Genomic DNA, 490138 nt, shown 5'->3' with positions numbered 1-490138 from the left:
TCTGGGATTGTGTATATGCATGCCTATCAATGCAAAATAGATTCCTCTGTGTGTAATTCCCGGGAATTTAAATTACTTGTGCAGCTCTTTTTCATGTGTAGCGTGCAAGGTTTTGAGGACCTGATAGAATAAACAGCACAAAAGTGGGAAATAACTAGTTTTGGCAGAATTCAATTTTAATTTTCTATAATTTTGATAGATAATATCACTTTTTATTTTAAAGCACTTTTTAAGATTTGTATCAATTTAAATGTTCACAGTTGCATGAAATTATGAGTTTTAAGCATTTTTTCAGTTTTTATCAATTTAAATTTTTACAGTTATGGAAAATTATGGGGTCAGATGATGATTTAATTACAGTAGCCAGTGAGATTTAAAAGGTTGAAGCCTTATAAATTGTTAACACAAATTATCAACATCACATGTCAAAATATACAAAGTAAATATCCTTAAAATCAAAAAATCAGACCTGTTCTCACTAGTCCATTTGTAGCAAGCCTAATTCCAAAGTCTAAATCACTGGATTTTGACATTAGTAAGTTCTCAAGCAGCATTTTTCTTTCTTTGTCTACCTATATATTTCGATTTTTAGTGATAGAATTTTTTGTCCGTTTGTGTGTGTACAGTGAAATTGATGTTTGCTGACATCTTCTGATAAATATCTAATAACCAGCAAGAAGAGACTTGTTCATCCAGTTGCCAAAAACTTCACCAACAACACCGAGAAAAATTTAGAGAGGTGGAAATTATCCTTTGTTACGTGGACAAATGCATGTAACCTATGCTTTATCAAAACTGCCAGTTTAGAGACTCAAGGGCAGAAGGACAAAAATCTTGGTGCCCGTATCCAGCACACTTCTTGAATCAAAGACGGCTAACCCTAAATAGTCACAAAAGAAGTGTGTGCAAGGAAACTAGAGCAGAAGGAATTCTGTGATAAGAATGACAAATTGTTACCCCCATTACAAGTGGTTGACTTGCTGCCAGTGTAACAGCTCTACCAGCTGCACTAAAGTCATACATCCTCATAATCTCCAAAGGTCAGTCCTAAAGGAGGAACAGAAGACATCTAAACAAACCAAGGAGGACACTGGCTCTTTGCTCGTTGTGGACATCTAGAATGCTGCCAGCTGAAGTAACACATGCCCACTCAGTCGGGGTAAATGAAAAAGACTAGCTGAAGAAAATACTGACTCCAGTCGAGAACACAGCAGAAGGAATTGTTCTGAGAACAAGAAGTGGCTAAGTGATAAGAAACCCATTTTGGTTCAGAGACTGTAAATACTGACAAATTATTTTGCATTTGTTATTTTTGGCTGGTGGTATGTTTTGTTTTTCATTTGATTTAAAAAAATGGAACAATAAAATCTGACCTAGCTAGGATGACCATATTTTCCCAAAGGGAAAATGAGACACTGCATGGGGCTGGCCCGAGGCCCCCCCCCCCCCCCCCCCCCGCTACCCAAGCCACACCCCCTCCCCCCCAGCCCTCTCTGCCTCCTGCCTGCAGGGCTGGCCCGAGTCTCCCTGTTGCCCGCCCGCGCAGGGCTGGCCCAGCCCAAGCCACTCTCCCTAGTCCTCCCTCCTGCTCAGGGCTGGCATTGCTACTCCCCCACCCCCGCACATTCCTCTGTGCCCTGCTATGGGTTGCACCCCACTTTTTATGCAAAACTGGGCATTTGGCCCATTTGCTATTGCTAACTGATCGTCAGCTGGCAAGAGTAAATGGGACAAATGCCCAGTTTTGCCAAAAAATTTAGGATGGACAGGACAGGGCTTAAAAAAGGTCCTGTCCCAGCCAAAACAGGATAGATGGTCACCCTAGACCTAGCTCATGTGACTAGGGTCAGACAGTAAAGTTTCAGGGCTGGATTCTCTGGTGTGCTAAGGCCACTTTGCACCACATTTGCCTCCTATGCCAGTTGCCTCCTCCTTACTCACCAACATGGGAAAAGGTGGCAGCAAGGTGCAGGGAGGGAAGGGGTGTGAGAAAGTGCCACTTCTGCTTTCTACTATGTGCACACACAGCTAGGACATAGCAGGGAATTAGGGCTTCATCCAGTTCCTTATCAGCACTCATTTGTGTCCAATCCTTATTACACCGGGCAGGCCATTGATTACTTGCATACGCAGCTCACTAGATAAGCTATTATTTACAAACATCTTTGATATAATGGACTATATCTTGAAAAAACCCATTACTGTGTAGCCTACTCACTTGAAGGCATAGGGTGCTTGGAAGGTTTATTTTCCGCACCGCTGCCACTTCTAGCAAAAGCTATTTTAATCCAAAACTAAATTTGACAGCAACATTGAAAAAATTGTTTTTATTTTTGCTTATAGAACTGAAGCTGAGGAAGAGCTGAATGGCTTTTAATTTCAAGGACTCTTCCTGTTAGTTCATTATTTTAAACTAATTTTACGCTCATATCTGACACTTGAAAAGTAAACATTACTGAACAAAGAAAGCGTTACAATGTTTACTGAAGATCTCAGATATTGCAGTATTGCCACCAGCATTTCTCACTGAGACATGGTAATATGTGTGAAAGATGGATTAGCTCGTTTTAGCTTGTACCTTTTAATTACAGGCATAATTTGAAAACATGGGCCACTTTGCAGATTAACATTGTTCAATTTCTAACCATCTAGTATGTTCTGTGTTTGAAGTGGCTTTCATTTTGACTAGAGCTGTCGATTAATCGCAGTTAACTCGCGCGATTAACTAAAAAAAATTAATTGCGATTAAAAATATTAATCACAGTTTTAATCGCACTGTTATACAATAGAATACCAGTTGAAATGTATTAAATATTTTTGGATGTTTTTCTACATTTTCAAATATATTGATTTCAATTACAAAGCAGAATACAAAGTGTACAGTGCTCACTTTATATTATTATTTTTTATTACAAATATTTGCACTGTAAAAATGATAAAATAAATAGTATTTTTCAATTCACGTCATATAAGTACTGTACTGCAATCTCTTTATCGTGAAAGTGCAATTTACAAAATGTAGATTTTTTTTGTTACATAACCGCACTCAAAAACAAAACAATGTAAAACTTCAGAGCCTAAAAGTCCACTCAGTCCTACTTCTTGTTCAGCCAATTGCTAAGAGAAATAAGTTTGTTTACATTTACAGGAGATACTGCTGCCTGCTTCTTATTTACGTCACCTGAAAGTGAGAACAGGCACTTGCATGGCACTTTTGTAGCCGGCACTGCAAGATATTTACATGCCAGATATGCTAAACATTTTTATGCCTCTTCATGCTTTGCCAACTATTCCAGAGGGCATGCTTCCATGCTGACGACACTTGTTAAAAAAATGCATTAATTAAATTTATGACTGAACTCCTTTGGGGAGAATTGTATGTTTCCTGCTGTTTTACCCGCATTCTGCATATATTTCATGTTGCAGCAGTCTCGGATGATGACCCAGCATATGTTGTTCATTTTAGGAACGCTTTCACTGCAGATTTGACAAAACACAAAGAAAGTACCAATGTGAGATTTCTAAAGATAGCTACGGCATTCGACCCAAGGTTTAAGAATCTGAAGTGCCTTCCAAAATCTGAGAGGGATGAGGTGTGGAGCATGCAAAACTCTGATGCGGAAACTACAGAACCTGAACCACCATAAAAGAAAATCAGCCTTCTGCTGGTGGCATCTGACTCAGATGATGAAAATGAACACGCGTCGGTCCGCACTGCTTTGGATCATTATCAACCATACCATCTCCATTGAAAAAAGAAAAGGAGTACTTGTGGCACCTTAGAGACTAACCAATTTATTTGAGCATGAGCTTTCGTGATCCGATGAAGTGAGCTGTAGCTCACGAAAGCTCATGCTCAAATAAATTGGTTAGTCTCTAAGGTGCCACAAGTACTCCTTTTCTTTTTGCGAATACAGACTAACACGGCTGTTACTCTGAAACATCTCCATTGAATCTTCCCTGGCAGCAGTTGAACCTAGTGACATTACCTTTCCTCTCTGGGAATTATTAGGTCCTCAGAGCTGCAATGGCTGCTGTGGGGGGGCATAGCAGCTGCTCCATAGCCTGGGGGAAGATTCCTTTCATGTTCAACTGCTCAGGCTGGGTGCTGGGCTAAAGATCCATCTGTCACTGTGAATCCGTATTTATGGTAAGGTTGCCCCGTGGCCAGGTTTTTTTCACTTGGGATGTGGTAGAATGCCCTACAATTCACGCCCCCATAGTCCAGACTGTGTTAGGATAAAGTAAGTAAAGAAAAATGATAAAATGAAAAAATACAAGTAAAGTGTCTGTGTGTGTGTGTGTGTAGGGTGGTATAAAATAGTTCTTTAAAACATTTTAGTAATAATTAGCCATAGTCAGCAGCACTAGGACCATTTTTGTTGCTGGGGATGGGAGTGACCATTCGCTGTTTATTCTGCATTTCAGAGGTGGCAACCCTATAATATGTGCTCTGTTTAAATATTTGCAGTGTTGAGTAATGCAATTTCAGCCCCTGCTGGAGCTAGGCTCCCACATGGAGAGAAGTTCTAGCATCCAGTAATTTTCAGCCTGCTCCAGGGGAAAACTCCCTCTGACTGGCTGCCTTCCCCACCTCCCTGACAATGCCATTTTCACAGGAGGGAAGGGGGAAGGAAGGAGCAGCCTCTCTGCTGCCCTTTATGAAAAATGGATCAGTCTGCTCACCCTCCTCTCTTGCTCCCTGCAACACCATAGCCAGGAAGGGGAGGGGGAAAAAACTGCCCCTCCCCCACAGGCCTGAGAAGGGGACCCTCCTGCAGCTGCCCCCAGACCTGGGAGGGCATTGAAGCACTCACTGAGTGCAGGAGGTGCACTGAGGGGTGAGGGGCAGATATGGGTTCTCCAGGGCAGAATTGATGTGAGAGGTGGGGGAACATAGGCACAGGCCTAATTAATTAATTAGTATTTAGGGACTTGGGAAGAAGCTAAAAGCTCTGTGCCATCAGGCAGCCAGCAAGAGTTCCTGCAGTGGCAGCCAGAGCCTCCTTACTCTATGCATTTGGGAAAGTAGACACTGTAATTGGCCCACCGATACTGGGCTGGACTGGGGGGAATTCAAAAAACAAGATAGACCAGAAAACATTATAGTTAGTTTAGACCAGTGGTTTTCAACCTGTGGTCCACGGAGCCCTGAGGGTCCACAGACTATGTCTAAGATTTCCAGAGGGGTCCGTACCTCCATTCAAAATATTTTAGGAGCCCGCAAATGAAAAAAGGTTGAAAGCCACTCTTTTAGACAAACCTAATAATAGGCCAGACTTAAGATTTTTGAACATTATGGGGTGGCAATGTTGCCTATATGGAAAGCATATTGTGAAACTGTATATTAAGGTTGCTCTACAAATGTATATATCATTGCATTTTAGCAGGAAGAACAATTTTTAGTTACTGTATAATGAATTTAAAGTATGCTTTTGGTTCTTTAAGGTTTGGAAAATAATATGCATATTAAAGCAAATGTAAGGCTAGGAAGACAGAAATAATGGCAAAAAAAATCTCTATCAGTAAATTAACAGGCATCTTGTCTTCTGATTGTCTAGCATTGGCATCCCATCATCCTAAACACCTAGTGCCAATTTCTGCAGTCTTTATTCAAGCAAAATTCCCATTGATTTCAGAGGGAGTTTTGCCTTAATAAACAATGGAGGATTTGACCTATATTGACTAAATGAAAATTCAACAATAAGCAACTTCTGAAATAGCAATTGATAAATCTTGCACAGAGCATACAGATCCAGTCTTTCTTTGTGCAAGACATTTATTTCCCTATATTTTCAGTCTGTGATAACTTTCTTTATAATTGAAGTATTACTCCAAACTTCCTATTTCTTGAAATGTACAAATAAAATCCAACACAGGTAACAACCATTTTTTATTTCAGTTCAGACCTGTAGGTTATGGGTAATTATGGTAGCTCAAAATACTTGGGTTATACTGCTGTATACTCTTCTGCTTCATAAGGGACAAGTTTGATTGAAAACCACAAGTGAAGTGGCATTGGATTTAGATATTTTGCTAGTGGTGCATCATTTGAAATAGTAATTCCCTGTGGGGTATGGAAAATTTAGAAAGAGCTCCAAGCAATCAAGCACTGTTTTGATACTGTGAACAGCAAAATATGAAAGACAGAAAGAGGGTGGACTATTACACCTGACCTCCTCCCCACCCCTAAAAAGCACAGAATAATAAAGTAAAATCTTTGTAAAAGAAATATGAACCAAACAGAGTCCTATCTATGGCAGCAAATGAATACATTGGAATAACATAGGGATAGACTGGGCAAACTGCCCAAATTCTCTCACTTTGATGGTGAGAGCCGTGCTGAAGAGAGACATTTTGCCAATTAAATAGTGGTGTTTACTGTTTTGCCAGCAGAAATTAAGTGAATTGACTTTTATAGAAACAAGCAAAAACTGGAAATGAACCTAGAAAATGTGATTAAATTTTTTTCTGGTTAGAACTTTTTTGTATTGGTCTAACAGTAACAGTGGACAACTGATTATCATCACTAGATACCAGCATAGTTCCTCTGAATCATGTTTATTTGGTGCTTTAGAATCTGCAGTGCCTCTGGGAGCAGAATTCAGTCATGACAGAGTCAATTTTTCCTCTTGCAAGCTCTTCTTTTCCATGATGCTGGAAGTCAGTCACTGAGCTTTTGTCCAGACTCCAAATCAAATCTTTATTTTCTTTCACTACCAGGCTGATCTCTTTAAGAACAAAAGTCATTTGCTTAAAAGAATACTTATATTTTAATTTATGCTCACATAAGTATTTTAATCTTCCTGACTAGTTTCCAATATGATAAAAATAATTGTTCATAGTTCAATCTTTCTAGTTTTTCAACTACACATTCATAAAATGGGGAAAATAAAGTGAGTGATAAATCAGTGAAACTCCTGAACTAACTTTCCAAATGAAAAGGGATATAACATGAAACACAAATGGAAATTAAATATGCCCAGAGAAGGACAAGCTAGATCAGGGATAGATAGCCCTGATTTTACTACAGTGAAAGGTCTAGATAGAGTCTATGATATATAGTAAATGAGAACCGAGCAGAAAACAAAAGCCAAAAAGAAATAAAGAACTGAATAAAATAACCACTTAATACAAAACAAAGTGGCAGATGGGAGAGACAGTACTATATAAAATGGCACCTCTTGTAAAAGTACAGTAGACAAGATACTTTCAAAGCTGGAGGGGGGAGGGAAAACAAAGGGTTCTCTCTGTCTGTTTTTTCCCGGACCAGAGCAGGAATGCAGGTCAGAACTCCTGTAAAGAGTTAATAAGCAATCTAGTTAGATATGCGTTAGATTCTGTTTTGTTTAAATGGCTGATAAAATAAGTTGTGCTGAATGGAATGTATATTCCTGTTTTTTTGTCTTTTTGTAACTTAAGGTTTTGCCTAGAGGGATTCTCTATGTTTTGAATCTGATTACCCTGTAAGGTATTTACCATCCTGATTTTACAGAGCTGATTCTTTTACTTTTTCTGTAATTAAAATTCTTCTTCTTTTAAGAACCTGATTGCTTTTTCCTTGTTCTTAAGATCCAAGGGTTTGGGTCTGTGTTCACCTATGCAAATTGGTGAGGATTTTTATCAAGCCTTCCCCAGGAAAGGGGAGGAGTGTAGGGTTTGGGAGGATTTGGGGGGGGGAAAGACATTTCCAAGCGGGCTCTTTCCCTGTTATATATTTGTTAGACGCTTGGTGGTGGCAGCAATAAAGTCCAAGGGCAAAAGGTAAAATAGTTTGTACCTTGGGGAAGTTTTAACCTAAGCTGGTAAAAATAAGTTTAGGGGGTTTTTCATGCAGGTCCCCACATCTGTACCCTAGAGTTCAGAGTGGGGAAGGAACCTTGACATGGTGGCAGAGCGGTGGGATTAACTTGAAATCATTTTGAGATCAATTTGAAATTTTTTGAACCAGAAGCACAGATTTTTTAAAAGGAATTTTTTTTTTCCTTTGGGCTGCTGGAAAGCAGGTTTTAAGTTGAAAGCAGTTAGAGGGGTTTTTTTGTCTCTGCTTGGGGGCCAGAGCAGAGACAAAAGGGAATTGTCTTTTGTGAGCTGGAGTTCTCTACCTAAAGGCAGGGTAGTTAACCTCCTGAGTGAAATTCACAAGTCTTCACAGACCTGAAGTTGTTTTTTTACCTAAGAGCAACTAGAGGGGTTTTCTGTCTATTTGCCTGGAGACAAAGGTATTAGTTTTTTGGGGGTTTTTTAGGATTTTTTCTGTAGGCTGACTATCACTATCAGAGAACATAGGTATCCGGTAACAGCACAGCAAAATTTTACAAGCCAAGTTTTTTTTTTTAACTTTCAGGTGCAAAGTTAGTTAAAAACGGAGAGGCAAACATGACAGAGCCCAAGGCAGAAACAGCCAAAGAGGCTGCTCACAGGAGAGCTATGGAGGCAAGGGAAAAAAGAGAGGAAGCATGAACTGGAGTTGGAGAAGTTCTGGATTGGGGGAGTGCAGAGTTGACTGAAAGCCACCTTTGTGCACCCTGTCAAGATTCCTTCTCCACTCTGAATTCTAGGGTACAGATGTGGGGACCTGCATGAAAAATCCCCTAAGCTTATTTTTACCAGCTTAGGTTAAAACTTCCCCAAGGTACAAACTATTTTACCTTTTGTCCTTGGACTTTATTGCTGCCACCACCAAGCGTCTAACAAATATATAACAGGGAAAGAGCCCACTTGGAAACATCGTTCCCCCCCAAATCCTCCCAAACCCCACACACCCCCCTTTTCCTGGGGAAGGCTTGATAAAAATCCTCACCAATTTGCATAGGTGAACACAGACCCAAACCCTTGGATCTTAAGAACAAGGAAAAAGCAATCAGGTTCTTAAAAGAAGAATTTTAATTACAGAAAAAGTAAAAGAATCAGCTCTGTAAAATCAGGATGGTAAATACCTTACAGGGTAATCAGATTCAAAACATAGAGAATCCCTCTAGGCAAAACCTTAAGTTACACAAAGACACAAAAACAGGAATATACATTCCATTCAGCACAACTTATTTTATCAGCCATTTAAACAAAACAGAATCTAATGCATATCTAACTAGATTACTTATTAGCCCTTTACAGGAGTTCTGTCCTGCATTCCTGCTCTGGTCCTGGCAAAAGACACACAGACAGAGAGAACCCTTTGTTCCCCCCCCTCCACTTTGAAAGTATCTTGTCTTCTCATTGGTCATTTTGGTCAGGTGCCAGCGAAGTTGTCTTTAGGTTCTTAACCCTTTACAGGTGAAAAGGTTTTTTCCTCTGGCCAGGAGGGATTTAAAGGTGGTTAGCCTTAGCTTTATATTTATGACACAGTACTATGTAAAATGGCACCTGTTGTAAAAGCACAGTAGCATATAAACCTCCAATGACTACTGAGTCTACTGAGGATATTTGCTATTACTCTTAAGGAAAGTCCTTATAATCTCTTCCTCTCCTTCACAGTTAGCTTTGATTTATGTCTAGACAGTAGTAGCCATGACCTAGGAAAAAAATTGGGGGAATGTTAGAATATTTCTGTTTTCCAATTTACATGTTCCCATAAATTTGCACTGAATATTCCTGTCAAATTTCAGGCAAATAAAAGTCTCCACAGAATTTCCAGTTGTGGAGATTCAGTACCGGTGTCTGAGTCAAGGAGACGCAGAATAGTTAGTGTAACAGAGCACAGAGATTTTTAAAGAATGATTTTTAGTGCCAGTGGACTACTACATCTGCCCTCCCCACTGCCTCTAAAAATAACTGAAGCGCTAAAGTAGAAATGAGGCAGATGAGAAACTCAGTCCACAGAATAGGGCCTAAATTGTGCACTCAGCAAAAATGGGCAGTATATCGGTTGTTGATGCATGCAGCAACCTGCCAAATTATGATATATCCCAGCCATTTAAGACCTTGGTTGAGGCTGATAAGCCCCAGGAATAGGGTTTGCTTGTCTGACAGCATGTAGATTGGTAACCTGATGTATGAGGCAAAAAATACTTGTGCTTTAGTGCTTTGTTCTTTATGCCAGATTTTGCATGCCAAATTTCATGATGCAAGTTCTTATGCCAAATCTTGTCCAGCAACAACAGCTTACAAAATGGTGATTGAAAAGGGAAAGTAGAAGATGCAAAATAAGCAAGATATATATTCTAAGAATTGCACAGCAAAGTACAGACTAAGAGCAGGTGGTGAACAATTTGGTCACCTTAGCAAAAACCTTTTCTGTGCAGTGAAAAAAATATTATGTGATCATGTAATTAAAGACTGTATCATAGTGCAAGGGACAGAATTAAGGTTGAATATGCAACCCTAATTCTGGCATTTCCTAATTTTTAAATGCTTGGCAAACTTAACATTCTTTTAACTTAGTTTGAATGTAATTTCCTTTTTTAAAAAGGCAAACAAACTATGATGTACAATAGTAACAGTCCCTTGTCACACATCATCATCACGGTTTGAAAGAGGTGCCTTCAGCACATAATCTTAGGCCTCATCACATGAGCTAAAAGTAGTTTAGCTGACAATAGGAGAAGGCTGTTATCTTATGCAAACCAGCCACTCATTTGGACGTATAGGTTGCAGCAGACTGAGACAGTGGGTTACATTTGCAAATATCTACAAATGTATTTGTCCTCAGCCTGTTTAGCTGGGTATGTCATTGGTGTATTAATTTTTTCATAACAACAACGTCCCATATTTTTGAATCATTCCTCTGCAGTTGGACTATTTTTGTTTTTCCGGGCTATCAGTAGAATTCTTAACGCCAGTCATGAGAAGGACTGAGTCTAGAATTCATTGTTTCTTAACCCTGTGCTCCTTCCCATATTTGGCAAAAAGGTGGAGCCATTTTTTCTGTGTCCCATCCAGAAGGTTACTGCTGTGCGGCTCCCTGAGTGTGGTACATGTGCGGTGTTAATAGAACATTGACAGTTTTTGGTAGCAAGCAGGAACGAGCTACAGTGAGAAAAAACAGATGGAAATGGTGATTTTTGACAATATGTAATTTAGCCAAATTCAAGTGGATTTTCAAGGGGACAGACAAAAGGCACCTACTTTAGCTCAGAACTATCACCATGCCAAATTTCAAAGTCTTACTGTAAATCATGGGATCACAGAGCTCGTCAAAAATAATTTTTATAAAGGAAAGTGGTAGGCAATCTCAGTATAGGTCACTACCACTCCTCCTATACTATGCATAAACTATAAAGCCTTATGCTTCAGGTCTTAAGCCAGCCCTACATGTGGTTGTGGAGAAGGCGTACAAACCATGAACATCTAGTGAACTGTTGCCCAAGAAGGGCAGCCTTGATTCATGCCATGCCACCAGGAGGGCCGGCACTACCGTTTTTGCCGCCCCAAGCAGTGAAAAAACCTTTCGCCGCCGAATTGCCACCGTGGATGGCAGGAGAGAGAGAAGCTGCCGCCTAATTGCTGCCGCCGCGGAAACTCTGCCGCCCCTTTCTGATTGCCGCCCCAAGCACCTGCTTGGAGCTGGCCCTGGTCACCAGAAGCCATAGAGTGGATGACAAACTTGGATATCAATCTTTCGTGTTGCTTTTCAAGTTTCCATATGAAAGAAGAATGACAGATGTTAGGGCAGGTTCCTCTATGGGCAGGTTATTTCATAATTGTCCATTATGCGGTTTCTTTCACCTTTCTCTTAAGCATCTGGTACTGTCCACTGTCAATCAGGACACTGGACTGATCCAATATGGCAATTCCTATGTTCCTATCGACTCCTCCTGTATTTCTCTTGTAAGCCTTTGCCTCCTTTAATCTTGACTGATTCAGTTCTTTTTTTTGCTGTCTCCTAAGTTGGTTCAAAATGTAGAGATTTGTCTCACTATCTGTACTGACAAGTGGGAACACAAAACCTTCATCACCTAAAATTTCCAGTGGCTTCCTGTCCATTTCAGAATTTAGTACAAAGCCTCCCACATAGTCATCAGAATCCCCTGTGGACTTATGCTCCCTCCTTTCATATCTCTTCAATCTTATTCCTCCCTATTCTCAAGAGCATTCCTTACGCTCTTCAAATACCAGATTTCAGTGCATCTCCCACCCTCTTTCCTCAGTGAGTGATAGAGCCTTCTTCCAAGTGTCCTCCCCTTCTGAAACAGTCTCTCTGTATTTCATTGACTCCTTGACATTTCAAATCTCTAATGAAAACCCTTTTTGGCCTTCTTCAATAAAACAATCCAAAGATTTCCAGGTTTCCTTGGCTCATTTTCTCTGAAGCTTTGGTCAGTGTTGTCTTCATATCCCTTTCCTACTGCTCTACATAACTCCTTTTGTATATAACTGCATAATTTACTTGTTTTTGACTGCCAAGCCTCCTGTGATAAGAACAAACAATAAATTATTTCATTAAATGGAGGGAGGGGCGGAAACAGTAGAACTTTAAGTTTTACACACTTAGTATATTCTGGAGTAACAGTGAGGAATGAATGAATGATTATACCAGAAACCATGTCACAGAAGGTGCAGTGGTTAAAATTAATAATTTATTCTTTTTTAATTTCTGCCCTAAAATATTACATATTGTTGGAACTAGTAAGTGGCTACCACTCCACTGCACTCCAGAAGTAGCTGCGCTTTGGTGCTACAAAAGTGATCCATAACATGATTTGAGGTCTTTTTGACTGAAAGTGCAATATAAATGTAAGTTGTGATTACATGCTGTGTAGTGGAATTGTATCAGTCAGCCACATCTGCTTTACTAGGTTGCAGTGGCTTGAATTGGTGCCAGATGATAGCTACGGTCTGGTTTTTGTGTCATGAAAGAGTGCAACCAACAAGATTTTTGGTGACACGAATTGGAGAGAGAGGCCAAGAGCAGTGTCAGTACCTGAGGCAATGATAGCTAAATTGTACAATGATGAATGATTTGACAGAAGATGAATACCATGGGATAATATCCAGGCCAAATTGCTTAATTCAGGCTTCAGAGTAACTCAGCTGCTTCCAAAGGCTATGAAATAGAGAGAGTACATTAATTTCCCCAATGTGGCAATATATCAGCTCCCAGTCTTTTTCATCAGACATGTTGTTTAGTCTCTGGCTTTGAGCTATCTCAATCTGAGAAGTCGGCTGATCCTATGGCAGTCACTTGTCAAGAGGTTGCTGACTGCACAGAACAAGGTTTTCTGAAATGATTAATGATACTTCAGAAACTTCTGATCCAGGGAGAAAGTCTGTTGCTGCTGCTACTGGTAGACAGCTGTTTAAAGGGAGCAGTAAGAGAAGCCCCATTAACATATTAGTATGATAAAAGTTGTGGCCTAGGCTGGCATCAGTTAACTGCAGATATCTTCCATAACCAACCATTGGTGGTTAAATAGAAGTAATTTTTACTCTTATTGGCTCCTTGGTTACCAAGCAAACACATACACATCACCTGAAAATATGGACATGTTGATATTTTTGGATAAAAATTCCACTTTTGAAATGCAGGAATGATTCTGGAGAGGAAAATAAGGCAGAAGTATGTCATCAAGACCGTTAAGAAGATATTCCTTTACAACACAGCTCTAATGTATATACTCAGCTGAACCTTTTGCATATACTGGGATAGGTGGATCTAGGCCTGCCCAAAATTAAAGATCCAGCCTCTCAACCAAGGGGAAAGGCTGGCCACAGGCCTCATACAGTGACTAATATACTCAGCAGTAATGCACAACATCTGAAGTGCTGTTTAGTGTTAACCACTTGCGGCAGCCTGTCATGTATCTCAAGCATTTGGAATCTTGGCTCAGCCTGGTTAAACCTGCACAAAGATAAGAGGGGCTGCTTCTCAACTGCCTTCCATTCTATGTAGTCATTCACATCTGTGCAAAGAGGGTGTGCATTTGATGTAAAATGAGGTGTTGTTAAACCCACTTTGTCATGGCTTTACACAAAAGGGCAAATGTCATAAGGTGCAAGGCAATGGGGAATCAGGTCCAAAGCTTCTATGTCTTAGGAGGCAGTAAGACTGCTACCTTTGGGTGTGCAGTAACAACACCTGAAAGTTTTAGTGACCTCTGCCGGTGCTTTGAGTATGCGTGACAAACTTGCCGTGACAACAAGAAGTCAGAAGCAATATATATGGCAGGTTAAGCCATGTACTGTGACCAGAAATTGTTAGGCAAAATGTCCTTGGACTGCTGTCTGATTGAAAAATCAGTTAAAAGCTACCAGACTATTGGCTTAGTCATTGCATAAGCTCACTACTGCTCTTTTCTGAATGATAGGTCTTTTGAGGAGCTCAGAGAGAAGAACCATTATGCAATTTGCCATTACCTCCCTCTCAATAGTTGGTATAAAGGCAAATGGCTGGCAAAAGACCAACAGCAAATTTGGGCAGTAATCCCTTTATTCTTCTGCTGTGTGGTTATGAGGTAGAACCTGCCCCTGCATTTGCCTATGTAGCGACCACTTGATCTTGCTCAGTGAGGTCCCTGACAACACTCTCAAGAGCCTGGCATTATATGGTAATTGTCATGAGTGGAATCTGGGACTCTACCACAGGGAAATGGGAGTGCAGAATACCTTATGAGGCATTCCACATCCAGCAAAAGAAGAGAAGATTGCCTCTACAACAGCAATTTTCAACCTATGGTTTTCACAGAGGTCCACACCTCCATTCAAAATTTTTTAGGGGTCTGCAAATGAAAAAAGGTTGAAATCCACTACTCTACAATGTAAAAATTAGTATCCACAACTGCAGAGTAGAAGGCCTGTGGATCTGTCATGAGCTAGTAGCCTGGGAAGCTTTTTATGCCAAATCACACTCTAAATGTGGTTTCGAGTTTTCCCATTCAGAAAATTGTGTTGTTGTCTGGCACTTTGTAATTCTAATTAGCAGGAGACTGAGTTAAAATTCCAATGATTATGATCTCCCAATGTCTAGGTAACTAAATACATGTTGACACACTGTCACAGGAGTTTTTATACCTTAAATGCTCTGTGATTTGCACTGTGTATTTAGATGTCTAGATGGAAGTTAAATGGTTTGAAATTAGCACCTGAATAGCATCCCTTCGTATAGCCTGAAACAGATTATATACCCCTGAAAGGTCTAAATTTAACTGCCAGGTATAATGAAGGAACCCAGAGGAATTTACTCTTAATACCCTGTATGTATTGTGACAGGGTCAGGCCAAATGGCTATAGGAGCGTAATAGAAGGCAGATATATTAGCCCCAGGCTAAGTAGGTCCCTTTTCCCTGGGGAAGGTTTTTTTTTTTTTCCCAGAACCCTTTTGTTGGTGCACTGTGAACTTCTTGATCTATACAATGTGAATATTGAAATGCATGCTGTGACAGGGTCAGGCCAGATGGCTACAGGAGGGTAATAGAAGGCAGATATATTAGCCCCAGGCTAAGTAGGTCCCTTTTCCCTGGGGAAGGTTCCAGAACAATCAGGAACCTTCTAGAGACAATTAAGACAGGCTGATTAGAACACCTGCAGCCAATCAATAAGCTGCTAGAATCAATTAAGGAAGGCTAATCAGGGCACCTGGGTTTTAAAAAGGAGCTCACTTCAGTTTGTGGTGTGCATGTGAGGAGCTGGGAGCAAGAGGCACTAGAAGCTGAGAGTGAGAACGCGGACTGTTGGAGGACTGAGGTGTTTATCAGACAAGCATTATCAGACACCAGGAGGAAGGTCCTGTGGTGAGGATAAAGAAGGTGTTGGGAGGAGGCCATGGGGAAGTAGCCCAGGGAGTTGTAGCTGTCACACAGCTGTTCCAGAAGGCACTCTAGACAGCTGCATTCCACAGGTCCCTGGGCTGGAACCCAGAGTAGAGGGCAGGCCCGGGTTCCCCCCAAATCCTCCCAACTCCTGGTCAGACACAGGAGGAGTCAACCTGGACTGTGAATTCAGAAAAACGGCCAAGCTGAGGGCTGCCGTGAAGCTCCAAGGCGAGCAAATCCGCCAATAAGCGCAAGACCCATCAAGGTAGAGCAGGAACTTTGTCACCGTATCTTATTTACAACGTAAGCCATTCACGACAGGGATCCTCTTTCCTTATATATCTATAAAGCACCATGCATGGTAGTGGCATTTTGTAATAATAAATAATAGTAATATAATCTTTTGCAGATTTTAATATCTGATCTGTCATATAGGCAATTTACGGTATAATAAAAGTAAATTAATAAATACTATTAATATTTTGCACTTCTTTACTGTCTTTCATTGAAAGATTCCAGTGTGCTTTGCACATAAGATCTAGTCTGCACTTGAAAGTGTTTCTAATTAAGGAAGGGTGTGAATGTAAAGTGCAATGGCTGTTCCTGAATAGCTCCATGTGTAAACACTGTTATTCTGTTCCCATTGAGCTTTGAAAGTGATTTTGGCTAATGGGAACAAGGCACTCTTACTCTGGAATAAGTGTGTCCGCATGTGAAATTAAATGGGAACAACTTCATATGTCAACAAGCCCTAACTAAGCCTCATAAAATATTTCTACCTAGTATTGTACCTATTTTACAGATGGTTAAACTGAGGAACCAAATTTGGGAATCAAAAGCAGACCCCAGAAGTCCTGACACTCAATTTCCTACCTTATCTAAATTAACATATATTATGGCCCAGCTTTTCTGGCCTATTTGCAGCTGGGGAGGCACAGGACTGCGGATCAGGAGAAAAGGTGACTTTACAGCATCAACTTTGCATTCCCGCAGTCCTGGAGCCAACGGAGGGTTGGACCAATCCCTGAAGCCCAGCTGCTAACAGCTCCAAGGGGTAATTCCAGTGGCCAAATATAGCTACGGAAGAGGGATGACTCAGCAGTGCTCCTTTTTACTGGCCATGTCCTCTTTGCTGGGGAGCAGGTGACAAAAAGCCACTTTGCTGGATCTAATCTACACCACCCAGGAATTTCACCTAGGAAAGAGGTCTCCTAAGGAGGGAGTTTTCAGCAGACTTTTCAACTGTTTTGCACTGTTTGGATGATTCAAAACCATCATAGTGGACCTATGAGTTAGGGCCTGTATGTATATAAATCTACATGCACAAAATAAAATAATCTAATAGATTGTATCTTAAATAAAATGCACGGTGCTAGAGAAAATACTTGTTTGCTGTAAAGTCACCATACATTCAACATATTATACACAGATATTTCCAAGTTACAGAGATTCATCTGTTGTTATATTCAGCCATATTAATTGCATATAATGTCTGTGTCAAGTTTTTGTGACTTAAATGAAGGAAGAAGAAAACCTCATTTAATTATCTCTAGACTAAAGAGAAAGGAAGTTTTCCCTTACCATAGCTTAGTAGAGATAATACTCTTATTAATTTAGAAAAAATCTTGGCTCTTAGAATTATGGTGTTTAGTTAAATGGCTGGCATGAGGTTATGTCCTTAATTTAGAATCTTATCTTAAATATGAATATAAAAAATGTGGCAGCTTGTCAACAGACCAGAGAAATATGTTTTCTGTTTAACTGAAACTCACTGCTTGACCTTATGGACATTAGCCATTAATTACCTCTCTGAATTCTCTTTCATTTAGTTAGAATCTGTTCTGTACATAACATGTATAGCTATGTTAATTAAAATCATGTAGTGTAGTTTGGACATAAAAAAAATCCAAGAAGTCCATATAAAATTCAGGTTACTGTACACTGGCTTCTGCAAGTATGGAGACTTCTCTTTTCTACTTTTGAATCATGCTACAGAACATTCTCTTCCTTTTTCTAAATCTAATTGCATTAGTGAGGATACTTAAAAGAGAGAACTCTTAGCTTGAAGCTACTGTCATCATGTGTTTGCATAGAGATAGCTCCCTGTATCTGTCTCTGTCTCTCTCCCTGTTTGCTTCTATATTTATCAGCCTTCCTGGCCATAAAAGGTCTGGACTGTGGCTCTGACATTCCACTGACTACAGGCATTATTTTTGTTCTGGACCTTGGAGTCCAGTTCTTAGCCCTGGTCTTGACACCTCTTTGCTGGATTCAACTTTGCCGGATTTTTCTCTCTATCATTCATCCACTTCAGGACTTTTATATTTGTCATTGTTCATTTGGCTACCGGTAAGTGTTCCATTTAGACAGGAATTTTTTCTAACTTGTAAGCTCTCTTTATTTTGAATCTGTACACTGGATTGATGGTAGCTCCCTTTAATTTTCTGAGCTCTGCAGTTAGTTGAGGGAGACGTGGTAACAGGTTGGAGAAATCTGAAAGTGTAGCTGCAGAGACAAAGCCAATCAGGACAGGGACTCAGTTATTATAAGCTCAGCTATCCGAACAGATAGCTATAGGACTTTTCAAATGATGCATGAGTTATTAGAGATACAGGAGACTTTTGTTGTGACTCTTGAATGAGAGAAAGTGTAAATAATCTTCTAAATATTTTCTAATTGTATGGGATATATGGTGAATTCTGAAGCAGATGAAGTGACACTGACTAAGCTCAGAGGAAAATCTGATATTTTTTCCTCTGTCAACATTTTCGTTTTTCTATTTCAATATTTTTTTAAAAATGATTTTGAGTAGATTTTTTAAAAGCACAAACTATTCATACTTGCCCCTTGCTCAATGGATAGGTTACAAATAAAATTTTTCTGTAGTATATGTATATTGTACAAATAAGTACAGAATATATGGACCCTAAAGCTGTACCTGTGGGTACCTATGACATGGACCATTGGCCACCCATGTCTAGGCTAGGTTCTGCAGTAACAAAAGCATATACAAATTCCAAAGGGAAAATGCTACCCTCACACATAGCTGGGTACCGTCAGGATGTACTGTACTTTTGTACTTTATAAAAATTAAGACATAGGACTCAATCCTACCCCACTGAAGCCAAAGACAACACTCCCATTGATTTCAATGGGGACAGGATGCAGCGATAAAATCCTTACAAGGGTCCCAGATTTTCTTGTGGGGTTTCAAAGGAACATAGGAATTGCCATATCAGATCAGACTAATGGTTCCTCTTGTACGGTAACCTGTTCCTACCAGTGGTCATTACCAGATTCTCAGAGCAAAGTGTAAAACCCTTATAATGGACAAATATGCAATAACATGACTAACATTCGTTTCTAGCTAATGTCAGGCAATTAGAAGTTGGCTTATGTCCTGCACCATGAGGTTTGATATCTCATGTAAGTTTGTATACTAGTTAGTAACTATGCATATTTGTATAAATGTATAATCTTTCTAAGAATCCTACTGAGCTCTTTGCTACAGTGATTTCTTGTTGCAGTGAGATTCATAAGTTAATTAAGTATTGCAGAAAAAAGTGTTTTCTTTTAAAAATGTTAAATATGCTGACTTTAAATTCACTAACTGTTCTCTTGGTCTTATATTCTGAGAATGTACATAGGAATGCCTGATTTAACTTCTCTCTCCTATGCATTTTATGCAGTATTTTATACTCTTCCATCATATCTCCTCTTATTTTGTCTTGTTCTCTAAATTAAACAGTTCTAGTCTTTTTAATCTCTCCTCCTAAGGAAGTCTGTCTAATCCTCTAATCATTTTAATTCTCCTGCTCTGGACCTTCTCGTTTTGTTTCATATCCTTTTTGAGATGGGTTCACCAGAACTCAGTGCTGAAATATTCAAGATGAGGGTGTACCATAAGCAACAGGAACAATGCAACTGCTAGTATCCAGAAAGAAGCTTGCCAGTGCTGGAGACAAAGCTGGTGAAGATGAATGGGGATCAGCTGTAGCACTCTCTATGACAGGAAATCAGAGCATCTTGCTTCTTTTTAATGTTAGAGCAAGACTTATCTCTTTGGACTAGCCTGTCTTCTGTGGATTATGGATTCACTCTGGCTGCCAAGCCCTATCCCTATCTTTGTGTGGGTGAATGAAGATGATGAAGGTGTAGAAGAAGAAAAGAATAGGACTTATACTACAGTGATTAGTGCTATATGAATAAGAAGACATATAGTTTACACCAGTGGTTCTCAAAGAGGGTCGTGACCCCATTTTAATGGGGTCACCAGGGTTGACGTTAGACTTGCTGGGGCAGGGGGCTAAAGCCAAAGCCTGAGCCCCACTGCCAGGGGCCAGAGCCAAAACCCAAGGGCTTCAGCTCAGGTTATGGGGCTCAGGTTACAGGCCCTGCTGCCTGGGATTGAAGCCCTTGGGCTTGGGTTTTGACCTCCCCAGCCTGGAGTGGTGAGGCTTGGGCTTTGACCCCAAGATGGTGGGGCTCAGGTGAGTTCAGGTTTTGGTCCCCCATCCTGGGGTCATGCAGTAATTTTTGTTGTCAGAAGGGGGTTGTGGTGCAATGAAGTTTGAGAACCCCTGGTTTGCACATATCAACCTCCTCCTTGTTGAAAATTGAGTTTATTCCTAGTCTTTATTTTCTTTCTTATAACAAGTTCCAACTTCAAGACAGAAGTTAATCTCTCACCCCATAACTAATTATTTAATTGCCTCTTATGAAGGACTTCATCAAATATTTTTTGAAAGTCCAAATAAAATATAGCTACTGGTTTTCTTTTATACACTACTATAACGCATTGGGTCCTTCATGGAATTCTAACAGATTAGAGAGGCATGATTTTCCTTTACAAAAACCATCTGGTTTGTTCCTAGTCTATCATACTCATCTAGCTATTTAATAACTCTGTCCTTCATTTTTTGGTTACCTGGTGTCCAGTTTACCTTGTACTGGCTAGCTCTTTGGTCTATCATTTACAGGATCACATATAGTACCTTTTTAAAAGATAAGTACAATATTGGCTACCCTCCAGCCCTTTGATATAGCAGTTTATTTTTTTAATGATAGTTGAGAACTCTTCAATGAATATTCCACAGTGCTGCAATATAATTGCAATTTAAATGATCATTTTGGTTCTAACACCTCTTCTTTTGATACCTCAGAGACCCATAACAGAAGATAAACTATAACTGTAAAAATGTCTGATGAAATTAGGAAGGTTAAGAGGAACTATGAAGAGCAAATTGCCAAAGACATAAAAATGAATAAAAAAACTTTTAAGGTATATTAGAAGTGGGGATCCTGCAAAAGAGTTAGTGGGATCACTAGATTTCCAGGGGTAAAAAGAGCAGTCAAGAAAAATAAGGACATTGGAGAGAAGCTAAGTGATTTGTTTCCATCAGTTTTCATCAAAGAGGACAATAGGCAGGTGTCTCCCCAGTGCTACATTTTGAAGGTAAAAATGAAAATGGGAGTGAAATTCTGGCCCCAGTGAAATCAATAGCAACACTGTTATTGACTTTAGTGGGACAGGTTTTCACTCAGATATTTAATGACAGTTGAGAACTTTTGAAAGAATACTCTACAATGCTGTTGACTTTGCCATTGAAATTATCAGTTTTGTTATCAGGACAATGTAGCTGTGACACTTTGGCTAATTGTATCAGTGAGCATAGCAACATTGAAACTCTATTCTTTTTTCATAGTTTGATTTAGTTCTGGGGAGTACTTGGTTGACTCCAGAACAGGATTTCTGAACCCTATGAATGACTTGTGAGTTTCCTGAACCCTAAGAAAATTGTATGAAGATTATCCTAAGTGTATTGATTTGACTTAAGGAAAAGTTTTAGGTTTTATATTATTTGTTAATTCAGAGGTTTCCCTGATTTGAGTTTTCATCTGTTTAATCTATTCTTTTTCAGACGTTGCACACCTTAGCATTTCCAGGCAGAAAAGTGCAGTGGACAGTGAGTTAGGAGGCACCATGATGGCTTTACCTTTCTACCAGAAACATCACCAACACTATGACCGTGCGTACCGCCACAAAGAGCTGGAATCCACTCTGAGCCAGTACCAAAAAGAGGAGAAGCGTAAATCGGCTGTGTACAGTCATGGGTCTACAGCCTATGCTCATGGATCTGCAGCCTACCGCCATGGGTCTGCAGCAGCCTATGGTCACGAGTCTGCAGCCTACAGTCACGGATCAGCAGCCTATGGTCACGAGTCTGCAGCCTACAGTCATGGATCTGCAGCCTATGATCATGAATCTGCAGCTCACAGTAGGAGGTCTGCAGCCTACAGTCTTGGATCAGAATCCCTCAATAGAATGTCTGCAGCCTATGATCATGAATCTGCAGCTCACAGTAGGAGGTCTGCAGCCTACAGTCTTGGATCAGAATCCCTCAGTAAGAGGTCTGCAGCCTACAGTCTTGGATCTGAAGCCTACAGTCACGGGTAGGGCAAAACACAGCCATATTTGGGGGGCAATGGTGGGGAAAACTGTTTGCCGAACCTGTCCCCCTTAGATCCGTGTCAACACTCCCATTGACTTCAACAGGAGAAGGCACTGTAATGTTAATATATTTTCCATACTTACTGCTTTCAGTTAGTTCTGGGGAGGTGGAAGAAATTTAGTCCTCTTGCTGGAAGTACTGTGGTGACTGGCCCACTATAAGAAGAACATAGGTAACTAGATAGCTCTTCTTAGGTGCAATGGCTGTGTTTTTACATTATAGGCACAGTTCATATTACTGTTCAACTTGTCACACTGTAAATTGGTTGAGAAGTTTGGTATTTTCAAAGCAGAAACAACATGAAGTTTTTGTCAGGTGTAAGAAGAGCATGTCATAATTGGCATTGAAATAATATAATAAAACACTGTCTAAACAATTAGATTAGTGGAATGTGCTAGATTTCCTGGCCTCAGGAACCTCAGTGATAATAAAAGCAGCTAGGGTAGTATTAAAGCAAGATTAGTACTCCAGTTAGCAATAGAAGAAATGATCATCAAGTCATAGCAGAAAACATCTACTCTCAATTATATCAGTTCAAACTCATTAAAGTCACCAGTGTGCTTGAGAGGAGAATTTGATCTGTTAGGCCAAATTCATCCTTGGTGAAACTCTTCTGATATCAGTGGAGTTACACCAGGGATGAATTCTACACTCAGGTCAATAGAGTTACACCAGAGATAATAAATTTGGCCTAATGCATTTAACAATTTTCTTACAGAAGCATAACCTTAATACGTTTCCAGTTATTCTGAAGTTTTCATATGAGTCAATAGATTTCATTTTTATTTTAAGACATATATTTTATCACAGCTTCCAGGCTGTTTTATTTTACATCAGTTACCAACAGCTTTCAAAAGCCATTCTAACCCCCAAATCCAAACCCAAATATGGATCTAGATCAGAAATTTTTAAATATCCCCCATTTTTATAACGGGCTGATGAATGACACTGGATTCTAAATACAAATCTAGATTTTAATTGTGTAGCTTAAGCCTATCTTGGGCAAAAAATATGCCTTTGAATTTTGAGCTAAATTCATGGAAGATAGGTCCATCAATGGTTATTATCCAAGATAGTCAGGGATGCATCCCCATGCTCTGGGTGTCCTTAAGACTCTCACTGCCAGAAGTGGGGACTGGCTGATGGGATAATTGCCCTGTTCTGTTCATTCCCTCTGAAGCAGCCAGCACCCACCACTGTCAGAAGACAGGATACTGGGTTAGATGGACCATCGGTCTGACTCAGTATGGCCGTTCTTATGAAGTTATGCTTGCATCAGTTCTTATTTTATCCAAACTGGATTCATTAGACTCTGTTATGCTCAGGTTTCAGAGTAGCAGCCGTGTTAGTCTGTATTCGCAAAAAGAACAGGAGTACTTTTGGCACCTTAGAGACTAACAAATTTGTTTGAGCATAAGCTTTCGTGAGCTACAGCTCATGCATCCGATGAAGTGAAATTTGTTAGTCTCTAAGGTGCCACAAGTACTCCTTTTTTGTGTGTGTTATACTCAGTGGTGCAAGTAAAATCCATTTCTTGCTGGTACGGGGTGTGTGTGTGGGGGGGACACGACACTAGCTAAGGGGGGCATGTGACCTCCCCAAGTGACCATCCATGTGACTCCTCCCCACCCTGCCCCCAGCCCAGTTCTCCCAGGAACCGCAGCGGGGAAAGGAGCAGAACCCCCAGCCCTACCCCCTGCCCTTCCACGGAGCTGCAGCTCCATCCTCTGTCCTCATACTACAGCAGCAGCCATGCCAGAGAACAGGGCGGGGCGAGGGGTGGGGCGGTGGCGGCGCAGAGCTGGGGGCGGTACACCCGCCAGAGGAGCTACCGTTGTTCTGCTCCTTTCCCCGCTGCCCCTCCCTGTGGGGAAAGGAGCAGAACACCCAGCCCCACCCCCGTCTTTCCACAGAGCTGCGTCTCCCTCTGTACAGCAGCAGCCCCACTGGTGGACAGAGCTGGGGGTGCGGGGCTGGGGGTTCTGCTCCTTTCCCCACAGGGGGGAGGGGGCAGCAGGGAAAGGAGCAGAATGTTGGCAGCTCCTCTGGCGGCTGTACTGCCCCCAGCTCCGCCCCGCCCCCCCCAGCCCTGTCCTCTGGTGGGGCTGCTGCTGTACAGATGGAGCTGGAGGAGAGGCAGTTCTGTGAAAGGGCAGGGGGTGGGGCTGGGGATGGTACAGCCACACCGGAGGAGGTGTGGGGCTGCTGGCTCTTCATGTGTCTTTCCTCACAGATTCTCACCCCTCCTGTGGCTTCTTTACACAGCCTCAGTAGCACAAAGCAGCCATATTAGAACTGGAAAAGGTACAGAGAAGGGCAATGAAAATGATTAGGGGTATGAAACCGCTTCCACGTAAGGAGAAAGTAAAAAGACTATGATTGTTCAGCTTAGAAAAGAGATGACTAAGATAGGGATATGATAGAGGTCTGTAAAATCATGAATGGTGTGGGAGAAAGTGAATAAGGGAAGTGTTATTTACCCTTTCACATAACACAAGAACCAGGGGTCACCCAATGAAATTAACAGGCAGCAGGTTTAAAACAAATATAAGGAAGTACTTCTTCACACAACACACAGTCAACTTCTGGAACTTATTGCCAGGGAGTTGTGAGGGCCAAAAGTATAACTCGGCTACAAAAGAATTAGACAAGTTTCATGGAGGATAGGTTCATCAATGGCCATTAGAAAAGATGATCAGAAATGCAACCAAGGCTCTGGGTGTCCCGAAATCTCTGACTGCCAGAAGCTGGGATTGGATGACAGGGGATGGATCACTTGATAATTGCCCTGGTTCATTCCCTCTGAAGCATCTGGCACTGGCCACTGTTGAAAGACAAGGATACTGGGCCAGATGGACCACTGATCTGACCCAGGATGGCCATTACGTCCCATGTTCAGAAAGCATTACTACTTGGGCAGCCAAGGATTCCTTGCTAGACAGTCTATGCTACCTGCGTTCCTCACTTTGTGTAGGGGATGTGTCAGGAAAGGTATGCTGAGATGCAGAGTGGATTGCACAACATTTGACCTGATCCCCAGATGGCCTGTTATGTAGGACAGTGGTTTTTAACCTTTTTTCATTTATGGACTCCCTAACAAATTTCAAATGGAGATGCAGACACCTTTGGAAATCTTAAACATAGACTGCAGACCCCCAGAGGTCCACAGACCACAGGCTGAAAACTACGGATGTAGGAGGCTCAGTGGTGCGGAAAGCATTCTCAGTGCATTTGGCATATACTGTAGAGAGTTTTGTGGGGTTGGATCATGCTCAGTGTAGATGGAATGCTTGTCAGTTTTAGCAGCACGCTTCTAACAAGCTCTGCTGAGTATGGAGAAATGACAATTTTCAGAGGCTTATTGACAGGGACCAGATCAGCTAGGACCAACTGCTGGCCTGCTCCCTGACTAACTTCACTGCTAGAGAGCCATGAGCCAATCTGCACTGCCTGGGAACTGACAGTGGCCACAGCCCCGCCTGGCTGCTGGTTTAGAAGCCCTGCTTATAATCCTGGCTCCCCCAGCAGATCAGCAGCTCCTCAATGCATATCATGCCTGCAGCTGTGCTTGTCCTTGTTCCAGTCCCTGCTCCCCTCCAGCTTCAGACTCTGGCTTCAATCCCCAGCTCTGCATGACTTACAACTCTGGTTGACCCTCCATTCCGGCATTCGGCTTTTGCCTGTCCAGTACTGAACCCTGGCTCCACCTCTGGGTTACCCAGCTCTGGCATTTGGCTTCTGTCCCTTCAGTACTGACTCTTGGCCTGTTTCCTGGACTTTACCCATCCTGGACTCAGCTCTAACTTGTAGGCTGAACTCTTGCTTCCACCACTAGGCCTGACCACCCATGGCCCAGTCAGCTATAGTTTGAGCAGCCCCAATACAAAGGCTAGGGACCCACATCACTGGCATGGACTCCACTCAGGCCAGTTTTTCCCTGGCGGAACTGGTGGGGGGGCCATACAGAACGTGCAGGTGCACAATGCGGCCCTACAAGCTCAAGAGGCTTCACTAGCAACCCTGGCTCTTGCCCACCAGGAGCTGAAGGTCCCACTCCCAGACAAGTTTAGTGGTGATTGTAGTCGGTTTTGAGGTTTCCTATCAATTCAGTTTCCTCTTCTTGTTCACCCCCAACTGTTCCCCACAGAGCAGGCCTGAGTAGGGCTCATCATTAGTCTGCTCCCTGGGGAAACCTTGGCCTGGACCTCCCCACTCTTGGAACAGTACAGCCCCGTCCTTGGAGTCAGTTGGAGCAGTTCATTCAGGCCATGTTGGTTCTCTTCAGTGACCCCCCACCACTCCCAAACTGCTGAAGCTGTGCCACAAGCACTACAATAAGGGCGTCAATCAGCCGCCAATATGCTGCCAAATTCCATCGCCTTTCCATGAACACCATGTGGAATGAGACTGCGCAGCGTCATCCATTTCAGATTGGGCTGAACCATGATATAAAGGATGCGCTGATGTGGGTTGAGCTGCCATCCCGTCTCACAACTTGATCAACCTATGTATCAGAATTGACAGCTGCCTTCCTGAGCAGTGCCGTGAACGTGGCCCAGCCCTGTGAGCCCTGACAACACCCAGGCCTTCCACCCCTCAACAATGCACCTGCTCCAGAACCCATGCATGATGACTAGCCCCACTGAGGAAGTTTCTGAAACTCAGGACTCGCTTCCCCAGTTAGAGGAAGTATGTAACCCATACCTGCTTGGTGTGGTGCTCTGTCCTCCTCTAGTGGCACCTAGTCCAGCTAGTGATTCATGAGTCTGCTACAGCCTTGGCTAAGAGTCATGTGGCTTTTAGGTCATGCAATAGATCCTCATTCAATAACTCCAAGCCCCCACTTGTAACGCTGACAGACCCTGGTTGTCAGTGGGCGGGATTGAACCTGGGACCTCTGGAGCCATTCTTATGTTCTAATGCCATGGAACGGATAGAATGGCCACAGCTCTTGATTGGCTGTTGGATTGGTAGTCCTGTTTATAAGCCTGCCTCCACCCTGACCCCACAGCAGCTCAGTGGCTGCTCGATGAGTACCACACTCACAGCTCTGCTTGCCCTTGTTCCAGTCCCTGTTCCAGCCTGCTTACAGTTCCTGCTCCCTTCGGACTTAGAGCTTTGATCCCTGGCTCTGCCTCTGATTTATAACTCTGGTTGACCTTTTGGTTCTGGCATTTGGCTTCTGTTTCCAATACTGATCCCTGGCTCTGCCTTTGGCTTATGACTCTGGTTTACCCTTCAGTACTGGCATTTGGCTTCTGTCCCTCCAATACTGACCTTCATTTCCTATACTCTGCACACCCTGGATCCAACTGTAACTGGTTGGCTGAACTCTTATCTCCACCCCTACGCCTGACCACACAGAGCACAGTAAGTTACACTTTTAACTCAGTCAAATCTGGGTAGATTTTCAGGGGGACCAAAAAAAAAAGGCATCTCCCTGACACCCGGGTAACACCTCAAACACCACCAAATTACGTTTCCTTGATCCACAGCATGGACGTACTAGAGCTCTTTGAAGAAATGAAGAGGAAAAAATTAACATTGGAAGAACTGCCAGTTGTTTGTTAGTATTGTTTTTGGAAATGATTGAATCATTTTCATTGAAACTATCCAAAGATATTCAGCCTCAGGCAGGGAGCAAGTATAGAGAATTTCAGCCTTAATTGTTACAGCTTGTCCGAATTATAAGCACTAAAATCCAAGGTTTAGAATGGAAAGCGTTAGGCAACTTTACCGATAGGCATCACCACCAGCTCTGCCCCTTACATCTGTACAATGGCAGAGCTAGACTAATCCCACTTATTTTCTTACGTTGAAGGATTAATCATTCAAATTTGTGTGCAAGATTTCAGTGGTTTTTCATGTGTATTCTTCATGGCTGACAACATTTTTTGCTGACAGCAGCTAATAATCCAGTGCAAAGGAAGTTGTGCTGTAGGCTGGTTATTCACCACAGCATGGGTCAGAGATTTACTTAAAGAGAAAATACAAAATATTTGGCAAGGCTTGAGCTTAAAACATGTTCCCTTATTTGCAGAAAAAATGTGATCATGAGGACATGACTGAGACAAACCAAACAAACAGAAAAACAGGGTGTTTTCTTCAGTCGGTGCAATTAATGCTTCTGCCAACAACAAATAAATGTTGTCATCAGCAAAGTAATGAAGCTAGGATCAGTGCAGAGTTGAGTAACTAATATGCATTAGTATCTGTGAGAAACACAAGAAGATAAATGAGTAATCTTGAAATCTCTATTGGCACTGCCCCCATCCATTAGTTTATTATTGGTGAGGATTAAAAAGAGCTAGCTTAAAAAAGTGACAGACAGAGCCAGAAAATGTTTTCGTGAGACTTGCTTCATGAAAGCATTTCCCTCTTAAACTGTTGCTGATGTGCGCAGTGTGTGCAAACAATATAGCCACTGACCAGCAATGTGGCTTGGCCGCATGATGGATGTGTCAAGAAGTTAAACTGTATATAATGAAACGAGTGCTTCTCACCCATCTGGAGGAGTTTGGTTCTCACGTGTGTCTTGACGAGGCTTCACTTTTTTTTTTTTTTAGTCTACACCAGTTTTCTAGCCTATGTCCTCTTTGCTCCATGTAAATTTAAACACTGCAAAGTGGACGACTTTGACTCCCTCAGGGAACTGATGGGCAGGATCCCCTGGGAGAATAACATGAGGGGGAAAGGAGTCCAGGAGAGCTGGCTGCATTTTAAAGAATCCTTATTGAGGTTGCAGGAACAAGTCATCCCGATGTGGAGAAAGAATAGTAAATACGGCAGGCGACCAGCTTGGCTTAACAGTGAAATCCTTGCTGATCTTAAACACAAAAAAGAAGCTTCCAAGAAGTAGAAGACTGGACAAATGACCAGGGAGGAGTATAGAAATATCGCTCAGGCATGCAGGAGTGAAATCAGGAAGGGCAAATCACACTTGGAGTTTTAGCTAGCAAGAGATGTTAAGAGTAACAAGAAGGGTTTCTTCAGGTACGTTAGCAACAAGAAGAAAGTCAAGGAAAGTGTGGGCCCCTTACTGAATGGGGGAGGCAACCTAGAGACAAAGGATGTGGAAAAAGCTAATGTACTCAATGCTTTTTTTGCCTCTGTCTTCACGAACAAAGTCAGCTCCCAGACTACTGTACTGGGCAGCACAGCATGGGGAGGAGGTGACCAGCCCTCTGTGGAGAAAGAAGTGGTTCGGGACTATTTAGAAAAGCTGGACATGCACAAGTCCATGGGGCTGGATGCGTTGCATCCGAGAGTGCTAAAGGAGTTGGCGGCTGTGATTGCAGAGCCATTGGCCATTATCTTTGAAAACTCATGGCGATCGGGGGAGGTCCGGGATGACTGGAAAAAGGCTAATGTAGCGCCCATCTTTAAAAAAGGGAAGAAGGAGGATCCAGGGAACTACAGGCCAGTCAGCCTCACCTCAGTCCCTGGAAGAATCATGAAGCAGGTCCTCAAGGAATCAATTTTGAAGCACTTAGAGGAGAGAAAAGTGATCAGGAACAGTCAGCATGGATTCACCAAGGGCAAGTCTTGCCTGACTAACCTAATTGCCTTCTATGATGAGATAACGGGTTCGGTGGATGAGAGGAAAACAGTGGACGTGTTATTCCTTAACTTTAGCAAAGCTTTTGACACAGTCTCCCACAGTATTCTTGCCAGCAAGTTAAAGAAGTATGGGCTGGACGAATGACTATGAGGTGGCTAGAAAGCTGGCTAGATCGTCGGGCTCAATGGGTAGTGATCAATGGCTCCATGTCTAGCTGGCAGCCGGTATGAAGCGGAGTGCCCCAAGGGTGGGTCCTGGTGCCAGTTTTGTACAATATCTCATTAATGACCTGGAGGGTGGTGTGGATTGCACCCGCAGCAAGTTTGCAGATGACACTAAACTGGGAAGAGTGGTAGATACACTGGAGGGTAGGGATAGGATACAGAGGGACCTTGACAAATTAGAGGATTGGGCCAAAAGAAATCTGATGAGGTTCAACAAGGACAAGTGCAGAGTCCTGCACTTAGGACAAAAGAATCCCATGCACTGCTACAGACTAGGGACCGAGCAGCTAAGCAGCAGTTCTGCAGAAAAGGACCTAGGGGTTATGGTGGACAAGAAGCTGGATATGAGTCAATGGTGTGCCCTTGTTGCCAAAAAGGCTAAGGGCATTTTGGGCTGTATAAGTAGGAGCACTGCCAGCAGATTGAGGGATGTGATCATTCCCCTCTATTAGGCATTGGCAAGGCCTCATCTGGAGTACTGTGTCCAGTTTTGGGCCCCACACTACAAGAAGGATGTGGAAAAATTGGAAAGAGTCCAGTGGAGGGGAACAAAAATGATTAGGGGGCTGGAGCACATGATTTATGAGGAGAGGCTGAGGGAACTGGGATTAGTCTGCAGAAGAGAAGAATGAGGGGGGATTTGATAGCTGCTTTCAACTACCTGAAAGGGGGTTCCAAAGAGGATGGATCTAGGCCAGTGGTTCCCAAACTGGTGTTCGAGAAATGTTACAGTGGGTTCTCGGGGAAAAATTCCTTAATGGCGGACAGAGTGGTCCCTAGTGACCTCAGGCAGCACGGGGCCAGCAGCCCGGAGCCCCTGGATTTCCAAGAGCTAAGCAGATCAAAGCAAGCATATCTAGCACACTGAGGAGTTTTAAACTTCAAGACTTCTTATAAGAAAGGGAGGTGGATATTTTTTGCTGTTTTTAAAATTAAATAGGCAGCTAGTATTTTAAAAATTATGATGAAGAACAAGTTTAAGTTTTGTTGTACTGGACTGCTCAAGATCTGAATGCTTGTGTAGGAGGAACTCTTTGAGTTGGCTTCTTAAATACCTTCATGCTGTTTCACATCTAATACTCCTTGATGAAACATAGGAGCCTTGTCTTATAACAGGCTTATTCAAAGTGATATAAGCTACGAAAGTGAGATGTTGGAAGAGCGTTGCCGTTTTCATAACGTAATAAAAATACTATAATGATAAATAATTAATAATAAATAGTGTGTAATAAGCATGTCATAAAAACAAATTTTATATTTCCAAGATCACTGCTTTTATAATTTATACTCAGGTAGAGGAGAAAATCCCTGGAAATATTCATTTTTAGGAGGGGGTTGAAATTTAGTGAAAGGGGTTCACAGGCTGTTAAAGTTTGGGAACCACTGATCTAGGCTGTTCTCAGTGATAGCAGATGACAGAATGAGGAGTAATGGTCTCAAGTTGCAGTGCGGGAGGTTTCGGTTGTATATTAGGAAAAACTTTTTCACTCGGAGGGTGGTGAAGTACTGGAATGGGTTACCTAGGGAGGTGGTGGAATCTCCTTCCTTAGAGGTTTTTAAGGTCAGGCTTGACAAAGCCCTGGCTGGGATGATTTAGTTGGGGATTGGTCCTGCTTTGAGCAGGGGGTTGGACTAGATGACCTCCTGAGGTCCCTTCCAACCCTGGTATTCTATGATTCTATGACTTAAAAGAGGCTGGAGATGGCCCAAGAAGAATTTCCCTTGCACAGGGGAACTCTGCTAGCAGAGGTGGCTCTGCTATCTCCTATACCAGATGCGCTCCCCACCCTTGGTATAAGGGGAGGGAAGGGGTGTTCTGGGGACATGCTAGGGATAGGGTGTCTGATTCTCCACTTGTGTAAGGTCAAGTTAGAGTTGCTCCCCTGCCCTAACTTGTGTTGTGTTGGTGACTTAGGATCAGGGAGCTGCAATCAGTTACCTGAGCTCTCCGACCACCATTGTACCCAGGCTTCACTTGGGTGGAACGGAAAATCTGCTCCTACAAGCCCAGAAACAATGACAAGACCAATCACATAGGATAGATTTACATTTACCTGGGGGAAAGATACCAAAGCAAAGCCACAGCTTGGGGTACAAAGGCACTATACAATGATCTCATTTTGGGCTTCTATTATGAGAGAACTGGATAAAAGTTCACATCCTGTTTTTACATCCGTACAGGATTACATCTGGGTTTACATCTTTAGGGACAACTCTAGTTCTGCTCCCATTTCACTGGTAAATTCAGTGAATCTGAGCAACTGAGAAACACAGGAATTAATATTATAAACACACTGAAAATTTTGAAAACTATATCCAGAAATGAGGACAGTAAACTCAGGTCACAACCCTGATAATGGACTACAGATAGTGTCTGACTTGGATAAAATATACATATATTAGTTTGGGAGATCAAATTAGGCTGAGAGCTATTCAAAGGTCATGGTAGTGTTCCTCTGTGAAATCAGAGAGCAATGTTGGTCCTCTAGGTTCTCCTCCAGGGAGATTCTGTTGCACGTATCAAGTAAAAGCTTTGGTCACAACTTATTGAAAGAAAGGGCACGATTTTTGGAATCTGTTTTTAAGACAGTACAGGCCTCTTTCTTAGGCCAGCTAAATGGTGACTATAGACAGAATTTACTTCTTATAGAGCACTAGAAGGATTGTGAATAACCAAAAAGGCACCAGGAGGTGCAGTGATACCAGATTTGTCTTCATATGCAAACAGCTCAATTTGAATGTGCTCCTGTGTTAGTCCTTCATATAGCCCACTTTGCATGGAAGTTAACGATATGAAGATTAGGAAAGAAAATGAAGTCCAGTTTTGGGTTTTCTTGCCCAGAAAGCCTCAGTGAAAGCCTGAAACATGTTTATTCAGCTCTTCAGTACAGTTCCTTTGCTGTTTGAAGCTTTTCAATACTGTAAAGGGACAGACTAGATCCCACAGGAACAGGCCTGTGCTGGGGAAGGTGAAGAGCTGCACTGCTCCAAGTGGAGCAAAAGGAGGCATTGTGAGGAGCCACTTTGGGATGGCAAGCACCCTTAGCGCATGCACGACAGTCAGTCTTTCTATGACTGTTTACTCCAGGCCAGGTTTAGGAAGTGCAGATTGTTAAAGTAGTTAGTCTGTGAATAACAAAAGCCAGAAAGACTTATAGGGTCGGTGTGGGTCCAGCAGCTGGACTAAGGAATCACACTGGTATTCTCTACAATAGAGTGGTGTCTCTTATCTGCCACAAGAAACACTTCATCAGGGAGCAGTTTCTGCACTCCAGAGAGCACAGGGACTGCAACTGTAGCTGGCCCTTAGACAGGGGGCACAAGAAAGGTGACGGCTCCAGTGCTTTTCTGATTCTCACAGGGGCAGACCATAGTCTGGTCAAAAGGATACAGGGAATAATCACAGCTTTCTGTAGCAAAAGAGAGACAAGGTGCGTGAGATATTGGACCAACCAGCGAAAGATACTCCTCACCCATCTTGTCTCTAATATCCTGGGACTGGCACAGCTACCACTACACTGAATGCTACCTTTCGCAAAAGAGACTGTAGGAGGTAGCTCTCACGGGAGATTCAGCTCAGTAGATTTAGTCAAGGCAGTGAGTGGGAAATTTAAGGCAGAGCAGGGGTATGTGTGATATTTTTATCATATGCAATGAAACTCTCAGGTCCATGCCTGCTGGCCAGGACTACACATTGTAGTGGAAGTTCCCAACGTGAATCTGCAGTACCTGAGGGGCCTGCAGGAATGGAACTGTCCTTTTCAGTAATACCAGTTGTAGAGAAAATAAGAGGGGATATTCAGCTGCAAATATTTCAAGGCACACTTAGGTCACTTGATAGGAAATGGAGTATGCAATTTATTTTATCTTTGCAAACTCATTTTATTTTAGAGTGTTACAGTTAGGGAAGACAAAGACAAGATTTCTCTTGGAAAAAGAAATCATAAGTAAAGCAAAAGGAAGAACAGTGGTAGTCTCAAATACAGGTAATTTTTATCCCTTTTAAATATAAATTTATTTTATTCATTCTTCATATGTTGGGTTTTTTTTCTGCCTATCTGACAATCACTATATTCCATTTGGCAAAGTGCTTTGAGCCATAGATTAGTGGGCCCTGTATTTTTACTATAGCGCTAAAGCCTTTTGTGAGCCTTTTTATACTGTTATATATGTGTTACATTACTTTCCCTTCTACACCAAGGCTCCACAAAGGACCATCCCCACTCACTTTATGGGAAGAGGAGTAACAGCCCCTTGGTGCTTTTTCTCCCAACAGCATTGTGACATGTGATGTGAATAACCTGCACAGGGAAGTAAGGGGGCTCTTTATGCTCCCACCTCCTGAATTCCTTGTGTGGGTGTATAGTCTGGCTTGTAGTCTGGTGCACAGTCTGATTTGAGAAAAAAATTGACTGGAACTAGACATGAGCCAAGGAAGTGAGGTTCAGTTCTGAATCAAGGTTAGGTTTAGGTTAGGTGTGACAGGACTCCACTCGCCATGCTGGCGCCTCCTGCTGGCTGTCTTGGGGATTAGCTCCGCAGGTTAGTACACCCTCTACAGAAGGTGCCTTGCTTGCTGTCACCTGCTCCTGGACCCATGTCACTGCGGCATCCTCTTCATTACTCAGCCCTCTGGCTGTATCAAAATCTGGGCTCCCCCATTCCACGGGTAAGTGCTGCAGTCCAACTGTCCTGCCATTTCCACAGTGGCAACTGCAGCCAATGGTCTCGCCACTTCCCCGTGGCTGCAGCACCCTTTTTGTTCTTGTCTCAGGGCCTCTAACTGCAAACCCCAGCAGCCAGCCAGGAGCTCTCTCTAGCTCCCCAGGTCCCTGCTAGCAGCACTGTTCTGTCCAGGGTGCTAGCTTCTTTCTCCTTGCCAGGCACCCAGTCCTCCTTCTTAAGCTCCAGGGAGTAACTGACTGCTCTGCCCTGCAGCAATTCTTATATGAGTCTACCAGGCCCTGAATGGATGTTCCTTTCAGCCCCTCTCTAATTGGCTGCCTCCTGCACAGCCTTCCTAGAACTCTATTAACTTCTTTGAGGCCAGTGTTGGGCCAACTCCCCATCACACTATGGTTCTGGGTTTGTGGTTCAGGAAGAATCAAGAGTGGAAAAGGCCTGGGTTGGATTTAATGGTGCTGAAAAATTGAGTGAACTGAGATTTCCACCACTTTGGGCCTGACATCTAATGAAAACAGATGTTCCCTTATGTTTCAGTTAAATTTAAATGAGAATTCAAAACTGGTCTCTCTAGATTTGGAAACAACCAGGAATCAAAAGGCAGGTTCAGGTCCAGGTTTTCAAATCTGAATCCCAGGAAATTTGAAAGGGTTCAAATTCAAGATGCCCGTTTTATACCATTTTTTAAATAATACATGAATAAAACTTTTGGGTGCGTAAAGAACTTAGTTTTCCTTTTGAGCAGCGCTCATTTATGAACAGTAACTAACATGCTTTGGGTTTGATGTAATATTTTTACCACTTGTTTGATGACTTGTCACAGTGCATTTGTGGTTGGCTGCAATGCTCATATTCTATCATCCACAAATCCTAAAGATGAGTACATTATCTAACATTATACTACTGCACATCTTGTTTCACTCTCTCTCATGCTCTGTGTTGCTTTGTCTAGATTGTTGGTACACTCTGTTTATGCCTGGATTTTGGTGCAGAAGGTTATAAAACTTGGCGTTTCTAATGGATTTGCTCTGTGGCAGCTGCTGAGCAGTGCAAGCAAATCCAGCCAATGCCACTACAGCTCCTGAAGGAGCCATACTGCCACAGGGCATGGGGCCTAGTGGAGCAGAAACCATCCCCTAAATGTCTCTGATCTGAGGTAATGGTATTGGGAAAATTCTACGAAGGGAATTTTTCTCCCCACTCTTAGCCCTCTTTGGGCTTTTCTGCTGCAGAGAGTGATTTCATGCAATAAATCCACTTTGTGTGTATGAATACGGGAGAAACACTAGGAGAAGTCCAGACATAGTGTAATAGTGGAAGGAGTATAAATGCAATGGTCAAAGATGCAGCAAAGATGCAGTCAGTCCTATTTAGCATATGGATATTTGCTACATTATAGGCAGAGCTTCTCGCACTGCCTATTATTCAGGTTGCCCAAAGCATGTGATCATGTAATTAAAGACTGTCTCATAATGCAGACATGCAAGGGGGCAAATTAATGTTGCAGAGGGACAATCTTAATTCTGGCATTTTCTAACTTTTGAGTGCTTGACTTTGCAACTTTAATAAAGTTCTTTTAATAGATATTTGTGTGGTATATATCCATCCATTTAGACACAACTGTAGATATGAGGTGTAATTCATAGTTTATCATATAGGTATCATCCTTTCCAGGATTTCACAGAGTGGCCAGGAGCGGTGTATTGTGAGATACAATTTGCTAGAACTCCAAGCAGAAACAATTGCCATGACCACCATTTGTTGGTTAATGTGTGCAGTTTGTAGCAACGGACATGCTAGTGTTTGCCCTGAAGATAGGGATGAGATGTACATCTCTGCCTGCACTTTCTTGAGCACTATGGAGAAATTCTGCCTGGCAACCAAACCTGGAACAATGCTGCTTGTTCCAAGTTTGTGGGAGCCTGTAATTTTTTCTCTCCCTACTGGACTATCGCAAGTGAGGGTGGGATTTAGCACATATTTTGGAATATCAGGAAGTTCCTTCTTGGAATATAAATTATGGTACTGGCATCTCTAAAGTACGTTACCTTCTAGACTCAGGCTTCAGCCTACAGACTACATAAGCCCATAGATGCCTGAATATTTCATGTATTAGCACTAACAGTATAGATTTGGAGATCATCTTGTCTTTCATCCAAAGGTTCCAATACCAAATACCTGGACTTAAGATGTGACTGATAACTATGGTCAAGTCCTTTCACGCTGCCCATTTATAGCTGGTGTTAACATGGATCTTGGCGACATACAGTCTGAAAACCGGATATCCTTGGATTTCTTGTGGCATGTTGTGATTGCAAGTGGGTAGACAAGCCAAGGATTTAGAAAAGGCTGATGCCTTTTGAAAACTTTTGAAAGGCATTTTGAAAACTTGCTAATTGAAACATCATAATTGGTTGCTAAGAAAGCATACGGGAGCTTACATTATTATAAAATGCCTAGTATTTCTTCTAGTTTTCTGAATGTTTTTTTTCAACAGTTTCCCAATTTTCTTTGTGAGTCTAATAATGTGGCTTTTATTTCAGACTAAAAGATTCCAATACAATGGTAGAAGATCGATCCTATAAATTGAGTCCCAAAGCAAAGAGGGCAAAGCAGAGTTTATTCTCTGAAGAGAAAGAAAATAAAGCCATTGACTATGTAGTACCAATGTTCACAGGACGGTATGTTTGTTTTCCTTTCTCTTTTTCTTGGTGTCCTTGTTTATTTATCAAATATTCCTTATGATAATAATGAATAATCCATCTCTTTTTTTATCTATCAACCTCAAAATGCTTTTAAAAAGGTGGGTTAGTTTTCCCTACTATACGTCTTGCCCCGGGTCACTGAATGTGTGAGTGAAAGAGCCAGGAAGGAAACACAGGTATTCTGATTTAATTTTGTGCCCTTGTTATTTGCACTATGCACACCTTATTTCCTATGAGAAGGAAAGAGAGTTATGGACATTTAGCCATGAAAACTGGGCCTGATTCAAGAATTACTGGGTAAAATTCTATGCAATAATCAGACTAGATCATCATAACGGTTTTTCTGGCTTTTCACATCTGTGAATCTGTGGTGAATTTGAAGGGTCATGCACCCCACCTCCTAGCAATCTGAGAAACAAGTTTGTGTACACAATTTTGTTGGCTTTTCTGGAGAAAAGCCAACAAAATTCTAGAGAAAAATCTTTAAACGTCTCTTATTAAGTCAGTGTTAAATATGGCAAAATTGAAAAAACTTGGTCATGTTTTGCCCTGGCAGAGGAAAAAATGTTAATGATAAAACTAATTAAGATCTCAAGTCCAACATAATCAACTCTAATGCTCCCAGGTAGGGGTGGTATTTATATCATGTCTGCTATTGACGTGATAAATTTCTGCTGCAACAATGTCCTAAGTAAATCTGAATGTGAACTTTACATAGTAGCCAAAACCAAGGCAAACATGGAGACTTTCCTGGGATATGGCATAATGATTTATTATGAGATAATGACAGTCCAGGCATAGTCATTTGTTCAGGTTAATTCATACCAGGGCAAGTCATGGAAAACTAACTCGTGATTGGAGATCAGGAGAAAAGCCCATTTGCTGTCAAATACACACCTCTGTTTATATCTCCTGTGAAGCTGTGTTTTTCACATGACATTTATGGAGTGTGAGAGACAAGGTAGATGAAGTAATATCTTTTATTGGACCAACTTCTGTTGGTGGAAGGGACAAGCTTTTGAGTTTCACAAGCTCTTCTTCAGGTCTGGAGAAGGAAACTAGAGTGTCCAAGCTAAATACAAGGTGGGACAAATTGTTAAGCATAAGGGGTTCACAAATGTTGTAAGAGGCCACTTAAAATGAAGCAATTCATACTTCTATGGTTGTAGGACATTGGAGGGTCAGTGGGCAGCAGCATGTGTTGCAAGTTGTTGCAAAGGGCCATAAAACCAATGTCTCTGTTAAATCTATGTTATTGTCCAATGGTGTTATGAATTTAAGTTCCCAGGCTCATCTGTTGAAGGTGTTGTGCAGGTTTCCTTTGAGGATGAGGATTGAGAGGTCAGATGTGGAGTGATTGCTATGTGAAAAGTGGGTGAAGGTATGGAATTCAATGGAATCATGGGCTACTGCTGAATTTACACTTGTAAATTGTAGCACTTCTACTGTGTATGTAACCTCATGCTTTTGTGTGGAATTCAGATTTTCATCTCATCAGTGGGACACATTTGCTTTTGCCTTTTTAATACCCTGTTTTTGAGATAAGGAATCTCTAGCCCAGAGGTTTTCTTTCTTGTTCTGTCCCTTCCCATCTCTGAATCTACCCTTCCCACTCTTTTTACCCTTCCCACTCCTCCATGCCAGAGATTCACTGCTCTTTAGTTCAACCAAGATACAAAGACATATGCACCCTACATTTTCAAAGCACTACTTTAGAGTTTTAAGTATGTCTCCCATGATGGAAATAGATACATTTAATATTTCATGCACAGTCTGCAATAAATCTCCTTTAAGTCTACTTACAATTTATGGCACTATGTGATTTAGGGCAGGTCTACACTAGAAGTGCTACATCAGTGCAGCTGCACCACTGTAGCATGTCTGGTGAAGACGCTCTAAGCCGCTGGGAGAGTGCTCTCCCGTTGGCATAATTACTCCACCTCCACAAGAGCTGGAAACTATGTAGGCAGGAGAGTGTCTCCTGCCAACATAGTGCCGATGTGGACAGCACTTAAGTTGCTGTAACTTGCGTCACTGAGGCGGTGTCTTTTTCATACCCCTGAGCAATGCTAGTTAGATTGACTTCAGTAGTAGTGTAAACCTGTCCTCAGCTAACTGGGGTGTTTTAAAGAGTGTTGCATTTGCAATTTTCCATTAGCTACTTCCCCTTCTCTCCAAGACAAACGTGTCTCCTTTTAGGTGTGCCTAACATTTACAAATACAGGATTTATTCCTCCTTTTGGAAGGAAGTGTTGTCCAGCAACTGGATGACATTACTCCTGCTTTGCTTTGCTTTGCTTCACTATTGGATTGTGATTTGGGGCAAGTCACGACCACTCTGTGCTACATTTTACTTGTTTGTAAAATTAATATAATAGTACCTAACTCAGAAAGGAGTTGTGAAGCTTAATTCATTTCTGTCTGTACAGCACCTGGAAATCCTAAAATAAAAGGTGCTATAGAATTCCAAAATATTATCATCAGTACAATGATTATGCATTATACTACTACCTATTGTCAACCCCATTTCCTGCACATGACAACTCAAAATGTTGTGAATGCTTTTGGGCCATTTTATTGGCCCACACTGTGATTTTGAATTAGTTTAAGGGTTTTAAAAGGCACATGATGGTCATTAAGTGTCCAAGTAGGCATTTTATCATGTGTTTTGTTTTTGTGAATTTGTTGGCATCATATTGATGTCTGTGTGCCAGGACTGTGGAAGTGATATGTTGCATCAGTGTCAAGTATTTATTCTTGTTTGAAGAATAATAGCCCAGACTCATTGAACCATGTGCATGCTATAAATCAGACCTAAATTCTCCTGTGAAACCAATGCACAGTTCCCCATGCACAGATAGTTTGTACAAGGAATAAGTACTTTAAAAGGTCAGCATTCTAGCCATTCTACAGTGCTATTATATTGGCTGTGGTACTGTTTCAATAATGTTTCCATTATAACTCTCTGTTTTCAGGGGTTTCAAATTCTGCTGTAAAAATTCACTCACGTGGAAAACAAAGACTCAACTCATTATTATTTATTCTTATACACGTACAAAGTCAACATCAGCTTCTGTGGAATTGCAGGGTATAAGTCAATGCAGAATTTGGTCCATGGAGGATAAAATTAAGGAAAACCTGTTGCTGTTGTAGCATATAAAGCACCAAGTGCCAGATCCAACTACCACTGAAGCCAATGAGATAATTTCCACTAAAGTTAATTGAAAGAGAATCTGGCTCATAGGCAGGAACTCTGCACCCAACAACACATGTAAGCTGAAAACTTGTGGGTGCCATACATCAAGAACTGTTTTCTTGAAGAATTTTAAATATATCATTTTAGGCTTGAACCTGCAGTCTATACCCAGGTAAAGTTCCCACTTATGTCAGTGCGATTTTTGACTTTATAAGGAATGTGGAATCAGGCCTTAAATGCTCTGTTGTTTTTGCTGTGATTCACCCTTGCAGGGAACATTGAATCCTGATCTTTGGCCTTGGCAGATAAAGAAAGGAAGAAATTAGTTTCTCTTTTGTTTTAAAATTGAATTATTTATAAGCTGTAGATCTACACACTTGAGGCTCAATCCTGCAAGGTGCTAAGCCCCTGTTTGGAGCTGAGGATGCTTATTATCTCACAGAAGCTGCTCAGCGGCTTGAGGATCAAATCCAAGTTCCATTAACATTTTGGTATCTTAAACATTTGTAGGGCGCTACCAAATTCATGGTCCATTTTGATCAATTTCATGGCCAGAGGGTTTTAAAATTGTCAGTTTCACATTTTCATCTGTTTACATCTGAAATCTCATGGTGTTGTAACCATGGGCATCCCAACCCAAAAGGTACCTGGAAATGGGTCTGATCTCCCCACTCCCAGAGCTGCCATGCAAGGGAAGGATAAGTTCTGTCCCTCCCCAGCCCAGCAGGGATTCACAGCTAGGAGCCACCTGGCTGGGGCACTCCCAGTAGCAGGGGGAGATCGGACCCATCTCCACAAGTCTCCTCCAGCTGCAGGAACCTCCGGTGCTGGGCAGAGAGCTTCTTGCAGCAGGGGGAGGCACTTGGAGGTGGGTTTGATCTCCACACCCCACAGCTGCCATGCAAGGGAAGGACAAGTCCTTTCCCTCCCCAGCCCAGTGGGGACTTGCAGCTAGGAGCCCCTTGGCTGGGGCACGCCCAACAGCAAGGGGGAGATCATATTTCCTGGGGAAGGGCTGATTTCACTGTCCGTGACACATTTTTCATGGCCGTGAAATTGGTAGGGCCCTAACCATTTGTAAAGAAAAAGAAAACGAGGTCAGCTTGCCTTTAAAATAAAAATGTCCTTGATTCAGCCAAAGTGAATTTAGATAGCTACATTTATATTTATTGGATTAGGGCAGATCTACATTTAAAAAGCTGCACTGGTGCAGCTGCACTTCTGTATTGCTTCAGTGAAGATGCTATGTCAATGGGAGAGCTCCTCCTGTCAGCGTAGTTAATCCACCTCCGAGAGAGGCAGTAGCTATATTGACCGGAGAAGCCCACCCATTGACACAAGACTTTCTGCACTGGAGGTTAGATTGGAATAATTGTGTTGCTCAGGGGCATGGATTTTTCACATCCTGAGAGACATAATTATACCAATGTAAGTTCATAGTGTAGACCTGGTCCGAGATATGAGTTTTTAAAACAATTTTTAGAAATCTCCATCACAGTTTCTGTAGCTTCAAATGGTGATTGTGAATGCTGTTGCCACCACTGAGGTAGAGAAGCCATTTTACTGGTACTTCCCAGGAGGTCCTATCTGCCAAAGTAGCTCAAAACACCAAAAGCTGACGTCAGAATCTGAATATACAAGAAAGACAGGAGACAGTCAATGTTGTCATATAAGTTGCCTCAGTACTTTCAGGATTTTATATGTGTGCTTAATGTAACTGTTCATTCCAATGCTGAGTTGCATTGCTTCTCTTTAATGACACTGACACCAAACTGTAAAGGTGGCAGCTTGGGCAGTTATTTATGGTTTTATTTAGAGGTGGCCTCAAATAATTCCCCAGATTCAAACTCCCTGAACTTCAGGGGTTTCAGTCAGAATTCCTCTTTAATCTAGTCATTGGAAAAAAAAGAGTTAAAAGTAGTTTCAATAACTTCTGTGTCCCTGGTTATCCCTGACAGTTGTTCTTGGTTTACATTTAAGTTTTCTTTTTCAAAATGTTTTCCTCTAACCTGTTGCTGTGTGGAAGGCTCACACAAACAACAGGGACAACTGATTAAGTAACAGAGTATACAGGCGAAACAGTGAAAATGACATTAAAAAAGTGCTGTCTAATGCACAACACTAGCAAATTTAGTAAACAAGGAATTTCTCCCCCCTAATCTCTTTCAGTTATAATAGGTGAAAGGAAGCTCTAGCCGTGTATCCAAAGATCAGATTGGGCCCTTTGCTTAGCTTCATGAGTATATAATGATACATATAGTGCGAGACTGAAAAAGCTGTCAGTTTTACCTAAAATTAATGGTTACTGCAGAATCTGCAGTAGAACACCAAGCAAGTTTTAAAGTAAAACCATTTATTTTGCTAAACCAAAAGTTGTGCAGTAGCTGTATTCACCAGAAACACAGTAATGCTCCCCCCTCATCAGGGAACCCTCACTGCACACTGAAACAGCTCTGAAGCTCTGACAATTCTAAAGCAAAAAGGCTGCAATAGTGTTCCCACATGTGAATCTGAAGGCAGAATTTGACATGGTGATATTTGTGACCAAAAGCACCCCTGTATTCACACCCTACACATTGTTCTATTAAATCTTTATACAAAATATGCCTTGTGAGGCAATATTTGAAAACTAATAACTCTCTGATCAATAATATCCTGGCGAAATGTATATAGTAACATTATATGTAAAGTTATGATTTCTCCCTCTATCGTGTTACCTGTTCAAAACCAGACAGCCCTGCCTAGGCAAAAGTTGTTAACAAGGTCTACCCTAAACAAAGGAATGTGTGTTTACTTTAATTTACATATAAGTAGTAAACAGGGTCATCAAAACAGCAGGGGGAGGAGATAGCAGGGAACAGAACAATTTGCACTTCAGCAAACACAAGTGGGGAAAAAATGAGTATGGGGCTTCCTTCATTACCGGATTCCATGTTGCCTTCCTCACTGATCAAATAAACTTTGAGGGGTAACCTTCAGAAGAACCCACTTCAACGATTCACTGGACTATAACAGAAAGGGTCAGAGAACCCTAAATTGACTCTTTGACCTCAGAAGACAAAGGCGCAGCACCTTTGGGCCTCTGGGCAAGATCCTGATCAAGGAGAGGGACATTCACCACCTTGCTAGGAGACTGTGGATGAGAAAGGCCATCTTGAACAATGCCTTGAACCAAACCTTGAAAGATTAAGATTTAGATATTTAGATGTGTGTTTTCACTTTCATTTGCTGGTATCCATTTCTAACTTTAACTCTTATATTTGAATTCACTTAAATCCTATCTTCTTTTGTTAATAAACCGGTTTTATTTTTAATCTGAACCAATCTAGTGCTATGTTTAAACTGAACTGGTTGATAACTCCAGTAAAAGTAGCAAATTGTTGAATATTACCTCCTTAGAGGGGCAACAAACCATAATATCGCTCTGATTTTTCCAGGACAGGGCGGGCTATTTCAGAACACATATTTCTGGGAAAATTCAGGGCTGGGGAGAGTGTGGAGTCACCATACCAGTTGTTAACCAAGGCTGGTGGAAATCTGTGGTATTGCAGGCAGGCTCCAGGATCCAAAGCATTGGAGCAGGGCTGCCCAGTACATAGACAGAGTGTATGCTTGTTGCTGACTGTGGGTATCCCAGAAAGTGAGCTAGGAGCAAGGCATTGTGAGCACTTGGGGTTACAAGGTAAGAGGTGACACAGTGCTTCACTAGTCTGGATTGCACACCTGAACGTGACAATATTACTAGAGCTGATGTTGATTGTATCCTCCATTGTTGAATGCATAAGGAGGATGCTAAAAAGAGAATAAAGTGTTCGTGAAACACTAATAATCTTTTTAAAAACATTTTAAAGAACAAATGACTTTACCGACATTAAAGAATAAAGTGCTCGTTTGATTGCAGAGAGCTTTTTGTAGTGCCTGGGACTGTGCTTTTTCATATAAATCAGAAGTGAGAACTTTGTTATACTGCTGCTGTAATCTCCACTTTGTGGTGTTATTGTAAGTGCCACTGCTACAAATCACTATTTAAAGTGTTATTGTGATAGTTCAATGGGTATGTCTTACACTGTTCTTTATAGCCATGGAAACGGGAAAGCACAACAGGAAACATATTAAAATGAAAACCTGCATGACACACTTGTCATAGAGAAAGGCACTGAAAATGGTAATGACCTTAGATAGCCTGATATACTCAGTCATTCAGCTGTATCCTTCTGTGTATCTGTTGTTATATGATATGAAATTGTTTACTACGTAATGATCCTTAAAGCAGAAATGCATTCTGAAGAGTCTAAGGCCCTTTATTAAATGGAGAGGGCCAAGCTAAAATGAAGTGTTATAAATGAAATGTTTTCTCACCACTTTCCAGTGTGATTGTGCTTTTTTAATTCCTTCAGTCAAGTGTATGTCAGCGGGATTACAGATACAGAAGAGGAAAGAATTAAGGAAAGTGCTGCGTACGTTGCCAGAAGGAACCTTTTTGCTACAGGCGAGGGAATTAGTGCAACTAGAGTGGCCACTTCATCCTCTATGGAAAAGCAGCATGAAAAGAAGTCAAGGAAAGTAGCGATACGAGAGTCAGCTGAACGTCTGGCCCTGAAGAAAACGGTAATAAAACACAAATGAATCCATGGAGTGTAAGAACTTTGGGCCTCGGATTGTCTTTTTTCATTTTTTGTTTGTACAGTGTCTCGCACAATGGGGCATGTCATGGCTGTCTAGCCAGCACCCAGCTCCCACTCTGCATGCTTGCATCATGCCAGGGGCAGACAACAGTCAATGGAGAAGCAGCCTCTTAGTCCCACCCCTAAATCCTTCCAAGTGTCATGCAACTTTCCAACAGTTGAGCCTTTCACCAAGGTTCCCCCCAGCCCTGGGACCTGGCCCTGCCCACAGACCAGCGTCCCCCAGTGCTGGGACCTGGCCCTGTCCACAGACCAGACCTGCCTCCCGTGGCACCTGACCCGACCCACAAATGGCTGATTTTTTTATGCCTTGGAGGTGACATCCCTAGTAGTTTTAGAAAACCATGTTGAAGCTGAAGAATATTGTCTGTTTGTCTGTCTAAGTAAGAAGGATATATTAAGTATAATAATCTAGATTTTAAAATAAAAATAGCATTCTGCATATTGCCCTAGAAAAAGCCCTAAAACTTTCTTGGGGTGTGGAGCAGTAGTATACGTAAATGGTGAATTTTCTTATGAAATATTTCTCTTCTAGTTAGAAGAGACTGAGGAATTTCACAGAAAGCTGAATGAAGATAAACTTTTACACGCTCCTGAGTTTGTTATCAAGCCTCGTTCCCATACCGTCTGGGAGAAACAGAATGTCAAATTACACTGTACTGTGACTGGCTGGCCAGAACCCCGTCTTACATGGTAGGCTTGTATCTTCATCAGCAATACTGTTCTTGATTGCGAATATGCATTCTGAATTTGTAAATTCTCAGGAAATCTATGTGGATGAGACTGAGGAAAGCGCAATGTAGCTATGTGATCAATGCAGAGCAGTGGTGAAAAAAGCAAAGGCATTCATGAGACGCAGGAGAGAATGCCATACACCTTTATTCACAATGAGTTGCTCCTTACTCCATGAGTGATCCCACTGATTTTAATACTTAGCAAATTTCATATTAAGCTGAGGGAGCTCATAATGAACATACTCTGAGACTCCCCAGAAGTCTTCCAAAAAACAAGGGAAGAATGGATTTGACATTTTTTATATTTCTAAGATAAAAAATAAGCAGAGGCCATCCTCCCAGCCCCCCTTCCCTTTAAAAAAAACACACTTTTCAGGCCACCTTTATAATGAAAGAAGCATAAAGGTTACAAACAAGCTCAATAAACAAATCCTTTGCAGGTCATCTTTAAGGTGCAAAACTGCTGTTTTTATAAAAAGTCCCTACTAACAAAAAGAAAAAAAACCAAGAAGAAAAAAATGGAAATAAAATCATTGCCATCTCAAAGGGAATGTATTTCTTTGAGGCATCAGAGAGTCTTTATTGTCTCTGGAGCATTAACGGCTGCTGTGGTTAAAAGCAGCTGCTTAGCTGCTGATTCAGTTACAGTTTCTCTCCATGCGAGGACTCAAGCATGTTCTTGGAGGTCACATCATAATTATTTAAGTTATATGCTATAAATTTAGGGCCTGACGCAAAGTCCATTAAACTCAGTGGGAATCTTTCCTTTCACTTCAGTGGGCTTTGAATCAAGGCCTTAGTCTAAGGGCTTGTCTCCACTTACCATGGATCGATGCTCCGGCGATCGATCCATCGGGGGTCGATTTAGGGGGTTTAGGGAAGACCCGCTAAATCAACTGTCAATTGCTCTCCCATCGACTCCAGTACTCCACAAGAACGAGAAGCATAAGGTAAGTCGACAGAAGAGTTTCTCCCGTTGACCCACTACGGTGTAGACACCGCAATAAGTCGACCTAAGGTATGTCGACTCCAGCTATGTTATTCACGTAGTTGGAGTTGCGTAACTTAGGTCAACTTAACCCTGTAGTGTAGACCTGCCCTACGAGGTCCCAAAATATTCTCTTACAGACGGGTGGGGCATAGATGAAAATCTAAGTCTCTTGGATTGTCTTTCCTGATTGGAATTTAATTTATGCTTAATTAGTGCTGAGCTGTGGAGCCTTTCTGTCTCATCACCTATTGAGGTGATTTTTTTTAATATGGCCTGGGCTATACAGAAATACAATCAAGTTATTGAAACAATTAGATGGGGACCTACTGGTGTTTTTTCAGACTTTAAGTGGAATTTGATACTTGCTTTTATCTTATACGATACTCTGAGACTGTGTCTATCAAGCCATAAATGTTTACAACTAAGAGCTGACAGAAAATTAATTTATGTTCAGTACTAAGCATTAAAGATATCAGTGAACTAGAACTGAAACTGTCTTTGTGGAGGCGTTAGAAAAACTGCCCTCAGATCAGTATTGTAAATATTTAAAACATTTTTGGGTTTGTTGCCTGAATTGTTTAGCATCCTACAGGAACTCTGCTATATTTGTCATTTTATTTACTATCTATATCTCCTTAGCATTGTGCCTTTAGACAAATAGCTCATTAGCAAAAACTTACCTATGGGCCTGATCCAAAGTCCACTGAAGTTAATGGGAGTCTTTCCACTGAATTCAGATCAAGTGCTCTGTGGACAAATTGTTTCAGTTGTGTACAAATTTTATATTTTAGGTACATTTATTCTAGAGATAATCTAAAACCAGTATGTCAGATCTGACCCCTTTCTAACATAGGAAAACATCCAGTTTTGGATCAAAATTTGTAGCTGGAGCCTAGCCCTAGAAGATGGATCCAAACCAAAACACCAGTTTTGAACCCTTTTTAACTTCAGCTCAGATCCATCTTTAATTTATTCCAAAAGATTGACATATTTATTTAGGGCTAAATGAAGCTTTCAGATATATGCCCTGGCCTCTCATTGAAGTCAATGAGTGTATCCCACATGCATGCAAGGACAAATTGGCTCTTGAATTAAATTTAAACCGCAATAAATTTGGGTGATGGAATTTAATACATTATTTTACTTCAAAAAGTCTGTATTTAGCCCTTGGTTACCAATGGAAAGAATGAATTCAGAGCCCTTACAGCAGGTGGTTTTGCTCAGACATAAGAAGATCACTGAACTGTATCTGATAGGATTCATTCGGCATTTGTTAACCAAATATCATTCACATATTCCAAGACGTCATTCATTATATGAACAATGAAGAATTTTGAATGACGTGGGTGACAAACTGAAAAGCTTCAGGGGCTTTCATTCTAGAAATCCTTACAGTGTGATGCAGGTTCATTAACTGATGCAGTTTTATTGGCTGCATTGGAAAGAAGATATGGAAAACCAAGGATATTTGGGACTTGCAGTAGAAAGTAAAAGTTATTAGTGCATAATGTAGTGGGCTGGTTGAGATCCAACATTTGCTAATGATGTGGCTGTTCTGGAATTTATTTGACTTTCCAGAAATAACAAGTGGTCCTTCAAAAGTGTGAGGCAGACAAATATAAACCTGCCAAAAATGTAATCATTTATTTTTCACTGACATGATTATGAAAAGAAAAGGAGTGCAAGGATTCTAAAAACTGGTATAATTCATTTAGGGTTTGATCCTGCACAGTGCTGAGCACTGAATGACCTCAATTTCTACAAACTTCAGTGGGTGCTCAGAACTTTGCCACAGTGTTTGGTAGCTTGCTGGGTCAAGTCCCTCATTTCATGTGTTACTATCGGGGGAGCCAGTGCATGTGGTCAGAGATGCACATCCCCATGCAATAGATTCCCTGCACATCCCCATGCAATTGTAAGCGGGGGAATAGTCCCGCTACTGTGGGGAACTTTCCTGGCTTCTGCACTACCCCGATGAAGTGGGCTAGCGAAAGGATCTGAGTCCTCGCTCCCACTTCCTTTACCCAGTGGCCTCCCTGCCCTTGAGGACTCCCCTTCCACTCTCCTGTCTGGCAGAGTCCTCCTAACCCCAACAAGGCTGGGCCCAGGATTCCTGGGGGGCTCGACCCCCAATCCTGCTGTGGTCACCTAGGACAGGGGCTAGGGTGTCCCCACTCCGGGGTACTCTCTCTGCACTGGGCACTTCTCTGACCATTACATACAATTTAAAGCAAATGCAAGTTATTTAATCAACAATTAATTTAAAAAAGAATAAGGAAAAATGGGAAAGGTTAAAGGAAACACATCACCCTGCTCTGTGGCAGGGAACATCACAAACAGTGTCTCTGGGATGTCAGGGCAGTTCACAGTCTGTTCCTTGTAAGTCCCAGGCCTTCTTCTCAGGCCCTGGCTGTGCTGCAGGGATGCTGTGGGTTGGACACTTGCTCTGGTGGTGGCCACCAGCTCTCAGGCTCTAAGTGGTAGGACCCTTCTTCCCAATGTTGCCCCCGCCCTGCCGGGGTTACGATCCAAGCCTGGCCTGCAGAGCCTCTTGGCTGAGGTGTCTCCCTGTGCTGGGCCCGCTGCCCAGGGTCCCCCTCACTCTCCCCAGCTGCTCACCGCACCCAGCTCCTGACTGCTCCAGCCCCAGCTCCACCACTCGTTCTCAGCACTGCTGCTGCTGCTGCTCTGCCTCCAGCTCCCTGGGCTGCCTCTTTGGCCCCTCTGGCTCCGGTTGCTACAGCTCTGCTCCCAGGACAGGTCTGCTCTGCAGGCTGCTTCTGTGACTGCTCCCAGCACTGACCTGCTTCCTGGGCTTCTTTTCTGGCGCCTCTGGCTCTGGTTGCTGCAGCTTTGCTCCCAGGGCAAGTCTGCTCTCTCTGGGCTGTGCCTCTAGCTTTGGAGCTGCAGCTCTGCTCCCAGGACAGGATTCTCTCTCTCTGGGCTGCTTTTCTGGTCCCTTTGGATCTGGCACAGCTCTGATACCCAGCTTAGCTCCTGCTTTCTCCTTAGCTCATCTCCATTCTGCCTGACCCAGGCAAATCCAGCTCACACGGAGGAGGGGACCTCCCTGGCCTCTTGACTCCCTGATTAGCCTGCCTGCCCTGTCATTCAGGCTGACCTGGAGCACTAGCTTCTCCCCATTGTTCCTGGGAGCTGTCAGTCTCAGGGTCCTGATTCCCCATTGACCTTTCCCCCTTTTTAGTACTGGGAGCTAGCAACTAAGACACCCCCACTGAATGTTAGTAAGGGGGCAACAGTCCCCTTCCACAATATAGTTGGGAAGCACCACTAGCTAGTCCAGGGAAGAAGTGATGGCAGGTGGATCCACTGTTACGTAGATCTTCTGATCATTGTTCCCTGTAAGACAGGATACTAGAATAGCAGGGCAACAGTGCCCATCAAACAACTCTGGTCTTGCACACAATCTGAGAGATAGGACTCCTTCACCCCCGATCCCTGTGGAATGCCCTTTGCACCAAACCCATCTCCTTAGACTTTGCACTGAGAGGAAGATCAGACTGAAAATTAATGGGACTTGTGATGGTAACTCACTTAAGCATTTTTGAAAACCCCACACTTACCCTTTGTCCATAGGTTTGCTGGTGTGGGTAATGTCTGTTATTCCAAACAGTAGGAAGACTTGAAAGGCAACTTTCAATATAAGGGTTGATTAGCAGAGATAGCTTTGGCTTGATCTGTTTCAAAAGTGATTTAAAAACACTATTATACTGGTTTCCCAAATGAAATAAGCTATACTGGAAGAGGGGCTTTTTTGTGGGTATAACTGAGTCTACCTGGGGGTTAATACCACCATAGATTGGTAACATAAGTTTTAAGTGTAGTCTAGGCTTTAGACTGAATATTTGGTGGTGTAGGGAGCCACAGAGTTGTTATTGTCATTGATATATAGAGGTCTGAAATATCTCACTTGTGGCTCTGCTACTCATTAATAATATGGTATAGATTGTAACCAATACCAAGCATTTGCCCTTTTATTGTAAATGATTTACACTTCAGATTACTATATTCTATTTTTTTGTTCCATAGGTACAAGAACAATGTGCCCATCAATGTGCATACTCACCCTGGCAAGTATATCATTGAAAGTCGATATGGGATGCACTCACTGGAGATTAACAAGTAAGGGAGTACCAGATAATTAAATGATTTCAGTAAAAATGTTACTGTTGATTTACCACTGCCTAGTGTGTGTGTGTGTGTGTGTGTGTCTCTTGGGAGTCGAGGGATAAGAGCCACCAAATTGGTACAGTTGAGCAGAATAGTGTCTCCTAAAAATGCAAGAAGCTCTGGTTTTCATCTATCAAGGATAAGCAGTCTTCCTAAGTGAGTTATAGCTGGATTGTAGTTCAATTTATAGTTGAGTCATAAATACTTGGGCTACTTTTGATAACCTCTGCCACCTTCTTCTCCTCCCATTTACAGTATAAACATGATAAATAATATTGTGCAGGCTTACAGTTGTGACAAGTACAATATTTGATGATTTATTTAGCTCTATTTTCAAATACAAATCTTGGGCGTTAGTCTTACAGAAACGAACAGCATTGGGCGCCACGCACACAGACATAAGAAGGGTTTTAGCAATATTCCTCATCCAAATAGGAAATTTTTTGCAGTTGCCTGTATTCAAGAAAAATTGAAACATGGAGACCTCTTTGTAATGTGAGCTCCTTGAGTGATCAGTTCTGCCTTCAGCATTCAAGTGCCTACTTTAGGTGCCTAAGTGCTGATTGGAGCATACAGATGTGAGATTTGGACATCCTAGTAAGATTCTCACATTTGAAAATGGAGTTTACAGAGTTCACCAAACAGTTCTCATAGGTCCCACATTAGATCTCTCTGCGGGATATTATAACATGGACAACATCCCTGGGATAATAATAAGTACCTTTGTTTTTTTTTTCTACTTCTTCTATTCATTGATTCTCATCCTGAACTTCAAAGAGACATTTTAAAATAATTATTCCTCCAGTAGATAGGATTTGAGTCCTGGAGAAACTTAATATTTACTAACAATACCAGTTAGAAATACTTATCTCTTCAACATTATGTTCCCAATGGTTTTAACCTGTTTATATATTTAATTCAGCTTATTTCTTATTTCTTGCGCTAGCTTATTTGAATCTTAAACAATTGTTTGAACATCTAGGCAAGGTTTTTTATTTGTTTATCTTTACTTTCCATATCCACATAATGGAGAAAAGTATTAGTATGTTAATTAAATAAAGAAACACGCACACACTCCTTGCACATCGTACCAGGTGAAATTCAGAGAATTTGCTCAAATGAATAAAAGTGAACCTTCCCTGGGCTCTTTGGCATCTGTAAAACATCTGGGAAGATGCTGAGCTCCTCCCAATGAAAGCTGAAAGTATTTAGCACATCACAGTATCAAACCATTTGTAAGGAATACTGGATCTGATTCTTCTCTTATTATATCAGGAGTGAATCAGTTTGGTTAAATGGTGTTGTATTGATGTAAAAACTAGTGAGGGGAGAATTAAGCACCTTCTTCACAATAATCTAGGGCTTGATCTTGTTTCCATTGAAGTCAATGGGAGTTCATGAATATGGACTAAGTAAAAATGGATAGGAAGGGGAATAAGTAGCTCAGCATTTGGCCCAGTGTGAGTATGGGCTGAGTGAGTACTAACCAAATACTAGGTAAGGACCTCAGGATTGCATCCCAAAACTTTTCAGAGTACAATTTAGTAGATTCTTTACTGAGATGCTTTGACTGGCAAAACAAAACTGTGCTTAACTGTAGTGAAGTTCTACTGTGAAGAAAAATGTCAGCAAGGTACAGTTTTAGTTAGGAAATTTAATTAGGAGCCTGCGGAAAGGTTTAAAGAATTAAGAAACAAAGAAACCCTATAAAGACCACTTTTCTTTCTTTCACTGCCTCAGACCCTTCAATAACCACTCAGCCTCTTCCCTGTCCCCACCATTCAGTTAATTCCCTGAATCCTTTTAAATTCCCTGCTGCTCTCCAATCGCTCTGGAAGAGTTTCTGCTGGCCTCTGGCCTCTACTGAATTCTACTTTGTGCTCTCTGGACTAAGTGCTCCAGAGAGTATGACATTTGAATTCAGCACAGACAAGGACAAAACAGATGGAATATGATTGGTGTTTGGACATGATCAGTAAAGTTGTGTGAAGGGTGAACTGGGGAACTAACTGGATGTTTGCATGGACGGAATAGGTGCTACGGAAGGGTTTGAAGAAGGGAAAGAGGAATGGGGATCTAATAAGAAGTTATAGGTAAGACTCCGTGTTTGTCACAGAGATCACAGAAGTCATGGATTCTGTGACTTCTGCAGAGGCCCATGTGGATGGCCTGGGAGAGGCCTGAGCAGTTTGGGCAGCCCCTGGGCCAGTTGCACTGGCTGCTGCTGGGGCAGTCTCGGGGCCCCCGCAGCAGTAGGAGTTTGGGTGTGGGGGGGGACTCAGAGCTGGGGGTTGGGGTGCGGGACGGTGCTTATCTGGGAGGGAGGGGCTCCCCAGAAGGGCGACAGGAGCTTTGCTCACTCAGCTCCTAGCTCCACATGCTGCCTCCGCCCGCAGGCACCGCCCCTGCAGTTCACATTGGCAGTGGTTCCCAACCAATGGGAGCGGCAGAACTGGGACTTGGGGCGGAGCAGAGGCAGCACATGGAGCTAGGAGCTGGAGGTCGCTGCTTCTCAGGAGTTAGGTAGGAAGCCTGCTCCAGCTCCACCAACACCCCCCCTCCAGCACCTGCGGGGTCTCCGGGCCACCTCCCCTAGCACCTGTGGTGCCCCCCAAACAGCCCCCCCACCCCAAATTTTAGTACAGAGTATATAGTAAAAATCATGGTCAGGTCACGGGCCGTGAATTTCTGTTTACTGCCCAGGACCTCTCCATTACTCTTACTAAAAATACTCATGACTAAAACGTAGCCTTAGTTATAGGTAAGAAAGCACAGCCATGCTGGTTGCTGAAGAGAATGAAGGAGGGAGATAAGCAAGTCATACAAGTGAATCCAAGCATAATGAACATTCAAGTTCAAGTCATTATTGAGGATGGGTAAAGGTTCAAGCAAATTTACTTTTAAGACCAATTCACTTCTTCTAGTTAATGAGTAAAGGAGGCTTGTGCTTTCAAAAAATCTCATAAGGACCCATCCTGCACTCCTCACTCATGGCCTGCTTCAAAATCCATTTAAATCAATGACCTTCTAAGTTTAATCGGGTGTAATTTATATTGACTTCAATCGGAATTTTACCTGAGTAAGGTTTAGGTCCCTTGTTAACTGAATCAGAGAGAAAAGCATTTAAATCAACACTGAGTAACCATTTGCTATATTACGTTGTGAAAATAATGTTTAGAAAATGATGTTTTGATATCAGACATAGATCCTAGAAATGTCAAAGAGTACTAGGTACCCTGCCTAATCATTTGCATCATTTCAGATGTGATTTTGAAGACACCGCTCAGTATCGAGCTTCTGCCATGAATGTTAAAGGAGAACTTTCAGCTTATGCTTCCCTTGTGGTAAAGAGTAGGTTTGCAGGACATATTTCCTTTGATTTTTCTTTGAGGGGGCACATTAAAAATTCTGTTTACATGGCTCAAAGTGCTGATTACTTCTAGGCAATTGGTGACTAGAGTTGTTCTCTTTTTTATAGGATATAAGGGAGAGTTTGATGAAAGTTATTTTCATGCTGGAACTGTTACCATGCCTCTCAGCTGTAAGTTCAAAAAATGTGTTTGCCTGACCTAATCCTTTTAAAATTGTGACATTGTGACAAAACAACCGAGGAGATTATTTGGTGACACTGTTTAGAAACAAAATGGGTCTGATTTAGAAGCTCTGAGCAGCCGCAACTTTAGTTGAAGTTAGTGAGAGCAGCAGATGCTCAGCACCTCTGAAAATCAGACCCTGTAAGATATAAACTGGTTATCTCTTGGTGTCCACAGCAATTTTTGTTTATTTTACAACTGTCTACTGTACTTATCAGTTGGAATAGTGAGATAGATACTGATACATACTTTGTGTTTATACCTTTGGCATTACACTTAGATCTGGAATATAAACGATCAAAGAAAGAGGTGGAAGCCTCATCCTTGAAATCTGTAAGACTAGACTGGATAAAACATTAGAGGACAGTCTTGCATTGGCTTCATGGGAGGGACTGAATGACTTGATAGCTTTTGTTCATCTCTAACTTCTGTGATTTCATGATTTCAGGAGGACAAGTAATAGAGATCAAATAGTCAGAACCCGAAGTTAAGTATTCTAGGTATAAGTAATCAGTGGGACAGATCCTCAGCTGGTATCCAACTAGCTCTACCAAAACTAATGGGGATATGCTGATTTATACCAGCTGAGGATCTGGCCTTACACTGAGAATTACTTTAAAGGTTTACATAAGTACATTGAAGTTTGAGGAGCTGTAGCAATGTTGCTCACCTAAATAATGTATATTGGACCTGCCTTTGCAAGGTGCTGGGAGCTCTGTATTTGGAAGATTTGAAAGAGGGATTTGGGGTGTTTTTATTATTATTATTGTGACAATGTAGTAATAATGTGCGGGATCTGCTATAAAAATATAGAAGGTGCAATTTATATACAGTAGCTTTTGCTGGTTTTTGTCATTTATCCCTACAAAAGGATAAAAAATTAAATAATCAGACAATTTTCTTTACACAGTTGGTGTTAGCCCCCATGGCTATGCTTCCAAGTTTGAAATCCACTTTGTTGACAAGTTTGAGGTATCCTTTGGGAGAGAAGGAGAGACAATGAGTCTGGGTTGTACGGTTATCATTCATCCCGACATTAAGCGCTTCCACCCAGAGATCCAGTGGTATAGGAATGGTAAGCACATATTACAAGATGAATTTTAAACTTGTCTGACAGAGAGCTTCATTCCCTTTCATATCCAATTGAAGAATGAAAAGAGGAAATATAAGGGTACATTATAGCTGTAAGATATGGTATAAAAATGAGAGAGAAATGTTAACGATTTTTTTTCAAAATTTTCCCTTTTTAAAATTTTTTTTAAAAATGGCAACATTTTGAAATGCAAAAAATTTCAATTAGCTCTACAGTTGGTCAAAAATGAGGGGAAAAGTTTGGGAAAATATTTTTGAATTTTTCCCATTTCTTTTCAATATTTTTAAATCTGAAACATTTCAACCAGCTGTAGTATTTATATAGCCATTCAGTGCTTGTGACTTTTGTTATTCATTGATATGCTGAAATCTCTCTTTACTGATCACTCCAGAGACTGAGAAAAATCAGTTGCTTAATGGAATTAGATCACTAAAGTCAGTTTAAAATTGGTATGAGAGAAGAATTAAGGATATTTTTGTGATTCTCTTTTAGGACAGGAAGTTGTCTAGTAAGGATGATCTCTTGTACAGGTTTCATTGTATTTAGGAATAGATTCAATTCAGTCATCTCTCATTATAGAACTCTCTAATTTCTAGGTGTTCTTATTACACCATCCAAGTGGGTCCAGATGCATTGGAGTGGGGAGCGGGCTACGTTAACCCTTGCTCATGCTAACAAGGAGGATGAGGGTCTTTACACTCTTCGTGTGATCATGGGGGACTACTATGAACAATACAGTGCTTATGTCTTTGTTCAAGGTAAGATCTGGTGATGTTACCCTATGAAGAAAGCAGGATAACTAAAAAAAGTGAGGAGAAATCAATCTCATTAATTTCCAGCTTTTTTTTTTTTCCAAATGAAAACAGTGAAACTATTGAAAACTGTGAGATGCTTTTAAAGAGCTGGTTAATAAACATGGACAAAATGCTGTGACACTGAAGAAATGTCAGTTGTTTAGCATTATAATTTCCCATTATTGTCGTATGGAAAACTTGATAAGATTCCTCATATCTGGGTGGTACCGCCGTGTATTTGAGGGTCTTTGGACCCTCCTGATAGCACAGGGGCAGGCAAACTTTTTGGCCTGAGGGCCACATTGGGTTTCCAAAATTTTGTGGAGGGACAGTTATGGGAGGCTGTGTCTCCCCAGACAGCCAGGCGTGGCCTGGTCCCCGCCTTCTATCTGACCCCCCAACTTCTCGCCCCCTGACGGCTCCCCCGGGACTCCTGCCCCATCCAACCCCCCCTGTTCCCTGTCCCGTGATGGCCCCCCCGGGACTCCTGCCCCATCCACCACCCCCTCCTCCCTGTCCCCTGACCATCCCCGGACCCTCCACCCCTGACTGCGCACTGCCACCCCATCCAACCCCCCCCCCATTCCTGACTGCCCCCCGGGGCCTCTGCCCCTGTTCCTCGCCCTCTGACCGCCCCAACCCCATCCACATCCCCACCCCCTGACCACCACCCCGAACTCCCCTTCCCCCTATCCAACCCCCCACTGCTCCCTGCCCCCTTACCACGCTGCCTGGAGCACTGATGACTGGTGGCGCTACAGCCGCGCCGCCCAGAGCACCGGGTCAGGCCGTGGCTCTGCAACGGTGCTGCCCGGCCGCCCAGAGCATTGCTCCAGAGACGCAGCACGCTGAGGCTGCGGGGGAGGGGGAACAGCAGGGGAGAGGGGCCGGGGGCTAGCCTCCCGGGCCAGGAGCTCAGGGGCAGGAGGGTCCCGCGGGCCAGATGGGGCCTGCGGGCCATAGTTTGCCCACCTCTGTGATAGCACCATTATTCATATGAAGAAATTCACTGATGCAGTTATACAACCCTTTGACCATAGTAGTCTGTGGACAGTGATGAGCACTAATGATAAAGAGGAGAAACCCAGGTTACAAATTATGAATGTATTATTTTGGCCATTTTGTTGCTAACTACAGCCCATTGTTTTGACTAAGATGCTGTACAATAACTCTCTGGCTCTCTTTAACAGACAGTGCAATAAGTTAATGTACATTAGCAAGTTTAGGAGGCAAGTAAAGTGTAGAAGTTTATTTAAAATTCAAAACCCACTAAAAGATTAGTTTTCTGTCTTGGTTTTATATGCTTGTACATTGATAAACTTCCTAGATTTTCTCTTAGAGAGAATGTCCCTTTAAAAAGAGCCTTGATTATCAAATTTCACTGGTCCATGCACTGATTCTATATCTGTCTCAGCTGCTGAAGGCAGCTGAAGTGTGTAATGCTAATCCTAAAGGCTCTGGAAATTCTTGGCTCTCTGAACATGCCCAGAATGGCGCCACTTTGCCAAATATAGCAGAACCTAGCGATATGCAGATTACAGCCTGCTTGGAGATCATGACTAAAGCAGTCGTGCTCACAAATTGTAGAAAGAAGCCATCAAAATGTTTGTTTGTGACCTCACAACAAAGTAGAAAGATGGGAACAGACATATCAACAGACATGTGTTGGTATATACATAAATTATCATTTTTGTTACTATTGCATCTCTTGGATGAGACAGAGAATTTAGGTCTTAACCAATTGTGACCATTAAAGGTCACATAGCACTTTTTGCAAGAGTATGGATGTAGCTTTGGTATCTTGGCAAATTCAAATTAGGTGAATTACAGTCTCGCTTATTTAAATTCCCCCTACAGTTTCAATTGGATAATACATACTTCACTTACTGTCCTAAACAGTTGTGTAATGATGCTACATACAGTTCATCAGCTGCCGTATTTACTCTGAAGTGGTTGCCCTTATAAAAATCTCCATCTAGAGGCCCCCAACTTGTGAGGGTCAGGCCTCTATTGTAAGTGATTAGTAAAGGTTCTGAAGTGTTTTGTGAGCCTTCTATACTACTGTACAGTGGTCACCATTAGCAAGTCAGCATTTGCTAACAGGCAGTAGGGTTCAAATTCTGGCCCCATTGAAATCAGTGGGAGTTTTACCTCAGTTATTTCCTAATCTAACTACTGGAGAGGAAGTGTCGTACTTCAGATACCACTATTTGTAGGGCCCTACCAAATTCAAGGTCCATTTTTGTAAATTTCATGGTTGTAGCATTTTTAAAATCTTGAATTTCACGGTTTCAGATATTTAAATCTTAAATTTCACAGTGTTGTAACAACCAGGAGTATGTATTTTTAAAACCAGCAAAATATAAACATGTAAAGCGCTTAAGACTCAGTTGTTTCTCAGACTGGGGGTCCCAACCAAAAAGGAGGTTGCAAAGCTATTGTAGGGGGGCAGTGGTATTGCCACCCTTTCTTCTGCACTGCCTTCAGAGCTCAGTGCCAAAGAGCGGCGGCTTCCGGCCCAGTGCCTAGCTCTGAAGGATGCACCCCATCAGCAGCAGCACAGAGGTAAGGGTGGCATGTTATGGTGGCAGCCGTACTGCCATCCTTACTTCTGCGCTGCTGGTGGTGGTGGTGCTGCCTTCAGATCTGGGCGCCTGACCAGCAGCTTCTGCTCTCCAGCTGCCCAGCTCTGAAGGGTAGGGCAAAAGTACACAGAAGTCCAGATTTCACGGGGTGAGACCAGATTTCATGGTCTGTGACACGTTTTTCATGGCTGTGAATTTGGCAGTGCCCTAACTATGTGTAAATATTGGCAATTAAAGGCTTTTAAATGTTGACCGCTAGACGTACATTGAAGATTTACTATTATTGCTATTAATAATTTTTATTATTGAGTTATATTTAATGGATTATGTATTGTGTAAATAGTAGTTTTTAAAGATAACACCAATGCTGTGATAGAACAGGAAAAAAATCATATAGAAGCCAGGCTCAGTAACACTGGCATAGTTCCAAAACCTCCAGAATTGCAAGGAATACCTGCAAGGAAATACAGTGTAATATCGTCTTTTCCAAAGCTTTAATTTAGAGTGCTGAATAATCTTTTTGTGTTGTTGTTTTGGAGCTAGAAAGAATAAGGATTGGAAACTTATTATAAATAAGATCATTATAATGAATGATATAAAATGCTATAATACCCTCGGATCCAGCAGTTTTAAAACTTTTGACTCTAGATAGTGTAAAAAATGTTTACTTAGCAGAGATATACTGTTTTCCTTCAAGTGTGAGGCTCCTTTTTGTCTAGCCCTAACCCATGCCCCTGTCCTGTGAAGTAGCTCACAACAGGACTGGGAAAATGCCAGGAGTAATTGGACAAGTTGATGTTGATCTAGAAAGAAACAATGCCTCTTCTATGAAAACCTGTCACATGGACTTCTTGGAAAGGTTACAAAATGTTTATTTTCCCCACAAATATGCTAATAAACATACAGCTACACAAACAAGTCATGTCCCACAAATGAGGATACAGCTGCATAAACAATTTCAGCCCCCCTATACCTAGCACTGCACTTCAGCATTTAAAGTTTTAGATAAGGTTTTCCTAAAAACAGACTCCACAGAATCAAAATCAGGGCTCCTCTGACACATAGGCCCAGACATGTAACAAACATTTGACAGGAAGTACATATATACCCTTCAATTTATTTTCCAAAATGAGTCTGTCTAAAGTACTAATAGATAGACCTCAAAGGGTCTTTCTTGATAAGCATCCTTGTGATTATCTGAATTCCTTGTGCCTAAATGTCCTCCCATTTATTCTGGATTTGCACTGTTGACTTCAGTGTATTTACTCCTGATTCACACCAGTGGAAGTGAGACCAGAATCAAACCCCTTCAGTCAGTTCGGGGTTTACAATGGCACCAAAGGCACAGGGGCGCCAGGTCCATACTGGGAAGGGACCCATTACAGACCTGTCTAACCCATCCACATGGCTGGGTCTGGCCCCTTGCCCAGGGCAGTCTAGCACCCAGGTCTTGCTGCCCAGCACCCAGGCTCTGCCATGTGGGCTGGGCAGGGCTGCTGGCTGGTGGGCGTAGCCAGGCCAGGTGAGCTCTCAGGAGTTACGTCCCAGGGGTCTACCTAGCTCCCCAGTGCGGCTCCAGCTCCGAGCTGTCTCTGCTATCCACCACCTGTGGGGCACCACCTGCCCACCTGGGACCGGTGCAGAGGCTGGTCTGGTCTCTGCCAGCTGGGGGAGTAGCGCGGGGGGGCTTGGCTGGGCTCTGTCAGGCAAGTGGGTCCTGAGGGTGCCAGCCTGGACAGGCCCACTCCTGTTGCGGCCTGGCTGATCGCACTGCTCCTGAGGGGCCAGAACGCTCCCCGCCCCGGGACGGGCCCTGGCTGCACTGCTGATTCAGCCCAGCAGACTCGGTCACCTCCCAGCAGGGCCAGTGAATGCGGCCAGGGGGCAGGGCACAGGGGAGTGGGTCTCTGGGGCCTGTGGCTGGGCAGCGGATGGGTGCAGGAGGTTTGTGTATTTTGGGACACTAGGTAGTGGGGAGTCTGTGAGGGGGGCGTGGGCAGTGGGGGATGGTTGTGTGTTTTGGGGTGCAGGGCATAGGGGAACCTGTGGGGGGGGTGCTGGGCAGTGGGAGGTGGGGGAGGTCTGTGTGTTTTGTGACACTGGGCTGTGGGGGAGTCTATGTTGGGTGCTGTGCAGTTGTGGTGGTGGGGCTGTGGGTGGGGCACTGGGGGGGGGTCTGTGGATGGGGGGATGCTGGGCGTGGTGGTGGAGGTTTGCAAGGTGTTGTGCAGTTGTGCTGGGGGGGTCTGTGGGGAGGGGGTCTCTGGGTCAGGGGGGCGCCGGATATAGGGGCTTGTTGGGTGGGTCTGGGTATGTGGGCACTGGGCATAGGGGGCAGGGAGGCACTGGGAAGGGATGCAATGTGGTATGTGGCACAAGCCCGCCCCTGAGGGAAAGGGGCGCACTGGCAGCACAGGGCCAGGCAGGCCAGTGTGCGTCTGGTGGCTGCCAGTTTGTAAACGGTGCCCTCATGCTGGGCTGGGCCCAATTGTCCCCAACCAGCCCTTCACTCCGGGGACTGACCCCTCCCGTCTCCCCACGCCATGCCTCATTGCCGCCATGGGGGCCCACAAATATGTTTGACACAGGGCCCACAAAAGGTTTATCCGGCCCTGCCTTCAGTCTGAAAAAATTGGGCTGGAAAGCTCAAGAGAATAAGTTTCTTATGCCAGGCCCAGTGATTCCTGCCTCTTAGTGGACTGAATATCCTACAAGAATAGCTTTTCTTCCAAGCCCAGCTAGATCAAGGAATGAAGGGAGGGTGCGGGGGGGTTTGAAAATGAGAAAGGAAATAAGAAATTGCCATTTATATTCACTTTTTGAATGAAAAAGTTTTCATTCAGAAGTTTTCAAATTTCAAAGAATGGCTTGGACTGAGTTTGGGATTGGTTTCTGGTTTTTTATTTTATCCAGCCTTCTTATGGAATCCATCAATGTTTCTGTTATCCTTCCTAGATAACACACCACAGTTCATCCATCTAAAATAGAGTTGTGTGTCGTAACAAAATACATCCTCTCCCGCACCCCACAAGTTCAGGAGTCTAGCAAACAAGCATTTCATGAAGATGATTGTTTCCAGGGGCGGCCTGGTTAAAACCATACCTTTTAAGGGGGGCACTCTGTCTACCCAGCTGTAGCTGGGGTTGGGGGTGGGGTGGGGGGTCTGAGACCTAATAACATTTCATCAACTTGTAATTTCATCATAAAACATGTCAGTGAGCTCACAAAAGTGTACTGTATCACTTTTTGTCCTTGAAAACTACAACACTCTAGATCCAAACAACATTGCCTGAGCTACTGTCTAGTGCTAAGAGAATAGAGTTTGAGATTTTACTTCAATAAAGCAACAGGATGACATTTAATCACTCAATAGGTTTCACTTGAAGTATGGCAGCATCTTAATCAAGATGCAAGATTCCTGATGTGGTTTGTTTTAGAGGGCCTCGATCACTGGGTGTTAGTAAATATTGATAAAAGAAAAAGAAATCTATAATAATAAGGAAGACATAGGACCCAATCCTGGTCCCACTGAAGTGAGTGGTAAAACTTTCATTGGTTTCAATGGGAACAAAGTTTGGCTCTTAAAGAGTAACCAGTGAGCTGTAGCTCACAAAAGCTTATTCTCAAATAAATTTGTTAGTCTCTAAGGTGCCACAAGTACTCCTTTTCTTTTTGCGGATACAGACTAACACGGCTGCTACTCTGAAACTTGAAAAAACTGTGACTCAGATTTAAAAATGTAAATCTCCATCTTCATAGATGCAGATGCTGAAATGCCAGGAGCCCCAGCTTCACCACTGGATGTTGAGTGCTTGGATGCTAACAAAGATTATGTCATCGTCTCCTGGAAACAACCTGCTGTTGATGGAGGAAGTCCCATCCTTGGATACTTTATTGATAAGTCAGTATTTATGTCAAACTATACCTACTACTGTATTGCTGATCATTGTTATTCAACAGCCTAATAATAATTTAGTGGCATAAAATGTGATATCGTCATTTGTAGCTCTTCTTGATAGCTACAAATGCTGCTTTTCTATTTCAGATTCAGACTCCTAGGGCCTAATTTTATTTCCACTAAGTTTAGTGGGAGTTGGATTGGGCCCTTAATTATTTAGGAAATAATCTTGTGAGTTGCTCCTTACCCTGTACTCCCCCTGATTTCAGTGGGAGTCGAGTCCTCAGTACCATGCAGACAGTCCTGGGTAATTTGCAGAATCAGGTCCTTAATGTGTCAGCCTGGGATTCCTTCTGCAGTATTGCCAACCCCAAGTATTCAAAAATTATGTCAAGCACCAAAAAATCATTATATTGGCTTTCAGATAATACATGCTGAGTTCTTTGTATTTGCCTCTTGGTTTCTGAACCTTTGGGGTGCGCTCAGACCATGTTGCCAATCTTTTCTCTGCAAATTACTTTTTAAAAGAATGAAAGCTGAGATGCTCACATAATGTGATGAGTCATTTCTGAGTTACCCCAGAGCCTGTTTAAACCTAAGTCATCCCTGATCCAGAGAGCGTGATGAGTCATCAGAGGCAATTTGCTGCAGGTCTTGTGATAGGGCCCATGCCATTCGACCAGGGTTCAGACATGGACCCACCCACGTGATCCCAAAGCAGGTACATAAGCTCCTAAGCGAGGCAGTCTCGCCACTCTCTTCAACATTATTACCTGGCTAGGAGCATTCTCATGGCCTAGTAGTTCTGACAGCCTGCCTATGCTCCTGCTGTAGCTCGTCCCTGTTTCCACACTAGCCAGTCCCTGCTTCAACCTGTGTCTGCTTCTGCCTCACCCAGCCACCCAGCTATTCTGACATGTAATCACAGGATACCAGGAGTAGGGCTTTACGGAATACACCAAATATTGTAAGACTCCTGATAAAATCATGAGAGTTGGCAACACTAATCAGTGATTGAATGTTGCTTATTCAGAAGTGTGTATAAGGATTTATAATGAGAGACCTAGACTGTGGGGCAGGTCTAAGTATATCAATAAGTTCAATTCAATCACATATTCTTTTGGTTATTTCAGAGGCAACAAAAATGTTAATGGAGCTGCTAGTTTATCTTCTTATTTATCATGTTCCTAGAAACTGGGAGGCCAGTGAAGATAGAGCTTTGTCTTGTTATATATCATGAGTACAGATGGGCTGGCTACAGCAGTGACAGATAAGACAAAATGAACCTGCATTGCTGGGTTTCTAATGAGACAAACTGGCTTTTCCATAACTGATTCCTCACAAGGAAAAAAGCTTCCTTCAGCCCATAGTTCAAGAATGAGAGAAGTGCAGAGTTTCTTTCAGCTTTAATGTGCATAGCACGAAACAAATTAATTAGATCACCAGCCTGGCTTCCAAAAATCCTCAGCCTCTCCTGAACACCTTCGCTGCTGTGAATTACATTTCTCTTCCCCAGAGACTCAGGTTATTGCCGCCTGGTAGGCTCACCAGCATTTTGCCATGGAACTACTGCTGGACAACTAAGCCTTGCTATGCACTGCTTGCAGTCACTGCCTCCCTTGATAATCCTGGCAGCACTCAATGTGCTGTCATGTCTGACTATATGCTAGAGGGTTTTTTACCCTATCCCATCTAGGTGCTGTGTGGGGTCCATCCACCTTGTCACAGAACACACAGCATATGTTTTTATGTCCCATGAAGCCAATTATATTTGCTGGATGTTCAGTAGAGGATGTAAATTTTCAGTGCAAAGGCGGAGGAGTTCATCGCCTATAAACAGGAAGGGGAGTTGTGTGTTTCATTTCCCATGCTGAATCTGAAACTCTCATTGAAAATCCTGAGGCACACTTTAAAGTGTTTAATCAGTGAATAGCGTTACGTTTCTTTTTCTCTATCTCAGGAAAGAAGCAATGCAGCTGCAGGGAGATTTAGTGCCAGCATTCACATAAAGCACTTGAGCCCTTAGCGCTTTGTGAGGGTGTTTTTATGTTGGCAAGATGTGAAGCTGCTAGGCAGGCTGGTAGGATCAACAATGTACATGAACAGCTGTTTGGAGTATTAGGGGTGTGTGCTCAGAGTTCTCTTTCTCTTTCCCTCTTCAGTTCTTCTTGAAATGTTTGTTTTTTCAGATGTGAGGTTGGCACCACTCACTGGTCCCAGTGCAATGAGACTCCGGTGAAGTTTGCTCGTTTTCCTGTCACGGGTTTGATAGAAGGTCGCTCCTATATATTTCGAGTCCGGGCTGTGAATAAAGCTGGAGTTAGCATACCGTCCCGGGTTTCTGAGCCTGTGGCAGCTCTGGATCCTGCCGACAGAGCTAGGCTTAGAAGTAAGAGTTTTTCAATATATTCCCTAAGACAACTAGGGGTACGCATATCGCCGGGGGCATGCAGAGGTCTTCCATGGGGTACATAAACTCATCTAGATATCTGCCTAGTTTTACAACAGGCTACATAAAAAGCACTAGCGAAGTCAATACAAACTAAAATTTCATATAGACAATTACTTGTTTATATTGCTCAATATACTATACATTGAAATGCAAGTACTATATTTATATTCCAAATGATAAAAATGAGAAAGTAAGCAATTTTTTGGTAATAGTGCACTGTGACACTTTCAAATTTTTATGTCTTTTATGTATTTTTGTAAGCAAGTAGTTTTTAAGTGAGGTGAAACTTGGGGTACGCAAAACAAATCAGACTCCTAAAAAGGGTAGATTAGTCTGGAAAGATTAAGAGCCACTGCCCTAAGAGGCTTAAGAAATTTTATCTCCTGCAAGAATATATGCACATTTGTTTTGTAAGCCCTCAAAGTTTCCACAAGAGGGAGCAATGCAAAAACAAAATATGTTTTGTAAACTTGGATTTACCAAGAAACCCCCCCAAGCTTGAAGGCTGAATCTTCTCACCAAAGCTTGTCTTCTGTTATCTGAAGTACAAAGCTGTGTACTTACAGGAAATTGAAAAAAGGAGCAGAGCAGTTGCCTGGAGAGTGCTGCTTTGGTTTTATTGGCAGATTCCATGAATAGTCTCTTGCTGTGTAGCAGGTAAGGGGGCCTAATTCTATCAAAGCCATGGAGTCACATCCACATAAAACGAGTAGGCCAGTGGATAATCAAGCTCAAACTCTTTACTTGAAAGTTAATGTTTTGTGAGTCACAGTCCTTATCCTGTGGACTGCCAGTTTTCCTCTTTCAGTGACAAAAAGGACTTCCAAGCACTGATGGTAGATTTTTATTTAAATGTTTATTTTTACTTCCAAGTATCCACCCCATGCTGAAACACAAGCCTAAAGTCCAGTTCTTCCCACTCCACTCTGAAGTTTTTGTAATTAAAACAAGTCAGGGCAAGGGAAATACTGTACTGTTTTCATTTGTTCAAATGGCATGCAGAGCCACAGGAGTGATGCCACAGGGGTTGCCAGCCAGTGCTGTAGTCAGATGATCAAAATACCCCACTTGAAATTTAAAAAAGGAAATGTTAGAGAAAGGCTCGGGCTCTAAAGGCTCAGGAAAGTTAATCGCCACCTTGCTCAGAGAGGAGTTCATAGAAATCATAGAATCATAGAATAACAGAGTTGGAAGGGACCTCTGGAGGCCATCTAGTCCAACCCCCTGCCCAGAGCAGGACCAATCCCAACTAAATCATCCCAGCCAGGGCTTTGTCAAGCCTGACCTTAAAAACTTCTAAGGAAGGGGATTCCACCACCTCCCTAGGTAACGCATTCCAGTCTTTCACCACCGTCCTAGTGAAAAAGTTTTTCCTAATATCCAACCTAAACCTCCCCCACTGCAACTTGAGACCATTACTCCTTCTCCTGTCATCTGCTATCACTGAGAATAGTCTAGATCCATCCTCTTTGGATCCACCTTTCAGGTAGTTAAAAGCAGCTATCAAATCCCCCCTCATTCTTCTCTTCCGTAGACTAAACAATCCCAGTTCCCTCAGCCTCTCCTCATAAGTCATGTGTTCCAGTCCCCTAATCATTTTTGTTGCCCTTCGCTAGACTCTCTCCAATTTCTCCACATCCTTCTTCTAGTGTGGGGCCCAAAACTGGACACAATACTCCATATGAGGCCTCACCAATGTCGAATAGAGGGAAACGACCACGTCCCTCGATGTGCTGGCAATGCCCCTACTTATACACCCCAAAATGCCATTGGCCTTCTTGGCAACAAGGGCACACTGTTGACTCATATCCAGCTTCTCGTCCACTGTCACCCCTAGGTCATTCTCTGCAGAACTGCTGCCTAGCCATTCGGTCCCTAGTCTGTAGCGGTGCGTTGGATTCTTCCGTCCTAAGTGCAGGACTCTGCACTTGTCCTTGTTGAACCTCATCAGATTTCTTTTGGCCCAATCCTCCAATCTGTCTAGGTCCCTCTGTATCCTATCCTTACCCTCCAGCGTATCTACCACTCCTCCCAGTTTAGTGTCATCCGCAAACTTGCTGAGGGTACAATCCACACCATCCTCCAGATCATTAATGAAGATATTGAACAAAACCGGCCCCAGGACCGACCCTTGGGGCACTCCGCTAGATACCGGCTGCCACCTAGACATGGAGCCATTGATCACTACCCGTTGAGCCCAACAATCTAGCCAACTTTCTACCCACCTTGTAGTGCATCCATCCAGCCCACACTTCTTTAACTTGCTGACAAGAATACTGTGGGAGACCGTGTCAAAAGCCTTGCTAAAGTAGAGGAATAACACGTCCACTGCTTTCCCTTCATCCACAGAACCAGTTATCTCATCATAGAAGGCAATTAGATTAGTCAGGCATGACTTTCCCTTGGTGAATCTATGCTGACTGTTCCTGATCACTTTCCTCTCATCTAAGTGCTTCAGAATTGATTCCTTGAGGACATGCTCCATGATTTTTCCGGGGACTGAGGTGAAGCTGACCGGCCTGTAGTTCCCAGGATCATCCTTCTTCCCTTTTTTAAAGATGGGCACTACATTAGCCTTTTTCCAATCTTCCGGGACTTCCCCCGATCGCCATGAGTTTTCAAAGATAATGGACAATGGCTCAGCAATCACATCCGCCAATTCCTTTAGCACTCTCGGATGCAACGCATCCGGCCCCATGGACTTGTGCACGTCCAGCTTTTCTAAATAGTCCCGAACCACTTCTACCTTCACAGAGGGCTGGCCACCTCCTCCCCATGCTGTGCTGCCCAGTGCAGTAGTCTGGGAGCTGACCTTGTTCGTGAAGACAGAGGCAAAAAAAGCATTGAGTTCATTAGCTTTTTCCACATCCTCTGTCACTAGGTTGCCTCCCTCATTTAGTAAGGGGCCCACACTTTCCTTGGCTTTCTTCTTATTGCCAACATACCTGAAGAAACCCTTCTTGTTACTCTTAACATCCCTCGCTAGCTGCAACTCCAGGTGTGATTTAGCCTTCCTGATTCCATTCCTACATGCCCGAGCAATATTTATATACTCATCCCTGGTCATTTGTCCAACCTTCCACTTCTTGTAAGCCTCTTTTTTGTGTTTAAGATCAGCAAGGATTTCACTGTTAAGCCAAGCTGGTCGCCTGCCATATTTACTATTCTTTCTACACATAGGGATGGTTTGTCCCTGTAACCTGAATAAGGATTCTTTAAAATACAGCCAGCTCACCTGGACTCCTTTCCCCCTCATGTTATTCTCCCAGGGGATCTTGCCCATCAATTCCCTGAGGGAGTCAAAGTCTGCTTTTCTGAAGTCCAGGGTCCATATTCTGCTGCTTTCCTTTCTTCCTTGTGTCAGGATCCTGAACTCGACCATCTCATGGTCACTGCCTCCCAGGTTCCCATCCACTTTTGCTTCCCCTACTAGTTCTTTCCGGTTTGTGAGCAGCAGGTCAAGAAGAGCGCCGCCCCTAGTTGGTTCCTCCAGCACTTGCACCAGGAAATTGTCCCCTACAGTTTCCAAAAACTTCCTGGATTGTCTGTGCACCGCTGTATTGCTCTCCCAGCAGATATCAGGATAATTGAAGTCGCCCATGAGAACCAGGGCATGCAATCTAGTAGCTTCTGCGACTTGCCGGAAGAAAGCCTCGTCCACCTCATCCCCCTGGTCCGGTGGTCTATAGCAGACTCCCACCACGACATCACCCTTGTTGCTCAGGCTTCTAAACTTAATCCAGAGACTCTCAGGTTTTTCTGCAGTTTCATACTTGAGCTCTGAGCAGTCATACAACCTGGGACTTGGGAGGCATTGTTCTATTGTTTTCTTGCTGGGGAGTGTGGAAAGGCAAGACTTGAAATGAGTGAGGAGCTTGTCCATGAGTAGGAAGCCAGGTCTACATAATATACTCCCCTCCTCTTTGTTGTCTCTCCCCTTCCTCACCTCCATGCTTCCCCTTGCTTAGTCTGTCTTACTCCTGGATGATCTTCTCTTCAATCCCCTTCTTTTCTTCCCTCCCTTCTGCCTTTCATGGCCCTGACAGCAATTCAGAAAAGTAATTCAGCAGATCTGACTTTCATCTGTGAGGAGATTTGCTACTCCAAGGTGAAAGTGCATTGAGCAGTTTAATAGTCTAACAGGCAGAACAATGGACTGGACTGGCATGAGAAAATCTGGGAGGCTTTCCCAGTTCCTGGGTCAATCTAAAACCATTGCAGGATTTCTGCCAGTTAGAATAAAATGTCTTCAACCAGTCCATCTGCTGGATAATGGACTCAAGCTTTTGATCTGGCCTTCTGTTAATATTGTCCATTTTCATTATTGAAACCTTGCTGGCACAGTTTAGTTTTCTTGGTACAAATAAAGGAGGCTTACAGTTCTGCTAATGGATTGCAGTGCACTACCAGATGTGTCCAGGATTTCTTAAATACTATGTGTATGGTTTTGTTGTTGGTTTTTAAACTGACATTTGAATAATTACTCTAAAATCATTTTTTAAAAGTTTTGTCCAGAACGTTCAATATCTTAGATGGAGATTACATAAATCTCATGTAATTCCAACCATTTGCTCTGAATAATAAATGAAAGAAAAGGAGTACTTGTGGCACCTTAGAGACCAACACATTTATTTGAGCATAAGCTTTCGTGAGCTACAGTTCACTTCATCGGATACTCTGAAATAATAAATGAGTTACTTTTTCATTATTTTCAAAACAGTTTCTGATCTGTCTCACTCCTATGATAACTCCACTCTCTATTTCAGGTCATCCTTCTGCTCCCTGGACAGGACAGATTATTGTCACTGAGGAAGAACCTGCAGGTAAACACGTACCTTCTCTTAAAAAGGTCTGACGTGATGCTGATTGAAGTCAGTGGAAAGACTCTCACTGACTTCAATGGGCTTTGGATCAGGCCCAAAGTCCTTTACAGTTAAAATCTCTGTAGCTTAAAATACCTCTGAATTTAGCTGTCATGATTTATGTTCTTCAGGTCCAAATAAATAAACATGAAAACAATTTACGCAAATTCAGAAATGGTATTTAGATATTTTTAACTCTGCTATTTTTTAAAGAAATCAGACTCCAAAACAGTGGGATCTGCATGAGATACTTGATGTATGCTTTCATCAGGATAATCATTCAGAAATTCAAGTAAGTCAGTGCACATTTTGAGGAATTTTAAAAATCACTCAGCTTTGAAATTGTCTGACCTGACAGAAATAAATCTATTGATATTTTCTCAGGAGCGCCTGGGGGCAGGGCGAGGGACTCGGCTAGCCTACCTACCTGATTCAAACATAAACTTCCTTCTCTTCTGTCATGTTCTACAGAGGGTGTTGTTCCTGGCCCGCCTTCAGACCTCAATGTTATTGAAGCCACCAAGAACTATGTTGTGCTCAGCTGGAAACCCCCTGGAGAACGGGGTCATGAGGGTGTCATGTACTTTGTGGAAAAGGTAAAATCGCGGAATCAAAGTAAAGTGAAGTGTCTTCTTCTTCTTAAAAGTTTGCTCTGCCATCTTGTCTAATCTTCCCAAGCTACTTTACACTGAGACCTTCAGACTATTGTCTTTTCCATATTCAAAGAGCAAAACATGTGCACTCAGTCTAGATGACTTTTACTGTTGATTTAAGGAAAACCGCAGAGAAAAAAAGAACAAAGATAAAATCTCCACTAAAGTTAAAGCAGAGTGTGCCTCTCGCTTGAACTACATCATGGGCTCACCTTCTAGCAGATAGACTTTCTACATAAGGGTGCAGTATAGGGAAAGCAGAATCATACAGATACCACACCTGTGTAAATAAGGCTAGTCTTGTGGGAGGTCTGGGTTCACACTGTGGCTGGAGATGTTCCTCAAGAGGGCCATTTGGCATCAACTCTTCTTTTCCTTTTTCATCTGTATCCTCATATTCATCTTCTATAATAACATTTTCATTGACTACTTCTTCAAGCTGATAACAAGCACAACACATTTCTTTTGCAGTCATACACAATCATCAGTCTTAATTTTAGTGCCCTCTCTTTTTTTAATCTTTATGTTGTACCTGCTGGCCAATGTAATTCTTAATTTTCTCCCCTTTTAGCTCTTCCAGGTCGGTTGCTTCTCCCCCAAACCCTTCCGACAATGCTTGTTTTCCCTACTTTGTTCCCTTACTGGTCTAGGCGTAAACTCATGGGAGACATACCTTGTGGGTTCTCTACTCTGTGTTGTTTCTCATTCAGCTTGTGAAATCTGGTAAATCAAATCTAATTAGCAAAGTACATTTAAAGAATGATGAATTTTCTGTACAGCGGACTGTGGTATACATGACAGAAGAAAATCTGCAACACAGCGTGGCAGGGTTCTCCCTCCATTTTTCACCTTCGTGCCCTTTAAGTGTCTGCACAAGAAAGTGTTGTGCTAGCCCATTGAATACAGGGTGACAGGCAGCAGATGTGATGTGTGATACCGATGTTTTTCTGAGGAATATTTGAAATTCCTCAAACAAATTGAGAACCTTTAGGTAATCCACATGGAGAGAACATATTCTTTATTTTCTCAATAATATTGGCAGCAGAAGTGTTCATCATATGCAGTACTTCTGGCCACCTGGAACAAGCATCAGCCACAAATACAATGCACTTGCTTTTTTTTTTCCCCCCTAAAAAGTCAAGGCCAGATGGTGGCTGATCATGACCTAGTACGTAGGGGAAGGGAGAAAGTGCAAGGAACCACCTCTACTTTGCAGCCCCTAACAGCAGCCTCCAACAATCACATTCTCTGCATTTAGAAGAAAGCAGGGACTGCACATTGCTAGTGCATTCTGTACTGCAGTCCACCCTCAAAGGATGCTCTGGAGTGGCCATGGAGCTCCAAGAAGCACTGTGGTGATGTTACTGCTTTGCCCCTCTGATGGTACTGGAGTCCTTTCTGGGAAAGATGCTTCTTTTCCCCTCCTGAAAATTCTACAGCCAGAGCAAGGACTGGAGCACTGGATATGATGCAGAATTGGTCCTAGCAGTGGCAGTACTTCCTACACACAAAGAATTCTAGGATGTATCAGCTATGACATAGTGAAAACAGGAAGCCTCTAGGAATAGGTGATCACTTGGAGAACTCATGAGGTGGGAAGTCTATTTATTCATTCTGAGGCCTGGCCAAGAAGAATGTAGCTCCCCATCTTCCATAATAGCTGTGGGGTTGGCAGTCAGATGGAACTTCTTGGCAGTCTAGATTGTCTACTAAGTTCTGTGCATTGAATAGCCCTAATGGCTGTTTCTTGTTTTGAATGCAGTGTATTGCAGGCACAGAGAACTGGCAGAGAGTGAACACTGAAATCCCTGTAAAGTCTCCTCGCTTTGCTGTTTTTGACTTGGCTGAAGGGAAATCTTATCGTTTCCGTGTTCGCTGTTGTAATTCCGCTGGCGTTGGTGAGCCCTCAGAAGCAACTGAAGCTACTGTGGTGGGTGACAAACTTGGTAAGTGTATAGTCAGACATATTATCCTGTGTCTGTGGCTACCCTTTAAGAGCATCCAGTAATTATTTTGCTTGAAGCAGACACATGGATGCTCCATAACTGACACAACTGTGAACGGTAGACAGTGATTTGTTCTTTTTTTTTATTGTTCATTCTGACTTGAATTGCGGATCCTTTTGTATATATTGAGGTGGCAGATGCTGACCAAAGGCATCAATGACTTCAAATAATCATGCAAATAACTGCAAAGACCACAAATAATAATAAAAAATGGGCAATTTTTTTGGATAAAAAATGTTTTATTTCATTTGAAATTTTTCACAGAAAAGAATTTCCAAATTTGACCAGCCCTAGTTGTTTTTATTTTATCAAATTTTGCAATCTAAAACAAAACTAAATCTTATACTTCTAAAGTTGATACAGGGACTTCTTCTTGTGGAGGAAAATCCAAGATAGTAGCCACAATAGAGTAACCTTGGCTACTTTAGAAGCTTTAAAAGTTGAGGGCTGAATTCTACTCAGAGTTACACTAGTGGAAATCTGGAGTACAGAAACTCAGATGAAGTCACTGGAGTTGCTTGGATTCACACTTTCATAATCAAGAGCACAATGTTATCCTTATTTTTATGTTGGTAAATTTTACCCTTATTAGTTACTAATTTATTTTTGTTTGTTCCCCCAGATATTCCCAAAGTCCCTGGCCGTATTATACCAACCAGGAATACAGATACTTCAGTGGTTGTCACTTGGACAGAATCTAAAGATGCCAAGGAGTTGGTTGGGTATTACATAGAAGCAAGCATAGCTGGATCTGGCCATTGGGAACCAAGCAATAACAATCCAGTGAAAGGCACAAGGTAGTGGATATAAAAACATGGAAGGCAGGTTTGCTGGTCCCCAAGCATGGCAAGTTTGTTTGCTGGTTTACATACTTTATGGCTATAACAATAATAGTAGTACTAGTATTGTGGTAGCAAACTAAGGTCTGAATCAAGATTGGGGCCACATTGCACTCGGTGCTATACAAACATATATTAAATCATGGTCTCTGACCCCAAGAAACTTACAATCTAATTTTAATTCAGAGGCAACAAGTAAGTGTAACTAACAAAAAGGGAAGTGGCAGCAAGCAAGGCAAGAACAAGAGTAACAAATAGGCTAGCTATTGTACAATAGTACAAAATAGTAAGATGAAGAATGAGTGATCTTGCAAACTTAGAAAACTAGATTGCATAATGTTAGGGAGCAAAGCTCTCCATTTTGAAGGGCAATGGTAAATATTTCTAGAACTGTATAACTAATATGACACCAGAATGTGTCTGCTTTCCCTCCAACTGCCCTTTCTGTCACTGATGTTTCACTTTCATCATCAAAGAGACTCATGAGCCCATTAGAAAATTTCATGCTACATTGCAAATGTACTAATTCCTTTCATACAGAACTCACATCCTTTATTCATACTAAATTCATTCTGTCAATCAATGAAGTTACTCCAGATTTACACCTTCATAAATTAAACCAAAATTTGGCTCAATAGGAATTTTGCCTGTGTAAGAATCTAAGAATCAGGCCCTTAATTAGCAAATTCTGATCTGGTTACACTGCTGTAAATCCAGAGAAATTCCATTGAATTCAAAGGAGTTATTGAATATTTATGTTGTAATTGAAAGCCAGGTCTGGATTATTATGACTTATAATAGTACCTGATTAACATTGCTAACTTTACAATCATTAGCCACCATGATAGAGAATTATTATTAGAGTGTCTAGGTTCCAGTCAGCATTGAGGTGCCTTCGTTGTATTGAGGACTTTAGAGAGACAGAGTAAAAGATGTTCCCTGCCATGAAGTGCTTACAACCAATGCTATTTATTATCCTATAGTGTAATGAAGATGTTGCATGGGTAAAAATGTACATCAACCTTCTGTCCACTACTGACTCCTCTATTTAAACGTTAAGGAGGTTACTGTGTGATGTTTAGAAGCAAGAAATTGAAGTTGAAATTCTGACATCTTTTTTCCGCTCTTATTCTCTATATTTACTGTAACTTCCATGGTTTATTGTAATTTTTCAAGTATGGCTGAAGACAAATTATAGCAGAAACTCATACTAACCACATAACGTTACACCTAGCATTATAAGCATGGCACTGAAGCAGACATAGGTCTAGGTCCTACAAATCTTTGTGATGTACCCGTTGGAAAGTACAAGCGTGAGCAGAGGCTACGTGTGGGTGCAGTTAAGGCCTGGTCTACACTGGGGGTGGGTGGGGGCAAGCTAAGTCTGTCTAAGTTACGCAACTTCAGCTACGAAAATAGCGTAGCTGAAGTCGACATACTTAGAGCTACTTACCGTGGTGTCTTCACTGTGGTGGGTCAACTGCTGCAGCTTCCCCATCGACTCCACCTATACTTATCACTCGGGTGGAGTACTGGAGTCGACGGGAGAGTGCTCAGCAGTCAATTTATCGCGTCTTCGCTAGACGCGATTAATCGACCCCCGCTGGATTGATCGCTCGGGAGGTAAGTGTAGACATGCCCTTATGAGCAGAAGGAAGCTACCCCCTGACACAGCAACTCCCATGCTCTCATGAGCTCATGGAAAAAAGTGTTAGGTGATGGTAGAGAATGGGCATGTCTCAGGAGACATGAGTGCGATCCTTGTTATGCAAATGAGGTGCTTAGCTGTGCCCTTTGTTCTTTGACCTTTCTCCTGCTAGTAGGCAGAGATAATTGATTGCTTACTGAGAAGTGCTCCTTATCCTGCCCATCACATTATACCTTGTACTTATCCCTGCCCTGCCATCTATACCTGGGCTGTGCAAGATCAATCCCATAGGATTGGGTTAATATGGCAAGTAAATGTATATTTCATTTTTAAAAGGAGAAATTATCATTAACTTCTTCACAAAAAGCAACATGCTCATTTTATTTTTCCATATTTCACCTCTGTTTGCACATTTCCATAAGCCTCACTTTTATGAGACAGAACCCTTAAATTAGCATAAGAACTGCTCACATACAGATCGGTTTGACAGTCATTTCCAGACATTACTATTGAAACATACCGATTTGCTTCCTTGAAATAGAATTTCATATCAGCCTTCCTGCTGATATCCAAGTCTCCTTTGTATGTTGTCTCACTGCAATACAGATACTACGGGGTGAAATCCTGGCCCCACTCAGGTCAATGGCAAACTCCCATTCACTACAGCGGGGTAGGGGTTTTCTAAGTGTTCCTTTACTGTTTTGCTTTAGATTCATTTGCCATGGACTCCTCACTGGTGAGAACTACATTTTCCGAGTCAGAGCTGTTAATGCGGCTGGACTCAGTGAATATTCACAGGAATCAGAGGCTATTGAAGTCAAAGCAGCCATTGGTAAGCTATGTTCCATTGCCATGGTCAATAGTAAACAAAAATTTGAATGATTCCAGAAAGTTTTTTTCAGCAATTATTTGTAACTAATTATATTGTTTTACAGTATTGTCCACAGATAATGATTTTTCCCATTGGTCATATCATGTGTAATGCTTCACAGCCATACTTTTGCAGTCACTCAGTCACTGCGCACGTGTAGATTGTTCATCTTCACCATCCAGGCTTCCTCAGATGTTATTCATGAACCACTGTATGAAAACGCTGTTAAGTTCACGTCATAGTTCACTGAAAAATGGAATGCCAGTCTAATTTCATAGTGTGATATAAATCACCTCTAATACACATCATCCTGCGTAAAGTCAGTTCCTATATCTAACGGCTTGATTTATTTTCATACCTGAACCTACTAATAATGCTGTCGTTCTCTTCTGTAAACCTCCTAAAACCCTGTGCATCTGCCATACTGTTGATGAGCTATTTCTGAATTGCCACTGCCTGAACTAACATAAGGAGACTAATGAACTCACTGAACCAGAATAAATTGTATGTTTTCAACATTCTAACTCTATTTGTATCAAACTGACATACCTCCCAACCTCAGAAGACAAGTGTGGCACAGAGGCACTTCTAAAGATGAGCTGAAACGATCATAGATATGGTTTAAAGGGTCTAATCTTAAAAGAAGTGTGGCAAGTGACAATCACTTTACTTCTATTAGCTTTCCAGATTATGGACTGTCACATCTGTGCTGTAAAATATATACCATTAAAAAAAGAGTTACTTGTAATGAGAAGGTTGGGAGGTACTCTATGCTTTTCACATTTCTCGTGAGTCGAAACATATCATAACGTCTGCAAAATTCATGTTTGTTCATATCCTGCCTGTGTTCTTTGTGGCCATTTCTTCATTCTGTTGAATAAATGAAGAAAAAGGAATGATGTCTAATTCAAAATGTCTGTTATTTTCTGGCAATTACAGGGGGAGGATTGCTTCATGGTGTGTGTCCTGAACTGAGTGGTAAAGCTGGTGGACTAACAGACTACACTACCTCCTGGGAAGGCATGCATGAGTCCTTCCAGCCTATCTTTGACACAGATGCTTTGCTAAAATGCAATGCTAAATTTAACAGACACGTGCTACCCAGTAGCTCTGATAAACTGGGGAGTACAGGAGTCAGTGAAGTAAGAGAAACGGTTAAGAATGTTCCTACACCTTCACCACAGAAGGGAGCTGCTAAGCAGGCAAGTAAGACTCAACCTGGGGATCCTTTGGCATTGGAGAAAATGAAAGAGAAGGAAGATATAGGTGAGAGCTCATAAACAGATTTCACCATTTCAGCACATTCGTCTCAGACAATTTTCATCTCTTATCATCCAAGTCACAATGGACATTCTCACCGATGATGCATCTTCCATCAGATGCATTTACATACTCAGCTTTTCATTAAGGGTCATTATGGATGGAATGGTATGGGGGACCATTTCCCATACATTGTGTCTGTTGACAGCAAAACATTTAAAATCATTTACTAATTTAATAGCTTGCTTTACTTTACTTTATATATTACACTTATGTATCCAAAAATATCATGACTTCTAAATCACTTTGGTGGTATTTCTGGGGATAGCAACAAAGCTTGTATTCGCAAAAGAAAAGGAGTACTTGTGGCACCTTAGAGACTAACAAAGTACTCCTTTTCTTTTGCGAATACAGACTAACACGGCTGCTACTCTGAAAGCTTGTATTGCATAGTCAGAGGGATTTTTAACACCTGCCAGCAGTTCATTCTCTATAAGGAGTGTGGATATTCAGACTCTAGATTATATACAAAGGAAACAAAATCCCGTGAGTTAATTGTTACATGTGTAACCCTTCTGCCCGTCAGAGTTGGCAGCAACAAGGGCCGGGTTCAGTATCTAGGGGTTCCATTCCAATAACACAATGCAAAACCGGCTCGAGCCCCCACCCAGTGACCTGGGGCAAATATATACCACCCCCGCTGGGTGCCTCCAAGAGGCAATACCTCCCCTCTCGCAAGCACAGAGTCTGAGTGTAGCAAAAAGCCTTTTAATAACAGAGAGAAACAATGTGGCATTATGTTGGGGAAACACCACCAACAAGATTCATAACACAACCCATGAGCAAAAACCCACCCCAAGCAAATTGGGGCATGCCCTTTCCCTTTGGTTCTTGAGTCCAGCAACCCCAAATCACCCAAAGTCCTAAAAGTCCAATGACCCAAAAGTCTCTGTCCCTGGTCAGGGCAGCCCCAGAGTTCAAAAGTTTATCTGCAGAGCTTTACCTCCCAACCTGGGTGGAGATGGGGGGCGGGGGTATGGGGCACCTTACATGATCTGAAGCTGACCACCCCGCAGCTCCATAGGGCTTCACTCTGCTCCGCTCCACCAGCCACCCCACAAACTGCTTCGCTTAGCTCCGCGGCCCACGAGCAGCTCCTGCTGTCCCATGAACTGCTCCACAATATATCTTCAAGCTCCCCCACTACTTAACACAACACTCAGTGATTTCAGCTCTTAGTCAGTTCAGCTCTTTTGTGAATTCAGCTTGTAGTAGGGGAGCCTCAGTGGTGGTGCACCATTAACCCAAAGTGAGCTCAGCAGCCTTTAACTAGACTCCTAATGGAATCAAAATTAGTTCTGATATTCCACAGTGGAGAGAGGAGGAAGTGCAATTAGCATGTAAGGCCCTCACCAGGGGGCCCATGCCACCAAGTATTAACACCTGTTCCCAGCCTTTCTCAATTCACAGAGTTTTGGAACCCATGACCCTTGCCTAGCGAGTGCTACTTAGTTGATGGCGAGTCCCTCCATCATAACAAAAGGCCAAGTACAGTTCCAAGCAGAGTTCCCATAATCAGGGTAATAACAATTTATTCTTCCTGCCCCAATAACAGAGACACCGGGGACCATTTGGGCAGCTATGGCCTCATTCTAGGCGGGGTGGGTGTGCCTATGCAAATGAGATCAGCCCCTGAAGTTCTTTTCCACAATTTGCCACACCTCACCACCAGGTGTCAGGGTGGAGCTCATCCTGACTCTGCTTACACGTGATAGTGAGTAGGAACACCTCTGCTGTTTTTAGATATATTGAGTTCCTTTGTGGATTTATGCTTAGACTTCTTATACTTTAAGGCATAGTGCTAGTGAATATTATATATTGTATTTGTCAGTTGACAGTAATAGTTTAATGGAGAAAACCCATCAAGTTTGTAAGTGCACATACAGCAGTTATATGCAGCCAACACTTTAGCATTCACCATACTTAAGGACACGTGGCTAGATCTTCAGCTGGTATAAACTGGTTACTTCAGTAGAGCTATGCTGACACCAGCTGATATAGTCTGTTAAACAGGACAATAAGAAAACAGGGGAAATTACTGTAATATGTACACAATTAGACTTTTCTTATACATCATCCAGCAATACATGCCCATCGTTGTGGTATCTGAGCACCTGTCTAAATGTATACCTACATACAGTTGAATACACTTCAGCAACAGCTTCCTGCACAATATATTAAATTAAATGTAGTTAATTATTGATAGTTATCCTTGATTTCAAAGGCAATAGGTTTTTTTTCTGCAGGTTTTCTTTACTAATTAAAATAAAGTTTTTGCTGACTGGATGATGTGTTATTCTGAAAGAACATTCAGCAGATGAGGTCCTTCTAAATTCTGAGCTACATCCAAAGTGAGACTAAGAGTTCCTAAGTATTGCCAACAGCTGACCAGTGGTAAATACTCTGTGTACAAATATTCCACCGGGATGTATGTAGGATATATTGTAAGGAAGTGGGTGCAGTTGTTGGACTGAAGTTTCATGCTTTCTACGTTGGTTTAAAAAAAAAATTGTGCTCCAGATATTTTTAAAGTAAGCTCCAGAAACAGGCCTCTTCTATTTCTGATCATACAGCTGCGTCTATGACTGCGCTTTCCTTCAGTAAGGTAAGTTTACCCAAAGGGTGCAATGATATCATTATAACATTAAGACACCAAAAATGAGGAAGTAGGTGGTGCTGCATTACCTCTGTTCTCATCAGGGAAGCGTGGGGTAAAAAAAGGAACTAAAGAAAAAATTGAGTGTGGGAAAAAGTTGGTTTCAGCAAAAGAAAACAAATCATTGCATCTCCAAAATTTTGCAAGTCTGCTATGGTGTTAGTTTTAGTTTTTCATCTTTCACTGTATTGAAAATGAAATCTGCTCACTTATATGAGAGCTGCAGTTGCGACACACACTTTCACTGTGTATCAGCTTGTTTCTCAAATATCAAACACTGCTGTATAGCTAATGCTTATGTAGCTTAGTTTTTTATTGGGCTTATGGAGGCCTTCATCCTGCATTCCTTACACCAGCAAAATTTCCATTGACTACAAATGGAGATTTTCCTGACTAAGAAGTACAAGATGAGAAAGCCAGACAAATGCTCGATTGACTAGTAGAAGGATTACTGCCTACTCATATTATGTTCATGTTGACACAGCTGCCCCATCTCCACCTTATGACATCACTGTACTTGAAAGTGTTCATGACTCAATGGTGCTAGGATGGAAACAGCCCAAAATCATTGGCGGAGCTGAAATTACTGGCTACTATGTGAACTATCGTGAAGTGATTGATGGAGTTCCTGGAAAATGGAACGAGGCCAACATTAAACCAATTAGTGAGAGGGCCTACAGGGTAAGAGGTTAATTTTCATATTGCTGAGCATGCATCAGAAGTATATATGTAACAAGACAGATTAGGAAAAACAGCTTCTAACTAATTGTTTCCAGTGGATTGGGATGTTTATGTCAGAGATACTCCATAGTAAACAAATGTAGTCTAATATTTTCTTGGTTTGCTCATTCTTTAATGCCACAGATATAATAAGAGTTATGCTGTCCTTTTTTGGAAGTATTTGGGTTCCTTGATAAAATGGTGCTATATAAGTGAAAAAGTATTACTCTATTAAATGTGACTCAGAAACCTGGTCTACAATTTAATAGAGGGTATTCAACCTTTTAAAAGCTGTTTCATGTCTTAGATGGTTAATATGTTGCTCACAAAGATTTGTGATTCTATATCAGGTGTGTATTAGGATGAAAAGTAAAACAACGTATTCTTCTAGTCCTTTGCTTCTTGTCAGTGTTTATTTCTAAAGCACGATAAGAATCACCAGTTAACACGTCTCAGATGCAGAGGGTTTGTATATAAATGTTTAGTGCCATCCCCTGCCCTCTGCTTTGTGGGTGGGAGTAGAGTAGGGTATGCTTTTTCCTATGGCTGTGTCTACACTACACACTTTGAGCGCTAAAACTTTAGTCGTTCAGGGGTGTGAAGAAACACACCCCTGAGCGACAGTTTTAGTGCCGAAAAGCGCCCGTATAGACAGTGCTCCCGGCGCTAACACTACCATCCCTCGTTGTTTTTTATCGCCGGGAGAGCTCTCCCGTGGCGGTAAAGCCTGACTACGCTGCCCGTTTCACAGTGCTGCCGCGGCTGCGCTGTAACGTGGGCAGCGTAGACATACCCTGAGTGTACTCCTCAATCTACACACTTAGCTACTGAACGAGCTACTTTCAGCCTGACACCCATCACCATAGTATCTAAGAACTCATGTCACCAATAGAAGCTACACGTGCCCAGCATCTTTGAAAATGAGGCCATTTTCACACTTAATAGAGTACTAGGGGGTTGAGCCACTCCTGTGCTGACTGGCTGTGGCCTAAAGAAGTCATGATCTGCGGCTCGATCCTGATCCAGCTTGCAAGTATGCTACCATCTGCAGCACATAATTGTCATGAGTGCATACAGCTGCTTTTTAAATGAGTTCCGGCGTACACCTCATTGCAGGGACAGCTCCTACGTCAGCAGGCTGAATTATGTTATTAACGCGTGGCTGGTGACACTCTGCTCCCTACCTACCTAGCACAATGTCTAACAGTAAAGATAGGTTGGGGTTTTTTGTTTGTTTGTTTTATTACAGTTTATGCACATTTAGAAAATTCATAGGCTAGGTCTACACTACAGACCTATATTGGTATAACGATGTCACTCAGCGGTGTGAAAAATCCACCCCCCCGAGCGATGTAGTTATACCAACCTAACCCCCTGGGTAGACAGCCCTATGTTGATGGGAGAGCTTCTCCCCCGACATAGCTTCCCCCTCTGGGGGTGGATTAACTATGCTGATGGGAGAAGCTCTCCTGTCAGGTGTTGTAGTGTCTTCACTAAAGACCTAGAACAGTGCAACTGCACCACTGTAGTGCTGTACACAAAGACAAGCCCATAGTCTCAAACCTTTCTCAGTTTGCTCAGAAGTGGCTGTTTATAGAAGGTATTGGCCAGACACCAGTGCACAAAGGTAGCTTTTGTGGTGCCTTTTCTTTCCTAAATCTTTGAAAAGAAATGAAAGTATACATAACTGATTTTTAATATTGCTTTCACCTGTTCATTTTACAGGCTTTATAAAGAGGATTTGTATCCTCGAGTTTTCATATGTGACATAGTCATCAGTGCAACCTCCTCCTACAACTTTAAAGCAAGGTTAATGGGTATAGTTTTATTAATCCTGCAGATTCACAATTTGAAGGAAAACATGGTGTACCAATTCCAAGTGGCTGCTGCTAACCTAGCTGGGGTCGGCACTCCCTCCCCCCCTACTCGATCCTTCAAATGTGAAGAATGGACCATTGCTGTTCCAGGTAAAAATCTAAACAGAACATCAAAGCTCAACATCATTGAGTGGAGAATACTAAACCCACACTCTACACAAAATGAGAGAGGAATGCTGCTGTCTAGAACAGTGTTCTGTTCTTATTCTCAGCAGGATGCATCCTGAGGTCTGCCATGGGTTTGCTGCTACACCTGCTGTGTGCTCTCAGTTCCAATAGAAATCAATGGAAGTAAAGTTGCTCAGCACATAAGGCTTGACTCTCCACTGCTTTGCAGAGTCATTTGCACCTGTGCAAAGTGGGTGTTAAACATTGCTCTTCTGATTTGATAGCATTGAATACCCACATTGCAGCTAATTGTTTATTTCTTTTCTATTTAATAGGTTCCTATACTACATCTATGCCTGGTGTAAATGTCTACACAAGGTGCAAGGCAGTGAAGAAACAGGCCCTTTAGCCCTGTCCTGAACATGTCCGTTCAGGGCCAGATCCAATACACACTAAAGTTAATGAAAAGACTCCCATTGACGTCAATGGGCATTAGATCAGGCTCTCAACAAATGAATGAGTTTAATAATTAACTTCTCTCCCTGTCATTTGATGAGACTGGTCATTTATGTTTGATTGAGACATTGTAGGATAGAAAAAAGGGAAATTGGATCATTTTGGGAGCTAGTTCATTTTTGGGACTGTATAAGTTCACAGGTACAATGAAGTTGTATCTACTTACGCCCACTCTGAATTTAGTCCACAGTCTTTTTGAGATGGTACATTTTTCATTTGTTTTATGCAATGGCCTGCTTGTGGCTTTATTTAATGCACAAGATTTCAACTTTTTTTCTATCCTTTAGGACCACCCCATGATCTCTTATACACTGAAGTTAGAAAAGACTCTTTGGTTTTACTGTGGAAACCACCAGTTTATATTGGCCGCAGTCCCGTAACTGGTTACTATGTTGATGTGAAGGAAACAGAAGCAACAGACGAACATTGGAGGAGTGTCAATGAGAAGCCAATTGCAAATAAATTCTTAAAGGTAATCCGTTTTGGAACCAAATTCAATTACACCAGTGCAACTTCTGTGAAGTCAGTTCTAGGTATGCCATTCTATTTTGGTAGTGCTTCCTTACAGTTTTAGCTTATCAAGCTATGTTGTGCCCTCAGTTACACCCATGTAATGCTAGCAGAGTCACGTAGGGGTTTAACTTGGAAGAAAATTTGTCCCAGTAAGTCTAAAAATAAAAGACTGCACTACCAAAGTGAAATGGCGTTCCTAAAACAGTGTTATAACACAGATGTAGCCTCTGTATTTCCTGACTCAAAGGTGAACACAAGTGGCAAATCACTGAGGTGTGTGCTGTGAAAATATGACAGGATGGCTGCTTTTAACATAATATACCCTGTCATCTAATTTTTTGTGAGTTTGTAATTTAGATCGCTATGCTATTATGGTACATAATTTCATGGTGCAATTTCTAAATATAAGATTAACTGTGTCTTGATTCTAAACATTCTTCCAGGAGTGTACAAATGTATACATACATTTGAAATTTGTATATTTCAAAGGTCATTTAAAAAAAACCCTCACTTTAAAATGTGATCTTTGCTTGTGTATTTTTAAAGGGACATTGGAATGTAGTGTAGCCTCAAACTGGATGTTAAAATCATTATAATCCAATAGAGAATGACCTCCAGATTCTAAATATCTATGGTTTGAATTATCCACTCTGACTACAATTTTTTTTAAAAGCCAGAATTGACCTGCAGTATTTTTGGTCTGCAGCTGCAGAGGCAGATAGACTGCACAAGAGTTAAAAACATCCTGTTCCCAGAAATGTGCTAACATCATTGATGACACCATCAAAAATGCTGGCTAGACACAAGTAGCAAACAAAAATAAGTGACAGTCACGTTAGCCTGGATGGGAGGGACATGAGGAAAGTGGAAGTTGCCAAGAGGAAAAGGAGAAAAACAAGAGAGGAAGTTAAATTATTGTTAAGCCTCCAAACTAGTGTTATAGATATGGAAGAGTAAAATGAACTACTCAGTAGTGTACCTTGCTTCTCCATTTGCTTGTTCTAGGTCAGTGGCCTAAAGGAAGGTGTCAGCTATCTGTTCCGGGTGCGAGCAACAAATCAAGCTGGTGTCGGGAAACCTTCTGATACCACTGACCCTGTCATAGCAGAAACACGACCAGGTTCGTTTGTTGTTTTGCATCTGCATTAATACAGGTTCATATTTATCAGACATGCTCATAAGCAGAGAATACACACAAAGGAACTGAACCCATCTGTCCTTCAATGTATTACCAATGCACCAACCCCTTTTCCTATAAATGATATCAGTTGAGTGTGACTCTTTACCTCCTTTACAAAATAAATTTTCTGAAAACGCTTGGATGCCCATACCATACATACACACAAATACTGGAACACACAAATATGGTAAAATAATATTTGTATGCAAAAGCAGATAAATACATAAATAGAGGGTCCAGTTGTTCCCCTAGATCAGTGCATGGAGTGTAACTTCCACACTTAGGTTTTACTCTTCCCCAGATAGAAGGGAGATCAGCTGCAGCTGCCACTGCAGCTCGTATCCCTTCAGTCCCTTGACTCACAGAGAGTACCTGGGGAGGAGACAGGCTGTGAATGGGCCAAGGAGAATGTTCTTTTTCTCCCTTGACACCAGCAGTAAATCCTTCCACAAGTTAACACAGACACCATCTGTGCTGTGGAGACTACCTTTACATGGAGATCCCAGGGCAGCTGCTAACTGGAGAAATGCTTTCAGCATGGCTCCACTGAATCCACAATGCTAGAAAGGTGTGGAGAGAAACAGGGAATCCAAGAATCAGTGTGGAGGCACAGAATCCCCACACAGCTGGACCCAGAACTCCAGTGGATCCATGGGTTTCATATAGGTATCTGAGTATCTGTGGTTTTGGACTCTGGACCCCTGCTATTTCCACAGGGGACATAGCCCTTAATAAAACAGAAGAACATGAAGGAATCCCTGTGAGCTTCATATAGCTTTCCTCCCTCCAGACCCTTTCCATTGGTATTTCCATAGGAAGAGGCGTTGGGCCCACAGATTTTTAATCTACTCATAGGAGGTAGTACTGTTGTTAGAACTGACACACAATATATGAAACTAATAAAAACAAACACAAAAGTAAAACATCTAAGACTCTGAGGCTCATGCAGGTATATTTTTTGTGCTGTAAACAAAAAGATACAAGATGAAAAATGTACCCCCAAAATCTCCTTTAGATACATAATTAGTAACAATTTAGTATAAGATAAACACATCTAAGGCTGCAGCCTAGTTCTAGGAGCTCCTTGACCCATTGGGACTTTTTGCCAGTCACCAATGAGAGTAGGATAGGGCCTGTAGGATATGTCTACCCTTCAATAAAACATCCCATGTCAGCTGAGTCGGGCTTGTGGGGCTCAGGCTATGGGGCTATAAAACAGCAGTGTAGATGTTTGGGCTCACACTTGGAGCCCCGATTTTGGGATCCCATGAGCGGGGAGGGTTCCAGAGCCCAGGCTCCAGTTAGTGCCTGATGTCTATTCTGCAACTTTAGAGCCCCACAGCCTGAGCCCTGTGGTCCCAAGTCAGTTGACATGGACCGGCTGTGGGTGTTTTATTGAAGTGTAGACCTACCCATAGAGTCCTATTGTTCTGACATTGGGTTATTCACAATGAAAACAGAAAAACTCATGAAATCAGAATCAGATGAACATTTGCCCCAAAGTTTCCGCTTCCCTTTGAGGATTAATGCTTAGCCTTCAGACTGATAACACAAGCTTGTCATGCAATAGCAACCCCCACACATATCAAATAAGGGACATTTCATATAATTTCAGTTCCAACAGAATGAGAATATAAACAGTCATTCAGAGCTGGGGATACTTTTTTACCACCTGCAAAGAGATTTAGCCATGTAACTCCCATTAAGATCTATGACAGCTGCAGTAAAGTGTGTGTCTAGAGTCATAGGGCCAAACTCAGCAGAGAACGCCCACAGCCCTTAACTGCAGAGCTGCACCCTGGCTGTTACCCATATAGGACTCTTGTCTCAAGATTTCATTATTGCTCAGGGGCACAGAGCTGGGGTCGGATTCCAAGTCCACAAAGTAGGAGAGTCAAGATTTGGCCCAACAAAGTTCTCAGGGAAGCTCAGGGCCAATTTATCTTGTAGTGACTTTGTTGTTGACCCATACTTTTAGCTCAGATCTGTAAATATGGTCTCTGCCAAACTACACTTCTTATGAAGGGTTAAGAAAAGACAAAACAAATCCCTCAAAAAGGCAAAAATCTGGTTAAAAATGCTTTCTCACTCAAACCATACAAATCTCAGGCATGATCATGACATTTTTAAAAACTGGTCTCAGATCTTCTGGAAAGGTAGTTTCCTAACTAATGTTGGCATTATTAAGATCGTGGATAGATGCAAAATGTTATTTTGGTCACATAAGTCTGGAGGATTCCTGCATTTTGCAAATAGAATTGCAATGTTACTTTTGATGAATAAGTCAGAAATATCAGCGGGAGAGCAAGATCTCTAACCCAAGAGGAATAGAAACTTAAATAAATATACTGAAAGGAATTATTTCCGTCAGTAGGACTGGAGGCAATCTCCTGTTTCTAGCATGTGTGGGTAATATGGTCAAATATTTTGTATTTTTTGTTTCTATTTGCCAACTATGTACACTTTTTCCTTATAATATTTTAAAAGATAAAATAAAATAAAACAAAACAATTGGCCCAAACAAACAGCGAAACCCCCAAACAAACCTATATCTTTAGCTATAACTTAGTCTTGATTTCATCAAAGTGATTTCATTGTGTGTTTTCTCCACAGAAAATCCCAGGGCTCTGAGGAGTATGCTTTAACCCTTTTTCAAATCCCATTGTGCCAGCCCCTAGCTCTGGTGCTGCTCGCTGCAAAGCAGAATTAGGTCCCGATCCTGCAAAATCATCTGTGTGGGCAGACCATTGCACCTGCATGAAGCACCATTAACTATAGTAGGACTCTGCCCAGACATAAAGGTCTACCCACAGGTATCAGATTGCAGGATCAGGGCCTTAAATCTCACCTATGTCTCCAGCTGAGGATTCTCCTTATGTAGAGCCAACACAGGGGCATATTGGAAGAGTGGCTTTTAGATGAGGTCTGAATGCTAGCATCTAGAGTGCTGCTGTGCTCTGGCAATCTTCAGCTGCTGGAACAACTATTTGCGAGCTGTTGCAGATAGGAGTAACTTAGAACAGGCTGCTCCAAGTTACACCAGAACTGGGGATCGAGTGAGGGTGAACTGACCCACAGGCAACCCCAGGATCAAGGGCGCATAGAAGTAGCATAAAGTTGCTATTTCTCCCATACCACCTCAGTCCCTACAATAAGCCCAGCTTTGCGAGACTCAAGAACTGAGCCCACTGTGGCAGTACATTTCTGCTGTTTCACCCTAGTCACACGCTATTATTCAGCCCAGTCATTGCAGCTGATCAATGGGCAATTTCCAACTGGACAGAAAGATTGTTGGCTGCATTGAGAGCTTTAAAGCCAAGTTTCAGAAATTTAATTAAAGTGCCCTGTTCAGCCATTCCTCTGTCCAGCTCAATTTGAAATGATTTCAGATACTCTAATCTTTCCAAATTGCCCACCTTATCAACAAGTTCAGTGTAATGAAACTCTCAGAGAAATGGGGATAATTAATGTTTGATATCAGAGTCTCTGTCTTTATTATAATCCAGGTATTTTTTCCCCTATGGGGCCTTTAACTGAGACTCAAAATGAGATGTTGAAACCACCATGCTATTAGGACAAGGGAAATTTGCCTGATATTGTTATGTCTACCTCTCCAATTTCTTTTTGGAGATTTGGTGAATACCTCTGATAGATAAAAAGAAAAGGAGTACTTGTGGCACCTTAGAGACTAACCAATTTATTTGAGCATAAGCTTTCGTGAGCTACAAGCTTATGCTCAAATAAATTCGTTAGTCTCTAAGGTGCCACAAGTCCTCCTTTTCTTTTTGCGAATACAGACTAACACGGCTGTTACTCTGAAATCTGATAGATAAGACCAATAATCTAGAAACATGCTTTAGTTTCTTAGTGACCTGTTTAAGTATTTATGGAGGAGATGGTATGATGGGATAACATGATTTGGCAGTTAATTGATCTTTAACTATTCATGGTAAATAGGCCCAATGGCCTGTGATGGGATGTTAGATGGGGTGGGATCTGAGTTACTACAGAGAATTCTTTCCTGGGTATCGGGCTGGTGAATCTTGCCCCCATGCTCAGGGTTTAGCTGATCGCCGTATTTGGGGTTGGGAAGGAATTTTCCTCCAGGGCAGATTGGAAGAGGCCCTGGAGGGTTTTTGCCTTCCTCTGTAGCATGGGGCACGGATTCTCTGCACCTGGAGGATCCTTTGCTGGAGGATTCTCTGCACCTTGAAGTCTTTAAACCATGATTTGAGGACTTCAGTAGCTCAGATATAGGTGAGAGGTTTGTTGCAGGAGTGGGTGAGCGAGATTCTGTGGCCTGCATTGTGCAGGAGGTCAGACTAGATGATCATAATGGTCCCTTCTGACCTTAATGTCTATGAGTCTATTTATGGTAGAGGTAAAGCAAAATGAGAAAAAATTAACTCATAAAAATGCACCCTGAGTTGTATAAACACCACCGTTGCCAGATATAAATGCTGAGCGGTAGAATTAATATATAGTGAACGCAAGCTAATGAAGTGTCAAGCATATTGCCTTTTGAATCACACTTATAGCAGAATTTTTGCACGTTACCTACACTTTCATCAGAAGATTCATACGCTAACAATCTGCAGTGGAAACAAACACTAATGACATGTCAAATGGTGAATTTCCATATAGTGGTTTACATTGGTAAATTTACAAACATGTTACTGCCCAGTAAGAGATACGTAGACCTCAGACTACATTTATCATTCACAGGTACTTTACATGTATTTCTGAACTGCATATTGCATTACAGAAAGGGCTGTAAATGTAAATGATAAATGATAATACTGGTATAGCAACAAATATTGATCTCTCCTTTTATTAAACATTTATGGCAAGCTATAAGCAATAAGACAGTCAGTTACATGTTCACAAGCTACTTCATTACAAAGGAATGTGCTGCTTCTCACAGTAGTGGAGAAGCCATGTATAGTATTAGGACTGTGGGAACATGACTCAAGAAATGTGCTGGAAATAAAGCATTTATTACTCATTTATTACTAATTTCTGGATATTCTGATGGATTTTTGTGAATGAGGCCCTTTTCTTTAAGATATAACATTTTAGGGGGAAAGTGTGTCATTGACATTTTAGGCAGTTCAAGATACTCTCAAACTGAATATTATAACATCAGAGGCCTTTTTAAAGTATAAGGTCCAGTTCAGTTCAGAGCTGTGCAAAAACACAATGGATATTCTCCAAGTCCCCTTGAATGAACAATGCTTCCAGTGACGACACCAAACAAGTTGTTAGAGAAAAATTGCCTCCATATTTGACACAGGGGTAAAGAGCCAACTCTGCACCCATTTAGAAAATGCAGTTCTCTTGGCTGCACAGGTATGCATGAAGAACAGATCCTAGGTATATTCTGGCCCTGGACTTGTTATTCCCCATTCAGTGTCCTTCCAGTGCATGCTGGATGGCCTTACCCTTACCAGGGCCTGCAGGAGTAGCAGGCAGTATTCAAAACCAGCTCTTGGTTTGAACCAAGGCGTTGTACTTGGCTGCCCAATCACAAATACACTCCCTACTGGTGTGCACAGGATGCATTCCATAGGCCATTTCTGGGCAACATGTCAGACTCGATTAATCCAACATCTGTACGTGTGAATGAGCTGCTGTGTATAACACCATTAGATGCACAAGTGAGTGCTGCTATGATGATTAATTTGTGAAATTAATATGAACTCTTAATTTCCTATTCACCCCTCCATCTTTCCCAAGTATCCTCTTGTGTACGTGGCATGAACTTGTATTTTACTAGAAAATTAGAAGTTTTCCCTATGTAAAGAATACAATGAATATCTCTTACTGTCTAAAGTATTACTTTTACAATATTTTCAACATTTAATGCATTTTAATGGACTTGCATTTGTTTCTGTTCAGTTTTTCCAGTGCATTTAATTTTATTTTTAAGCCTGAGATAAGGCTTCTTTCAGCCCAGGGCTCAATGCTGCAATCTTCATGTATGCATAGTCCTTAATCATGTGCAAGTAATCTCATTGCCCTATGTACCCTTTTTAATTTGTTCATTACTTCAGTGGAATTACGCACCTAGATAAAGACTCTTCTCATGAGTAAAGGATCAAGGACACTGGCCTGTTGCAGCAGCTTATGTATGAGCAGAAGGAAGGAAAGGGCTTTGCTTAATTTACCCTGTGAATGATATGCATGCAAATAATTTGTGCTGCTTTCTGTTAAAAAGTAGACATGCTTTGTTTTGATCTTCCAGGAACTAAAGAAGTGGAAGTAGATGTGGATGATAATGGAGTCATTTCCCTGAACTTTGAATGTGACCAGATGTCTTCAGACTCTAAGTTTGTCTGGTCCAAGAATTATGAACCAATTGAGGATGAATCTCGATTAGCCTTTGACACCAAAGGCGGAAAGTAAGGAACCTTGCTTATAGAAACTCTGTTATGTTTATAAATCCTAGGAATCACAGAAATCCATCCCTTTGGAGGTGGACCTCACCAAGATTATTCATGCCCTTGTACTGGAAGGTTAGATTATTACAGTGCTGTCTACATGGGAGGCCACCTTCAAACTATTCAGAAATTGCAGCACACACAATGATGCATCCCACTTGTTTAAGCAGTGCTTCACATGAAGAGCACATTACACTTGTGCTCTCTGACCTGCACTGGCGACCAGATTTGCAGGTGCAATTTAGGTTAAATATGTTAAAAAATACTAAATTGTTTTGGTCCTCACTGCTTCAAAAACTTTCCCATATTATACTGCACTAGTTGCAGACTTTTGAGGTGCTGGAGCAAACAACACTCTGGTTTGATCGGGAGGGAGCTGGTGGTGGGGCATTCTCAGTGAATATTGGAACATTTTTGTTCACCAGACCCCAGATTTGGTGACTTTCAGGATGATCTGGATCACCGGTTTCCCCAGCTTTTTCTAGGGAGGAAGGAGATGCAAATATAGAGGTGCAAAAGTAACATATATGGGAGAAGAAGTAGATGTATGAGCCCTGCCAACTGTAGCACCTCAGAAACCATGTGACATCCCCCTCCCTGTTTATAGCCATCTGTAACACATCCCTTACATCTCACATGAAAACGAAATCCAGAGAGATGTTTCCTAGAACCAGCCTGTATTTACCATACTGCCAGCAATGCAGTGGTATCCATGTGAATCCTTTCTGGCATCTTTATTCCATCTCTTATACACTCTACCCTGCAGGCTCCCATTTCACTTCCTGCAGGACTAAGCTGGACTTATTCAGATCTTTCATGTACCAGATACACAGTCTGTGGGGTTCAACATGTCTGGTAAACACCATGGGATATACCCACTGTGACAGGGTCAGGCCAGATGGCTACAAGAGAGTGGTCGAAGGTAGATACATTAGTTCCAGGTTAAGCAGGTCCCTTTTACCTGGGGAAGATAACAGGGACTATTCCAGAACACTCAGGAACTTTCTAGAACTAATTAAGGCAGGCAGGCTAATTAGGACACCTGTAGCCAATTGGGAAGCTGGTAGAATTAATTAAGGCTAATCAGGACACCTGGTTTAAAAAGGCTGTCATTCCAGTTAGTGAGGTGTGTGCGTAAGGAGCTGGGAGTGAGAGGATGTGCTGCTGGAGGATAGAGGAGTACAAGTGTTGACAGACATCAGGAGGGAAGGTCCTGTGGTGAGGACAAAGAAGGTGTTGGGAGGAGGCCATGGGGAAGTAGCCCAGGGAGTTGTAGCTGTCACGCAGCTGTTCCAGGAGGCACTCTAGACAGCTGCAGTCCACAGGGCCCTGGGCTGGAACCTGGGGTAGAGGGCGGGCCCGGGTTCCCCCCAAATCTCCCAACTTTGGACCCAACACAGGAGGTTCCACCAGAGAGGAAGGTCCCTGAGCTATTCCCTGACCCACATGGTGGATCAGAAGAAACTGTGGGGATTGTTCTTACTCTTTTTTTCCCATGCTGGCCAGTGATGAGGTTATCTGAGTGAACGGCAGGTTTGAGCCACGAAAGTGGCAAAACTGAGGGCTACCGTGAATCTCTGAGGTGAGCAAAATCCGCCAATAAGCGCAGGACCCACCAAGGTAAAGGAGGAACTTTGTCACACCACTTTTTCACTAGTTATGCCCCATACTCTCCTGCTCAGCCAGAGCCACAGCACTCACTGGTAGGGCCAAAAGGGAGGTGTTCTGATTCAGGGTTCTGGTTAAGGCTTTTAATCAAAATGTTTTTGTCTGAAGGTCAAAAGCTGCTTTTAAAGATCTTGGGGAAGATGATTTGGGCATTTACTCTTGTGCTGTCACAGACACTGATGGAGTTTCATCAAGCTACACAATAGATGAGGAAGGTAAGGACAAAACCTATTTCTTACGATGCCTTCTTTATTGTTCACATCTCACTACTTCTTCTGCACTACATGAAAAAGTATGAGAATCTGTGATCATTATAACTGGTAAAACAGAAATGCAAACATAACATTTCTTTTTAAAATGTTTGTAGAGATGAAACGCCTGCTTGCTCTCAGCCATGAGCGCAAATTCCCAAGTAAGTAAAATGAGCATGCTCATAGAAGAGCTACTGGCATGCAGTGTGAAGAGTTCTGGGATGTATATTACAGAGTCCCTGCCAGCATCAGCTAGGGGAGCTGCTCTGCTGGTTCACAAGAAAAGCATGCAGTGTGTGAAGCTGAGGTCATGGTTTCTTCTAGTCAGTCTTTCAATTATTCCCAGTATATTAATGTATTAATTGATGCCTTTGCTGCTTATTTAGATGCTGCTCTCTAGCTGTACAGTATAGTCCATATACTGCATGTGTAGTAAGCATCCCAATGGATTTGTTTTTTCTGGAGCACTGAACTTTACACTTACTCAGATCCCTATGAGTTGCCAAGCCAGTGTGAGAGTTTATAATTTTCTGCCCCTTTAACTTCAGCTGGCAACATGACTGCAATGTAAGTTAAGACCAAATTCGAGGCAAACAAAACATCACAGCAAGTCCAGCTAGAATGCGCCATCTGCATAGGAGTTTTCCTTCTGAACTTCCCCACCTTCTTCTTTTTCTGTTACTGTAGACAACCTGACCATTCTTCCTGTTACCCAGGTTTGTACCTTGGGGGCTATATTTGATGATTCCCTCTCCTTCTAGCCACAGGTTTTATTTATCACTATACTACTCCAATTTTAAGCTGGTGCAATACCACTGTTTTAAACAGAGTCACAATGGCATATAACAGGAGTAACACAATGGTGAATCCAGTCCCATATATCCAGGTCATGTCTAAATCTTGCCATATCTTCCTCCACTACATTTCTAAGCTCTGACTATTCCTCTCAATCCCAGTAGCTAAAGTTCTTGTCCATCACCTCCTATCTCTATCTCAGCTACTGAAACCTCCACCCCTCCTGCTTTGTACCCACATTTTTTGCACCCCTCCAGTCCATCCAAACCATGACCACTAAAATGGTCTTCTTTGCCTATCAGTCTGACCACATCTCTCATTCTGAATCCCTCCACTGCCTTCCTTTTCTCCACCACTTCAAGGCCCTACACAACTCTACTCTGGTCTACATATCCGACATGGTCTCTTATTGTGTCACCCACTGGCTTTTTCTGATCCAGTGAGCTCAACCTCGATGTCCCACTTGTTTGTTTCTTCCCCAACAACCTCCATGACTTTTTCTATGCCATTCCCTGCACGTGGAATGACCTCCCAAACCCCACAGTCTGCTACCTTTTCATCATTAAAATCTCTTTTTAAGACTTACTTCTTCCATGATGTCACCAAAAGCAAGTCAACCATATTATTAATTTATAATAAAATCAGCAACAAAAATAAACTCCTAATTGCACTTCATACCCAAAGTTAGTAACCACACAATTGTATTCCATCACCCTTTGCCCTTCTTCACCCCATACCTTCTCTGTTGATTGTCCCCCCCCAACAGTGTCATGTTCCATATAAGAGTGTGAATTCTTCAAGGCAGAGACTCCGTCTTTCCCTTTGTATTGTCAGGTACCCACCATATTTCTAGGCACTGTAAAATATTAAATAACAATAAGATGAGTTGTATCTGCAAATGCTGAAGACGAGAGAAAACAGTAATGAGACCCCCCTTGGGTATATGAGGAGCTTCAGTCTCATCTCTCGATAAACTATTTTTACAAGCACTAACAAAGTTAGTAATGTACATGAAAATTAATCACTAGAACTTGCATGTTCAGCTTAAACACTTGCATGTTAGTTCATTTAAACATGCTTAGTGCTTACTTTTAACACATTTAACTTGTGTTCAGAAACAACTACAGCTGGCAAGTTTATTGGTAAGTGAGCTGCTTAAGTACTCCGCACAAAAGGTATGTCTACACAGCAAAGAAAAACCCGTGGCTGGTCCGTGCCAACTGACTCGGGCTCACATGGCTCAGGCTGCAGGCCCGTTTCATTGCTCTGTAGATTTCTGGGCTTGGTCTGGAGCCTGGCTTTTAGGACCCTGCAGGGTGGGAGGTCCCAGAGCTTGGATTCCAGCCCAAGCCTGGAAGTCTAGACAGCAGTGAAACAGCCCCTCAGCCCAGGCCCATGAGCCTGAGTCGGCTGGCACAGGCCAGCCACGGGTTTTTCTTTGCTTTGTGGACATACCCTTACTGAACATAGACAACCTGTGAGTGTAGTAGCTGCACAGGGCCAAGGAGAAGGATGGGAAAGTCCCATGTATTGCTGCTCTTCAACTTGGTAACTGCTAAAGGAGGTTTAATCAGGTGCTTGTGATCAGTTGAGACACTAAACAGAATAGGCAGTAAAACTCAGAAGCAGGATTGCTAGAAGTTTCCAATACAGCTGCAGGTTAGTGCTTCATAATACGGACACATTTTTAAATGAACACTTTTGTTGGCAAGCACAATGACTCAGTCTTGTTAGTCTTGTGGACTGGGGAGTGACTTCTTTTCACAAAAGAAGATGCCTTTAGCTTATTTTAGTCCTTTACAGAACAGCCTCTGGGAAGCTTTGTTTTTTTCTTTCCATTTTAGGCTAAGATATTCATAGTTAATTACATACAAATCAAGTTAAGAGTTTAAAATTGCCACAAACCTGACAGTAAAATAAAAGCAGCACAGCCTAATTTCTTAATTTACATCCACTTCCTGTTGCAAACACTGGTACATCTGGCATTTCTCTCCTTTTGTTTTTAGAGATTAAGTAAGATCCAAGCTACCTCTCATTTCTCATAGTAAGTGAGGAAGCTTTTTACAGCACCATTGCACTAACATGCGGGAGTCAAAATGAGGGGAAGGTGGTGGTGCTCTGCTCGTGTCCCAGTTGCCATAGCCAATCCCCAATTACTCCATTTCTGCCACCTTCCCCTTTTCCTGATAGCTACTGCCCATCCTCCTTCCCCTTTTGGCTATTCCCTCATTTCCCTACCTATCAGATGTCTTCTGGTGGGGGAGAAAGGAAAAGCGTTCCCTGCTACTCAGGACAAGGGTGTGTGTGTGTGTGAGAGAGAGAGAGAGAGAGAGAGAGGACAGACAGAGCAGTCTCATGTGCAGAGTGAAGCCTCCACCTGTGCTTCACAGCCTGATTCAGAGCAGGCTAGGAGGGCTGGGAGGCAGCCGCTTTCATGCATGTCGCCTGCTCCAGAACATGCACTAGGGGTCTGGGAGGAGCAAGCAAGTGAAGAGGTGAAAATCTTTAAAGGAGCCATTTCCACGTGTGAGAAGTGGGAAGAAGAGTGAAAATGATTTGTCAGTTTCACTCTCTGCTGCTGGAAAGTGGAGCTGAGCAATGCAGAGGACGAAGGAAAAATGCCAGACTAGCCCTGCTATAAATCAGGTTAATATGCCTTGCAGTGCAGCCTTGTATCTGAAACAGTTTCACAACCCAGAGTTGTGCTGTTCATACTTTGGGTATTCTGTTTTACAGTATAGTATGCATAGTCCCACTTTATTGTTGTTGAGTCCTTTGTTGTTGAGACCTCTACCAATATCTATATGGTAGGAGAGTTTCACATTTAGTTCTACAGCCATTACCAGACTATATAAACAAATGAAAAGACTCTCCCTCTGATTGTCTCACAAAGATGTTTGTAGATCCATCTCAGTAGCTCTGGGACAATGTCACACCCTTCCATGAATACACTTTACAGTATTCTGACAGATGAAAAACAATGACTCACTAATTCAGACTACAAATCTGACATGTCCTTATTATATTTCAGGAGTTCCTCATATACTTATGCTTGTATATGCTGTATACCTATAGGAGGGTAGAGAAGTGTTCATGTACTGTTTGCATAGCTCTGTGAGTTTAGGTAAAAATCAGTGGGAGCTAGTTAGATGTTCAACACCTTTGAAAAATCAGCCCCTATATGACCAGGTCTAATTGATTGTGTTTTCCAAGTAAGCTAAAGCCTAAGGAAAAGTTAGAATGAAAATAAGATGAAGACTTGAACTTGTCAATAATGGGAAAACTAAAACCACGGGTAAATGTCCTATGACATAAATGGCTACAATACAGTTCAGTGGAGTTGACCCTGCTTACATCAGCAATGAATGTGGCTCATAATGTCAGTAATTCTCTTTGACAACTGAGTGTACTGCTGAAATTTTTGGCATGATGTGACACACATGATCAATTCTAGGAATGAAGGACCAACGTGGGGTTCAGCTGTTTACTTTTTGATTACCTTTGAAGGCAAGACCTTGCAGGCTGTTTTTTTCTGCTGAGTCATTTTGACATTTTATTATAACATTACAGAGTGAGTCATAAAGCATGGTTCTTTCTGGGCCACACACACACATACATACACACATACATACACACATACATACACACATACATACACATACACACTCACTTCATGCTGCAGAGATATGTTCAGTTTACCTTTGAGACAGATTTTTCTTTGAGTTAGAATGGAGCAGCATCAAATGTAACTCAAATGCTGAATATTTCTAGCTCTACACAGCCCTAGTGACTCTGAACAATAGGAACAACTACACAGAGGGTGGGGGAAGACATACACTTTCATAAATTCTACACATATCAATGAGTGTATTTTTGACAATGGAAAAGAACAGCTGTGAAACATAGGAAAGATTCCCTTCAGTCTTTTCTTTCCTTTTCGTAGCTGTCCCACTTAAGTCTGAGCTGGCAGCTGAACTTCTGGAGAAGGGACAAGTGCGATTCTGGCTGCAGGCTGAAAAGTTGTCTGGCAATGCAAAGGTCAACTTTGTATTTAATGACAAGGAAATTGTTAATGGAGAGGTATGACTTTTATTGCTTATGGTTTTCTGACTTTTATAAGCAATGAGTATCAATGTTCCAGCTAAGCACTTTGAATATAATCAGACCTCGCTACTCTAATGCATTTACATGGAAAATATAACATGTGATTGAAAACATCAGTATAAAGATTCTGCCCACATTCTGAGCTGTGGTTGAGCACTGCTGGATGCAGTTCAGGAGGTGCACTCAGTGTGGCTTTCTGCCACCTGCAGAGACAATACATAACTGTGGATAGTGGGGGAGGGCACAACTAAACAGTTCTGTGGGGGCACGTGACCGCCCCATGTGTTACCTCTGCCTCCACTCCCTGAAACTTGGTATGTATGTAGACAACATACACTAGCAAGTACCTCCTCCTCCTCCTGCTCTCTGTCCTGTGAGTGTCCAGCCCCCTGCAGAGCTTGCAGGCATTCCTCCCTGCCTGTGTTCAAAACAAGACCAACAAAAGGAGCAACACAGTTGGGAGGCACAGTCCCCCACGTGCCATCAGGGTGGGATGGTGCTTGGGGGCTGGATCGTCTCAGTGAACAAAAAGTTGGAGAATTATCAGTCACTTTTTGTTGGCGGGAGGAATATGACACCCCCAAATTGCCTTCTCCTTGATAGGCACATTGAAGGCTACTGCTGTTTCAGTGCACCCCCAGGAGCAGAAAACTGCTGCTGGGAGTGCATTGGAGCAGCAAGCAGCAGCAACAGCAGGGTTCACCCCTCTATCCCACTCTGCCCCCCAGCCTTCTCTCCTCACTCACCTGCAAGGCTCTTGGGCTGGATGGGGCGCCACCTGAGCTGCCTGGCGCTGAGCACCATGTCACAGTTCCTCTTCCCGATCTTGAAGACGTCCCCCTCACTTACCTCAGTGGGCAGTCTGCAAAGCAGGCAGCAGGAAGCGCTGGGACTCCAGCAGCAGGGAAGAAGAAGCAGCCCCATGTAGCAACGGGGAGCTCAGCCCACAGCCAGCACAGTGCCCTGCTGCTTCCTCCCTCTCCACACTGTATAGACACATGGTGAGTGCCACCACCAGTGGGAGCCACTGTTGGGCATCCTGGCGAGAGGCAACCCAAGAAATCTGGTGAGGCCCATGACCCCACATGTGTGACAGATTTTTGTTACCAATCTGCTTGGGGTGATCAGGCTGAAGCCGCAGGATCATTTGGGGAGGAGATGACAAAACACACCAAGTGTTTGAATTTTAAACCTTTATTGATAAAATAATAAAGTAATAGTGGAGAGTGATGGGTGCTTCCCACGTTACTTAGAGGAAAGAAGAAAGCGTTAATGCCCCAAGCCCTAACCTACTTACATCCACCCTACCCAAGGCTGGCCAGGCCTGGGTGTAACGTAAGAAGAAGAGGGGGAGGGGTGGACGGGAGTTCTGTCCTTGCGCACAGGCTGTCCAGGGTTCGCTGGCAATCTCCGAATTGCTTCAGCTCTCAGGAGGGTTTTAAGTTTTGGGCTTCTTTGGGGGTGTTCCATTCCGTGACCTCTGTTCCTGGTGCTTTTTGTGCCAGTTTAAACCGCCTTTTTGTGGGTTTTTTTGCTTTTCCAAAACACAATGGCTTCAGGGATGCGAAGCTCTGCTCCCCCCTCGTCATCTTTCCTGTGTTTTTCATCTCTGTGGCCCTGGTTTTCTCATGGCTGGCTATGGCTGGGTGAGGGAAACTTCTCGTCTAGCGCTGTGACCTTGTACTGGTGCCAGCATCTTATCATTAAACTAAGCTTGCTAGCTGCAGTGTTAAATTAACCTGTTCTCTGCTCTCTTTCGCCTTCCCCCTTTGGCCTCTTGCAGCCTGCAAAAGAATCTTCCACTCCCCGCTCACAACTTTGACCCTCCCCAAAATGCTTTGCAATGCTTGCAACAGTGTTAGCAACATGCAGCGCTGATTTGCCTTCCCCAGGTAACCCCTGAGGTTGTAACACATGTCCCCCCACCCTAATCAACTCTGGCCACCTTTGTGGGCATCCAGATTCTGTAAGCAGCTAGGGAGCATTCCAGTCCTCAGAATAAGGCAGTCCTGTAATTTAGCTACCGTCCATATCCCTCTGTAGGCCATTCCAGGAGACCAAAATTCACAGAGCGCAGTGCATTCAAACCACATCCCCACATTTCTTCATCCATGTCCCCACCCCCTGAATTCTGACTACACCACTGACCAAAGTTCTGCATGTAACCCCAAATCAGGGCCTATGTTATGGGCAAGTTCCCATAAGCAACAGGCAGAGAACTTTTTTTTAACCCCAAAACATATGAAGTCTTTAGCATTCCACTACATTGGTTAAAAGGCATGGACAGGGCATTCTATAGAAGTAAGATATAAAAGCATCATCTCGGGGAAAGTATTGTTTTGAAAAGTTGTGCAATAGTTTTCATATATTTTAAAAAATCCTTTCTAATGAAACAGAACGTGATGCTCAGTACAGAACCGATATAAAGCATTATGATAATAATAAATATGCTTATATCATATTTGATTAACATATTTTATGTATATGTTTGGTTATGTGCATACAGCCTGGGACAGACACAATGAACAAATCTGAATTTAAAAAAATAAAGAATTTTATTAAGAGTACTATAGAATCTGGCCAGATAGATGGGTCTTTTCTGATTCTGAAGAAGACCATTAGTCTGACTTTTCTTTTTGTTCCTGAAGAAATATAAGATGAAGGTGGACCATAATACTGGCCTTGTTGAAATGATCATGGATAAACTTGAGGACAGTGATGAAGGGACTTATACCTTCCAACTTCAGGATGGAAAAGCAACGAACCAATCCAGTCTTGTCCTTATTGGTGACGGTAAGCTCATCTAGAACTTCACTTTCACAACTAATGCAGTGCGATGAACTAAGGAGCCAGTGACTCCGGAGTATTGATCTGTGCTCTTACGCTAATTTCTTTATATCGATCGTGCCCTTGAGCAAGTCACTTAACGTCTCTGCTTCAGTTTACCTACCTGTAGAATGGGGATAACAACACCTACTAAATCTGGTCACGTTTCAGATTTTTTTTAAATGGGGGAAAAAAGGAAATTTTTCCATTATAATCTTTAGGAAAAATGTTCACATTTTCCAACCATCTCTGTTACTTATGTGCCTCACAGGGGCATTGTGTGGATTAATTAATTTTGAAGAGCGCTTGGGAGATGGCAGGTGCCATATACTACCTATAATGTCTCTCTCACATCAGTCTAGCTAGCTTTCCTATATCTACAATTGCAATGTTCCACAATGCTAATTTGATACAAATATTGTTGGAGATACTTGGGACTGTTCTCCTATTTCAAGTTAGATATTCAGATATACCTGCAGCTGTCTACATTTCAACTGCTTGATGATTCTGCTGCCATTCTTGTTTTCCTTACTCCGAGGATCAAATGTGATTAGATGAGTGACACTAAATGTCTTCTCCTTTTTGTGGCATATATTCAGATATATTTACAATTCATACTTTTCTCTTTGATCTTTTCTCTTACATAAATTAAATATTACTCATTGTAGCATTACATTGACATTTATTATAACAAATGAGTTTAAGAGGGTCCTCAAGTGCTGAATGAACCACCATCAATAACATACATTTGCTCAAAAAGGTTGGATACATGTGAAAGGTTTAATGTCTTTGGGTGGCTAGGAGAGCCTGGGTCAGCTGTAATAACATTGTGACAGCTGAAATACTTAACACATGAAATATTTACTATCAGCGATCTGGGGTGAAAATCTGGCCCCATTGAAGTTAATAGCAAAACTCCCATTGACTTCAGCAGGGACAGGATTTCACCTCTGCAATAGAGTAATATCCCATTTCCTACTAACGAGATATTCTCTCTAGAAGGCTCACATTTGTTTTCCTGACTGTTTTTGATCCCTAGTGTTCAAGAAGCTACAGGACGAAGCAGACTTTCAGAGGCAAGAGTGGTTCAGGAAACAAGGTAATGAACAGCATAATCATATGCAAATGAAAGGAGTTCAGTCATCTTTTGGCTGATTAAATGTAGGAGCAGGTGTAAGTATGGTATTTTGAAATACAAATTGCTATTTAATTATAATTAATTGCTTACCTCATTTTTTACATAAAGAATAAAGAATAAAAGCCTATATTTCTGACATTATAAAAATAACAGTATATCTAGCAAGAAAAGTTCATTTAACTTGTCTTTTGTATTGTGATTGTTGCTCATGTGATTTTGTAAAAACTCATTTTAAACAGGTCCTCATTTTGTTGAGTATCTGGGATGGGAAGTTACCGCTGATTGCAATGTGTTGTTGAAATGCAAGGTAAGAGTTGTCTGGTTTTCAACACTGTTCAGGTAGTTATAAAAGCAAGAGATATACTGGACCAGATTATGGCCAGCCACTGCACAGGTGTGCAAGGTGTGGAAGAGTGCAAAGAGGTTTCCTTTTCCTTTGTATTCCCCCAATGACATCTGAACACAGTCACAGATTCTGCGCTGTCTTGAGCACAAACTGCTTTCTTCTTAATGCTCCCAAAGGGTGATCTGTGGGGAGGCAGCAGGGACACACAAAGTGGAGCAGGTCAGAAGAAGGGAACACATACCACATGCCATTAAGGGGTGTCACAAACAGGCATGCTCCATCTGCAAATTGGATAGTGCCATGAGGAACTGAGCCTCTGACTGTTGGACTTGGGTGATTTGGAATTTAAGGTTGACTTAGTCACTGTACGCGCCTCCTTCTGTTTTGGGCTCCATAGTGCTCCCACTGGGACGGTTTAACTCCATACCCCCCTTGCCTAACTCCATACCCCCCATTCCTTACTCAATCCAGGAGTGGATAAAAGGGCTTCGCTCTCCAGCACTGTCAACCATCCTTCAGTCCAGGGGGAACAAGCAAGTTGTGTGTGTGTGTGGGGGGGGGGGGGGGGGATGGGATATCTCTCAGAATGCTTTGAAGCCTTTTTCTGCTTCCTATTCTGTGCTCTGATTTGGGCAGAGTTCCTCTGGGTGGTGTCCGCTGACTCCTTCTCAGAGCAGTGGAGATTGTTCAGGGTTCCCTGCTCTGTGTTCCCCCTGGATCTCTCATTTGACCCTGGGACCTGCAGCACTCTCCCTGTTTTTCATTTTTTATCCCCTGTAATCAGTTAAGTTCTGGATTCTGTGTCCCCTTTCTCATCTGAGGGGTTGCATCTTTCACTGTTCTTGTGGGTGATCCCAGAATTCACATAGGCTGACACACCTAGCACTCAATTCACTATATTAAAATAATAGGATAATACTGATGTGCTTTTCATACATTTTAGGTGGCTAATATTAAGAAGGAAACACACATTGTTTGGTACAAAGATGGGAGGGAGATAATGGTGGATGAGGAGCATGACTTTAAGGATGGCGTATGTACTCTGCTGATATCAGAGGTGAGTGACTCCTGGCTTTTTGATGTACAGATCTATGATATTCAGTTCAGTTCATAGATGTGATCTAATCTGATATTCCAACATATCCACTATAGATAGGAACTGGGGATATAGTTTTTAAAGAAAAAGCTCACCTTGCATTTATTTTTTGGCTGCAGCAAATTTCTGTTTAAATCCTTGTGAATTCAGATTTTCAGGAAACCATGAGAAAGAGCTTCACATTTCCCTTTTAAATCAGTTTAAAGAGCTGGAGGATTACATCAGACTGCTGTGCTGATTACATTAGAAAAGGGTTAAACAGTAATGTGCTCCTATTAATCAGTGAGAGGAACGCTGGTCTTGTGGCTAAGACACTAGACTAAAATTAATGAGATATTGGTTCAATTCCTAGTTCTGCTACAGGTTTCATGTGTGCTCTAGGACAAGCCACTTAGTCTCTCTGTGCCTTAGTTCCCAAACTGTAAAAAGAACAAAATTAATTCTAGTGAGGCAGAGTATATAGATAAAAGGTTAAATTTGGTGTCCATATATATTTTTTTCCAGCCACACAAATCACTAGAACAGAAACAATATTGCTCTCTGAAATAACTTGTTTTGAATGCTACTGTTTGTTGTTCTTGCTTTACAGTTTTCCAAGAAAGATGCTGGTATTTATGAAGTAATACTGAAGGATGACAGAGGAAAGGACAAAAGTAAACTGAAGCTTGTGGAAGCAGGTCAGGGCAACATTCTGAATGGTTTATCCCATACTGGGTCATAAGTACCTGAAGTGGCAGTGTTTCTTTGTCTGCACGAGAGTTTTGCATAGGCAAATTGCGGTATCTTTTTCAAGTGGTTTTTGCTTCTCCTGCATATTAAACAGACTCCTAAACCAAAAGCTATCACAGATGCCATGAGACCATCCTGATGGTGACTTTTCAGTAACAGAGCATTCCAATATACTTTTGTTAATTAGATTATTTGTAATATTTCCTCAGGATACCCCAGTTGAGGGTATTCACAATGATAACAGTTTTCAAATTGGGTGCTCACTATACTAAAAGTAATTCCATTGATGTAGAAGAATGTTGTGGAGCTAGATCATTTTATGAACATGATATAATTTAGGTTCCTGTGAGGACGCACTTTCAGACTTTTTAATTAATCTGTTTTGCCAATAATTTATTTAAGGGTACTTCTAGTCTTAGAACTCTGTATATTTTAAAGATTTCATTGCTACTTACTGTGTCCAGTACACGGAGCAAAATTCATACTCCGTATATAATACATTGATATGAAAGGGCCAAAATTCCAGTTGAATACAGTCACCTTTAGAAAAAAGAATGTTGCCCTGCTCAGCAGTGAAGGGCTTAAACATGGTGCTGAAACCATGGAATAGACAGCCAAGCTCCCTGAAAACAGTCCTTAGCTTTATTGTGCTTGAAACTAAGGGTCTGATACATTTTAAAATGCAGATCAGATTTCTGTTAGGAACTCTTTAGAGGGAATGCTCTAGAGTCATAACACTGCATGCCAATTTTTAACCTATTACTGAGCATGTTTGCATGGACACTGAGTCTCAGCCTATGGATTTTGTTTCCACAGCTTTTGCAGATCTGATGAATGAAGTATGCAGAAAGATTGGTAAGTATTTAATTCCCCCTTCAGATGAGTGACTCGTGCTTCTTCATGAATGGCAGCAGGGTTGCATAAAACATGTGCTCTTCTTTCAGCTTTATCTGCAACAGAACTGAAAATCCAGAGCACAGCAGAGGGTATCAGATTATTCTCTTTTGTTAATTATTACTTGGAAGATCTGAGAGTGAGCTGGTTACACAAGTAAGTGTATGAAAGTTTGCTAGCAGTCTACAAATTCTTTGGTTTTACACATTCAACAGGAAGTGATATATTAAAATATTGGTCCCAGTTCTCCTTTCATTCACTCCCACATAATCATTTGTAGCTCCATTGAAGTCAATGGAATTATATCAGTCTGTCAGAGGGGTATTGGACCCATTAATTTTTAGCAGCCTGGAGGAAGAACATGAGTAAAGTGTTTATGACCAGAAGGTCCATGAATCTGAAGAACATTTGGAGTTCAGAAATGTTTAGCTCAAAGTCAGCCAGTCTGTCTCCCTGGATTGCACTTTTTTACAAAATTGCAGTTACAGTACAGATACAGAACGAACAGGTGCAATATATATCTCTTGATAGGTGGATTCATCCTGAAAAGACCCCTTATCTATTAAACTCCAACATGTGCCTGAGGCAGAAATCCCCAACCTCCCTCCCCCCCGGCACAAAACACAGACAGTCTCTATCATGGAGAGCTTAAACCAAATTTACAACCAAACAACCAAATTTACAACCAAAACAAGATAGAGAATGAGATTTTCAAACCCCATTTAAATTAATGGCACTTGAGCATCAGAATCCCTTTGGCAGCTTTGAAATCTCAGCCAGAGTAGGCAGGATGCACTGGGAAATCCAGAGGAATGAATTATTAGGATTATTTTAAATATACTTAGTACCATCTCTACTTTCAACTTTGCATTCCCAGGAGTCCCTACACATTTGAAAACTGGAAGCTAATATCAAATGCTGCAGATTTGTTGCTCACTCTCACTCTCATGTTTCATTTTTAGAAACTAATTTTATGTTAGAACGATCACATTAATTCACCAAGTGTTAGTAAATTGCTCCCTGGCCCTTTGTTACATTCCAAGGCATTTGTTTAACGATAAAAAGAAATTGAGCGACTGATTTGACAAAGAGCTTCCTCCCTTGTTTAGGGTAATTAACTCTTTGATTAGAAAGCTGGGAAATGGATATTTTTGTGGGAAGAGATATACTAATGTATGCATGTATTTACCTGAAGGACCAAATTCTGGCACTGTGCCAAATTGCCCCCTAAATGGACATACACTGTTGCTACAAAAGAAATTTTGTTGTCTATTCATGTCCTGGCCATTCATAGCACCTTTTCACCTCATTCAGGAGCAACATGTGCTGAGGTAGAGATATGAATGTGGGATGCATTCTTGGGTTATATACTGAAATGCATGGATCTCCCCCACTGATCCTTGGGTCTTGACCTCTGCAGCTCTGGTCATGGAGGGCACATGCCACATCCTCTCTGTGGGCTGTGAGGAGAGCTAGAATTGGAACAGAAAAATTCCATCCTGTGCCCCACTTTGGTCCTCAGCTTTCCTGGTGTGGCAGAGTCTCTAGCCAGAATTTGGTTTAAAAACTTTGACATTTTGAATTCATAGCGTAGCACCACAGGAACCATTTGCAAAAATTCTCTAGTGCAGACATGGCCAGTGAGGCCACAAAGGTCCTTCACATTTATAATATGATAAAAAGGAAGGGCTAATGTTGCTTTTTATTTTTCAGTGATGCCAAGATTAAGTATACAGACAGAGTTAAGACTGGTGTTACTGGGGAACAGATCTGGTTACAGATCAATGAGCCAACTCCACACGACAAGGGCAAATATATAATGGAGCTCTTTGATGGTAAAACTACACATACAAGGATGCTGGATCTTTCTGGACAAGGTAGAGTTGTCACACTATAAATACCTAATTCTTCAGAGTTGTCAGTGACAATATCTTTCACCAGCATTCAGAACAGGGGTAAAAGGTGTAGAGAGAAAGCTAATGGTGTTTGGATTAATTCTGGGATAGATTTCCACCCAGAAGGCTCTTTAGTCCTGAGGACACCGTGTGCCAGAAACAGGCTGCTCCCAAGGTCCAACCTTTCTTTTCACAGCCATTTCAACCCACAAAGCCCAAACTCCACATTGTGTTTGTGGGCTCCAGGTGAGGGGGAATCATTTAGTGAAATAATTGTTTCCATTCTGTACCCTTTGCACAGTTTCCGGCAAAGTTTTTTCCCTTCTTCTTGCTCAAGGAGAGAAAGGGTTTGTCAACATCAACATATGGACAGGCTACAACAAGACTAAATCTTGCTGTTCAGTTGGTTACCTGGGCATCAATGTGAAACTTCGCAGTGGGCATGAAAATACTTGTTAAAAATGGATTTTTTTAAATCCTGAAAGCTATAATTAATTTGGAAACTGCAGTTTTGTTCCTGAGGTATCTTTAGTGAGATAATCTTAGCCTCTCTCTCTCTGTGTTAAAGACTGATGTTTTTTATTATTATTATCACATTCAGGCCTCAGTTACCTACAGACCAACTTCATTTAATTAAACCTTTAGTCGTTTTAATTCTTGTATGGTATCAAAGCAAAGACTGCAAAGGTTAAACTTTTTTACACTGATTACATTTTAATCTACATCTTAAAATGTAAATTACCTTCTTGTGATACCTGTTCTGTGAAAACTACCTTTAACATCAGTTTTTCTCTTTTAAAAGCCTTTGATGAAGCCTTTACTGAATTCCAAAGATTAAAGTAAGTATTACTCATGGCAAGTATTATTTTGAATACAATATGCTGCTAATAAAGAAAGAAACTGTACTCATGTTCACTTTGTTTAACACTAAAAAAAATCCTTTGAGCCAAATCCTGGTCCCACTGAAGTCAATGAGAGATTTGCCATTGACTTCTATGGGATGAGAATTTGAGCCTTTGTTAATAGGGAAAAAGTAGGATTATCAAGTGATGTACTGTGCAGAAAGATTTTCCTTAAGTGATTTAAAGCAGTCTCAAAGATTAGCCATTTGTTAGTCATCCTAAATTAATCTTAACTAAAACTGAATTTTCTTTTTGTTTCCCGCAACTACAGACAAGCTGCTATTGCAGAAAGAAGTAAGTGAGCTTTCTTTTACAATGATCTCCATAAACTGGTTATGAAGTTTCTTTTATCCTCATGACTATGGGTGTGCATTTGATAAAACTAGTTTATCCTGACACCAAGGAGAAACAGGAAAAGTGACCTGTTTGGTAACTAGTATTATAACAATCAGCTAGTGACAGTATAATTATGGCTGTGTTAACTTTTTCCAGTCTTAGCTTCTGTTTTCACAGCCAAATAACTTTCCCTAAAAATTACCTTTTGAGCTGAAATTTCTCATGCCTGCTCTCAACACAAAAGTAACTTTGTTTCTGAAAGTCTGAAGAAAATTGAATTGTTTTTGAATTATCCTACATGGTAAATGGCTTCACACCACAAGCACTGATGAAAAATATTACATATGGATAAATGGGCCAAGTCACAAGTACTCTGGGAACCAGAGGTTTGAGCTTTCTGACATCTGTGCATTTAAAAATCTCAATCATAGCATTATACTGAAGACACAAAATACAGAATAATTTAAAAAGAAGAAAAAAAGTATTTAATCATTAGCTTAATGAACAAAGCAATTATAAATTAACTACAAAGATTAAGCTCTACGTGCTTTCCCTTCTATTTAAAAGTGCGTGGGTGGAACAGATTAATGCAACATCTCAGCAAAATCTCCCCTCTCTACGTGTTTGGGACTAGCATAGAAATATAGTGTAGGCAAAGATGGAGTCTGAAAAGGCAATGCAGAGGAATTGGTATGCAGCATTCGGGGTCCCTAACCCTAAAGATCCTGGCCAGTTCCTCCAAACTCTGCTGCAACCCCCACCACCACACACACCCAAACCAGTATGACAGGACCAGTAAATGTGCTGCCCCTAGATGTTCCTCAGCTGTACTTTGACTCTGACTTTGGATGGTCATGGATAGTGGGGAGAAGGCACACCCCTGGGTATAGGTTAGCTCCCCACTCCTGCTCCTTCCACTTCTGGCTTCAACAAATTTCTCCATAAAGTCCCTATTTTACAGAGGGGAAAGAGCACCTATGTTGAAGGGGAGAGTATTCCATGTAGCCACTTTCTGCTCTTGATGGCTCCCCCACTACTAACAAAGACTGAATTCCACTTCCTGGAATAGCTGCAGCAGAGAATGTGCCTGCTAGGGTCACTTTACTTATATTGGATTGTGGTAGGATTTTGAAACTAAACACAAATGGCTAGATTCTGATTTTGTTTACACCAGGATAAATCCAGAGGAATTCCACTGAAGTCAATGGAATTATTCCAGATTTTACACTGGTGTAACTGAGATCAGAATTTGTGTTTTTATTTAGATCAGAAGCCTAAACTTCACTGGTTTCTGAGTCTCTTCTATAGGCTGCAACTCATCTCTTTTCATAAGCTCTGAATTGCTAGACTTTTACCTTGGAAACTTAGAAACATCGGGCCCAATTCTACATTCTTTGTGCACTCAAAACTCAAACTGAATTCAGTGGAGGTAAGGGTAAGGCCCATACTTTAATTTCACTGAGGAGGTGATTGATAGTAGGATATTAAGATATCTGCTTTTTGCAGCAGAGTGACATGATTTTACATGTACAAATGGTGTGCTAGGAATACTGAATAACTCTCTTCATTTGCCTGTACAGAGACTTGTACAAAAATAAGATAAAAGAACAGCGCTAGAGGGGAAATGAAATCTGGGACAGAGTTATTTTTGCAGACATTAAAGGAAACTTCACTCATGTATTTTCAGATCGTGCCCGGATACTTGGAGGTTTGCCTGACGTTGTCACCATCCAGGAAGGCAAGGTACAGTAAATGAACTATAGCTTTATACTGTAGCTGAGCAGCTTCTATATCTTGCAGAGAAGGGGAAAACATAAGAATTATTTCAAAGGTTCCATTTTAAAAATCTGCTGCATTATTTATTTATTCATTCTCTATCGTCTGTATACAATTTGAATTTCTTGGACAGATAGGTTTATGTATTTGGGGCAGTTTCATTTGTTAAGCATAAGATAAAAGTGAGATGACAATGCCAGTCAGGACTAAAATGTGAACAGTGTACTTCTTAGGAAATTCAGCTGCAACCATATCTTTAAAAATTTACATTATGCACAGAGATTTCACAGTTGCATTTTTCTATGGGATATTGGGTAATGCTGAATTCCTTACACCCAAGACAGCCAGTCAATCTGTATGGATGATGATAGTCCCTTAAGGCATGGCACCCATCAGATCTGGAGAGTTGGGGAGTAAAGTGTGGTAGAAACCTACATAACCTCCTACCGCACCATCCTAAGAGACAAAGGAGAAATTCTTCTCTGTTACACTAGGGTAAATTTGAGATAAAGCAAATTAAGTCAATGGAATTACTCTGGATTTATACTGATGATGATGACGATAAATCTACTGTTGAGTTTGATGGATAAGCTACAGTCACTTATTGTGGGTCCTTAGACGAGACCAAAGACTAGTTTCAGACCTGTAACCCTGTCTGCAGGTGCCACAGGTGAGGACAAATGTAGATAAATGTGCCCTGCTTTTAGCTTTATGCCTCGCACATCTCTCCTTGATTGCAGCAGTCCATGAGCTCTCAAAGTCTTTCAGTCCAAGGTGGCAGAGCTGCCGCCATCGGGTCTTGTCATGGGCTAAGAGCTCCCAGGTGTTGAGGTCAACATTGCAAGATTGGACTTTGGCTTTGAGAGCGTCTTTGTAATGTTCTCTTGATCTGCCCTTAAAATGAGTTCCAGTGCAATTCTCCATAAAAGTCGGCCTTTGGTATCCTACTGTCAGATATATGGACCACATGACTGCACCATCTCAGCAACACTCTCACTATAAAAGCTTTGATGCCTGTGATGCTGTAGCTCTCAAGCACTCATGTTTGGAACCAAATCTTGCCATTTAATTCCCACTGTCTGCCAGAGACATCATAGGTGGAATTGGTACAAGTATTTTATGTGGTGTTGATTAATTGAAGGGAATGCTATAGTAATTAGACATTCTCACAGAAAATTCTTGCAACTGAACACGGTGGGGAAGAAGGCAGGAGGAAAGTGAGTGAATTTGCCAATTTTCAGCTGAAATAGTTGCTTTTGCTAAGAGATGAGTCTGATATGCGTTTGTGGTGGGAAAACTTGGGTGGTTATATCAGTTGAGAATTCTCTGCCAGAACAGAGTTGAAATGAAACAATACAGATAAGTATAAGCTTTCAGAAGCAAAATGCAGTGATATAGAAAGAGAGATTGGTTGGAATTATACAAAGTAAGGTGTAAAGGCTTCCTAGTGCATTCATTACTCAAAATCACAAGGATATTTGAGATGCTGTGAATAGAGGAAGGCTGGTTGATACTAAAAACTCAGAACACTCAAGGTGAGTATCTTTGGCCCAACAACTATGGATTCAATAGGATGTTAAGAGACCTTGTTTTATTCATGAGAAGTGTAGACAGAGCTGTAAAGTCTTTTACAATTAATATAGTACAGGATTTGTGTAGAATCATCTAAATTGGTGGACTGGGTCCAGAAACAAGAGGAAAGTCTCTGCCCAAGTCTTGTTCAAAAGTTTTGACATAAAACAAAGGCTCAGTTCGGGCTACAGCCCTCTAGCAAATGGGTGTGGTACTTTGCCTCCTCAGAAAACTCTCACCTTCTCTTACCTAGGTAGCTGTGTTTGTTGTTTGGTGAGTTCAGACACCTGTCCTGCTGCATTACTGCATCCTGTACACCTGCATGAGATCTAGACAGGGAACACAGAAAGCTTGCTGGTCATGAACTGGAGCCTCTGTGCTCTGTCAGTGAAGGAAGGAATTGGTGTTAGAGCAGGGCAATGAGAGGTTCACCCAGAGATCAAGGGGACAATACAGATTTTATGTAGTAACTAAACTTTTATTTATTCCTGTATTTCTTATTCTGCAGCAACTGCCAACTCTTAAGAGCTTTACTCCTACCCCTTAGCTTGTTCCATCCACTACAATGATCAGTCAATGCTGACATTTAATGTCATTGCTGGGCTTTAAAGCTGACACATAAACCATTAATAGGGGGCAGAGGAGTTCATCCTGCTAACTCATTGTTTCAGGTTCTCTTTAGACTCGGGCAGACATGCCATTGGTTTATGTTTAGTTCACATTTGGAAGGTTATCTCTTCAGTCACAAGGGCTAGAAATGTACTCTCTCTCTCTCTCTCTTTTTTTTTTTTTTAAAGAAAAGCTTAGTTTCTCTACAATCTGAGTGTGTCATGAGGTCACAACAATACATCATGTGGTCTGGATCCAGCCCAGGGCCTGTTTGTTTGACACTGCTGTAGTGCAATATATTCTTTCCCCATGTTAGATCAGTGCTGGTAGTTGATACCATAGTTTTGCTCTCAGCCCATCTCTGTAGAGTATCTACTAATACTTTTGAGCATAAGCTTTCGTGAGCTACAGCTCACTTCATCGGATGCATACTGTGGACCACAGTATGCATCCGATGAAGTGAGCTGTAGCTCACGAAAGCTTATGCTCAAGTAAATTGGTTAGTCTCTAAGGTGCCACAAGTACTCCTTTTCTTTTTGCGAATACAGACTAACACGGCTGTTACGCTGAAACCTGTCTACTAATACTATCGCTGCTAGAGTTCCCTGGTGCTTGTGAGCCACAAATACACAGACTGGGGTTGATTCTGACCTCTGCAAAAGGGCAGAATAGGGAGGCTCATGTCATTCTCTCACCCTAGCCTCCTCATACAGAGCTAGCCATAATCTAGTCCTATAGGCTCATGATCTTGCCCATATAATTCAGCCTGTCCCAGCACATACATAATGAAACAATGGTCTCAATATTGTATGAATGGGTAATAAAAATTCACTCTGGGTTGAATCTTGGTATTCAAGATCAGGCAGAGATCTATTCTTCTATTAAACACAATTATACAAATACACATTGTTCTGACCATTTTGAAATGAAGATAGTATAAAAAATAGCTTTTTACTAACACTTGATGCATGATTGTAATTATATAACTGCAATAAAGACTTGTTTAAAAAATATAATTTTGCTAGTCAACATCCTATAACATGAGCCAGGAACTTTTAAAATGAAAAATAAAATAAAACCCACCAAAATAAAATTATATACATTGAAGGCATTCTAATCTACCATATACAGTGAAATTACAATAACTGCTTACTTCCATATTGATAGAATTGTCTACTGAATAAATAGTACTTGTAAAGGTGGGAGTGACTCATTTATCCCCAGTGTTTGTGTGTATTCTGGAGAGATGGGAGCATCTGTTTACACCTGGTTTGTAATTCATGCAACTCTCATGCAATCTTCAATGACATTTTAAAATGTAAAGTGAGGTAATGCAGGGTGTAGCAGTTACAAGGAGCCGTTTGATGTTCTTTTATCACAGTATACATAAGAGCTGCTACATCTAGTGCAATCACACAAACTGAGGGGAGCAGATTTTTCATCCTTGACTTTGAATTTCCAGGTGTATGCAGATTTGGCCCTTTAATTTAAAAAAATAACCATAATGTTATTTTCATGCATTTTTTGTATTGAATTGTGTGTAGTGGAATATATGAATTGATGTTTGTTTTAACAGCATTTGATAATGTTCCAGATGGCCAAAGATGTTTGCACTGATATTCATAAATGGTTTTTCAGTTTTGTAATGTAATCTGAAAAGCCCAACTATCAAATCACAGCACACCAGGTGAAGACTTGAATTGACAGTGGGTATTTACTGTAAGTTATATTATATATATGGCAGGGGACCAAATTCTGAAATTCTCATTCTGTTTTTACTCGCGCAAAACTTCCAGTGATTTACATGGGTATGTTAACTGAGTCAGGAGTGACTTTTTAAAAACAAAAGTGTTCATCCTGTTTTGTAATCTGAGTTTCTGTTAGGAGCTCTGCTAATGTGGAATATAGGTCACCTGGTCTCCTTGAGGGTGTGCAAATCTCCTGCCAACTATCCAGAGGGGGTTTCTAGTCCTTTCCTTCTTCCCCCTCATTGCGCCAAGCATGAGTGATGGAAAGTTCCCCTGAAGAAAGGGAATGATCCTTGGAGGGGGAAGCTGCCCTCCCCAGCAGGAGCAGGCCAGACTGTTTTGCAGCTTGTACTAGAAGAAAGACCTCAGGATTTGACCCGTATTATATTCTGGGATTTCTATAATGCCATAGGTGTGCATAGTGTTTTACCAACACGTATGTTGATAAGGTCCCTGTCCCAAGGGCAAAAATGTCTAAAACAGATAGATGCAATGCTAGATACAAAGGATCAGGCCTTGGCAGCAGGCCCACAGTAATGTAACTCCCGCCCAGAAAATTTTAAAATGACCAGGGATTTTACCATCTTCATACTGAAATATAAGAATTATCTTTCCACTTAAATAGGCAGAACACAAACAATAAAGAAGTGGGTGCATCAGAGTGGGAACACACAGCACCAGTAATCAGATCAGTGATGTAAGGCTAAGCAAAAGGGGAAGTTATTTTAAGAAACAATTTGAAGGAGAAAAGGGTTATTGGCACTGCCGTTTCTCTCAGTTAGGGAAAAATTGGCACAACTCTAGACTGTTAGGGTTTGAGTGATGCATCCAGTATAACTCTCTGTGTCACTGACAGTAACTCATTAGGACTTTGCAATGACAATAGGGACAATTCAATACTGATCCCTTAGCTTTCAAAGAATGCGGACACAAAATAGAACATGGTTTTCAAACTTTTTGTATTGGTGACCCCTTTCACACAGCAAGCCTCTGAGTGTGACCTCCCCATATAAATTAAAATGGGGGGATTTAATTTAATGGGGGCTTGGGGCTGTCAGCCCCAGGGAGCTGACAGCTCATGACCCCCGTGTAACCACCTTGTGACCACCTGAGAGGACACGACCCCCCCATTTGAGAACCCCTGATATAGAAGCACTGAATAGAGAATGAAACTATAGACTCTTCACCGGCTGCAGTGTCCAGGTGTGGCTGAGCTGTTCATATTCAGAGTCCTTGAATAGCCAGGAATAATATGTTTTTTTTTTCCCCCATTCCTTCAGCTTTTTAAACATCTCTGCAATCAAAAACATGATTATTTAATGCCAGAGGACTCCAAGAGAACAGGTTTAAGAGCCCCACTTACTCTCCAACCATGGCTGCTGCTGGAGACCAGATAGGGTCTCCATTTCAACAGGCTTTGACCACCTGGCACCCAGAGTCTACCTTTTCTCTGTTCTCACCAAGTTACATATTTTTTGGAGGAGGAGGGATATTTTTCTTCCTCTTGTTCCCTTTTTAATCTCTTGGGTATTTTGTTTATTGTTTCTGGGAATCCCCTGAAGTGAGGTCCACCATGAAGAAGTACTTTAGGTTTGAGGAGATATTATTTTTTTCTGTCTCCCCCTTTTCTTGATTTTATGGGTGGATGTCTTTTTTCACCTTTCACCATTATTCCTGAGGCAGGAAGGGAAAGAGGGAGGTCTACTGGATATTTTTTACCATTGATCTTTCCATGACTAACTCAGGCTAACAGCATGGGGCAGGAATATTTTCAGTCCCTTCCACAGTCACCGTTAGATGAATCTGCATTAGAAGCAGGTAATTTAGAGATTTGGCTCTCAACCAGAGGTATGTGTTCCCCCAGGGGTACGCAAAGGTCTTCCAGGGGGTACATCAACTCATCTAGATATTTGCCTAGTTTTACAACAGGCTACATAAAAAGCACCAGCGAAGTCCGTACAAACCAAAATTTTGTACAGACAATGACTTGTTTATGCTGCTGTATATACTAAACACTGAAATGTAAGTACATTTATATTCCAATTGATGTGTTTTATAATTATATGGTAAAAATGCGAAAGTAAGCAATTCTTCAGTAATAGGGTCCTGTGACACTTCTGTATTTTTATGCCTGATTTAGTAAACAAGTAGATTTTAAGTGCAGTGAAACTTGGGGGTACTCAAGACAAATCAGACTCCTGAAAGGGGTACAGTAGTCTGAAAAAGTTGAGAGCCACTGAATTAGAGGAACAGAACGCTGATTCTGGTTTTTCACTACATTCCACCCCTATCATCTCACAGGAGATGATTTTCTCTGGAATAAAACCCTTCAAACTAAATTTGAAACAGACTGTTTTAAATCGTATCTTACATTGCAAGCAGTATATTACAGATGTAGGAAAAGAAACAGTGAGACTGATATTAAACTGATGGATTTTTCTGTTCAGAATGTTAGGGCTGAAGCTCTGCCTGGAAGGCTCAGCATCATAGAGATGAAATTCCCCTCAGTGCAGAGTGCCAGTATAAGGCCTGCACACCATTTAAGTCCCACTTAAACCATACTTCTCTACACTTGACTGTCTCTGAAGTGTTCATTTCTATGGACTTTTCAAACAAGATTTGATGGACTTTATTTTTATATTTTCTTATATGTGATCTATTATTTGATTCCTGCATATTGTCTTTTGAAAGAATTTGTACTGTAATTGTTTACAAGCGAATTATTTTAAAAAATGGGGAAAAGGAGAGGAGGAAATGTTTAACCCCAGGAAACGGACATTACCCACGGCCTGATTCCCAGCTCAACATACATATCCAGGGTATGCAGAATTAAAGCTAACACTGGAGCTCAAGATGTTAGCCTTTGAAGGGACTATCTTGAACACAAGCACCAGTTAACTACTTTTCACAACATTTTAGTGAGCTGAATTCCATACTTTGGCTCAAGAGAAGGGGCAATATTTGCACACAGTGGAAAACCTAAGCAAAGAAGAAAAAATTAGACATGTTCTGAATCCTAGACCCCAGCAGTGTTTCTATACTCACCTGCGTCTGACTGGGGGGACTAGGGATGTAGAGAGACAAGTCATTAATTCACACAGCATAACTGATTTGACTTATTTAGCTTTTCTTTCTGCTTGCGGAATGTTGGTGAGCAAATGTACTCGTTATTTGAATTTACTCAATGAGAGATCATTTTGCAAGTTTTTTTCCTACTATTAATTGATTCCCGACAATCTGCTGTGAATATTTATTGCTTTATTTATTAGTTGCAGTTGATCACATAAGTCACATGGCATTGTGATTGGAAGAATGAAACTTACAATTAGGAGTAGGGCTTGAAAAAGCCACCAGGGCTTTGAATCTCTTGGGAGAAGTAACAGCTAACTTAAGCAGGATGACATTTTTAGGACACATTAGGCCTCCTTTCTAGGCAACTGCTCTCACTTAAGGCAACATTCTGAGACAAATAAGGTTCAACTCCTGGAGATCCTATATGTCCCTAAAGGGAAGGGGTGGGATATGCCCCAGCTGTGAGAGCCTTCATTCTTTTAGTAACTGTATCTTAATTTTATTTTAACTTTGTACTTTCTTTAATAAATAAGGACCAGTTTCATCCTTTGTATTGAAGTGAATGGCATACTACACATTTACATGTCTAAATATCTTCCCTGTGGGTATTTCTGGGTTGGCATTGAGAGAGAAAAATTAAAGGAGCTCTGACTACTGGTGTATGAGATAGATTTGCAAATCTGCAGCAGCTATTAAACTGTCAGGGTGATCTTTCTAACAACTGGCCCTCTGCTAATGAAGTAACTGCCTTAATGTTAGGACCAAATTCAGCATGCACGCAGATTTAGCTCCGATTAACTTCAAAGGGAAATACATGTGTGAGCATCCAAGGGCAGAAATTGGCCCTGAAAACTGTACTGATTTCAGATAAAAATAGTCGCCGTTAGATGTTATGCAGTTTTGTGGGAGTCTGTAAAACAACTCGATCTGTTTGTGAAATTGTCAGGATGTAATTTAGGGCATTCTTAAACTTGAGATTAATTCATGGTCATTTAATGGTTAAGCATTTATCATATTTAGGGAGATTTGCCTTTATTTTTGTGGTACTCTTATAGAATTAACCTGAACAAATCCATCCAATTTGAAGATAGTTCTTCAAATTCTCATTTAAGGCCTAACATTCAGATGCTGCTAATGTCTAATTTTTGTATTAAACAATGCAGAGGGGGTTGTGGTAATGGTCATGAGGGAAGAGGGTCCATAAAATACTGAAGGCTTTAATGGAGCTTTTTAATTAGTTGTGTTCATTCTCTTCCTTCATGATGGATCAGACTACATCAGAAATTATTGATCTTGGATGCTTAAGGGGAATCCATTGTCTAATAGCAGGAAGCTAAGAGGGGACTTTCAGGGAATTATTCATCCAAATGGATGCAAAAAAATAAATTAACAACTGTTATTTATATCCCATTTGTACATTTTTTGTAGGCGCTTAATCTTACTTGTAATGTCTGGGGAGATCCTGTCCCAGAGGTCACGTGGCTGAAGAATGAGAAACCGTTGACTGCAGATGCCCACTGCATCCTGAAATATGAATCTGGAAAAAGCGCCAGCTTCACTATGACTGGCGTCAACACAATCGACTCTGGGAGATACGGCATTTTGGTGAAAAACAAATATGGCACAGAAACCAGTGATTTCACTGTAAGTGTGTTCATACCTGAGGGAGAAGATGAAGTATCTCAGCCTGAGCCCAGTAAAGGAGATAAAAAGAGAGTGTGAATTTGAGACGAGGAAACAGAAGTATGGAGGAGAGATTGAATGATATACTGGCCTAATTCATGTGTGTAAATTGTTTTATGCATAGCAAATAGCCTTGGATCCTTCCACTCACTTCATTTGTGTTTTTATTACACGTATTTACGCCAAGCAAAATAGTGCCTTTACTAATGTATATTTAAAGACCATTCTCTTATAGCTAACCACTCAGAGCCTAACCCTGCAAATCTTAAATCAGCCAAATTCCTACTGAATGCAGCATCAGGTCCAAAATTTGACCCTCTTCCTCCATACAATACAAACAAGCAGAGTGAGGGAGAGTTTCAAGGGAGGTAATTAATGAGGTGGCTGAAAGGATTAAGAATGATCAAGGCTTAAAGGAGATGTTTTTCTGAGCAGCAATTTAGATTTGGTCAGACTTTGGTAAAGTAGTATATATGGAGTGTACTATAGCTATTAGAAACAGAGGTCCTGATTCTCATTTACACTAAGGCCCTTTTACACAGTTTTGGCAGTATAAAGAAAGGTCCTTAAAATGGGACTAAATGTAATTTACAACCACTTTAAGGCTTGTTTATACTGTCTGAGTAGTGTAAAGGGGCTGTAGTATAAATAAGAATGAGCCCCAGGATGCTAAATCAACAAATATCTCTTATGTGTTGCTATAATATTAATGTGCACTCATGTCAACAACAGTGTATGATTCCTCCTCAATGGTCACAAATAAATGGAACACATTTCTTTCATCTCTGCTTCTACCTTGTGTCACTGTCTTGTTTTGTTGGTCACTGGTCTGGTAGTTGTTCACAGCACCTTCCAGTTAACTTCTTCACCATTGCAACTTCCTGTAGTGGCCCTTTTGACTGTGGTAATCTTCACTTTGGTCTTTACTATAAAACACAGAGTGAAATCACTGAAACCTCCACATATTTCAATTCTGATCTTCACCAGCTTCAGACCCTAGTTCAACAAGGCATGTAAGCACATTCACGAGTAGTTCCATTGATTTTGACAGTTCTACTCATATACCTAAAGTTAAGCATGTGCTTAAGTATTTTGCTTAATTGAGGCCATAGAAAATCTCTTTCTTAAAGTTCAGCATATTAACATCTGTTATTGGACATTAACACCACAGAAAACTAGCAATGAGTATTTGAAGTAACATAAGCTGATAAATAGTACATTCAATATTGTCTTTTTATACATTTATTTCCGAGGGATATAAGCTCTGGTGACTGAAATTTTTTCTCAATTACATCATGTAGAGTAGAAGCAGCATTTTCTGGTGAACTAAGCATGTTGATAGGACCCAGGAACTCCTAAATTCTTAATCTCAGTTCTACCATTGATTTGCTGGCCAAATTTAACCCTGTTGTGACTCTAATGAAGTGGACTTAACCAAGTCTCTTAAATTCTCTGTTTTTGTTTTCCCCTACATAAAATTAGGACAGTACTATTTACTTAACCGACTATTAATTATTTTTGTTTGAAGATGAAATGTTATATAAGTGCCAAGCCCTGTTATTGATGCAGGGAACTTAATGACTTCTGAAAAGCGGTCACTGGGCCAGATATAGCCTAACAGGTACAGAGAGGCATAGCTTACATTACACTGTGATAACAAGGCCTACTCCATTCTAGGAGGAGATTCACCCATGGAGAAGGGCAGGTAATCTTTCCCTCACTGCCCTTCCTGGGGTTTGCCCAAGGAAAGATCAGCATAAGTTTCTGTTGGAGCCAGGACCAGAAGTGTGCCAGTGGACACTGCAGTGTGGATGTGCCGGATCAGCACATCACCCAGCTCCGCTGAACCACACACTTAAACCCCCATGCCACCCGTGTGAGAGGCTCTGATGGTTCCTATGGGCCTCTGGTAGAAGGGACGTTGTGGCAGCCTTGTTCTGCAACAATCTTCCTCCAGCAGACTTTCTGCTCCCAAGAACTTTGTATCCTGTCTTTTACTGGCCATTGTGGGTGAAAACCAGGAATGAATTGGTAATGTATTCATTGAACTTTATTGTTACCTACAGCTTTTCCGTATAATAAAGTAGAGAAAGAGTAGAAGCCGTAGAATATGTAGCTCCAATAAAGTCAGTTCACTTCTTAAAATTCAGTTAGTTACACTGTCTCAATCTTCACAGACGTGAGCAATAGCAGATTAACGATACTTTTTTTAATTCATAGTCTCTGCAGTTTTTCCCATTGTTCTTATGAAGGTTACAAAGTAGGTATTCATCAAATCCTAAACAAACTATTTTTCAGCTGAAAGCTTTATATAACCACTAATCCAAATCTTTGATCCTTTGCAACAAATGCCTTCTGTGGTGGCAGTGGTAATACTGTATATTTGTCAGTGATTTACAAAAGTGCCTTTGCTCATTATTAAATGAGCTGGAGCAATGGAATTCATATGTATTTCCAGCATCTTAGGTCATTATCAACTCAGTCTCTAATTTTGAGAGAAAACTTATCTTAATATCATGTGGAATACACCATGTTATTTTTTTTTCAGAATAGATCTCACAGCAGCATGATTTGACACATCAAAATCTGTAGAACTAACATATTTTCAGCATTTTATTTAAGCATGATCTGTGCTCACCTTTTCACACACTTTTATCTCCTATAACATCTCAACTATTGTGAATCCACAAATTCTGCAGTTTCCCTTGCTGTAGTAATGGCAGCTCTGTGAGAATCAAAAAGGTAAGTGCTGATGGTAATTAAATCCTTTGGGGTTTAGTGTGTAGCCCTTATTCATGTGAGGAGTCCATTGGATGCAGGATTGACCCCAGAAGTCTTATGTATGAAAAAGTAACAGTGTACTTTGATAGCTTTAAAATTTGAGAAATTTCTTTTTCTAAAAGTAAGAACACTATAAAACATTCAGCAAGAAACACAAAACCATGCAACATTTGCCCAGTTTGGATTTTTTGTTATAAATCTGAAGCTGAGCTCAGCTTATCTCCAAAAGATTCATGACCTTGACAAACATTTTGAATTAACCTAGGCTGACTTCTGTTTTAAATCCTGCAGAACTTGCAGTTTCTAATAGATTGCTAAGAAATCAACTGAAAAGTGACACTCAAGGGGCACAAATCCCCTTTAGATCAAAACTGAAGAGAAAGGATTGTGCAGACCTTTGTGAACTGAAATTACTAAATTCTGTATGGCTCAGGTAACAGGACAAATTTTAACGCATTTATCAACATTGATGTAGGTCATTTTTGCACTGGAATAGTAAGATCCTGACTAATTTCTAAGAAAGGTTGAAGATTTTGAATTTATACATCCAAAGCAAAACCTGTGTATGTTTATGCAGTAACTAACTTCAACTGCAACACTTACATAAGTAAGGCAAGCAAGATTTGTCTCGTAGGTCTGATCCACCAAAGCATTTAAGTATGTGCTTAACTTTAAGCACAGGTAGTCCTGTGGTTTCAATGGAACAACTAACAAGCTTAAAGTTTAAGCAGATGCATAAATGCTTTGGATGAAGGCTTAAGGAATTAAAAAGATCAACTGGAACTTTGTTTACACAGAATTTCTATATCTTAAACAAAGTAAAAGTGCTCCTTACTTTTTATTTTCAAAATGAAAGCAGGGAAAGTAGCCTCATTGTTTAATATGCCATAATTAACCTTCTGAAATTTAAATATAAATGTTGCCAATGAATTTGATACTTTCACTTAATATGATATGAAGCAAATTGAAAGCTGATAATTAGATCATTCCATTTTGGGCCCAGAACTTACACTGTAATTATAAAGCACAATTGACTAAACCTGCTCCAAGTTACACTTTTGCATCATCAGTGAAATCAATAGGATTTCAGAGGTGTAGCTCAGAGCATAGTTTGGCCATTTCTTATTGGAGTAGTAGATTAACTAATCTTTCTTGCAAGTATAGTTTTAATACAGCTTCATTTTTCTTGCAGAATTTTGTTTTCTCTCCAAAAATCTGTCCCCATCATTCCTCCGTATATTTGACACAGCTACAGGGGAATATTCCCATTATGAATGGTGTAATGGAGAGCATTAATTAGATACACTGATCATCTACTAAATAATGGGCCAAATTCTGTGGCTCTTCACTTCAACAGGCGTTATGTATATGTATATCTGGATGAAGAATTTAGACTGATACCTATTTCTAAATATATTGATTATAGGGGTTCTATCGCTGCTGTTTAAAAGAGAATTTCTGATGCATCTGCATTTCTTGCTTGTGCATTCTTTGTTCTTTCTTTGGTACAGGTGATTGTGACTCCTGTGATGGCACAGATTGCCATGGTTATGCATGATGCTGATGTGCAGGGACCTAAGCTAAATACAATAACTATAGCTAAAAGGAAAAAAGCAACTGCCACAAGTAATTGTCACAATGAAGGGGAGAAAGAAGGTAAGAACTCCTTCATTAAAATGGGTGCAGCTCCAAGAAGAAAAATAAGTCTGACATTATGCCCTTAGAAGTCCATGCAGATCATTACTTCCTAGATATGAGTTCTTAAACCACATATACATATAATGGGCAAGATTTTCAAAAGTGACAAGTGTTTAACGTGCCTAACTTGAGATGCCTGGTTTTCAGAGGGCTGGGTGCTCCAGACTTTCGGAAAATCAGGCCCCTTTTGGTGTCTGAAGTTGAGCACCCAAAATCACTAGTCACTTTAGAAAATCTTGGCCAATGTTCTTATGTGAGTAAACGTTTGCCAGTTCTGTCCCTTAGTATACAAACTCTTTAGGCATGGACCTGTTTACTTACATGTCCGTAAAGGCACTAGCTCACTTTAGGCTCTCTATATAAAATTACAACATGAGTTCTAGTGCAGAACCTCCTTAAATAGGTGTGGGAAGAGGGAAAGGAAGAGAAATAAGGTCATAAACAAAGCTAAAATAAATAAACACTCTACGTGCCTTTGTGTTATGTCAAGCAGAGTAAATATTGTGAGAATCTGTATTACTTCTTCTAAATCAGATTTTGTTAAGCCACATGTAGAAGAGATTATTGCTACAGAAGAGACACCTGATCCAAATGAAACCCTGATTGTGGAAGAGGGAGATGATCGAGAAGGTAGCTGGCAAGCTGCAAAGGAGAGTGATGTGAAGTCTACAGTACCAGAAATAATTCTTCATCCCACAGGAAGCTTGATTAGACAAGGAGAGAAATCAGTGGAAACAAACACCTGAATAAAACTATGATGTTACTGTATGTGTGTAATGATTTTATTATGAAATAGATATTGATCTTGTGTTGAACTTTCATAGGATTTAGCATCTCCATAATATATTTACAGAAAGACCTCCTAATTCTGCTTATTACCCTTGTAACGGCTTCACAACACACAATGGGTTGTTGGGTTTTTTTGTTACATTCACATCTTAATGTCATTGATTAAATACATTGCAGTTGCTTCTAAATATTCTTTAAAATGTATCTGGCTGGCCAGTGAGTCAGGCTTTGATAAGGTGATTCTATGCACTGGAACAATCATAGGTGTGATTAGAAGACCTTATGATATATCCTGTCAAGAAGCATCATATTTACTACTCTGAAAAAGGGCATTGATATTGTACAGAGCTATGTAGAAGGGTTAGACCAATTCATACTAATCATCATGCTTTACAGCATTACAATATTCATACATAAGTCAGTGATTCAAGTTTGTGCTAAGGAGTTCCATATCTCTGGCCACTTAGATACCTTTGCATAAAAATGGCAGAAGTTGAAAAGTGGATGCCTAGAAGCAAGGTGAAAAGAACAATAATGAGTTCAAAATGTCTTTTGTTGATTTACAACACAAACTTAAACTTTTTTTTACTTTTTTTTTTTGGTGGTTACTGGTATTTGGATAACTCATAACTTTGAATTTTGTACATTTCTAGGGAATGTTTTTAAATTGATTTTAAGACTCTCAAGGCCAAATTCTGCTTGCTTTACCCAGGCGAGAAGTGGTTTTCTCTGATAGTTCAGAGGATTATTATCCAATTAAAAGAATTAGGCTCATAACATATTTCCAGGGTATAAGCTCTATGACAAATTTTGGAACATTGAAAAACATAAACACTGGCCATTTTTAATGAACTTGTACAGAAATATATTCAAGAAAGAAAAGTTTAGAATTTTTAAATCATTTGCTGATACTTTGATGCTTCTTATTGAACAGGGATCCAATGGCCCCATGCAGCTCCCATTAAAAACAGTGGAAAGACTCCCAGTGATTTAAATGGTAGTTAAATTGGGCCCTGTTTGGAGGCAATTTGAGTAAGTTTTCACTCTGGCAATGCTAACAACTTTCCTGTAAACAAGGTGGATGTCACCAGACAAACCAGAACTTGAACAATTTAGGATGACCCATACAGAATGATTCATTCTGAGAGACAGCAAGTTGCCAGCAGATGCTAAATAACACATAGCAAAATATGGATTAAGCAAGAAATTCAGAAAACAAAACAACCCCTAAGAATGCATACATCTCAGACTGAGCTATTGCTAAGACTGTTCCCACCAGCTACAGTTACTGTTTGACACATTGGGCCTGGTTCACTAATGTATTACTTCTGTTTTACATCATTGTAACTCCATTCAAATCAATAGAAACCTGGAGTAGCACACGGGCAAATCAGGCTGACAAGTCATATATGCTAGTGTAGCACTGGTTTGATACAGAAACACTGAAGCGAGTGATTCTACACTATGAGATTTTTTTAAATGGCAACTCAAATGATACAAATGTTGTTAGCCATGTATTGGCTTTTGACTGCAGCAGAAACATGGTAACTAGTCCAGAGGAGAAATAATGACTGTATCAAATCACTGAGTGAGAGAGCAGCAGCTAGAGGAACTCTGCCCTTTAAAAATGTCACTGCTGTGCAAATATTGTCATTTGCTGCTTGTTTTGTATGCTTCTTAACTGTTTACTGTTGTGATTATTTGAAACTTGCATAATCTCATCAATCTTTCTTTAAAGCTCTTCAGGGCAGGGAATCTGTCTTTGCCTGCATCAAAGAACCATGAATATCTACGGTGATAAATATAACGAGGCAGGTTTTTGCCATTCAGTGCCTGATCCAGCTCTTATTCAAGTCAGAAGGGGCCTTTCCATTGACTTGAATGTTCTTTCAAGGCCTGATTTAATGGCCATTCTCAAGTAGCGGAAGGCTCAAATTTAGGCTATGGATATCAATGACAGAATTCTGTATTAACTTCAGTTGAAGCAGGATTGGGCCTGTAAGTTTCAGTTTAAAACAAAATAGCTTGTTGCTGTTTTTATCAAAGTGCACGGTGAATAGAAAACGAGGATTTTTTTTTTTTTTTGCTTTGTCACTGAAAATACATCAGGATTTCTGTTTTGTTTTGTTTTTAATTCCTCTACAAAGCTCAGAACACAGACACAGAGTATTCTGTTAGGGCATACTCACTAACCGGTATAGTGTCATTATTAGAGGTGAGTGAAATGCAAAAGGTAAACATACAGCAAAAATGGTGATAATTAAATAAAATCTTTAAAATTATCATTTTAATTACTAACTTGGTGTCATTCACATAGGCAAGAAAGTGCTTTTAAAAATAAATTCTCTTTTTATCTTGTTTCTGTAAAACTGATTGCATGACCCTAAACTACTTACAATACAACTCAAATAAAAGAACTGTTGAGTGTACTCAATTTACGATGGTATTGAATAGATATTTTTCTTGTGTTTTGAATCTTTAATGTGAGAGCTCATTATATGCTCCATTACCCATGACAAAGCATGGAATTTTGTTCTTTTGTCCTCAGTCCATTATATGATGACAGAATGTGAATTATTTCTATATCGTGCAGTCAGACAGGTACAGACATTTGTGACTAGGGTTGCCACCTTTCTAATTGCTGGTAACCAGACCCCCGAGGCTCCACCCCTTGCCCCACTCCTTCCCCTAAGGACTCACCCCCTTTTTCACCTCTTCCCCTGAGGTCCCGCTCCTGTCACTTGCTCCTCTCCCCCTTCCCTCGCTGGATTGTCTCCACCACTCTCTGCCCCCCCACCCCCACCCAGCCTCCCTCTGCTCTGGGGATGTCACAGGAGCTGCTGCAGCCTGCAGGTAGGAGTCAGCCCTGGCTGAGCAGGTAAGAGTTGGCACCTGGCACCTACCCTCACCTCATGGTAACCGGACTTTTGGTATCAGTACATCTGACAGGACACAGCCAGATCCCCTTTTTTATCAGACTTTTCAGTCGAAACTGGACACCTGGCAACCCTAAATGGTACCCAGACACAGAAGCCAAAAACCAAATTGGGTAAAACCTGGATGGGTGGCAACCCTATTTGTGACTGTATTTTGAAAACACATCTTGATCATTATATGCTTTTGGATGCCTTTTATCATCTAAATATCTCTTTCCTGCACACATTGTTCTTCATATTCTAGTTTACAATCCTATCATAAACTCATCTCCTGATGGTCTAACAACTGGATTCAACAACATAGGCATGGAGTAGTTCAGATACAAAAAGTGAGAATGTTGGACATCTGTGGTATACGATCACCTCCCAAAACTTTAAAGTGTACATTTTAAAGATCAGAAGAGAGGAGGCATGAAGAATTTCTCTTTTCTATGGTCCAGTCAGGAGGGTCTGGTCCTTGCTTATATGCATACAAATAAGTATTTATATTTGGGATGTTATTGTGGGAAGCCTAGACTGTAGAACTGGGTTTTGCATTTCACTCCAGTGACGACTCTGTAGTTTTTGGTTTTCCTGATGTCTTGTGGGAATGAATTCCAGATTTGTTGACCAGTCATTGAGAAAGCTCTGGCTATGGACTCTGACTGGTAAAACCGAAATGCATAATACAAAAAAGCCTATTTTTTGTGTCAGCCAGCTGCAAATTGAGGAACAGTACTTAAACTAATTAGCATAAATCAGAGTTTCACCCTGAATCCCTGAACAACAGCTATAAACTAAATACACAAATGATACTCCATTTAAGCTACATTTCTATTTATTTAGAATGGCTGGAAAAAAATATCCACACAGATTTCCCTATGGTGGAGAACTGAGGCAAAGTGATGTTTACGACTGTAGAAAGGAGCAAAGAGCAAAAGAAAACATAAAGAGGAAAATGTTCATGAAGAAACTGGTTCTTTTCAGGTTCTTACACAGCTGAGAAGAATTAAGAGAACAAGGAATGTGGGAGGCTGTTTGGAATAGAGATACATAAAGGAGTGGAAGAGAGACATCAACAGAAATACTTCCTTAGGGTGACTTTTTCCTTTGGTTTCAATTATGTCTGTCTTGTCCCCTTTACTCATTCTTCCTCTTGCACCTTTCACATGCCATTCTTTTCCCTCTAGTCCCTCTTCTCCCTTCTTTATTCTCTTTCCTTCTCCCTTTCCCCCATCTCCTATCTTCTCCACTGATTCCCCAGTATGTCTCTACTCACACAATTACTCCAATTGAGTGAAATTCATTTTAAAATCTCCATCTTTAAAGGTTTTTGCATTCAAAATCATCTTACAAAATCTATTCATAGCTAGATTATAGATATGAATAAAAGCAGAGTGGGGAAGAACCAGCACAAGGTTAAGATGAGAAAGGGGAAAGTGACAAGGGAGTGGAAAGTTTCAGCCTTTTTCCTGTTGTAAGCATACCAGTGTTTGAAAATCCTGAGTGTGAGGATCCTACTAAGACTTATGGTTTTCTCATTACTTCAAATGTTTTATTGGGGAAAATGCTGGGTGATGAATTCAAGAAGAATGTTGACTCTCCTCTTACCAGGCAATCTGGAACACTGCCCCCTTCTCTCTCTGTTCCGTTGTGGACCAATATTTAAATAAGTCACTAGGCCAGTGAGAATCACTCTGTGGCCCAGTGTTAGGGTACCCACCTGAGAGACACAGTACCCTGGGTCTCTAGTCCAACTGCTCCAGTCATTCTTTCATTATTTATCCACAATGCAACAACTTCAACAGGACAGACTGAGGGAGCCCCTTATCAGCATATTCTATAACCTCCCCCATCCAAATCCTTTCTTACCCTCTAGCAGAGGTGGGGGGAATTGAACCTAGGTTTCCATTAGTCCATGTATGTTCACTAACCACTGGACCAACAGTTAAAGTAGGTACTCTCTACCCCTTTTTTGTGTTGTGTGAGGCAGGTTCCTAACTTATTCTCTCATGAAACATCTCTAGGAGCCTATGTTGTCTGACTAGAGACAGCAGGTTCCCATTCATAGATTGCTAAACAGAACTAGATGCTTCCCTGCAGCCTGGATTTAGGCACTTATAGCTGACAGAGGGATGGGATTAGCACACATCCCTGTTGTCGGCATCTCACAACTGCTAGCTTAGGGGGCTCCTTGCCTAGCGTGCTGGCTTTTGTAGATGCCTGTCTGAGACCCATCTCTTCCCATCCATTGTATAGGGAGCCTAGGCACCAAACTCAGCTTTGTGGATCACAGTTTCCTGTGATTATTTAGGCAACATGATCCTCAGTCTTGCAATGCCTAAGTCCCTTCACAGATCCCACCTAGTGTTTTGAAATGGATTTCCCTATGATCAGGAATCTCTTTTCTGGAGCTGTTTGATAGCGTGCCAGGAAAAGGTTAATGAGTGGCTGTGGACTCAATCAGCCCCACTCTGCTACACCTACCGTAGGGTCAGGCTTGTTGGGAAGGGACATTAGGGAGAGGTGTGGATCACAGCTCAGCGACGGACTGACTGGGAAGGAGAGCAGACCTTCAGCTCTCACTCTGTGGGAGAGGCCTAGCTGGGGCGGGAAATGGCAGAAAAGAAGACTGCCTGCCAGAGCCTCCCTCAGAGAAGATAGATCTGATGTGGGACTATTGTCTGTTTGATTTGCTACTGATGACTTGCCTGAAGAGGGCAACAGCCAAATAAAAACCTTTTGTTTCTTTAGGCCTGACTAAAGTTTTGGTAGTGGTTTGTTCAGAATGCCGGAGTGATCTGTGTCACAGGCTGAAATAGAAGGATTGAATTATCAGTTAAAGTGACACACCACCTGCCGGTAAAGATTTTTCTGCCATCTGAGCAGTCAGCCAGTTGCTGGATTTGGTTCGATGTTATAATAGGCTCTAGCTTAAGATTTCATTTTGAGAACATAAAGAAGAAGGTTTATTTCCTGGAGCGGGGAAGAGGCAGTTAAACCTTTCTGGTGCCAGAAAGGAGATTCCTCTTAACTGGAAAAGCTCCTTCTGTTGTGTGCAGCAAAGATAATATCATGGATCGAGGAAAAAAAATATTTTTATGGGGACAAACACTAACATGCTTATCTTGCCCTTATCCAAAGTTGAATTAAGACATCAAATAAGGAACATAACAAAGAGTAATGGAGGGGAAACCTGACTTAATTTACGATGAATGTATTTAACATCTTTAAATATTAGTTCCCAGATACTATATGTTCAGGAAAGATATTATTAAAATATAGCTGTGTCATAGTTGTCCTGACATTCTATTCAAATGGGTGGTTCTTTAGAAAACTGCAGCAGCTGAAATGGGCATTATTTATGCAGCAGTGAAGGAATGAACATTAACCCTACTGACTTGAGTGAGAATTGCAAGTATGTATTTGGGGGGTATCTGACCCATGTATCTGTATCTATATGTATTTAGTATGTATTTATGCAAGTGTGTATTTATGTATCTGACCCATAAAGTTTTCAAACACTGACTCAATTGCTGATGTGAAAAAGCAACATTATCAAGAAGAATTGAAATTTGACCTATAACTTTAAAATGTATATATATTTGCATAGCCTATGCAATTCTGTGTATGTTTTCTAAATAAATACTTTAAAGAATTCTGCAATCAAAAACCAGTGTGTGTGCATGATGAAGGGAACAGATTTCAGTTCTGTGTCCAAATGTTTTTTTAATAACAATGAGAAACACACAATTCACAAATAATTAAAATATGTTGACATATATTTCTAGGCCATATATTGAAAGAGATGCAGAGGTCAAACCACATTCCCTTAGCTGTCTGAGACACCTGCATGTACAAAAGATATGCAAGAAGCCTAAGGCTGAGATTCAGAGAGCATGTGCCTCCCCACCATAGCAAGGCTTTCCCTACCCATAGATCACTGTGCTATCTTATCATTTTCTAGCAATGACTGCTGTCTTGTGTTGAATATTATGCAAAATACCCAATTTTGTGATGTCACACGAATGTGAAAACACAGGTAAATATCAAAATAGCTCTCCACTTTAATGGAATGAAATCCATTCCTTACAATAATCTGATCATTTGTTGGTTTAAAAAATCTACATTAACATAAAGAGGAAGCATGGTCTAGTTTATAGAACATTGGACTGGGACTCAGGAGACCTGGGCTGTATTTCCACTTCTGTCACTGACCTACTGTGTCAACTTGGGTAAGTCATTTCACCTCTCTCTGCCTGTTTCCCCTTTCCCCTGTCTTGTCTAAACTGAAAGCTATTTGGGGCAGGGACTGTCTCTTATTATGTGTATGTACAGTGCCTAGCAAAATGGGGCTCCAGTCTCAGTTGGGGCCTGTGGGCACTACCATAATATAAATAACTAAACAGTTTTACTGAACTCTAAACCAGTGGTGTGAAACATCCAGCTCACTTGAGGTTGCTTGACAAGTTCAGATTCTATAGAATCTAAGTTTTCATCGAAAAAATTCAAGCCCCTCATGGCTGTAAAGATAACTTTCACAGTATGAAACAAGTGTAGACAGTCTGAATGAACAGCTCTGAGAAGTGTGGACTCTACTATTCCCTACTTTTCATCTCATTGGGTGTTAATAAAGCATAACAAATGATGACGCTAAAAATGTAAGCATTAAAACATTTTATTGCCTGTAACAGATGGGGATGAGGAAATGGGTGGAAGTGAAATCTATGACACAGAAAAAGTGTGTCACACAGGAGTGTTGGTAAGAAAATGAACTTTATTTGCTGGACCCAGTACTGTCAACTGAGTCAAGGTTGCAGAAGATACAAGATAGTGGGGTCAGAATCCTCTGATTCCAGTGGCTACTTTTACAAATAGGAAGGGGAATTAGGGGCTGCTGCAGGCAGGGAAATACCAGTTGGAGAAAGGAGGTGGAGGGGAGATAAGAGAAAGAAAGAGGAAAAGGGGGATGGAGAAGAATGAGAAACTACGGGCAGAAACAGTGGTGGTGCTGAAGGAGAGCATATTTTTTCAGAGTTACCAGGAAGGCATCAAGGCCCATCACTAATGATGTAACTAAAAGTTTAAATAATTACACAAAGGCCACAGCTGGCAGCCTACCCATTGCCCTTGCGCAAACTCCCCCCCACCTGTGAGAGAACTAATGTGGGAGCTACGTTCCTGCTAAAATCAAATACAACCCCCTACAATAACTGTTACTACAAGCACAGAGGAGAGACCGTCGTTACCCGTCTCTCTGTCGGTCCCCGCCCCGCCCTCTCCCCCTGAGCGTTGGTTTGCAGAAGTACGGCAATGGACAGAGACACCATTTTTGTCCAGAGAGAGGACCTGCAGCACTCATGGTAATGCAATGGCAGACACCCACATTTGCAGTAGTAATGCACTGCCATGATGGACATACTTCTGCAAAGTATCGAACACACACACACACACACACACACACACACACACCCACCGCGGGATAAGCAGCGATGCACTGGGAGACACACACGCTGACAGCCGTAATGCATGGAGACAGACATCGCTTTGCATCAGCAGCGGCTCGCCCATAGAGACAGAAGGCAGCGGTCCACAGGGCGGCTCTGGGACACGCGCACACTCACGTTTATAGCCCCTCCCCCCGGCTGCTGTCGCTAATTGGCCCGCGTTCCTGCCGCCTGCACGTCGCAGAGGCGGCGAAGTTCCGTTCCGGGCGGGCGGCAGAGCAGATACGCCAGGGAGGGGGGTCACGTGGGGCGAGGCCGAGGCGGCGGCGGCGGCTCCGCTGAGTGGAACTGGCTGGGCTCGGGGACCCGGAATCCCCCTTCAGTGCGCGCGCGCGCGTGCCTGCTTCACGGGCGCCCGGGGCAACCGCCGCTCCGTTCCGCTCGGCCCCCACCGCTGCTCCTCGGCGCCGCCCGCGCCCCGCCGCGGCAGGAGGTAAGCGGAGGCACGGGCTTTGCCGGGGGGTTTGCTCCGGTGCCCGGCTGGGGGGTCCTCCCGCCCGCAACCCCCAACTAGCCCGGGGAGGGGCTGGAGGCGGCCAAAGGTCCCACCTCCGCGGTGCCCCGGCTGCCACCTCATCGGGGTGGTGCCGCCGCCCCGGGCGAGCCAAGGGGGCTCCCGGCCTGAGCGCTGCCGTGGCGAGGGTCGGAGCCGCCCGTGCTCCCAATCGGCCTCGGCGGGCGAGCCGGCCCGGGCTGCCGTACGGGCGCGAGGGGAGCGTGGCGCGGTCGGGGGCGGGTCTGTCTGGGCGAGACCCTCCCCCGGGAAACTGAGGCCGGTTGAGTTACAGCTGCTGGCGTGTGATAGGGGCCCCGCACCCCGGCGCTGCGGGGGAGGGACCCGGCGCCTGGCACGGCTCCGCGTGGAGCCCGCTGGGATCCTGGCCTACACATGCCAGATAACGGAACGTTAATTGGAAAAAATGCTTACCGAAAACACCTGCCAGCCCCTGCCCTTGGTACCTGTGCACCTCTTAAGCGGAAGCTGTTGAACTTGTTTAGCTGCGGGGCATTTTCGCCTTGGGTTTCCTGGTGATGTCTGTTGTGTAGCAGAGGATGAAGTTATGAATCACTCGGCGTGCACTGGCTGAGTCTGCGTTTTGAGTGGCTGCCAGTGACCTGCTTTCTCTGAGTTGTTTTATGTAGACTTCTGCAGTTTTCGTCTTAAGCAACCTTGGAATACCCTTTGAGAGCTCTGATGCCTCTGAGCAGGGCTGGGTGACAGGGTGTTTGAAACCCGTGCACTTGGTACATCAGGACATGATGGTAAAAATGCCCACATCTTGTCTATGCATCAGTTCCATAATAGCTATGGAAGCTACGGCTTCCATAATGGCTAATGAAGCTACACAGGAGGTGATGTGTACATCTGATGATTTCTAAGTACTACACACTCTTATAGGATTTAGTAGTCAGGGCTGGTCTTAGGTGGTGTTTTGTCAATCACGGCAGAAAATGTTGCAGTCCTCCCCAAACATCAGTATTCCTGTTCCTCCCTCGCCCCCCCCACCCCCACTGAAAAAAAGCCTGGTTTGGCAGAACCCTGAGATATTAACTAGGCACTGCTGTAAGTAGCCATGCCCCATGGTGTTGTGTGTTGCCAAGTTGGGATTCCTTCTGGGGAGAAGGAGGATTGCATTAAGTAGTTTCTTAACAATATGATGATGCGTGCAGTGTCTTTTTGAGTGTTAACTAGTTAATGTTTGTGAAATGCATTGAATGTGAAAAGTGGTGTATCCATACTTGCTTGTGATGGTTTTTTCCTAATGAGTAGAGGGAATGTTCTGTCTCTCATTGGTCTCTGTACACCCTTGCATCTCAGATAAAGATCCATTACACTTCTCAAAGATCCTCCAACAAAACCAGGGAAGACCAGATTTGATAAACCTGATTTTGAAGGTAAAAATAAGTAGTGTAAAAAAAAATCCTTAATGTTTTTACTGCTTTATACACCATAAAGGAGCAAAAAGAGCATAAACCCAATCAAAAATAAAGGCCCATGTAGGTCATCTTTAAATGATGTCTAAAGCTTTTCGAGGGCTGTGTAAAGGTGGGGCAGTTTTAACTTGCATTTAAAGAGGCTTTGGTTCTTGCCATTAATCCAAAGGTTCTTGAACTGTGGTCTGTGGAGCACTTGCTTGTGGTTGATGGAGATGAGATTAGTTGCAGTGTTGCTGCTCCTTGTTTCTAACTTCTGAATAGCATGAAGACAGATGAAAATATTTGCCTGATGCTACTTTTCCATGAAAACAATTTTTGTAATTGCTACAGGTATGTTATGTGATTGTACTGATCACCTTCCTTTCTATCTACTAATGTGAATAGGAGAGGAGGTGATCCATGAACACTCTGCTATGGTGTGGGTAACATTCTAAAAAGAATTTTAGAACCCCCTAAGCTAAACAAAGGAAAAGAGATGTTCATTTATGGACATAGTTACTGAGGCTGTCAGGCTGCTGCTTGAATTAATGACTACATCATCAATGGATCTTCTTGGGTTTTACTTTCAGAATACAGCAGAAATAAACCTAAAAGGAGTGGTAAGCAGCAGTAACAATATAATTTTATCTGCTAGTATCTGAGGGCTTTGTTTTAAATATATCAACATTTAAGTTTGATTCATCTGAAGAAGTGGTGTTTTACCCATGAAAGCTTATGCTCAAATAAATCTGTTAGTCTTTAAGGTGCCACCAGACTCCTTGTTGTTCTTTGTTTTGTGAACTTTGGACCACATTTTTGAATATGGAACGTCTGATTGTATGTCTACTTGTGTACACAACCCTCCCTTTTTTACACGCAAATCTTGTAATGCCCGTATATAGCAGGCATTTGTCTGCCACAGTATTCAAAACAGCCTATTTGTTTATGTAATGGGTATTTATGGCATACGGTGGGCATGCACACTTTTGCTCATCTCTGAAATTTTGGCCTTGTGGATTTAAGAAATCTACATTTAAAATGGGCAACTATAACGCTTAAAATGTAGATTATTTTTTAAAAAGTGGGTGTGACGGGTTCCCCCTGGGGTGCCACCTGGAACTGGGGTACCACTGAGCCACCAGCCTGGGCTCCCTTTACACTGTACTGCAGTGACCAGCCTGCCAAGCCCTTTGCCATGCTCCAGCACGCATACAGGTAGGGACACACCCATCTGCAGTACATACAAACTGCTGAGATTAGCTCTGCATGGGGAAGCTACAGCTAAGGAACTGCCCAGCTGCTCAAGTGCATCCCTCCCTTGCCTCCCCAGAATTATACTGTCTTGCACTGCACAGAGATCTGTACGGCATAAGCGCATGAAATTTGTGGAGAGGATATATACAACAGCTTTTTGCCCCAAGTTGTAACTCCCACACACTGGTTTGTGATAAAGCAGAAGCAAATTTATTAAGTGATTATAAGGGATAGCAAACAGATCAAAGCAGGTTACCTAGCAAATAAACAAAAATGCAATCTAAGCTTAACATACTAAAGAGATTAGATATGAGTAGCAAATTCTCACCCTGAATAATGATGTAAGCAGGCTTCAGAGATTCTTAAGGGGCCAGCTGCCCTTGCTTGCAGCTTAAAACCCCCCAGATATTCCTTTCACAGGCTAGAAATCGCTCTAGCCTGGGCCCAGCACTTGGTCCCAGTTCAGTCCTTGTCTCTCAGGTGTTGCCAAGAGTCTCCTTTCGGTGGGGAGTCAGCGAAGAACTGTGATGATGTCATTCCCCTTCCTTAAATAGCTTTTGCATATGGTTGGAACCCTTTGTCTCCAGGCTTGGTTCCCATGCCTTTCAGTGGAAAACCACTGGTATTCTAAGGTAGAGTCCAGTAACAATCACGTGGGCAAGTCACATGCCCATGAATGCTTCGCTTAGTCACAGCAGAGGCCATTACCCATACTTTAGTTGGAAAGTGTACAAGAAAGCCCATTAGATGTAGACATGGTCTATTGTGAATTAAATGTCCCCCGATGGACCATCCAACTTGAATGGGCCCTTCCCAGCCAGTCATTTTTTAGGGTATATCTACACTGGCAAGTTTTTGCGCCAAAAGTTATACCGCTTTCATTAAAGCGTGTTAATTAAAAGCACTGTTGCATGTCCACACTCTCTTCCGCTGGCGCCATAGTGTGTCCACACTTGCAGTGCTTGCATCGCCAGTGAGAGCAGTGCACTGTGGGTAGCCATCCCACATTGCAGCTCTCCCCGTTCTACCTCCTCCTTCTACTGGTAGGTCTTGTGGGAAGGCAGAGGGGATTGCGGCACATCATGGGTCCGGGCTCAATGCCCCGTGATGCACTGCTTTCCGTCCCATCATTCAATGTGATTCAGTCTTCAGTTAACAGTATTTTTCAATGTCCCTTAGTGCTTTCCCTGCCACATCTATCTGCAGGAGTGGACCCCACACTACTCTCCACTGCTCTGCTAGCTCTCACTAGCACATCGCAAGCAGCAGTTGAGTTTTTCTTGAACTTACAAAGGCAACAGCAGTCACAGTTGCCTGATATGGTGTCCAGCATGCACAGCAGCAATATTAGATTGCTTTTGGCATTCACAGAGGAGCTGAATGCAGTGGAACGTCGCTTTTGGGAAACTAGCACAGGGTGGTGGGATCACATAGTTATGCAAGTCTGGGGTGATGAGCAGCGGCTGCAGAACTTTCGGATACGAAAGCCACCTTCATGGAACTGTGTATGATCTCGCCCCAGCCCTGCGGCACAAGGACTCCCGAATGAGAGCTGTTCTCTTGGTGGAGAAGCGTGTGGCGATCGCAGTGTGGAAGCTACCGGTCGGTCACGAACCAGTTTGGAGTGGGGAAGTCAACCATTGGTACTGTGTTAACGCAAGTGTGCAAGACCATTAATTTGCATTCTGCTGCGAAAGACCGTGACTCTTGGCAACATGCGTGACATTGTGGTTGGCTTTGCAGACATGGGTTTCCCTAACTGCGATCGGGCGGTAGATGGAACATACATTCCAATTCTTGCACTGGACCACCTTGTGACTCAGTACATCAATTGGAAGGGGTACTTTTCTATGGTTTTGCAGGCGCTTGTGGATCACTGTGGGCAATTCACTGACATTAACGTGGGGTGGTCTGGAAAAGTGCACGATGCACGTATCTTTAGGAACACTGGTCTGTACAGAAAGCTGCAAGCAGACACTTTCTTTCCATAGGGGATCACCATAGGGGAAGTAGAAATGCCCATATTGATCTTGGGAAACCCGGCATACCCATTGATGCCATGGCTCATGAAGCCATACATGGGAAACCTAGATAGCAGTAAGGAGCAGTTCAGCAACAGGCTGAGAAGGTGCAGAATGATCGTTGAATGTGCGCTTGACCGCTTAAAGGCGCGCTGTCGATGTCTATATGGTAGGCTAGATCTGAGTGAGGAAAATATTCCAGTGGTTATAGCCGCGTGTTGTACGCTGCATAATATTTGTGAAGGGAAGGGCAAACAGTTTTCTCAGGGGTGGACTGCTGATGCAGAATGCCTGGCTGCTGATTTTGAGCAGCCAGATACCGGGGCAATTAGAGGGGCGCAGCGTGGGACAGTAAGAATCAGGGATGCCTTGAGACAACAGTTCCAACAAGAAAACCAGCAATGGTTGTTGCTATGCTTGGGATTGTAATGATTACTTAAATCTGGTAGCCTATGAAGCAACTACTATTGTTAAGGCCTAGGATTCAATGTAAGGGACCAATAAAGTGCTGATTTGCATGGTGCTATGAGGTATCATCCCTTGCGGGAAAATAAAGGAGTATGTATTAATAAAACAGTGGTCACTTTGGATGGGCTATTACCAGCAAGAGAGTGAGTTTGTCTGTGGGGGGGCAGAGGGTGAGAGAACCTGGATTTGTGCTGGAAATGGCCCAACTTGATGATCACTTTAGATAAGCTATTACCAGCAGGAGAGTGGGGTGGGAGGAGGTATTGTTTCATGGTGTCTGTGTATATAATGTCTTCTGCAATTTCCACAGTATGCATCCGATTAAGTGAGCTGTAGCTCACGCTCAAATAAATTGGTTAGTCTCTAAGGTGCCACAAGTCCTCCTTTTCTTACTGCTTTTATTGACAGACAAACCACACAGGCGCACACAGCCATCCACACAGTTGCGGGGGGGGGAGGAATGGGAGGGGGATGATTTTCATAGTTGTTTCTAGGTCCAGCTTTCATTGAACAGCTGTCTGCAGGGGTGGAGTGTAGAGGAAAGCGCAAAGTGTCAGAAGGTGGAAAGAAATGTGCAGGGGAGAGTTTGGAGCAGGGGTGGCCAACCTGTGGCTCTGGAGCCGCATGCGGCTCTTCAGAGGTTAATATGCAGCTCCTTGCATAGGCACTGACTCTGAGGCTGGAGCTACAATGCTAACTTTCCAATGTGCTGTGGGGTGCTCACTGCTCAACCCCCTTCTCTGCCCCAGGTCCTGCCACTACTCCATCCCTTCTCCCAAGGCCCCTACCCCTTCGCTTGGGCATGCCATGCCCTCGCTCCTCCCCCCTGCCCACCAGAGCCTCCTGCGCACTGCAGAACAGCTGATTGTGGTGGACAGAAGGTGTGGGTAGGGAGGAAGAGGCCCTGATTGGCGGGGCTGCTGGTTGGTGGGAGGCACTGGGGGCTAGAAGGGGGTAGTGGATGCGGGGCTGCTGACATTACTGTGGCTCTTTGGCAATGTTTATTGGTAAATTCTGGCTCCTTCTCAGGCTCAGTTTGCCCACCCCTGTTCTGGAGCATGTTGGTTAGACGCTCCAAAGCTTTAATCAGCGTCTCTGTGGCATCCCTGTTGTAAGAATCCTTCTCTTCTCTTTCTGCTTTTCACTTTCACTCCACTTCTTGCGTTCAGTGTTTTCAGCCTCTGACTGCTGCAGCATGATCTGGAACATATCTTCCTTGGTTCTTCTTGGTCGGTTTCTTATCTTGCGCAGACACTCTGCTGCTGTAGAGCGGTTGTTTCTCAAGGTGAAATCTGGAAACACATGGTTCACAATAAACAGAAGAGCTATTGTCAGCTACACACAAAGCATTGAAACAACAGTAACATTAACACGATGCTGGTAAAATACCTGTCACTTTCTCGGTGGCCGTAGGCAAGTACACATGAGGCAGAAGACCCCAAGTATGGTGAGTGAAACCCAGGGCAAGGACATTTTTTTTTTTATTGCACTGAAGCAATCTGAAAAGGTTGCAGGTCACTTAAAGGGGGGCAACGCTCTAAACTGGACCACTGTTTCCAGAGGGGGTGGTCGGTATGGAAGATATTTCACTCCTGAGGGGAAGCAAGGGTGCATTTACTACATGCTTGCGGCTTCCGCCCCAGTCCCTATGTCGCTCGCCTGTGTGCTGCTTTGGTCCCTGCCCAAGTGATTGCAGAGTGGTGTGGGAAAATCACTCTTTAGCGGGAAGGAACAAGGCAGCTCTGCCAAGGAACCTTCGGCAGAGGATTGCAGAGTACCTCAAGGAAAGTTTCCTAGAGATCTCTGTGGAGGATTCCCATAAAATCTCGGAGTGCATCAACTCTTTGTTCCACCATATTGCCCGCAGAATGTTACTTGAAATTGCATACTCACCAAAGGTTCCTTCACTGGCATCATGCTTGGCCACAGTGCTGCTCTGCAACTGGATGCACTACTCCAGGGTTACAAACAGCTCCTGGCTCTTCGGCTCGCCTGTCTCCTATTCTCTTCCTCCTTTTCCTTGTCCAAGACCACCTCCTTAGTGTTGCCTGCACTAGCCTGGGTTTCCGATTCCTCAGAGGTTTCCATGCTGCTCTTGGGGGTTGTGAGAATCCATGCAGATCCTCGTAAGAGAGGCATGTCTGCAGTGCTGTACCAGCACGACTGTTCGCCTCCCTTACCTTCTGGTATGCCTGCTGCAGGTCCTTGGTTTTCACATGCACTGCTGCGTGTCCCTGATGTAGCCCTTCTCCCCCATGCCCTGCGTATCTGCTTGTAGACATCTGCGTTTCTATGACTGGATCAGAGATGTGCCTACGCAGCCTCTTCTCCCCACAGACCAAGAAGATCCACCACCTCCTATGTGCTCCAGGCTGGACCGTGTTTGGAGTCTGGAGCTGCCATGGTCAGCTGTGGAGGCGAGCTCTCCATGCCATGCAAACAGGAAATGGAAATTCAAAGGTTCCCGGTCCTTTGACAGGGGAGGGACGGTTTCCTATGTATCTGACTTCTGTGAAGCAGAGCTGAAAACATTTACCAGAGCATTGTGAGACACCTCCTGGAGGCCAGTTAGATAATGCAGTGTCTACTCTGCCTCTTTGTTGACCTAGCAACATCGAATTAAGCACTACGCCTCTCACGGAAATGGAGTAATTAAGTCGATGTAGTGGGTGAGTTCTGTCAGTGAAAGAGGCCTGGTTGTGTAGACACATTCATTATTAGGTCAGTGTAAGGCCTCTTAACTACACTACCTAACTGTGTAATGTAGATCTGCCTAACACTCCTAACCCATTTGGCTGAGGAAGTGAGACTGAACTCAAAAGTTAAACTCAAATCTCCTGAATTAACATACAGAATATTGTAATTGGGCCATTCCATAGGTTAAAAATATTCTGAGTAATAACATTGAGGCCCCATTCTGTAAACACAAAATTCTGCATTGATGTACACTGTACAGCTCCATTGGCTGAGAAGTCAGTGAAGTCTCAGGGTATATGCAAGTATGGAATGTAAGAATCTCAAAAAGAAATCCTGTCTTTGGGCTGGTGGCATGGTCACTGTGCTGTTTTTTTGAGGAAATAATGGAAAGGAAGCAATGGAGGAGCATTCCTGCGAAGGAGGAAATGTTTCAGTATTGTGCATTGGAACTGAAATACAGGTTTATTTCATCTTGATGAAATATACAGCAAAGATAGAACTCTCTAGATCTTGTTAATCAAATGGAGGACAAATTGGAATTTGACTTGTGATATATACTGAAGTGGAGTTACCATCTTCAAGCAATTTTTATAAAACTTGATATTGTTATAATTTTTTTGTACTCTTGTTCTACTACTGATACATTATTCCTTTGATTTATTTCCTCTGATTCCCTGGATGAAAAGTCTGTGTGTTATCAGGGTCAGGGAACTCTGAGGCTGCATTGAGTTACAATAATGTCAGGCATAGATGATCTATAAATGCACAATATAGAAAACACTACCACATGCTGGGGATTAACAGACTTATCCTTTTTACAAACAGTAGTTTTGTGACTGTCGATAAAAGTTCAATCAGCAATACCAATATTTTATACTGAGAAACAAATCTATTCTCCTCTTCCCTCCTCACCTTCCCAGAGCAAATTCTGGAATCTTGATTTTTTTTTTTCTTAAATCTCATTTGTAATAAAGACTGTTTTATATGCAAATTGAATGCATTAATAGATTCCTACTGTGATGCATGTGCTTAACTCAAATCAATGTTAAGGGACATTAAGTGCATCAAGGAGAATGTGTGTGTGAGAGAGCGAGCGAAAGTGTAAAATCATTTAACATTGAAGTGTGAAAGTAGGTTAAGGAAAGTTTCCAGTTGTTGTTTTGTGGCGATCAAATTGCATATTTTCACCTTTTTGGTAAAGACTTTATGGGACTCTGTTTGAAATCTGTATGCTTGTATCTGATAGTTATAATAATGGTATAATGTGTGAATACAATGCAATGTATGTTTAAAGGTAAGCAAATGCTATTGATAGCCGGAATTAATTGTTGTATTGCAACAATATTGCAACAAATATTGTTGTATTGCAACAATATTTCATATTTCCAGTCTTGCAGTGTACATGGATGCTTTATTTTTTGTTTAAAATTAGGTGAGAAGGGGGTGAAAATAAAGACCTAGATAATCTAGGTCAGATCAGTGCAATATTAATCTCATCTGTTTTGTGGACAATCCCTTTTCCATAGGCACTGTAATAAAGGCTCTTCCCCTGGTGCTGCATGCTTCTGCCTCTACACAGAGTTCAGTCACTAAATTGGGTTGTCGCGGTGCAGAGGGGTGTGTACTTTTTATACTTTGGTCATCCCAGGAAGAAATTGAAATGAGAGGAAATACAGCACATATTTTATGGCTACCCTCTGTGATTGCTACAGAGAGACCCAGCCAGTTGTGATGTGGCTCCAAGAGGAGCTGCGCTGCTGTGAAGAGAGAGGGATCATTAAGTGGGTGAAATCTTTAGGATGGGTCCATGAAAGTACAAGATTGGGAAGGTGTTCAGCCACAAAAAAAAAAAACAAAAACAAACAGATCACTTTTCCTTTCCATTAAAAGGAAAATGCCAAAAAAACTAAGGTCATTGTCTGCATAGGTATAACCTAAGATATGAATTTAAACAGATGCTGGTGGTATTATCTCTCCCCCACCTTGATGGGAGTAGGCACTTTTAAAAAATTCTCATATAAAATATTTTTTCAATTTAGCATATGTCTCTTGGGAAGGGTTTGAAGCTAAACCAAAGCTATGAGAATATCTTATACAAAAATGAGACCGCCCACAGGGATGGTCAAGTTACTTAAACCAAGCTTTTCAAGTTGGTCAGTAATTGTGTGTTCCTTGTTTTCTGGGTGCCTGACTTGGTACCCTGGGGTATTCTCAAATATCAGGCCCAAATTGGACACCTAAAACTAGTGGATACTTTTGAAATCATAGGACTGGAAGGCTCAAGAGGCAGGACTAAGAATTATCTAGACCATTCCTGACAGGTGTTTGTCTAACCTGTTCTTAAAAATCTCCAATGATGGAGATTCCACAACCTCCATTTATTCCAGTGCTTAACCACCCTGACAGTTAGGAAGTTTTTCCGAATGTCCAACCTAAACCTCCCTTCCTGCAATTTAAGTCCATTGCTTCTTGTCTTATCCTCAGAGATTACGAAGAACAGTTTTTCTCCCTCCTCCTTGTAGCAACCTTTTATGTACTTGAGAATAGTTATCATGTCCCCCCTCAGTCTTCTCTTTTCCAGACTAAACAAACCCAATTTTTTCAATCTTACATCATAGTTCATGTTTTCTAGACCTTCAATCATTTTTGTTGCTCTTCTCTGGACTTTCTCCAATTTGTCTACTTCTTTCCTGAAATGTGGCACCCAGAAGTGGACACACTACTCCAGTTGAGGCCTAATTAGTGAGGAGTGGAGCAGAAAATTTATCTTTCTGCCTCAGTTCCCTATCTGTAAAATGGGGATAATACTCACTTATCTCACATGGATATTGTGAAAATAAAGTAAAGATTGTCTAGCACTTGGATACTACAATGACTGCCATAGAAAAGACCTTGGGGAAATTAATTCTGTCTTCAGAGCAGGGATTGGATAGTGTGAAGTGCACAAGGCTTGGGGACACGCTTTGAACAATATGGATAAAAGAAAATATTAGCTGCTCATTAAGTGCACTCTCCTGTGCACTGAATTAAGAAGTAGTCCTGTGGAAAAAATATTGTGTGATCATGTAATCAGACTATTCACAATGATTTAAGCAGGAATACATTTATATCCTAGGGTGTGCTTACGCCTTATGTCTCTTTGCCCACTTAACAGACCTTGTCTAACAAGGTTCTTGCTAGGAGAACTGAGGTTTCATAGGTATCAGGAAAGTTGTGAGCAATAGCAGAAGCAAGTAAGCTGTTTGCAGACTGGAGATGATTCACATTTGAAACTGCCGTACTTAGGTAAGATTAACATATGCAAAAATTAATTTCTTACTCCCCCTTTACCTCACTGGTAAGAAAGAAAACAGGTCTTTTCTGTGGCAGTCATGGTAGTATTCAGGTGCTATACAAATTTGCAGGGTGGATTTGATTTAAATCACTAGTCAGGACGACTCGATATAATCATGGATTTCTACGTAAAAGTGCATTCTTGTTTGTTGTTATAACCTTAATACATATTCTTCACAACTCAGAGATAGTTGTAGGTTTCATTTTTAGAAGGTACACACTATACATTTTTTAAATGATTTATTTTGAAAACTTTTCAGATTAGTTTTACCAGCTATATCAGAAAATGAATGATTGTTTGGTTATTTCATTTTCCAAAGGTAGTTGAAGCAGATAGTTCACCTCCCAATGACTTCATAAATATCTCCAATTCAACAGGTTAATCATTAATATTTGGAGATTTTCTTGCCATGCTGTATTAGGAGGAGAACATCACCAGACAGACATTTAAATTGTTTTATTTAACTAAAACAACAGTGTTATGTATTCTGGATTTTTTTCTTCAACAGCAAACATATAATATTTTAACAAAACAAGCATATGAATTTTTGAATTTAGTTAAACATTCAAGTTTTTTTAAAATCAGATTTGTTTTTGTTAAAATTGTGTTAATTAAAATAGTTAAATGAAATATTTAAAAAAACAAAAATTAAATCGACTGTGTCAGCCAGGTCAACACGAGAAACTTAAAATATTGGCTTCTGCAGCTAACTCAGTTGTCTTCACCTTCATATTCCTGTTTGTTCATAATCTGGAAAAGAAAAACAAGCTTTCGTGCTTTTTCAGATCCCAAACGATTTCTCAATTTGGAATGAATTAGTCCAAAGTAAGTAAATATTCTCTCTACACTGGCAGAAGAAGCTACTGCAGTTAAAAGTGAGATTATCACTTCAACAGTCTCTGAATCCAAGTTCTTAAGTGACTTCCACCAGTTCACTGGTGTGACTTTCTTTAAAACATCATCAGCAAACATATATTTCTTTAATGGTTCTTATTCCAAACTGGGTTTCTCTTATGGCCTGCTACCATTATAGATTTTCCCTTCGAGTGAGAGAATGGTATGGTAGATCTTAAATCAATGAAGGCTACACTCAGGAAGACCTCAAGACTTCTGGAATATGCTGCTCAGTCTCACTTTTGTTTTTGCTTACATGTTTTGAATTCTTACTGACCCAGGGACAAAGTCCTACCAGCCCAGGGCTGAGGACTAATGCTCTATACTCCTGGACAACTGGGAATTTGATTTGTTGAATGATGTTTATCATGTGTGAGATACTGAACCTTAAAATTTTCATTTTTAGTAACATGCTTCTCTCACCAGTGTGGTTCTATTTTTAAAAAGAACTAAAAATCACATTGTCACATTAGAGTCCTAGTTGCTGACTTAAATGAAGGTGGGGGGAGGAGGGGGGGTCCGGGGACGGGTGACTGTAAAATCTGAGGGCAAGTGGAGTCTGCCCTTGTTCATCCTCATTGTATTTACTGCAAGTAAGGGACTATAATCAAGGCTGCATATCTTTCTGGCGAAAATTTAGATTAATCTAGATTGGCTTCACCTGTGGCCTCTAGAAGTTCTCTTGAGAAGATTCTTGAGGTCATTCAGCTGCAATCAATAACTAATTTGCCCTCATCCAAGTCTAATGTATTGATTACTTTAGAGGAGGGTAGAATGGAGATGGTGGTTCAACATGTAGGACCTGTCAGAAACAGTTATGTAAATTTGAAGTTAAAGGAACTTCTGTGGTAGTTACAACCTCTTTATTTTCAGTTGCAGTTGATAGAGATTGATGAAAGCTGTGTGGAAGAAAAATGTTAACGGTCTATGTTGGTTTCATATTTTTCATAATGCGGTCATGGTCACCTAGGTTTCGAGGAGAAAATTGCTTTGTTTTTATACTGAATTTCTCAGCGATTTCATATAGCCTTGATACTAATTAGATAAGTAGTTCTACTTTACACTCTCTCATATTAAAAAGTTATTTTTTTTCTTCGCCTTTATTGAAATAGTGATTCCGATACATGGTGAACTCTTAGGGTTTGTCTAAACACACAAGTTGTACCACCACAATGCAGGTACAGTTAAAGTGGTATTAACACCCTAGTGTGGATATTGTCGCACTGGTATAAAAGAGCTAATTTCTATAGGTTATTCTTATATATTGTAGGGGATAAACTATACCAATATAACTTCATCCACAGTAGGGGTTGTACCAACTTAACTATTTCAGTAAAAATAAATAAATAAATCACACCCTAACTGAAATAGTTAAATTTCAGTACAAAACCTTTGTGTGAGTCAGGACTTGGGTTGAATAGTAGGATTTTTTTTTCCTTTAAAACTTAAATCTTCAGTTCAACTCCACTGTTTTTAGCCTCTGATGGAGTACTAAGGTAGACTGGCTGATAGTGTCATCTAATTGTACCCACAGCAAGCTGTGGTCTGTACTAAAGCTCTCGACATTGCTACAAGTGGTAGTTACAATGGCAAAAAATCCAAATCCTCGTAGTGTTGACAAAGCATAAGAATCATTAACTGAATCCCTGTTTCATTACATGGAAGTCTCATCTAATATCATGTGACTTAGGGTAAATGATTTTGTATTACACTATCAGTACAAACACATGCTAAAGTGTATCCATGTTACTTCTTATCTCACAGTGGAAGGGGGCTGTGACAGTTCAAGCAAATCTTATTGGTGAAGGAGTTTCTATGTGACTTTTTCTAAAGAGCCATTTCCTTATTTAACCATACCATTACGTGTGAAAGTAGACTGAACCTCTACCTCTCTCAGGAAGGAAAGACTGCAGAGGAGAAAATCTTACTATTTTAAAATACTTGTGGTAAAAATCTGTTTCCATCTTAAGAAGAAAAGTTGGTACCGCGTAATGTTACGCTTTTTAGATTGGTATTAACTTTTCACAGTACAGGTAAACTTCTTTGGTGATATGTATTTCTCAGAAAAGAATGATATTGAAGATGACATAAACAAGAATGCAGTCATTGCACATGAAGGGATCCCTTCTGGTATTTTGGTGAGTTCTGTCCCTGATGTCCTTATTTACTATAAATATAGTGACTTCATTCTGTGCGGCATAGTAAAGTAGTTAATAGTCACAGTGGATCTGTCAGAGAAACATTTAGTTTCAGGCTCTTTTTTGAGTTGCAATACTCTTTAGAAAACCTTAATTTGAACTTCAGCAGACTTGCTTTGGTTTCACATTCTCTTTCATAACTGCATGCTAAACCTCAACTTCTAAATCTTTTTTTTGTTATGTTTACTTAAGAGTAAAATGTATATTTGGTTTTTTGCTATGTATACCTTGGCGTACCCGGTTCCTCTGTTGATATACCTCTGTATACTTAGTTAACTTTCACTATAAAGAATATGAAGTGACCTAGTAAGAAATTTATTTTTATATGCAAACTGAAAAATGGAGTATAAAGTAAAAATTAATTAAACATTTTAAATTAGGATTTTTATTTAAGTGACATTTGGAAGCTGCCAGTCCCCTGTATTATTTATTGTAACTCAATACAAGTAAATTACTGTATTTGAGTTGGAATATTATAGTTGCAGTTATAGTTTTGCCAATCTTGTTGTTAAATATGTACAAAACTCTTAATTAAAATGACCAAGATACTAATAAAAATTATAAATGAGGAACAAATCTAATAAAATTTTGAGTAAATGACAATTCTATCCAGTTAAACATAACTCATACCTAATAAATATGTATTTTTACATGGGCAAAACCAGGTAAATTGAGAAAATCAAGACTACACTTTCTTTTGCATTCTTCCCTTTTATGTAGTAGTAATGAAAAGGAGCAAACCTTTATTATTAGCTCAGAAGGCACCTTGCACTAAATACAATGTGAAATCAATAGAACAATTCATTCTGTTGTCCATTAAGATCTCCATTGACATGATTTTTTCATAATGATAGTTATGACTCCTTCCCTTTGGAGCAGAAACATCCTATCAGTAGCTTGTGTGTATGTAATGTGAACTGTGTATCATTTGATTGGAAAAAATTGTACCTTACAGAATGTATTAGCATGTAATACTTTGGATTTTTCAAACAATACAATTAGCTAACCAAACGTTGGATTAGTAAACCAGATGAGTACACCAGGACTCTGAGCTAGGTTTTAAAAAATGAAGATAAATTGTTTTTCCATTGTTGCACTGAAGAAATGCCACAAATACACAGGAAGTTCTTCCTCTTCTTGTAGATGCTGTTCCAGTTATGTCACTGCTTGCATATAGATGTTCCATTAAAAGTTCCTAAACTATAAACAATGCGTATTAATGTACATCGTATTACTTTTGCAGTATTCAGAAGTGTGCTATATGCTTTGTGGCAGCCAGACATGGTCCCTGCCTCCAGAACTTAAATTTAGAACTCCTTAAATTTGAGAGTTCCCTGCCGAAGGTGTGTTTTTAAAAATGTAATTTGAACCTTTTGTGTCTAGAATAAGTCAGACATGTAGTCTGAGCTGAAAACTCCTGAGTTGTCCCATTTGTCATTGTGAAAGCTACTCGCTGCATCAGTTCCTCAAACTGTAAAATCTGTTTCACAGGGGTGTGGAGAGTTAATTTAGTTAATATTGGATTAAGTATCTTGCGCGTGGAACGAGCTATGCTACATAACCTATTATTTTTAGTTTCATAAACATGTGGCTTCATTTCCAGAGTAAGTAACTTTTCCCCTTGCTCTGAATTTACTGTTGCACTTTGTCTTAATAGAAGGTAGAGCAGGCAGTTTCAATTTTTTGAATTCTGTCATGGGTTTTTGCCTGAAAAACCTTTCATACTATAGGGCAGTGATTTCTGGAGATGCAATTTTTTTATGCCTCCTGCTTAGAGCCACAGCATCTCCACCAATATTTGAATATTTTTAACTATAGAGAATCTTACAAATGCAAGCATATAACTTAAGTGTTCAAAAACCAAGACCCTGTGAGCATTGAAAGTTACAAGAAGTTCCCTTCTGCTGTGGAGCCCTCAGTACTGCTGGGCCTTTAAAATCTGCTGTTAACTCAGCAGTATTATTAACTAAAATTTAACTTTTGGCTATTACTCAGAAGTCAAGAGGGAAGACTGTGGCAGATAGCATGCATGTTCTGAGTCCCAAGGACAAATGAAAGCTAAAATAATTTTTTTTAAATGCTGTCACATTAATTAAGCCTAACTCAGCTTTCCCATTAGACTCTCACCTTTTATACCAGCCATGGAAGCTAGACTGCTTTTAGGTGGTTCCAAAGAAGATGAAGAGGAAGCCATGGTTTCTTTCTTTTCTGTCTGCAGTCAAGACAGTGTGAGATTTTAGCCATTTAAGCCTGAAAGTAATAGGGGAAATGTTACCTCAAAAGTTTCCTTGTAGCATTTCTAAATCTGTGGTCAGAACTGCTTCTGTCACACTGGTGAAGCATCTGCATGTATTTAAGCAATGACATTGCTACTACTTGTCAAATTCAGTACTACTTACTTTAGGCTTTCCAGAATGCTCTTTGAACGGTTAAATCACAATTAAAAAAATTCCAGAAAACCCATTGTGTTGTTGCACCCCATAATGCTTTATGGGAATATGCTTATAAACGTATATATGACATAACTGCAATATGTTTTATGCTACATATGCATGTAACATATCTCTGCAAAGGTTATGATATACTGAATATATTCGTCCTATTTGTATGCATGTATCATTTTTGTATTTGAAGTTATGAATATTGGCTATGTACTTGTTTAATTTTAAGTAGCCTATTCTCAGTAAGTGCCCAATCAAGAAACACTTAAACCAACAATGAACTTGGAGACACCAATCCACATCTGAGCTTTCCCAGGAATGTGGCCTGGCTGGTAAGGAACTCAGTCATGCATGGATATGTGACCTGCTCATGTGACTCCAAAACTCCATCTTGGAGCTGAATTCTGGATAGGAGAGAAGAGGGGGGCTCCATCCACAAGAGAGAGTCTATTTAACCCCTGGGAGGACCCTCCATTCTGTCTTCAGCTGGCTCAAGAGATTTACCTCTCCACCCCCAAAGGTTACCTGAAAGAGACTAGAACAAAGGACAGTAACCACAGGGGTGGGAGTGATTTGCTGGATCCAGACTAGAAGGAGGCTAACCTGTAAAAGAAGTTTACTGGAACATCTCTGAGGGTGAGATTTCATCTGTAATCACTTTCTTACTGTATTAGGCATAGACTTGCGTGTTTTATTTTGCTTGGTAATTCATTTTGTTGTGTCTGTCATTACTTGGGACCACTTAAAGCCTACTTTTTGTATTTGGATTTAATAAAATCACTTTTTACTTATTAATTAACCCAGAGTATGTATTAATACCGGGGGGTGGGGGGGAAACAGCTGTGTATATTTCTCTATCAGTGTTATAGAGGGCGAACAATTTGAGTTTACCCTGTATAAGCTTTATACAGGGTAAAATGGATTTATTTGGGGTTTGGACTCCACTGGGAGCTGGGCATCTAAGTGTTACAGACAGGAATACTTCTTAAGCTGTTTTCAGTTAATCCTGCAGCTTTTAGGGGATGTGGTGCAGACCTGGGTTTGCAGCTGACTAGCGTGTATGGCTCAAGCCAGGCAGGACACTGAAGTCCCAAGCTGCCAGGGGAAACGGGCTCAGGGGTACATCAGTTGACACATCAGCACATCACATCAAACAGCACATCAGTTGGCAGTTCCCAAGGGGTTTTCTGTGATCCAACCCGTCACACCCATGGTCCTCTTGACATATTGAGACTCCGGGCAGCTATACGTTCTCAGGTATGTGGTGATGTTTGACCCCCTACTTGATCAATTTCATGTTACAATTTTGATCTTCTAAAATAACTAATTTTCATTACCCCAAATAAGCCTTTCCTAAGAGCCTGACTTCTAAAATGTAGTCTCTTTTTTGCACTTGGAACTTAAATACCTCATTTGCAGCTTATTTAAAAAACAAACTGTACAATTCATATATAACAAAGATAGTTGAGTGGCTTTCAGTTTTGATAGATGTTCTTCATGACCTTCAGTATTACATCCGCTGTTTTATAAACATAATTCAACTGATATTTCTACAGTAAGGTAGCAAAAATGCTTATTTCCAGAAGAGATTCTGCAAGCTGCTTTATTGCAGCAGCATGTTGATCTCCATAATTCTGTCATGCTGCTGTGCGTTTGCTTCCCCCGCCTCCCCCCCCCACCCTGCTTCTTAGGCTTGTCTACGCTACGAAATTAGGTTGAATTTTTTAAAGTTGACCTGTAGCCTCTGATTTTACAAAATCAATGGTGTATGTCCCCACTATGTACATTCCGTCGGCCGAGCACATCCCCAGTACCATGGGTAGCATCAACTCACAGAGTGATGCACTATGGGCAGCTATCCCACAGTTCCTGCTCCCGATTGGAATTCTGAGTTAAGCTCCCAATGCCTGATGGGACAAAAACATTTTCATGAGGTGTTTTCAGTACATATTGTCAGCCTCCCATGATGCACTTGGCTCCTCCCTCCCTGAAAGCAATGGCAAACCATCATTTTCACGCCTAAGCCTGGGTTACTTGTGCAGATGCCATAGCACAGCAAGCATGGACCCCGCTCAACTGTATGCTGCTGTTGTGAGCATCACAAACACCTCGCGCATCGTCCTGCGGTATTTGCAGAGCATAGCCAGGAGCAGCCACTCAGAAGAATGTGATGCCACGCAAATAGCTGTGCTGGAAGCCATGAAACGGAGCAATTCGCACATAGTGGCAGTGGCAGCTGGACTTGTTGACACAGTGGAATACTGCTTCTGGGCCAGGGAAACAAGCACAGACTGATGGGACCATTATCGTTATGCAGGACTGGGATGAGGAGCAGTGGCTGCATAACTTTTGAATGTGTAAGGTCACTTTCATGAAACTGTGAATTGCTTTCTCCTCCTCCTCCTCTTCCCCCATGCCCTGTGTGATTTTTGGCATAGATGTCAGCATTTCTTCTCCTGGTTCGGAGCTCTGCCTGCACGGACTTGTCTCCCCACATAGCAATCAGATCCAGCGTCTCCTGTATGCTCCACGCTGGAGCATGTTTGCGTACCTGGGCAGCGATGGTCAGCTGTGGTGGTGAGCTCTCCACGCTGATCAAACAGGAAATGAAATTCAAAAGTTCCCGGGGCTTTTCCTGTTTACCTAACTGAAGTGCAGTGGAGTTGAAAGTGCTGTCCAGACACCTCCCAGAGGCCAAACAACTGGAAATACACTGTGCTGTGTCTACACTACCCCTAATTTAACCTGGGAAGGTCGAATCTAGTGCTACTCTTCTCATTGAGGTGAACAGGTGTCAATTTTAAAAGCCCTTTAGATCAGCGGGAAGGGCTCTCTGTAGTGTAGACAAGCTAATTATAAATTCGACCCAATGCAGCGAATATCGATCTAATGATGTAGTGTAAACCAGCCCATAGTACAGTACCACTTTTAAGTCTTGTGTTGTGGTGAATGTGTTGTCCCCCCGTGCCCCCCCCCCAAATGTAGTAAGCAGCTCCTGTATCTAAGCAGTTCTAGAATACCAGTCACTGTAGTAGTTAGTCATGATAGATGGTGGGCATCCCTCTAACTCCCCAGTTTTAAGAGTTTTTTTCAAACTTCTTGGTAGTGGAGGATAAATTGGCTGAAGCCACATGTGGATTTTGATCAACCAGAAGGATTCTGGACTCAGGTGAAAAGCTAGTAAATATTTTTTCCTTAGAATTCTTGTTTAAAGCAATACAATGTTGTGAAACTTTTAAAAATTGATTATTGAACTTATCTTTCTCCTGATAAAACAATGCTGAGAGACCTCAACTTTTTTTTCACATCTCTTGGCTTTTTTTTTTATTTTTTTATTTTTTTGGTAAATCTTATCATTGATAAACAATGGGCTTCAAAGTTCCTAAGAGTACTTCAAACAGGAAGAGATTAAGGTGGCTGTGCTATGAGCTAGATAGGTGTGTGAGACTTTTTCTGATAAATCTACTCGAAGTTAGTTTTCACAGGGAAAGGACACAATGTGTATTTCTCAGTATTCCTTTACCAGTGTGGTGGATTTAAATTGTCTATAGGGAAACATACAGTATTAGTGTCAGGTCTTTGACAAGACTGAAGTTGGTTCCTATCTCCCAATGTGAAACGGTAAACTTTTAAACAATTGCCTTCTAAGGTGATGCACAATAATAATTTTTTTTTTTGGTGCTCACTGTTCAAATCCCAGTTACTGAAATAATGTTGTATTTGTACAAGGACTAGTGGAGTGGCAAGAGTATTCAGACCTGTTGATCCCCATGCTGCAGAACTTTTTTAAAAATGAAAGATTTTAATCTTGGACTTGTGAATGCAACTTTGCATTTGTGAATCAATACCATGGAATTTTGTTAGTTATGGCTAAAACTTAGCCTGTTGTCAGACATGACTCTAAGCATCCACAGGTCTCCCCTAACCCTTCCTAAATAGGTTTCAGAGTAGCAGCCATGTTAGTCTGTATTTGCAAAAAGAAAAGGAGGACTTGTGGCACCTTAGAGACTAACAAATTTATTTGAGCATAAGCTTTCGTGAGCTACAGCTCACTTCGTCGGCTGCATGCAGTGGAAAATACAGTGGGGAGATTTTATATACACAGAGAACATGAAACAATGGGTGTTACCATACACACTGTTACGAGAGTGATTTAAGGTGAGCTATTACCAGCAGGAGAGGGGAAAAAAAACCTTTTGTAATGATAATCAAGGTGGGCCATTTCCAGCAGTTGACAAGAACCTGTGAGGAACAGTAGGGGGGGAAATAAATATGGGGATGTAGTTTTACTTTGTGTAATGACACATCTACTCCCAGTCTTTATTCAAGCCTAAGTTAATGGTATCTAGTTTGCAAATTAATTCCAATTCATCGGTCTCTCATTGGAGTCTGTTTTTGAAGTTTTTTTGTTGAAGAATTGCCACTTTTAGGTCTGTAATCAAGTGACCAGAGAGATTGAAGTGTTCTTCAACTGGTTTTTGAATGTTATAATTCTTGACGTCTGATTTGTGTCCATTTATTCTTTTACATAGAGACTGTCCGGTTTGGCCATTATACATGGCAGAGGGGAATTGCTGGCACATGATGGCATATATCACATTGGTTTCACATATATCACATTAATTTCAACAATTTCCATCCCACCATCAACCTATTTTTTAATTCAGATATATTGTCTCAATTTTTAAGTGTCAGACATATGTTGTCACTTCTAGCTATAATGCCTGGTCTTCTGTTTCAACTTTTTTCTATTAAAAGTGAATTGAGGCATCTGTGTAAACTTCCTTAGAGTGGTGCAGCTTGTCCATTTATTTCTGCCTGAAATAATTCTTATTGCACTCTGTGGTTGCTGCTGCGGATGAGTGGCAGCACTTTCCCTGGGAAAAAAAAAAGCTCTGGAAAGGGTTTGACAAGTTGAATGTTTTATGTTGAGAGAAGTCTTGGCACTGCATATGTGTGGTGACTTTACTAGCAAATACATACAGTTATCATATAGCTCCTGCTTCAGAAGGCAGTTTAATCTTGTGTAGGAAGAGAACTAGACTTCTTATCTGTCTTCCTTGGTTTTGTTTCACTTTTATTCTACATCCCTTTGCCTCCAAATAAGTCACTGAATTTAAGTAACTTTCATAGTCTAATAATTTTTGAAATTTTGTCGATAAATCAGTATGGTGAAAATGAAGGAATAATCAGACATAGTGGAGGCACCAGAAGTTTCTGCATACAGTTCTGTCAATATATTGTGGCGTTGACCTGTGACACTGTTGTCTTCAGTAAAGATTGTCTGAACAATTGTATTAAAAATATGAAGGTTTTCGTGTATGCAGTCCTCTGAGAATGAAACAGACACACTGGGTTCCATTGGGAAGCTAAGCAGGACTTGAATCTAGGCCTTCAGAATTGAAAACAACATAAATTAGAAGCCTGTCTTTTAAAATTAGTTTTTCATAGGTTAGCTTAAATTCTTTAATATAGGCTCATTTTGATATCTATGTGAAAACTGTCATTCTATTTTGGGGAGGAGTTCAAAGTTCAATCAGTGGAGTGCCTGTAAAAAGACTTGTGCTTATAGTAAACAGACTCGTTGACAATTAAATGACACTGCAAGATTAAATTTGGTACAAATATCTGACTTAAATTTTTTTCCTTTTTTGCAGTCTCAGACTATGAATTACGTGGGACAGCTTGCAGGACAAGTTCTGGTTACTGTGAAAGAGCTATATAAAGGCATTAACCAGGCCACTCTTTCAGGATGCATCGACGTAATTGTGGTTCGGCAGCAGGACGGTACATACCAGTGTTCTCCTTTCCATGTCCGATTTGGGAAGCTTGGTGTTCTGCGTTCTAAGGAAAAAGTGGTAAGTGTAGCAAATGGTATGGGCCTGGGGAATGGATCTATCACTTGAAAGAAAAAATAAAAATATATTTTTTTTTCCTGTTATGCATGCACAACCTGCAGCAATGCTGAGGCCAGAACGCTTTCATACACAGGCTGTATAAGCTGATGGTTTTGAGGTCTAGTAGACATCCTTTGGTTGCACAGTGATCTGATAAGGAATGGATCACTGCAAAGATTAGTATGTAAAGGTCAGGAAGGAAAGATGGGGTTTCTGAGAGCTATCCACTGAGCTATGAAAACTTAGTATGAGCCCACGGGATGTATAGTCTTCCCATGGCCTTAGACTTTTGGGGTGTTTTCCCAGTGCAGCTAGCTGAAGAAACATGGATCAAATGGCTGATATTGTAGTACTGGGACCTCAGTTATTGCAGATTACTTATGCTTATGGACTTTTATTTGTTAGTCATTACTCTCTTCCCCCTGTAACTTTCTTGATGCTATAAGAAATGTAATCAATACTCTTTATAGCAATCAAAGTTGCAGAAGAGTCTTAACATGTTCAGGGGTTTTTCTCACACTTCAATCAAACCTATCAGTTTGTCTCAAATGACATCTTTTTACTAGTAAATGTATATTTTCTTTTGTTGTTTAAATGGGACTGGCTCTGATACACAAGGAGGAAGTGCTTCATACCACTTCTGGCCAACTGTAGTCACTGTATTGACTAGTTTAGGAGGTCGTAGAGTCTACCCCATCTTAGCTGGGAGGAGGGACACTGCATCATGAGATCTTTAGGGTTAGGAGGGGAAGGAAAACTGAGGAGCTCTTGGAAAACATAAGAATGGCCATTCTGGGTCAGACCATGGTCTATCTACCCAGTACCCTGTCTTCTGACAGTGGCCAGTGCCAGAAGCCTCAGAGGGAAAGAAAAGAACAGGGCAATTATTGAGTGATCCGTCCCCTGGCATCCAACCCGCCATCAGAAGTTTAGGGACACCCAGAGAGTGGGGTTGTGTCCCTTACCATCTCGGCTAATTGCCACTGATGGATCTATCCTCCAAGAACTCATCTAATTCTTTTTTGAACTCCGTTATATTTTTTGGCCTTCACAACATCTCCTGGCAACAAGTTCCACAGGTTGACTGTATGTTGTGTGAAGAAATACTTCCTTATGTTTGTTTTAAACCTGCTGCCTGATAATTTAATTGTGACCCCCAGTTCTTGTGGTATGTTAAGGAGTAAATAACACTTCCCCATTCACTTTCTTGACACGATTCATGATTTGATAGACCTCTAGCATATCCCCCTGTAGTCATCTCTTTTTCAAAGTTGAACAGTCCCCTTTGCCAGGACCCAGCCCCCGTTATCCCTAGTTTTGGATGTGTCAGCTTTAGGATGCAGAGCTCACCTAGGGCACCTCAAGACACAGGGCCTGTGGTCTCCAGAGGAGCTCTCCCTACGTGATAAACATCAGGGAGCTAAGAGTGGTCAGCCTGGCCTGTCAAGTGTTCTTACCCCACATCGCAAACAAGAACGTGCTAGTGCTAGTGCTCACAGACATTATGGCAGCCATGTTTTACCTCAACAAGCAGGGAGGGGCTTGCTCTTCCTCTCTGTGCCAGGAAGCTATCTGCTTGTGGGAGTTCTGCATAATGCATTCTATCCATCTCGAAGCGTCTCATGTTCTGGGAGCCCGAAACAAGCTGACAGATCACCTCAGCAGGTCTTTCTCCAGTCACCTTGAGTGGTCCTTTCACTTTGATTTAGTAAGGGTGGTTTTCGAGCGATGGGAGACTCCCCAGGTAGACCTGTTTGCCAGAATAGGAAATGTCACCAGTTCTGCTCCCTGCAAGGCCACAGACCAGGCTCACTCATGGATGCTTTCCTGCTCCCTTGGATGGGGAAACTGTTCCGTGCATTCCGTCGCCATTCCTCTCGTGCGCTGTCATGCTCTGTCCCACTTGATCTTAAGCAGAAGTCATTCTCGTAGCCCCAGCCTATCCCCACCAGAACAGGTTCGCCGTGCTGCTAGGCCTTTCCATAGCGACTCCAATGCTGCTTCCTCTTCTCCCAGACCTGATATCGCAGGACCACGGTCGAGTGTTCCACCCAAACCTCAACGCCCTCCACCTGACAGCTTTGGAAGCTCCATAGTTACATCCCGAGGAGCTGATCTGTTTGGAGCAAGTCTGCTAGGTTCTGCTATGTAGCAGGAAGCCTTCTACCAGAGCTACATAACTTGCCAAATGGAAGGGTGTTTTTCCATTTGGTCTTCCCAGCCAGTTCTCTCACCCATCTGATCGTCACTGCAGACCGTTCTAGAGTATTTGCTACATCTGAAATAGCAAGGTCTGGCAATTTAATCAGTTAAAGTACACCTGGCAGTGATTTTGGTGTTGAACATCTCAGTGGGTGATCAGTTGGTTTTCTCGCATGAGATGACCACTTGTTTTCTCAAGGGCCTAGAAAGACTACTCACAGATTTGGGAGCTCATCAAACTGTGGGACCTAAACCTGGTCTTGTCAAAACTCTCAGGCCCCTCATTTGAGCAACTGGCAACATGCCCCTTGTTATATCTTTCCTGGAAGATGACCTCTCTGGTGGCTATCACTTTGGCAAGGAGGGTTTCAGAGATCAGGGCCCTTATGTCAGAACCCACGTACATGGTCTTTTTTTAAGGACAAGGTACAGCTTTGTCCTCATCTTGTGTTCCTCCAGAAGGAGTTCTTGCAATTTCAGGCTATTTTCCTGACTGTTTTCTTTCCAAAACCACACCCAAGCAGAGAGGAGCAACATCTCCACATCCTGGACATTAGACGCGCCCTTGCTTTCTGTATTCAGATGACAAGACTGTTCTGTAGATTCACGTAGCTTTTTGTGGCACTAGCGGACAGGATGAAGGGCCTTCCTATTTCAGCTCAGAGGATTTCATCCTTGATAACATCTTGTATCTGCACATGCTATGAGCTGGCGAGGATCCCACCACTGGCTATAGTGACGGCCCATTCTATAAGGGCGCAAGCTTCCTCAGTGGTGTTCCTGGACCAGGTCCCGTTCCAGAACATCTGCAGAGCGGGGACTTGGTCATCGGTACCTACATTTTTGTCCCACTGTGCAATCATCCAGCAAGCTAAAGATGATGCTGGGGTTTGGTCGAACTGTGTTGCAGTCCGCATGTCCGTGAATTCTGATCCTACCTCCTATGCTTGGGAGCCACTTAGCTTGGAATGGACATGTGCAAGCACTCAAAGAAATAAAAAGTTATTAACCTTTTCATAACAGTTGTTTTTTGAGATGTGTTGCACATGTCCACTCCATGACCCACCCTCCTACTCTGTCTGAATTGGCTGGCAAAAAGGAACTGAGGATGTGGGTCAGATGGACCCCTTCTACCGGCATATGAGTGCAGGGCACCAGAGGGTGCTAGAGCTGAACCAATGGATACCACTGAAGGAAAAATTTTTGGTGACCGTGCATGCGCACACCAAATATGGAATGAACATGTGCAATATATCTTGAAGAACAAGTTTAGTAAGTGTTTTTTCTTTACTACTGGCTTCATCATGCACCACTGTTAACCAGTAAGCATTCCAAGTGTAAGTTCACTATCACATTGAGGATGGTTTTGTCTTATAAGCGTCAAGGTTTTTTCCATGTTAATCTTACTCCTGTTGTGTGTGTAACCTAAAACTACATCTTCCTGGTAATATCTGTATTAGCTGCCATAGTTGATATAGGCTGTCAAGTGCCCCTAACAAGGCAAAGGGACTAAATAGAAACAGATTTGTGATATTCAGACTTTCAAAGTGTGCAAATATCCTATGACTGCAACTTTTTAAACAGTAACACAAGCCCATTGTGTGTCCTTGTGACAAATACTGGGAATATAACCTCCAAAACTACATATCTTTGAGTGGATTAAGCTAAATGAATGTCCAGTTGCCACAAAATAGGTGGATTCACATCCACAACATGAATAGTCTTGATTTGAATGTTGAAGTTTCCTATTCTGTTTGAATGTTTTTGGCTGGAATTAACTTCTGCTGCCTAGGATTTCACCATAGGAAAACAATATAAAATGCTGAGGCATTTACTCTTAAAACTTTAGTCCTAGATCCTAAAACAAATTTGATACATACTTTTATTTTTGCTTTCTTATTTTGGAGTTCATGGATCTGGGCAAGTAGGGTAGTCTCTTACCTCTCCCACCTGCAATTAGTCTAACTTAGAATACCTTTGTATGACATTTTACACTGGAAATATGATGGAAAATTGGGAGTCATGTGTCTTGTCTCCCCTACCATATAAGCAGTACAACCAGTAGCAGCATTAACTGAGCTTCAAACGTAATAGTCAAAACTCCTGCCCAGAGGAGTAATATGGCTGATATTACATAAAATAAGGAACCAAGCCTTTAAAGGGTAAAAAGTTTTCGCTCTAGAATATCTGCCACCCAGCATTCTGACCCTCACCCAGGCTTGACCACACTACAGAATTAAGTCGACTTAAGTTGACGTACAGCTTCCACAGTAATTAAAGTGGTGTTTCACACCCACACTTTGTTCCTTCTGTCAGCGCTGCGCGTCCTCACCAGGAGCGCTTCCACCAACTGAAGTGGGGTATTGACAGCTGGAGCCCACAGCTGGAGGTATCGGCTAGGTGCTGAGCTCCAATTAAGTAAGGTAGTTAAGCATGTTTCCAGCTAAACATGTCTAGTCTCAATAATCTCAGTCTACTTCCTTTAAAAAAAAAAAAAGCACCGACTTCTTTTGTGGGGTAAGAGAGCACAAAGAGGGAGGTATGACAGTCTTGGGAGAAGCCTGGAGTTGGAATGGGGATCATAAAGTGGAAAGGAGGCATTGATATAAAAATAATCAGAGAGGAATCAGTCTTAAGGTAAATATTTGTGTATTTTGCTGGGTGGAAGATTCTCTACATTAAATTGTCTTTGCTCTCACAGATTGATATAGAAATTAACGGAGACACAGTTGATCTTCATATGAAGCTGGGTGACAATGGAGAAGCTTTCTTCGTACAGGAAACTGAAGAAGAATATGTAAGTGTTTTGTGGTGTATGAAGAGTACATTGCTGAGTACATTGTTTAGTTAATTATATCCTGTTACTAGTGTTGTGTCTCATGTTCTCAATATTAAAATACAGCATTTTTAATGACTTTTTTTATTGCTGATTCATAACTTGCATTATTTGCTTGCAATAGTTCAATAAAATGCTGCATCTGACTCAGTTACTGGTGGCAGGAAAGTAACAAATCCTCCTTAGCACACCTTGTTTTTCAGAGCTGTAATAGGAAGACTTGTTGCACTTTTCACCCTGTTTGCTTAGGACAATAATCTATCATTTTAACTTTAGGGTAATTTGTTGACTGTACAGACTGTGCAGTGACTATTTAACTACTCTGCAAGTAGTGCAAGTCACTTGTGTTACTGACCTCAGTATCAGTGTCTTTTGTTTACATTGGCAGGGTGCAGTTTCTTATCTCTGAATTGTCATTATTTATGTTGTGTTCCAAGACTAGGAAGTTATTGTAGTGGCTTGGCTTTCTGATACAGTTGTCCTCTGAATATCCCCCAAGGCCTCTTGAGATTGTAGGCTTTTCAGCTGTTGCCTTAAAAGCATTTAAGGTTTGTCTGGGGGAGTGGAGGAATCCCGGAGTAACCAGTGCAAAATAGTTACTGCTTAGAAAGTGAATCTGATCAACAAAAAGACACTCTTTTAGTGCAGAACAAGATGGTCCACACAGAGAAGTTAGTGCGGAATAGCTATTGCATTTAAGATTTACACCCTACTTACTTTGCACTAACCTCCCTGTATAGACAAGCCCTTACTTTGTTTAGTACTTAATATATACTGCATTATATGTGCTTATGTCAAAGCTTGTCTAAGTTGATAGATATTTTGTGAATCATAAAGCCTCTTCCACATCCTGGTCAGGGGTTTGGGAGGGGGTCCACAGGCATTGGTATTTTTGATGGGAATAGGAGGAATATCAAAAGTAAACACTTTTTGGACAATGAGATACAAACATTAGATTATAAATGAATGTGCAAAGTCATGAAAACTTGCAAATGAACTAGCTGTTGGGGGTGGTGGTGGGAAGAGTAGCAGTTCATTTTTTGATGAAATAAAAAACACACCATAGAAGCAAAGTGGTTGTGAATCATTCACAATGGAAGGGGGAAAATCAACATCAAGATTATTAGTACCCAAAATAATAACTTGTGAAGAAGAACCATAATATCTAGGAAGAGAATGGAGACTCGGATTCTAACAGCAAAAAATTTAAGTACATCAGAAGTAGGAAGCCTGCCAAACAATCAGTAGGGCCACTGAATGATCGAGGTGCTACAGGAGCACTCAAGGAAGAACTGCGGAGACGTTAAATGAATTCCTTGCATCAGTCTTCACTGCAGAGGATGTGAGGGAGATTCCCATACCTGAGCCATTCTTTTTAGGTGACAAATCTGAGGAACTGTCGCAGATTGTGGTGTCAGTAGAGGAGGTTTTGGAACAAATTGATAAATTAAACAGTATTAAGTCGCCAGGAACAGATGGTGTTCACCAAAGAGTTCTGAAGGAACTCAAATATGAAATTGCAGAAGTAACAACTGTGGTATGTAACCTATCATTTAAATCAGTTTCTGTTCCATATGACTGAAGGGTAGCTAATGTTACACTAATGTTTAAAAAGGATCCAGAGAAAGTCCTGGCAATTATTGGCCAGCAAGCCTAACTTCAGTGTCAGGGAAATTGGTTGAAACTGTAGTAGGAAACAGAATTATCTGATACGCAAATGAACACAATTTGTTGGGGAAGAGTCAACATGGCTTTAGTAAAGGGAAATCATGCCTCACCAATCAATTAGAATTCTTTGAGGGAGTCATCAAATGTGGACAAAGGAGATCTAGTGGATATAGTGTTCTTGGACTTTCAGAATGTCTTTGACAAGGTCTCTCACCCAAGGCTCTTAAGCAAAGTAAGGGGTCATAGGATAAGAGGGAAGGTCCGTCCTTATAGATCAGTAACTGGTTAAAAGACAGGAAACAGGTAGGAATAAATGGTCAGCTTTCATAATGGAAAGAGGTAAATAGTGGTGGTCTCCCGGGGGTCTATACTAGAACAAGTGCTGTTCAACATACTTGTTAGGGGGCTTATTCCTTCACCCACTTACTTCCCTGGTCCTTCTTGCATGAACAGAGAGCAACAATACCCGAAGTCCAAAGGTGCAAACAATTCGATGTTTATTGGGGTGAACTTCCAGCAAGCATGATTCCAGTTTCCTTCCTTAGTGTCCCCCTTCCCAGCTCTGACACTACAGAGGCTTACACCTGTGTCCCTGTTCCCATTCCTGCCCTTAGCCAAACATGATTCCAATTTCCCCACCCCCATTCCCTGTTCCCATTTCCCCCACCCCACACCCACTCACTTCCTGACTGACTGCAGACTATATAGTAAAACTTAAGTTCTGCTTAGCCTATACCTTAACCAATCATTTTCCTGAAATTTAACTAACCAATCCTAACATATTGTAACATGATTATTTAACCAATTATATCCCACCACCTTAATTAGTTTACACCCAGCAAAATTAATTATACAGCAGACAGAAACAATCACAGAACCAGACAGAGATTATACAGACAAACAGTGGGGAAATGGGGACTACAGTGATAGAACAAACACAGAAATGAGGGTTTCACATCCCAGCTATTGATAAGTGAGTTCTTGCCAGACAGGATGCCATCAAACTAAGTTTCCTTTTACATTTTCTAGGCACTTCCCTTTCTCTGGAGGTGATAGGAATACAGTCCTGTGCTGATAGTGCCTAACAGCCCAATAGCACCTTTTTTCAGTGTGACTAGTTTGGAATGTGAGGAGGTGACTGGTCGCTTCCCAGCTTATGGCTGCCTCGGTTGCTTAGCCAAAGGTCTTAGCCTAAGAACAGGGCCTCAGATTGTCACAGTAAGAGAAGGACCTTACACTGGCAGAGAGTGATTTTGATTCATTCTTTTATACCTCTAGAACTAGCCAAGTGATAAGAATAAACTTAAATTCTTAGAGTATAGGCCTTTACAGACAGGCCTGAATATCTATATCCTAACAATACTCATAAATGATCTGGAAAAATGAATAAACTGTGAGGTGGCAAAATTTGCAGACGATACAAAATTATTCATGATCAGGGCTCCATGTTTGTCACAGAGGTTGCAGAAGTCATGGATTCCCCAGAAGCCCCAGGACCAGCTGCTCAGGCGGCCCTGGGGACAGCCACAGTGGCCGCTGCTGGAGTGGCTCTGCAGCCAGCCGCATCAGGTGCTGCTGGAGCAACCCGGACCAGCTGCACCGGCCGCTGCTCTGATGGTCCTGGTAGCTAGCCCCAGGGACCGCCTGAGCAGCGGCCAGTGCAGCTGGTCCCAGAGACCACCGGACCAGTGGTCCTGCGGGAGTGGGATCAGCTGCATCTTGGTGGCTCCTGTCAGCAGTCCTGAGATGACCAGAGCAGCAGCTGGCCCCCCGGGGCTTCCCTCCTCCTCGGCGCCGGCCGAAGCAGCAGCAGGATCCCTGGGCTTCCCCCCCCTCCCCAAAAAGACTTAATCAGGTATTTTTTGGTATAAATTTAAGGTCTTGCCCATGACCTGTCCATGACTTTTGCTAAAAATAACCACGATTAAATCGTAGCCTTATTCATGAAGTCCAAAGCAGACTGCGAAGAGTTACAAAGGGATCTCACAAAACTGGGTGGACTAGGCAACAAAATGGCAGATGATAAATGTGTTGATAAATGCAAAGTAATGCACGTTGGAAAACATAATCCCAACTACACACACAAAATGATGGGATCTAAATTATCTGTTGCCACTCAAGAAAGAGATCTTGGAGTCATTGTGGATAGTTCTCTGAAAACATCTGTTCAATGTGCAGCAGCAGTCAAAAAAGCTAACAATGTTAGGAACCATTAGGGAAGGGAAAGAAAATAAGACAGAAAATATCATAATGCCACTATATAAATCCATGATCTGGCCACACCTTAAATACTGCATGCAGTTCTGCTTGCCCCATCTCAAGAAAGATATATTAGAATTGGAAAATGTACAGAGAAGGGCAACAAAAATGATTAAGGGTATGGAACAGCTTTCATATAAGGAGAGATTAAAAAGACTGAATTTTCAGCTTGGAAAAGAGATCAGTAAAAGGGGATATAACAGAGGTCTTTATTTACTCCTTCACATAACATAAGAGCCAGGGATTACCCAATGAAATTAATAGGCAGCAGGTTTAAAGCAAACAAAAAGGAAGTACTTCACACAATGCACAGTCAACCTGTGGAACTCGTTGTCAGCGGATGTTGTGAAGGCCAAAACTATAGTGGTGTTCAAAAAAGAATTGGATAATGTCATGGAGAATAGATCCATCAATGGCCATTAGCCCAGATGGTCAGGGATGCAACGCTGTGTTCTGGGTGTCCCTAGCCTCTGATTGACAGAAACTGGGAGTGGTCACTCAATTGCCTGTTCTGTTCATTCCCTCTAAAGCACCCTGCATTGGCCACTGTCAGAAGCAGGATACTGGGCTAGATGGACCACTGGTCTAATCCAATATGGCCATTCTTATATTCTTAATATAACACACAACATGACTAAATACAAAACTGAAAGCAGTTCTTTTGCAGACAGAGGCAGAGAGCAAACCAGTCACTGATGGGAACTGATCAGTCAAAAGTTTAAAAAAACCACCAACCCGACAACCACTTCCTAAATGTCTGGGACAGGACTTTAACACAGCTGTTGCGCTCAGTATAAACCAAGTTATAAAACAATAGTTAATCCACTACTGCCTATCCTGTCTGTATAACAGTGTTCCAGATAACTATTGGTATGTACAGATACACATAAAGGTAACAGAAAAAGTAGTTGCAGGGCTGAGAATAGAATTGAGGAGTCCTGGTTTCTAGTCCCGTCTAGCTGAAATATTTGATATTTCCTGTTTCAGCTGCTCATTCTGTCTCACCAACATTTAGTTTAAAAGAAAACTGAAAACTGTGCCAAAGTGTGCTTGATGCACAGACAGCCACTGGACACATCAGCCTCTTAATAGGATAACTCCTTTCCAAGTGGTTCAGATTACTAACACTTTATACATGTATACAGTATATTCATAAAGTTCAAGACCTGAAAAGGGCTGCCAAGATACTCTGAAAGCTGGGCAATCTGGTTATAGATCCATTTTATTATTTGGAAGAAGCATCTGCATCATGATAGGAAAGGCTATCGAACCTCTTACCTTTTTTTGCTGTAAAATGTTCAGCTGAGAAATGGACATGAAGCTGTTTTGTATCTTAGTGGAGATCCCTGATGTCCTGCTTTCAGGAATACTGTAATGTGACTTGTACACTTCATTTCTTAAATAAGATCTTTGAAAGTATCCTTTTGTTTTTATTCTCACTCCTGACTTCAGTCTCAAAGCAGCATACTATCATTATTAGGGCTGCCAAGCGATTAAAAAAAGTATTGTGATTTAAAAAATTAATCGTGATTAATCATGCTGTTAAACAATAATAGAATACTATTTATTTAAATCTTTTTGGATGTTTTCTACATTTTCAAATATGTTGATTTCAGTTACAACACAGAATACAAAATGTACAGTGCTCAATGCATATTTATTTTAAATTACAAATATTTGCACTGTAAAAAACAAAATAAATGGTATTTTTCAATTTCCCCATTGCAAGTACTGTAGTGCAATCTCTTTATCATGAAGGTTGAATTTACAAATGTAGAACTATGTTTAAAAAAAAAAAAAAAACAAACCCCAAAAACCTGCATTCAAAAACAAAACAATGTAAAACTTTAGAGCCTACAAGTCCCCTCAGTCCTACTTCTTGTTCAGCCAATCTTCAGACAAACAAGTTTGTTTACATTTATGGGAGATAATGCTGCCTGCTTCTTGTTTGCCTGTTCTCACTGTCAGGTGATATTGTATTCACCTGGCACTGTTATAGCCAGCGTCTCAAGATATATAAATGCCAAATACCCTAAAGATTCTTATGTCCCTTCATGCTTAAACCCATCATTCCAGAAGACATGCATCCATGCTGATGCGGGGTTCTGCTCAATAACAGTCCAAAGCAGTGCAGACCAATGCATGTTCATTTTCTTCATCTGAGTCAGATGTTATCAGCAGAAGGTTGATTTTCTTTTTTGGTGGTTCAGGTTCCACATAGGAATGTTCTTTTACGACTTCTGAAAGCATGCTCCACACCTAGTCCCTCTCAGATTTTGGAAGGCACTTCACATTCTTAAACCTTGGGTCAAGTGCTTTAGCTATCTTTAGAAATCTCCCATTGGTACTTTCTTTGTGTTTTGTCAAATCTGCAGTGAAAATGTTCTTAAAACAAACATGTGCTGGGTCATCATCTGAGATTGCTATAACATGAAATATATGGCAGAATGCAGGTAAACCAGAGCAGGAGACTTACAATTCTCCCCCAAGGCATTCAGTCACAAATGTAATTAACACACTATTTTTTTTAACGAGTTCATCAGCATGGAAGCATGTCCTCTGGAATGGTGGCTGAAGCATGAAGCAGCATACGAATGTTTAGCATATCTGGCATGTGAATACTTTGCAATGCCAGCTACAAAAGTGCCATGCGAAAGCCTGTCTTCACTTTCAGGTGACATAAATAATAAGCAGGCAGCATTATCTCCCATAAATGTAAACAAATGTGTTTGTCTTCGCAATTGGTTGAACAAGAAATATGACTGAGTGGACTTTTAGGCTCTAAAACTTTACATTGTTTTGTTTTTTGAGTGCAGCTATGTAACAAAAAATATCTACATTTGTAAGTTGCACCTTCATAATAAAGAAATTGCACTACAGTACTTGTATGAGGTGAATTGAAAAATACTTTTTCTTATCATTTTTAGAGTGCAAATATTTGTAATCAAAAATAATAATATAAAGTGAGCACTTTGTATTGTGTGTTGTAATTGAAATCAATATATTTGAAAGAAGAGCTCTGTGTAAGCTCGAAAGCTTGTCTCTCTCCCAGCAGAAATTGGTCCAATAAAATATGTATTACCTCACCCACCTTGTCTTGCTAATGAACACTTCTTACTAATATTACAGTAATGCCAAAAACATACTAGGCACTGTATAGAAAAATGATGCGATTGTCAGTGTCAGTTTCAGGGTAACTGGGACCTGTATTCCTACTCCATGGTCCCTTGAAGGTACTCACTTAATGATTTCCAGCTCACAGCCATCACCTCTCTTGGGCACAGATGCATGTCTCATTTCATCCTGATTAGGGTTTTTCCAGGCTGCATGGTTCCATGCCCACACTGATCTCTCCGGCAAGCCAGGCTGCCTAAACAGGCCAGCACATGCACTTTGCTTTCTCTCCAGAGGTTTGACCAGCGTATTGCTCACAGTTGTTAATTACCACACAACTTTCTAAGCAAGCACATTTATTTTTAAACTCAAAACTTTACAGAAAAGGCATATTAAAAACAACAAAACCTACATGCATGCTAAAAAGCTTACCGGAGGTCAGCCCTAACTCCAGCATGCTGTCGTAGTGTCAGTTCTTCAAAACCCACAACTGGGTTTTCACCTTGGTTACAGGTTCATAACTGTTTCAGATTCAGAACTAGAACCCAGGCTGGGCAGTTCAGCCATTTCTTTAAACAGCTCAGGCCTTTGATCTCCACTCTCTGGAAAGAGGGCCAGATTAACTTTTGTGGGCCTGGCACCAAACATATTTGTGGGCCCCTATGGAAGCAAAGGGGTATAGTGTGTGTGAGGGGGGTTAGCCCCCGGAGTAAGGGGCTGGCCGGGTGCAATGGGCCTCGGTGTGGTGGGGGTGGCCCTACTCCGCCCAGCTGAACTTGAGCTCACAGTTGACAAACTGGCAGCCACCAGACGCATGCTGGCCCTGTGCTGCCAGAGCGCCGCCCTAACTCCTTATGCCCAGCAACACCTCACCACAACTGCACACCACCACCTCTGCTCACTCACCCACCCACAGACACATACCCCCTGTACCCCTCCACAGCCCCACCACCACACCTGCACAGCATGCCACACAGACCCCCTGCCACTGCCCAGCACCCCAACACACACAGACCTTCCCTCCCCACTGCCTAGTGCCCCTTCCAAAGATCCTCCTATGCCCAGCACCCCAACATGCACAGACCTCCTGCACTGCCCAGCACCCCCGCAGAGACGCACTCCCCCACGCCCAGCTGCACTCACCAGCCCTGCTGGGAGCTGATTGTGTCCGCTGGGCTGAGCTGGCAGTGCGGCTGGCGCCGGTCACCGGATGTGGACCCTCAGGATCGGTGCGATCAGCCAAGCCGGAGCTGGAGCCAGGCCTGGCCAGGTTGCGTTCCCTCTGGACCCACTTGCCTCGTGGGGCCTGGCTGAGCCCCTGTTCTGCTCCCCCGCCACAAACTGGCTGAGACAGCCAGCCTCTGCACTGGTCCCAGGTGGCTTGGCTCCTGGGTGCGCACGTGGAGTCCCATGGGTTGGAGACAGCAGAGACTGCTCAGAGCTGGAGCCACACTGGGGAGCAGGGCATATCCCTGGGACGTGACTCCCGAGAGCCCCACAGCTGCGCCCAGCAGCCCTTCCCAGACCACATAGCGGAGCCCAGCTGCTCGTCGGCAAGCCCCCTACAGGCGAGTGGGACCTGCTGGCTTCGAGCTGCTCACACAGCAAGGGGCCAGACCTCAAGTCCATAATGGGCCCCTTCCCAGTGTGGACCTGGTGCCATTGTAAACGTGCTACTGTCTGGGAACAGGTAATCAGCAAAGACCCACACCTCAGGACATATCTTCAAAAGCCTGGATTTCTGCATAACCAGAGGTGTGAAATTTGCATTAACCTCTCCCTAGGTATTCCCCAAAAAATCCACTTCACACTTATCCTAAAAGTTCATTCTTGCCTGGCATATTTTCAGTATAGCCCTTAATTCCCAGGCCTTACATCATACCCCCACCACGTCTCCTCCAAGAGGTTACACACAATTCCAGCCCACAAGTCGTAAATTTTGCCTTTAGTACAGTGGACCTCAAAGGTACTTAAATTAATTTAAATAAAGTCTCCCAGCAGTCAGTCATGTGGGGCAGTATTGCTGGTCAGGCAGGAAATTTGCCATATCTGCCAGTCAGTCCTTGGTGTTGCTCACCTCTCCCACCCCACTGCATCCCCACATTTATTTCACCTTTTGTTATTCTGTTTGTGTGTACATAATAAATGTATCTGCTTATTTATTATTCCCCTTGTTTTGGTTAGGAAAAAGTTCCTGCATATCTGGCAACCTCCCCAATAATCACTGAGGATCAGTTCTTTAAAGAGATTGAAGATCACTTGCTGAAGTCAGGTGAAAATGAAAGGACATGTCAGAGCTCTGAAGTTACACACGTCATGGAAACAGAGACTGTGTTCATCTCAGGATCTGTGAAGAAAAAAAAGCGAAGAAGAAAGAAATACAAACAAGATAGCAAGAAGGAAGATCAGGTCTCTTCTGGGGTTGAAGAGATTTTTGAAATAGAAATAAGCTCTGATGACGAGAGAGGTGTTCAACATCTGAGGTAAACTGTTAAATATGTACTGAATTCTTTCATGTGGTATCACTAAGGCTTTGTACTGTGGCTTGTGTATTAACCTCTTCTCTTATGTAAGGTACCCTTGATAAGGGTTATATCATTAAGTTATAGAATGTGGAAGTCCAAGAGTTCTGTCCTTAAAAATACAAAGAAATTATATTTTTAATCTTGACTTCTTCCAGAACTCTTCAGAATCTTTCAGAATTGAGCAATTTTGAATCCCAGAGCAAATGCCAAATCTTGTTTAAGCTAGTGTCGTCCATCAAAATTATCACTCATGTCCCTAGCAATCAGTCCTGTGGGGCTGGTCAGGCTGTCAACACACTACAAAGCATGCTTACATAATGCGGTTTCTGGCCAATGGGAGCTGCAGAGCCAGTACTTGGGGCAGGGGCAACATGCGGAACCCTCTGGCTGCCCCTTCGTGCAGGAGCCGGAGGGAGGACACACTGCTGTTTCCAGGAGCCAAGCGGGGCAAGCCCCCAACCTCATTCCCTGGCCGGAGCTCGAGGGCTGAATTACAAGGTCTGATGGGCCGGACATGGGCCGCAGTTTGCCCACCCCCGTTTTAAGGGCATCAGAATTTGGCTTTAAACAAACAGAGATGCAACTTTTAACTGAGGCAGCTGCTGTTCTCCCATAATAAGTATATCTGAAAGAATGTAGGTAAAGTAAGCAAGTGTTGTGTAAGATACTACCGCACTGGTATGTACTATTCAAATGTCTCAATCCCTCATCTCTGGCTGGCACCATGCGGCTTGTAGTGTACCTAAAAACCTCTAGAATAAACTCAGTAGTATCAAATACGTATGATCCATTGGACTCCCCATCAATTAGACTCCCCAAAATTAACTTCTGTAATTCAAACCAAATTTTCATTTTTAAGTGCTTGCAGGTCCTTCTGGATTATTGCTAAAGAAAGAGAACTACCTCCCTCCGATATATTGAAATGAGTAAGCTATCAGCATCAGTAAAAAGAACAGGAGTACTTGTGGCACCTTAGAGACTAACACATTTATTAGAGCATAAGCTTTCGTGGGCTACAGCCCACTTCATCGGATGCATAGACTGGAACATTTAGTGAGAGAGAGAGAGATATAGATATACACATACACACACATACACACACACACACATATACAGATAAGTTGGAAGTTGCCATACAAACTGTGAGAGGCTAATTAGTTAAGATGAGCTATTATCAGCAGGAGAAAAAAACTTTTGTAGTGATGTTCAAGATGATCCATGTAGACAGTTGACAAGAAGGTGTGGGGATACTTACTCTGAAACTTAACTTAAGGAAATAGTTTCAATATGTGTAATGACCCAGCCAGTCCCAGTCTCTATTCAAACCCAAGTTAATGGTATCTAGTTTGCATATTAATTCAAGCTCAGCAGTTTCTCACTGGAGTCTGTTTTTGAAGCTTTTCTGTTGCAAAATTGCCACCCTTAAATCTTTTACTGAGTGGCCAGAGGTTATATTGAAATGGGTAAGCTATCAGCATCAGTAAGTTTCAGTAGAATTCATTTTGACATCTGGAATATAAAAATGACTGGAGCTGTATACTTGCTTAAAGCCCATCAAAAAAAATTAAACCTGTTTATTTTCTATCCTGTCCTTTATATTATGGGCTGCAGTTTCGTGTAGAAGTCGATTCTTTAGGTCTACACTTGCGGAAGTGTGTAGACATTGCATGCTCACACAGAATGGGTATAAATAGCATTATAGATGCTGAGGCACCGCTTAAACAATTAGTGTATATACCCTACATGGCTCTCTATGCACTCAAGCAGTGCCTCCCACATCTACACTGCTGTTTTTTAGCAGCGTAGTGTCCCATTACCAGAGCCTTTCCTTGCTGTAGTGAAAGACTCACTCAGTGGAGAGAGGCTCTGGTAGGGGGGAGGCAGCAGGAAAAGGCTCTAGCAATTTCCTACTGCTAGAGCTATTTCACACTTCCTCCTCCCCCCACTGGAGGTTTTCACTGCCATGTGTAACTGTATGTACGTACCCTATATGCTACTGCAAATTTAGGCAAGGCCTCGGATTGTTTAACAGTAGGAGGGGAGTTTGTTTCCTGGATTGAACTAGTTCATTACCACACCATGAAATAGTTATATTCAGTATTTGACTGTGTTTATGTTAGAGACCTACTCTGGGACCTGAAAGAATGATAAATACCCAGCCTGAAAACATAGGAACTATACAAATTGTTAATTGAAGCAGAGCTGGTAGTTGGTTGGGATCAGGAGGAAGGTCTTTAATAGGATGAGGAAGTGAATGTCAGTGTAGGAAGAGAACGTGGCTGAAAAGAATCTTGTGTTCCTAAACACAGACATAAACTTCAAGGCCAGAAGGGGCCATTATGATCATCTAGTTGACCTCCTACATATCTCACCCACCCTCAGAATCTCACCCACTCACTCTCCTATAAGAGACCTGGAACCTCTGACTGAGTTACTTATGTCCCCAAATCTTGATGTAAAGACTTCAAGCTACACAGAATGCATCATTTACTCTGGTTCAAACCAGCAAGTGACCCATGCCTCATGTTGCAGAGGCAGGTGAAAAAATCCCCATTACAAATGTAGAAAGCAAATTTTTTCTGTAAGTAGTTCTCCCTTTCCCTGTTTTTCTTTGCATTAGGTTAAAATACATTAAACGTACTAAAGTTCTAGGAACCTTAAGCCTGTAGTGGCCTTTTGGGAAACTGACTGCTGCATACCTTCAGGCAGTTGCTTTTGGTAATCATTGTTGATAATTCAAAATGTATCTCAAATTACTTGTTTGGAGGAGAGGCTAAAAGTTTGCAGGTTGGACTGAAGCAGCTGGTTTAATCAAAATTGTGACTAGTTGTAGGGCTTTTGGAGTATAAAAAGGCTATCTTTAGTTATCTAAGTCCTTTGAAAAATACAATAGAGATGAAATTTTTTTTAATAAAGCCAGAATTTTGTTGTAAATGCATTTACAACAGGATAAAGCTAAATGGAATAACACAAGAGGGCTGCTATAAAGATACTGAAGTTCAGTACTAACTACCTGCTAAATGTACTTGGTCTTTGGTCTTCTGCATCACAGCATAACCATGGATATATAATAAAATTCAGGACTGAACTCCATGAGACCCAAAATGTTGAGATGGTTTTGATGACCTAGCTCTGTAATTGTAGATCTCCTATTTGTATCCTTTGTGTCTGCTCCCATGCTCTAACAAAGTAGGAAGTAAAATCCATACAGTAGGCATGACTTTGATTTTCTTTCCATCAAGTTACTAGATGGATCCATCTAAAATCATGGTTGTACAATTAACTCTGACAAAGTGTTGAGAGGCTTTGCTTTCATATAGAGTGGGGATGTGAGGACTACTCAAAATTATTATTATATTAGCAGGTATTCTAGAATGGTCATAAAATTCAAAAAATACCTTGGCACTTAAGTTTTTTTTGGAATGAAGTTACAGCAATGTATATTCCAAATAAACTTAAGTGCCAAGGTATTTTCTGAAAAATAAATAAACACGCACGCGCGAATAAGGATATTGAAGTCTCTGCTCAGATTTAAAAATAACACTAACACCAGAAAAGCCAGACAAGTGTTTCCAACAGAAAGTACAAAAGTACAGCAGCAGGAAGGAACATTTTATCTATTTCTGTTCTTGTAAAGTGGAAAGGAGCTTTCTTCTGTTCTTCAGAAAAATCTGCTTCCAGTCACTTTTGTTACTTATCACAAATATAATTTTACTCTCTAAATGTAATGGTATGTTGTATGCATATGTTCTCAAAAGTGCCTAACTTAGCTATGTTAGTGCCAACAGACAGTTACTGAAATTGTGATGTATGAAGCAGAAATACAGGGTGTTGTGTATCTAGCATCTATGCATCTTTTACCATTTAGACACATTGTGCTTTTGACTGTTTTGTGTGGCTCCAAACTGGGATGTTGTGCTTTATCAGCCAATTTATAGGTTTTTTTTTCTTTGACTATCTGAGCATATATGTATGCAGTAAATAGAGACATTGGTTTAAAAACATTTTGTAGGTCAAATTGTTTAATTTAATTTTCTATAAAGTGTAATATATTTACTTAGGGCATTTCTAAAATGGATGAGGGAGGGAAAGAAATGGCAGCTGATGAATATTGCAAAATAGATAACTGAGGGTGGTGCTGTTAGGGCATGATCCAAGGCTCATTGAAGTCACTCTGAGTCTTTCCATTGACTTCACTGGGCTTTGGACCAGGTTCCTTGAGGCTTCCATATTAAAGGCTCCTAGACCAAATAGTCTTCCTCACTGAGGACTGAAAGTTATTGTTCATCGGATGGTTCAGTGCCTTATGTGAAATGAGTTGGTTGTTTGTCTAGTTCCCTGGGAATAGATTCCACTTGGCACAAATGACTGCCCTCACAAATGGCACTACCTGGAAGTCTTGTTATATTTCCAATGTTTTTGTATATGTGTAGGCCAAACCATTCTCATTTTCTGAGGTCTTCAACACTGGACGCACTCATGAGCAGTGTGAGGAAGCATATTGTCACCACCAATATACTTCTTGTCACTAAGGCTGTTAATTTAGCACCTCTCATAAGTGGTAAATATTGTAAGTGAAACAACAAATACTTGCTTATGTTAGTAAGTGGAAAAATACACTTTCATCATAATATGTTCCAGTGTTATCACCCACTAACTATGGACTCTTCCCTATTTTGACTGAAAGATTTGTGCAAATGAGTGGAAAAATCATTGTGGTGCATGGTATCTAGAGGGGGCAGTATAAATTTTCATAGGCTATACCTAGATTTTGGATCTCTCTTTTGGACTGAGAACATGCACTGGAACTCGTTAAGAAATGTTGTACAAAACCAGTATGGCCATTTCAACAGTGAAGGAGAAGCATTTTTTGTTTTTGCATATTAAACTTACAGCTGTTAAATCAAATTGCTTTTAAAATAATCATAAGCCAGACTTGTCATCATGGCCTAGTGTCTTTGCTTTAGTGTTTGGATTTGTGCGGGGCAGAATAAACTGGCTTCGGAACAAGTTATTCATTTCTAAGAATAATTATCATATTCAGTATACTTTTTCCATTTAGGTCAGAGCTGTACAAAGCTCTGAATGTTTATAGATGCAAATATTTGAAAGGGGCTTCTGTAAATTAAATGCAGTGATTAGTTTACAGCCATAGTGCCATGTGCTTTGATCTCATTAGCACTCTTTAGCTAATAACAGTGGGGCCTGGTGCTGGGAAATTAACACAGTTACATCCTCTGCTCATAAATGTACTGGAGGCAACTAATAGTAGTATCCAGTGCTAGTCTGGCTAACTTCTAGGTCCTATGTGACCTACGAATAACTTTTTTTTTTTTTTACTGCATTATCCACAAACTAGGCTAATATTCAAAGAATACAGTGTCAAATCTATTTTATGCATTCCTTTGTTGTAGTATTCTAAATTAATAGATTTTTGGAGGCTTTTGGTGAGGATCATCAACATTGTGCTTGAATTTTCCCCCAATTTCAATTTTTGCTTACATACTAAACAGCATTGTGGAGGATGGCATCACTTGGTATATGTTTGTGAGATCTCTTAGATTAACACTAAGTTGTTTAGTTAAATATGTGGTGGGGGTCATTTTTAAACTTTGCTAGGATCTTTTTTACAGTTATTAAAGATGGCTGTGTAGGCAAGAAAACGGCACCTCCAATGATGAACTGTTGCTCTTTCTTTAGTTATCTCTCAACTATTAGTCTTTCTCAACTATCAGTCTCTTCCTTGCTCTCTTTGACCTAAGATTTCTGGTACAAATAATTCAGTTCTTCTAGGTAAGTTGCCATTGGAGATCTGTCATTGACTCACTTAAAACAAAAATGGTTCTTTTGTCTCCACAGAGGATCCTCAAATTCTTCACCAAAGAGTGACGAGCAGAAAGAGCCGTTGATTTATCACTCCAAGGATCATTACCCTTTATCTGATGGAGACTGGTCCCCTTTGGAGAAGTAGGTCATTTTATGGTGTCATCTTTCTGTATGATTTTGTACTCCTATGTTATGTAATGCACCACCTCTGTAACTTCTTCTGACCTATAAAACTACACAAAGAAAGGTGCTCAAAATATGTGGCATCCAGGACTGCTTTTGCGACTTAGCACAGGCTCAAGGACTGTACACAATTTATGTGTAGATTTATGTTTGCTGGAAAAAAAAACCTGTTGTACTTGTATCATCCTTTCTGAATGAACAAAAGCTGCTGTTAAAGTTCACCAGGGAAAAAATAAAACTGTAGCTGATGATTTTATTCACACCTAATAAATTACAGGAAGAGGGCAAATTCCCAAGCACTCAACCTAAGGTTAGCCACAAATGTGAGTGTCAGAGCAAACATTTGTGAAGTGCCTAGGCTAACATTCATAATAACTTTTTTTAAGTTGAGTTAAATGACAAATTACTCAAATTAAAACAGGACCCCGAAGTCTAGACAAACACCCAGTCCAGAGCAGAGGAGCAGCCAGTTATATTTGCATAAAAGCTCCAGGTTTGTGGAGCTTAAGCCTTAACAGGTATTTGGCGTTCATCGCTATGGTATCTGTGCTCTTCACAATAAGTAATGAATTTATCTTCACAACACAGCTGTGAGGTTGAGGAGTATTTTTCCCATTGTACAGATGTGGAATTGAGATAGACTAAGTTACTTGCACAAGATCGCACAGCAAGTCTGGAGTAAAGCTGGGGACTGAATAAGTCTTCTGTTTCCTAGTCCAGTTCCTTAACCATAAAATTGTCCTTCCTCTCTAGTGCATGAGGCGCTCTACCCATTTTGGGTGAGAGAGCAATTCTGGTGGCTGAGGGATCCTTTAGCTGTTTAGGAGGGGGTGGCTGCTGGGGAAGGAGAAGGAAGACAGGGCTCCTGCTCTTTGCCTTACAAAACCATTAGCAGGAGCTTTTAGCTTTTCAAGTGTTAAAGTATACAGTCAAGAGGAGCAAGCCTCCAGCTTGTTCCAGTTCTTTATAGTGCAAACTGTGCATGTAGTGAGAGTAGCCCTTTCTGGGCCTGCTGGCGCAGTTTTTGTGTGCAGAAAACAGAGAAGCTTTCTCCAGTATCTCATCACTACCTCCTCAAAAGAAAGGAGTAGACAGGCCATTACGGAGGCAAGGAAAGATATCGATACCTACAATCAGTGCTGCTTGTATTGTTATTTTCTTCATCGTGCTACGGTCCATAAATCTGTTACAAGGGGTACTTCAGCTTGCATGTGGTTTGGAGGCAAAACCACTCCTGTCAGTCACTAGCAGCAGGCAGTGCCTCACCCACTGATGTTCCCTTCTGTTTTATCTGCCCCTGAAGTAACAGGCAAGCCTGATGAACAGTTGATTTAAAGTCTTGGCCCCTGTCAAACACTGTAGAAATGAATAGAGTTCATTTGGCAAGTTAAAGCAATACTTGAAGTAAACAGGAGAAATACTTTTTTGCAAATGATAACTAACACAAGTGCAGGGTTCTGAGGTAAGGTCAATAGCTACCTTCATTGCTAACTGCAGGACTTCCAACCAGAGCTGTCTCAAGTTAGACCCCCAATTTGTGCCAGGCTTTTACTATTTGTTAGTAGATGGCTATCTATAGCTGTAGTCAAAATGAGGTCGCTGGACACAGTCCTAGCGGGGTTACTCTGTGGAGCTGTGCTAAAATCACAGAGACAGCTTTCTCCCATTCCCCATCTCCAGCAAGGATATGGAAATGCCAGGACACAAACGAAATCATCCATCATCAACTTCAGATTGGTGCAACACAGTATGACAAACAAGGTATCTCCATTTAATCCTGGAAATGGGTACCAGAAAGAGAATACAGAATCCATCAGTTGGAGTACAATGATTCATTGAAGTATCTGAGCACTGTTCCTTCCGTGGATAACAAACTTGTTCTTGTCATGATAGTTAATATGTCTGAAGGGTTTTCATGAATAATCTAGGAAGAACACCACCATCCCTCCTCTCTTCTGCGTGGAGCAAAGTTTTCTTTTGCATTGCCAATCAAGGTGGAGAGGAACACCAAGACTTACATGACAGAAAATGGATTCAGCAGAGTGGAACCTGCACCTAGAAATATCCTCAGACCTATTAAATCTGTTCGGTGGGATGGGTTGACCTCTTTGCATCAGGAACAGCAATAAACTGCCCTGTGTCCTGTACTTATATCATGACCTGGGATGTGAGGTATTGAAATTACTTCTTCCGAAGCTGGGAAGTTGCTTTTTTCCCCCACTACTCCTCAGGACCATACAAAATATACGAAGGAGAGAGCAGCAACGATACTGTTGACTTTCTGGCTGAAGAAGCTGGTGGTCTTGCACCTGATTAACTTAGCATTGGATCTTCTGATGAGTCTGCCACCAACCAAGACCAGACAGGTTCAAAATCAATGCTTGGATGATTATCACCCTCATGATAATCTTGTGCACCATAAAAAGTCAATCAGTAGAATTTATTCTCCTTCCTGGTGCAAAGACCAATGTTTAACTAGCACATTAAACCAATGAAACAGGGCTTAAAGGTCCTGCTAGAGGAACTCACTGTGGGTGTATGAATGTTCAAGCAAAAGGTCAAGTTTCTGTAGTATGTTATCATATTCAAGAAAAGAAAATCTTGTACAAATCCCAAGACTAAATGCTTCCTTCAAGTAACAATCCTTATTCCAGCCAAACAAGGTCATAGATCATTCTGCTATTTAGAACAGTACCCATATTGTAATAATAGGAAAGTAGAATTGAATTATCCTGCCTGTCAAAGTTGTCTCAATTGAAGGCAAATTCAAGGGGCAGGGCATTCTTATGGTTACCAGGTGTCTGGTTTTCAATCAAAAGTTCAGTTGAAAAGGGGACCTGGCAGTGTCCAGTCACCGCAGGCCGGAGCGGGTGGCGCCAAGTCATCAACCCACACCAGCCCCTGCTCAGCCAGGGCCACGTTTTGCCTACATTTCAAGTGCAGGCAGCAGGCTGCCTGATTGCAGCAGGTTGCAGCTCCTCTCCCAGCCCCGGAACAGAAGAAGCCCAGCTTGGTGGGAGAGGGAAGTGGAGAGGATCAAATGATGAGGAAGTGGGAGGGGGGAGAGGAGCAAGAGCGGGTGGGGGTTTGGGGGAAGAGGTGGAACCGGGTTGGGGCAGAAGAGTGGGGCAGAAGGCGTCCAGTTTTGAAAAATTAGTAGGCATTCTCCTATCATCAGTGATTGAAGGGTGTGGTTTTGTCTCCAAGCTGCAAACAGGCTGAAATACCATTGTAATGTATCTGGACCTCATTATTCTAGGGAAACTTGCAAGTAAACACACAATATTTTCCCTGATTTGATCATATGCTCTACTAGTTTTGTCCCCACTCATCCTTGATGGGGTGGGGTGTACTGTGTATGCTGTTGTGTACTGGAATGTAACCATCCATTTTAACTTTAGTGTTGGATGAAACTTTTCAGGCCTTTCAAACTGGAATGGTGTCTCATGTCTGGAACACAGGAATTTAAAACAGATTATCCTAAATTAACAGGAGGAAGTACATCTGTCTCATGATGGCAGCTAAATCATATAACTTCAAAAAAAAAAAAAAAAAAAAAAAAAGAGAGAGAGAGAAAATTGTGGGGGATTATACTGAGAACACTTCAAGTACAATGAAGAAATCTGTTTAGGCTGATCAGTACGTAAGCCCCTGAATGTGATTTTCGTTTTAACCTAATTTCTCTCAGTCTGAAAACCCAACTGGGCTTCTTGCCCTGTTGCTGAATAATTGAAGCTGTGTTAAACTAGAGAAAACTAACACAAACAGCTGTGCAACAAATGCATTTTAAATACTGTAGTTTTCTGTTTATTTTGATAGCCCTTTCTCAGACCCAGTCTGTCCTAAAAGTGATTCAGAACTAGAAGTGAAACCTGCAGAGAGCTTGCTTAGAGCTGAATCTCATATGGAGTGGACATGGGGAGGATTCCCAGAATCTACTAAGGTAAAGTTATTTACAGATGAATTTTATATACTGTCTGGGACTTTTAATGTGACTGAATTTTGTCTTCCTTAAAACTTAAAACTCTGCATTTCACATTAGACTATTGGGAAAAACTGAGCAATTGTGCATAATTCAACAGAAATACTGTAACATGAAAACAGCACCCTCTTGTGGCTGGCTAAGCTGAAGGCTTTTTATTGATTTCAAAAGCAGGGCTGCAAAAATCTCCCAGGATGATCTTTAGAGTAAAAATCTGTAGCTCTCTAATTTGCTGCTAGAAACAGAAGATATTTTTAAAATGATGCATTAGATGCAATAGGAATGATCAAGTGTAGTAACCTTTTTTGTAAAAGATAGGACCAGGCTCATTCCAGGGGAATCCTGTGCAAATTCTAATATAGGGAACTTGATGGCTGCTCACCCTCATGTTGTGGACTTTTAGCTACCAATTGCAGCCTCACTTGGGAGTGGTCCTGGATAGGACAGGTGAAGAGATTTGCTGGACTTGTATATCCTTAGGCAGTCCCCTTTTATAAGGGTTCCTTGCCCTCCCATGGTAGAAGCCTGACATAAATTCACTGTTTTCCAAACTGAGGCAGGGAAGTATAATGTAGCACCTTCTCTGTACCCTCGAGAGGTGATGAAATTTAGGCTCTAAACCCATAGACAGCTCTGTGTGAGTGGACTGCTGTTCTGATGCAGAGCCTCAGTGAAGTTTACTGGGCCCATTCAGACAACAGTGCTTTTGGAAAAAGGCTGTACATTAATATTATTTTTAAAAATTGGATTATTATTGAGAGGAGACATTTTGACTATAAGCATCAGGGGGTAGCCATGTTAGTCTGTATCCATAAAAACAACAAGGAGTCCGATGGCACCTTAAAGACTAACAGATTTATTTGGGCATAAGCTTTTGTGGGTAAAAAAACCATCTGAAGTGGTTTTTTACCCACGAAAGCTTATGCCCAAATAAATCTGTTAGTCTTCAAGGTGCCACCGGATTCCTTGTTGTTTTTGTGACTATAAGCAATGATCTAGCATCATCAATTGAAAAGTCAGGGTTAGTTTGAATGTGTCAAAAATCTAGACAGATTCTTCGAAAGTAACCTAACCACATTCAAAATGGGGAAATGGAGAGCTGGTTTTAATGAGGTCTGTTTTAATATAGTGTCGTGAATTCAGGTTGTGCTAATTACTCATACATTCCTCACCAGTGACAAAGGGGATTGAATATGTTTCCTCGTTTTTATATGCTAAATGGTGTCTTAGCCAGGCATTTATGGTAGCACCACAGTGTTCTAGGTGCTTTCCTAAGAGAAAAAGGCCCAGTCCCTGACCTGAGTTCACAATCTAGATAAATAAGTAGAGGGCAGGAGACATGATGTAACACATATACAGTATGTGCAAACACAAAAAGTGCAAGTATAGAACATAAATTAAAATGACAAATATTCACATCTTACTCTTCAAGCTTGTCAGTCAGGAAGCTTCCTGTAGGCATCATGGTAGAGGTGGGCTTCAGGAAGAACGTGTATTGTGGATGAGCTTAGAATATAGAACTATGGACAGATTTTTATACTCTGTGAAACTGGTGAACAAGTTCCTATGTGGTTGGCGTTGCCTGGACTTTATTAATGAGACTGCATGTGAAGTTGCTAAAAGGTACATTAAAGTTTAATCCAGCAGGCTTTTAACTTTTTTGGTTTCAAAAGTAGTATCATCTCTGGCATAATTACTATAAGCACTTGTTAGCTAATGTTCAGAGCTGAATAAAATAGATGACATACTGCATGAAAGTACATGAGAACGAGATCTTTCTTCTTTTCAGATAAGCAAGAAGGACAAATTGGAGCATCCTAGAACAGCTACCATTACCCCATCAGAAAAGACTCATTTTAGGGTCATCCTCCGCTCTGATGAAGTTGAAGATGATTTTTTGGTGAAAGATTCTGTCTGTACGGTACTGAAACCTGAGCCAAGAACTCATCCTCTGTTTAAGCAAATAGAGGTTAAAGATTCTTTTGCGTCTGCAGTCATAGAACCTCTGCTGGAGATCCCTCAAGAATCATCTACATTAGATGCTGATCATCTCCCCGGCCCATTAGCAGATAGTCCTTCAGAAGCAAAACCACCAGCAAAAATTGACTCTCCTTCAAAAAAGAAAGGTATTCATTCTGTATTTAAAAGAACTGGTACATTCCCACAGAGTTTTCTGTGAAATTTGATGAAGTTATCCAAAAACTGTAGCTTTACACTTTCAATTTTGAGATTTAAATACAACATTTTTAATTTAAAAAAAGCAACCAGAAAAACCTCATTGACTGCAGGCCAACTAACCTGCAGGCATTCCTGTTTAGATTCCCATATGAACAATGTTCAGAGTGCAGAAAACCATGCCTCCCACAGCACTGTATTTAATACATGTATTAATCTCAAATCACCTAATTGTTATGGCAATCAACAGGGGTGCACAAGCGAAGCCAGCACCAGGGGCCTCATGATATTTACTTGGATGACTTGAAGGCTTTGGAACCTGAAGTTGCCGCACTCTACTTTCCCAAAAGGTAGCTTGGAGTTAGTGTTCTAATATGGCAAGGCTTATATTGCAGAATAATTTATCTGTTAGTTTTAGGAGTGAATGAGCCAATTGAGATAAAAGAACTGAGCCAATCCTTGTTCAAAATTCAAGCTTGCTTTTGAGCCTTTAGAGTGTATAATAGGATAAATCAATATTGAACTTGTTCTGTATATCTCTCCTTTTTGCCAGAAGTAGAGAGACAGTGAAATATGATGTGAAAGGCTGTTGTGGTATTTCCGTCCTAACTGAACCGAGAAAGTGCTAGGGCATTGTGGGAAACTTTAAAATATATAGCTGTTTTGGGGAGCAGTTTTATTCCCAGTAATTTGTCTTGTGCTCATTTGTTTTCCCTTGTAACTGGCATAACTGTTTTCATGGAGTGAAATGTGTATCCTTAGTGTTACTATATAAACTGAGCATTTTTTCGTAAGAAAACATATATAACCTTTTTCATATTCTAGCTAGTTAAAATGTTTTAACTCCTAAGATACTCTCCAGTATGTCTTTCGAAGAAGACCCTAAAAAAGAAACATCTAAATTCTACAAGCTTTACAAACGGTCATAAATCATCTAGTATATCTGCTTCAAACTTGTGTACTATAATGCCTGTTCTCTTAAATTGGATCTGATAATGTGGGCTTGAGGGAATACTGGGGGCAAACTTACAATTTTGTCAGAATTGATGGAGTTCAAAATTATGGTGGGGTGCAATTGTGCCATCAGACTCATGGAATCATGGCCCAGTACTGGGGGCTTCTTCCATCAAGTCTGCAAGTTATCAGCCTCTGGGTTATGACCCCCAGGATATCACAAACAGGGTTCATGGGATTGCTACCACCTTCCTTTTCTTTATAGCTAGATGTTGAGGGATCCTGACGCTTTCCTGTGGTAACATGGGGTGATATGGAAAAACTGTTCTAGCCTATCCCCTTGTCAAAAGCAGGACTGTCATCAGTGCAGCATTTTCTCATGTATTTTGTTCAGTATAATTGACTCACTCAGTAGTTTGCTTAGAGACTATATTCCAGAGTCTTAAGCCTTTAATAAAGGCTAACAAAAATAATTTTTTATTAAAACGGTATTTTGCTACAGCCAAGCATGGATTATTTTGAAGGTTTCAGGGGCATCCAAAACCTTCAGATAACTGCGGGAGCCAGCTAGCAGGCTTTGAACCTGAACACTAACTTGAGCACAGATTTTTAGACTGCTGGTCTGGTCCTCCTTTCCCATCTGGCTCGAAAACTACAAAGGATCTATGCATGACCAAAATTTAGAAGCTGTGGTTACAGCCTAGTCACTATAGGTGAGCCTGTAATCCTGTCCTCCTCCTCAATCTCCCTCAGCTTTTCTTTTCCTGTAAGATTCCTCTGAGCTCAGAACTCCTCTATAGCTTGGGAACTGGCTGAGAGAAAATAGTGGGAGGAAGATCAGGGTGGAGGGGGGACGGGGCAAAAAGGACTGCAGCAGTTCTTGGGAGCAGGACTGAAGCCTCTCCCTCTAACTGTAGAGTTCCTTCATCTGGGGAAGCGGCCGGTTTTGGAAGAAGTGAGGGAACAGGATGAGCTCCATTGAGTTGGCCTTTAGAGAACCATTTATCCAATGATGTTGATCCTTGCTCTTTTCCAAGGCTCCAGGGAACACTTCTCAGTTAATAGGGTTATAGATAAGTGAACCTGAATAATCAAGGTTTTAATTTGCTTAAAATGGGAATTAGTGAAAGAAGACAACTCTGAGCATAGCAGCACAGCAATCATCTTATGAACAAACAAGAATTAGTCTGCTTGTCTTTGCCTCAAGGCTCTACTTTCTGTCGTATCACTTACAAAAAGCCTGCTAACCACATGAACTGCAGTTGGGAGCTCCAAAAGAACAAAACCCTTTAACAGATTCCTCCTCCCTTCCTGTGCTAAACAGTTGCCAGTCTTAAACTGTATCAACCATAATCTAGGATAGCCAAATTATCTAAACTCCTCCAGATTTTTACAGTGTTGGAGTGGCACTGAGGCCTTCATAAAATCAAAACTTAACATTCTAACACTGGAAATACAAATGTAAATTTGCGTTAGTTCCCTTGTCAAGAAACTACTTTGAGTATCATGAGCTTAGTTATTTATATCTAGAGTGCCAAAACACATCCATTTCAGTGTCTGAGTAGAAGTGGAGTCTAAATTGGCTGAGCTAAGGAGATTGCTCCAAGTCAGTTAGCAGGTGCACTTAAAAAAAAAAAAAAAAAAAAAAAAAAAAAAGGCAGCATTGTTTCTCTAAACTGGATACTAATTGAATCCAGATAGCAAGAAGACAAATTGGTAATATTTACTGATTAATAGATTTCCTACTACTGACAGTGTGCTGATTCAAGACAAGCAGGCAATTTTATCTAAAAATCATTTACCAAGCAATGTCAGCTAATAGTACGCAGTCCAGCTTTCTTACAGGTTCATTCTTATCCAGCTACACTTTGGTTCTAAAATCGGCAAGAAACTCCCTCCACCCCACCCCACCCCACCCCGGACTGACTTCTGAAAACTACTCCCTGCAGTCTGTATCCTACAACTTTTCAGATGTTAAGTAAGCCTTTCAGTCCTGGCTCTGCCAGTGTGAGTTGTAGAAATTCACTATGAGCATCCTGGAAAAATATATAGTTTAAAATCTAAACTAAACAATAGTTTCTAAAGTACATTCATTCCCTCCCTTCTGGAAATCAGGATTATACTGTTGCTAAACATTCAAATACTTTTAGTAACTGTTAGTTTCCTTTTTGGAAATCAAAATTAGGCAATGTTTTGCTGCTTTTTTTGTTTTGTTTTTGTTTGGGGGTGGGGGGGAGAAGGGGAGAATGAGACTTTTTGACATTATAAAATACATTAGGCCATATGCTGTGTGTAACAGTGTACTGGCGTGTTTTGTGTATTTTAGTTTTTCAGAATATTAAAAACAAATAAACCCTGAAAACTTCAGCAGGAATAGTTTAGTCAACTATAATGAAGCCCTGACGCAAGCATGTGCTTCAGTGCATTCCAAAATATTATCATGAACATGGGTGCTTGTCTAAGTTAGTCAAATGACCATTCTAAGGCCAAGATTCTGCTCTCATTTAAACCAGCTTTGTACCAGTGTAACTCCAGTATGACTTCAGTGTAGTTATTCCTGATTTATGCCAGTGTAAATGGGAGGAGAATTGGGGTCCTCAGTCTTTCAGCATTATCAAGAGTTTTTCTTTTTTTTCTTTTTTTTTTTAAAGTTATTTCATTACTGATCTTTAGGTCCATGAATGTATTCAGTTTTCAGACCATTGGACAAATAATCTCTGTCTATTTCTTAGAGCCGGATTGTTTGGTCTGGATCATTACAAAATATATTCCTATCCAAAGAATATGTCAGTAATGGTAGAGCAGATGACATTCCATTTTAATATTTCAATCGTGAGATGAAAGGAAATGTTAGTGAGAGAAAATACCTTGTGTTAACATCTGGGTGCACAAATACTCAGATTTCCTTTTTCAGAAAGGACAGGTTTCAGAGTAGCAGCCGTGTTAGTCTGTATTCGCAAAAATAAAAGGAGTACTTGTGGCACCTTAGAGACTAACACATTTATTTGAGCATAACCGTATGAAGTGAGCTGTAGCTCATGAAAGCTTATGCTCAAATAAATTTGTTAGTCTCTAAGGTGCCACAAGTCCTCCTTTTCTTTTTTCAGAAAAGAGAATCTGGTCATTGTAGAACAAATCTTTAATTTTGTAACAAAATATATTTGAAATACAAGAATATGTAGTGCTGGGATTGCGTTTTGTATCATGTGCTGCATGTAATACTGTGGTTGCATATAACTTAAAATACATACATATGTGTATGCAAGAGAATTACATACACAAAATGTGAACTCCTTTCCTCTAGTGATTCTGATCCAAGTTCCAGACCGTGGACTGAGTCAGATACCCTCTCTGGTTCCCAGTCACCACAGTCAGTGGGAAGTGCTGCTGCTGACAGTGGCACAGAGTGCATGTCTGATTCTGCTATGGACTTGCCTGATGTCACGCTTTCTGTCTGTGGAGGTCTAAGTGAAAATGGAGAGATCTCTAAAGGTATGTAAGAAACTAAGTCAAATTAAGGCAGAAATATGAATTGAGTACAGCCTAATGAAGTTACTTAAGGTTGCTATACTCTTACTTTAGAAGACTGACATATGAAGCTGTTAGTTTTTAATTTTGATCTACGTGGGGAAGCATGAGAGAGCTGAAAACATGCTTGTATTTTATATGCTTTGGGTAAATCGACTATTGTGGAATCATATATACAGTATAAAACTCTCAAACATTTGCAAAGGATAGATGATGTGCATTTATATTATGGGCGGATCAGTCCAAAACTAGACAAGAAAAGCTCCTGTCTTCCTGACAGCTATTTCTCTCCTTCTGCTGCACCCCATGTATGAAATGTCTGACCACGTGTGTCTGACCACCATGTGTGAAATGTCTGACCATATTTGGTACTGGCTCCCTCTGCGTTGCTTGCTTTGCCATTGTATAAAGCTTTAAAATTGTGTTTGTATCCCATTGCTTGATAGACTTTCTTCTTTTTAATCTCTTGCTCAGCAAGAGGTGTAGGATGGCAAATGTCATCACCTTGGACTATCCTGCTTTAGAAGTGAAGATTCATCTTCCTTTTCCCTCCCAAATATTTCCTTATCCTGATCTTTTCATGTCACGTTGGTTTTGTCTCTAGACTTTCCTGCTCGATTATTCACACTCTGTAGAAAGTGAAAGTTAACCATACATGCTTCTTACTCTTTTCTCCTTAAATGACACTTATTTCCTGAACATAATGGGATATTTAAATTTTAGCATGTGTTTTATTCAATATTCAAGTTTTGCCATAAATATTCCTCTCCAGCAGACAAAGGGAGCTTTATAAAAAAAAAATTAAGTCCAAGATTGATACACATTTTGAATGTATATTTTGATGATGTGATTTGTATAAGGTATAAAAATCAGACTTGAATTATAAAAAGCTATATTTAAAAAAAATCTTCCTCATGTGGGGCGGGGAAAGGGGGGGTTAGTGCACTGCAGGGAGAACATAACTGAGTAACATTGAATTTCTGTAAGACTGCATAGTTGCTGTCAAAAACTATTCTAAGTAATGGGTACTTGTTGGCACGCACAAAACAATTGTTACTTATAGTTTCAATGTGTAGATTTCATGATTTGATACACTTAAATTTTCATTTTTTAAAAATAAAAAGTAAATCAGTCTCCCTCCTGTACTACTTTACTTCTCGTTACTGTGACTGGTGGAGTGGGGGTCTGGAAGGTGAGGCCCTTCTGCAATTGAGGAATTGTTCAGGGTAGCTTTCACGTTTTTCACCTATGACGTGGACCATTTTCAGCATCTCTTTTGGCTGATGTTAAAAAGTCAGCAAAGGTAATTAAAAACTCAAGGAAAAGGATTTATTAGTTTGTATACAAGACAATAGATTTACTGAAGGCAATCTCAAAAAGAGGAGGCAAAAATAGTTAATATTTAACTGAATTGATAAAATGTCCTTGTATTGCAGAAAAATTCATGGAACATATTATTACTTACAATGAATTTGCTGAAAATCCAGGACTCATAGACAATCCTAATCTAGTTATACGGATTTACAACAGGTAATTTCCCATTATTATAAAATGTTTACATTTCATATAGCTTTCCTTTTAGTAATACATTTTAAAGATACTGTATCTTTCAGTTCCAGTTCTAACTTGTATTTCCATATGTATTTTGTATTTGTGATCTTTTGCTCATGCAACATGCCTTTGAATTGCAGATTAAAGTCAGATTTGCATTTTCTAAAGCAAGATCTTGCAGCATTTGTCACTAACAGTAAACAGTGTGCATTAGGAAAACTATTTGGCTTGAAGCAAACATTAGTTGCATGTTTTTATGAGCAGCCTACAACAAAAATCAAACTTTATTTTTACCAAGCAAAGAGCATGTTGCACGCTAATCAGTTATTTCTGCTGAATCCAGTCCTTATTGTAGCTTCTCATCAAAACTATCTCCTTAAACCAGGTACTATAACTGGGCATTGGCTGCTCCCATGATTCTCAGCTTGCAGGTGTTCCAGAAAAGTTTGCCCAAGGTAAACTAACACAAACTTATACTTTAATGCAACTTGTACATACGGTAATACAGAACTATAATTTTAATATGTGTGTGTGTGTGTGTGTATGTGTATATATATGTATGTGTATATATATATATATATAACTAAACTAAACATTTTCAGGCTACAGTAGAGTCTTGGGTTAAAGACAAGATGCCCAAGAAATCTGGAAGATGGTGGTTCTGGCGCAAGAGGGACAGCATGACTAAACAAGTAATTGAAGCCTATTTTATCTTTTAATGGTTATGTGAATCAAAATCAGATGTGAAATTTTGCTCTTAAATGCATCAGACAACATGTGCTGATCAGATCTTTGGCAGTCAGTGCTGTAAAACTGCATGTTCAATTATTCATCAATATTATGTAACTATTTAAACTTCTTTTGAGGTTTAGAGACTAAAATATCACTAGTAACATTACCAACTAAACACAACAAATTTGGATTGAAGGATCTTGGGGCTTGTTTAAATGCTCTGCAGTTTGGATTACGGGGGTGTGACTTGCAGCACGTGCTAGCATGCTACACTGTAACTCCACTGTGTGGATGCTGTTGGCACAAGTTAAATTACGTAGTTTGTGATGCTGGATTCCTTTTAGTTCATGCCAGCATCCATATGAAGGAGTTACAGCACAGTACGCTGCAATTCACACCCAGTAATTCCCACTGTGGGGCCATTTTTACATAGCCTTTATTTCAGGGTCCTCACTGCAAACCATCAATTGTCTTCAAAACTACTTTTCAAAGAAGTTGCAGTGTATTTTGGGACCTCCTATGCAAATAAAAGGGAAATAGAAAAATGGGCAGTGTTCTGTCAGTCTGCCCCTTACATAATTACAGCACTCTAATTTTGACTAGCTATTTTAGGTTGATTTAAGCTTTCTTCCAGTACTTTGAACATGCATTTCTTTAACTTCAACACTTATTAGAGTTTATTTTTAGTGAATTTAATGTTTCTAAAATATGTTGGATCGAGAGTCTTGATTACTACAAAATGGTCTGTAGCAGTGCCAATTTCCATCGTGCTCTCCTGCACACATGCCACAACACCAAGCTTGGAGAGGTCCATTTCTAAAGATGGCTGTCCCCAAACCCATTCATGGTCTCAAGTGCTACTGAAAAGGCTATACATTTTAATAGCAATTTCTATTATAGGAATATTTGCCTGCTAGGATCAAGTCTTGTACTGATTTTATCCTTTTTCTTTTTTAAGACTGTCATAAGTGACTTGGTTGCAAGATTTGGATCATAGATGGTGCACCAGAAAGTGCCTGATTAGAGCATTATTTACGTTAGTTAGTATATGGTTTGCAGAGTCCTTCCTGTTTGCCTACAAAATTAAATATTTTGAGGAGAAATGGTCTATGAAAGAATCTCTTATGAAGTAGTCCCTGTAATGAGCAAATTTGAGTATCTCATACGGATAGAGTAGCAAATTTACTGCTTATATGATAGCTATTTGGTTATGCCTGAAATTTAAATTAGTTCTTGTCAGTGCGGATGCCTAAAATGTTGGTATGTTCTTGATTCTTGTGCTATCTTAGCTACCAGAGGCAAAGGAGGGGAAGTCTGAGGCACAAAGAACAAATGACCTGCCAGCAACTACAAAAGAACAAGTTAATAGCAGGTGTGTTCCTGTCTGAAGATTCGTTTGCAGGCTCAATAGTGTCATGATTTTTGAAGAATTCAGTGAGGATTTACTGTGAGAAGAAACCTTTCCTCTGAGCTACTAAACAAAAACTGATCGTTTCAGCCAACACTTCCACAAGAAACTGTTTGGCAGTAACCAGTTTAGGCACTAGCAATGCATATTAACTCCTTAAATCATATGAGAATATGTAGGTGTATGGTGTCTGTTGGTTTCTTCTTATAAAATCCTAATGTTCATTGAATGATTTGCACAATATGCCCTCTTTTTGGGGAACATACAAGAATCAAAAGAATAAAAATAGTATTGAATGTAGTGAGTGAGTCACCCAAGAACATAGCTGGGGACTAGTAGTAACCAGCACAAAACTTCTTTCTGTCTAGTGCTGGCTGTTAAAAATAAGTCCCCATAATGTTTTGTTCCCCTTGCCTCTCCAAGATTTTAAGAAGGGGTGAGAGTAAGGTTTAAGAAAGTATCTAAGTGTGCCATGGTGGTAGGAATACCCCAGGAAACTTAAATGTAACTCCAGTTATTTTAAATCCTGAAACTTCAGATTAATTGGCAGAGAAATAAAAACATACAGGGTAATCTTTAGAGGTTAGCCTCTAAATTGTGTAATTTATTAGCCCACCTTTAATTTTTGGTCTCAGAGAGCTGTCATTAAGAATTATTATAAAGTACCACCACTTGTCCAATATCCCTCTTCATCTATGGTGTACCTAGTTCAATAGCACAGCAGTAGTGACAAACTGGTCTCATGTCCCTACCCAACCTGAGTCAGTTCCAATGTAAATAGCATTGTTTCAAGGCTTCACCAATACCAGGATGTTACAAGACGTGTCTTCCCCACCCTACTAGCATACACTAGCCCTGGTTTGACACATGGTAACACACAAACCTCAGTAATCTGTAGTGGAGTTTCCCATCGTAGTGTGGTTTAGCCAGATTAAGATGGTGTGGGCATTTTTTTTTCTTCAAAATACACATTCAATCCTAGATTAAATCTGTACACCTCAAGAGCTGATTTTCTCAAGGCCATGGCAAATTCTTGATACAAGCAGAAAATCTTGATACTTAAAATTGGTCTTGCACATATGAGAAGACATGAGTTTTAAGCCAATACAAAAACATTTTCTACAGCTTACTTTTATTTTGGTTGATGTCATATTAGGCGGACAGAAGATGATTCTTCTAGTGATGAAGGGTCACAAGAGCTGAAAGAATCCCTAAAAATAGATTCTGTCCCAGTGGAACTTCCAAGCCATGGGAACACTATCTCTTATAAGAAGTCACTTAGATTGTCTTCAGACCAAATAGTAAGTGGTATATTTTTGCATGTTGCAACTCTGATAAGTGTTCTGTTTTTTTTCATACTGAGTTTTTCACTAAAGTTTCCAATAAAAATAAAGTAGGACCAGAATCACTTATATGGGGTCCTATATTTAGCACTTTGGACAAGGAACGACTGGATTTAAAGGACCTCTGCTTCCTTGTACTATGTAGGAATGCTGCAGTCTTTTTAAAAAGACTTCGTAGTTCTGTGTTACGGTGAAAAATCATCTAGCAAATATAATCCTGGTAATTGTAGTCCATATTTTTTCTGCAGAAAATAGTCAAACCACTATATTAGGACCTTGCTAAATAAGGTGTTATATTGTACACCCTCTTATAGTTCCCATGCCATTGACTCCTATAACTGTCCAGTTGCACATATTTGAAGCAGTGTGCAGGAGTCCTGTCCAATTCTGAACGTGATTCTTAAATTTTAACTCATTTTAGATGCCCTAATAGTCCAAAATATTTGATCATTCTTTCTCACCAAGGCAAGAATTTAATTTCCATTTCTGTCCCTTTTTGAAAGTGACCTATATAAGTAGGAAAGGATAACATCACCTAAAGGCTGCATCCACAGTGGCAAAAGTGAGGACCCGTAACTTATTCGGGGTGTCACTTCACCACAGTTGCAGGAGTGGAAGCTGGAATGCAGCCAGGCCTCTGGTATCTTTATTATTGTTCTGTCCAGGCTTATTCTGAACAGAATTTAGATGACACTGTGGTAAAAAAAACACTACAGATTCTATCAGTGGAGCTCCACCAGTGTTGAATCCTGGTCCCATTTTTGCTAGTGTACACGAGGGGGGAAAAAAATTCTCTCTCTAGATGAGGAAGAGGCACATATTAGTATTAATAAAAGATGGCTCAGGAATTCTAAATATAGATATTACAGATGGCCTTGCATAATTAGTTCCTTTTCATCTACTTAGATATAATTAGATGCTCTAGAAATGGTATCTTTGCGAATCTTGTCTATTTGCATCAATAAAAGTTAATTCAGTAGTAAAGAATAGCAAGGATATTTCAGGAAGGAGATATACATTGGTTTTTTTAATTCTTTTCACCAGAAGACAATTGCTGATGTAGAATAATGCTAAAATAAAATCGAGGATAGGTTCCTTTACTAGCAGAGGGAGAAAGTTGAGAAATTACCAGGATTGTTTCTTTTGGTAGGCAAGAGGGAGGGTTGTTGTATCTGGATAGTGCACCAAGTTAACATTGGATTTTGTGAAATGGCTTTAATTTGAGGATGCAATAAATACATAATTACAAATCATATTTAATCTGATTACACAAGTAGATGTGTATGAGCACCCACGACATTTCCTATAGCTCTTTTGCTAAAACTCTTAACTATGCAAAACACTTTAATAGTTTTGGTTCATTTTGAAGGCAAAATTGAAGCTGAGAGATGGTCCAAATGATGTTGTGTTTAGTATTACAACCCAATACCAAGGTACTTGCCGTTGTGCAGGAACAATATACCTCTGGAACTGGAATGACAAAATCATCATCTCTGATATTGATGGAACAATAACAAAGCAAGTACCATTACATCATTTTTGCTTTTATTTAAATTTGTTATGATATGTTTCACTGTTGTTTATAGCACCCGCCTTTGAAGAGCTTATAAAGAGTGATTCAAAGGGAGCTTGAAGCCAGCCTATCCTCTAAGTTTACATCATAGAGAGAATCCCAATGAAAGATTGCTGATTACAGTATTCTTCAGTGGTGTTTGACTGTAATTTGTACTTTTACTTACAGTGATCTATGATGAGAGTTTTAAAAGAATAATATAAATGTAGCACCATTGTCTTTCAGTGATATCCTGGGTTTTTTCCCTCCAGTTTAGTGGGTAGCTTGAGACTGAGTGTAGTGACTTGTTGTTGCATAGTGGGCTCACTAATGGCTCAATCCAGACAAGCTACCAAAACTTTGCTGTAACCTCTAGAATCTGTTGCACAGAGATTCTTTGAATCTTCCACATATATTTGTTGCAAAACAAATTCAGTGACATGTATTTTTATTTTTAATGCAAAATCTCTCCTTGTATACTTAGTTCTGATGGTTCTTGTTTTTAGGTCTGATGCCTTAGGGCAAATTCTCCCACAGCTTGGCAAGGACTGGACCCATCAAGGCATTGCAAAACTCTACCATTCCATCAATGAGTATGTATCTTACTTTGAAGTATCTGGGTATTTGGGATTACTGACTAACAAAATTAACATGAATCAGATTAACTGAGTTTGATTTAGACCACCTATTCATAACCTAAATAATGAAAAATAAATTGTCTGCTACAAACTAAATCATTTTACATTAACAGAACTTTCTAAAACACGTGCTATTGCTTTGCCCATCAACTACCACTTTCCCTGGTAATCTGGTTTTTTTCATTGTATTTCCAAAGAATAGAGTCAGATTTTAGTTTTAAAAATTGTAGTTTTATAACAGAAATTCTAAAGACATTCTTCACTGTTATGCTGGTTGGGAAGCAGAATTGTAGCAGTGTTCTTCAGATTGCAGTGTCTGTTATACTTTAAAAGAATCATGAAAGCACTTAACTATTTTGTAAAAGTTATTTGAAATGTAAGTGTTGGGCCTAAACTGTGTGCTTTCAGCTATTTATATCTTGCATAATTTTATACATGTAAGTTACTGAACTCTACGTGTACAGTAATTAATGCTGCTTCTTAAAAATGGTCAGTTTTTTAAAAAGCATAGAGTCTAGTAATCTTTTAAATTGTTTAGATTTTTTAAGTTAACAGATATCTTTTTGCTTCCTGATTTGGTCCTTTGTGTGGCAAATACTTTTCAAAAACATGTTGATGGCACCACTATTCACCAACAGGCCTGGGAATAGTATTTAGCTGCATTTAGTATTGTGCGTGAGGGATACAAGATGAGTAATTGGGGATATTTTCAAATAACTTATTTTCAATACAGTTTTTCTAAACTGAAGTTTAGAATCATTGCCTTGACAGATTAGATTTGAGGCCTTGAAACCTTCATGCTGACCTCAGATATAATGCAGAGGGCCAAATGTTGCCTTTTCATGCTCATTACTGTCAATGGGAGTTGGGCAGAATTTCAATGTCTTATGCATTGGAAGCAGCAATCTTAGTATTGTGGGTCAGATTTCATCAGGCCTCTAAAAATGCACTTGCATCCACTTGCACACACAAAACCAACACTGTGAACATGCTCAACTGAAGCTTTTTTTCATATGAATAGATGTGCCTGGAGAGTCTGCAGGAGCATTTTTAGAGATTTACTGAAAACTCATTGTTCAGCAATTCTGACGTGACATTCTGTAACTAAATATTTTTGCCTACAATCAACAGCAGAACCTTTTAATATCCAGAAATGGAGTCCTTATCTGCATTTCTGGATATTTAAATGCACGTTTAAATAATTGCTATAACTAATAGTGGGGGGTTGAATGAGAGTTGGATATAGGTTTGTTTACAATTATTATTTTTTGCCAATTACACAGAACCACCAGTTGTGCATAAATCTAACCTGTAACAGTGTGATCTTAGTACTTAGTACCTGCTCTACTTTCCCCTTCACTATTAGGCTTGCTTTTTGAGTCTTTAAATTATTATGGACTCTTCAAAGTAGGCACAACCTCCTCTTCCTCCTGAGTGTACAATGAGGTTACTGCCCTGATTGGTGCTTCTAGGCACTACCATAATACAGTGCTGATCTTAGCAAAAAATTTCTTTAGCTGGAATATAAATTAAGCAGAATATTCTTCCTTAGGAATGGCTACAAGTTTCTGTATTGCTCTGCTCGTGCCATTGGAATGGCAGATATGACAAGAGGGTACTTACATTGGGTGAATGACAAAGGAACAATCCTACCCAGAGGCCCCCTATTATTGTCCCCCAGCAGCTTGTTCTCGGCCTTTCATAGGTAAGCACATAGGTATTGGCAGTTTTATTTGTACTAAGGAGGCAAGGGAGTGGGAGGAGGTAAATAGAAAAGGTTTGAGAAACTGAGTGAAATGGTTGCTTTATGAACTATCATTATGCCATTATTTTTATTTTTACCCCTGCAAACTGAAGAGGGCCCATGGCTTTATTATGACCCCCTGAAACCATTTGCTGATTCCAAAATGTTTAATTTGCAATGTAACATTTGTGGTCATATGCATGTATTAAAAGCTGTTATAGCAGGTAAAATATCTGCCCGGTAAAGGAGGTGTTTGTCCACTCCTGTTCCTCCCATCCTGTGACTGATACTTAACATAAGGTTCTGTACGTATCAGTAAAATTCTGTCCAGAGAAGTATGGCTGCAAGAACTGCAGAGTTGAACTTCCACAAGCTAATCTGGATTTCCCATCTTTTCACACACTGAGTGGTATTAGAACCTTGGGAATTCTACATTGTGACAAGAATCCAATGATTAATATTACTTAGTATCAAGAACAAATCTAGAAGGCTGAACATTTCTGGGTTATCTAAATATCTGAGACAATCACTGCTGGAAACTTCAATAGACTAATCACTTGTCACTGATGATAGCTAATTAAGGTAAAAGTAATACAGTCTTAAGAAAAGTAAAATAAAAATGAACTGACACAATAAGTTGCAGCCAGCAGTGCCCCCAGTTCTGCCTCCACTAGTCACTGGTAAAACTGTCATTGTCTGCAGTGGGAGCAGGTCTGAAAGTAGACCGAATGTGTTCCTACATATCCTCACTTGCCATTTTTCCTGATCTGCTTAAATGATCCTCTGAGGTGGCAGAGACCTTGTCAGAACAGTTATGAATTTGGTATGGCATTAAAATTTACCAGCCCAGGCGCAGAATCTGTTGATCTGCATTTTACTGCGATTCCTGGTAAAGGAAAAAACGAGTTATGTTTTACTGGTTTTGGGCAAGTGGATTTTTTTTTTTTTTTTTTTTTTTTTTTACAGCTGGTACAATATCTGCACATTTGAAATTTCAGCCACACAATGTAGTGTGAGAATGCAAACACCAGCTGAATAGGGGGAATTACCCCTCTGAAATGGTGATTTAGAATTCAGTGATTGTGTTCAAATTTTATTCTAGGGAAGTGATAGAAAAGAAGCCTGAAAAGTTCAAAATCGAGTGTTTGAATGATATCAAGAACTTGTTTGTGCCGAGTAAACAGCCTTTCTATGCTGCTTTTGGAAACAGGCCCAATGTAAGTCTGCACCTTTCTAATTGAAGGGTCAAAACACCCAAACAATTTTATTTGTGAAGCAAGGGAAATAAGGGGTTTTTTTGGTCTTTTTACAAATGTAAGAAGGAAATTGAACAGCTTTAATTTATTAAACACCTGATGACATTTCCTTTTTATGACCAGTCATACAAACACACTTAGAAATAACTTCACTCATGCAACCGTTCTACTGGCTTTGGTGGAACTACATGTATTAGTGAAGTTACTCGTATGTAAATGTTCTCAGAAACTGGCCTTTAATAAATATATGATAACATTCCATCCTTTGGTGTTTCTGCAGTGGTGTTCTGAGAACCAAAGTTTATTAATTCCATAGCAATTCAATGCAGAAACTTCCTTCTTGCCCACAATTCTCACTTTCCTCTCCCTGTCTTGTCTTCAGCCACATAGGTGCTGAGCCCTGAACTAGCAAGGAAAGGATGGGTCCCAAAAGAATTGCTTTTCCATTCCCGAAATGGAATATTCCCCCACAGAATCATTTTGTTGTTTGTGGCCTAAGGCCTAGGAACAAATCTTACTTCCCAGACTCTGGCTGGAGGTTCATCTTATTTGCTGCTGTATATTCTAACCCCTTCTATGCTGTCTAAGGTTTATGGCTTCTAAATATGTCTGATGCTTTGCATGTTGTCTTTTTTTAACTTTTGAAGAGCCAAATTTCAATTACTTCAGTCTGCATTTAAATGTATCTTCATGTTCTTTCTGTAAAGTTTTTTTTCTATTGAGCAGTGCTCACTCACAAAAGGGAATCTGAAAGCAGAGTAATAACTTCCTTCTGCACCATTGTTCATGCTTTCTGCAGGATGTATATGCCTACACGAAAGTGGGAGTCCCAGACTGCAGAATATTTACAGTGAACCCAAAGGGTGAACTGATCCAGGAACGGACAAAGGGAAACAAGTCCTCGTAAGACCACTTTTATTATTTCAAATGGTCAGAAGAAGTATGGGGGGCGGGGAGAGGGAGGCTGAGCTTCAAGCAAGGTAGTAATCATTGTAACAGTGATGCTGTAATATGAAATCTTAAGGAATTGTGTGTAATCCTGCCTACTAGCAATCTTCAGCCTCAGATATTTACTGAAATTTATTCAGAAAGAAAATGTAAACTAAAATGTAAAGTGGAAAATAGCTTTTGGAGGAACACTGCCTCTTTGACTCTTGGCTTTTGGAATTACATTTCTAAAGTTGTGCAACAATAGAACAGTGACTAGACTGTGAAATAACCCTCTTCTTTTTCTAATGTAGGTATTTCAGGCTAAGTGAGCTTGTGGAATATGTGTTCCCACTGCTCAATAAAGAACAGAGTTCTGCTTTTCTGTGCCCGGAATTCAGTTCCTTTTGCTATTGGCGACAACCATTTCCTGAGGTGAACATGGAAGACCTAGCCTGAACAGCTCTGCTCACCTGGAGATGGGATTTCATATCCAGTCATTCAACTTCAGTTTAAATGTGAAGAGAGAACTTTTCTGGAGATGCTAATTTATACATTGGTACCATGAGTCTTACTTAAGACAATACTTAAGTCTACGGGTTTGACACAAACAAACAAAATGCAAAGTTTCTGTAGCTCTGACTTTGTCCTTTACTTGACTTTTTAAGGCATTTGAGATCAGCCTATATGACAGCAGGAGTACTGAGTCACTAGATGACAACACAGAGGTGGCGTTTTCGCTGCGTCTATGCCTTTCCGTAGATACAAAACTTACCTTCAATACAGACTTTTTTTATATTAGTCTCCTTAATATTTTTTTAAAAAATAAGCCAAAACGTGCATGGAAGCTGCCAAATAGACTATCAGCCATGTTATAGCCGTTACAGACTAATTTTCAAATTGGTCATTAGGCCATTTTAAAAAGGAGTAACTGTCTGAAACAACTATGGCTCCATTCCTCATAAACAAAATATAGAAAATGTCTTCAGTGTTAACCACCTGACAGAAACGGAAGATGTAAAGTCCCTCCTTAAATGTAAATAGTATTGTGACGTGTACAGTCTAGTGTATATTCAAAGTAGAGGCTGTGCTTGTGCAGCACGGTGCCACTTGTTAACTCTGCCTCTTACATTTTTCTAAACTTACAGTGATTTGACCATTTTATGAGCTTATTACTTAACGTCCTTATTTTAAATCAAGCTGTCTTGAGAAGTTCCAGTATGCCTTTTGATTCTTGAATGACTTTTGTTATTCCCAAGCTGCAACCTTCCATGTCAATTTTCAATTCAGAGAAAATTGAGAAAAAGCTTTACTGTAATAGCTGAGAAGTTGGCATTTCTTTACCCCATTGAAATGCATATGTGTGTGCACAGTGTGTAGGCGAGTAAAAAGCATGTAAAGATTATATTCAGGGAGTTGTCATTGAAGAAAATTATGTATTTAATTTTTGTAATGGAATCTACTGCAGGCCTTCCCAGAATTCTGGGTTAAGGGTTTTCAGTTGTTGAAGGAAGTACAGTACGGCAGTGAGCCCCCTGGTGCAAGGTCTGCGTGTTCTGAATGCTGTGTAGCGGAGCAGAGCCAGCGGAGTTGTCAGGTAAATGACGAGCATTACTGTGTGGCTATTCCTTGGTTTCAGACCAGCTCCTATAACCTACTGTATTATGCTAATTGCCTCACAGGCCTAATACTTACCAACTCCAAAAGCAGTTTGCTTTCACTAACTTTTTGGATACCCAGTGAAGACTGCAGGCAGAGTTTTTTCCTTTTAGTTTGTACAGCACCCTTCTTAAGAAGGGTATAGCATAAAGCTGGAGTGAGATTCTGTGCTGTGCAGATTCTTAGAGGTGCAGAGTGGAAGTGAGGATGTTGACCTGAGGCTGTCAGTGAAAACAGCAGATTTGGTAGATTTTTAGATGGAATCTTTTATTTCCTTTGTCAGTCTGAGAATTCTCCCTGTGAGGTTCTAACACAACAGGAGCTAGCTCCAGCCAACTGAAAAACAGATTCACTGAATATCATTTGAAGTAGGTTGTTATTAATGAATAGCTTGCAGCAACTGGAATTACAAGCAAGGAGATGAAGTCGCAAAGGGGACCTGGCTCTTTCATGAAGGCTGCGGTGAAGGAAAGGAAAAAGCAAGTTACATCAGTGTGAACTTTTCTGTGCCATATAAACAAATGATTTAAATGGCAGCCTCATTAGAGTATATGGATTTCATGGTATGCTAATAATCATTTCCACAGAAAAGTTGGCCATTCCCCAAGTCTACTTAGTGGTTAAGTAGAGGGGACTACATTTCTTTCATGATACGAACAAATGTCTAAAGATGTTGTTTTATAAGTTAGTATTTGCAGCAGCCATAATTTTATACCAGGATTACTCAATCAAGAGCCACAGTCTTTGTCTATAATGGAAGCAGTGGGCTGCAAATGCTATTGCTGGTTTATTTCACAGGTTCAGATCAGAACCGAATGTGGCCTATTTTATAGATCACTGCACTGAGCAAAGGCTTATAAACCCCAGTCTTTAAAAGCCCGGTCGGTATCTGTTTTTATTTCTTTTCTTGGTTTTTTTTCTAATAGGGAAAGCCATTTCACAAAGGGTAAAATTTTCATAAGTTGCTTTGAAAATCAATGAGATACAGGCTATTAAGTGAAAAAATTTCCCCTCAGTAATGAAGCAATCTTTCCACAAAAGGAACGGACCTGTATCTCCTAGATTAGTTCTTCTGTGGTAGTCAGAATTTCCTTCAGCGCTTTTAGCTCATTATCTTTCTTGGCTAGTTTTCTCTTAACCTAGGTTTTCATGATGTCTACAGTTTGACACATGCAGTGATGAATTCTGTGCACTTTATGGTGGGGACAGGGTAAAATCAACATAAAACCTGTTTTAAACAACAAACTGAATAGGGTAAAATGTCTCCTTTAAGCACCAGTAGTTTAAATTAATGTGAGCACTTGGGTTGTGTTGCAATTTTGGGATGAATTTTTGGCATTTGGAATTTCCAAAAAGCTGCTGAATAAATATGCTGCCCTTCCACTCTGTTTGTGATGGTTACAATTCTGCTATATAGGTTTTGATACAATGCAAAAGTGTTCTTGAGTCTTCCTGTTAAGCAAATGAGTTTATTTGAAACCAACTTGCATTTGGAGCCCTACTCAGATAGGATGATATTTCTTTAGAATCCATTTTGGGGACTGAACTTGGGTGTTCTATGCAGACCATTACTTACATACACAGGGAGGTAAAATGTCCAGTATTCCAAACAGATTCTAGAAAAGACATCTCATTAGCGAAAACCTACCATTTGACAGTTCTACAGTATGAAGTGGATAGATCAGAATTACACATTAGTCTGCTTCCTTTATTTTACCTTAGTGGAAATAGATGGTTTGAAAACAATGTTTGTGCTAAGCCTATTTCAGATCAGCACAAATTAATTCATTCTTTCTGTGAAAGAGAGGAGCTTTTAAGTGTGTGTACACACACGCACACCTCTTTTAAGACTGTTGTTGAAGATGCAGATCCCCTTTGCATTGGAACAGTGTTTGACACCATAAACTTCCACAGTATTTATCTGCGGATAAAAAAGGAACACTGCAGTTCAGATCTGGTCAGTCCATTGGACACTGCCCATTTCTATAGTGATTAAAGATCATAACTTAGTCACTTGTATGTATAGAGGTAAACATTTCTGGATTTCTTTTTTACTTTTGTGTGTTTAAGCTTGTACTTCAAAAATGTTGGGCTTTTAATCTTTTTTGAGTATAGAAGTGCAGGTGTGATGCTGGATCATGTGTTCTTAGCCTCGTGACATCATTATACTGTCTCTAGAACATAAAGTCTTCAACTGGAAAAGTCTTAACACTTAAATCAACTAAATTACATAACTTCTGGCAATTGTAAGCCAAATGGGTAAAAAGATGCATTTGACATTGTATTCAGGTCTCCTAGAAATAGACTCCTCGACATTTGAAGGAGGAGTTTAAAAATAAGAAACTGAATTACAACTTCATTATGAAACATTAAAAGTGTCTAGTGAATTTTAGATGATTTTGAATTGTCACTTTTGCCTCAATGTTTTGTTTCCTATGTTAAATCCTGCTAAGTAGGATGAAACTCTGCTTCACCTTTTTTTTTAAAGTGTTAATTATCTCCAGATGAAAGCTGCATTTTGGTTTGTTTTTCGGGTGAGGGTCAGCAGAACTCTTAATACTTTCTATTTCATTATTAATTGAGAACATGTGAAATAGTTGATTGTTAAACTACACAATCACTAATAAGTTAGTGTTAAATTATCAACTCTGTGAATATGCCAGTACAGTGGTCTTTGTAAAGACTGGACTGTCTTTAGGTAAATAACCTACACTTTGGTGCAATGTTTATTGATGTTCAAAACAATGTTGCCACAATAAACAAACTTAAACTAAAGAGGTTTTTTCTCTTTATTCTTTTTAAAGAATGAAATTCTCATTGGCTCTTATAATAGATTGCCAAAGTACTAAATAAGGATGTATGTAAACCAGCATTTCATATTTTAAATGGAATCAGGTTTATCTAATGAAAATACCTATTTAAAAAAAAAATCATCAGGAAGAAAAGCAAATGTTCCTTTAGAATACTTCCAGGGGCTGATTAATGATACACAGTTACTGTAAGGTTGCTGATATTATTCAATTCTGTTACCTGTACTGATAAAAGTAAATGTGAGGTACTAATATAGATCACGTGTCACTTACAGTCTACTAGGGAAGTTTACTTGTTCTAGTCACTTGCTATTTCCTATGAGTTACTTTTATCCAACCAGCTTTTTTACTCTATTCATGATAATCCATCTGATTCAGTAACTTTAATATGGGACAGTAGTGCATTGTGTACAGAAATACTCACTAGACAAATAGTTGTGCCTTTGACTCTTCGCAGTATAAATGAATAATGTGTGCCCTTCCCACCACTTAAACATCAAACACAATTTCCTCTTGTACAGAGCTCTATAGCTGGGCCCCCAGACCACCTCAAAACTACTGGAGTGGGGGCTCTGCTACAGCACATATGGTGCCACTTCCTGCTGTACTCTACCCACTATCTGCCTGGGGATAGCATATGTGGCAACTTAAAGTAACAGATTTGCTGTCTCTTACATGGCCACAAGTAGCATTAAACATGGGATTGCCAACAATATTTACTGAAAGTGGCAGAAATAATCTGTCCCCCTTCTAGATACAGGATTCCAGACAAGATGGACAAACATCTGGACTAGAATGGCAAACCCTGTAGTTCAGTGTGCGTAGACCCTTTGTTAGACTTTGCATCTCCTAATGTCTCGGAGCACCCATGGCAATGGAAGAAGTTGACAGAAAGACTAGCTGTGGTGCTGCTGGGTTTGGAAAGAACACAAGTTCCAAAAAGGTATGCACTCAGTGCAATTTTTTACCTTGAAAAAGCAGGCCTATCCAAGGCTGTATCATTACTGAAGTTTGTCAGATTGCCCTCTCTGAATCAAGAGTCTCTTTCCTCAGCTCTGGTGTGGGAACACTGTTCTGCACCTGCATCAAAGAGATCTGTGAGGAGGAGGATGAGCCATCTGAGCAGAAGCACCAGCTGAACTGACTGGCTAGCTAAAAACTGCATCTGCAATATTTCTATGCTTGTAGCTAAGACCTCCACAAAACCCAGACCAATATTTCAAACTGGATGACTCAGAGATGGCCTAAATCCCAGGCAAGAGCCAGGTGGAAACTGTGATGGAAAAGCCAAAGGTGAATAGCAAAGCAGTCTGTTGTAAAATAAAAAAACCCACTACACTTCTGCTGGCTGTGCTGCACATATTCTCTTTCCAAGGCTAAAAAGAGAGGCTAGACAGTGCAATGTTAAGCTTTACTTTCCCTCCACTTACACTCTTCTTAGACATTACTCTATGCACTATCATACAATAATGCCCCTTATTGAAAGCTGTCTATTGTAAAATCCCTCGTTTGAGATAAATACTATAACTGCTTAATATTTAATATTATACACTCTTAAAGCATATATCATATAACTTAACACAACACCAACTGGTTTTTATTCCTACTTAATTTTTTAAAGATTGTTCTTTCATGCTTTGTAAAGTCTGGTGCATACCTTGTGGGTGATTTGATTTTGGAGTGAGTGTGCGTCTGACTTGTGATGACACGAGACTGACTTGCATTTGGTTCCTGTGGCAGTGTGGTGTTTTGAGTCTGTTCTGTTCTCTCTTGGTCCATCTGTGTCCTGCTGATCAAGTTTCCGTGGACTGCATATTTCACTGTCCTCTAGTCAATTTCTTTCATTACTGCTTGCTGTAGTAAGGCTGGGGCTAGACACCATGATACACAAGCATCTTAACATAAAGCATGGTACTGGGCTACTATTAATGCAGTCTGTGGGAGTGTTTCTCCACTCAAGAATTGCTAGCCATATATTTGCTTTGGCTTTTTGCACTTTTTTAAAAACAGTCAATGCTGTGATGTGACTAAATTCCTATTCCAAGGTAAGTTGCACAAACTCAGTAAAAGTAACTTGTGGTCTGTCTGAATCTATACAGTTCGGGATACCATGTTGCTGCTTTGTCTATGGTGGCTGCTACAGTGGTTCATCTAGTGCCCAGAAATGAGGTTGTGTTTGGTGAAAAGGTCCATTCCTACTTTGCTCCAAGGTCTGTTGGGCAATATTGTTTGTTGTCTTTTAGCTGCTTGGTCTGCATTTCCCCACATGTATCACATCTGCTCACCAGGACTCAGAAATCCTTCGTCATGTTTGGCCACTATGTTGAATCTGTCTTTCCGGATACAGGCTTCAGTTCTAGAATAGCGCTGACAAATTCTTGTTTGTTCTCAATGATCTGGGTATTATGCTTTGACTGTCTTTATATATGATGCTATCTCAATAGTCCTAGTATTCTTGAGAGGTCCTCATGTGTCTGCCCATCCATAGAATGACAGATGCTAGCACTTATAAATCTTTGTCTTGTATGTTTTATTCTCGGATTCTTTCCAGCCTGCCTTGAAACTGGCACATAACAGGCTCAACTGATGTTTTCTGTTAGACTGAAGATCTCCCTCATGTTATATTTCCAAGCTGCCTGGCTTCTCTGGATAAGTCAGCAGCAGCACTATCACTAGACAAAGCTTTTTTTTTTTTTTTTAAGGGAGCTTGCCTGCCAACTGGGTTTCCCTGAGCGCTCAGCTCACATTGTTTCCATGAGTCATTTCTAGGACAGCCACCAATATTGTAACAACACTTGACTCACACATCGCCTGGAGCCAACTTCTTAGAGCATAGTCTTCTGGGAGGAGTCTCTCACTTCTTTGCCTATACTAGGAGCAAACTGGTTGTCCTAATAGTTGGCTCACAGAGAGTGAGGCCATATGGTCTATGTCTACACTAAAAGATATGGCTTGAAAGCATGAAGCAGACTTAAGGCAGAGGAAAATACACCCCCACCACACCACCCTTAGCATGCTGTATGCCAAAGCAAGTAGCTTTATAACACTTAAAGCTGCACTGTGGTTTCAGGGAAAACAACATATAGTTTCCAGGGAAAGAAGGGGAAGACATTTAGTGTGCTTTATGTCACTGGCTGAGAGACAGCAGCTCCTCCACTTAGTAGTTTTCCTACTATACACCACACAAAATCCTAGCCTCAGCTTAGCTATAACTTGCTCACTGGAAACCAAGAATGTGCCAACAACTTTTGCTGAAGATTGTGTTCAAGTTCCAATAGAGATTCTGATACTTTGCTTATAAAAACTATAGTCAAACAAATCTATGAAGAAACTCTGACTCACAATTCCATGATAGAGTAAAATAGTTTCTTCTGTAGCGCATGTATTAAGCTTCTCAAACTGATCCTGAAAGCTGAGCTATTCTGTTTCCAAGCAATGAACAGAGTTCTTAAGGAGCTTCCCAAAGCTACCACCTCAGCTGTAACAGGATGTTGACTAGATATATATTTATCATACCGCATCACAGGAAAGAGAGTGCTTACCTCCTAACAACTGTATTCAGACAGAGACTAAGCTGTTCTGGATTTATCAGTAGAAAAGTTAAAATATTTACACACTACTGCTATAAATAAAACTATTAAAAACATCAGTTTATACATTTTACAAATCTGCAGCATGTTCCCACTCAGATATGCTGTTGGATTTTTTTTCTAGCCACAAAAGGGATCAAAATACTACCAGATTTAATGAGCTAAAACATAATTTGACTGGTTACTTTAATGAAGGCACAAGGAAATCTACCGTGGAGTCTAAAATTGATTTCATCTACTCAGGCCAAAGGGAAGCCTGCCATCTGGTTGCAGTACATTAGAGTACATAATGTAAAATGCACTCTTGTCTGAAAGTTTGTCACTGCTGCTACAAGTAATGTGGTTACTAAAACAAAGACTAAAGAAAATGATTTTCAGTTTACTTTGTGTATTTGACAGCACACTAGCTACAGCCAGCTTTGATAGTCCCTTCTGTGGCTGGTGGGTTTGACACGTAGTATCAGGGCAAAGAAATTTTTTTCTTAGTTGTAAAACCTCTGAAAATTGGTACAAGGAAGTGTAGTTTTTGAAAGGTAGTCCAGTTGAATGCACCTTTTCTAATAGATCACATAACAATTAAGTTTCCCATTGCTAGCTGTAGCACTCATAGTGGAGGGAAAGATGAGGTTTGTTCTCAATGTTTTTTGTCTTAAGCTTTCAAAGCCAGGCGCTATGACTCAAAGGAAGCTTCTACTTGTCTTCCTTTTTTCCCATATCAGCAGAAAGTGACTCAGTTTTGCATCAAGTACTTGAGTCAGGGCCAAACTCTCCCCATACGTGTGTTTCCAGTTGAATATGATGTGATTGATTTATTTTGCAACTGAGAATGGAGGTGTGCCCTTTGGACAGACAAACAATATCCTTTTTGCCCAGAGTAACCATTGTCCATAATTCCCTTGAGCTACTTTTCTCTTAAATGAAGGCTGCTGACCCAAAGAACAGTTGCTCAGATACTAAACAACCCAATATCTGGGCAGAAAGCAGGTCAGTCCTATGTAATTATCACTTCCTCATCGCTGCACGAGTGGAAACATGAAAGTAGCAGAGCAGAGGACAAGAATTGTAGGATTTCAAATTACCAGGTTTAGGATTATGGAACTGATGGTGATACGGGGGAGGGGATGGAAATTGGCAAATTGTTAAGGAGTAATAAAAGAGCAAATTAGAGAGCTACCTATGCAGGCTAGGTACAAATTTACTGTTTGTACAGCTTGGGGGAAGGAGTTAAACTGTTGTAAACATGCCTTTTACAGTGGCAGTACTTAGAAGTCTTGTGGGGGGAGAAGGCAGAGTTAAATATGGATCATAAACCCACCACTCAAATCAAGTATATAAAATGAATATATTAAAGCTTCAAATTTTATTTCTTCTGAATATCTTACCCTTCTTTTCATGAGGAATCTAGACATGAGCAATGGAAGGATAAAGAAGAACTCCACTAAATGTGGAGTACATTTCATCAGAGTCAGAGTAGGCCAGCTTGCCCCCAGTAACTACGATGTTTACTTCATCTCCTGCTTTCAGGTGAAGAACGAGATGGAATGTTCCAGCACCACCACAGGTTCGTTTCCTTGATCGTGGTTTGTGATACTCAAGCAGTTCTCTTCTATAGCCAGCTGTGTGAAGCTGAGCAACGCTTGCATTGGCGACAGACAGCACTGCTTCTACGTACTCATCCCTTTCAGGAGCAAGGACAGCGGTGATCAGATAGCGCCCTTCATAAGGAGATGTGAAGATGCCTGCAAAGACATTTAATTAATTTTACTGATTGAAAACTCTCCAGTGCAGTAGGAATAATGACAAATTCGTTTTAAAACTACAAAAGTTATCCACTTGCTCATACCCAGATCTCTGAATAAGCACTGTAGAGGAAGGAAAATAAAGGCCCATTTGATATAGAAATCTCACCACCCTCTGCTCTATCTGATGTGTTTCTTGGGCTGACAAGAGGCAGTTATTCCATAGCGTGTGGATTTAAAGTAGAATAGTTATTCCAAAAGACACCCATGTGTAGACAAGCCCTCAGGCTTTGTCTGGAGCAGGATTTCAATTTGTGGTGTTTGCTCATATTATCTACCCTGATATCATTACCACCACCTAAAACTCTAGCCAGCACAAAGTAATAGTTCTGTACTGTGTGCCAAAGTTGATCGAGTCAAACAGTCAGGGGGCAGCCTAAGTAGGGTGGGCATCCAGAAAAATGTGGAAATCTAGGTTAGGGAAAAAAAGTGAGTCTGGGCATGAAGGACAGGTGCCCACCCCACAGCTGGTGGCAAAAAGGAAGGAATGGAGGACTTCGGCATTGTAACATTCAGCACCAGTGGGGGTTGAGGAGTAGAGAATGGGCACATGCAGTGCACGTCACACATACCAAGGGAGATGAGAATTGGGAAACTAGGAGCATGCTACACCCATGGGGACTTAAGCTCAGGACTAGGTAAGGGTATAGTGCTGACCTTGGCAAGTTTAATTGCCTCTTAGCAAAACTAAAGTGCCTCATCTTCACTGAGTTTTTACCTCAGAATAGCTCTCACAGTTCCCCTGAGCTTAAAAATACATCTTTAGCATCAGTGAAGACAAGGCCTGTGGGAACTGGCAGGTTTGCTACCTTCAACCTCAGCCTGGACCAGTCCACACAAGAGGTCCACTTCCTAGACACTACAGTGCTAATAAGCAATGGTCACATAACCACCACCCTATACTGGAAACCTACTGACAGCTATACTTACCTACATGCTTCCAGCCTTCATCCAGACCACATCACACAATTCATTGTCTACAGCCAAGCTCTAAGATACAACCACATTTGCTCCAATCCCTCAGACAGACAGACACACACCTACAGAATCTCTATCAAGCGTTCTTAAAACTGCAATACCCACCCGGTGAAGTGAAGAAACCAGACAGAGCCAGAAGGGTACTGAAAAGTCACCTACTACAAGACAGGCCCAACAAAGAAAGTAACAGAACACCACTAGCCATCACCTACAGCCCCCAACTAAAACCTCTCCAACGCATCATCAAGGATCTACAACCTGTCCTGAAGGACGATCCCTCACTCTCACAGACCTTGGGAGACAGGCTAATCCTCACTTACAGACAGCCCTCCAACCTGAAGCAAATACTCACCAGCAACTACACACAACAAAAACACCAACCCAGGAACCAAACCCTGCTACACACCCCGGTGCCAACTATGTCCACATATCTATTCAAGAGACACCATCATAGGACCTAACCACATCAGCCACACCATCAAGGGCTCGTTCACCTGCACATCTACCAATGTGATATGTGCCAGCAATGCCCCTCTGCCATGTACACTAGCCAAACTGGACAGTCTCTACGCAAAAGAATAAATGGACACAAATCTGACATCAGGCATTATAACATTCAAAAACCAGTTGGAGAACACTTCAATCTCTTTGGTCACTCGATTACAGACCTAAAAGTGGCAATTCTTCAACAAAAAAAAAAACCTTCAAAAACAGACTCCAACTAGAAGATGCAGAACTGGAAACCATCAGATTGGGAGTGGTTGGGTCATTACAAAACCTAAACTTAACTTCCTCAATACTAATTTCTCCCTACTGTTACTCACACCTTCTTGTCAACTGTCTGTAATAGGCCACTCTCTTACCACTTCAGAAGTTATTTTTCCTCCCTTGGTAGCCTGCTGTTAATTGATTTATCTCTGATCAGACTGACCTCACACGTGGTAAAGCAACCCCCCATCCTTTCATGTATTTATACCTGCTCCTGTATTTTCACTCCATGCATCCGATGAAGTGGGTTCTAGCCCATGAAAGCTCATGCCCAAGAAAATTTGTTAGTCTGTATCAGCAAAAACAACGAGGAATCCTTGTGGCACCTTGGAGACTAACACAGCTACCACGCTGAAACCTGTTAATATGCCAGAGGCTCACAGCACTCAGCCTAGGTGATGATGGGAAAGGAGAGAAGAATATAACCATTGAGATGAACGGTTTTAGAGTAACAGCCGTGTTAGTCTGTATTCGCAAAAAGAAAAGGAGTACTTGTGGCACCTTAGAGACTAACCAATTTATTTGAGCATAAGCTTTCGTGAGCTATAGCTCACTTCATCAGATGCATCCGTGATGTGAGATGTAGCTCACAAAAGCTTATGCTCAAATAAATTGGTTGGTCTCTAAGGTGCCACAAGTACTCCTTTTCTCACTGAGATGAAGTTTCACACTCATCTGCATGCCTCCTGGGGTATGCAGTGGCAGTTGCAAATGTCATGAAGCTTTCAAAAGAGGAAGGCAGGCAAGGGAATGCCTCAACCACTCCTGGGGCAAAGGGGGACTCTAAATTCCTCCTTCACCCACTTCTCCCCCATCTGGGGTAAAGGCTCTGGGATTTGCCATCAGCCTCTCCTAGGCACAAGTAGTGTACAGAGCCTTGGCCTCCAGCTGGTACCTGCACTTCTCACAGCCCCTCAGTTTCCACTTTCCTATAACCCTCCAACAGTACCTACATCTAGAGGAGCCAGGAACTAGTGGCTGAGGCGCAACTACCTGTGTCCAGGGAACTCCATCATTTGCCCCCGAAAGGGTCCTTCAGTCATGTCCCCCTCACAACCACCAATTTCTCAAGCAACAAAGGAAATTCACTAACCAAAAACATTGTTAAAGGGAAATTAATGTTGTAAGCAGGGCCTTGTACGCTTCCAGAACATGGAAGCTGGTACCCATAAACACATCTCTAAGAGACAGAAAACCAGGAAATGTAGAATTACAGTCATGCCTCCCATATCCTTAACTCTGCTCCGTCCCCTAATCACTGCTGTGAGGAGTCATGGAGATTACAGAGATGGCAGGGGTGTTTAAATTTTCTGCTGCCAACTTTCATGTTCTGGAAGGATACAAGGCTCTGCTAAGCAACCTGAATTCCCTATAACAAAGCCTTTTTGTGAATGTATAGATACTTGCACTTAAAGGCTGGATCATCCTCCAGTGTGTGACACGTAGTTTTAACCAAGGTGTGTCTGATTTATACTATAGAACTATGTATTTTGTTTCTCCAGCACAAGCACCCTGGTAACACTCAAGATAATCTAATAATGTCTCTATCCCATGATATTGCCCAACCAGCCTCCCAGCTCCCCTGTATGTCCCTTTTTGGCTGTTACCTGTGTTAGGATTATAATAGTCTCCATCATTCACAAGCACTTTGTTAAAATGGACCACGCCCGCGTCACTGGGAAAGGGCTTCTGGGTAAGACCAGCCGAAAAAGACACCAGAGAGGTGGCAGCAGCAGTAGGTCCTAGAATGGGGAAGAGAACAGAATCCAGAGCCAATCAGAATAAAGATGTTGCCTTTTACTCTTGGTGCTTATAGTAGAGTGAGTTTGTTTGTGGTCTTGCACACATGTTGTTTTCTGTCAATCTGGAGAGGCTGTCATGAGTGCCACTGGGTCATTTTCCAATTACCTCACCACAAAAGGACTGAGAGCCATAACGTTTCCTCCCATATTACAACCCACCCAAGAGCAGCAGAAGAGCTTGGCAACTGGGTTCACCTACCAGAGTGTTCTTTAACACATGCTGTCAAGGTTCCTCCCCCACTCTGAACTCTAGGGTACAGATGTGGGGACCTGCATGAAAACCTCCTAAGCTTACTTTTACCAGCTTAGGTTAAAACTTCCCCAAGGTACAAATTAATTTTATCCTTTGTCCTTGGAATAACCACTGCCACCACCAAACTCTAACTGGGTTTACTGGGAAACGTAGTTTGGACACGTCTTTCGTCCCAAAATCCTCCCAAACCTTGCACCCCACTTCCTGGGAAAGGTTTGGTAAAAATCCTCACCAATTTGCATAGGTGACCACAGACCCAAACCCTTGGATCTGAGAACAATGAAAAAGCATTCAGTTTTCTTACAAGAAGACTTTTAATAGAAATAGAAGTAAACAGGAGTAAAGGAATCACCCCTGTAAAATCAGGATGGCAGGTACCTTACAGGGTAATTAGATTCAAAACATAGAGAATCCCTCTAGGCAAAACCTTAAGTTACAAAAAAGACACACAGACAGAAATAGTCATTCTATTCAGCACAATTCTTTTCTCAGCCATTTAAAGAAATCATAATCTAACGCATACCTAGCTAGATTACTTACTAAAAGTTCTAAGACTCCATTCCTGTTCTATCCCCAGCAAAGCAGCATACAGACAGAAAGACACAGACCCTTTGTTTCTCTCCCTCCTCCCAGCTTTTGAAAGTATCTTGTCTCCTCATTGGTCATTTTGGTCAGATGCCAGCGAGGTTACCTTTAGCTTCTTAACCCTTTACAGGTGAGAGGATTTTTCCTCTGGCCAGGAGGGATTTTAAAGGGGTTTACCCTTCCCTTTATATTTATGACACATGCTCCTCTTGAGAAGAAGGGTCTGCAAGAGGAATGGCCTACAGTGCCATGGGAGTGTTGCCATAGACTTCACTGGGGCCAGGATTTCAACTCAGGTGTTTCATGCTGCTTTCTGAGCTCCCTTCTTCAGGAGCTGGCTGCTCCTGCCTGAATAATCCCTGCCAACTGTGTGCCATACTCTTCCTGAACTGGAGTTTTCTCATCTCAATCCTTCAGCCCGATTCCCTCAGCTTTGCCTGGTTCATCTTCCTGGTTGATATCCTTATTCACTTCTCCAGTCAGTGATAATGCCCTGCTCCTTTGCATGGTTTTGTGCTTCCTCTCAGAAGATCATTCTCCACTACTGGACCAGCACAACAGCTCTCAAAGACTACCTCTGGTCTTGTTTCTCTTAGACACTCTGCACTAATGCTCTTTGGATTAACATTCCTATCTTTACAAAGATCTTACAGCTGAAATTGCTTCAGATTTTCATATTTCCCTAGTACAGCATCCACTCAGAGTTTTAACTACACGATACAAAAGAGAAATAGGGAAAAAAAAGACAACTGGGTTTTTTAGTAGGTGGTGAGTGGAAGAAGGCAATGCAGCCAATCCCACCCATACCTAATACCTTTCAAATCACTCAAGTCTGTCAGGTTTCAGAGTAACAGCCGTGTTAGTCTGTATTCGTAAAAAGAAAAGGAGGACTTGTGGCACCTTAGAGACTAACCAGTCTATTTGAGCATGAGCTTTCGTGAGCTACAGCTCACTTCATCACTTCATGCTATGCATCCGATGAAGTGAGCTGTAGCTCACGAAAGCTCATGCTCAAATAGACTGGTTAGTCTCTAAGGTGCCACAAGTACTCCTTTTCTTTTTTCAAGTCTGTCAGTGGCTCTCACAGTAGCATTTGGAGAGGTCGAACATGACCTCTTGCAAGCTCTCCACTGTATGCCATTACCTACCAATTCTGTTCTTTCCCACAAGATTGAAGTTATTTTCTCTGTCTGAGTTTCAGCTTTGAAAACTCAGTATCTCAAATAAAAGCACGTTGCATTGTGGAACTACAAAAATAGAAAGAAAAGCATAAATAAAAATGTAGGTAACACGTGCGTCATTGCTGCAGATAGGCAGGCAGTACAGTTTGTTAGCCAGGGTTCTCATAGGCAAGAAAGTCCTTTGGTCAGTTTCGGAGTGATGTGCAAGTTAACGTTCTGTATGCTCCTGTCAGTTAGACTCTGGTAGGGCTAATTACACCTACTTATATGGAAATGCGTGGGAATCTAAGTTGATGTAATTTGTATGCTGAGGAGTCATAAGATAGTGGAGTTAAAATATTGGGGTGACCTAATTTAGCTTCCATCTGCTCCTGCTGCTCTCCTCTCTTCTGGCTTTTTAGCATGTAAGTTACAGGACCTATGACTCCTCAAGACTCAATGGGCTGTATTCAGAGATGAAATAGAATCCCACAACCAACACACCACACTACACTTCACACACAATTTCCTCTTCCCTCCCCCACGGAAAAGATGACAGAGAAAAATCATGGTGGCTAGCTGCCTAACCCTGCCCCCGCCCCCCACTTCCACCTGAGTGGCCCCCCACACACACACACACAGCTGGAGGAGCCCCGACCCTTCCCTCCCACCTGTGATCAGCCCAAGCTGCTCCAGCTCTCCAGCTGCGCCTCCCCTCCTGAGACTCCAAGCCACCCCAATCTTCCTGAAGAACCTGAGCTTTTAATCATATTAATAAGCAAAAACTTCCCTAATGCAAACCGCCAAAATCTGCAACTGGGAGTCCGCTGACAGCAGCTGCACCAGGGGAGGCTCCCCTGGCCTATTACACCCATGGAAAGCATGAACCACATGTGACAGATGTTCATCAAACTGCTTAATGCATCGGAAGGCACTCAGATACTACAATGATGAGGATAGTATAAGAACATGTATAGAACAGTATAGAAAAGGAAGCATAAGTTTGTAAGTTACATGTCAGTCAGTGTGTGAGAGTCTGTCTGAGTCTATGGAAGTGTAACTTACTCCTTTTCAGATGGTGGGTCCTGGAAGGATGAAATTACATATCATAGACCTCTGAAATTGCCCCTAAGTAAGCCTAGGGGCTTGTCTACATGGCATGGCAAAGCGTGCCAGAGCGGTGTTATATTAATGTGAACTAGGTATCTTTTGCACTGCGCCAGTAGTGTCTACCCAGGGCAGTTAGAGCACAGCACATTAGTGTTTTTTACAACTCACACCGCTGTACTGCACCTTGCTGGTGCCATGCAGACAAGTCATAAATAATTTGAGGGAATCAGGTGGTATAAAGCAGTGTAGCTCCTCTGAAGTCAATGAAGGTACATTGATTTACGTCAACTGAAGGTCTGGCCCTGAGGTGTGTCGGGCTGTTTGTTTGTTTGCAACACTTGCCACTGAAGTCTGGCCCCCAAAAACACTCTCTCTGCTTAGTTTAATTAGGTTTCTCCCCTAGATCTGTTAAAGGACAAGATGCAAGCGAATTTATGTTCTTCCAAATCCCACCTTTGAGTTCAAGGTGACAGAATGCTCACTGTGTCACCTACTTACTGGTCCCCTTAAATATCCATGTCGCCTACCCAATTCCTCTTCAAATATCACATACCTAGACATCAGCCAATTTCAGCAATTCTTAAAACAACATCTTTGCAACAAGCTTTTGTGAATTGAGCTCTTCCCTCGAGCCTAACAAGTAAACACAAACAGTAAACAGCTAACGGTGCAAAGGAAAATACAGAGAAATTATTTATCTCAGGCTCACAGATTTAATACAAGCGAATGCAAACCAGAGTATTGTCACCATCAGTGGTGAGAAGAAAAAGTTCTAAAGTGATGGATAGAAACCAGACACGGTCGTAGAATTTACGGCAAGAAAGGACCACTAGTAGTTCATCTAGACTGCCCTTCCATATATCACAGGCTACCACCACCCAGCACCCGCACACCAACATTAAACCAAAGTATTACAGCCCAAAGGATAATATAAGAACAGTGAAACTCTAGTATAAGTATGCAACCTTCACAAACTGTGTTAATGAAGACTGTGGAGAGGGAAGCGTGAGAGGAAATAGTTAAGGCATAGGACTGAGAGTCAGAAGATCCAAGTCCTGTTCCTGGCTCGGTCCTTGACTTGCTGTGCGACTTAGGGCTTTTACAAGCTCTCTCATCAATTCCCAATCCTATTTGCCATGGCCTGTGTCTGAAATTTTCTCAACCCCTAATGAGCAAAGATTCTAAGAAAATGGCTCCAGACTCCATAAAATTCTAGTGTGTCAGTTTTATCTGCTGCTGCTATTTCTGTCAACAACGATTTAACTAAAATTGTTCTGTAGAGAGAGAGATTAGGAGGATCCACTTTGATCCTGTGTCATTTAATCTTTCTTTGTTTCAGCTCCTCTGCCTGTAAAATACAGGTAACGTTTACTTCCTTACCTCATAAGTGAACTATAAGATTTAATTCATTAACATCCGTAAAATACTTGAAGAGCTTTGGATAAGAAGTGCAAAGCATTATTTTCTTGGATTTTTTTAATTTTTATTGAACTACAGGTGAACTTGAACTTTAGCCGTTAGTTGTATGTCAGTGGCTATTCCTGAACTTGAAGAGGGTAGATGAAATTCTCTGATACAGAAAATATGGAAATCATCACCCAAGAAGAGGATAAGACCAGTCCAGGGGATTGGAGCAGAGCCATCAACTCGGCACTTATAACACTTCCGAAACTGTAGAAACTATACAGGAGAAGAAGTTAAATGAGTGCTGGGTGGGATGGTCTAGTAATCTAAGTCTCAGGCTTGAAAAGCCTATTGTTTTGGGAAGCACACATTCAAATACAAGAAGGGTCAGCTCAGCCCTATGTTCTTTTGAGAGAGAAACTCAGTACATAAAATTGACGGGATGTTGGTCTTTGGATGAGAAATTAAAAATGGGGGTCCCGCTCTGCATGGATGTCAAAGATTTGATGACACCTTGGAGCAGGGGTTCTCAAACTTCATTGGGCCACCCTTCTGACAACAAAAATTACTACATGACCCCACGAGGGCAGACCGAAGCCTGAGCCTGCCCAAGCCTCACTGCCCCAGGTGGGGGGAGGGAGGGGCAAAACCCAAGCCCCACTGCCCTGGGTGTGGAAGGGGCCCAAGCCCAAGCGCTTCAGCCTCAGGTGGGGGGGCCTGTAACCTGAGCCCCACCACCCAGGGCTGAAGCCCTCAGGCTTTGACCGCAGGTGCTGGGGCTGGGGCCCCGGCTCTGGGCCCCAGCAAGTCTAAAGTCAGCCCTGGCAACAGCTGTTTTGTAGGGTGCTAATTGCTATTCGCTGCCTTTCAGTGATGTTTGTATGTGTACACTGCAGTACTAACTACCAGGCTGCATCCTCAGCTCTTATAAACTATCACAGCTCCACTGACATCAGCTGAGGATCTACACCAAGGTTTTTATATCATGTTCATCACTGTGTTATATGAGTGCATCTGATATCTGAGTTTGTGAGGCACTTTGAGATGGAGGCTGTTACATATTGGGTGTGTATATATAATGTAAATAATACAATTATTTTCAGTTTTACTAATTATAGTCTAGGGCAATTAAGAAAAAGCATAGAGATTTAGCAAAGGAAATCTTTTTACTAAATATTCCTCTCTAGCTGGGAGATTGGGTGGTGTCTATTTCCTTTAATATATTTCCGGAGTGCAAATAACGGCTGCCACAATAAAACACTGTTTACGTATCTCAACATCATTAACATTTAAAGCATATCATACTGTTATGTTTCATACAATTTAACCATCACCCAGTGAAAATACTGTTGTCTATAAAATGCAAATACCGGTACAAAGGAAAAAAACACTGTGAGAGTATGATCTTAATACGTATGTCTAGACATTTATCATGGCTTTTGTTGACACCAATAATTTTTTCCTTTATTTCTTATCCCTTTCCAGAACCCTAACCTATTGCTGCTTGTTCCCACCCCCACACTTCCCAAATACAAAGCCTCCTCTAAGGCTACATTAAGTTTCTAATCTGTTAGTTTTAACCTCAAGATTGTAGCATGAACTCTTACAATTGTCTTCATGTCAATTCCCAGACCAATTTGTCATGCCTTGTCTCTGCAATTTTCTTAGCCCCAGAGAACAGAGTCCTAAGAAAGTGCCTTCAGAGGCCATAAAATTCTAATGTTTCATTTTTATCTGTTGCTGACATTTCTTCAAACCAGAATTTGATTAAATCATTCTCTGTGAAGAGAGTGTAGGAGGATCCATTTGATCCAGGATAAGAATATTCATTGCTTAGATATAAAAAGGGCTAAACTAAAAGATTTTTTTAAAGGCTGTAGGGTAGTCAGATCACCTAGCAAACTAATATTTGGGCTAATCAAACTAATAATTCATTTATTGAAAGGTTTACACTTTTTGTAATCCAAATGTATTGGTGTATAGTGATGCACAGAAAGTACAACAGTTCAAATAAACTAAACTAGTTTATTTAACTAAACACTCCGATATAGTGCTTGCAACCTAGACATGCAGCACTGAGAACCTGTAAGTTAAAATGAGTATAAACAAAAGTGAAATTGGTTTCATTTATTTATTTCTCTCCTCTTGGACAATGAAAGTTAAAGTGAACAAAGGGCATAAACAATGAAAAGTATATTGGATTTTTTAAATAATCTAAAGTATTCTTGGTAAAATAGGTAAGCAATGTGCTTGTTTAAAATAGGATAATTAAGTCAACAATAGTGTTGCAAACTGAAGTTTGTGATATTTGGTGTTTTTATTAAAGCTCCAGCTTCTAGAGTCATATGATTATGTAAGCATCTCAGTTTTCATTTGAAAAGAAAAATATAAGTTATTAGCCCTGAGGGTTGCAGAAAAAAGTATGAAAAAATTAACCCTTAAAGGCTCAAAAACCAGAAGGCAAATAAAAAGAACCCCCAAATTATTATTTTTTAAAATCTGATTTTTACCATCTCCATGAAACGAGTGTTTGATTTTTTTGGGCTTGACTCATTATTTTTGAAAACTTGGGGTTGGCAGGACAGTATTAGCGTCCCTTTAAAGTTAAGGCTAAAATCCTGAAAATGACCCATAACTTTCAGTTAGTTCTCTCAGTAGTGACTTTCCAGGCAGTGAAAGAAAAAATTAAAATATATGTTAAGTGCCACTTTCTCCATTACCGTCTCATACTCCACATGCCCTGTGCATCCTCTGGGCCAGGACAGGAGTGCTAGTGTGAATAAAAAGGGAAGAAAGCTATCATCCCTGGTGGTTGTCCCTTTCCAGTATAAAGAGATCAGAACTGTGCTTGTGCCCTAAAAGCGTTCACATTCTTGCTCTTCAATTTCGCCCTACTAGAATTTTCTATTTATGAAATAAGTGAATATTTGTTCAAAGAATTCCTACATAGCAACTGGATTACCTTGCGAGTCTGTAGAAGGTGGAGAAGATTTTGGATACCCTACAAAACAAAAGAAGTTATGTTACACAGTGAATAAGAGTACAACATAGTCTAAATATCACAACAGTTTAATAATATTTTCTTTTCTTTTTATCAAATAGCAACTCATTTAAACAAGTGCACAGTATCAGAAGGCAGAAACTCGTACCACTAAGACTGTTAAAAAAAAAACAGTAGCAGCCGTAGCAAAGGGGACCATGTTCCTTATTACAGTGCATCGGCTCTGTTGTGTGTACTGTGGCAAAACAGGTTATTTTAAGCTACCCTAGTGGCACATATTTCAGAGTAGCAGCCGTGTTACTCCTGTTCTTTTTGCAAATACAGACTACTTGTGGCACCTTAGAGACTAACAAATTTATCTGAGCATAAGCTTTCGTGAGCTACAGCTCACTTCATCGGATGCACGACTGAGGACTACACAGCAATCGTACTGAGATTATGCTTGGTGCAGCTTTGGCTGGGGAGGCGAAGTTAGCTTGAGGCCTTCTTTCTGTCTCCTCTGGTCCTGTTGCCAGCTGCGGCCAAAATAGACATCATGCAAATTAAATTAGCCAAAGGCTGTTCTCAGATAACAACTCTAACATATGCCAGTTAAGCATCATTTCATATCCTGCAGGGGACTGGCAAAGTGCATCACACTCCAGTTCTGCCACCTTCTATCCTGTAACCAGCCCCAAAATGTCCCCTGCACCCAGGGCAGCTTTAATGTCACTTTGTGGGAAGAGTAACAAACTCACTGCTGGAATCTGACAGCTCAGCTTGTCTTACTGATTGATGAAAGGCCCTGCTAGTCTATAATCTTAGCAGAGCTATGTGTTGTTCTATACTTCAACATAACATAAGTCCAGAAACACTGGCTTTGGGGTCTAATATTATAAAGTGATCACTTGGATAACATTTCAGTTTGCTCACCTGGTGCTCCTGCATATCCTTCAGCTATGGGCATGGTATACTGACCATCTATGCCTTTAGGCCGTCCACTTCCTGACATTACAACTGTGCCAGGAGGACCAGCCTGTCCAGTCTCCATAATGATCCCAGTTGATCCAGGCAACAGTGGTAAAGTGGATGAACCTGGTAATGATGGTTGTAGTGGAGTTCTTGGTTGTGATGGCTGAAGAGGGGCTCCTTGTTGTGGTGGCTGTATTACTATTCTTGGCTGTGGGGGCTGCAGGGGTGTTCTTGGCTGTGGGGGCTGCAGAGGAGTTCTTTCTTGTGGTATCTGCAGTGGTACTCTTGGTTGATTTTCAGCTAAGTATTTGTAGAGAGAGGAAAGTCAAATATTATCCATCTGAGAAAATTCATAAAACCCATTACATTTATACTTCTGTAAACAATTAAACTGCGAGTTTTTGTTTTTCCTTTCTGAAGATGGAATAATAAAAAAATCAATGTTCTTCTGTTTGAAAAACTTTATGACACTGAAGGCAGGTCCAGGGTCACAGTTTACTGAAAAATTTTTCATTGTTTGGAAGGGTCATTGTAAAAGGACTTTTCCAGTAGGAGAGCCAGTGTACTGTATGATATCAGTGCCAGACAGTGTTGATGTGATAATAGTTGTGTAGCTGTTCTATTTCAAAACCCTTTTGATTGCATTTACAACATATTTGTAAAAAATTTAGTCCTAACTGAATCTTAGAAATGTAATGTCTTCCTGAAAGTGAATGTCTGTTATTTGCATGGGGGGTTAATTTTTATATAGATTTAAAAGATAGGAAGGGTGCTAAAAAAAAGTTTCTTAGTGCAAAGGACCTTACTCCCAATCCTTGCTCTCCATCAAAAACCTGCCTTATTCATTTTAAGCAGTTCCATCTCTATTTGAATTAACCACAGAAGATAACTACTATAATATATACAATTTTACACTTGTCTAAATCCATTGACTTCAGTAAAATTAGGTCTGATTTACACTGGTGTCGGTGAGATCAAAATCAGGCCCATGAACTACACAGCATGGCAATGTATGTTGAGCTTCCATTTCCTTCTCTTTTTAACATTGTTATACAAAAATCATTAACATCTGAAAGGCAAGGACATTCAAAGTTAAGAATAATAATTGCCCCTTAACACTGCTCACTGGGTAACATTTTCAAAAGGTCCTAAATTATTTATGAGCCTAAGACTCACTGCAAGTCATTGAGTTTCATATGCTCCTTGGTCTCTTAGTGTATGGATATGTCTATACTACAATTAAAAACTGGCAGCTGGTCCATGACAGCTCACTGGAACTCAGGCTAAGGAGCCGTTTAACTGTGATGTGTATGTTTGAGCTTGGGCTGGAGCCAGGGCTCTAGGACCCTGCAAGGTAGGAGAGTTCCAGAGCTCAGGCTGCAGCCTGAGCCCAAACGTCTAGACCTCTATTAAACAGCCCTTTAACCTGAGCCCCATGAGTCTGAATCAGCTGGCACAGGCCAGCCCGGTGTGGCTAACTGCAGTATAGACATTTCCCTAGGTGCGTCTGGAAATTTTACCTATTTGTGCCTAAATTGTACAGTACATATGACACCTAATATTATGCAATGAAGGTGAAATTCAACCCAGTGCAGATGTTGGCAGGATGGTATGATACCTGGCTGTTTTTTTGTATAGGAACATGTGAAGACTGCAGGGCAAAAGTATATCATTCTATTGGCTGGCTACAGCGGTAATTACAATGGACACTGTGTGGGTGAAATGTAAAATTTTTGTCTAAATAAATTGGAGATTGCAAATGTATAGACTCCAGCAGTTTGAATCACTCACAAGGCCTTTTACATTGAAGGGGGAAAAAGTAGTATCTACCACAAATTCGAACTCTGGTGAAAACAATGAAAAGGTATAGGGTAGTAATAATTTGTTTATTAATGTATTTGTAGTACTGACTTAGGCCTTGTCTACGTTACGGCGATAACGTAGCTGGAGTCAATGTAGCTTAGGTAGATTTACTGTGGTGTCTACACTGTGCTGTGTTGACAGGAGATACTCTCCCTTCAATTTACCTTAATCCTCTCATTCTGGTGGACTACTGCAGCTGACGGGAGAGTTCTCTGAGGTTGATTTTGCTGGTCTTCCCTAGACCTGCTAAATCGACCCGCCCTTCATTGATCGCAGCAGTGTCGATCCCTGGTAAGTATAGACAGGGCCTTAGTGTTGGTTATTGTTTGCTATTTGTGGTGATCTTCATTTGAATAGTGAGGGAAGTGTACCTCCATGGTTTAGGCCAGTGTGGAAAATGGGAAGAGTTTGTGACAGTGCATGATCAAATCCTAATTACACACTGAGATATGCTGTCTGTAGTCCTGAGTCTCTAACAAATACGCTGGAATTCACAAGTGTTATTTTAGGACTGTTTTGGTAAGAACTTGGCCCTGCAAATGTGACATTTAATTGAAGATGACAGTAATGAGAAATCCTGCATCTTCACTCTTATCTTGGGTGGTTTGTTTCTTATTCTCCATCTCAGAAAAGTAATTTACCACGGCCTTACACTCTTTTGGAAGGTTTATCTAAAAAATTCCATGCTCTCATAGTACCTGCATCATGTGATAGCTCCCAATGAAAAAAACTCACTGGCCCTTCCTGGTTGAGTTTTGTAGACTGATACTAAGTTCTAGAACTGTAATGAGAGGGGAAAATTAAAGAACCAGACACCACAAAGTTTTGCTGAAAGTTACCTAGGTAATTCCATCCACAGGATACAGGATTAAAGAATGGAATATATACTTTTTACTGATTCATATAATATTTTTTTGCTTTCATCATGACATTAAACTACTGAAAAGTTATACTTTAAAAACTTTTATAAGGGCAAAGGTGAACTGCAAGTGTTTAATTTATTCCTAACTGAATAATACCTGCGTTTGATTTTTAATCTAATGAGGCAGTCGCTAATCTCAGTTACATGGATTTAAATCTGAAGTCCAGGGAGAGCAGTAGAGTTAGTTCAGATTTGCATTGATATCATTGACAACACAAACTGGCTCAGGAGTTTTATTTCTTGCCTGCATAGGTTTTTCACTTCTTTACCTTCTCTCCTCAGTTTAGTTAACCTCGCTTTAGGCCTCCAGCCAGGGACACGCAGAATGAATTTGCATGTCTGACTATTCCCCCCCAACACACCCCAAGCTCTTACAATTTAAACCAAAAGCCTTAATACCTTTGTAACAATGTTTGGCCTGGTTCTGTGTGTTTAGTGTGGATATCTATACATTTGAAAATACCCAGGTATACCAACCCCATTTTGGAAAAAACTCATAGGCCAACTATCCAATGTGCGTGTTAGCTGAGAAGCATCACTTTTACGGTTCTGGCAGTTTTCAAATGCCTTTTTGGCCTTTTGTACTGAATTGCATTGTATCATGGCATTGTGCTTTAAAATCACTAGACAAAGACAATAACAGACAGCATATTTTTGGACTGAATATGTATTACCAAACTAAAGAGCGAAGGCAAAATTCCCTGGTGTAACTCCACTGAAGTTATGGTGCAAAATTAGGGATGAATTTGGCCAAATCAGCTTGTATTGTGTTGAGTAGCACATAAAAGAGAAGTATTCCCCATTGTCTACAAAGCAATTGGAAAGGCAAGCAGCAGAGCTTAGACCATTATTATACTTCAAATTAGAGTCTCCTCAGGGGCACCCTCTTCACCAGCAGTGTTCACACGGCTTTCTTTAGTATCACCCGCCTGGTCATTCTCAGCTTGCTGACCTCAAATGCCTGTCTAAATTAAGCTGAGGCGAAACACCCCCATCCAAAGCTTAAAATGCCAATTCTTTTTTCCCTTGCTTTTAAACTCCACTGGTACTTTACTGAGAAAAAATACATTGGGTGGGGGGTGACAGGTATGTGAAACTCAGGTTGGACTTTGTCATGGTTCTGCTCTTTCTAGCAATGTCATGACAGGCAGATCAGTTCCATTTCCCTAATGATACATTGAACAGACAAGAACAATGACAGGATGAAATAAACTAGATAACTAAGTAGTCAGTGATTCCACTGACAAGAATCAAGAAGAGCTATGACTTCCAAACTCCTGTTGCTGACAACGGATTTGACAAAAGGCTGCCTGGTGTATCTGGCAGAGGATATACTGAAGTTTGTGCCAGAACTCCTATTACCAGTGTTACAGAAAATTTTTTACCACACATCCCTAGGTGTAGTAATTTAGGTATACACAAGGTTTCATAAAAAATAACTATAGCAGACTGCTCTTAGCAATTCGTATGTTTGAAACCCCTCTTCACAGATAATTACAAAAAGAAATATAAGTGGATTGAAATAGTTGTAATCAAAGCAAACTAAAATCCTGAAGCCATTTTTGGCAGCAGACCACACTTTTTCTGGCTTCAGCAGTGAATGGCAAAAATGTATTAACAAGCTACATCTAAAGAAGAGATGATTTTAGTGCCAGTTTTAGTGCAGTATCATTTCAGTAATATGCTTCTCTAAATGCTAAAGTGGCACAGAGGGTTACAGAGGACCTATTTACACATTTTATGGGATTATCTAGTCTACTTATTCATAATGAGCCAAAGCTTGCAGTCTTGCTCAGTCCTAACAGGCAAACTTCATTTGAAGTCCTAAATGACAAAGATTTGACCTGTGGTTTATATACAGTACACACAATAACTTATTACCCTGCAACATTAGTTTAGACAGAGTCATTTAAACGTTCTTGGCTTAAAAAGGTCTGAATATAAAATTTCAAGCCAAAGCAGCCATATTCCTGGCTTCAGACTAATTTGCCTTTGCTCAGTTTAGTTGTCTAATTGGAGCGTGGGAATTCTAAAACAAAACCTTATAGGGTATCCTTGTGTTACCACATTCAAACAACTGTAGAAAGAGAAATGTGTTACTATTCTAGTCTCCCAAACCAAAATGACATCATTTAAATGATACAATATGTTGGCAAATAGTACCAAAATCTAGGTATGAATTTAATATTGATCTATAAGCCAGAACTGAAAAATCACCAGTTCAAAGTAGTAAAGGTACCATAGAAGATATTGCAATAAGACTCATCAAAAAGTTAAATCTTAGTGGAATGATGCACATTGATAGAGACACATCTTGTTCCAAAAACAGTATTAATTGCCAAAGGGAAAAAGTACAAGATGTAACTGCCTAGTGGAGCAAGGTTCCCTAACCACTTCCAATGGAGTCCCTCTGTTGCCAAGAGCTTTTTGGAGCTGCAAACATCAAGACTTACTCAGACTGCTGTGCTGGATAGCATTATTTTATTCTGAATCACTCTGGGATGTAAGTATTTGCTTTATGAACCTCTTTGAGGCCACACATATTTGAGGTGAGACGTTACAGTTTTAAATGCTTGTATTTTAGTCTCTAATGGCTGGGTCACTTCTCAAGGGTCGCTGTAGGTACAGTTTATGGAGACCCTATAAAGTGCTATGAAACTGAATTATACTATGGAAATTAAAATACTGGAGTAGATTTAAACAAACATAATCCATGAAGCTGTTGAGAGGTCTGCTTTACATTGCATGGACAAGAGTGTGTGTGTGTGTGTCCGCAGCAAGGAAAAAGTCTTGATCCCTTCTGCACAGCAGGTGCAGTTTCAATATGCATAAGATGGGGCTATAGTCAGGATTGTGTGCAGCAGACGTGGTGTGCATCTGTGTGCAGCAGAAGTGAAGTGGGGGAGGAGCAGGGTGGGCTGGATCAGAGGATCTAGTCATGGGACTGAAGTAGCCACTATAGAGTGGTTCTTCGGCTGTTCCACTGCGTGGGAAGGAAGATTCCTCCCTCTCCTCTCCTGTCTGTTTCATACTCAGTCCAGCTTCTTGTATTTGGGGCCAAATCCTTGTGCCCAGCTCAAGCATTATATGTTTTATATAATCAGACAACTCAGGAATCACTGACTTTGAAGATCCCAGTTCACATCCAATGTAAAATCCACCAGCACAGTCCATCTACCAATACCACAATAAGACTTCTGTGAAACTCAGTGTAAGTGAACTACAATGAAGGGCTAAGCCTACTCTCCTGGCCGGTACCAATATTTTTGATTTTATTCTTTCATTAAATTCCAACAATGGATTAATCAGTAGGCAGGCTCACGGCCCTCTCAGGAGTATAATAGAGATGCATACTCTAGTTAGATGCTTTGGGAAACACAAATTGTTCAAATGACAAGAAAAAAGCAAGAGAGATATTAATAGTGGTGAGGGATGGCGGTTTTTCTGTATGCAGCAGAATTATAAAAGGTTTTGGGGGGCAAAGGTATGGAACACAAACAATAATCTTGACCCCACTATTCTGGCCACACATTATTGATATTAAATCACACTGGCGGAAATTAGAAAGATTTGGTTGATAACTGAAGTAATGGCAACTTCTTGAGTCACCAGAAGATAAGAAGGTAAGTTGGTTCATGTAGAAGTCCAAGGATACCTTTGGTAAGAATTTGGGATGTGGTCGCAAAGTGACCTTATCCTTAGAAAAGGCTGAGGAGAGGGGGATATGCCATCAGAGCCCCTCTCTTTCCAACTCTTCAAGCAGAAGTAATGGCTACTAGAACAGTCAGATTTCATAGATGAGTGTAAAAGGTAGGGTGACCATCCATCCTGTTTTTAACAGGACATTCCCATATTTAAGTCCTCTTGCAGGTGTCCCACTTTTTTTTTTTTGAAAAATGGGCAAATTGTCCTGTATTTTCTGCTCCCGCTGTTGGTCAGTCAGCACAGCCCCAGCCCCATCTTGTTGGTGTGGGCAGGCGGTGGCTGGTCAGTGACAGCACGTGGTGGCCTCAGGCCAGATAGAGAGGCGGGAAGAGGCGACATCAGGTAGGAGAAGAGGCAGCCCTGTGTGTGGGAGCGGGGGGCACTCCCCTATGTGAAATCTAAAGCAGGGGTTCTCAATGGGGGTCTGCAAGCCCTTTAAGGGGGGGCCACTGGGCACCAATGCTGAAACCCAGAGCCTGAGCCCAGCGCCCTCTGCAGGTCTAAAACCCTGATCCCAGCACCATCCGTGGGGCTGAATCCCTGATACCCGGCCTTGGGCTGAAGCCAGAGCCGCGGGGCTGAAGCCCCGATCCCCAGTGCTCCCTGGGGGGGGGCAGAAGTCCCCTGAGACCATGGGAAGAGTTTGGGGGCACTGGGGATGTTGCCCCCCAAAACTGCAGTGCAAGAGCGGGGCAGTCCAGTGGGCAGCTCCATACTTCCCACAACTCCTTCTCTCCTGCCCCCTGACAAGTTCAGAGGCAGGAAGCTGGTGCCGGGCAATGCGGGGCAGCTGCTGCTCTGGTTGGTGCCATGGAGCAGGCAGCCATAGTGTTTCCTCTTCTCCTCCTGCTGCTGTTGCAGGGGGTTGATGCTGCTCCTCAGCTTCAAGCTCCCTTTTCTCATGCAGCCGGTAAGAGCTGCAGCGGGAGGGACCTAGCTCCATGGCTGGCAGAGCCCTTGGGGAACAAGGACCACAGGAGAGCCCTCCTGGTACACAGCCCCTAGCTACTCCCTCCCTGCACCCTGAGCTACCCCTCTGCCCGCACACAGCCCCTAGCTACTCCCTCCCTGCACCCTGAGCTACCCCCCTCCCTGCACACAGCCCCTAGCTACCCCCTCCCTGCACCCTGAGCTACCCCCCTGCCCATACACAGCCCCTAGCTACCCCCTCCCTGCACACAGCCCCTGGCTACTCCCTCCCTGTACCCTGAGCTACCCCCCTGCTTGCACATAGCCCCTAGCTTCCCCTTCCTGCACCCTGAGCTACCCCCCTGCCCGCACACAGCCCCTAGCTACCGGCTCCCTGAGCTGTTTTCAAACTTTTTGAGCTGAGCCTCACACCTTTGAATTATAGTTTTTGGTTGTGGCACCGGGATGGCAACCAAAAGACAGGCTGGGTGGCCTACTGAGGTGAATCAAGGGCTGGAGCTGGCTTGTGTTCCACTGGCCCCTGCCCCCAAAATAGAAGTCATACTACACCTATGCCCGAGGCCCCTCCCAGCCCAAACCCCCTGAGAACCTCCTTCTGCTGCTGGGCCCTGGCATTTTAAACAGCATGTTCTAATTGATTGTCTTTGAACTCATCTGAATACGAGCAATTTTACCAGGTGTCCCGTATTCAGCACAGGTGAAGATGGTCACCCTAGATTGAAAGGAGGGCCTTTTAAGGCATCTGAGCACCAAGCTGAGGTCCCGTGATAGTGCAGGGCATCTGATTTGTGAGAAGATGTTTGCCAATCTCTTCAGAAACCTCCCTGTTGTAGGATAAGCAAAGACAGAAAAACCCTCTACCATATGATGGAAGGCCGTTATAGCTGCCAAGTGCACTCTAACGAAGCTTAGAGACAATCCTGTCATTTTAGCTCTAGGATGTAATCCAGTATAACTGATAATGGAGAGGATGTAGTGAAAGATGTCTTAGATTATACCAGTGATTGAATCTCATCCACTTTTGTACATAGGTATTACGAGTGGATTGTTTCCTACGATGTAACAGCACTCTCGTTACATCCTCGGAACAATCTGCTTCTAACCCTGTGAACCTTCTATCAGCCATGCCTTGAATTGAAGCAGCTCAAGGTTGGGGTGAAGGATTTGACCGGCACCCTGTGAGAGAAGATGGGGAAAGGTCTGGAGGGTAACTGGTTGACAGACAGAGAGCCAGATGAAGTAAGGGAACCATCTTTGTCTTGGCCACATCAGAACCACTAGAGTAACGCTGGCCTTGTCTTTTCTGATCTTGAATAGCACCATGGATATCGAGAATGTTGGGGGAAATGCATACAGCAGGCCTGAACTCCAAACAAAGGTGAAAGGCTTCCCCTAGGGAATGATGACCCAGTCCGCCTCTCAAGCAGAACTGAGAGAGAGTCTTCTTGCTCTTTGGGGTGGCGAACAGCTCTATCTGCAGGTTGCCCCAACACTGAAATATCCGGTGGAGTGTAATGCAATCTCTCTCCCATTTGTGCTCTTGTAAGAAAGGCCTGCTGAGGGCATTTGCTGCTGTTTGACATTTTGTATACCCAGAAGGTAAGCTGCTGAGATAATGATCTGGTTTCGTATGCACCAATTCCAGAGAGTCTCCTTGCTTCAGCACAGGGGGAAGGTGATCTCGCTCCCCCTCGAAAGTGATATAACACATTCAGGACAGGTTGTCCATCATTTTCTTCATGTACTTGCCCCTGATTTCTGGAACCAGGAAGTACCTGGAATAAAATCATTTCCCTCTGTATGGCATAGGAGCCATTCAATAGCATCCAAGTTTAGGAGGATGTCAATTTCCTGTCACAGAAGATGCTCATCTTTTAAGGTATGCAGTGACTTGTCATTTTTTTCTGCAAACAGTTTCAATCCATTGAAAGGAAGGTCCCTCAACTGTATTTTGGACTTCCCTCAGAAACCCTGAGAGCTGAAGCCAGGCGGGCCTCCTCATGACAGCCATGGAGATAGAAAGAGCAGCTATACCAGTGGTGTCCAGGGAGGCCTGCAGAGTTGTTCTTGCCAGCGGCTGACCCTCAGCAATGATTGCCTAAAATGGTTTCCTCTACTCTACTGGAAGATGCTCAATAGTTAGTATGGCTTTATTTCACCATGAGAGCTTGGTAGTTGGTGAACCTAAATTGTAGAGACGTGGATGAATAGGACTCTCAGCCAAATAAGAATAAGTCAAGTCGCTGTAGATCTCTAACATAAGGTGATGAGTTAGCATGGTGCTGTCTTCCACATTCTTTCACAGTGTCCACCACAAGGGAGTTGGGTGATGGATACAAAAATAAAAATTCTGAGTCCTTACAGGGAACGTAATATTTTTTTTGTCCATCCTGTTACAAGTAAGTGGTATTGTGGCCAGGGTATGCCAAATTATTTTTGCATGGTCTAGCAGGGCATCATTAATCGGTAGCATGATGTGGGCAGATGATGTTGTGTGCAGAATGTCTAGCAGCTTATGCTGTGACTCCTTAACCTCCTCAAGTGGAATTTCCAAGGAGTTCTTTTTCCTTTTAATAAGGTCCTGGAACGGTTTAAAAATCATCAACCAGTGATGGTGGAGAAGGCGTGGCGGCTTCATCTGGACAGGAGGAAGATATGTTAGCTTTTCGGGTGATTTCCTTGTCCATTCTCACTTCCTGCTCCTCAGTGATCTCCTCCTGTGGATCAAGCATCCTAGAGCGAGAGAGAGAGAGGCTGGTGAGGATTGTCTTCTCTCTGGATGACAAAAACACTAGGGGCCCTGGCAAATTGCTGGCAATAAGCCATCCAGAGTTCCAGTATGACCAATGAGGTGGTGCATAGGGCAGGGGTGGAGGCAGCACCCAAGCGTGTCCATACCAACTGCATGGGGCATGTCTCTCACTGGGATATGCGGATTCCTTGGAGGTCTCAGGAAAGAAGTTTCCCTGATAATGGAAGGGAGAGCCCTGAATGGCAATGTGGGAGACTGATGAGAAGTGCCCATCTTCCTCCTCCTCGACACTTGGTAAAGGTGGAGCACTCAGACAGATAGATGGACACTCCAATGTTACCAGGTGAATGTCTGGAGACCGAGAGGTGTTCAATACCAGCAATGGTTTGGTGCCAAAGAGAGGGGATTCAAGTGTTTCTGTTAATGCCAGGTCTTGCAGGAATCAAAACGCTTGTGGTACTGGAGCAATGATTGATACTGATGAAGCAGGTTGGCAGAAGTAACTGTGGCAGAGGGAGCAGTCGGTACCAAAAGTCTTATGTGCTCTGATGAATAGTCGGTGATGGTCTGGTCTTCTGTGGTGCCAAAGTGCTGGGTATCTAGTAGACTCTGTTGGTACCAATTTAGAAGAGCTGGTCATCTTCTCCCTCCACTCCAATCACCAGATGCTACCAATCTTCTGGAGCAGGAACACTTAGAGTCATTAGGTTTACTGGTGTTCACGGTACCTGAGGAACCTACAGCCTTGTCAGTACCAAGTTGGAGACTGGTACGTGCCAAGGCAGGTGTCTGCAACAGAGACTGTTTCTTTGAGGTAGAGTCTCTACCTAGCGGGCTTGAAGACCACTTTCTAGAGTCTTTTTGAGAGGATTCCATAGATTTCTTTTTCAATGCTCTAGAGGAGTGCTGTGCCGAGGAGGCTGAAGTGGTCGACTTGTTGGGAGACCATTGTATGGGAGGGTCCCCTGGCCAGGGTCAGAAGCCAGTCAGAGTGAGCTCTCCATCATAAGGCGATGTAGCTTAAATCCTGCTTCTTTCTGGCTCTCGATTGTAATGCCAAGCAGAAGTTACACTTTTGGGGAACATGTGACTCCCCAATGCAACGGACACACCAGGAGTACCTGTCAGTGACTGGGATAGCCTCGTGGCACGAAAGGCAGTGTTTAGAACCGGGCATGCCCTTCCAGCATTTAAGTTCCTCTGAGGGGAGGGGGGAAAAGAAAAAAAAAAACAAAAAAAAAAACAGGCGAAAGGACAACTGGCCTTATCCTAAACAAACAAAAAAAATTACAAAAATTTACTTATTTTATAAAATTACTACAACTAGCACACCACAAAGGAAACACTAAGAACTACCACTAACTAGTAAGATATGAGGGAAAAAATACAGTTGAGGTAAGCTCAACTCAGATGCTGCTAAGGCTCTGTTTCAGGCCAAGGCGATTGAGAAGGAGCTGAGGTCAGTTCACCCGCAGAGCTCTACGTAGCCACTGTGCCAGGCACAAGGCTACAGGGGGCACATGTGTGGGCCGAACAGACACTGCTATGTAAAATCTTTGATCTGACGCACATGCACACCTACAGGGGAGCACCAATAGGGGCACTACTTGAAGAAGAAAGATTTTTATTTCTCTTATCAAAATACACATTTGTTGCTGTTTAAACAATTAAACATTGTCATTTAAAAAAAAAAAAACAAATTTCCATGCCAATGTGCCTTATCTAGCATTCACAAGCCTCCCTTCTTTACTTAATTATCCTGTACTTACATGAAAATAACTTCAGAGTAAAAGACTGTAAAGCTAATGCAAAGAAAAGTTCAACAACTACATTTTAAATCCTAATATCAGTGAATAATGAAATTGTGCTTTCCTTGATTTAAAGTTATAGCATAATCAATCCATTTTAATATCAAATTTATCAGTTATGTATAAAGCATAAAAATAAAATAAATGCTAGGTGTTTCGCAACAAATTGAAGAGTGCAAATTTCACAATACAGTCAACTTTTTAATCACGGTAACAAAAGACAGGAACTCAAATGTTCTTCAGTAAACTCAGCTTCTTCGTAAAACTATACACCATCAGAGTCTTAGTCCAGATCTTCAGCTGGTGTAAAATGGCATAGCTCCATATAAATCAATGGACCAGTACTGAATTACACGACCTGAGAATCTCATTTGTTTAAAAAGAAACCTTAGAGTGATATTTAGGAGTAGCCAAATTAGAGATGTGTGTCAATTATTTCAAGTCAAAATTCATCTGGCTTTGATTTTTCCTAATTTGTCTTTCACTTCCCCCTCCCCCTGCCGCCCCCCCCCCCCAAAAAGGAGGGAGGTGAATACAATAAAACAAACTGAAGCAATTTTCACTGATGTTCACTACCTAAAACACTCATTTGAAATTCAGCACTCGGGAGAAAAAGAGTACCAAAACATTTGTTTTGTTGTTGCTGCTTTGCTTTTAATCTAAAAGTAAGAGGTAACATTCCTAACATATTCATTGTATTTTTTGAAAATGTGTGCAAAGAGCTTTATATGTAGTTTTGGAAAACAGAACCAAAATTACTATCTTTCTAAAACAAAACAAATGTTTAAATGTAATGTTTTTTGCTCCCCCTTGTTAAGCTGAACTGAGTTAGCTCAGCTCCACTCTCTAAACTTTTCAGTCGAGAAAGCTAGTGAAGAAAATAAAAAGGAAGGTTAACTTACGTGCCCCAGACTGAATTTTCATCAGCTCCTGAAGGTCAGTGGTGATTTTGGTGACCTGCTTGTGGAACTGTTGGACAGAATTTTTGAGGCCAGAAATGTCTTTGGAATGAGATGTCATGGTTCCATTCATCTGATTGATGCAGTTCCATAAGCTAGTGACATGCTTGTTCAGACCTTCTTTTATTCGCTGCAGGCTACCTGAGATGGAATCCATTTTGCTGCAGACTTTTTCAACATGGGACAGTCTGCTATCCACATCCGAGACTCCCTCTTGGATACCATCAGTGTTCTCTTTACATTTCCTGAGGTCATTAAAGATTTGGTACTTTAGCTGTTCCATCCTCTCCTTCACCTCATTACAGCAATTATTTGGGTGAGAGGTTTGATTCACAACTGTTCTTCGTATTTCATCTATTTTTCTGAATACACCTCGCTGGATCTTTTCACATGTAGAATTGACACCCAGAAGTTGCTCCTTGCAGCTGCTCAAGCCAACCTGAAGATTTTTCACATCTTTATCGATGATGTTTAGACCATACCAAAGTCTACGCAGATCCTTCTGGATGTTCTGTTGGTTGCTCTTAGTAAAGTTAAATTTCTCATTAAGGGAACCATTTAAAGACTTCAAAAGAGAAGAGTTGTCTTCTACTTTCAAAAGCAAGTATTCATATTTGTTGCTACCATTTTCTATGCTTTTCTGAAGGTCTTCCATATCTAGGGGTGCAGATTGGCATTTCTGCCAGCAAAGGTGTTCAATGGCTTGCAGTTTGTTCCTCAGGAGATTCATCTCAGTTGTAAGCTGCTCATTTCCAGATCCTGGGTCACTGTGCAAGACTGATCCTGAACTAATTGATAGTCCATCTGAGGCTGTGGCATTGGCAATTTCTAAAATAGTGCCACCCAGCCTGTCTTCCAGTGCCTGTAGTTTTTGATCAAGTAAGTCTCTGACTTCATCCACTTCAGCAGCTATAGCACCTCGGAGAGTTTCCTCAATGTAAAAACAATGTTCTTCAGCATTCCTCTCTGTAATATTAATTCTAGCGTCTAGCTCCTCCCATCTTGGGCCAAAGATGTCTTCTAGATTTGGAGTGGACATGTGAATGATTTCATTATCTATTCTGGCATTTAAGATTCTGTGTGCTTCCACAACTCTGTCAAGTTTCTCATCCAAATTCTTTATCTGTTGACCAAAGTCATCACTGTGGCTGGTCTTGCAGCAATCTGACTGGTTTGAAGGAGCCTGGATCCGAGTTCTGAGCTCGTTTATTTCTTTCCTTAGGCCATTTTCTTTTTCTTCTACAAGTTGTATTATTTCTGAACAGCTGGTTTCATGGTCATCACATTGTTGCTGGATATCCATTAGTTTGTATTCACATGAGTTTTTCAGATCTGCCATTTTCTTCTCCAATCCTTCCAGCATTTCTTGTCTCAGGGCCTCAATTTTAGAATCTAGATATTCCTGATATAAATCACCACTCGGTATTGTTATTGTAGGTCCTCGTACTGCTTCCTGCAGTTGTTTTAATTGCCCTTCATAGCTTTTCACTTTCCCATTCAGTTCTTCCAGCTTGTCATTTTTTGTCTTCAAGGTATTTTTGACCTCAGCTAGTTCAGACTTTATGTCTTCCATTCCAAAATCAGTAAAAGGCTCTTTCTGGTCTTTATTGCCAAGGATTCCAGGCAGATGAATACTGTCTGTTTCACCACCCAGGACACTATCAGGCCCTGGGTGATCATGAAGGTTGTTCAGCCACGAGACCAACATTTTACTGGCATCTTCTTGGACAGTAAGTTTCAGGTTTTCATTCACACCTGCTAAGGAGGATTGAAGATCAAGCACTGTCTGCGTAAGTCGAAACAATTCATCCTCAAGGAATTGAATTTTCTTCCCAGGTGATTCCCAGGGCATTTCTGTTGGTTCTGAGTCTGTTTTAAAGACATAATGGAAACAAAATTTGGATGCAAGTATGTCTAAACAACAACAGTTTAGAACAACTGGAGATCAATTTTAATTTCTTTAGGTCAAGTTAAAAGCATATTAATGCTTTATAAATATTATATAGGTTGGTGTCATCTTTTCTATTCTCAGTCCTTGTTGCCGGTGGTTTATAATTCAGTCATTATCAGTTCATTCCAAGCTAAAGGACTGAAATCTTTAGTGTTTTGGCTGCATCCTGCACTAGAGATCAAAGAGATCCTTACGCCTGTCCCTTCTTTGTAGGCCCATGATATCTAGCCACTAGTATACATATTCAGTAGCTATATTTACCTAGAGTTTACATGAATGATTATTTTAGAGCCATTATATCTCTCATAACAATAATTAATACTGGTCACAATATAAGCAGAAAACAACTTTGCCTTTTTCTGCTCCTGAACTATTTGTGAATAGGCATTAATTTCAGTGGGACCACTCGTGCTTACAGTTAAGGTTTGTTCTTAAATATCTTGTTGAACCAAGGTCTAAGCACATTTATATGATGGAGTAACGCAGATTCCAAGGTTATAACCCTTGTTTTAAAAATTCCGAGTTATTTAATATACATTTTAAAAGTCCATAAGGAATGTGTGTTTTCTACAAGCAAAAACTAGAAAAAAGGAAATTCTCACGCACAAAGAAAATTATTAGATCATAACACTGAATTTATTTTCTTTTGTCAAACAAAGGTAAAAATTTAGTCTTATAGTTGAAACTCAGTTATTAACTAATAACTGCACTTCAACTGCAAGGTAATATATGGTCAAGATATAGTGGGCAACTTTATATATAACCTATATGCACAATGAACTCATATAAATTGAATTTTCAGCCTGATCATTAATTTTTGGATTTAGTCATTCAAGTCACATCCTTGATGTAATTTTTGTATACATACACAGATTTGTGTGTATATATATGAATATAGACATACAAACTGTATATATAGTGTAACAGAGAGACAAGGTGGATGAGGGAATATCTTTTATTGGACCAATTTCTGTTGGTGAAAGAAACGAGCTTTTAAGTTACACAGAGCTCTTGCTCAGGTATGGGAAAGGTACTCAGAGTGTCATAGCTAAACACAAGGTGGAACAGATTGTTTAGCATAAGTTAATAGATATTCTAAGGGACCATTCAAGTTGAAGTAGTCCATTAACACCTCTGCAGTCATAGGATAAAAAGGGGAGGGGCATTGGGGTTACGAATTCTTGTAATAAGCCATAAATTTAATGTCTTTATCAAAACCATGATTTTTAGGCCTGGTCTACATTACAGATTTCAGTAGATGTAAGCTGCCTTGCCTTGACTAACTGAGGAAGTGTCTTCCCTTAAATTTGGCTCTTGCAGAGTGACATGGTGTTTCTGTTTTGTGTGTGAAAAATGATAAGACAGAAACACCGTATCATCCATGGGTGAAGACTTTTCACAAAACCATTACTCCATATCTGAGTGTGTACTCACCTACTAAGGAAACCTGCATAAACACCTTCGAAAGACAAGCCTGAGAGCTTACATTCATAATTTTAAAAAAAACGAGGAGTACTTGTGGCACCTTAGAGACTAACAAATAAATTTTGTTAGTACTCCTCGTTTTCTTTTGCTGATACAGACTAACACGGCTACCACTCTGAAACCCGATTCCTAACTTTGCTCGACACCAGGGCCAGGTCTATAGAATTACGTCGACCTAATTTACGTGAGCATACAGTCACTGCAGTTATTAAATCATTTGTCTGTGTAGACACTTGACTTCTTTTGTCAGCAGTGCGCAGCCTCACGAGTGCTTGTATCAATTTTATTGTCAGTGTGGGATGGCTCCTAGAAGCCAGTAAGAGTCGACGTAAGCAATGCAGTGTCTACACTGACACTGCATTGACTTAATTACATCGACCATGACTAGGGTGACCAGAAAGCAAATGTGAAAAATCGGGATGGAGGTGGGGGGGTAGTAGAAGACTATATAAGAAAAAGACCCAAAAATCGGGACTGTCCCTATAAAATTGGGACATCTGGTCATCTTAACCATGACTCTGTGCCACTTGGAGAGGTGATGTTACTAAATCGACGCAGAGAGGCACTTACGTCGGCAAGAGCCAAATTTAAGGGAAGACATTTCCACAGCTGGGTCGGCGCAAGGCAGCCTACGTCAACCTAACCCCATATCGTAGACCAGGCCTAAAAAATCATGGTTTCGATAAAGACAATGAATTTATGGCTTATTACAAGAATCTGCAACCTACTAACTCCTCCCCCGCCCTTTTTTGTCCTCTGACTGCAAAGGTGTTAATGGGCCACTTCAACTTGAATGGTCCCTTAGAATATCTGTTAACTCCTTATTCTAAACACTCTCTTCCACCTTGTATTTAGTAATGACGCTCTGAGTACCTTTTCTAGACCTGAGGAAGAGCTCTGTGTAGCTTGAAAGCTTGTCTCTTTCACCAGCAGAAGTTGGTCCAATAAAAGATATTACCTCAACTACTTTGTCTCTCTAATATCCTGGGACCAACATGGCTATAGGCATAACTGGTGTGCTAGTTATTTGAAATACTTGCCACCATCTGTTGTCCTTTTTCACAAATAATCACTTACATTATCTAATCTATATTATTCTGTTGAAAATAGATTTATTTACTACTTAAAATCATAGCAATCTGTTCACTTCCAACCCAGTGTATGTAACAAATGCTAACGGAATTCTGAGTGTTGTACATGATATTAATTTCTGATAAATATTGTAATAAATTCCTCCAGCAGAAGCCTTCTGTTTCATTGTCTTCTACTTAACCGAGACTAAAATCACAATCTTGTAGTAACAACTTCATTTACCCTCGCAGTGTTTTATGAAAACATCATTTACTCTTACAGGTTTCATCTCAACAGTTGAGGTTTGCTATTTATCTGCCCTGTAGGATTAGTTAGTTATGTTTGGACTGCCCTTTTACAAGTAAAATGCTATGCAAGTATTATGCATTATTAGTATGTAATTTAAAATGATCATGTATTACTATTATCGCTTTTGGTTCTATAGCAGTGCTAATCAAACTCATCTTCCCTGCAACATTCTGGGGGGAAAAAGAAAAAAACCCACTAAAAACTTTTAAACTGTATCACAAACAAGTTTACCACAAGGAATTTCCTGAACTATTACTGACCAGCATGGGTTTATGACCAGCCTTATAACCCAGTCATTCATCACCCCCAGGAAACACCCTGAATCAATATTGTTATAGCTTTGCTATTTTCCCCCCACGCCCACTATATGACATCTTGAATATTGTTTTTGAACCATTCAGTAGCCGTGTAACTGAAGCCGCTTTTCTTTTGGTTCAAACGACAAAATACAAAATAGACATGATCATGCATACCAAGAGTCAAACAAAAAGTTACCCAAGACTTTCTTCACACCAGTTCGTGGTGGTGGAGTGGGAAACAGGATGGTTCTTGGTTGTTCTGCTGAGCCTTCTCTGCAATCTGCACCTTTATAACCAGGACAACATCTCCACTCCAGTTCTGTTACTGTCTTATAAGCAATTGTATATCGAGGTCTGAAACTCATACGGTAGCTGCCAAAATAGAAAGAGAGTACTTAAAAGTTATCTATAATCATTCAGTCATTTATATCAGACCTAGATTCAAAAAGACAGTAATCAATGACGACTAATTAAATTAACAATACCTACCAAGATTTATTTTTCCTCTTAGAGAGAGCATAACACTCTAGTTATACATACACATGAACACCTACCCACTGTTGGTAAGAGTTAACAAACAGGATGTGCCGCCTGTATAAATCGGGTTTTCGCACTATGAACTGACTGATGTACAGGAGAATGGGAAGTTACTGAGAGTGTTGGTGACTACCAGTGTTAATACTGCACTACTGATTCAACAGTTTTCCTTCCCACTGAATACTTTTTCTTACATCCTTAAACACAGAGTAGCTGCTGAATCAGAGCCAACCTGAATCTCAAAAAACTTTTGCTGCCTATTTTGTCTCATAAAAATACTACTTTTCTGCATTATGTTGACTTAAATTTTTTTTCAGCATCAGCATATGTGATATAGTGACCATAGGTGCCGACTCTGTGGGTGCTCTGGGGTGCTACAGCAGCTCCCCCCCCACCCCCGCTCACCTCCACCTCCTCCCCTGAGCAGGCTGATGCATCCTGCTTCTCCCCCCTCCCTCCCAGTGCTTGCGCCAAGAAACAGCTGTTTCGCATGGTAAGCCTGGGAGGGAGGGGGAATGTGGTGTGCTTGGGGAAGAGATGGGGCCAGGGTGGGGATTTGGGGAGGGATCCAATGGGGCTGGGAGGGGGCGGAGTCGGGGCAGGGCCGGGGAAGGCGCGAGCCCCCACTGGCACCAACAAAAGTTGGCGTCTGTGATAGTGACCATTGTCAGAATTAGGAAAGAGGTTCCATTCACTGAGAGTGGCTTAAGAAAAAAAAGTTTGGAGGTGGGCACAGAATAGGGATATGAAGGACATAGTCAGAAGAAAGGCTTGGAATGATCAGGGGAGGGGGAAAAAGGAGATTAGAGTAGAGAAGTAGGAAGGAGTTAAGGTGTAGAAGATCTTGAAGACAAACCTAAGTAAGTGTGCACAGGCAGGGTGCCAGGAGAGACTGATTTCTGTTCTCAAAGTGGCTGAAGTTTGAAAGCTGCAACTTGGCCTAGAAAGATTACTCATTCAGAAGCACTGCTGGGTCTTGTTTTTAGTAATTATTAGTTTTATTGGGCCATCTTATGAGCATTTGAAAATCACATACTGAGAGTGTACAGTATTTTCCCCTAAGTTCATTAAATGCACACTTAAGAAAAGATGTGGGATGTGTACGTCAGTAGTTACCTGCATTATGAAGCCCTTCATCTCCCACAGTGCTCCAAAACCTGCCCTGATAATTTTCACACAATGTGGCTAGATTCTGGTGCCTTTGGTGGTAATGTCCAGGTGTTTTTTAGCCAAATAGTTCAAGATTAGGGAATTACCATGTTCTATGAACATTACTTTGTAAGACAGTAGAGCTTTGAAACCCTAGAGAATGACAGGTTTCAGAGTAGCAGCCGTGTTAGTCCGTATCCGCAAAAAGAACAGGAGTACTTGTGGCACTTCAGAGACGAACAAATTTATTAGAGCATAAGCTTTCTTGGGCTACAGCCCACTTCATCGGATGCACAGAATGGAACATACAGTAAGATGATATATATACACACACACATATATACGGAGAAGGTGGAAGTTGCCATACAAACTGTAAGAGGATAATTAATTAAGATGAGCTATTATCAGCAGGATTATCACTACAAAAGTTTTTTTTTCTCCATGCTGTTCCATATATGTTCCATTCTATGCATCCGATGAAGTGGGCTGTAGCCCAAGAAAGCTTATGCTCTAATAAATTTGTTAGTCTCTAAAGTGCCACAAGTACTCCTGTTTTTCCTATAGAATGAAACACCTTATTTTTATAGTTTTTAATAACCCCCTTTCCCACCAGCTCTTTTCTTTTTAGAAAAATCCAGAAAAAATAAATTTAATTAAATGCAAAAAACTATATATACAAATTTTAAGTTTCCATGGCTAAGCACTTGTAAGTCAGTAAATTACAAATTTGGAACGTTAACCTTAATTTTGCACCCTCTGTTTATGTATTACAACAATCTTTAATCAGATGATCACCAACTATTTCTAAATATCAAGTTTCTTCCCTATACATGATACATGTGGCATCTTGCAATTTTTTTCATACTACATTAACAGACATCAGACCATTTTCTCCTTATGGGTATATGCTGAAGCAAGACAACACACACACGCACATCTCATTGCAGAGTAAGAGACAAGGAAAACAAAACAGGGACTATTTTCTTTAACTGTGTCTCCATAAATTATTACACTTAGAATAAAAAGTAATGTGAACAAATACAATGTTACCTATTTGCTTGAAATAATGCCTTCACTGTTGATAAAATTAGTATCCTATTGCTATCCTTTATACTGTATAGTGTTTGGTTTGCTTTTTCATGTCTCAGATTTGTTTGTCTGATTGTGAGTTCTGGTGATAGGCTAATGAAACATACACACACTCCACAACTTTGATGTCACTGGAATAGTAATGCAGTAGAAAGGAAGACAGGATAATGACATAGGACTCAACGGGAGTTTTGCCATTGACTTCAGGAACATATGGATACAGGCAACACACTGCAGAGTGAGCACCACAGACAGTCACAAAACTTGAACTATATATGAATGACTGTATTAAATTAATCATTTTCTAACATTAAATTGGGAAGAGTGTTATTGTTTAAATGAGACAGAAATCAACCACCAGACTAAAAAGTTTAAATCCTGCTGTGTTTGGGAAACAATTCCTAACACAAATGAATTAAATATTATTTTAACTGTTACTCTTGCTGACTTCTTGCCACATGCAAAAACAGTTGCTTTAGTAATTAGACATATTTTAGCCAACATCTTCTATTCAGTAAAAATGTGTCTTTATCACAATTGTAACATAATGTCCTACATCCGTTATCCATTTACTGTCCCTCTCTGATTTAGTATGCGGCTCAGAAAAGTCAGGGGGAAAAATGACTATTAAGAATCCTTTTCTCTTCTAATCAAGTTTCTTTCCACATTCCACTATAATATATTCTAACCTTTGCATCAATCTTAGATCTAAAAAAAGAGAATGTTTTTCTGCATTACTTTCATTGCAATCTCTAGTTTGAGAAAGAAAGAATTATTGGACTGTGAAGACAACTGTGTACTTTCTTCAACTGTTATATTTTTAGGCAGCCTAATTAAAATATTTTTTTTAAAAATCACTTTCTGGTATCTCTGATCCTTGTGGTTATTTTATCTCAAATGCAGAAGTCCACAGGATTTCTCATCTGCTACTCAGCTAATGTTAACAAAATAATAATCAGAGTCAGTGTATCATGGTTTCAAATTCTGACCTATGGCACACTCATTCAGACTGTTTCCACTAAATTTTACATTCATGAAAATATAAACTCAGAACTGTAGGTTGCACACAAGTTTATCATTTCTGTTATGATTTCCATTGACAGATCTAACAAATCCTGTTTGTAAATGCAAAGTACAGATGTCCTAGGTCAAATTCCTAAACATTAAATAGATTAATGTAGTGGAAAGTGGAACAATGAAAAAAACAACATCCTGGCCACCCACGACTTTCCTGTTCATCTTTTCTTGTTTATAACATTAAATCACTTATATTCTATATCTAAATTTTGTTAAGGTGCTTTTACTTTGACCTACTTGCTGGAGACAGTGGAGTGACTGAGGATTAATTAGATATTTCAGTGGTTTGAGGGTCATTACAATCTCTCTCAGAAATAGCATCTAACTGGAATACAAACTTTGAACTCATAGGTCAATTTTGGTATGAAGGAGATGGCAACAGATACTCTCTGATTTCCATGAAATGTTTAACTACTCTAAGCTTGGTGTGTGTTCCATTCCATCCCTGTGGGGCCAAACTCCTTTTTGAAAATTAAGATATTTTGTTAATCTGCTCCAAATACAATTAGCTAGGAGTTTGTAATAAACTTTTAAAAGAACAGGTTTAAAGGAATGTAAGAAAAGAACTCAGACACAGAATTTCATCTCACTTTACTCTGAAAAGCTGTGTAAATGAATTTTTTTTGAAGCAGTCACTTTTGCAATTCGTAACACAACTATTGCCCTTTACCCTGTGCACACTTTCCCTGTGACCTCCTTCAGAGCTAAACAAGAGGAGATCATCTCAAAAAATATTCAGGTAAAAGTAAATCATGACAAAAAACACATAAGTATAAAAGAGGAGTGAAACAAAAATTAAAGCCAATCATGACAAATCTTATTCATACAGACAATTTACAGATGATTTTACTACTCTATGTATCCTGCTAAATAAAATAAAATTAAAAAAAAGAGTGATTACAGTATGCTTACCATTACTTGATACACATATGGTATTTATGTGAAAATACAACACAGAATATGCCATCAATTACATTTTTTTATTTTAACATTTAAAATGTATTTTAAAATACTTCCAATAATTTAATACAAAAATAAGTCTAAAATATTGGGCTGTCCCTCCTATTCTGATTTGACAGTTTAAAAAAACCCCACATGGTAGGTCCCATGAATCAAGAAATCCCTCACCAACCCTATTCCTTGTGAATTCTTGCAAATTTGATAGCCCATACACAGCATACAGCTTACTCAGACCCACTGGCTCTGATTTGAGTTTCAGCTTTACCACATCAGGTTCAAACTCACCTAAATCTTAAAATAAAACTCCATGGAGCAAAAATTAAAATACGTGAAAAGCCATAGAAAGAACAACCTACAAGTTCTACACTGCTATAAACTTCAAGAGAACTATAGGCATACAAACTGGTGTGCCTTAGCATTTAAATTGGGATTTACGGAGCCACTCAGCCAAGCAGTCCCATCAACATCAGTGTGTCTAGTCATGAGTAAGGCAAACAGGATTTTACCTTAATGGCTTTCCACCATGTTCCCAGCTACAATAAGGTTAATTTCTTAATTGCTGTAGCATTTCAACTACTGATGTATTCCACCATGTTAAAATTGCTCACACTAAGTAGTACATGACCACTCTCACACTGTGGATGTGTTTCTAGGTGATAATTAACAACATGCACCTAGTCTATACATCCAGTTAGTGATTTTCCCATAGTCATTTTCTGATTTTCATAATCAAAAGTCTAAGATGTCATTATGGACCAATGCCAATGAGGATCTGTAACTAGTAGAGACAAAAGTCTCCATTATGCAATTAGGGCTGCACAGATAGTCTCATATGGGACTTTGGGTGAGCACAATGGTCCACCCTCACAGACCCAATTGTACGATTGAGGCCTAAATGTTTAGTACAGAGCACAAGTGCTTTCGGGTCAATGCTACCGGTCTCAAGATAAATCCTTTATTATGAACAGAACTATGTACAGACATGAGGTAACAAAACTTCCTATGTAGCTCAGCCTGTGATTGCTCTGTCGTGGGCTTCCCTGTTTCTGTCCCAGAAGAATGGAAGTGTGTCACAGGAAACCAAAGACTACATGAAGAATGTACAGGAAGTGTGGCATCTCTACATTTCATGGAAGACTTACTCTATAGCACAACCACTTAAAGATTTTTTTTATCTAACAGTGCACATATTCTAACAATGAATTGTGAGGTTGCATATTTTAATAGTACATCTGGATTAAGTGTTAAAATGCCGTACAGTAAAAATACCAATTTAAAGCCAAGCCACCCCTTCATGTTGATTTTCATATCACAAAGTGAACAAAAGTCTCTCTTTTCTGACGGTTTGAGTGTAAGTTTGAAGACAACACAGTACCCCAATACTGGTGGGTGGGTGGGGAGGATATAGACAGAATAATGTGCATGGGCTTCTCATGTCTTGTATACTCTCGGCCAACGCACAGCCCATATATCCAGATCGTGGCCAATATGTGGCCTGCAAGATAGGGGTAAGGGAATCTTGATCCCCAGCCTTCAGAGCATGTTCTGTAGCTTTGTCCTGCCCTCCCCTTGAAACTCTACACCAAAGGTTTCACAACAGTATCAGAGGTCCACCAAGGCCTTTGGAAAATTCATGTTCCATCTTACTACTTGTTAGTACTGGAATGTGGTGAAAATATTGTAACATATAGATTAAATTATCATTCCATTGACTTGACTTTCTGTAACTGATTATAAAAAAAACAAAACAGTTACATAGCTGTTCAGTAACTATTGTTCTTCAAGGTGTGTTGCACATGTCCATTTCACTTTAGCTTTGTGTGCACCAGTGCACTGAAGACAGAAAACTTTCATAGAATCATAGAATATCAGGGTTGGAAGGGACCTCAGGAGGTCATCTAGTCCAACCCCCTGCTCAAAGCAGGACCGATCCCCAACTAAATCATCCCAGCCAGGGCTTTGTCAAGCCTGACCTTAAAAACTTCTAAGGAAGGAGATTCCACCACCTCCCTAGGTAACGCATTCCAGTGTTTCACCACCCTCATAGTGAAAAAGATTTTCCTAATATCCAACCTAAATCTCCCCCACTGCAACTTGAGACCATTACTCCTTGTTCTGTCACCTGCTACCACTGAGAACAGTCTAGAGCCATCCTCTTTGGAACCCCCTTTCAGATAGTTGAAAGCAGCTATCAAATCCCCCCTCAGTCTTCTCTTCCACAGACTAAACATCCCCAGTTCCCTCAGCCTCTCCTCATAACTCATGTGTTCCAGTCCCCTAATCATTTTTGTTGCCCTCCGCTGGACTCTTTCCAATTTTTCCACATCCTTCTTGTAGTGTGGGGCCCAAAACTGGACACAGTACTCCAGATGAGGCCTCACCAATGTCAAATAGAGGGGAACGATCACGTCCCTCAATCTGCTGGCAATGCCCCTACTTATACATCCCAAAATGCCATTGGCCTTCTTGGCAACAAGGACACACTGTTGACTCATATCCAGCTTCTCGTTCACTGTAACCCCTAGGTCCTTTTCTGCAGAACTGCTGCCGAGCCATTCGGCCCCTAGTCTGTAGCGGTGCACTGGATTCTTCCGTCCTAAGTGCAGGACTCTGCACTTGTCCTTGTTGAACCTCATCAGATTTCTTTTGGCCCAATCCTCCAATTTGTCTAGGTCCCTCTGTATCCTATCCCTACCCTCCAGCGTATCTACCTCTCCTCCCAGTTTAGTGTCGTCTGCAAACTTGCTGAGGGTGCAATCCACACCATCCTCCAGATCATTTATGAAGATATTGAACAAAACCAGCCCCAGGACTGACCCTTGGGGCACTCCACTTGATACCAGCTGCCAATTAGACATGGAGCCATTGATCACTACCCGTTGAGCCCGACAATCTAGCCAGCTTTCTATCCACCTTATAGTCCATTCATCCAGCCCATACTTCTTTAACTTGCTGGCAAGAATACTGTGGGAGACCGTGTCAAAAGCTTTGCTAAAGTCAAGGAACAACACATTCACTGCTTTCTCCTCATCCACAGAGCCAGTTATCTCATCACAGAAGACAATCATATAATCATATAATCATAGAATCATAGAATATCAGGGTTGGAAGGGACCCCAGAAGGTCATCTAGTCCAACCCCCTGCTCAAAGCAGGACCAAGTCCCAGTTAAATCATCCCAGCCAGGGCTTTGTCAAGCCTGACCTTAAAAACCTCTAAGGAAGGAGATTCTACCACCTCCCTAGGTAACGCATTCCAGTGTTTCACCACCCTCTTAGTGAAAAAGTTTTTCCTAATATCCAATCTAAACCTCCCCCATTGCAACTTGAGACCATTACTCCTCGTTCTGTCATCTGCTACCATTGAGAACAGTCTAGAGCCATCCTCTTTGGAACCCCCTTTCAGGTAGTTGAAAGCAGCTATCAAATCCCCCCTCAGTCTTCTCTTCTGCAGACTAAACAATCCCAGTTCCCTCAGCCTCTCCTCATAAGTCATGTGCTCTAGACCCCTAATCATTTTTGTTGCCCTTCGCTGGACTCTTTCCAATTTATCCACATCCTTCTTGTAGTGTGGGGCCCAAAACTGGACACAGTACTCCAGATGAGGCCTCACCAGTGTCGAATAGAGGGGAACGATCACGTCCCTCGATCTGCTCGCTATGCCCCTACTTATACATCCCAAAATGCCATTGGCCTTCTTGGCAACAAGGGCACACTGCTGACTCATATCCAGCTTCTCGTCTACTGTCACCCCTAGGTCCTTTTCCGCAGAACTGCTGCCTAGCCATTCGGTCCCTAGTCTGTAGCGGTGCATTGGATTCTTCCATCCTAAGTGCAGGACCCTGCACTTATCCTTATTGAACCTCATTAGATTTCTTTTGGCCCAATCCTCCAATTTGTCTAGGTCCTTCTGTATCCTATCCCTCCCCTCCAGCGTATCTACCACTCCTCCCAGTTTAGTATCATCCGCAAATTTGCTGAGAGTGCAATCCACACCATCCTCCAGATCATTTATGAAGATATTGAACAAAACGGGCCCCAGGACCGACCCCTGGGGCACTCCACTTGACACCGGCTGCCAACTAGACTAGACAACTGGACTAATCAGATTAGTCAGGCATGACTTGCCCTTGGTGAATCCATGCTGACTGTTCCTGATCACTTTCCTCTCCTCTAAGTGCTTCAGAATTGATTCCTTGAGGACCTGCTCCATGATTTTTCCAGGGACTGAGGTGAGGCTGACTGGCCTGTAGTTCCCAGGATCCTCCTCCTTCCCTTTTTTAAAGATGGGCACTACATTAGCCTTTTTCCAGTCGTCCAGGACCTCCCCCGATCGCCATGAGTTTTCAAAGAGTTTTCCCCATAGCTGCTCTCGCCAGGGCAGCTCATGCACCCTCTGCAACCTCGTGCTGCCAGGTCAGGTATAAAGGGTGGAGCCGCTCTACACACACTCACCCCCCACCAAGTTCCTTCACTCTGGAAGCTACGTTTGCTGTAACTGCAATGTAGAGAGGAAGGGGGTTGGGTCATGGAACCAACATATGCAACACATCTTTAACAACAACAGTTACTGAACAGGCATGTAACCATTTTTTCTTCAATTGCTTGCAAATGAATCAGAATCCGCAGGGATAATCTTCTTCAGCTGTTGGGTACGAGTGCCAGTAGAGAGAGTGATATCAGACAGAGAACAGTGCTTATGTAGGGACTTAGTAAAGCGGTGTTGAGGAGAAGATGATCTGGAGTCCCGAAGACCTCCCCCCCCATGACTTTCGGCAAGGCCACTGCTGTATTTGATATGGTACCAGAGTCAAACCCCAGTGCAACCTATCTAGATATGCTTCTGCTGGAGCCTTGACCTGTGCCATGAAGAACAAAGAAACAGTTGATATCTCCTGTAATGAGATCTCGATATGTAGGATCCCACATCTGTATCCAAAGAGAAGTCAACACTGAAAGGCCAAGGGGGCACAGTATAGGGCAAAGTAGCCAGGGATCTGGACTAGCACTCAGAGGATGGTAGTGGAAAAATTATCCAAGGCTTCTCTGCTGAAAGGACTGTGCACTTGGACTGTTGCATCACAGAGTCCAGACCCTGAGGGTACCAACAAAAGTTCAGTTCCCAAAGATATCAGATGTACAGGTGCCAAGCAAGATCCCAGTACCAGTACCTGCACGGAAGGAATAATTGGTACCTGGATCTCATCCTGTAACAGGTGAGTTCAGCACTGACAAAAGACCCCTGTCCACGGCGTACACCTCAGCTTCGTCGATACCGATATAGCAGTGTGTATTGCAGAGGAAGTTAATGCTGTTGAAGATTCCAGCAATGGAGTTGGTCTACATGGTACCAAATGAGGATCCAGAGTCAATGACTGTACATTGCAAGAATGCAGTGCCAGGGAGCTCCTACCAGAAGTCTTCTTGTGAGAATCTGTAGGGAATCTAGCTCTCAAAAAGAGGCGGCTCTTTTCTGGCTAGAAATGGTTGCAATCAAATGGGGGTGCAAAGCTGCTTCCATCAGGATGAAAGGCAAACTTCCCTCAACTACTTAGTCCTAGTCTTAAATCCCCTACAAATAGGGGATTTATGCCTCAAAGTGACCTTCTGCCAAACACTTTAAACAGCAAGGGTGAGGATTGCTGACTGGCATGGACATGTTAGAGCCAGAACAGTGCTTAAATCTCGAGGATTTAGGTACACCCAAGTATCCAAAATCTCAAAGAAAACACTATAAAATCAAGGAAATGTTTTAGAAACAAAAACCAAGTACCACTAACAATAACTACTGCTAATTAAAAACTATTTACAATAAATTATTTCTAGAAAGTTTTCTAGAGGGAGAAAGGGAAGAGAATGTGAGAAGCTCACACATTCCCCAACTATCAACCACAGCCAGTGAGAAGAAACTGGGGTGGGGGGGGGGGGGAGAAGGGGGCTCAGAGCAGCCACCCCTTAATACCTTCAGCTGGCAGCATGAGGAGAGTATGAGGAGAGTTCATGTACAGTACTGCAACAAATGGTAGGGGATACCTTGGATTCACTGAAGTAAATGAAAGTTTTCCACTGATTTTAATGGAGTCAAGATTTCACCCAGACAAGATGCTTTATGATACAACTCACTACCATTCTACAGCGTTTGTAGTTTGATTTTAGAAAAATATAAAGTGTCTTAATAAAGTAGGCGTTTATTCCAAAAGCATTTACTACAAGTGGTTTAAATTCTTTTGTGAATTCCTAGGATGGCTGGATTTAGGGTTTTGGGGCCCTCAATGTTATTTCTGGGGACTTCCATCACTTTAAGCTCTCCTCACCTTCTCAAATTCCCAAAGAATTGGTTCTTGTGGGTCTCAGAATCCAGCTCAATTCTTAGGTTTTTTATTCTTAAAAACTTTTAATTCTGAAAACTAAAAAGACAACAACTTTTTATTGTTCTATATGCTGGTAAATAATTGTGTGCATATAATCCAAATATTTCAAAAACAGAAAAATATTTTTTGGGGCAGGAACACAGATTAACTTGCTGAAGGCATAAATGTGAAGGGAGAGAGAGCTGTAAAGTTAGGAGTAAATCTAGACTACACTGAGAGTTAAAATGCCATTAACAAAGAAGAATAGCCAAATAAACATTATTTTCAAATTATCAGTTTCTTGGTCTGACATTAAGAAAAAAAAAATCAAGGTTCTTTTTACTGAATGCACTAAAGAAATAATTCGCAAAAAGAAAAGGAGTACTTGTGGCACCTTAGAGACTAACAAATTTATTTGAGCATAAGCTTTCGTGATCCGATGAAGTGAGCTGTAGCTCACGAAAGCTTATGCTCAAATACATTTGTTAGTCTCTAAGGTGCCACAAGTCCTCCTTTTCTTTTTGCGGATACAGACTAACACGGCTGTTACTCTAAAGAAAGAATTGTCTGTCTACTGCTGGCACCGTTTACTGTATTACATTGCTATTTTTATTTCCAGTTGCTAACTAAATATATAAAAAGACAGAACACGTGCTGGGCGGGGAGGTGAGGAGGAAGGATAGGGAGTGACTTGCTGAATAAAATAATTTCCCTCTAGCAAGTGAGGACGGAAAATGAAAAATGGACGGCTGTAAATCAGAAATAAGCGTGCCATTAATTTTACACACTTGATCAATGCCAGCACTGGCAAAATCCTCCCAAACAAAATTCCAGTGTCTGAGTCTTACAGCTATGATCAGGCACTGCTATGAATACTGGCACAGCGAAACAAAAGGAAGAAAAAGGAAGCCAAAAAATAGTATTTAGGAATCAATCTCACAATGTTCAGACATGCACAACTACCATTAAAATCAATGAAAGATGTGTGTACACAACTACTGCCCAGACTAGCTAAGTCTTGAACAAACACCTATTGGCCAAACAATTCAATAAACATTTATGGTGACTTGGCAGGAAACGGTTTAAATGTAGCACATCTGCACCGTAGGGGCTTGTTTACACTTAAAAGGCTGCAGTGGTGCAGCTGCACTACTCTGAAGGCAGCACCGCCGCCAGCAGCAGTGCAGTGCAGAAGTAAGGGTAGCAGTACCACACATCTCCTACAATAACCTTGCAATCCCCCGCCATGACTCCTTGTTGGTCAGGCCCCCTATAATTATAACACCATGAAGTTTCAGATTTAAGTAGCTGAAATCATGAAATTTACAATTTTTTAAATCCTATGACCATGAAATTGACCAAAATGGACTGTGAATTTGGTAGGGCCCTACTCATTGCTAACTAGCACAAATTAGAGCAGCCTCTGAACACTCTAAACTGTGCTGGGGCAAGACAGAGAATCCCACTCACTATAGCCCCACTCCTGTATGCCACTCTCTGCAACACTGAGCAGAAGCTGGGTGCAGCCGAGCTTGATATCACTTCAGGATGTTTGTTTCTCTTGTAAGGGACAAGTGGATTATGGGGAACTGTTAGAAGAGAAAAACATTTAATTATTCTCAATACCACACCTTTAAATTCCACTTTTAGTTACAGAATCCATTGTATTTAAAACAGCCAGAAGAAACCTAAATACTTCTAAGAATAAGAAAACAGAAAAAAGGTCTGTATTTTAAAAAGGGTTTGGGAAAATGCTGGTAAATGAACACTGAATTGTAATTAGGGCTGTCGATTAATTGCAGTTAACTCATGTGATTAACTCAAAAAAATGAATCACAATTAATCATAGTTTTAACCGCACTGTTAAACAATACCAATTGAAATTTATTAAATATTTTTGGATGTTTTTCTACATTTTCAAATATATTGATTCAATTACAACACAGAATACAAAGTGTACTTTATATTACTTTTGATTACAAATATTTGCACTGTAAAAACAAGAAATAGTTTTTTTTCAATTCACCTTATACTAGTACTGTAGTGCAATCTCTTTATTGTGAAAGTGCAACTTACAAATGTAGATTGTTTTGTTATGGAGTGCTGTTATGTAACAAAAATAATGTAAAACTTTAGAGCCTATAAGTCCACTCAGTCCTACTTCTTGTTCAGCCAATCGCCAAGACAAACAAGTTTGTTTACATTTATGGGAGATAATGCTGCCGGCGTCTTATTTACATCACCTGAAAGTGAGAGCAGGCGTTCGCATGGCACTTTTGTAGCCAGCATTGCAAGATATTTACATGCCAGATACGCTAAACACTCATATGCCTCTTCATGCTTTGACCACCATTCCAGAGGACATGCTGCCATGCTGATGATGCTTGTTAAAAAAAAAATGCATTAATTAAATTCCTGCTCTGTTTTACCTGCATTCTGCCATATATTTCATGTTACAGCGGTCTTGGATGATGACCCAGCACATGTTGTTTGTTTTAAGAACACTTTCACTGCAGATTTGACAAAACACAAAGAAGGTACCAATGTGAGATTTCTAAAGATAGCTACAGCACTTGACCCAAGGTTTATGAATCTGAAGTGCCTTCCAAATCTGAGAGGGACGAGGTGTGGAACATGCTTTCAGAAGTCTTAAAAGAGCAATGCAGAAACAACAGAACCCGAACCACCAAAAAAGAAAATCAACCTTCTGCTGGTGGCATTTCACTCAGATAATGAAAATGAAAAATGCATCAGTCTGCACTGCTTTGGAGCGTTATTGAGCAGAATCCCTCATCAGCATGGACACAAGTCCTCTGGAATGGTAGTTGAAGCCTGAAGTGACATATGAATCTTTAGCACATCCGGTATGTAAATATCTTGTGACGCCGGCTACAACAATGCCATGCAAATGCCTGTTCTCACTTTCAGGTGACATTGTAAACAAGAAACGGGCAGCATTATCTACTGCAAATGTAAAAAAACTTGATCGTCTGAGTGACTGGCTGAACAAGAAGTAGGACTGAGTGGACTTGTAGGCTCTAAAGTTTTACATTGTTCTATTTTTGAATGCCGGTTTTTTTGTACATAATTCTACATTTGTAAGTTCAATTTCACGAGCAAAACTTTTTTTTAACAGTGCAAATATTTGTAATCAAATAAATTGAGCACTGTACACTTTGTATTCTGCGTTGTAATTGAAATCAATATTTTTGAAAATGTAGAAAACATTCAAAAATATTTAAATAAATGGTATTCTATTATTATTGAACAGCACAATTAATCACAATTAATTTTTTTAATTATGCGATTAATTGCCAGGGGGGGTTAATTGCTTGAGAGCTCTATTTGTAATGTATTAGTCACTGATTACATTAACAGCAGATACTTAGTCAACTCTGTTTTCACTTCATAATCCCAGATTCTGGGCCTGACTCTCCTTTTACACTGGAGTATCTCAGTTGAGGTCAGTGCTGTAAAAGTTGTGAGAGAAAAATCAGATCCCATTTTACAATTTCCTGGGAACTGAAACTATGGAGGGCAATTGGCAAAGTGGGAAGATAGGAGCTGTGTGCTCAGGACAGGATACACTGCAAAGGATGAGGGAAAATCAGAAGTCAGAGGAGGAAGATGGGAGTAGGAGAGATGCAAAGTGCAGGAGCAAGGCAGCAGTGTGAACAGAGCATTGTAATGAGCAGGAAGAAAGGTAAAAAGCATCAATGGGAGTGGCTGCCCTACAGATCGCCAAGGAAATTTAAGAAGAGATTAAAGCAGAGCAGTGAGTAGAAAGGACATATATTTAACTCGATTTTGAAATGCCTTCCTAACAGATTCCCCCTGACAACTCAGGGTAGGTAAAGCATGAGCATGTGATGTGTTCTACAGATGGACTGGAGTTGGAATTCACACCAGACCTGGCAACAGTGCTTGATTTTGAATTTCTGCTATAACCAGCAGCTGAATCATTTTGAGGGAGGAAACACTGGGACAATAGTAGATTTTCACTGCTGCTGCTCTCATTTTTCTCTACAAAATGCTCTGTGCTTGAACCAGAGTTACTGCTCTCCCTTCACCTGGCTTTGGTCATTATCATTTAATCTACCCTTCTCTACAGCTGGCAAAGGAATAGCTCTGGTTAGTGTTAGAATGGCATAGATAGTACTGTATAACTCACTGCCTCCCCACATAACTTCTTCAGCAAGATTTCATTTTGGTCAATGCTCTCTCATCGTTTTTTAAGTTTGTTCACAAAAGCAAGGAGGACCAGAGGCACTTGGTCCTGCTAATTACTACTGCAGTTTTTCACTTGCTGATTTCCTCACTGATGCTACGATATTTTATCAGATTATTTTTACCAGACAGCTCTCTGGTGACAGTGAACAACACGTCAGCAACAGTGGACTTACCAGGAGAACTGTGAAAATAACGTACCTCTTCTTTTTTTCTGAACACATTTACTTGAATAAAAAATGAATTTGCTTAATCTGTGTTTGCAGCTCTTTTGTCTTTGCTCTCCATGAAAAAGTTTCCTGGCAAGAATGTTCTTAGAGAAACTTTCACAGAATGTTAAAGAATAAATATGGAAGATAAATATTGAATTCAGAAACACAACCATGTCAAGGTTCCTTCCCCACTCTGAACTCTAGGGTACAGATGTGGGGACCTGCATGAAAACCTCCTAAGCTTACTTTTACCATCTTAGGTTAAAACTTCCCCAAGGTACAAACTATTTTACCTTTTGCCCTTGGACTTTCACTGCCACAACCAAACGTCTAGCCGGTATTATTATTATTAGGAAAGTCAGTTTGGAAACATCTCCCCCCCCCCAAATCCTCCCAAACGTTACCCCCCCCCCTTTCTGGGGAAGGTTTGATAAAAATTCTCACCAATTTGCATAGGTGATCACAGACCCAAACCCTTGGATCTTAAGGGCTAGGAAAAAGCTGGGATTCTAAGCTTTCAGAATGAACTACAGCATTGTTTCTAGAGCTAACATTTCTCAAGGCAGCACACACTTGAATCAGGGGTCAGCACCACAGACACTTGAAAAAATTACCGGACTTAGTGACAGACATTGGCAGGGGGCGGGAGGGGGCTCCAAGCTGAAGCAGGGGGTTGGAGTATGGAAGGGGATACAGGCTCTGGGCTAGGAGTGCGGGTTCTGGGATAGGTCCAGAAATGAGGGGTTCAGGGTGTGGGAGGGGGTTCCGAGCTGGAGCACGGGGTTGGGGTGTGGGAGGGTTCAGGCTCTGGAGTGGGGCTAGGGCTGGGGTGTAGGAGGATGTTCCGGGATGGGACCAAGGGATTCGGAGGGCAGGTGGAGGACCAGGGCTCGGGCAGGGGGGTGGGTGTGTGTGTGTGCAGGCTCCATGCAGCAGTTACCTCAAGCAGCTCCTGGAAGCAGCCGCACGTCCCCCCTTCCGGCTCCTACACAGAGGCACAGCCAGGTGACTCTGCATGCTGCCCCATCCTCAGGTACCACCCCCACAGCTCCCGATGGCCAATAGGCTGGGAGCTGCAGAGTCATCACTTGGGGAGTGGGGATGGAGGCAGCGTGCCTGCAGAGCTGCCTAGCGCCTGGCTGTGCCTCCCCCAGCAACAGCAGCGATGGGTAGCTGCTTGCGGGGAGCCGCCCGAGGGAAGCGCCCCTACGGAACTCAACATTTTTACCACAGACACTTGCGTGTGTGTGAACGGACACATTGCTGATCCCTGACTTGAATCAGGTCAGAAGTGAAGGGCGGTGGCCAGAGGGGGAGGGAAAAAAAGGCAAGTTGTGATCAGAACATTATATGAAGGTGTGGTATCTTGAGGACCACAAAGGGAATTCAGGAATATTCTACATTATGGGAAACCCGGCAGTGATGTAGAGCATGCCTCTATTGTTCTGGTGGGTTATTGAATATCAGACCTTAAATTGCTACTTTGGAACTTGTCCGGCACTTAACAGAACCCCCAGACTTCCAATCAGTGCAATTTTCAAATCATGAAAACACTGACATAAATAACTGCAATATTTGTATTAATGTGAGTTGAGGGGGAGTTTGTGAAGTTTTTGGAATTATTGCAACAAGCTATGAATGATGTATGAAGTGAAAATTCCTATCCAAGTTTCAGAGAAGAAAGACAGTGTTGTTTGCTGTGTACATAGACAGAGATACACAACATTAAGTTCAGAGACACAGCCAGGCAAGTTCACCACACCCAGCCGTCTTGCAAAGATTATCAAACAAACACTCCAGGAAACTCCAATATGTTATTAAAGTTTTCTTACTGCCTTCAATGTCCCATCCTTAGGCTAAACTCTCCATGTAGTCAGCTAGCAGGAGCCTGTACAGAGAGATTTCTGTCCCACACAAGATACCCTCTCTTTAAAAACAAAACAAAAACCTCCATTCTTGATATTTAGGGGGAAATATAAAATAGTCCTCAGTTTTCCCCTTTTGTACTTAGCATAGTGTCTGTGTTTTCAAGGGTTTTTCCTTTTGTGATATTGACTTCTGAAAGCCAGATACAAACTTAGACCCTGATCCTTCCAGGAGTATTGTACCTGGGCTTGATCCTGCCCAGGGCAGAGTACTCTGGCGCTGATCCAGCATAACACTTAAGCACATGCTAAACTTTCAACTCTCAAGTAGTCCCATTGACTACCATGGGACTGCCAACAGCTGAAAGTTAAGCATGTGCTATGCTGGATTGGGTTCAGAGCGCTCCATCTGAGCAGGACTGAACCCTATTATAGCACCCTATATGTAAGGAACAGGCACTGAAACAGCAGCATGGATGCCAGAAAAAAAATGTAGATAACAACCAGCAATACTGATTTACACCAAGGATCTGGTCTACCTTTTTCTTTCTAAAGGGAGCACCTGAATATTCTTTTTCCCCCCATTAAATAAAATAATGTTTACATCTTTACCTGGAATGTTTTTATTAACACACTTTGTCTGATGCTACTTATAGGTTGGTCTCCCAGCCTTTACAATTACATATACTAGTGATTAGAGCTTATGGGTGTTTCACTGTCTTTTGTTTTATATAATTCTGTCTTTGTTTTATTCAGATGTTGGCGTTTATCACACTGTGATAATTCTGGAATTAGATTTATTTATAGCGATAAATATACGTAAAAACAATAGGTTCAAAAATACTTGTTTAATGGGTCAATTTGTAAATATTCATTAAAATATTTACAAATATTCATTCATTTAGTCACACTTATTTTTAGACAATTTGTCATTTTTCCTGTCTGTTCTAATTACTTGCAATCTAGTGGAATAATCTGTCTCCCTGTTTATTATATGTTGATCACAGAAGTTAAAGATGAAAAAGACCAATTAAAATAATTAAATTCACCCTCCACAAGGTAAGAACATATAGCCTGACCCAGTTAACACTTAAGCACCTGAATAACTCTATTCCCATGAGTCAAACCATAGAAATCAATGGGACTAGTTACATGAGTAGTTATTCACATTCATAGATATTTGTAGGATCAGTCCCATAATCCTCATATAGAAGATTATATTGGATACTATACTACACTTGTTATTTGCCAGGAGGCCAATATATAGTTTCCCACATATACCTGGCTTACCATATCTAGTTTTCTTATAATAATTATATTAAAATATATAATAATGGTATCAACCCAACTCTCATGAATAACCCTTCAATAAGAAACCAAAGTGAGTGAATGAACAATGGAAGGGAAAAAAGTAAAATAAATACATAAAAATAAGGTAGTACAGGTCAGTTATTTGTAAACATTAGTGATTTTTTAAATTATAAAAATATTTGAGTGTGGGTAAGTAAACCCATGGACATTTTTGCATAACTACATTTTATTCCGACTTCCCACTGACAGCAAAGATTTGTTGTTGGTTCCCACCTCTCTCTCCAGGGCTGGTCATAGTTTAAGAAAAATAAATCAAATCTCTCTCCAGGACAGAAAATACTTCAAAGAGCCCTTCTGGTTTTTCTTCCTTCTCTCTTCCTACTCTTTAGACTCCAAGCATCTGCTCATATAGGTCTAGAATCTTATTCAGAAAAAACTCCCACTAACTTTTCAGTGAAAGATTGTAATATTGGGCTCCAATACATATCAAAATATTAAATAATGAGATCCTACTGCAATTACTTCATTCCTGAATTTTAACTTACAAGATGTATTTGCTTAAATTGTATTTAAAGTTTTTACAGTTAAAATTTCCTAGCAATGCAGTAATTCAACAGCCTTTTAAAAACAAACAAACAATATTTTTTAATAGTACTAATGGGTAAGAAGTGATTAAAAATGAGTTCATGAATTCACATGCCACTGGAATTCATATTTCTATAGAGTAGTTCACTATCATTGTAACTAATATCCATAATACATATATTCTCGTATGTATGGAATATCTGCTGTTCAGGTAAATACCTGATATTTAAGATGGTTATATACACAATATATAATGCACAGTTTTGTTTCATCAAAATATTTTTATATGTAACATAGGTCATCCAAATATCAAAAAAGCACCGTGGACATGATCTTGATCTAACTAAAAGTAAATGGCAAATTTCAAATGCTGTTTAATATTCAGCATTAAAATGATGAAGAGCTTCTATTTGAAGGGTATCAGTTCTTAGCAATTTATTGCTCAGCTTATTACGAATGAAAGACACATTGACATTTCATGGAACAGGTGAGAATCCTCATAGGAAGGGGTATAGTCAGTTTTTAAAGTTGGATACAGAAAGTCGGTCTGACATATCGGTGATTGTCACAGATCAACATTAATAAAAAAAGGCACACATCCATAACACAGGTAACAAGTTGTATGCCCGATTCAGATCTCACGTACTCTATTTGAGCAGAATTTACTGCATGATTTAGTCCTCTATTTGTAAATTTGTAAAGGAAATAAAGAACAACACAGAACTTTGCCTCACTGGCTTTATTGTTTGTTATAACCCTTCTCCCTGTCCTCTTACTGTCTCGTCTATGTTTGGGTCCTGAAACTTAAAACACTTACATATATGAGTAACTTTAATTGAATGAGTAGTTCCATTGAGTTTCATGAGACTACTCACGTGAGTAAAGTTATTCATGTACATAACTGTTTGCAGAATCAAGGGCATAGATTACAAACGCTTCAGTGCAGATTCCTTTCTTATTATCTATCCTTAAGGTAACTAGCACACAGTGTGTGATAGATCAATATTAACAATAACAGACTCTCCTAATATCACAGAGTTTTGGGCACACAGCAAACTTCCAAGACTACAGAACTTATATTTTGAGTTATTTAAAAAATATTCTCACAGTTTTTATAGCCACACTGCTGCAATACTAACATACACCTTAATGCATATGAAACTTGAAAGATACCTTTATATAGTATAACTTATATTAAAAATAAGAAGATGCTTTGTAATTCCAACTCTAGTTAACCAGAAGATAATGTTTATCTTCACCAATATAACGCAAGTGAGATTCAGGAAATAAAGATTTGCAATTAGGAAGATCTAATTTTCTTTAAAACGGACACCTCCAGTATACGTTATCAGATATTCACAGTCAATATTTTAGAACCTGGCTTACCATATATAACTTTCTGGTAGGTTTGTCACTCAGAAGCAATGACAGGCACCATTAATAAACAAGGATATACCTCACCCAATCTTTATTTGTCCACTTCAGTGTCACAACTCTAAAATGGGCAGTTAAATACTAAGAAAAGAAACATTGGAAATGACCCAGACAGGGTTATTCAGCTGTGTGTCTAGGGAGCCTCCCATGATTTGTCTCCAGTGGCCAATGTATATATAAGAAAAGAAGGTACTTTTTTTTTTTGGTGCCCAAAAGTCTTATAAATGCTAAATATGCACCTTTAATTGTTTCAGGCCCCTGTGAGGCAAGAAGCGTCCTCAGATCTGATAGATGTAAATGAGCTGAGTGGACTGAGCCCATCGCAGGAGGTGCTCAGGCCCTTGCAGTATCAGCCACATACTTCATTCGCTCATGTCTGTTCAGAAATACACACAAACAGTTTTTATTTTTTTATTTAGAACAATAAAATTTAGCTCATTTAGTGTCTGATCCAATATCCATTAAAGTGAATGGGAGTCTACTGACTTTAGTAGGAGTTGGATCAGACCTAAACAGAGCTTATTGTCTGTGGATCTCAAATTCCTTTGCAGAGGAGGGTAAGTACCATAATCACTGTTTTACAGATACGGAAACTGAAGCACTGTAAAGTGATTTTCCCCAGTCACACAACAGGTCAGTGGCTGCACTATGAATAGAACCCTAATCTCCTGACTCCTACTCCAGTGCCCTGTCCACTGGACCACAATGACTCACCTAACATAAAACACGTACTATAGAAACATATCTTAGTGCATAACGCGCTAGCTTTATTACAAAACAAAAAGCAAAAACAATTTTGCATTGACTCCTGTCTATGCTGGACAATTTACGAATCTATAAACTGTAAACATATTGGCCCACATTCACCAGTACACTGTTCCAGCAATGCAAAGCAACTGTAAAGCCAGCTTTAGCCAGGTTTACGATTGCTTTGTACCACTGGAACAGAGCGAAGCAGCTGGAGTGCACCCATAATTCTAGGCCAAGGTGTGTAACTGTACTCTCAGCAGGTGCTTGCTCTCTTTCCACAAAAGTTGAAGTACAGGTGCATATTCACCCCAACTAGATATCACTAGAATGACAACAGCACCAAATCAATTATCAATGGACAGTTCAGACTTTTGCAAGTAACTTCCTTGATTTGTTTTAGCAATGTACAACTAACTTATTGCATGATCTCACAACAGAATACTCAGTGTGGCTCTAATTCATTTCAGCTGCCTTATGTTTGTAATAAAAAAAGATAGTAAATCAGGAACCAAGCTATGGCTCAGTACTCAGAGGCTAGAAAATTATACACATTGTCCTGCAATACCCACACAGAGATCCCAAACTTTTAAAACCCCACAGACCATCTGAGCTCTGGTGATGTAAAGCTTGTTAGCTGTTGTGTTCTCACTAGATGTGGAAATGATTTACTGATGACCCAATGGTTCCCCACCCAGAATTCTCCTCCTCTCTTACTTACACTGGGGTTGGTTGACAGGGAAACTGGTTCCAGGCACATTTGTACTGAGCCTGAATAAACCGCTCAGTTCCATCCAGCACCGAGCAGCTCACGTTCTTGTTCACTATGTAGGCACACCAGTTCCTGGGAGGGGGTGACAAAAAGCAGGACAAACGCACAATTAAAGGGGCAAACAATTAAGATTATTAAGCCAGTGGCATGTCAAGTGTGGAACAAAAGCACCAGTCAGGAGACAGCCCTGTGACTGTAGCTCATAAAACCTTCTTCCTGTCGTCTAGCACGAGCCTATGATCAGCTCTTCGGGCGAATGACTTTGCGGCGCCCTGAGCAAAGTGTCAGCATCCACCCCCACCACTCCTGCAGCCATTTCAAGGGCTGGGGCTTTGCATTCCTCTCGCCCTAGCTCGCCCCGCTGCATCTCGAACCCCCAGGCTATCGGGGATTCCCGCGGAGCCTCCCGTCCCCACAGCCCTGCCACCGGAGTTGCTGCGGAGCCCCGATCCGGGCACAGGAGAGCAGCCCCGGGACCGTCCCGCCCGCCCCGCGCACGCAGGAGGGAGAGGCACTTACTTGCTCCTGGCGCCCGGCCGGTTGTACCTCAAGTGCGGGGTGGCCTCGCTGAGCCCGGCGTCCAGCGACAGGAGGAGCGCCAGTGCCCAGCCCAGGGGCGCGAGGGGTCCCGGGCGCAGCCCCATGGCGGCCGGCAGGGCAGGCGAGGCTGGAGCGCCCCGCGCCTGGCTGGGGACTGGCGACGCCCTAGAGCGGACCGCGCGGTGCAGAGACGTCCCCCCCACCCCGCACAGACACACACTCCGCTCAATCCCCGTTCTCTCCTCTCGCCCCTCCACTTTCTCCCTCCGTTCTCCTCCTGCGATCCCTCACTGACGCAAGAAGCCCCCCCCCAGCCCGCTTCCGCCCTCCACTGGATTCACACCCGTCGGGTGACTCCCCTCTACCCACGCTTTGTCTGACCAAACCAGTGCAAGGCAGGCAACCCCCACTCCTTTCCCACCCTGCAGGGGGAAGGGGCAGGTCTTGATTACTTCATATTACTCAGCTGGGGAGGTTTTTTTGTCTTCAAGAGAGAGAGTTTACCAAGTATCTCTGCACACACAACCACACAGGGGCAGACCCTTACAGACAAACAGGCCCCACCCCGCCCTCTATTGGCCTGCACCTTTTGGCAGGAAACTTTTGTCTTCTAATCCCCCAGAGGAGTGCACACGTGCAACTGTAAGATACTTAGGTACACAGGCAACGCATTTGGCATGCACCCACCACTCCCTCCCACAATTCACTCAGGACTGCCTTCCCCTCTCTCCCCCCAGTTATACAAGTCAGCAAACAGTGACAGCTTTTGCAATCAATGCTTTATAAATTAATACTGGTAACTAATGCAGAAACTGCTCAGTCCAAAATGAACATTGTACGGTGTCATATCTCATGTAATGGGAGTGCTGCCATGTTACCCATACACCATAACCCTCTAGGGTTGCCAACTTTCTAATCCCACAAAAGGAACACCCCTGCCCCTCCCCTTCTCTGAGGCCCTGCCCCTGCTCACTCCATCCTCCTACCTCCATCACTCACTCTCCCCCACCCTCACTCACTTTCACGGAGCTGGGGCAAGGGGTTGGGGTGAAGGCTCTGGGGTGGGGCTGGGGATGAGGGCTCCGGGGTATGGGAGAGGGCTCTGTGCTGGGGCATGGGTGCAGGGGGGTATGAGCTCCGGGTGAGGCCAGAAATGAGAGATTCAGGAGGGGGCTCCTGGCTGGGGCTGAGGGGTTCAGAGTGCGGGAGGGGGTGGGCTCTGGGGTAAGGCTAGGAATGAGAGGCTTGGGGTGCATGAGGGGGCTCAGGACTCGGAAAGGGGGGTGGGGGATCCCAGGCGCTTACCATGGCTCTCAGGAAGTGGCTGCCAGGTCCCTACAGCCCCTAGGTGGATGGTCGGCCAGCGAGGCTCTGCATGCTGCCCTCAGGCCCGCAGGCACCACCCCCGCAGCTCCCGCTGGTCGCGGTTTCTGGCCAATAGGAGCTGTGGAGCTGGCACTCAGGGCAGGGATAGTGCACAGAGCCTCTCTGGCCACCCATGCGCCTAGGGGCTGCAAGGACCTAGTAGCTGCTTCCAGGAGCCGCACAGAGCTAGGGCAGGCAGGGAGCCTGCCTTAGCCCCGCTGCACTGCCGACCAGACTGTTCTCTTTAAGGTATTACTTTGGAAAATGACAGGCTCATATTCCTATAATTCTTAGAAGAACCTTGTCTTTTTGTTCTGGGTTTGCAGAGTGTCTCTCACAATGACAACTTGGTTTACGATTGGGGTCCCTAGGTGCTACTACAATACAAACAAATAAATCATTACCATGGTAACATTTATATTCACCTTAGTGCTTCTCACATGGTCTAACATAACTCCTAACCTTTCCTGAATTCCACCTGCCAATCTACCAAAACCCACTGTCCAACTGCTTGGCTAAGGCCACCAAATCTGAAAGAAAATTAGCTTGCATGACTATGAGGCCAAATCATTCTTTCAGCAAATTTCTTTTCAGTAGTTGCTTCATTTGAAACTGCTGAAGTTTTCTACTGATGCTTGCCACTAGAAATTTCTCTAAATTACAGGTGCATTGGAAGAGATCATCTAAAATAAGAACTATTCAAGATTACTACCCTCTCTTTAATCCATTTAGGAATGATGAATGTCTTTATTGTTTCACCTAACATAATAACATCCTTCCAACAGTGCTCCATAGCTGTTGTGGGAAAGACAACTGACTGATTGTAATAAATGATTTTACAGGCAAAGTTCAAATAATATACTGCACCATGGTTTACACTTGCAGTACCATTACATTTTAGACTTCGTTATTTATGCCAATAGAACTTCTTTGGAATTTCTCTTGAGTAGGCAAGATAGAATCCAGTGTGGTCCCAAAAATGTCATAAACACAACAATAAAGACTCTCTTTTTTTCCCTCCACTAAAGGAACTCCAAGCGGCCCTCTTTCAAAAGGCTACAATATGTAAGAGTGGGCTGTCCAGAAAGAGAAAATCATCAAATAATGGACGACTGAGGTCATTCCTATCTTTTGAATGACTTTGCACTGCAAAAATGAATTGGATGATTTAAACAAAAATAAGTAAGACACAGTGGTATGTCTGTATACACAAAATATTTTGTTTGAATTTATACCCTGGTGAATGAAAATGATTCAGGTGCCCCATAACAACCAGGCAGCAGTTACTACTTCTACTTTTGCATGAGGTGCCCTAACAACCCATAGTTTGAAACCTGGATTTTGTTATCAAACACAATATGAAATACAGTAGAACAGAGGGTAACTGTAAGCCTTCATTTATTAAATCCCCTTGTCATGACAAATAATGAATCAACTAACAGTTGCCTGAAACTTTCTTCAGAACTCCACCCTTAGGGGAAATGTATCTTGAGTATCAGAACATATGATCAAATGTATCTGAGTCACTGCCAGTGACCTTCTCTCACTGTCAGTACCAGTATCACCGGCAGCACAGGAGTCAGCGTTATTGGAGGAGCCAGCAGACAGGAGTGAACTCACTGGGTTATTTCAACATTCAGTACCGTGCTCCTCGGTACAGTCAAAAGGGAAACCAGATGTGCCTGTCATGGTGCAGATCTTGCCACCATGGCCCTGTGGGAAAAATCTCCGGTGACTCTGCAAGGGGTGCGTACACATCTAGAGTGGGATGTGCATGTGCAATCACTCGAAGAAGAACATGCCGTTAGAAGAATTGTAATTGGATTAAAATGGAAGAATCTGGCCAGAGATCTAGAATCAGCCTCAACGCCAAAAAATTATCAATGGCTTATATCAGCTAATCCAACAAAAATCATTTTTGTGCTTCACAGAACAGGGTGCAGTGCACTAGATAAGAATTTTAGACTCAGATGCATGTTGAAGGTGCTATTCAAGCTCTGTTTCCTGATGCATATATTACTGGTCTACCTGGTTTTATTAAAAGAGTTTGGGATGGCTCCAAGTGTCAAGATTAATATTACTTTCATATGACAGAAACATTCACACCATAATGATTCTTACTGGGATCTATCATGTCATCTCAGATTGTAGAAATTCCCAAGACAATTCCTACAGTGCATGGGAAATCTTTATTAGCTACTCCCACAGAGGACAATTTTTAACCTGGAGAATGTGGCCTTCAGAAGTTTTCATAGGCTGTAGAATGTTGATAACATTGGGTCTTCATAAGCTGGGTATGTAGACACAATAATTAGACACGGGGCTAAAAAAAAAAAGGATCATAAAGTGACACTGCCAGTTCTAATTTTCTACAAACTTTAGGTTTTACAGATATGCATTTATAATACTTAAAAACCATAGAAATGTTTCCATTAAACTTTTTTTATTCAAATTCATGAAAATAGTTTTTTTTGAACACATAAGCAATCCTCCATAGTGTTTGCAACCCAAACATTCAGCAGCATGCTATTGGACGATAACATGAAAGTGATGGGAAATGGACTAGAAGCAAATGCCAAAGTAGGGAGAACTGCACAAAGTAGATAAATACAATAAGTAGTGAATCATAGATTCAATTTTTAAAACAATAATCTTATTTATAACAAATTATCCTTAATAATAGGGTGACTATATCCATAAAACTGATGTCTTTGTATGTTCTGTGTACTGTACCTTTAATTTGTTAAGCGTGCTCCCTGTGCGCATATTGCAGCAGCCAATTGTTTTTAAAGTTCCTGGTTCCTTTTTCCAAAAACAAAATGATTCCTAGAAGCTTGCCACAAAAATTTACCAAAATAATGGATGTGGGAAGCTTTTTTAAAAAGGCCAAAAATTCAAAGCTGTGATTTAAAACCCTTTTAGTTAAGCAGGTGTAAACCTCTGGCATGTATGCTCTTATTTTTATTTAAACCAGACTCATTTTAGTCTAGCTTATAATCAGAATCAATTTAAGATAAACTGCAATAACCCCTCAAACTGAAATGACAGTGTCAACAAAGGAGTTTGCTCCAGTTTAACCAAGTAGATTTAAAAACTGATTTAAATTAAACTGATGCAACTTTCTCATATAGACAATTCCCAAGACTGTAATGCTCAACAGCTTACTGGGTTCCTGAAAAATTAATTGTCAGCACGTTAGTGGCTTTCCAGTTATGTGGAACAGTTGCTGTTTTTAAGGGTGTATTTAATATTTTTGACAGTTTCTCAGCTATTTTAGACTCCAGATCAGTCTGGAACCTCTAGTCAAAGGTAAATCCTACCTTTGGTTCACTAGCACACACTTTAAAAAGCTTGTAATGTTCTTACAGAAATGTGTGTTTAAAGGAAAACCTAACAAAATACAATATTGAAAAAACATGGTATTATGTAAGAACTCATTAGCAAAAAACTCTGACCTCGTACCTAACCACACTCAAAAATGGCAATGTTTAGAAAAGGGTTTATGGAAGCCAACTTATTTCTTTTTGTCATAGCCAGCTGGATATAAAGCAATATATATTTGGATTCCACAGGTTTTCTCTGGTTTCCATACCATAGTATCCATAGAACGTACTGCTACTTTTTTTCCTGTAAATTTATGATTTAAGTTATACTACTTGTCACATTCAGAAATGAAAGTTGTTTTTTTTTAAAAAAAAACAAGAACAGGAACAAACCAAGGAAAAACTCTCCTCTCTAGTCTGCACTTTTAAATTGCTTCTTATAAATGTTATGCGCCTTGCTAGGAGTTACACTCAAAACTACAACTCATACCACAGACTGCAGCTTTCTGCTGAACATAGCAGAATGACAGCTCAAGGGCATTCACCCACCTCATGAGGGGGAAGATTAAGACTAACTGGGTGCTAAAAATATGTAATCCTCTAAAATCCATTGTGGTCCCCCAAACAGACTACTTATTCCAGACAGGCACTTGCACCATTGGACAGATTCTTCCATGTAACCACTCTCCCCTCCCTGTCCTAAAGAGGTTCTTATTACTTTGTTATTCTTTATTACTCATTATCATCAATGAACAAATATAGGGTCAGATTGTGATATGCTTACTTATGTGTGAATCGTCCCTCTAAATTCAATAGGACTACTTTAGTTGGAGTATGGCTATCATAATCTGACCCATACAGAGGATCACACAATCCCTACCCCAAGGAGTTTGCAGTCAAAATTAGACACAGTCAGCAAAAGATACACAGATGCACACGATGTACTATATGAAAGTCCAGCATTCAGACAAGTGATCTAAGTTCCCTCTACGCTGAGCACCCACGCAGCAGCCTATTAAGCACTGCATAGGCACTCAGGGCTGCAGTGGGGAGAGATGCCTCTCCCCCAGCCTCAGACCTGTCACGTCTGGGAGAGCGGCACCCCTCCCCCAGTCCAGCCCCTGACCTGCCACAGCTGGAGGGAGAGGCGGCCCTCCCCCGGCCCCAACCCAGCCCTGGCACAGACCTGCCGCGGCTTGGGGAGAGGCACCTCTCCCCCCCATCCCAGGTGCTGTTGCGGGGAGAGAGCTGTGGGGAGTCTTCTCTCCCCGCTGTAGCCCCAGGACAGCCTGCACCCTAAACCCCTCATCCCTGTCCCCACCCCAAAGCCCACACCCCTGGCTGGAGCCCTCACTCCCCTGCACCCCAAACCTCTGCCCCGGCCCTGAGCCCCCTCCCACACTCTAAACCCCTCAACCCCACCCCACAACAACACCTCGATAGTGGTGCACATAACAAAATTAATTGTGCACATGGATGTAAAAAATTAGAGGGAACACTGTCAGTGATACTGATCTTTGGTGATTCTTTGCATTCACCTTTTGTCAGCTGATTATCACTGAAAAGCTTCATGGAAGGTGGTAATTTTAAGAGAGGTCTGGATGAAGCTCACATGCAAGAGGAGGGTGTTCCAAATGTAAGGGCATCATGAAAGTAGACATATAAATGAGGGTGGGAGAAGAATACAAAACGGGAGTCATGGGGTTGGGAACAAGGTATGGGAGAAAAATAAGCAATGAAAAGGGGAGTAGACAAAAGCGAGTAAAGCAATGTAGGAAGGGGCAGACTTGTGCATGGCCTTGAAACAAAGGATGAGAAGCTTGGAAATTGAATAGGAAAGCAGGAGAAAGTCAATGAAGGGATTGAAACAGGAGAATGGCATAATCAGAAAGGTAGCAGGGGATAAAGATTTTAGCTGCAGCAGTTCATACAGACTTGGGAACCAGGAGGCAAGATGCCGGTGTCAGAAGCAAGAGGCTGCAATAGTCGAGGACAGGAGGCAGGGTTTTCATCAGGTGCAGGTACTTTGGCATACTCTTACCCTTTATATATGCCAAAATATAACTATGAGAGAGAACAAAGACTTTTATGTCACCATTCAGTTGTCTGAATAATTGCATTGTAGCTGGGGCCTTGAAAATACTGTTTTCTGAAGTGATTTTCCACTTATTCTGATTGATTATGAAAGCACCTGCTAAATATTCCTTGAGCCTCTTCTAGGGGGCTCCTCTATTTAGGGGCTAACTGTTCAAAGACTGAAGGTTAAATACACACTACAATGGAAGAGTATATACAAAAATATTTCAAAAGAGAAACTGAAACTAATAGCAAAACTGGAAAACTGAAGGTTTATATACATATTTTGCACCTCTGTAATAAAATACTGTGCACAAGGAAAATTTTCTCTAATCTCGTGTTATTTTTTACTGTAAATGTTTAAACTGGGCTGTATACAGAGTCATACACAGAAGGGTCAATGGTGGCAAGAATTTATTTAAGAAGAAATTAATGCAAAGGCTGGTATTTTTCAAAATAATATAAAGGAACTAAGGCCAATATCCTCAAAGTTATTTAGGATTTCAATGAGAATGAGGGACCTAAATACCTTTGAGGATCTGGACCTAAGTGCCCAAAATGATCTGAAATTCACACCCTCTCATTCTACTTTCAATGGGAAGTACAGGGGGATTGCGGTGCCTACATCTTTTAAGCTCATTTGAAAATCTCAAAGAAAATCAAAAAGATACTTAATTGAACAAAATTGATTACAGTTATTGCTGACATAGTTGTAACAGGCACGAGATTATGTCTAATACAAAAGTTGTTAAAAAAAAAAAGCCTTACACCTAAAAAAAGGGGGTTAGTTTGTTTGGTTTTGTATCATTTTGCTTTGTTTGTAACTGCTTCTAATAGCACTTTCCATTTTTAATCAAACTAAGAAAAAACTAAAATTAGCACCTACTATACATATAAGGAAGAACTGTTTATTGATTCAGTCAGGTACTTTATCTGTGAACTTGTAGATGGATGTTCATGTGTTTTGGTGCATGTATGAAGACTGCGTATGAAAGTTAAGGGCTGAAGAACTAGGCTGTGAATTGGTCAAATTAATTATCCAAGATGAAAATACAAACAACAATAGCCCCAGTTCTGCACTGTGCAGAGTCCCACTGATACTAATGAGAGTCTCCAGTAGCAGAACCCAATGCAGGATTGGGGTCTTTGTGTTTTGCATTATGTTAAGACATGAATTGATTTGGCACAACACAGCACATATTTAGGGAAAAGACGATGTCACTGAGAACAGTATTCCACTTACAGTGGCCTTGTCTATCCTTTCTTTCCAACACGGAGAGAGAATGATGGGTTTTAGAGAGAGATACCTCCTAACCAGTAACCCCAAGACACTAAATTATCACCTGTAAATTGTCAGTCATTTCTGGAAAGGAAGAACAGCCCAGGCTGTCATACTGCGTATTAATATCCCCTTGTGAAGTAAGCATTTATTTGTCAGTATTTCTGTCAACAAGGTTTAGAACACTTAGGGGATTTCAGTATTGTCTATAAATTACCTACAATAGAACAACTTTTCAAACCCATCCCAGTGATGAACTTCCTCTCTCCCACCTGAGACAGAGTTATTTCCTGATGCTATTTCCTTTCATTCTTCAGACACCTCTTGTTCTTCAAACATACTTCCTGGTGCAGATTGTACTGATGGTCATTTCAATCATGCACTAACCTCTGTCATCCTTATTTTGTCTTTTTATTGTTTAAAGAAAATATCCGTTACCTATAAAGGATAGGTCGTCTTATTGTTTTGGATTTGCAACATCTGCAGGATGATGAAAGAGGTCACTGTGTTAGAAGAGAACTTTCAAACAGCATAAACCACTGATACATATTTTGTACAGTGAACTGAAAATCATTTGATCAAATTTCTTAACTAAGTTAACAGCATTATAGGACAGCATGTAGTAGCACTGGAATGCAAAGGTATGGATAGAAAACCAAGTAGCAATCCTGTAGATTTCTGTTATGGGAATATCCTTCAGTAGAGCTCTAGATGTGGACTGAGTTCAAGTGCAATGTGCTGTTATTCCATGAGGCTGAACCCCAGAATTTTCATAGCAGGTCAAGACGTAATCTGAAACCTATGTAGTCAGTCTTTGTGTGGAAATGGGTTGTCCCTTCATCTTCTCTGCAACTGTTACAAATAGCCTGGGAGAGGCCCACAATAGTTTAGTCAGTTCCAGATAGAAAGCAAGGGCCCTCCTAACATTTGATGAATGAAGGCTTCATTCTTCTCTGGAGGCATGAGGTTTTAGGTAGAAAACTGGCAAATTTCCTGGTTAACATTATGTTCCAAGGAGACCTTTGGGAGGAAATGAGCATGGGGACTTAATATAACCCTATTCTTGTAGAAGATGGTATATGGGGGCTAGTAGTCACACAACAGGCAATACAGTTGAATGTATTGCTTGATGCCCTCAACCAAACTGCCAGAAATGACTCGTAGAGGGAGGGGCTGACTGAGTAGAAGTAGGGGCGGGAGGCCCCTATTTCTGTGGTCTGGCCTTTCTCCTGAAGTGCTCCGGAGGCTTACGGAAAGTGTGCTGATGGTCCTGGAATAGTCTTGATCTTTGAGCGGTTTGGGATCTACTAAACCATTTTCTCGTTGCAGGCACAAAAATTCCCAATAATGGCTCTGGAGTCCTTGAGTATGTGGAGAGAGGAGTTTAATGTCATTGTCTTCAGGTAAGGACAGCTGAGAAGAAACTGAGTGGTGGCAGGCTTGTGCCTCCCTATATGTCCTCATTCAAAGCACGAGGCACCGCTCTGTGCAGGTACAGGCCCGCAAACACTACTTTCTGGTCTTCCATCAAGAGTGCATGGGCATGCACCCAGCCTACAGTGGAGCACCCAGAGGGACATATACTCAAAGAAGAATTTACCCTTTTGTTTCCAAAGCTGTAATTGTATTTGCATGTTATGCAGAAAGTATTTATAATCCAGAACGCTGAAAAGCTTTTTGCTTTGGCAGCTCAGAAAAAAGTATCCAAGATTTCTTTTCAGTTTTTGCTTCCCATGAAGATGGCATGTTTTTAATTAGTGCTTTACATATTCAAAACACTTTACAGATTGTCATGTTTTTAAGCCTAGAAGTAGCTATCTTGGAAAGTATTCCATATGCTCAGTCATCTGACACACTAAAAGGATGTACTGGCATGCCTTTGATAACTCTCTCGAACAATCATCCTTGCAGACAACATTAGTTGTGAAAGTCCCTGTTCTGTTAATGAACATATCTTACCACACATGAGACACAAGGTCACTGCTACCTGTCTGCATGTAGGAAAGTCCTCAAAAGAGAAGAAAACAGAAGAGACTAGTTCCTGATAAATTCAGTTTGACTTTAATCAAGCATATACCTGACCAAAAAAATGTATTACAAAGATCCTTTGTTACGAGGCTATGCTAATTTTTCTTATCTGTTGTGATTAAAAGGCTCCAAAACATAAAACATTCCCAACCGTTGCCTCTCTTACCAACTAATTACAAGTGTGTCACCAATACAGAAAAAAATCACCAGACTGGAAAAGCAAGGACTTATACTGTAAAAAAAAAAGATTTTAAATCACAGTTTGAGGCGCTGAATTTAATTTTTTGCCTCCCTAGAGTGGATGGTGGGAGTTCTTCATGTATAAAATTCTAAAAAAGAATTAAAAATATAGTATAAGATAATTCCATTGCCAAAAATGTAACAAACCATTCAAGTTTTGTTCTTCCTCCAAGTCTTGCAGAGACCATCTCAGGCACACCCACAGTTGGAGCTAAAAGGACAGCCCTTGGGAATACTTCTATATGGAACCCAGGAAAATCCTCAGTCATTAGTACAAGAACCACTTCTTAGTGGTTACTTGCAAATATGGTCAAAATACAGTACTCCTAACTTTGTTTTGCAGCACTTATCACATATATTAATTTCCAAGATAAAAGGAAGTAGTGCACAAGAGCAGAAATTACTTCAACAACATTGATGCTTTAAACATTTTACATGATTTAAAGACCCAGCTATTTAGTATTTGAAGAAAGGGAACCCCTATACCCCAACATTATTATTTTGTATATATGCTATGTGAACTGTGCCTGTCTCAAACTGGTAAACCCTCTCTCCAAGGTCAATTTAGCTTTCTCCAGAAGTTGTATTTATTATCACAAAAAACTACTCTAAGGTTCATGGTTTAGAACTATAGGTTTCCAAACTACGATCTGTGGAGCACTGGTGCTGCATGGACAAATAGCTGGTTTCCTGATGTTGGCTCAGAGAGGCACAAAATAAACCTAAGAGGGATATGAAATGAAGAGCAGAAGACAACAACATGATTGATTTTTTCCAAAAAGGACAAAACACTTATTATACTACTGAGAGTTAAAAATCAGGTCTTCCATTATTATGTCTCCATGTAAAGCAATTGCTGAAATTACGAGGATGTTATATGACCAAGAATGGGAGGGAAAGTGGTCCACAAAAAAATCTCCAAGATGTGGTTTACATTATTATTAAGTTTAAGAGTCCTTGGGTATAGAGGATTTGCAACTTGTAATCATAAAGAATCTTGAATTCATGTATGTTTATGAATAGAACAGCAGCTCTGTTGAGCTAGGATCTACACAAGAACCAACTGGAGGCAGCTTCAAAAAAACTTGCAACCATGCAGGGCTCTCTATATAAAATTCATGATTGCTTTACATGACAATAATTCTGCCTTTGTATTGGTGGAAGTGGACACCTTTCAGCTCAGTTTTCACTTAACTTTATATAAGGATGATGGACAGGGTATTACTTTAAGGGACTTGGCCAGCTTTCCTTTTTCTGCTAGTCTTTTCTATGCTTCCTTGACTATCTAAAGTACAGTGCCTAGCTTTAGAACAGTGGTTCTCAAACTTCATTGCATTGCGACCCCCCCCCCCCCGACAATAAAACTTACTACACGACCCCAGGAGGGGGGACAAATGCCTGAGCCAGCCTGAGCCCCAGGTGTGTGTGGGCAGGGGGAGGGGCAAAGCCGAAGTCCAAAGGCTTCAGTCCCTGTAATCTGAGTCCCGATGCCCAGGGCTAAAGCCTTTGGGCTTCGGCCCCAGGTGGTGGTGCTCAGGCTTCAGCTTTGGCCCCAGGAAGTCTAAGCCAGTACTGGCCCACTTTGGGGTCCCGACCCACAATCTGAGAACCGTTGGTTTAGGATATTCCTGTTACAGACCTAGCTGAGTCCCACTTGTGGTTGGTCATCAGTTGGCTGTAATTGGACCCTTTCACTTCTGTTTAAAGGCTAGTTACTTTCCAGAAGTCTCAAAGACGACACTACAGTGATTGAGTTACAATTCTCACAGGAGACTATTTAACACCAAACTCCAAGAAAATTCCACATTTTAAGCTTGAGAAAAAAAATTGTGTCTTCTGAGGTATATCAGGGCCACTGCAGGCAGGAAAGGAAAATAAACAGACATAGGAGCTCTGGGCAGTTCTTACTCCTGAAAAAAGTTGGAGGGTCAAATCTTCCAGTCCTTAATCAGGTAAAACATCTATTGCCCTCAGTGCCTCCACTCATAGATATTAACATGTGATCAGTAACTATACACTTCATACTTATATATCTGAGCCATCTTATCCAGGACTACACATTTTATATGCTTTGGCTCAGGGATTACATTTTCTGGCATATTCTGAACAATGCTGAGCACACAGATGGTGCCCAGTGAATAATACATATCATGACAATAATCATCAACTTTGTGGACTCTGTGGATTGAATTTCTTGTTCTTTGTTCTGGAATTGGCCTGAATACAGCTGAAACCCTAAGAATTTGAGGCGTAAACACATCTGATACTCATATGACACTCTCTCATTCCTTCCTTTTCTCAAAGGACAAAACAAAATGGTTTTCTGTTAAAATGTAAAATTTCACAGCAGCCATTGCTCTACAGCCTAGCAGGGGGCAGAACCTGCCACCCCTTGGGGATTAAGTGATCTCCTCTCATTTGACTCTTTCTCTCTCTTTCTTCATCCTTCCTGACCTCTATTCTGTTTTTCACCCTGTCAACCATGACATCCTTCCCCATCGCCTGGGACTGTTTGCTGGAGTCTCAGAGAACTGGCCACCTTGGTTTTGCTTCCATCTATCAGAGTCCTCCTTTTTTGCAGCATGCAGCAGAGAGACAGGCTGGCCCAGTGGACAAGGAGCTCACCCTGAGAGACCTGGGTTCTGCTTCCTCCCCATGGACTTCCTGTATGACCTCAGACTGGTCCCTGGGGACAGAGTTTCAAAGATTTTTAGGCACCCAAAGATACAGCTAGGCATCTAGTGGAGTTTACAAAGCACCTAACCTTCTAAGCACTTTTTAAAATCTCACTAGGTGCCTAAATACCTTTGAAAATCTGGCCTTTAGTCTCTTTGTGCCTCAGTGCCCCATCTGTAAAATGGGGATAACAACACTGCGCTACCTCACAGAGGGGCTGTGAAGAAAAATAGGTTAGACATTGTGAGGTGCTCAGATACTATGGTAAGTACCACATAAGTACCACAGGTAGAGTGGGATCTTCTGTATACCACTGCTATCCCTTTCCTTGATTTTGGCCCCTTCTTTTCACCTATCCCCCTCATATCTCCCTCTTTTCTGAATGTAACCTTGGCTGTATTTCTTCTGAGTCCCCTACGTTCTGTCTCAAACACTGCCCCCACTGCCCTGTAGAGAAGGGGTGGACAAACTCTTTGGCCTGAGGGCCACATCTGGGTATGGAAATTGTATGGAGGACCATGAATGCTCACGAATTTAACAATTCAGAGATATTCAAATACACTCTATTTAATAAAGATACATTTGAGTGGAAATAAACATAAAACCTTACTCATTATTATAAATATACCATTATAAAGTATTACAATAATTAAACGCAACTTATCCCCTTTCCACAGCCTCTTTGATTAATGTGAACAATGCAGCTGGTCACCCTTCTTTACAGTGGCATCAAAGTTCGGTGTCATTCTCATTGGGAAAATTGCATGCATTGTGAAAAAACTGGGCACTTTCTCTAGCCTGGATTTGTCCGGTATCAGTGCCCCTGACAATTTTGAGCCATGGCACTCTATCCCAGAACCCATGGGGACAGGCAGAAGCAGGGTATATTCACCTGTAGCTTTATGTCCCACCCTCCCCCTAAAAAATGGTGTATTTGAAATAATCTTACTGTTGTATTTTGAGTTCTGTTTGCACTATTGCATTCATTAAAAGTTTGTATACAGTAAGGGATGTTACCAAGGTGAGGGAGGGCGTCTCTATGGGGTGTAGCATGGAGCGGCTCTATAAGAGATATTATTGAGGTGGAGAGGGGGGACACACAGGGTCTGGAGGGGTGGGGGCTCTACAGGGGCAATAACGGGGACTCCTAGAGGCCCTGCCGGCAGTGACACCAAGATGGCCGTACCAGGCACCGCCACGGACGGAGGCACCCTAGGTGGGACAGGTGTGGCTGGTGTGAGAAGGTTGGCGCTGCAGGGATTGGGCATGCTGCTGCGTAGGGGCGGGGTTCCACTCCCGGAAACAGCGCGATGAAGACTGGGGTGCCAGTTGCGCCTGTGCAGTGTGGCTCAGCATGTGTGAGTTGGGGGCTGGGGACCGCCTGGTGGAATGGGGCAAGCCCCCAACCCTGCTCCCCGGCTGGAGCTTGAGGGTCGGATTAAAAGGTCTGACAGGTCAGACATGGCCAGTAGTTTGCCCACCCTTCCTGTAGAGGGATTCCTGTTTTACAGGCTCATCTAACTACTTCCAGATTCTTAATTTAAGTACCAGGCCTTTCTTATCTTAATCACCCTACTTCTGTTTGAAAACAAAATACTTGCTCCCTGCCCCAGGAGCACAAGCTGGGAGCAGCACCTCTACTCTCCAGAACTCACATTCCACACTCGGGCTGTGTTGCAGTTAAGACTTCACCTAGGGCTAGGATGTGCACCATAAGCAGACCTACAACCCCATTCCCCCAAAAGGCACCCTGATAAGCGGCCTAACCTATCCCCAACTTTACCATGCTGCTACACAGCTCCACTCCTTCAGCCTTGCTGAATTGTGCCCCCAGGACAATTAATGAATGGCTAAAGATAAGAATATTTCCATAAGCTTAAGGAAGTTCTTTCATAGCTAGTCTTGATGTCACAACTACCATTAGCAGCTTGGCAGACTCAGATTCAGCATGGGAGGGTCCTTGCATATTCACAGCACTCCTGCATGCTTCGTATTTAACAGCTTTGCCTCTAGTTCCCAGGCACTGTTATAGTCTTCCGTTGCACTTCCTCAAACTGTTCCACCTCATATGAATATTTCTGACAGAAGTTCTAATGTTATTAGTAAGTTAACCTTCACAGGACTTCTGTCTCTCCATTCTCACTTCTTCCAAAAAAATCTACTGTCACAAGGGCAGCCAGGGACTTCCCCAAAGAAAAGAAGATCTTACACACCTACTTATCAAACTATTGCATCCTTTCAGATGGATTTCAGCAGTAATTCCTACATTTCTAGATATGTTTTACTATACTCCTATAATGAATCCTCCTCCACAACCTGCCCTACTAGCTAAAAAGCTGCAATCTGCACCTCCCTGTACAGTAATTATTGACCAAGATAGTTATAAATATTACACAAAAATACATTAAAAGAAAATCAGAAGTAGCAATGTCAAGCTCTCAAGTTAGAAAATGCCCTAATTAAGGTTGCCTGTGCAACCTTAATTTGTTCTCGTTGTGCATATGGAGTATGATACGGTCTTTAATGACATTATCACATACTTTTTTCCCCACAGAACCCATCTCAAATGTACTCTGTGACAAATCAAATGTTATAAAACCTGGAGGTAATATGAAATTTAAAGGTTTCTTTTCAATAATACAACACAACTTTTTTTTAAAGATAGGAAGTTAAATCTAATTTTAAAAAAAAGATTTTTACCTCACTGAGAAAAGCGGCAGCTTTTAAAAATAAAAAATAAATCAGCCAGTATTTTATTCTTTAACTTTGTTAACTAATAACCTCTTTTCAAAAGGGTTGGGCCAGACCATTCATATAGTTCATGAGCCACTCTTAAAAATTACAGAAGCAACAGCAAACTGCTAGAGAGTGGCTGGGACTTTGCAGATGGAACAATATGAAAAAGAAACATTGTTTTATAGCTGTTGCATGAAAAATAAACGTGAAGAATGTCAAATAAGTTTCCATTGACTAAGATTGACTTTTAATTCCAATTTCTCATAGTTATACAGTACCTCTGTGAGTGGTATTTTAAAAAACCATTTATCTTTTGACAGGTGAAAGTAATCCTTTATTTTTCTCTATTGTAAATTTTACTATTTATGGAAAGCTCAACAAAAGTTTCCTTAACACAGTGTAGAAGTATACATTTGTGTAGAAGTATATATTCAGAGAACTGCAACAGAAGAAAAATTATGACACAAAGGTATGAAATAAAAAAAAATTGTATGAAATTAAACACCAGTTTTACCATGAACATTTTTCCAGGAGAAAGATTTAATCTTAAGTATAGATTTAGAGAATTTGAAACCATATGACCTGGTTCACTTAAATGTGACCTCAAAACATTTTACAGCTATAGTGAGTAAACTGGGAAAAATCATTTCTGTGTTCTAGGAAACAATACCATAACACAATTCCAGGGCCTGCTTAAATAGTATGATTTTGTTTGCAATGGGAATAAAGCTGGGAAGGGGGGAGAAGGAGGGAAGAAGTGGGGGCCCACTAATGATACTTTGTACCTAAGATGTAACTTTTCCTATGTTTAAAAATTTGAAAATACATGATTTAGGCAAAGATTTTTTTCCCTCTTTTGACAATGACATTTATTATTTGAAAATAGCATCACAATGTGCTCTTCCCTTGACAGTGGGAAATTAAAGTTTTGGTATGACAAAATCTTTTATGATTATGACTGGATGAATGGTAGTTTCTACAGATTAAGGCCCAAATCCTATGAATAGTTATGCATATGCTTAACTTTATGCATGTGAATAGTCCCAACAGAAGTCAACGGAACTATTCATGTATACAGAGTTAAGCACATGCATAACTGTTCACAGGATCAGGGCCTAAACTCTGTACTGTAAATGGTTAATTGCACGGACTTATTATAAAATGTATTCTCCTCAAAGTAATATTTTATAGCAGTTTCATTTTTAAACACTTTACAAACATTAATTAATCTTCACAAAACTCTGAGATCAATATTTAAGTATAACTCACTGAAAGCTCAGCAGATATAGTGGAATAACTAATTCTGTCTGCAGACACAGAGCTAGTAGGAACGGCAGGTGCTCAGCACTTTGAAGATTAAGACACTTAAACAGGTCCCTAATTTTACACCAGTATCTGAAAAACATTTGAAAAGTTAAGTATACTTCTATTAAAAATATTATATTTACTATTACTACTGATTTGTGATTGATCTGTCTCTTGAAACCATTTCCATTGCAAGGAGCACCTTTAAACTGGGAAGAAGCAGTGCATGTCTGGTCAGCCCCAGTAACTTTGTCATACTCGTAACTCTTCCATCCACTTCCAAGGAGTCCCAATGGTAATGGAAATACTGTATAATTACAGAGTAATTAGAAACACTAATTCATTAAAACACATTTGATTGGCATTACTTAAAGCTGATGGGATGATTCACATGACTGGAATATTACAATCACTCGATAAACCCTATTTAGGAAAGATATAGTGGGCAGAAGGGGAGGTGAGGTGGCACTGTACATTAAAGACACCATTACTGGATTTACAGTTACTGACAATTCAGAAAGATGGGATCTGGAATGTTTCTGGGTCAGTGTACTAACTGATGCTTTAAAAAGGCAAATTTACTAAAACCAAAAACAATCATGAGCAAAACTGACTGGGAGGAAATATTTAAACCTAAGAATGTGGATAATAATTGGGAATTGTTTAGGAATGCTTTTTACATGCCCCAAAACACACAATTTGGCAATCAAAAAAGAAGACTTCTTTGGTTAAAAAACAAAACATCCTGGTTAAAAGAAGAGGCGGAAGGAGGGGAACCCCTCACCAAAACTATCTGGAAAATAGAAAAAATGGCAAAGCTGATAGCAAAGAGTACAAATCAACAATTACAAAATGCAGACAATTGATAAAGGAAGCTCAATGTATCAGTGAAAAATCTATGGCCAATAGGGTTAGACGGTAATAAGGAATTATTTAAGTATATCTGGAACAAATGAAATCCTGGAGTGCTATAGGAGTTCTCTGACCCATTAAGGTTGATTTTTAACACTGGGGAAGTTCCACAGGACTGGAAAAAGCTAATCTAAAGCCAATATTTTAAAAGGGTAAACTGGATGACTTGGGAAACTAAAGGCCAGTTAGCAAGACATTAATTCCAGGCAAAATAATGGAAAGGCTGATTTCTGATGCAATTAGTGAAGAATTAAAAAACAGTAGCATAGTTAATACCAATCAACATGGTTTCATAGAAAACAGGCTGTGTCAACAAACTTGATATTTTTGATATTACAAGTTTGGTTGATAAAGATAACTGTATTAACATAAGACTTCTGGAAGGCATTTGATTTAGTTGCACACATCATCATGATAATTTTTTATCATTGTAAAAATTAGTGTAGCCCATATTAAATGCATTAAAAACTGGTTAACTGATATATTGCAAAAAGTAATTGTAATTGGGGAATTGTCATCCAACAGGTGTCCTACAGGGACCTGTGCTACTCAATATCTTTATTAATGATCTTGAAGAAAATATAAAGTTACTTCTGGTAATTTGCAGATGACACAAAAATTGGCAGAGTTGTAAACAACAATACAATCAGTTCTAAAGACCGACATGAATCACTTGCTAAGGTGGGTTCATTTGAGCAAATGCCTTTTCACACAGGCAAATGCAAGGTCATACATGTAGGGGGAAAAATGGAGATTACTTATCTGTAACTGTAAGTTCTTCTAGTTAACCTTCAACTGGAAGTTCTTCTCCAAGTGTATTTCACATGTGGGTAAGCCCACGCACCAGAGACTGGAAAATCTTGCAAGTAGTGTCCGTTGGTCTGCACCTGGGCCCAGGATCTCCTCGTGCTCAGTACCAAGGGTATAAGGGAAAGTGTGGACCAACCAGCTCTCCAGTTCCTTCTCTACCACGAATCTAGTCATAATTGGAAGCAGAGGGGAAGAAGGGTGGGTAGTGAAATACAGATAGGGACAACAAACTCTCAAAGAACTTCCAGTTACAGGTACGTAACCTCCATTTCTTTTTTCAGTGCTGGTGTCTATCGGTATGTCTACACTACGAAATTAGGTTGATTTTATAGAAGTCAATTTTTAGAAATCAATTTTATACAATTGATTGCATATGTCTCCACTAAGCGCATTAAGTCGGCAGAGTGCATCCTCACGACCGTGGCTATCATCGACTTACAGAGTGGTGCACTGTTGGTAGCTATCCCACAGTTCCCACATTCTCTGCTGCCCATTGGAATTCTGGGTTAAGCACCCAATGCCTGATAGGGCAAAAACATGGTCGCGGCTGGTTTTGGGTACATGTCGTCAGTCGCCCCTCCCTCCATGAAAGCAACGGCAGACAATCATTTTGCACCTTTTTTCCTGGGTTATCCGTGCAGATGCCACACCACGGCAAGCATGGAGCCCACTCAGTTCACCGTGATCGCTGCTATTGTAAGCATTGTAAACACCTTGCGCATTATCCTGGACAATATGCAGAACTGGGCTAAGAGACGCCAGCACGAGGAGGATTCTGATGAAGACCTGGATACTGCATTCCTGAAAGCACGGGCTGTGGCAATTGGGACATCATGGCAGCAGTGGGGCTGGTTGATACAGTGGAACGCTGATACTGGGCCAGGCAAACAAGCGCAGACTGGTGGGACTGCATAGTGTTGCAGGTATGGGATGATTCACAGTGGCTGCAAAACATTTGCATGCGTAAGGCCACTTTCTTGGAACTCTGTGAGTTGCTTTCCCTCACCCTGAAGAAGTGCAGAAATACCAAGATGAGAGCTGCCCTGACAGTTGAGAAGCGTGTGGCGATAGCCCTGTAGAAGCTTGCAATGCCTGGCTGCTACCGGTCAGTCGGGAATCAGTTTGGAGTGGGCAAGTCTACTGTGGGAGTTGCTGTGATCCAAGTAGCCAATGCCATCATTGACTTTCTGTTATCAAGGGTAGTGACTCTGGGAAATGTGAGGGTCATACTGGATGGCCTTGCTGCAATGGGGTTCCTAACTCTGGTGGGGCGATAGATGGAACGCATATCCCCAACTTGGCACCAGACCACCTTGCCAATCAGTACATAAACTACAAGGGGTACTTCTCAATGGTGCTGCAAGCACTGGTGTATCACAAGGGATGTTTCACAGACATCAGTGTGGGATGGCCGGAAAAGGTGCATGACGCTTGCATATTTAGGAACTCCGGGTTGTTCGAGCAGCTGCAAGAAGGGACTTACTTCCCAAACCAGAAAATTACCATTGGGGATGTTGAAATGCCAATAGTTATCCTTGGGGACCCAGCCTACCCCTTGCTCCCATGGCTCATGAAGCCTTACACAGGCAGCCTGGACAGTAGTAGGGAGCAGTTCAACTATAGGCTGAGCAAGTGCAGAATGGTGGTAGAATGTGTCTTTGGACGTTTAGAAGCTCGCTGACGCTGTTTGCTGACTAGGTCAGACCTCAGCGCAACCAACGTTCCCATTGTTATTGCTGCTTGCTTTGTGCTCCATAATATCTGTGAGAGTAAGGGGGAGATGTTTATGGCAGGGTGGAAAGTTGAGGCAAATTGCCTCAACCTGGTGTCCGATTTTGAGCAGCCAGACACCAGGGCGATTAGAAGAGCACAGCTAGGAGCGCTGCACATCAGAGAGGCTTTGAAAACCAGTTTCATGACTGGCCATGCTACAGTGTGACAGTTGTGTGTGTTTCTCCTTGATGCAAACCCACCCCCTTTGTTGATTTTAATTCCCTGTAAGTCAACCACCCTCCCCCCTTCAAAATAAAGTAAGTATTGTTTTGAAACCATGCATTCTTTCTTTATTAATTAAAAAAAATATGAGATAACGGACAAGATAGCCCGGGTGGGGTGGGGGAGGAGGGAAGGACACTAACAATAGAACTGTTTGAATGACAGTCTTCTGTTGCTTGGGCCACCCTCTGGAGTGGCGTGGCTGGGTGCCCGGAGCCTTCCCTCCTCCCCCAGCGTTCTTGGGTGTCTGGGTGAGGAGGCTATGGAACATGAGGAGGAGGGTAGGCGGTTATATAGTGGATGCAGCGGGGGGTCTGTGCTCTTGTTGGCTTTCCTGCAGCTCCAACATAAGCTTCATCATGTCCATTTGCTCCCCCATTAGTCTCAGCATTGCATCCTGCCTCCACTCTTCACGCTCACTTAATTCTTTCCTGGCCTCTGCCACTGAATGCCTCCATGCATTAAGCTGTGCCCTATCAGTGCAGGAAGACTGCATGAGCTCGGCAAACGTAAATGCGAGTGCATTTTTTTCACCTTCTAATCTGCAATAACCTCAGGGAGGGAGATGATAGGGGGAGCAAAGAAACATTTACACCTGGGAGGAGATAAAAAGGGAGAGTAAAATTTAAGATGATACATTTCTGAGAACAAAAGGGAGACTCTTTCACAGTGAATCAAGCAATTCACAGTAGACAGCATATGTGCTTTAGGTACAAGGTCGCATTTTGCCTTTTATATTGAGTGTCTGCCACACATCACACACACATGGCTGGGCAACAGAATTCGGTTTCCAGGCAGTCATGGTAAGCATTTTGGTACGTGGAGTTGGCTTCTTACGCCTTCATAACATGAGGGAATGTTTTCAAACTGCAGCTCCCTCCTTTCCCAGAGCAAGCAATGGGTTGGGTTTCACATTTAAAAGGAGGGGCTGCGGTTTTTGGGTGGATGTGCTGCACACTCCTCCCCCACCCCTCTGCGTGGCTATTCTCTTGGATGATCCCTTCTCCCCTCCCCCCGCCGCATGGCTATTCTCTGGGATGATCCCTTTTAACCAAGTGCAAACAGCCCAGCATAAATGGGGCCCTTTTACTGTTCCTTTACAAAAATTCCCCTACTTCAACCAGGTGACGATGAATGATATCACTCTACTGAGGCTAGCACAGAAAGATATAGACTGAATGTTGCTTGAATGCGACCAAAACCCAGGACCATTCGCTGCCATGCTTTGTGCTGCAATGATTCCAGAATACTTGCTATTGGCTTGGCGTGGCAAAGTATCCTACCAGGAAGACGAAATAAGGCAGCCCTCCCCAGAAACCCTCTGCAAAGGCTTTTAGAGTACTTCCAGGAGAGCTTCATGGAGATGTCCCTGGAGGATTCCCGCTTCATCCGCAGACATGTGAACAGACTTTTCCAGTAGCTGTACTGGCTGCGAATGCATCCGAATTCTTCAGGGCAAATCAAACATTAAACACTATTGCTTTTAAACCCTGTACTGTAGTTACAAATGTGCACTCACCAGAGGTGCCTTCTCTGGCTTAAGGGTCGGGGATCCCACCTTGGGAGGGTATTGGCTCCAGGGTGATGAAAAGGTCCTGGCTGCTGGGGAGAACGGATTCACTGCTTGCCTGATGCACATTCTCCTCTTCCTCATCCACAAAATCCTCCTCCCTGTTGCATGAGACTCCCCCCTTGCAGATGTCCAAGGACAGTGGTGGGATAGTGGTAGGGTCCCCCCCAGAATGCCATGCAGCTAATCATAGAAGCGGCACGTATGGGGCTCTGACCCGGAGCGACTGTTTGCCTCCTTTGTCTTTTGGTAGGCTTGCCTGAGTTCCTTAACTTTAATGTGGCACTGCTGTGTGTCCCTGTTATAGCCTCTCTCCAACATGCCCTGTGAGATTTTGGCATATATATTTGCATTTCTTCTTTTTGATCAGAGTTCAGCCTGCACAGATGCTTCTCCCTATATAGCAATCAGATCCAGTGTCTCCCTTTCGGTCCATGCTGGAGCTTGTTTGCGATTCTGGGGGGAATGCATGGTCACCTGTGCTGCTGAGTTCGCCTCGCTGACCAAACAGGAAATAGAACAGGAGTACCTGTGGCACCTTAGAGACTAAAAAATTTATTTTTAAGGTGCCACAAGTACTCCTGTTTTTTTGCGGATACAGACTAACATGGCAGTTACTCTCAAACAGGAAATGAAATTCAAAAGTTCCCGGGGCTTTTCCTGTGTACCTGGCTAGTGCATCGGAGTTCAAAGTGCTGTCCAAAGTGGTCACAATGGAGCACTCTGGGATAGCTCCCGGAGGCCAATACCATTGATTTGCATCAGCACTACCCCAAATTCGACCCAGCAAGGTTGATTTTAGCACTACTCCCCTCATTGGGGAGGAGTACAGAAGTCGATTTTAAGAGCCCTTTAGGTCAACGGAATGGGGTTGGTTGTATGGACACAGTCATTTTTAAATCGACCTAACGTGGCTAAATTTGACCTAACCCGGTAGTGTAGACCAGGGCTAAGTGTATACCACACATGGGTGACTGGCAAGCAATATTCAAATGGGGCAGGGGTTGAGGAGGTAGGCAGTATAGATGTCTGTAACATTGCAATTCCAAAGCCCACATCAGCAAAGGAAGCTTAGATCAAAGTGTAATGCTTTGTGAAAGTGTGGAAGGAACTCCATGTTGCAGATTACAAATGTCCAGTACAGGAACTTCTCAAAGAGATGATAGGGAGGTCACCTGTGTTCTGCAGGAATGGACCCTCACCCCATCTTGGGGAGGGAGATGCACCAACTGATAGCAAAGGAACATGCAGTGAGAAATTTATTTAGAGAGTCTCTGAGCAGAAATCTCTTGTCCCATTGCTTGCTCTACCATAGCAACAAATAGTCTAGGTGATTTTCTACAAGGTTTCATTCATTGCAAGAAGAACACCATTGCTTGTATGATGCCAATAACAGTAAATGAATTGACTGGTTAATGTACAACTTGGAATTTACCTTTGGGATTAATTTTGGGTGGATACCTTCTCTTTACGAAATGTAGTGTATGATGGGTGGGCCATGAGGGGCCCCAGCTCACCCACCCTCCTGGCTAACATAATGGCAACTAAAAAGTTGACATTCATAAATAAGTGGGCCATCGAGCATGTGACCAGCAGTTTGAAAGGAGGCTCAGTAAGTGTTGAAAGTACAAGGCTGATGTCCCACTGTGGTATTGGTTTCACTAGTGGTGGGAAGATGCTAGTCAGATCCTTCAGGAGTCTGGTTGCTCCCAGATGAGTAAAAACAGAGTGGCCATCTATGGAATGCACAGATAGCTTGATGCAGGTCCATTTAGCAGCAAACAGAAAAACCTGATGTCTTGAGAGTGATGCCTTCCTTTGTAAAATAGCAGGCATACCTACTGGTCCTGATGACAACTGCTTCTGTTGCACCCGGGTAGACAAATGCCTCCATTTGGCTAGATAACATTTTCTGGCAGAGTCTTTCCTGCTGTGATTAAGAATACTTTGATTGGCTTTCAAATATGGACACTCTAACCATCCAATTACCAAGTTATGAGATGAAGACAGTCCATGTCGGGATATCTAATCCTTCCTGTCCCCAGCAGATCTGGGAAGGACTGAATTCTGACTGGTTGATGGGTTGACATTCACAGGAGTTCTAGAAATCAGAACTATCTGGGCTAATTGGGTGTGATGAGACTGACTTGTGCTTTATTGTGATGCATCTTCTGTAGAACCTGGTCTAGTAGGGGATAGGAAGGAAGGCATACCACAAGAGGCCTGTCCATTTCAGTTGGAAGGCATTGTCCCTGGAGCCCTGACCTTGTTCTGTTCTGGAACAATATATGTTGAACTTCTTGTTCATCTGGGAGGTGAACTGGTCGGAAGACATGTTTCCCACTGAGTTCAGTGCTGAACAACATCTTCATTGTGTAACTCCCACTTGCAATCTATGGCAAAATGCCTGCTGGGGCTGTCCTCCAGTGATATCTGAGTGCCTGGGAGGTACATTGCAGAAACTGTGATGTGGATCCAGATACGCCATTTTCACAAATTGATCACCCCTAAGCACAGTGGAAGGGATTTTGACCCTCCTTGTTTGTTTATATGGAAGATGGTTGTCATGTTGTTGGACTGTCTGGATGTGTTGGGACTGTACAAGTGGGAGGAATGCATTGCAGGCCTCTCTGACAGCTCTCAGAGATTGATACGCATCCTGGCTTTCCAAGGCGTCCATGTACCTTGTGCAGTGTGACCACTCATGTAGACTCCCTAGCCTATAAGGGATGTGTCTGTATCATCATCGTGTTGGGTGTGGGATGTAGGAAAGGGACTCCAACACATGAGTCTCAGGTTTATCCACCAGGGGAGTGAGGCTCCGACATTGGCAATAATTGTCATTACAGTGTTCATGCTGTGTCTGTCTGGCATATATACTGACTGGAGCCAGGCTTACAGAAAATGGAGATGCAGCCTGGCGAACAGCATTATGTAAGTACAGGAGGCCATATGGCCTAGCAAAGAAAGAGAGACCTGGATTTTTGTGCGGGGTTTGTGAGTGACTTGGCTTATCTGACTGCTCATGGCATGGAATCTGTCCACAGCAAGGTAGGCCCTTCTTGTGGGCAAGTCCAGGGTCACCTCATAAAGTCTAGGAGCTGTATTAGAGTCAAAGTAGACTTTTCTGTGTTTATGCAGATTCTCAAGGTTGTCAGAAGATGGAGCAAGGACAAGGTTGCCAACTGAATTTCCAGTCAAGATCTGCCTCCTCGAAGCCAGTCGTCCAAGTATGGGAAGATGGTGTAGCCTTCTTCTCATCTGTGCTGCCACCACTGAGAAGACCATCATGAAGACTCCGGGTGCTGTTGTCAGACTGAACAGGAGTACTCTGACCTGGTAGTGTTTCTGCCATATTAGAAACCTGAGGAATCTTCTATGGAACAGGTGAAAGTCCACATGAAAGGTGTAGCCTGATCTACAGATTACGTATTAATTTATTGATTACTTAAGAGTTCCCAGTTATCACTTTGAGAGTTGATAGGTTCTTGTCCCAAGACCAGGCCCAGTATTATAGTTGGGAACCCCGAAGTGCACGGTTGCAACACTCACACTATAGCAGTGGTTCTCAACCTATTTATCATTGTGGGCTGCATATGCGACCCACAAAGTGTTAGCTGGGCCACAGGTTGAGAACCACTGTGCCCCCACAAGCCCCTATACTCAGCGCCCTCCGCCCAGAGACCCCACAGAGTGGGCCAGGAGCAGAGAGCTGGGCGTGGGGGCAGGGACCCTGACTGGGGCTGCCAGGACCCCGACCCCGGACTCCGCTTCGGGGAGCTGGGCAGCAGCCAGCTGCCGGTACCCCGAGCCCCGCTGGCTGCCCTGATCTCAAAGCCTGCCGCGAGGGGCCAGGTGGCAGCTAGGACCCAGAGCCCTGCTGTGGGGGACTGGGTGGCAGCCAGCTACCCGGACCCTGAGCCTGACTGGGAGGCAAGTGGCTACCTGGACCCTGTGTGCTAATTGGGTAGCATGGGGCCCGCGGGTTGAGAATCACTGCACTCTAGGTACTCTTCTATATTTACATATAGTTTATTAGTACATTTAGCAAAGTCACAAACACTAACTCAGTAAGGCCAATAGAGAGACTACAGAATGTATATCTGGAACATCCATATACTCTCACCATCCCTTAGAGAACAACCTGAAAAGTTAGCTATTGTCTTCCTCATCACCGGCCATCATTCTGGCACCTCTCAAGGGCTACATCTCTCTCTCTCTCTCTCCTACTGCTTATAGGCTGGGATGTAACTTTTATATATTACGCTGATACCACTATGTCTAATGCATATTCAGTAGGGGTTTCTGCCCTCTTCTTTATTTGTATTTCCTCACCCTACTAATGTTGAGGTGCCTTTCTCCTATAGGTTAGTATATTAATGATTTCAACTTATCATGTACCTCAATTCGTTGCCATGGAACTCTTGTGGTTGAATGTGCTTTCCAAAAGTTTCCAAAAGCCGGCGTTAGCTCACGTTTCTGTGGTTGGCTGGTGTCGTTATGGACTAACTTCCCCCTCACACTCTATTTCTAGTTCCTCAAAACTTAGGGGTGACCATTAAATCATATATCTGTGCCAAAGTCCATAGACCTCAAGACTTATGCTAACTGCGGAAGCCAACGTCTTACAGGATTGGCTTGTAGGTTCCTTGCATTACTGCTGAATATAATAAAGGCAGAATATAATGAAGGCAAGGCATTTAGACTACAAGTCCTGCCCCCGCCCCCCCCCCCCCCCACAGGGTGATTGTTAAAGAACCCTATCATATAAATTTAGGGCCTTACACCTTTGTTTGAACCTGTGTTTTTTACAGAATGCAATAGATGACAGATAAAGGAGACTTGCCACCTGACCAATTAGTATATGTGTACTGTGTGGTGTGACAAAATTTTTGACCCTTTGACCTTGTACTCCCATTGACCATAAAAATATCTTTTATATATGGTTATTACAATACTAGAATACTGGCCATTTCTACTGTATGTCACACTTCTCATAAGAGCCTCTCACTTGGTTAGCACGGTAGGCTACTAACGATGATGACAACAGATTCTGTTGGTACCTTCCTTCTGACCATAGTGCAGTGCATCCACCTTAAACATATCGTCTTCCGCCAATGTACTGATACCCCTTTTTAGAGCAACAGGCCATCGGTAGAATTTCCCATGTTGGGTGATATGCTACCAGAGAAGGTGTTGGATCATATTAAAGAAGTTCTGTATTAAAATCACAAATGAGTTTGATTCCCCATAGTTTAAATTCCAGGGTATTACTAATTAAGAGGTCTCTTGGTTTTTGGTACTGTTTCTCTCCCTCTATGTGTGAAACTTGCAAGCTGCTAATTGCGTTAGTACATTCTAAGACAATCTGTTCTCAAAGCAATTCACAGAGAGAGAGACTCAAAGCAATACTCTAACAACAGAAACAGCACCCAGAGACTCCCCACCCCTTTGTTGTATTAACAATTGTGATTAAAATAGAGGATGTATGTGGATGGATGCTTGGTGTGGATAATAACTGAATGATCAGGGAGATGCCAGCCTAAGAATCCAGTGTCCATCGGCTGAAGAAGGCGTCAAGTGGAAATAACCAGAGGACCCCCAGAGGGCAGATTGGAATCCACCCAACAGCCTCAAGAATGGGAGAACCGAAGAACAAGATAACATCTAGCAGCACAGAGCCGTCAGGAATGTGCTATCTGCTGATTGATTTAGCAACAGCATGATGAAGCAATTCCCATAGACTGGCATAAGAAGAAACTCCTATAAAAATGGACTCTAGAAAGTGAGAACTTTGGGGGGCAGGGGGGGTCTGATTCTGCAAACCAACTTCCAGGAGCATCAGATGAGCATCTGACAAGGCCCTGCTCCCTCCTCATGTCCAGGCCACCTGGCCAGTGGCTTGGCATGAGCAACTCTAAGGCTGGTAACTATGATAACAACCTTGCAGAACCTGTGTGTGTGTGTGTGTGTGTGTGTGTGTATGAATATGAATGAATGTGTGAATAAATATGAGATTGAATGGAATGTTATAGCTATAATTAACTGCTTACTATGATTCTTTCTGTATTCACAATAAATGTGGTATGTTGCCTTTTTCCCTTTAATAAGATCCTGCTGGTTTTTAATTTATTGTTATAACAAAGGTACATTGATGCATTCATTGTAGATGTTGTCTTCAAGGTGACCTACTGAATGGATAGCTGCCAAGTGTCCAAACACATCCTCCTTTGGACTGAACACAAGCAAAGAGGCTACAGGATACATAAGTGGACAGGATACATAAGGTTTTGCCACAATGTAATCTTAGTTAAATCAGAGTTTAATTAGGGTGCAGTGTCACAGACCCCATACTTGAATTGGTTCCAGTGGCACTCTGACAAGAATTAAGCAAGTGGCTCTTCTTGTTTCATGAGGCTGAATGCTGCATCAATATTGCTGGCACTCCCACGTATGCTGGTACTGAGAGCGCAGTCTCCTGAACCGTAGGAGAAACCAGCACTGAAAGGCTCAGCAAATCTTTTACTGATGCAAACGCCTCCAGCATGCTTGGTAGAGATGGTCTTGGGACAGTACAGTGTCGCATATGTAGAAGTTGCACCCTCAGGCTCTGGACTTGATGACACCTATCTTGGTGCTGGAATTAATGGTGCAGACTTCTCTGGCATCGGAGAAGATGAATGTTTAGTTTTCAGCTGCACTTTTATCCTCATGCCTAGATGACTTTCGGACTGGCAACATTCCCCTCTTGGTGGTCTGCTTAGAGGTCTTATGCATTTTCTTAGGCACTGGGGAGCATGAGTGGGGCTGGGACTCAGGCAAAGTAGTGGGTGCATTCCAAACTGATGCTGAGGAACTCGGTGCTGAGTCTGACTGAGTGGGCTCTGATGGAGGTCTTAGGGCCACACCCATGAACAAAAACTTCTCTATCTTTCCTTGTCCAAGGCTTAAAGTCTTTGCACGTCTGGCATTGATCCGGAATATGAGCCTGATCACAATGAGAGCACTTGCTAAGGCAAGTCAAGCAAATCAAATGACTGTCATGGGTGGTAAGAAAGAACTGCAGGAGCTCAGGGACGGCTGGGTCCTTTATATTGGCACTCAGTGGCATGTAGCAGCAGAGGGCACTTGAGCCACCCTAACACATACCAACTGAGGGAAAAAATTTGGATGACTGTGCGTGGAGTATATGCACACCAAGAGTGGAATACACATGTTTAATCACTCAAATAACTCAGCATAGTTCATAAAATTATAGTAGTAGCTCATAAAATTGTATTTCACTTACCAGCCCTGGTAGTTCAGAGATTCTGAAGAAATGGTTACTTACTGTAACTGTGATTCTTCAAGATGTGATGCAAATATGTATTCCACTTAAGTGTAAGTATGCCCAGCGCATTGGAGCTGGAGAAATTTGCCTAACAGTACCCATAGGAGACAGTCATCGCGCCTTGAGGCCAAAGCCCCTCCCCTGACTATATGAGGTGGTGCCACCTCAACCCCTGTTTAGCTCCCTCACATTTAATAGACTCCGATGTAGAGGGGGATGGAAAGTGGGTCATGGCATACATGACTGCATCACATCTCGAAGAACCACAATAACAGTAAGTAACCATTTATTTTTTGAGTAGATGCATCTGTGTATTCCACTTAGGAGACTCAAAACCAGTACCCATGAAGGGTGGGGCTTGGAGTCTATTTAACAAGGACTGCAAGACCACCTTCTCAAAGTTTGCATCTGCTCTGGATGCCGTGGTAATGACACAATGGTTTGTACACTTATGTATTAATGACCACAAGGTGGCCCTGCAGAAGTCCAATATTGAGACGTCACTTAAGAATGCCATTGAGGTAGCTTGTGGTCTCATAGAATCAGCTCACACATGTGGCCCAGAAGCCTCAGGCACAGCCATACTGTTGTGGAAGGTTGCGACTGCAGACCGAGACAAAGGTGGTGAATCACCTGAAAATGGTCGGTCAAAATGCTCTCTAACTTGTAGAGCCTATTACGGCCCCCAATGAACTTGATTTTCTGAGTGGGGACCAATGCTGACTTCCCGGTGTTGAGAATGAGACCCAGGCAGTCAAGTAAGCACAGTGTAATGTGTAAGTGAGAACGTCTTCTGTAGACCTGCCGCTTAGTAACCAGTGATCCAGAAATGGGAAGACAAATTCCCTTCTTTCTGAGGCACACCGTCACTGTGACCATACATTTGGTTTTTACCAGAAGGGGGCAGAAGAGAGACCGAAAGGAAGGACTGTGCACTGAAAATGGAGGTTCATAACACTGAACCAAAGAAATCTTCTGTGTCTCAGTAGAACTGCCACATGAAAATGAGCGTCCTGAGTCAAAGCGGGGAGGATAGTTGATAGGGTGACCATTTGAAACCTCATGTATCTGATATATTTGTTGAGGCTGTGGAAGTCAAGAATAGATCTTACCCCTCCTTTGGATTTGGGAGCCAGGAAGTACCGGGAATAGAAGCCTTGACTCCTGGTGCTCTAGAGGAAAATCCTCCACCACTCCTAAAGCCAGTAGAGACCAGACCTTCTCAAGGAGCAATATCTCATGAGAAAAGTCCCTGAAAAGACACAAGGAGGAAGGTGGGTAGGAGGAGTGGAGAGGAACTGGATAGCATAGCCCGATCTGATGGCACTTAGGACCCAGCTGTTGGTAGTAATTGAGCCCCAAACACTGTGAAAGCAAGCTTGTCTGTCCCCAAACAGAGGGGACGGGGTAATAGAAGTCACAACTGGACAGCTGCTCCGGACAAATGAGTCAAAATGGGGGCTTGGGTGGTGCCGGGGGAGGGTACTTCGATTGGTTGAACCCAGGAGACAAATACTTCTGGCTCTGGGACCTGTAACTCTTTCTGAGGTAGTCCTGCTGTCTCAGAGGAGGGAAAGACTGCTCAAAGGGGCACTGCTGCTGCTGCTGTTGTTGGCCGCCATAATGGCATCTTTGCACTAGTGATGTATACACCCCCAAGCAACTTACGATAGCCCTAGAGTCCGTGAAGGAGTACAGAGTTTCATCGGTTTTGTCCAAAAAAAGCACCTAACTATCAAAGGGCAAGTCCTCTATAGCCTGCTGCACTCCAGGAGCAAAGCCTGAATTCTGCAATCAGGATGCCCTCCTCATGGTCACCGCCAAGACCATCATTCTGGCTAAAGTGCCTGTGACATCAAGCATGGACTGTAGTGACATCGTGGCCACCAGGCAGCCTTCAGCCACCCCAATTCCTCCCTGGAGGTTTCAGACAGTGGGTCTCAAAGTTTAGACATAGCCGTCCAATTCACAAAGTCACATTTGGACAACAATGCCTGCTGGTTTGCAATCCACATTTTCAGGGAAGAGGAGGCATAGATCTTACAACACATTAAGTCCATCCTCTCAGAGTCCTTGTCCTTAGAAGTAGACTTAAATTTGCCCTACTGAGCTTTGTCATAAATTGCAGTTATGACCAGGAAATTAGGGGCAGGGTAGAGTAAAAGCCCTCAAATCCCTGCACTGGTACGAAGTAGCGTTTCCCTAAACACTTTGCAATAGACAGCACTAAAGCTAGCATGCTCCAAAGACCCTTTGCAAGCTCCAGGAGTGCATCGTTATTGGGGAAGGCCACTCTCTCTGGGGCAGATAGCTGCAGAATGTCCAGCAACTTATCAATATTCTCCTGCAGGAACTCGGCCTGAAAGCCCAGTGAAGCAGCCACACACTGCAAAGGTCTTGGTAGACTTTAAGTCCCCAGGCACTGAAGGGGAGGAAGAGCTGAGGACCTCTGAATTATCCAGGGATGATGAAGAGGCAATTAACTGAGCCAGGACCAGATCTTGATCCTGAACCAGTGGACCTCAATTGGACAACCACAGAGCTCTGCAAGGGGAAGGTCAACTGGTGCCTGGACCTGCAGTGGGTTGATGGACCCAGCCACTGATGTGCCTGGTGATCTTGCCTTGGAGTGGAATGAGGATTGTGACCTCTGTGATCAAGGTGCATCCCACAAATTCCATGGGAGCAACTGGCCACAAGGGTAAGGCATTGGTGGCCAGTAGGCATCTGTCCAGAGGCCCATGTATCTACTGTGGGAAGAGTGCCAATCTCGGTACCCATGCTTCTCCATGGACCGACACTGTGGACAAGGAGATGGAGAGCAGGAGAAGGATCCTGACTAGATGCTGAAGAGGCTTGGGTTTCTGAGGATAAGGGTAGAGTCATCTCCTGTCAAGGTTCCTTCCCCACTCTGAACTCTAGGGTACAGATGTGGGGACCTGCATGAAAACCTCCTAAGCTTACTTTTACCAGCTTAGGTTAAAACTTCCCCAAGGTACAAACTATTTTACCCTTGGACTTCCACTGCCACAACCAAACTTTATCTGGGTTCCTGAAAAAACGTAGTTTGGACACGTCTTTCCCCCCAAAATCCTCCCAACCCTTGCACCCCACTTCCTGGGAAAGGTTTGGTAAAAATCCTCACCAATTTGCATAGTGACCACAGACCCAAACCCTTGGATCTGAGAACAATGAAAAAGCATTCAGTTTTCTTACAAGAAGACTTTTAATAGAAGTAAAAAGAAATCACTTCTGTAAAATCAGGCTGGTAGATACCTTACAGGGTAATTAGATTCAAAACATAGAGAATCCCTCTAGGCAAAACCTTAAGTTACAAAAAAGACACACAGACAGGAATATTCATTCAATTCAGCACAGCTATTTTCTCAGTCATTTAAACGAATCATAATCTAACACATACCTAGCTAGATTACTTACTAAGTTCTAAGACTCCATTCCTGTTCTGTCTCCGGCAAAAGCATCACACAGACAGACACAGACCCTTTGTTTTTCTCCCTCCTCCCAGCTTTTGAAAGTATCTTGTCTCCTCATTGGTCATTTTGGTCAGGTGCCAGCGAGGTTACCTTTAGCTTCTTAACCCTTTACAGGTGAGAGGATTTTTCCTCTGGCCAGGAGGGATTTTAAAGGGGTTTACCCTTCCCTTTATATTTATGACATCCCCGAAGGAGCAAACAACTGATCTAACTCATCTGTCATCCAGAGCAAGGAATGGACCAGTGCCGAAAGTGGAAATGGTACCGCAGGACTGAACATGCCTCAGTTGTCTCCTGTGCTGGGAGTTGTGTGGGTACCAATGCAGCTGACAGTGTCGAGGTGGAGGGCGGGGAGTGCTGACACAGTAACATAAGGGGCACAAAGTACAGAAGTGCCAAGGAGCTTCCTGGTGCCAAGGAGATCCCTGTTGCCAAGCCTGGCACTGGCCTGACTTCCACAGTCTGCGGCAAGGGAATATCAGGATAGAGTACCGACAGACCCGAAGGTTCAGCAGCTGTGCAGGCAGTGCAGCTGTGGATGCCATAGCCCTGGTGAAGTCCTGGACCAATGGAGTGCTTGGGATGAAAAGGCAGAGGAGATCTGCCATTGGCATGGAACCAGTCTGTGCTGGCATCACCTTCATCAGTTCTAGAGTCAATCCCAAACCCCTACATAGTACCAGGGAGCAGTTGGAAAGGCCTGCTCCACCCTGCATACTGGCAACAACTGAACTCTTTCTGGAGGAGGAACAACAGTCTCCAGGAGACCTGGAGCGGTCTTGATTGGCCTTATGAGACCTTTCCCTCAGTGCACTTGATGGAGAGCAGTTTGTTTGCCTCTTAGGAGAGGTGCCTGTGCCAGAGTGTGAGCTGATACCACTCACCGAGGACAAGGGCAATCTCCAATCCTGTCGGCCTTGGTGCTGACATAGGCCCCATTATCGGCTTGAGAAGTTGTTGTTCTAGGCAAAGGTCTCAAGCTACCTGAGCCCATTTTGTGAACGATTTTCAGATATAACACCACTGCTTGACATGAGCCTTGCCTAAGCAGAGCAAGTGTAACCCATACACCTCCTGGGTGTGGTGTTCTGTCCCATCTAGTTGCACCCCAACCACTTAAAGAGAGAGATAAAATGAGTCTGCTCTACAACCTTAGCTAAGAGCGAGTTGACTTTTAGCTAATGCAGTAGAGGCTCATGCACTAAGCTCCAGAGGTCCCAGGTTCGATCCAGTCTGCCGACAACCAGGGTCTGTCAGCGTTACACCAGCACATTGGTATTACCCCCTCCCCGCACACGATGGACAATGTTTCAACCCTGGTGATGGCATTACCAGGAAAACACTTAACTCAGCTAAGTAAAACGAATACTAAGGGTACTAACTATATACAACTAGAACAACTAAGTCAAAGGATGGGGAACTGTGAGGTTGAGAACCTCACAGAGCTCAGAGTCCAGCCATGGGGGGCAAGAAGGAACTGCAGGGAGGTTGAGATGACACTGCCTCATATAGCCAAGGGATGAGCTGTGGCCACAAGGTGAAAGCACTGCCTCCTACGGGTACTGCTAGTCAAAATTCTCCAGCTACAGAGTTAGGTGAAGGGTGTGTGAACAAGAATACTGCCCCTTTTGTGGGCACAAAGTAACATGTCTCAGGCCGTTAGGAACAGAGGCACCCATTGCTGGTGTATGCTACAACATTCTTGGGGGTTCCATAATGGCCTCATTCACTGAAAGAGCTATCTGACTGGGTCCTGTCAGCGGCAGCACAACCAAGGGCTTGTACTGTTCTGCTGCCATCCTGTGCAATAGTTCTTGATATTGCCTCTGGTAGCCAGGCAGGGATGATGAAGATAGGGCAATTGCCTCTTTGGATGAGAAAGATACATGTGTCAGTACCACTGCATTGGCTCACTGTCTTCCTCCTCCATGTACTCCTGTAAGACTGCCGGTCGTTGTCTCGGAGGAGAAGGATAATGCGACTCTCAGACTCCACAGATCCAGGGTGTCATAAGGATCTCATGGACCCCAGTGAGGTCTATATGAATGGTTGAAGGCTTGTTGGAAGGACCCCCAAAGCACTGTTGACCAGAAACCTCTTGGAGGGTAACCCTACCTGGGCAGAGGAGAGGCAGTCAGTCTGCACCTTCCCTTATGCCCTCAGTCCTGAGAATAACGAGCTCCTGGTGCAGACACAGACCAACCAACCGACACTACTTGCAGGATTTTATGGTCTCAGCTGTGTGGTACACATGGGTACTTGTGTGTGGAATACACATAGGGACCACCACTTAAAGAAATAATGTAGGTTGGATTTATAAACTAGGAGATTGTTTCCTAGAAAGCAGTGACTCTGAAAAGGATTTAGGGTAGATCTCAGTGCAATTTTGTAGCTAAAAGGGAGAATGCAATGCTTGGATGGATAAACAAGGAATGTCATGTAAGAGTAGCAATGTTTTACTACCTCTGTTTATGGTATTAATAAGATCATTACTGGAATACTGCGTCAGTTCTGACATCTACACTTCAAAAAGGATCTTGAAAAATTGGAAAGGGTTCAGAAAACACACAAGAATCACTTGAGATTGGGAACACATGCCTTATAGTGAAAAACTAAGGAAGCTCAATTTATTTGGTTTACCACAGAGAGGTTTATGAGATATCTTGATCATGGTGTAACAAGTACTTACATGGGTAAAAGATTTCCGATAGACAGCTCTTTAATCTAGCAGAAAATGACATAAGAGCAAATGGTTGGAGGCTGAAGCTAGACAAATTCAAACTACACGCGTGGAAATTTTTAACAGGGAGAGTAATTAACCATTGGAACAACTTACCTAGGGACATGGTAGATTCTCCATCACTTGCTGTCTTTAAGTCAAGACTGGATATCTTTCTAAAAGATATGCTAAACATCAACAGAAGTTGTGGATGTGATGCAGAAATTCTTGGCCTAAATTACACAGGAGTTCACACTAGTTTATATTGTTTTCTTCTTGCCTCAAATAAAATAATCAGTATAGTGACTACCACTGCCATCTGGTGCCCCATTTCATACATGTACTAAATCAAACTATATAATTATAAATGGTCCTGAATAAACCAAATATTTTACAGCTATATTGTTTCAGTTCAGTCTGTTTATTATCTAGATGTGTAATTACATGAAAATCCAAACCTTTTATATTAAATAGCTATTTAACTTCATAAGAAAACAATGTACAGTGCAATTTTTCCTATTTCTAATAAATTATACATATTGTATAAACACACAAAAAAGCAGTGTGTGAGCCCAAATGGACTGGTGTGCCTCAGTGTATGTACTTCAGGGGCTAGAATGAAATTTATATGGAGGCAGACATGCACCTTACCTTTAGTTTCTATTTTTCTGATAGCCATTAAATGTGAGGTGGCTGGTACTCTAACCAGATTGAAGTACTTTTTATTATTACACTTGTCGTTAATTTTACGTTGCTGCAGTTAATATATGTGATTTTTAAAAAGAAAAATAAGCAGTGGAACAAACTGATGCCTGGAATAACTCCACAGATCAATGTGGCTCATTAAGTTCTGTACTTAAGTCTTTTTTTTTTTTAAATTAGAAATGTCACTCACAAAATGTCCACCACTGACCTGCATTCTCCAAGATAATTGAAAAGGGTGCTTTTCCTGAAGTTGCTCATTTTGTTCCCAACTTACCCGAGTTCAGCTAAGACAGAGAGCAAATGTTACTCTCCTAGATAGCGTTGCACAGTATGCTTCAGCCTAAAAAGCTATCTAACTTCCTTGTTGCTGAGTGAGAACAAATAACCCTAACCCCGCCCCGCCAGCACTCCTCATTTTGTCATATATTAACCACATGACCACCATCCATGTGACTCAACTGAAGAACCTGGAGGTCATCTTTGACTCCTTCCCTTCCATTGCCTCAAACACCCAAGGCATGCCTAAATCTTAATTCTTCCTCCAAAACATTTTTAAGTTCCAAAGTTTTCAGTGTAAAATTTTCAAGAGCAGCTAAGTGATTTAGTGAAAATCAGTAAGGCTTACGCACTTTCAAAATGTTAACTTCTGTCTTCATATGTAAAATTTTTCTCAAGGCATTCACCATATCCTATTTTGATTACTGTAACCTGTTCCTCTCAGGCCTCTGACACTCATCGTCCCCCACCAGTCCATACGAAATTCAGCGGCTATGATCTTCTTCCTCGCCTCTATGTCTTCCCCCATTCATTTACCTCTACTGGCTACTTTCCAACTGTTCCAAATTCAAGCTCCTGGTTCTCACTTTCAAGCTCCGTCATATCTCTGGCTTGCCCTATTCAGTGGCTTGTCATATCCTCTCTCCTCTGCTGAAGCTACTAGTCTCCATGTCCTGTTTGTGTGCTTCTCTCACAACTGTCTTTGTGCTTTCTTCCATATCATTTCTCATGCACTGGATCCCAACTCAGAATTTGCAAGGCCACTACCCTCTCTTCCTACAAATACAGCCCCCATCCCTCTCTCATCATGATGCTGAAAAGAAACTGGCTAACTAACAATCACTACAAAGACAGATAATTGGGAACAGCTGACAATCTGAAAAAATCCTTTCATTGTATATTTTCTCTCTCTTCACCACCCACTGTCTATTGCTTGTCATGTAGTGTTTGCTTTTTGGAGCAGGAACTCTCTTCCTATCTGTACAGAAAGCAAATAGCACATTATAGGGGCTGCAGTAAAGCAAATAATAATAGTTTATATCAGGACAATATCACATTGTAAAATGTGACATGGAAACAAAAAAATGCCTGGCAATCACAACCAGCAATGTAATTTCCAGCTTTATGTATAGAAGATTCTTACAGGCACCCATAAAGTCTCTCACTTTGTCAAGCCATACTACTGAAATACAGCCTTCTATCAATGTAAGTTCTAGGTCTAGTACCTAAAGACAAACCTTGCCTCCTCTGTTGATATCATCTGAGGTACACAAACCCTTAGTTTCCACTCCTTGGACAGAACCTTAGACTTTGGCTTGAAGTCAACTGCCTAAGGACTCTGCTTTGGTTGGATCTCAATGTACTGCTGCTCTATCCATATAATTTTTGCCTTAGAATTATTACTTCCTTCATCTCCTTGAACAGGGAAATCTAAGAATTACCTCTTATCCAAGACATATGAAGACACTTTCAAAATGAAAATCATATTTCATTATCTTTACTGCAGCCTTAAATCACCACAATATATTGTATCTGCAATGCTCTTTGTATTGCAGCAATTTTATTGCATAAATAAACAAGGGTATATTTTAAAGCTTTTCCACATTCAAGAAACTAAAAACTCTGAAAGCTTTTATAGAAATAAAAATTAACTTTACAAAAAATTAGAGCTTATTTACATTTTTCAATACACAATTACTTTCCATCAAATATGATTGGTCAATGCCTTTCCCTTCTGTAGGGTCCCACTCAATTCTGATATGGAGGTTTGCACTGGCTGCTGCTTCTTCATAGGAGAGGCGATACATTCTTCTGAACTAAAGAGAAAAAATGGTATTATTAGTGTTTATAAACCAATTCTATAATAGATGTAAAAGGGCAGATCCTCAGCTAATGTAAATTGTCCATCAATTTCAACGGAGCTATGGTAATTTATATTAGCTGGAGGGTATGTCTCAAAATTTGTGGAAAAGAAATCACCCCAGATTGTTTTGATGTACTGACTGTGACTTTATGACTGAATAACATGATGAGATGATCATAAGAGTAAAATATAATTTCTAATATTGTCAATGGATTACTTTTATACTTGCCACTGGTCTTGTAGTTATTTTGATAAGAATGGGCGGTGGTAGCAGGGTGATATATTGTTTAGACCTCTCCATTGGCTAGCTACTTAAATTTTGCATTTAGGCAATAATTAAGAGGAGGAAAAGAATAAACAACAAATGAAAATAGTAAAAAAAAGCAATGTGGCACAGTAATATAGTAGGTTTCAGAGTAGCAGCCGTGTTAGTTTGTATTCGCAAAAAGAAAAGGAGTACTTGTGGCACCTTAGAGACTAACAAATTTATTTGAGCATAAGCTTTCGTGAGCTACAGCTCACTTCATCAGATCCGATGAAGTGAGCTGTAGCTCACGAAAGCTTATGCTCAAATAAATTTATTAGTCTCGATGAAGTGAGCTGTATAGCTCACGAAAACTTATGCTCAAATATATCTGTTAGTCTCTAAGATGCCACAAGTACTCCTTTTCTTTTAATAATACAGTAAGATCATACTGTTACAGAATACAGTATCAAAAATTTAAATGGTCTCAAAAATGTAACCATAAGCTAGTATAAAATTAACATAACTTAATTCTAAGGATTATAATGGCAAATGGAAATGAACAAAAAGTAACTCTCCCTATCATCTTAAAACTGTACACTTACATCATTCGTGGAATGTTTTTGGCTTATAAAATATTCAGCACCCAATCTAAAAGAGATGTATTCACTGGTGGAAAATTGAAAAGCAGGAAGCTTGATTCTTCTTTAGAAAAGCAAGCAAGCACTGATCCTGATTTATGGGACAGATCTAGGTCCTCTCACTGTTTAACACTAATTCCATAGGAGAGGGAGATAAGTAAATCCCTGAGGCTGGAACTTGTTGATCTCAAAACTCCATGCAAAACATGAAAGGGGACTCTAAACAAAACTGCAGATTTCTCTGGCAGTTGTGCTGGACACCTTTCATGAGTAAACTCAGTTGAAAAATTCAGCTTTTGCTTCAGTAGCGTCAAAGAGAAGAAACTGGGTTGTGAGAAAGCAAAACACATATTTAATCAATAAGGAACAACTCTTGCCATTTTCTTTATGGGTGCAGAGGATCCCTTGGCAGTGGAAGTGGCATGGCTTCACTGCAAAAAGGGATTGGTGGGAGGAATATGGGGGCCACTCAACCATTATGCATACGTTTATCAAAGTGGCGCTCCAAGGGGGACCCTTGCATTGTAGTGCAAGCAGGGTATTGACGAGAGAGAGAAAGTGAGAGAGAGAGAGAGAGAGTGTGTGTGTGTGTGTGTCTGTGTGGATCAGCTGCTTGTCTTTTCTGTCTTCACGTGCTGTCACAGTACCTATCTCAGACACTTGTTTGAAGCAGCCTACGTAGGAATGCACATATACCCATGTCTGACCCAGCTACCTGGATAGTTTATAGGTAGATGTTAAGTTTTTCTAAGGGACAAGGGAGCTGAAGAGCAGGAAAAGCTGGCTCTCTGCAAGAGCAGCTATGACGATAGCCAGTCACTTCAGAGAGGGGAGCAGAACCTGGTTGGTAAAGACTTTCTGTAGAAAGTAAGTTACAGCACAAGTTCTGTAGGAAGTTGTATTTAAAAAAAAGAAAAAACTCCTCTCCCTGAGGCAGAAATAAACCAATTTTCTGTCTTAGTTTAGTATACGGGAAAATAATGACTGAACTCAGGATAGACATACCTATATAACATTTTTACTGTTTATCTTCTCATTCTTTTGGGAGGAGTGGGACTGTCAGACATCTCAAGTGCTTCTGGTGGAAGTAATGATTCAGTGCCTTTACCTGATGGGGTCATGCCTTTGAGAAGTACAAATAAAAATAGATCAAAAACAGAACCATTTTTCACCCTTTGTTTATACAACAGTCCATAAAACAGTGGTGTAAATCATTAAAAAAAAAGTTCAAAATGGTAAGTTTTGCCATTCAACACAAATATGGCTGCTTCCTTAATGTTAAAATCTGGTTAAAGTGAAGGAAAATAGACAAAAAATAATCACTTATAAACTTTACTTGTAGGTCTCTGAGAATAAACGCTTAGTTTCCATATACGTTATAGGAATGTTTGACATCAACTCAACATTTCTTACATTTGGAAAGTTTGTCTTTAGGGAATTATGGTCTTCAAAAAAAACCAAACAAACAAGTCAAAAAATGTTTTGCCCTTGTGCGATGGGGTGCACTTGCCCCACACTGGTACTGCAAAGGTTAACTCCACCCTTTGGGCTGAGGAGGCCATGCCCTCTCAGTCGTGCTGGGCATGCTGTGGCTGGAGACCAGGCATAAAAGGGAGCAGCTCAGCTCATTGAGGGCTGACCACTGAGGTGGGAGGACGCATGCTGCAGGCTCCAGCCTGGGAACTGGTGAGGCCCCAGGCAGCGGAAGCGGAGGCACTGAGACCCAGGCAAAACACCCAAGCTCCTGTGGACATGCAAGGAGTGACAGAGCTGCTGAGAGCCGCATAGGCCCAGGAGCCCAAAGACCTTGGAGACGCCAGGATCACTGCACCGGGACAGGGTAGCTCAGGGGGAATTAATCATTGTGCCCGGTGATGTCAACGTGTTTTGGACAGATCCCCCACTGACGAGCACACCTGACACTGCCAAGGACCTAAACTGGGAACCAGTGGAGCAAGGAGGGCCCGGGTCCCCCTACCTGGCTGCTATTCTTAGGTGGTGACCCAATCCCCTGAAAAGCCACTAGGCCACATAGCCCTGCTGAAGAGGTCAGCCATACTGATTCTGTCCACTGGGCCATGCAGTCATATTGACTCGGGCCCTTAGGCCGCACAGGCCTGCTGAAGAGGGCAGCCCTACTGACTCTGTCCATTGGGCCACGCAGCCCTGAAAGAGAGGGTAGTTATATTGATTTTCGCCCCTGGGCCATGCTATCCTGAGACAAAGGAGGATCACACAGACTCAGCAGCGAGGAAATAACTCTCACCCTGCCCCAAAAGGGGACAGGGTGTGCTTGCCCCACGACAGCTTGCTAAGGAAACACCCTCAGTCCAACTATTTGCTGTGCAGCCATTTCAACAAGCAGCTTTTCCTAACATCGGCAAACAAAAATAAAAATAAAGTTATGTAATTCTTATTACTGAGATCATACTCTCTTGTTCGCAAGCCATTTTAGAGCATAAAAATATGATGTTCTTTCAAGGTGTCTTTAAATGACATCGGGATCACTATGCATAACACTGCACTGCAAGTAGTTTTTATATTATTTTTCTTGGAAAAAAATTAGAACCAATTATCAAGAATCTAAATCTCAATTTAAAGTAAAAACTCACTTTGTGAAATGACTTCATAACCTTTTGCCTTTGTGGTTTGGTTTCTCTAGTTTTCTGCAAATGAATACATGTGGATGTACGCTAGTCCTTTACCTGTTCTCCCCGCTCAGAGAGACAAGTGGGTGTTAACAACAAGTTAACATAACATACCCAGTTTCTCCTCTATTAGCTTGAGACTTTTCTCTTGTTCAGCAAGCTCCTGTTTTGTCTTTTGCATATCTGGAGTATTAAGGGACTGTAACTGTGAATGAAGATCCTGATTAACACTATGCAGTTTGACCACTGCTGTACGGTATTGCTGAAGAAGATCTAATAGAAGAAAAAGAACAAAAGAACATGGAAAACAGTAAAATAATTAAGCTCCCACTGTGGATATTATTTTAAACAGTCACTAATAAAAAAGACTGACAGACATAATACAGACAAGGTAAACTTCCCTACAGACATACCAATTGAAATTTATTAAATATTTTTGGATGTTTTTCTACATTTTCAAATATATTGATTTCAATCACAACACAGTATACAAAGTTGACAGTGCTGACTTTATATTATTGTTTTTAATTACAAATATTTGCACTGTAAAATGGCAAACAAAAGAAATAGTATTTTCAATTCACCTTATACAAATACTCTAGTGAAATCTCTTTATCATGTAAGTGCAACTTACAAATGTAGATTTTTTTTGTTACATAACTGCACTCAATAACAAAACAATGCAAAACTTTAGCACCTACAAGTCCACTCAGTCCTACTTCTTGTTCAGCCAATTGCTAAGACAAACAAGTTTGCTTACATTTATGGGAGATAATGCTGCCCACGTCTTATTTACGTCACCTGAAAATGAGAACAGGAGTTTGCATGGCACTTTTGTAGCCGGCATAACAAAGTATTTACGTGCCAGTTATGCTAAACATTCATATGCCCCTTCATGCTTCGGCCACCATTCCAGAGGACATGCTTCCATGCTGATGATGCTCATTAAAAAAATAATGCATTAATTAAATTTGTGACTGAACTCCTTGGAGGAGAATTGTATGTCTCCTACTCTGTTCTACCCGCATTCTGCCATATATTTCATGTTATAGCAGTCTCGGATGATGGCCCAGCACGTTGTTTGTTTTAAGAACACTTTCACTGCAGATCTGACAAAACACAAAGAAGGTACCCATGTGAGATTTATAAAGATAGCTACATCACTCGACCCAAGGTTTAAGAATCTGAAGCGCTGTCCAAAATCTGAGAGGGTGTAGAGCATGCTTTCAGAAGTTTTAAAAGAGCAAAACTCCGATGCGAAACTATAGAACCCGAACCACCAAAAAAGAAAATCAATCTTCCACTGGTGGCATTTGACTCAGATGATGAAAATGAACATGCTTTGGTCCGCACTGCTTTGGATGGTTATCGAGAAGAACCCGTTATCAGCATGGATACATGTCCTCTGGAATGGTGGTGGAAGCATGAAGGGACATATGAAATCTTGAGTGCATCTGGCACATAAATATCTTGCGCCGCTGGCTATAAGAGTGCCATGCGAATGCCTGTTCTCACTTTCAGGTGACATTGTAAACAAGAAGTGGGCAGCATTATCTCCTGCAAATGTAAACAAACTTGTTTGTCTGAGAGATTGGCTGAACAACAAGTAGGCCTAAGGGGACTTGTAGGCTCTAAGGATTTACATTGTTTTATTTTTGAATGTAGTTATTTTTTGTACGTTTTTGTACATAACTCATTTGTAAGTTCAACTTTCATGATGAAGAGATTGCACTACAGTACTTGTATTAAGTGAACTGAAAAATACTATTTCTTTTATTTTTACAGTGCAAATATTATAAAAAATACAAAGTGAACACTGTACAATTTGTATTCGGTGTTGTAATTGAAATCACTATATCTGAAAATGTAAAAACATACAAAAGTATTTAAATAAATAGTATTCTATTATTGTTTAACAATGCGATTAATCACAATTAATTTTTTTAATCGCTTAACAGCCCTATTTTAAAGTATCACTCTACTCCGAAAAATGACTTGGAAAGATAGCACTTCCTTATCTAACAGATTCGCTACTCTTGTGTATTCTGAGTCATATTTTACTGAAAATTAGTCTGTTCTACTCCTTTATTATTTACTCCATTAGAACGATGAAGCTGAAGCTAGTGAGGCTTGCTCTACATTTAAAAGTTAGGCTGACATAGCTATGGCATGCAACGGTGTGAAAAATTCACACACCTTAGAACTGCAACTATGCTGATGTAACCCTCAGCATATTCACAGCATCTGATCTAGAGGCATGAAGCAGAGCAAAATTGTTGGAAAAAGAATGTACAGAGGTCCAGGTTGCAGCTCTGCAGATTTCAGTAACTGGAACATCTTTGAGTAATGCACAGAAGTAAATTGTGACATTGTAGAATGAGCTATCAGTTTACAAGGAAGAAGAATGTCAGCCAAGTCGTAACATGCAATAATACACCCTGGCTGAGATCCATCTTCAAAGTCTCTGGGTAGAGACAGCAGATCTGTCTGCAACTGAAAAAAGCTCTAGGATACTTTCTGAATGGTTTGGTTCTGTCCAGATAGAAGGCTAATGTCCTTCTTACATCCACGGTATGGAAAGCATCTTCTTGTCTAGTCTGATGTGTTTTGGGGGGAAAAAACTGGGAGATGAAAGGTCTGATTAACATGGAATCCAGCAGACACCTTAGGTAGAAACTTTGGATGTGGTTGTAATGATAGCTTTTACTTGAAAAACACTGGAAAAGGCAGGTTGGAGAACTGGGGCTTTGATGGCACTCTCATGCAAAAATTCTTGCACTTCGTTAGCAGCAGTTGCAAAGAGATCTACCTATGGAAATCCCCAAGGTAAGAATATATTGCTGAGGACTCATGAATCCAGCTCACATTCATAATTTTAGGAAAAGTGCCTGCTGAGATCATCATCGGTCATGATATTTTGAAGACCTTGAAGAAGCCTAGCTGACTATCTGGTTGGCTATGCACCAATTCCAGACTTTTATCGCTTTGGCGATGGTGAACGTGCCCCTCCCTGATGATTTATATAAAATACGCAGGCCATATTGTCTGTCATGATCTTGACTGAAATGGCTCTGGTCAGAGGAAGGAAGTAAAGGCAAGCATTTTTGATTGCTCTCAACTCCAGAAGATTGATGTCGAAAAGCTGCTGTTGTGATAACTGTTTGCCCTGGACTGAGTGAGGCACTAGATGTGCCCCTGTATCCCAAAAAGGAAGCATCTGATATTATCACAATGGTAAGGGAATCATGAATAAACAGGACTCATGCACAGACCTCTGAAGGGTCTTTCCACTGACTGCAGAACCCAGATGGGTACAGACACTTGCTTGTCCAGACTGTGCTTCTTCAGCATACAGATTGTCCCATGCCATCCACGAAGTAATCAAAGATGTAACCTGTGTGTTTTGGGTTACACAGATGCAAACTGCCATGTGTCCTGTGATGGGATGGACTCCCCACACTAGCTCTGCTAAAGCTGAATTAGGCCAGGCGAGCCCAATCAGCTTAATTAGGCTGCAAGCAGGGGAGATTCAAGCTGGTGGCAGCTAATTAAGGACAGGCTCACCTGTGCAGGAACAGGCAGGGCCTGTATAAAGCCAGGAAGCTGGCTGCAGAGAGGGGGGCTGCAGGGAAGTAGGCTGCACTCACTCCCTAAGAGGAGCAAGTTGGAGGCTGGCAAACCCAGAGAGGGGGAAAGCCAGATACATAGGAAGAAGTCCAGGGAAACAGCAGCCAGAGGTAGGATTGTACAGGGACTGTGGCTGCTTGTTATAGGGTCCCTGGTTTAGAATTCAGTGTAGAGGGCAGGCCTGAGTTCTCCTAGCAGCCACTGGGAAGTGGCAAGGGTGTTGGAGGTGCCATCCATACAACAGGTCTGGAAAGACTTTGAATTCCCTGGAGTGGGAGGTCTTTAGTGGCCTGGCAGGAGGGCCAAGCCACAGAGAGGAAGCTGCAGACCCGGGAGTGAGTGGGGAAGCAGAGCGAGATAAGATGGGAGAAGACAACACCGGAGAGAGAGTGCAAGCTGGCAGAGCTAATCCCCAGAAAAACCAGCATGAGGCACTGCTCATGTTGAGAAGACCCATATGACATGCTCCAGTAGTTGAAGACAATGCTTTACTGAGGTTTGAGGGCTGAGCTGAATCTTTGAGTTGAGATTCTTTAGGGCAGGGGTAGTCAATAGGCGGACCACAGGCCAATTTCGGACCACCAAATGCTTTTGAATGGACCATGAAATCTTTTTATTTATTATATTATTGTTTTTAATTATTATTTTCTCTGGAGTATGGATCTTAACAAAAAATGATGGACTACTCCTGCTTCAGGGTGAGAAATGTGTCTGTAGATAGGTAAGCCCTGCCTGTCACTGCATCCAGAGAAGGCCCTATGAAATCTATCTTTTGTAGTACTGGTTGTTGTTGAGTTTGAAGTGAAGAAACCTTTTGTGAGAGGGGTGAATTGCAACAGGAAAATATGTGTTTTGAAGGCCAAGGATCGCAAACCAATCCCTGGAATATAGGGAGGGAATCATAGTGACAAGGGTCACCATCATGAATATATGCTGTTTCACATAGTTTTGCAGACATCTGAGATTTAATTCTGGTCTCCATCATCCATTATTTGGGGGAACCAGAAAGTACTTGGAATAAAACCCCTTTCCCCTGTGCTGAGCTGGGACGGCTTCTATAGCTCCTAAATGTAGAAGAGAACAGATCTCGTCTCAGCAACTGATTGTGAAAAGGGTCACTGAAGGGACGGATGTGAAATGGATTGGACAACTGGATATGAAAACCGCCAAAATCCATTTGTTGGATGTTATGCTTTCCCCCATTCAGTTCAAAATTTTTTTTTACTCCCGATGACATCTAGTCTTTAAATAAGCACTCGTCATTAAGTTTAGTGTTTTTGGTGGTTACAATGACTGGGATACCTAAGGAGACTGCTTTTATGACTTCTGGTTAGCCAGCGTGGTGAGACAGAAATTTACTTTTGTTGCTGATTGGGTATTCCTTACTCAAGAATAACCACCAGTTTTGGGGTATGTCTGCCCTATTTCCCAGCAGTTTGTCCTGAATTTGGTATTCTCAGTTGTGACCTACTGAGGCACAGTGATAGTGGCATAGTCGAGCAGGGAGAAATGCACAGCTTGTTGTTCTGAGTAAGATTTACACTTCATACACTGGTGGAGATTTTAAGTGAAAGTTAAGTGTAGTGGGTCAAGAAGTCAAGAGATGAGATAAGTTAAGGAGGTTAACATCTTGTTATTTTCTGTTTACTTATTTCGGGCAAGGGAAGTAGGGACAGAAAAGCAGAAAATGAGTGTGAGAAACTTTTATGAAATTGGAGCTGTGCAGATTGCAGGCAGAAGAAAAAGAAAAGAAACATAAAAGACATATGGAATTAGAACGGCTGGAAATTGAGGAGCAGAGGCAAGCAGCTGCACACCAAAGAATTTTGGAACTGAAACAGATAGAGGCTGATAAAGAATTTGAGACCCACAAACCAAGCTGGGAACTTAGCTTGAAACAAAGGGTTCCTGCCATATGGAGAGACTACCTAAGGTGGGGAGTGACATCATGATTTGTCTTTACTCTGCCCACAACTCAACACCTGAAAGAAGCTCTGAAAGACAAATGTCTTGGAACAGGGGAGGCGAACCCAGGCTGCACAGCAATTACAGTCTGTGCCTTAAGAATCTGCAAGCCTGCTTGTATTATCAGTCAGGGTGAGAAATTGCTAATTTGCATCCTATCTATCTAGTACATTAGGCTTAGTTTGCATTTTTGTTTATTTGCTAGGTAATGTGCTTGCTATCACTTAATCTATCTTTCTGTAGCTAATAAACTTGTTTTATTTTAACCAGTGTGTCTTTAAGTGAAGTTTCTGGGAAAATCTCATCTTGGTTAACACAGGCTTGTTGTGCATATCTTTCCCATATTGATGGCAAAGTGAACTATATTAATGAGCTTGCATTGTACAGATCCTTGCACAGTGCAAGATGGTATAATACTGGGTTTATACTCCAGCAAGGGTGCAAAGCTGGGGAGCTGGAAAATTGGCTGTTGTCTTCTGTCTGTCCTTGAGTGGCTTAGGTAAAGCACTCAGGTAACTCCGTTGGGTGTGTGGTACCACTTGCTGTTATGTAGGATGATAAGAGGGCCTGGAGAGGCTGGCTGAATCACCAGCAGAGCAGTGTGTGAGAGACCAGCCTAGCTGAATGGTTAGGAGGCAAAGTGGTTCCCACGGCTCCCAGACTGCACCCCGGGGGGTGACAACCCATCACAATGCTCTCTTACTATTAACACCTATGAAATAGGAAACATTTCTTTTTTTTTTTTTTGGTTATTTTTTTTTCCTTGAAGAAACACCATGACAATTAGAGGCCAAATTTTCAATTTGTAGTCATAAAAAAGTGACTGTACAGTAATACTTTAAAAGACAGCCTTACACCTAACTTAAAGTATCACTTCTTACCTTAGACAAATGTAACAAAAAACATATACAAGCAACATCCCAAACGTTGTTTACTGTGGTGTTATCACTACTTTGTGACCTTACCTATCTGTCCAGAAAGAGTTCGGTAAAGTTTTGGCATTGGTGCTCCAAATACCATTCCTCTGAGTTTGTCCATCGGAGGAGCTTTATTTTGAAGGCCTCCAAACTTTCCATTGCTGCGAATTCTATCTCCTTCCCTAGTCAGTAATGTTGGGCAATGTGTGATTTTTACAACCTACATAGGTATAAAAATAAATCTCATAGGTAAAAGGTATGTAGGTATAGTAAATCTGTTAAAAGGAAAAGCTTAATCATCAGTAATGGTGGGCCAGTTGTGGTGGACCCCACAGTTTTATAGCTACCTTTATTACATTATAATGCAGGTGGTTCTACACTGAAAAGTGATTCTGGAAAAATGGCATCATGTTTATTGCATCTCAAAATTACAGAACAAACTTGGTCAATTTAAATGTATAGTTACATTTCCTTTAAAGTGCCAACCCTGCAAACTCTGTCACTCGCAGACACTTTGGAAGGTGAATTATGATCTGCCTGTTCACAGCCAGCTGACCATTGCATGGCCAGAGCATAGAGCTCACAGTCAGACTAGCATGTTCGGCATGCCCCCTCCACAGAGGACCCCCGACTCAGAGCAAGAGAGTCTGAGCATTTCAGGGAGAGTCTAAGGACAGAGAGGATACCATCTGGCTGGCTTGAGGGTAAATTCCCTAATATACTACAAAATTCATATGGTAGTATTTGCTTTTTTTGGAAACAAAAAACCCAGACAATTTTGTCAACATTGATACTACAGACTGCATCCATTGTAAAGTGCACTGGGATTTCTGAATGAAAAGCATTTTGGGGCAGATCATTAGCTAATATAAATTGTCATAGCTCCAGTTAAGTTGATGAAGCTATGAAAATTTACACCAGTTTAGGATCTGTCCCTTTACATTTATAAGTATACAAAATCTGTAACCTAACAGGATTTTCTTTAAGCAAATACACGAACACCTGAAGGTACAGTACATACCTCCTTTCTGTAATGATTGGCAGCATCCAAATCGTCAATAATGATGGTGTCACCTAAGAGCATCCCGAACACTGTAAATTTAATGAATTTTCAAATGGTGAAACTTCTCAGCAATAAAATACTTTAAACAGGTATTAGTCTCTAGTACATTAAATGTCCGAAATGAACAGATATTGACAACTCAAAACAGCTTAAGAGAAGCAGTACCAGTTCTTAATAAAAGCTTGCATAATAAGTAACTGGGTTTTTAAAATGTATCCGCTATATTGTAGCTAAGATGCTATATCTATTGTAATTTAAATATAAAACAGCTTTTTACAACGTAATTCTCTGGCAAAAAAGACAAAAAATGCACAATAATGAAACTCAGGGTGACATTTATGATGTAAGAAAACTCTGAATGTAAGTTGTGAGTTGTAGGAAGAAGGTGAGAGAGACTACATATAATCAATTCCTTTACATTTCAGCCCATCAGTATTTATTGTATTTTTATTTAATTGCAGTTTTTATTACACAAGATTTACTAAGCTTTTAGGACTGCCTCTGTGTCTAGGACACAGATGGAGGTTACTCACCTTGTGCAGTAACTGGAGTTCTTTCAGACGTGTATCTCTATGAATGCACCACTATCCACCTCTTTCCCCTCTGCTTCAGAGTTTCTTCTGTGGGAGTTCGTGGTGGAAAGAACTCAGGCTTGTTCGCTTGTGCAGCCCTGTACTGCCTTAATGTGGGGCATGAGGATGTATAGGACACATGCACAAGCCAAACAGGCAACTGCTACCGAAAATCTCTGATCAAAGACACATGCCCCGATTAGTCCAAGTTGAAGCCTTTCAATTTCCACATAGGAACATGTTTGAGTAACCCCATAGTGACAGAGAGACGTCTTGTGGAATGGGCTAATACCTTAGAACAGTGGTTCTCAACCTGCGGCCCAATCAGCACAGAGCTGCGGTCCATGTGACATCCTCAGGGCCATACAGGTAGTATTGGATGTGCCCACATAACACATTGTGGGCTGCATCAATGGTAAATAGGTTGAGAATCGCTGCCCTAGAAGGAGATGGTATATTGGCAGATTCACAGCTAGGTATTATGCAACCAGAAATCCACCTGGAGAGTTTCTGGGTTGAGATCATGGACCCTTTGGACCTATCACCAATTCTACAAACAAACAGTCTGGGAGACTTCCTGAATGGCTTGGTTCTGTCCAGATAAAAGGCTAACACCCTTCTGAGGTACAAGGTGTATAAGATATCACTCTTCCTGGACTGATATGGTTTCAGGAAAAAGACTGAATGATGGATGACTTGGTTTATGTGAAACTCAGATGGCACCTAATGTAAGAGCATAACATGTAGCTATAACAAAATCTTGTCCCTGGGGGAAATAACAGTAAATGGGGGATCCGCCATTAAAGCCACTATTTCCTGGACCCTTCTGGCAGAGGTCATAGCCACCAAAAAGGCCATCTTTATGAACAAGTTAAAGAGGGAACATATAGCAATCGGCTCAAAGGGAGGCCTCATAAGACACTTATGTACTAAGTTCAGATCCCAAACAGGAGCAGGTTCTTTAATCTGAGGGACAAGATTCCTCAACTCCTTGATAAATCACTCTGTTGTGGGATGAGTGAACACCGAGAAACGCTCACCTGGGGAAGGAAAGGCCATTATAGCAGTCCAGCGGACTCTGATGGAACAGTAGTCCAGAACAGTTGAGAGGGAAAAATGAGTGGATGAAAGATGCCGCTGGTCATACCAATGGTTTAATCTCTTCCATTTTTGAAGGTAAGGATATCATGTGGAATTTTTCCTACTATTCACCAACAGCATCTGTTGTACCTCTGCAGAACAGTAAGTCTTGAGGCAAAGAATTCCCAGGCTAGGATGAAGAGTCTGACTGGCATCTTGAGAGAAGAGAAGGAATGGACAGAAGGCTGATTGCCCGCAAACAGCCAGGTGAATCAGGTAAGCATACCAGGCCTGTCTTGACCATGTTAGAACTATTAATATTAAGAGGTATTGGGGAAAATGCATAAAGAAGTCCCCTCATCTATGGGATGAGGAAGGCATCTCCTAGTGAGTGAAGGCCCCACAAACCTCTTGAACAAAGTTATCTGAACTTCTTGTTGGCAAAACGTTCCACCTCTGGAAACCCACAGGTCAGAAAGACATGGTTGAGAGTCCCACTCAATCATAGGAGAAGCATCTGTGGAGAGCATTAGCTATGGTGTTTTGTATGCCTGGAAGTTATGCCACAGAAATGAAGATGTGATTGGTTATATACCAGTTCTATAGCTTTATTGCTTTGGCACAGAGAGAAGGGAATCTTGGTCCTTCTTAATGATTAAAGTAAAACATGCAAGCCAAGTTGTCTGTCATGATTCTGTCTCTGATTAATGGGAGAAAGTGAATACAGGCTTTCCTGACTGCCCTCAGTTCCACAATGCTGATGTGCAAATAAGATCCTTGGATAGACCATCTGTCCTGAACTGTATATGTTCCCAGATGTGCTCTCCAGCCCAACAAAGATACTTCTGCTGTTATGGTGATGGTTTGAGATGATCGGATAAAAGGGACACCTATATAGGCTTTGTGAAGGTACTTCCACCAATTGAGGGAGACTCTTATATGACAAGGGAATGATATGGGTCTGTCTAGATTGTGTCTGTTCGGCAAATAAACTGTTCTGAGCCACACTGGGAAGCAGAAAAAAGGGAAGCTTTGCATGATGCATTACAAAGCTACAAGGTACCTTAGGTCCCAAAGTTGGAGACAGTTACTTATGGAAGTTTGCAGGCTTCCTTGAATCACTGTGATAAAGTTTGATAGAGTTGTGAACCTGTCTCCAAGGGGAGGTAAGTCCTAACTGCTACCACATCTGGGGATGCCCCTATGGATTCTATTCTCTGTAGAGGTGTCAATCAATGTGGATTTCTTGATACTGAGCTGGAGACCTAGCTTGAGGAACAGAGACAAGGCTATCTTTATGGTGGAAAGAACTTCATAAGACCCAGCCAATCACTGTATTGTATGGAAAGATGGTTATTGGCTTTTGATGAAGATAGGTAGTGACCAATGCCAGCACCTTCAAAAATACTCTTGGAGTAGAGAAAAGTCCAAATAGGAATACCCGATATTGGAAGTGGTCCTGGCTGACGAGAAAGCGAAGGAATCTTCTGTGGGATGAGTGAATTACGATATGGAAATACGCGTATTAATGGTTGAGGGTTGAAAACCAATCCCCAAGATTCAACTATAGAATTACAGCTGCAAAAGTCACCTTCTTGAACTTTTGTGCTTTCACAAAGCTGTTTAAGAGTCTAGAAAAGGTCTTCAACATCTATTCTTTTTTGGGACCAAAAAGTACTGGGCGTAAAACCCCTTCCCCCTGCCCCCATTGCGTCCAGGAATCCGTTCTATGGTTCCTGAACGTAGAAGGAAGTCAATCTCCTGTCTCAGCAAGTGCTCGTTACAGAGGTCCCGGCAAAGGGACCTGGAAGGGGCTGGAGAGGAGAAAGATGTGAAATGGATGGAGTAAGCAGATCTAATGACCTCCAACACCCATCTGCCATATGTAATCTTACTCCTGGGGAAATTCTGTGCATAATATTTTAATATTCTGCAATATTCTTCATCTTTTATTTGTCAAAATAACACAATTTAGTCACACCAGTTTCAATTATTTTGTTAATTTATTTCAAAATACCTGTCAGCAAATATGTCTGTAACAATACAGACCCCCGCCCCCCACCTCCCCCCCAAAAAAAAGATTCAGGAAATGTTTTTTTGACAATTAGATTCCTCACTTGGCATATTAACAGAGAACTCTGAGTAATAATTAATTTAAACTATAATACAGAAATGTTTTTCGTGCACCCCTCAGAAGCAGTGGAAAGGCTTGGTGGAGTCAGTGGTAACAGACAATCTGAGGGAGAGGGAAGTAATTGCTGGGCAGGAACCTGGGAGTGAACTTGGAGGTTTGTTGGGTGTGGGTGGGAGAAGTATAGAACAGGTTTTTATTGGGGGGGGGGGGGAGTTGTTAGGGAGTTGGAGAGCCTCCCCCATGAAGACCCACTAGCCTCTCCCATTCAGTCAGGCACATCTGCCCCAGGCCCATGTTCCCCTGAAGCCACACTCCTCTGTCCCCATGTGGCCCTGCAGCCCCCCTCCTATTCAGTCCCTGGCTCAATGCTGTCACTCCACTAGCTCCTGAGCCCTCGCCCCAGTCTGTCCCCCTCATTAGCTCTTCTGATCCCCAGTCTATGACCCCCTCAGCAGCCCCGTGTGCCCTGCTCTGTCCATCCTATGCCTCCACACCTGGCCCTGCAGTGAGGAATGGAGCCTCTCTGCCATCTGGCTGCCCTTTTTTTTTGGTGCCACAGCAATCCCTGGTGGTGAAAAGTGTAACTGCAGCACCTCTCCAGCAGAATCTACATTCTGCTGAGAAAAAAAAATCTGAGAGAGACATGAATTCTGTGTGTGTGCGCAGTGGTGCAGAATCCTTGCTGGAGTAAAGTTTGCTCCCATGCCAGCTGGAAGTGGGAGAGGTGGTTCCTAAAGGGGGGAAGGTGGGTAAACTGATGCAGCAGAAAGATCATAAATTGGGGTTGATTGGGACCCTCAACCAGTCTGTTAAAATTGATGCTTTGAAGATGAAGTTGGCTACATGGTCGAAACAGATGTAGTGTGATCAGTCTCTTCCTAAGTGGCTCAGTGGGTCTTTGGAAACCCAAGAATTGTGAGTGATAGGATCTGGTACTATTTGAAATCTACTAAATCTACGTTTGCTTGCAGGCGTGTAGATTCCAAGTGACTGAAATGTGGCCCTGGAATCCTTCAAGGTCTGCAATTATTCATCAATTGTCTGCAGAGAGTTTGATTCCACCAAAAAGAAGGTCCTCAACAGTGTTCTGAAACTCCCTGGGGAATCCCGAGAGCTGCAGTCAAGATGCCTGCCACATAACAGTAGCCATGGAGATGTAGTGTGCTGCTGCATCAGCCATATCTAAGGAGAATAATAACGAAGATCAGCTGATCTTCAGCTTTGATGTTCAATAAAAGTAGTAAATTTTGAGTAACTGGTGTGATTGTACTTTGCCACGAGCACTTGGTAATTTACAATCCTAGATTGCAAGGGCACAGATTAATAGGTTTTACAGCCAAAAAGGTCCCTGTCATGGCTGTCTGCAGTGTTCATTTACAGCTTCAACTGCCAAAAACTGGGTGCAGGATCTGAAAATAAAAATTTTGAGTCTTTTGCTGGGACAAAGTACTTTTTACCAAGTCTTTTGTGTGGGGAGTGAGGGGAGAGGGACCACTGCTGCAAGATGGTTATGGCACGATATAGGAGGGCTTCATTTATGGGTAGATCCACTTGTGCACAGAAGGTGACATTTGCAGAATGTCCAAGAGTTTATGTTAAGATTCTTGGACCTCCTCTAGTTGGATCTGCAATGAGCCTCCAATGTGTTTCACCTAGTCCTGCAATTCTTTGAACTCATGGCCAGGAAAGGAAAAAGAGGCATCACAGTCTCATCTGGGGAAGATGAGGTGATGGTGGTCGGTGGAAAATGTTTCCTCTTGAAACTGAGGAGGCTGAAGTAGGAGACTGCCTGTTGCAACAGTCCCTTTGAGAGAGACCAACACTGTTGATGGTAAGTGTCCCAAGGGGCCTCAGTAAGGGGGGGAGATAAAGCACTGGAGGCGGCACTCATTGATGTTCATACTATGGAGGAGGAGTAAGAGCGTGCCTTTCACATGAATAGTCCTTCTCCCTGTAAGTATCAGAGAGGGAGCCCCTGTAATGATAGGTAGGGGAATACTGGATAGAGACAAGGGAATCAGGTGAAAAATCCTCCATGATGTCCAGAGAGGAGCCCTACCTTGCTCCAAAACTGGTGGAGAATCCAGTGGCACCAGGCAGATTTGTAATTCTGGTGACTATGACAATCCTGGTACTGATAGGTGCTTGGTACCCATTAAGAGGAGAGATACTGGCTCACCAGAGTCATGCAGATCTTTGGAATACCTAAACTCCTGTGGTACCAGGTGAGATAACAAAGATAGAAGATGAATCTACTTTGATGAGTCCTTTGTGGAAGTGAGAGTACCAATGATACTGGATGCCTCAAAGAGTGTGAAGCCCGAGACAATTTAACCTTCTGTGGTACTGAGGCGGTCACGTGGCTAGGCACTGAAGGTTGCATATGAGGGTCCATTGGCACCGCCCTGCTAGTAGCAGGACTGTTTCTCCCTGCTGCTCCGGTCATGCTTAGGCGGTACAAAAGACTGTTTAGGCATCAAAGTATGTTTGGAACCGTAGTTCTTAGATGAACTCAGTGTCTTGGAGACCTATCTGTACTGAAGGAGTCTGAATTTTTAATAGTACCCAACAAGGGATGGAGGATTCAGAAACAGCTAGTTTCAGTGGAAACAGATCTTTTTGAGATAGACTGTCTATGAGGAGACCTGGAACTCCTTTTCTTAAAGGTCTTCCCAGTACCTTTTGACTATTTCTCCTTCAAAGGTCTGGGCGAATGTGGTGCCGAGACAGACTGGGCAATAAGCTCACTTGGTGCCTGGATCATGCATGATGAAGAGAGCGCTCCATCTTGAAAACTTTGAGTCTGATCTGTCCACTTTTTTCTAGCCCTGCTCTTGAGGGTTACACAGGAGTTTACACTTTTGAGGGATGTACATGTCCCCCAGAAACTAATATAACAGGAATGTCTGTCACGAAGCAGGATAGTGTTTGGGAAAGTGAGACAATGCTTGAATCCTGGTGATCCCAGCATACCCCTGTAAGGGAGGAAAAGGGCCTGACCCCCTCCTTTCTCCACCCAGAGGGAGACTAAAGAGGAAAAATGAGGACTAAAACAAAGACCCTCCAAATGAAAGAGATAAACTAAGCAAAACACTACTAAGGGCTAAACTAAACTAGAAGGCAAGCTTAACAAACAGCCAAGTGGGCAGGCTAAACACTCCATCTCCAGCCCAGGTGGTTGAGAGGGAACGGAGGACAATTGGCCCATGCAGCCCTATATAGCCTCTGTGTAGGCATGAGGATGTTTAGGGTGCATGCATGGGCTGAACAGGCACTGCTACTGCAAATCTCCAATTGAAGAAAAAATGCCACACCTGAAGTGGAGCATCCATAAGGACGCTACTCAAAGATTACTCATCTGGAAGTATATTTCCCCGACAACATTATCTCCTGAAATATTCAGAAGAGAAGTAAGGTTACTGCACTTGTGTTAATTTAAGCAGATCAACTGATTACAACTGCTGTGACGACTCATATAAAGAACTCTTATTCCAGGAGTGCTCTCTCTATTCCTTCTTTAATGTCGCCCTTGATTGGTTAATCCTCTAGATAGCTAGAAACATACATTACCACAGAAATCAAAGATCCATGGATTTTTTTTCCCAAGTCCACTCCCCTGCCAGGAAAGGACTATGCCCTACAAAGTATTTTTTAAGTGTCCAACTTTGTTCAGTCTTCTGTTGTATGTTTCAAGCAATTTGGTTTCTACTACTTCCCTTGGAAGACTACATTGGAAAATGTTTATTGTAATATTGCAACACCAGAAAATTATTGCCAATCCCTAAGCAACAGTCTGTCATTTGAATGTTCATGAAAAGTAGAATCTGAGTCAAATGAATGCTGAAGGCAGATGCATAACTTGGGAAAAGATTTGGAGGAAAACTGGTTTTTGATGAATATTGGAGAGGAATGCTTCAACACTGGTAACGTGCTAAAAAATATCAGATTACGTTTAGTTTTGGAGTAGATCTTTAAAAGCTTAAGGAAGCAGAGGTTTGAAATAGTATATTGCTAGAAAAGGTATGATGAGAAAGTTAATATATTTAAAATATTGTGAAATTGTTGAAGGATAAAATCTTTTTGGATGCAGGTACCAAACACACACATATGATTATATATAATCCAGCTAGGATGTATCTTGGTCTGAGGTGATATGATTCCCTACATAGTTTTGAAAAGACAAGGAACAGCAAATAGTGTAAAATAGTACTTTGGAAAATATTTTAAAAACATATATCAAGATTTAATCCAATTATTTTGAAACAAACGGGAGGTTATGAGATATGCTGAAGTTTTTGTTTTAAAATTAAACATATGGAACAGAAAGTAGGAGAATGACAATCAAGAATGAAGACTGGTGATAGTGGTTATTGTTAAAATATTCTTGTCATTTTCAAATTAACATTAACGTCATTCTCTCTTTAAACACGTTATGTGATCGCTTTGATAAAAGGCAAATTTGTAAAGATTTTAATGGCGATCACTCACTGTATGCTTTGGTATGGGTTCTGTGTCTCCTCCATTTATAAATTAAGATAATACTTCTTTAGTGACATTTACCTATCTGACAATGCTCTACATTCTCTGGAAATGTTAACAAATCCCTGGCAAAGACAGGGTTTCCAATAGGTCTGAAGTGATTTCTTCCATTTCGTAAGTGAGGCAGAGTCCTGGTTAAAAAAAAAGACAAATTACGTTTTATTTTATTCTACCATTGTTTTTGACACACTAATAAGAAACACGAAACTGTACTTGATATACATATTAACACTTCAATACCAGGAGTTGGAAGTTCCCAACATTAATACATATTACCTGAGGAAACCCAAATTCCTAGTGATATATAATTGATCTGACGTAAAGAGTTACTTTTGAATGTAACAGTCCTATGTAGGCCAGATTTGATACACTGTTTTACAAACAGCTGAAAAATCATTTTTTTTGTTTTATCTCCCACCCTCCAAAAATACTTAAGTACAAGTGCGTTTAAAAAGCAAATGTATATAATGTTATCTATTTAAATTGATTAGTTTAGTTTCCTTTTGGGGCATAGCTGAAACCTGAAATTCTACATTGCATCTTCTCCTTCCAGGAAATGGATCAGTATAGTAATTTGAATGACTACAGATGATTTCCGGGAACATGCTCATGATTTGAACGGAAAAAGTTAGGGTTTAGTCCATCTCAAAGTACTAAGTGATAAAGTCCAAATACCTAATTCTATGTATCATAACATCATCCAATAATGTTTTGTTTATTGTAAAGGAGTTATATATGGTCTCCTGTACTACAAGAGAAAAGCTTCTATGGAAAGTAACAATAAAAAGTTAAATTTACAAAACTGGGATATTACTTAATATTTTAAGCTACATTCCTGCTAGTTAACATGACTGTGAAGACATTTTCTAATCAGAATTCTTTGCTAATATAAAGGTTAAACAAAATTAGAAAAAAAAATATATAGTGAGGGAAAAGTTTTCCAGGAAAACAATAGCATAATTTTTTTCCTTTACCTGTTCCAATCCGGGAGAGTCTTCTTGTAAACAGAATCAAGAGGCAAGACTTGCTGTCGACCTTGGGTTTCATCAAAGATACGACGAGCAGCAGCAGTAGTTAGGGTGACTACACAGTCCATATCACTAGCCATATGCCAAGAGATGACCTTCGCTGCTTTGTCATCCTCAATCTGTGCTAAATGTGCAATCTGCACAACAGAAGTAAAGAATACTTGTTGGAAACAAGATCATTTATGTTTTTTCTGTTAACCACAATCCCTCTTCAATTGAAGGCTCATCACAATAACTGGGTAATTTTGATGGGATGCTGTTGGCACCCCTTTCAGGAGGCTGCTTTTCCAGAGGTTACTTGGAAACTTGTTTAGGAGCTTACTGACTGAACAGCTTGAAGTTCTTCACCATGGAATTGTTGTGAAAAGGACTAACAAAAAACTCACCTTTCCTAAAATATCCTGATTGTCTTTGGGATAGTTTGAAAGGGTACATGATCTTCTTGGAGATTTCTTTACTCCTTCCTGTTCCAACATCTTTTGTTTTATGAGAGAATCAACGTATTGCAACTGTAAATTAAGACTGAAAGTTAACACCTGTACATCATCTCATCTTGCAGAGAAAGATTTTACCTAGCTGTAAATCAGGTTTCTGCTGTGAAGCATACAACAATCTGGACCAGACTTAGTATGGCTCTGTTCTAGTTGGTGTCAGAGGAGAAGAAGAGGTGGCATCACAACTATGTCCTTTTGCTGAAAGAATTCAGGTACCTATTTCATTTTTCTATCTGTCAGACTGGTTGATTGCTTCTTAAGGAAATGAAGGTGCCTGCCTTAAGCCAAGACATAAGAGAAACTGAAGAAAGTGCAAGAGACAGAGGGAAGGATTGTAGCTGGGTTGTGAGAACAAAATTTTGGAAGACTACAATTAGGCTCTCTGCCTAAAGGTTAAGCTAATAGAGGGAAACCCACTGGCCAGATTGTTGAATGCATAGAAAAACAATTAATTGTATTGGTTTGTGATGAAATATTATATATTATTTATAACCTTCATTTCTATATTCAATTATTTCAATAATGACCTCAAAACTTTACCAATGCAAGATGTCTCAATAGATTCTTTAAAGAGTAACTGATCTTTCAGGGAAACTGATAAAGGGAGATATTGTACCGAACCTCTAAATTACTAATTTAAATTCAGCCTTGATCAATAATGTGTGAAATGTATAACTATCTGTATAATATCATAAAATAGCAATCCTCAAAACTGGCGGGTCTACTGGTAGTCTTTGCCGAGAAGCAAGGACTGCATCTGGACAGACACAGCGAACTACTCACCTTCAGAAATGGTCCCTTCAAATAAGTGTTCAGGCATGCTGACAGAACAGTAAATGAAAGCTTGCTTTATATAAGGGATTAAGCACAGTTTGGCACTACTTCATATAAGTGACCCATCAAGTTTACACTTTTAAGTTTGGTAGATAAGTATGTATGGATTACACATTTTATTGATTCTTTGATGTAACACAAGCTGACAGTTGGCTTTACTTGTACAGTGTTAAATATGTTGCTTGTTGTGAAATAAACAATTAAAAAGGAAATTAAAAGGCCATACTATGTTTGTCTGCGGAATATCAATTTGATGCTTTTTCAATTCATTCTTCAGGTGAGACTGTTTTGTTTCAGCTTCCTGGACCTGATCTGAAACAATTTAATAAACAACACTTAGCGTGGTAGGTAATGGTGGAATGATAAATGTATTACCCAATGAGTTCTCTTCTAGGAGTATTCCTTCCCCTAGTCAGAGATACTTCTATTACAATTGCTTTCCAGTGTATACTGGACGCACCTCAGATTTGATCAGAAGAGCTCCTGGACTTGGCCAGACTGTAAACAATTTCTCTTCAAATTAGTGCTTCCCAATTATATTGAAACAGTTTTGAAAACAAAGTAGTAAACCCAACAATTTTGTTGTCTTATTCTCCATTCAATCTAACAAATCAAAACAAAAATGTTTTTAAAAATAGTGCATAGTGCACAGCTCGTGTCCAGATCTCCTATCTTAGACAGAAATGTCTAAAATCTGAGAATGCTCCTAAAAGTTCCTCTACCACAAGTATTCGAACCCAGCTGTGCATTGAGAGCCCACATTATAACTATACCTATGGACTATACCTCTTAGTGCTGCAAAGAGCAAATGTTTCTTATAATTTATCAATATTCTTCATTTGTCTTATATTAGCAATTAACAATGAGAGGAAGAGTTCAAAATATGTGGCATATAAAACAAATGAAACATTTGGGTCAATAAGAAGGCTGATGCAAACAAAGTAAGTTTAAGAATAACCAAAAGTGTATAAGTATACTTTTCAGAGTGGTATCCATGTTAGTCTGTATCAGCAAAAACAACAAGGAGTCCTTGTGGCACCTTAAAGACTAACACATTTTTTGGGACATAAGCTTTCGTGGGTTAAAACCCACTTCATCAGATGCATGGAGTGGAAAATACAGTAGGAAGACATATATACAGAGTACATGAAAAGATGGGGGTTGCCTTACCAATTCTAATGAGACACTTCAATTAAAGTGGGATATTATCAGCAGGAGGAAAAATCACTTTTGTTGTGGTAATCATGGTGGCCCATTTCAAACAGTTGAAAAGAAGGTGTGAGTACTTATCTTACTCTTTCATGTAAGCCTTCCCTACATATCTAATTGACAGCTTCTTCCTTTACCTCTTTTTATAAAATCTTTTTCTATATACATCTTTTTTGGTGTATGGCCCTATGTCTGCTGTAGGGACACAGAAACACATACAACCAACCTGGATTCATACTTTTGGGTGTTATGGTATCTAGGGTGAGGGGAGAAAAATTACATTATGAAACTTTAGGTATCCACTTTTGGGAGTGTTGGCCTTAAGTTAGGTCCCTACATTTATATTTAGGGAACTAAATACGCAATCTGATTTTCAGCAAGCTGAGCACCCACAGCTCTCACTGAAGAAATGAAAGTGCTCAGAAGCTGTGAAAATTAGGCCACTGACGTAAGTGCCCATCTTCAGACACCCATGTTAGAAAACTTTGGCCTAAGGAATTTTGCTTCATGTCAAGATAACTGCTAGACTTTTTATGCGTACACCTACTCATATAACCAGATGCTTTTCTCCCAATGCAACAAACACTACTTTTTTCTAAAATTAAAAAATGAGGATACAAATTTTACAGTTTATTTTGATAGTTCCACTTTCTTTAATATCAAAATCATAACAGGAAAAAGCTAGTTTCCTTCCTGAGAAACATATTTTTTTTTATTTTTCAGGTATATATGTAAATGACATGACTTACATTTCATTTCAGTAACAAGCTGCTCAGTGGTATCAAACATATTTCTGTATGCAGCTATTGACTTAGATAGTTCGTCTCTCTTTCTTGTAAGCATTGCCATCTGCTGCTGTTTCTTAAAATCTAAATAAATAAAATTATAGATTTTTTTTAAACACAGCAACATTCAGTTAACAATACTAACAGAAGTACATAATAAATGTCACATAGCTTGATGAAGAGAAAAAGATGCCCAAAACCAAGATGGATTTTTCTGGGGGGGAAATAAAAGTCAAACTTTAGGAATGAGAAGTATTTTGAAGCTACTTTTGAAACTCACCATTGTAAAACATAAATGATAGACGGTATGGTTCCAGAGGTTTTGCCAAAGCTGGTAAGTCTGCCTCAAATTCAAGAATATATTCAGTGCTATCTCTTCCAGGGCTGTTTTCTGCCAGTACTAGATTCTGTAGAAACAAATATACACACATATGTATACATCATATAACAAGCACAAATGTATCACAACAAATAAAATTTGACTTATGAATTTTTCCTAGTCAAATCTCATATGGCTGACTAAGTACTATTTATAAAATATGGATAATGTTTTAAATACTGACTTTGAAATTTATCAATAACTATCTTTTATCTTTAATTAACAATATTTATAATTTCTTTTCTTAATAAAAATTTGAAGATTAAACACTCTATACCTTAAGTTTAAGGACTAAAATATCAGCTTTACTTTGTTAAAAACAAAGAATTGTACTTTGTTAAAGAATTGTAGTTGTAGAATTCAGTAAGATCAAACATTTAGAAAAAATATACCTTATACTCTCTCCCATAAGTAAAATTTTCCTGGAAGTATTAGAGTGCATTTGTATCATGTGAAAACAATGCAAACACAATGGGAAATGAGGCCAAGTATATAAACCCAGGTAACAAAAGTGCCTATCTCCCAATGCTGAGTTAAAGTTGCCGCTGTTACTATGGAAATAGACAGTAGGTCCCAAGTGAATGAACAAAGTGTTAACAAAGTTCTAACAGATAAAGAAGTCATTTTATTATTAAAGGGCACTTTCTCTAAGATGAAAATTAACCTGTTTCCAAACACTATATTTTTAGACCATCCTATTTCTCAATAATTTCTTATTAAAACCATCATTTTTCCCTACCGTTTAATGTAGCAATTACCACAACCATCAAGAATGATATAAAAGTAAAATTAGTTTGGGTGAAACTTAAATAACGGCACATACATAGCATCTTTCTCAAGCTTTATATAAATGATGATCACAATAAATGTAATGTTGAACTCCATTGTTAACGTGGAGAGATTTCTACGTAAACAAACAAGAAAGCCACTTTTTAGAGGTTGCCAATAGAAGAGGAAATAAAACAATACAACCTTTAGAGAAATTCAATGACTTTCAAAAAGATATTGCAACAACATATTTGGTCAGCAACTACTAAGAAACAAAAATTCTAGTAAGTCATAATTTAAGTTCTCTTACAGATATTATAGATCAAAATTGTTTCCCCATTCCCCTCATTTCTCCATGTTCACAAAACTCAAAATATCAGTGAAAACCTATGTGATTATCAGTTTCATGATGCTAACTGGTACTTACCCTTAGCTATACTTCTAGTCAAGATGGAAGGAGGTGACCAGCCCTCTGTGGAGAAAGAAGTGGTTTGGGACTATTTAGAAAAGCTGGACGAGCACAAGTCCATGGGGACGGATGTGTTGCATCCGAGAGTGCTAAAGGAGTTGGCAGATGTGATTGCAGAACCATTGGCCATTATCTTTGAAAATTCATGGCGATCGGGGGTGGTCCCAGATGACTGGAAAAAGGCTAATGTAGTGCCCACCTTTAAAAAAGGGAAGGAGGAGGATCCTGGGAACTACAGGCCAGTCAGCCTCACCTCAGTCCCTGGAAAAATCATGGAGCAGGTCCTCAAGGAATCAGTTCTGAAGCACTTAGAGGAGAGGAAAGTGATCAGGAACAGTCAGCATGGATTCACCAAGGGCAAGTCATGCCTGACTAATCTAATTGCCTTCTATGATGAGATAACTGGCTCTGTGGATGAGGGGAAAGCAGTGGACGTGATGTTGCTTGACTTTAGCAAAGCTTTTGACACGATCTCCCACAGTATTCTTTCCAGCAAATTAAAGAAGTATGGGCTGGATGAATGGACTATAAGGTGGATAGAAAGCTGGCTAGACTGTCGGGCTCAACGGGTAGCGATCAATGGCTCCATGTCTAGTTGGCAGCCAGTATCAAGCGGAGTGCCCCAGGGGTCGGTCCTGGGGCCAGTTTTGTTCAATATCTTCATAAATGATCTGGAGGATGGTGTGGATTGCACCCTCAGCAAGTTTGCAGATGACACTAAACTGGGAGGAGTGGTAGATACACTGGAGGGTAGGGATAGGATACAGAGGGACCTAGACAAATTGGAGGATCGGGACAAAAGAAATCTGACGAGGTTCAACAAGGACAAGTGCAGAGTCCTGCACTTAGAACGGAAGAATCCAATGCACCACTACAGACTAGGGACCGAATGGCTCGGCAGCAGTTCTGCAGAAAAGGACCTAGGAGTTACAGTGGACGAGAAGTTGGATATGAGTCAACAGTGTGCCCTTGTTGCCAAGAAGGCCAATGGCATTTTGGGATGTATAAGTAGGGGCATTGCCAGCAGATCAAGGGACGTGATCGTTCCCCTCTATTCGACACTGGTGAGGCCTCATCTGGAGTAGTGTGTCCAGTTTTGGGCCCCACACTACAAGAAGGATGTGGAAAAATTTGAAAGAGTCCAGTGGAGGGCAACAAAAATGATTAGGGGACTGGAACACATGACTTATGAGGAGAGGCTGAGGGAACTGGGGATGTTTCGTCTTCAGAAGACAAGAATGAGGGGGATTTGATAGCTGCTTTCAACTACCTGAAAGGGGGTTCTAAAGAGGATGGCTCTAGACTGTTCTTAGTGGTAACAGATGACAGAACAAGGAGTAATGGTCTCAAGTTGCAGTGGGGGAGATTTAGGTTGGATATTAGGAAAAACTTTTTCACTATGAGGGTGGTGAAACACTGGAATGCGTTACCTAGGGAGGTGGTGGAATCTCCTTCCCTAGAAGTTTTTAAGGTCAGGCTTGACAAAGCCCTGGCTGGGATGATTTAGTCGGGGATCGGTCCTGCTTTGAGCAGGAGGGGGTTGGACTAGATGACCTCCTGAGGTCCCTTCCAACCCTGATATTCTATGATTCTATGGAATGCTGTCAAAATTTAAGAATATCCCTGAATTTCTGAGGCAAAATTATAGTTGAATAAAAAGTAAAAAGCTGTTTCATAATTAACAAAGACCTCAATCCTGCAAATACTTAATGCACATGAATAGACCCATTGAGTTTGGTAGGTCTACTCATATACATTAAGTTATATGAAACCAAAAGGCTCTCAGATACTATAAATGGGAGCACTGGTGGTTATTCAGCTATGTTTACGTTGCCAAGTAAAGGTATGATTGTAGCATGGATAGGCATACCTGTGTTAGCTTTAATGGGTAACAATAATAGGACAGATGTGGAGGCATGGACTTCAACACAGACTAGCAATCAGAGTATCAGCCCTCAAAGGTATGTCTACACTGCATTCCGGACCATGCCTCCCAGCCCAAGTAGACAGACTTGCTAGCACTTTAAAAACTAGTATAGATGCTGCAGCAATTGCAGCAGTTTGGGATAGCCACCCAAGCTTGGTCCCAGGAGTGAGATGGGCTAGTCTGAGTTGCCGCCAGTTCCACCACATCCACAGTTATTTTTAGCTAAGCTAGCACAAACAAGTCTGTCTATCTGGGCTGGCAGGTAAGCTCCCAGCTGCAGTGTAAACATGCCCTCAAGGGCTGGTATTCTGATTGCTAGCCTGTGCTGAAGTCCGTGCCACCATCCGGCTATTGTTACCTGTGCTAGCTACATTAACGCTAACACAGGGTATGCTAAACCATGCTATAATCACATCTTCACCTGGCAATGCAGATATACCTTTACAAGTCGACCTGCTACTGGAAGGAGAAGACATACAAGGGTCGCTGAAGATGGTCACTACATAAGTACTCCCTCATTCCCTCAAGGGAGAGAGGGGTACAACACGAGTTCCTGTCCAAAGCAGTAGGATCTTACCATGCCAGAATGAAAAAACAAGCAGGACAGCTGAAAACCAGGGAAAGATAACCAGGAAAGAAAGAAGGTTCATAGCATAACCAGAGGAAGACTGCATCACTGTCAGTTCTGCTGTTCAGGCAGAAGAATGGAGTTTGGCTGCCAAACTGGCTCTTTGAGGCCAAGTGCTAGTGGTTGGAGAGAGACTTTTTTATTTCTGCTTCCAGAAGCTAGTGTGAAGCACTATCCAGCATTTTCCTCGAGACTGGCACTCCATGAAATTAAGTAATTTCCCCCCTTCCCACTGAAAAGTTTTAAATAGATTGCTCAGTATAAAAGAAAAACTATTATAGGACTAAGAGCGTAATATACTTCTTGTGCTGTCACTCACAAATTCCTTTTCTACATTTCAAGAAGACCTCAATGTGTTTAGCTTATCAAAAAGAAGTCTGAGAGGTGAATTGATTAGAGTGCATACGTAATCTTCATGAGGGGAAAATACCAGGTACAAAAGCGCTCTTACCTAGTGGAGAAAGGCATAATAAGAACTAACGGCTAGAAACTGAAACCAGACAAATTCAAATTGGAAATAAAGTACAAATTTTGAATAATGAGGATAACAGACCATTGGAACAAACTACCAAGGCAAGTGGTGGATTCTTGATGTCTTCAAATCAAGAATGGATGCTTTACTAGACAACCTGCTTTAGTCAAAGCAACTTATTGGGCTCAATACACAGATAACAGTGATATCTGATGGTCTCTGATATACAGGAAGTCAGATTAGATAGTTTCATGGTCCCTTTTAGCTTTACAATCTATGAATCTATGGAAAAAAACAAGGAATTCCATTAAAAAATATTTAATTAAAATGACTGAAATGTTACCCTCAAATAAAAATACATTTTTCATTGTGATTAAAACACTTACAACAATTTCAGCAGATCCTCTGTTAAATGGAAACTCAATTGTTTTAACTTTCCCCTGAAAGACTGGGATCTCTGTATCTTCTTCACTGGAACTCTTAATTACAGCTATTATCTTGCCAACCAAATTATTTCCTGTACTGTTGTTGTATTCATCCTTAATAAAAAAGAAAAAACAAAAATGAGTTTGTGTAGGTCATGAATAAGACTTGCACTGAATATTTAGGGCAGCAAACTTCCCCCCGCAAACTCTTTGCCAGCATGACCCCATTTTAATGAATTATTTCCTCCTGAGACCCCAGACATCATCTGAAGATGCCATTTTGTAGAGCAAAATTACATCCTCCGTACAGCTTGATCTCACGAGCACAGCATGAGTGAGGTCACACTGCACGGAACAAAGTGCTGTCCTCCACGCACCAGGGACTGCCACGACTCCATCCGCTGAAGGCGCAATCCAGTTTTGGAACCCTTGATTTAGGGTGAATGTTGTTATAGGAGGAGTCACCAGGTGGTGCTGTTACACAACCTTTCAAACTCTTCTAGTTTGAAACTCTGCTAGTTTTCGTTATGTAAAGTTCTAGGTAAAAGCAGTGGTCCTTGGAGAGTAGAGCTGCAGCTCACAGGAGCACTAGCCAAAAGTTTCTATTCAGGCTTGACAGGATTTTTCACTCCTGGATCTGAAGACGCCTTCATTGAACATTCCAGTAGAGAGAGCTTTCTGGGTTCATTTGGAGAAGGATAAACAGAGCATTTATCAGGGATACCTCTCACCAAGGAAAAACAGGCACCTAGAATGGACATCGAGTAGAACAGCAGCATCACAAAAGGGGCAAGTTTTAAATCCCAGGGAATTGTTTCAGCCATATTGGTGCGAGTTCCGGAATTGGGAGTATTCCCTAACACATTATAAAGGTTTTTAATTTTTTTGGCCAAGGCATGTAAGCAAACTAGTAAATACACTATCTACACTTACTAGCTAACAAGAGATTGCATGGTGTGCAAAGTAAACAGATGCTGCGTGGGTTCTGTCTTGTTGCAATGGGCAGTAAGAAGGAACTGAGGGATGGTTGTTCGACTCAGCCTTTTATGTCCTTGCGTTGGAACCATGAGCACATCAAGGATGGAGAGGCAGCACCAACAGACGCTACTAGCTTAAAAGAATCTGATCTCACATTTATGGTACACATGTGCACCAGAAGTGAAATATGTGGATAATCACTTGAAATAGTAGTAATGGTACTCAGATTTGTTTTGTAGAAGTTATCTTCTGACAGAGTGTAAAGCTAAAGTTGGCCTCTGACCACTGAACTGGTTGACATTGGTCTCACAGCAAGGATCATGGAATCCCTGGAACACTTCATCACTAATGTTATAGTTAGGAATATCTTCTGTAGTATGGACAGAATTTGCCATGGTTGTGGGCACTGAATATTTTTAGGACATTACATCACTTACTGACACTCTAGCAAAGCATTTGGTTGCCACTAGGGCTCTGAAAAGGCTTTGAAGTTCTTTCTCAGGGTGGCTTCTATCTTCCTGTCTACAGGATCTCTGGAAAAAACATCCCTCTTAACAGGAATTATCCATTATCCTCTGGTAAGGATGTCACCACTGTATCAACAGTGGAGATCACAAAGACATATTTCTTCCATTCTGGGGCCTGCACAATCTCACGACTTGCTAATTAACTCTATTTTCAGGAGTTCCCCACTCCTCCCTCATGACCTCTGAAGGTTTTAGTTTTGGATGGGAGATATTTATTATTGGCTTTAGTCTGTGCATATGCTTTCTCTGGCAGGATCTATAAGGTGGGTGCACAACTTGTTGAAAGACCATACTCAGAGTAGTGGGAGGACATATCTAGTGGGATGCCACAGGGGTCTGTCCTGCATCTGATACTATTCAATATTTTCATTAATGACTTGGATAATGGAGTGGAGAGCACAGTTACAAAATTTGCAGATGACACCACGGTGGAAGGGATTGCAAGCACTTTGGATGATAGCATTAGAATTTGAAATGACCTGAACATACTGGAAAATTGGTCTGAAATCAACAAGATGAAACTCAATAAAGACAAGTGCAAGCACCACAGTTAGGCCTAGAAAAATCAAATGCACAAATACAAAATGGAGAATAACTGGCTAGCTGGTAGTACTCCAGAAGAGGATATGGGGGTTATAATGGACCACAAATTAAATACAAGTCAACAATGATAATATCATTTTGGGGTGTATTTACAGGAATGTCATATGTAAGATATGGGAGGTAATCATCTTGCTCTGCTCAGCACTGGTGATGCCTCAGTAGAAGTACCAGGGCCAGTTCTGGGCCCCACATCTTGGACAATTTGGAGAAAACTCAGAAGAGAGCAACAAAATGATAAAGTTTAGTGTGAAGGGTGCTGGGCAGGAGCTCCTGAGCCAGCCCTCTGTCATGCCAGTTCCAATTGAGGGAGGTAAACTGGAGCTGGCTAGAGAAACCTGCACCTGATTGGCAAATGGGAAACAGCTGACAACCTAATTGGCCCGGGGCTACAAACAGGCCCAGAGGAAGGAAGCCAGAGGAAAGCCAGAGAGTGGAAGGAGAGCGGTAGTTTTTCCCTCCTGGATGCAGAGGCTGAGAAGTCCTTAAGGCTGAAATCCCCAAGCTGTATATGGTGAGGTGGTGGTACTGTAAATAAACTGGACCGGTGACTGCTGAGCCCCAGAGTCTCTGAGTGGCTTTTTGGAACAGAGCAGAGACAGGAGCAAAGCGGGCCCTGCTACACTTAGAAAACATGACTTATGAGGAAAGGTTAAAAAAAACAACTTGGCATTTTTAGTCTTGAGAAAAGAATACTGAGAGGGAACCTGAAAAGGATATTCTAATTTATGAAAGGCCTGTTATAAAGAGGACAGTGATCAATTGTTTTTCATATCCACTGAAGGTAGGACAAAAAGTAATGGGCTTAATCTGCAGCACAGGAAATTTAGGTTAGATATTAGGAAAAACGTTAAGGATAGTTAAGCACTGGAATAGGCTTCCAAGGGAGGTTATGGATTGCCTGATATTGAAAGTTTTTAAGAACTGGTTAGGCAAAACACTTGTCAGGGATGGCCTGGGTTACTTGGTCCTGCCTCAGTACGGGGGCTGGAACAGATGGCCTACTGAGGTCCCTTCTAGTCCTACTTTCTAATATTCTATCTTAACACAGTAGCCACCACTCTCAGAGTTTCATGGAAGTCTGAGTAAAGAATATCTGATTTTTCAGCTCAGTGTTGTATTTCTTTTTGGATTTATGATTATATTGATTCAGAGCTGAGAATTCCCCCTTTCTGAAGGAGGAAAAAACAGTTACTTACTTTCTCGTAACTGTTGTTCTTCGAGATGTGTTGCTCACGTCCATTCCACGTTAGGTGTGCGCGTGTCGCGTGCACGGGCATCAGAAACTTTTTCCCTTAGCGGCTCCCGTCAGGCTAGCGGGGCCCCCCAACTGGTGCCACTGCGCTGTGCATATATCCCCCTGCCGCCCGACTCCCTTGGGTTCCTTCTTGCCGGCAACTCCGACAGAGGGGTAGGAGGGTGGGTGGTGGAATGGACGTGAACACCACATCTCGAAGAACAACAGTTACGAGAAGGTAAGTAACCATTTTTTCTTCTTCGAGTGCTTGTTCACATCCATTCCACATTAGGTGAATCACAAGCTTACCTCTGGAGGAGGGTAGGAGTCACGGAACAACTGACTGGAGGACCGCTCTGCCAACTGCTGCGTCCTCTCTGGTCTGCTGGTTGACCGTGTAGTGGGTTGTGTAGGTGTGCACCGAGGACCAGGTGGCTGCTCTGCAGATCTCCTGGATCGGGTCCTGTGCCAGGAAAGCAGTGGAAGTCGCTTGCGCCCTGGTCGAGTGGGCTGTGACCGCTGGGGCCGGAACACCAACAAGCTCATAGCACGCCTGGATGCAGCTTGTTATCCAAGACGAGATCCCCTCTGCCGACACCAGGAGGCCTTTCATCTTCTCAGCTATGGCCACGATCAGCTGTGCAGATTTACGAAAGGGTTTGGTGTGCTCTAAATAGAACGCCAGTGCTCGACGGACATCCAGGGTGTGTAGGCTGCGGTGACTCGGGTCCGTATGGGGTTTTGGAAAAAAAACACTGGCAGACATATGTCCTGGCCCAAATGGAATTGCGAGACCACCTTAGGAAGGAACTTGGGGTGCGACTGGAGCTGCACCTTACCCTTGTGAAACACTATATACGGTCGGAGCTGCACCTTATCCTTGTGAAACACTATATACGGTGGCTCAGAGGTAAGAGCCCTCAGTTCGGACAAACTGGTGGTAAACAGGTATACCCAGGCCAGGTAAACTCCCACCTGCGGAAGAGCGAAAGCAAGACGTCCGCTCTGAGCGTCGACTCGTACATGCGATACGATCTGCTGAGGCAGTCTGCCAGCTCGTTTTGCACCCCCAGGAGATAGGACGCCTCAAGGAGAATGGCATGGGCTATACAAAAGTCCCAGAGGAGGAGAGCCTCGCGACAGAGCAGCAAGGAACGGGCCCTGCCCCGCTTGTTTATATAAAACATGGCGAAAGTGTTGTCTGTCAGAATTGTCACGCTGTGACCACTCAGAGTGGCGTGAAAGGTCTGGCAGGCTAGACGAACCACCCTGAGCTCCTTCACGCTGATATGGAGCGACCGCTCTGCTCTGGACCACAAGCCCCGAGTCCTGAGGTCCCCCAGGTGAGCCCCCAATCCGTGGTCTGAGGCGTCTGTCACCAGCGTCAGGTCCAGCTGTGGGGTAGCAAAGGGGATGCCTTCACAAACCACAGGCTGGGACTGCCACCACCGCAGGGAGTCCAGCATGTCCGTTGGGGCTGTCACTTCCAAGTCCAGGGAGTCTCTGCCTGGGTGGGGACATTGACCAGGAGCCCCAGCTCACGAAACAATCTCAGGGCCATCTCCACGTGGCCCTGCCCTTCCGCTCCAGATAGATCAACCAAGAGCCAATTGTCGAGGTACGGGTAAACCCAGACCCTCTGCCTCCGTAAGAAGGCCTCCACCACTGCCATAAATTTCATGAACACCCGTGGGGCCGCGCCGCAGCTAGACCAAACGGGAGAACCGCAAACTGGTAATGCTCTTGGCCCACGGTGAAGTGCCGGAACCACCAATGAGCTGGGTGGATGGCGATATGAAAGTATGCGTCCTTCATGTCGACGGCAGCGTACCAGCCTCCTGGATCCAGGGAAGGGATGATGGTGCTCAGAGAGACCATGCAGAACCGGGCCTTGACCAGGAACTTGTTGAGCTTTCGCAGATCTAAAACAGGACGAAGGCCCCCTTTGGCCTTGGGGATGAGGAAGTACTGGGAGTAGAAACCTTTCCACCCTAGGCCGTGCGGCACAGCCTCCACCGCCCCCACTTGTAGCAGCGAGTGAACCTCCTTCTCTAGGAGATGCTCATGAGAGGGGTCCCTGAAGAGGGACAGGGAAGGGGGGTGGGAGGGAGGGAGGGAAGAGAATTGTAGCGAGTACCCATTCCGTACCGTGCCTAAGACCCAACGGTCCAATGTAATGCTGGACCACGTATGGGAGAAACGGGCCAGGTGGTTCAGGAAACAAGGGGACAGATCCGGTGACTGGTCTGGTTCGCTGTCCTCGAGTGCACCTTCAAAAGCCTGGCTTAGTGCCTGGCTGGGATTTGTGCTGACCTTGGTTCTGGCCTGGGGCATTATTATTGTTATTATTGCGCCGTCGCCTATTATCCCTGCCTCGCCTATGGTAAGGCTCATGCCTGTGACGAGGCTGGTATTGATGCTGAGGGGGAGGCTGCGGCTTAAAGGGCTTCCTCTGCATCACCGGGGTGTGCATACCCAGCGACTTAAGTGTAGCCCTCGAGTCCTTGAGGCTATGCAGCCTTGCATCTGTCTGGTGTGAAAAGAGCCCAGACCCTTCAAAGGGGAGGACCTGGAGTGTACTCTGGACCTTAGGTGGCAGGCCTGACTCCTGCAGTCATGCCGAGCGCCTCATGACCACCCCCGATGCGACTGTTCTGGCCGCCACGTCTGCTGAATCCAGGGAGGCCTGGAGAGAGGTCTTAGCCACTGCCTTGCCCTCGTCCACCAGGGCCATAAACTCGTTGGGAACCTTGCGGGAGGTTGTCCTTAAACTTCCCCACCGTTGCCCAGGAATTAAAATTATGCCTGTTGAGGATGGCCTGCTGGTTAGCAATCCTCAGCTGAAGGCCCCCCGATGAGTACACCTTTCTGCCAAAAAGGTCCAGGTGTTTTGCCTCCTTGTCCTTAGGTGCCGGGGCCTGTTGACCATGGCGCTCCTTTTCGTTCACCGCCGAGACCACCAGGGAGCACGGACTTGGGTGGCAAAATAGGAATTCGCAGCCCTTTGATGGGGCAAAGTACTTGCGCTCCACACTCTTGGCCGTTGGAGCGCTGGAGGCCAGGGTCTGCCATATAGTCTTATAATTGGATTGGATGGTCTTAATGAGTGGAAGTGCTATTCTAGATGGACCTTCGGGGCTCAAAATGTCCACTATGGGGTTCTCCTGCTCAACCGTCTCCTCGACCTGCAGCCCCAAGTTCTGGGCAACCCTACGCAGTAGTTCCTGGTGGGCTCTGTGGTCTATGGGTGGAGGGCTGGACACCACTGTTCCCGCCACCGCCTCATCCAGGGATGACGAGGAGGTTAGCACCTGCTCAGCCCCCTCTGGCTGGTCCTCCTGCTCCCCTTCACCCGCGGGAGGGGCCTCCAACTTGGGCTGGGGCGGGAGACTTCAGGGCGGCACCGGACTCGGTGCTGTTCTCTCTGGTTTACCCTGGGGGGATGCTGGAAGCCTGGATAATGTGGCTTCCGGCGCTGTCGGGCATTGGTGTGGGGACCAGGACCGCTGCACCAAGTAGCTCGCCCTGGATGGGGCCCCTTGATGCTGTTGATAGGCCCAAGGAGTACAGAACGGCCAATGACCTGGCAGCCCCATTGGGGGTGCCACCCCATCAGAGGGTCCTTGCTGTCCAGAGAATGGTGCAAGTGACTGTAACAGCCGGAGTTGGCGCCGGACTGCGGTGACACCAACCACGAAGGCCACAGCGGTGCCGACGATCTGTGCCAGCGGGAGGTTGATGAGCGGCTCCTAACGGAAAGGGAGCGAGACTGGTACCGATATCGCTGGGAATGGGATCTGGACTGGGACCGGCGTTCTCGGGACCGGGATCGGCACCTGCGGGAGTCCTCCAGTGAGGGCCGTCTCGACTCCTCCCGGTGCCGGTCTCTAATCGGTGCCGGGGATCGTACCTTGTCCGTTACTTCCTCGTGCCGATCCACTCCCAGTACCGCGACTTCCTTCTGAGCTGCAGGTAACTGGGAGTCCACAGACGCGGAGCTTGACCGGGACCAACTCCAGGAGCGGTGCTGGGATGGTGTCCTCGAACGGCACACCATTGCCGGCTTACCCCTCGACGGCACCCGTGGCATGGGTGCCGGAGGAGTCTCCCTGTATGGCAGGGGGCTCGTTGCCGACAGCTCAATGTGGTCCTTTGCCGCCTCAAAGGTGCCAGGCGTGGAGGGCTGATCCATTAAGTTCTCGAGCCCATCGTCCGCACTGAGCTCACTTAGGCCTGGGCTCGGTGGGACTTGTGGCGCTGGAGCTGCCAGTGCCGGCGCCGGCACAGCGGCCTTTCCACTCTTATCAGCGCTCGGGGCCTTGGAAGGCGCCGGCCTCCTCTGCGGGGAATGTCCGTGCCTTCCTTTTGGCTGCACCATGGGCCACACCGGGGAGGATGAGCGGTGCCGGGGCCTAGTCTGGTGCTGTGGGGCCGACAGCTTTCGGTGTTTAGCCGGTGCCGGGTCTCCCGACGGCTCCGGGGCACTATCTACCAAGGAAGCTGGAGCTGGTGTTGGGCACTCCGGGCCCAGTGACTGTAATGTGGCTTCCATCAACAACTGCTTTAAACGAAAGTCTTTTTCTTTTTTTGTTCTTGACTTGAACGCCTTGCAAATCTTACACCGCTCAGTCTGATGTTCTTCCCCCGGACAACGTAGACACGAGCCGATGGGGGTCACTAACTAGCATAGGCTTGCGGCATGTGGCACAAGCCTTAAACCCGTGGGACCGCGGCGGGTGTCGGAAGCCTCCAAGCACCTAATCACTTAAGTGTCCACAACAAAGTGTATGCTAACTAACTGACAACAGATTTCAGTGTAGCAGCCGTGTTAGTCTGTATCCGCAAAAAGAACAGGACTTGTGGCACCTTAGAGGCTAACAAATTTATTTGAGCATAAGCTTTCGTGAGCTACAGCTCACTTCATCGGATGCATGCAGTGGAAAATATGGTGGGGAGATTTTATATACACAGAGAACATGAAACAATGGGTGTTACCATACACACTGTAACGAGAGCTATAAGGTAAGGTGAGCTATTACCAGCAGGAGAGAAAGAAAAAAACCCGTTTTATCTACAAGAGAAAGGTTGTTCCAGCACCGTCACAGACAGTAAGAAGGAACTGGAGGGGGTTGGGCGGCAGGGGTATATATGCACGGTACAGTGGCGCCAGTCGGGGGGGCCTCACCGGCCCGATAGGAGCCGCTAAGGGGAAAAGTTTCCGATGCTCGTGCACGCATCACGTGCACACCTAATGTGGAATGGATGTGAACAAGCACTCGAAGAAGAACTAGAACTTATTGAAGGAGATGAAAATCTGTGGTGATTTCTGGCTTTTTTTCCTGATTTTATTTTTCAGTCTTCTTGGTTCTCTTGTCCTTGTGGGGGGGATGGAAGATTTGGGGGGGTGGGGGGACAGGGAAGAGGACAAGAGGGTGGTGACTTGTAATTCCCAGAGGATTGACTTTTCTAGTTACTCCGTTTTGGATTTTTCCTGCAAGGGAGGAGAGAAGGAGGAAGGCGATGGTACACTCATCACAACGTGACTTAATTGGAGAGGAAATGAAAGGGAACATCTCTAAAAGAGCTCTTTAGATTTTTCTTCAGAAGGAGTCAGAGTTGCCAAGTAACACAATTAACCCTCTTAAGAAGCTGGGATGGGACTCATGTTTTTTTTCCTTTAGAATTGGACTTCATCTGTAGGTTCAGGAAGATTTCTAGACTTCCATCCTGTGAGTCCTTGACTGGCAAGGACAATCTGTTTCTTTCAGAATTCCAAGGACTGATCCATCCTTGTTAAGATGTCTCCAAGTGTGTCTTGGCTGATGCGAGGGAATGATAACAAGATGTTCAAATCTTTCCCCCAGCAGCACAAAGAGCAATCATGGAAGAGCTCACCTTCTGTGGCTCTTGTAATAATCTGGTTCTCTTTTCTTTTTTTTTTTTTGGGGGGCGGGGGGAGGGGAAGAAGAGGGGTGTGAGTGCACCATCTAGAGCATGTGGCTTACTTTCAGAGTTACAGTCTACACCAGAGTAACTTGTAGGATTAACAGTTTAAGGTGTGAGTTTCTCACCATCTTGAATATAAAGGAATAAAAGTAGAAGACCTACGTTGGGATGGTGCCAAATTAGTGTGGCCATACTGAATGAATGGTGTGAACATAACTTGACATGGCTGAAGGGCTGCAGAGGATGCTGGGAGGAGGGTCCCCTTTAAGCAGAAGCAGATTTGATAAAGGACTAGCAAAGTCTGCGTGTGAAATCAGTATTGAACCTATTAGTTTGCAAATATGGGCCCATGCAAAAGTAACTATCACATGTATAAAGTTCCAGCATGGAGCACAGGTCGACCTGGTTATAGTGACCTTACAGCAAGGACACCATGCAGAGAGCCAGAGTGAATGATTGATGAGTTTCGTTCGGTACCATCCCCCAGCTCCTTCTAAAATACTAAATTAATAACCACACACCCACTGGGAATGCTTTTAAGATATGTGACTCCTTTGAGGAAAAAGAGCATAAGAATCAAGCAAAGTAAATTACTGTGACTGGGATTCCTTAACTGACACTTGAAGAAGCAAAGCGGTTAGGCAGAGTAGCCTAAACTCTGCTCCGTGGGCTCGAGTAGGACTGTGAACTAGAGGGGTCTCAAGGCAGCCAAGACCTTGTCTTGAGGGAATCCCAGACAGATCGGAGGGCTGAGAAGAACAGACCTGGAAGGAAGAAGCCATCTATAAAATTGGTAACCGCCTTCTCTGTTTGCCAAGCAGGAACTGCATGAGACTAGCACGTTAAGAGGAATGTACAGGTCTTAATGTGTAGCTCTTAATGTCTAACATAGGAATTATGTGCTTGATGTAACCCTTTACCGCTTGTGTAATTCTCTCTCAATAAACTACTGTGTATTGAAGATAATTGCTGTGGACCTTGTTCACTGGTATGACAGTAATCTACTCCACTGGGAGCCAGTAAAGATCCATTTCAGGGGTAGTAGCACCCCCTGTTGTCAACAACTTACAGATTCAAGTCTACAGAAATAGTAAAGGAAATAACAGCATGTAATGTAATTTCTATGTTCATACTTTTTGAAAAAAAAAAGCAACCCAATTTTTTATTTTGTAATGTAGATAGCAAGTTTTTTTTAAAAATGTTTTTTAAACAGTTCTGAGTTTTGAACAGCTGCATCCAATGATATTGATCTACTTATCCAACATTTTACAGTTAAAGGTAATGATAATTTTTATGAGCAAAATACATCACATTTTTAACTATCCTTTATTTATTGCTCCAACTACTGCTTTGCAGCAAAACAACATTACCTTTATATGGAGCCATAAATCCTTGATCAGAGTCCGGCTGGCAACAGTTCGAACATTCGAAACTACAGGAGTAGCTGGTGGAGATTCTGGTAGCAACTGCACTGGATCATTAGGTACCACTTCAATTATAATCTTAAGAAAGTAAGAGGAACAACACAGTTAACTGAAATTTCATCTATAATATATAGGCTGCCCAACAATACTGAAACAAATACGATGTACAGGCTAAAATATGTTCTTAAAACTTAATCATCAACTCAAAGGGCCATAACAAGTATTACTAGTTTACAAATTACACAGTTTAAAAAAATGTTATATTTTATATTTTAACAGAAACAGTCAGGAGGTATTTATGAAGACACAACAGATCAAAATGAAAAAAGTCTATTCAGCAGATGTCTGCCTACTTAAAGGGCCAATAAAAACATGATTTGATAATCAACTGTTCAAGGTCTGTTATAACCAAAAATAAAGTTATGGATTTTGAAATCAGCCAATTGTAATAGTAATTCAAATGTTATTAAAATCAGTCATCTTTCATTTACTGTAAAGAATACACATACTTTATTTCCTACTATATATACACCTAACTATATATAATTCATCACAGAAGCAAACCTGTTCACTGCTGAGTATATTTGTCTTATCAATCGCAAAAGCAAACTGGATGCTGTAAGTTCCCACTCTCTCTGGAACCATTTTATCCCTAAGTTAATTAAAAAAAATAGTGATCTTAATGTTGACATTACAAATAAGGTCAGCAAATCAAATCTTTATCTATTCCTGTTAACCACTTACTGCAAACTGATGGGGTACTTTACTTTCCATAAGGATCCTTCCATTCTTTACCCAACTTTATGAACAAAACCTGTGATAACCAGTTTGAGGAAGACTCTCTGTGGAGTTTATGAAATTCTCTTCTTTTATACAAGATGGAATGATGAATGCTACAAGGTACTTGTCCCCCCACTCACTGCATAATGACACTGAATTTCCTGGGTTCTGTTAGCTTGTGTCACAACCATAATTTTATTCACATCATATTAAACTACTTCCTGGAAAATTATCAGTTATATTTAATAATGGAATGGATGAACATTTTTTAAATTGGTTTGGACTACTTTATTTACTTTCACTTGGATTAATTTCCTCTTTTTCTGCTGCCATTTCATAAGCAAAAAGCCCTGCTTTCTTGCACAGGTTGCTTCATATATCAGCTGGGGCTGGGGCTAGTAGCAATACCAACTCAGAAGACTGTACACACTTGAGCCGGAAATATATGTCTTGTGTGTCTTGAAATGCTTAGCATATTTCAGGAGCTATCACACTGTAACCAAACAACAATACGCTGCTGCTACTTAAAATGGCAACAGCAGTAGCATGAAGATCAAGGAAGAAGGAATGGCAGTACTGAATTACAAGTGTCTACCTGGAGTGGCACAGGAATGTGCCACTCTTTACTCACTGCCGAGCCTTGCAGCTCAATCTAGCCCACAGAGATCATTAACAAGTGACAAAGACAGAGGATAAATCTTACTCCTGCACACCAGTGTCACAATATGGCTCTCTGGGATTAGCCTCTCCACGAGTTTACAGAATTGGTCTTTCTCCTCTCCGCAATGAATCTGTGGGTAATCCACGCTATTTAGAAATTTGTCAGCCTGATCACAACTCCTTCCTGTACTATCTAGATGAATTCTCTCAAAGGCATTGGAATAATATATAAGAAAACGTATGTGTACAAAAAACCCTAACTTTCATTGAACACTTAATACAATTCTTTCAACTTCAATAGAAATCCAGATTCAATTATTAAATTTACAATTTATAAAGGTGGATGGTTTGGACTTGTGTTGAACTTAATCACAGAAAGACGATAAACAGGAAATAAAAATTTACATTCTGCCTCATATCATCATCACTAGTCTGCAGTATGCAAAGAATGAGTAATATCAGAATCAAAACTGAGGGAAAGTTAGAACAGGAATTTGGCCTAACAAGGGGTACCACCTACAGCACATGGAAGAGTGTCTAGTTTGTTGCACTTCAAGAACATGGTCTATAATGACACATTGTTACTAACAAATCTGATCTGGAGATGCAAGCAGTCTCCACTCATGATTTGGACACTGGTACAGTGATCTACGATGCCCTCATTGATTGATTTGAAGCCTTCTATTTGAAGCTTCCACTATGCAACGTTTTAGCTATCTTGCTAATGATTATTTGGATACGGTCTCCTCTTCATTTCACAGAAAAAGAAATAAGATTTCCTGGAATACTTAATTTCAAGTAGATTCTTAGTGATCTGCACATGTCTAGAATGTGCCACAATGTTTTTATTGTACCTTGGGGGTGAACAAAAGGATGGTAGGATTATTTCTTGAGATGTGTAGAAGGTGCCTTGCATGGTGTCAGGTATCAGAGTGGTAGCCATGTTAGTCTGGATCTGTAAAAGCGACAGAGTCCTGTGGCACCTTACAGACTAACAGACGTATTGGAGCATAAGCTTTCGTGGGTGAATACCCACTTTGTCAGAAGGACTGTCTGGATATGTGGACTCTCTACTCAGACCCTACGCCACCAGCACTCCCAGCTATCTCCGCGACACCACTGATTTTCTGAGAAGACTACAATGCATTGTTGATCTTCCAGAAAACATAATCCTCGCCACCATGGATGTAGAGGCTCTATACACAAACATCCCACAGACGGATGGAATACAAGCTGTCAGGAACAGTATCACTGATGATGCCACAGCACAACTGGTTGCTGAGCTCTGTGACTTTATCCTCATGCACAATTATTTCAAATTTGGTGACAATATATACCTCCAGACCAGTGGCACCGCTATGGGCACCCGCATGGCCCCACAATATGCCAACATTTTTATGGCTGACCTGGAACAACGCTTCCTCAGCTCTCATCCACTCACACCCCTTCTCTACCTATGCTACATTGATGACATCTTCATCATCTGGACCCCTAGGAAGGAAATCCTGGAAGAATTCCACCACGATTTCAACAACTTCCACCCCACCATCAACCTCAGCCTGGACCAATCTACAGAGGAGGTCCACTTCCTGGACACCACGGTGCAAATAAGTGACGGTCACGTAAACACCACCCTATACTGAAAACCCACCGACCGCTATGCCTGCCTTCATGCCTCCAGCTTCCATCCAGGACACACCACACGATCCATTGTCTACAGCCAAGCGCTGAGGTACAACCGCATTTGCTCCAACCCCTCAGACAGAGACCAACACCTACAAGATCTTCACCAAGCATTCTCAAAACTACGATAGCCGCAAGAAGAAATAAGGAAACAGATCAACAGAGCCAGACATGTACCCAGAAGCCTCCTGCTGTGAGACAAGCCCAAGAAAGAAACCAACAGAACTCCACTGGCCATCACATACAGTCTTCAGCTAAAACCTCTCCAACGCATCATCAGTGATCTACAACCCATCCTGGACAACGATTCCTCAATTTCACAGGCCTTGTGAGGCAGCCCAGTCCTCGCCCACAGACAACCAGCCAACCTGAAGCATATTCTCACCAACAATGACACACCACACCATAATAACTCTAACTCAGGAACCAATCCATGCAACAAACCTCGATGCCAACTCTGCCCACATATCTACACCAGCGACACCATCACAGGACCTAACCAGATCAACCACACCATCACCGGTTCATTCACCTGCATGTCCACCAATGTAATCTACGCCATCATGTGCCAGCAATGCCCCTCTGCTATGTACATCGGCCAAACTGGACAGTCCCTACATAAAAGGATAAATGGACACAAATCAGGTATTAGGAATGGCAATGTATAAAAACCTGTAGGAGAACACTTCAATCTCCCTGGACGCACAATAGCAGATTTAAAGGTAGCCATCCTGCAGCAAAAAAACTTCAGGACCAGACTTCAAAGAGAAACTGCTGAGCTTCAGTTCATTTGCAAATTTGACACCATCAGCTCAGGATTAACAAAGACTGTCAATGGCTAGCCAACTACAAAATCAGTTTCTCCTCCCTTGGTGTTCACACCTCAACTGCTAGAAGAGGGCCTCATCCTCCCTGATTGAGCTAACCTCGTTATCCCTAGCCTGATTCTTGCTTGCATATTTATACCTGCCTCTGGAAATTTCCACTACATGCATCCGACGAAGTGGGTATTCACTCACGAAAGCTTATGCTCCCATATGTCTGTTAGTCTATAAGGTGCCTCAGGACTCTTTGCCACTTTTACAGATCCAGACTAACACGGCTACCCCTCTGATACTTAACATTTATTTTGTTGAGAGAAGTCAGGGGCACTATGAAGAATGGAGAAAGAAAATATCTGAATGCAACATGGATGCACACAAGAGACATCTCCAGAACCTTTGTCCAATACTGACTCTTCTATGAGCAATTAGAATGGGTGAGACACTCTCTTGCCTTCCCCAGATGAACTTACACAGAAGCACAGTCTGTGTCAATGTGGGGTTTGGTAGGATGGAAACGAATGAGGAAAAAGAGGGCTGCCTAGGTCTCCCTCTGGAGCCTCCGCTCCTGGGGGGAAAATTCTCTTGAGTATATTTGGTTTTGGTAGGAACAAAAGAACTGCTTGGATCTGTAATAGGCCTTATAGTCTAATTCTAATACTTAGTAGTGTTTGGAAGCAAGATTTTAGGGTTTTGGGTTTTTTTGTTTTGTTGTCAGCTACTACTTAGTATTCCAAATTTAGATACAGAGCATCAGAATAGTTATTGACACCTTAGTGTCTGCTTTTGCCCTAAACCTCAGTTACCATAAAAGAATCTAAGGCCACAGAGGTACATTTTCTTTATCAAAAGACAAAAAACCTATCCTAGTTAAAAAGATCAGTTTTCTTCAGATCACCACATTTGGCCATTCTGGCTCTTGCAAAGTATATCTATATGGCTGTTGAAGAAGCTTTGAAATCCTTGTAAAAGATACCCGCCATCATTTTACCTATGGTATCTTTGGGAAAAGAAGCCTCTCTCCACAAAGGAGTAACCATGTCTTCTGTTAGTGAGGCCACTGCTTCATCAGCCTTGGGTATCTGAGTTAGGGAGACTTTTGGTTCCTGTTAGTTGTAAAACTTCATCATAAATCCTCTTTACTTTATCTGCAAGTTCTCATTCAGATCTTACGATAATCTCAAAGGAGAAGGACTTTGCCTTAGTTTTAGGTCCTTTTTCCTCCATGTTACCAGGCTTAATATCAAGAATATCAAAACTGTGGTGTAAAGAACCATTCCTGAGAATCTGATTCTGACTCGTCATAGTCAGACACAGTTTGTTTTCTTCAAGGGCAGAGCTGCTGAGAATGGGAGAGGTTGAATAACAATCTTTGGACTTACCATTTTTAGGCTTCTTAGCCTTTTGTTCTTATCATTTCTTTGCGAACAATTACCACCCAAGTGATCATGCACACTTCGGATGTGCTCCCGTTAGCTGCATTTAGGTGGAAAGACGCTTGTGTGAAAAGGTCATCCAAGTAGGGGTACTATGAAGAATCCTGTTAGTTGTGGGAAGAGTGCACTACAGGATCCTGGCACTCTGACAGGATTCCTATTTGCTTCCCCAGACTGCTTCGCACTTATTTAAGTTACTTTTGGAGCACTCCTGAGGTACCCGCTTTTTGCATGACACTTGCTCACTTGATAAAATCTGCTCCAGAGAAAGGGATCACCTTCTGCTGCTGTCTGGTCCTGCCATTACAGGCAGGACATCTGTGACACATAAGGAAAAGATGTGGGCGAGCTGACAGGTTGATAACTGTGGTTCTACTGCAGAGAAAGGAGATAACCCAGTACTGTGAACTAATGGGTAACTTACGAGGCAGAAAACAGAGCATCTCCACCACTGATTGGGGACAGAGGAGAAGGCATGAGTGAAAAGTATCCTTTTCCTTCACCCCAAATAAATGCCAAATATAGACAGGGAAGGTAGCCTCAAAATGAGGGATGCATTACCCCACAACTATCTCTAAATATGTTGACAAATTATATGTAAAATGTTCACATTCATCCCAAAAGAACAGGGTTTATTTCTTGTGAAGGAATCCATTCCATATGCATATCATGCCAATACACGAGAATATACCAGTTTTTCATCAATGATGTTGAAATTAAAGCATTTCTCCAACAGCTATATTGTTAATGCTTACTCTATTATGAACTCTAATTATAAAATGAGTTTGCTCAAACCTGAAGTAAAAGAAGCCCTCATCTTTGCCATCCTTGACTTTACTACAGCCAAGAGTTGTAACCTGAAAAGAACAGGATTTAAAAAGGTAAATGTAACAGATACAAATTTTTAAAGCACTTCATATGTAACATACTATCAAGTCTTACTAAACCATAGAATCATAGAATATCAGGGTTGGAAGGGACTTCAGGAGGTCATCTAGTCCAACCCCCTGCTCAAAGCAGGACCAATCCCCAACTAAATCATCCCAGCCAGGGCTTTGTCAAGCCTGACCTTAAAAGCTTCTAAGGAAGGAGATTCCACCACCTCCCTAAGTAACCCATTCCAGTGCTTCACCACCCTCCTAGTGAAAAGGTTTTTCCTAATATCCAACCTAAACCTCCTCCACAGCAACTTGAGCCCATTACTCCTCATTCTGTCATCTGCTACCACTGAGAACAGTCTAGATCCATCCTCTTTGGAACCCCCTTTCAGGAAGTTCAAAGCAGCTATCAAATCCCCCCTCATTCTTCTCTTCCGCAGACTAAACAATCCCAGTTCCCTCAGCCTCTCCTCATAAGTCATGTGTTCCAGTCCCCTAATCATTTTTGTTGCCCTCCACTGGACGCTTTCCAATTTTTTCACATCCTTCTTGTAGAGTGGGGCCCAAAACTGGACACAGTACTCCAGATGAGGCCTCACCAATGTCGAATACAGGGGAACGATCACGTCCCTTGATCTGCTGGTAATGCCCCTACTTATACATCCCAAAATGCCACTGGCCTTCTTGGCAACAACGGCACACTGTTGACTCATATCCAGCTTCTCGTCCACTGTAACCCCTAGGTCCTTTTCTGCAGAACTGCTGCCTAGCCAATCGGTCCCTAGTCTGTAGCAGTGCATGGGATTCTTCCGTCCTAAGTGCAGGACTCTGCACTTGTCCTTGTTCAACCTCATCAGATTTCTTTTGGCCCGATCCTCTAATTTGTCTAGGTCCCTCTGTATCCTATCCCTACCCTCTAGCGTATCTACCTCTCCTCCCAGTTTAGTGTCATCTGCAAACTTGCTGAGGGTGCAAATCCACGCCACCCTCCAGATCATTAATGAAGATATTGAACAAAACCGGCCCCAGGACCGACGCTTGGGGCACTCCGCTTGATACTGGCTGCCAACTAGACATGGAGTCGTTGATCACTACCCGTTGAGCCCGACAATCTAGCCAGCTTATAGTCCATTCATCCAGCCCATACTTCTTTATTTTTTGCGGGCAAGAATACTGTGGGAGACCATGTCAAAAGCTTTGCTAAAGTCAAGGAATAACACGACTACCACTTTCCCCTCATCCACAGAGCCAGTTATCTCGTCATAAACATTAGGGATGTAAAAGTTTAACCGGTTAACTGATAAGCTTGATGCTTATCGGTTACAGTTCCGCTGCCACCCCAAACACCCGAGGTCCCAGCTGTCGCCCCGTGGGGCTGGCACAGGGACGCCGGTGGCAGCAGGGATCCCTGGGCATGGGGCCAGCAGCTGGGATCCCCCCAGTTCTCCAGTAAAACGTTTAACCGATAGAATTTTAATCAGCTACATGGGTAGGATTTTTACATGCTATTTACATCCCTAGTAAACATCAGTTAAAAATTGTATGTTTGTTATAAAATTTAAAAGCTGTTCCCATTAAACAAGTTTTTTTAAATTAAGAAAACTGAGCATAGCAGTTTTCTGAAAGAACTTGTAATTCAGAAACTATTTTGGTATTCTCAGTCCCTGCATAATAGAGATGACTGAACTAATCCATACGTGAACACAGCACTGTTCCTTAGTATGCCAAGGAAAGTTACCAAAGAATTGTGGAAATACACTTTCAGAAGAAAAATGTTTTGTACAAAGAGCCACAGCCTGTCTTCACTTCCAAGCACAAGAACAGCTAGTGTTGCAATCAACCAAACAGAAGCTTAAAGCATATGATGGAAAAAAACAGCAATAAAATTTCTCTTACTGTATATTGCTTCAGTCAGAAGTACATTCACCAATCCAGAACCTGGATTGATAGAGGAGCTCTGCTTATTGGCACATGCACAGAGGCAGCTTTCTGACATTCCCCCCTCCCCCCTTTTCCTTCCCCAGCTGGAAAGATTCCTGCTGACGGGTGCTAGTCTAGTGGCACGGGCTCGGAAGCACCTTCAAAGTTTTTGTGAATAATACTGGAAAAGCTTAGGGTACAATTCTTGCCCCACTAAAGGCAAGGTAAGCTTTTCAATGACTAAAGTGGGGGCAGGATTTCAGCTTAGTCTTGTTTAAAGTAATGTGGAGAGCAGCTGGCTTGGACATAAATTTCTTGTACATGTAGTAAAATTAACACTTAATAGCTGCAATCCAGAAAAAGACATTTCTCTAAACAAAGCACACAGAATTCCCTTCTGTGGAAAATGTTGTCTGTGTCATATTCACAGGATCAATGTGTTATAACATTTTCCAGTTACTCACATTCGCTGGTACTCTGTTTTCACTGCTCTGTCCTTCCCACATTTTCATAGAAATCCGTCCTGGATTAATATTTTTAATAATGTTGTTATCTTCAGAAATTACACTAACCATAAAATCTGCATAAATAAATAAATGAAAATGTTATTTTTCAAGACTCAGTTTCACATTCAGAAACTCAAGTCTAATTTCTTCAAGAATAATGCATGCAAAATATTACTGTCCTCCATCTCCCTCCCACAATTTTTCCTAGGCAGACCACAAAATTAAGAATGAAAGAGTGCTAGGGCATATTTAAATTGTGGCGGTGAAAACTAATTATCCTTTAAAACAGAACACTGGAGAGAAAAAGTTTTATTTTAGATAAACACAAAATGCTGTATGAGCATAACATATTGGTTAGGAGGCATCCAAGAATATTTCACAATTAATCTAAACACATATTTAAGAGCACTTTACACAAACATTATCTACAAAATAATAAGGGCTAAATATTATCCCACTGACCCAGTAATATCAGGGTACAAAATATATCAGAAGGACAGAACAGGTAATGCTGGTGGGGGAGTGGCATAATATGTGAAAGAAAGCGTAGAATCAAATGAAGTAAAAATCGTAAATGAATCAAACTGTACCACAGAATCTCTATGGATAGAAATTCCATGCTCTAATAATAAGAATATAGCAGTAGGGATATATTACCAACCACCTGATCAGGATGATGATAGTGACTGTGAAATGCTCAGTGAGATTAGAGAGGCTATTAAAATAAAAAACTCAATAATAATACAGTAACAGTGAGGAGTTACTTAACTAATGAGGAGTTACTTAGTTATGTTCCTGAAAAATGCAACTTTAAGTGAAAAGATGTTAAGCGAATCCAATTTCCCCATAAGAATGAATGTAAATGCAGAGGAGTTAGGTTCCAGGGAAATTTTTTTTTGCCATACAGTACAGTAGTATAGTTGGGAGGTGCCTCCGTCTTACTCCACATATGCATAGGCCACTGGCACTGGAGACAATGAGGCAGGCAAGGAGGCTGAAGGTGCTGTAAGCTAGGAGAAGCACACTGCGCAGCAGCAGCGGCAGCTTCCCCTACTCTGCAAGCACCAGGGGCGGGGGGCTCCACCCTCGGCCCACCCACTCGACCCCTTCCCCCAAGCCTCCATCCTTAACCCGTCTCTTCTCCGACCTCCTTTACTCTGCACGCTGCGTTCTTGCTCCTCCCCCCTGCCTCCTGCCCATGGCAATCAGCTGGCTTGCGGCATTCTGGAGGGAGGGGGAAGGAGCGAGGACACGGCGCGCAGGCTCCCCCTCCCTCCTGAACACCACAAGCCAGCTGATTGCTGCAGGCAGGAGGCAGGGGAGGGACGGGGGAGCCTGCGCGCCGTGCTCTCGCTCCTCTCTCTCCCTGCAGCAATCAGCTGGCTTGCGATGTTCAGGGGGCAAGAGGGAGGAGCGAGGACGCGGCGGGTAGCCTCCCCCGCCTCCTGCCCAGGGCAATCAGCTGGTTTGCGGTGTTCAAGAAGCAGGGGAGGGAGGGGGACACTGCACGCCATGTCCTCACTCCTCCCCCCTCCCTCCTGAATGCCGCAAGCCAGCTGATTGCTGCGGGCAGGAGGCAGGGGGAAAGGGGGAGGGTGCTGATCCGCGGGGTCTGCCAGCGGGCGGGAGGTGCAGTGGGGGGAGGGGTCGTATGGGAGCTGATGGGGGGCTGCCAGCTGTGGACAAAGCAGACTGCCAAACGACGTTATAGAGAAGCATTGCACAACTTTAAATGGAGCATGGTCTGTAATTGAGCAGGGACATAAGATCGAAACAACGTTAAGCAAGAGGACGTTAAGTGGGTAGTTACTGTGATGGGGGATTTCAATTATCCCCATATTGACTGGGTACATGTCACCTCAGGACGGGATGCAGAGATAAAGTTTCTTGACATCTTAAATGACTGCTTCTTGGAGCAGCTGGTCTTAGAATCCACCAGAAGAGAGGCAATTCTTGATTTAGTTCTAAGTGGAGCACAGGTTCTGGTCCAAAAGGTGAATATAGCTGGACTGCTTGGTAATAGTGACCATAATATAATTAAATTTAATATCCCTATGGCAGGAAAAACACCACAGCGGCCCAACACTGTAGCATTTAATTTTAGAAAGGGGAACACTACATAAAAATGAGGAGGTTAGTTAACAGAAATTAAAGGGTACAGTGCCAAAAGTGAAATCTCTGCAAGCTCCATGGAAACTTTTTAAAGACACCATAATAGAGACTCAACTTAAATGTATACCCCCAAATTAAAAAACATAGTAAGAGAACCAAAAAAGAGCCACTGTGGCTAAACAAAGTAAAAGAAGCAGTAAGAGGCAAAAAGGCATCCTTTAAAAAGTGGAAATTAAATCCTACTAAGGAAAATAGAAAGGAGCATAAACACTGGCAAATGAAGTGTACAAATATAATTAGGAAGGCCAAAAAAGAATTTGAGGAACTGTTAGCTGCCTCTTCTACTCAAAAAGTAACAGCAAATTTTTTTTAAGTACATCAGAAGCAGGAAGCCTGCTAAACAACCAGTGGGGCCACTGGACAATCGAGGAGCTAAAGCAGCACTAAAGGACAATAAGGCCATTGTGGAGAAACTAAATGAATTCTTTGCATCGGTCTTCACAGCTGAGGACGTGAGGGAGATTCCCAAACCTGAGCCATTCTTTTTAGGTGACAGATCTGAGGAACTGTCCCAGATTGAGGTGTCATTAGAGGAGATTTTGGAACAAATTGATAAATTAAACAGCAATAAGTCACCAGGACCAGATGGTATTCACCCAAGAGTTCTGAAGGAACTCAAATGTGAAATCGCTGAACTACTAACTGTCGTCTGTAACCTATCATTTAAATCAGCTCCTGTACCAGAAGACTGAAGGATAGCTAATGTGACACCAATTTTTAAAAAGGGCTCCAGATGTGATCCCTGCAATTACAGGCCTGTAAGCCTGACTTCAGCACCAGGCAAACTGGTTGAAACTATAATAAAGAACAATATTGTCAGACATATAGATGAACATAATTTGTTGAGGAATAGTCAACATGGCTTTAGTAAAGGGAAATCATGCCTCACCAATCTACTAGAATTCTTTGAGGGGGTCAACAAGCATGCGGACCAAGGGGATCCAGTGGATATAGTGTACTTAGATTTTCAGAAAGCCTTTGAGAAGGTCCCTCACCAAAAGCTCTTATGCAAAGTAAGATGCCACGGGAGAAAAGGGAAGGTGCTCTCATGGACTGGTAACTGGTTAAAAGATAGGAAACAAAGGGTAGGTATAAATGGTCAGTTTTCAGAATGGAGAGAGGTAAATAGTGGTGTCCCCCAGGGGTCTGTTCGGGGACCGGTCCTATTCAACATATTCATAAATGATCTGAAAAAAGGGGTAAACAGTGAGGTAGCAAAATTTGGAGATGATACAGAACTACTCAAGATAGTTAAGTCCCAGGCAGACTACGAAGAGCTACAAAAGGATCTCTCAGAACTGGGTGATTGGGCAACAAAATGACAGATGAAATTTAATGTTGATAAATGCAAAGTAGTGCACATTGGAAAGCATAATCCCAACTATACATATGAAATGATGGGGTCTAAACTAGCTGCTCCCACTCAAGAAAGAGATCGTGGAGTCATTGTAGATAGTTCTCTGAAAACATCCACTCAATGTGCAGCGGCAGGCAAAAAAGCGAACAGAATGCTGGGAATAATTAAGAAAGGGATAGATAATTGCGCAGAAAATATCATGTTGCCTCTATATAAACCCATGGTACGCCCACATCTTGAATACTGTGTGCAGATTTGGTCGCCCCATCTCAGAAAAGATATACTGGAATTGGAAAAGGTTCAGAAAAGGGCAACAAAAATGATTAGGAGTATGGAACGGCTTCCGTATGAGGAGAGATTAATAAGCCTGGGACTTTTCAGCTTGGAAAAGAAATGGTTTAGAGAAAGTAGATAAGGAAGTGTTGTTTACAACTTCTCATAACACAAGAACAAGAGGTCACCAAATAAAATTAAGAGGCAGCAGGCTTAAAACAAATAAAAGGAAGTATTTCTTCACACAGCGCACAGTCAACCTGTGGAACCCCTTGCCAGAAGATGTTGTGAAGGCCAAGATTATAATTGGGTTCAAAAAAGAACTACATAAATTCATGGAGGATTGAACATGGTATAGTCCAATACCTTGTATTGAAAGTGATCTGGTCCGAGATAGAATTGGAGAAACCTCCAATGTGATGGGTGAATCATTATGTAGAAGTATGCATCCTGGAGGTCGAGGACCGAGCCAGTCCCCTATTTCTAACACTGGGATAATGGTTGCCAGAGTCACCATCTTGAAGTGTTGGTTTCTGACAAATCTGTTGAGCCATTGGAGATCGAAAATGGGCCTTCATCTTCCTGTTTTATTCAGTGCGAGGAAGTAGTTTGAGTAGAAACCTGTCCCTCTGTATTTTGTTGGTACCAGTTCTACTGCTCCTAGCTGGATGAGGTGGATTACTTCCTGACGCAGTAGATCTTCGTGAGCGGGGTCCCTGAAGAGGGACTGGGAGGGAGAATGGGTAGGGGGGGTTGGAAGTAAAAGGGATGGAGTATCCAACTTTGATTATCTCCAGCACCCATCTGTCTGTAGTGATGGATTGCCAGATTGGGTAGTAGGAACTTAAACGGTCTTTGAATGGCTGTGAGATGGTAGTTCTCAGTTGAAAGTTGTGGGGGTCTCGGGCCCTCGACCAACATCTCAAACTTGCTGCCTGGCAGATGGTTGATGAGATATATTACATTGAGCTGACAGTTGTCATCTCCTTGGGGGCTGTTCTTTCCAAGCTTGTGGCTCGTATTGCCTGTGTATCTGTGCATATGGTGTGGACTGGAATCTCTGTGGGTTGTAATACTTTCCTTGTCTTCTCTTTGTCCTAGAAGTATAGATACCCAGGGACTTCAGAGTCGCCTCGAGTCCTTGAGGGTGTACACAGACTTATCCGTTTTGGCTGCAAAGAGTTTGGGCCCTTCGAACGGCAGGTCCTCCACTATTGCTTGAACTTCTTTGGGAAAGCCAGAAAGATGCAGTCAGGATGCCGTTCTCATTACGATTGCGGTGGCTGTAGATCATGCTGCTATATCTTCAGAGTATAGGGCAGCTTGCAGTGCTGTCCTGGAAATCAGTTGGCCCTCCGAAATGAGTGCACCAAATTGCTTTTTTTCTCCTCAGGGGAAATTCAGTAAAATCTGATAGTTTGCCATAATATGTGTGGTCGTATTTTGCTAATAACGCCTTATAATTAGCCATTCTAAGGTGAAGCGTCACTAAGAAATACCTTTTTTAGCCAAAAAGGTCAAGTCTCTTCCAGTCTTTGTCATATGGTGTGTTTTGTGGGTATAATTATCTGTCCCTTTCATTAACAGCACCCACTACCAGGGAGTTTGGTGTGGGATGTGAAAAAAGAAACTCTGTTCCCTTTGCAGGGACATAATATTTCCTGTCAGACCTCTTGCAGGTTGGAGCGATTGTTTCAGGAGTCTGCCAGAGGTGTTTGACAGGTTCCATGATTGCATCATTCATGGGTTAAGTGATTTTGAATGATGCTGATATTTGCAGGATGTCAACGAGTTTATGTCGTGTCTCCTGCACTTCCTCCAGGGAGATGTCAAGGGAATCTGCAATTCTCCTATAGAGATCCTGGAAATGTCTAAAGTCGTCCTCTGCATTAGGAGGAGGGGGCATAATGGTGTCATCTGGGGCAGAGGAAGACAAATGAGTTGTTAGTTCGACTTCCTGTTCACAGTTTTCTTCCTATTTGCCTGTCATCTCTTCAGGGGGCTCAGATGGCCCTGGTACTGACAGCACAGGTGACTGCCGTGTACCCTCCCTGTGTGGGCTAGGAGGTTTGAGGTGGTGTGGGGGATATGCCATCCATGGGGCCCAATACTGCCACGATGGAGGGAAGGGCATAGGGCCATCCAAGGGTGCCTGTAACACTATTGTTCTTTGGCCCCTGTATAGTACCCCTGGTGTGGTGGGGCCGGTATGATCGTTTTGTGAGCGGGAGAAGAGCAGTGTGAGGGGTATGTCTCTCCCTCCTCATCATCACTTGAAAATGGAGGAGCAAATGGCAGTGCAGTGGCTCGGTACCGACAGTGCTCTAGTGATCTTGGTGCCAAGAATAGGAGAGTCGGGTGTCGAGGATACTATAAGGTCTCTGGGAAGGAAGAACTGTTGTGGTGCCGACAGCCTCGGTGCCCTTGATGTGGGAACAGTAGATACTGGCTGCTGTGGAGCTGTTGTCTGTAAGGGTACAATTTTGCGCTATACTGACAGGAGGTGACAGCAAAGGCTGCAGTTGTTTTGAGGTGCCGAGTGCTGGGACGGATCTGCCAGTGCCGAGACATGGGGTTTCTGTTTCCCTTTGGTGCCTTCATTGGAGCTAGCTTTCTTGGTGTATTTAGCTCAGAGATCGGCAACCTTTCAGAAGTGGTGTGCCGAGACTTCATTTATTCACTCTAATTTAAGGTTTTATGTGCCAGTAATACATTTTAACGTTTTTAGAAGGTCTCTTTCTATAGGTCTTTAATATATAACTAAACTATTGTTGTATTTAAATTAAGAAAGGTTTTTAAAATGTTTAAGAAGCTTCATTTAAAATTAAATTAAAATGCCCCGGACCGGTGGCCAGGACCCGGACAGCATGAGTGCCACTGAAAATCAGCTCATGTGCCGCCTTTGGCGCACATGCCATAGGTTGCCTACCCCTGATTAGCTCTTACGGTCCCCACGGTACCGGAAGGTCCCGTTATCACGGCTGTGGTGCCTGTTGGTACTGACAAGGTCTCTCAGTTTGGGGGATGCTGTTTCTTGGTCGTTTCTTGAACTGGTGGGGACAACATATGCTTCTTAGCCAACTTTTTAGCAGGGTGGTTGCGTGAGTCACAGACAAAGAAGAGCCCCTTTCAGAGGCTGAAGTTGGTGAACTGTGTCCCGGGGGTGTCCATGCTTCTGGCTCAGACGCCAGGTAGAGAGATTTCTCCATGAGCAGCAGTTTAAGCCACAAGTCTCTGGCTTTCCTGGTCCGGGCTGTCAGTTTGTGACAATGTGGGCACTTTTGAGGCATGCGTGCTTCGCCTAAGCGGTGAACACACAGAGTGTCCATCTGAAATCAGTATTGAAAGCCTGCAGGTGAAGCAGCATTTAAAGCCCAGTGAGCTGGGCTTGCCCCTGAGGGGAGTATTTCCCCTCCCCCATAAGGGGAGAACTACACACTACTCAACCAGTTAAATGAAATCCCAACTTCTACTGAGGGAAGAAATAATTTTTTAAGAGAAAAACAAATGGGGAGAAAAACGAGGAAGACAAATTATCTATTTGAAGTAGAACTAATGGAAAAGGGGTAAATTACTAAGCTCTGAGGTGCTGCTGAATGCTCTGACTCAAGCCAAAGGTGGTAGAGAAGGAACTGAGGGTCCGTTAGTCGCACAGCACTAGTTAACCGCCTGAGGCAGTGCAAGACAGGGACTGCGCATGTGCGACCCAACCAGGCACTGCTCCCATAAATCTCCAATTACAAGCACAGGGGCGCTCAAACACCTAAAGTAGAGCACCCACGGGGACATCACTGAAAGAAGAAGGTCTCCTTCTGTTGCTCTTAAGGACCTCCTGTCAAATGAAAACACTTTTCACTTTTAGCTTGCTCCACCATTCTGGGGGAGGAGAGAGGAAAGAGAGAAAGGAACTTGGTGATCCCATTTCAGCAAAGATCTTCCACCACCATCCCTTTTTAAAGAGTCTCCAAATTTTGTCCCAGAGAAGGAAAAAAAGTAGAAAAACTGCTCACTGATGGCCCAAAGTTAAATTTTTGAAATCCAGAAAATGAAAATTAAGGGACAACTGGCTGGAGGCCAAGTATCTGAAGAAGGATTATTTAGGATATGGCCTAGTGAAGAAGTCTGACGTGCCTATCGTATAGACTGAGGCACAATCTAAGTAACTGACTGGGAGAAGATTAAGGGTCCAAAAATCTGAACTTAACTCTTGGAATAAATCTCGGAGAAGCTGAAAACACGGCTCTGTCTGGAAAGAACTGAAGGGAGGAGAATGAATCCAATAATTTTGCTTGCTCACCCTGAAAACTGAAATCAGCAACGAAAAAGGGAAAATATGCCATAAACTCAAAGGCTGTAGCATGTAGGCCTGGCTTGACATGAGTAACTGGACATTGGTGAGGCCTCATTTCTTGGGAGATAGGATTAGGGAGGTAAATGGATCAGCAGGCTAGAAAAAGAATGCCTGTACCCACAGGCTACATTTGAGCCTGATCAACTCAAGGGTAGTTTGACTGTATGCCAACAAAGAAACGGCAACAACAGTTGAGCTGAGTTCTTGGGAACCATGTAAATAAGGTCTCAGAGGCTACTAGGTGAATAAGGTCTCAGAAGCTACCCCATCATACCCATAACAACATTCAAAACCAATCACAGGTTTTGGGAACATAACAGCCATTTTCCACAAGGACAGCATTAAATATCCCTTCCCTGGATTAGATTAGAGGTGTATATTTGGAAAAGGTCACTTTAAACACCTGTAGCAGGAACTGAAGGGCATGCTGGAGGGAACAGGTGCTTATACAAAGATATTTCCTTTTGTCATCCCGCCCAAGAGAAGCTATATTCAGGATCCCATAATATTTAAAACAATGAGGAGTCCTTGTGGCACCTTGAAGACTAACAAATTTATTTGGGCATAAGCTTTCGTGGGCTAAAATAAACCTGTCATAATATTTAACTACAGTGGATGATTGGCTCCTGGACAGGCAGTCAGCAATGGGGGTGGGGGTGGGGGTGGGGTGGAGAAGTCCTCCAACAGATTCTCTTTCAAGTCTATTCAATTTCTCCAGGCTGTTAGTACCACATACTTTGGGTCAGAAAACTGGGTGGGGAAACAGGATCAAGAGAAGGCGTAGCTTCAATTGGTGCAAGACACACATGCTCATTACATCAGAAAAATCAAGGCCTGGTGAAGCATTACTGTGACAGTAAAATTATTTCCACCAGGCCCAGCCTGATTTTCTGCCATCCTTGGTTAATGAGGAATAAAATGGAAACAGTTTCCTAGTCCTTTCTTTCCAACGATAGGAGAATGAATCTGTCACAAGGATTTTGAGAGTGAAGTTTCTGGAGAACACCATGGGAGTTCTGTTGTCTTGTGTGGAGCAAACCAATCAATGGTTAGAGTTCCACACAATGACAAATACTGGACTTCCTCTAAATAGGAGTCAGATCTCCTGCACTGCTGTTATCTGGGTGAGCTCTACCAGCTTGTGACATTCATGGTGGTGCAAAAAGGGCAGTGTCAGGTCAAAAACTGAATCTCCTCCATCACCCGGGGAACAAATGGTAGCAGAGGTGGGATTCCCAGCCTATAGAGCAACATCTTCAAAAAAGAGAAAGAGCCAGTGACGGAGAAAAACACCTCAGAGTGGGCACAAATGGAACCAGCCCACAAGCCCAATTCTGTATACATTGCAAAGAGGCCCACAAGTTGAAGGACTATTTAATTTAGATTTTTTTGGTAGAAGAAAAGAAAGTGGAGTAAGACCGAGAGGGGCATGATGACTAAACCTTTGTCTACTCTTGCACTTCGTTGGCAAAACTTTTGTCGTTCAGGGATGTTAAAAAAACACCCTCCTGAAGGACAAAAGTTTTACAGATGAAAAGCCTCGGTGTGAACAGCGCTTTGTCGGTAACAGGGCTTTCTGGCCAACAGAGCCGCTTTCGCTTGTGGGGGGTGGAAGCTTTTTGTGGGCAGGAGAGCTCTCTCCTGCTGACAAACAGCAGCTACACTGTGCGCCTTTTAGCGGCACAGCTGTAGTGACACAGCTGTGTCACTAAAAGCTGCATAGTGTAGCCATAGCCTAAAGACATCTCTTCTCCTCCAGGCTGTTAGCAGGCTTTGGGCAGAAATTGGGCAAAAAGGGCAACACTGGAACTTCTGCCAATCATTTCACATATTTGCCTCCTGTTTCTCGATAGGTGAAGCCAAAATGCTTATTGTATAGGCTTTTGCCAGTCAGGTATAATGGAATTTCGGGTAAAAGGGATGTATGAAAATACTGATCATCATTGAAATAAATCTCACAAATCACTTTTTACAGACATCAAAAGCCATAATTTATTTGGATGGCTGGTTTCCAAAATTACAAAAAAAAGAAAAAAAAGAAAAAGAAAAAAAGGCTAATTTAAGTAGAGCTACTCACCAGGGAAGGTACTTCCTGCTACAAAAGAAGCATTTTTGTCATACTTAACATTCATACACACAGGTTTCTCAGGGTCAGGCAGGACATTGAACTTGATTATAGGGCAATCTAATGTGTTCCTGTTGTATGAGGCTTTAAGCTGTAATGTATGCTCTCCCCTGAAACATACAATAATCATATAACAAATTGTTATAATGCAATAAGCTAATACCAGTTTTTCAAAAAGATGTTTAAACGGATTTTCATAAAGGTACTTGTGACTTATTTGGCTTTCCGAATTTACAAAATTCTCCTCCCCACGCCCACTTTCTATCATTGATATCAAAATTATAGTAAAGGTAAAAACCTAATATTAATGCAAGGTTAGAAATATCACGAGTCAAGAAATGTCTCAAGTTTAAAATGTTCTCACAACTAACTATGCACTAATGAGAGTTATTTGCATTTACTTTTGCTTTAATATTCCACCGTTTTGACCAGTTCTCAATCCCCTTTTCAAGATCTGACTTGTAGCACAGTTTAGATCATTAGGACTGGAAGGAGACAGAGCGATTTAAAAGGTCACCTGAGAGAAGTGTCTTCTAAACCATTCCCAGTCCTTGCAAGCCAAAGATTGAAGCTGAACACACGCCTCACACCTAGCAACATACACTGAGACTATTAGACCATGAAGAGGTCATTAACTTCATAATACAGAAATCTGAGGGTTTTTTTTATTTACAACACTACATTTTTAGCTATGCCGAAAGACTCAAACACTTTTCTTCGGACTTAAAAAGTTATTTTTGTTCAAAATATCTTAAGTTAAAAATGCAAAAGTATTAACTGATATAAAACACTGTAAGCATCAAGACAGAAAAATGTGTGTTTACGTCACCCTCACATATTTTTGCATGATATAGAACTGCTTTGGCCCTTTGGAAAAATTCTTAAAAATAACTTAGTTACTGAGTACTACAGTTATTGGATCCACACATCTCCTCTGGGCCACCTGGCTGGCTCAGAAGTATTAAAAATTGTTATAGTTTATCTTGGGTTGAATGTCTCAAACCATGCTCCCTGTGTCACCAAGACCGCACCTATAAAAGGAAACAAGTTGGCCTCAGTCCCTTAGTTTCTGTCTATTTATATGGAATGCAGGAGTCTTTAAAGACAAGAAAAAAAATAATTACAGCTAATTTGTGGTGGAAATATACTTGGAAAACTCTAGGCTCCTTAACAGGACCTATAACTATTTCTCTTTCATTCCAATGCTCCTTAAATTTTCTACTCCAGGGCCTTCTCTAGACTGGGAAAAATGTATTTGTTTAAAAAACATGTTAGCAAAAACATTTTACCGAATATTTTTAAACACCACTTGGTACACCTCTAAAAACAAGTGTTATTGACTTTAACATGTTAGTTGGGTATGGTTAACCCTAGGCAGTAACACATTTTTAAAGACGTTAAACCCCTATCTACACTAGGTGCTACATAGTGGTTAAAATGTACATTTTAATAGATTTTTTTCCATGTCTAAAAAAAACCCCATGTCTCTGTGCCCCCACCCAGCCACTCAAATCCATTTGTGTCCCTGTCCCCCCTCTCAGTTCCCATGTGTCTCTCTGTCCCCACTCAGCCACCCTCTGTCCCTATGTAGGTCTGCACCCCCTCCACCTCTGCTCATGTGGCCCTGCGTCTTCACTCCCATTCACCCCCTACCCCAGTCTGTCCCCTGCCCCAGTCTGTCCCCTGCCCCAGTCTGTCCTCCCCCACTAGCCCTTATAAGACCCTGTCTGACCCCACCCCCCACAGCACCCCACACTGTCTCCCCATAGCCCCGGTCTCCTGACGTGGCCTGGCAGGTGCTGCGAAGAAGGCAGGGTCTTTCTTGTTCCTAGCTGGCTGGGAGCTGCTGCTATGTTCTATCGCCACAGATCCCTGTGGTGTGCAAAAGGCAGAACTGCAGAAGTTATTTTCTGCAGGGAGCAGCTGTGTCCTATCGCCACAGCGCCCTTTGGTGGGCAAAAGGCGGAACTGCAGCAACATTTCATCAGAAGCTTTATTCTGTGCAAAAAAATTAAAAGTATGTGTGGCTCATTAATTATGCGCACACGCATTAGCCCAGAATTCCCCCAGGAGTAAATAAGTTACGTAAATAAGTTACGTGTTTGCACTTTGCTCCAGATGACTTCCTGGCAACTACCTTAGTAAACATGCAGCTAATTAACTTAAAGGTATCTAATAAGAGTATTTTCAGAAGTTAATTTTTGTCTATACATTTCCATTACTTACCTGGGTGCATGAATACTAATTACTCCCAGATTAGCCCTACCATTTTCATCTGTTTTATGTTGTTGGCTTGAAGAAATGATCTGTCAAGAGAGTTGAAGGTTGTCAAGAAAATTTTTTCTTTTAATGACACAGAAATAGTGTCAAGTCTTAAATTACACCAAAAATATCGTTTTCCCTTTTTCTATCACACTTTATTTCAACTCAATACTTTTCCTTGTATTCTGACAATTCAGCTCATTTTTTTATACTGTACCTCTCCTGACTCTTAAGATTTTCACAGGTTCTGGAATATCCTTGACCAGTCTTTAAGACACTCAGAGTCATCTTGTCTGACTAAGCAGATTTTGGTTTAATTTACCGGCTTATATATTTTACTATGATTATATATTTTGTTAGATTCTGATGTCAATTTAGTTATTCTGTAATATGTTAATTGGGCTATATTTTAAGTCTCTTGCACCCTCTACAAACTGCCTCCCACTTTTCTTCATTTGTATCCATTCTAGATTTGTTTAGTTTTTTGAGGATGATTACAATACAGAATATTACAGATATAATTGGTATATATGGCTATGAAATATAGATATACTATATACACATACTATTATAAATGTGCATGCCCAGTGGAATACACAAAGGGACCAGTGCTCAAAAAACTGCCAACTGCATACCACACCAATTCACTATTAACCAAGTGTAAGGACTGAGAACTTATTTGAAATTCCTGTTAGCAGCGTCTCCTCTCATTCAAAACAAATGGATAATGCCTCTCACCTGTGGAATTTAGAGGTAGGCCAACATTATTGCTGAGAAGTAGCAAGCATTGATTCCCAGAAGTAGCATGGGAAAGGATAAAGAATTTTAATCCAGCAGAACAAAAGGCAGACTAGAAGTTATCCCACATAAAGACAAAAGCTTTGTATATCAAGGGAATTTGGAATCCAATCCAGTAGTACCTTTCTTCCAAAGATGCCTCTTCAGAGGAACAGAAACCTATTCTGTCAGTTTTTCTCACATGAGGTTCAAACATGTATGTCTCATGCCACAGCGGATCTTATAGAAGGAGCCTTGACTCCCTCTGTGAATGGTTTCCAAATGCCTATCATACCAACTGGTGCAACATTAACATCTAGCAACTTTGAAAAATCTGAGGCCTGACGGTTGGGATGGAATCAAAACAGGGTACATTTGCCACATGTACTTTGTAGGTTCAAGGTATATCTGTAGATTTCTAGGGATGCCCATTTATGCTATGACCTCGCAAAGGAGTGCTAAGGATTGGAACAAAATGATGAAAGAACGATTTCCCAAGAATTGTGGAAAGAAGAACATACTTTGGGCAGAAAGCTTTCTGAAGCTACGACGACATTTTCCCCAATAGCAGCAGTGTGTATTTTGTATAGATAGAACAAACAACAAAGAATGTCTTTCAGAGGCAATGACAACTAAAAAGGCTAGCCACAGGCTTGTCTAATCTGCCATTCGTTTAGATTCAGATGGGGAGTCCAATATGTCTGCATGAAGAATGGCACTAATGCTGGTACTCTATTTCCCCATTATGTTTAGGTGTAGAACTTTAACCAATCAGCTTGGAAAAACTCTAGAATAGCTAAGATCACAAGAATTTTGTGATTATTATTTGTATTCTGGTAGCATCTGAAGTCCAGTGCTCACTGTGCTTGGCACTGTACAAATGACAGTCCCTGCACCAGAGTTCTTTATGGATTCCATAATGTATGAATGAGGCTAACAGAAAATCTCTGTTGAACCACATTTCTCTTCCAATGTCCAGGCTGTGAACTGTAAGTGGTCCAGGTCTGGGTGGAGGTGTCCCTGCTTTAAGGGGCCTAGTCATTTCTGCAGGGGCAATTGAGGTTCCTTGGCTATCAAATCCAAACAAGCACCTTCAGGGCCAACACAAGACTAGAAGGACTTCAGCACACTCTTTTCTGTTTCCTTTATATGAACTGTCCTGAAAAGCAATAGATTCTTCTCTGACCAGGATATTATTTCCATTGTATCAAAGCTTCAACTTCTCGTTACTCTCTGGTTTTGGAAGGGGTAAAAACATTCATGCTTCAGATCACAAGCCAGCCTCTAACAAAAGTAGGAGATAACTTCCCCTATTCCATGCTATTCTGTAACAACCTGCCACTGGTTTTCTTGCACCTTCCTCTGCTTCAGGTACTGGCTACTGTCAGAAGCCACGTACTGACTTACTAGACCACTAGTCTGTTTCTTTATGACCATTCCTATGTTTCTGATCAGACACCTTACTGATAGAGCTTTCAAAGTGAACTAAACAGGATGTCTATTCTGTGATTTTGGAAACCACAGGTGTGTGCTTGAGAGAACTAGATGCTTTCCTTTTTTGAGTGAGACACCATAATCCCATGGTTATCGTGTTTTCCAGGTATACGTCCAACCCCGCGATGCTTCCTTCCATAGTGAGTATTTTAAGGGTCTAGAGTGCAAATTGGACTGGCTTTTTATAGTTTATATTTACCTGTGCACAAACAAATGTTCAGACATGACTGGAAATAATGTCTAATTTTGACTGCATACACTGAATGATTTCAGGTATTCAGAAGGAATTTCTAGAGGCACATATTTAGAAACCCCATTTAGGTGGGTGATACTAATGTGTGGCACCAGCAATCCTAGCGGAAAGAGATAATTGCCAAAAAAACAACTGTTGTAATGAAGTTTTGTATCTTTCCAAAATCTTTCCTCTGTTGGTAAAATTATGGCCAGAGACATGCCTATTTTGACTCTGGTATGAGCAATTCTCTCCATTAGGTTCAAAAAGTTTTTCTTGATTTTGTACAATTGGTAGGTTTGAATCCTTTCTGGGAGCTGGTAAGTTAGGTGTGAACCTGTTTTTCTGGACAGGGCAGTGATAGACACGTTGTCCATGAATGGTTATAGATGTGTAACTTGCAGTCTGAAACCTGTTGTGGCTACCACCAGCCATTTCTAAAGATACTGGGTGCAAAGAGTAGATCAAAAGAGAGAGTTTTGTACAGGAATTGTAAGCTCTTACACGCACACACGGAAGTACACGTGTTAATTTTGCCTTTGTCATTCGCAACGTTTTGATTTGTGGAGAAAGTTCATTTAGGTCTTTGTTAGAAGCTTCTCCAGATTTTTCCCTCTGCTAGTGCTGTGATTCCCAAACTTTTTAGTACTGCGGCTCCCTTACCGATATTTTAAAATTAGCGTCTCCCCAAATACTTTTTTTTTTTTTTTTTTTTACACTGACTTAGGACACTACATTCAAGAGTTCAGAACACTAGATTCAAGATGGATGGTTTTGTGACTTTATTTAACCACATACAGTTTAATAATATAATCCAATTAAATCTGTATTTTTAAAACTAAAACATAGCTTAAGATTTCAGTGAGAAAAACAGGTCAGTTTCAAACTCCATAGCTGTGCAATGTTTGGCTGAATCTCTGGTGGAAAATGATTTGTGCCCAGTGCTAAATTTCAGTAATTTCTGGGTTTAGTTTTCAGAGGTCTTTGCTGAAAACCAGACTCACAGAGATACCTGGGAGTGAATGGAAACAGTACTTCCATAATTTCGTCACTGAGTTCTTTATACTCTCCTTTAACAGAAATCCAGAATTCCTGGTTTGTTAAATTTGAGAACATGGGTCTTCATCATGTGATCACTTGACAATTTTAGAAGATTTTCTTGAGCAAGATACTTAAAGTTAAAATGGAGTCACCTGTTACCAAGAATGGGTTTCAAATCCAATGACTATCTGGAGATTCATGGTCAGCTCCAGAAAACTGACGGAGGGCTAAGGTCTCTCTGTATTCTCACCGGCTAACTTCGCTAGTTTCCTCAAACATTCTCACATCTTCAAATTCGGATGCCAGGGAATACGTTTGGGATGACTGATTAATATTTATGGGTGTAAATTGGCTTACTTGTAGCCACTGAGTCAAGAGTTACTGCTCTCGTTACTAATCACAGCAGGACCCACTCAGTCGAAACAGGTACTGGGACCAATACCCTGATTGTGGGAATAGCCTGTAGATGACCCCAGGAACCTGCAAAGATGTCTGCCTCTTCCCAGCCTATCTTATACCCATGTAAAGTATTTGGGGAGAGATCTAGTACCACCTGGAGCTTTACTCCATTTGGAACACAGGAAGCAATTTCCCACTTCCCCCCATAACCTCACAATGGATGCAGCTGCATGGGAAATGGAAATTTTATGTGCCTTGGTTCTGGGCACAGACTGCCTGAAGTGCTCCTTAAGCTTTAATGTAGAGTTAGTCTATTGAGAGGGAGATGGATAACTCTCTCCCCAGCTGTGAACCCCTTTCCCTGGCAGAGTGAAGGTCTATGGGCTGAAACCCAGACAAGCACAATTCCCATTGCACTGCTGCTGAGACAGGGCTTCATAGGAATAACAGGCTTCTTTGCATGCCCAGACATGCTTCAGGACACAAGGGCTCTCTCACACAGGAGTCTGTACAGGAGAGAAGCAAACACTTCTTTCAGGTTGGGAAAGCAAAGGAGAAAAAGTTTAAATCATAATTTTTACAGGACTTGTTCATTAACAATATGAATCACTTCCTTATGAAAAAAGAAAAGGAGTACTTGTGGCACCTTGGAGACTAACAAATTTATTTGAGCATAAGCTTTCGTGAGCTACAGCTCACTTCATCTTTTCTTTTTGCGAATACAGACTAACACGGCTGCCACTCTGAAACTTTTCCTTATGAAAGGGACGCTTGGCTTTTGTCTTTTTGATACTCCAAGCCTCTGGAGTTTCCAAGACTTAGCCCTGAGCAGGCTGTGAAAAGTTCTCCTCTTTGTAGGAATCCTCATGCTCCTGGTCAAGCCTCCCATGGTGGAGTAACAGCTTTGGGCAGGGGAGTAGAGGCCCTAGCATGCCAGTCTGACTCAAAGCTTTAGACCATGACAAAGCAAGGAGTGGTGGATTGTAGCAGCAGGGTATAGCTGTCCTTTGAGGCACATGAAAAACTGCATGTAGCACCTCTTTGACTTGGCTCAATGCTTGAAAAGCTTCTCTGCTGTGATAGTAGAGGGAGCCCACTGTTGTACCAAAGAAACCAGAGGTTACAGCCTCAGTATTCTGGTGATTCCTCAGTGAGAGGAGAAGAGAGGAGCTAGAAGGTGAAATGAAATCATCCAGCATGAAAATGAATAAAAACTGAAGTTATACCACAAAGTATTTGGGAGAAACTGAACTGTCACACCTTCCCTGGTGTGTCTCTTACACAACTGCAACCCCTCGCCCCAAACTTCTATAATGCTTATAACTTTTCGATACAAAACTATACAGCACATTGAAAAATTAAAATTTGGAAACCGCATAAACTGAACAGAAGAAATACTGTAATCATTGCTTTCAGAGTAGCAGCCGTGTTAGTCTGTATCCGCAAAAAGAACAGGAGGACTTGTGGCACCTTAGAGACTAACAAATTTATTTGAACATAAGCTTTCGTGAGCTACAGCTCACTTCATCGGATGCATGCAGTGGAAAATACAGTGGGGAGATTTATATACACAGAGAACATGAAACAATGGGTGTTACCTGATCACTCTCATTACAGTGTGTGGTAAGGTACGCTATTAACAGCAGGGGTGGTGGGGTGGGAAGTAGTGATCATCAAGGTGGGCCTTTTCCAGCAGTTGACAAGAACGTCTGAGGAACGGGGCGGGGGGAGGGGAATAAACATGGGGAAATAGTTTTACTTTGTGTAATGACACATCCACTCCCAGTCTTTATTCAAGCCTAAGTTAATTGTATCCAGTTTGCAAAATCAATTCCAATTCAGCAATCTCTTGTTGGAGTCTGTTTTTGAAGTTTTTTTGTTGAAGAATTGCCACTTTTAGGGCTGTAATCGAGTGACCAAAGAGATTGCAGTGTTCTCCAACTGGTTTTTGAATGTTATAATTCTTGAAGTCTGATTTGTGTCCAATTATTCTTTTACGTAGAGACTGTCCAGTTTGGCCAATGTACCTGGCAGAGGGGCATTGCTGGCACATGATGGCATATATCACATTGGTAGATTGCAGGTGAACGAGCCTCTGATAGTGTGGCTGATGTGATTAGGCCCTATGATGGTGTCCCCTGAATAGATATGTGGACACAGTTGGCAACAGGCTTCCTTGCAAGGATAGGTTCCTGGGTTAGTGTTTTTGTTGTGTGGTGTGTGGTTGCTGGTAGTATTTGCTTCAGGTTAGGGGGCTGTCTGTAAGCAAGGACTGGCCTGTCTCCCAAGATCTGTGAGAGTGATGGGTCGTCCTTCAGGATAGGTTGTAGATCCTTGATGATGCGTTGGAGAGGTTTTAGTTGGGGGCTGAAAGTGATGGCTAGTGGCGTTCTGTTATTTTGTTTGTTGGGCCTATCCTGTAGTAGGTAACTTCTGGGTACTCTTCTGGCTCTGTCAATCTGTTTCTTCACTTCAGCAGGTGGGTATTGTAGTTGTAAGAACGCTTGATAGAGATCTTGTAGGTGTTTGTCTCTGTCTGAGGGGTTGGAGCAAATGCGGTTGTATCGTAGAGCTTGGCTGTAGACAATGGATTGTGTGGTGTGGTCTGGATGAAAGCTGGAGGCATGTAGGTAGGCATAGCGGTCAGTAGATTTCCTGTATAGGGTGGTGTTTATGTGACCATCGCTTATTAGCACTGTAGTGTCCAGGAAGTGGATCTCTTGTGTGGACTGGTCCAGGCTGAGGCTGATGGTGGGATGGAAATTGTTGAAATCATGGTAGAATTCCTCAAGGGCTTCTTTTCCATGGGTCCAGATGATGAAGATGTCATCAATGTAGCGCAAGCAGAGTAGGGGCATTTTTCATTTTCATATTTATTTCAATATAAACCTCCAAATTTTAAATTTATCTGAAGCTGATGCAGAATCTCCAGTAAACTTGTTCTGCCCACGAAGGCAAAAAATTTTGTGGCCTGAATTAAAGGGTGTAGTTTAACTCTGGAGCCTTTAGAACTATCTCCAAATTCCACCGATGAGGAATTACCCATTTGTGATGAATGAGGAGAGAAGCTGTGCAGCAGAAAAACATCTTATATATAAGCAAAAATTAGCACACATTAAAAATACACAAAAATCAGGGTTATCCAATTTTTTCATATTGCGGACCACATTTTAATAAAGAGACCACCTCACAAGCCACCTCCATCCCATTTGCAATTGTGAAGACCATCTTACATATATATTTTCATAATATCCTAGTGGCAACGGCAGCAATTGCTTACACACAGCTAAGGGGTTTCCTCCTCATTTCCACTTGATATTCACTGCAAAGAGCCTTCATCTCAGCACTGAGAGGGGGAAACAAGCAGGGAAGCCAGAATTGTGTAGCCTGCCAGCTTTTTGCAGACCATCAGACAGTTCTTGATGGGCTACAGTTTGAGAAATACTGAACAAGGTGATTATGTACCATACTAATGACTCTGTTTTTTATTGTCATTTGGTAGATTACTTAAGTACGAACCTGAAGACTAAGTAAGAGTAGCAATAAGAAGAAATGGAGGGAATATGGAGAAGGTACAGAGAAAGGCCCAGGGAGAGAAAGTAAAAAAAAAAAGTTACAAATGAATAGCATAAATTATTAGTTTTATTACTATATTTAATTTTAGTTAAAAAGAAAAAAGAACTGCGGAATCTGTGATGGAAATTATTTTTTATTATTTATTGTATGTTACTACTGTAAAAGATTATTCTGCTCTTTTTAGCTGGTATATTCACATCCGTACTTTAAAATTCCGCAACATATTTTTTAAAAGGAGAAACTAGATAGAGATGTAGGAAGGTGATATAGCTGTGTTTTGGTAGATTATATTTTTGAGCTTTGATACATAAAAGCTGCCAGGACATCCTCTAAGATCTCACTTTACCTTTAAGTTGTTAGCTTTCACAAGATTGATTTTGACATTTGGTTCAGGAGATGGATTTTCCCACTGATCACAGAGCTGAACTATCAGAGGCTTCTGCAGTTCTCTGCCATTAATTACTGCAATAGGCTGAAAAAGATACAAATATATATATTTTTTACTTTATTGTAAATGGAATTTGTGTCAGACAATCATTACAGGGGTGTGAGCAAGAACTACCCTCCTCCTCCCAACAAAACATGACCAAGGAACATGAGGCCATGCCTTCCATTAGCTGCCTCCTAAACTAGGCTGCCTATGGTAGAGAATTAAAACCCCAGTGGAGGCAACGCATGGGGGAGTAGGTATGTTGGGTCACATGCACCTCAGATTGCTTGGTCACATGGTGCAGCTGGGCCCCCTCCCTGCAGGTCAGCTGAGCCAGTGAGCTATGCTGGGCAGGGAGAGGCAGAGGCAATAGCTGGAAGCTGCAGGGAGGTGGCACTGCTTTTCAGGGGAGGAGGGGAGTGTTGGTTGGTGGGGGAGGGAGGCAGTGCTGCTTTCTGCGAAGAGTGGGTTGCTGGGGGTGGGGTGACTCGAGCTGTTTCAGGGTTAGGCCCCCCACTATCAATAGACATGGGTCATCTCTGCACACTTTCCTGATATCTGAGACTATGCCATCCCACCAACTGACTTACTACTCATCCACATGGCCTTGACTACAGAGGGAAGGGAGAGATGCTTCTAGGTGTCTGTTCAAAGGCAATTAAAAATCTTCTCTCTTACTGCCTTCAACAGAGCTGTAGCAGGAGCAACCTAATAGTAACCTAAACTACACTTAGATTTTTATTTAATTAAAAAAAATACTATTAACTGTTTCAGTCACAATCCCTGATCCTTTTGCTTTCCCTTTCCACATCAGTTTCCTTCTCAGTTCTCTCATCTAAACTTTCTTCCTCTTTTCTATTCTCAGTGTAACAACCTTATCCCTTCCAAACTCTTCCTTTTTTACACTTTACCTACTTTTCACCACCCAAAAGTCATCACTTGAATCAATTTTAATATGTAAAAAAGAAAATAAAAAACCCACTAAAGATCGGATAGTGTTAACATATGTAGTGCCAGTCATCACCCTGTTCACTGGATGTTGTGTTACTTTCCTCACTTTCCATCTGTTCTTTTGCTTTTAGACTGAAAGCACATAAGGATAAGGGCTGTCTTCCTACTACCTTAAAAACCAGCATATCAGAAATAAAAACTAGAAACAGAAGATTTGAATTGCCAACTTGTTTCACTGTCTAAGGCAGAACTTCTAGCAAGCTTGAGAAGCAAGGTATAGAGTTTAGTCCAAGAGACCTCAGTAATAATGCTGGACTGTCTCCAAGAGTCACATGGCAGTGCAGCAGTTCACCTCTTGAAGATTGAGGAAGAGGAGTATGAGAGTAAAACAGTTTAAAATGCCAAGGTAATTATGATCACAAAATATTGTAAAATTCAGATTTAAGTTTTAGAGAGAGATAACTTTTAAAATAAATCCTGCTTTTAAAAACCAACTGATTTTGACTGGTCAGGTAAACTGTTACACATAAAATGACCGGATGGTCACAGTCTAGTTCAAAACACTCAGGTATCCTGTAATGGGATGCACTAACCTCTCGTGAGCGCCCCCTGGGCAGAGTGTGCACACCTGCAACATTCTCTCTCTCAGACTGTCCCTCCACTGGGATAGAGCAGCGCCCCATAACTCCCTCCATGCAGACAATGTCTTCGCCCTCTTGGGGCTTCCTGGCTCCAGTCTCCAGCTGGGCCACTATAGTTCAGTTGCCCCTCTTGGGTGCCTCACTGTCCAGGCCACTTCCCCTCCAGTGGCAAATGGGGGATGGACCCAGTCCCACCCGCTATTCCGGGTCCCAGCCCAGGAAGCCTGTAGATCGCAGCTGTCTGTAGTGTCCCTTTAACTATGTTGCATGGTTTCTCTAATTCCTTGGGCCAGTTCCCCATGTCGTCTTCACTCTTACCTCAGGTCCTTGTCCTAATGGAGTCCCAGCAACCAGCTCAGGGCTCCTTCTTGCTCTCCCTCGCTTCTGGCAGCACTGCCCTGTCTGGGGTTCTGTAGCTCTGTCAGCCATCCACACACCATTCAAACTCCTACAGTTTACAGGGAACTGAACTCCCTCTGGCTCTGCAACTCTTCTTATTCTTGGCTGCTGGGCCCTGACTGGCTGTGTCCCACACAGCCACTCTAGGCAGCTTGGAGGACCCTCTCCTCTCCACTGCCCTTTTTTGGGGCGGGGTGTGGCAGGGCCATGCAGCCTCCAGCAGGGGGCCTCAGAGGGTCTGGCAGACCCTAGCACATATCCATATAAATAGGGGCACTGGTGGAAGCTTGAATTGCTTCTGTCTGTCCTATACTGTCTTGTAGAGAAAGTGAACTTTGATCTCCAAGGCTGTTATGTTCTAGAAACTTTCAGGAATACTGAATATACTATATTGAAAGAAAAACTCAACAGGTTTCATCTTTGCTCCTTATACTTCAAAAACTCTGGATATATAAAAAGCTGGTATTAAACCCTTTGGATCTGAACCAAAGACGCTGACTCACCTCCTCTAATTCTGGCCAATCCATAAGGTGTAGTTTAACTGGAGGTCCTGAAGTCAAATTTACTCTGAGAAAATCAGAAAATTCACGCCAAGCAAAACACAATTCTTTGCTTCCAGGAGGACCTGGATAAAAGCTAATACCTTTGACAGTCATGGTTTGTGTACTTTCCTATTAAGAAACAGAAGTGTAACATGTTTTTAGTAAAAGCAAAGTGAAATGTAATTTATTCTTTTTTCAGATTTAAAAATGTGACTATTTATGTACATTGGATACCAGTCTTTTTGTTGTACAATAAACAAAAAGATTATATTGCAATATTTTATCTCTGTTAAAATGTCAAGGTATTTTGGGATGTGCAAATATTCTTAAGACACCTATCTTCAGAGTAAATGGGGTTTTATCTAATTATTTTTATGCCATGATACCTAAAGACAGGTCATACAGGAAAACAACCATGCAAAACTGTCAAAAATGTATAAGCCCAGACACAATATATATTTGCTCGTCTTAACATGATGACTCAACATGAAAAAACAAATGATAGCTTATTCCCCATAAAAATAAATGACTCACTCAAATGAAGGAACAGAATACTGAAAGGCTGTGTTAAAATCAAATACTAACATACATTAAAATAAACTGCCCAAGGCAGAAAGATCAGCCACTTGCCTTTATTGCCCCAACACACAAAAATGAAAAGCAGGTTGAGGATCTCAATTTATTCAAACATAACTACATCAGAGCTATTGCATGCAATAATAAATGTTAAATCCAACAATTATTTAGGACCTACAAGTGGAGCCACACCAAAAAAAAAGGGAATTCCGTAACATAACTGAATGGGACAGCGTAAAAAATCTCCTTCCCCTTATTTTTGTTGTTGTTTGCCATTGAAAATTAAATTAAGTTCTATTTGACAGAAATTCCGTGTAGCAGGATTTTGTATCTTTATGCTAGATATTAAGAAAAAATACAATTCAAATAAATTGGAAAATAGAAAAACAAGGAACGTGAAAAATGATATTAAAAGTTGAAAAAGTCACAAAATTTGGTTAGTCCACCGATCAACGATTGAACACAGAAGAAACTGCATTTACTGTACTATGCTAAAACTGTTTTAGACAGCTGTTTAGCTTGGAGAGAGAAAGAAAGCCTATTAACCAGGCAATGACTGATATATCTTACATCAACTTCAGGAAAAATGAAATGATAAAACAATTATCAGTTTATTGCTAAGAAACAAAATGGAACTTTTGTTTCAGATGTTAGTTTTCTGAGAAATTGGCTTAGAGGAACTCTTATAAGCGTCACTGTACATTTTTATGTAATTACATATATGTATAATCACACAACAGTCCATAATTATTTTATCAGCAACTAGAGTCCACATTTTGAAAAGCTAAAAGCAGTCATCTGTTTCTGCACCCCAAACATAACAAAAAATCACTCTTTGCTTTCTACACATCAATTTATACTTTTTTGAGGAAACTTGCTCGCGCTAGCAAATCCTTCTGCCAAGTCCACTGTGTCCTGGGTATTTTCAGGAGGATGGACTTTTAGAAGAACTTGGGGTAACACGTTCTTCAGTCACATAGAGACAAGCTGAGACCTTGCAATTTCAGAAACTTAAAGGTGGCACAGGCATTGAAAAATACTTGGATCATCTCTACTAACGACTCAGTAATACTAATGGTCTATATCTAGCAGTTATGTCTTCTCATTCTTTTTTCCCCCCACACCAAACATCCCTACATCCGCAAAGTGCAACACAAAAGACCGAAATGAGAAAATTACTTAAAAAAAATAAACTGACACCTAGAAGCAAGAGACATAAAAATGGAGCATGGAGTAAGAACAGGTCAAATGACGAAAAGGTTGAAGCATAACCTGAAAAATGAGATTTGTTGTATAAGCTGCAGCAATGGCATGGAGATTTATCATCAGTAGTAAAAAAGGAACTTAAGTTGCTGAATCCCCCAGTTGTAACAGGCAAATGGGATAGAGTTTAATAGATCTCTAAGATCACTCTCCTCTTTTAACGTATCAAAAAGATAATTTAGACTTTTTCCAATTTTGATTAAATTTCTGCTGGGTGACTAATAGTTTTATTATAAATCAATTGCTACATGCTGGCAACAACACATTGTATGACATCTTAGAAAGTATTTCTGAGTACCTACCTGCCAAGTAGTTTTCAAATTTGATTTATCCAGCCCATTCCCAGAAATTCCTAAGGAATTTATGCAAGAGCCTGAGAGTGTCTGAATCTGATTCCCATACTGGTCTGTAACCATCACATCTATTAAAAAGAAGAATGCGTATTTTTCCAAAAAAAAATCTGTAACTGGACAAAGTCCTCTTTAATAGACAAAGTATGAACATGCATAAAATCTATATAAATAGGAAATAGTGAAAAATGCATTAATTTAGTCTAGCCATACCTGACGAGACTCCTCCTTTCCCATTCACGCACGTTTACCCTTTAGTAGTAGCTCATCTCTTAACTTGACATAGAATTAAAAGGGAAGTCTTCTTAATATTGAAACTCACGTGAGAGCACATTAAAGCACTGACATCAGCTGTCTTATGCTCATTTTTTTCTTACCTCAAATGAAATAGGAGTTTTATTTCAAGATACACTTTTATACGCCCACAAAATGTTCCTAATATTTTTAATTTCTAGAGGCTAGTTAACTAGATATCTGATATTTTTCAGACCATGTTGAGGTCGTTTACACATTCAGCATAGCTAAACTACTTGTATACTATAGAAAAAAACCCTCTCAATCAGCTGAAAAAAATCACAACATATTATTTCACTGACAGTTCTATCAATAAAATACCTCATAGCCAAACATTTGTAGCATCATAGCCAATGGGAACTTAAGTCATCAATGTATGCATAATAAAGACATTGAAATATGAGGTAAAAGCTGTGAAAAACATCAGAACTGAGGAATACTGAAAAGACTGATTGTCTCCCCAGCATGCCTATTTCCATTCAAATTAGCAGCCTCAGCCAAAAATAAATTTATATAGAGATGACCAAATTTCTGAATAAGATCTGAAATAGTATTCAAATTAAGGGGTTTTAGATGGCATGACTTAAATAAAATCTTCCTGATGATCTGAGCTCCAGAGGGAGGAATATCAAGTAGACTAGGAATTCAGATTTATAGGTGGGTTTCGTCTTCTAGAAGATATTTGTAACACGACCTTTTCACTTTGAGATGTGATAAACTCTTCCATACTAGGATTTTAATTTTAAAATGTAGCTGCCTATTTTATATTGGACAACGTACTACGGAGTTTCTGCCACATGCTTTTTGTACAGATAACAAGATAATACATTATGAGAGATAAGGAAATTTTTATATCCTACAATGAAGCATAGGACATGCAGGTACTCACCGATTTCACTTTGTAGCTCTTCACCCATCTGTAATGTATTTGGTCCTTTTAATTTGCATTTAATGTGTTTAGGCTCATCAGGAAGTGGTCTAAATTGGCATACAAAATTGACTTGTAGTTCTTCATTAAATCAATGACTTCAAACATATTTAACAAAAATAATTCATTTGCAACTAGAGTTTCAAAATTTATATCCTTGCATATAATTACAGGACTCAAGTGCTTACATTTGATTTATTAGTTGATAACCTTTTGTATTTTCACTTCAGCCACAACCAGTGTGAGCACCGTATGTATGACAAAATACAATGATGTCAGAGAACCTGGTTAAACTTGGTTTTCTACTAGTATGGTTACCAATACTTAGCATAGATGAGATTGCTAATTGTGTTTCGTAACCAGGCTAAAGTCCAGCTTAGTCTGCAATTTGGAACAGTATTTGTAACCAGATTAGGACAAAATAAATTGTACAGATGTCTGAATTAATTTTAAAACATTTGTCTAGTTGTAAAATCCATTAGAATCTGGATCATGATTAATATGACTTGATATACATACACAAAGATATCAAGATCTCATCCATAAAGAAAGGCATGTAGACCAGATTTTCCTTCAGCGCATTTTGTCTGAACCAATCTTGTTGAATTGAGGAATCTATTTCTTCCTAATCTATAGTATGTATAATTGTAGCACGAATAGTTAGCGTGACGATCTTTAAAATGATATTTATTCTTATAAAAAAAATTACGTTTGTTTATTTACTGACTTGAGTTACTTTGTCTTCCACAGGTATTATGTCTGACCGTGAACAGCTGAAAGAATCAGCATTCAAGTTATGTTCTAAATGAGGCCATAAAATGTCAATGACCAGCTTAAGCGATGTCTACTCTGTTTAGGATTGACCATTCTTCTCAGAGAGACAAGGTAGGTGAGGTAATATCTTTTATTGGACCGACTTCTGTTGGTGAAAGAGACATACTTTCAAGCAACACAGAACTTTTCCTCAGGTCTGGAAAAGGTACTCAGTGTCACAACTAAATACAAGGTTGAAAAGATAGTTTAGTATGAGTAGTTAGCATATTCTAAGGGACCATTCAAGGTGAAGACACTCTGAGGCTATGTCTACACTACACAGTTTTTAGCGATACCGCTGTGTCGCCACAGCCATGCCACTAAAAGTCGTGCAGTGTAGCCGCTGTATGTCGGCTCTCCTGCCGACAAAAAACTTCTACTCCCAACGAGCAGTGTTTGCGTTGTTGGCAAGAGAGTGCTACTGCCGACAATGCGCTGTTCACACTGACACTTGTTGCGGCAAAACTTTAGTCTTTCAGGGTTTTGGTTTTTTTGAACACCTCTGAAAGACAAAAGTTTTGTCGCTCAATTGCCAGTGTAGACATAGCCTTAGTATCTTTCCCAGAGCTGATCAAGAGCTCTGGGTAGTTCGAATGCTTGTCTCTCTCGTCAACAGAAGCTGGTCCAATAGAAGATATTACCTCAGCCATCTCGTCTCTCTAATATCTTGGGACCGACATAACTACAAGACCATTGCATACATTCTTCTCAGGGCTATTAAGCCTTGTTCCCAAGGTAGTCCTAGGGTTCATCTAGAGAAAGACTGGGAATAAATTTGTGATATTAATGCTGTATTGGCACCAAACAAATCTTTGGGCTCCAACCAGTGAGCGTATTTGGCACTATCATTTAGTGCCTTCTACGTAAAGAGACAACCATGTCTGACCAAAAAAAAAATTTTCAGATGCAAATATAAGTTTATTTTACAAATAACTATGCTTGAATCAGCTTCCTAAACACAATTTGTTAAGAAGATTCCTATCAAGGGGAAGACAGAAGAATCACCTTCTCAGATAAGGAATAAAAAATAAAGGTAACGGTCTCTAGTATTCTGTTTTGTTTCAGCAACAACAATTTGGTTTGGTTTTCAAGAATCTTTCTCCTGAAGAAGAATGGCAGCTACTATCTAATCAAAATATCTTCTGTCTATTCAAGTAATTTATTTTGCACTACAAAGGTGTGTTGAGTGTTTTACAAGCACTTAAGATGAGATTCCTGCTTCAACTTTGTACAGTCTTCTTGCTTCAGGGTTGGCTACCATTTTGTATTTTGTGGATCTTGAGAACGTCTGATTGCTGCAAACCTACCTTGAAAAGATATTTTGACTTTTAGTTAATATTTGTACACTGCTCTGAAGCTCCGTAGATGCTGAAAGTCAGGTACATATTTAAAGGAGTACTTGTGGCACCTTAGAGACTAACCAATTTATTTGAGCATGAGCTTTCGTGAGCTACAGCTCACGATGAAGTGAGCTGTAGCTCACGAAAGCTCATGCTCAAATAAATTGGTTAGTCTCTAAGGTGCCACAAGTACTCCTTTTCTTTTTGCGAATACATACTAACACGGCTGTTACTCTGAAACCTGTACATATTTAACAATCACTGTTTCCAATTGTATGATACCTGTAACAATGTGCTCTGCACTGATGCAAATATTTCCCTTTTGTTGTTGCTGTAACCAATAGAGAGAGGCCAATGCTTTTCAACAATCCTGTAACACAGGCAACTGAAGCCTACCAAAATTTTTCACCAACATCCTCCCTATAAATGGATTTATATTCACAAGTGATTGTCAAGCTATGTACAGCCATACACTTCAAACACCATGTTCTTCTCTGCAATCAACATTTTTTGCTTTAGGATAGCACAGTTAATTCTTTACAAAGTATGATCTCTTTCACCAAATATTTTTAATTTTTTTTCCCTTTTATAGAAAAAACACTAATTATTGTTTTTTAAAGGACAGTATTACAACCCTTTACAAAAAGCATCATCAATAAAAATGTGTTTTAAAAGAACAGACCTGACTGTAAATGCACTCTCCAAAGATACATGGTCATCATGGAATGTAATTAGGCAATAACGCACATCTTTTACAGATGTTGGTACTTTAACATCAGGCAGTAGTCCCTGAATCATTTGCTCTCTGTTAATCCTGGGTGTCCAGTTAACCTAAAACCAAAATATTTATTAACTAATCACTGGCTATACAAATTCATCCCTTCGTTTGTACATATACATTATGGTTTTCAGGACTGGACTGTGTATGTAAAAATGTACACAGTAGTAGTAATCTTATTCATGAGAGTCTTGAGTTTTTCCAACACTAACCTCTGTTACCTGAACAAATACAGAAGTCTACTTTGAAGAGAACTTACATTCAACCTTTCTGACTGCCTAAAATGTCATGTTAACAGAGTCCCAATGCTATAAAACCTTACCAAGACAAAATCTGAATCAATTCAATGGAGCTCTGCCTGGGTATCAAGCCCTACACAAGTCCTTCACGAAGTTACAGGTTTGACACAAATCTGATCAGGCTACCGAATGTTGGGAAAGCCCCCAAAGTTGAAAGTATACGTCTGGGGCAGGTATTACACAGATTAACATTTTATACTGGAGAGTAGCTATGAAGAGTTGAGGAAGTTTTGCATTGGAGGAGGCAGGACTTTTATTTTATTTTATTTTTAAAAAGGCTTGAAAATGCTAACATACTTTTCACAATATATATTACTGCAAAAGATGTTCTGAATAAACCAAAGGGCCTGTTCTGCAATTTTTACTCAGGCAAGATTCTTATCGAGTCTCAGCAGCCTTGAGGAACAAGAATGCCATACAAGCAAAGTAATGTTACTTTTATCAATTAATAAAATGTGTTACATAATTAAAGTAATCTTAGTCTAAAACCTTTACTGTTGAGATAGTTTCTGGCATTAATGGTAATAGAATATGATGCATATTACACAAGTCTTACTCAATTCAATAAAATGGTCATTAAGTGTCTTTACCCCCTATGGACATAGTTTTAACATTTTATTGGATTTTATAGAGATAAGCAATCTTATTAAATGAGAAAAGTAACATTTCCATGTTTGTATGGTGCTGTAGATCTTCAAGGGGCCTGTGAAGGTATGTTTATTCTACAATAAAATATCCAGGGCTGGCCTGTCAGATAACTGGGGCTTGGGCTGTGGGGCTATAAAATTGCAGTGTAGACATTCAGGCTCAAGCGGGAGCCTGTGGGGAGGGAGAGTTCCAGAGCCAGGCTCCAGCCAAGCCCAAATGTCTACTCTTCAACTTTTACAGTCTAGCAGTAAAAGTCTGCTGACATGAACCAGCCATGGGAGTTTTATTGCAGTGTAGACATATCCTGAGACTATCAGTTGGAATGTTGCTCATGTACCTGATTTAAAAAAAAAAAAAGAAAGAAAGAGAGAGAGAGAGAGAGAGAGAACAAACCCCTTGTAAAGAAGCCAGTACATTTTCATCTTTACGTATTGTATTTTCTGTCAATTGTGTCCCATTTCCTTTGAATTTATGATAAAGTTTCTTCTAAAATACCCACCTTAATTTTTTCAGCTAGAGCTGAAGTTATGATGATCTCTCTTTCTCCTTCATCATACATTTGAAAGATAAGGTTGTGCATGACATCCCCTGCAATCCAGTTAATTTCATCCTGGTGTTTGATTTGAATAGCCTTTTGTCCTTCTACACTAAAAATCTGCAGTCTTGCAACATGGCTACTGGGGAGCAGCTTAATAGTCTTTTCCACTGGTGGCACATCTTTACAACTCTATGCATGGCAAAAACATTGAATGTGATATAAATAAGACGTGAAATATAAACTTGTACATTTTGTGAGTGTTGAGTGTATTTGAGTTCTAACCTCCACTGAGATAAATGGAGTTACTCTGGGTTTACACTGGCCTAGGTGTAACTGAGGTCAGAATCTGGCCTCTCAACCACCAATCAAAACTACAATAAAAATGCAAATCTTAATTTCACATCTTGAAATATTAGTTATTTGTAGAAATTTTAATGTTTCACATGCCTCAAATCCAGTGTATTTTTTTTAAAAACAACAATTTTTAAAAATAACCTTACATCTATGTTCGAGAGTATAACCCCCCCTTTTTGAAATAGGTCAGTTTGCCATCTTACTATTCAACTATAACTTTTGCAGGGTTAAATACGAATGGCAGTATTTTTAGAGGTGCTGAGTGCTGCAGCTCCCCTGGACATCAGTGGGTGATATTAGGTTTAGTATCCCTGAAAATCAGACCTTAAGAATATATTCATCAGTGATATAAAGTATCACCATTAATCCAAATTACTACAGCTCCTAAGCTTTGGAGATGTAAATCTGCAATATCCCTTCTTAACTAAGTCTCTGAGGACACACAACCAGACTCCTAGTGCCTATGCAAAGGACTAATCTGACCAATTCAGATCCAAGGATCCCTGGACTCCTTCCCAGGACACCTAAGATCTAGGGAAAGCAACCAGGTCCAGTGGCATGGTCCCTATTAAGGCATAGGGAAAATACTTACCTTTCATAACTGGAATTCTTCGAGATGCACAGTCTTTATCTGTATTCCACAGTCTTTATCTGTATTCCACACTATATACGTGTGCTCGATGCACCAGAGACCAAAGAATTCTAGTCACTAATGTCCGTTGGTCTGCCCCTGTACCCTTGCTCTCCTTGTGCTTTAGGCCGAGAGTATAAGGGGCAGTGCGGAGGAGGGGCAGTGCGGAGGGTGTGAGGATCCAAGTGATATAGGTGCTTGTAGAACCACTGTCTCAAAGGACACATCAGTGAAGGAGGCTTGGACCAAGGTGTATTGCCCAAGAATGTGTGGCTGGAACTCCACATGGCTGCCTCGCAAATATCTAGCAGAGGTACTTCTAGAAGTGATGCTAACAAGGCTGCCTGTGCTCTTGTAGAATGAGCCTGTAGCTCAGTGGGGGAACGAAGGTGTGCGCACTAATTAAAAAGGTAGGATACAGCCAGAGATACACTGGGAGAAAACAGCTTGTCCTCGGGCTAGACCTGCTATGGCAAGAAACAGCCTAGATGCTTTCTGATCTGTTTTCTTCTCTGTAGGTAAAATGCCAAAGCTCATCTTACGTTGAAGGAATGAAGTTTCTTTTCTATGCTGAAAGTGTGGGGTTTTGGAAAGTAGAGAGGTAAGTGGATAGCCTCGTTTATGTGAACCTCCAAAACTACTTTAAGGGTGAATTTTGGATGTAGTCATAGCGAGACCCTGTCTTTATGAAATACAGTGTAAAGAGTGTCTGCCATTAGGGACTTCAGTTCACCTACCCATCTGGCCAAGGTGATGGCAAAAAGGAAAGCAACCTTCATAGCCAGGTGATGCATCAGACAGATAAACAGGGGGTTTGAAAGGTGGCTTGGTATGTGCTGAAAGTACTACATTAAAGTTCCATTGAGCAGCTGGTCTTATTATCAGTGGGGAAATTCTAATTAAGACCTTTAAAAACTTGATTGGGAGGTGACTGGGATAGAGTAAAGGTAGAGAAGCCATCCTTTGCAGGGTGACAAGTGCTGACTGCCGTCAGGTGAACCTCTACTGAGCTAAAAGAATGACCTGTTGTCCATTGTTACTGCCCTCAGTTGTGGTGAAATTGTACTAGGCATCCACCAAAGTGGATCTCGGAGATGTCATGAACATTGGTTTACAACTCCTTAGTGTCCTGTCAAAAGTATTTTTTGGTTGGGGAGGCTGGATAGCTGCAGAAGAGGTGTATTGGGCAATATATCTCCATTTCTGCACCCACTGCCATTTGCAACGTGGCTCGTCAATGCACTTGTGATAGAAGGGCTGTGGCAAAGGCTTGCAAGGTTGCTGATGCTACTTTCTTCAGAACTGGTGTATATATACCCAGGAAGCAGAGGATTGCCATGGAGTCTTTTAATGAATGCAAAGACTTGTCTGTCTTCAGGTAGAAAAGACTGATTTAATTAAAGGGCAATGATTCATGGTGTTTTGTACCTACCGGGGGAACCCTGAAGAGTGTAGCCAAGATTCCTGATGCATCACTCTAGCAGTCAGCAGTGATCATGAAGCAGTATCAGCAGCATCAACTGCATCTTGTAATCAGGTTCTTGTCACTAATACGCTCTTATCAAAAAGGGTGTGAGGTCAAGCCCTATTCTCCTGGAGTATCCTGTCTTTAGAGACCAGGAATTTAGAATAATTAAAAAAAAAAAAAATTTGCCAGGAGGGCCTGGGTAGTTGGAAATTCTAAATTGGAAGCTGGTGGAAGTAAACACCTTTCTCCTAATAAGGTCTAAACGCTTGGCCTCCTGAGCCACAGGGCTGGCCCTTGGGTGTTTTTAGTCCTTTCCACGGCTGCTTTGACGGCTAGGGAGTTCAGGGAATGGTGGGAGAGCAAGAACTGATCTTTAAATATTTATGGTAAATAGGCCTAATGGCCTGTGATCGGATGTTAGATGGGGTGGGATCTGAGTTACTACAGAAAATTCTTTCCTGGGTATCTGGCTGGTGAATCTTGCCCATTTGCTCAGGGTTTAGCTGATTGTCATATTTGGGGTCGGGAAGGAATTTTCTTCCAGGGCAGATTGGAAGAGGCCCTGGAGGTTTTTCGCCTTCCTCTGTAGCATGGGGCACGGGTCACTTGCTGGAGGATTCTCTGCTCCTTGAAGTCTTTAAACCATGATTTGAGGACTTCAATAGCTCAGACATAGGTGAGAGGTTTTTTGCAGGAGTGGGTGGGTGAGATTCTGTGGCCTGCGTTGTGCAGGAGGTCGGACTAGATGATCATAATGGTCCCTTCTGACCTTAATATCTATGAATCTAAACTCCACTCCCTTAGCCAGGACAAAGTATCACTTTTTGCTGCTATCTTAGGGTAAGATGAACGGGTAGGTTCCATGTGCCACACAGATTTTGCTGGTTCCAGAATCACCTCATTGACCAGGAGTGCTATTCAGCTAGATCCTGTAAGCTGTAGGATTGTCCAGGCACTTGTGTTGTGAGTACTGGATCTCCTCTAAGGGAATCCGAAGCTCTTCTGCTACTCTCCAAAGCAGCTCTTGGAACTGTCTGTGGTTGTCCAGAGGAAACGATGAGACTTCAAGGAAAATGAAATACGTGTTGGTACTGGTGGTACCAGCAGATCTGGTTCATCTTCTTCCTCCTGCATAGGCTCAGGAAGCTCTGGTTGACCTCTTGGAGGCAAGGAGGTGTAAAGAGTCCCTCTTGGATCACACGGACTCCAGCTGTGTGTACAGGCCCCATGGCCCCTTGTCACATCAGTATGAGGGATCAAAAGTAGGTTGTGGCAGTCTCCAAGCTATTGGGAAAAATTGGTCCCTAGCAGCAGGACCTTACTTGGATGGACGAGATTGGTAGTAGGAGACTCTTGATCCCCTGTCTGAGCTGAACTCCCTTGGTGGAGTGAAGGATAGTTCCACTGGTACATCTGACTCTCCTAATGAAGAGAAGGTCAGGTCCAGTTCCATCTGAAGTGCCATCAGTACCCATGTCATGAAGCCATGAGTAGTTAATGGAATGGGCTTGTTTCTGGTGTTAGAATCTGTCTGGTGAGGGTCGATCCCAACTGGGGAGACTACGGATCTGGGAGGATGAAGATATCCTGTGCAGTGGTGTAGGATATACTGGAGGCTTAGAAGGCTGTGTATTATCACCTCGCACCAGTGGAGTCAGTGTAAAGGGACTCTTGGTAACTGGTGGTTCTTTAGGGGAATCTGACAGTAGCACTGATCAAGGAGACTTCAACCATGTAGTAACTGTCGGTACCAATAGTTCACAATCCTTTAGGTCCAGGCCCTTTGTCTTAGTCGGTTCTGTGGTCAGTGTCAATGACATGCAGAGCGGTACTGAAGAAGCCTTGCTCCTATGTACCTTCTGATCATGGCCACAAGGCCTAGGAGAACTTAAGTCCTTGTGTCCTGTGTGCAATGATTTGCCCAACCTGGATGGGGTCAGGGAAGGATCCCTACTCTTAGTAGATCTAGAAAGGAATCTGTTTTTATGCTCATGAGAGAGTGCCTTTTATTCTTGTGAGATGGGCCAGATGAAGGATCCTTGGGTCTAGTCATTCCTGGTCCTGAGTCAGACATCAAGCTAGGAGGAGCACTCCTTGATGTCTTAGGCTGATGTACCTGAGATTCTCCCCAGCCTGGATCGGACTGGGGCTCCCTGGCGCGTTCCATTAGGTACTTCCGGAGCTGGAGTTTTCGTGCCCATTGCTTTCGGCTGGGAAAGGAGTGGCATATACTGTACTTAATGGAAATATGGGCTTCAGTGCAGTAGAGGCAGTGCTAGTGGTCGTCACTGAATGAAAACAAGAAGGGGCAGTAGATACAATTCTTAAAGCCTGGGAGCTTGGGGATAACTTAAGCCCTGCGCTGGGGGATCAGATGATTCCCTGGGGTGAGGATTCTAACTAACTACTATCTACACTTCCAATGGACACTACTTGCTAGAATTCTCCGGTCTCAGGCACATGCGTATCCACAGTGGAATACACAAAGGGACCAGAACTCAAAGAACATTTTCTTACTATGCAGTCTCTTGGAACGGCTGGCACTTTAACAGGTGCTTTTTTCAGCTTATTCTGAACAACTTACATTTATTTGTTAGTATTGGTTTCAACAGGTCATTGTGCGGCTCCATTGCCAGAGAACACCATTCATTTTGGGATTTCAGATCAGGCTTTATGGCAACGTCCACTGTGCTTATAAACACCTTCTTGAAATAAGAAAAGGAGTACTTGTGGCACCTTAGAGATTAACAAATTTATTTGAGCATAAGCTTTCGTGAGCTACAGCTCACTTCATCGGATGCATGCAGTGGAAAATACAGTGGGGAGATTTATATACACAGAGAACATGAAACAGTGGGTGTTACCATACACACTGTAATGAGAGTGATCAGGTAAGGTGAGTTATTACCAGCAGGAGAGCAGGGGGAGGGGGAAAAAACCTTTTGTAGTGATAATCAAGGTGGGCCATTTCCAGCAGTTGACAAGAACGTGTGAGGAACGGGGCGGGGGAAGGGGAACAATTCAGCAGTCTCTCGTTGGAGTCTGTTTTTGAAGTTTTTTTGTTGAAGAATTGCCACTTTTAGGGCTGTAATCGAGTGACCAAAGAGACTGAAGTGTTCTCCGACTGGTTTTTGAATGTTATAATTCTTGACGTCTGATTTGTGTCCATTTATTCTTTTATGTAGAGACTGTCCAGTTTGGCCAATGTACCTGGCAGAGGGGCACTGCTGGCACATGATGGCATATATCACATTGGTAAATGTGCAGGTGAACGAGCCTCTGATAGTGTGGCTGATGTGATTAGGCCCTATGATAGTGTCCCCTGAATAGATATGTGGACACAGTTGGCAACGGGCTTTGTTGCATGGTTAGGTTCCTGGGTTAGTGTTTTTGTTGTGTGGTTGCTGGTGAGTATTTGCTTCAGGTTGGGGGGCTGTCTGTAAGCAAGGACTGGCCTATCTCCCAAGATCCATGAGACTGATGGGTCGTCCTTCAGGATAGGTTGTAGATCCTTGATGATGCGTTGGAGAGGTTTTACAGTGTGTATGGTAACACCCATTGTTTCATGTTCTCTGTGTATATAAATCTCCCCACCGTATTTTCCACGGCATGCATCCGATGAAGTGAGTTGTAGCTCACGAAAGCTTATGCTCAAATAAATTGGTTAGTCTCTAAGGTGCCACAAGTCCTCCTTTTCTTTTTGCGGATACAGACTAACACGGCTGCTATTCTGAAACCTGTCTTCTTGAAATAGTGTCTCCAGAATCATGTGCCATCAAGATCTTTCGTATCTTTTTTAAGAGACGTTTCAGGTACCACAGGCTTTAGCTATACATTCTTCCCAGACAGTATTATAAAAAAAAAAAAATAAAGACACTTTTCACAACCATTTGAAGTGAGGAAATACTGAAAATTCAGAGATATACCTTCTAAATCCTCTTTTCTTAGATGGATCACCACCATCTTGGGCAAGGCCCAGGGCAACCAGAAGTCACAAAAAATTCATTGCAAGTTGGAAAGAAAACTCTAATACTGTACCAGACTTATGCCTACACTAAACCTATCATTATAAGATGTTTTAAACTACTTCTATTTAGATCTATACCAAGAAAATGGTCAGGTTTGACCTAGGAGTACTCCAGCTGGTAGTCAGATATGGACTGATGGATAGTAAAAGGAAGCAGATTATTTATAACCTTTGGTCTATATAATGTTCATCTCAAAGAAACTTCAGAGGAAACCACTCTTCAGGAAGGTTCTTTGACCACACGGCTAGGCACTTTTGACTTACAGTGTGTGGTTCTATAGAGGCAATATCCCGTGGAAAAACCTTAGTCATATTCTGCATTGGACAGGATGTGGGAGCTACCACAATAATCGTTCCTAACTTTTTTGTTGTAGAAATCAGAGCTGATGTATACTTAAAGATCACTATGAAGTTGGTATCATAGTGCAAGATGAGGACATTTAATTGACCCCTCAATGCAAGTAGTAGCATAGATAAGTGTTTAAGTATTAAAGAAAATTGAAATCTTGCTTATTTACTATATTATAGTCATGCCATAGGAGTTACAAGCTTGAAAGCCATAAAAAAGCAAATTTATTGGAAAATAAAGATTTGATTTGATTTTTTTTAAGGGAAGGGGGAGTTTACAAGTTAACTAATCTCCTCAGATTTCAGGATAAAACTAATTAAGGTTCCTCATGTTTTCTTCAACTACTGGGTTAAATGTGATAATGGCTGTGGACAGAGGCAAGTTTCTCTGCATTACAAAGAAATACTAACCTGTGCTGAGAGGGATCATTAAATGAAAGGAATTAGAATAAAGAATGGTTTCATATTAACAATAATGATGAAATACAAAGAAAATGAAATACAGAAAAACATCAAGATGATAGGAAAAGAAGACGAAAAAACAAAATATTTCAACTAACACAAAAATAGAGTATACAGCAAACTCCTTCACTACTGTCTTCTGTTTGTACCTGTTAATGGCTGCAGTTTTGACACATCTTGCAGCTGTACATTCTATACATACAATTTATGTTTATCTTGTACTTTTTAGAGAAGTATTATAAGGCTCTTTAAACTAGTCACTATAGACTATACCAAGGAAAAAATATTTTTAACTAATGCAATTTCTGCAATTCCTTCTTTTGCCTTTTTTTAAAAAATACACCTTTCTAAAAGTATTAATGCATAGGTATAGCACAATGCCCTGTACCTGGCTCAATGATGGGGATATGATGTTTGATCACACTAAAGGCAATGCAACTCAGCTCGGGAGGAACATACCAGACTGGAAATCCCAAATCCCTTCTGCTTACCTCTGAAATAGGTAAAAATATACCTGGAAGAGGGAAGGAGAGACTCTCTGCCTTCCACTGGCTGGCAGGGGTGGGGAGCAGATTGGCTCTTATGCTCCCCATCTCCAAGATTTAAAGCGCTCCTGGGCTTTTGGGGGCCATTTTCAGTTGCTTCATAATTGCCCTGCCTTCCCTCACTTCCTGTACTGACAGTATTTTGAGCTCCATTTCCACAATGTTGTGGATCTAACCAATGGCCCATCTGGGAGATTAGGAAGGAAGTTTTTTCCCCATTGGGCCAAATTGGCAGAGGTCTGGTCATTTTTTTGCCTTCCCGGCAGCATTGTGGGGGCAGTTAGACAAAAGGAGTAGAGATGGAAAGTCTAACATTAGGAGATAGTATAGGATGTTTAGTTCATCAGAACTTGCAGCTGGCGCCTAGTGTAGATAGAGGCTAGAAAGGCCAGCTCCCAGAGGTAAATGAGACCTGGGATTTCACTGGTAGACCTTATGCCTGGAAGAAGAAAGGGAGACCTGAAGTCTTCTAAGACAGAGGTTCCCCTTAGTAGTCTCTAACCCATTTGCATGGAGCAGAGGTGGGGAGAATGAGCCCCCAAAGAGGGTCTAAGACGAGTTACTGGTTATAGGGCAGGAGCCCTGTAACTCTGTATTGGCCTCCTTTAACTGTCTGATATGTGAGGGAGTAGGCATATAGCACCCCTCCCCATTGTGAAGCTCAAAAAGTTGCAGCCGGTCACTTAAATTCATCCCTACCTCTTTCATTCGCATGCATCAGCAGATCAATACTTACAGGTATTTCAATCCTTGCTTTGAGCATCTGGTCTTTCTTTATATTCTGTACATGCACCACTGGTCCAGTTAAAATATTTGTCCCAGCGTTACTGCAATCCACGGCATATACAGGAAGATTTGGAGCACCTACAAACTATTTAAAATGCAAAATTACACTTAAATATAGTAGCATGTAAATAAGTTAAAATATTAGTTATGCAACACCAAAGGCAAGCATGGCCCTTTACAGGTAAAATTAGAGGTCCACTCCTTCAAGAATCTTGGAATCCAAAGCCAGGCTTTTCACAGCAATGGAGAACAAACAACAACAGGAGAGGCCTGGGAGGATAAGGATCACAACTGTAACTGACATACATGTTTAATAATGCATATTTAATAATACATACAAAAAAGTATCAAACAATGTATTATGCAGGGGCACTAGTCCTTCCTTAGTTATAGCAACGAGGTAGCTTAGGCTTAAACACTGGTTTTCAATAATTCCTCACATTATCCTAAAAATTTAGGTCCAGTCTACACTGGAAAACTTTTGCTGATACAGCTACGGCAAATGGTTCCGTGTGTACACATCTTATACTGTCAGTATAGCTTGTATCAGTTCCTGGAGTGAAATAAAGTATACTGGCAAAAAGCACTTTTATGCCAGTTTAACTGCAGCTACTCTAGGGGTTTTGCTGTTATAGAAATGTCACAAGAAAACAAAACAGAACACCGCCAAACAAACAAAAATCCCCACACTTAACTGACATAGCTATACCAGCAAACGTCTCTAGTGTGGGCCTGCTCTTAGGATACGTGAATAATACACTATTTGTTTTTATACAGATTGGCCTGCATTTTCATCTCTAAGCATATTTAAAATATTTTGCCTTAAATTATTTTTTTCCCAAACAATGACTCTTGCCACTCAAAATTTAAAATTTGTTTAGGTTTATACCCTAAAATTTATAGAAAACTTTCCACTCATTCACGAAATAAAAATGTTAAAGTTAAGTTTCTAACATGCATAAACAATACACACATGAAAATCTAAGTGCAAATATTCTTGTTAAACATTTTAAAGTTGCCCGCAGTGAGCTTATTTCTGAGAAATCTAAATACATGCAATGGGTTAGAGAAGTTAAAAAATATTAACTTCTGCAGTGGTTTGCTGACAGTTAAACAACTAATACTAAAAATAATTATTGTCATACAATATATTGCAAATAATAGTCTGTTATTTCTTATATTAAGAGTTCACTTGAGGCATTAGCTAATCCAAAGACCAAATAAATGTAAGCTGGGTTTCTCTTTCTCTACACATGCGCACACGCACGCGCACACAGCATGACCTGAAGTATCTTGATACTGTAATTAAATATCCTCATCCCAATATCTCTTTAATCTCTAATGTGTCAGCTTTTTGTACCTCTGACATTTAATCAGGGACTATGTGGTAGAGATGGCACTGAAGGTGCAATTACTATCAAATCTCAAAATGTCTGGAAAATTACATTTGGTTGACGAAACTTTTTTATTATAGATTTTCCACACTTTTTTATTAAAGCAAGTGCCATAACAGAAGCCTATGCTAGTATACATAAAATGTAGCCTACCTTACAATGAACTATCAGTTTTGGTTGTGCTGTTATATTTCCTGCTTCATCCAACACTTCAACCTGAAAGGGGAAAGATGTCCCATTTTCAATCTTTAGAATTTCCGAATCAGGTTTCACTTTCAGTTGACGAGGAGGGCCTGTAAACGTACACAGTTTCAGAGTAGAGGTTACACTTCAGAATTTTACAAGTTATCTGACTTCAGTTTCTCTGTGTAACAACGGTAATCTGAAAATAAACTGCCAAGGTACCTTTGGTAACAAACAATCTAGTACAATTCATGTTCATGAATCTTTCCTCAGAAGAATTCTAGTATTGAAATAAGCAGGGGGTTCTGTCCTTACATGTGCATTGTTTACTATTCTCCTGAATGTGCTTAAATAGACAAACATACAGCAATCACCAGATATATCAAATAACATCTTTACAAGTCACCAATACTATCAGTGCTGACCAGTAAACCAATAGAGATACTGAAACTGGACTTTCCCGTGAGATGCAGTGCAAATATATGAAATGTGCTATAGGGTGCAGATAACCACAAAGAAATCTGATCAATCATGCTAAAAGGCATTCTAATCATGTAATCTACCACCTTTATAACTCATACACAAACATAAAGAAAAATAAATAAAAAGAAAAAATGATGTGATGTGGAGGGTATAGTGAGAGCTGTCGAAATAAACTTTATAGCTTAAAAAGTAAAATAATTTTTATATTTTGTCAATCTTAATTCTGAAAATTAATGTTGAGTCCCTAAAGAAAACTAAGTTATTAGACCAAAGGTATATGTCAAAGTCCTTCGAGAATGAATAAAGACAAAATAAATAGCTTTGGTCTATTTTCAGAAATATTTTGCAAAGAATCTCTCTTCTTGTCCATTAGTTATTTAAAACTTCTAATTTCTACCCTATGCAATAAAAACAACTATGATGAATCACAGAGAATAGTAAATCCTGAGTGAAAGCTCCATTCATTTAGAAAAAATTTAAAAAGGGAAAGGGAACTAAGTAATTAGTTATGATACTCCACCTGAGCTGGGATCTATACATTTACAACCCAAGTATCTAAAACTGATTTTTATCAACAAGTGGGAAAAGACCTATTAAGTGACAGCTATTTTGGGGATCGGGGGGAGGGAAAAGAGATCATGACAACTTTTGAAGACTACATTAAAATCTCTGCTAGTAAAAAGCTTTAGCCAAACAGAGTTTTCTGATCTATCCCTTACAGGAAGTTATTTTTGAAAACCAGAGTGTAGAACAAGCTTTTGGGAGAATAAATGGTAGAAAAACAAGAACTGGTTACTAAATTTGCCTACCGTGGCTGAATGGGACCCTAACGATTAAAAATGTCAAATGAAAAGGATAGGCATTAAGAGACCAGATGCAGAGTTTTTATTAAGTCCTAAAGTGGCAATTAAGGATCTTCCGCACAGGACTGACATGACCTACAATTGTTCCCAGGCCCATGAAACAATCTTAGCAGAGTTGCTCTTCTGTAGTTGCTATGTTCTCTTTGCACATGGAGCACCAGTGTACTTTCATCTTATTTGGGATGGCCTGTGACATCATAAAAAGCAAACAGGAGGAATAGATGGAGAGAAGGAGATGAACAGGTGGTTCTACTCAGGAAGCAACCCCCAATGAAATTTTAGTCCCCTAAGAAAAGCAAAGAATGAAAAAGATTTTGCTCATTATTGCCCCCAAATTAGCTTTAAAAGGTAGGATTGCACTGAATCAATTGCTCTGAAGTGTCACTGCACTGCCAAAGGTATAGATTCCAGTGCAAAGTAGGTGGCCATGCCCGGCAATTCTATGAACAAATCTCAACTGTGTCTGGTATCTGCAGGAAGACAGAGAATGTCCGAATATCTTTGACAAAGGAAGAGGTGAAAATTCAGAAGTACATCTTTCATTTCATGTAATCTGATCAAATTAGACTGTTATACCCATTCTCAGAAGACAGCATTTACATCTGTCTGCAGCCCAGAAAAAGATAATGGAATAAAATAGAAATTACGTGTGGACTTGCTAGTCTAACTATAAGGAAGGCAACCGTAGAATAATTTCCCCAAAATGGTTTGGCACACCTGATGGCAGTCAAAAGGGCAGAGGCCAAGAGTAGTTAACCCATGACAGACCTGACAAACCTCATACATTTCCCTAATCTGGAAAAGCCTGTGCAAAAAGGAGTAACAGCACCATTTGAACAAGGGCATTTGGCATCTTTTCTTGAAGGCACCGTGGTAAATCTCTTTCATACACCGTATAAGTGGAACTGCTTGAGAAATTGGTATTTGCAATGTTGTTGTAGCCAGGTTAGTCCCAGGATATGGCAGAGACAAGATAAAGAGAAGTTCTGTTGAGCTCATAAGCTTGTCTCTTTCACCAACAGAAGCTGGTCCAATAAAACATTGTTACTTACTGTAACTGTTGTTCTTCAAGATGTGATGCAGACATGTATTCCATGCAGATGTGCGCACATGCAGTGCGCCAGAGAACTTTCCCTAGCAGTGCCTGTAGGGGCATTGCTCACATCTTGTGGCCTTATGCCCTCTCCTGGCCTTATAACGGTGGCGCCATCCCGACCCCCAAAAGTTCCTTCACACCAAAACATCAGAGGAGGATGGGTTGCGCAATACATGTCTGCTTCACATCTCAAAGAACAAAAGTTACAGTAAGTAACCATGTTTTCTTCTTTGAATAGATACAGCCATGTATTCCATCCAGATGACCATCAGGTAGTACCCGCAGTAGCTGGGGCTCAGGGTGTGTTTGAACACAGACTGCAGGATTGTCTTCCCAAAATTTGCATCTGAGCTGGATGCAGCAGAATGGCATAGTGGTTTGTAAACATATATGCAAAGGGTCAAGTGGCAGCCTTGCAAATATCCAAAATGTATCTCAGCCAGGCGGGTGATTTCCAGCTGCTAAGAGAACAGGTAGAGCTGGAATGCTGAACCAATGTTTGCCATATAAAGGGGGAATGACATCATAAAGTTTGTTTTAAGTTTCCAGTCTTCACTTGATAGTAATAATATACAAAGCCCAATACCCGGACTGACATATTATGGACAATGACAGATCATAAATTATGTAGAGGCAAATGTACATCTCATCAGGTATTGTGTCTTCTTGGATGGAGGGACACCATTACAAAAAAAAAAAAAGCATTAGAATATTTTTCAACATGTCATCACAAATATTTCAAAATACTTACCAGGCAGTAATCTTATTTTGAAGATCTGTGAGTCTTCTTTCAAACCAGGAAGAATAACCTTCAGACTGAAATTCTATTGAAAAGAACATTGTAAGGATTAATGCTGAACAAATGCAGATTCTAAATTTGTTTACATAAATTCTCATATCCTACAAAAACATATTTTGGACTTTCATGAATATTTTTGTGAAATTCCAGAGGCTTACACAATTTTTCTGTATTAAGTTGCAAAGTAGGTTTTCAGTTTTCTGACGTTATTGCCTCCAGAGATCTCTATTCTTGTTGCTGCATATCAACCCACATGAACCCAGACCCTTTAAAAGCAGTTAACATAACTTGTGGTTGCCTGCCTAGATGCATGTATGAATGGACACAAAAAAACAGCTTTTAAAAAAAGTTAGTGTGGGGGGGGGGGGGTGTTAAAGAAGAGATATGCAGACCTTGTCTATCGCTCTCTATCTGCCTGAAACAAGACAACAAGAAGGGAGGGAGAGTGAATACCAGTCTGGACAGGTAATAAAAATGGAGGCAATTCTAGTTATATAATTATCTGTAAGCGTTGATTTGAAGATATATCACTAATCATCACTAAGCCCAGGCTCCCAGTTCAAGACCTCCCATAAGCCCAAACCTCTAGGAATTAAATCCAACGGGGAGCATTGCAGTCCCTGAGTGCCTCATATTTTGTAGCTACTTGAAAATGTTTATGTGTATACAATTTGCAAGAGTATGTAATAAAAGAGTTACAAAACAAACTCTGAGTAGACATAGTTGCAAGTGGTTGATTGCATTTATCTTTCTTCCACCCCAGAGATGCTAAATCTGGGAAACTAAAGCTCCAAAAATGGCTCATGAAAATAAATGCAAACAATACTGCAAAAGGCAGAAAAAATAGATATCCATTTTAAAGGATTTAGAAAAGTCGACCTTTAAACAGATGTCATGACGCAATGTTAACTGTAAAAAAAAAAAACAACAAGGAGTGCTTGTGGCACCTTAGAGACTAACAAATGTATTTGGGCATAAGCTTTCGTGGGCTAGAACCCACTTCATCGGAAGCATGGAGTGAAAATACAGGAGCAGGTATAAATACATGAAAGGATGGGGGATTGCTTTACCAAGTGTGAGATCAGTCTAACAAAATAAATCAAACAACAGCAGGATACCAAGGGAGGAAAAATAACTTTTGAAGTGGTAAGAGTGGCCCATTACAGACAGTTGACAAGAAGGTGTGAGTAACAGTCAGGAGAAATTAGCATTGGGGAAATTAAGTTTAGGTTTTGTAATGACCCAACCACTCCCAGTCTCTATTCCGGCCTAATCTATAATAGCGCTTCTGTGCCATTATAATTACAAGGTAGGGTCACAGAATTATAGAAGAGTGGGGCTGGAAGGGACCTCAAGAAGTCATCAAGTCCAGCCCCCTGCACTGAGACAGAACCAAGTAAATCAAGACCATCCCTGACAGGTGTTTGTCTAACATGATTTAAAAAACCCTCTAATGATGAAGATACCACAACCTCCCTTGGAAACCTATTCCAGAGCTTAACTAACCTTACAGTCAGTAAGTTTTTCTGAATATCTAACCTGTAGCTCCCTTGCTAGAGATTAAGTCCATGACTTCTTTTTCCTACCTTCAATGGACACAGAGAACAATTTATCACCATCCTTTTTATAACAGACTTTCACATATTTGAGGACTTATCAGGTGTCCATTCAGTCTTCTTTTCTCAAGAATAAACATGCCCAGTTTTTTAACCTTTCCTCATGGGTTTCTAAACCTTTATAATATTTTGTTCTTCTCTGCAATCTCTCCAATCTTTCCTAAAGTGTGGTGCCAAGAACTGGACATAGTATTCCAGCTGAGGCCTCGCTAGTCCAGTACAGAGCAGGAGAACTATCTCCTGTGTCTAACGGCTACTAATATGCCTCAGAAAGATATTAGCCTTTTTTGCATCAGCATTACACTGACTCATTCAATCTGCGATCAACTATAGCCCCTAGATCATTTCCAGCGTACCCCACCCCAACTAGTTAGTCCCCATTTTGTATGTGTGCATTTGATTTTTTTCTTCCTAACCAAAATACTTTGTTCTTATCTTTATTGATTTTTATCTTGTTGATTTCATACTAATTCTCCAATTTCTCAAGGTCTTTTTCAATTCTAATTCTAATTCCAAAAAGCTTGCAAACCCTCCCAGCTTGGTGTCATCTGCAAACTAAACTAAACTAAACCTTACTTTTATATATATATATATATATATATATATATAAAATCACACCTACTGATATGTCATCCACTAGGCCAGTAACCCTGTCAAAGGAAATTAGGTTGGTATGGCATGATTTGTTCTTGACAAATCCATGCTGTCTCTTCCTTATCACCCTATTACCCTTTAGGTACTTACAAATTGATTGTTTAATAATTTGTTCCACTATCTTTTCAGATATTGAAGATAAGCTGATCGGGCTAAATCCCTGGGTCCTCTTTGCTCCTCTTTTTCAAGATAGGTACTATATTTGCCCTTTTCCAGTTCTCTGGGATCTCACCCGTCCTCCATTTTGTGTCTGAGCCTTTCTGATTTTGTCCCTACTTGTTTGTGCTATTCTTTTATACTTCTCCTTAGCAATTGATTCATGTTTCCACTTTTTGTAGTACTCCTTTTTGATTTTCAGGTCATCAAAGACCTCCTGATGGAGCCTCTTACTATTCTTCCGATCTTTACTTCACATCGGGATAGTTTGCAGTTGTGCCTTTAAATATGGTCTCCTTGAGAAACTGTCACTTCTCCTGAACGTCTTTATCCCTTAGATTTTCTTCCCATAGAATCCTGCCTACCGGTTCTCTGAGTTTGTTAAAGTGTGCGTTTTTGAAGCCCATTGTGCTTATTTTGCTGCTCTTACTCTTCCTTTGCTTAGAATCATTAAATCTATCACTTCATGATCACTCTCACTCAATTGCCTTCCACTTTCAGATTCATAACCAATTCCTGCCCATTGGTCAGACTCAAGTCTAAAATGGCTTTCCCCCTGGTTACTTCCTCCACTTTCTGAAACAAAAAGTTGTCCCCAACACATTTCAAGAACTTACTGGATACTTGTTTAGCCCTATTACTTTTCTACCAGATGCTTGGGCAGTTAAAGTCCCCCATTACTATCAGGTTTTTGTGTTTTGGATATTTCTCATATTTGTTCTAGAAATGCCTCATCCATTTCATTCTCCTGACTCGGTGGTCTATAGTAGACACCTACCATGACATCACCCCTATTTTTTCCTCTATCTTTACCAGGAGAGTTTTAACTGCTCTGCCTCTAACCTCCTTCTGGACCTCAGACGGACTTTCTTTCATGCCTGAATTCTTCTCAGACCCCTCCCTCTCTCTTACCTTTCACCTATCTTTTTCCTTTTGCCTTCATGCATGCTCTTACATCCGCTTTAGTGTTTTGAAAATAATCTTCACCTATTCCCACCTGCCTTTTTATCTACCTTCAGCACCTACCCTCCTCTGTTTATTCAGAATCTTAGAATGTGCTGTCTTTTTGCACTGCTCCCTCTCCTTCACATGGCTCCTTGATCCCCTACAATCTGACTTTGTCCCTCTCCATTCCACCAAAACCACTCTGAACTATGTCACTAATTGCCTCCCAGCTAAACCAAAATACTGATTCTTCTTCTTTATTGTGATACTGTCCGACACTTGCTACACTGATCCACAATCTTCTTTCTACTATTTTCCCATTACTATTATCTAGGTTTTTCCCCACCTCGCAGGCTCACTCCTTCAGCATTTCCTCATCCTCCTTCTCAACCACACCTGTGTCTTTTCCTTGGTTCCCTCCTCCTTTTCCACTCTAGAGAGAATGAGATCTCAGAGAGTAACTATTGCCAGAGTTCTCTCTCTACTCCCAACTTCCTCCTCTCCCATTCAGTATCCTTTCTGGCTACCTCTCCGAAGTATCCTGATTGTTTTGCTATCATCTCAAACTATTTTGAAGAAAGTGAATAGTTTTCTTCCTAACGTTCTTTGCTTCCTGGCTCCTGCTTTTTTCTTTTTTAATCACCACTGTCAACTACACTATCCAACTTATCTCTTAGATTCATTACTGTAATGTAATCTTTTTAACTCTTCTGACTCCTTCTTTCCCCCTCCATCCAGTCCTCTGTTAGGTACTGTCACCACTTCTGATATAACCATAAAACATCCTTTCTTCATCTGCATAGTTAAAATGTCCCCTCTTAGTCTTCTCTTTTCCAGACTGAAAAGTTTGGATTTGTTTAATCTTCCCTCATGGATCATGTTTTCTAGACACTTAATCAAATTTGTCACTTCTCTGGACTTTCTCCAATTTGTCCACATCTTTCCTGAAATGTGGCACCCAGAACTGGACACAATACTCCAGTTGAGGCCTAATCAGCGAGGAGCAGAGCAGAAGAATTACTTTTTATGTCTTGTTTACAACACTCCTGCCAATACATCCCCGAATGATGTTCACTTTTTTTGCAACAGTGTTATACTGTTGACTCATATTTAGCTTCTGGTCCACTATGACTCCCCAGATCCCTTTCCGCAGTACTCCTTCCTAGGCAGTCATTTCCCATTTTGTATATGTGCAACTGATTGTTCCTTCAAAGGAGTACTTTGCATTTGTCCTTATTGAATTTCATCCTATATACTTCAGATCATTTCTCCAGTTTGTCCGGATCATTTTGAATTATAATCCTTTCCTCCAAAGCACTTGCAACCCCTCCCATCTTGGTATCATCTGCAAACTTTATAAGTGTACTCTCTATGCCATTATCTAAATCATTGGTGAAGATATAGAACAGAACCGGACCCAGAACTGATCCCTGGCTGCGATACCCCATTCGTAATGCCCTTGCAGCATGACTGTGAACCACTAATAACTACTCTCTGGGAACGGTTCTGTAACCAGTTATGCACCCAACTTATAATTACGCCATGGAGATTGCATTTCCTTAGTTTGTTTATGAGGTCATGCAAGACAGTATCCAAAGCTTTACTAAAGTCAAGATATACCACATCTACCACTTCCCCCCATCCACAAGGCTTGTTACCCTGTCAAAGAAAGCTATTAGGTTGGTTTGACACGATTTGTTCCTGACAAATCCATGCTGACTTTTACTTATCACCTCATTATCATCTAGATATTTGCAAATTGCTTACTTAATTATTTGCTCCATTATGTTTCCAGGTACAGAAGTTCAGCTGACTGGTTTGTAATTCCCCAGGTTGTCCTTATTTTCCTTTTTATAGATTGGCACTATATTTGCCCTTTTCCAGTCTTCTGGAATCGCTCCAGTCTTCCATGACTTTTCAAAGATAATCACTAATGGCTCAGATATCTCCTCAGTCAGCTCCTTGAGTATTCTAGGATGCATTTCATCAGGCCCTGGTGACTTGAAGATATCTAACTTGTCTAAGTAATTTGTAACTTGTCCTTTCCCTATTTTAGCCTCTGATCCTACCTCATTTTCACTGGCATTAACAATGTTAGATGTTCAATCACCACCAACCTTCTTGGTGAAAACCAAAACAAAGAAGTCATTGAGCACCTCTACCCTTTCCACATTTTCTATTTTTGTTTCCCACCCCTTATTGAGTAATGGGACTACTCTGTCCTTGGTCTTCCTCTTGCTTCTAATGTATTTGTAGAATGTTTTCGTTACCCTTTATGTCTCTAGCTAGTTTCATCTTGACTTGGGCCTTGGCCTTTCTAATTTTGTCCCTACATACTTGTAGTATTTGTTTACATTCATCCTTTTTAATTTCACCTACACCTCTACCCCAATATAATGCGGTCCGATATAACGACAATTTGGATATAACGCGGTAAAGCAGCGCTCCGGGGAGTGGGGCTGCTTTACCTCATTATATCCGAATTTGTGTTACCGCAAGTGGTTCCACTGCACCCCCCCGCTTACTTGCTGTGGACCCCCCACCCCAGCTTGCCTCCGCCTCCTCCCACGAGCACACCATAGCTTCGCTTCTCCTCCCTCTCAGGCTTGCCATGCCAATCAGCTGGCGCGGCAAGCCTGGGAGGAGGGAGAAGCGGAACTGCAGCGCACTCATGGGAGGAGGCAGAGCGCAGTGGGCTGGGGGCACAGAGGAACCTCTCCCCGCCCCAGCTCACCTCCACTCTGCCTCCACCTCCTCCCCTGAGCGCGCCACCGCCGCCCCACTTCTCCCCCCACCCTCTTCCTTCCAGGCTTCCCACACCAAACAGCTGATTGGCGTGGCAAGGGGCGGGGGAGAAGCGGAGCGGTAGCGGCGCGCGCAGGGGAGGAGGTGGAGGCAGAGCGGAGGTGAGCTGGGGCGGGAAGTGGTTCCTCTCCCTACCCCTATATAATGCGGTCTCACCTATAAGACAGTAAGATTTTTTGGCTCCCGAGGACCGCGTTATATCGGGGTAGAGGTGTAATTTCCACTTTTTATAGGACTCTTTTTTGATTTTTTACATTAATGAAGATCTCCTGGTTAAGCCAGTGTGGTCTCTTGCCATTCTTCCTATCTTTCCTACGCAGTGGGATAGTTTGCTCTTGTGCCCTTAATAATGTCTCTTTGAAAAACTGCCAACTGTCTTCAATTCTTTTTCCCCTTTGATTTGCTTCCCTTGCGATCTTACCTACCAACTCCCTGAGTTTGCTAAAGTCTGCCTTCTTGAAATCCATTGTTTTTATTGTGCTGTTCTCCCTCCTACCATTCCTTAGAATCATGAACTTTACCATTTCATGATCGCTTTCACCCATGCTGCCTTCCACTTTCAAATTCTCAACCAGTTCCTCCTTATTTGTCAAAATCAAATCTAGAACAGCCTCTCCGCTAGTAGCTTTCTCCACCTTCTGAAATAAAATTGTCTCCAATACAATATAAGAACTTATTGGATAATCTATGCCCGGCTGTGCTATTTTCCCAACAGATGTCTGAGTAGCTGAAGAAGTCCCCCATCACCACCAAGTCCCGTGCTTTGGATGATTTTGTTAGTTGTTTAAAAAAAGCCTCATCCACCTCTTCTTCCTGTTTAGGTGGTCTGTAGTAGACCCCTACAATGACATCAACCTTGTTTTTTTACCCCTTTTATCCTTACCCAGAGATTTTCAACGAGTCTGTCTCCTATTTTAATCTCAATCTCAGTCCAAGTGTATACATTTCTAATATATAAGGCAACATCTCCTCCTTTTTTTCCCTGCCTGTACTTCCTGAGCAAGCTGTACCCTTCTATACCAATATTTCAGTCATGCGTATTATCCCACCAAGTCTCTGTGATGCCAACTATGTCATAGTTGTGTTTATTTACTATAATTTTGAATTCTTACTGCTTATTCCCCATACTTTTAATCTGAACAGATAAAGACAACAGAACACTAGAATGCATTTTACATGTAAAGCAGTGAGCAGTTTTAATATACTGCCCAAATTTAAATGACTCAGCCTACCTTGCCCAGGTAATTGTTTACGTGGCCTTTAGCAGTGACACCCTTAATGACGCAATTTGTTCCTTTACTTATTTCTTCATACTGTAAAGTCAAACCACTACAAAAATAAATTAAAATTAATTTAAAGAAAAGCATTTTAATTCTCACCCAAAATATACACAAGATGTAAGAACGCTTAGAAGCAACAGGAAGCGAAAGTCAATTTATGTTAAAAATACCTAGTCCAACACCTTGTAAAATTAAAGAACAACAGTGTTTAAGAGAGTTACAAAAAAGGGAGAATAAAAATTTGATACGTTTCATTACCTGGCTTCAAGAATTGGCTTAATATCAGTTGCCAGATGTGTGGGATGACCAAATTCATCCTGCAAGTCCAAAGGAATATTAAAAGGTACTCCAACTCGAAATGGAGGATCCAAATGACCCACTGAAAATTTTTCTGGTTTCCCCTCTAAGAGAGAGAAAAAAGTTAATGTAGGTAATTTTATCTGTAACTATACATTATATTTCTTTTAACTAAGGCATCAGTACAGACACCTAAGCTCCCATCCTAATAGGCCAATTGATGGGGTAGGGGTAGGGGTTCCCATCCTAACAGGCAAGTAGACAATAAACTGAGATTTTTGGCAGCAGTGATAGATCAGAACCTCCCAGTCTCTCCTTCTTCGGTCTGTATGGATTTAGAAGTAACTGTTTAAAATGCAAACATATAGATGTAAGAACTTATATAAAACATGTCTGAAACTTCAAAGCACTGTGAAATGTCTCAACAAAATCCAAAGGGACAGTGGATAGCTTTGTAAAATTAAAGAGACTATTTATATATTCTTCTGATTTACATAAACGAAATTCAGTTTACATGCAAGGATAAACATTTTTGATACCCAGTTGTTCCCAGCTTGAGCCCCTTAATGCATCCTGATTTAAAAAAAAAAAATTCTGAGCACACCCATGCTTTGGAAATAAGCCCCCCCACCCCACCCCACGTTTTGAGAAAACATGCTTGAAAAAGTCAAAGCACCCAAAAATCACTGGCCACTTCTAAAAATCTCTGCCATGGACTCTACACAGTACAAACAGAGACCTCTAAATTGGAATCAAGTCTACTGGGGAGCTAACTATCTTAAAATAAATTGCTTTGCCCCGTCGAATTTTCAACAGAACCTTGGATAGAAGAGAAAATGGGAGAAAGGCATACAAGAGATCCCTGTCCCTTTAGAGGATGAGGGCTTCTCCCATGGAATATTTTCCCAGGCCAACCCTGGAGCAGTAACGAGGACATTCGGCCTCTCATCTGCACCCTGTACTGATAATGGTCTTGCCTGAAGGTAAGCTGTATGAATCTCCTGTGTGAAAATCGTACTGAAATGTGGAAGTAGACATCTTGAGGTTGAGGGCCAACAACTAATCTCCTGGCTCTATAGCTGGAATAATGGCTGCTAGCGTGACCATCTAGCACTTCTGTGCCGTCAAGCATTTGTTTAATGCTCTTAGATCTAGAATGGGCCTCCAACCTCCCTTCACCTTGGGGATCAGGAAATACCTGGAGTAAAATCCCTTGCCCCTGAGATGCACCAGGACCGGTTCTGTGGCCCCTAAGCATAACAGACAATCCATTTCGTGGCACAGTAGATCTTGTGACAAGGGTCCATGAAGAGGGATGGGGAAGGAGGGTGGGAATGGGTGCTGGACATATACTGAAAGGTGTAACCCTTTGAAATAATCTCCAAAATTCATCTGTCGGAGGTAATATTCTCCCAACTGCTGCATAAGAGGGCCAGGCAACTTTTGAAGGAGCATGTTTAGATGGTAGCTGATGCTGCAAGGTATAGTTGCTTGGGCCCTTGACCAACCCGTCAAAACAACTTACAAGAGACTGAGAGGTCACAGATTGGGTTACTGACTGCTTCTGTTTCTGAACACTGGATCTTTTACACTGCAGCTCATAATAGAGCTGAGATGGCAGGTATTGAGGAGGTCGTGACATGTGCTATGGCTGAGAGCTGTATCTTCTCTTCTGTCATGCAGAGTAGATTCTCAGGAGTGTAATATGGCCCAGGAATCCTTTAAGGTGTGGCGAGAAGAGCCCATCTTCTCAGTGAAGAGTTTGGGCCCTTCAAAGGGGAGATCTTCCACTGTCATCTGCAGCAATTTGGGCAACCTAGAAAGGTGTATCCAAGAAGCCCACCTCATTACCATGGCAGTGGAAACTGAGCAGGTGGCTGTATCGACTGCGCCCAGTGCCATCTCTAGCGCCATTCTAGCTACTAACTGACCATCTCTGACAATGGCCTGAAACTGCTCCTTTTGTGTTTCTGTTAAACATTCCACAAATGCATTGAATTTCTCATAATTAATACAATTATATTTGGGCATGACAGCTTGGTAGTTTGTGACTCTAAACTGCAATGTTGCCAACGAATATGCCTTCCTCCCAAAGAGATCTAGCCTTTTCCAATCTGGATCGTATGGGGTCAACTTGGAGTGATGCGGCTTGCCTCGTGCATTAACCACATCTAGAATCATGCTGGGTTGAAGACGCTGAAACAAGCAGTCTGTCCCTTTGGGAGGAATGTAGTATTTTTTTTTTTGTCAGCTCTCTTGCAGGTTAGTGCGATGGAGGCTGGTGAGTGCCAGATGACTTTGGCAGGATCTAGAATTGTCTCATTAATTAGGAGAGCAATTCTGGCAGAGGAGGAGGTGTGCAGAATATCCACTAGGTTGTGAGGTGTATCTGCCACCTCCTGTAGGGGAATCTGCAGCTCATCTACCACCCTCTTAATAAGGTCTTAGAAGTTCTTGAAATCACCAGCTACTGATGGGGGGCAGGGAGGAGGAGAGGAGAGGGACAAGGGATCACAGCCTCATCTGGTGAAGACAAGGAGAAGTTTGCGGGAGGGTGTTGGGACGGTGCCAAATTATTATAAATTGCTGTGATTGATATGAATGAATGTGGTGAACATGAGTTTGGTTTGGCTTGGTACATCTGAATTTACTAGAGGATTCTGGGAGCAGGATTCTTAGTATCAGGTAGTCGATATGGAGATTTACTGAGAGTGCTGAAATTGCACTTGAATGGTTAACTGAGACTCTATCCATGTGTGTGTTTCAACTTGGAACTTTGATCATATCAGTCAATGGCCAGCTCATGAAGTAAAGAGAAAACAAAAACATGCATTCAGTGAGCTTGGCACAAAATGACCTTTTTGGATGGCATTACACTGAGAGCTCATGTGAATGATTGATGAGAGGGTAAACATCAACTGATCTTTGGTCTCTGTTTTGCAGTCCCTTCTAAAAGATTAATTAGAAAAAACCAGTAATAGAACACCCACAGGGCATATTTCGAGGACATGTGACTCCTTTTATAACAGAGGGTATGAATGCTCAGAATATCATAAATTAGTTAGTTCCTCAATTAATATCTGAAGAGGTCCATGACGCTGTAAGACAGAGGGTCTCAGGGTAGCCAAAACCCTGCTACGAGGGACTTTTGTAGGACTTTTGAACCAGAGGTCCTCGGGGTAATCAAGCCCCTCTTCGGGGGACATTTGACAGACCAAGTACGAAGAGAAGAGAAGTCTCCATTTAGGATTGGTAGCTATACCTGCTTTGTTTGCCAATCAGAATACTGTGTAAGGCCAACATAGTTACTGAAGGTTTATGTTTGGGGAATTGAGGCTTATTAGGAAGACTTATTATGTAACCTTTTACTGCTTGTGCAATTCTTTCTCCAATAAACTGCTGTGTATTGAGCAAACTGAATCTGAATTTTGACTGGTACCGGTAACCATTTGCCCAGCTGTGGGCCATTAAAGATCTGTTTCAATCAGAGGGGTAGCTTTCCCTTCAAGCCTTTCCTCCTGTTCTTCAAAAGTTTCCTCCTCTGGTTCAAGGGCTCAAGAGAGTGAAGCTGTAGGAGACCGTCTGGCAGACTCTCTCTGAGAGACACTAGATGCCCACGAGGTGTGGGATCTGTACATCTCCCAAGGCTCCCAGTATGGCCAACGGGGAGGGAAAAGCCTGAGTGGTGAGGGTGCCAAGGAGCCCAGTACCATGACTGCAGGTCAGCATGATGGGGTGGAGGAGGTGCCCTGTACTGTGATGACAGGTCATAGTGAGAGGCCAGGGAAATGACATTCTTCTGCTCACTGTCACAGTTGTCACTGGGTAAGGGTAGCACTGACTGGGGTATTGGTAATACATGGCCCTGAGCCGAGGGTGATTCTGATTGCCATGATGTGCTCATTACCTGGGCCTTTGTACTGCGTTCTGATGATTGGGGTTCTTCTGCGACAGTCAGGGCTCTAGGGTACTCGAACTATTGCGATACTATTGGCTCACTCGGTACCACAGAGGAGCGTCAGTGGTAAGATGTAAGTACCAAGAGTAGTGTATGTGTGGAGCGCTCTATAGATGGGAGCTTTGCCGCACCCAGTACCAATACTGGGTTCCGCTCATTGGGAGGCAGTGCAATGTTTGTATTTCTCCTTAGGGGTGGTACAGTGCCTCAGAGCCTGAGCCCCTGGCATCTTTAGGCAGTGCAGCTGAGCTCAAAGGGGCGACACCCTGATGCTTCTGAGTACCACGCTTTGGAGCCACCAGCCTATTATTCTTTACAGTGCCCAGAAGTGTGCTAGGTACTTTGTTTTTCTGCAAAGACAAGGTCTCTGCCTCAGACAGTTTACAAACTGATTTTACATGTGATGTAGCAAGAGAATGACAAACCTAAAAAAGGACAGGGGAGTATAAAGGTTACCCTATCTCTACCTTGTTGACCTGATTACTTGCTGGAATTGTTTCTATTATATTCAGACTTAAAAACAAAACCTACTTGATCTTTTCCAAGAAAATTCTAGTTCGGAAAACTGCTAGTATTTTCACCCAACTTTGCTGTTTATCAGGAAGAATGCTAACTTACTGATTTCTTGGAAAGTCACATATCTAGCTGCTCCCCAAAGAGGGCAGAGCCATGAATTTTTGTTCAGATACCAACCAAGTCTCCTGCTCACTGTTTTTAATGCATACACCATTTTCTACCATATGCTAAAATAGAGATAGCAGCGTCTCCATCATTCAGGAAATCAACAGCATAAACAATTAAGTTAAGCAACTTTAAATTTTCTTTTTTCTTCTAGCTTGGGAATCCACAGCAGATATGTCACGATACATCCTTTTTGTGTCAAGTATCAGAGGGATAGCCGTGTTAGTCTGGATCTGTAAAAGTGGCAAAGAGTCCTGTGGCACCTTATAGACTAACAGACATATGGGAGCATAAGCTTTCGTGAGTGAATACCCACTTCGTCGGATGCATGTAGTGGAAATTTCCAGAGGAAGGTATAAATATGCAAGCAAGAATCAGGCTAGGGATAACGAGGTTAGTTCAATCAGGGAGGATGAGGCCCTCTTCTAGCAGTTGAGGTGTGAACACCAAGGGAGGAGAAACTGATTTTGTAGTTGGCTAGCCATTGACAGTCTTTGTTAATCCTGAGCTGATGGTGTCAAATTTGCAAATGAACTGAAGCTCAGCAGTTTCTCTTTGAAGTCTGGTTCTGAAGTTTTTTTGCTGCAGGATGGCTATCTTTAAATCTGCTATTGTGCGTCCAGGGAGATTGAAGTGTTCTCCTACAGGTTTTTGCATATTGCCATTCCTAATACCTGATTTGTGTCCATTTATCCTTTTATGTAGGGACTGTCCAGTTTGGCCGATGTACATAGCAGAGGGACATTGCTGGCACATGATGGCATAGATTACATTGGTGGACGTGCAGGTGAATGAACCGGTGATGGTGTGGCTGATCTGGTTAGGTCCTGTGATGGTGTCGCTGGTGTAGATATGTGGGCAGAGTTGGCATCGAGGTTTGTTGCATGGATTGGTTCCTGAGTTAGGGTTACTATGCTGTGGTGTGTCGTTGCTGGTGAGAATATGCTTCAGGTTGGCGGGTTGTCTGTGGACGAAGACTGCCCTGCCTCCCACGGAATGCTATCATTTTTCTTTTTAAGGGGGTCTTTAAGGTATAGGTTTACTTCCAAAAGAATGGAACACTTTTTTTTTTTTTTTAAACAGTAAAATCTATTATAGGAAAACACTTCCTGTAGTTGGAGGATATCCTGAGGGATCCCACATAGGTTGAAAAGTTACTTGGGAAGGGAATGTTTTGAATTCAGGGTTTTTTGCCTGCTTTAAAGTTCTTTCTTTGCTCTGACGAATAGGAATAACTTTGTCCTGTATTTTCTTTAGGGAAAAGTGATTCTGTTTTTTCCTTGGATTTTGAGGAAGGGCTCTTGGATCTTGGCAAACTCCAGACAGATGCTTAAATAACTAATTTACACAAATAATGCCCAACATTTCTTGTGAATCCTCTTCTTCCTGAAAGGAAAATACTTCTGCCTTCCTAAAAGATACTACAGGAGAAGGAATATAATCATACATAGTGAGGTCAGACTAGATGATCTGGTGGTCCCTTCTGGACTTAAACTCTATGACTTAAAACCCTTCAGTCACTTGTTTGCTTTGAGGGGCTATAGTCATCTGGAGAGATTATGAGAGGCCCATGAAAACAGAAATTTTTTCTTGATCTCCTAGAAACAGAGATCGCCTAGGATTTCTATCTTTTCCCCCCTGAGGTAAAGTCATTTTTTAAGCCCAAAACATTTACATTTGTAGTATTCTGCCGTGATTTTCTCTGGATTGTGAACTGCTGACAAATGCAATAACTAGGAAGGATGCTGGTAATAAGCTGTGTCTTAGAACCTGAGAATATGAGCTGCAAAGCAGGAAAGAAAGACCCTACCACTTCCCAAATAAAACACATTTTGTCCACTAGATGTAGACACCTTGCTTGCTTACTTACTATAAGGTAGACCAGTAACAAAAAACAACAACAAAAAAAAGAGACTGGGCAGTTACCACTACAAAATCTCGGGTCATGGATTGGACTGTTTGGCTGACTACTGCAATCAGGCAGGGAGCCTGTGTATCTGAGTTAAAGTCCCAATTAAAGAGAAATGTCAATCCTATAATTAAGGTGCACAAAAATACAAAATATAGCAAGTAGTATAAACTCCTAGATTCCTAAACATATAAAGAATACAAATAATACTATGCAGCAAATTAAAGCATCATTGTAGTCATTAAAGGCAATATGTTATGACAAGACGTCAAGGTATGAGTAGTATATAGTTTTCCATATACACAACTACTCAAGAAGGATAAATAAAGGCTGCTCAATGGCATGGAATTAAATTGCTTCAGAAAAAGGCTGCAAAACAATTTTCAAATACTAGTTAAAAGTTCACAGCTTCATTTGACATCAGAAAAGAAAACTAAACTGGCAGCTTTGAAGTAGTTCCATTTCTCTTATCGTCTCATTGAAAAGCCAGTAACATTGTGGCTGAAGTACATGATACAACTACAGCAGAAACGTGCTCCACATTGTCACTAAAATCAGAATCAGCTAACTCACTTTGAAACACATGACCCACCATATACTGGTTTTAGAGCAAATATAGATGTATCAGAGTATACTGAAGGGACAAATAATGAATTACTTAACATCAAGTGTAGTGGAAAATGCTGTTTTCTTTCTGGTAGTATATTTTCCTATATTCAAAGGCAACTGTATCTTCCAACTGGTTATACAAAGTTATCTATATTCTGAATACGTACTGATGTATTTGATGTTCTGTAAGATTTTTCTTGTAATATAACAAAAATATAGATGAATGAGACTGTAATACACCTTGAAATATTTTAGGTTGTATGAACTCATATTTGGATTCATTAGTCAATTTCTGTATCATATATACTTTTTTTTCAAATGTATTGTAAAGTCAGCCAATTTTTCCAAGTTTCATAAAAGAGTAGGATTAGTCAGCGAGATGAAATTATGAAAAAGTTCCCAAATCTAGTCGAGTGAGTACCCTACATTCAAATCTACTAAGGAGAGAAATTCTGTTTTTTCTTTTATAAACATTTTAGGGAAGTTCAGTTCAAGGGTAGCTTTTAGCTTATATCAAAATCCTACTTTTTTTTGTAAGGTTGACTAAGACACAAAGCAATCATCTGATCTGCCATAGATGGTGGATCGGCAAGCATCAGGCTCTTTCCTGCTCTAACCACTTGATACCTCGGCTAGATTCACAAAGGAACTTAGGCATGGTGAGGCAGAGCATTACCACACCTAACTTTTAGGCACCTAGAAAATCACTGGGATTCACAAAGCCTGAGTTTGGTATTTGGCTTCCTATATAATGAATGGGGAGAGATAGGCACCTCAGAATGGGATTCACAAAAGCCAGCATGCTAGGCCGCTCCCCCTTAAACTAGCCAATGGGAGATGCCAAAAGAGGGTGTATGTGAAACCTTGCCCCGCCTCAGAGATTGGAGCCCAAGTCTGGGCTCCAGAGAGGCACCTCCTTCTGCAGAGAATTCTCAAATGCAAACCTTCTCTTGGCATTAGTTACCTATGGCTTTGTGGCAAGAAGCCAGGGGGCATAGGAGGAACCACCCTCATAACTTTTAGCCCAACGGTTGGGTTACTTTCATGGGATGTGGGAGACCCAGGTTCAAGTCCCCCCTCCACCTGAGAGGGAGAAGGCATTTGAACAGAGATCTTCCACCCCTGAGGTGAGTGTCCTAGCCACTGTGCTATGGGATATTCTGATGTGGAGCTCCCTCAATCTCTTCTGTTGAAGCTGTTCCACTGTGAATAAATAATGAAAGAGTCACTGGGCTAGAGCTAGAGGAGGGAGAGAAAGTGAGCAAGCAAGCATGAAAATGACTCTATAGCCTGGTGGTTAGAGCACTCACTTGGGAGGTGGGAGACCCAGGATCCAGTCCCGCTGCTCAAATCACTCATTACTTATCCAAACTAGAACTTCAATCAGAGAGACAGAAGGAGCCCCGGACACAAGACTATCCCATAGCCCAGTGGCTATGGTACTCACCTGAGAGGTAGCATATCCCAGTTCAAATCTCTTTTCCCCTTCAGGTGGAGGAGGAACTTGAACCAGAGGTCTCTCATATCTCAGGTGAGTACCCTAACTACTGGGATAAAAGTTATGAGGGAGGCCCTCCTCTCCATAACCCTGTCCCACAGCCCTTTAGCATAAGCTTGCCTACAAGGGCTCAATTCAGTAAGCAGGCTCTGATCATGGTTACTAGATCAGGCCCCACAGGCAAGATGGAAGAATGGCCTGATCTTCCCGATTTGTGAATCGCTCTGGGCTCAGGCACCCAGATGCCTGTCCGAGGGCTGTAGTGCACATGTCAGAAGCAGAAACATAGGTACTTAGGGAACTTTAACTGCAAAAATTTAGGTATTGAACAAATGTAGGGGTTTACAGGGTTCTGGGGCAGCTGAGCAGGGTTCTGTGAATCCCAGTGCGGCCGGATTCTGGAATTCAGGTACCTCAAGTGGCAGTTAGGTGCCGAAGTTCCTCTGTGAAGCTACACTTTGGCCTTCAAACACCACTTTGTCTTTGCTGAAGGTATCATTCCTACACTTCTTAACCAAAATTGAATTTATTTTGAAGCTGAACCCAAGACACGTTTAATATAGTGAGTCAAAAGTAAGAACTGAGCATTTGTGAAGGATCTAATTGAACAAAATTGGAATAGTTTGAATTTTCCTTACCTACAACATTAAATTTAAATATTTTAGATGGTAGAGGCCTTCCTGCATAGGTGTCTGCATTACTTTCATTCAACACCACTTGTAGTTTCAGTGTGTAGCTCCCAAGTTTGTGAATATTTTCTAGATAGGGTCAGATAAAAATAAAGTTAAAAAGAAAAATTTCCAAAATATAGATAAACTGAAGGTAATATTTTAAAGACAAACTCACCCATTTTTTTAAACCAGTAAGGCCATTTACCCCCATGTTGACTAATGTGAGAAATGATTTCCTTATTCCCAACAGGAGCTTGAACAGAAAAAGGGATCATTCAGCTACATAAATTTAGATTTGCTATAATCTTTATTGTTCTAGGAACTAATTATACCTATTACAAATACCCACACACCATATTTTTAAATTTAAAAAAAAAAGAGACGAGAGTTTGAATTCAATTGATCAATTTATCACATTGATTGCAGGTAAACTCTCTCACTGCCAAATTCTTGCAACTAGAAGCATACATTTATGAGAAAGAAGTAACTGTGGAAGCCCACTTTTATACCCCTCTAGTTATGCTGTGTCCCACACAGAGGCACTTCTAGTCCACATACTCAGAAGTGCTTTATAAACAACTGTGCTTTTTTAGCCACTTTCACAAGTGACCTACTATTAAATAGATTAAAATAGGAGCAATTGGGTAGAAAAAACTAAAACCAATTAAAAGACAGTACAAAAACATCTATCCTCCCCTCTCCCAGGTTGTCTCCTCTTTTTCTATAGAATCCTTGCCATAGTAAGAGGGCACATCCAAAACCTTTTTTTTTTTAATTACTAAACTTTTACATCTTCTAACTTAGTATCCCATACATACATACCAATGTAAATTTTGCCCATGTATCACTCATTCACGCCTTCATCTCAGAGGGCTTGAATTTATTTTTATTATTCAAAAATCAAGGAATTTATGACTTAGTAAATACAGAGTATAGATGTAGCAAAACTAAGCAATAAAAATCAAACAAAACAGAATAAATCAAGGAAGAACCAGGGGAGGAGAGCGTCTTATGGGAAGAAATAAAACCGTCTCTCATTACAACACGCCATTATTTCATTCATCCTATCTGAAATTAGATTGCAATTTAATGTGGGTATTTCAAATTCTTACACGACATTACAATTATATTCTTTATTCACATGTTTTGCACCAAACTACATGCATGTTTTGAAATGGCTGCCAAAGGCGGCTTTGTCCTAAGTTTATTTGTTCTTGTACACAATTTTTAAACTAGTGAGTTAAATAAATTTTACTAGTAATGAATCTTGGGAGATAGTGTACAAAAATAAACCATTATGATTTTTTTTTTTTGGCAGTCACCAACACTTAGAAATTGGTAATTCTCAAATAAATTCTGAATATCCTGTTGAGAAGTATCACCAGCTATTGCTAGCGTAAATTTGATCATTTAGTTGTAGTGCAAGATTAACAATTGAAAGAAAGCACTTTTGGCAAGTCACTTCCCCTCTCTACCTCTAGTTCCCCATCTGTACAATGTGACTAATAATTCTGTGCAGACACACTACTCTATTCTAGGCAAGGAGAAGGTGATCCAGGGCGAGGCAATACATGCAGCTGCTGCAGCAAAAAGGAAGAGTCTGAATGCTGCTCACAAACCCGGAAGAATTAGTAGGGGAAGGAAAAGTGGATGGGAACCTGGGAGGCAGTGACCATGAGATGGTCGAGTTCAGGGTCCTGACACAGGCAAGAAAGGAGAGTAGCAGAATACGGACCCTGGACTTCAGAAAAGCAGACTCTGACTCCCTCAGGGAACTGATGGGCAGGATCCCCTGGGAGAATAACATGAGGGGGAAAGGAGTCCAGGAGAGCTGGCTGTATTTTAAAGAATCCTTATTGAGGTTACAGGGACAAACCATCCCGATGTGTAGAAAGAATAGTAAATATGGCAGGCGACCAGTTTGGCTTAACAGTGAAATCCTTGCTGATCTTAAACACAAAAAAGAAGCTTATAAGAAGTGGAAGACTGGACAAATGACCAGAGAAGAGTATAAAAATATTGCTCGGGCATGCAGGAGTGAAATCAGGAAGGCCAAATCACACCTGGAGTTGCAGCTAGCAAGAGATGTTAAGAGTAACAAGAAGGGTTTCTTCAGGTATGTTAGCAACAAGAAGAAAGTCAAGGAAAGTGTGGGCCCGTTAATGAAAGAGGGAGGCAATCTAGTGACACAGGATGTGGAAAAAGCTAATGTACTCAATGCTTTTTTTGCCTCTGTATTCACGAACAAGGTCAGCTCCCAGACTACTGTACTGGGCAGCACAGCATGGGGAGGAGGTGACCAGCCCTCTGTGGTGAAAGAAGTGGTTTGGGACTATTTAGAAAAGCTGGATGAGCACAAGTCCATGGGGCCAGATGTGCTGCATCCAAGAGTGCTAAAGGAGTTGGCAGATGTGATTGCAGAACCATTGGCCATTATCTTTGAAAACTCATGGCGAACGGGCGGAGTCCCGGACGACTGGAAAAAGGCTAATGTAGTGCCCATCTTTAAAAAAGGGAAGAAGGAACATCCTGGGAACTACAGGCCAGTCAGCCTCACCTCAGTCCCTGGAAAAATCATGGAGCAGGTCCTCAAGGAATCAATTCTGAAGCACTTAGAGGAGAGGAAAGTGATCAGGAACAGTCAGCATAGATTCAGCAAGGGCAAGTCATGCCTGACTAATCTAACTGCCTTCTATAACTAGACAACTGGCTCTGTGGATGAGGGGAAAACAGTGGACGTGTTGTTCCTTGACATTAGCAAAGCTTTTGACATAGTCTCCCACAGTATTCTTGCCAGCAAGTTAAAGAAGTATGGGCTGGATGAATGGACTATAAGGTGGATAGAAAATTGGCTAGATTCTCGGGCTCAATGGGTAGTGATCAATGGCTCCATGTCTAGTTGGCAGCTGGTATCAAGTGGAGTGCCCCAAGGGTCGGTCCTTGAGCCGGTTTTGTTCAATATCTTCATAAATGATCTGGAGGATGGTGTGGATTGAACCCTCAGCAAGTTTGCAGATGACACTAAACTGGGAGGAGAGGTAGATACGCTGTAGGGTAGGGATAGGATACAGAGGGACCTAGACAAATTAGAGGACACGGCCAAAAGAAATCTGATGAGGTTAAACAAGGACAAGTGCAGAGTCCTGCACTTAGGACGGAAGAATCCAATGCACCGCTACAGACTAGGGACCAAATGGCTAGGCAGCAGTTCTGCAGAAAAGGACCTAGGGGGTTACAGTGGACGAGAAGCTGGATATGAGTCAACAGTGTGCCCTTGTTGCCAAGAAGGCCAATGGCATTTTGGGATGTATAAGTAGGGACATTGCCAGCAGACTGAGGGAAGTGATCGTTCCCCTCTATTCGACATTGGTGAGGCCTCATCTGGAGTACTGTGTCCAGTTTTGGGCCCCACACTACAAGAAGGATGTGGAAAAATTGGAAAACGTCTAGCAGAGGGCAACAAAAATGATTAGGGGACTGGAACACATGACTCATGAGGAGAGGCTGAGGGAACTGGGATTGTTCAGTCTGCGGAAGAGAAGACTGAGGGGGGATTTGATAGCTGCTTTCAACTATCTGAAAGGGGGTTCCAAAGAGGATGGATCTAAACTGTTCTCAGTGGTAGCAGATGACAGAACAAGGAGTAATGGTCTCAAGTTGCAGTGGGGAAGGTTTAGGTTGGATATTAGGAAAAACTTTTTCACTAGGAGAGTGGTGAAACACTGGAATGCGTTACCTAGGGAGGTGGTGGAATCTCCTTCCTTAGAAGTTTTTAAGGTCAGGCTTGACAAAGCCCTGGCTGGGATGTTTTAGTTGGGGACTGGTCCTGCTTTGAGCAGGAGGTTGGACTAGATGACCTCCTGAGGTCCCTTCAACCCTGATATTCTATGATTCTATGAATGGAAAAATGCTGGTCTCCAAAACGAGGACTGTGTTAAAAACCTCCAACTGGTAACATTTGTTCTATGATGGGAGACTGAAAAGTTTCTTGACTGATAATCTTCTTTTAGCAGCTTCTTTCCTCATTTGTAACAAATGGATAATGCCTCTGACCTGTGGAATTCAGAGGTGGTACATCACTGTTGCTTGGACTCTGAAGCTAACCTCTGTTCCCTTCCTCGCCTTTCCCCTCAGACCACCAGAAGAGATTTTCCAAAAGCTATTTGAACATTCCAATAAACTGTAATTAGCATTAAGACTTGAGAATATATTATCCAACTTTAAGGTAAGTTTATATTTATGTCTCCTTTCAGAGAAAAATTCCCAAATTATTACAAATTGTATTCCAGGCAGATTTGAATGACAAGAGAAGCTAAAAACTGAAAGAAAATGATCAAATATGAAATTTCTCATTCTGCTGCACAGCTTCTCTCCTCAGTCATAATAAACAGAAAGTAGTGAGCACTGAATCACAGAAATAGGGGGAGAAGGATACAGCAGAATTTAATTATCATCATTAGAGCAGAATAGGCAGAAATAAAAGCTCCCCTCTATAAAGACGTGTGATTTGAGAAAATGATCTGGGAACTAACCCGGTAGCACCTTCCTTAGAAAGGATGCTTCTGAAGAAAAATGGAAATCTACTTGTTAAAATTCCTCAGCTGAGGCTCAGATATTTTCTATCCACAAAGCCACTACAGATCTTGCAGAAGGAACCCTGATTCCCTCTGAGAATATTTCCCTGTTGCCTACCATAACAACTGATGCAAGATTTTAATATCTTGCCTTTGAGGCCCTAAGGCCCTGGTATTTTGGACTAATACAGATAGTGTGTGTATTCCACATGGTTGTAACAGTCTCTAAAACTCTAGGGATGTTTACTTATGCCCTAACTTTGTTTTCCCAGAAAGAATGCTTGGAAAAATGTTTGGAAGAAAGTGATGGTAGATTTATTTTCTGAAGCACGGAATTTATTTGCTAGATTTATTTTCTGACGCACGGAATTTATTTGCTAGATTTATTTTCTGAAGCAAAATGTTTCTGGAGTTACAAGAATAGCCTTTTTCTCATGAGAACTGCAATGTGACTCTTATACAAAGAGGTATTAACTCCTTAATTTGTCTTTTGGAGGTAATGTTTTTTCTAGTCTGGCCTCTCTGATTAATCTGGACATCTGAGGATACTTTAATCAAGGAATCCTGTGTGCCTTCATAAAGAATACTACTAAGGCTAGTTCTCTTTGTTCTATGATGCTTGGTTTCCAGATGTTTTGAACTGACAAAGAACATAATCCACTGTCAACAGAAGTCAGTCAGCCAACATCCAGATTATGAAATAGAGGGATGCTAAATCTGGATGTAGAACTTGTCCCTCCAATTATGTGATCACATTTGGGTGTGTTGGGAGGGTGATCAGGTTCATGCTGACAGGTTCATGAGGTTGGAATACCAAAACTCCCTGGGCCAGGCAGAAGATACCATTATCATTAGGGCTAAATCCTATCTGATTTTTTTGAGGACTCTCACAGTACCAAAGGAATTGGAAGGTACAGCATCACCCACAGCCTTACACGTGTTACACATTTGTGTATACCACTGGCAGGGGCATCAAGTCACCTGCATTGGACCCTCTGATAGGCAATGGCAAAGCCACCCCACTGCCCACTCAGGTTTGGCCCCTCGGCCCCGCTGTCATGATGGGTGCAGCCTGACCAAAACAGAGTGAGTGGCGTTGCACCCTGGTGCACAGCAGTCATATCCTGACAGAGGTTGCAGGGCCAAACCTGAAGGGCAGTGGGCCAGCCAGCACTGCTGCTCCTCTCCACTGCCGTCTAACATAGCCAGAACTGGTTCCCCTTACAGAGCAGAATCTGCAGCATTTGTTGTTCAGGTCAAATACAAAACAGGTCTAAATTTGAGTGCCCCCACCTGTGAAAGAATGGAGTTGTGTCACTCTGTACCTCAAAGCAGCACCCTGGAACCCCCATATACACCACTGTCATATAAATATATGTTTTGGATGAAGTATGCCTTATGAGATATCATTTTAAAAGTCTTGAACTGTTGAACACTAATATCCTGTTGGATTGTATGTGATATCATTATATGCGAGGTATTGCTGTATATATTACTGAAATATGTTGTGAGGTTGGGAACACCCACAACCAGCCTTTCAGGCACAACAATGGAGCAGCTAGACATGCTGATCGCCCATTAAAGGGAATCCACTTTTCCAAAGGCCATCCTAGAAGACTCCTCAGAGAGAACATGTAGACAATGGAGACTACTTGACCAAATGGCTGGCTTGACTGCCTGACACCGAAGCAATTGATGCTTTAACCCTCAGATGCTGGGACTCTGCTTCCGAAGTCTGTACTGAGGCTAAACAGAGACCAGTGCCAAGCCATCAGCAAGACCCCATCTGGGCTTTGGACTACCTCCTAGGTTGGATCTGCTAAGGGCTGGACAGGGAGATTTATATCTCTAGTCAGACTGTGAGTTCATTCAGTCTTTTCTTTCTTGAGCTGAAAAAATGAAGGAGGTTCTGGACAACTATGTGATGGAGGAATGGAACTTCCTCCATGCTGAACTGGCTCTAGAGACGAGAGTGGAGTGACATCTTATCAGGGTGCTCAGTGGTAGTCTGGTCCAGTGGAGCAGTCTTCTCACCTTCCAGGGCCAACCAAGCCCTGATGGTTCCTTTTTGAAAAAGGAGCAATATATAGAGCACTTGCAGAGCATATGCACTGCTCCTGGGTAGAAGAGACACTTAGTGTCCATCACTGATATGAACAACAGATTTACAAGAGGGACAAGACTTGAATGCAGGTGACTTGAATTCCCTTGGACATGGCTGAGTTCCAATGCAGGAGCAACATGTGGCCTTGAAGACTTCTAAAATCTATTGTGTGTGTGTGTGTGTGTGTGTTTTACACAATGACACCAGGCTACGAGAAATAAAGAACTACCTAGAAAGATAAATCAGAGTGTACAAAGACACTGCAGGTGTGCCATCCTGAAGCTACAAGCAGTAAACAAAAACTGGAGAACTGTGGTTGCAGCTGCCCCACCATTCATGCTACCTTACTATCTGCTACAGGGCACTGGAGGGTGTGTAAGCACAGGTCCAATGGACACTGCTACTCAAAAGAATCCAATCTCACAGACACAGGGCATAAAGTCTGAGGTCTTTTTTTTTTAAGCCACATTAGGACAGCAGCAGCCATGAGCTAAGAAGCAGAAAGTCACATCCTCACATTCCATCTCAATTACATTAAAATAATGTAATACTGGGCTGTTAAGAAGGAGATTCTGTCCTAATAGTACCCACCATCACCAGATAAAGAAACATCTTAAGATGTTTAAAGAAAATTTTGTTTGATAGCATTCTGTCTGGCAAAGAATCACTTATCAACAGTTGTGGCTGTGAAATCTCTACTTCTTTATTGTTTTGCCTTTATGGCTCGTACTTCTCTACTGTTTATCTGTATGGTCTCTGTCTCGGTTCTTTGATTGTTTCAGTTGCATAATTAATTTTAAAGATTTAAATCAACTAAAGCGGTGAAGTATGATTGAGTAAAGAATTGTTTCCCAATATGTTAGGATTGGTCAAATAATTTTTGTGTAACACTTTAGTAAAATGATTGGTTGAGGTACAGCTAAGCAGGACTCAAGTTTCACTATATAAACTGGGGTCCAAAAGCAAGTTCTTTGGAACCAACTCCAGGGCACAGCCCTAAGATCAGAGCTGCCAGACCTCAACACCCTGCCAACTATATCATGCAGAAGCTGGAGTCCCTGGATGACATGATCCTGACTGGTCAGCAGGAAAAGTTTGTCTGCCTTATTAGGAGCGGTGAGCTTTGTGTATGCTTAGTGTGTGCATTCTGTTTTGGTGATTGTTAATAAATAGAGGTTAAGGCTGTTACTGTATAAGACTCTTTCACTGGTAAAGGCTGTGCAAACTCACAGAGTGTAAGGTTACGCCCTGAGCCCACGGAAGGGTAAGGATGGATGCCTAAATCAACAGGGTTACGACCTGAGACCATAGAAGGGTAAAGGTGGGTGCCCTAGAATGTGGGGCTATGCCTTGAACCCTAGGAACAGGGTAAATATGGGTACCCCTAAAGTGTACAGGGCACATACACATCAGAAATGTGGACAATCACTTGAAAGATGCCTGCCTGGTTTCCCAGGTTGGCTAACACCAAAGTAACTCAGTAGTACCATCTGGGGGTTTACTCAGTAAACCAGGAGCCATTTTGAACATGGGAAGACAAGGGAAGACAAGGGAAGCCAGCACCTTGTACTTTTGTGGAAGGTCCTGACTGAGGGAAAGCCAACCATGGATGAGAAAAAGAATGACTGGTGAGAGAAACCATCTTGAACAAAGCCTGTATCTTGCTAGATTAAGTTTCAGAATTTTAGACATGTGTTTTCACTTTTGCTTGTAAAACTTTCTAACTTTATTGCTTTTACTTAGCAACACTTAACCTATGTCCTATTATTAATAAATTTGATTTTACTACAAAGCAACTCAATGCTGTGTTTAAAGAGAAGGGTATATTTACCCCAGTTAAGTTAATAATCTGTGAAGTGGTTTTGTCTCTATAAAAGAGCAACAAAATGTATTATTTCTCTAAGCTGCCCCGAAGAGGGCTGGATACTTCAGGGCACGTGATTTTGGGGAAATTTGGGACTGGGAGTGCGCTGGGGTCATCTTGCTGATTGTAACCCAGACTGGTGCAAGCCAGAGTGCAACTCGTGTGTTGCTGGCCAGCTGCTGAGGTCGGGGCTGCTGGACTAGGGCTGCAGCTACATACAGATGCTCAGGGAGTGACCTGAATACTGGTAGGCTGGTTGTGAGCAACCCAGGTTGGCAGCTACAGGAGAAAAGCATTGTTACGCACTCAGGGTTACAGGGCAGGCAGTAACACAATCCCTCACTGGTCTGGACCCTCTCCCCCCAACCAGACTATGACAGAGTCTTATAGACAACAGCCTCCTTTACTACACAACCCTGATTCATCCCGAGAGTAGATTCATCCTGTTCACTGAACGAGGCAATGGTCCGATGGGAAAAACAATACGTGATCATGTGAAGAAAGACTATCATCATGCATACTCACAAGGGGGCCAATTAAGGTTGTACAAACATTGCCTAATTTTTCAGTGCTTGATTTTGCAACTCTAATAATGTTCATTTAATGTAGTTTGTATGTTATTTTGTAGGTTAAAAGAAACAAACAAACAAAAAAAACCCCCAGAAATTCCATCATGTGGCATCACATTGACAGCCATGTGCATTATTAGCAGGGTTGGAACCCTTAGATTCACTGTACAGAACTCTGCCACTTGTGTTACTGAGAGCAGTAGTAGGTAGTTATCCTGTATGTGAACCAGCACTAAAGGGGGATGAGAGAGAATTTTGCCAGTGGGTTTCACAGACGCTTGCTAACAGCGGAAGAATTGAGAGGCTCCAGCACTTTGGGTTCAATTACAGGCCTTGGAAAGACCATGCTCTAGAGATCACAGACTCTTCTGTCCATTCTCGCCCAAACTTGGCTCCTTTCTTCCCCATACCCTCCCAACTGTCTGTGCCCCAGTCCTTCTCTACCCCACTTCCAGATCCTTGTTCCCCAGCCCCAGTCTCCACTCCCCATTCCAGTTTCACTCTCCTTGCCCAGCCAGTCCCAGTTTTCCACTTCCCAGCTCATCAAATTTGTCTCTCCCTGCTGTGACCTCCACTCATCCTCCTTTCCCTTGCCGAAGTTCCCCATGCCCAATGGCTCCTCATCCCAGTCTCCCGCCCAGACTCCTCATCTAATCTTAGTGTATCATCCCCCACCCCAGCTCCTTGTCCCAGTCTCCCCACAGTTCCTGATTCAACCTCAGTCTCTCTGTCCTGCACCACCCCATTTCCCTCCAGAGCTCACGCTCCCAGTTCCCCTCTCCCCAACCCCCTGCCAGCCTCCAGTCCGAGTCTCCTGCACCTCCAACCAGCTCTATTCCCTAACGCATTTGAATCGGGCAGCTTCCACTTCCATGCTGGTTGGGCACCAGCATGGGAGTTGCTGAGCACAGAGTTTCCTTGCTCTTAGTTTCAGTGCTCAGCTCACAGCACCCCGGGCCCAGAGCCATAACTGCAAGGAAAGTTCTGCTCTGCCCCCTACAGTCCTGGGCTGGAGCATGCTTCAATGAATTTAGCTGCAAAGCTTTAGTATGCCTGAGTTTGTGCAAACTGAATTTTTTCTGAGGCTTAAAACTTGGCCAAATTCTGGTGGATTTTCCTGGGGGCAGCAAAGTCACCGCCTTGCCAAATTTCAAGTCCCTGATCCAAAGCATAGCAACACTAGTGCTTCTCAAAGAAAAGGTTGCCAGATTATTATTTTTTTAAACTGAGGCAAAATTTATTCTTCTCTAGCCTGGTTCTTGGAAATGGCTGAGCTGCATTTGCTGATATTTTGTCAAAAATAAAAAAATTAAGAACAATTCAGCCTGAGGCAGATACCTAGTTTGGAAACTTCCAGTCCAGTTGTTAAAGTCTGGCAAATTTATAAGCAACTGAGATCAGGGTCTTATACTGGGAAGTGTCAGGAAACCTTAACAACACGTGATGCTACCAGCCCCTCATATAATACCATTGCTCACACATTCTATACCAGTCCCATCTTCATTACAGAAGGACAATCTCCCTTGCCAGCAATCCATCTCTTGATTATTGAAACTTAAAACTTACTCATTGCTATTACAACCTAATTTTCTTGCCAGTTTCTGTCTAAATTCATTGTCTGACTGTTCCCCAGGTTTCAGTGCTCTAAGACCTCTAGAGTCACTATGCTGCCTCAGCACATTACTCCAACAAATTTTTTTGTGCAGTTCTTTCTGGTACGTCAAAATCTTTGCCCAGTGCTTTAAAATGCTTCTTGTGTCAGTGCCCTTTCTGCATCAATACCCTGGTGCTCTCTCCTCTGTGTTTTAGCACATTTTGCCTCAGCATACTGTCCCCTTCAGTGTGCAGCACACTTGTGCCTTGGCAAGTACCACCTTGAGACTACTTCACCTCAGTGGAGTACTCCTTGAAGAAATTATTGAAGCATAAATTTAAGCTAAGACTATGAACCAGTGCAGATGCTGCTTGCAGAGTGCTAAATATACTACTCCTGGGAGAATTCTGCACCACTGCCTACATGCAAAATTCATGTGTCGTGCAGAATTTTTTCTTCCCCTGAAGAAAATACATTCTGCTGAGAAGTGCTGCAGTTACACCTTTCGCCCACCAAGGGCTGCTGGGGCATCAGAACAGAGAGCAGTGGCTCCAGGTGGAAGCATCCTAGCTGTGGATAAGGAAGAGAAGAGGCTGCATTCCTCGCAGTACCCTGCCCGTGGGGCCAGGTCAGGAGGCACGGGATATTAGGGGACAGTGTGGGGCACATGGGGCTGCTCGGAGGTCACAGACCAGGGTTCAGAAGGACTAGTCGGTGGGGGACAAACTGGGGTGGGGGCTGAATGGGAGTGGGGATGCAGGGACACATGTGGCTGGGGGGGGGTGCAGGGACACACGGAGTCAGGGGCAGATGTGCCTGACTGAATAAGGGAGGCTAGCATTAGGGAGCCTTCCCCATTGCAAACCCTGGCTAACAATCCCCCCCAAAAAACTTGTTCCATACTTCTCTCACCCACACCCAACAAGCTCTAAGTTCACACCTAGGCTCCTTCCCAGCAATTACTTCCCTCTCCCTCAGCTCCTCCATTACCCCTGACTCCCCCAAGCTTTTGCACTGCTTCTGAGAGGTGCAGAAAATGTGTGTCTGTATTATAGTTTAAATGAATTATTACTCAAAGTTCTGTATTAATATGCCTAATAATTAATCTATTTGTCAAAAAACATTTCCTGAATCTTTTTTGTTGTCTGTTTTGTTACAGACATATTTGCTGACAGCTATTTTGAAATACATTACCAAAATAATTGAATTTTGTGTGATTTTATTGTGTTATTTTGACAAAATATGCAGAATTTTTAAATACTATCTGCAGAATTTTTAATTTTGAGGAGCAGAATTCCCCCAGGAGTAATATATTCAAAAAGAGAAGTTCAGTGGGAAAACTTCACCTAAACACCATCGAGCATAGTAATTTCATAGTTTAGAAATGGAGTAAATGTTGGGTCTATGAAGATCTTGACGAGGTGTCCATGTTAAGATTTGTGGCAATAAACTCTGGCTCTTCTGTTGAGACTGAGTCTCTTATAGAAAGGCCTAGAATGGAGGCCTTTCCCACCACTGTAAAAGCCCTCATGATTCCAGGCAGCATGGCTGAGAAAGGATATCAGGCCTAAGCTCTGGAGATATAGAGATGGACAGCGAGACTGGAAACCAATAAGTGCTCTGGCATCTGTTCTGTCGTCATGGTCCCCTATGAGGAACATTCAGTATCTACTTTCAGGCAAGCCTCTTGCCTCAGGGATCAATGGTAGTTATAACACTTAGCCCAGATGGGGCACTGTGTTACCAGGCAATTACGCTATTTATGTCTGATTAACACAGTGAATGTGCAGAGAATTACAGAAAGTCTCCATCTTCATCCTGAAGCCACTGCAGCTCATCCCAGAACTCCAGGACAACTCAGTTACAGCCTGTGGTCAATGTCTGGACTATTCTAAGAACTATGGGATACCTACCTAGAGAGTAGCAGATCTGCAGTTGTGTAACTAATACTGTGGGGAATGAGGCAAAACCATATTTTTTTAACATGAAAAACTCTGGCTAGTGTGAATGTATTGCACTGGTGGTGTTTACACCTATGCAATCCCACCAGTTCAACTCTCTAGTGTAGACAGGATTTGGTAACAAATTTGACTCTTTTTACTATCCAAGGAAATAACTTACAAATTTTGGTGGATCTTACCATGTAACCAAGCTGGCAAAACTTGATTTTTACGGTTCCAGCTGTGGAGAAATTTTCCAGGGCACATTTCTACAAGACATGGCGATATTAAATCCATGTGTTATAGACATTTTTGTGTCTGCCATATACCCTGTTCTTCATGCCCAGTAAATAATGTCTTCCTAGATCATTACAGCCATTGTTCCTCACCAGAATGCTAAAGCCATCCATCATATCACATGTATGCTCAAGAATGATTTACATAGAGGCCGAAATGCTCATATCCTGTTACACTTTCAAATGCACATTAATTACATACTGTGTATTGCAAAATGTCATGCCATGAGTTAAAGAGATGTGGCATGTCCTTCAATACACTACATCCTGCTAGGAAAGGTCTCAACTCTTGGGCCAGAGACCATCACTTTGTACATGTATATGTACAGCCCCTAGCACAATGGGATCCTGACTGGGATCTCTAGATTTTTTTGCAATACAACATTAAACAAACAACCACTCTTTCATCTTTTTGTATAAGTAGCTCCCAGTTTCCTCTGTCACTTATACATTAAATGGATTTTAACGGTAATAAATCAATAGGGCATTATATAATAGATAAATCCAGAAGTCAATGAGTGAACTATAAGCCTTGTGTTCCCACATACATACTGTATACGTATGAAGAAGGTTAAAGATAACATTTACTCCTCCTTATTATTCTCACACTCTAAATCCATATGACCTGAAATCCGTATCACATCCACTTATATAGTGTAGCATTTAAAGTGCCATACTTAAAATATCAGGGCATTAAACATTTGCCATGATGGCATCTGTCAGTTCCTTAAAACTTATAGCTTACCTAGTTTTGGAGAATCATTGTGCAGTTCTGACAAGACTTCGTCCTTATCTTAAATGTATATGGGGGTAACAAATTCTAAACTAGCTATACATAGGCAACTTGCTTTATTAGTCTACAAAGGAATAATTTGTTAATCTTTCAGGGTTGTGTACTTACAGTGTAAAATAACTTTTAGTTCAACAAGCAGTTTCTTTGACCCTCCATGGCTTGTACCTGGAAGTTTTTGCATTGCCTCGCCTTTCTTATTCAATATTTCAATTCTTAATGCTCCTGTATATAAGGGAACAAAAGTGACTAATTTTTAAAACACGCAATGCACAAATTTGGTTGGTTCTTGTTCCCAAGATGTTTTCTTTTAAAGTTATAATGAATAATATGCAAAAAAAACCACATTAAATTAAAATAGTACCTGGAAATAAACATACCTATTGGTGTACCAGCAAGCTTGGTCTCATTTGGTAACAGCTCATCTCCTTCAGGCCATGTTACTGACAACCTATCAGGAAATCTAACAAAGAAACAAGATTTTTTTTTCTCTAAGAAAGGAACAGTACACTTGATCTTTAGCAGCATATAACTGAAGTTTATACATAAGCACATTTAGAAAGCAGGTTTTTGAAAATCATTCCCTCCATTCCTTACTTCCATGCTATGCTCAGAATTCAGAAATCTTTGTTTCTACTACAGCAGTTGATGAGATTATCAAGAGTATTGGAGCTGCATTCTAAATATTAGTGATTTTAATGATTTTGGAAGAAATACAAAAACCTGGAAAGTAGGGTCTTAGCAAGTAAAAACCTCTTCATTACAAAAAAGAGATCTTACCTTGCCATTTCATCTTCAATGTATTTTTTAACAACTTTTTCAGACATTGCTCTGTCAAGTTTTGAGATTGGAATAATTTTTATTTCATCATACAGTGCTTGAGGTTCCTGAATAAATTAAATTCAAATATCAACATCTATGCTGTAACATGCAAAGAGTAGAATTATCACTTTATATAAAAAGGATCAGTAAATTAGTTATAGATATAATGCAATATCCTAAATAAGATTACGTTGTGATCCTGTAGGTGCTAGATTATGCTAAAAAAAAAAAATCATCTGAGGGCAGTGATACCATACAGTTACTCACAACTGTACAATAGTGTAATAATTGAAGTATACAATCTCTACTGTGATTGGCTGTTGCCTTTAGAACATCCATATGATCGCAATGAACATGAACATCTCAGCTTCTCAGGATTTCCTTCATATTAAATAGTCTTTAACCCAACTACATTTCAAACACTTATCAGACAATTCTGTAGATTGCTAATTTATGTTTGCAATAGTTGCATGATAGGCTAACAAATATCTCAATCTGCATTTATTCAGACCAGTGTATGACCCAAATTACCCCCCATAAACTAGGCACAGCTATCCCCTAACTATGTAAAGGGGAAGGGGTACGTCTATTATACATAAACTCACCCCAACCCTGCTGGGGAAAAAAAGCCACACAGTTAGGGAACTATTGTAAAGATAACATGTTATTTACTATAATGTAACAGTTTTCATGAAGATTCTCTCCTCATCATGGTGGTGGGGAATTCTACTCCACAGAACAATCAAATCATGAGGTAGAAACGCCACCAGGGGAATTTTGTGGGGTTCCACTGCCCTTTCAAGGTTTTTGCATGCAGGGGCATCAACTGAGTGCTGGTTATTAACTTGTAAAAACCAAAAAGCACTCTTCAAGTTATCTCTTTTTAAAGGTCTTTCTGTATATTTGTATTCAACTTAACTACATAAACACACTTTACACTTAAACTATAGCACACAAACAACAGACTCAGTGCTAAAATACACACACACACACACACACACACACACACAATATAATCATGCTATGTTAGGGATGATTTTTTACCCAATGGAAAATTTTTTTCCCATTGCTAGCAGAAAGGGAATTATTGAGTAAGAAATTTTCCATTTTGCAGCCCAGTGTCTTCCAGAAGTCTGACGCATATGGGAAGCAACACTGAGTGAACAGGAGTAGGGAGGGATACAAAAGTGAACATAAGAAATAGGAAAGACACCCCTCCCCCCCCGCCTTCTGAACTACTCAAATGGCCAGGTTACATCTGGACCATTGCCTGCAGTACCGTCCTGCTAAAGGAGGCCTCTGCAGAAACTGAAAGCCCATCTTATAGCATCCAATCGAGGTGTTAGTCAATGATCAAGTGGCTGCTCTGCACCACTTGAATGACATAATGACCTTTGAGGGTACCGTCACTTTTGTTTAGACTGTGTTTGCAGGGAGTGTACACAGTGCTCAGCCAGCCCTGAAAGCAACTCATATGCAGTCTAGTATGTCTCACCACAAACATGACTGCCATGTGACCTAATTGCTGTAGGCAGGTTCTGGCGGACGTTTGAGGCTGCCAGTGACTGCTGAGATAAGGTTGGTTATTTTCCTGAATCTGTGACTGGGCAACAGCACCCTGACCTTTGTGGAGTCAAGGTAGGCCCTGATGAATTCCAGTTGTTGCACCGGGGTCAGTGTAGATTTCTGTATATTTATCTGCAACCCTAGTGTCTGGAACAGCTTGATTGTTGTCTGCACCATGCGTGTTGCTTCTTCCCGAGTTGTGCCTTTCAGTAGACAATAGTCTAGGTACAGGAAGAGCATCACTCCTCTTCTTTGTAAGTAGGCCACCACTATAGTGAGGGTTTTTGAAAAGACTCGAGGGGCAGTGGAAAGGCCAATGGTAGTACTCTGTACTGGTAATGGTTGACCCTTACTGTGAATCTTAAAAATTGTTTGTGTGCTGGGTGTAGGGTAATATGAAAGGAAGCATCTTGGAGGCCGAGGGCTGAAAACCAGTCCCTCATGTCTAACGCTGGAATAATTGTGGCCAGTGTGACCATTTTGAATCTGTGATTCCGCAAAAATTTGTGAAGTTTCCAAAGATCTAAGATGGGCCTCCATCTGCCATTTTTCTTTTTTGATGAGAAAATAATGGGAGTAAAAACCCTTCCCTTTGTATTGAGTTGGAACTTGCTCCACGGCACCCAATTGTAGGAGATGGTTCACTTCCTGTTGTAAGAGGTGTTCATGAGATTAGTCCCTGAAGAGGGACAGGGAAGGAGATAGATAGGGGGTAAGAAGAGGAAGGGGATGGAGGGACAGCTCAGTGGTTTGAGCATTGGCCTGCTAAACCCAGGGTTGTGAGTTCAATCCTTGAGGGGGCCATTTAGGGATCTGGGGCAAAAATTGGGGATTGGTCCTGCTTTGAGCAGGGGGTTGGACTAGATGACCTCTTGAGGTCCCTTCCAACACTGATATTCTATTATTATAATCTCCAGTACCCATTGGTCCGTCGTTATTGCTGCCCAAGCATGGTAAACATGCGCAGGCGATGGCCAAAAGGTGGGGGTAAGAGTGTCTGGTAGAGCTGTATTGCAGGGGAAGTCGTTCAGACCCTCAACCAAGACTTCAAAATTGTGGCTTGGTGGTAGATGGTTGTGAAGACATGGACTGAGTTTGAGGAATCCTCCGTCTTTTTTAATTTATTTCTGTTGTGGTCGAATTGCCATTATTGTGGGCGGTGGAAAGAAGTGTCTCTGCCCTTTTGGTATGGTTGGTATCAACTCCGTTTGTTAGGAGATGTGTATATGCCTAAGGTGCACAGGGTGGCCCTAGAGTCCTTCATAGAATGAAGAACGTCGTCCGTTTTTACAGAGAAGAGTTTCTCCCGGTCGAAGGGGAGACCTTCTGCCTTGAGTTGGAGCTCTTTGTAGACTACAGATGACTGCAAGCACGAAGCCTTGTGCATTGCAACTGCAGTTGTTCTCGCCGCAGTGACCACTACATCCATCGAGGCCTGTAGGGATGTGCTGGCAATTTGCTGTCCTTCCTTCAAGAGAGCATTGAACTGAGGACATTTTTCCTCCAGTAAGTCAGCAAGGAATTCTTGCAGCTGACAATAATTGTCATAGTTGTATTTGGCTAAAAGGGCAAAATAATTGGCTACCCAGAATTGGAGTGTAGCTGATGAGTATACTTTTCTGTCTAAGCGGTCTAATCATTTATGTTCTTTGTCCTGTGGAGTGGACCGGAATTGGGGCTGTTTGTTGTGATAATTAGCAGCTTCCATCACTACAGAATTCAGTCGTGGATGAAAGAACAAAAAGTCCATCCCTTTAGCTGGGACAAAGTACTTCCTGTTCTTTTGCTGGTAGGTGGTATGGTTGTGGGGAGTCTGCCAAATATTCTCTGCTAGTTCCAGAGCATCTATGGCATCGTTTATTGGTAGTGTGATTTTGGATGTAATGGACGTCTGTAAAACTTACAGTAGCTTGTGCTGGTTTTCTTGCACTTCTTCTAGGGGGATGTCTTGCCTGGTGGCTACTCTTTCAAAGAGTTCCTGAAATTGTTTCAGGTTGTCAACTGTGCTTGGAGACAGTGAAAAGACTGCCTTGTCAGTGGAGGATGATGAGTTGTGGGCTGGGGAAATGTCTGCATTGACCGAACCTTCTTATCTACCATGTCCTCCGGTGCCTTCTGACGTCTCCCTGCTCGGGGAAGGTGGAGAACAAATTTCCCTTCCAGCTGGGGTCGAGGGCCTACTGCTTTGAGCCCTATACGCCACCCAGGGGTCCCATTGCATGGGAAAAGGCATCGTTGGACACATCCAGGGTTGCCTGTACCATTGTTGCATCCCGCGAGGTTGGCGAGATTTGGTCCTAAAAGCTTTCCATGGTGGTCTTTGGGTGAAGAGTGTTGGGAGGAGAAGTGTCTCCTATGTAATTCCTCCTGTTCATCATTGGAAATGGGCTAGGGAGCCGGAGAAGTAGACAACAACTCAGTTATTTGGCGCCGAGATCCCTTGTTACCAAGCAAGGGTGACTGCGGCACTGAAGAGACCACTATGTCCTTGTGCTGTGGAAACTACTGAGTAGCCGTTTGTTTGTGTGGTGGTGGTGCCGCTGGTGCAGATGCAGTCAGTGCCTTTGTCAAGATGGTTGGTGCCATTCTCAGCTTGTCCCACCAGTGCCGACGACTGAGTCGGTGCCGGTGGCAGCAGCATTGCCTGTAGTACCGCTCTTGGTGCTGACTCCTGAACGGGAGTGGTTGGTGCCGTGGAGGAGGAGCATCTTGACTCCATTCCGGAGCAGCGGGGCTCAGCAAATGTCCACAGAGGAATGGTGCCAGAGGTGCCTGGACCCTCAAAGGTGCTCACTCTATGTGAGCTTGACACCGAGGATGGCAACCTCGCCGGGGACCTCTTCTTTCTCTGAGTGTCCCTATTAGGGGAGGTTGCAGCTCGCTTCCTGGATGATTTGGAAGACTGAGCATGCCCATTAGCAGAGGTTTTGCTCGGGGAACCATCTGTTGATGTCAATTTTTGTCCCTGAGGAGGAGGCTGAAGGGACTTTTCCATCAAAATCTTGAAGCGGAGATTTTTGAGGGATATGGGTCATCCCCAAACAATGGATATGAGTGGCCATCTGAGAGGGGCATCACCTCATGACAAGAGTCACATAGTTTAAACCCAGGCGAGTTGCGCATTGTGGCCGTTAAAGTTTCCCAACGAGGAAAGAGTGGGAAAAATAACAATTAAAAGAAAATACCTATAAAAACTTTTTTTTTTTTTTTTTTTTGGAAAAGAACAATAACTAAGCAAACTAGACTTACTAAGCTACTGCTAATCTAACTATTTCTATAGAGAGAAAAAGAAAGACAGCACGGCCACTGAGCTCCGTCTGCAGCCAAGGACAGTTGAGAATGAACTGAATCAGTCAGGTCGTGCGTGTGCTACATGAGGTGCCAACAGCACCGCAAGATGACTATTGCGCATGCACGCCCCGACCAAGCACCGTTACTGAAAATCTCCGATCTGCGGCGCAGGGACGCACCAACACCCAAAGTGGAGCACTCATAGGGACACTACTCAAAGGAGAACACAGACCCATCTCCTTGTGGATTCCATATGCTTGATATAAGTCTTTAGTGCTCTTTTAATATCTAGGGTGTGCCACTGCTTCTCATTTGACAGCTATGAACTCCAAGAGCTTGATGCCATGGTTCCATTCTCTGAAATTCCAGATCTGTTTTGTAGTTCTGGGTCCCCGGAGCATTCCCCATCCCCTCAGAATGGTGTCTGTTATGATAAGCTGCAGGTCTGGAAGGCATATGGGAAGACCCCTGTGGACATTCTCTGGAATTACAGCACCTGATTGGGAAACTATCTGGTCTTGTATTCGCTACAAAGAATGGTCCCATACTCTCGGAAGAAAAGCTTGAAAACACCTGATATGACCTCACCCATGGGGAGACCCATATGTACAAGACCTGAAGGCACAGTGGCTATGGACACTGAGCTATGGTTGGCCTTGTACATTTCTCCAGCAGAGATATCAGAACCTGGATCTTCAGGAATCTGTCTAGTGATGGGTATATCTTTAAAAGCGGCAAAGAGTCCTGTGGCACCTTATAGACTAACAGACGTATTGGAGCATAAGCCTTCGTGGGTGAATACCCACTTCGTCGGATGCATCATGCTAATGCTCCAAGCTTATGCTCCAATACGTCTGTTAGTCTATAGGGTGCCACAGGACTCTTTGCCACTTTTACAGATCCAGACTAACACAGCTATCCTTCTGATACTGGGTACATCTTTGTCACTGACGCATCTATGTCCACTCCCAGTTGAATTATGTTTGTTGAGGGAATAAGTGGGCTTTTCCTGGTATTACTGCAAAGCCACATGCTTGAAGGCAATCCAGGGTCTGGGTTGTGGGACTGCATGCTGTGGCCTATGAGCCATGCTTTGCTGTGACTACAATTCGCTACTTACGACTCTGGGTGTCGAGGGTGGATCAGAAAGAAGAGTCTGTCATGCTGAGGATTTTGTTAGTTTGAAGGAAAACTGATCTAGGTTTGCTTAGAAGCTTCTACTCCAGGTTTCTTCCCCCCTGACAGGGTAACAATCCTTTCTTGGATATTTTTGGTGTTGGTAGCAACCAATGGATTGCTGTGCTGGATTTCAGAGAGAGGGCTAAAGCTTCTCTGCAGTCTCAGCTAGTAATTTCTGTTTCCTCCAATAGCTCCTCACCTGTAAGTCTGCATGCACAAGGTATCTATTTAGGATGAGCGATAACTATTCATGGGTGTAATATGACATCCTTGTAGTTACCATGTTAGAATCCATTGCTCATCACAAATCACATCAAGGATTTGACTAAGACCAGGACCGAGACGTCTCACTCCAAGCAATGATCATACCACTAGAAGATGAGCAGTTTGTTTACCATGAAACAAACTTTCCCACTAAATATATGAAAAACCTTTGGTCTGAACACTTATAGCCGAGGCTTTGAAATTATTGCACTGTGACTCTTACGGTCTTGGAAGGAAGTCCCCTTCTGAAGGTACGGCTTGTTGTTACTTACACACACACACTCTCACTCTTTAGTTTAATCAGGTGTCCTCATTTGGATCTTATGCCCTCAAAAGAGGCATTAACAGGAAAATATGTATTAATAATACTTGAAAGGAAAGATATTTTATTAATATTAAGTTCCTTGCAGGCCACTGACTGGCATCCTGTCTTGGAAAAGTTCTGTAGGTTTTTTGTTTTTCTTTCTTTCTTTCTTTGTATTGCACGTGTGAAACTTCTTCCCCTGTCTATTTACAGGAGGGAGACAGTATAATTCATCTTGGTCAGGAGACCACACAACAGAAATGGGGTACTGGCACACGAGTCAATTGTGAAAATAGCTTGTTAGCTGTCCCCAGGACCTGAAAGGCTGCCTGACTGCTCCTGCAAGTAAGTATGGTAGAAGCCACCTAGTACCACTTGGAGCTTTACTCAGGAAATCAGGACCGTTTTGAACATGGAAAGGGATTTCTCACTTACCCCTCTGTAATCCCATGAAGGTGCAAGCTCCGTGGGGAGTGGAATCCTCAAGCACCTATGTTCTGGTCACAGATTGCCTGAGACGCTCAAGGCTCTATATGGAGACAGCCTGGGGAGTAAGGGCGGGAAGAAGCGAGACCTTTCCCAGGCAAAGCAAGAATTTGTAGCTGATGATCAGAAGGCACAATTCCCGTTCTTGTGCTGCCTCAAATCTGAAGCCCTTTTCCTGGCAGAGTGAGGGCCTTTTGGTTGAAAGCCAGATGGACACAATTTCAGTTAACCTGCTGCCTGAGGCATAGCAGCCCAGGAGGCACTGGCTTCTCTGTATCCCCACACATGCTGTAGGGTGGGGGAGGGTGGTGACCATGGTACAGAGCACTGAGAGAGAAACTCTCTGAAGGAGATAATCACCCACAAACGCTGTCTCAGGGGGAGAAGGCAAAGAAGGGGTTTAACGCCTGATTTTCACTTGCCTATTCACAATAGTAATCACTGTCTTGTGAAAGACACACTTACTTTTGCCTTTTTGGACCCAGAATCTCTGATTTACACAGAACTTACTCCAGAGTATCATGAGAAACCCCTGATTCATGGTGCAAGGAAGGGGAGCTGTATAGGAGCCCTGCTTCTCTCCTTGGGAATTTAGGACTCACTTTAGGACTTGTGGGGGAACCAGTAGCCTGGAAGGGGTCTTATCTTTATGGTCCTTTGGTGCCCCAGGTCTCAACCCCTTGGTTGGCTGGACAAAGTCCTCTTCATCATCAGCGCCTCTTCTTGCTCTGCTCTGTCTTTCCTGATTGGTTTTTCCACAGTGAAGTCAAGGGTGCTTTGGGGGGTAGGAGACCCAATATGCCAGTCAACTCAGAGCCCTGTGGCCTCAGAGAGAGAGGGTTGGCTGACTGCAGGCTGGGCATTTTTTACCTTCTGTCAAGACAGGGAAAGCTGCCTCAAACACTGAGTACATTTTGGATTTCACTTAATGCTTGCATGGCTGTTCTGCCACACCTGTAAGGGGGCAAAAAAGCTCAGCAGAGAGGCACTGCAACAGAGGCTCTGGATGGCTGTGACCACAGAACTGCTCAAATCCCAGACCAGGAGGAGGCGAAAAGGCTTGAAAACAAATAAAAACAATTTAAATACCCACAAAACAGGCCAAAATAACAAATCCAAAAGAAAAGGAAGGGAGCAAAGTGAACCACCACTTGGCAGCTGTTGCAAAAGGCAGAAGATCTGGCAGCAACCAGAAGAAGGGAGCATGGTTAGCATAGGCTGTGCCACAGCTTTGAACTGCCTCCAGAATCTTCAGTGAGGAAGAGAATATATAGCCCATACATGTCAGAGCTGTGGGAGAGACTGCTAACAGAAGAGAAATTATCATGTAAGAAATTTTCCACTCTCAATTCTAACACAGCATGATTAGAATATACATGTGTATTTGTGGTTGACGCTGGGTAGCAGAATTTAAACACATAAAATGCAGCAATTGTGCTAAGTGCCAACTGAGATACTGCACAGCCAAATCAAATTTAAATTAACTAGACCATTTCAAAGAACACACCTCCACAATGTGAACTATGGAGATTTATACTAAAACTCTGAACCGCTTAACAAACCTCCAAAAAAGTAAAAAATCTAGCATGACTGAACCTTAAGTTTTTAGATAGAAAAAAAAGGATAAAAAAAATCTAATCTCAGGATCAAATAAAGAGTTTCAAAATGGAGTAAGTTTCAGTGTTTGTACAATTTGCTTTACAGCTTACTTACGAGAGCAAGTTGAACCTCTCCTCCTGTAGCATACACATCCCCATCATGATCTCCATATAGAAAAAATTTCAGGATACTTCCATAAAATATTGGAAGAGTTTTAATTGTTTTCACCTAAAAGAGAAAAGACAACTCAGTCATTATCATAAACCTTAATATGGATGAGTTCCTGACACATGTGGTTCAACTATACAGAAGCTACACATTAAAATTGACATTTGTGCATCAGCCACCTTCCAATTATTCTGCTTGCATGTATAAATCAAACAATAAACCTTTCTGAAGTTAGACATTCCTCATCCAGGTTTTAGTTTGCAGTAGAGAAGCTCTCCTTAAATCACAAACTCCCTGCTTTAAACTAGTGTGGCCTCCAGCATATGCAGCCAGGAACTTTCGCTCAGAGCTCCTCCTCAGACAAATCACAGGATGATACAGTCCGTCCATAGGTAAGGTTGTAATCAGGTTCCATTATAAGACTTATTTTATATCCATCTTGTAACTCGGGCTAAAAGAAATAGTGTGGACTAAAAATTTCCAGGTTTATACTAAAGGCTAATGGAGAATTTTTCTGTAAAGCATGAAGCAAACTTGTCAAATTGAGTTACAGAATATTAAAAAAATTAATCTGATTTGAAATTAACATGTGTCCTAAACTAAGTCATCTTGTTACTACCTTCACATTTTTCACAGTTACATTTATTTGAAATCTTGCACATGAACTACAACTGAAGAAAATGAGCCAATTTTATCCTTTTCTAATAATTTTGTTGTCGTAGAACAAAGAACTCCTAGTTTCAGAAGAGAATATAAGGACCTGTCTACACTGTGCCACAGTGTGGACCATGGGTTGTGAATTGATTCACGTGGTTAACTGCTGCTGGAGTGAACTAAAAGGTAGCATAGCATTAACATAGCATAGTCCCAAACAGGACTACTTTAATGCACTCCAGCAAGGTTCACATGGGCCAATGAGTGTGCAACACACTAATGTGCACTAAAAGTTACACACCTCTCGTGCAGACAAGTTTGTAGTGATATGCGCTTTACAAAGTAAACACGACAGTATATTTATAAAGTTTATGTAGGTTGTAAAGTTAAGGAGAAACAGGAACCCTGAAGATTACTTCTAAATTCTGCAGGCGACAAAGAAGGAGCCAGGGAAGAACAGGCAAACTTAATTCTGATATTTAACTTTTTAGAGCTTGACTGCAATCTTCACATTTTCTTTTAAAATGGGATTTTTGTACAGAAAATTATAATCTGTTGATCTAACTAGTATCATACTTGCTTTATATACTGTAAATATTCTATATAACGTATATCAATTTTTAACTTTAAACAGCACCAACATTATCAAGCAATTAACTTACCAACTGTCCAGTTCTGTAAGTTTTCCCATCCCACTCTATTGCAGAATATGTAGCCCAAGGACTTTGCATTCTTTTGGAGGTCAAGTCAGTACGTGTAATTATTTCTTTAAACAGTGTGAATTTTATCTGTTTGTCATATTTCTCATGGCAGTCTTTGAGCCACAAAGCAAATTCTCTGTCAATTTTCATTCGCTGCTCCTGTGAAGAGTTTTAGTAGATGCATTACAAAATGTAAATCTGAGTTTCATAGGTGTGAATAACGACTTAAAGTTAATGGTTGTTCTCAGTGATACTGTAGTCAAAAGTTATTTTTAAAGAGTGTTGAAAAACTATCGCATTCTAAGACAGACTTATTTTAACCCAGTGACTGCTTAAAATAGCCTTACTTACTGATATATTCAGTTAATTTTCAAAATGTTGCTTACTACAAATAAGAGGTTATCTTCTTAAGAAAAAAGTCTCTCTCTCACTGTATACCTAGTTACATCCATATAATAAAAACTAGGTATAGCAGAAGACATAGAAATCACTTTTTTATTCTTCAAAACAAAAAAACTAGGGCTGTAAAGTGATTAAAAAAATTAATTGCGATTAATCGCACGATTAATTGTGCTCTCAAATAATAATAGAATACCATTTATTTAAATATTTTTGGATGCTTTTCTATGTTTTAAAATATATCGATTTCAATTACAACACAGAATACAAGGTGTACAGTTTTCAGAGTAGCAGCCGTGTTAGTCTGTATTTGCAAAAAGAAAAGGAGTACTTGTGGCACCTTAGAGACTAACAAATTTATATGAGCATAAGCTTTCGTGTACAGTGCTCACTTTTTTTTATTACAAATATTTGCACTGTAAAAAACAAAAAATAGTATTTTTCAGTTCACCTAATACAAATACCATAGTACAAGCTCTTTATCATGAAAGTTGAACTTACAAATGTGGAATTATGTACAAAAAATAACTGCATTCAAAAATAAAACAATGTAAAACTTTAAGGCCTACAAGTCCACTCAGTCCTACTTCTTGTTCAGCCAATCGCTCAGACAAACAAGTTTGTTTACATTTGCAAAAGATAATGCTGCCTGCTTCTTATTTACAATGTCACCTGAATGTGAGAACAGGCATTTGCAAGGCACTGTTGTAGCTGGCGTCGCAAGATATTTATGTGCCAAATGTGCTATAGATGAATATGTCCCTTTATGCTTCAACCACCATTCAGAAATGCGTCCATGCTGATGATGGATTCTGCTCGATAATGACCCAAAGCAGTGCGGACCAATGCATGCTCATTTTCATCATCTGAGTCAGATGCCACCAGCAGAAGGTTGATTTTCCTTTTTGGTGTTTCGGGTTCTGTAGTTTCTGCATCACAATGTTGCTCTTTTAAGAATTCTGAAAGCATGCTTCACACCTTGTCCCTCTCAGATTTTGGAAGGCACTTCAGGTTCTTACACCTTGGGTCGAGTGCTGTAGCTATCTTTAGAACGCCTGTTCTTGCTTTCAGGAAATATTGTAAATAAGAAGTGGACAGCATTATCTCCCGCAAATGTAAACAAACTTGTTTCTCTTAGCAATTGGCTGAACAAGGAGGAGGACTGAGTGGACGTGCAGGTTCTAAAGTTTTACATTGTTTTGTTACGGAGTGCAGTTATGTAACAAACAAAAAAAATCTACATTTGTAAGTTGCACTTTTGCGATAAAGAGATTGCACTACAGTACTTGTATTAGGTGAATTGAAAAATACAATTTCTTTTGTTTGTCATTTTTACAGTGTAAATATTTGTAATAGAAAGTAATATAAAGTTAGCACGGTACACTTTGTATTCTGTGTTGTAACTGAAATCAATATATTTAAAAATGTAGAAAAACATCCAAAAATATTTAATAAATTTCAACTGGTATTCATTCTATTGTTTAATCGCGATTAATTTTTTTGAGTTAATCACATAAGTTAACTGTGATTAATTGACAGCCCTAAAAACCCCCCAAGGTTTGTGCTCATTTTTGAGTTTTAAAAAGGCTCAGCTTTAAGGGCTACTAATACTGATATGGATTACTATTGCAAATGACTTGTCACTGGAAACAGTGCAAAAATTTAGTAATGTGGACAAATGAGCACTAAGAAGTGGGATGAGACTTCCTAAATCACATTCATTGAATTATGGCAAGCAGAAGTACAAATTAAGATTAAAAACAGCACCTGTCCATTGAAGACCCTTGTAAAAAGAGTGTTTTTGTCTTTTAACTTCAGTTCCAGGTCCATAAAAGTAAGCTTGTTTGTGCTGACCTGAAACTTATCATTGGTAAATAATGCACCAGAAATTCGATTGTAGCATTCAATTGGTGCAAGTCCTCTCTTCTTGGGAGGAGCACACCAGTCAAAGCTTAAGACAAAAAAGTAGAATAATTAGAAACTTAATTTTTTAAAAAGCAGTAAAAATGTTTAAATTGTAGACCTGGAAATCTCTTACTCTTCTACACTTGTGTATGGTATTAACCTTCCATTCCAAAAGCATTCAAAAATAGGCCTTTTTCCCCTGGCCCCTTTTTCTACCACAAAGCAGTCATCATCATCGTCGTCATCTTTTAATCCTAGATTTAAAGGAACATCAGAGTAACCATAATAAAACAAGAGCCAAAACAAGAATATATTGTAACATTTACCTTGTTTGTTAAAATTACACATAGCTTCACTGTACACAGAATGTATTTATTTAGTAGGTATATATCTCAGAGGGAAAAAATAATTACCAGTAATTCTGTTTATCATATGCCTTTTCCTTCCCCATCTTAAAACACCTTTCTTACACTAAATGGCATCTACCAGGAAACAAAAGCATCCTTTTGTTGCATCAGATCTGCTTATCTTGAATATATGAAACAATTTTCTCCTCCACAGACTCACACCTACGTTCAGACCCAGTTTCATAGGCAATAGCTTTAACACTAGAAACAAAATCTGATTTTGTATTTCCTACACCCTAGTTGTTCCTACAGCTTCCAGCAGTACAGATAACCAGCCAGTTGACGGCTTAGCTGTACATGCATATAGACTTCCTTAGGTGTACATGAGTTTAGCCCAAAAAATCTACTTCTCACAGAAAAGAGGCCTAAGGGAGCACAAGTATTATGTATGCGCACAGCTTTCATAATTTAGTTCATTATATAGTTTACTCTAAAATTGAAATTGTAAAACTTAACTTGAAAAACAGCACTAAATCTCAACTTGGTTTAAATTGCTCCCCCCTCATATGTTATCACCACTCAGTTTCTAATTCATCTCAGTACAAAGAATTGTGAGATGGCTCAAGATGGAAATTTGCCATAAAAATGGATGAAGATGTTGGAGATCAGTATTTGCTTCAGAAAGAATATTCTTAAGTCTTTTTAAGCAGATTCTACAAATGAGCAGCACTGGAAATATGTATGTAGCATGTTGACAAAATGTAGGATTATATATATAACTGTTCCCAAAACTGTAAAATTTAAAACTAGTAAGATTTAACTGACTTACGTGATGGAAAGCATGGATCATCAGGATATGTTTCTTTATCATATAAGAAAGGATGGTAGCGGATGATGCCCTCCACTATACCTTCTCCTTCAACATGTGACTTAAACTCAAAGCTATCTGCCGCAGAATTTATATATAATGTCTGCATGTCATCTTTGATCTCTCTAAGGTTGACCATCTTAGGTACCTTTCCTTTTTCAAACATCAAAATCTAAAAGAAAAACAAAAGAAGAAGAAGTTTTACCTGTCAAACTAACTACACTCAACACAAAATGTTACAACTGGTTAACTACATTTTTTAAATTAATCATCATCAAATGTCTCAGTTTTCGATGAAATCACACACATCTTTCAAACACTGCAGTATTTCCGAGCAATTAACAGTAAATATAATTACAGCAATGTAATACGTTACCATATATATCCCACCTCAATATCAATGTTGTTGAAAGGTCCAGCTTCTTTCATTGTAGCATTAGTTTCATTTCCTTTTGGTCCATGGATGTAGTAATGATAGATATGTCTGAAGTTATTAAAAAACGTGTTTTTAACTAAATCAAAAACACACCCAGGAAAAAGTAAAGCAATCTAAAGTGCAAAATTTACAAAGCTTAAATATATTAAGAAGTGTTTTTATATTAAACAGGTTTCTTTTTTATTTAAAATTTAACTAGTTCTTGGCATTGTTGGAAACCCAAATTCAACTGCACGGACACCACAAGGTGAAATGACTAGAAACAGTGGCCAAGCTATGTTAGCTACATTTAAGGTTCATTATTTTTATTTCACCAACTGAAAAGGCAAGGGTATCTAGTTATAGAGATATCTACTCTCAGACTTATCAGAATAGGTGAAATACTTGCATTCGAGGAAAGACTTGGAAATATTTAGATGCCTTTGCAAGGCAATAAATGACTATGGTGATATGTATTATTTTGATGACAGTTTCCTTTATAGAAAGGCACAAAGTAATAAAACTCCTGTAAAGCGTTTTGAAATCTACAGATGAAAAGTGCTATATAAGAGCAAGGTATTTTTATATATTCTGATCATCAATTTTGTAATGGTGCCACGTTATCTACACAATAATTAGTATGTCACAAATAATCCTTATACTTTCTTTTAAAAACAAAACAAAAAAGCATTTTACTACAGTATGAATAGCTAGGTTGTGTGCATGCAATGATGCGTTAGAGAAATTATCCTTCTAGAATTCTTGTTCTCAAGGTTTATAATCCAGTTTTCAGTGTACTCTCAATAAAGCCTACAGAGTTAGTTATTTATAGAAAATTACTGGAATATTTAAGGCAATGGGACTATTTGTGCGTATAAAGTTAAACCCATAAACCCTGATCCTGCAATCTAGCAGACTTATTTAGAAAGTTACAAAAAGGTTTTTTCCTTGTAACATTCAATGAAGATTCATACACAGGGAGTTTGTAGATTTGGAAAGTTTTACACTTCTTCATAGCAGAGTGGAACTGGAGTAGAGTTTGTAGTTTATAGGATACCAGCTGAGTGTACTAAATTTCAGTCATTAGAATATTTATCAACATTATTAATAGTAAATCCAAACACAAATTACATCACTAAAAGTATAAGAACAGATTATTGTCTGACTTTGCATAAGTTTTTATTTTTTTTAAATAAGAAAAATCTTTTACAAAAATTAAATGTTGACTCACGCCAATTGCCTTGTCCAAAGATTAAAATAGTTTTTCAAGTATTGCATGTGATCTGGTTGTACACCGGTAACGACAACCGCAGTGAAACTCTTCTTATCCCTTTCTTCCATTATGAGATTGTGTAGAAATCGTTCATCATCACTGGTGATATGAGCAGAGTCAGATGGCTAGAAAAAGGGGCCAAAAATGAAACAAAGACAGGAATTGAACTGTATATTTTTCTAAGTCCCTATATATCATTTCAAAGATGGGTAAAAAAAGTCCTACCAGCATATGGAGGCAACAATTGCAAAACACTCTAATATCAGACATTACATGGGAGGATAATCCTCTTTGTTTAAGAGCGTCCTATTTAATTACCTGTAAGTATTTGGTGCTCTCCATTTAGCGACCTTCAATCTAACACCATCAATGTAATTCTATACAGGGGTCTTATACTGCCTCATCACTGTAGTAACTGGACATCTTACAGTAGTGCATTAAGCTATGTGACTAACTTATGTTGTGTGGTTCATTCTCTCTCTCATCGTCTAGCAGGGAGAAGTGTGTGTAGAGTTTTGTTTTTGAGATTTTCCTTTCTAAGTGTACATGCTGCTATGGGTTAAAAATAGAAAAGGCAAGGTCCAAAAAAGGGCACTTTGCACATGAGTGGGAGGTGGAGAGCCCTTAGCTCCTGTAGGAGTTTGTTCCACAGTCTCAGTCAGGTCCGAATGCAGTTCTTTCTCCTGCACAGATAATCTTCACTCTTTGATAAGAAGTTTCATTGTGCCTGAGGAAGTGAGCTCTCAACCACTGTCCTTCATCCTGGATCCTTAGGCCATCTTTTAGATATGCTGGGCGCAAGCCACTGGATACTGTATGCAGTATCTGACCCTAATGCTGTGACGCTATGTCTGGGCAAGGGGAAAGGTAAATGGGAGGCTGGCCGGACATCTGGAGTAGGTCTGACAGCCAAAATTGTCTTGGTAGTATGGGGTCATCATGGCAATAGTAGCCATGTACTATCTTATGTTGGATATTTGTCTAGGGATAACAGTGATCCACTGGAAAGCACAGAGAAGACTTCGAGACTATCAGAGGACGGAAGCATCTGACATCTGGGAGATCCTAGGCTCATGCCTCCCCTGGAACTCTGCATTTGGCATTCTCTGTGATGGCAAATAGATCTATGGTCTGGTTCTCCAATAGTCAGCATATTGGGTTGAGAATGGATTTCTACAACCACTGCTTATTGTTGGTTACCACATTTCTGCTTCCGAAATTCATGAGATCTTTGTTAACCTCTGGAAGAGGCAGGGCCGCTGCGGTCACTCCATATTGCAGAATTCGATGGCTTTCAGACAAGTGGGGACATTTGTGCACCTCCCTGCTTGTTGATATAGTGAATTGCCGACATTGTTCACCAGGCTCTACACTACAGAGTTCTGTAGACCATCTAGGACCACTACACAGAACAAGCTGATGGCCTTCAACACTAAGATGTTCACATGTAACGTCTAAGGAACATTCTCTCCTTGGATTTGGAGGTGATTCAGGTGGGTGCCCTAACCTGTCTCTGATACAGCCATAGTAAATGTCATTGCTGGGAAGGAGGTTAAGGAGGACACCCCTTTTCTTGCATTCAAGGGGTCTAGCCACCAAATGACTTCTCAAAGGACTTGGGAATCGTACCATGGCCAATCTGTTCATGAAGTGTTTGGTTGGGGTATGCACTGTCCTTGACCAATGTTGGAATGTCTGCAGTGTATGTGGGTAGAGTGGAGAAAAGTCTGGCAAACAGTGTCACCTAGGCACATGTGTCCTAATAACCCCAGGTATGGGAAAAAGCATCACACAGTTCTTGTCAGTGACTGAAAGGAACTGAATAAGTTCCCTGATAGATATTATTGGGCTGACTGTGTTGAGTAGGGCTCCTACTAATTCTATCCTCTGGAATGGTGAGAGTTTTTTTTGTAGTAACCAGAAACTCTAATTGAGAGAACACAGAGAGGGACCTGATTTAGTGTTGTCTTGGTCTCACCTGGCACTTGCCTGTGACCAGCCAGTCACCTAGGTATGCATAGATGTGAAGTACACTACCACTGCCAGGTGCTTGGGTAAATACTCTTAGTGCTATGGTGTGTCCAAAGGGTAGAACCTGGGTCCCACTATGAATCTGGAGTACTTCCTGTGGTCCAGGTGGGTGGCAATGTGGAAGTACACATCCCACAAGCTAAGAGTGATGAACCAGTCGTGAGCATGGAGTGATGAAGGAAAGCATTACCCTTCCTGAATCGGATGCAATGTATTTGTCGAGTATTGTCTGATCTAGAACAGGATGAAGACACCCTTCTTCAGAATGAAGAAATACAGAGTATAGAAGCCTTTTCCTCTTGGTATGCCTGAGGCAACTCTTCCATGGCTCCTAGACAGAGGAACGCGGCCAATTGTTTGCAAGACTGTTCCTTGAAGGAAGAGGGTAGAAAAAGGAACTGGATGATCATATCTAGCACCTATTTGTCTGTAGTATTGCCCGACCATGCCTGAAGGAATGAGGTAAGGTGGCTTCTGAAGGAAGTACTCTGTTGACTTGGTGTAGTTCTCGACCTAGCTGCCAAATCTGCTGGTACATGAATGGAGCTCTGTACATAAGTAGAGCGGAGAAAAGTTCATTTCCTCTGCTGTCTCTTGACACTTTTTAGACTGGTACTCAGGCTATCTATAATAGGAAGACATCCACTGTCTTTCTTGATGTTAAAGTGGATGGTGGTACACCAGAAGTGTGCAGATTCCAAAAGATTACAGAATTGCCTTGGAATTATTAGTGAGCGTAGGACATTGTTTTCTCATTAAATAGCTCTATCCACTCCTTCAAATGGCAAATCTTCAGTAGTGACTTGTAGTTCGCAAGAGATGCCCTCAGCATGGTCACCACAGTGGCCATGGATCTAGCTGTGTGATGTCATCTGCACCCAGCAACATATTTATCATCTATCATCCCTCCTTTACAATGTCCTCTAGAGCCTGTCTAGCCTCATGACGGAGCTCGTTGATAAATGGCATCACTTTGTCCCATGTTAAAAAGTCATATTTGGCAAGGAGAGCTTGGCAACTAGCCAGTTGTAGTGATGCACAGCAGTTGGTCTTTCTCCTGAACAGATTCAATCATTTGAATCTTTGAATTTGGGTGCATTTTTGGCATGATTTTTCTTAGATGGCCAAGACCATTAGAGATCTGTGGTATTCAACCCTGGAAGGTATAACCTGGCATCTTTTCTCAACATGTTCTGCTGGTGATGGTGCAGTGGCTGCAATTAGTGACAGGGCTTGATGGGTCTAGTAATCCCTTATTTATGAGGAAGGCAATTCTGGTAGGACCTGCAGATGATCAGATATCAAATAGTTCGACAGATTTTTCAGGTATTATCAAAGTTCCAATCGCCAGTGAATCTGCAAATCATACCAGGAACTCCTGGAATGTTTTGAAATCATCCGGCATTGGTACCTGTGCTAAAGCAACTGCTTTGTCACGCAAAGAGGAAAGGTCTTTTTTTTTTTTTTTTTTTGGGGGGGGGGGGGGGCAGAGACACCAGTCACTGATAGGTTTGTGCCTCTAGGTCCCACTCCTCCTAGTACTCTGTCATCTGTAGTCGTGCCCATGAGGCTACTGGAGAAGGAGATCTCCTCCTCAATGGAGGCAAGTGGCTCCTTGAGGCTTGGGAAGATAGATGCCAAAATAACTACAGTGGCATACTGTATGAATATACGGGTGGAACGGTAGGTTCTTCTGGTGGTACTGCTCAGGAACTGTATAAGGGAGGACTTCCTCCTCGACACCAGCAAGGTGTGCCACTGTGATGGTAACAAGGAGTAAATCTCCTCCAGAGACGGTGCGAATGGGTATGGTGCTGGGGCTTTTGTCGGTATAAGTGACAGTTCTGCAGTCCATGATTGTTGCCCCAGTGCTGGGGTCAACATTGGCAGTGGGGCACTAATGGAGTCTGCTGCACTACAGTATGCTCTTTTTCCACTCATCTGGAGAGCTGGACATGTTTTGGAGAGTTTATTCCCCAATGCTTTCCTGTCTCTTTGCATAAGAAGACACGAAGCTCTCCTTTGAACTCCTATGTTCCAGGGCAAGGGTGGGCAAACTTTTTGGCCCGAGGGCCACATTGAGGTTGCAAAACTGTAGGGAGGACCAGGTAGAGAAGGCTATGCCTCCCAAAACAGCCTGGCCCCCGCCCCCTATCGCCCCTTCCCATTTCCCACCCCCTGACTTCCCCCCTCAGAACCCTCCATCCACCCAACCCCCCTGCTCCTTGTCCCCTGACACCCCCCTCCCAGGACCCGCTGCCCCTATCCAACCCCCCCGTACCCTGTCCCCTGACTGCCCCAAACACTATCCACACCCCCGCCCTCTGACAGGTCCTGTGGGACTCCCACGCCTTTCCAACCCCACTTGTTCCCTGTGCCCTGACCCCCCCCCCCCCACCAGAACCTCCGCCCCATCCAACTGCCCCCTAACAGGCCCCCTGGGACTCGCACACCTATCCAACTGCCCCCTGCTCCCTGACTGCCCGCCAGGACCTGCCAGCCCCAGCCCCGAGCCCGTTACCATGCCGCTCAGAACAGCCTGTCTGGCAGCTGCGCTGCCCAGCCGGAGCCAGACACGCTGCCGCACTGCCCTGCAGGAGCGCGCAGCCCCGCTGCCCAGAGCATTGCCCGCACGGCAGCGACGCTGTGGGGGAGGGAGGATAGCGACGCGGAGCTCAAGGGCCGGACAGGACAGTCCCACAGGCCAGATGTGGCCCGTGGCCAAAGTCTGCCTACCTCTGTTCCAGGGTGTCCTCTTTCAGTGGCCTTCTTTAGTATCTTAGGCATCACCTTTGATGTGAATGGTCTAGAAGATTCCAGTACTATGGTCAGCGCCAGCATCAATGCCACTGTCAGTTCCTTGCTCAGTGAGGACTTCTCCACTGACATCTTGGGCACCACTTACCTGCTCGCAGCACTGAAGGGCACATGTTTGACCAGTATAGGGGTTTGTGAGCCTGGAGGTCCTATGCTACACGCAGATTGTTCTAAGAGATGGAGCTTGTGTCTTGCATCCCACCATTTTCGGGTACAATGGAAAATGAAAGGTAAACAAAGCCACTGCTTAGAATGTCTGATTCACCCAGGCATACACAGTACCTGCTGTGCTTGTCTTTAAACAAAATAAGCCTATCACAGGGTTCTGAATCTGCCATCTTGAGGTCCTTGTACAGGGGCTGTCAGTATGGGGGGGGAGTGGTGGGGGGGTGGGTGTGGCAGCTTGATGTTGTACAGGGAAGTCAGATCAAAGAATTTAGATCTGGACAAGGATTATTCAAGTCCAAAATGTTGTAAGAGAATGAAGCTTGATTTGAAATGTTTCAGATGTTTAGATGAAGACAGCTCATGCTAGAGTTCTCAGCAAATAGACCCAGCTAGGTAAGAGGGAACTGAGCAAGGGGATTGCAGCCACCCTTCCTTTTACAGGAAGCGCAAGGAGGCGTACGGCACATGCAAGCCCCCAACTGACACTGCTAACGAGGAACCTGGTCTCCCGCATATGCATGCCTACAGTGGGATCCACACTGACACATACTCTAAGAACTTTATTTCTTTTACCCTTCTCCATTTCTGTCAAAACTCCCTTCCCCACTCCTCCCGTCCCACCTCACAGTATCAGAACCTCAGGGTCACTCTCAACATCCAGACCCTTAGCAAATCCTGCCAGTTCTTCATCTCCAAAATTTATCTGTGCCTTCTCATCCCTACAGCAAAAACTCTTGTTGATGCAGTCATTTTGTGCCTCCACTATTGCAACCTACTTCTCTCTAGTCTCCCACTTCAGCATATTCAAAGTGCTCTCTCTAAAAATAAGTTCCTTCTTCTGCCACTCTAGCCACGTCAGTCTCCTCTCTACATTTCTTCACTGGCTTCTCACCTTCCATATACAAATTCAAGCCCTTGATTATCGCCAAAGTGCCTCCAGCTGAGCCCCTGCCTACATCTTTGGTCTCATTTCTTTCTTCCTACGCTCCTTTAGAGCCTCTCTCCTTAGACATTACTGTCTTTCCTCTCACTCTCATTTTTAATTCTTCTTCCAAAATGTCAGGAAAATGGAACAGGGCAGAACTGACCATTAAAATTCCTCTGACTCTTTACTTCCACAAGCTTTTCAATGAGAAGTCATCAAGGTTCAAACAAACAAAAAACCCCTCACTGAAACTTTCACCTATATAATGTCTATTTCAGGTATAATATTTTGGTTTGGAATGCACTCTCTAATTTAGACTGTAAACTCTTGAAGCTGGGATATTTTCCTTTTATGTTTGGTACTAAACCAGCACATTTGCAGTTGTTAGTAATAACAATGCTAAAGCATTTTTTTCCAGATGGTACCTCAAAGCAGCACAGATAGAAAAAGCGTCACTTACTGACTCATCAATGCTTTGGGTTAAAATACATAGCAGAAGAACCACATGTGAGAAAGCCTTACAATATACTGCCATTAAGTTTCACTTTATTAACTTTGTATACCCCAGACACAAAGTGAGTGCAAATGACATTTTTGCCTAGAGAACGGTTATAGGTATACTATATGAAACAGACTAGTTTGCCTAGGAAAGATGTTCATTTAAAAAAATGTTATTTTACCTTTCTGTTTCTAATGTATCCACTGTATATTGCTTCTTTGTTTTTCTCCTTCTTTTCAAAATCCTCTTTAGAAAGGAAAAGCTCATGGACATCATGAGAATCTGCAGGTTTGCTTATCATCTGTTCAGCATTAAAGAAAAATAAATTTAAAAATCACAGTAGGACACCAAAATGAGTTGTTAATAAGACAGTTCAGTGATATGCTACCAGATGAATTACCTCAATGTTACTGTGTAAAGAAATGCTAATAATTAAAATACATAGATCATGCTACTTACTCTGGCAGACTGCCCAATGAAGAACACGGCTTGTTTGCCTCCAACACCAAAATATGAGATGTCACTATTTAAGCTGCGAGGCACTGGAGGAGGGCGTACATATCCTGAATGATCACTAAAAACAAAACTGTCTTTATTTATTTTTTCAAAACCAACATCACAAAACTGCTCAAGGAGAAACAATTTTATTAAACACCTCCCGTAATCATCATCATCCTTAAAGTTTTTCATTCAAAAAATTTCTCTTTCAAGTCCTCAGATCTATGTTAAGAGCATAAATTTAACATTGTAACTAATATCCACATTCTGGTTTTATCAATGTCTAAAAAGAAAAACCAAAGTTGATTATTAAACTGAAATCATGTAGGTCATAATATATTCTGATTAACATGGCTGCCTAGCAAAATTGTTTATAGGTTTCCCCCTGCCTCTCCCCATTGAGCCATGTATACAATTTTTCTGTCCTTTTTGTGACAGAGTAACTCTGTTTGGTTTTCTGCATTTTAACTCTTATTTAAATTACCTTCATTCTTATTACCATTTTGTTCGTACCCATAGACACCCTACAAACTACAGAAGGAAAATGACTTGGTTTAGTCAGTTTCCTTCTGTATCAAGTTCTTTTTATAAAGACATGAGGCACAATCTTAAAAACATTTCTCATAATTGCCAGATCTGTGTTAAAAACATTTGAGATACCATGATGATAGCCATTATACAGAAACTTAAGATGACAGAATGGTAAAAGAAGACATACTAATCCTAGCATAGTTTTCCCTTTGCGTACAGCACATGGAACTGCCATAAAGAAATAGACGAGGAAGTTAATTACTCTTCATAACGCAGCCCCTTTTTCATCACAGATTTTTGGATCAGGAAGATGAGAAAGGTTGCTGGACATCCCTTTGAATATGGTGCATGCTTGGCAAGCCAGTCAATTGACTGGTCAAATAATATTAACTGACCACCAGCTATTGGACCACAGTCATGGTGCCATTCTTTCATTTTTTTTAAAACTTCATTTCATTGTTGTTGTTGTAGTTGTTGTAGTTAAAGTAACTTTTTTTTGTTATTTGGCATAAGTATGAATATATTTAAGGCTAAGTCTATTGGAGACCATGAAGTCGTTTTCGTTACCGTTGTTACTGTTCCAATAAATTAATGCTTTAAAATAATTTGACCAGTATTTGACCAATTATTTTTGACTGTCAAATGCCCAATTCTAATGTGGTGTGACAGAGGTAGCTGCAAGTGCCCCCAGTACTTAAGCCTGACTACAAAGATATGGAACTTGATGGACAAACTCATCTGGTTTGGCAAATCCTTTGTTCCTACAATAGAAATGGATAGGTTGATCTGTATTTCAATTGAGGCAGTCCAAAATGGAAGCAAGATGTGAATTACTGTCATAACATAATTTGTAGAACACAGTGCAGTCTCTTTAGGTAGAAGGTACCCATCCACAATTGGCTGATTCAGTGCATAGCTTAGGTATGTTCCTGGATTCCCCACTGGCACTAAACCCTAATATAGCAGCATCCACGACTAACACTTTCTACCATTTCCAGTTGGTTTGGGCACTCTGTCCCATCCTAGTGAACAATGACCTGACCTCAGTTTTTCGTATCTTCATCACCTCTCAGCTGGGCTACAGCAATGCAATATACCCAGACATGAAGTCTGATATTAGTAGTTCTCTACTTTAAAAAATACGCTCTGTAAAGATCTTCACAACTTGTCAGTTTTTCAGCTGTGTGATTAAAAACAACGTATAAAGCTTTCTAACCTTTCAAAGTCACCTTGTCTTGTAAACTTTGATAATCTATACACAGCCCAGTTGTTAAGCTGCTTAGAAGTCATCCCTCTTCCATTATCAATCACAGCAACAGCTGGTTTTCCTTGAGAGTCATCAAATAACTGTTTCGAAAGAAAAACAAGGAGAACCAAAAAAAACAAAATGAAGACATAAAATCCTAAATTTGAAACAAATAGGGTATTCCTTTTGTATCTTACCAATTTTATCTGTATGCTTCGAATCCCAGTATTACGAGAAGTAGCTGACAAAGAATTGTCAATCAACTCAGCAAAGGCAAATGCTAAGGAAAGAGAAAAAACTGTTAGTAATTCTTGAGCTCTAAAAGTAGCAGTAGGAAAATGCCCACATACTTGACCAGTGTTCCCTGGGCATGACTCCCATGGTAAGTATGGGCAATATATGACTGACAATGAAAAATACTTGATCCACCAGGGTCATTCATGTAGGTTTATTAGTGATTTGCTGAGCATGTTCAAGTCCCCTACAAGGCGAGTGGCCATTAGTTATGCTTGGGAAAATAACTGAATGAAAGGGGTTCCCCTCCCCTGACACAGGAGACAAACGTGTTCCTCCTTGTTCATTGGTGGAACATATTCTGGATCACCTATCACAATCAGGAATGAATTTCGTAGACATCAAGTGTTTAACAGACTGCCTTTCACCTACAAAATTTTATGGGACAGTCTGGATTCACTAAAAAAGGGATTGGGCACAGGTGGCAAAATTTACAGAAACGAAAGTTATTTAAGTTTAGTCAAGACCACAGAAGATGAAGAAAACTGCAGAGGGAGCTAAAAAATTTGGTGAATGGAAGTATAATAGTAGATTTGACAAATGCAAGGCAACACACACTGAAGTAATCGGAAGAAGTAATCGGAACTTCTCAGACAACTTTGCTAGGTTCTAAATTGTAACATCTCAGTAAAAAAGAATGAGACATCATTGCTCAGTGAATACCTTTGCTCAGTATACAGCAACAATCAAAAAAGCAAACAAAATATTAGGTGCATAAAGTGATGATGAGCAATAATGAAAATTAAAATGCCATGATTTAGAACTATCTGTAATAAAATGTCACTTTCTGGTCATTCCACCTCAAAAGAAGATATCACAGAAGGAGGGGATGGTCAGATATGGGCAACAAGTGATAAGAAACATGAAAAATCCTCCATAATAAAGAGAGTCTGAAAAGATTAGGACAATTTACCTTAAAGGAGATCTATAAGACTGGATGTGATAATGGTACACAAAATAATGAACAGTTTACAGAGAGCAGATCAGGCACGTCTATTCACCCTTTCTAATACAAAAACAGTGGATATTCAATTAAATTGAAAGGCAGCACATTTAAAACTGGTAAAAGGAAATACTTTTCCCACAGAACATACAATTAGCCTGTGAAACTCATTGCCACACCATATCATAGAGAAAAAGGGCTATGCAGTATTCAATAGAAAGAACAGGACACGCATCTGAATAATGTCATCCAGACGTACAACAGTATAAATTAAAATAAACAGCCTTTGAAAGGGTTATAAACCCTTATTGCTTCAGGAAATAAACTAATCTGAAATGGGGATTAGGAAGAAACTTTCCCTGTGCGCAGGTTATTCCGTAATTGCCTACTACTGGGCTCTTGAACCTTCCTCTAAGGCACCTGGTATTGGCCACTGTTGAAGATATGAACTACTTGTCCAAACCTGTAAGCCTATTCCTATGTTCCTAAACACTCCAACTGCCACAATAACAGTCATCAACAGACAAATCAAAAACTGCAGAAGAAAATAGGAATATGGTAATCCAGAAGATTGTGAGTAATTGGTGTTTGCTGCTGGTGAAAAGAAATAGGGATGATTGTGAGCCACATCTTATTATAATCCAGAATTCAATGCATGAAGTGATGTGCATATAGTTCTATGACTGTGATTTTTCCAGGCAGTTCTGAGCCTAGAAGGATATGAATACTAAATAAAGAAAGCAAAAGTTTAGTAGTATTTAATTAAGTTGGTACACAAATTAATTTGTACCTTGAAACGCAGCAATGATCAGAAAAATGACCAATGTACAAGTGGCACCTTCTTTAAAGAGTACATTAGCTTACTTTATTAACAAAAGATAACTAGTTTCTATTTTTTAATCCTGTCAGCCCTAAAGAGCCAAAACACAGATAGGGACAGCAAGCAGGCTTGTATTCAGACTCATGCATCAATAAGTCCAAAATACAGAATCTACTACAAGTGCAGGCACAAGAAAGAAATGCCGGGCTTTCAAGTTTCTGGTTGAGTTTGCAACAAAGTATTTTTGCTTGTAAAATAAGCAAATTTCTTCTGCAAGTAACAGATGCAGTAAATTTGGAACCTCATGATGCTATTTTTAGAGTCACTTTTTAAACCAGAGTTTAAAAGTAAAGGTGAACTTAAACTGAAAAAAACTTAAGTTTAAATGCTCCAACAGAAGTGACAAAAGGTAAAATACAAGTGAAATTATTCATGAGCAAGGCATTTCTTGTCTTTAAGTCCCTTCTAAGGTAAATGATGATTAATAATACATGAAAAACAATTATTTAGATTATAAAAAAATCTGAATACTTACGCAAAGGATTTTGCCCTTCACTAGCATAATATTCATACATGCCACTTTTGATAAGCGTGTCATAGTGTGGTAGGAAGTCAATTCGCTCCTTTGTTGCTGAAAGTAGTGTCTGATCAACTGACTGTAGCAAATACAAAGTAACCCCTTCTTGAACAATTTCACCTGCAATGGAATTAAAATATTCAATACAAAGGAATAATCCCTCCAAATATTGGTAAACTCCTACCCCAAAACCTGGAAGACAGTTTTAACGTCTGATGCACCTCTTTTCTCTTTCCACCAGCTATGAAATTTTCCAAGGAGGAACAGTAACTTAATTCAAAACCTTTTCATATCCCCAAACGTAGTAAAGTCAGTACTTCCAATTGAAGTACTAACACACTATCTTTGCAATTTCAAAGTTTAGACTTTTATTAGCCAAATGAAAAACATAACACCATAATGTACAGTGGAGAAAGCATTTTGTCATAGCCAAAATGGCTGAGATTTCCTTCCAGTTTTGCAGCAAAGTTTACCTTTTGGTTAAACTGAAGCAAAACAAAAAAAACCCCAAAAAACAAAAAACCCCACAAACCTAGAAAATTAAGTAAATGAATGTATACAGTAATATTGGAAATACTTTTTCAACTTTACCTAGTGTTCCTCATCTGCTAACGTTTATAATAAATCCACTACAAGAAAACAGTGTAGTTACAGTCACAATATAAGACTGATTTGTGTGTACCAGTTACAAAATCTTGTGTGTCACTATCCAGGCATGCTCAGCTAAACCCACTTTTTGCTCTAATTACATAAGAAATTAAACTTCACATAGAACGAGATGCCATTTTGCAGACATTATTTATCACATAACTTAACCACTCTGTTAGTTTTTCAGTGCCCCAATGGTTCCTGGAAGAGTTGGCATTATTTAGAATTGCAAAATAAAAATATTAACCTTAACTATACATTTGACAACACCGCAAATTATACTTAGCACATAGAAGTACTTTATCTGATGACAGACAACTAAATATTAGTTTCCTTCATCAAAAACAGTATGTGTGTGAAATTTGTTCCAAAATGGATTTTCGTAACAATTTTGCAACACTTTATTATATAAAGAGGCTTTGTACTTCCCTTGGATATTGTATATGTAGCATAGGAATACAAATAACATTCTTACAGTTTTGATACAGTTATGCACTGGACAGCTGTTTTGGAGTGAGATGTATGGTAAATAATATATCACACTTACTGAAGTTGTCATCTGTAATTTCTTTTCTATTGGTTGTTGTGATAACAAAGTTATCTTCAGAAGAAATGCAGAGTGCCTACAAAATTGTAAAAAAAGTCAGTTATAAAAATCAGCTGTTACATAAAGTGAAGGATAGATAAAGAGAAGGAAAAATTAAAAAGTACTCGTCTCCTTTCCATTCATTTTGTCATTAATCAATGAACAATGATCAAATATGTAATATTTTGCCCTTAACATTACCTTTAGGAATTGACAGAATGCAATCTAATTCCAAGAGGTTTTTTTCACTTGCCGTTACATCTTTGCAGAATGCTCTTGTACAAGAAGTTTCCCTTACATGATTTAAGCACCATCAATTAGAAGCTGTGCAAGGCTTTGCACAAGGAGACACTGTCTTGTAGGTAATCTTAGAGCCTGACACATGAAATATGAATAACCGTAATTTAAACTGCATAGCTACAAATATTAATGATCATGAAATAACCCATGGCTAGTATCTGACTACAATATCCAACCAAAGGGAATTATACATCAGTTAGAATGGCATTTCTTTTACTTTTCCTAAAATAGCATCTTCATTCAAAATGGCCATTTGTTCTCACATTATAATAAATAAAATAAAGAATAAAAATCAGTTTTTTATAACACACTAATTTTGAATATTGCAGTCAAGTTCCATCTAACTTTTCTCCTTCCCAAGTTTAACAATACATTTTTGGTATTATAATATGCCTGACATACCTCTGACAACCTTCATTACCTCTTAACTATATCAATATCTGCTATAGCTTTCTTCAAAACTTTTACTCATTAGTTTGACCAAATGTATACTTTTCTTTGATATGGTAATTTCTGTATTTTCTATACTTCTAATATATACAAACATCTTATTTGCCACTTCAAAATGATACTGCACACCTAGTAAATATCTTAATTTAACTATTCATTAGGATGCCAAACACTTCCCACAACCCTCACAGGATCCTGTAAACTGAATACCAATTTGCATATAAGTTTAGCAAAAATAGATTAAACATGCACTAATTTATTATACGGAGTGTGGATATTAACCCTTATATTTAGGTTGCCTAACCTTTTCTATTAGAACTCATTCTTTCCCTGAGAAGCTCCAACTTCTCCATTGTTTGCAACAAATTTGGAAGAGGCTACAAAAATGCATTTTCTTTGTCCCAAGAAATTCCTTTCAAGTTTGATAGTTGTAAACTATTAAATGTCACCATTTCCCTTATGTTGCTTGCATTTCTGAGGAAAATCTTGCCAGCATACCAAAATAAATACTCTAAAGAGCCAGATCAATGCCACTGACAAAGAAGCAGCAGCATCACAGCACAGGAGAGCGCCTGGGTGATGCCACAACAGCTAGAGCAGTGGGGCAGGTGCTTCAAAATGCCAAACTGTTTCATTATAACAGACTGAAGACACCGATCTAGAAAAGATGTTGCAGTCGGTAAGGATTGGCGGGGGCCAAAACCCAGGATTGCGGGCTCCTGGGCAATTAACACCTCCACTGAGGAACTGGGTGGAGTAGCATCCAACAATTACTGGACAGTTAGGTAGTGCAGGAAGTACCACCCAAAGACACCAGAACAACAGAACCCTGTGGCCGCCTGATTGGTCCACACCAATTATTTAAACCAGGAAACTGGCCTAGTGAGTCCTCTCAGCAAAAATGAAGACTCACGCCCGCTATCACTACAGACCTTGCCTTTAACTCAGTCTTGGACACCTGCCTTTGACCCCGCCTCACCTAGGCTTACTAACTAGTCCTGACTCCTGCCTTCAATTCCAGCTCAGCTTGACCTTAGTACCAGTCTCTTGACTTGACTTGGCAACCCGTCCCAACTCCTGAATTCAATCCCAGCTCGGCAGACACCACAGGGCCAGCTGCTTATGCCCCGGCCATTACAGTAATCATCATCACAAGAGAAACGTGTTAACAGCTTTGAAGGACAAGATCATGCCACTCTGAATTAAATCTGAGAAGATTATTCTACACATAAGGAGCAGCACAGAAGGAAGCATGGATGTGCTTGTAGGAAAAACAGGAAAATGGACAATGAAGCTTGGCACTGATTGCAGAGCAGAGAGCATGGTGGACAATGATAAAGTTCAGTGGAGATAAACTATGAAAGGCCTTCAAAAGACAAGCAGATTTTATTTGATACAATGGAGAAGGTGAAAGGACAGGGATGAGACAGGCAAATCAACTGGCCAAAACGATGATCTTAGCTGTAGCATTTTGGACAGATGTGAGGGGGCAAGATGTATGGCAGGAGAACCAGAGAGAAGCTGCATTACGCAAAGAAGGAGGGATAACAGACTGGACAAGAATTTTGGCAATATAGACAGAAAGAATGATTATTTAACCTACTGTAACTGCAATTCTTTGAGATTTTGTAGTCACCGTGGATCTCATGGTTAAGTGTACATGGGACTCACGTGAACAAGCTCAGAATCTTTTGCATAGCAGTGTCCTCTGTGGCCACACATGCACCTTGTGCCTCCTCAAGCTCTCGTGCAAAGCCATAAAGGGCAGAGCTGCTACAACATTCCACCATTCCCTCACAATTTGAAGCCTGTAGTAGCTGGGAACCTCAAAAAACCAGGAACAGAGGCCAGGTCATAGTAGCCACACTGACAACATTTTGAAGAATCAGTTACTGTAGATCAGGCAACTGTTCTTGATTCTTCAAGTAAAAGTGTCAGTATAAATTTCTGTGCAGATGACTGGCAAGCAGTATCCTCTTAGGTGGTGGGAATGAGAAGTAGCAGCTGCATCAGTTGAAGCATTATGTATTGTACTTAGCGGCCACAGCTGATGCCAAGTTTGTGAGAGCAGTACTACAATCACTGTAAAAGTCTCAGAAAAACACACATTTCTGACACAGGCCAAGAATAGCACTTGAACTCTGAGTGAGCCTTGAAGTCTGGCAGGTATACCAGCACACTGTGTTACCCATTTTGATATCCTCTGTAAGGAAATAGCTTGACTTTAGAAAACACAGCCATGGCTCTAAATAGTCTGATTGACTTGGTTCTATCAATGTAGTAAAGCAAAGTCTAGTGTGTATCTCTTTTCTCCTGATGCAGAGTGTGGCTTAGGGACAACTTATGAAGACCGGCAATTTGATCAACTGATTTAGATGAAAAATTCTCAGATCACCTTACAAATAAACAGGTGCAGTTGCAGCACCATCTTATTCCTATGGAATGTTGTATAGATGTGGTTCAGATATAAATGGCTGAAGCTCACTGACTATTCCTGGCTGAAGTAATAACCATTAGAAAGACTGTCTGGAGTGAGATGGTGCAGGGAACAACCTGACAGAGGTTCAAATGGAGGCTTCACAAGTCTCAGATGAGCCTGACTGAGGTCCCAGGCAGGAACTGGTTCTTTGACTGGTGAGTGTGTAATAGTCACTTGAGAAACTTGATATCTTGGAATGAGTAAAGACCCAAGCACGACTCTATAGGCAGGTGGCAAGCTAAAATCACCAAAAGGTGGACTTTAATAGATCCGAACAAAAGGCCTACCTGTTTTAAGTGCAATAAGTAGTTGAAGGTCTGTGGGAATGGGTCCAGACCATGTTGGACTGCCAATATTGAGAAACTTTTCCTTTTAGACAAATACATTCTTCTAGTAGATGCTTTCCTGCTCTGTGTTAGTATTTCCTAGACTTGTAGCAAGAAGTCTTTGTCTATAGTATTTCACCAGCCAGTCAACAGCCACACCCTCAGTTGCAATGACTTCAGGCCTGGTATATCTGGCCATGGTATTGTAAGATCAGGTCCAAGAAATCTGGGAGTTGGATTGGAGGTAGGATGGACATTTGTAATAGTCTGTCAGGCGAAACAGCCTTGGCCCATATCAAGCTATGACAATGATAATGGCTTTGTTTCCTTTGATTTTGGAAAGGACCCTGGAGGTCCAGGGAATCGATGGAAAGGCATATAAGAGGGCTTTTTCCTGTTTGTAATAGGCTCTCATGAGAAGGAAGGTGTTTGGTAACAACCCTGGAGTTACCTCCTCTCTGGAACAAAAGTTCTAGCACTTGGAATTGACATTGATGGGGAACAGCTCTATCATCAGGGTCCTCCAACATAGGAATATCATCTCTATGATAGACGTCCACAACAACCACTTGTGAGTGGTGACCAACTGTCTGATCAGGATGTCTGCCAGTTTGTTGCTGACACCTGGGAGATGAAGAGCCATTATGTTATCAACTGTTGGTGGTATGTCCAGGGCCCAATAGCTTCCAGGCAGAGGGGAGAGGAGCATGTGCCTCTTTGCTTGTTTATACGGTGCATCACAAGGTGTTATGTATCAAGATATGCTGTGGGAAGTTTTGCAGAACAAGTAGGAAGACTATGCAGGAGGATGTTAAGACGGAACTCCGTATCCTCTAGGGATTATGTCCCCATATTTGAAGGTAGCCCAGGAGGTCTTGCTAACCTGTATCAGACACATCAGTGATTACAGTCTTATTCAGAGAATGGTACCTCTCCATGCATGTTTACAGGTTCTCTCTACCACCTGTGACTGCTCTAACTCTGGCTCAGATTGAAGTCTGGCAACTGGCACCATGTACCTGCATGCAGACATTTGGCCTAGCAGCCCCAGATACAAGCATACCATCATAGGCATGTTTTCTTCTAACCCATGCACCAGTGTTTGCATGGACAGGAACCTGTCTTCAGGGAGGCATGCTCTCACTGAACCAAAGTCAATCAGGGCTCCTATGAACTCTATGGTCTGTGGTGACCTGGAGAGCTAGAATGATGGAGGAAAGTGTTACCACCTTGAATCTGAGGTGGCATATATATTTGTTCAGCCTCCTGAGGTCTAAGGTAGGTCAAAGACCTTCTTTTCTTATTTGGAATAAGGAAGTACAGGGAGAAGACTCCGCCCCTTTATTCTCACATTCTCTTCTACTGATCCCAGACAAAGCAATTAGTCCACTTCTGTTTGTAACAGACTCTCATTAGAAGAGTCCCTGGAAAGAGGATGGTAGTGAATGGATTTGTATAGGACAGACTTGGGCAGTGATAACTAATACCCATTTGTCAGCTGTAATAGCTGCCCAGGCCCGGTAGAATGTAGCAGATGGTTCCAGAAGGTTAGTGTAGACTTCAGATTAGCACAGTTGTGGCTCTTGACATTCCTGTTAAACCTACTGCCTCAGAGGGAGCTGGGATGGTCAAGGAGGCAGAAGAGGGGCATCCCCTGGAATACTAGGTTTCTTCTGTTGCTGATATTCAGTCTGTCAGTCCTGGAAGCAAGGTGTACTCTGCCTTTGTTCGGGTTGATATCTGTAAGGCTTTCTGTAGGGAGCCAGCAGATAAATCTCCAGGGACTTTAATATAGCCCTTGTGGGATTCAAGAGAGTCTAGGCCAAGTCCATCAGGACCTGCACTACCTTACCCTTCAGGACAGCAAGAAAGCCTGGCAGGCCAGCCAAACCGCTTTGAGCTCCCTGACGTTGATTATGGAGGGCCAGATCGTCCCACAACCAGCAGCCCTGCATGCTGCTGGCCCAGGTGTGCTTGCCAGCCCACATCTGAAGCATCAGAAACCAGAGTCACTGACGGGGATGGGGCCACAAAGGGAGCTCCCTCCAACACCAACCCAAAGTCCAACCACCAATCCAGGGATGACCAGATGTGATCCAACACCCAGCTTATCCGGTCTAGGTCGTGCCTGTTGAGAATGTAGACCAACGCCAGCCACACTTGCAGAAGCCAGAGACGGAGCCAAGCGTGACAGACCACATATGTACATGTGGCCCAACAACGAGTCAGGTGCGAGCCATGGTGAGCGGGTCATTCTTCACATGGAAGATCAGGTCTGACATGGCCTGAAAACGTGCCTCCTGAAGTAAGGCTCTGGCTCGCATAGAGTCGAGGACCGCTCCAATGAACTCTATCCATTGCACTGTCCTTAAGGTGGACTTTTTTTTGTTGTTTATCATCAGGCCCAGGTCGCAACAGGTGGAGATCACCAGATTGATGCTCCTCTGCACTAGTTTCGGAAATCTGCCCTTGATGAGCCAATCTTCAAGATACGGGAAGCCCTGGACCCCTTGATGTCTCAGGTTAGGGGCCACTGGCACCAGACATTTTGTGCATACTTTTGGGGCCAAAGGGCAGTGCTGTGAACTGGAAATGGCGTCCGCCCACTATGAAAGGGAGGAACCGTTTGTGACCTTGAAATATGGAAATAAACGTCCCTCAAGTCAAGGGCGGCATACCAGTTTCCTGGATCCAGGAAGGGGATGATGGAGGCCAGGGACACCATGCAAAAATTCAACTTCTTGAGAGACTTGTTGAGGCGTCGTAGGTCTAAAATAGGGCTGAGGCCCCCTTTTGCTTTCAGGATTAGGAAGTAGCGGGAGTAGAACCCTTTTCCTTCCATGTCCCCAGGGACCTCCTCTACCGCCCACAGGTGCAGTAGGTTCTCAACCTTCTGAATGAGATGTTGCTCGTGACAATGATCCTGAAGAGGGATGGGGAAAAGGGTGGGTGGGAGAGAGGGGTGGCTGACAATTGCAGAGTATAGGCCCGAGATACTCTCTCTAGCACCCAGCAGTTCGAGATGACCCACGACCAGGCTGAACGGTAGGGACGGAGATGGCTGAGGAAAGAATCAGGTGGATCCAGGGAGATGACTGGGGTGTTACTCTTGAATTCACCCTCAAAATGAGCACTTCTGGCCCCCTGGATGCTTTGCCAGACTGGGTGGGCTGTGCGGGTGAGCGGCAGGAGGAAGGGCGGTGATGACTAAAGCTTGTGTCTCTATCCCTTCTCCTTGCAGACCCCTGTCGAGGCTGGCGGCGGGGGTGACCGGAACTGCTTCCTTGCAGACTGCAGCGTATGCATACCCAGCAAGCGAAGAGTGGCCCGAGTGTCTTTCAACCCATGCAGCCTCGCGCCCATCTGCTCCACAAAGCGTCCATTCCCACCAAATGGGAGATCCTGGATTGAGGTCTGTATTTCTTGGGAGAGGCCAGCAGTTTGAAGCCCGGAGCTGTGCTTCCAACGAGCCCCAAAACTAGTATATAAAACTGAGTTCACCACATGCTCGAGAGAGTTGACTGAACCCAACACAAGAAGCTGACGAATCCTAAATGCAACCAACACCTGGACTATCCGTGTGGAAAGGACCCTCCTCCATCTCAGGGTTAAGAGGATAAGAAGAATTGGTAAGATTTCATTTCAAAGATTGTATTTCCCTTTCTATTCTTTAATATAAATAGCTGTAGGTCATCTTACTGAGTCTACACTCTCTAGCAAGACCTAAACTAACCATATTTTAGATTATAAATCCAAGACAACTGGCCTCAAGACAGATTGAAAAGAATTGTTTTAAGCAACTGCTTTTAATATTCTAGACTTGTCCCTTTTGAACCAATCTCGTCAAAGAGAAGTAACCATACTCTTCAAAGTGCCTTAAAGACAAGTGCACCCTTGGAAGTGTGATAAACAGGTACTAAAGAATGGTTGATCATAAGTAAAAGTACTAAGAAATTTGCACTGTTCTTTGATATAACTGCTGAGCCTTAACTCTAGCCTGTATTCCATGTGTAGTCAACACATCTGATTGTGTCCACATTTGAGTGGTAAACTCCTGACTATATACTGAAGTGGTTCTGGGTGAAGTAATAAATTGTTGGCTGGTGAAGAATAAGCAAGTGGCCTGGTTTGAGAAATACTGCCCAAGTTAAAAGTTGACCGGAAAAAACCCCAGCATGAAACTAGTGGGTTAACACTCCCCCGACTCAATAAAAAGGGGTTATCCTATTGGGATTCTATTATATATTGGCAAACCTAGTTAGTCTGAAGCTTTAAAATCTAACTGGCATCCAGCAAAATTCATAAATTGACTCACTTTCATGCTTACACCACTCCCCCACTGGTTGCACTCTGAACAGAGGCTCCTTGATAACCTCATTGGGGTCATTCTCTGATAGCAGAAAAGAGGGATCATTGCTTCATACCAAAAAGAAGGAATAAGTCAGGATGGCATGGAGGAATATATTCCTCATAGAAGAGTGGCGCTGGTACTGGATCGGATGTCTCTTCAATACTCGGAATATCTCCAGGGGTGATACCGATGCCTCCAGCATACTTGAGGTTGTTGCTCAACTCCATTGTTGACACTGGTTACAGGTTTGGTGCTAAGTCTCTCATTCTGCCCTTTTAGGAACTTTGTCCTCAGAGCTGTGTCTTGCATCTTCCATCTGAGAACATCCCTTGGTCTTGGAAACAAGCTTATGCCTGGACCAGCTGTGCAAGTCGGCATCCTATTTGAGTGGGCAAAGATGCCAGCTTTGCTGCCTAAGTTGGGAAAGTTGTATAGGAGCCAAGTCGTTGGTCCTGGTACTACTGGTGCTAATGCACTCAATGCTGAGACTGTCAGCACTGAAGTCTTATGCATTGGGGACTTCTCCAACATGTTAAGGAGGTTGGTGATGCTATTGATGCCAACTCTGCTGATATCCTTTTTACATTATTTTCATTGCCTTATCCCAGAGTAAGAAGAATGATTGAGGGAGCACTAGCTGATGCTGATGCTGGTATATCTGGCCTCACTCTGATCAGAATAGTCATCCCTCAGGATCCAAAGTGACCTGCATGGACTGCTCAAGTAAATATAGATTGAGCTGTGCATCCCAGAACTTGCAGGTCCTGGCGGAGAAGAGCTTGCACACAGAGTACTTATCCAGGAGGCCTTCTCTCCTAGGCAGAAGAGACATTGGTTGTGTCCACCCTTCATAAGGATCAGTCAGTCGTATGACAGACAGGGTCTGAAACTTGGGGCGTGGCAGTTGATGCTAAGAGCCTTGACCTGCCATAAATGGAGGATGTACTGGATGACAGGTGAGTCAATCAACTCTTGCTGTTTTTTAAAGGAACATGTTTTTTCTCTAAAGTCTGAAAACAGAATTCTTCACCAAATGGGTTGAAAAGAACTGGTTTAAGGGATCTGAACAGAGTACCAGGCTAGACACTTGCTGGATTCCATCTTGCTGTCACAGTTAAGAGGCACATGAGGTAGGAGAATGGCCCCTCAGCCTTTTATGCCCTCACATGGGAGCATGAGATGGCACAGTACGCATACATGACCATGAAGAACACTGCTATTCAAAAGAAATCCAATCTTGTGCACATGAACACCTACAGTGGGACCCACACTTGACACATACTTAAAGAAAGAGTGGATCTTATAAACATTGGTCACGACCAACATTAGAGCTAATTGGAACATTTCTGACAAAAAGTATCAAAACATTTTGGTTTCAATTAAGACTTCATCAAAATGTCTTGGGTTTTTTTGGGTCAGGGAAGATAAAGAGACCCTCACATTATAGCCTAGTGGTTAGAGCACTGGCCTGAGACGTAGGATACTCAAATTCAAGTCCCTGCTCTGCAAGAATCAAAGTGATCTAGTGTTAAAAACGCTCCTTTGAATCAGGCAGGACTTGAACCTGGGTCTCCCATGTACCAGGCCACTCCCCTAACCATCAAGCTACACATATATCAATCATTCAGGCATTCGGATATCTCTTCTCAAATTGACATTTTCTGCACAATTCCATTTTCACAAAAACTGTTGAAAGGGTTTGTTTTCATTCCAAAGCAGAACACACACACCACATTTTTCAACCTCAAATGTTGCAGCGAATCAGAATTGTCATCTTCCTGTTAGCCCTAACCAATACCACTACCAATTCTCATCTTCTCCTTGTCTTTTGGCTTCTCTCTTTTTGTTCAGCCACTGAAACCTGATGGCAACAGAATTTCTTTAGAAAGGGCACCTCTGCCCATGCCTCCTAACTGAGACAGAGGTGCAGGTATAGTTCTAGCACCTCTCCTTTACAGGTTATGGAGTCCTTTTCTCTTTGGAGATGTCTATGTGAAATTACTCATACTACAATAATCTTAATAAATCAACAACAAAAATATTAAAAAAGAAAATGAAATAAAATAAAAGGTTTGCTTAACACATCTAAATTAATCCTTCTCATGACTGAATCTAAATAAGGCACTGGAAACTTCTCTTTTGTCCAGAGACCAATTCTTGCTCTGTGCTCCTTAGATACTTAAGCCCCTTCCCCAATTTTTCTAACCAGTTACACACAAACACTCTAGGACTAGGAGAATTACTCATCCTGCAGGAGGCAGCCCAATGAGGGATGATGACTAACAATAGCAAATAATGACCTTTCAAAGGCTGAACAACCTTGCTCAGACACTACCTTACGTGGACCACCATAACTGGCTATACCAAGATTCAGAGAGGCCTCTTAACTTCTCCAAGCAATTATTTCTTTTACTAAGACATGACTTATGACCAGATCCCCAGACCTTCCATCACAGTTATGAAGGAAGAAGCAGCAGGATTTGGGTACCGCCTGGATTTATGGATCCAAAGAGAGAGGCTGTGTCACACAAAATGCCCAGGGGATGATGACTATGCTTTCACACTAGTAGACGGAGAGGAGTGAGCTTGAGTAGACAGTGAATTCAGTTTGAGATTTTAACATCAAAAGGTGAAACCAGGACATCCATAAGACGTCTGAAAGATAGGCCAAAATGTGAAATTGGATGGAGTGAGACAGATCAGGATTAGAAAATTAAATTTCATCTGGAGGATCCACTTAGCTAGGTAAGCATTCAATGGCCTGATGTAAGATGCAAGAAAAATTGCCCCATCAATCATTTCCCAGGAGAGAGGGATTTTTTTTGCTGGTTTGTGTTGAACAGCACACCAAAGTTTGACAAACCTAGATGAGTCAGAAACTCTGATTCCTGAACAGCTCTTAGTGTTCAAAGACACATCAGTAACTGCACAAGTCAGTTGAGGTGGGGCAGGACAGTAAACTTCTGCCAATAAAGGGCTGCCAGCATCACAACATTGAACTCTGCAAAGACTATGGGAGCAAATAAAACACCAAATGATATGGTGGCATATTAAAAAATACATTTGAGACAGAGCAAGCCATAAATATTTTTGAAACAAAAGAAATATGCAAATAGGCAATCCTTAGGTATCTGGAAGTGAAAGTCTCCTGGTTCTGCTACTGCTGTGACAAACCATATAGTCTAGATCTTGAATTTCTTGCAGACCATAAAAAACTCCAAAATCATATCCTCAGCTGACACTCTAGGTCATCTCTGGTCCAACCCAAACAGCCGGTCACTCTCTGAATCTGACGTTTGGATTAGATATTGATATAGAGCAGTGGTTTTCAAACTGCGGGTCAGCACCACTGACTGGGCCATTAAAAGTCCTGTCGGCGGTACTGTCCAGGTAAGGCAGACTAGTCCATACCTGTTCTGACACTGTGCTGCACCCCGGAAGTGGCCAGCAGCAGGTCTGGCTCCTAGGTTGGGGGTTCCCATTGGCTGGGAACCAGCAGCAGCAGTACAGCCTTCAGAGCCAGGTGGTCAGCCAGCAGCCACCACTCTCCGCTGTGCCTTCAGAACTGGGCAGGTGGAGAGCGGTGGCTGCTGGCCGGCCGCCCAGCTCTGAAGGCAGTGCCACCAGCAGCAGCACAGAAGTAAGGTTGGCATGGTATTGCCACCCTCACTTCTGCTGCTGGTGCTGCCTTCAGAGCTGGGCACCCGACCAGCAGCCACCACTCTGGCTGCCCAGCTCTGAAGGCAATACAGAAGCAAGGGTAGCAATACTGCCTCCCCCCACAATAGGCTTGCAACCCCCTTTTGGGTCCGGACCCCCAGTTTGAAAAACACTGCGGAGAAATCACACATTTTTTGCAGTCATAGCAAATTTTGCTGTTTATGCCATTACCAATGTGATTTCTCCATAATTTAAGTAGACCCCTAAGTATAGGAAACAGCAGCAGCAAGATTTAAACACAACTGGGAAGTGAATGGCAAAACATTGCACAGAATCAAAGATGACAGATACCCACCTCCAGAAGTTTCTAAAATTTAGAAAGCTGCTTCACCAGTCATATTTCCACCCACTCCCATCTCTTCAACAGTCACGTTAATTCCACTGATTAGCCACAAGGCATTCTCTCAAATAAGAAATGCCTCCACCCATTTCCATTTCATATCTGGGCTTCCAGAGCAGTGCTTCCCAAAATTTTTGTGTCGTACCCCCTACCAGTAATGGAATCTGTCCACGCCCCTCCAGGAGTCGTGATCGGGAGAGGGGCAGGGCTGGGTGTCATTCCCTTCCCACCCCTGTAGAGGCTGGCCCAAATCCTGCCACGTCCCCTGAACGTTCCTCCATGCCCTCCTGGGGGGGGGGGGGGGAGAAGGGAGGGGAGACACACCCCAGTTTGGGGACCACTGTTCTAGAGAGTTGTATAACTCATGTTTCCTAAGAGGCATAAGAAGCTTCCCTTTTATCTTTCTAGAAAAAAGTTTTCCGCTCCCAAACTCAAACTTGGTTCTTGCAATAAAAAATGAAATGTGATAGTAACAAATACTGCAAAGTGACACATTCAAAAATGTGGAAAAGACTTGAGATAAAAGCCAGCGAGTACTTTTTCCTCAGAAAGAAAAACAGTCACAGTCCTGATAACAGAGAACTTTTGTTTCCCAGTTACAAGGTTTCTTAATCCAACAAATTTTTCTCTCCCAAAAAAGTACCTGAAACTAAACTTTAACAAAAAACAAACCAACAAAACCCCACTTCGTAAATGAATTTAAAATTGCAGAGAAATGTAACACATGAATCTATCATTAGAATCATAGAATATCAGGGTAGGAAGGGACCTCAGGAGATCATCTAGTCCAAGCCCCTGCTCAAAGCAGGACCAATCCCCAACTAAATCATCCCAGCCAGGGCTTTGTCAAGCCTGACCTTAAAAACTTCTAAGGAAGGAGATTCCACCACCTCCCTAGGTAACGCATTCCAGTGTTTCACCACTCTCCTAGTGAAAAAGTTTTTCCTAATATCCAACCTAAACCTTCCCCACTGCAACTTGAGACCAGTACTCCTTGTTCTGTCATCTGCTACTACTGAGAACAGTCTAGATCCATCCTCTTTGGAACCCCCTTTCAGGTAGTTCAAAGCAGCTATCAAATCTCCCCTCAGTCTTCTCTTTCGCAGACTAAACAATCCCAGTTCCCTCAGCCTCCCCTCATAAGTCATGTGTTCCAGTCCCCTAAGCATTTTTGTTGCCCTCCGCTGGACGTTTTCCAATTTGACCACATCCTTCTTGTAGTGTGGGGCCCAAACCTGGACACAATACTCCAGATGAGGCTTAACCAATGTTTAATAGAGGAGAACGATCACATCCCTTGACATGCATCTGATGAAGTGGATTATATCCCCTGAACGCTTATGCCCAAATACATTTGTTAGTCTCTAAGGTGCCACAAGGTCTCCTCCTTGTTTTTACTGATAGAGACTAACACAGCTACCACTCTGAAATGTAACACACACGCAGGTTCCCAATATGTAGTCAACCAATGAGTTTCCTCTGCCCAGGAGGCCACAGCTCACAGTGGTGACCTACAAGGCTACAGCCACCAGGGGCAGAGAATTAACAGTCGAACAACGAGGGCAGCCACTAGCCACTGCAGCCCCGGCCTACCAAGGGCACTGAGCACAGCGACCCGGTGCTGCTCTTTAGCGCCTCGCCAGGCAGACAGTGGCAATCACCGCGCACCGCGCACAGTCCCTTCCCCGCAGCCCCCGCTCCCCAGAAAGGGCCCCAGGATCACGTGGGGCAGCGCGGCACGTGCCGGGCTCGGCAGCACCAGCCCCCCGAGGCTGTCGCGCGCTAAAACGCGCAACGGCCGCTCGGTTGGGCAGGATCAGGGACTCCAAGCCCGCTGCCTCCACCTCGCCTCGCGCCCGTGCCTCCTCCCTGCGCCCGCAGCGCTCCCAGTCCCCCCCCGCACAAGCCGGTCGTAGCAGCCCAGTTCTGCCCGCCCGGGCCCCGGCTACCTGGCACACAGCGCTGCGGAAGCCGCGGTACGTCTCCGCGTCGCAGCTCAGCACTTTCTCCTTGGGGTCCCCCTGCTCCTGGCGCCGGTCGAACAAGAACACGGTCCGGTCCCCGCTGCCGTGCGGCCCTGACAGGCTCGGCTCCGGAGCCCTAGTGCCGCCTCCCGCCACCGCTGCCATGTTGGGGAGCAGAAAGCAGTAGACGGAAGCTGCCCAGTCACCGTGGCCTTTGCCTGAGCCTGGCTTCAGGCGCGCGGGCTCCCCCGCCTGGCGCGGCTCCCCCAGCGAGCGGCAGCCTCCGCTGGGAAGTGGGCGGGGCTGGAAGGGGGGTGCACCAGGGAGGGGGTGGGGCCTGCTGAGTGAAGGGGCGGGGCCTAGGGATGGAGCCTACGCCAGGGAAGGGGGAGCGGAAGTACAATAGCGGAGGGGGCAGGGCTGAGTTAGGACACTCCGAGCGCCAAACCGAGATGAATCCGCCTGAGGGCGGGGCTAAGAGAGCTGAGGGCGGGGTAGGGACCGGGCAGTTCCGTCTGTCCCGGAAGTGAAGTTACTCGCGAAAGAATCATCCCGGGAGGGACTAAAACCAAGGGGCGTACGTCACTTCCGTGCCAGCGTGCACCATAGAGAGGGGAAAGGATGTAGCCAGGGAAGCCCCGATTTTTCACCCAGGAATTCTGAGCGCTGCTGCTGCCCCCGCAGGCGGTGGGAAGAGAGCGTCTGTGCAGGCGGCGCCGGAATCACGTGGTCTTCTGCTCCCCTCCCAGCCCGGGGCCGCTTCCGGACCAAAGCGAAGCTGCTGCGCTGGTAGGCGGAGAAGGGTCGCCCCAGGAGGCTGCTGGAAACTCCGGCCCTGCAGCCTGAGCCTCCGCCTCCCTCCCCCGCTTGGAGCAGGGCCCAGAGCAGCCCCCGGACGGGCGGCTGCTCTGAGCCCTGGAATCGCCCGTTCTGCCCCGGGCCCCCGGCTGTTCCCACCCTGCCCGTCCCGCTCAGTGGTATCGGCTCGGGGCGTCGCTGCCAGACGCCCTCCGCGGGGCTCCGTTGCCAGTTGAGCAGAGTGCCGGGTCCCGCTCCTCCTGGAGATGAGCGAAGATGCAGGCACCGTGTCAGTTGTTCTCAGCTCACCCTGGCCACGCAAAGCAGGGGCCCCGGCTCCGCCCAGCCGTCCTGCAGCTGTTGTCCCTTCCCACCCGTATTTCCGGAGAGTAGAAGAATCTGTTCTGGAGCTGCGCGCTTACGGAGTTGATTGACTCTGAAAATAACGCGAGGGTGGGGAGCAAAAGTGTTGTACTGAAGTGACACCCAGAACCCCACATACAATCCCAGATGTAGATCCCTAGAAATATCTAGTAAAAGATCAAGCTGACAGTAATTTGTGATCAGATTACATATGATCATTATTAGATGTCAGGGTTAGCACACTACTGAGATGAATGGAGCTAATCACTACCTCTGAGTTGCTATTCGGTTTGCAAACTGAGGAAGACATGCTCCATTGTCTCTGCCCTGATAAAGCCTAGAAAATACTTTTAAACGTAAACATAAATTCTGCAGAAACTCATTGGACTATCACAGGAGTGCTGATCTATCAGTTGTACTGGTTCAACCTACCTATAATCATAAACTACTTAAATCTAGAATACTAAGGAAATTCACCCAAAACAAAAAGCAAACAACAAAAAAACCAAAATCATGGAACTAACATGATGTTTGCTGCCATCATATTGTTCACTCTGCTTGTGTGTTCTACTTGTCCACCACTCTTTGTCTAGCTAGTCTGTTTAGACAGTGTACGTGTTACATACAGCCTTGCTCCTGCCAATAAAAAGTGTCCTACTACACCAACATAAGAGATGTAGGGCTAATGTCGATATAGTTAGGGCAACACAGTGTCTGTGTACACACCATGTTACTTACATGGGCTGTTGGCTGTCTTTTTTGTCAATTTCACAGCTCCATGCTGAAGGCTCCTGCTCGCAGCTGGGCTGCTCCCGGCAGCCTGCTCCATGCTGTGAGTCCAGCTGTACCAAGGCTCCCAGCTCCCTGCTGGGAGCCCAGGTGGCTGCCCCACTCTTGGGAGGGAGCAGGGAGGCGAGATCTGGGCAGCTGACCCACTGCCGGTGAGGAACCGAGAGCTTGGGGCCTTCCATGCTCCCGTCTGGGAGCAGGGAACCGAGAGTGGGGGTGGGCAGATGGGCTCCCAGTGGGGAGCTGCCCCTCTTCGGTCAGTGGAAGCACTCCTGGTGAGGACGCATACCACTGGCTGAAGAAGGGTAGTGTGGACATGAACTACCGCAGTAATTACTGCAGTAGCTGTAAGTCGATTTAATATAGGTCAACTTAAAAGTTTTTAGTCTTCTAGACATGCCCCAATATGCATTCCTTGTTCCTAGAAGTATAACTTTGCACTTGGCTATATTAAAAGATATTTTGTTTGAATTGGTCCCGTTTATGAAGCAATCCAAATCATTCTGTGTGACACCGTGTCCCAATCCTTATTTATAACTCAGACAATCTTTGTGTCATCCACCAATTTTATTAGAAGTGATTTTATTATACTTCCAGATCATTAATGAAAATGTTAAATATCACTGGGCCCAGTACGATTTCCTGAAGAACCCTACTAGAAACACTCCCATTTGATGATGATTCCTCACTGATGACTACTAAGTAGGGGCCTAAAGTGCTCAAGTTACAGAGAGGTTGTGGGGGGAGGTGGGCCCCCTTACTACTTATAGGGACTATCTTACTTCTGCTTTATGGCCTCCTTACTTCTCATTAATGTTTAAATTAAAGCAAGCCACTTGGCATACACCCCTTCCTTCCTTCTCCCTCACCCAACACACACAGACGTAATCTTTTCCCCATAATTCAAGAACTGCCAGGTTCACTAATCCTGTTCCCCTTCAGTCAAATAGAGTTTTGACATGGATTTAAATGGGAGTGGGACTAGCCCCCAAGTGAGTAAAGTCAAATGGGAGAAATTATACAAATCCAGTATAGAAAGTGGCTATGGAATCCTTTAAAAACAAACAAACAAAAAAACTCACACACATAACACACAAACTACTATGAATATGATTTCTTATAACACTACTCCCCTGAAGGATCTTATTGGTTTCTTTTTATACTTTTCTCCATAAAGACTTTATAATTTTTAAACATTGGAATATTTGTGTCATTTTGATAATGCCACTTTATTCAATTTCCCCCTTTCTAAGAATAGAAAGAACATAACTCCAGAACAGCATTTAACTAAAATAGTTCAGGAGATATTTAAATTTAAATGTATTCTCAGTTCTCTTTAAAGTAGCAGTGAAACCAGTGTAAATCAGGAAACAGTCAAAGCTTCCTAGCCCACATACTCCCCACCCTCCACACACTTGAAGTGACAAAAATGCTCCATGGAAGGATTGCTGTTCATAAGAAAGAAAATCAATAATTGAAACACAGTCATCCTTTCTGAAGCTGCAGCCTATGTTTAATGCTGTGGCAGTGTTTGTGGTTAACCCAGGGAAGTTTGAACACACACACAGTTTTTCACACACTCCTGCTATAATTACAGATCAGCTAGATGTTCTCGGTAGGACTGTCTGTACTTTGTTCTTATATCCTGTCCAAAAGTATATGCATCTTTTCTCTCTCTGTCATGCCAGGTTTTGTCCCCGAATGTCCTGTCAAATAAGTTAGGTATTTATGAGATTGCTATTTGAATATGTAGGTGGATAAGTCATAGGGCTAACTGCAGATATCTCTGGGATTTTTATCTTTATGTCCATATTTGTTGCTGTTTCTTTAAGCAGTCTCTGGTTTAGGAATAAATAATTTGTGCAGGAGCATTTTATACAAGGCCTGACCTGGAGTAAATGGAAAGGATTTTTACCTATTGACAAGCTCAGTTTTCTGGCAATTTGTAGACGACATACGTGTAGGTATCTATTGTGTCCTGAGATAAACTAGTTACATGATTTTATAATCATATAACCACTTTTATACGTGTTTAGATAAGATAGGAGCAAATCTGGATCATGCAATTACTTGGAGGTGAATAGGGTTGCAGTAGTATCTGTAGTCTCAGGAGGAGTACTGTGGGTTTGCAGAAGCAAAACTAGCATAACAGCTTCAAAAGAGAATAACTTTACCCATGAATCAGGCCCACAACTTTTGCACTAAGCTACATTTCTCATAGACTTTAAGGTCAGAAAGGACTATCATAATCATCTAGTCTGACCTCTGTTACCTTAGCAGCTCTGTGTTCTTGGGGAACCAAGGCACAGTACCCAGCCTGTTTGACTCACAAAAGACCTTCCGTCCCCCAGCCTCTGCTTGAATCAAAACCGATCAGAAGAAAGACTTACAAAAAGCAATGAAAAGGCAGTAGGAGATGCTCCTAAACCCCTGGGACAAGGGTGACAGGATTAAGAAAACTCCCCTACCTGCATTTGCATCGGCGTGCGTTCCCCACGCCCACTCCCTGTCAAAACCAGATCCCTGCCCCCTCTTCTGAGTGGAGGCTCTTGAGGGAGTCAGCCAATCAGTATGGGTCCCCGGTTGCCTGCAGGCCTCCCCAGCTGATGGCAAGACTTCAGTGTGATGTGTGGGGGAGACCCACTGTGAGGGCTACAGTGGGGAACCTAGGGTTATTAGCCCAATTGCTAGTGGACACTGGAGCATCAGTAAACATTCTAAGTCCCCAGTGGATCTCCCCAAGGGAGACCCGCTGATAAACAGGTTATCAAGGAAAAAACTGGGGACACCTGGGTGACTCACACAAAGGGAAAACAGAAAAATCACTCAGAAGAAGCCCAATGGAACAACAAAGCTGATGCCTTAGCCAAAGCTGCTGCTACTAGTAACCACACTAGAGACACAGAGCAGGTAGAACAAATAGAGGCAGTAACTACCCAGGGAAAAACTTTAAGCAAAGGAATAGATACCTTAGACTTAAGTACCCTTCAAGACGTGGATTCAGAAATCCAGTCTTTAGCCAAGACAGGGAAAGATCCCACAGAAAAATACAGGATTGAGTAGGTTGTAGACGTCTGGTGGGCAGTGGATGCCGGTGGTCAAAGGCACTGGATAGTCCCCAACCAGGTACGGGGGGGACCTGATTCAGTTTGTGCATGAGCAAGGGCATAGAGGAAAACAGGATACTTTAAATAGGGTTAAAGATACAGGGTGGTGGCCAGGCATGAAAGCGGATATAGATCAGTGGTGTGATAATTGTCTGCAGTGCGCCATGGTTAATGCTGATCGCCACGTTCAAAAAAATGCATTGGGGCATCAAAGAATAGAGGGTCCCTGGTCCTGGATTCGGATAGATTACATAGATAGAAAACCAGCACTGCCTGAGTCACTGCTAAGCAGCTCTTTAACATAGTTTTCTCAAGAATGGGAATTCCCAGAGTAGTTGATTCAGATTCGGGATCTCATTTTGTGGGAGATGTTATGCAAGAGCTATGTAAGGCTTTAGGCATTAAGCAACATTTCCACATAGCTGGACACCCTGAGTCCTCTGGAGAAGTTGAACGAACCAATCGCACACTAAAGGAAGCTTTGAAAAAACAAGTGAAGAGCTCAGGGAGGGATTGGGATGAAAAATTATCAATCATCTTAATGGCTCTAAGAGGCTCTAAGGCAATACATGGGTACGCTCCCTTTGAAGTTATTGCTGGAAGGCAAATGTGCAAGCCTGAAAGTTGGTGGTTGGTAATGGAAGTGCCTAGTGCCTGGGAAGGGAAGGTGGTAACAGATGAACGGGTACAAACCTTAGTAGAGATGATAGCTGCTTTACACAACCGAGTGGCAGCACAGCTAGCCATAGTACAGCAAAACATGGACAAAAAACTAGGCTGGGGAAAACCTCCTTTAATATGGGAATTAGGCCAACCAGTAATGTACAGAAAGTTTCAGCAAAGGAGCATTCTTTGACACACACCTGGGATGGCCCCTGCTTTATTGTGAATCGGGCCAGCCCCGGTGTTTATCAGATAGCAATCCTGAATGGGAAAAATGGGAAACCCTGGCAGAAATGGTTTCATTCCTCACAGCTCAAAGAGTGGAAGGGTAAACCTCCTGACCCAAAAGGAATAGTATAACTGTCTTCTCCATCCTGCCAGCCACCCTTCTTAGCTAGCAAGAAGGAATAGCTTGGGGCCATTGGAAAATATGCGTCATGTGGGCTTGTCAGTGCCTACCCCAATGTTGAGGCATGAAGTCCTCAACTTATTATGGCCACCCTCACGCAGGTCACTGCTTCATGTTCACCCTGCGATATTGGTCCCAGATTCTCCTAGTATATATGGGAGGAGTGTGGGAGTTTGTTCTCTCTTCTCTGCCCCCTCACAGATCCCAAACACAAGCCATGACATCCCACTGTTGCACCAGCACCCTGCTGTTCATAAGTGTCTGGAGTCTAATGCTGTCCATTCTCTATGCTGAATCTGTGAACCCTCTGACCCTCTGGAGTTGCTTGCCAACTATAGCCCAGGAAGTAAAATTGCTGTGCCACATGCATAGATTTTGTGGAAATGGGAGCAACCCCCTGACCCTGCAGCATCACTTCCAATTCTACACTGTCATCAACTCCTCGGGTTTCCCCTGGGAAAGCATTGCCAATTGCATGCAGAGTGCCACTGGGGAGTCACTCAAGTTTTGTTATGAAGCTAAGACCACAACAGACTCCATCCCATTCTTCTGTAAGCCATTGTGGTCTTGAAAGGCACATACACCATCAAACACAACCAGTGACAGCCTCCCGGGGTGGTGGAAGGTGCTGGATAGTCCTGTTTTCCTCAGCTCTTTGGGGAACAACCATGCCCCTACGTGTCATCATTGTCATCGGAACCCAGACACCTCTGTTACCCAGAGATGAACTGCAGCTTTCTCTGATCACACCAACAGGCAAGAATATCACACAATTCCTCGTAAACTGGGAACCACTGAACTGAACTTTAGCTGGACATGACTTGATTCAGCAAGGTCCCCCAGACTGGGTAGTTCCATTAAAGGGCACACATTGTGACAAGCTCATGTCAACAATTTGGTTTAAATTTATGGGCACATTGCCATTTCAGAGGGATTTTATGAGCCCAGATTGTACAGAATGGAATTGGGCCAACAACAGAAAACAGTCTTAAATTTTGACCCTCTGATCACATACCTCGCTCCCCTCTGACTTTTAAGAGCCCCAATTTCAGAACCCCATGTGTTGAAATTGGATCAACAAGAACATTTGGTTCTTCAATCTCAGACTTCTCTGAAGGAGGTTCAAATCCACTTAGAAGGCATGAATATCTCTCACATAGCACCTGTATGCGCTCTCTTGATTGGAACTAGCCATAAGGGTTGGGATGAATGGGTAAGAATGTGGCAAGGGGCCGGCCACGTAAATAGAGTAAAAAGGGAATTAAGTGATTGGATTGCACCTGTAGGAACAGGAATCTCTTTAGTTGATGTTGCAAACATAGAAGTTCTGGCTAATATACTATCATATGGCACCGAAAATATAGGAAAGATGGGAACCCCATTAACAGCATCTTTGAAACAGTTAAGTGAGGAACAACGGTTAATAAGTAAGGTATTTCCTGGGTGGGAAAGACTCATATTAAAAGATGAAGAGTTAATGATGTCTGGTGTACAGTCCCTTCAGAATAATGTCTCATGGACCTCAGCGTGTGAGCAAGCTTAGGTTCTCACCCAGAACGTAATCATGGGAATGATTCGGCAAGCCATAGCATGACAAATTCCCATGGAGGCAATCAGTTTGATTGGGCCCCATGTAACGGAGGAAGAATTAGTCCCCTGACCCTGGTGGAGACTAGTTAATGCTTCATACAATCACCACCAGCAAAGCTTGCAGTTATTCTTAATAATCGTGGAAAGCAAAGAAATTAGAGTAATCCACCCAGTAGTGCCACTGGGTTTACAGATTAATGCTAACTCAGTAATGTACTCCAGAGATCCTAACACTTGGGCCTGGCAGAAAGATAATGTATGGAACACAGTAAATGTAAAGGGGTGTAGGAGAAAAGAAGGTTTGGGCTATATCTGTGAAGACCAAGCATTGGAGGAACATGATGAATGCTTCTTCCCACAACCTGGGAATAAGTTTCACTGGTCCTTCGATGTTATCCAGGAAGAGGGGTTTGTTATTATCTATGTTGGTAAAGCATGTGTGTATGTAAGAATGAGATATAATATTGTATTGATTAATGGACATTGGATTCAACCGATGGTGCCTTACGTTAATTGCTGTTTCTATAATGTAACCGCTATTGTTAGTTGTGATATTAAGTTTACTGTGCCTATATGGACTGTACAACATTTGAAAGCCAATCCTGAGCTCTACAAGGAGGTTTCCCCCATTTCACTGGGAATGGGTCTCACTGCCATTAAGGGACTGTTAACTCATCCCTACTTACAAACTGAGTTGCAGAAGCTCCAAATTTTGGGGGAGAATGGCAAACTCGAGATTCAGCACCACAATCAGGAGATGTCTAGGCTAGCAGCGGCAGTTAAAAACACAGGCCCTCACTCCTGGTGGGAGACTTTGCTTGGGTGGAGCCCCAGTGCAACAGGTCTTTTGAATATCATGCTTCACCCCATTGTGATTGTGATGTTGCACCCCATAATGCTTTATGGAAAGATGCTTATAAATGTATATATGACATAACTGGAATATGTTTTGTGCTATATATGCCACATAACATATCTCTGCAAAGGTTATGATCTACTGAATATATTCATCCTATTTGTATGCATGTATCATTTTTGTATTCGAAGTTATGAATATTGGTTGTGTACTTGTTTGATTTTAAGTAGCCTCAGTAAGGCATTTGGTCAGCTTCTTAAGAAAGGAATTTGTAAGTTAAGTGCCCAGCCAGGAAACACTTAATGGACAATGGAATCTCGGAAGACTCCAGTCCACATCTGAGCTTTCCTAGGAACATTCCTGTAAAATTCTGAGTCATGCATGGACATGTGACTTGCCCATGTGACTCCAAAACTCCATTTTGTAGCTGTAATTCTACACAGGGGGAGAGAGGGGTTTCCACCCAGAAGAGAGAAACTATATAAAGTCCTGGGAGACCCCTCCATTTTGTCTTCAGCTGGCTCAAGAGGTAGCCTCTCAACCCCCAAAGGATACCTGAAAAAAACTGGAACAAAGGACAGTAACCACAGGGGTGTGAGAGATTGCTGGACCCAGACTAGAAGGAGCCTAGTCTGTAAAAGAAGCTTACTGGAGCATCTCAGTGAGATTTCATCTGTAATCACTTTCCTACAGTATTAGACTTCCGTGTTTTATTTTATTTTGCTTGGTAAGTCACTTTGTTCTGTCTGTTATTACTTGGAACCACTTAAATCCTACTTTCTGTAATTAATAAAATCACTTTTTACTTATTAATTAACCCAGAGTATGTATTGATACCTGGGGGGGGGGGGGGGGGCAAACAGCTGTGCATATCTCTATATCAGTGTTATAGAGGGAGAACAATTTATGAGTTTACCCTGTATAAGTTTTATACAGGGTAAAATGGATTTATTTGGGGTTTGGACCCCATTGGGAGCTGGGCATCTGAGTGTTGGAGACAGGAACACTTCTTAAGCTGTTTTCAGTTAAGCCTGCAGCTTGTGTGGGACGTGGTTCAGATCTGGGTCTCTGTTTGTAGCAGGCTAGCGTGTCTGGCACAACCAGGCAGTTCTGAAGTCCCACACTGCCAGGGAAAACAGGCTTAGAGGTAGTCTCAGCACATCAGTTGGCAATTCCCAAGTGGGGTTCTGTGATCCAACCCATGACAGAGATGATCATCGGTTTCCAAATTATATTTGCAATTGGTCTGGTACTATTGGTTTGCTGGGGCGAGCGACTGATGCAGATTGAAGATCAGACCCGGTACCACAGAGTAATATGGTGATGGGGATACTTGCTCAGCAAAGGACCCCATCAATGGGGGGACTTGTTACCTAGCACCTCTGTGTTCTTGGGGAACCACGGCGCAGTACCCAGCCTGTCTGACTCACAAAAGACCTCCCCCTTCCCCCACTTCTGCTTGAACCAAAACTGATTAGAAGAAAGACTTACAAAAAGCTATGAAAAGGCAGTGGGAGACACACCTAAACCCCTTGGACAAGGGTTACAGGATTAAGGAAACTCCCCTAGCTTCAACGATTCATCGAATTTGCATCAAAGATGGGACAGGGAGGCATCCCCATTAGCATATAGTATGGAGAACAGAGATTCCAAGGCAAGAACCACACTGAACTCTGGGTCCAGAAAAGCAGGGAAGCACTGCATGATGGGGGATCTCTGTTCCAGATGTTAATGAACCCACACCTGTACATACCCGCTCAGTAGTTATCAGACCAATTCTAGTAACAAATCCTCTATTGGTATCCAAAATAGTGAAGCTCCCTAATTGCATTGTGAGCTTCCCTCCAAGGAACACTGCCCATAGCCGGGAATGATCAGTTCCTATTGTCTAGTCTGAATAAAACAACTCTGGTATACTCTCTTGAGCCATCAGTTTACTCATAAACAAATCTAGTGTTCTCCATTGAACCATTGTTGCTTCCCTACAAAAAACCCGACCCATGCTCAAGTAAGTGTTCTGATGCCTGGATCCAAAATCTGTATCAGTTCCATTGGGATTTCATCTTCTTCTGACTGATCGTGCTGGGGGCTCTGCCTGTCTCCAGCACTCTGGACCCTCAGCTACCACCCCCGATTGACTAAAGCTTCACGGAGTGGTGAGAACCCAGCTCTCTTTCTCTCTAGGTATAGCCTTCTGACCCTGACTTGTGTGATCAGTTATAGTTTTCTAAACCTGATTTTTATAATCAAATTTAAGTTAGATCTAATATTATAACTGTTTTGTTTGTTTGGCTCCCCTATGGTTATTACCTGGCAATAAATAACTTTCATGGTCAAGCTGGTTGTCTCTCTCTCTCTCCTCCTCATGGGTGTTTTTTGGCTTCCTCATTCGCTCTGCAGCAACACTCCTCATACCTGAGCTAAAAGATCCCTGCAGCACCAAAAATCCTGTGGGGTTTGCTCATGAAGTGGGTTACTACCAGAACAACTGTAACGTGAAAGTCAGGATAGAGACGTGCTGAACCTGGGACATATGAGGGTGACAGCTTGGAAATGCTGCTCGACCCAGCCTACTGAGTTTAGGGACACATAAGGGGTCAGCTTGGGAGGGCTGATTAACCCGGTCCTCTCAGACGCGCTGTGTTAATGTGTGTGTGTGTGTGTGTGTGTGTGTGTGCGCACATGCATCTGATTCTGGGGCTGGAAGAACCCAGCCCTTGGGAACCTAGGTCCTGCAGGATAGCTCCATTGGGAGGGAACTTGCAGCAGGGAGAAGTCAGAGCTCCATATGAGAACACAAGTGACACAAGCAGTACATTGACAGAATTACAGAACCCCATCCCCACCCCTCAGAAGAGTAACCCTAATAAATAAGCATACTCCAAAGTAACGGGCAAATCTGGTAACACCTCCTGCATGTTGCAGGCCACAGAACCTCAGCCACCCACTCCTGTAGTAGTCCCATAACCTCGGGCTGAGTCACTGAAGTCCTCAAATCTTGATTTAAAGATTTTAAGTTATAGAGAATCCATCATCTATGCTAGTTCAAACCAGCAAGTCATCCATGCCCAATGCTGTAGAGGAAGGCAAAACAAAAAAACCCAGTGGTCTCTACCTACCTCATCTGGGGAAAAATTCCTTCCTGACCTCAAATATGGCTATCAGTTAGACCCTTAGCATGTCAGCGAGACCCACCAGTCAGACACCTGGGAAAGAATTCTCTGTAGTAACTCTGGCTGTTGGAGACATTTGCTAATAGCAGTCGTGGAAGGGTCATATGCCATTGTAGACAATTTCATCATACCATTCCCTCCATAAACTTATCAAGCTCAGTTTTAAAACAATTTAGGTTTTTTGCCCTCACTATTCCCCTTGGAAGGCCATTCCAGAACTTCACTCCTCTGATGGTTAGAAACTTTCATCTAATTTCAAGCCTAAACTTATTGATGGCCAATTTATATCCATTTGTTCTCGTGCCAAAACTGGCCCTTAATTTAAATAACTTGTCACCCTCCCTGGTGTTTGTCCCCCTGATATATTTATAGAAAGCAATCGGATCTCCCCTCATGCTTTCTTCTGGTGGCTAAACAAGCTGAAGTCCTTAAGCCTCCTCTTGTAAGATAGGGTCACCATTCCTCTGATCTTTCTTCTCTGAACCTGTTCCAGTTTGAGTTAATCTTTCTTAACATGGAAGACCAGACTTGCACACAGTATTCCAGATAAGGTCTCACCAGTGCCTTGTATAATGGAAATAACACTTCCCTGTCTGTACTAGCAATACCTTGCCTGATGCATCCTAGGACTGCATTAGCCTTTTTCATGGCTTGCATCACATTCGTGTATCATAGTCATCCTGTGATCCACCAGTACATCGAGGTCTTTCTCCTTCTTTGTTGCTTCCAACTGGTACATCCCCAGCTCATAGCAACAATTCTTCTTATTTCCTAAATACATGACCTTGCACTTTGTACTATTACATTTCATTCTATTTCTATTACTGCAATTTTCAAGGACATCCACATTTTCTTGTATGGTAGTCTATCTAGTCCTCCATATTGGCCATTTTTTCCAACTTTGTCATCTGCAAAAAATTTTAGCACACTCTCACTTTTTGTGCCAAAGTCAATGAAAATGTTAAATAAAATTGGTGCCAAAACCAATCCTTGAGAACTCCACTAACAACCTCCCTCCAGCCTGACAATTCACTTTTCATTATGACCCGTTGCAGTGTCCCCTTTAACCAGTTCCTTCCCATTTTGATTCTTGTGTTAATCCCCATCTTTTCCAATTCAGCTAATAATTTCCCTTGTGAAACTGTATCAAATGCTTTACTGAAATCCAGGTTGATTAGATCTACTGCATTTCCTTTGTCTAGAAAATTGGCTGTTTTCTCAAAGAAAGAGATCAAGTTCATGTCGCATGATCTATCTTTTGTAAAACCATGTTTTACAATGGTTCCAATTACCATTTACCTCAATGTTCTTAACTACCCTGTCTTTCAAAAAAATTTCTGAGATCCTACATAAAGGTGAGGTCAAATTACCGGGCCGGTAGTTTTAAAATATTATAGTAGTTTTGTAATATGTAGATATAGATATAGAGAGAGAGTCGTAGTTACAACTGGCATTTTTGTGCATAGTATAGGAGGCAGCCATCCAGCTGAAAAGCAGTCTTTGTGACATCTGTGATATGAGAGCCCAAGTTTCATACCACATTTGTACTTGGTAGAACATTAAACCTATTTAATGCGTTAATTTTTTTTAAAATATAATGTTGATGCAAAATGTAACAAATATTAAAGCTTTTCTTCTGATTGTTAAACCAATATTATAAAAAGTTTGGAAACTGCTTGAGGAGGAGATTTTCAAAGGCCCAAAGGGAAATTAGGCAGCCAACTCCCATAGATTTAATTGCCCTTAAAAATCTTACCAATTTAGGCCCTGATCCTGTACCATTGATGTCAATGGGAATTTTGTCATTGAATTCAGTGGCAGCAAAATTGAGTCCAAAGTTTCTTGTATTAGATTCCAGTATTGCTAGTGGCACAATTATGACTTGGTATCATAGGCTCTAGCACTGTGCTCAAAAATGCCAATTCTATTCCTATTTTCATTATCCCTGAGATGATCCTCACTCAGGGGTTGTTTGGTTAGGTAATGGGCCCAGAGTAGTTCCTTAACCCCTTGTTGCCCAGTGTGGGGTTTATACACCCCATCACAATCCCTTAAGAATAAATTGTGAAGTACTTACTTACCTTGAAAATATTCCTATTGGGTGGATTAACATGGCTACAGTTTTCCTTTCAGAAGTTCATCTGTTCCTACCCAATTCCCAAACTAGTTATTAAACATTACTGAGCTAATATCATTTTAGTGTCATTGTGGCAAAGTATTCTCCACTGGCATTCATTCATCAAATCATTTATCCAGGTGAATTTAGGGCAAAATTCGGGGACTGGTAAGACAGCACTCAATGTTTCTCAGACAAATGTGCTCAAAGGGAGTAAAGTCAAGCCTGCTCCTCCATGATGGCAGAGTGCCCCTTAGCAGCAGAAGCAGTGTGGTTGTACTAACTGGAGTTGTGGGTGGAGGGGTGTGACGTTCCCATCTGGTGTTATCTAGACCGGTGATCTGTTAGGCCACTCCAATCCTTGACTCTGGGAGCCAGCCCTACCTTGCTGTGCTGCGAGAACCCCCATTCCTGGGCTATTCATGCATAGCCTCTGGCATGTAAGCTGCTCCCACCTACTTGCAAGCGAATGACACTACCCAGTATCTCCGGTCCCAGACACAACCCTAGGAACCTCCGTCTTGCAGTGTCCAGTTATGTCTGCTGGACGCTGCAAGCTTATATTAAGAAATCTTATATTAAAAAATTGATATGTACCAGACTTGTTATCTCAAGGGTAGCCTCTGACACACTTCAAACCAAACACACTGCTTCAGGTAGAATAAACAAACAAATTTATTAACTATAAAGATAGATTCTAAGTGATTATAAGTCAAAGTATAACAAGTCAGATTTGATCAAATGAAATAAAAGCAAAACACATTCTAAACTGATCTTAACACTTTCATTGTCCTTACAAACTTAGATGCTTCTCACCACAGGCTGGCTGCTCTTCAGCCAGGCTCTCCCCTTTGATCAGTGCTTCAGTTGCTTGGTGGTGGTGGTGTCCGTAGATGTAGGTGGAAGAGAGAGGAAGAGCATGGCAAACGTCTCCTCCTTATGTCATGTCCTTTCCTCTCCCTTGGCTTTGCCCTTCCCCATTCAGAGACAGGTGAGCATTACTGAGTCTCTCCAAGCAAGGTTGAGCAATTCCCCTGATGTGACCTCATGCAGGTGAGTCATTGCATTGTAGCTCCCTTGCTGGACAATGGCTGTTGATGGGTTTTTTGACATCCCACCCGAGCATTGGTTACTTTCCTTGCTGTTGCCTCTGGGGAGCTAATATCTGGCTGATTCCCGCAACTTACAGCATGTTTTAGTGACAACCATACTACATAATTCTCATAACTTTATATGCATTAATGATCTACATATATGGATAGAGAAGTGACTTTTAGCAGATCATAACCTTTCCCCAGATACCTTACAAGGCATGCTTTATACGTAAGATCACGATTATATGAAAATGAGGAATATGGGGGTTACTGCATGCTCACCTAAGGTATAGAGTGTTACACCTCCCCCCTTAGTTTACTGCAAGAGGGTTGGTCACTGACTGGCTCAAAGGCAGTTTGTGTTATAGTTCTCTTGGCAACCAGCCATTAAGGCCATGAGGCAGTGTGCCTCAGTTTCCCCATTCACACACAGCAAACCAGGTTTTTTATGCTTTCTTTGCTGTGATAAGCTTTAAACCTGTTTATTGGTATTAACTGAAAAGTAGCATTATCATAACGTTTAAGATCAGTAACAAACGTCTTATTCCAAAACTTAACATTAATACCAAAATTTTTATCTCAGATGTGCATTTACAAGTATCTTTATGATACCACATCCTCTCTTCAGATATTCTAGTTTGAGGTTAGTTTGTTCATTACCCATGGTGTCCTTTGACTCTCTCCCATGTAATCAGTCACTGGCTTTTCCTTCCCTCCAGTATTCCCTTCTGTGTGGGCTCTTCATTTAATCATGTTTCTGGCATTTTGGTGCCTCAGGGTCTGGCAAGATAGGTGTTCAGGGGGATCCTGCACATTGGCTGACACTTTGGGGAGTGGTCTCCCAACCCCAACTCTTCTGTACATATGCAGAAAATCCAGCTCCCCTTTTGGGGTTACCCTGTGTTTCCCGCTCCCAGCACTGAGTCCTTCCCTGCCCCCTAGAGGGTTGTCATTTGTGTTCTCTGGGCTAGGTGTTTTACCCTTTGATCAGATTCACTCTTTCCCAACAGCTTTCCCATAACTGCTCTCTGTGTCTCACTAGCCTAGGGGAGAACACCTCCTTCCTTCTCAGTTGGGTTGTTTGTGTTTTGGCAAACTACCATCTGGCAATTTCCTGGTCCAAATTCCTCTGTTATTACAGGCATTGGAGCTGCATCTTGACTTAAAGAGACACAGTTAGTTTCCAAAAACTTATCAGAAATAGTATCCTGAAAAACTGGGATCTGGATTGGGGTACCCTCTGCCACCCCTTTTCTCTGTCCTTGAGAAGTCAGCTGTGTGACTGCTCCCCTCCAGGAGGTCATTTACACAGTTCCTTCTCAAAACCTGGGTCACAAGCTGAGTGCCTGGGTGCACAGATACTGACCCAGCCATTCTCCTAGTGTCCTGGGCATCCTGCCCCAAATGACTAGTGAGGAGACATTCCTGTACACCCACTATTCCTTCCCCAGTTTCCTCTTGTGGGCACCCTCCTAAGACACATTTCTCTGTGCTCCCAAGGAAAGGTTCTGTCTCTTGTTCATCTGCAGAACTCTGCCAGCTAACTGGGACAGTTTCCTGTGGGGTTTAGATGCTGCCTGTAATTATTAGAACTGGGAGCACTGGCTGTTGGGAGTCTGAAAGGACAGGAAACAGGAAGGAGGGGGGAGGAGTTCAGGAGGTGGAGTGAGAGCTACCAAGAGTGCAGCAGCAGCTTGGTAAAGAGGTTTCCACTTTAAAAATGAAGTCCTGTTGAAGTTTGTTAGTACCTTGCCTGGTTGCTACAACATTTTGGCAACGAGGGTGGGATCTTCTGCCTCTGAACCCACCTGCACCCTGTCTGCAAAGCCCAGATGAACCTCCAATTGCTTTTACTGCCTGGATCCATGTTTTTAGTCTTATCTGCTTGCAGTCACTGCTACAGGGATTTCTGAAGTAAGAAAGCATGCTCTGCTAATCCACTGCCTTGGAGCAGAAGGGCATATCTTATATTTTACACTTTTCCCCTTGCAGACGATAAATATGAGACTGCACTCACTGCATTAAAGGAATTTTTGTACCAAAAGTGAATGTAGTAGCTAATTGCTACATATTTTGCCAGCGTGAGCAGAAAACAGGGGAGACTATAATGCAGTATATTGCTTCCCTGAGGAGTCTGATTGTAACTTGTGACTTTGGGAATATGGCAGATGAGATAATTAGAGACCAGCTCATTGAGAAAACAACCATGCTTCATGTAAGAGAACGCTTATTTCTAGAACCACAACTTACACTAGAAAAAGCAATAACCATTGCTACTCAGATTGAGTCAGCTACAGCTGAAGCCAAAATAATGAGCATGGATACAGGAGGCACAGTCCAGGCTGTGACTCCTTTGCAGAAAAGTTCACTATCGCTGCAGACAAACGATTACAAGAGGAAAACTAATGAAAAACCACAAAATCAGCAAATTCAAAATACAGTAAAAGTATGCTTTCGCTGTGGATCCTCACAACACCTTGCAAGCTACACAGGATGTCTGGCAAAAGTAGCTCAGTGCAATCATTGCAAAAAGATCGGGCATTTTGCTAAAGTATGTCGCAGCAGCCAGTTCAATCAACAGGTGCATGAAGTTACAATACCAGCTGTTACCGTGCTGAGCGTGGACAAAATCACTACTGCACATATTCCAGAACAAATAAAATGCATGGTAAACGTTTCCGCCACACCCTCAGGCAAATCACACTCTATTCGGCTAATGTTGGACACTGGCTCAGCAGTATCTATACTACCTGATTCCATCTATTTGCATTACTTTAAAGATGTGCCTCTTACTGAACCCAAACTTCACTTGGTGTGCTATTTGAAAAACCATATTCCAGTACATGGCTGCCTGCCAGCAATTGTTACTTTTGGTGATTGCTGTATAACTGCAGAGTTCTACATTGTCCACAAAGGCACTCTTATCCTTGGCAGAGATTTATTGGCTACTTTAAATCTCAGGGTAGTTAATGGATGAATTGATTTTCCTCAGCAAAGCACTCTTGCGGTACACACACCAGTTTCAGCTGGGACCAACACCAGGTTGAGGAGAAACTCGGCTGTGCTTATGGGTTTCTGCATAAAGTCAAAATGCGGAATAATGTGATGCCTGTACAACAGAAGTTACAGAGCTTACCATTTTCAGTCAGTGAAGCTGTTTCAGAGGAACTTAGAAAACTGTTCAAAAGGACATTATTGAAGAGATCGACTCCTCGGAATGGGTTTCATCTTTTGTAGTGACGCAGAAGAAGGGTGGAGGCATTCGCCTTTGTGTGGACTTAAGGAAGCCAAATAAAGCTATTGTGATTGACAGCCATCCTCTTCCTCACATAGAAGAAGTATTTGCAGAACTCCGTTGAGCAAAGATGTTTTCTACTCTTGATTTTCAGAGCGCATACTATCAGGTTATGTTGCATGAAGTTAGCAGAGACTTCACAGCATTTATTACACACTGTTTTGTTTTAAACGTGTTCCATATGGTCTCGCATCTGCCCCAAGTGCCTTCCAAAAAATGATGTCATTGATTCTGAAGAATCAACATGGAGTTCAGTGCTATCTGGATGATATTATCATGTTTGGAAATACTTCTGAGAAGCATGACAATAACCTGCAGTCTGTACTGAACTGCATCAGCAAAGCAGGCCTCAAGCTCAACAGGTCCAAGTGCAAATTTAGACAAACTGAACTCTCCTTTCTGGGGCATACAATTTCACAGGCTGGACTAAAATCCGATCCAGATCATATCCTGGCAATTTCAAATGCTCCTCCTCCAACAGATTTGCAAACCATACGTTCCTTCTTGGGTCTTACCTCCTGGTATGCAAAATTCATTCCCAATTATGCTTCTGTCATTGAACTGTTATGAGAATTACTACGGAGAAGTTCATAGAATCATAGAATCATAGAATATCAGGGTTGGAAGGGACCTCAGGAGGTCATCTAGTCCAACCCCCTGCTCAAAGCAGAACCAATCCCCAATCAAATCATCTCAGCCAAGGCTTTGTCAAGCCTGACCTTAAAAACTTCCAAGGAAGGAGATTCTACCACCTCCCTAGGTAACACATTCCAGTGTTTCACCACCCTCCTAGTGAAAAAGTTTTTCCTAATATCCAACCTAAACCTCCCCCACTGCAACTTGAGACCATTACTCCTTGTCCTGTCCTCTTCTACCACTGAGAATAGTCTAGAACCATCCTCTCTGGAACCACCTCTCAGGTAGTTGAAAGCAGCTATCAAATCCCCCCTCATTCTTCTCTTCTGCAGACTAAACAATCCCAGTTCCCTCAGCCTCTCCACATAAGTCATGTGTTCCAGACCCCTAATCATTTTTGTTGCCCTTCGCTGGACTCTCTCCAATTTATCCACATCCTTCTTGTAGTGTGGGGCCCAAAACTGGACACAGTACTCCAGATGAGGCCTCACCAATGTCGAATAGAGGGGAACGATCACGTCCCTCGATCTGCTCGCTATGCCCCTACTTATACATCCCAAAATGCCATTGGCCTTCTTGGCAACAAGGGCACACTGCTGACTCATATCCAGCCTCTCGTCCACTGTAACCCCTAGGTCCTTTTCCGCAGAACTGCTGCCTAGCCATTCGGTCCCTAGTCTGTAGCTGTGCATTGGGTTCTTCCGTCCTAAGTGCAGGACCCTGCACTTATCCTTATTGAACCGCATCAGGTTTCTTTTGGCCCAATCCTCCAATTTGTCTAGGTCCCTCTGTATCCTATCCCTGCCCTCCAGCATATCTACCACTCCTCCCAGTTCAGTATCATCTGCAAATTTGCTGAGAGTGCAATCCACACCATCCTCCAGATCATTTATGAAGATATTGAACAAAACCGGCCCCAGGACCGACCCCTGGGGCACTCCACTTGACACCAGCTGCCAACTAGACATGGAGCCATTGATCACTACCCGTTGAGCCCGACAATCTAGCCAACTTTCTACCCACCTTATAGTGCATTCATCCAGCCCATACTTCTTTAACTTGCTGACAAGAATACTGTGGGAGACCGTGTCAAAAGCTTTGCTAAAGTCAAGAAACAATACATCCACTGCTTTCCCTTCATCCACAGAATCAGTAATCTCATCATAGAAGGCTATTAGATTAGTCAGGCATGACCTACCCTTGGTGAATCCATGCTGACTATTCCTGATCACTTTCCTCTCGTGTAAGTGCTTCAGGATTGATTCCTTGAGGACCTGCTCCATGATTTTTCCGGGGACTGAGGTGAGGCTGACTGGCCTGTAGTTCCCAGGATCCTCCTTCTTCCCTTTTTTAAAGATTGGCATTACATTAGCCTTTTTCCAGTCATCTGGGACTTCCCCCGTTCGCCACGAGTTTTCAAAGATAATGGCCAATGGCTCTGCAATCACATCCGCCAATTCCTTTAGCACTCTCGGATGCAACTCATCCGGCCCCATGGACTTGTGCACGTCCAGCTTTTCTAAATAGTCCCTAACCACCTCTTTCTCCACAGAGGGCTGGCCATCTACTCCCCATGTTGTGATGCCCAGCGCAGCAGTCTGGGAGCTGTCCTTGTTAGTGAAGACAGAGGCAAAAAAACAAAACAAAACCAAAAACCTTAGTGTGGACAATGGATGCACAAGCTAGTTTTGAAACGGTGAAAGAGTTGATTGTACATAGTCCAGTACTCGAGACACCACTGACTTCCTGAGGAAACTACAATCCATCGGTGATCTTCCTGATAACACCATCCTGGCCACTATGGATGTAGAAGCCCTCTACACCAACATTCCACACAAAGATGGACTACAAGCCGTCAAGAACACTATCCCCGATAATGTCACGGCTAACCTGGTGGCTGAACTTTGTGACTTTGTCCTTACCCATAACTATTTTACATTTGGGGACAATGTATACCTTCAGATCAGCGGCACTGCTATGGGTACCCGCATGGCCCCACAGTATGCCAACATTTTTATGGCTGACTTAGAACAACGCTTCCTCAGCTCTCGTCCCCTAACGCCCCTACTCTACTTGCGCTATATTGATGACATCTTCATCATCTGGACCCATGGAAAAGAAGCCCTTGAGGAATTCCACCATGATTTCAACAATTTCCATCCCACCATCAACCTCAGCCTGGTCCAGTCCACACAAGAGATCCACTTCCTGGACACTACAGTGCTAATAAATGATGGTCACATAAACACCACCCTATACCGGAAACCTACTGACCGCTATTCCTACCTACATGCCTCCTGCTTTCACCCTGACCACACCACACGATCCATCGTCTACAGCCAAGCTCTGCGATACAACCACATTTGCTCCAACCCCTCAGACAGAGACAGACACCTACAAGATCTCTATCAAGCATTCTTACAACTACAATACCCACCTGCGGAAGTGAAGAAACAGATTGATAGAGCCAGAAGAGTTCCCAGAAGTCACCTACTACAGGACAGGCCTAACAAAGAAAATAACAGAACGCCACTAGCCGTCACCTTCAGCCCCCAACTAAAACCCCTCCAACGCATTATTAAGGATCTACAACCTATCCTGAAGGATGACCCAACACTCTCACAAATCTTGGGAGACAGGCCAGTCTTTGCCTACAGACAGCCCCCCAACCTGAAGCAAATACTCACCAGCAACCACATACCACACAACAGAACCACTAACCCAGGAACCTGTCCTTGCAACAAAGCCCGTTGCCAACTGTGCCCACATATCTATTCAGGGGACACCATCACAGGGCCTAATAACATCAGCCACACTATCAGAGGCTCGTTCACCTGCACATCCACCAATGAGATATATGCCATCATGTGCCAGCAATGCCCCTCTGCCATGTACATTGGTCAAACTGGACAGTCTCTACGTAAAAGAGTAAATGGACACAAATCAGATGTCAAGAATTATAACATTCATAAACCAGTCGGAGAACACTTCAATCTCTCTGATCACGTGATTACAGACATGAAAGTCGCTATTTTACAACAAAAAAACTTCAAATCCAGACTCCAGCGAGAAACTGCTGAATTGGAATTCATTTGCAAATTGGATACAATTAACTTAGGCTTGAATAGAGACTGGGAGTGGCTTAGTCATTATGCAAGGTAGCCTATTTCCCCTTGTTTTTTCCTACCCCCCCCTCCTCAGACGTTCTTGTTAAACCCTGGATTTGTGCTGGAAGTGGCCCACCTTGATTATCATACACAATGTAAGGAGAGTGGTCACTTTGGATAAGCTATTACCAGCAGGAGAGTGAGTTTGTGTGTGGGGGGGGGGGAGGTGGGTGAGAAAACCTGGATTTGTGCTGGAAATGGCCCAACTTGATTATCATACACATTGTAAGGAGAGTGATCACTTTAGATAAGCTATTACCAGCAGGAGAGTGGGCTGGGAGGAGGTATTTTTTCATGCTTTGTGTGTATATAATAAGATCTTCTACACTTTCCACATTATGCATCCGATGAAGTGAGCTGTAGCTCACGAAAGCTTATGCTCAAATAAATTGGTTAGTCTCTAAGGTGCCACAAGTACTCCTTTTCTTTTTGCGAATACAGACTAACACGGCTGTTACTCTGAAACCTTTCTTTGCTTGATGGCTGTATGCTACGAGGTACACACCGGCTACTTGTGCCAGAAGAATTACAGTCAAAATTCATACACCTGGCACACGATACTCATCAAGTCGATACTCAACAACGACTATGGAATCTGTATTGGTGCCCAGGGATGGGCTCTCAAACTGAAGCACTCATAAAATCCTGTGTCACTTGCCAAATGCATGGTAAGATAGCAGTGACATGTACCCCTCCATTACAGCCTGTTCCTCTTCCTGAATCTGCATGGGAAAAAATGGAGATTGACATTGTAGGATCCTTTGAAAATGCTCAAAGTGATTGCCGTTATGCCATCACTTTAATAGACTATTTCAGTAAATGGCCTGAGGTAGTGTTTACATTGCAAATTTCTTCTGCTACAGTAATTAAGTTCCTCTCTTCAGTTTTTAGCAGGGAAGGTAACCCCAAAGAACTGGTTTCAGATAATGGTAGTCAATTTACTTCCCTGGAGTTTGAAACTTTTCTAGCAGAGAGGAACATTTTACATAGCAGGTCATCCCTATATTACCCTCAAACCAATGGGGAAATCGAATGGTTTAACAGAAGTTTGAAAGAGAGTTTGCAAACTGCTAAACTGGAAGGGCGATTGTGGATAACCTTCACTACTGATTTCTTGCAAGCATACCGGGCTACACGACATGCAACAACGCAAAGATCACCTGCAGAATTACTACATGGGAAACAGATGAATACTAAACTGAACATTGCTGGATTGTTAAAGGCACGACCTGAGGCCCCAACCGAGGATGATGTGAGAAAAACAGTTGAACAGAACCAAGCAAAATATAAGGCTTTCAGAGATGAGCGGCGGGGTGCTAAGGAACCAAAGTTTGAGTGTGGTTCCTTCGTTAGAATATGAAAACCTGGAATTTTACGCAAAGGGGACCATAAATTCACAGGTCCTCTTAAAATCATAGAGAAGAAGGGACCTTACACCTATCGACTTTCTGACCAGCAGGTATGGAATGCTTCTTATCTTGCACCTGCCTATGCACCAAGAGGAGATTATGCCAACACCCAGTCTGCATTGGATGACTTCACCATAGTATCAATACAACAAGACATTGCACTGGAACCGGGGCTCGAGAGACGGCCTGTCAGACCCAGATGACCACCTGTCTGGACTAGAGACTATGTTATGTAGTATCTACAGTGTTTTCAGTGTAATATTTCTGCCAACAGTATAGTGTCTTGTTTCATATTTGTTCCTGTGGTTAGAACAACAATGTTTATTTTAATTGGGAGAGTTTCTTAAGAGAGGAGGGAATCTGGTGTTTAGATGCTGCTGTAATTATTAGAACCGGGAGCACTGGCTGTTGGGAGTCTGAAAGGACAGGAAACAGGAAGGAGGGGGGAGGAGTTGAGGAGACGGAGTGAGAGCTACTGAGGGTGCAGTAGCAGCTTGGTAAAGAGGTTTCCACTTTAAAAATAAAGTCCTGTTGAAGTTTGTTAGTACCTTGCCTGGTTGCTACAACATTTCCTTAATCACCGACAACACCTCTCCTGCCCTTGTGCCTGAGAGCATGTTGTCTTCTGCTGGACAGGAGCTAGTCTCAGCC

At 41.8% G+C, this 490138-nt stretch overlaps 4 protein-coding genes and 2 long non-coding RNA genes across 16 annotated transcripts; 3 read left to right on the top strand and 3 right to left on the bottom strand.

Annotated features, from left to right (window-relative positions):
- The first annotated feature begins 17880 nt into the window (after window positions 1–17880).
- On the top strand, window positions 17881–126647 carry MYOM1 (myomesin 1). Of its 4 annotated transcripts, none has more exons than XM_037892796.2 (40): window positions 17881–18035; window positions 21608–22139; window positions 37210–37347; window positions 44965–45175; window positions 45788–45945; window positions 51028–51120; window positions 54431–54519; window positions 54647–54709; window positions 55672–55836; window positions 56451–56612; window positions 62993–63134; window positions 65321–65520; window positions 70350–70406; window positions 70917–71041; window positions 72861–73044; window positions 73727–73901; window positions 76302–76423; window positions 77402–77419; window positions 80923–81119; window positions 82999–83125; window positions 83947–84131; window positions 85178–85292; window positions 91597–91753; window positions 93569–93675; window positions 93828–93872; window positions 98450–98586; window positions 101259–101403; window positions 102476–102535; window positions 102814–102881; window positions 103864–103977; window positions 104606–104693; window positions 105562–105600; window positions 105690–105795; window positions 107353–107516; window positions 108337–108373; window positions 108708–108730; window positions 110460–110515; window positions 118978–119193; window positions 123525–123669; window positions 124246–126647. In XM_037892796.2, exons 2-40 carry the CDS (start codon window positions 21670–21672, stop codon window positions 124455–124457), a joined length of 5115 nt encoding a protein of 1704 aa, XP_037748724.1. In that variant the 5' UTR covers window positions 17881–18035; window positions 21608–21669; the 3' UTR covers window positions 124458–126647. The 4 variants fall into 4 exon arrangements, with proteins under 4 accessions (XP_037748724.1, XP_037748723.1, XP_043394731.1 ...); XM_037892795.2 differs by having other exon boundaries at window positions 77402–77728; XM_043538796.1 differs by lacking the exon at window positions 77402–77419.
- LOC114020633 lies at window positions 109292–134316 on the bottom strand. The gene is made up of 4 exons (XR_005224365.2): window positions 133851–134316; window positions 120028–120158; window positions 112370–112449; window positions 109292–110565 (listed from the first exon to the last, which is right to left on the bottom strand). It is a non-coding gene; the product is annotated as an uncharacterized LOC114020633 (long non-coding RNA).
- On the top strand, window positions 133074–202880 carry LPIN2 (lipin 2). Of its 4 annotated transcripts, none has more exons than XM_037892797.2 (20): window positions 133074–133355; window positions 155804–156004; window positions 160947–161042; window positions 170307–170605; window positions 176507–176614; window positions 180476–180599; window positions 182428–182764; window positions 183064–183163; window positions 187072–187259; window positions 188732–188825; window positions 189232–189301; window positions 189449–189538; window positions 190868–190950; window positions 192143–192287; window positions 193699–193847; window positions 194388–194474; window positions 196072–196224; window positions 197366–197480; window positions 198319–198422; window positions 198761–202880. In XM_037892797.2, exons 2-20 carry the CDS (start codon window positions 155813–155815, stop codon window positions 198903–198905), a joined length of 2679 nt encoding a protein of 892 aa, XP_037748725.1. In that variant the 5' UTR covers window positions 133074–133355; window positions 155804–155812; the 3' UTR covers window positions 198906–202880. The 4 variants fall into 4 exon arrangements, with proteins under 4 accessions (XP_037748725.1, XP_037748726.1, XP_027683029.2 ...); XM_007064883.4 differs by lacking the exon at window positions 133074–133355 and adding an exon at window positions 146183–147645; XM_027827228.3 differs by lacking the exons at window positions 133074–133355; window positions 197366–197480 and adding an exon at window positions 146173–147645 and having other exon boundaries at window positions 198761–198782.
- EMILIN2 (elastin microfibril interfacer 2) lies at window positions 202223–261785 on the bottom strand. 3 transcript variants are annotated; one of them, XM_027827226.3, is made up of 9 exons: window positions 261203–261785; window positions 260633–260755; window positions 238567–238742; window positions 233199–235124; window positions 220278–220616; window positions 219327–219365; window positions 211658–211792; window positions 207888–208244; window positions 202223–203995 (listed from the first exon to the last, which is right to left on the bottom strand). In XM_027827226.3, the coding sequence occupies exons 1-8, from the start codon at window positions 261325–261327 to the stop codon at window positions 207907–207909; spliced, it is 3201 nt and encodes a 1066-aa protein (XP_027683027.2). In that variant the 5' UTR covers window positions 261328–261785; the 3' UTR covers window positions 202223–203995; window positions 207888–207906. The 3 variants fall into 3 exon arrangements, with proteins under 3 accessions (XP_027683027.2, XP_027683026.2, XP_043394732.1); XM_027827225.3 differs by lacking the exon at window positions 202223–203995 and having other exon boundaries at window positions 207847–208244; XM_043538797.1 differs by lacking the exons at window positions 202223–203995; window positions 260633–260755; window positions 261203–261785 and having other exon boundaries at window positions 207847–208244; window positions 238545–238673.
- A 37759-nt stretch (window positions 261786–299544) lies between these two features.
- Window positions 299545–467168, bottom strand: SMCHD1 (structural maintenance of chromosomes flexible hinge domain containing 1). Of its 3 annotated transcripts, XM_037892791.2 has the most exons (48): window positions 466008–467168; window positions 452054–452129; window positions 450817–450978; window positions 448422–448504; window positions 448195–448325; window positions 446409–446523; window positions 446131–446250; window positions 439468–439634; window positions 438212–438305; window positions 437783–437993; window positions 436740–436860; window positions 436469–436652; window positions 434264–434461; window positions 432894–433007; window positions 424049–424155; window positions 423649–423731; window positions 423380–423493; window positions 409713–409790; window positions 409505–409624; window positions 400173–400317; window positions 399867–399963; window positions 392411–392483; window positions 389188–389327; window positions 387591–387725; window positions 378981–379208; window positions 377439–377587; window positions 374565–374653; window positions 373334–373452; window positions 371154–371321; window positions 368576–368701; window positions 360675–360754; window positions 358401–358558; window positions 348129–348244; window positions 345662–345723; window positions 340051–340138; window positions 339433–339564; window positions 328736–328888; window positions 323987–324113; window positions 323671–323790; window positions 321939–322024; window positions 320771–320893; window positions 320331–320521; window positions 319378–319487; window positions 310990–311060; window positions 310017–310188; window positions 303574–303732; window positions 301817–301934; window positions 299545–299879 (listed from the first exon to the last, which is right to left on the bottom strand). In XM_037892791.2, the coding sequence occupies exons 1-47, from the start codon at window positions 466185–466187 to the stop codon at window positions 301837–301839; spliced, it is 5973 nt and encodes a 1990-aa protein (XP_037748719.1). In that variant the 5' UTR covers window positions 466188–467168; the 3' UTR covers window positions 299545–299879; window positions 301817–301836. The 3 variants fall into 3 exon arrangements, with proteins under 3 accessions (XP_037748719.1, XP_043394728.1, XP_037748722.1); XM_043538793.1 differs by having other exon boundaries at window positions 448195–448504; window positions 466008–466302; XM_037892794.2 differs by lacking the exons at window positions 448195–448325; window positions 448422–448504; window positions 450817–450978; window positions 452054–452129; window positions 466008–467168 and adding exons at window positions 444277–444346; window positions 444446–444547.
- Window positions 466676–468443, top strand: LOC122464186. Its single transcript, XR_006288120.1, has 2 exons — window positions 466676–466811; window positions 467958–468443. It is a non-coding gene; the product is annotated as an uncharacterized LOC122464186 (long non-coding RNA).
- Window positions 468444–490138: the final 21695 nt, after the last annotated feature.

This window comes from Chelonia mydas, chromosome 2 (assembly GCF_015237465.2).
Source record: "Chelonia mydas isolate rCheMyd1 chromosome 2, rCheMyd1.pri.v2, whole genome shotgun sequence".
NCBI lineage: Eukaryota > Metazoa > Chordata > Testudines > Cheloniidae > Chelonia > Chelonia mydas.
This window is presented reverse-complemented; position numbering and strand designations above follow the sequence as displayed.

Excerpts from the sequence above, each read along its gene's own strand:
- MYOM1 (XM_037892795.2), top strand. The coding sequence starts at position 21,670 with ATGATGGCTTTACCTTTCTACCAGAAACATCACCAACACTATGACCGT. Across the intron at positions 45,176-45,787 it reads GTCTGGCCCTGAAGAAAACG|TTAGAAGAGACTGAGGAATT; the intron begins GTAATAAAACAC and ends TTTCTCTTCTAG. Across the intron at positions 54,520-54,646 it reads TGCTTCCCTTGTGGTAAAGA|GATATAAGGGAGAGTTTGAT; the intron begins GTAGGTTTGCAG and ends TCTTTTTTATAG.
- LPIN2 (XM_007064883.4), top strand. The coding sequence starts at position 147,559 with ATGTATTTCTCAGAAAAGAATGATATTGAAGATGACATAAACAAGAAT. Across the intron at positions 147,646-155,803 it reads GGATCCCTTCTGGTATTTTG|TCTCAGACTATGAATTACGT; the intron begins GTGAGTTCTGTC and ends CCTTTTTTGCAG. Across the intron at positions 170,606-176,506 it reads AGAGGTGTTCAACATCTGAG|AGGATCCTCAAATTCTTCAC; the intron begins GTAAACTGTTAA and ends TTGTCTCCACAG.
- EMILIN2 (XM_027827226.3), bottom strand. The coding sequence starts at position 261,327 with ATGGGGCTGCGCCCGGGACCCCTCGCGCCCCTGGGCTGGGCACTGGCG. Across the intron at positions 260,756-261,202 it reads CGGCCGGGCGCCAGGAGCAA|GAACTGGTGTGCCTACATAG; the intron begins GTAAGTGCCTCT and ends ACCCCCTCCCAG. Across the intron at positions 235,125-238,566 it reads TGGTGTGAAGAAAGTCTTGG|ACTCAGAACCAACAGAAATG; the intron begins GTAACTTTTTGT and ends TCTTTAAAACAG.
- SMCHD1 (XM_043538793.1), bottom strand. The coding sequence starts at position 466,187 with ATGGCAGCGGTGGCGGGAGGCGGCACTAGGGCTCCGGAGCCGAGCCTG. Across the intron at positions 377,588-378,980 it reads CTCTAGCTGAAAAAATTAAG|GTTAACTGGACACCCAGGAT; the intron begins GTGGGTATTTTA and ends TTTTGGTTTTAG. Across the intron at positions 310,189-310,989 it reads CCAATCATTACAGAAAGGAG|GTTGTAAAAATCACACATTG; the intron begins GTATGTACTGTA and ends ATACCTATGTAG.